The sequence below is a fragment of the Chionomys nivalis genome, chromosome 4 (genome assembly GCF_950005125.1).
Source record: "Chionomys nivalis chromosome 4, mChiNiv1.1, whole genome shotgun sequence".
In the NCBI taxonomy this organism is placed as follows: domain Eukaryota; kingdom Metazoa; phylum Chordata; class Mammalia; order Rodentia; family Cricetidae; genus Chionomys; species Chionomys nivalis.
Genome location: NC_080089.1, coordinates 20,622,279 through 21,106,110, shown reverse-complemented (window position 1 = coordinate 21,106,110; position 483,832 = coordinate 20,622,279). Strand labels below are relative to the sequence as shown.

The following is a 483,832-nucleotide window of genomic DNA, read 5'->3' as shown; positions in this document are numbered from 1 at the left end:
TGGCCAGAACTAGAATGATCTGTCAGCATGCACAAGCATGCACAAAATCAACAAGATTTTGATTTTAAAGACAAGCTTTTCACTATATCCAGGCTAACCTCAACCTCATGAACCTGTCTCAACCTCCTGAGTATTGGAATTAAACTGCCAAGCCCTACCACTACCAGATGGAAGCTTTTATAGATTGCCAGTCTTGTGGTAAGCCAACCTGGAGTATGCATGGGTGTGATGGAACCTGCCAGCAATACTACCCGCCTTTAGTTTCTCTTCAGGTCCTTCTGTTCTCTTATACAGTCCCCCTTCCTTCCTGTAGCCTCATTCTGGTTTAGGGAGGAAAATGCATGTTCAGCACACTTGAGATCAGGGCACAGTTTGGGGAGTCCACTTCTTTCCTTCCACTCTGTTCCAGCATCTGGGAATCAATAGCAGGTCATCAGGTTTCGTGGCCAGTGCCTGATCCACTGGGCCATCCTGCCCTGCACCCATTCTTGTTTAAGATGGAGCCTTGTACAGCCCCAGAAGGCCTCGCTGAAGGTGACCTTGAACATCTGATCCTCTTGACAGCTGAAACCATTGGTGTATACCACCATGCCTGGTGGATTTCGCTCTGGGGATCAAACCTGCAGCTTTGTTTTTGTTTTTTGTTATTTTTTGTATTGTTTTTTCGAGACAGGGTTTCTCTGTGCCCTAGCTGTCCTGGAACTCATGTGTGCCACCACCGCCCAGATAAACCTACAGCTCTGTGCATGCTACATCACAGAGCCACAACCTCTGGCATCACAGTGAAGCACCCAGTATGAAGCCTAGTAGGTGGGCCCTGTGAGACTTGGTGAAACAGGTTACACCACCCTGAACTAGCGCAACCAGAAACCATGACTCACTAAAGCTCTGGGGCTGGAGAGACGGCTCAGAGGTTAAGAGCACTGGCTGCTCTTCCAGAGGACCTGAGTTCACAGAACCCACATGGAAGCTCATAACATCTGTAACTGTAATTCCATGGAATCCAATGTCCTCTTCTGGTGTGCAGATGAACATGCGGACAAAACACATACAAAAAATACATAAAGAAGTTTTTTTTTTAATATTTATTTATTTATTTTGTATACAATATTCTGCCTGTGTGTATGTCTGCAGGCCAGAAGAGGGCACCAGACCCCATTACAGATGGTTGTGAGCCACCATGTGGTTGCTGGGAATTGAACTCAGGACCTCTGGAAGAGCAGGCAATGCTCTTAACCTCTGAGCCATCTCTCCAGCCCCATAAAGAAGTTTTTATTTTGTTTAGTTTTTCAAGACAGGGTTTCTCTGCGTAGCTTTGGCTGTCCTGAACTCACTGTGTAGACCAGGGTAGCTTTGAACTCAGAGAGTTCAATTCCCAGCAACCACATGGTGGTTCACATCCATCTTACAGTGGGATGTAATGCCCTCTTCTGACATAAAGGCATACATGCAGATAGAACACTCATCTAAGTAAAATAAATAAATCAAAAGACAGAGAATTTTCCACTATGGTCTTCTGGTTGAACATTTTGTCCCCAACTGGTGGCATAGTTTTAGAAGGCTGTGAAAACTTTAGGAGGTGGGACCCAGCTGAAGGAAGCAGATCACGGGGAAGTTATCTTGTCCCTAACCATCTGCTTTTTTCTCGGTTTCCAGTCTGTGCTGGCTAGTCTTGTCAACTTGACACACAGAGTTAGCGGAAAAGCAGGATCCTCAATCGAGAAATGCTGGAGTCATCAGAGGAAGGAACCTCAACTGAGGAGCTGCCTCCATGAAATCCAGCGGGTGAGGCATTTTCTCAGTTAGTGATCAATGGGGGGAGGGTCCAGCCCACTGTGGGTGGTCCCATCCCTGAGCTGGTAGTCCTGGGTTCTATAAGAAAGCGGCCTGAGCAAGTCATGAGGAGCAAGTCAGTAAGCAGCACCCCTCCATGGCCTCTGCATCAGCTCCTGTTTCCAGGTTCCTGTCCTGACTTCCTTTGATGAACAGTGATGTGGAAGTATAAGCCAAGTAAACCCTTTCCTCCCCAACTTGCTTTTGTTTCACTGCAGCAGAAGAAACACTAAGTAAGAGCACATCTTTAATCCCATCACTCGGGAGGCAGAGGCAGGCAGATCTCTGTGAGTTGGAGGCCAGCAGGTCTACAGAGTGAGTTCCAGGACAGGTTCCAAAGCTACAGAGAAACCCTGTCTCGAAAACCAAAAGAAGAAGAAGAAGAAGAAAAAGAAGAGGAGGATGAGGACGAGGACGAGGAGGAGGAGGAGGAGGAGGAGGAGGAGGAGGAGGAGGAGGAGGAGGAGGAGGAGGAGGAGGAGGAAAGAAACAGTAAGACATCTTCATAAGATCTGGCTGTGAGGCATTTTCTTTCTTCTTTCTTTTTTTTTTTGGGTTTCTCTGTGTATCACTGGAAGTCTTGGAACTCATTCTATGGACCAGACTGGCCTCAAACTCTTAGAGATCCATCTTCCTCTGCCTCCCAAGTGTTGGGATTGAAGGTGTGCACTACCATTGTCCAGCTAGATATTTTCTTTATTAGTGATTGATGGAGGAAGGCCCAGCCCATTGTAGGTGGCTCCATTCCTGTGCTAGAGATCCTGGGTTCTATAAGAAAGCAGGCTGTGGTGGTGCACGCCTTTAATCCCAGCACTCGGGAGGCAGAGGCAGGCGGATCTCTGTGAGTTCGAGACCAGCCTGGTCTACAAGAGCTAGTTCCAAGACAGACTCCAAAAACCACAGAAACCCTGTCTTGAAAAACCAAAAAAAAAAAAAAAAAAGAAAGAAAGAAAGAAAGCAGGCTGGCTGGGGGGTAGGGGTGGCGCATGCCTTTAATCCCAGAACTCGGGAGGCAGAGACAGGCAGATCTCTGTGAGTTCAAGACCAGCCTGATCTACAGAGTGAGTTCCAGGACAGGTTCCAAAACTATAGAAAAACAAAACAAAAAACAACAAACAAACGAAAAACAGTCTAAGGAGGCTGGAGAGATGTCTCAGAGGATAAGAGCATTAGCTGTTCTTCCAGAGGTGTTGAATTCAATTCCCAGGAACCACGTGGTGGCTCACAACCATCTATAAAGAGATCTGGTGCCCTCTTCTGGTGTGCAGGTGGACATGCAGGCAGAGCACTGAATACATAATAGGAAGGAAGGCGAGCATGAGGGAGAGAGGAAGGGAGGGAGGGAGGAAACAGGCTGAGCAAGCCATGTAAGCAGAAGCCCTCCGTGCCCTCTGAATCAGCTACTAACTCCAGGTTCCTGCCCTGTTCAAGTTCCTGTCCTGGATTCCTGCAATGATGGACCACCATGTGGAAGTGTGAGCTGGGTAAACCCTGCCTGCCCAGCCTGCTTCGGTCAAGGTGTTTTGTCGCAGCAACACAAACCGTAAGACGCTGTTCACCTTTCCACTGTTAGGGATGTAGACCTAAGTCCAGATGACACCTGCCCAAACTGCTACATTCTGCTGTACTGGAACAATGTGGAAGTTTGAATGTAATTGGCCCCATAATTCCCAGCATTGAAAGCGGCACTATTAGGATGTGTGGCTTTGTTGGAGTAAGTGTGCTATGAAATAACCCATTTGTACACTGTAAAGATTTTTTTTTTTTTTTTTTTTTTGGTTTTTCGAGACAGGGTTTCTCTGTGGCTTTGGAGCCTGTCCTGGAACTAGCTCTTGTAGACCAGGCTGGTCTCGAACTCACAGAGATCCGCCTGCCTCTGCCTCCCAAGTGCTGGGATTAAAGGCGTGCGCCACCACCGCCCGGCATGGTTTTTTATTTTATGTGTATTATGTGTATGGGTATTTTGCCTGCATGTGTGTCTGTACCGTGTGGAGACTTAGTGCCCAAAGACATCAGAAGAGGGTGTTGAGTCCTCTAGAGGTGCCTCACTGGGTTCTGTGCCGATTGACAAGAACCATTAAGGATGATTCAATTGCTCCCAGCCAATGGAGGAAGGCCATGATCTGGTCGAAGATGACGCCGATGCTGTTCCTGATGATGGTGGCGATGACAATCTGGATTCGGGCGGAGCAGAGATGGGGAATACTGTCTGCCTTCCCTAAGCCGATTCCTGTTCGCCACAATGCCGTGGTTTTCCCCCGCTTTTTTTATTACCAACAAGGATTTGGGCCTCCCCATGTTACAGGCTTTTTGGTTCAATGGAACCTTCTTAAAATCTGCTAACGCCCTATAAATGGCTCCTCTGCAGGGTTAATGGCAGTTGCTCTGATCTCTCCCCTTTTTGTGTTACTTCAGGGAGGGCAGGCTGGACAGAGCAACTTTAGTTGTGCTACCAATACCACTAATAAGTGCAAAGTGAGTAATGGTACAGGCTATTCTGGGCCTCAATGGGCCCCCGCTAATTTCACTAGAGGCTGCAACAAAAGGTTTTCGGATATCAGGAATGTTTTTTGCATGCTGCATAGGAGAATGTATAGTCTGCCTTTGGCTAATATGCCGCCTCCGAGCTCAAACATCTCGAGATAAGGTTGTGGTTCTACAAGCGTTAGCCGCTTTGGAGAATGGCGATTCACCCCAAGTATGGTTAAAAGGCCAGTAGGTTTGTTCCTTGCATAGCCTTTGCACTCTCAGGGAGAAATTCTCCATTGCACTGAGGAAGGTATGCATTTTTACTCTGAGTACTGCCTTTGCACCTCCCAGGAGTTTATTCCATTGCACGGGAGAAGGAGTACCAGGAGTTTTGGGCCTCCTTTGATCGGTCCTCGCATCATGAGGTGAGGACCTGAACGGGAGTAAGACCTTCTCACTGGCCTACAGAGAAAAACAAAAAGGGGGAGCTGCTGGGAGCCGATTCGAGTGGCCGCCATTACAATATGGCGCTTGGCCCCAGCCTCTCTTGTGAACAACTCCATATTAGGCAATGCAGTGGAACCGTGCCTCTCGCCTGTGCAGTGAGGATGATGTGCTTAGGGCCAATCCCGTGGCCAGGAGCATCGGCAAGCGCGCATCGGCAAGCATCAGCCAATCCAGGCACGACTCATTCCCTTACCCCCTATATAAGCAGCCGCCCGCTTGGCACTCGGAGCCCCTCGCTTCCGCTCTCCCTTCAACCAAGAGGCTCCGGAAGAATCCTCGTCTGGTGGTCGTCTTTTCCTGCTGGTCAGGGAGTTCGCCGCAAGAAATGACTTCCATATGTGCACTGTGGCACAAGTGCACCAACAAACAAAGTTTTAAAATTAAAAAAAGGGTGAAGAGCCGGGTGGTGGTGGCGCACGCCTTTAATCCCAGCACTCGGGAGGCAGAGGCAGGCGGATCTCTGTGAGTTCGAGACTAGCCTGGTCTACAAGAGCTAGTTCCAGGACAGGCTCCAAAACCACAGAGAAACCCTGTCTCAAAAAACCAAAAATAAAAAATAAAAAAATAAAAAATAAATAAATAAAAAAAAAAAGGGTGGAGAGTTGGCTTAGTGGTTAAGAGCATTTGTTGCTCTTGCAGAGAACCCAGGTTCTACTCCAGGCAACCTCTGGCAGCTGTCAACTGTCTGTAACTCCAGTTGCAGAGGATCCAACACCCTTTCCTGACCTCTGTGAGCACCAGACACACATGGTGCAGACATACATGCAGGTGAAACACACATATACATAGAATGAATATTTCCACGAGAGACATCACCTTGCCATCAGTGGGCCTTAAGGCCCTCCCCAAAGTTGACTATGTATTTATTAGTCAGGGTTCTCTAGAACAGATCTTATAAGCTAGTCTAATGAATCCCTGGTATGGGAGGTCCTTCTATGTGTTGCTTTTATTGGTTAATGAATAAAGAACTGCTTTGAGCCTATGGCAGGGAAGAACAGAACTACAGGGGGAAAGCTAGACTGAATGCTGGGAGAAAGAAGGGCAGAGTCAGGGAGAAGCCATGGAGCTACCAGAGATAGATGCTGGGAACTTTAGCCGGTAAGCCACAGCCACGTGGCAACACACAGATTAATGGAGATGAGTTAAATTAATATGTAAGAGTTAGCCATTAATAAGCTAAAGCTAAGGGGCCAAGTAGTTCAAGGCCATCCTTGGCTACATACCAAGTTTTCTATCAACCTGGGATGATATGGATTTTGTCTCAAAGCCTTAGGTTGGTAAGCAGGACTAGAATTTAGAAAGCTTTTCAATTATGTATGCTGTTTATGTTGTGTAAGAGTGCTGGAACATGCCATACTGAAGGTCAGAGGACAACTTTTTGGGATCAAACTCAGGTTATCAGACTTGAGTGGCAAGCATTTTTACCCACTGAAGCATTTGGTTGGTTGGCTGGCTTTAAAAAGGCTTTTAAAATTATATAAAGTTGGGAAGATGGCTCAGTGGAAGAACACTTATTACTCTTGCAGATCTGGGTTCAGTTCATGGCACCAACACAGCAGCTCACCACTCCAGACCTGGGGAATCTGTTGCCCTCTTCTGACCTCTCTGAGCACTGTGCTTATGTGGTCCACATGCATAACACATAAATGCAGGTAAAACACTCAAACATAGCCGGGCGGTGGTGGCGCACGCCTTTAATCCCAGCACTCGGGAGGCAGAGGCAGGCGGATCTCTGTGAGTTCGAGGCCAGCCTGGTCTACAAAGGGAGTTCCAGGACAGGCTCCAAAGCTACAGAGAAACCCTGTCTCGAAAAACCAAAAAAAAAAAAAAAAAAAAAAACAACAACAAAAAAAAAAACACTCAAACATAAAATGAACCTTAAAAAAATTAAACATTGCTGGGCAGCAGTAGTGTATGCACTTAAATCTAACACTTGGGACTCAAAGCCAGGCAGATTTCAGTGAGCTTGAGACCATCCTGGTCAACAGAGTAAGTTCCAAGACAGAGCCATTACACAGAAAAACCGTTTTTCTTTTTTCAATGAAGACCAGGCTGGCCTTGAACTCAGGATCAGCCTGCCTCTACACCACCATTGTACAGCTCCATTCCCCACTCTCTTTTTTCCTTTTTCTTAAAAGATAGGATATCACTACATAGATCAGTCTCTGCCTCTTTCTTTGAAAGCTGGGATCAAAGGCATGCGCCTGCCCCACACTGCTCTTTTTTCAGTTAGACTGGCTGGCCAGCAAGCTCCTGGCAACTATCCGTCTTCAAGCCTACAGTGTATGGAACTGTGCCCACTGCTTTTCAGTGAGTGCTAAGATCTGAACTGAGGTCTGCATGCTTGTATTTTATCTGCTAAGCCATCCTCCCCTATCTGAAGGCTGATTTTATTCTTTGCAAAAGTAGGATGTATGGGGTTGGGGAAATGGCTCAGTGGTTCAGAGGACTGGCTGCTCTTCCAGAGGACCTGGGTTCAATTCTCAGTACCCACATGGCAGCTCACAGCTAACCATAACTCTAGTTCCAAGGAACCTTTCAGTCTCATGCAGACATAAAGGGAGGCAAAACACCAAGGCACATAAAATAATTTAAAATTATATGTGTGACTTGTTCATCCCTTACAAGGCTCACGGAACACTGGAAGAAAGGGCAAAAAGAAAAGAGTCAGAGATACCGAAGAGTGGTGTCAAACACTAACTTTCAAGCATGACTTGGATGTTGCACTTAAAAAATATTTGTGTGTGCGTGTATGTGCTCACAAGCAAGCATGTGGAGCTCAGAGAACAACCTGCTGAATTATCTCCTTCTATCAAGTGAGTTTTGAGGCTTAAACTCAGGTCACCAGGCTTTATGGCAAGTGTCTTTCCCACTGAGCCACCTACAGCCCTAGCTGTTGTAGTCTTCAACTTACAGCAGTTCTGACACCTAGACAAGACTCCCAAAGACAGGGCCCATTCTCCTCACCCTGAAGATTTATGTCAGTAACAGCTACTGTAGGAAGGAGGAACAATTTCTTCAGTGTCCAAGTCAGTGCGGAGGTTTCTAGGAGTCTGTAATCAAGTTTAAACTCACAGGACATGCAAACAGAAGTGCTAGTTCTAGGGAAGTAAAGGGTATTTCTAGGTTAGTTCAAGACCAGTCTGATCTACATAAAGTTCTAGGCCGGCTAGGATTACATCCTGAGAACACCCCTACACACACACACACACACACACACACACACACACGCTAGCTGGGAAGAGAAGAAACAAGAGACAGTAATAGAAGGTGAATAAATAAAAATACTTTATATGCACATAAGAAAATGCTTTAGGGCTGGAGAGATGGCTCAGCGGCTAAGAGCACTGACTGCTCTTCTCAAGGACCCGGGTTCAATTCCCAGCACCCACATGGCAGCTCACAACTGTCTGAAAATCCAGTTCCAGGGGATCTGACACCTTCATACCAATGCACATAAAATAAAGTTAAATAAACCATAAAAATTAAAAAAAAAAAAAAAAAGGGAAATGCTTTAGCAGGGCAGTTGTGGCGCATGCCTTCAATCCCAGCACTCGGGAGGCAGAGGCAGGCGGATCTCTGTGAGTTCGAGACCAGCCTGGGCTACAAGAGCTAGTTCCAGGACAGGCTCCAAAGCTACAGAGAAACCCTGTCTTGGGAAAAAAAATGCTTTAATGAATCTTATTACAGATCATTAAAATATGCTAATTAAAACATCTAAAATGAGAAAATGTGAATTTTTTTAAAATAAGGTTTATTTATTATATATACTGTGTTCTGCCTGCATGTATGCCTGCAGGCTAGAAGAGGGCACCAGATTTCACTATAGATGGTTGTGAACCACCATGTGGTTGCTGGGAATTGAACTCAGGACGTCTGGAAGAGCAACCAGTGCTCTTAACCTCCAAGCCATCTCTCCAGCCCTGAACATGTCAACTTTTTAGAAAGCTTTATTACAGTTTATTTTGTGGGCATGGAAATCACAGGGAAACTTGGAGGAGTTAGTTAGTTTTCTCATCTTACCAAGTGAGTTCCAGGGCATGAACTCAGGTGGTTGGGCTTAGGTGAATGTGCCTTCTTCTGCGGAGCAGCCTTGCCAGTCCCTAAGATGTGGCCAGATCTGGATTTAAGAACTACCATACGCCAGAGGTGGGGGCACCTTTAATCCCTCAGGACAGCCAGGTTTCCTCAGAGAAATCCTGCCTCAAAAAAAAAAACAAAACCCAACCAAACAAAGGAACTACCACAATGTCAGTACATCAGGTAATAGAAGAAAGAGGCAAAACACACAGCACCAGGACTGTGGGTAGCGAAGTCCGGGCATCACAGACAAACCCATAGCAAGGATGACCCTGCTTCTACTGACTGACTAGTCACAGGCCACTTGACATTGGTAGACTTGCTTTCCTGTTAGCTTGAAATGGATTACTAGAACCTTGTCAGATTCAACCTATGTGTCCCAACTTGTTCCTTTCCACAGAACTGTTTCCAGGGTCCCTGCAGTGTGATGACATATGACTACATGTAGGCTTTGGGATGAGAATACACTCCAGCCTTCTGCCATGCTTCCAATCGCTGCCATACACACAGACAGTAAAATCTGCTCCCCTCCATACCTACCTCCTATACTGACAATATACAACATTACTAGTTATGAGAAGCTACGTCAGTGGGGTGGTGGTGGTGCACGCCTTTAATCCCAGCACTTGGGAGGCAGAGGCAGGTGGATTCTGTGGAGGTCAGCCTGGTCTACAAGAGCTAGTTCCAGGACAGAATCCAAAGCAGCTAGTTCCAGGACAGGTTCTAAAGCTACAGAAAAACATTACCTTGAAAGACTGGAGGGGGAAAAAGAGAGAGCAAGAGGCTAAGTCGAAGGGCCTCAAGGACTACATAAAGAAATTATCAAAACAAAAAACCCCAAGAGGACTGGGGGTACAGGGCTTGTCTACCAGCACAAGACAAATGAAATGTATTCAACAATGATACAGCAGAAACACTTCACCCTCCATTTGGGACATGTAGTCAAGAGGATCATTCGGTTATCCTTTGCTACATACTGATTTTGAGGCTGGTCTGGGCTGTGGGAACATGTCTCAGAGAAAAATCAAACAAAAAACAAAACAAAACAAAATTCAAATTTCAGAGGCACTTATCTGTGAGTTGAAGGTCAGACTGTTCTTCATAGCCAGTTCCAGACCCTGTCTCAAACCAAACCAAAACCCACAACAAACAAAAACCCAAACAAGCACATCTCAGCTCCAACTGAAAAAGAATCATCTGAGGTTGGCCACTGTGGTACATGATTGCAGTCTCAACCTTGGAAGGCTGTTTAGGAGGATCGTTTTTTAAATGTGTGTTTTGTCTGCACACAAGTCTGTACAACACATACCTGCCTAGTGCCCAAGGAATCCAGAAAGGAAAGGTCGGAGTCCCTGAACTGGAGTTATAGATGCTTGTGAACCCCTATGAGGACGGGGAGACGTGAATCGAGGCTCTCCCCTGCGGAAGGGAAGAGCAGTCAGTACTCTTGAATATTGAGCTATCCAGCTCCTGGAAGGTCCACTTGTGCCCATGAACTCTAGACTAGCCTGGGCAACAGAGCCAGATCTTCCTTAAAAATTCATATAAACACTCGAAAAAGAATGTGAATATGTGAACGGTCTTAGCATCTTGGGAGTCACTGGCAATCAGGATGTCTTTGTAGCCCCATGAACAGGACTTACGCATGGGCTACGTATGTACACTGTGGTGGACTGGAGTTCAGGAAGGATTCAGGGGCAGTCTAGGCCGTATGGGAATCCTGGCCTCAAAAACCAACCAAATAAACAATAACCCCAAAGCAAAAGTTCATTTTTGTTCTGTTTTGCAGTGCTGAGAACAGAAGCCAGACTAAGCTAAGCTAGTGCTCAAGCACTCAAGGACAGGTACAACAGGCTACACAATACAGGCTCCCTACTCATAGCCCTGGTGGTTAAAGAGAACAGTCAAGTGCTCCATCTCCAAGGCCAGGAAGGCTTTCAATCAGCTTCAGCTACTGGGGAAGCAGTCCGTCAAAACCACAGTGAGTGCGGTTCATCTCCATCTCATTCACTGCATCATCCATGGCCAACAGTTTGCCTGAGCCTGGAGATGCGGGAGCTCCTTGGGCTTCATCTGGAAACCTCGGATTGCACCAGTGAAGCGGCCTCGCTCAGCGCCAGTCTATCCTTTCTCTCCTTCTGCAACACCTGCTCTTCCCACAGCGCCTGGTCCACCTGGTCATCGGTGAGCACGACCGGCTTGAACTTCTCCTCGAACAGCCTCTCGTTGGCCTCAGAGTGCAGCTGGTGGGGCCCGACGACGCGGAGATGTGCAGGCAGGTGGAGAAACTCGTCGTCGTTGATGTCGCAATCACGCATGCGGTTCTCCAGGACCCACCAACGGCCCACGAAGCCCACGTCGAGGACCCGGCCGGGGAAGTCGATCCAGCGTGGCTGCAGGTAGCGGCAGCGAGCCTGGTAGAGGCTGGCCTGGGCATCGAAGGGCGCCTCGTAGACCAGCGAGCAGAGTCCCAGGTTCACGTGGCGCAGTCGCCCGCGGCCTCTCAGCCACAGCAGGCGTTGCAAAAACGCTTCCGAGTGGCGGTTGCGCGTGGTCGGCGCCAGCAGCAAGAGAGACCCCGATGCGTCGAGCAAGGCCTCCTCAAAGGCCGTCTCACTGGGTGCCAGGGCACAGCAGGCCGCGGCGCCGCCCAGCAGCCCAACATACACGGCCGCGCGGCCAGGTCGGGCACGGGCCGCGGCCGCCGCGTCTCCGCACGCCTCGGCGTAATCTCGCAGCAGCGCGCGGGCCCAAGTGCCTGAGGGAAAGAAGCGCTGCAGTGACAGTGATTCAGTCACTCGGGCCACCCACCCTGCCGCCTTCTGCCACTACTCACCCAGTCGCGCCCACATCCCTGGCTTTGCCGCCACCGTCGCGGAACCACTCGCTTCACTGCGCCCACTGGACCAGAATCTCCTCATAGCGGATGTCGCCATCCTTTTCCTGCAGTCCGTTGGCCGAGTAGAAATGCATAACATCGGAATGAAAAGGGCTGGAAATTGCCTCCTGCGCAAGCGTAAAATACCGGAAGTAGTTTCTCACTGGAAACCTCTAGGAGACGGACTAGCGCCGGATGTTGCCGTTGCGTAGAGAAGGGTGGACTCTGACGGGTAGGCTGGCCGCGCGCACGCGCACGGAGCACGGGCCACGCCAGCTTAGGTGGATTTAGATGAGGGTGGGGGTGTGCCTGCAGAGCCCTGGAGTGGAGCTGGTCTCACTCCGTGTTAGACTCCAGGCAGGACTCGAGGCGGAAGCAGCAGTTCTGAGGAGGGATGTGGGAGTGATGCAGTTCTGTCTACAGAGCGCGATGCGGTGACGCCTCTAAAGAATCATGGCAGCGACTGACGAACTGGCCTTCCACGGTGAGTGGGGCCCGGAAGTGACCTGAGCTCCTACTCCTGTCGTAGGCTAGAACCCCAGGATGAACCTGAGGTTCGTCCCGGACTCAATCCCTGCTCCCACTGTGAACTCAAAAGTACATCCGACCCTTCAAGTCTGCCCAGGAACTAAATTGAACCCCAAATGTGACGGAACAGACTTCCCTATGCATCAAAACGAAAGAAACTCAGTCCTTAGGGGACGGTAGTGAGGCAACCCCAGCCCAGGTTGGTGAGAATGGACCAAAGGAATTTTCAGACTCCAAACACGGGTGCCCATATTCTCTGTCCGCAGAGTTCGAGGAAGCCACAAATCTTCTGGCAGAGACCCCAAATGCAGCTACCACTAGCCAAAGTGATGCACTGACCTCACGAGAGCACGTGGCTGTGGTTATGGAATCAGGTATTGGCTATGGGGCCGAAGAGATGGAGGAAGAGGGTGACAAGACATCGGTGAGTCTCTTAGGAAGCCCATGCCCTGCCTGTCTTTACCCTGGCTGAGCAGGCAGGTCCTGAAAGTCTGTGTGTTGTAGCTTCTACAGGAAGAAAAGCCACAGCCGAGATTCTGGACGTTTGACTACTATCAGAGCTTCTTTGATGTGGACACTTCCCAGGTGAAGCCTGGGATATTGGTGACAAGAACTTGGGAGTTGCTTGGGTTTAGCCACTATATTTGGGGCACTAAATTTGGATGGAATGTGTGTGTGGTAGGGCTGGAAGGCAAAAGTGGGGTACAGAGTAGATGGGGATGGGTGGGTGGGTGTGTCTCTTAAAGCCAGTGTATTGGTATGTTTCCCAGTTAGGCCTTGAACTAGGCTTAGAGTGATTCTCTTGTCTCAGGCTCCTGTGTAGCTAGGGCCACAGCAGGCACCACGAGGCCTGGATGCAAGCCCTGTTAATGAGCTGGTTTGGGTCTTGGCCCGAGGCAATGGGGAGTCATGGAAGACTTTTGGGGATGAATGAGTACAATGAGCAGATATGAATGTGGAACACAGGCCAGCCTCTGATAATAACCCAGGTCTACTGAGAGGGCACATTCTGGAGATGGAGGAGGGAAAACACCCAGAACTTATGTCCTTACTGTGGCTGGGAGGAGAGCAATAAGTTACTTACTGTAGTATGTTGAGAGAGGGGCCGAGGAGATTGCTCAGCAGTTTAAGGCCACTGACTACTCTTCCAGAGGACCCGAGTTAAATTTCCAGCACCCACTTGATGGTTCACAACTGTAACTCCCGTTCCAGGGGACCCCACACCCATGGCAAAACATCAATGCACATAAAATGAAACTTAAAAAATTAAAAGGGGGCTGGAGAGATGGCTCAGAGGTTAAGAGCATTGCCTGCCCTTCCAAAGGTCCTGAGTTCAATTCCCAGCAACCACATGGTGGCTCACAACCATCTGGTGCCCTCTTCTGACCTGCAGGCATACACACAAACAGAATATTGTATACATAATAAATAAATATTTTTAAAAAATTTAAAAAGTAGAGAGAAAGGTGGCAGGCCTAAAAGCCCACCTTTAGAGTGTGGTGACATTTCAGTAGAAACTAGAGGCTAAGACCTCAAGCCATAGAGACACTCCATGAATAGCCTGGAAGGGACAGCTGAGCTTACTTAGTTAGGCTGTACTGGCAAGACAGTAGAAGTCTGCAGGGGTACTGCCTCTCAGAATGCTAGGATTCTCATTCTGGACCCTGGTTTTGCTCTCCAGGTCTTGGACCGGATCAAAGGCTCGCTGCTGCCCCACCCGGGCCACAACTTTGTGTGGCACCATCTTAGAAATCGGCCTGACCTATATGGTAAATGAGGCTGTATGTTTAACTCAATGGAATATTCACTCAGCAAACATGGGGCTTTGCCAGACCCTGAGCAGGACTGTCAGTCAACAAAAGTGAAAATTTGTGTTTAGTTGAGGGAGACACCAAGACAGGAAGCAGAAGGTGGTAGATAGAGCTCAGAGGATGAGGCATTGCTGCCTGGTATAGGGAAGTCAGGAAGGCCTCTAAGTAGGGTAGGCAAATGAGTTTTGTTGGCATTGGTGGAGAGAGGCTTAGAGAGGACCTGCGAAGTTTCTAGACCCCCATGGTGGAAACAGAACTGAGCTGCATAGTGGTATAAGTCACTGGAGTGGAAGGAGCAGCCGGGGAGGTCATAGGTAGGGGCTGAGTACGCCGGTCCAAATTGTGGTGAGAAGAGATCTTGGTGAAGCATTTTTAAGGTCTCCTCTCACACTGCTGAAATTAAGGGTAGAAGGCAGCAAGAACAGGCAGGGTACAGACATCACAGCGGAGGCTGTGAGCGCAGAGTGGTTGTTTCAAGAGAATGCCCCACAGTGAAGGAGTGGGAAAGGCCAGGGTGGCTTTCTACTCAGTCCACCAAGAGCAAGTTGCCATGGGTAGATAGGAAAAGCTGGGCAGGTATGAGGAGCAGGTCAAGAGGCTCAGGACACCCATGTGAAGTTCAAATGTAAGCGTGAAGTTTGGGGCACTGGAGCAACTTGGGAGTGGACAGCTAAAGGTAGCATTCATAAAGCTTCAAATCTGGACAAGATCCTGCCTCCAGTGCCAAAGCACCAAGCCTTTTCTACCTGTAAAGAACTTTGTCAGAGAAGAGAAAAAAGTCAAGTGCTTGAGGCACTTTGGAAGGCATTTCCAGAAAGACAGAATGGGCCCTGAGGCAGGTTTTGTCCTCAGTGATCTAGAGAGTCAAATGGGGTCTGGGGTTTTACCACACTTGAAACAGGACATAGCCAGCTACCTTTCCTAGGACTGATGGACCTGGGACTCCATGTCCCCTTTGCAGGACCCTTCTGGATCTGTGCTACCTTGGCTTTTGTCCTGGCAGTTACTGGCAATCTCACTTTGGTGCTTGCACAGAGGCGGGACCCTTCCATCCACTACAGCCCCCAGTTCCACAAGGGTAAGCAGGTGGTTGGGCTCAGCTCCTGGCTGCCAGAGCCCCAGGGCATGCAATGACGGTCCACTTTGCATTCCTAGTGACTGTAGCAGGCGTCACCATCTACTGCTATGCGTGGCTAGTGCCACTGGCACTGTGGGGCTTCCTCCGGTGGCGCCAGGGCACAAGGGAGCACATGGGGTTATACACCTTACTGGAGACTGTTTGTGTCTATGGCTACTCACTCTTTGTCTTCATCCCCACAGTGGTGAGTGTGGCTTGGCCCTGGGAACTGGTGGGATCTGCATGGCACACCCTGTATGGTCACCAGCTATACTTGTCACACTAGGTCCTATGGCTTATCCCAGTGGAGTGGCTGCAGTGGCTCTTTGGAGCACTGGCTCTGGCCCTGTCATCTGCTGGGCTGGTGTTCACACTGTGGCCTGTTGTCCGAGAGGATACAAGGCTGGTGGCTATAGCACTGCTGTCCGTTGTAGTGCTGCTTCACGCTCTCTTGGCGCTAGGTTGTAAGGTAGGTCAAGGTGGTCCTCAGCAGGGCTGTGGAGTGGGGCTTGCTGCCACCCAACTACACGTTCACCCTGATATCTCTCTGCAGCTGTACTTCTTCCAGCCACTGCCTCTGGAACATGTTGTACCAGGACCGCAAGCCACACCTTTATCTCCCAGTGTCCTGCTGCCCACCTCAGCCCGGTCCATGACAACCTTCTAGGAAGGCCTGGCCTGCAGGTGAGGGACCAGTTTCTGTTGTGGCTAAGGGTTCACCTTCTTGCCCCTGGGGCCACTCCTAGGAGTCTCTTCTTTTCCAGGACAAACCCAAGGGGCTGCTACCTATCCTCCCTGTCTCCCTGTGAACACTGGAGGATTCTTGGACCCTGGAGACCACCCTGCTACTTTGCAGGCTTTTCTTACAAAGCGAACACTTTTATTTTCTATGCAAAGGTGATCCAGAGAATTTATATAAAGGTGGGGAGGGGCAGCCGAGCAGGGAGTATTACTGATGGACAGAAGAGCCCAGTTTTCCAGCCTGCGAGCCCTGTTTCCCTCAGGGATGGCACAGGGCAGATCCAGCCATTGCCAGGAGTACCTACGGTAGGCATAGGCCCAGCCTGGGCTCTGGCCACTGAGGTGGGTGGAGACTCTAGGGCAAGGGAGCAGGGGAGAAACTGCCCTTCCTTACTTGTTTCTTTTCTTCTTTTTCTGTCTGGAGGGAGAGGTCCCTTCTAGGCCCCTTTTCAGGGATGCTGTCTTGAGGAGGAAGTAGAGCATGAATGTGGAGTGCAACATACAGGCCCATGTTAGCTATTACGGAGAGTATGCCCTCCTTCCTTCTGTGACAGATCCTTGAGGTTTTTGTCTGCCCCAGTGGCCCTGGGTGACTTTCCCTTTGGGCTGCCTGTTCCAGCTTTGGGTAAAGGGGGACCTTCAGGGCTCGGGACAGGACAGTAGCAGGAAGCAGGGGCTAGAGGCCTTTGGACAGCTGGGTGATTTTGTACATTCAAGTGTGAGGTGAACCCTTTGGTGAGAAGGGGTGATGCCTGCCCTGAAGGCTTGACAGGCCACCCCTCACCTAGAACCTCTGGGCCTACGGACAGGGGCTGCTGGCTGGGCCCGGCCAGCCGGGTTTCTCAGAGGGTCTTATGGGTTGACACTGGTTCTTTTCGTAAAAAAATAAAATTAAAAAAAGCAGCATGTCACGTCCATGGTGACCATGTGGCCTGGTAGTTGAAGAAGAGGTCCAGCTGGCTGTGCTGCTACCCCAGGTGAGGGGCAGGTGCAAGGATGGGTTGGGGAATGGGTTCTGCCAGGTCTTGTAGTGGCAGCTGCTGGCTTCCTCCTGCCTGGTCAGGCGCAGCTGTGTGTGTGGGATTGGGTGAAGGGAGCTTGCCTCTTCCAGTAGATGTCAAAGCCAGTTCAGGTTGGAGAGGGCAGAACAGGATGAGGGCTGCCCCAACAGGATCTCATGTAAAACATGGCAGCGACACGCACTCAGGGCCAAAGGGTGGGCTGGGGGTACTTGAGGGCAGCGGCGACATCGTGTACAAAAGTGTCCAAGTTCCCATTGCAAAGAGGGCTGTGACTGGGTGTTCACGCTTCTCCAGAACAAGGGGGACAGCCACCGGCTGCACTGGGCGTGGACTTCATTTGGTTTCCTGGTCTGTCAGTGCGCAGTGGTGTTGCAGCTGGAGGCACCTAGCTCCCGTAGTGCATGGTGTTGGTTGGGATGGACATGGGTGAGGCCATGGAGATGGCGGGGCCACCCATGGTGAACTGGTTGTTGACTGCATAGTGGGCACTGGAGCCACCGCTGCCTCCTTGGGCACCTGAGGAGCCTGTGGGGCAGGTCATGGGCACTGAGGAGCCAGCATGACCCCTAAGCCTGCCTGGCCCCCACTGGTAGCTTGAGCGTGTGCGCAGGCCAGGCGGGAGGCCCCCCGCCCACGGCCCCGCTACCCTGTTACCTTGGACAATGCCCGTGCTCATTATGGAGCCCATCCGGGAGTGGGTGTGATTGACAATCCCTGTGTTGGCTGTGCAGCGACAGGGAGGAAAGAAGGAGGGAGGGAGACGTCACCGCCCCCAGCCTGCCTGGCCCACTCCACTCTTACGGTTGGTGTGGGAAGGGCAGATGGAATGGTGACAGATCAAGATGGAGAAGCACACAGGGCTAGAGTACCCAGGAAGAGGAAGAGGTGCCCATGACAGCGACAGTGGTGGCAGAAGACCAAGCACTGGCTATTGAACTGGCCACTGGCACATCCCAGTCCTCCCCTGCCATGGCATAGATCTTAGGGGACACTCACCTAAGGGAATCAGGTTGTTGTGACCGACACTAGAGCCGCCGGCAATAACACTGCTCAGGTCATAGGCAGTAGGCATTCCTGACCAGAAAGTGGAGTATTAGGGGCAGGGCAAGGCAAGGCAAGCTCTGGGGACCTGGGGTCAAGGCTGCCACCATGGGCCTCCAGCTATGTCTGGAAATTGCATTCAGACTCACCGGCTACAGCCACCCCGCTGCTGAGATTGTAGGTGCTTCCTGTGTTCCACATATTCTCGGAGGGAGATGTGTAGTGTGAGCCAGGTGGGGGTGATGGGGTTGTGCCCGTGTACCTATGGCAGAGATTCACTGTGGGCAGGGCTGTGGGGCTCCTGATCCCCTCCCCCAACTAGAACCCTGCTACCTGAAAAAGGGGTTCTTCAGGTCCAGCAGATTACTGGATTTGGAGCCTGTCTGGTCAACCTGGGCCACAATACTGATGTCATAGCTCTGTCTGGGGAGGATAGAGAGGGTGGCTAGGAGAAAGCTGGGCTGGTGGGCCCCTGTGCCACTGCCTTATCAGCCCTGGATGGGTGGCAGGGTGCACCTTTTGTTGGCAATAAGCAGACATGTCCCTGAGAGTGTGTCTCCAGCCTTGGCAAACAACGGTGACTGGAAGAGGCACCGGACCTGGTACCAGTGGGTCAGGGGCTCTGTTGGGGCTGTGGACAGCCACACGGTCATTCTGTCAAGAAGAGATGGGTGTACTTCACTAGGTTGGTACCTTCACTTGTGCCACACCCCACATACCTTAATATTACCCCAGTAGCTTTCCCTGAATGGTCCCCTGGGGTCTCAGGGCTAAAACTGGCTCAATTCCAGGCAGGCACAGGCAAACATGTGGACAGTCAATCCATGGCCATGGGTGCCTACTCACTCTGACACCCGTGCACTGAGACAAACACACATAAGGGACAGGCACTTAGGGTAGCTGCTGAGGAAATCACAACCACAACCACAACCCTCCCCTATAGTTCTTCCTGGGTTTTGGATAGGAAGAGCCACCTGTGGAGTTACGACACAGCCAGGCCTGGAGGCCATAGCTGCAAGGAGCCCCAGCAGTGCCATACTTACATGGAACCAATAAAAGCAACATCGAACCAGAACGCCAAGCCATGGACCAGCCCTGAATGCAGCATGTGGAATTTGAATGGGATTTCTATCCTGCAAGGCAAAGGGCATGGGCTTGCTGTAGAAGCCCTACCTGATTGTGAGGGGAGTAGGAGGGGCAGCTGGGGGGACAGCAGCTGGCTGTGAGTGCCCAGGGGGTGACGGGTACATGACTATGAGGAGTGCAGGGGTAGGGGTACAGAGGCCGTGGGTGTCTAAAAGATGACGGATACCTGTGCAAATCGCCTTCTTTGGCTTCTAAGAAGTTCACTGTGTACTTGACAGATTTGGCCATCAGGATCCGGATGTCAAATGTGTCCTGCAAGATGACAGGTGTGACCCAGCTTGTGCTGCAAATGCCATGGAAGAAGGGGAAAGCCTCAATGCCTTCCCTTATTCTCCAGGCCTGGCCATGGTACTAACCTCTGCTATCTGGCTACATCATTTTGCCCTTCTCAGATTTGCTAGGCACAACACTAGGGACAGCAATTAGACTACACCCCTCAAAATGTTATATTATAGAAGCAGGGAGATCTCTGCAAGTTCAAAGCCAGCCTGGTCTATATAATGCTGGTTGGTGGTGGTGCACACCTTTAATCCCAGAATTTAGGAGGCAGAGGCAGGCAGATCTATGTGATTTCGAGACCTGCTTGGTCTACAGAGTGAGCTCCAGGACAGCCAGGGCTGTTATACAGAAAAACCCTGTCTCAGGGCAGATTGAGCCCTGGGCCTCATGCATGTGAGCAAGCACTCTGCACTGAGCTAATCCTTAGGATGACAACAATATGACAGTGAACAACAACCATATTCCCACCTACTCAGCAAGTAATGGCACTTATGCACTTGGGTCTAACCTAAGCAAGATATGGAAATCTTGTTTAGAAAAGAACAGGAGGGGCTGGAGAGATGGCTCAGTGGTTAAGAGCACTAACTGCTCTTCCAGAGGACCTAGGTTCGATTCCCAGCACCCACATGACAGCTAACAACTGTCTGTAACTCCAGTTCCAGAGGATCTAACACCGTCACACCAATGTACATGAAATAAAGTTAAATAAATTATAAAAAAAAAAAAAAGAAAAGAACAGGAGCCTGGTCTGGTGATTCATGCCTTTAACTGCAGCACTCTGGAGGCAGACACATGTGGGTTTCTGAGTTTGAGAGAGGATTTGTCTTTTTTTAAAAAAAATATTTATTATGTATACAATATTCTGTCTGTGTGTATGTCTGCAGGCCAGAAGAGGGCACCAGACCTCATTACAGATGGTTGTGAGCCACCACGTGGTTGCCGGAAATTGAACTCAGGACCTTTGGAAGGGCAGGCAATGCTCTTAACCTCTGAGCCATCTCTCCAGCCCCCCAAGCTTTGTCTTTATAGTGAATTCCAAGCCAGACAGGGCCACATAGTGAGACCCTGTTTCAAAAAAAAAAAAAAAAAAAGGTTCACCCAGCTGGTTTAGCAGGTGAAGGCACTTGCCGTACAAGCCTAGCACTATATAGTCCTGGCTGCCTTGGAATTCACTTATAGACCAGGCTAATCAAATTGAGAGATCCTCCTGCCTTCTAAGACCTGGGATTAAATGCCAGCACCACCATACCCTGCTGGTATTTTCTTCTAAGCATACACAAAGCATTAGCTGAGGACTGCACACTAGACTTGAATCAAGTTGCAATTGTCCAAGGTCTGATAGTACTCAGTGCTTGCTCTTTGATGACAGAAATGGATACACAGTAATATACCAATTGTGCTATATTTTGAGGAAAAGTTTTTTTTTTGTTTTTTTTTTGGTTTTTCGAGATAGGGTTTCTCTGTGGCTTTGGAGCCTGTCCTGGAACTAGCTCTTGTAGACCAGGCTGGTCTCGAACTCACAGAGATCCGCCTGCCTCTGCCTCCTGAGTGCTGGGATTAAAGGCGTGCGCCACCATCGCCTGGCAAGGAAAAGTTTTAAAAATGTGCACCGGCAAGCACATGTATTGAGTATTAAGACTTTTCTTTTTTTCACCCCTTTTTATGGAGTTTTTTGAGACAGGTTTTCTCTGTGTAGTCCTGGCTGCCCTCGAACTCACAGAGATCCATCTGCCTCTGCCTTCCGAGTACTGGGATTAAAGGTGTGTGCCACTACTGCGTTGCTTAAGACTTTTTCTTGATCCAGGCATAGTTCTGGGTTCCAGGCCAGCCAGTGTACACACTAAGAGCCTGTCTCAAATAAATAAAATAAAATAAAATTTAATCATTTAAAAAATTTCTTTAGAGGGGCTGGAGAGATGGCTCAGCATTTAAGAGCATTGCCTGCCCTTCTAAAGGTACTGAGTTCAAATCCCAACAACCACATGGTGGGTCACAACCATCTGTAATGAGGTCTGGTGCCCTCTTCTGGCCTACAGGCAGAATATTGTATACATAATAAAATGAATATTTAAAAAAATTTCTTTAGAGATTTACTCATTTAATGTCTTTTTGAAGTTTTATTTTTATTACATATATTTATGTATATGACTATGTAAATGCACCTGGCATTGGATTGCCTAGAATTGGAGTTGATGTGAGCCACCGTGTAGGTGCTGGGAACTGAACCTGGATCCTCTGCAAGAGTTACAATTGCTTGCAGGGTGGTAGTACATGCCTTTAATCCCAGCACTCCAGAGGCAGAGGCAGTTGGATCTCTGAGTTTGAGTTCCAGGACAGGCTTCAAAGCAACACAGAGAAACCCTGTCTCCAAAATCTAAACCAAAAAGAAAGAGACACAGAGAGAGAAGAGAGAGAGAAGAGAGTTACAAGTGCTTTTAGGTGCTAAGTCATTGCTCCAGTCCCCAATTTACTAAATTTTATTTTCTGTGTGTTTTCTCTGTATGTTAAGTACACGATGTGTATGCAGTGCCAGTGGAGGCCAAAAGAGAGATCTGATCCCCTGGAACATGGTCCCCTGCAAGAGCCACTAATGCTCTTTTTCCTCTTTTCTTTAGAAATAAAACAAAACTAATTTATGTTCTAGAGAGATAGCTCAGAGGTTAAGAGCACTGGCTGCTCTCCGATGACTTGGGTTCGATTCCCAGTACCCACAAGACAACTCACAACCTCTGGATCTAGTCCCAGAGGACCAAACACCCTCTCCTGGCCTCTGTGGGCACTCCACACATGTAGCACAGACATAAATGAAGGCAAAATACCTACCCATGTTAAAAAAAATTATTTAGTTATTTTACATGTGTGGATGTTTATCTGGACCTAAGTTTGTACACCACAGTGTCTGGTGCCCCATTATAGACGGTTGTGACTTGCCATGTGGGTCCTCTGCAAAAGCAGTAGGTGCTTGTAATTGCCATATCTCCGTCTCTGTTACTTTTACCTTGTTTTTATTAAAGATCCCAGGCCAGCTTGGATCTTCTGATCCCTATCTACATGCAGGGGTTACAGGCATGGATAACAATGCTTATTTAGATTCTTAATTACTGAACCATGGCTTTATGTATTATTCAGTCAAGTTTGCTACAGAGCCATCTTGCTGGTTGGTTGCACATGCTTTGCAGAGTGAGGGAGGGATGAGAGAAGCAGAGTTTCTAGATCCCAGAGCCTGGTGAAGACCTAACTCCATCCATCAGTCTAGCAGTGCCCTTTACACACTACTCACCACGACAGGTTGCCGGAAGTACTCATCCACCGCAGCACCTCGGAGGGCTGACAGGTCTACTCCGTGAAAGGATGGCTGGTACCTGTGGAAATTCCCAACCCCACCCTGAGGTCACAAGCAGCAAGAGAGGCAGGAGGAGTTACCTGCTTTCTTTCCTAGCTGGCCCTCATCTAACCCATGTCCTTCAGATCCTTCCAAGGGGGAAGAGAAAAGACAGGAGAGGCAAGGGCCCACCTGAGGACTGGGTCCATCCCCGAGCAGGCAGGCCCCATGGCCTGGCTGGACACCCAGGGCGCACTCACCAGAAGTTGGCTTTGGTGAACTGCTCCATGTAGAGCTGTTCATCGGTGAAGGGTGCGAGGTGGACGTCACCAATGGTGGGGAACATGTTTCCTGGGAGTGGGGGGGAGGGGCAGGGAGGAGTGCTGTTGTCAGGGCAGCACATCCTGCAAGGCTGGGTAGAGCTTCCAGAGGACTCTGAGATCTCCAATCATGGACTTCCTTTCCTTCCTTCCATCGTTCCACACTTCCATCCATCCATCCTTCCTTCCATCCATCCATCCATCCATCCATCCATCCATCCATCCATCCTTCCTTCCGTCCGTCCGTCCGTCCGTCCGTCCGTCCATCCATCCATCCATCCATCCATCCATCCATCCTTCCATCCCTCCCTCCCTCTCTCCATGCTCCAGTGTGCAGCACCTTTTGTCCATGACCTCTAGAAATGTGCGAACTGGGGATGGAACTTGGTGACCCTCAGTTTAACTCTCAGACATAAATCTTTTCTTTTTTTTGCTTTAGTTGGAGGGTGGGAGAGGGATGAGGTGGGAAGATAAACTCTCCTCTAGCCCAGCCAGGCTTTAACTGCTGACTCAGCCTCCACTTAAGTGTCACAATTACAGGTATACATTATCACCCTAACTTGTTTGTCTTCTTGAGATGGGGTCTTGTTGCCTCAGGCTCCCAGATGCCAGGATCTTAAGAGTATGCCACTATATTCAGCCTAATTTTGATAGAAGGCCTTTCTCTTTCTTTTTTTCTTCGAGACAGGATTATTCTAGGTTGCCCTAGCTGCCCTGGAACTAGCTCTGTAGACCAGGCTGGTCTTAAATTCAGAGATCCGCCTGGCTCTGTCTTCCAAGTGCTGGGATTAAAGGCGTGCACCACCACTGCCTGACTCAGAGGCTTTTTTCTTTGGTGATTTTTATTTTCAACCATCATCCACAGATCAGTTCAAACTTTCCCTATGTAGCACCAAGGCACTTGGATCAGTTCGTCTCCCACCAGCACCCATGTTCGTCAGTACACTTGCTTTCATCTCACTGATCTTCGTCTATCCCAAGTGAGTGGGCAGCTGCGCGCCTTTAATCCCAGCACTCAGGAGGCAGAGGCAGGCGGTCTCTGTGAGTTTGAAGTTAGTCTGGTCTACAAGAGCTAGTTCCAGGACAGGCTCCAAAGATACAGAGAAACCCTGCCTTGAAAAAACCAAAATAAATAAATAAATAAAACAAAACAAAAAGGGAGTGGGCCTATCCCCAGGTCCCAGTGCTAGCATACAGCCTCTTGGTGTCCAGTGTGCCTGGACTGCTCCAGACAGAGTGAAAGAAAAACCTAGGCTCTTTGGGGATTAACCTGCATCGCTCAGCCAGGACTACCCAAATACCAGGCTTGGGCATGTGATTGAAACAGAAGTAGAGGATCCTCCTCTAAGACTCATGAATAAGCAAAATGGGGCTAGGTTGGGAGCAGGGAGAAGCAGGTGTGCGAAGGCTGATCCTGCACAGAATAAACACATGGCCTGCAGATGTGGGCCTCCCTCCCAGTTCACACTAGGTTAGAATGCTCAACTATGGCCAATGGGATAGATGACAGGCAGGTGGGGCATCATATAAGGAACCCATTTCTGGCCCCTACAGGCCAGAAGGCTGCCTTTAATCCTCAAAGGGTTTCTGAGGGGATGAAAACCACCTCATAGGCCTGACTCCTGCATGGTCTCACACAAGGGCCAAGTCACTTCCACCTCATAGGCTTAGCCACCAATACGGCCAGAGGTGAGGAAAGGAACACCCAGGGCAGCTTGGAGTCCCACACTTACACACATGGAGAAGTACGGCCACCTCTTCCCTACAGGAACTGAGCCAGTGTTGGCTCTTAGGCAGAAGAGTCATGGAAGCCATACATTCACCAAAGCTGCCAACAGCACTAGCTTGGTTGCTCATCTCTAACTGAGGCTACTGCTAGATCCAGGTCCTTGAGCTCCCACAAACACATACACGCGTGTGCCTTTAAAGGACTATTCAGACACAGACACATCCCCAGAACTCATCAGAGAAATGGGCTGCACTACTGTGTACAGCAGAGTACAAATCCCAGACTGGCAGTTGCCAACATGCCACTTGGTGCAGGCACTTAATCAGCAGTATGGACAGAAATGACATACCAATATGCCCTTAATACATGTACGTACATCTACACACAGGTAGGTGTATACCCATCCATATACATTCACATACACAATACCTTCAGGGCACACCTACCTGCCCATTTACCCTTAAGATTTCACATCTTCATACACACACCTACCTCCCCCAGACTCTAACATGTAAACATACACTCTTAAACACCTACAAACCATCCCACACCCTCAAATATGCACAAACATATCTACACTACTCACAGACCCTCACCATCCATACACCTTCACATAAGAAGTGGGACTTTCCCAGGGGGTCAACTACTCTGGTTGAAAGGCTCAGCAACAACCTCAGTGCTTCTGAGCATGGGACACTCACCACTGGGCTTCAGGTACTTTTTGGCATGGAGGTAGCTCTCGAGCATGCGTTCATTGAAGAGCATGTAGCCCATGGGCTCTGAGATGATAATGTCCACTTGTTCAGGCAATGAGACCTCCTCTACCTTGCCAGGGATGACCACGATGCGGTCTGTCAGGTTGTTACTCTTAACCAGGACCTGTAGGAGGTGAGAGAAGGCTCCCTGTGCTTGCTTGGCATAGGCCCTCCTCACCCCTCAGCTCATGATGGTCTCTGCTCATAGCTGGCATGAGTCACCCCCTCTGCTTTCCCTATGGACATCCTAACCATGGGAAAAGGGCTTCTGTGGTCCAGCTGTCTCAGGCACCAATGTCCCTGATGCCAGGGGGAATGCTTACCCCCAAAGCTGTAGCCTAGTCCTAGCCAAGTTGTCTTTCACACACAGTGAGAGCCTGAAAAAAGGATGTGTATCAAAGGGCTCACAGGTTACAAAAAGCAAGAGGCACTTGGTCAGGAAAGACTGAACTAGCATGGAAGCTCTCTGAAGGCGCTGACTGAGGCTCATAGTCTCAGATCTGCAACTAGGGAACATCCAGGAGCAAGCTGGCAGTGCTCCTGTTTATATGAGACATAGGCTGTAGGAGAGGGAGCCAAGCTCATGAATGTATCCACAGAACAGTCTGGAAGGACCTAGGGGACTCTCTTTGTCTAGTAAAGGGCCTGAGAAGTAGGAAGTCAGGGGTATGAGCACAGTCATCTACCCCTCTGCAGCTTTTCAATTCTGAACTTGAAAATTAAGTTTTCCATGAAAAAAGTGTGTGTGGGAGGGCACCAAGGATATGGCAAAATGAAATCCTGTAGTCATCTGTACAGGATGTGTGGAACTGAGAATTCCCAATACAGGGCCGTGTCTTTGCCACTTTGCCTGAGGCATGAGAGCATACCCTTGTGGACGCCTGGTTAGTCACTGTGGCTTTGTCATCAGAGCCCAGTGGCCTCCCTCTCCTGCCTGTAATCACTTGGTTCTAGAGACAAGAACAGCAGTGATGTCCCCAGGTCCCCTAGGGGCTCTCAGTGGGTATAGAGATGAAGGACATGAGAAGGGAAGGGCTTGGGTCCCAGTAGGACACTGACCTCAGCATGCTGAGCCATGGTGCTGGCCTCCACTGCGTAAATTTTCCTGGCTCCTGCTTGAGCAGCAAAAAATGACAGGATCCCAGAGCCACAGCCTACATCGAGAACAATCTGGAGAAATGATATGTGTATGAGGCTACAGATGCGCCAAACACCACACAACTATGCCCATCACAAACAGTATAAATAACAGCAGAACTAATATGTGTCCACAAAAGAATTGTTTTCAGGGAGCTGGAGAAATGGTTACTCTTCCAGAGGACCCATGTTCAATTTTTGGCACCCACATTGCAGTTCACAACCATCTTTTAACTCCAGTTCCAGATCTGCTGCCCTCTTCTGGCTTTCATAGGCACTGCATGCAAATGGTACAGATACACACAGATAGATGCTCATACACATATAATAAAACAAAACAAAAAGCAATCCTGCACAATGGCAAATGCCTATAATCCCAGAATGAGAAGGCTGAGGTAGGAGGACCATGAATTCAAGACCAGCCTAGACTATATAGACTCTATTCGAAGATTAATACAAGGCTGAACCGGGAAGAACAGAGAGACAAAAACCAGAGAGGTGCCAAAGGAACTGTCCTGGTGCCAGAGACTCATTGTTCTTGCCCATCCACATGCTGAGAAGCTGAGACATAGAACTAGCATAAGGCTTGATAGCCAGGTAGGTCCTCACTTTCAGGAGCTACCCCTTATGGGACTGGGGTCAACATGGAGATAAAGCCAGGCTTCTGGGAAGATGAGCCTGGGTCTCTTGCTCAGTTCCAACCTTATAACCTGAAAGTGGCTGGAACATCTGGGGTACAGGCTAGGAACCTCTCTTTAGGAAATGGAGAGGTTGTCATCTAGGGTTCTGAAGTCTTGAAGGGAGTGGTGTGGGCTTCTGTACACAGTGTGTCCTGTGCTGATGCTAATTCTATTCCCAGAAGCAGTCTTTGCTAGGGCAGGTGAGTGACCCAAACCTAAAGCTCAGCTGAGACTGGACATGAACTTGGCAGAATCCTGCATGTTCTGGATGTGTGGGGTTGCTTCCACCTAAGCAGAAAAAGGACAGATGTTTCTGATGTGGCATGTGTGAGCTTTCTAAGGAGAAATGGCCCAGGTACAGTGGCAAGTTACAGAGATAGCACTGTTGCTAGGATCGTGGCTTCTTCTTAAGCTCTGGATGAAAGTGGAAATGGGCCCAGGCCCTGGGAGAGCCAGAATACCACCAAAAATCCATGTGATTTGAAGGCCCCAAGCACTGCCTGGGTTCAAGTCAAGAAGATACCTGTGCACACACCTTTAATCCCAGCACTTGTGAGACAGAGAGACAGGCAGAGTTCGAGCCTAGCCTGATCTACAAAGCGAGTTCCAGGACAGGCTCCAAAGCTACACAGAGAAACCCTGTTGAAACTCCCCACCCCATCCCCCGCCAGAAAAAGGCACAAGCTCCCACCTGCTACAAAAGGGTAAACAAATAATGGGCCATAGGATGAGAAGGGAAGGCTGTTCCTTTTGTGGAACATTGAGGCCCTAAATGGGATATGGTGATGAATATCTGTAATTCAAGTACTTGGCAAGTGGAAAGTGAGTTCAAGTCAGTCCTGGGCTACCCCAGACAACCGTGTCTCAATTCTCCCCTCTCCACCATAAAAAAAGAGAGAAGGGAGGGAAGAAACAAACAAAAAAAGGACCAGGGAGATGTGCCTCCCTTTACAATGGGATCATATATAAGGCAAAACTACATGCAAAATGTCTGATGTACCAAACATCTAAGCCTTGCCTGGTTTGCTGGACACATGCTGAGAACGTCTGTCTACCCCTAAAGCTGGACCAAATCATCCAACAGAAAGCCTAGTTCATCACAAGGTGCTGATTACCTTACAAAGTACTAAGAAGATCAGAAAGACAGCAGCAGCTCCCCCTGCCCCTCCTGACATTCTATTGCTTCAGCCTCTCAAGTGTTGGGACTATAGATATGCACCACCAACCTAGACTGAAGAGCAGTAAAAGTATGAAGAGTAGGGTTATGGTGTTGTGGAGGAGTGTCCAGTCAGTGAGGCAAGGCCCCAGGAGGCTGAGATAGGAAGACTGAGTCTAAATGTAGCTTGGAAAACAAAGCCGGCATTGTCTTCTAACAACCCCCACCACCACCAGACACTTCAAAAGGGTTCCACACTACCTACCTATCCTGTGCTTGGAGGAGGGGTGCTAGTTAAAAAGGCCAAGAACATGTGGACAGATCTCACTGGATTTTCTTACCAAGCCAATTAGCACATCATCAGCATTAGAGCCAGGAAAGGCTTAGGTCCTGAATTCAGTTTGATGGGGCAGAGTGGGTAGCTAGAAGCTCCAAAAAGCAGCGAGGCCACTCTCTCTAGTACTGTTCCCAGTGTCTTCATTCCACTGCTGGAATCTTCTGTGATAAGCTGGCAAGCATGCTTCCCTGAACTCTGTGAGCTGCTTAGGTAAACAGCTATTGCGGCACCCCAACTCAGAGCCATCTGTCATAAGACCTGAGAAAGGCAGTTGGGGCTGGCCCTGACATTTAAAGCTGAGGGGTGGGGTTCTGTATTACTGGAGTCCTCAGTCCATGGGATCTGCCCTTATTCGAGGTAGATTAAACTAGAACTGAGATGGATGAGAGAAGGCTCAGCCGGGGTCCATTACTACTGCAGAGCTCAGCTGCTCCCCACAGAAGCCATCTATCTGTGCGACTAGGAGAGGGGTGTGGCTTCATTATTCTCAGCTCTTTTTTTCTCCCTCCTTTTCTTGAGAAAGGGACTCACTGTATAGCCCTGGATGATTTCCAATTTAGAACTAAACCTGCCTCTACCTAGATCAAATGTGCATGCTGCCATGCCCAGCTTACTCTTTTATAACACACACATCCAAAACATCAACTTCTTTTTCTAAAGCTGTTTTATTTTTCTGCAGTGTTAGACTTGAAGTCAGTTTTCTTCATGCTAGGAAAGCACCCCAATCCTACAGTTGATGGCAACATCTCCTGAGTGCTGGCATCAGCAGCCCATGTAAAACTTAATGTTTGTTCAGTATATTCCACCCAATAAATACAGCTGAGTCAGTATGACCAAAGGCATGCTAGAAGAGGCAGAAGTGATTGTTTTCTACAGGGAGTTGAAAAATGAACATAATTTTAACTAAAAGAAAATGGAGGGTTGACTCAGATTAAGAATAGAAAAAAAAGGCAACAGAATTGGAGGGAGGCAAGGGAGGCCCTTGCCATAGCCTCCCAGGTACCCACAGCCTCGGTTCAGCAGGATTTCTGTACTGATGGCTCACCTTGTCCTTGAAGTCGGTGTGGTTTTGCAGGATCGCACGCTGGTAGGTACCTGTACGCACATAGTCCTGCATCATGTTCTGCTGCTGGGACAGGTAGCCATAAAACTGGAACAGAGACATACCAATAGCACATGGCACATGGCATAACAAACTGCCACAGCCCTGGCTGCCCTACAATGGAAGGCGGGCCTGACAGCATAAACCTCCCTTGGGAGGTCATGTACCCTCCTCCACCTGAACCCAACTGACAAGAGCCAGCTGCTCCATAAGTGGGAGCAGGGGTCTGAGGAGCAGTCCCCAAGAGGGACACTGCACTGTCGTCATGGCTGAAGGACACAGCTAGATGCCACCTGAACCTGGAGGCCACCCAAGAGACCACAAAATTTGTCATGAATGGGATTCTAACTCCTGGAGGCCAACTGTTCTATCTTAGGGTCCCAAAGAAGAGGAATGGTTGGAACAAAACCCTAGAGCTCAAAGCGCCAGGCAGGTGATGTGCGGTGTCTCTCTGTAAGACAACAGGTGATCAGGATGCGGCGTGGCACCTGGCAGGGCCACAGGCTTGGGCATCAGGCAGACCTGGCTTTCCAATCGTGGCTCTGTTGCATAAGAGCTGTTTGACTTGGAGCAAAATCACTTAACCTCTCTGAGCCCCAGTTTTCTCATCTGTAAAATGGGGACAATAACAGATGTTGGGAAAGTCCAAGTGCTTCCGGGCATGTAAGATGGCTCACACAATGCCTTACACTCAGCAAGGATTTAGGACATTGCTACAGTTCAGTCACTACTCTAAATACCTGGAACTTGGGCTTCACAGATGAGGAAACTGAGGCCTAGCAAGTGGTGAACGCCTGCTGAGGCTACGCAGCTACTAAGGGACAGAGCCAGGAAGAGCACTCATGTGGGTCTAGCCTGTGCTGTGTGACCCTCCTGTGGGAAGGTCGGGGAAGGAAACACCAGGTGGTTGTCTGGCCCAGGACAGCTGCTAACTCACCTGGAAGTACTGCACAGCTGAGGATTCCTCTGTTCTCTCACTGAACACAGAGCGCTCCAGTGTGTGGCCCCGACAGGTTTTCAGGATGTTGTAGAAGGAACAGAAATCTGGAAAAGGGGAGCCAATCACTGGGAGGCCAGTGCTAGGATCTCTGGAAGAGTCCAGAGGGCCTCGGCATTTATTCTTCCTTTCTGCCTTTCCTGTTTTTTCTACCTTGGACGCATGGGAACTGGTGACTTCTTTTTCCGATAGAGAAGGGAGGCAGAGCAGCCAAGACTGCCACTCGGACTGACATGTGGGCATGACGGCAGGTGGCACGTGGTGAGGACAGGCCTGGACACTCCTCCAGACAACAGCCTGGAAGTGCAGGGAGCACAAAACAGCCTCTAAGGATGACTGGACACAAGGACATCACCTCAATGTTGAAGACAGCAGGGGAGCATGTGGAGAGGGTTTCAGCACCCTTCCCTGGACACATTGCTATGAAGGTAAATGAACTGACTCAGAGAAGTTTCTTAGAAGGTGGGTAGCCGCACCCCTAGCTGAGGAACTATAAACAACTGGTAGTTGCTGAGGGAGGAAGAGCTAGTTCTCTCTAAGGGCGCATGTGCTAGTAGGAAGACCCCGTTCTGGTGGAAGGCCCCATCCAGAGGTATATAGATAGCACAAATTGGACTGGGTGGATTATACATATTAAAGAAAAAAATAAAAAAAGGAGGCAGGATGGGGGATGGATCCGGAAGGAATAGGAATTAATATGTAAAAATACATTGTATAAATGTGTAAAATTCTCAAAAAATAAAAGTACCTTAAGAAAAAATTTATCGAGAAATTTTAAAAAATGGCCACCAAGTTATAGATAAAAAAAAATTGTGTTGTAGAACTGGCTCAATGAATAAAACCCTTGCTAGACACATATACAAAATATACAAAGAACTCAAGAAATTGGACACCAAAAGATCACATAATCCAATAAAAAAAATGGAGTACAGACCTAAACAGAGAACTCTCAACAGAGGAATCTAGAATGGCTGAAAGACACTTAAGGAAATGTTTAACATCCTTAGTCATCAGAGAAATGCAAATCAAAACAACTCTGAGGGTCTGGAGAGATGGCTCAGTGGTTAAGAGCATTGCCTGCTCTTCCAAACGTCCCGAGTTCAATTCCCAGCAACCACACAGTGGCTCACAACCATCTGTAATGAGGTCTAATGCCCTCTTCTGGCCCGCAGGCATACACACAGAATATTGTATACATAATAAATAAATAAATAAATATTAAAAGAAACAACAACAACTCTGAGATTCCATCTTACACCTGTAAGAATGGCCAAGATCAAAAACACTGATGACAACTTATGCTGGAGAAGTTGTGGGGAAAAGGGAACAATTCTGCATTGCTGGTGGGAATGCAAGCTGGTACAACCCCTCTGGATGTCAATGTTGCGATTTCTCAGAAAATTAGGAAACAACCTTCCTCAAGACCCAGTAATACCACTTTTGGGTATATATCCAAAGGATGCTCAATCGTGCCACAAGGACGTGTGCTCAACTATGTTCATAGCAGCTTTGTTTGTCATAGCCAGAACCTGGAAACAACCTAAATGCCCCTCGATCAAAGAATGGATAAGGAAAATGTGATACATTTACACAATGGAGTACTACACAGCAGGAAAAATTAATGACATCTTGAATTTTGCAGGAAACTGGATGGAGCTAGAAAACATTATTTTGAGTGAGGTAACCCAGACACAGAAAGACAATTATCACATGTACTCACTCATAGGTGGTTTTTAAACACAAAGCAAAGGAAGCCAGCCTACAAACCACAATCCCAGAGAATTCAGACAACAATGTAGACACTAAGAGAGACTTAATAGATATAATCTACATGGGAAGGAGAAAGTAGAAAAAGATGAGATCTCGTGAGTATATTGGGAGCATGGGGACCTAGGGGGAGGGTTGAATGGGGGAGGGGAGAGGCAGGGAGGGGAGCAGAGAAAAATGTAGAGCTCAGTAAAAAAAAAAAATCCTTGCTACACAAGTGTCAGGACTGAAGTCCATATCTCTAATCCCAGTGCACAAGAGATAAAGATGGGATCCTCAGAGCACACTGGCTAGCCTGTCCTGCACAGCTGATGAGCTCTAGGTTCAAGTGAGAGGTCCTCTCTCCGTAAATGAGGTGAAGAGCTTCTGGCCTCAGTACTTCTATGTACATACATGCATACACACCTTAACATGTGTACTCCCATACATACAAACACATGCATTGACACACATCATATAACAGATACATGCAAATTAACTAATAACTAACTAATTAAAGGCCAGCCAGGAAGCCATGTGGTGGTGACACACATCTTTAATCCCAGCACTCAAGAGGAGAGCAGGTATCCATGAATTTGAGGCCAGTTTGAGTCTGGTCTATGGAGTTAGTTCTAAGATAGCAAAGGCTACAAAAAGAAATCTTGTCTTAAAAAAATAAAAAACCATAAGAAAGAAAGGAAGAAAGAAAGAAAGAAGGAAAGAAAGAAAGAAGAGAGAGAGAGAGAGAGAGAGAGAGAGAGAGAGAGAGAGAGAGAGAGAGAGAGAGAGAAAAGGAAGATAAACAGTCAACAGCTAGGCAACTAGGTAGGCAGTATAGATAGACAGGACTCTGGAAAGAAGGTGGAGTCTCCAGACAGAGACAGAGGAAGCAGCATGGAGAGTACAGAGAGATGAGGTAACAAGCCACATGACAGAATGTGGATTAAAATAAATGGGCTAATTTAAATTATAAGAGCTAGTGGGACAAGCCTAAGCTAAGGCCAAACTTTCAAAATTAACAAGTCTCATGTCGCTATTTGTGAGCTGGCGGGCCAAAGAAAAAACTCCAACTACAATTCCCTGAGACTGAACTAATCCCAGGTAACATTACCTTTAAGATTTGTAATTTAATTTACCTTTATATCTATGGGTGTTTTGCCTGCATTTATGTCTGTAACACCCAAGGAGTCCCTGAGAGGGCTTTGGATACCCTGGGACTGGAATAACCAACAGTTCTGAGCTGCTATGTGGGCAATCGGAATTGAACTTGGGTCCTCAGCAAGAGTTCTTAACCACTGAGCCATTTCTCCAAACATTCCTCCCTAGCAATTTATTTTATGGGTATGGGTGTTTTGCCTGCATGCACCACTTGCATGCCTCATTCACATAGAAACCAGGAGGGGGTTTCAGATTTCCTCAAAATAGAGTTGCCAACAGTTCTGAGCTGCTGTATGGGGAATAGAGTGAGTGCTCTTACCTGCTGAACCATCTCTCTCTTGCCCTTGTCTTTAGATTTAAAATGTGGATGGTAATCCCTGGTGGTAGTATTTCCAACATATCTTAAGCTGGGTGGCAGCACACCCCTGTAATCCCAGCACTTAGGAAGCAGATCTCTGAGTTTGAGATCAAACTAGTCTACACATGCACAGTAAGTCCCAGGACAGCCAAGGTTACACAGAGAAAAATCTAGCTCCAAAACAAAACAAAAAAAAACCCAAATCAAAATTTTTACTTATTACTGTGTATGTTATGTGTGTGGAAGCACAGGCCATGGCATAAATGCGGAGGCCAGAGGAACTCTGTGGAGTTGGTTCTCTCCTTCCATCTTTGAATGTTTGCTAGGGATTGAACTCAGGACATCAGATTGTATAGCAGATCTTCATTTGCTAAACCATCTCTCCAGCCTCTAACACTTCTTTAATAAGAAATTCGGGAACTGGAAAGAATGTTCAGGGGGGGCTGGAGAGATGGCTCAGTGGTTAAGAGCATTGCCTGCTCTTCCAAACGTCCTGAGTTCAATTCCCAGCAACCACACAGTGGCTCACAACCATCTGTAATGGGGTCTGATGCCCTCTTCTGGCCTGCAGGCAAACACACAGACAGAATATTGTATACATAATAAATAAATATTTTTTAAAAAAAGAATGCTCAGTAGGTAAAGTGCTTGCCATGTAAGCATAAAGACCTAAGTTCAGATCCCCAAACGCCACATAAAAACCTGATGTAGTAGTGTTATGTCTCTCACTCTAAATGTAGAGATTAAAAAAAAAAAAAAATCCCAGGGGGCTGGAGAGATGGCTCAGCGGTTAAGAGCATTGCCTGTTCTTCCAAAGGTCCTGAATTCAAATCCCAGCAACCACATGGTGGCTCACAACAATCTATAATGAGGTCTGGTGCCCTCTTCTGGCCTGCAAACAGAATATTGTATACATAATAAATAAATATTAAAAAAAAATCCCAGAAACTTGTGGATCAGCTGGCCTGGTGTGCTCAGTGGTGAATATTGAGAGATTATATCTCAAACAAGGTAAAAGGTGATGACTTGACACATATGGAGCTATTCTCACTTCCACAAGTGTGCCAGCACAAGCACACCTACATTCCCATTCACATGCACGCACACACAAAAATTAAATCAACCACGAATCTGGATTCCAGCAGACCCTCTTCCACTAGGAATACATTCTAAATTTTTCCTGAAATGGCTGAAGTGCCCCTTCCATGAGCTATGTTGCATGTGCATGTAAAACTATGAGTGTTTATTTAGCTCAGAGCACACATATAAAAAAACCTCTGGGGCTGGAGAGATGGCTCAGAGGTTAAGAGCATTGCCTGCTCTTCCAAAGATCCTGAGTTCAATTCCCGGCAAGCACATGGTGGCTCACAACCATCTGTAATGAGGTCTGGTGCCCTCTTCTGGCCTGCAGACATACACACAGACAGAATATTGTATACATATACATAATAAATAAATAAAAGAATCTTTAAAAAAAAAACAAAAAACTCTGTGTCAACAAGAAGATTTTTTTTTAAAACAGACATGTAGCCCAGGCTGGCCTTGAATTCCTGGTCCTCCTGCCTCTACCATCTGAGAGCTGGGACTGCAGGTGGGGCTAGGACTTCAAGCATGTCAGACAAGGGCTCAACCACTGAGCTACATCTTAGTCCCTCAAATTTAAAGAATTCTTTTCAATTTTTTGGGACAGTGTCTCATGTGGTCCAGGTTCCCTCTTAGACTTGCAACATGAGGCTAACCTTGCACTCCTGATACTTCTGCCTTACTTCCTACATGTTAGGATTACAAAGAAGGGGAGGAAGGGGGAGGAGGTGAGGGGGAAAGGAAGAAGCCTGAGGATGCTTGTGCAAGTGACAAGGCAGCAAGACTTCTCATGGCAACAACTCTATTAGAGGCACAGATAACCTGGGGAGACAGTGAAGGGCTCTGGGAAACCAGCAGCCCCTCCCTGTACCAGCCAACAGACTCACCTAGGCATTCCACTGACCAAGTCCTGTCACAGGACATTCACAAGCCTGGCCATTGCTTTCAAAACCCCGGAGCCCCAGTTATGCTCACCTGGGTTTCCACAAGTCATCCTCAACAACCTCAGGTGTCTGCCAGCTGGTAGTGGCGCACGCCTTTAATCCCAGCACTCAGGAGGCAGAGGCAGATGGATCTCTGTGAGTTCGAGGCCAGACTGGTCTACAAGAGCTAGTTCCAGGACAGGCTCCAAAGCTACAGAGAAACTGTCTCAAAAAATAAAAAACAAACAAACAAAAAAATCATGTCTAATGACAGGCCTGCTAAGAGTCCCCAAAGGCTTCTTTAATCAGAGTGAAGCCTCTGTCTACCTCTAGGCTACATCTCACCCCTCCTCTGGGGTTCTAGCCACAGCTGAGACAACTGGCCTCAGGCCTAACCCAACTAGCTCTCTAAGAGGCTTAGGTATGGCAAGAGCGTCAGGATGGCCCTTTTGGAGTAACAGACAAAGAACTGAGACCCAGAGAATCCAAAGCAGCACCTGTTTAACATCAAAAATACATTCTTACTGAGGACGTGTCTCTTCATTCGACTAGGTTTTTCCTCCCTCTTTTTTTAGGATCAAGGATCTTCGTATTCTGGCTTTTCAGGATGGTTTCAAAGTCTTGTGCTCAAGTGATTCTCATATTCTAGTCTTCTGAGAAGCTGAGGCAATGAACTAGGCTATGACTGTAACTTATATTCATGTCTTTAAGCAGGGATCCTCAGCCTCCTCAGCAGCTGGGACTACAAGTGCACAGGATGTGTATGTGTGGTGGTGCCTGTGCATGTGGATGATCAGCTTTGGGTGTCATTCCTAAGAAATGTCCACCTTAGGCCTTTTTATTTTATTATTATTATTTTTTTTTTTTTGGTTTTTCGAGACAGGGTTTCTCTGTAGCTTTGAAGCCTGTCCTGAAACTAGCTCTCTAGAGCAGGCTGGTCTCGAACTCATGGAGATCCGCCTGCCTCTGCCTCCCGAGTGCTGGGACTAATGGCTTGTGCCATCGCCAACTGGCATGTCCACCTTTTTTAAGGCAGTCTCTCTATCTTGGAGCTCTGATGAGGCAAGGTTGGTCGGCCAGTGTGAGCTGCGGGGATATGCCTGTCTCCATCTCTTCATCTCTGGCAATCTCAGAGATTACAAACTCATGCTACCAAGCCTAACTTTTCATGTGGTGCTAAGGGTTGAGCTCAAATCGTCATGCTTGTGTGACAAATGCTCCTATTAATTGACCACTTCTCCATCTCCCAGGCTACAGAACAGAGCCAAACACATACCGTGGGGTGTGGCGAACTGGATGAGGACGCTGTTGCAGCCCAGTGTGATGATGAAGGACTGTCTGCCCACACGACTGCACTCTGTCTCTCGGGACACTGAACACTTGAACACACACACATCTTCATCTGCAAGAGAGAGGGGACACTGGCATGAGCAACAGTGGCCTGGTGATTGCCTTGTTTTAGTGTGTCCCTGATCCCCAATCCTTTTAGGATGCTTTGTAAATACTTTGAAGTGCTGTGGGTGCTTTGCCACCCATGTCTCAGTGAAGAAAAGTAGGGGTGACTATGCTGCAGGGACACTACCAGGGTCCTCAGGAGCTCAGTGTCTCACAGGTGAAGACAAGCATGTTCCCAGCTGAAGGCCTGGGCCCCCAGAGACCACCAGTCCCCATATAAACCAACAGGTGGGGACAGCACAAGCAGAGTCATCCTTAATGAGGGGTAGAGACATCCTTAGGAAAACACAGACAACTAAAGGCTAATGAAGGAGTTGGGGCTTTGGAATCTTGATCCTGCCAAGGGGCATTTGTTCGGGTCCCTGAGTTACAAAGGGTCACTGGACTTTATAGCTGTCAGATGGAAGTAACCAAGAATCCTTCGTTCTCGGGGACAGTGACTGTGTCCTTAGTCATGGGAGCCATGCAACCTAGACTTCTGTGTCCCCTACAGCTCCTCAGTAGGATACAGCAAGCCATGGTGTTTCTTATGTTTCATATGGGGCTGGTTGTGGGTTGTGGGACAGGGATCCAGGGAGCTATTGTGTATGCTCACTTACATGGCCCAGCAGCCAGGAAGCAAGCACTACATGCCCATCACAACCATATTTTCTAGTTATTTATTCAACAAGAACCCAGTATATGAAGGATGAAGCCATTGTCCCTAGGAAAAGGACAGACTGATTGAGCAGTGTTGTTATCCCACGGCACCTGTGTAGTACTACTTCTGGTTTAAGCTTTTTAAATTTTATTATTGATATGTATTGCATATGTGTGTGTTTGTGTACGTGCATCTGTGCATGCTGGTAAGCATGAAGTCAGAAGCTGGTTCTTCTACCGTAGATCCTGGGACTCAAACTCAGTTGCTAGGCTTGTGCAATAGACCTTCCTCACTGAGCCATCTCCAGGGCCCCCATGAAACACTTTTAATCTTAACTCAGCCAGAAGATACAGATAATGGACCAGTCTGTCTCGTCAAATGGGCAACACCAGGTGAGAAAAACCACTGAGAACTATTTTAGAGTGAAGGAGATACAACAGAGGCAGCCAGTAAGTAGCCAGTAGACCCAGGCCTGGATCCATTACACCAGATAGATGGTGTGAAATGAGACACTGGCTCTATGGGCTTCCAAGAATACTGCCCCCCTCACAGGGTCTCAAGTAGCCCAGGCTAACCTGGAACTCCATGCAGCTTGAACTCCCACTTTCACTGCACCAAGAGCTGGGGTTACAGGTGCGCACACTGTGCCTGGTTTATGTGGTGCTGGAGTAGAACCAGGGCTGTGTGTAAGTGGTCTACCAACCGAGCTAACGCCCAGCCCTGACACCTTGTTCCTAGAACACAAGTGCAGCAGTGAGTGAGCTCACGGACCAATGCTCTCACGTGCTTGCCAGCTAAGTAGCAAAACAGAAAATACGCTGATGGAAATGCGATTGAAGACATGTTTCCAAGAGCCGTGCAGCCAAAATCAGGTGAAAAGAACAATTAAGTCGATAGTCTCCAATTCAAGAGTCACACAAAGCTTCAGTAATCAAAATATAGTCTTCAAAAAGTACAAGATAGACTAGCAGAACAGAAACATATCACAGAAACAAATCCTGCCATTAATGGCCAAGTGACTTCCCACAAGGGTGCCAATGGAGAAGCAAGCATCTCGAATAAAGGAACACTGGAACATCTGGACATTCACTTGGAAAACTATGCAACTGGATCCTGACCTCACACCACAAGAGCTAACTCAAATGAATCTGGTCTATGCAAGAGTTCAAACTAGAAGACTCCTGGGTTAGTAAGAGTTTCATGACTCAGTGGGTAATAGCACTTGCTACCAAGCTTGACCATCTGAGTTGAATTCCTGGGAAGGAAAGAACTGACTTCCAAAAATCTTTCTCTGATATCCACATGTGTACACACACACAAATGTAATTTAAAAACCTACAGGATGGGGCTAGAGAGATGGCTTAGTGGTTAAGAGCACTGGGGGCTCTTCCAGAGGTCCTAAGTTCAATTCTCAAGTCACATGGTGGTTCATAATCATCTAAAGTGGGATATAATGCCAACAGAACACTCATACCTAAAAAACAAAAAGTAAAAAACCTATAGGGCTCTTAGAAGGAAACACAGGGATAAATCTGTGACTATGATTTGCAACGGATTCCTAGCTATGAAACTAAATATGAGAACTATAAACTGTAATTTGTATTTTATTTTATGTGCACTGGTGTTTTGCCATGGATGTCAGGTCCCCGGGAACTGGATTGCAGACACTTGTTAGCTGCCATGTGGGTGCTGGGAATTGAACTCAGGCACTGTGGAAGAGCAGTCAGCTGAACCATCTCTCCAGTCCATAAATTGTAATTAAAAAAATTAATCCCTGGCCACCCTGAGCTACACATTGAAACCCTGATCTTAAGAAAAAAGAAGAAGGGGGGGAAAAGGCAGACAGGGCCTTGTACTTTCGAGGTAAGTGCTCTATCACAGCAATAAACATAATACAACAAAACAAAAATGAAAATAAACAACTCCAGCAACTGTCTATGAGATGTCACTTCTCATAGGGTCAACAAAACATCTACAATTTAAACAATGACATGAAGCAAGTAAATGGAGAGATGTGGAAGAGCAAACATCTCAAAAGGGGATGTAGCCAGGTGAGTACACTGACCACCTGACACAGCAGCTTTGTCCCCAGCTATGTCCCCCACAGAGAACAGCAGGCAGGGCTGCAAACAAATGCTTGTTTGCAAACAGTCAGGTATGGGGGCTACAACAGTTGCTGTCAGTCAGGAGGCCAAGGCCAAGATGGTTGCTGAATCTTAGCCCAGGAGTTCAAGGGCCAACCTCGATAGCATAGCAAGATATCAAAGAAAGAAAAGAACATGGGGCCGGCTTAGTTGGCAGAATGCTTGTCTGAAATGAAGGAAGCCCTAGACTCCATCCCTAGCACAGCATAAACTATATAAAGTAGTAGGAGTGCTGCAGAGCAGTTAAAAAGGCTTTCAGGAGGTGCAGGCAGGACAATCAGAAGTTAGAAGAGAAGAGGAAGGAAGACAAACAGAAACAGAAGACTGTTTATTTCCAATAGTCAAAACTAGACACAACTCAAATTCCATCAACTGATTAATGGATAAACAGAATCAGATAATGGTGTTATTTAAGCATAGAGAGAAACAACATCAAGACCAGCTATAGACTGGAACACTACCAGAAATGCTGTCAGAAGAAAGGGGCAGCCACAAATGCTGTGCAATAAATACTGCATTCAATGGAACTGCAGAAAGGGTAAACTGAGGTGGCCAGAACAGACTCAGTTGCCAGGGGTTCCAAGAAGGCAGAGGAAGAGCAAGAGCTTCCTAGTGTAGGTTTCCTTTGAGGTGATGACAGGGTTTTGGAAATAGCTAAAGGTCACAGTTATATAACACCAAATAAACTCAATGCCACTGAGTTGTTCTTTAAAATGGTTCGTGTTAGTTTATAAGACTGTCATTTCAATAGAGAAAGAAAGTTGATCCCTACCTGACAATAGTGTGCAAGGGGGCCTACAGTGCTCACAGGACCATGGCTCCCCTGTTGCTCTGTTTAGCCCAGAGCAGGGCCTCACTTAGGGCAAGTGTGTGCTTCTAGTTCCAGCTCCAAGAGGGCTCCAGGAAGGTGCCTCCAGTTTGGTGCCTGGGACCACACCCCTCCTGGGACAGAAGATAAAGGTGATCTTTGGGCTGGGTCTGTATGATGATAAGACCCCAGAGTGCTTGTTTACCCAGTTGCCCTAGGTGCTCCTTTAGAACCTGGCACCAAGCAGGTCACCAAAACACCAGTAGTGGGTGACAACAAGGGCAGGGCTAGGGCCAAGGCTACCAGGGCTGAGGAATCTGATAGCACAGATGAAGGAGTCAGTATTCTCTGAGCATCACAGCCAGCCCCGTGGCCTATTCTCTGAACACAGGAGGCACAGGAACCTTTCTGATGTACCCATGCAAACTAACAAACCAGCTGCACCACAGCCCCCCATTTAGGTGGCCTGGAATACAAGCTTGGCTCTAAAGAATTTGCAAGACACATGCAAAATCCTGGGTTCCATCTCTACAAAAATAAACCAAAAGCAAACCTCTCCTTTGGCAGAGGTCACATGCATGCCTAGAACCCCAGCTGGCCAGGTTCATCAGTATCAAGGGAATAACGTAGAATGACAAAGCAGGACACTCAATGTCCTCCTCTGATCTCCACGCAAGTATGTGTGTATGTATGCACACTAACAGTAACATGTGCACATACAACACACACATGCACACATATTCATATATACACAGGGAGGGTTAAGCTAGATATGTTAGTTCACATCAGTCAAGCTCAGGCCACTGTTATGATTTCTTTCTCCAGAGTCCCTAGGAGATAACCAGAATGGTAGGTTAACTGGTGTATTATCAAACGGGTCTCAAACAGAGCACAAAGAATAGGCCCTAAACTGAGGGGTTTGAACAGTGTTGAGGACCCTAGTCCTGGTCATCAGAGCCTGATCATTTCAAGTTCTGTGGCCAAGGGGGGTGACAGAAGACAGCTGCACAGGGCAAGTGGGACACAGATTCCTTCCGTGATAGGAAGACCTTCAAGACAGCCCATGTTGCTACCTACAAAAAAAAAAAAAAAAAGTCCCTCATCTATCCACATCATAAACCCTTAATTTTTGCCACGAGATAGCCACCCAACACTTTACAAATGCCCCTCGTTTCCTCAATACGTCACCAACTTGCTCAGAGGGTAAGGATCTTACTCAAAGTCACACAGCCAGCTGGACTCTGGTGATTGTCTTCAGAGTTACTGCTCCTGACCAAGGTTGCAAGGACTTGACAGCATCCTGAAGTGGCCACATTTCTCTAAAAAAGAGCCATCATCTATTACAACTCCTACATCTATTGTAGGAGTGTAACTCAGTGGTAAAACTCTTGCTAAGCATTTGTTCAGCCCTGGGCCTCAACCCAGCACCACTATTAGAAAAGAAAGAAATCTGTGTCACAATGACTCAATTCGGCCTGCAGCAGACTTCAACAAGTAAACAAATAACTACAGCTGTATCAATACAACTTTATTGACAAAACCAGGCAGAGGGCCATGTTTACTTCACTGGAGTATTATGTTTAGAATTAAGGGGTAGTGTTAAGACCTCTTTCAACTCGTTTCCTCATTTGCTTACCAGACATAGATAATGAGAATATCCACTTCCCATCAGAGACTTTAGGAACCACTATGCAAGTCTGGAGATGCACCAAAGCCAGTGTGGCTGGGAGACTACGAAAAACCTCTCAGTGAGTGCAGAGAACCTGTAGAGCAGTGGTTTTCAACCTTCCTAATGATTCGACCCCATACAGTTGTTCATGTTGTGGTGACCCCGACCATAGAATTATTCCATTGCTACTTAATTGTACTTTGCTACTGTTATGAATCATAAAATATTTTTGGAGACAGAGGTTTGCCAAAAGGAATTTCGAGCCACTGGTTGAGAACTACTGTTGTAGAAGAAGGAGGGCTACCAAGTTGAGGGGCAGCATGAGGCCTAGGCAGACATACAGCTCCCAGAACCTAGAAGTTCCCACAGCCATGGGCAGCACCAGGAAGATTCTTAAGCTAGGAGACATGAAAGGGAACTAAGTCAAGGCGGAAGGGCTGGGGATGCAAGCTACCCTGTTCCCCACCTGTCAGAGAACTCCTCTAACACTTGCCGTAGACCTGCTACCTCCCCAGGACAGAAGAATCTTGCTGAGGCTCAGGAGCCCCTGACCAGTTTCAGGGAATACGCAAAGCCTCTGTAACTTTCTGACCTACCCTATTAGTCATGTACCTCTAATTCAGTCCAACTGCTAGGCTCCCCTCTACTCAACATCCTCCCCTCTGCACACACTCAGGAGGCAGAGGTCACCTGAGCTCATGAGTTCAAAACCAACCTAGCATAGTGAGACCCTTCTCAAAACAAACATGCCGGCTGTAGGGGCTCATACCTAGTCTCTAGCATTTGGGAAATTAAAGCTAAAGGATCACCTTGAGTCTGAGGTCAACATGGATATACGATGAGTTCCAGGTCAGCCTGGACTATAGAAAGAGATCCTGTATCCAAAACACAAAGTGGGTTGGGGAGATGACTCTGGGTAAAAGCAGTAGCTACATAAGCTTGCAGGCCTGAGTTCCATCCCTAGAACTTCTCATGTGAATGAAAAGTTGAATAGATAGCCAGCATCTGTAGTCCCAGCATTCCTGCAAGGAGACAGAAGGCAGAAATAGGAGAATCACCTAGAAGCTCACAAGTCAGCTGACCTAGTCAGTATTGGCAGAAACAATGATACTTTGCTTTAACAAGGAATAAGGTCAGAAACAACTCTCAAACATTGGCCTCTGACCTCTACACAATGTGCCAGTATATGTACATATGTACACCCATGCATATATACAAAGTAACAACAAAAACCTCCCTGAACTCCAACAAGTAAATAGGAAAATAATACTCATGGCTTCCTGGTTTCTCAGAGTGTTCAGTAAGAAGTCCTGAGTTCACACAGGTCTAAGAGGCCCTCTATAGCATCATCTGTTTCACTGAACCCTGTCTGGTCCAGCCACTAGCTTACCCCATTCTCACATCCCTTGAGCATGGGCAAAAGTTCTCTCTAGGTTCTGTGGTTCTTGGACAGGAACACCCTTGCTCTTCCCCTGTGTACTTGTCATTTCTTCTCAGGTCTTTCTAGACAAGTTCCCACTGCATAGTGGAAGTTGTTACACTCACGTAACATCTGCCTATGCTTTTCTGGTCCATGTCAGGCATATGTGGCTACTCCACTTAAAGGAAGGATACTGGTCTCAATGGTGTGTCCTCCAACCGCTGACTCCCGCCTCCCCAGCAGGAGTTCAGTGTGTGGAAGCACAAAGACTCAGGTCCAAATGCTAAGCCTGCCCTGTCTATATCTAAGTGTAGCCGGAGATCTTCCCATTGCTTGAAGGTCACTGTTTCCTATCCCTTGTCTAGAAAGCAATAGGGCAAGCAGGAATCCCTTGATTCCTTAAACCATAGGCTAGAGAGACCAGCAGGGGTGTGCAAGACCTGAAGGGAAGCTCTTCTCCAGTGGAACCTTCTATCTGCTTAAGGAGAGGGAGGAGGGGCAACAGAGTGACACTAAAAAGTAGCTACTTTTCAAGGTGAGACAAAGGGTCAACAGCACCCCACACCCTCACCTTCCCATCAGGAGGCTATTTTACTGCTACCCATAGAGGAGCTACTAAAACTGCCCATCTCAGGCACTTGTTGGGAAGCACACACATGTGACACGTATGAAGTCTTTCCTTAAAGCAACTAACACCCACAACAAGGCTCTTCACCTTCCAGAAGAGCCATTCCACAGTGAGAGGAGGGTTGGAAAGAAAGAAATCCTTCTACGGCTGCAGGTTCCACGCCTCCCCCCAAACTCTCCCCAAGACCAAGATAAAACCCTGAGCCCACCCAGTCTTAGCCAGTGCACCAAACACAGGGACAGGGTCCAGCTGTGAACACAAGGACTGAGTCTTGTTTCACATGCTGAGAGCTGTCAGGGGTGAGAGGCAGCCAGTGAGAAGACAAGAACACAGAAATGGTGAGTGCTGGGAGGAAGGAGACAGGCTGATGCACAAGGATGGGGTGTAAACTGTCTTACAAACACCCCTGTTGCCGAGAGGTGGTGTCGTATGTCTTTAATCCCAGAGGCAGAGGCAGGTGGATCTTTGTGAGTTCGAGGCCAGCCTGGTCTACAAGAGCTAGTTCCAGGACAGGCTCCAAGCTACAGAGATACCCTGTCTCAAAAAAAATCCAAAAAAACAAAAAACAAAAAAACAACCACAAAACAAACTAACACCGCTGTTCCACGGCCCCCCACCTCCAACCCCTGCAGTAACTTTGCCTCCAAACCACTGCCCATCAAAGGTTTCTCCTCTATCTTATATGGCTAGATCACTGTGGAGCCAGTCTCCCAGCTGAGAAGGGGCTAAAATGAGTTCTGATATAGGAGGGCTACAGTTCAGCTGCAACCCTGGGTCTTGGTTCCCTCACTTGTCTAAGAGAGTGTCTAACATTCCCAGGGTAGGAAGACTGATAGAACCCCCCAGAAGAGGCTAGGCAGCCCATGGAGGGGTGGTATTGAAAGCAAGGTGTTCATAGTACATCTGTGAAGCAGATATAAAGGGGTGAAAGCCCTTCTCTGCTGTGTGATGGAGGTGGAAGTGCTTAATAGTCATGATGGCTGTCACCAGTGATCACCCACTGTTATGGAGAGAGTTGGCCCATGAGCTCAGCCAGATCTTTCTCTTGTTATAACCTAAGGCAAGATGATCTGCTGTCCTCAGAAAAACTGGGAAGTGGCTGCAGCCAGTCTGCCTGCCCTGGGCCATCTGAGGACTATGAGGTCACCCTGGGTTCTTCTGCCCTGGCCAGGTGAAGCACTGGCTCTCTTCTCAGGTCCCCAGACCAGGGAACTTTCTTTGCCTTCCTTATCCTACACAGTTCTACTTGCAAACAAGCACAAAGCCATCCTCAGATACAGTAATAATAAAGTTCTGAACACAAAAGCTAATACCTACTACTTAAATGAACAAATGAATGGCCAATTAAAAAGTAGTTATTTTGTTTTTCAAGACAGGGTTTTTCTATATTGCCCTGTCTGTTCTGGAACTTGCTCTTGTAGACCAGGTTAGCCTCAAACTCACAGAAGTCAGTCTGCCTCTGCCTCCTGAGGGCTTGAATTAAAGATGTGCACCACCATGTCCAACTAAGAAGTAGATTTTTGACCTGTGGTAGTGCATGCCTTTAATCCCAGTACTCCAAATAAAGGTGGATCTGAGTTTGAGCCGTGTCTGTCGTGAAAGCACAAAGACCTGAGTTCAAAATCAGAACCCAGCCAGGCGCTGGTGGCGCACGCCTTTAATCCCAGCACTTGGGAGGCAGAGGCAGGCAGATCTCTGCGAGTTTGAGACCAGCCTGGTCTACAAGAGCTAGTTCCAGGACAGGCTCCAAAACCACAGAGAAACCCTGTCTCGAAAAAACCAAAAAAAAAAAAAAAAAAAAAACCAAAAAAAAAAAAAATCAGAACCCATATTAAAGCACAATTGTGGACTAGAGAGATAACTCAGCAGTTAAGAGCACTGGCTATTCTTTCTGAGGATTGGGTTTTAATTCCTAGCACCTACACTGCATAATTGAGTGTAACTCTAGTTCCCAGGTATCCACTTCATGGGCACTGCATACATGTGGTATACAAACATGCAGGCAAATCACTCATACACATAAAAATCTTTTTTGGGAAAACAAAAAACACGGGGCTGAAGAGATAGCTCAGTTGTTCTTCCAGAGAACCCTGGTTCAATTTCTAGCACTCACATGGCAGCTCACAACTGTCTGTAACTCCAGTTCTGGGGGTCCACCCTTACACAGACATGCATACAGGCATGTAAAATAAAAATATATTTTTTAAAGATTTATTTATTGTGCATACAGTATTCTGCCTGCAAGAGGGCACCAGATCTCATTACAGATGGTTGTGAGCCACCATGTGGCTGCTGGGAATTGAACTCAGGACCTTTAGAAGAGCAGGCAGTGCTCTTAACCACTGAGTCATCTCTCCAGCCCTAAAATAAAAATAAACAAACAGGTATGGTAGTACACATTTGCAATCCCACCGCTAGGGAGGCAGACATTCAGTAAATGAAAAGATTTTAGTAGAGAAATGAAATCACAAAGCTGTCCTCTGACCTCCACATGTATACCATGGCATAGATTACCTACAATATGGGTATATAAACACAATGATTATTATTATTTTTTAACAAACGAAAGTGGATGGCACCTGAGAAAGAACATCAATAGAGGTCATACTCTGGCATTTGCACACACAGTGCAACACACACACCAAGCCACATGCAGAATAGGGTATAAGAAAGAGAAGGGGCAGAGATGAAGGGAGTAGGAGGGGCTAGTGTGGAAACACAATTCCAACAAGCACTGTGGCTGCCCCAGGTAAGGGAATACCTTTCAGGTCAACCTTCCACACAGCTCTATATACACAGGACAGTGAACGCTTCTCCAGCTTGACCAGGACCAGGGCCAGAACTACAGAGACGTGTGCCTAGAGGAACATACATTACAGAAGAGTAGACAAATGGGACATAAGTTTGTCTGTATTCCTGGGTGACTGACCCAAGCAAGGGCACAGCGCACAGGAAAGATTGGCCTGGCTTTTCATGACACACCCTCCTGAGTTGATAGAACTTTTATCCTGTACACAGAAGATAACCAGACATACAGTGTTGGCTGCTATGAGGCCTGACTCTGGATCCTGATGTATTGGGGAGGTCAGGGGCACAAGCCAGTTTTATTCCTCCATGCATAGTTCTCCCAGAGTCAACAGCATTCACTCCTCAACACCAGAGTGAGTGATAGAGGTGGGGCAGGCTGAGCTGTACCAGGTCAAGTTGCCCCAGGCAGTCCAGCTCTAGGCTGCATTCCAGGCAGCTGTTACCTGGGAAAGCTGCCCTCTGCCCCTGGCCAGGATGACCAAACGCCAGAGCAGATCTGGAGTCAGTCAGAGTAAACTTAAACTTTAATTGTCTAGAAAAATCAAACCAGTCACAGCCCAGAGTGTTGTCATGAGGATGAACACACCCTGTGCCTGTGGGAACACTGAAGGGTGGGGTTAACACAAAGCACCCATCTCAGCAAGGGGCAGAGACAATCAGTGGGGAAGAGGGCCCTCAGAGAAAATCCTAGGCACAGCAATAGTAAACATAGCATAGGTGTGTCTCCACCTGCTCAAAATAGTTTCCAATTTATCAACCAAATGATGACTCCTAGACCTAGTTTACCTGGAAGGCCCTTATAGTCAAAGGGCTGACACAGGAATCAGTTTCATATACCACTTGTAATCTCTTGGGAGGGAATGTGTAGATGGTGCCTAAGTTTCTGTGCGTGCTGGCTAGGCAAGCTGCTCTACTGACAAGCCATGCCCAATTCCTCACTGGGGGGTTAAAGGCAGCAGCTCTACAGGTTGAGCCACAGCCAAGCCTCTGGAGGAATTTAGGTGGGGCTCTACGGTAGCGTTTTCAGCCATTTCAATAAAGCCCCCAGGGCTGACTCCCTTCATTAGCATAAAGTGCCCCGTGGCAGCTGCAAAACTTGGCAGATATATTAATTACAGACCCACGAGGTCTTTAGTGGACAGGATATTTAAGTGGCCTGGAAGCTGGGGTAGGATGAAGCATGTGGAAGAGCAGTTGGGGGAACCTCAACATGGAGGGGTGGTGGCTGAGACATTAAACTGCCAGAGGCAGGAAGCTCCACAAACCACCTCACAAAGGTGTGAGTCAGGTGGGGGAAGGGCAGTTCCCATCAACTGGCCTGCAGTTGATGGGAGAAACAGGATGTCCTGGAGCTGTAGGGCAGCGAGAAAGGCCTTCATTGGGTCCTTGAGGACTCCAGGAGCACAGGATGTTTGAGTAGAAGTTATACATCCCGTTCAGGCTCAAGGGCTGACTCTCCAGATGTGGCTCCAAAGGCTGTGCAGGCTAGAGGTAGGCCACGGTTGCTTGTAGTGGGAGTGGACCACAGCAGTGCAGCCAAGAGAGGTGTCTCGCTTGAGGAACTCTGGAACATTCTGCCTTGGCCAGTCAGTGATGCAGAACTAGGACGGAGATCTCAGGGGAGAACTTCTCCAAGTCAAAGATATAAGTGACTTGTGTCACCAGAATTTGAGGAATGAAAGGAATTGGGGAGGCGAGCAGCATTAGAGCTATAGGCCTGGTGACTAAATGCAGGCTGTGGAACCAAAACAACTGTCATTCACCTTGTGCATTTTTAAAAACAAGGAGAGGAGAGCTGTATCTATCTACTGGGACTCCCTCTCCCAGGTGGTGAGAGGCAATCAATAGGGACTGAGAAAATGGCCCAGTGAGTTAAGAGTCTTTGCTGATAAAGCAAGACCACCTGAATTCAAATCTCTAATGCCTACATAAGAGCTAGGTACGGCCATGAATACCTGTAACCCCAAAACTGGCGAGCACAGATAAGTGAATTCCTGACACTCACTGACTAGCCATGTGACAGAATCCATAAGCTTCAAGTTAAGTGACAGACCCTGTCTCAAAAATAAAAATGTGGACAGCAATAGAGGAACATCTCTTGATGTTCTTTCTCTTCTGTATATGTACTTACAGGTACATACACTCGAACACACACACACACACCAGTCAGTGAGGCTGGGGAGTCACTTGAGTAAGTAAAGCGTTAGCTGTACAAGTGTGAGGACCTGAGTTTGAATCTCCAGAATTCATGTAAGGCTGGACACAAGTGTACCCAGCTGTAAAGTAATCCGAGTGCTCCCAACAGAAATGGGAGGTGGAGATGGGAGACTCCCCAGAAGCTCACAAGCCAGCCAGTCTCAGGTGGCTGCAAATAAGAGACCCTGCCTCAAAATAGGTGGATGGTGGGGGCCAACAGCTGAGGTAGTTCTGACACCATACATACACCACCACCACCAGATGTACACAATTTTAAAACAACAACAAAATAGATGGATTTTAGTGAGGCGCATGACCAGTCAGTCACGATGGCTACACTTCACATTAGTTAGGGCCTGGATGCATGGATGAATCAATAAGAAGGGGCACAAGCATGTATATACTGCCAACCCACCCAGACTGAGGAGTGGGCAAGTGTCCCTCAAGGGCACATGACAAGTCCAGAAAGACCCTCCATCTCCCTTTCCAGCTCCTCCTGGGTCTGTAAGTCACCTCCCCGGCCCCCAAATCTGTCTTTTGTTTGGGGCAGAAGTTCAAGACAGAGTTTCTCTGTATAACAGCCTTGGCTGTCCTGAAACTTGCTTTGTAGACCAGGTTGGCTTCGAACTCACAGGGATCCACCTGCCTCTGCCTTCCAAGTGCGGGGAATAAAGGAGTGCAAGAGCGACACCACACTCAGCCTCCTGCATCTGCCTTTATCTCCATAACAAGAGCATGCTCTTTTGTTAGCACTAATCCACTAGGGGTTATCTGGCAGCATCCTCAGTCTCATCCCATCTGTGCTGATGCGTAGGTTTCTAAAACCCAAACTATTCTGCACTGCCATGTGCATCTATACAACGAAAATGAGTCCCACCTTGGGGAACTTAATTAGCTGAAGCAACAGCCAATAGCACTGAAAGTAAACAGTTTTGATATATCTTGCCAAAATATGGATAACAAATGGCTTTAAAGAGGTAGACAAAAACATGGGTGCAGGGGAGGAGGCTCTCAGGCTGAGTACAAGGAGTATAGCCCAGAAAAATAATTTGAGCTTATTTCCAAGAATGGTATCCTTGAAGCAGAGGACAAGCAGAAGGTGGCTGAAAAGGAGGGGAGCTGCTTGTACCAACAAAAACTTCCAAAGCAGAGAGACAAGCTTGCTGTAGGGTCAGGCTCACTGGCTGATTTTGGGCAGCAAGTTACACAGGTACTGAATACCCACAATAGTCAAATGCACCAAATTCAATACCCAGGGCCCAGGCAACCTTATGGTGTTGATTCAACAGCCATGAAATAAAGAATTATCCAATGAACATATAGAAGACACGAAAGGTCTTCCAGAACCTCCAGGCTCTGCCTCTTCTGGCTACTGTGAAGTTTGGTCTCATTTTCTTTCATAAAACTGCTCACAGGGGCAAGGTTTGGCAGCACACACGTGTGATCCTAAGAAGCTGAGCAGGACTACTACAAGTTAGATCAGTATGGGCTACAAAGTGCGAATCTGCCTCAAAAAATTAAAGAGGTGGTGGTTTTGTACACCTTTAATCCAGCACTCAGGAGGCAGAGGAAGGAGCATTTCTTGAGTTCAAGGCCAGCCTCGTCTATAAGGTGAGTTCCAAGATAGACAAGGTTGTTACACCAAGAAACCCTGTCTCAGGGGAAAAAAAAATTCACGAGGATAGGGGGCTCTGAGGAGACCATTCAGTGAGTAAAGCATTTGTCATGGAGGAACTAAGGATTCCAAAGCCCCAAGTAAATGCTGAATAGGCAAAACAGCCCATCTGTAATCCCAGTCCTGGGATACGGAGATGGGATCCCTGGGGTGAGCTGGCTAGCTAGAGAAATCAGTGAACTTTAGTACAATGAAGAGACCAGTCTCAGTAACTAAAATGGAAAGTAATGACACCCAGAACCAACCTCTGGATTCCACACACATAAAAGGAGTCAGAGATATAGCTCAGTTGGCAGAGTGCTTCCTAGCATACATGATGCCTTGGGTTCAGTCTCCAGCACCCAAAAAACTGTCATGGTGACTCATGCCTGCCATTCTAGTACTCAGGATGCAAAGTGAGAGAATCAGCAATTCAAGGTCATCCTTAGCTACAGTTCAATCCCAACACTTGGGGAGGCAGAGGCAGGCAGACTGAGTTCAAGGACAGCAGAATCACACAGAGAAACCCTGTCTCAAAAAAACAAAACAAGAACAAAAAACAAAACCAAATAAAAAGCTCTCTTGGCTTCTAAGCTCAGGACAGGTACCAGTGTTAAGTAGGCAAGCCTGGAAGGATCCTGAGAGACCCAGAAACTTGGATCCTGAAGCTATTCAAGCAGTTCTTTAAAAGGGGCAGGTCTTAGGGCAAACACCATGGGAACACATGGTGGGCTTATGACCATTATTCACTGACTGGACTAGCGAGGGTCTCAGAAGTCCTTCATATTACTGGAGGATTTAAAAACTCATTCACTTAGCCAAGGTCACAAAGTCATGACTGCCACTCAAGTTCTTAGCAGCTTCTGGCTCCAAGTCAGTACAGAGGGGTAACTTGCCAGCCAGCACCTCCTAGCCTGCTGTGACAGGAACCCCAGCATGCTAGACAACTGAGGCAATGCTACCCACTCCAGACCGCCTTGCTGACCTCCCAGCTCTACAGCTAGGCTAGGCTTTCCCTCTTAGCCCTTTGGCTGTCATCCTCCTCGGTGTCTCTTGGGCCCTATTCCTGTCAAGGACAGGCAGGATAGGTTGTTGTCCACATCCTCTCTGCTTCTAAAGACAGGAATCTACTAGATGGGGGCTGCATGTGACTTTACAGGGCTGTGAGTCTGGAAACAATGTCCACCCTGGCCAAAGCCACCTTCAGTCAGCTGGCCCTCCCCACCAAAAAGACGCTGAGATCCAAGGAGTCCGAGGCCCAGTGCAGCCCTTCATCCTGAGAGGACAGAGGCAGTAATCTGAGCCCTCCCCCACCCCATTTCTTCATGCAGGTCACTCTTACAATAAAAGCTTCTGCCCTCCCTGCTGCCCTTGGCTAGACCCAACCTAGAACCTCGCTTCCAATGCAGGTCTATGGAGCCACCTGGGTCAAACTCTACCCTAATACTTGACTCTTGTCAGCTTGCCCTCTAATGAAAATGTGCAAATTCCATTTTGTAGCAGAAAAAAAAACTGTCAAAGAAATAGTGAAAATATCATGACCAGGAAAGACCTGACAAACCGGGCGATGGTGGCGCACACCTTTAATCCCAGCACTTGGGAGGTAGAGGCAGGCGGATCTCTGTGAGTTTCAGACCAGCCTGGTCTACAGAGCTAATTCCAGGACAGGCTCAAAAAAAAAGTCACAGAGAAACCCTGTCTCGAAAAATCAAAAAAAAAAAGAAGAAGAAGAAGAAGAAGAAGAAGAAGAAGAAGAAGAAGAAGAAGAAGAAGAAGAAGAAGAAGAAGAAGAAGAGAAGAAGAAGAAAAGAAGAAGAAGAAGAAGAAGAAGAAGAAGAGGAGGAGGAGGAGGAGGAGGAGGAGGAGGAGGAGGAGGAGGAGGAGAAGAAGAAGAAGAAGAAGAAGAAGAAGAAGAAGAAGAAGAAGAAGAAGAAGAAGAAGAAGAAGAAGAAGAAGAAGAAGAAGAAAGAAAGAAAGACCTGACAGTGAGCCCAGAGTTCCACTGTGCCATGGGCTAACTCCAGGCTTCTGTAAAGCTTCTCTAGCAGAGGCCCAGTGACCAGCCTCCCTCCAATTTTAGAAAGGGATTCCTGAGCAATCTCCAATCTTTGAACAAGCAAGATTGAATTTACTTGTTTGTTGCAGTGCTGGGAAGACCTTGAGTATGCCAGGTAGAAACCCTACTGCTCAGCTCTAGCCCCAGGCTAGGACAAGCAAGCTTAAGTGACTATTGATTTATTAAGTATGGGACCTCAAATATCTTAAAATCCCCAAGATGCCCAGAGCAGTGGTTTTCTGCTAGTGGAAAGTAGGTGCTAGGAATACCATTATCCCACCCTGTAGAAGCCTAAGACTCTGTGGTAGCCTCTGGGGCTGGTGGCCTCTGTTGTCTTTCAAAGTCTCTCCCTTTCCCCATACCTGAGCCCTAACTCAAGCCTGGTCAGCCCTTACTCTCAAAGCCTGCTGGAGGGTGTGCCCAGGAGCTCACAGGAACAGCAAAGCAGCTACAATGATGTGGATGTGAGGCTCTTAGGCCAAATTCTTAAATGAATTCCTGTCCCCACACCAGCCCTGAGAGGTGTAGGTGTCATCCATCTCTCCAAGTGCAAGGGTAAGAGAAGCTCACAGAATGGCCTGCGGTCATAGCCACTGACTTCTGACATCATACCTCAGCATACTTCAGTTTCGGAGCCCAGCAACATGGGCTGGGGATGCAGCTCACTGTATAATACTTGGCTACACCTGTGTGTACAAAATCTTGAGCTCCACCCCAGCACTGCAATAAATACAAACAAAATCTTGAGAGGCTCTGCACAGGCCAGGGTTCTTCCCAACCTCAACCCATGTCCTACGAGTCTTGTTTCCTGGGTTCTCCAGCAGACCCCAGGTACAGAGTGGATGCCCTGGGCAGCAACTGCACCTGCCACAGTGTCTCCTGAGCAATCCATCCCCAGTTGCTAAACCTAGTAGAGTCATATCCTGGGCAAACACTCTGCCTGTTCCCCTGATCCAGGTACCCACGTGGAAGCCCAAGGCTCAGCGCTTGTCATTCACAATCTCATCAGGATCTGAGACCATAAGTGAATCTGAGGCACAGGATACAGGGGACATGTCTGCATGACATACTCAGGCATCCATTCGGAAAAATGTGTGACTGAGTGAGCTGGATATGTAGAGATTATAAAGAGGCCCACATGGCAGCTCATGGAAAATTCTGCAAACATACAAGTTAGGTTACAGTACACAGTCCAATAGGAGGAAAACCAAATTACACCTTCCATGTATAAATCACAGCTGAGGGGACTGGTTCTCAACATGTGGGTCAAGACCATTTGGGGGTCACACATCAGATATTTACATTATGATTCATAAGAGTAGCAAAATTACAGTTATGAAGTAGCAACAAAATAACTTTATGGTTGGGGGTCACCACAACATGAGGAATTGTTTTAAAGGGTCTCAGCATTAGGAAGACAACTTGCAGGAGTCAGTTCTCTCCTTCCAATATCTGAGTCTCAGGGATTTAACTCAGGTCATTAAGCTTGGCGGCAAGCACCTTACCCACAAACCACCTCTCCAGCCTCAGTTTGCTATTTATCTCAACTACATGAGACCATATGCTGGTTCAATAATAAATTTATAAAGTCTTTACTAAATAATCCTTTTTACATTTATTCATTAGTAGCCATGTTTGCCAGCAAGTATATATGTATATTATGTATGTAAATGTATGTAGGTGCACTTTGTAAGTTTCAGATCTCCTGAAACTGGAGTTATGGACATTTATGAGCTGGGAATCAAAACTAGGTCTTCTACTAGAGCAACAAGTGCTCTTTTGTTGTTGTTTTGTTTTTCAAGACAGGGTTTCTCTGTCCTGGAACTCACTTTGAAGACCAGGCTGGCTTTGAACTCAGAAAGCCCTCTGCCTCATTCTCCTGAGTGCTGGGATTGAAGGTGTACGCCACCACTGCCCGGCTTGCAACAACTGTTTTGTTTGTTTGTTTGTTTTTGTTTTTCAAGACAGGGTTTCTCTGTAGTTTTGGGGCCTGTCCTGAAACTAGCTCTTGTAGACCAGGCTGGCCTTGTACTCACAGTGATCCTCCTGCCTGTGCCTCGCAAGGGGTAGGATTAAAGGGGGGCACCATCACCGCCCAGCTGCAACAAGTGCTCTTAACAGCTAAGCCAACTCTCTAGCCCTTATAAAACATTTTGGAAAAAGAAAAGGTGGCTAGAGAGATGGCTCAGTGTCTAAAGTGCTTACTATGCAAACTGAAGCCCTGAGCTTGATCCATCAGAACCCAAGTAAAAACCAAGTTGGCTGTGGTGGTGGGTGGGTCCCAGTAATCCCAATGCTAGGGAATCCCAGACAGGAGTATTCCTGCGCCAGCACTCAGCCTACTTAACAAGTTCCAGGCCAATGAGAAATGCAGCTTCAAAAAAAGAACTACAAGCCTTTTATGCCTTAGTTGATAAAGTGCTTGCCATGTAAATCTAAGATCCTGAATTTGGTCCATAGAAACCAGGTAGAAGAACAGTGTGGTGGTTCATTTAAGCCCCAGGCCAGTGAGCAACCTTGACTTCAAAGGAAGCTAGCACCTGAAGAATGATACCAAAGGTCCCCTCTACACACATACACAAGGAATGGCACTCAAGGTTTATTGGCCTTACATACACACAATCTTTGTTTTTAGACAGGGTTTCTCTGTGTAGCTTTAGAGCCTGTCCTGGAACTCACTCTGTAGACCAGACTGGCTTTGAACTCAAGAGATGTGTCGCCTCTTCTCCTAAGTACTAGGATTAAAGGTGTGTGCCACCGCCGCTTGGCAAAAGCACATATTCTTATGCACCTGCACATAACATGCATGCCCTCACAAACACACACAAATATGAAATGAAAAAGGAAAGCATAACAAGTGTGATAGTACACAGCTGTAAGCAGCTATAAAGAAAGCAGAGGCAGGAAGCTCGAGTTCAAGCCCAGCTTGGGCTACCCAGTGAAGAGTGCTGAAATGTAGCTCAGTTGTAGAGCACTAGATTAGTAGTGTGCAGATGGGCTCCATCCCCAGTACCACAAGCACTTTTCACTATGGGAATAGGAAAAAGAAAACTGGAGTCTGCCTAGACTTGAGTTTTGAAGGACTCTGAGGGCAAGTTACTAAGAACCCTCCTCCAGGAGGTCTAGGGTCTAACCTTTTGTTACTTCTTCCTACCGCCCAGTGTGGAACTCATTTATTCTGGAACACAAATTCTGAACTTAAAATACAACTTTGCGGAGTTGGTGCTCTCCTTCCATCTTTACATGGGTTCCAGGTTGTCAGGCTTGCATGGTAAGCATCTTATCTGCTGAACCATCTTGATAGTCCTAAGGGGCTTCTGCCCCAGAACCCCCATCAACCCTTGAACAACTTATGTACAAGAACATGAAAAATGAGATGCCACCTTGTTTAAGAGGTCTCTTTGAGTCTGACACACACGACACTGTCTCTTCCTTCCATCTGTTGTTCTGCAGCAGCACAGTAAGACAATGTTGGGCAGTGCTGAACTGACGGCACAGGCCATCTCAGTAGATCAACAAGCGCTTTACCTGTTTGGCCACCAGCAAAATAGGACCACAATTCCCAGCTTCACAGGGCTTTACATTTTTTTATTAGATTTACTTATTTATGTGTATGAGTGTTTTGTATACATGTATATATATGTACTATGGGTGCCCACAAGTCAGAAGGAAGTGTTGGCTCCTCTGGAACTGGAATTACAAATGGTTATGTAGGTGCTGGGAATCAAACCTGGGTCCTCTGGAAGAGCAACAAGTGTTCTTAACCACTGAGCCATTTCACCAGAACCACCACCACCTACCACCAAAAAATTTTAAAGACAGTTTCTCACTGTAGTCCACACTAGCCTAGAACTTACTATCTACCCCCCGGCTGGCTTGCAATTTCAAGCAATCTTCCTGTCTCAGTACTAGAATTATACAGGTGAGTCATCATACCGAGCCTTACTAGGCTTTTCAAAGACCAGTAGTGACATACACAAAAGGGCATAATCTAAAGGCCAACTGGCCCATGACACCCAGAAAAGTGTACCATTATTTAAGGCCTAACCTATAGGGACACTTCAAATCTAAAAAGATGTCTGGGTTGTCCCAAGTCTGGCTAAGACCACATTTCCCTCTGGTGATTCATTTCTTTTTTTATTTTTTTGAAACAGGGTCTCAGATAGCATACGCTGGCCTCGAATTCAACATGTAACTGAGGTTGACTTTGAACTTCTTGTCCATTTACTAGGCTTGCACACACATGTTTATGTGGTTCTAGGGAAGGAACCCAGGGCTTTGTGCATCCTAGGCAAGTGTTCTACCTATAGAGCCTCACTATTTCTCTCCTCTCTCCTCTCTCTCTCTCTCTCTCTCTCTCTCTCTCTCTCTCTCTCTCTGTGTTTCTCTTTGTCTCTGTCTCTCTCTCACTCACTCCCTTCCCTCCTCCTCTTCCTCAGACAGGGTTTCTCTGTCTAGCCTGGCTATCTTAGAACTCACTCTGTAGACCATGCTGACCTTGAATTTTTTTAAAAATACTATGGCCAGGGGGTGGTGGCGCACGCCTTTAATCCCAGCACTTGGGAGGCAGAGGCAGGCGGATCTCTGTGAGTTCGAGACCAGTCTGGTCTACAAGAGCTAGTTCCAGGACAGGCTCCAAAACCACAGAGAAACCCTGTCTCGAAAAAACAAAAACAAAAAAACCTTATTCATTTATTCTGTATACAATATTCGGTCTCTGTGTACGCCTGAAGGCCAGAAGAGGGCACCAGACCTCATTACAGATGGTTGTGAGCCATCATGTGGTTGCTGAGATTTGAGCTCAGGCCTTTGGAAGGTCTTAACTGCTGAGCCATCGCTCCAGCCCCCCACCCCGCTGACCTTGAATTTAGAGATCACCTGCCACTGCCTCCAGAGTGCTGGGATTAAAGGTGTGCACCACTAGTGCCGGGTTTACCTCGTATTTTCATCCCAGGCTTTTGCTCTTAAGAACCCACAAGTAAACACTACAGGTTTTATAGGACAAGATGGTCCTATATTCTTTGTGAGCTGGTGATTTCTTTTCCCAACCCCTACAAACTGTAAATGTTTCTAGCTCTGACTGTATAAAAATAGGCCATAGGCTCCATTTTATCAACAGGCACCAGTTTACGCTGTTCTTTTCCCTGACTGATCTCAAGATCAAGCACTTAAGTTGGGCAACAGGAGCTCACTCATAGCCTTGTATAAAGCAAGTAGAAAAAACAAATGGTAACAAGCATAAGCAATATGCGAGTGACAGAAGATTATCTTTCTGGTATTACTAACTTTTCAACTTCATCCTATCTTGACAATATGGCAGACTATTGCTTGTGTGCATAACAAACATTTAAGAGATGGCAGAGGGAAGTCACAATGGCCCCTGATTCTGTGACTGCACAGTCTAGTGGTGTCAAGTCTGACCTTGAACTCACTAAATAGCCTAGGCTGGCCTTGAACTTCAGATCCTCCTGCTTCAGTGCTGGGATTACAGGTGTATAGCAGCGTTGCCTGGTTGATAAAGGAGTCATGCAAGACTGTTTTATGCAGGGCTGGAGAGGTGGCTCAGAGGTTAAGAGCACTGACAGCTCTTCCAGAGGTTCAATTCCCAGCAACCACATGGTGGCTCACAACCATCTGTAATGAGATCTGGTGCCCTCTTCTGGCCTTCAGGCACACATGGAGGCTGAACACTGTGTACATAATAAATCTTAAAAATAAAAAAAAAAAAAAAAAAAAAGATTGTTTAGACAGACACTCTGCCAACTTAGTACAGCACAACCCCAACACAGGAGTTTCCTCTAGCCTTTCCACACTGGATGTCACCTCGCCAAAATGACATCAGCCCTTTCTTATCAGACAGGGTCTGGGCAAGGCATCTCTTCCTAAAGGGTTGAGGAGCAAGCCAGACATCATCCAAACTCATTCTTGCTGACCAAGACAGAAAAATGACCTGGGCATTTCTAGATGGGTTGGTGCCAGGCTGAGCAACTGCAAGTCAATTCTGCTCTCCCCCTAGCCATGGGAAAGCCCATGCCAGGGAGAGTGACCTGGATACAGTAGCTGCCTGCCATGTGGTCAATCCCCAGGGATAAAAATCAGAGTGATTTCAAATGGCTAGGAGAGCTGGGAAGCGTAGCCCCTCTGTAGGGGACCAGAATGGGGCCTTCTGGAGATAGCTGCCACATTTCCCAATGAAGGGCACAGACACCCAGAAATGGAGGCCCAAGAATCTCTCCCATCATGAGGTATAAAACATAGGGGGCATACTAGAAAACCAAGTCTTTCCCATGCTACCCCAATTGCTGGGGCTGAGGCTCAGTGGGTAGAATGTCTGCCTACCATACAAGAAGCTCTGAGCTTATAGCATAAACCAGTAAGGTGCTGCTGCATGTCTATATTCAGAGCCCTGAAGAGATTGGAAGCAAGAGGATCAGGAATTGAAGGTCATCAGATACATTGTATATTTAAAGTCAGCTTGTGCAACATTAAGACTTTGTCTCAAAATATTAGTAACAAAAATATAAAACAAAAATAACATCTGTAAAAATGTTGTTGGGTGAGGATGTGACCTAAATACATTGTATTCATATGTGAAATTACCAAAGAACATATAATTTTAGAAATGTACTGTTGACAAACACTTACTACAAATCCCCTGCTCTAGAAACCCTTCTTCTCTTCTTTTTTTTCTACAACCAAAACCCCTTCTCTTCTTTAAGCCCTTCAACCCACCAGAGGGACAGCAGGCTACAGGCAGAAAAGTGCTGCTGCAGGTAGTAAGGAAACAGGCACAGACAGGTCATAAGGCTAACTAAAGATTCTATGACTGACCTGCACCTGACCAACTCCTGAGTCTAGTTCTGGGCCCTTAGAGGACCCACAGAGATCTCTACACATTTGACACACTGGAAGAAGATTCCTTCTGGCCAGGTAGTGGTGGCATATGCCTTTAATTCCAGCACTTGGGAGGCAGAAGCAGGAGGATCTCTGAGAGTTTGAGGCCAGCCTGGTCTACAGAGCAAATTTCAAAACAGCCAGAGCTGTTACACAGAAAAATCCTGATGAGGGAAGTCCTTCTGTCTATGTGTTGCTTTTATTAGTTAATGAATAAACTGCCTTGGCCTGCTGATGGGGCAGAACTTGGGTAAGCGAGGGGGGGGGGCACAACGACAGGACTGAACTGAATGCTGGAACAAGGAGGGCAGAGAGGAGGGGACACCATGGAGCCGCTGCCAGAGTCAGACATGTTGAAACTTTGTGGATAAGCCACTGCCACATGGTGATGCACAGATTAACGGAGACAGGTTAAATTAATATGTAAGAGTTAGACAATAAGAAGCTAAAGCTAACGGGCCAAGCAGTGATTTAAATAATACGGTTTTCTGTGTGATTATTTCAGGTCCAAGCTAGCCAGGCGGCCAGGAACCAACAAACCGCCCCTCCTCCAACAAAATCCTGTCTCAAAAATTAAAAAAAAAATCCTTCTGGTATTCTGACAAACTCTCCTTACAGTCTATATACAAATTCAGATCCTGGGGACTAGGAGCATGCAGGCTTATAATGAACAAATCAGTGTCTTCTGGCGTCAAGAAGGCTCTACACGAAACCATCTCAAAATAAAACAAAAACAAAAATAGGAAAAATAGCACACCAGCCTGGTCTACAAGAGCTAGTTCCATGACAAGAACCAAAAACTACGGAGAAACCTTGTCTCGGGGGAAAAAAAAATAGCACAGAGACAAATGAGAAGCCACAGCAAGCGAGGGGTGCTTAGAGTTTGGCTACAGAAAGCCAAGGAGTTCTTGGAGTTGCTGGAACCTGCAACAAGGGCCTCTTCTTCTCTCCAGCCCAGAGGGAAAGTGGCCTTTTAGACAACTTGATTTCAGAGTATGGTCAGGAAATGAGAAAGCATATCCAAACTTTTCTAAGCCACCAAACTTCTGGTCATTTGTTACAAAGACCAGTGGAAATCTACACACTCAGCTTTGACTCGCCTTTAGAATCCTTGTTTAACTGCAATCCAACATCAGGAATGGTGGTACAAGTCTATAAGCCCAGGAGGAAGAAAGCAGAAGTAGCACAATGTTCAAGGCCACCTTGGAAAACCCAAGATTGTCTCAAAATGGCTCAGTGGGTAAGGGCACTTGCTATCAAATCTGACGAGTTTGATTCCCAGGACCCACATAATGGAAAGGGAGAACCAACTCCTGCAAGTTGTCCTCTCATCTCCACATTCTCACTGTGACATGAGACACCACCACATAAACACAAATAAATATATGTAATAAAGATGGGGTGAAATCTTCACCCCAATGTCATTTTAGCCCAGAGCAGTGGTTCTCAACCCCATGGGTCATGACCCCTTTGAGGGTCACATATCAGATATTTACATTACGATTCATAACAGTAGCAAACAGTAACAAAATTAGTCATGAAGTAGCAACAAAATAATTTAATGGTTGGGATCACTAAAACATAAGGAACTGCATTAAAGGGTCACAGCATTAGGAAGGTTGAAAACCACTGGCCTAGAGGATGAAATTTTTTTTCTGGCCCCAAGAATATATCTGAGACTGAGGATTTTGAGAAACAAGGACTTTTTACTTATACATATGCCCGTGTAGGTATGTATGTGTGTAATTCTGTATAACTTTCAACACTGTTGTGATCTGGGGGAAGGAGAAAATCAGAGACTCTCAAGTAGCACAGGCTGGCTTGAAATGCTCCTCTTTCGTCCACCTCACATGTGCTGGGATTACAGGTATTTGTATATACCTGTATATGTATATATTCTAATTTCTGAAGACAAGACCTTACTTTGCAGCCAGGCTACTCTTAAACTGAACTCCTCCTACAGCCAGGTATGGTAGCACACACCTTTAATCCTAGCCTTGGGAGGCAGAGGAAGGAAGACCTCTGTAAGGCCATCCTGGTCTACATAACTAGATACAGGACAGCCAGGACTACATAGAAGAACCCTGTCTCCTGGTCTACAAGAGCTAGTTCCAGGACAGCCTCCAAAGCTACAGAGAAACCCTGTCGCGAAAAACCAAAAAGAAAAAAAAGAAAGAAAAGAAGAAGAACCCTGTCTCAAAAAACAAAAAACTGAGTTTCTCCTGCTTCAGTATCCCAAATGCTGGGATACAGGCCTGCACCACCACACCTGGCACTGCAGGATTGTTTCGGGGGGCTTTGGTGGTGCTGAGGATCTAGCCCAAGGCCTCAAACTTACTAGGCAAATGTTCTACCAGAGCTGTATGCCTAGTCCATAACCATCTTTATTTTTACTTCACAGCTGGGAACAGAACCCAGATCCTTACCCATGCTGAGCCCCCAAGCAACTTAGATAATTACAGCAAAACAAGAACACAAACTGTAAAGATTCTCCTGGAATAAGTTGAACTTCTAAACATCAAAGAAATTGAGTGTAAGAGATTATGAGGAAACTAACAATTATGTAAATATAATAAATGCTATAAAAAAAAGGTTTTTTTTGTCAAGTTCACAAACCAAGCTACCCAGAACTTTGTCTTGGTGACTGAGACAGGATCTGCCCACATGAACCAAGCTATACTCAAGCTTTCAGTCCTGCTTCAGCTTACCAAGTGTTGAGCCCACAAGCTGCTAACACTACATCCAGCTTCCCAGAACACTTTCCAGGGTAGGCCCTGGAACCTGTGCCTTCGCTTCCTTACCAGTCCTAAACCCCTAATCTGTGAAATTCCCCTTTCACTGCTGTCCTCAAGGAGACCCCAGCTCTGTCCAAGCCCCAAAGGTGTCCCACTTTTGGGCACCAGACACACTACTTTCTCCTGTGTTTTCAAAGTCAAGGCAAAGACAGAAGAAGCCATCTGAACAGACTGCTACATACATTCCCCTTCCCAACATCCCATTACCAGGGAGGGAGAAAAAAATTCTCACAGGCCAGAATCAATCCGGTCCTCCTCGGTGGCCCTTAAGGGCATCAATGAACGAAACCTTGGGAGACAAAGACCATGAAACAGAATAGCAAACTGCCACTAAGGAATCCACCAGTAGAAAGAGTAACAAGAGAAAGAATGAAAGGTGGGACTACAAAGCTTGGGGGGGAGGGGACTGGTGCCCTTCGCAAATACACTGTGATTTCCCCCTTTATTCCCCCCCAAAATGTCAGTTTTTGAAGCAGCTTCTGATAATGTCACCAGCTTCTCACGTCCTTAAAAAAGAAGACAGGAGGCGCGTGGCGAGGGAGGTGGCATTACCTCTTGACTTCTAAAGCCGTTCATCAGCAAGCCGGCCTTCCCCTCCCCTCTTCCACGTTTCAATGGGGGATGGGGGTGGAAGTCTTTATCTCTGTCCCCAGTTCTAAAGTTTGCCAATGGAGGTGTGTTGGGGGGGATTCTGAATACCAAGTCCTCCTCCACAAGGGCGGAACCCAGTATTCCCGGTGCTCCACACTGAAAGCCACTTTTCAAATGTCCGTGTGCATGTGTAGAGGATGTCGCCTGAGATGAGATCCACAAACCACACCCGCTCAAGAACCCTGCAATCGCTCCCTCTATCATCCCCCTAAATCCTCGGGGCCCCACTTCCTGCCACGCGCCCCCCCCCCGCCGCAAATCTCAGGCCCCCGAGTGTTTCCCGCGCCCCTCTTCGGGCTCCTCGGTCCCCGCGCACGCCTTCTCTGCCATCTCGCCCGCCGGCTGAGGGAGCCGCGTGCACTGGCTCGGCCCGAGTCCCCCCCAGACCGCCCCCTCCCCCGGCGCCCGCGCTGCCGGCCTCGTGCGCCGCCGTCCCCAGGGTGTCCCCAGCACTCACGGCTGTAGAGGGCGATGCCCGCCGCGTCTGGTCCAGCGCGCACCTCGAGGCGCAGAGCCTGCTGCTCCGCGTGCCTCTGGATCTCGCCGTTCGCGTCGCCGATAGTGAGGAGGCGGGCGCCGGGGAACACCGACACTGTCGCGCAGGGCCCCGCGCCGCCCGGGCCAGCCACCGCCGCGCTCCCCGCACCCGGCCCCACAGCCGTCGCCGCCGCCGCTGCCATCTTAGGTCCGGCTCCAGGCCCCGCTGCCACCACCGCCACCGCCACCGCCGCACCCGGGCCCAGGTCGCCGCCGCCGCCGCCGCCGCCGCGCAGGCCGAGGCCGAGGCCGAGCCTGGCAGCGCGCCGCCTGCCGGCCACGCGCCGCCTCGCCGCCGCCGCCACGGGCCGGCTCGGTGGCGCAGCGCCACCTGCTGGCGCCTGAGGGAACCCGGCGAGAGCGAGCACGACGTGGGTGGGGCCGGCCCCACCCCGCGAGAACGGTCGCGGCTTTGTGAGGTGGCCTAGCCGCCCCGGCACGCCGGGAGAAGGACCCTACGTCGAGAGGCGGTGCTCGGCGCCCTGGCACGCCCCCAGGGCTGCTAAGCTCCGCCCCGAGGCCGCGGCGCGTGAGCGGCCGCGCTTTGTGCCACTGCGAAGCCGCTCTGGAGAGGTGGGCGGGGCGTGCGTCAGGAGGCGGTGCTTGGCCTCGGGCACGCTCCCGGAAGGACCAGGCGGCCCCGCCCCTCCGGGCCGGCGTTAGATGAACCACCCTGTGCACCGGGAGGCTGCACTTGGCCACGCCCCGGGGGGGGCAACATCCCGCCCCAGGCCTGCAGCGCGCGAACGACCACGCTTTGTACCACCGTGGAGTAGTTAAGAAAGGTCGAGGAGCTTGAGTCCGGGACTGCGGCCCGACTCAGAAGAAACGCCCCCTCGATGGCTGGGCTCCGCCTCTAGGCCGGCGCCCAGCGGATGACCATGCCTGGGGGTGAATAGGCGCTCGGCGGCTGGGATACGCCCCCCGGAGGGCTGGCTCCGCCCCCTGAAGGGCCACGGTTAGCAGCGAACTGCTGGAGCTCTGAGGGCGGAACAGAAGCCTAAGTCCCGTTAAGGACCGCTCCTGGGCCCGAGAAATTCGGAGGATGATTTCCAAACTAGGCGCTCGGTCACGCCCCCAGGCCAAGCCTCCGCCCCGTTCTCTTCTCACTGGTAGGGAAAGGCCCTGTGGTCACAGGGGCTGGCTCGCCCCCAGCTGTGGCTCCGCCCCACGCTGCCCTACTAGAAAAGCACTTTGAGCCGCACGCCAGACCTTGGCATTGAACTTTCAGTCTTTGAGGAAGTTCTTCAGCTTCTCCACCAGGACCTCTCCTTCTCCCCAGTGAACTCTCAGGTCCTTCGGTAATGACTAGCCATTGTGTTCAACAGTCTCATCTGCTGTTCACTTTTTGGTGGGCCTTTTGGGACCTCTGATTTACTCCTGGTCCTTTAAGAGCCTTTTGTTCCCACTTTCCTGGTCTCCCCATGCTCCATTCTCTTTTGCACTTCCAAACATTTCTCTTACCCGACATTAGCTGAAGTTCAGTGGTGTGGTACCTCCAGCGTGACCAGTTCATCTCTTTCCCCACCCCACACCCCCAAGCCATGCAGTCCCAAATTTAATGATTAGCTGAGGCCTTAGGATTACTTTAACAGGAGCCTTGTTAGCAGGACTCAACCACCCAGCCCCTTCCCAAGCCCCACTCCCCAATGGTGCAAGCCCATAATTTCAGGCAGAAACAGGATGATGTGATCTCAAGGCCAGCCTGAGGTACAAAGTGAAATTCTGTCACTAAAAAACATACACCCTGTCATGCTGAGTGCTGCAAGCCTTTAATCCTAGCATTTGGGAGGCAGAAGCAGGCAGTTTGGTCTGCTGAGTGAGTTCCAGGACAGCCAGGGCTACACAGAGAAATTCTGTCTCCAAAACAACAGCAAACACCCCAAAGTCAAGCATGGTGGTATGCACCTTTAATATCAGCACTCGACAGAGGCAGGTGGATCTCTGTGAGTTTGAGGCCCAGTGATCTACAGAGTGCGTTCCAGGACTGACAGGGATACACAGTGAGACCCTACAACAACAGAAAACAACCCCCCCCCCATAAACACCCAGTCTGAAAGCCAAGTGCAGCTGGGGAAGCCCAGGAAAGGAGGTACAAAATGTCGACCTCTTATGCCCAGCTGGATGTCCAGATGAAATGGCAGCACGTCTCTGGTGATCTGGCCAATCCAGAGAATCTACACAGGTGCTCTGGCTTTCCATCCTGCCTCTAGGCTGATACCCTATTTTTCTTGTCTTCTGTAAGGAAGGTCACACCAGCAGTTCCCCTCTCTGGACAGATGTCCAGCTTCTGCAGCTGTGGGCAGTGGGACTAGGGGAACTGGATAAAGGGGTCCTCGTTCCTCTGCCTCATTGGCAGGCCCGGAAAGTGCTGAACTCAGGGAGCTCCGGAGAGGATGATGTAGAGGAGGGCCTGTCTTGAGGACCTGAGTTGCGAGGATGTACATCCAGGGTTGACATCATGTTTTCCTGAGTCATTTTCTTTGTCCATGGAAGAAAAAAATACTGAATGATTTGGGGTATGAGAATCTGGGAGTTCCCTTATTCCAAGTTCTCAGGTACCCTCTCAACTCTTCGCCCCCCACACCTCCCCATATCCCAGCCTTCAGTGTCTCTGTCCCTACGGCCTTCTCTCTGCTGAGGAAGGAGGACCAGAGACCTAGGCTCTGTCTCCATTTCTGTCACTCTCTAGCAGCCTGACCTCACTTGAGTGACACCTCTCCTATGCTTTAGTTTCACATAATGGGATCCATCTCCTAGGGGCATTGTGGGCCTGAAAAAGAGAGGTACCTGAAGTGGCTGGCACCTGATAAGCCAGCTCACATTTGTACTCACCCTATCAGGGCTCCCCTAAAACCTTTCAAGAACTGAAGCCAGCTGATTAAGGCAGGCTGAGGTCCCCTCAGAGCTTTAGGCCTCCCTAACCCCAGTAAAATCCCTGTCTAGCTACAGGGTTTTTGTTTGTTTAAAAAAAAAATTTTAAAAAAACACAGCAGGGTATGCCTTTAATCCCAGCACTCAGGAGACAGGGGCAGGCAGGTCTCTGTAGCCAGCCTGGGCTACATAGTGAGTTCCAGGCCAACCAGGGCTAAACAGTGAGATCCTTTCTTGCCTTTTTTTTTTTTTGTGGGGGGGGGGGTTGGGTTTTTTTTGGTTTTTTTTTTTTTTTTTTTTGAGACAGGGTCCCTCTGTGTAGCCATGACTATTCTGAAACTCTCTCTGTAGACCAGGCCGGCCTCTAACTTAGAGAGATCTCCCTGCCTCTGGTGCTCTTCCAGAGGACCCAAGTCAATTCCCAGCACCCACATGGTGGTTCACAACTGGAACGGGAACAGTTCCAAGGCTTCTGAAGCCCTCACACAAACATACATACATACCGGCAAAATACCAATAAAGTAAAAAAGTAAAAGAAAAACCAATAAAATGGTGACCCTTCCTCTACGTTGGACTCCACACTGTTACATGTCAGGCCCCAGAGGGGCAGTGAACACCAGGCACCTGGCAGCTTCTTTGTCGTCATTTCTACCAACATCAAAGCTTTCTTCTTAGGAGGGTTTGTTTACTGTTCCTGGACATGTATTTGCTTGCATCTGTGCAGGTGCAGCTTGTGGGTGCAGCTTTGGATCCCCTGGAACTAGATTTACAGTTCCAGGTCAGTCAGGGCTACATAATGAGAACCTTTCTGAAAAAGAAAGGATGGAAAGAAAAAAAGTAAAACCAAAAGCAAGAACTGAGGTATTTGCACACCCATGTTCACAGCAGCGGTGTTCACAAAAGTCAAAAGGTGGGAGCCTTCCAGGTGTCCATCAGTAAACATGAATCAGCAGAATGTGGTATATAGTACTCTGGAATGGTATTCAGCTTTGAAAATGAAGAAAATTTAGACACACTTAACAATGTGGGTTGAAGGGCTGGAGAGATGGCTCAGTAGTTAAGAGCACAGATTGCTCTTCCAGAGGATCTGAGTTCAATTTCCAGCACCCACATGGCAGCCCACAACTGTCTGTAACCCCAGGATCCAACTCTCACATAGACATGAATACAGGCAAAACACCATTTAAAAATAAAAATTAAAAACATAGGATGGCCGGGCAGTGGTGGTGCATGCCTTTAATCCCAGCACTTGGGAGGCAGAGGCAGGCGGATCTCTGGGCGTTGGAGGCCAGCCTGGTCTACAAAAGCTAGTTCTGAGACAGGCACCAAAGCTACAGAGAAACCCTGTCTAAAGAAAAAAAAATGGAGCCGGGCGGTGGTGGCGCACGCCTTTAATCCCAGCACTTGGGAGGCAGAGGCAGGCGGATCTCTGTGAGTTCGAGACCAGCCTACAAGAGCTAGTTCCAGGACAGGCTCCAAAACCACAGAGAAACCCTGTCTCAAAAAACCAAAAAAAAAAAGAAAAAAAGAAAAAAATGGAAATGGGATGAACCTAAGGTTACTATGTGAAGTGGAACTAGCCAGTTATAAGGAGAAATATATTGTTCATATGAGAGTAGGCAAGAGCCGGGCGGTGGTGGCGCACGCCTTTAATCCCAGAGGCAGGCGGATCACTGTGAGTTTGAGACCAGCCTGGTCTACAAGAGCTAGTTCCAGGGCAGGCTCCAAAGCCACAGAGAAACCCTGTCTCAAAAAAAAAGAAAAAGCAAAAAAAAAAAAAAAAAAAGAGAGAGAGAGAGAGAGTAGGCAAATCAAGAAAAGCAGGAAATAGGGCTTGAGATTTTTGGTCTCAACGTCTAGCCCAAGGTGTGTGTGTGTGTGTGTGTGTGTGTGTGTGTGTGTGTGTGTGTGTGTGTGCGCGTGCGTGCGTGCGTTACAGTGTTGTATACAGCCCTGGGATGGTGGGGGGAATGACTACATATTGAGACACCATCTCAAATAAAAGCAAGTGAAACATGTGACTGATAGGACAGAGTGTTGCCTGGTACACAGGAAGCCCTGTGTCCATCCCAGCACCTCATAAGCGGGTACAGTGGGCACACCTGTGATCACAGCACTAGGTGTAAGATGACCAGGTGTTCAGGTGCACCCTCAGCGACATGGTGAGTTTGTGACTAACCTGTCTGGAAACTATCCAGCCAACCTTAGCACCAATACAAAAGCCTTAGGGGCTGGATGGTCCTGGCTGCCCAGGCTGGGACACACCTGAAGCAGTCCACCTGCCTCAGCCTCCCAAGTGTTGGAATTATTTGCAGTGTTGGAATTATATGCATTGGGTGCATTGGCCACCATGCCCTGCCTCCTAGGTTTATCTGCTCAGTTCAGGATTTGTCAAGAGCTAGAGCCACAACAGATGTAACAGGTCCCTGAAAACCTCTCTCTCCCCACTCCCTCCTGGAGTCTTTCTTTTTGTACACTGTGGTGAGTATGGAGCCCCTGCTTCAAACACACTAGGCCCTCATTCTACCAATGCGGCTGCTTCTCCAGCTTTTGTTACATTGTTTTGTTGACTTTTTGAAACAGGGTTTCTCTGTGTAGCCCTAGTTGTCCTAGAACTCACTCTATAGACCAGGCTAGCCTCAAACTCAGGGATCCTCCTGTCTCTGTCTCCTGAGTGCTAGGATTAAAGGTGCCACTTTGCCTTCCTCGTTGGTTGGTTTAAGAAGGGGCTCAGGTGGCAAGTTGGCTCAGCAGCTCAAGCACTTTCAGTCAAACCTTATAACCTGAATTTGATTCCTGGAGCTCACACGGTAGGAGAGAACCATGTCCATCAAACTGACCTCTGAATTCTTCGTGTACACTGTGGCACCCCCCACACACACACGCAAAATAAAGTGGGTGGGGGAGTTGGGACTCTATAGCCCAGGTTGCCCTGTACCTCACTGTGTAGCCCAGGCTAGTCTCAAACTCAAGGCATCTTCCAGTCCTTCTGCCTCCACCTTCCAAGTGCTGGGATTAGAGGTATTAGCCTACTTAAAAATAAACTGACTTTAAAAAAACACAGACTTAAAAATGATCTTTTCTTATTGTTAGGAGGAGACAAGAGTACATCAGAGTATCACGAGGCTCCACAAAGGAACCTGACCTCCTTTCACCAGCCTCGAGGGCTGAACCCAATCCAGTGACAATATGACCGGGTGAGCCCTGGTTTCCCACAACCCCCCAGGCTTATGGGAAAGTCATAGTTCTGTGACTCTGGGCTTCAGAGGACTCCCAGTAACACTTCCCTCTTAGCTGGTTGGTCATCAGGGAACTTGACCAAGAAAAAGCTACTCACCGTGGAGATGGCAAACAGAGAGTTATCAAAGGACATGTCTGAAACAGAAAGCAGGATCAGCACAGGTCAGGCCCACTGCCCTGCACCCATCTGTTCCTGTCCCACAGTCTCAACACCCAGAATCCACCCTGCAGGAGGATTTAGGGTTCATCTTCCAGTATCTTCTCTTGCTCCTTTCCAGCCACCCCAGGGTGAGTTGTGAACATTGAGAGGAAGGACACAGATCTCACTGTGTAGAAGTGGGTGGGAGCCAGCAGGCAAAGGCACCTGCAGCCAAGTTTGTTGACTTGAATTCAACCCAGGACCCACTTGGTAGAAGGAAAGAATTGACTCCTGCAAGTCGTCCTCTGACCTCACATGCACTGTGGCTGCTGACTCCCGCACACAGACGCTGATCTCTTAAGTGTGCTGATAGCATGGGTGGTGTTGAAGAACAGCACAGCCTGTTGGGGGTCAGGGAAGGTTTCCTGGCGGGGGGGGGGGGGGGCAGGGAGAGAACCAGTGTAGAGGCTGGAGACAGAAACAGAAAGAAAGCAGAAAGAATGGGGACAGTGTTTGTGCCCCCAAAACAAGAGGCCACAGAAAGGGTCCAAGTAGCAACAGGATTTTGAAGCTTACTTCACCTAGGGAAACAGCAAGGAACATGGAGGGCATAACAGACCTGTATTAGTGAAGTTGATCTGCGCCCAGCAGGATTCCCGCTCTCTGCAAAGGGATTCAGAAGACAGGGCGTCCCATGAAACAGGACACTTGTTCAGGAACATCCCCCAGAGACACTTGCTATGGCTGGCTCTTACCACTCGCTCATCTCCTGCCCAGCAAATACCTGCACCGTCAGCCACCACACTGAGTGACGGCCCTCTGACTATTAGGGTGGCACAGTCCCAGTGAGTCCTGAAGAATGCCACCACAAATGTCTAGATTTCTGGGACAGTGCGGCAGCCAGCAGTGAGCTGGAGGTAAGGCAGCTGGCTGCCTGCCCTGTGTGACTGAACTCCGACCTCAGTATTCACATCTGGAAAGTGGGGTTCATCTGGACTGCTGGGAGGAAGTGGTGAGCCTTGATTTAGAGCATCCTGCACACAGCAGTGCTCAATAAATAATTCATGTTCATGCATTTGTCAGCTCTCCCACCAGAGAGTACTGTAGGGGATGAAGTTCTGCCCAGCATCTGCCCCGCCAGCAAAGTGCTCAAAGACCGCCCTGGAAGGTCTCACCTCTGCTTCTGTAAGTTTTTTATTTTAGCTGGAAGAAAGACAAACAGGCATTCGTTAGATTATTCTGGATCTGGTAGCTGCTGAGAAATGTCCACACACATGAAACAAAAGCTCCCTTGCCACTGTGGAGCCAGCCTTGCCTCATCCACATGGATCTGCTACTAAGCACAAAAGCTGCTCTAAACAGACCTTTCTTGGCTTTTGTGGTTGTTTTGTTTTCTAGGCAGGGTTTTGCATGTAGCCCTGGTTGTTCTGGAATTTACTATGTAGATTAGATTGTAGGTAGAGATCTGCTTTCTGAGTACAGGGATTAAAAGCTTGTGCCAGGCCAGGTAGTGGTGGCGCACACCTTTAATCCCAGCACTTGAGAGGCAGAGGCAAGAGGACCAAGGCCAGCCTGGTCTACAGAGCAAGTTCCAGGACAGGCTCCAAAGCTACAGAGAGAAACACCGTCTACAAAAAACAAAAACAAGCAAACAAAAAAACTTGTGCCAACATGCCTACCCTACCTTCTCTTAGTTTTCCTGTGTAGCTCAGGCGAGCCTGAACTCACTATGTAACCAAGGTTGGCTTTGAACTCTTAGTCCTTCTACTTCTACCTGCTAAATGCTGGAATTATGGCTGTGTGACATCACCCTTGATCTGTTTCTTTGAGCCCAGGTTGGTCTTTAAACGACAGTCCTCGGCCGGGCGGTGGTGGCGCACGCCTTTAATTCCAGCACTCGGGAGGCAGAGGCAGGCGGATCTCTGTGAGTTCGAGACCAGCCTGGTCTACAAGAGCTAGTTCCAGGACAGGCTCCAAAACCACAGAGAAACCATGTCTCGAAAAAACAAAAAAATAAAATAAAAACAAATAAACGACAGTCCTCTTTCATCAGCCTTTTGAGTTCTGGGACCACAGGTGTGTGCTATCACTTCACCCCGTATATTGTAGGTGGGTCTTTTTATTAACCTTTGTTTACTCTGTGCGTGCATGTTCTTGTATGGGTGTGGTGCACATACAGTAGGGCATATGCAAAGGTTAGAGGAAATCCTGTGGGAACGCTGTCTGCCATGAGGCTGAGGGATTGAACTCGGGTAGGTATGCTTGGCAACAAGTATCTTTGTCTGCTCAGCAATCTTGCTGCCCCTTATTTATTTTTGTGCTTGATTTATGAGAAATGTATGTTTATTTAAAAAAAATTTAAATTACCCTTTGGGTAGTGGTGGCACCTGACTTTAATCCCAGGACTTAGGAGGCAGAGGCAGGTGGATCTCTGTGAGTTCATGGCCAGCCTAGTCTACAGAGCTAGTCCCAGGACAACAAGGGCTGTTACATAGAGAAACCGTATCTCAAAAATACTAAATAAAAATTTTAAAAAAAATGAACATGCTGCTAGACAATTTCCAACACAAGTCTGTAGCCTTAGCACTAAGATCAGGAGTTCAAGACCACCCTCAGCTATAAAGCAAGTTTAAGGTCAGCATGGGCTACATGATACCTGTCAAAAGTTGGGGTGGGGGAGATGGCTCTTCAGGCAAAGACACTGGCTGTCAAGCCTGATGATCTGATTGGATCCTGGGAACCCACAAGATGGAAAAAGAACTGAATCCTGAAACCTCCACACACCTCCCCCTAATAATAAGTAAGCTTGGTGTAGAAAGGAGTCTCCGCAGTTGCCAGGAGCCGAGGGTGGAGTGAACAGAGTCACTGCCTAATGTGCAGCAGAGTCCAGAACAGTGGTCCTCAAACTGTGGGTTGTGCCCCCTCTTACCAAACCTCTAGCTCCAGATATATTCACCTTACAGTCCATAACAATAGCAAAATTGTAAGAATGAAGTAGGAATGAAAATGTTATGGCTGGGGTCACCACAACATGAGAGACTGTACTCAAGGGCCGCAGCATAGGAAGGTTGAGAACCACTGCTCTAGAAAAGTTCTAGAATCCGATGGAGGGAATGGTTGAGCACAGAAGGAACAGCAGCATATAGCTCAGGCTAGCCTGGAACTTGCTATACAGTGAGACTGACATTGACCTCTTGACTCTTCGGCCTTCAACTAGTAAGTGCTGGGACAACAGGTGTGCCCACTCTGTCTTTTATGCAAAAGACTTGCACCTCCGTAATCTTGATGCCTCGGGGTGGTCTAGAAACAGTCTAGTCCCCTTGAGTACTCAGGGATCCCATATGTCATTCTGCCCCCGTCCACCTGTCACCTCACTTCTGCTGGTGCCTCCTTGCTGAGTTCTGCTGAAAGAATTCCCCAATCTGTCTCTGTGCTCCTGAAAGCATGGATGAGAAAAATCAGTCCTGGTGAGGCAGAAAGATGGCTCATGGGTAAGAGCCATCGCTGGCTGCTTTTCTAGAGGCCCCAAACTCAGTTCCCACACACGTGTGTAGGAGGCACAGAGGTCCTCATGCTCACAGATGAGCCTAGCAGAACCTGGAATGTTAAACCCTTTTCAGGGTTGTTCCTGCAAAGGAAGGCTGCGAGTGGACATGGTTAATAGCCTGGTGAGACAGCACCAGATCTTCCCTCAGACCTTATCATGAGCTTGCTTTTCTCAACATATAGAACCTACCTTTCCTCTCAGAAAGGCAGTCTCTCTCTCTCTCTCTCTCTCTCTCTCTCTCTCTCTCTCTTTCTCACTCTCTCTCTCTCGCTCTTCCTCACTCTCTCTCTCTCGCTCTTCCTCTCTGTTCTTCTCCCCTTCTCCTTTCCCTTCCATAACCACTAAATAAATATCCAAAAAAAAAAAAAAAACCTATCTTTTTGGAAGGTGTCAGGTGTAGACAATCTGGAGAGTCCATCTTAAGAAGATGTAATGTGGCCGGGCGGTGGTGGCGCACGCCCTTAATCCCAGCACTCGGGAGGCAGAGACAGGCGGATCTCTGTGAGTTCGAGACCAGCCTGGTCTACAAGAGCTAGTTCCAGGACAGGCTCCAAAGCCACAGAGAAACCCTGTCTCGAAAAACCAAAAAAAAAAAAAAAAAAAAGAAGATGTAATGTGGACTTTACAGAGAGTTTCAATGTCATGTTAAGCTTCGTTGTGAACATGGGGTTAAGTTCATTAGCACCAGGAAATTTTTCACCAAATTGTGCTGTGCTTAATATACTGAAAATAAACCACTGGGGTCAGACTCCTGAAACTTGAGCCAACATGGCTCTTTGGTCATGTTGAACTGAACTTCCTTCTGGCCTCCCGAAGATCATGATGACTCACAGCCATTTGAAACTCCAATTACAGGATATCCAGTGCCCTCTTTTGGCCTCTGTGGGACTGCATGCACATGGTGTGTGTGTGTGTGTGTGTGTGCATGCAGGCAGACACCCATATACATAAAATAAAAAATTAAATTAAAACATTAAAATAAAATAACGGTGGTATTGTCCATGTGGAATTGTAGTACTTGGGAAGCTGAGGCAAGAGGATTTCACGTTCTAACCACCTACACATACCCCCCAAAAAGGAAAAAGACATCAGCCTCAATGATGTGATAGGGAAGAGGGAGGAGAAGAGAGTGGGGAGGGGAAGGGAAACGAGAAAAAGGGTTGGGCATGGTGGCATAATGCCTGCACTCCCAAGGACGGAAACGGAGGCAGTGGATCTCTGACGTCCAGGCCAGCCTGGACCACACAGTGGTTTCAGGGCAGCCAGGACTACATCGTGAGACCCTGCCTCACAACTGAGAGGAAGAATGAGAGCAGTTGGAGGCTACCAGCTGGCCTCGTCTGCTGTATGCCCATTACCTTTCCTGACCACCACGGTGACAACCACCAGCCCCGTGAGAAGGAGGACGGCTCCGGCCAGGCTCAGGGAGAGCGTCATGATCCAGATGGGGGCTAGAGGGAGAAGAGAATGGGGAGATGAAGGAGGTGGGAGGGTATCTGGAGGTGCCTTCTGGAGCTTCACCCTCACCCAAGGGACACCCCAGCCAAGCATCTTGACCACAGGTGGGTCTGGAAACTTAAAGAGCCTTGTACATAGGCAATTAGCAGCCAGTGAGGACTCCCCTGGACCAGTGACAAAATTTCTTCCTTCTATGGAGGTAGTCCCATTCCAAGACTGGATTACCAATCACTTAGAAAGTTGAGGAGGAAGATTGTGAGTTCAAGGCTAGCATGTGCTAGAGAATTTAAAGCCAGCCTAGGATACAGAATGACCTATACACACACACACACACACACACACACACACACACACACCATAGTATGTACATGTAGGTCAGAGGACAATGTATGGGAGTTGGTTCTCATCTTCCATGGTATGGGTCCCATCAGGTCTGACGGCAAGTGCCCTTACCCACTGAATCATCCAGGTGGCCTGTCAAATGGTTGTGTGTGTGTGTACACATATATACATATGTATATATACATACATATATAGCCATTGTTGGATATAGTTAATACATTCTAATGAAAACATTTGTATTTTTATTTATATTCATGGAGGATGAAAGAGACTTCTGCAGTGCATTCTAGTGCCCACAGAGCCCCTCACTGGGTTTACAGGCAGTTGTGAACTGCCTGATGTGGGTGCTGGGAAGCAAACTTGGGTCCTTTGAAAGAGCAGCCAGCCCTCTCAAATGCTGAGCCATATCTCTAGCCTCCATGAAAACTTTTCTAAGAAGAGCTCTGTGGGCCTGGCATGGAGGCACACACCTCTAATCCCAGTACAGAGGCAGAGGCAGGCGGATCCCTGTGAGTTCAAGGCCAGCCTGGGCTACAGAGTGAGTTTTCCAGGACAGGCTCCAAAGCCACAGTGAAACCCTGTCTCGAAAACCAAAAAAAAAAAAAAGGAAAAGAAAACAAAAGAAAGAAAACTACTTGAGGGTAAAGGCACCTGCCACCACCTCCTGCTGGCTGTAGGGCATTTCTTAGTTAGTGACTGAAGTGGGAGAGTCCAGCCCACTTCAGTCACTGTGGGTGGTACCATCCCTGGGCTGGTTCTGGGTTCTATAAGAAAAGTAGGGATGAGGCTGGGTGGCGGTGCTGCATCCCTTTAATAACAGCACTCAGGAACCAGATCTCTGAATTCGAGGTCAGCCTCATCCACAGAGCAAATTCCAGGATAGCCAAAGCTACACAGAAAAAAAGAAAAGAAAGTAGGGTGAGCAAGCCAGTAAGTAGGACCCCTCCATGGCCTCTGCATCAATCAGCTCCTGCCTCCATGTTCCTGGCCTGTTTGAGTTCCTGCCCTGACTTCCTTCAATGGTGGACTATGACGTAGAAGTGTGAGCTAAATAAGCCCTTTCCTCCCCAGCTTGCTCTTGGTTCTGGTGTTTCATCACAGCAATAATAACCATAAAACAATGGTTTAGGCCGGGCGATGGTGGCGCACGCCTTTAATCCCAGCACTTGGGAGGCAGAGGCAGGTGGATCTCTGTGAGTTCGAGACCAGCCTGGTCTACAGAGCTAGTTCCAGGACAGGCTCCAAAGCCACAGAGAAACCCTGTCTCGAAAAACCAAAAAAAAAAAAAAAAAAAAAAAAAAAAAAAAAAAAAAAAAAAAACAATGGTTTAGTGGTTAAAGGCACTTACCACCAAATCTGACAACCTGAGTTCAGTTTCCACATGGTATAAGGAGAGACTGGGTCTCAGATTGTCCTCTGACCTCCATGTGTGCAAACAGGAATACATACATTACCCACACTCAAATCAAAACACAACACTGCTGTGGGACAATGGTCTATACTTTGTGACTTGTATTTAAATAAATGCTGATTGGCCAGTAGCCAGGCAGGAAGTAGAGGCGGGCAATGAGAATTCTGGGAAGAGGGAAGTTTCAGTCTGCAGTCGTCACCCAGACACAAAGCAAGCAGGATGTGACTGCCTCACTGAAAAAGGTACCAAGCCACGTGGCTAACACAGACAAGAATTATGGGCTAATATAAGTTATAAGAATTAGTTAAGGGGGCTGGAGAGATGGCTCAGTGGTTAAGAGCATTGCCTGTTCTTCCAAAGGTCCTGAGTTCAATTCCCAGAAACCACATGGTGGCTCACAACCATTTGCAATGAGGTTTGGTGCCCTCTTCTGGTCTGCAGGCATACAGACAGAACATTGTATACATAATAAATAAATATTAAAAAAAAAAGAATTAGTTAATAAGAAGCTTGAGCTAATGGCCCAATCAACTTATAATTAATGTAGACTTCTGTGTGATTATTTGGGACCTAACAGCTGCAGGACTGGGCAAGACAGAAACTTCTGTCAACACAACACAAAATGCAAATTAAAAAATTGGGCCTGGCCGGGCGGTGGTGGCACACGCCTTTAATCCCAGCACTTGGGAGGCAGAGGCAGGCCGATCTCTGTGAGTTCGAGACCAGCCTGGTCTACAGAGCTAGTTCGAGGACAGGCTCCAAAACCACAGAGAAACCCTGTCTCGAAAAAACCAAAAAAAAAAAAAAAAAATTGGGCCTGAAGAGATGGCTCAAGGGTTAAGGCCACTGAATGCTCTTTCAGAGGTCTGGAGTTCAAGTCCCAGCAACTGCCTGGAGACTCCCAGCTATTTATAATGGGATCTGATGCCCTCTTCTGATATGCAGGTGTACATGCAGACAGAACACGCATATAAATAAAACACGTAAGTAAATCTTTTTTAAAAAGAGAAGGGCTGAGCAGTGGTGGTGTATGCTTTTGATTCCAGTACTCAGAGGCAGAGGCAGGTACATCTACAGAGTGAGATCCAGGACTGTTAGGATTGTTACATAGAGAAGCCATGTCTCAAGAAAAGAAAGAAAGAAAGAAAGAAAGAAAGAAAGAAAGAAAGAAAGAAAGAAAGAAAGAAAGAAAGAAAGAAGAAAGAAAGGAAGAAAAGGAAAAGAAAACAAATTTTGAAGACTGGAGCAATAACTCAGTGGTTAGAACCACTGGCTGGTCTTCCAGCGGATCCATGTTAAATTCCCAGCAACCACATGGCAGCTCCCAATCATGCACAATGCCAGACCCAGAAGATAAGAACCCTCTTAGGCTGGGTGGTGGTGTCACACGCCTGTAATCCCAGCACTTGGGAGGCAGAAGCAGGTTCGAGGCCAGCCTGGTCTATAGAGTGAGTTTCAGAACAGCCAGAGCTGTTGCACAGAAAAACCCTGTCTTGAAAAACAAAACAAAACAAAAAAATCAATGCAATGTCCAGCAAAATTCTACAAAGACCTCAAAAGAATGGTATTCAACTTCATATGGAAAAGCAAAAAACCCAGGATAGGCAAAACAATCCTGTGCAATAAAAGAACTAAGAACTTCTGGAAGCATCACAATCCCTGATTTCAAACTCTACTACAGAGCTACAGTACTGAAAACAGCCTGGTATTGGCATAAGAACAGACAGGAGGACCAATGGAACCTAATAGAAGACCCGGATATCAATCCATACATCTTTGAACACTTGATAAAGAAGCAAAAAAAATATCAAATAGAAAAAAGAAAGCATATTTAGCAAGTGGTGCTGGCATAACTAAATATCAACATGTACAAAAATGAAAATAGACCCATATATATCACTATGCACAAAACTCAAGTCCAAATGGATCAAAGACCTCAACATAAAGCCAGACACACTGAACCTTATAGAAGAGAAAGTGGGAAATACACTTGAACACATTGGCACAAGGAATCACTTCCTAAATGTAACCTCAGCAGCACATACAATGAGAGAAACAATTAATAAATGGAACCTCCTGAAGCTGAAAAGCTTCTGTAAAGCAAAGGACATGGTCAAAAAGACAAAACAACAGCCTACAGAATGGGAAAAGATCTTCACTAACCCCACATCAGACAGAGGTCTGATCTCCAAAATATACAAAGAACTCAAGAAATTGGACACCAAAAGAACACATAATCCAATAAAAAAAAATGGAGTACAGACTTAACCAGAGAACTCTCAACAGAGGAATCTAAAATGGCTGAAAGACACTTAAGGAAATGTTCAACATCCTTAGTCATCAGAGAAATGCAAATCAAAACAACTCTGAGATTTCATCTTACAAGTGTAAGAATAGCCAAGATCAAAAACACTGATGACAACTTATGCTGGAGAGGTTGTGGGGTAAAGGGAACACTTCTGCATTGCTGGTGGTAATGCAAGCTGGTGCAGCCCCTTTGGATGTCAGTGTGGTGATTTCTCAGAAAATTAGAAAACAACCTTCCTCAAAACTCAGTAATACCACTTTTGGGTATATATCCAAAGGATGCTCAATCGTGCCACAAGGACATGTGCTCAACTGTGTTTATAGCAGCTTTGTTTGTCACAGCCAGAACCTGGAAACAACCTAAATGCCCCTCGATCGAAGACTAGATAAGGAAAATGTGGTACATTTACACAATGGAGTACTACACAGCAGAAAAAAATAATGACATCTTGAATTTTGCAGGAAACTGGATGGAGCTAGAAAACATTATTTTGAGTGAGGTAACCCAGACACAGAAAGACAATTATCACATGTACTCACTCATAGGTGGTTTTTAAACATAAAGCAAAGAAAACCAGCCTACAAACCACAATCCCAGAGAATTTAGACAACAATGCGGACACTAAGAGAGACTTGCATAAATCTAATCTACATGGGGAGTAGAAAGTAGAAAAAGACAAGATCTCCTGAGTAAATTGGGAGCATGGGGACCTGGGGGGAGGCTTGAAGGAGGAGAGGAGAGGCAGGGAGGGGAGTAGAGAAAAATGTAGAGCTCAATAAATAGCAATAAAAAATGTATTTTAAAAAAAGTCTTCTGACTGCTTTGGGCATTGCGCACATGTGATGTGCCTTCCATGATGCCGACAAAATGCTCACACACGTAAACAGATGACTGCGATTTCACAAGAGCTGTTTGAAAGGCTCATTTCTCTGTATCGGCACTTGAGCACCAAGATGCGTGTCTGGAGCTACCGCTCATGCTATGCCACCATGAAGGAAAAGGCCCTTAAAATAATCGGGGAAGGAGGGCAAGGTGACGTGAGGCTCCTGCCATCTTGGTGTTGTTTGAGACAGGCTCTTTCTATGTAATCCTTTCATTTTTTTAAATTCTAGCCATGTCTGAATTCACACAGTGAACTGCTTTCAGTGAACCAACAAAGCCCTTTTGTGGGTGAATCCAGTTTCTTTTTCATTTCTTTCCTTTTTCCAATAGGAACTGGTGTGCCCCAAGCAGCCCTCAAACTTGCTATATGACAGAGGATGACCTTGAACTCCGGATTCCCTTGCATCTGCTAGGATGACGGACATGTGCCCATGCTGGGGATGAAACCCGGGGCTTTGAGAATGCCTGGCAAGTGCTCTAGCAAGTAGCCGCCTCCCCTGACAGGTTTGTTTTGAGACAAGCCCTCACTACGTACCCCTGGCTTGCCTGGAACTCTATTTAGAAACAGGCTGGCTCTGAACTTGCCTCTACCTTCTGAGTGCTGGGACTAGAGTGTGTACCCACCAAGCCTGGCTCCCGTGTTGTTGTTGTTGTCTAATTAATTGGTTATTTTATATGTTTGGGTGTTTTGCATGCATGAATATCTGTGTACCACTTGTGTGCAGTGCCTGTGGGTGCCAGAAGAGGGCAGTAGGTCTCCTTGGGTTGGAGTTAAAGTGGTTGTAGGAACTGAACCAGGCCTTCTGAAAGAGCAGCCAGTGCTCCAAAATGCAGAGCCAACTCTCCAGTCCCTCCATGTGGTGTTTTTGAAACCAGGTCTTGCTCCATAGCTATGATTGCCTGAACCTTGTTATGTATGTCATGCTAAAATCATACTTCCTATGTAGCCTAGGCTGGCCTCAAATTTGAACAAATCCCCTTGCCTTACCCTCACATCTTGCTACTGAAGCCATATTGAATGGTGTTTTGTTGTTGTTGTTTGTTTTGTTTGTCAAATTTTCGAGGCAGGGTTTGAGTAGCCTTGACTGTCCTGGAACTTGCTCTGTAGATCAAGCTGACCTCAAAATCTGAGATCTGCCTGTGCCACCTGCCTGGCCTGGCTCTTTAAAAATAATTGTGTTAATTGCATTTTAATTATTATCCTTTTGAGCCTGGGAAGGCAGTGTACGCACACTAGCATGTGTGTGGAGTGGAGATCAGAGGGTAGCTTTGGAGTTGCTTCTCTCTGACGCCATGTGGAATCTAAGGGTGCCCCTGGCACATACCGAGCCTTCTGTGTGTCACACACCACGTTCCACTCAGTTCCCCCTAAGCCCATATCTGGGACTCCAGCCCCACAGAGCAAACCCACCCCATCTCAGGGAAAGGTCTGCAGGGCTCCTGCTCAGTCAGATGAGAGCTGAAGTCTGCTGTGCCCACCACTCCCTGCCATATTCCGTGTGTTTGGACTTGCACCAAAGCGACCCAGGGAGGGCGAGGGCAGCATGGCGGGGTTCTGCATGGAGTCTTACCTGGGAAGGAGACCTGCACTGACTGGCTCAGGTCCGACAGCTGGGGCTGGCTGTGCTCGCCCATCACAACATACTGACAGCGGAAGTTCCCCCCAGCAGCCTCACTGCCTCCACCAGTCACATTGAATGTTACACCAGGCTGATCTGAGGGGGCCTGCAGGAGCTGGACTGCCTCTTCCCCTCGAAACAGGGTGAAATTGGCCCCTAGAAAGTCCTCTGGGGCTGTACACGAGATGTAGATGGGATCATCTTGGCTGCTTGGGTAGGGGGGAGCCAGGAAGATGGATGGTGCGGGAAGAGCCAAGGAGCCTGTAATGAAGAAAGATAGCTTGAGCTGGCTGTGTTCTTGGGACCAGATCACCTACTCTATATGCATGCATATATGCATTGTCCACATGCATGTGTGTGTGCCTGGGATCAGACTATCCTAACCTTCTGTTGATCTGCACTTGGTGTTTATAACAGGATATTCATCACTGTTAGCTGGGACACTGCTTACAATGGCACTCATGTGTCAATGTTTAAGTCACTTTATTGACAGTGGCAGTAATTATTATACAATGATGCTCAGTCAACAATACTATGTATCAGTCCCTTCTGTAGTTGCTAGGGACAAGGCAATGTACTACAAAGACGAACAGAAACTGGGGCTGGAGAGAGGGCTCAGTGGGTAAGAACATTGGCTACTCTTCCAGAGGGCCTGGGTGTGATTCCCAGCACCCACATGGCAATTCACAATTCAGTCTGCAACTCGGGTCCAAAGGGATTTGTCGCCCTCTTCTGGCCTCCAAAGGCACCAGGCATAAAACTAGTTGCCCAAACATGCAAGTAGGTAAATCCCAGATACACAGAAAATCAAATGAGGGCAGAAAGGAAATAAACAGAAGCGCTGACCTGAGGAAAGGCGAGGAGAGCTCTGGGCAATAGAGAAGGGCTACTTGTGAACTGGGGTGACCTCAGAGGGTTTCCCAAAAGAGGTGACATGTACTCCGAGCCTTGCTAGTGGAGAAGGACAGTAGCCAAGATTGAGGAAGAACCTTCCAGCCTGAGGAAATGCTGTGGGAAGAAGGCCAGAAGGTGGATGGGGCACACAGATGAGCTGAGGGTGTGTGTGACTCAGTGGTAGAGCCCCTGCCTAGAGTCCCCCGGTGAGGGGCTGGAGTGTGGCTCAGCGCTTCTGTCAAGCATATGTGAGGCCCTGGATTCATCCACAAGAACAGAAAAGAAAAAGAAAATCCAAGAGGCGAGTCCATGTGGGCGGGCAAAGGAGGGATAGACAGCAGGGTGGAAGAATGCACCTCACTGCCTGGGGCAGCGGGAGGCCGCAGTGGGTCTTCTGTAGGAAGCAGCCTCTTGCCTAGCTGTCACAACTTCCTGACAGAGAGTCAGAGGCAATCCATTTTGTCTTCTTTAAATTTACTTTCTATGGCAGGGCAGTGGTGGCGCACACCTTTAATCCCAGCACTTGGGAGGCCAAGGCAGGCGGATCTCTGGGAGTTCGAGGCCAGCCTGGTCTACAAGAGCTAGTTCCAGGACAGGAACAGGAACCAAAAGCTACGGAGAAACCCTGAATCAAAAATCAAAAAAAAAAAAAATTACTTTCTGTGTATGAGTAATTTGCCTGCATGTATGTCTGGGTAATATGTGGGTACCTGGGCCCTGTGGAGGCCAGAAAAGGGTGTCAAATCCCTTTGGACCTGAGTTACAGAAAGTTGTGTTCTGCCATGTGGGTGCTGGGAATTGAAACCAGGTTCTTTGGAAAAGCAGCCAGTGCTGCTAACTGCTGAGCCATCTCTCCAGTCTCTGTTTTTTTTTTTTTTTCAGTTAAATTTATTCATTCATTTCATGTATGTGTATGAATTTGTGTGTGCTGCAGTATGTGTGTGTGAATCAGAGGACAACTCGTAGGAGTTGGTTCTCTCCGTCCACTCTGTGAATACCAGGATCAAACCCAGGTCATCAGGGCGGCAACAAGTGCCTTTACCCCCTGAGCATCTCATCAGCCCCTCTTTAAACAAAGAAACAAACACATCATCCCTGGCAGGCGCCCCACCCCGTGTTAACTCCACAGGAACGTCTGAGCTAAGCTCCCCTGACAGCCCAAGTCCCTTACTCTGAGTGCCACAGTCCTGGAGCCAGGGGGGCTGAGTCAGGGACAGTGGTACTGCTGGCAGGATGATATTTCTATGAAACTTGGCTCCGAGGGGATGAGAAGGCCCAGACTGGCAGTCAGGCAGTTTCCCGGGCTCCAGGCTAGCTCTGAGGGGATCTAACTCATCTAACAACTAGAGAGGATAGCCCCACTGTGCTTTCTGCCCCACAGGGCGGGTGGGGGAGGGCAAGCTTCAGACTCACCAGATGCAAACAGCAGAATGGTCCATGGCATCTCTCTTCCCATGAAGGGCTGGGAAAGCTGGCTGAGGCCACAGGATCGGGGGCTCCCTGTGAGCCCTGAGAGCACAGTGAGAAAAGAGAAGCAAGGGCTGGTTTGTACTGTTTCCTCAGTGGCAGGAAGTTGCACACTCTTGGGCACCAAAAGAGATTCTCTCCTGTCCCCACCCCTTCCCCAAACACAGTCACTCTGCCACCGCTTGTCAGCCTCACTGGCTACGGTCCGCACACTGCAGGGGAAAAGGTTCCCTCCCTCAACCCACTACTTTGGTAGTGGTCTAAGAGGGAAGTCTCCGCCCAAGACACACCAACAAGTGGCAAAAACAAATGGCATGGTGGCATCTAGGGGACAAAGCTCAACTTGAGCCCTCAGGCAAGACCTAGTGCCATGATGTTGCAGTTAGCTGCTCCAGAGAAGAGGTGAGCGTAGGGGACAGTAATTAGATCGAGGGGCTCCTGACAGTAAAACTAGTCAAGGTGACAGAGAAAACTTTACCCAGGGATAAGCTAGGAGAGGTCATTACAATGGCGCAGACCTGGAAAGATGCTATGGTGGCAAGTTGGGGCTCCTAGGGCCTTGGGTTTTTACTGCTGCGATGAGACACTCTCCATAATCAAAGGAAATCAAGACAGGAACCCAAGCAGGGCTGGAACCTGGAGGCAGGAGCTGATTCAGAGGCCATGGATGGGTGCTGCTTACTGGCTCGCTCAGCCTGCTTTCTCATAGACCCCAGGATCTTACCACCCACCATGGATTGTGCCCTCCCACATCAATCATCAATCAAGAAAATGAGCTACAGGCTTGCATGGAGGCCACTCTGTTGGTGACATTTCCTCCATGGTTCTCTTCTAAAATGACTCCAGCTTGTGTCCAGCTGACGTCAAACTGAACAGCACAATTGACCCCTTATCAGAGTGGCATGCAGGCACATCAGTAGCCACCCAGAACTTTGTATTTTTCATTTGTCTCCAAGGCAGCATGTTACTATTAATATCAATATAAAACATTTTAACTTTTAATAGACCCACCGTCTTCACAAATTCAAACACTTTCAAAATCCAGTCTCTTTGAAATGAGTTTCTCTAAAACATCAAAACTCTCTTTGAAACTCCTAAGTCCAAAACTTTGGAATTTCTTTAAAATTTCAAAGTCTCTCAGCTGTGGGCCCTTGTAAAATCAAAAACTACTTTCTTGTTAAATACTTTCTTGTTCCATGAAGTAAGAACCAGGGCAGTTAATTAAATCAGAACAAAGTCGAACAGCATGAGAGACCCTTGGTGCTGGCCTGGCACTCAGTCATGTCCCGTGGGCCCCATTTCACCAGCGCGCCTTCATGTCTGAAGCCCAGGCTCTGGCAGGCTCCACTCCACAGCTGCTGCTTGCTGCTGCTGTCCTTGGCAGTCATCCCATGGTACCAGCCTCTCCCAAATGTGGGCGCTCTGCTGCCACTGGGCTGCACCTTCTCCGATGGCCTCTCCTGACTGCTCCCAGCACCAGGCTTCAGCTGCTCTTCCTTCATGCCACCTGGGACACTCTTAGACATGACCAAGCAAATTCAGCTGCCAGCGCGACGTATCAGCCTGGCTGCCTCTGGAGCACAGGAAAGCCTTCCAGGTTGACCAGTGTCGCTGTAGCGGGGCCAGTCTCCTGGCTTAGCTCTCAGCTCCAGATGACCAGCATCAGTTGTCCTAGGACAGCAAAGGCTTCACTCCAGTGTCACTGTCTCCTGTTATCATAGCTAACTTTTCAGCCTTGGCTGGACAGACCACAGATTCTTCTTTTGTTTGTTTTGAGGCAGGGCCTCACTCTAGCTCTGGCTGTTCTGGAACTCACTGTGTAGACCAGGCTGGCTCTGACCCACCTGCTTCTGCCTCCCAAATTCTGGGATTAAGGACATGTACCATTAAACCCAACTGTGGTTCTTCTGTGATTTTTTTTTTTTTAAGACAGGGTTTCTGCCACAATCCCAGAGAACTTAGACAACAATGCAGACACTAAGAGAGACTTACATAGATCTAATCAACATGGGAAGTAGAAAGTAGAAAAAGACAAGATCTCCTGAGCAAACTGGGAGCATGGGGACCTTGGGGGAGGGATGAAGGAGGGAGAGGAGAGGCAGGGCGGGGAGCAGAAAAAAAAATGTAGAGCTCAATAAATATCAATTAAAAAAACAAAATAAAAAAAACGAAAATGAAAAACACACACACAAAAAAAGACAGGGTTTCTGTGATAGTTTGAGTGGAATTGGTCTGCTTGAGCTCATGGGAAGTGGGCACTATTAGGTGTGGCCTTGTTAGAGAAAGTGTGTCATGTGGGGTGGGCTTTAAGCTCTCCTATATGCTCAAGCCACGCCCAGTGTCCCAGATCACTTCTGTTGCCTGTAGATCAAGAACGAACAAGATGTAGAACTCTCAATGTCTTCTCCAGCACCATGTCTGCGTGCATGCTGCAGTGTCCGACATGATGGTAATGGACTAAACCTTTACAATGTAAACCAGCCCAATTAAATGTTTTCCTTTATAAGAGTTCCCGGAATCATGATGTCTCTTCACAGCAATAGAGACCCTAATTAAGAGTTCAAGGCCAACCTGGTCTACAGATTGAGTATCAGGACAGCCAGGGCTGTTGACACAAAGAAACCATGTCTCAAAAAAGGAAAAAAAAAAGAAAAGAAAAAAAGAAAGCCAGGCCTTGGTGGCACACGCCTTTAATCCCAGCACTCTGGAGGCAGAGGCAGGCAGATTTCTGTGAGTTCAAGGCCAGCCTGGTCTACAGAGCGAGTTCATACCTCCCTGAATAAATATCCAACCTCACTCTGCCTGGTGTGCCTATCCATCTCTCGCCCACCGCACATGGGGACCTGGAGACCTGCTGCATGGTCTCATGCACCGCCCCTGCTTGGGACTGGCTGCTTTCAGACCCCTCAGCAAGCTGCCGGGGACTTGCAGCAAACCCATTACAATGGTGCTGAGACTCGAGGGGCTCTCCCACCCCAGTCCGGAGGATCAGGCTCCAGAACCAGGTATTTTCTCCACAACAACCACGTATTCCGTATGTCTACTTCAATTAGTGAGGTTCCCCCATTCAGCTAAAATTGTGTTTGGACTAACGGGGGTCAGTCAGCCCATGCTAGCACTGCACACTCTGTGCGGTGCATTCAACTGGGGGTTCAGGGTCCCTCAGATTCTTTCTCCATTTCTTTTTCTTTTTCTTCTTGCTGTAAAAGGCCGCTCGGAGCAGCTTCTGAGTCACCCCGACCAGATCCAGCTAGGCCACCTGGGGTCAGGGGATGTCTGGCCACAGGTCCTATGGTGTTTGTGCCAATTTGCACCCCGCCTGTAGGGAGAGACGTCCTGTTATAGGCTTGTGGTGTTGCCCTTTCATGGGTTTCCACAATTTCAGCTTTGAGTAACAAGCCATCCATGTCTGTCCCCCCTGAGATGCCCTTTTAGAGGCCCCCAAACCCCAGGCCTTAGCTGTTACCCTCATTCCACCGGTGTCCCATCAGCTCCACTTTTATGGGAGCTGTCCAGCTACTGTCAGCACAAGGCAAATGGACCCTGCCATGGTTATTGCTGCCAACAAGATTGGTCGGATCCACGAGGCAGCTTTTTTCAATTCCAGCCTTTTGCTCCCCTCTGTGGCTTGTGACATGGTGGCTCAGTGACAGGGCAGATCACACCTCTAGGTCTTTCTTATTAAGCTTAAAAATCCCGGCAGCTCAAAAATTGTGACTTTTTCATGCAGCATGTGTCTGCTGCCATTTTGACTGAGGTCATGTGACCTTACCACCATCTTAACTGAGGTGAAATGACTTCACCGCCATCTTAACTAAGTGGCTTTTCCATACAGCATGTGGCTGCTGCCATTTTGACTGGTGTCAGGTGACTTCGCTGCCATCTTGGCTGAGAGCCAGGTCAGGTGACCAAGTTCTGCCATCTTTACTGAAGTATGCCCTGCCTTGTCCCCTGGTTTACTTATGTTGTTTTTTTTTCACTAAATTCCTCTTGTTGACTCTGTTGCATGTTTTGGGCAGTGGCATGCTTTTGGTAGGGCCTACCAAGAGCATCCACTTTGCCCAATTCTTATTCACTTGCTCTGTGTGTGATCATACATGTAACTTAAATGTACCTATGCTTAATGTTATAATTGTTCATTGCATGCCATTTTAGACTAAAAAACAATAAGTCTCACATTTTAAACTGGTATGTACTTTTTTTTTATTTATTTTTACTTTTTTGGTTTTTCAAGACAGGGTTTCTCTGTGGCTTTGGAGCCTGTCCTGAAACTAGCTCTTGTAGACCAGGCTGGTCTTGAACTCACAGAGATCCACCTGCCTCTGCCTCCCGAGTGCTGGGATTAAAGGCGTGCGCCACCACCTCCCGGCTTGGTATGTACTTTTAAGTCTCTTACAAAAAATACTTTATGCCAGGCGGTGGTGGCACACGCCTTTAATCCCAGCACTCAGGAGGCAGAGGCAGGCGGATCTCTGTGAGTTCGAGGCCAGCCTGGTCTACAAGAGTTAGTTCCAGGACAGGGACAGGAATCAAAAGCCACGGAGAAACCCTGTCTCGAAAATTCAGAAAAAAAAAATGTGAGTGGAAACAAAAAATACTTTATATTTAATTCAACCCTCATTAAAAGTATATTAAGCTGTTCTCTATTATTTTTAGTTCTGCCATTAACCTTATATTGCAAGCAGTTTTTTCTTCTGTCTGTCTTTTTATGAGTGTAAATCTTACCTGTTAAGAGCCAGTACAGTCAAGCTCAGACCCAGCCCTCCAGGCAGATTCTATACTGTAGTTATACCTGATAAACAGCCCTCAACTGCTCAGAGATCTAGGAAATATGGCATTTAAATATTTAATTATTAAAAAACTTTTCATAACAAAAAGAGACAGGTTGACTGCTAGCAGCAGCGCTCTGTTTCCTCCAGAGAAGACAGCAGACAACGGGGCACACAACAACGTCCATCCACAGTTCACTGCAACTGCCAAGCATTGACCATTGGGCGAAACTGCCTTTTATCTAAATTAAAGATCTCCAGACCATGGACAGAATCGCTGGAATCAACAGCCTAGCTGCTCAGGCCAAGGCAGGCTTGTCTTCCTACAGATTTCTCAGCCCACAGGATCTTCTGGAGCCTGGCAGGCCCTGCACTAAACAGCAAAAGGAAAATGTGACCTTCAGCAACCATGGAGGACCCTGAAGAGTAGTTCTGGGTGCCAACCAAGTAAATTCTCTGTCAGTTTTTAAAAAAAGACTTATTTATTTATTTCTTTATTTTGCAACATTCTGCCTCTATGTATGCCCACATGCCAGAAGAGGGCTCCAGATCTCTTTATAGATGGTTGTGAGCCACCATGTGGTTGCTGGGAATTGAACTCAGGACCTCTGGAAGAGCAGTCAGTGCTCTTAACCACTGAGCCATGTCTCTAGCTCCTCTCTGTCATTTTTAAATCAGTAACTCAAGTAAAATTTTGTCCTTCTCAAAGATCTCTGATGCAGTTTGACAGCTGAGAGGTTTTGTCAGTTTAAAAGGACAACCTCACCAAACAAATTTCAGTAAAATACAAATACAAGACCTGCAAGTTATAAAGGTATGAGGACAAATAAAAGTTATCAAATTTCTCTCACATGCTGCCTTCCATAGTCTTAAAAATACTTTTCATGGTATAAAATATGTCACAGTCATTATAAATGTATGTGTCTAAAACTTCTGTTTTCATAAACCCACAGAATTCTTGTGAGTTCCAGGGAGCTGAATTGAAGGATCCACCTTAAACAGGTCAGATACGTCCCCCTCAATTCCCTGGTCCTAAAGTTTTTTTCCTTAATTTAACTTTGTTCTGCCAATACCTTAAACAGGTGTAAGAGACACCAGTCATTTCCATACCACAAACACTGGACAGGAGCAAAGAGACCAGCTATGCCAGGATGTGGCCAGCACCCAGCCTTCTCAGGTTTCCCCCAAAGACAACACCCACAAATAAGCAAGAAGAAGTCTTGAGAATCTGCTGCCCCGATTCCCTTAACCTGTGGTGCCTAACCTCCCACCTTTTTATTATAAAAAAGAGACAGGAATGTAATGATTATTCTGTCTCTTTAAGAGACAAGCCACACCCACTCCCTCCCCCATCCACTGAGGCAGGCTGATCTTCAGCTTCCAGCCTGAGCTCTCTTTTTTCAGTCTTCCTCTCAGAGAGGCAGCTTCTGCCCCTCTCCCCACTTCTTCCGTTCCCCCCTTATGTCTCTCTCTCCTCTCTCTCTCTCTCTCTCTCTGTCTCTCTCTCTCTCTCTCTCTCTCTCCTCTTCTCCCCTCTCCCTTCCCCCTCCAAAACCCCCTGAATAAATATCCAACCTCACTCTGCATAGCGTGCCCATCCATGTATCTGTCTCTCTCACCCGCCCGCCTGCCACTGTCACATGGAGACCTGCCACGTGGTCTCGTGCACTGTCCCTGCTTGGGACTGGTTGCTTTTTGCAGCAAGCTGCTGGGAACCCACAGCAAACTCATTTCACCCAGCACTTGTAAGTTAGAGGCAGGTGGATCTCTGTGAGTTTAAGACCAGCCTGGTCTAAAAGAGCTAGTTTCAGGACAGACTCCAAAGCTACAGAGAAATCCTGTCTTGAAAAACAAAAAAACAAAAGAAAGAAACCTTAACTAAGATAACTGCTCTGTGTGTAGCCATGCTATTCCTCCCAGGACACAGAGCCACACAGGAGTGGGGAGAGCAAGCAGACTGTTGTGCACAGGGTACTGTCAGTCTTGTCTGTGTGACAGGATCTGAACCAGCCAAGGAATAAACCTCTGGAATGTCTGGGAGGGATATTTTAGTATGGGTTAACCAATGTGGACTCACCCTACATGTGAGCGACACCATTCCCTCTGGCTGGGATCCTGGGCAAAATAAGTGAGAACTGAACAGCAGCATGCATCTCTTTGCTGCTGACTGTGGATGTAATGTGACCAGCTACCGTGTCCTCCTCACCATGACAGACAGTATCCCCGAGAATGTGAACTAGCCTGGTGCACACCTTTAATGCAGCACTCAGGAGGCAGAGGCAGGTGGGTCTCTGAATTACAGACCAGCCAGCATTACATAAAGAAACTGTCTCAGAACAACAGCAACTCATGTATATATGTATGCACATGTGGGACACTTTTTGACACGGGAACTTTTTAAAAGATTTATTTATTATGTATACAGTATTCTGCCTGCATGTATATTTGGACACCAGAAGAGGGCAACAGATCTCATTATAGATGGTTGTGAGCCTCCTTGTGGTCGCTGGGAATTGAACTCAAGATTTCTGGAAGAGCAGCCAGAGTTCTTACCCTCTGAGCCACCTCTCCAGTCCGACATGGAAACATTTTAAGTCAAAGAATTAACTCCGCCGGGCGGTGGTGGCGCACGCCTTTAATCCCAGCACTTGGGAGGCAGAGGTAGGCGGATCTCTGTGAGTTCGAGACCAGCCTGGTCTACAAGAGCTAGTTCCAGGACAGGCTCCAAAGCCACAGAGAAACCCTATCTTGAAAAACCAAAAAAAAAAAAAAAAAAAACCACAAAGAATTAACTCCCAGCCATCTGAGGCAAAAGTTGACAACGAAGGTAAGGAAAGAGCGGGTGTAAAGCACTTGGGCTCAGTCTCCCTGTGCACCAAGGACACTGACAGCATGCAGAAGGATAGGGATACCTTTCATACATGAGACGGCGCTCAGCTGCGATGTCCATGTCCTGGGTAAGCACTGGACATACCAGAGGTTCCTGACGACCAGGGCATTTTCCTGATGATGTTTGCCCTCTTCCCCCACCATAAAGCATGTGATGGCTAATGCTGTTAACCTGGGGGCTGGGGCTCAGTGATTAGGAGCATCAACTGCTCTTCCAAAGGACCTGCGTTCAATTCCCAGCAACCACATGTTGGCTTACTACTCCAGTTCCAGGGAATCTAATGCCCTCTTCTAACCTCTGGAGGCATCGCGGGTGCATGTGGTACACAGACATACATGCAGGCAAATTATCCATACACATAAAAATAAATTAAAAACATACTGTCAACCTGGGCAGCACATGGAGGCACATGCCTCTAATCCCAGCATTAAAGAAGCAGAGGTAGATGGATCTCTGAGTTTGAAACCAACTTGGTCTACATAGTGAGTTCCAGGTCAGGTAGTGCTAAATTGTGAGTCTCTCTCTCTCTCTCTCTCTCTCTCTTTTTTTCCAAGATAGGGTTTCTCTGTAACTTTGGAGCCTGTCCTGGAACTAGCTCTTGTAGACCAGGCTGGTCCCGAACTCACAGAGATCCGACTGCCTCTGCCTCCTGAGTGCTGGGATTAAAGGCGTGCGCCACCACGGCCCAGCTGAGACCCTGTCTCAAGAAAAAGTATATGTACATGAGTATGTGTGTATACATGAGTATGTATGTGTACATGAGTATGTGTATGTACATGAGTATGTGTATGTACATGGGCATGTATATGTACATGAGTATGTGTATGTTCATGAGCATGTATATGTATGTGAGTATGCATGTGTATGTGAGTAAGTATATGTACGTGAATATGTATGTGTACGTGAGTATGTATGTGTACGTGAGTATGTATGTGTACGTGAGTATGTATGTGTACGTGAGTATGTATAATGTATATGTACATATACACATACAGAGACAAACAGTTTGGGCCAGCAAGCTGGCTTAGTGGGAAGAACCTGAGTTTGATCCCTGGATTCCATGGGGTGGCAGAAAAGGAGAAGCTCCAAGAACTCTCTCTCACGTCACTCGTGAGCCTGGTGTGGTATAACACAAGACAAAGCAAACTGCTAGTATATCATCAACCTGACAGGATATAGAATCACCCAGAAGAAAACTGGGCACACCTAAAGGGAGTTCTTTTTTTTTTTTTTTTTTTAAGATTTATTTATTTTTTATGTATACAAAATTCCTTCCATGTATGCTTGCCAGAAGAGGGCACCAGATCTCATTACAGATGGCTGTGAGTCACCATGTGGTTGCTGGGAATTGAACTCAGGACCTCTAGAAGATCAATCAATGCTCTTAACCTCTGAGTCATCTCTCCAGACCTCCCTAAAGGGAGTTCTTAGCTTGGGTAAACTGTGTGCAACATGAACCCAAGGCTGGGGTCCTGCACAGTTATAGCAAGGAGAAGGCCAGCCGAGAGCTGGTCTCTCTCTCCGGCTGTGATCTGTAGGCCCCTTGCTGCCAAGCCCTCTCTGCTGGGGCACATTGAACATGAACTGTAAGTCACAGCAAACACTTCCTCCTTAAACTGTTTCTGCTAAGAATTTGACCACAGCAACAAGAAAAGCAAGGAAGCTGGGGGTGGGGGGTGCACATCTTCAATCCCAGCACTCAACAGGCGGATCCCTGTGAGTTCGAGGCCAGCATGGTCTGCAGAGTGAGTTCCAGGACAACAGGGCTACATAGTGAAACCCTACCAAAAAAAGCAAGGGACACAATGCATAAGAAGCATTTAGACATCAACAAAAGAAACACAACCCAAGTTTGAAATGAAATGTGAATAAATGTTTCTAAAGCAGATTTATAAAAAGGAATAAAGAGGAGGAGGCGATCACCGAATTATTGTGCTGAGCGCCTGGAACCCCAGCCTTGAAAGGAGGAGGCAGGAGTTGCGGGGACCCTGAGAGGGCACTGCTCGAAGCTGTGAAAGTGAAGCCTGGATTTCATGTGGCCAAGGAGAACTGCATACAGCCCATGGGACCACCTGAAACAGAGGGTTTGCGTTGCAGGTGTCAGGCAGGAGGGGCAGAGCCGTCTAAGCCCTCTACCATCAGACACGGGCTAGAGAATTTGGAGTTTCCCGTGTTGGCCTTGGTCTTGCTTTGGTTCTGTATTTCCTCACTGTGCTCATTGTAATATATATTCTGTGCCATTGTATGTTGGAAGTATGTAATTTGATTTTTTTGTTTTGTTTTGTTTTTTTGTTTTTTTCAAGACAGGGTTTCTCTGTGGTTTTGGAGCCTGTCCTGGAACTAGCTCTTGTAGACCAGGCTGGTCTCGAACTCACAGAGATCTGCCTGCCTCTGCCTCCCAAGTGCTGGGATTAAAGGCGTGCGCCACCACCGCCCAGCTTGTAATTTGATTTTTTATTCTATGAAGATTACAATTAAGAGATCATTGAGTCCCAGAAGAGAGTCTTTTTGCTTGTTTGTTTGTTTGGTTTTGTATTTTGAGACAAGAGTTTTTCTGTGTAACAACCTTGGTTGTCTTGGAACTGACTCTGTACACCAGACTGACCTGAACTCAGAGACCCACCTGCCTCAGCATCCCAAACTCTGGGATCAGAGGCGTGCTCACCAGCACAAGGCCAGCTAGCCTTTCTGTACATGTCGCTTTGGTCTTGGTGTTTTATCACAAACAGAAAAGTGGTACAACTCCTTTCACCATTGTGATTCCATCTTTGTGGGTTTTTTTTTGATTTAATAAAGTTTTATTTTTCCAAATGTACAGCTGATTGAACCTGTTCATGCATCTTCACCAGCAGCTGGGGCATTTCCACCCTTTGTGTTTCTGGTGTAAATTACTTGGGCTCTGTGCTTTGAAACCAGCTTGATAAGCCCTTTACTAAGGAGCTCCTGAAGAGCTGCCCTGGCCAAGGAACCGCGAATCTTCAGTCTCTCAGAGACCACGGCTGGAGTAATAAGTTTATAGTTGGGAACTTCCTTACAGAGTTTGTCGTATGTAGCCTTGTCAAACAGGACTAGATTGTTGAGCTTGTCCCGAACTTTGCCTTTGGACCACTTCTTCTTTTTGGCCTTGCCACCGGACTTATTTACTGGGTCTTTGTCTTTTTCGGCCGACTTTCCGGCATCTTTCTTCTTCTTGTCATCCTTGGGCGGCATGATGAAGTTCGGAGAGTGGCGACGACCGCTGCAGCCTCCCTAAGATGTCCGGGAAAAAAGCTCCATCTTTGTTTTTTAGGTTTTTTTTTTTTTTTGAAACAGGGTTTCTCTGTAGCTTTGGAGCCTGTCCTGGATGGAACCAGTTGTTGTAGACCAGGTTGGCTTTGAACTCAGAGATCTACCTGCCTCTGCCTCTCTGAGTTTGAAACCAACTTGGTCTACATAGTGAGTTCCAGGTCAGGTAGTGCTAAATTGTGAGGCCCTGTCTCACTCTCTCTCTCTCTTTTTTTCCCCCTGAGACAGGGTTTCTCTGTAGCTTTGGAGCCTGTCCTGGAACTAGCTCTTGTAGACCAGTCTGGTCTCAAACTCAGAGATCCGCCTGCCTCTGCCTCCCAAGTGCTGGGATTAAAGGTGTGCACCACCCCTGACCAGCTAGTTTCTGTTTTGTTTTTTACTGTGGAAGTGGTTTTTATGTGTAGTTCCCTAATGACTCCTGAGTGAGCATTGCTTCCTGTGTGTTAGCTTTTCAGACAAGGCTGACCTCAAACCACCTGTGCAGGAGCATCCCTGCCACAACTTGCCTGGCCTGTGTAGCATCTCCACCAGACTCCATGGCCACAAAAGTGTGAATGGCAGGCTGAGCTGCCTGCAGGGACTGAGCCTGCACCCTGGAATCCTGTAGGACCCAGGTCTGCCCTTGTTCCTGGGGTGCATTTGCGGGGACAGTTTCTGGTCAGCTAACTAAACATCCTGTTTGTTTCTGTGCTCTCCCTGCCCCGTCTGGTGGTTAGCTGTAGGGCATCGACTCCATTGTTAATATGGTAATTTCCCACCTGCCTGGGCAGGGGTCCTTGTGCAGCAGCTAGATATTTAAGGACTTCCCCAAGTCTGAATAATAATAATAATAATCAGCATTCTGCTGATCTCCTTTCAAATGACCCTGGTCTCTTTGTGTGTTCTTTCAGTCTCCAGGCCCTTGCCTGACTCACGTACGGTACAGTGGCACGCGAACTGTACCAAGGGTGTAACACAGAATCGGGTGTTACAGAATCCCATTTGCAGAGACCTTCCTTTGTCTTTGCTTCCTGGGAACAGAAATTCTTCCAGGTCTTTCCTCTTCACAAGCTGGGAATTTAGCTGCTGGGATCTTGTCCTGAGGGGCACCCTTCCCTGATTCCACTGCAGAGCAGGCCTCTCTCACCTTAATCTCCTTGTCTCATTCAGCGCAAACCTTGGCTGTGGTCTTCTCCCCAAACTGCACATGCATCTCCTTCCTGCCCCTTAGCTCTTCTTCATAGACCTGAACAGGAGTGATCGCCAATAGTCACGTGTGGGGCCAGAACTAGGCTGGCTTGAACCCTGCCATCAAAGGAGAGTCCATTACGTCTCGATTTAGTTTCAGGCAAGTTCTTAGGATAAAGATATAAAACAGCCACATTTTTTTTGCCAGAATATCACCAGAATGGTCACTGGTTTAATTGCCAATACTGTTTCCCTCTGAAGCCTCTTGAGCTGAGCCTCCACAGACCACACATCCCTCAGCTCTGCTGTCTTCCAAGCCCTTGCTAGGATAGTTCGTTAAGATCTCCTTGCAGCATTCAAATGCTTTTTTTATTCCAAATTCCCAAAGTCTTCCACAGAGCTCAAAACATCAAAGCAAAATAGAACTGCCCTTCACAGCAATAGCCCACTCCCTGGTACCCATCTGTCTTCCTTTTTAATCACTGTGATAAAATACCACATCCAAGGGAACCTAGAAAAGAAAGCCGGGGCATGGAGGCAGAAACAGCCAAGAGCACAAGCAGAAGGCAGAGAAAGACAGTGGGAATGGTGTGAGGGTTTTAAAACCTCAGAGCCCACCCCCAGTGACATACCTCCTAAAAAAGGCTGACACCCTAATGTTTCCCACACAGCCACCAACTGAAGACCGATTATCCAAATATCTAAGTTTATGGGGACCATTCTCATTCAAAACACGGTGGAATCCCAACACTGAAAAGGGAGACTCCAGCCTGGCAGTGGTGGAGCACACCTTTAATCCCAGCACTCCGGAGGCAGAGGCAGGCAGATCTCTGTGAGATTGAGGGCAATCGCTTCTTGGCGTTTTGGCTAAGATCAAGTGTGAGATCGAGGCCAGCCTGGTCTGCAAGATCTTTGGAGCCAGGACTGACTCCAAAGCAACACAGAGAAACCCTGTCTCGAAAAAAAACAAAAAAAGAAAGAAAAAAAAAAGAGTCTGTAGTGAGAGTTGTGTTAGAGGAACAGGACTTACAGAATAAAGACGTAGAGACATACATACACGGGTTATTAGAACGGCTTACAAACTGTGGCCCAACTAGTCCAACAATGGAAGGCCCAAGAATTCAGTAATTGTTCAGTCTAAGAGTCTGGATATCTCAGCTGGTCTTCAGTGTGTGCTGGAATCCCAGAGAAGTAGGCTCCAATGTCAGTGAAGGAACGGACTTGCCAGGGAGAGTGAGGGCCAGCGGGCAAGGAGCAAAACCTCCCTTCTTCCTTGTCCTGTATAGAGGCTGCCAGCAGAAGGTGTGGCCCAGATTAAAGGTGGATCTTCCCACCTCAAAAGATCTGGATTAAAAGTGGACCTCCCCATCTCAAATGATTTAATCAAAAATATCCCTCACAGGTGTACCCAGATGTTTGGGTTTTAGTTAATTCCAGAGTCCCAGTGGGGAGGGGGAAATCACAGTGGGGAGGGGGTCACAGTGGGGAGGGGGAAATCACAGTGGGGAGGGGGAAATCACAGTGGGGAGGGGGTCACAGTGGGGAGGGGGTCACAGTGGGGAGGGGGTCACAGTGGGGAGGGAGTCGCAGTGGGGAGGGGGAAATCACAGTGGGGAGGGGTCACAGTGGGGAGGGGGTCACAGTGGGGAGGGAGTCACAGTGGGGAGGGGGAAATCACAGTGGGGAGGGGGAAATCACAGTGGGGAGGGGTCACAGTGGGGAGGGGGTCACAGTGGGGAGGGGGTCACAGTGGGGAGGGAGTCACAGTGGGGAGGGGGAAATCACAGTGGGGAGGGGGAAATCACAGTGGGGAGGGGTCACAGTGGGGAGGGGGTCACAGTGGGGAGGGAGTCACAGTGGGGAGGGGGAAATCACAGTGGGGAGGGGGAAATCACAGTGGGGAGGGGGTCACAGTAGGGAAGGGGTCACAGTGGGGAGGGGGTCACAGTGAGGAGGGGGTCACAGTGGGGAGGGAGTCACAGTGGGGAAGTGTAGCGAGCTGCGTGAAGCCACACCTGATGGCAATGTAGAGAGCTGCATGGAGTCGCACCTGATGGTGCTGGCTCCTGCCCTCCGCGATCCCGAAAGCGAGTGCTCTCTGTGTTAATCAACTCCTATGGCTAAAGCCTGACTTATGCTATTATCACGCAATGATTGTCAGCTGCTTGCATATGTGTGGACCTGTGGGCAATGCCCACCTGGCAATCTGGGGTTGGCGGCCCAGGCCTACTTAAGGGCTGGGAGAGGTTTTGCCCGGGGAGAGAGGGAGAGAAAGAGAAGGGAAAAGATTGCTGTGAATAAAGTCCTGAAATAAACTGCTTAGCAAGAAGAGCTCCGTTGTTGCATGTCTTCCTTGCTGGACGAGGGGGCCATGACAGGGAAGGGGGATCACAGTGGGGAGGGGGAGTCACAGTGGTATAATCTCCTTCTTTCCTTGGCTTTTTTTAAAAAAATAAATAAGCCCAACGTGATGGAACACACCTTTAAGCCCAGCACTCAGGAGGCAGAGGCAGGCAGACCAGGCCAGCCTGGTCTACAAGAGCTAGTCCCAGGACAGGCTCCAAAGCTACAGAGAAACCCTGTCTTTTTTTTTTTTTTTTTGGTTTTTCGAGACAGGGTTTCTCTGTGGTTTTGGAGCCTGTCCTGGAACTAGCTCTGTAGACCAGGCTGGTCTCGAACTCCCAGAGATCTGCCTGCCTCTGCCTCCCGAGTGCTGGGATTAAAGGCGTGCGCCACCACCGCCCGGCGAGAAACCCTGTCTTAAAATAAATAATAGAAAGAAAGAAATTGGGCTGCTGAGACACTGAGATAAGGCCACCTGCTCCAAGCCTGCCTGCCTGAAATGGATCCCCAGAGAGAGACTCCTGTCGGCTGTGCTGGGTCACTCACGGATGTGGGGTGGCACAGTCACACCCACTCAGCAGAAGATGAATGCAAAGCAGTGAAGGAAAGCAGGTTCCTCTGGGACCCTTCCCACCCTCATGACTGTTTTCTCAGTTCTTAATGAATGTGCATTCACTGTGCTCAAATAAACAAATTCCAATCATGTCCTTCTTGCTTTTGTTTTTTCTTTGTTTGTTTGCTTTGTTTTTTTCAGAGACAGGGTTTCTCTGTAGCTTTGGATCCTGTCCTGGAACTAGCTCTTGTAGATCTCAAACTCACAGAGATCCGCCTGCCTCTGCCTCCTGAGAGCTTCACCCTGTTTATTCTGACAGGGCTCGTCTGTTCTCCACTGTCCTCACCATCACCTGCAGGGAATCTGAGTCAATACAGATGAAAGCACCCAGGTTGTGTGCATCTGACCTCATTCAACATCATGGGGGACGGATGGGCTCTGGTGTTTGAAGGGGCAGTGCCCAGTCCTCCTGTCTCTGCGAATGTAAACAATTCTTCAGATATCCCAGACAGGGCACAAGCCTCATTCTGCCCAGTCCTCACAAAAGCTAGCTGGCACTACTGTTCTTATTCATGGACAGGGAAACTGAGACCCACTGGAGTGACTGCCTCATTTAAAGGTTATTTATTGAAAAATGCTTTTTTCATACAATATATTCTGAATAGTGTCCCTTCTCTCATTTTATCCCAGATTCTCCCCACCTCCCAGCCATCTAACTCCATGATTTCTTTAGAAAAAAAAAACAGGCAAACAAACAAAAACAAAACAATAATAATAAATCAGAAGAAACACATACACTATTAAAACACAAACTCAGAAACCATAATATATAAAGACCAGTAAGGTAAAAAATGCCCAGAAAAATCATTATGAGGCAAAAAAAAAAAAAAATTTCTAAAAATACCAATGAGCTCATTTTGTGTTGGCTACCTACTTCTGGGCTGGGGCCTGCCCCTTGAGGTTTGTGTATTCAGTAAGACTCCATTACAGAAAACTATTTTCCTTTGAGTGGTTAACACTTGGGGACAGCCTCTGGGTTAGGGATGGCGCTCTAGTCTACTTCCCAGGGCTAGGATCCCAGCTGGCTTGAACCTGCCCTGCGCAGCAGGCTCTCTGAGTTCACAGGCAGCTCTGTTGTATCCAGACCTTGCTTTCACGGTGTCCTCCCTCCCCTCTGGCTCCTTACACTCTTCCTAAGCCCTGAGGATGTGATGGAGACCTATGGTTTACGACTGAGTTACGATCTCTATTCTCTGCACATTGTCCACTGTGGGTCTCTGTAGCAGGAAGCGCCTCTGCTGATGGTGTGACTGAGTGGTCTATGGGTACAGAAGGTTGTAATTAGGAGTTGTTTTCTTACTACATTCTTTTTAGCAGAACAGTAGCATTTGGCTTTCTACTAGGCCCATGGCCTATCTAGTTGCAAGTTCTAGGTCATCTGAGTAATGACAAGCGTGGGCTTCATCTCTTGGAACTGGTCTTAAATCCAACCATAAAGTAGTTAGTTTATGGACACAAGTTTTGTGCTATGATTACACCATCTTATCTCGCAGGCAGAAATCACCAGTGTAGATTGAAGGGTTTGTAGTAGGGCTGGTGTTTACCTTTCTACGCTGGTTTGCCTGCCTCTGTCTCCTGGATGATAGAATAAAAAGTGTGCACCATGACAACCCAGCTAAGTTTTTAGTATCTCATTCTGTTAATTTCTTGTGCATTTAATTTAATTTCAAATTTTGTTTGCATCTACACATGCGTGTCCCAGGGTGGAGGCAGGGAAGGTGTCCTATTTTAGAACATTTTATTTTATTTTTATTTGAGACAGTGTTTCCAGTTGTGTAGAACTTAGTTTAATTTCAAATTTTTAAAGAATTTTTTTTATTTTTTGGTTTTTCGAGACAGGGTTTCTCTGTAGCTTTGAAGCCTGTCCTGGAACTAGCTCTTGTAGCCCAGGCTGACCACGAACTCAGAGATCCACCTACCTCTGCCTCCCGAGTACTGCCTTTAGGTTTTCCAGTTTGGTAGAGTACGAACTTTTTTTTTTTAAATCTTTCTCTGTGTGACAACAGCTCTGGATGTTCGAGAACCCACTTTGTGGACCAGGCTGGCTTTGAACGCCACCTACTTCTGCCTATCTAGTGCTGGGATTAAAGGTGTGTGCCACCACTGCCCAACTTCAAACTATTTTTTCTTTTTTATCTTTTTCATGTGCATTCGTGTTTTGCCTGTATGATGTTTGTGTAAAGGTGTCAGATCCCCTGAAACTGGCTTGACAGGCAGTTGTGAGCTGCCACGTGGGTGCTGGGAACTGAACCTGTGTCCTCTGGAGGAGCAGCCAGTGCTCTTAACCGCTGAGCCCTTTCTTCAAGCCCCAAACTAACACTACCTTTTTTCCTTTTGAGAAGGGTTTCTCTGAGCAACAGCCCTGGCTGTCCTGGAACTCTGTAGACCAGGCTGACCTCAAACTCACTGAGATCCACCTGCCTCTGTTTCCTGAGTGCTGGGATTAAAGGCGTGCAACACCACCGCTCAGTCAAATTACTTTTCTTTCTTTCTTTTTTTTTTAATATTCATATATTGTTCTTTTTTTAAATTTTATTTTATTTATTTATTATGCATACAATATTCTGTCTGTGTGTATGCCTGAAGGCCAGAAGAGGGCACCAGACTTCATTACAGATGGTTGTGAGCCACCATGTGGTTGCTGGGAATTGAACTCAGGACCTTTGGAAGAGCAGGCAATGCTCTTAACCACTGAGCCATCTCTCCAGCCCCCCAAATTACTTTTCTTAAACATAAACAGCCAAGACCCACCTGCCTAGGGATGGCATACCACCTGCACAGCGGGCTAGGCCTTCCGGCCTCAGATAGCAAAGAAAATGCCCGCAAGGCAATTCTTCCTGTGAGAATCCCTTTTGCCAGATTTGTGTCAAGTGGATAAAAACTAACTAGCACGGTGGTGCGCGTGTGTATGTGTGAGTGTGTGTATGCGTGTGCATGGAAGTCAGAGGACAACTAACTTGTGAGAGTCAGTTCTATCCTTCCACCACGTGGGTCCTAGGGATTGAACTGGGGTAATCAGGTTTAGCAGCGAGGACCTTTATCCTCTGAGTATCTCGAGGCCAAATAGATCCTTCGTAACACGTGCTAGTCTGGAACTATCTATGTACCCGAGGATGACCTCCAATTCAAACTCCTCAGAACTCCTGCCTCAGTCTCCCAATGCTAGAGTTAGGGCTTATGTCAGCAGGAACTCACTAGGACCTCTTGGCCCAAAGGTGTGAGACCAATTGGATGTAGAGTGAGGGCGTGTTCTGCTCACCACCTAACAAGCACCCCCAACTTAAGGAGACCAAAATCCTTCTAAAGTGATGATGTAAGGTATAAAGAGAAAGGAGAGCTGGCGTTGAGTCTGGGGAGGCCATGCTCATTGAACAAGCGTCGCTAGAAGCTAACATCGGAGTACCGCCAGCACCCGGACACCTCCCGACCGGGATCCAACCCAGGACCCACCACAGACGGGTTTCTCCTACACCAGCCTGATCAATAGGCGACACGAGACTTGCACTGGAGTAGGGAGGACCGCAGGCGGTGCCACAGAGGACCCGCAAACCTCCCCGTTTAGTCATCTTAATTTTTGCCTGAAAAATTGCTTCATCATTTCAGACCTGTCATTTCTCCTATCCCCAACTCCAGTGGTTAATAACAGATATGGAGAAGTTTCACAAAATCCTAGTGAGTGTTAGTGTGCTTTCTAACAGATTAGGCATTCGTCCGGGCAGCTCCCCTCTTTGGGACCCTTCACATAGCATTCCGCGGGTTTGGGGCCGAACATAGGCTCCAGCCAATGAGCTTTGCCGAAATGAGAGGTGGGCGGGACCAGTGCTTAAAGGACCCACATCCTTTAAGTAGAGTAGAACGTGATACGGATCATGGCGGCCGGCGCGGCCGTAGCCCTGGCCCTGTGGCTACTCCTGCCAGCAGTAGGAGTGGGAGAGGCGGGGCCGCCGCCCATTCAGGACGGCGAGTTTACATTTCTGCTTCCCGCAGGGAGGAAGCAATGCTTTTACCAGTCCGCGCCGGCCAATGCTAGTTTAGAGACCGAGTACCAGGTGAGAAGGTCCGGGGCTCGGAACGCGGCGTAGGACAAGGGGGCGTGGCCAGCGGAGGGGCGTGGAGTGGGCGTGGCCTGGATGCCTATGGTCTCCTGGGCTAGGGGAGTTCCGAGCTGGAAGCTCTTTGGGTAGGGTTCAGGGCAACTCCCTGGTGGCTAGAGGGTCGGCGACCACTATATATTTGCAGCCAGGTAGACACCCACCTTGGACTGCTAAAGGGGGTGGTGGGATGGCCCGATGAAAGACCTCGCGTGGAACGTTTTAGGGACCAGGAAGGAACCTTGCAGGTGTGGATGTCGGTGCTCAGATAGGCCCTTAGGGCAGCAAGATGGCTCAATGGGTAAAAGAACGCGCAGCTAAACTAAACCCGATGTCCCGAGTTTCCTAACTGTGGTGGAGGTTGAGAACTGACTCCTGCATGCTGCCCTATGATCCCCACAGGCTACCCTCCTACCCCAAACATACATGGTTTGTTTTGAAGATAGGCTCCTAGTGGTTGTATGGGTATTTTCCAGTTCGGTTCAACCCAGTCCTTCTGTGGAAGATAAGCTGGGCTCAAACCTGCCCATTCCCCAACTCTTACCTGCTCTTCAGGTGATTGGAGGTGCGGGGCTGGATGTGGACTTCACCTTGGAGAGCCCTCAGGGTGTGCTGTTGGTCAGTGAGTCTCGAAAGGCTGATGGGGTGCACACGTGAGTGAAGTCTTGCCCTGTCTTGGTTCAGTTACAGCCCTGCAGCTCCCCAGTGGCCTCGGGTTACCATCCTACTGGCTCCACAGACCAGCTGGCTGGTCACTCCAGGGTCATGTCTGTGTCTCATTTATCTGCCCAGGGTGGAGCCTACTGAGGCCGGGGACTACAGGCTATGCTTTGACAATTCCTTCAGTGCCATCTCAGAGAAGCTAGTGTTCTTCGAGCTCATCTTTGACAGTTTCCAGGATGAGGAAGAGGTGGAAGGTTGGGCTGAGGCTGTGGAGCCAGAGGAGATGCTTGATGTCAAAATGGAAGACATCAAGGTGAGTTGAATGTGGTGGTGCATGTTTGTAATCCCAGCACTCAGGAGGCTGAGGCAGCATTCCAGTGAGTTCAAGACCAACCTGGGCTATAGCAAGAACCCATCTCACAAAACCAAAAGGGCTAGGGATAGTTCAGTTGGTAGAGTGATACCCTAAGACGCATGAAGTTCCTACACCCAGCACTCCATAAAACCAGTGTGGGTTACAATTGGATACAAGAGGATCACAAACTCAAGGCCACCCTTGACTTGCATATAAAGACCAGTCTTTGACACAAAAGATCCTATTTTAAAGGCTGGTGAAATGGTTTAGCAGGCAGGCAAAGGCAACTGCCACCAAGCCTAACTACCTGAGACCCACACAGTGGCAGGAGAGAACTGACCCCTGTAAGCTGTCCTCTGACCTCCACATGAATGCACAGTATGTGCACCCTCTGACCCGTAAGAAAAAAAGGCCTTACCTAAAAACAAACAAGAAAACATCATGGGGAAAAATGGAAAAAACAAAAAACACTGGGTTTCTAGGAGAGGATGTGAGACATGAGACCAGAGAGGCAAATTAACTTGCTGACAGTCACACAGCCATTGAACGGCACGAGTGAGGATTTGGCTTAGGCAGCCTGACCCCGTCCTCTCTGTGACTTGGCAGGAATCCATAGAGACTATGAGGACCCGGCTGGAACGGAGCATCCAGATGCTGACTCTGCTACGAGCCTTTGAGGCACGTGATCGGAACCTTCAGGAAGACAACCTGGAGCGGGTCAACTTCTGGTCAGCTGCCAATGTGGCTGTGCTGCTGTTGGTGGCTGTCCTGCAGGTCTGCACACTCAAGCGCTTCTTCCACGACAAGCGTCCTGTACCCACGTAGCCCCGGCCACAGAGGATGAGTGAAACAGTGGAGGCCCTCAGGCCTGTGTGACTTGTGGAGACCTCCCCAGACTCAGAGAGGACCCCATGTATCCATCCCTTCCTGGGTGAGCAGGGAGTGTGAGTGGATTGCAGACCCCTTGGATGGGGAGGCTCAGCACCAGTGCCTGTTCCTCGGAAGCTGAAGTGTTAGGTGCTGCAGTGTGGGGCTATATGGCTCACAGATGCCCTGGTTTCTCCTGATATCTATCGTGCCTTAGCTTAAGTCTTCCAGCCATCAGGATGGGTCAAGCTGTGCGGCTGTCCCTGGCCCTTACCCCAGCTGGACACACCCCACCTGCAATGTCTCTGCTCGCTCCTGGGGATAAGCCTACTTTGCTAGGGTCTGGGAAGGAGACACACCTGCAGAGTTCTTGCCAGGACAGTCACTTTTATTTGATAGGAAAGAGCCCTGGCTCCTCGGCCCAGTGGGAGCCAGCTGGTGGGGGGCTGACGACAAAACTCCAAGAGGAGCCCTTCCTTCTCTCTGGGTGCAGCCCACAGTCTACCTGCAAGCCTCGAGGAACAAAGGGCATCTGTCCTGGGCTCTGGGGTCAATAAATTATGGTCAGAAAAATTAATAGTGCCTGGTGACTTGGGCTCAGGGACAGCAGCTTGGGACAGACCTAGCCTCAAGCCAGGCAGCCTGGAAGGCGGGAGGGCACTCCCACGAAGCTCAGAAGAAAGGCCGGGCAGGAGCCGATGGAGGTGGTCGCCTGGCACGAAAGAAAAAGATCATAAAGCAAAGTTGAACCATGTCCCCTATAGAGCTAATGGGGGACCTGGAAGTGGGCCTGGCCACAATGCCGTTCGGGGTAGTGGCTAGAATTTCTGTTTCCTATGAGCACCGGGAGAGGGGGTCCTATTCCTGAAGTGGTAGAGAGGTGTTCAGAAGAAATGACAGGAGACACGTGTAAGCGAGGGAAGTGTGGACAGTCTCCACCTGGCCTGGGACAGACACAGAAGGCCCACACACATAGCCACCAGCGGGGCTTCCCTTTATTTTAGTTTATTAATAGGATATACAGAGGCAGGCACTTAACAGTGGTCAAACCAAGCAGTGGGGACAGGATCTGCACAGAGGCACCAGGCCCACCCTATGGGGATGGGCCAGCTGGGAGCCAGAAGGCCCCTGATGTTTCCCCAGCTCACACAGCCCAAACCACACGGGCCGAGGAGAGTGAGGCAGGCCAGAGCTGAGGTGCTCCAGGCCTGAGGAAGGCACAAAGGCACCTCTGGCTATCGAGACTGGGCTGGGCTCAGGTTGTGTGGTTAATATGGCCAAAGAAGATATATATACAACTTGAGCCAGGTAGCTGGCCAGCACTGGGCCTGTTGGGCCCGGCTCACTCCTGAAGAGCCCTTAGGAAAAGTTGGACAGTTGCTGTACCCCAAGAAAGAACAAAGGCTTACAGTCTGTAGAGAAGCCCCTGGTAGAGTTCCCCTACACCAGCCTGGATCTTTCTTTCCAGATGGTCCCAAGGATGCAGTTCCTACTGCCAACCAGACAGTTCTCCTCAACCCAAAGTGCAAAGCCCCCATGTCCTGTTGTCTGGGACCCCACCCACCCCCTCATTGTCATGTCCACCAGGCTAGGGAGGAAAGGGTAGGGTTGCCCACAGGAGCCTGGTCCCACCATGGGGGCGGCAGTAGTGGGGCCCAAACCAAAGCTCTCCTGCACTGTGGGTGCACGAGGACCCCCCAGAACACTGCCCCCTGCAGCCTAGTCGAGCAGGGACGGCTCGGCCGGGCGGATAATGGTAGGCCGACTGGGCGCAGCGGGTGCTCTTCTGCTGCAAAGAGAGCAAGACATGGGGAGGTGGAGGGCAGTGAGGCCAGATGCAGGGTGAGGATGAGGACCCCACCCATCCAGCCCACCCCAGGTGCTCCCAAAGTCGGGGCACCAGGAGGAGTATACAGTATACAGGATTTTCCTGGTATCTCCATGTCACTAGCTGGCTTGGGTAGCACTGGCAAGTTCTGGGCCTTAGGAGGAGCTGGTCTTTCCTTCACCAAGAGGGGTCTGGGGACTGAACTCGGGTCACAAGGCTTGGTAGCAAGCACTTTTACCAGGTGTGTCATCTTGCCCACTTCCCTGCCCTCCTTGGACCTCAGAAATGGAGACCAGAACGTAGCTGACCAGGTATTAGTGATAACCTAGGGTTAGGGAGACAGGCCAGGAGCTGTGAGGTCAGCTGATCCATCGTCCTATGGCTAAGTGGGATTGGTCCCTCTGGGGCTCAGTTTCTCAGCACACAAGCAGCAATGCCTGCACTACTCGATGTCTTGTTGGGGCTACACTGGAAGTCATCAGAATGGAGGCAGTCAGAGTCTGTGGGCCTTACCTGGGCACTCCTGGAGGAACACCAGGGGGAATCCGTGCTGGCCGCGACGGTATCTGAGGTGGTGCTGAGAAAGGGTCGTTGTTGGCAAACGCGTTCTGTGGTCCAGGCCGGGATGGGATGGGGGGTGCTGAGAAGGAGGCTGCAGGCCCCACAGGCACAGGAATCAGGGGAGGCCCTGGTGTGGGACCCCGCACTGCAGGAGGCCGGCCCGGCGGGTGCACGCTAGACACAGGTCGGCGCTGTGGAGTGGGGCTGTGGAGGAGGGAGAGGCTGTAAGCTGGAGGAATCATACTGTGAACACCCCCTGTAAGCGACTGACGAGGGCCACCAGCCTGAGCTACAGCAGTCCAAGTTTCTAGGGTTGCTGTGTCCTGACAGGAAAGCTCTGAGGGAGGTGTGTCCAGACTGTTGTACAGCCCAAGACCCTTCCAGAGCCTCTATCTGTGAGATACCTGTCTGCCTTGTTCCCCACTGGTCCTAGAGACCTCAGTCTTCCCAGGTCTGGGCTCTGGTCCTCTTCCTGAAGGATCCAGTGTCCTGAAGTTTCAGTAGGTCCAATGCACTGACATTCCCTTGACTGTGGCTGCTTAGATGTCTCTCTGGCCCATGCTTCCCATCTTGAGGCTATGGAATCCTAGGTTCTATGGGCTAGAGGGCTCTGTTTGCCTTCTAAATCTTCCCCTGTGCCCTTCGCTATGTCTAGGAGAACGACCTCTGTGGTAGCTGTCCCCTGGGCTCCCTGCTCCACTAGAAGATACAAGAGTAGTGGAGACTTAGGATGTTTTCCTCCAAGGATGTGGCTCAGATTGGCCTTTGGAGGCCATGGCTCCCCTAGTGGCTTTAGGCAGGACAGGTTCTCAGGCCTGTGTGTTGTCCCATTCAGCTGTGACCTATCTCCTGATAGGACCGAGGAACAGGAAGGGTGGAGCTTGTATGGGCACATGGGGGACAAACTGCCCTCCAGACCTGTGTCCGCTGGTGTTCTGGAGCCACGTGTCATCAACAGGTGGGGGCACAGGCGTGGATACGGTGCTGGTACTGATGTCCCCAATGATGTTGAGTGCTTCCTTGAGCGCATGGTACATGCGTAGCATGTCATCCCGACGCTGAGCCTGCTCTGCTGACTCTTCCATGAGGCTACTCTGGTCTGCTGACGAGTACAGGTAGGCCAGCAGCTCATGGTGGATGAAGGCCTTTGTCTGAGGGCAATGGTGGGAGAGGTCAGACCCTTACACTAGCCAAGAACTCAGAAGCCTAATGTGATCAGAAAAACATCCATCGCAGGCTAAGGTTTAGCCATAGAGACTCTGCCTAAAATCAACCCTCCAGTGAGAAGTAGGGGCGTGGCTCAGCTGTAGAGCCCCTGCCTAGACTCCCCTAATGATGGAGTAGAGATGCAGCTCAATAATCCAAAGCTTGCCTAACATGCACCATGCCTTGGGTTCAATCCCCAACATTACAATCCCCAAGCAACTAACCAACAACAAACAAAAACAAAAGGCCACCTAAACAAACCAATTTGTTCTAACTTTGTAGGACTTATTTTAAAATATTTTGTTGTTTTCTTTAAAGATTTATTTATTCATGTATTTCACGTATATGAGTGCTGTCTTCATGCACACCAGAAGAAAATCAGATCTCATTATAGATAGCTGTGAGCCACCATATGGTTGTAGGGAATTGAACTTAGGACCTCTGAAAGAGCAGCCAGTGCTCTTAACTGTCGTCTCTCTAGCTCCTAATTTGTTCTTAAATTAATTTTATTTACTTATTTATTTATTAGTCTGGTGTGTGTGTGTATGCGTCATGGTGTGCATGTCAGAGGACAGCTTTGTGGCATTAGTCTGGCGTGTGTGTATGTATGTATGTGTGTGATATGTGTATGTGTGTAATATGTGTACATGTCAGAGGACAGCTTTGTGGACTGGAAAGTTCCAGAGCAAGTGCCTTTACCTTCTGAGCCACCTTGCTTGCCTTGGTTTTGGTTTTAGAGACAGGGTCATAAATAATCAAGGATCCCCTCAAAGTGGCTATGTAGCTGAGGATGAAGGTGAACTTCTGATCCTCCGGCCTCTACACTCCGGTGCCGGGCTGACAGGCACCACAAAAAGAGGCATTTTGTAGTGCTGCGGCTGGATATCCAGCCCACCAAGCCTCAGTTAAGACCTTGGCTAATTTGGAACTTCCCACTTACATTGTTGATCATGAGGTGCATGATGGTCTTTGGCATGAGGTCACGAATGGACTTGTTGATGATGGCCACATAGGAGTCCACCAGGTTCCGGATGGTCTCCACCTGCCGTTCCAGCTGCGGGTCCATGGAGAAGGTGTTCTCTTGTGCTCCATCCTCATTCTCCGCCTGCACGGGACACAGAGAAGGTGAGCACGGCCGAGCAGGCCGAGCAACTGTAGCTAAGAACTACATGCTCTTGGAACTATGTGCCTACCCTGCTGACAGCCAACCCCCTCTCAAGTGGGTTCCTGACAGTGCTGTTGGATCAGTTGGTCTGTGCTGGGGTATACTGAAAGTCAGGGTGGACTCTTCCCAGGGGATGGGGACACACACCAGGATTCTGTAGTGACTTCACCCCAAGAACAGGAGGAAAAAAGACAACAAGATGAATACCAAGTCCACCTGCCTTCAGGCCATGGATTCTGCTAGAGAACCTTCCGGACCCTAATGACAAACTATGCTCACTCTGCTTTGCTTGCTCCAGTGGGTGTCAGCTATGTGTTCTGAGTTATGGTTTGACTACGGAATGCTAGGGTTCAGGTGTTGGTACCCTGGGTTCCAGGAGCTGCTGTAATTTTTTAAAAATATTTATTTATTTATTTGTTTTTCGAGACAGGGTTTCTCTGTGGTTTTGGAGCCTGTCCTGGAACTAGCTCTTGTAGACCAGGCTGGTCTCGAACTCACAGAGATCCACCTGCCTCTGCCTCCCAAGTGCTGGGATTAAAGGCATGCGCCTATTTATTTATTTGTTTATTTGTTTATTTATTTATTTATTTATTTATTAAGTATACAATATTCTGTCTGCATATATGCCTGCAGGCCAGAAGAGGGCACCAGATCTCATTACAGATGGTTGTGAGCCACCATGTGGTTGCTGGGAATTGAACTCAGGACCTTCGGAAGAGCAGGCAATGCTCTTAACCACTGAGCCATCTCGCCAGCCCCTGAGCTGCTGTAATTTTTAAGACTTATTTTCATTTATGTGTACATCAATGTTGGTACGTGTATATGCCATGTGTGCGGTGTCCACAGAGGCCAGAAGAGGGTGTCAGATCCTCTGGAACTGGAGTTACAGACAGCTGTAAGCTGTAATGTGGGTGCTGAGAACTGAACGGGTCCTCTGGAAGAGTGGCCAGTGCTTTTATCTGCTGAGTTATATTTCTAGAACAGCACTATATTTGTGAAGCTCTTGAACCTTCAGGAAATGTGGCTGAGCTGGAGGCTGCATCCCTGGAGACACCTAGCCCTGTCACATCTTCCCATTTCCTGCCTCTGAACCTCGATCACTGCCAGGGTAGATAACGTAAGCAGAGCAGCTATGTACAGAGCCAAGCAGGACACCTCTCCCTTAGCTGTGTGTATCAGGTATTTACTGATTTGTGTCTATCTGTATGTATGTATATGTGAGTATCACCCCTACAAGCTGTTCCTCCTGCTTCTGCTTCCCAAGTGCTGGGATTAAAGACCTGTGTCACCAACGCCTGGCAGTTTTTAAATTTTTAAAATTAAATTTTATGTTAGGTGTGGTAGCCCAAGTCTTTAATTCTACTCAGAAGGTAGAGGCAGATAAATCTCTGTGAGTTCAAGGCCAGCCTGGTCTACATAGTGAGCTGTGGGCTAGGCAGAGCCACACAGAGACCCAGCCTCAAAAAACAAAACAAAACAAACAATAACAACAAAACCCTCGAAAAACCCACATTTATGTCTTGTACACGTATATATTTGTGTAAACATGTGTGTGCTGTGCCATGGCACATGTGTGTAGGTCAGAAAACAACTTGTGGGAATCAGTTCTCCATTATGTGGGTCTTAGGGCTCAAACTTGCATCATACGGCTTTGCAGCAAGCATGTTCAGTCCCTTAATCATCTTACTGGCCCACATTTTGAGACAGGCACTCTCTCTGAATTTGGAGTGCACTGATTTTTCTAGGCTGCCTGTTAAGTGGGCTTCAGGGATCCATACACTGTTTTCATCCCAGGTGCCTGCACTGTACAAGACTGGGGTTACAGGCAGACACACGGTTTGTGTCTGGCTTTCTACTAGGGTTCTGGGGATCCAAACTAAAGTCTTCTTACACAGCAGGTACTTTTCATCTGAGCTATCTTCCTAGTCTCACACTGCATTAATGATTGATTGGCCTGTTTTTTTGAGACAGGTGTGTAGCTCTGGCTGGCCTAGAACTCACTGGGAAGACCAGAGTTACTTATTTTTTTTAACTTATTATTTATCTATTTATTTATTAAAGATGTCTGCCTCCTTACCTCCACCACCTCTCATTTCCCTCCCCCTCCCCCTAGAAGAGTTACTTTTTGAGACAAGTCTCTCACCAGGACCAGGGGTACTGATGTGGTGAGGCCGGCAGGCTACTGGGCTGCAGCAGTCCGCCTCTCCCTGCCTCCCCGGCACTAGGACTGCAAGCATGCACCACCACACTTGGCTATTGTTTATGTGAGCTCGAGGGATTGACCTCAGGTCCTTATGCTTGTAGTGCGAACATCTAAGCCATTTCCACAGACTCTGGCAGGTATTTTTACCACTGACACCTTTGGCCTAGAAATGACTAGTCCCTTCTCCCAGGCAGCCTCTGGTATGTCATCTATGCAGGGAAGGTAGCTCCTTACCTGGTCCTTCTCTGGGTAGACCCCAGCTCGCAGGAACGAAGCCTTCCAGCTGTCCACGTCTTCCTGGGAGTCGCAAGCCAGTTCGATTTGTCGTAGGTCCTTGTAGACATTCCTGGAGTAGGAGATAGAAAGGGACTTGGCTGACCACTAAAAGCAGGGGTCTGGGGGTAGGGTGTGTCTCTGCCTGACCTGGGCATAAAGGTACCGTCCCCAGTTTGTTATAGGGATTCTGAATGTGTGTGCATGTATACTTTAGCGCACCAAGTACCACAAACACACACACACACACACACACAAAATCATCAGAGCAAGTGAATATGGCATAGAAGTGTTGATAGCTTGTCACTTATTTATAGGGCAGGGCTTGCTACACAGCCAACGCCAGCCTCACACTTAGAACGTCCTGCCTCAGGCTCCTGTGTGCTGGGGTTAGAGGTGTGTGCCACCATGCCTGTCATTCCAACCTGGTATTTGAGCTCAGTCATTTTGTCTCTGTATTATCAACCTGACACAGGTCTGCCTGCGGAGCACAAGCTCACCGTTGTGGGGAGACTCAAACTCAGTAGAGTGGCACACGACACCATGCAATCCCTAGGCAAGGGGGAAAAGCCTGGGCCACCAGCAAGGGAAAGGGAATGAGTAAGCATGCAAGCCCTCATCTGTTTCTGACGGGGATGACTCAGGCTCCTGCTGTCCAGACTGCCTCACTTTTTGTCCCGCACCCCACCCCGGATTTTCAAGACAGGGTTTCTCTGGAGCCCTGGCTGTCCTGAAATTCTATCTGTAGACCAAGCGGCTAGCCTCGAACTCAAGAGATCCATGTGCCTCTGCTCTGGCTTGGAAACTCCCACTGAGGTGTCTGCAGGGAAGACCACAGTTAACAATGTCCATCAGAACTTCCAACCACAGCAGAAACAAACTCAACCTGCACTGCCTGGTGTGGCAGCCCCAGACAACGGACAGCTGAAAATTCTCAATTATTATAATGATGGTTGTGTGTGTCTGTCCGTCTGTCCATGCATGAAGGCCATCTTTATGTTTTTCTAGGGAATGAGTTTGGGCCACTTCATCAGCTCACTTTCACTGGGGGACTCTGGGCAGGCACTCTGTCACCGAGCACCGTGTACACCTTCTATCACTGAATGCTCTCTATACATGAGGAGTGGGACCAGGGCAAGTTAGTAGGTCAGTCTGTGGGCATGGAGGTGTGCACGGGCAGGTAGAGGCTAGAACCAACACGGTGCCTTCCTCACTTTCTATGCACCTTCCTCTTTGAGACATGGTCTGTTTCACTGGCCTGACATTTACAGAACTGGCTAGACGGGGCTAGAGACCACCAGGGGCCCTCCTGTTTCTCCCCCAGTCCCGTGCCAGTCTTCTCCCTGTGAGTGTGGGAGGGTTGGACTGGTCCTCACACTTACTGCATCCGTTTCAATCGTCTGTATCCATGGTGCTCTGCCCTCACCTCACTACACAGAACTACCCCCAGGACAGGACTCTGGAAACCTGTGCACAAGGTTGCCACTAAGATCTCCTGGGACCCCACCCCTGCAGGCTCCTCACCTCTGCTCCGTGTTGAAGATGGCAAACACGTGCTTGTTGGACATGAAGCCCTTCTCCACATCCCGGATTTTGAGGTTGTCCAGTGGCAGCATGTACTTCTTCTCTTTCTCCTGAGGAGAGAGGGTAGAAGCCTCACCTGGGCTGACAGGGCAGAGCCTTCAATCACCAGAAAGCTATCCCAACACCTGACTTGGTGTGATGAGAACTGCCACCCCCTTGCTCACTTGAATGTTCCCTCAAAATTACAGGTCTCATATGTGTCCAAGGCCTCTGTCCAGGATGTTTCTGCCCTAACACCCTACATGGCCTCCTCCTTGCCTTCTTAAGGTCTCTCAGCAGCTCCTAGACAGATGCCTATCAATTCTGTTCCCCATCTAGAGAACACAAGCAGTGGGTGCTCAAACTGCTCAGCCCTAACTCCATTCCCAGGTGGTCCTCCCCACTTCTTGACAGAATCTGGTTCACACCACTGAGTTATGGTGACAATCCCACTCACAGGGAAGGAGTCTGAAGCACTGAGAGGCCACCTCGGGCGGCATACCCGGGAAGCTGGTGCCGGGGCACCAATGCCATAGAAGTATCATTGGCTTTGTGAGTCACCATCTCTCTTTCTTTTACTCTATGCTTGGAATCAAGCCCAGGTTTTCGTGCATGCCAGGCAAGCACTAGCACTGAAGCCAACCCAAGCCTTTTTTTTTTTCTAAATTTCTGGCGATGGAACCCAGGAATGCACTCACAGGTAAGCATTCCACTGCTGGGCCACGCAGGCAGCCCTCTTCTCATTTCAGACAGGGCTCATTAAGTTACCCAGAACATCTTTAAGTTCCAAACCACCTGTCTCAGCCTCCCAAGTAGCAGCCATGATAGGTCTGAGCCAGCTAGCTTCTTTACAACTCCCAGTCACGTGACCGGCAGCAGTGGCCACAGTCAAAGCCTCATCAATCCGCTCACAGAACTCTTCCTTTTACGTCTGCTCAGAGTAGGAAGCTGGCTGTCCAGGGACACAGCGCAGGGGCTCACTGTGTAATCTAGGTAAGGCTGCAGATAAAAGTCAGCTCTTTGTGGGGACTTTCTTCACTATTTAGACTTAAAATGAAACAAAAACAAAGTTTCAACATAGCCCAGGCTAGCCTCCAACTTGCTATACAGCTGAGGATGACCTTGAATTCCTGATCCTCCTGCCTGTGCCTCACAAGAGTGGCAATGAGTTACAGGCCCAAACCACCAATCACACCCAGGTCATGCAGTACTAGGATGAACCAGGCCCTGTGCACGCTAGGCAAGGCTCTAACAACTGAGCCTAGCCTTAGGCCCTCACCTGGACATCTTCTGTGTGTGGTATACGCACATGTTGGGGGAGAAGCGAGAAAACGCCTACTTTCTTGAGACAACATTATACTAAACCAGGAGCTAGGATGTCAGCCAGCAAACCCCAGCCATCCACTACAGAGCTGGGTGGGGTGTGATCTCGGTTCCCCATGCTGCAGTGTTATTCTTCTCCACAGTTAGCCCCCAGGCTCAACCTAGCCATCTTTCGTGACTCTTTCTCATGTTTCTGCGCTACCATAAAACCCCAGAAGAAGAATTTTGGAATACCACCTCTGAATCTGTCAGCAGCTACAGTGCTGAAAGGGAAGGGTAGGGACTAGTTGAACACTACGAGTACCTGTGTTAAACTCCACTCTGCCTTTCCAGGCTGTGTGCCTCAGGACAAACTGCTGCTCCTCTCTGTATCCCTCTTCCCCACCTGTCCAAGGAATGCTGAGTCTCACCATGGGGAAGGTAGTACGGTTCTGGGTCCAGGTTTCCTGTTGCTGCTCTGGACTGACTCCCAGTCAGCCTCAGGAGCTCTGACTGCCTGACTGGAGCACAGCTGGGGCCGTGTAGGGTGGAACACCCAACATATGCACTACATGCTGGGAGCCTCAAACAGGGAGGGCAGCCTTGAAGTCTGCCTGGTTATAAGGCACAAAGTTGGGAATTTGAGGACCTCTGAAGGGGCTCCTGTTTCCTGAGGGGTAAGTGCCCAGAGGAACTCTGTGGCCTGCACCCTATGATGTCATGAGGCAGTAAGTCTCCCACCAGCAGGCCAGGGCCAAGTAACTGAGTCACAGACATCCAGGCTGCTACATCTGGAACTGTTTATATATGATCCCGCCCAGGATCAGGAGGCTGCCATCTCATTCACACGCACATGCAAAAGAATGTGCATGCGCCTGCTCGACTGCACAACTGCACAGGGACCGCCTTCTGTGGCGCATGCGCCTGCTCGACTGCACAACTGCACAGGGACTGCCTTCTGTGGCGCATGCGCCTGCTCGACTGCACAACTGCACAGGGACCGCTTTCTGTGGCACTGGCTATTGACTCCAGCCCTCCTCCAGCCTGCCTTCAGATTTCCTGAAAACCCCAACTTTCTCTAGATCTGAGCCAGTCACCCTGGCCTGGCCACGTCAGAAGAGTCCAGGTGCAAGGATGAAGACGTGAAGGCTCCTGTCCTGCACTGAACTGCCATCCCTGCCATCCCAGTGTTCAGACTAGCTGTTCAGCAGGCTGTGATATGTACAGTAGTCTGCACATTGGTTAGGCTGGGCTTGGGCCAGCAGCAGTGGGAACAGATTACCCGAGGTGAGTACCACCCTCTGTGCCACTGTCTCCACCACGGAAGATTCTGGAAGGAAGAAGGTGGGAAATGTAGCCCCAGAATTGAGAGCCCTGGGCTGGGAGGGATGTCCTCAGCTGAACTGAGCCTTTCTCCTTGCTTTCTTTTCAAGTGGCACTATTCTCTGTTTTTTGTTTTCTTTATTCCTAAAATAAAGAAAAGGTGCCATCTGGTCTTTACAGAAGGCTTGTCTACAAAGTGGCTTCTCACAGATGGCTGCTACCTGCGATGCTGAGGGCCCTGGATTCCAGCTTGTTTTATCTTTAGCACTTGTTCTATCTTCACTGCGGTTGCTGTAGTAGGCTTGAGTGCACGGTCCTTCCCAGCGAGGGGAAGAAGCTCTCAGTATACATCTTGTCAGGTAGGCCCAGGGCTCCTCTGCAATGGCCTCTCCATGACAGGCTCTGGAAAACCACACACATACTCCTGGTCTGCCCATCTGTCAGGTTGCTTTTCTTAGAGTGCTGGAGCTAAAACCCAGAAACTCAACACTGGGGTGCCTCACCCTGGGGGGCACAATCCCTGACAGTTTGATGAGCTACATAGAAAAGCTGGTCAGGTCACGCAACTGGGCTCTCCAGGGAGCACTGTGTAGGCTGGCTCCCTGAACGTCTTTGAGGCAGGGATCACCAGGCTCACAGATGCAGAGACAGGAACAGGGATAAATCCAATTATAGCATAAGTGAAATAATTTTAAGAACAGCAAAAGGAGGTTGAAGAGATAGGTAGTTAGAAGCACAGCCTGCTCTTTCAGAAGTTCGAGTCCCAGCACCCATGAAACAGCTAACAGCTTTTGTAGTAAGTCCCAGAAGATCCTATGCCCTCCTCTTACCTCTGAGGGCAGAGCATGCACATGGCAGACAGACAGACACGTAGAACACCACCCATACACATAAAGATGTAAAAATATAAACAAACAAACATAAAACCAAAACAAAGCAAAACAAACCCACAAAAAAGCCCTTGGGGCCCACAATGTGTCTCAGTGGATAAGCCAGTGGATAAACCAGCTTGTTACTAAGCCTGATAACCTGGGCCCGATCCCTGACCACATGGTGGAAAGAAGCAACTGCTCACTACAAGTTGTCCTCTGACCTCCATATGTATGTATACCATGGCACATGCATACCCGCATACACACACACATACAATAAATAAATAAATGTAAAACTTAAGAAACAGAAAAGAGGAGGTAAAACCCCACCACCTCAGTCAGCCACTGAGGAGCAACCGGATCTACACCAGTGGCCACTGGGAGAAGCCTGCAGTTTTAGAGGCTTCAGATACCCCAGAAATGTCCATGGTAGCTCACTGATAGAGTCCTTCAGGTTCTAGAATCATCCAGAAGTAAGCCTGTGGCCTTATGTGGAAAAGGGAAGCCAGGCATCACCTCCAAACACCCCCGAATAAACACATCTGTCTTGGGTGCGGGAATGGCCTGAACTCAGGGCAGAGGTGCCCCTCCGAGAGCTGCCATTAAGTGTCTCCTCCAAACAGGAACCCTTCCTTATTCTGCGACATGAGCCAGCCACCTTCCAAGGCTTCAGTTTCCTCACCTAGTCATGGCAGTGCCAATCCCAAGGTGGACTTGAGGACTTGTAAGATGGCTCAGAGGGTAAAGGGGCTGGCAGCCAATGCTACCCACCTGAGTCTGACCAGTAACAGAGAGCACAAGTCTTGGAAGTTGCATTCAGACTTCCATGTCCTCTGTCTCAATTGTACACATACACTCACATAAATAAATGTAACACATTTAAAGTCTATAAAGAAATAGAGGAACATGCCTTCTGCATGTAGCTTACCTAATCTGTGAGCCTGGCACGGAGTGAGGCCTTGTGGGCATGCAAGCTTTCTATCTTTTTTTTCTGTTTGTTTTTCAAGACAGGTTTCTCTTGTAATAGGCCTGGTTGTCCTGGAACTCTCTGTAAGCCTTTAACTGACAGAGATCCTCCTGCCTCTGCCTTTTTAAAAAAATCCCATTTATGTACATTGATGTTTTGCCTGCATAAGGGTGTCAGGTACCCTAGAAGTGGAGTTACAGACTATTGTGAGTGGCCATGTGGATACTAGGAATTGAACTCTGGTCCTCTATAAGAACAGATGGTGCTCGTAGCTGCTCAGCCATCTCTGCAGCCCCCCTGCTTCTGTCTTCTGAGTACTAGGATTAAAGGTGCATGCTGAAACTCCCCCTGCCTTTCAGTTGTCCGGCTGCCCCAGTTCTCCAGAGTGGGTCACCTCCATCTTTGTCCTCCTAAACCTCACAGCAACAACCAGAGAAGCCTGGGGCTCAGTGGGTAGAGTGTCTCCTTACACATACAAAGCCCGGGGCTCAGTGGGGAGAGTGTCTCCTTACACATACAAAGCCCGGGGCTCAGTGGGGAGAGTGTCGCCTTAACACATACAAAGCCCTGAACTCCATTCTTGCCTCATAAGCCCAATGTGGTGGTGCATGCCTGTCATCCCAGCACAGGGAGGTTGAGGCAGGAGGACCACAAGTGTTACCCTGAGCTACATAGTGAATTCAAATCCAGCCTGTGTTCTTTTTGTTTTGTTTTTTGAAGAAAAAAAAAAAAAAGACCAGAGAAGTCTGGCCTTGCCAGTGACAGTACCTACAGCATTTCAGGGGCCAGGGCCCCAGCTGGCCAGCTTCTAAGAAAGGACAATGAAATACGCAGGATAGGCTTTCTGTCCCATGCTCAAGTCCCAGCACTCCTTTGTGCACTGATGGTGAAGGTCCCTCCTATATATATGGTGGCTAGAAGACCCTGCAGAGGTGACTGCGGATACAAACCACTGGAGCGCATGCTGGGAGCAGGGCCCTGTGCGAGACCTGGGACTATATCACCCCTCAGCTCCCTTAACAGTGGCAGAGAACTCAGGGTAGGGTCCACCCTTCATAGAGAAGTGTATGCATGGTAAAGTTTCAGGGAAACAAGGCTACCCTTGAACTAGTACTGAAGGATGGGGCCGGGAACTCTTGGTCCTGAGTGCTGGCATCAGAGGCACGACCACCACGTCTGGTTCATGTGATGCTGAGTGAGGATGGAACCCAAGGTTTCATGTGTGCTAAGCAGGGATTCTACTGACTGAGCTATAGCCCTCATCCAATTTCTTTCTCTTTTTCATTTCTCTTTTGTGAAGGTCCTATGTACATCTGTATGTGTAGGCACACATATGTGTACATATGGAAGCCAGACAACCACTTCAGGTATCATTTCTCAGGTGCTACCCTCTGGCTTTTTGAGACAGGCCTCTCATTTGCCTGGAATGTGCCAGCAGGCCCTGTGTCTGCCTTACCTGTTGAGACTATGAGCACATACTGCATAGGTTCTGGGATTGCAGTCAGGTCTTCTGGGGCAGGACAAGTATTTTACCCACTGAACTGTCTGCTCCTGGGCCTTGAGACAGACTCTTCCTATGTAACCTGGACAGATCTGGAAGTTACCACATATCCCAGGCTGCCTGTACTCCTTCTCAGTGTGGAGATTTCAACATGTTACCATGCCTGACTGTAAACTCGCTTTCTCAAGTGACTGAAGGAACAAACAAGTGCTGGCAAAGGGAATCGGTTTTGGAATCACCTCCTTCTCTCACCTTATCAGGCCACCCTTGTCCCCAACTGCTCACCTCCTCATCCTTGTACCAAGAGAGGGACTCTGCCGTCAGCACAAACCAGTACTCCTTGGAGCCACCCTTCATCAAGCTGATATTGTTGATGGTCAGCCAGCCCCTGCGGATCACCTGGTGGGAAGAACTCATCTTAGCAGGAAGGAAAGCCTTGTTGCCTCGTCCACCCTATGCCCCTCCCCAGAATGGATGGAAGCCTGGTTCTGTGGCAGGGTTACCTCCAGCCCCAAGCCAGATCCTAGCTCCTAATCAACCCATGCAATCCCAGCTGGGAATCAGACAGGCAGCTGGGACAGGGGTGGGGATGGATGGAGATACAGACAAATAGGAAGCAAATCACTAGCCCAGGGATAAAACTGTGAGCTGGGACCCTAGAAGGCCCTCTGTGGTTAGAGTGATTTGAGTGACATGCAAAACGAAATGCACACCCTAGGAATGGCAAGGGCCTCGGGCCAGGAGGCGGGGACTAGGTCATAAGCAGTTTGATGTTAAGGAACTGCACTTCCTTGGGTCAAAGTAAGCAGAGATGCCTTGCTGGAGAACCCACACCACGCGATGGCTGTCACTTCCTGGGGTTGATCCACAGAGGTGGCACCCTCACACAAGCTCTTCCGTGTGTAGGTGACCAGTGCTAGGGACTATTTCCAGGGACCCTGAAAGGTCCCAGCTAACTTCAAGCACAGCGAGTGTACTTTTCAATGCATGACAACTCAGGGGTCTGGGCTGGGAGACATTCCATGGATAGGGCTCATTGGGCCTTATCTGTCATCTGGATGGGGAACAGAAGCCAGGCCAGCCTGGGGACTCACCTGACTACTAGGCGTAGACAGACTGGGGGGGTCACGTTTTCATGTTCCCGTGATCCCTGGGACACGGAGGCACATGTAGGCCTGAGCCCCCCACCTCCTGACCTGGGGATTCTGGGGGACAGCCGGAAGCATGCAGAGGTGGCAACAGAGATGCATGGGAATGAGGCAGCAACAGATGAGCCAGGCTGCAGAGCATGTGCTGTGCATAGCCATGGGTAGTTGGGGAGGCTGATGTCAGGGCTCCCAGGTAGGATGGAGTAGGAGAACCTAAAACAGTCTGGGGCCTGGAGTTGAGGCTTCCCCTTCCTTACCCTGTTGGCATCCAAAGCTGCCACACCTAAACAGGGCCTGTGTGCACCTACTCTGCTACAGTGGGTACATGCAGGCTCCAAGTTGCAGACCATGAAGGCTATAGCGGTCAGTAAAGTTTCAGGGACCCCTGTAAACCACTGAAGTCCCTTCTCGGGTTGGGAACAGCATAAGCTGCCACTTGGCATCCCTCATTCTCCCTGGGAGGTCAGGAGACCTCAGACTCATACAGTTGCCTGGAGGCCCAGGGAGGGCTCGATGTCCATGCTAGGAACAGAGTGACTGCCTCATACTGATTCATTCCAGAATGCCCTGGGCTCAGCTCTGGAGGTTCAGCATTCCACAAACACCCTTGACCCCAGACCACCTAGGCTGGCTTGTGAGGCTGGTGACCTGCAGCTGTGTTCTGTCCTGCCAGCATGGCAGAGGCCCTTTCACTTAGACAAGAGCTCCCTGGGCTTAGCCTCAGTCTCCACATGTCAGCCAAGGGAGAGAAACTGGGCTCCAGCTGCCACTGTACCCCAAGAAGAGCAATCTCATGTGGTAGGGTCTCTACTCCTGCATCTACAGGTGTGCCATCGTCCCCTGGAGGTCTGGCCCAGCTGCCTCCACTAAGGGTAAGAGCGGTCAGAGGGGCTGACTGGGCTGCAGGGCACATGGGCTGACAACAGGTCCCAAGGCACCCTTCCCTTCCAGGCCCCTGCCCGTGGAAACACCCCCGTGCAGTCTGAGACAAAACTCTGCCCTATGAGTAGATACAGACTGACCCCAGGAACAGAGAAGGCTGTGCATCCTTATCTCCAAGGCAGACTGGGAACCCAGGTAATATAATAGTTCTACCCAAGGTCTTAGGATAATAAGGAATCAGGGGAGAGGTGTGGCAACAGGAGAGGCAACTAAGGCTCCCATTTCTGGGGTACACAATGATAGGTATGCAGGCACACAGAAGAGAGAGGGCCCATCCTGGTGGCTTGGACAACAAGGTGAGCTCAGCAGGAGCCATGATGGTTTCCTCCCTGGGTGAAGATCACCTGGAAGGCCAAGTATGGCTTGGGTACTCAGAGGCTAGGACCAGTCAGGCCCATGGCCCTGTGATTGCACATGGCTTTGTGGCCAGAAGAATGGAATTAGATAGGAACAATGGCTATCTGGGCTAGAGGGGAAAAGCAGGACTTGACTGATTTACTCATGGCCTGAGAATGACCTAGTCCCTGGCCCCTCTTCTCTAACACTGGCCCAGGCTTCAACCTTGACCCAGCCTGCTTTTGCCAGGACCCAGGCCCATCAAGGACCCACCACTGGCACAGAACTGGCTCAACCTTTGCAAAGGCTCCAAACCCCAGGAATATCTTTGCAGAGGGCAGTGGTAGCAGCAGGAGAATATTCTGGAGAAAGGGGCCTGCCAGGGCTAGGGGCCAAGCTGCTCGCAGGGAGTACCTCCACCTAGAATCAGCTCTCAACAGAGCTGGGCCTCGCACCCTTCTGACACCCCAGCTCCCAGCCCTTGTGCAAAGGGAAGAAGTTACCCACAGTTAAGATGGCAAATACAATATGCACCAACTGACTGATGGGAGCTGCCCAGGAGCACAGCAACAACGTGCTGGGATTAATTAGTGATGTCTGTCCCAGGCAATGGATAAGAACAGGGGGAGAGTGGAACTGAACATCCACACTGATCATCCTATCTGCCACAGAGGCAGTAGGCTAGAGGTAATCTAATTATTTATGCCTGTCACGGGTACAGGAGTAGGAAAGCACATGGAGAAATTAAAAAATTACAACAATCAGTCACAACAGCTAGAGAATGGGGGAGTTGATGGCATGCATATTAAGAAAGAATGCCAGGACTGATTAGCAATGTCTGCCCCAGGCTCACTGTGGAGGAAAATCACAGGAAGAAGTGTTGGATCACTTAGTCATGTCTGCCATAGGCATAGAAAGGGCAAATTTCCACATGTGGTAATAACACAGGCTCTGGTCAGTCAGTCAGTGATGTCTGCACAGAAGGCAGAAAGGATAAGGGTGGGCAGCGGCAGGATCCAAGCAAAATCTTCCATGGTTAGGAAGCTGAGGGGGGATGGAGGCTATATGTGAACTGCGTATTTGCCATCTCTCAACTATGGACACCAGGAGAACCTGTAGCAACCAGCCAGGGAAGTGTGCCTCCCAGAAAGTAATTGGTTAGTATTTTTGTGAGAGCAAAAGATACCCAGGACAAGAGGTCCAGTTACAGCAGTGACATGTGGCTCCCCGGTTAGTTCATTTTTTAGTTGTTTGAGTAGAAGGTGAAGGGTGGATCTCCTTTGCTACTAGATTCTCTAAGTTAGCTACCACACTAAGCAGGTACTTACCAAGATCTCCCCCTTTGAGAATGTAAAGTTAGGGTTGTGGGTCAATCAAGAAAGAATAGGAAGAAGAGAGATGGAAGGGACGTGAAGGGACGAAGAAAGAGCGGAAAAAGCACAATGACAGGAGAAAGAAGAGCAGAGGAACAAAAAACAGCAAAAGAAAAAAAATGACATGCTATTAATTATATTCATGGTGTTAATATTTAATTCATTATCTTCTTCAAAACAAAAAAAAGCAACAACATATGTACTACCTATGGCAAGCGCAAAAAAAAAAAAAAGAAAGAAAATTCAAAATCATGCAATTGTTATATTTCTCCCCAATCTCGCTCTAAATCGTGCAAGATACAACAGCACAGCACCCCACCCTCACCCCAGCCTGACATGGGAAGGGGGTTGGGGGACAGTAGCAGAAACTGGACAGAAAAAGCCCAACCAGACATATAATACTGGTATCTATGAAGCCATTCATAAATATACAAGGCCTCTGAAGCTGGGGTAAGATATAAAGGAAACTTGGGGGTTTCCAGGTATGGACCAAACCACCTCCATCTTTCCTGAGCTGCCTGTGGCATGTTCCACGGCTTCTACCTACCTGATTTGTTCCTGGGGCCAAGAGTTAGGAAACACAATCTGCTTGCATACTTCTTGGGGTGACTGCTACACATTCTCCTACTTTGAGGGTCAACTCTAACTTTTACCTTAGATGTCAGATGAAGCCTCTGGGTGTTGGAATTTGGTCTCTAAGCCCTGTGGGAGCGATAGCCCTAACAGCTGTGTGGACCACAGGCTGAGAGAGTGAGTGGCCACTCAAGTGTCAGTTCCCGTATCAAGTGCTATGATGGGGGTTCAGTGTGTTTCTGTCCCCAGAAGGGAATGACGGCTGAGGCAGGGGAGCTACCTGATTGGGTATGGCCCTCTTCTTGTTCAGCTGTGTGCTCCTCTGCTGGGCACTGTAACAGAAACAGAAGGCATGTTCGGATGAGATGCAGGAGGAGGCAAACAGAGACCCCAGTAGCCCAGGCTGGGGTGTTTTCCCTAGGAGCACACTGACCCACTAAAGCTAGAGGCAAGGACATGGCCCCTATATGCAGAGGACACCTAGAGTACATGAAACAAAAATAATGTATTTGCCTAACCCTAGCTTCTAGAACCTTCTCACGGCCACTCTAGAAGCACCAGCTATTTCCCACAAGTCACTGGGAAGTTAAAGCTTCAAAGAGAAGGTGTGAGATGCAGGGGAAATGGGACAGGGAGCTGGCTCCGAGGAACCTGAGCACAACATACCATGTTCTCTTCCCACCCAAGTCTACATCAGTCTGGAAATGGCTCTCATGATAAACCCTGACTTTGGGGTTCACACTGGCCAAAGAGGCTGGCTAGAAGGGCCTGACTCAAGCCAGAGACATAGAGGAGGTCTCTGCATGCTTTCTCATCAATAGTCACACTCTCCACCCTCACTTTTTAAAGGGGATTACAGCAGACCAAACGCAAGACCTCATATATGCTGGGTTAGCTCTCCCTCATGGATCCGCAGCAATTCTAGCTCCCTTTTCCTCTCTCTTCCTCCGGCCCCCCCCTTACAGGGTCTCACTAAGTAACCCTGGCTGTCCTGAATCTCACTATGTAGACCAGGTTGGCCAGTAACTGATTGAGATCTGCCTGCCTCAGCCTCCCAAGTGCTGGGATTGTGCACTATCAGGCTTATGATCTGTCTTGAGATAGGGCCTCGAGTAGCCCAGGCTGGCCTCAAACCCCACACATAGCCTAGGATGACCCTGACTCCTGATCCTCTTGCCTTTATCAATCTAGTGCCTCTATACCTGTTTTGGTTTTTTTTAAAGATTTATTTATTAATTATGTATACAGCATTCTGTCTGCATGGATGTCTGCAGGTCAGAAGAGGGCACCAGATCTCATTACAGATGGTTGTGAGCCACCATGTGGTTGCTGGGAATTGAACTCAGGACCTTTGGAAGAGCAGCCAGTGCTCTTAACCACTGAGCCATCTATCCAGCCCCACTCTACACTTGTTTATGAGGGGCCGGGGATGGAACACAGGTCTTTGTGTATGTCAGGTAAGCACTCTGCACCCAGTCCCTCTAGGCAGGCTCTTCTAGTTCCCTCTCCATACTGGCTTTCATTGTATAACCACCTGAGAACAACTGTGTCCTGTCACTTCTCTGTAGTATTTTCTCCAAAAACAAAACAAAACAAAACAACAACAACAAAAAATAAAAACAAAGAAAGAAAGAAAAAAAATAAAGATCCTGGGCAGAGATGGCACACACCTTTAATCCCAGCACTCAGGAGGCAGAGACTGGTGGTTCTCTGTGAGTTCAAGGACAGCCCAGTCTACAGAGTGAGTTCCAGGACTGTTACACAGAAAAACACTGTCTCGAAAAACAAACAACAACAAAAATAACTCCCCCAAACAAAAAAAGATGTGTGTGTGTGTGTACCACATATGTGCAGGTGCCCCTGCAGGCAGAAGCCAGAGGCATTGATTGGATCCCCTGGAGCTGAGGTTGCAGGTGGTTGTGAGCCACCTGAAGTGGGCTCTGGGAAGAGCCCAGGTCCTCTGTAGAAGCAGTCAGTGCTCTTGACCACTGTGTCCTGTCTCCAGCCTCATCTTACAGCTCTAGCTGTAAGACTGCAGAAGGTACCAACAGCAACATGGCTTGCTTCACTCCCCGCTGGCTGCTCTGAGACTGCCTACAGTGCAGGCCAGCCGAGTCTCAAGCGGCAGTTAAGGGAATGCAGGCTAGCAACCCCAGCAAGTGGGAAGCTAAGGTGGGCAGAGCACGAATCTGAGCCTAGCCAGGGTTACCTAATGAGGTCAGGTGGCCTACACTGGGAGCCTGGAACCCACAACAAAGTTTTCAGGCAGCTGCTGGACAGGGTGAGTGCATTTGGAGGAGATGGGCTCCTTATTCTAGACTGTTAAGGACTGGAAAACTAAGAACTGACGTAGAATCCCACCCAGTGCTCATCCTAACACTATCACAACAGGACTTGCTTCATTTTAAAACTTTTCTTAATTTTCTGGGGAGACACGTCATTGTGAATGTGGAGCTCTAACTAGTCACGTGGTTTGTACACCACGCACTTTTATCTGCTAAGCCATCTTATTGGCCCTAATTTTTTTTTTTTTTTTTTTTTTTTTAAGGGAAGGTCTCTTATGGTCCTGGCTGGCTTCTAACTCAGATATATAGCAAAGGTGACTCTGAGCTGATCACCCTGTCTCTTGTGGTGGGATGATAGGTGTGTGCTATCATGTCCCTTTGATCTGGTGCTGGACTGGCTGCACGCTAAGCAAGTGCTCTACCAAGCAGGCCACATTAGCAGCCCTCAGGGCTTTTCTTCAAGGTCTAGGACGTGAAACAAAGGAAGGAGGTGGGACATCTCACACAAAGGAAGAAGTAAGCCATCACTCACAGCAAGACTGTGTGATGACAAGGACTCTGATGTAACACATCTAATTGTATTGTGGCTCCCTTAAATAGCAGCAAAGATGGTGACACCCTTCCCTGGCCCTAATCAGAGACTTCAGGTATCATTGCAAGTAATCTAAATTCTTCTCCTCAGCCTACTTCCTCGGAAGGGTCTCTCCAGGTCCCTCATGCTTTTTGTTGCATCCACTCACTCCCTAATCTGTGTGCCCTATAGGGACAGTCACTTTGGGTCTTACCCATTGTCCTCTTCACAGACCTGGGTGGGGCCCTGGCTCAAAGAGTGGCTCTGCTGTAATCCAGGGGCTCCTGGAACATCCCCAACAAGCTTGAGGCCTCCCAGGGAGTGCACCCCAGGTCACACAGCAGGGAAAAAGGCACACAGCAGGCAATACCCACCCTGTGACCAGCTCCTCAGTATAGTAACAGCTGGGTAAGTGGGAAGGCCCCGGAATCCAGAGAAAGAAGTGAAGAGGTCAAAGGAAAAACAGGAGAGATTGTGAGAAGGAACTGTGGATGAAGTGTGAGAAGTAGAGACATCAAGGTGAGGAAACCGGCAGCAACCAATCAGTGGGGCACTTGCTGTCCATGCACAGCTGGGAGAACAAGATTTAAAGAGGCTGCACCCCCAGCACATGGTGCAACCCACACCAGGGAAGAAATGGCCCAGCTAGGGCCCTGGGCTATATGTCATTCCTTCACTCACTTCACTCAGCTGCCCGTGCCCCGCCCACAACAGCTGTTTCATCAACTCTGCCTGGAGCACCAACCTAGAAGGCTCTCCCTGTCAAGAGGTCTCCAGAACCCTAAAGTCAGGCCCCACAGCCACCCTCTGGACTTCCAGGAGTCCTGAGCATACTGCCCTTGTCTGTCTCTGCACAGGAAATCCCTGTGGGCAGGCAGGAGGACCTGGCTGGGCCTGGAATAAAAGTACACCAGTAGTGCACAGACAGACACAGGGAGATGGTTTTTGCTGTGTGCTGGTGTCTTATTAACCACAGTGAAGAGAAGCCGATGACCCACCAGAACACCCCCAGTGGCATTCAAGTCTGCCACCTGGTGCAGTGGTAATGGTTGACCCAGGGTCAATACGCCAGATACCACGCCTGGTTACGTGGTCTATCCCGCCATGTGCATGCTAGGCAAGTGTGCTAACAATGGAGACAAATTACCAGCCCAAGGTTCTGGTTTTAAATCTACAGTATGTATGTGGAAAGCAGAGTGTGTGAGGTGCTCTGAATACGGAAAGGCAAGGAGTTGGGTGTGTATTGGCCAATGAAAGGTTCTGAGAAGTCTTGCAGGGGTGTGAACCTGGCTGGCTGCCCCCTTCCCTAAGAATGAGCACAGAACCCCCACTTTGACCCTGAGATATCCACAGGTAGACTGCTGGGTGAAGACACTGTGACAGAAGTCATGATTAGGCCCCAAAAGTTTTAAGACACTCTCAAATGACTCTGCACTTTGCCCAGCATTCCCACCAGCTAGGCAGACACTCTGGTGCCGCCCCTGTGTCATTGGCTGTGTAAGTACATACTTGGCAAATCCAATGAAGTCTTCATGGTTCGTGTTGATGTAGGACTGCTCAATGTCAATCAGAAGAAGAATCTAGAGGGAAGCAGCGGTGGCTGTGAGTATAGAGTACAGAACAGCAAAGAAGGCAGCACGCACGCGCGCACACACACACACACACACACAAATGCACACATGCAAGCGCGCACACACACCAGCAGAGGGCAGCAGGCACACTTGCTGCATTCCCACAGCCCTTTTAGGCAAGAGCTCAGTAGGAAGGCTGGATCACCAGGACAAGGGTGGGAAGAGCCCCACAGGAAGACTGGGCTAAGGGGACAGTATCTGGTAGCCCAATGTGGTGGTCATGGGTACAGTCTGATCACAAGAACTGATATCTACCTTTGGCCCCAGACTGGGGCCTAATGTTACTAAATTATGGAAGTGGATTGGGTTCATTTTCTTCTTTCTTTTTCTCTTCTTTTGCTATTGCGGGGGTTGGAGTCAGGACCTTCCTTACACATATGCTAGACGAGCACTCTACCAGCTTCCAATCACAATGCACTATGACTTCAGACTCGCCTTTGATCTCATCAGTGCTACTTTCAAATGGAAAAGTGCATGCTTGCTTGCAGCACACCTTCATGGCAATATGTATATATTATATTGAACAAGAAATGGCGTGGACTGCACGGTGACCACTGCTGCTGGGCAAAGTTCCAGAATTTCCACATTGCAGACCACCCTTCTCCGCATCTTTTACTTTCACTTTCTTTTTTGGGGTTTTTTGAGACAGGGTTTCTCTTGTGTGATAGCCCTAGCTGTCCTGAAAATAGCTTTTGTTTGTTTTTGTTTTGTTTTTCGAGACAGGGTTTCTCTGTGGCTTTGGAGCCTGTCCTGGAACTAGCTCTTGTAGACCAGGCTGGTCTCGAACTCACAGAGATCCGCCTGCCTGTCTCCCATTAAAGGCGTGCGCCACCACCGCGTGGCTCCACTCTCACTTTCAATGGTTCTCAATGTTAATGCGTTTCCCTTCAGGAGATCTTGTGCAGGCTTTAGTAAAGGATAAAAAGATGTATGTACAATGGTAACCTCTCTATAAACAAAATAATACTTACCAAGAATTCCATTGTGCCCTCCTAATTAATTTCACCAAGAATAGCAATGTTAGAGATTTACCAGACAAAGCTGATCCCAAGGATAAAATTCCTACAGTCCAGATCCAGAGCCCATGAAGAGCAAGAATTCAGTTAGTAAGTATAGAGAACTCAGGATGGTATGGTATGATGGGAAAAGAGGAAGACAGCAGGATTGTCCCTTTTGGGAGCATTATGAGGGGAGCAAGCCCACACAGTAAGATTAAAAAATTGTAGAACAGTGTCTGGTCCCCAGAAGAAGTCCTTTTCCTAAGGTCAGTCATTTGGATAAGGGTCTCCATTGTGGGAAGCAGTGTTTCTGCTTCCTAAAGCAGTGATTTTCTTTATCTCTGGCAAAAGGAACATATGACCCTTTCATTAACATGTGACTGGCGCCAATGTCAATGCTAGATTTCTTAATCCCAGATCTCAAGCCACACCTTAGCTCACATGCCCCCATAGGGTATATAATACTGTGCTTTTTTTCCCCTCCCAATTAAAAGCTGTTGGTAGCCATCTCAATTCATCCTTAGGCCATGTCCGTCCTGTGTCAGCCCCCACCACAGCCTACCTACTCCATACATCTCCTCTGGGTCTTCAACTCCCACCCAAAGCAGTTCTTTGGCAAAAACCAAACATTCTGAATTTAAGCCAGCCAGGGTAATGCGTTACTCTGCTTTCTTTCTTCTTTCTTCTTTCTTTCTCTCCCTCCCTCCTTTCTTTCTCTCTTTTTTGGTTTTTGAGACAAGGTTTCCCTGAATAGCTGTGGCTGTCCTAGAACTCACTCTGTAGACCAGGCTATCCTTGAACTCAGAGATTCAGAGAGCCACCTGCCTCTGCATCCCAAGTGCTGGGATTAAAAAATGTGCATCAGCACATCTGGCTCATGTGTAGCTCTGTTTTCAACACACTCACATAAAGTTAATGGTAAGGCTGGGGGCTGGGGGCTGCTGAGTGGATACAAGCATTTGCTGCTTCTCTAGAGAACCCAGGTTCAATACCCAACACCCACAAGGTGGCTCACAATTGTCTATAACTCCAGTTCCAGGGGATCTGATGCCCTCTTCTAGCCTCCACAGGCACCTGACAGGCAACTGGTACACTTAACATGTAGACAAAATATTCATTCCCATCAAAAAAAAAAAAAAAAAAAAGATGGCCTGGGGCTATGGTTCAGTGGTAGGTAGAGCACTTGCCTGGCATGAGGACAGACCCCAGCACCACGCGTACTAAACCCAATCACATTTGCAGGAGCCCCTGCTTGTGTACGTGCACCACCCACACCTGGGAAGGCTGCATTCTCAAATCTTCAGACAGTTCACTGCCAAACCAATTACAGCCCTGTGTGGGGGATGCTCCTGGTCCTAGTTTGCACAGGCTGAGGTTGTTCCATGGACATCACTGGCTCAGGAAGCTTTCCACCCTAGTTTCTATTAAGAATAGCCAGGCTGTCTGGGGAGAGAGACTCTAGTTCCCCCAAAGGTTACCTCTATGTCCTCACTGATAAGCAAGACAAAATACACAGAGCTGGGAGGCTGTTGGGGAGGGCTGGGTGTTGTGCACAGAGTCCTTGGAGCTGGCTCTATAAGGCCTGCATGTTGTCATCGCACAGCTCAGTGTCCACAGAGGGATACCAGGGCTGTGTGCACTGGACAGACAGCAGCAGCCTAGAAGTGCTCATGCTTCTGGTGGTGTATTATTTTGACTTTCTGCTTGTTTTCTTTGGAGACAGGGTCTCATGGAGCCTAAGATGTCTAACTCACCATGACAAGACAAGACAGACCTTCAATTTCTGATCCTCCTGCCTCTACCTCCTGAGCAATCTCACATGCACCGTCATGTGGTGCTGTGAGGTGATTCATGAGGTGCTGGGGATGGGTTGTGGAATAATCATTTTGTACGCTGTGAAGATGTGTCACTTGGATTGGTTTAATAAAAAGCCACCAATAGCTAGGCAGGATTTTCCCAGAGATGACGCTGGGAAGAAGGGCAGAGACAGAAAGAGTCACGAGCCAGAAACAGGACAGCAGCATGGGCAGTACAGAGTAAAAGTAATACAGTAATATGAGGTAGAAAGTAAATGAATAGAAATGGATTAATTTAAGCCTAAGCTAAATTATTAAATCATTAAGCCGAGCTTTCATAATGAGTAAGTCTTCATGCTGTGATTAGGAGCTGGAGGAGGACAGAAAACCTGCTTACAGCCCAGGGCTTTGTGAATGCTGGACAGGTTGCCCTTGTGTTGTTTCAGGACGTTTTCACTGTGTAATGTAGTCTGTCCAGCCCTGAACTCTTGACTGTCCTGCTTCAGACTCTCTACTGTAACGACGGGTATCTGCACTAAACCCACATCTCCCGGGCCACAGAAGCTAATCTAAGAGCCCCCGTGCTAAATGAAGATTTAAGGACAATTCTTTGGATCAATGGTGAAGGTGCTGCAGGGACAATCTCACCAGAGTAATAAGCAGACACAATATGGATACCTGTACTAGTTTAAGCACCTGTAACAAGGCCCCATAATTATATTTATATGCATGAGACCAGCATGTATTGTCTGTCTGTTTACCAAGTGCATGCCTGGGGCTTGCTACATCAGAAATAGGTATTAGACCTCTGGAACTGGAGTCATTGATGGTTTTGAGCCAACATGTGGGTGCTGGGAACAAAATCTGGGTCCGTCTGACCATGTAACCACTGAGGCATCTCTCCAGCCCTGCACCTGAAGGATCAATGACAGCCTAGGGTATGGAAAGGGACAGCAGAGATTCTGCTGCAGAGGGGCAGCAAGTCTGCAGGTCTACTTTCCTCCAGAGAGTTCTAGTCATCTTCTGGTAGTCAAGGGAAGCCCCAAAAGTGTGTAGTATATTCACCATAGAAAATAACCCCAACAATGGAGAAAGTCAACCATGGCCACCACAGACAACACATGGACCTTACACATTGGATCCGAGTTGGAAATCAGAGTCCCATGGTGTCTCCCCAAAGCACTGTGGGAAAAGACCCTGGCAAACAAGAAACCACCTTGGTCTTTAAAAAAATGAACAAAGATTTAGTCGCATCACAGAGCAATCTAATCTGTAGCTGGACAAAGACATGAACATCACCTGAACAATCACGGTGGGAGACGGCTCAGTATGTGATGGGCTGCCAGGATACAGGCTGGGCATGGGGATGGTGGAGACTGATGGCTCTTTTTTAGGTGGGAGTGTGGGACACAAAATCTCGTGCAGCCCAGACTGGTGAGCTTGAACTCAGTGTGAGTTTCTGATCCTCCTGCCTCCAGCTCCCAAGTGGTAGGATGACAACCATGCACAATCACAACCTGCTTACAGGGTGCTAGGCAAGTGCTACACCACAGAGTCATGGTTCAGGCCTTGGAATGCATCTTTGGGGCTGGTAAGATGGTTCAGCAAGTGAAGAGGCTTGCCTTTTAAATCTGGTGACCTACATTTGACCCCCCCAAACTTCTACATAAAGAGAGAAGGAGCCCAACTTCTTGGAGATGTCCTCTGGCCTCCACATGCATGCTGTGGAAAACTCATTTGAAATGAATAATTATAATAAAAAAACAACCTCACAGAACTATTTTCCAACACGTGAACAGATGAGGAAAAGGAAAGAGTAAATTGGTACATTACCTGGTCCTTGGTTCTCCCCTCTCGCTCCCTGATATAGGTGGTGACAATTCGCTCTGTCTCCTCTCGCAACCGGGGGTAGGAACTGAGCTGGGGGACAAGTAGAAGGGCTGAGTTGGCAAGGTCTTCATGGCCAGGCCAGAGAGAAACAAACCGAGTGCAAAGATGAAACAGGGAAAGAAATGAGGGGCCACCAGGTCCCCACTTTGCTCTTGTCTCCCAGCTTCTCAGCTGAGAGACAAGGGCAGGCCAGTCAGGGGCAAGTGGAGTGGAAGAGGGGAGAGGGTGGCAGTGCATGCTGAGAGCCGCTTTGCAAAGCCAGCAAATGGAGGTGAAAAGTGGCAGAGAAATGAGTGACATGCTTTTGTCACCCAGAGGTGCCAGACATCCCCCTCCCGCCCAGCATTAAGTGCAGGCAGGACAAACTGATGGCCCTCACTGAGCATTCAAATGAGCATGGTGCCCTGCTCCAGGATAACAGAGACAACATCTGGGCCATCGAGCTCAGGGAACCCTTTGCTGGAAACTGTCCCCTGATCACTATGAATTTGGCACCCATATGGGCAACCCTCAAACCCCCTTCTGGGATAGTGAATGATCTGAGCCACGCGTGTGAGGAAGCCACATCTTCCCCAGTTGGTGAGAGATGCTGCTAATGCACCATAAGGCAGGAACATGCAGGTGTTCATGTTAGGGCAAGCGGATGGGACCTAGGAATAGGAACTGCTTCACAAATGGGACTGTGCTTGGACATGCCAAAGGTAACTCCATTGGACCCCAGAACTGAAAAGGTGGGGCTGGTGACAAGTGTGCCTAGCAGGGGTTCCCTCCAGCAGGACTGTCCAGATGCTCAGGGCTGATGCCAGTGAAGAAATGATGAGGTGGGAACTGATGAGGGACAGGAGGAGCAAGGCCTGTTACCTTCTCAGCACACTTTTTAATGACCGTGGCTAGCTCCGACACCACCAGGTCAACACACTTCAAACTCGGCTCTTTGAGTTTTACAAGCTGTTTTTTCACGATGGCTTCAAAGGCCATGTCGGGGGTGAAGAGCCCCGTCCTGGGTCATGCGGAGAAGGGCGGGACGAGGTTGAGAGACACCCAGGGGTAGTGCAGGCCACACGCACAAATGCACACATAGGACAAGAGATGGAGAGAGAGAGAGAGAAGAAACAAGAATGAGCCAGTTAGTGCATGCGCAGAAAAGCCTACACCCATGTATGTCTTGGAAGCTGCTTGGAATCAACAAGGCCTGGGAGAGCAGAGGGCTGGTCTACAGGACACTATCATCATAGGGACAGAGGTATGTGAGCACATCTCAAATGTCACATCTGTGACAGTGGCTCCTAGGATGACAGCAGCCACTCTAGGTTCTGGTTTTTCAAACAGTCCCACGCAGCACATGCTAACCTCCAACTTGCCATACGATTAAGGATGACCTTAAACTTTGGATCTTCCTACTTCCAACTCCTGAGTACTAGGATCACAGATATGAGCCACCATATCTAGTCTATGTGATGCTAAGGATGAAACCCTGAGCTTCGTGCACGCCAGGCAAGCACTCTACAAACTCACCCTACCCCTTGCCTGGCTTTTTTGTTTGTTTGTTTGTTTTTTCCTTTTACTCTGTTTTCCAACTGGAGAAGCTGAGGAAGTACATGGGGACTTTGCTCCAGTAGAACAGGCAGCTCAAGCAGAAATTCTTTGCCATTTCAGAGAGCTGGGGATATTGATCCTGTAAGCAGATGCCCTCTCTTCCCTGCTAAGCACTTCAGCTGCTTGTCAGGAGTGTACTGTCCTGAGAACTAACCCTCTCAGAGGAGCCTGGCAGGTTGGTTGGAATGGAGACAGTTGCCCATGAAGAGTGGGATATAGGTCTTCAGGACCAGGTAGACTGAGCATAGATTTACCTGGGAGGGGTGGAGATGAAACAAAGACACCACAGGGCACAGCAAAAGCTGGCAGGGCCACTGAGGAGCCAAAGTAGCTTTGTGAAGCTGGGCACTGAGCTCTCATTACACCATCAGTTTTGTGTTCTTTCCAGTGCCAGGGGGACAAAGAAGTGACTCGTTCCAGAGAAGCCAGGCATTTGTCATTTGTCAAGGGGGGCATCAGGGGAATTTCAGGGGTCTTGGCCTCCAAAGCTCAAGCAGAAAGCCCCGATCTGCTTCCCTAGCAAGCAGCAAAGCAATACAGCCAGATGATACCCCCATTCCACCAGTTGCATGCTGGGCTTGGTATCAGGGTCCCAGGAGGCCTGTTACCCTCTAGCTGGTACTCAGAAGCCCAGTGTTCCCCCACCCCCTCCTGAGTGGGTCCAGACTGACACATTCCCATCCCTTCAGAATTCTTGGAAATGAGGTAACCTGGGGCCTGATACCAAGCCTGCGGCCCCATGTCCGCGGGTGCGGTACCTTGCTGGTGCATTGCCTAACTGTACTGATAAGCTCCTGGATAACCAGGTCCACGCATTTCAGACAGGGCTCTTTCAGCTTGACCACCTGCTTTTTCACAATGGCCTCGAATGCCAAGTCCGGCGTGAAGAGCCCAGTTCTAAAAAGGTCCGGACCCAGTGGGGAAGCAGGGAAAGATAAGTCAGAGAGAAACAAGGGCAGTCAGCCACTTTCTAAGCATGGCTAGGTCCCTGATGAGGAAGGCCATTCCATCAAAGCTGGTTGGGATGACCGAGAGTCCCTGATTAGGGAGCCCTCATAGTAACTCAAGAATCTTGAGATGCGAGAGAACTGGGTACACTTTATTGATTGTAATTAAGGATGGGACACTAAGAGGCTCACAAGGGACCCATGATCAAACAAGATTCCGGTTCCCATGAACACAACTCAATTCTGTTCCCACCCAGCCTCTCATCACTACAGATTTCATCCAGAGGACAAAGTAGCTAAGAGACCCAGAATGGTCATACAGAGCCAACACATATACTCTCTCTGTCCTTGGAGACCAAGATGTTTAAATAGTGCTGAAAACTACCCATGTTGTCAAGGCCTCACTACCAGAGACTCAGAAGGTTGCAGGGCCCACATGGGTTGAGGGGAGGAGAACATGGGGACTTCCCATGTAACTTGCCTGACTCCATGGATGTTCTTAATAGCATAGCTGATCTCTCGTCGTAGATCTTTCTCATCAAACTCCATCTGAGAGAAAACAAGCAAATACATAGAATGAATTCCCAGGGTCACACCAAGCATACGTAGATTCTGGGACAATTTGTTCTATTTATGACTATACTTCACAAAGATGACCTAGCAGCTCAATATTAAAAACAACTGAAGGTCATAGAAATGGCTCAGTAAGTAAGGGTGCCTGCCACTAAGCCAGATGATCTGAGTGCACCCCCAGAATCCATATAGTGGAAGACCCAATGTCTGAAAGTTGTTCTCTGACCTCCACACACTAAGTAAATAGATACAATATCTTACACACACACACACACACACACACACACACACACACACACACCGGGTGTATTGGGCTGCAGAGATGGCTCAGCACTCACTGGCTGCTTTTGCAAAGGACCAGCACCCACATAGTGACTTACAACTATCCATAACTCCAGTTTCATGGGATTCGGGGCCCTCTTCTGGCTTCTATGGGCTATTACATATGTACATGGTATACTTGCGCACATCAGGAAAAACACTCATAAACAAAAGAAAGTCTTTCCAGTCAGCAGGCTTAGTCTGCTGGTTAAGTTCTAGGCTGGTGAGAGATCCTGTCTCAGGAAAAGTATGGCTGGACCAGAACTATAACTCCGTGAGTATTGGCCACAGTTGCATTAACCCCAAATACAGAATAAACTAGATGTGGTAATACATGCCTTTACTCCTAGCACAGGAGGATCAGAAGGTCATGACTCACTACACAGACTTTGAGGTCAACTTAGGCTACAATGAGACCTAGTATTAAATAACAAGAGTGATAGCCAGGCAGTGGTGACACACCTTTAATCCCAGCATTCAAGAGGCAGAGGCAGGCGAATCTCTGTGAGTTTGAGGCCAACCTAGTCTACAGAGCGAGTTCCAGGACTCCAAAGCTACAGAGAAACCTCCCCGCCAAAAAAAGTGATAGCTGGGATGTGTGTGGAGGGGTGGCAATGCACACCTTTAATCCCAGCACTTGGTAGGGCAAAGCAGGCAAATCTCTGAAATTGAAGTCAGCCTGGTCTACAGATCAAGTTCCAGGACAGCCAGGGCTACACAGAGAAACCCTTTCTTGGAAAAACAAACAAGCAAGTGAGTGGCAACTGAAAAATAACCCTGGAGGCTGTTCTCTGACCTCCATACTGGCACATGTGTACCTCTGTATGTGAGACAGTCACTGCCTCAAAGGAAAAGGACACAAATGAATAGTGTGCTTTCCTTTTTTTTTGTTTTGAGACAGGATCTCTCCTGGTTGTCCTGCCTCTGCCTCCCAAGCTCCGGGATTCCTGGCCTTTTTGTTTTGATTTTGTTTCAGGTTTTGAGAGCAGGCCTCACACTCACTCTCGGCATAGCGGTTACCCGCTGTATGAGAGCGTGTGTAGGAGGGTCTGAATTTCACAAAGTATGTGTGGGGCCAGAGAAAACCTCGCAGGAGTTGGTTCTGTTTCCGCCTGGACATCAAACTCAGGTCATCAGGTTGAGCAGAAGGTGCCTTTACCTGCTGAGCCATCTTGTTGGCCACCATGGATCCTTTTCCCCTCATCGGAGTAAGAAACATGAACTTCCCTACTGTTCTGCCAAGAGCGTCTAAGCTGTGAGATCTTAGAAGACAGAGACCATGGGGAAACGTCTTTCAGGCCATGTTTACTGACAGCAGCCTTTAGCATGATGCAGAGCTTGTGACATTTTGGTTTGGAAGAACGTTTAAGGCCAAGATGGAGACCAAACACGTCTGGATGTCTGATGCACGCTCCAGGCTGAACACTCACCTTTACCAGCTCAAAGGGAAAGCGCTCATGAAAGATGCGATTGATTCGGGCCCCCCCAGACAGCTCCAGTGTATCCACTTGATCTCCAGAGCCCTCGATTCGCTTCTCAAAGTCCACTCCAAACTGCTGGACCATCCTTCAAGGAAAGAAAAACCAAAAGGTCAAGATGAAAGTTTCTGCACAGCCCTGCAATTACATGAGTCGTGTAGCAGACTGCTTCTTAAGTTACATGTATTATTGGGGGGAGGCATGCCACAGTGTATGAGCGGAATCAGAGAGTACTGTGGGAGTCAGTACTCTGCTTCCACATGTGAGTCTAGGGGATAGATGTCAGGGTATCAGTCTTGGCAGCAAGCATATTTACCCCCTGAGCCAACCTGTCAGTCTTGTGGCCAATTTTCTTGTCTTTCACGTTTTGTTGTTTTTGAATACAAGATCTTGCTGTGTAAGCCCAGCTGGCCTTGAAGTAAAGACCTTTCTGCCCAGACCTCCACAGTGCTAGTGTTATAGGTGTATGTATGCCGCCATGTTTGGCTATTTTTTTTTTTTATTTTAAATACAACTGTTTAGTCAGGTGGTGGTAGCTTACTCCTTTAATCCCAGCACCCTGGAGGCAGAGGTAGGCGGATCTCTGTGAGTTCAAGGCCAGCCTGGTCAGTCTACAAGAGCTAGTTCCAGGACAGGCTCCAAAGCTACAGAGAAACTATGTCCTGAAAAACCAAAAGCAAATAAATAGATAGACAGACAGAGAGATAGACAAATAAATAATGTATGTGACTGTTTAACAGCCAATGCATACATGGTTCTTTTTCTTTAAGATTTACTTATTTATTATGTATAGTGTTCTGTCTGTATGCATGCCTATATATCAGAAAAGGGCATCAAATCCTGTTATAGGTGATTATGAGCTACCATGTGGTTGCTGGGAATTGAACTCAGGACCCCTGGAAGAGCAGCCAGTGCTCTTAACGACTAAATCATCTCTCCAGCCCAAATGTACATGTCTCTTTTAAAAAATGGTTTATTTATTTATTGGTATTTTGCCGGCATGTATGCCTGTATGACAGTGTCAGATCCCCTGGAACTTGAGTTAGACAGTTGTGAACTGCTATGTATGTGGGTGCTGGGAATTGAACCCAGGGTCTCTGGAAGAGCAGCCAGTGCTCTTTCCCACTGAGCCATCTCTCCAGCCCCACGAATGCATGTTTTTTAAAAAAACAAGTAAAACAAGCAGGCGATGGTGGCACACACCTTTAATCCCAGCATTAGGAAGTAGAGGCAGACAGATCTCTCTAAATTCAAGGCCAGTCTGGTCTACAGAGCTAGTTCCAGGACAGCTAGGGTTGTTACACAGAGAAACCCTGTCTCAAAAAAACAAAAACAAACAAATAAACAAAAACAGAAAACCCGACAAGCCCTGGACACCATCCTGGTTGTTCTCCTGGACTCTAATGGTCTGCTATTCCCAAGTTTCTAGATGGAATTCTGAGGTCACCAGCTATGCAGCCCCCCAGACAGGCCAGGGGCATCTGTAGCTTCTGCTACTTCTCTACCCGAGTTGCACAGAGCCCCACCCTGGACAGGCTACAAAAGCTTGAATAAGATGCCCTGGGAGCCTCAGGATATAGAGTAGGCCAACAGGATGACACACTGTGGAACTTGGCAACCATAAGAAGTAGTATATTGATAGTCTGTGTAATAATATATATATTTAGGGGGAATGGTAGACAGCAATATGGAATATAATTCAATGAGTAAAGGCACTTGTCATTGAGTCTCTGGGAAGTAAATGATACAAAGAAGGAACTGACTTCTCAATGTCACCCTTGGACCTCCACACTCTGGGCTATACAATGTGCACTCCCTCCAAAAAAAGGGGGGGGGTGGTAATAAAAGGGTGCATGTAATCATTTCGGATTCTGATGTCACAGATTGTTTCTAAAGCAGGACTGGCCTCAAACCCAGAGCTCAACAGCCCCTCTACCTTCAGCGTCCCAAGTGGCTAAGGCGTGTGTCAGCCACCACACTCAGTTGATCACAACATATCTGCTTGTTCTCTTGCTTCTTCTTTTAATTAGACAGGGTCTCTTGTACCACACGCATGTGCATGTGTTTCTAGTGTCTTAATAAAGCTGACCAGTGAGGAAAGATCAATCTGTCTCCCCACCCCCCAGTGCTTGCATCCCCACCCCCCAGTGCTTGCAGTACAAGTGTGTGTTAATGTGTTTGCCTTCCTACATGGATGCTGGAGACCCAAAACTCAGGTCCTTGGGTAACTTTACCCATTTAGCTACCTTTCCAGTCACTGGCTTCAAACAATTTTTATTTACATGTACATGTGTCTGAGTGAAGACAAAGTGGGCATCAGGCCCCGGGGTGCTACAGCTCAGATGGTTGTGAGCTACCATCTGGGTGCTGGGAACTGAACTCAGGCCCCTGCAGGAGTAGCAAGTACTCTGAAGAGCCACAAATGTGTGTCACAGTACACATGTGGAGGACGAACCATCAAAGTGGATTCTCTCCTTCCACCATGTTAATCCTAGGGATGGAGCTGGAGCCAGATTTTGAGGCAGCACTTTAACTTGATGATCCACCGTCTTAGCTCAGGAACTTTTGATTTATCTTCCTGCTTCCACCTCCCAAGGGCTGAGATGATGGTCTTAATAATATGCCAACTTCGATGTGTCCAACTTACATGCCACAAGCCACAGCCAACTACAGCAATGAATGCAGAACAATACAAAATGATAATTTATTAAAACAATGTGATTTTTCACCTTTTGTTGTAATGCGAGTGCATGGTTTCTAAGCATGTACCCTACAATGGCAATGTCATGTTGAAATGTCAAGAGTCTGACCCCAGTCGTGGGCAGCTTGGGACAGGGACTGAATGGAGAACAGAATGAACTGGACAGGCAATGGGGTAAGGCAGGGAGGGGTACATACTGCAGCAAGGCTTTGGTCTTGCGTGTGGGGTCATCGGGCCGGAAATTTTTGTACTCTTCTACTTCCTTCTCCAAGGACAGAAGCTGGCTCTGCAGTTTGCTGCGCAGGGTTGGCAGTGACTCCCGTATGTGGTTGGTCAGTTGCTGTAGGGGACAGGTAAGCGTCAGTCAGAACACCCAGAGCTGTGGGTGCAAGCGAACGAGAGCCACAAAACTCTAGACAAAAACATCAGGACATGGACAGAAGCTGGATGGATGGCACAAGGCACTGCAGAAAGCCCGTAGGCAGATGTTGAACAACATCCAGTGCCGTGGATGGTCCAACTGAGATCCAAAGGTATACTGAGAAGTAGTGGGGGCACAGCTGCAGGGAGATGGGAGGGAGAGGAAGGGACAGAGCAAAAGCACGTCAGAGCAGGTGGATTCCCATCAACAGAGAAGACGAGGATTCTGAAGACAAAACGCTAGAGGAGGGGAGTAGATGAGGCTCCTGCTTGTGCTGAGTTCAAGTCCTGCTGTTCTCAAGGGAAGCAACAGGCCTCAGGCAGGCTGGGTGCTCACAGCTCTAGCTTTTACAACTCTTCTTTACCTATTATTGTGGGGGTGGGAAGAGCACATGCCTGCATGGAGGTCAGAGGACAGTTTCATGGAGTCCACTGCTTTCTTCTACCTATATATGACTTTTGGGGATTGAAATCAGGTCCTTAAGTATGAGTGGCAGGTGGCTGTACCTTCGGAGCCACCTGTGGACCATAATCCTGGGCTTACAGAGAGGAGCAGGGACAACCAGCCCCACAAAACACCCTTCGATTCAAGAGGACTGGCCAGTCTACACACCTGGCTCTCAAGCAGCCCCAGGGCCTGTGGAGGGTTTTCCATCCTACCTGTCCTTCCTCACTCTGCCCAGGCCCAATGGTCCCCTACCTACAAGACACACTGCCCAATTCCTGTTCCAGTTGCTCTAAGAATGAGCTTCATTTTGCAGTGATCCCCAGCTGTAGTTAACATGGACTTTATCTGATAGCTTGTTTACTGGCTGGCACATTGGACCTTCTCAAAGGACAACTGCCCTTGTACACAGTGCCTCTGCCCCAGTCCATGCATAACTGAGGGACTTGGCTGTTATTTTTTGATTCAGGCAGACTCTCATTTATCCCAGATTATGTAGCTGAGAGATGCCCTTGGATTCCTGATCTGAGCTGAGCGCTGGGATTACAGATGCAGCATAACACTGATTTATGTGGTGCTGGAGAAGGAACCCAGGGCTTCCCACGGGCTAGGTTGGCACTATACTGCTATGCAACACTCCTAGCCCCTAACAAGTAGATTCCAGACAGGTGCTCTAGCATGGAGCCAGAGCCTAACACCCTCACTGGGGATTCTGGTCTCTGCCTCTGTCTGCACTTATTAGTTTTCTGTTTCATGACTGTGAAAAACATGACAGTCCCCGGAGACTATTCCCTTTCATACAAGGTATATGCCCTGTGCTGCAGACATGTGGCCTCACTGACTTCTACCCTAGGAAACAGAAGGGACAGCTATTCTCCCTTGGTGGGTAAGAGGAGGGAGGCATGGGAAAGCTGGGCCGCCAACTACTGCTTGCTCAGAGGCTGGGAAGGGTTTTAGATCCCAGCAGTCCACGCTGCACACCTTCCCACTTAGCTGCAGTCACCAGCCTGGACCGACTGTTACCAACCCCAAGACTGCAGTGGCCTTGAAAACAACAGCGACACTAAGATTCAAATAGTCACAACACCAGCTCATGACTTACCCAGTGCTCAACAGGCCTGCAATGAAAAGCACGCAGGGCAGGAATAAGAAGAGAGTGGCAGCCTTGTTACTTGCCAGAGCCTGAGAATGGCAGACTGCCCTACTCTACATGGAGCCTCAAACCTCAGCTGTACCTGATTCAGGGTCTTCTGTAAGTGTGGGGTACCCATTCGGTCAGCCATGTGCCGGTAGGCTGGGTGAGAAAGGAAGAACTTCCTCTCAGCTGCCAGAGCAGCCCGGATGTCCTTTTTGCCCTCGATGTCTTTCTGGCTGCGGTTGACCACACCAATGTAGCCTAGAGAGAGAAGGTCAAGGCATGCATTACACCAGGAAGGACACAGAGCTGTGCTCCCAGTGTTGACCTGGCTCGGCTCGGCCAGTAAAAGAAACAGACTGGCCCCACAAATTACTGACCGAAGAGGGCACAGGATGGTGGAGACCTCACTAGGGATAAGAAAGCAATGGAAGGTAGCTGGGGAAGGCAACTTGAAACATGGAAGGAAGTCTCCAGACTGAGCTTCAAGGATAACTGAAGGGTAGAAGGGACAGCTCAACAGGGACAGTCCTGAACAACCGTGGAAAGCCCTGGCTCCCACTCCAGCACCACGAAATAAAGACAGTTGTGCAGTTAAAAGTACTTCCCCCTTGTGCCTGGTAGTATTTGTCATTACTAAGAGCTAGAGTCATCTGGAAGAGGAACTTAACTGAGGAACTAACTCTATCAGATTGGCCTGTAGGCATTTTCTTTATTATGAGTGCTGCAGGAGTGCCCAGCTCACTGTGAGTAGTGCCACCCCTGAACTGGTGGTCCAGTATTAGAAAGCGGGCTGAAGATGGCGTGGTGGTGCACGCCTTTAATCCCAGCTCTAGGGAGGCAGAGGCAGGACCTGAGTTCATGGTAGCCTGGTCTACAGAGTAAGTTCCAGGACAACCAGGGCTGCACTATACAGAGAAACCCTGTCTCAAAAACACGCCCCTCCCCGAAAAAGAAAGTAGGCAGAGCAGGTTACAGGGGGAAAGCAAGCCAACAAGCAGGTTCCCTGTGGCCTGTGCTTCAGTTCCTGACTTAGCTTCCTTCCATGATGGGCTGCAAACTGTAAGCCAAATAAAGCCTCTCCTCTCCAAGCTGCTTCTAGCCATGGTGTCTATCACAGTAACAGAAAGCACACTAGGACACTCCTCTTCCCCAGTACCTCTGTCAGTCAGTGGCTCGTGGATGTCTCTAACTTCAGCCTGTGGCTTCCAAAAGGGCTGCACATACCCAAACTCATTGCCACAGTGAGTTTAAAAAGAAATTAAAAAGAAGCCGGGCGGTGGTGGCGCACGCCTTTAATCCCAGCACTCGGGAGACAGAAGCAGGCGGATCTCTGTGAGTTCGAGGCCAGCCTGGTCTACAAGAGCTAGTTCCAGGACAGGCACCAAAGCTACAGAGAAACCCTATCTCGAAAAACCAAAAATAAATAAATAAATAAAAATAAAGACATAAACACATTCCAAAACAAAAACACCATCAACAACAAACACCTGGAAAACAAGGTAAAGAGAAGATAGCCTATCTTTTCATCATATTAAAACCCACTACAGCCAGCACATGGCTCAGCAGTAAAATGGCTAGCTGCCAGGCCTGATGACCTGAGTTTGACCTCCCAGAATTCATGTGATAGACAGAGAATTGACTCTAAAATGTTGTCTCCTGACCTCCACACCCAAGTTGTGGCACCTCCCCGCCATAAACATCATCATGCATACCCCATAGCCATATGCAAATAATAAATGAAGTAAAACCCATGAGATTCAGGCTTGGTGGTCCATGACTGAGAAGTCTGAGGAGGAAGGTGCTAAGTTAAAGGTGGCCCTGCATTATGTCATGATAGTCACCGGGCATACAGTCCTTAAAAACAAAAATATGGGCCGGGCGGTGGTGGTGCACGCCTTTAATCCCAGCACTAGGGAGGCAGGTGGATCTCTGTGAGCTCAAGGCCAGCCTGGTCTACAGAGCTAGTTCCAGGACAGGCTCCAAAGTCACAGAGAAACCCTGTCTCGAAAAACAAAACAAACAAACAAACAAACAAACAAAAATGTCAAAAATGAAAATTAACAAAAATAAAATATACATATGCATATGTAAGTGAATAAGCCCAATGTGGCAGTACATATTAGAACCCCAGCTGAGGCTGAGGCAGGAGGCTCATGGCCAGCCCGTCTCAAACACCAACAACAAAACAAAGCACCATATATACAGTAACCCAAAAAGGATGGGTGCTCAGGGCAACAGTCACACGGTAGCTGTGTGAGTCTGTAAAGTAGGAGGGGAGACGCAGTGGAAGAGCCAGGTCCTCACAAGTGGGGAGGAAGGGAGAGATGTCATTCTTGGGAAGACAGAGGGAGACAGAGGTCGTGTAACTGCCGTCATAAAGGAAGAGGAGGATGAGGTCATGAGTCCAAATGGATGGATTCTCAGTACAACCAGTGCCTGAAGATGCTGAGCAACCCTTGGTCTAAGGAGGAGCACTCCCAGTTGTGGAGCGGAGCCAGAAGGCCTCACTTCTTTAGTCCCAGCATTCCATCCCTCAGCCTCCACTAGCTAGGGAAGCACTTCTCAGCCCCACTCCAAGGAGCTGGAATCAGTTCCTCCTTCTACCTTTATGTGAATTCTAAAGTCAGGTCCTCAGTGCTTTACCCCAAGCTGTCTTCAAACTCATGATCCTTCCACTTCAGGCTTTTGAATGTAGGACTGATGGGTGTGTGTCCATGCCTGGCTATCCTCCAATGCCTAAGCATCACCATCTACATATTGGAAAATGACGGCTCTAGGGTCCTTCAATAGGTGGAATCAAGCAGTATGAGTCTCTTTGCTGTGTTCTGTTTGTGTAGCTGGAGAATGAACCTTGTTCCTAGCATATGGTGGGCAAGGGCTCTACCACTGAGATTCATTCCTAGAACCTTTTGAAAAAGCATTTTATATTTGTTTGTTTGAGATGAGGTCTCATGTAGCTCAGCCTGGCATAGAACATGCTATGTAGCCAAAAATGACCTGGAATTTCTGACCCCATCTCTATCTCCAGAGTGCTGGGATTATAGCATACACCAAGCCTGGCTGCCTACTTGCGTCCTAAGGTTCCAGAAGACAGCTGTAATTCAGAACCGCTGTAGACCCACCCCAGCCCTGCATACCTCTTCTCAAGGGCAGTAGCTTGTTTTCAAGGACATCTCTGGCATCTGTGCCTTCATCCATCAGGTCCAGCTTGGTGATAACACCGATGGTCCGTAGGCCTGAAAGAGCCCGGAAGTCAGAAGGGGTCATGAGAAAGGGCCCCTGGGGTCCTCTGACAGGGGATGAGACAAGACAAGTCAGTCATTGTGTCGTTTTGCCTGGATGCCTGTTGGCAGTGTGAAATGACAATTAAGCTCCAATGACTCTATCAAGAGGCAAGTGCTTTCTCAATAAACAGTGGCCAAGAATGTAAGTGGGTCACAGCAGAACCAGGGAGCATCATGGAAACTAGAATCTTCCCCTACCCATTCCCAACATTACACCTGAATCAGAACAACTGTTTCCAGGGCTCCTTGTTACCTGGCTCAAGTTCCACTCCAAGGACCACACCAAAGTTCTCACCACGTCTGCCAAAGTTAGTACACCCCACTGCAAAGCTACCCCCCACATCCACTATGTGTCTGGGCCCCACCTCTACTAATAATCCCCACAGCCAAAAATTTTTTAGTTTGGGATTGTGATCACAATTCACCTGAACAGTTTGTAAGCTGAGCTTCCAAGCCAGGGTAGAAGATGGTGCAACTCCACGGACCATACTTACTTTAGCATTCACAAACCCTAGGCTCCTCCCCAGTGCCAGCTAAGCTGTAGAGTACTTGGCAAGGAGCCTGCAGCTCTTTCCTAAGGACCCAATTATAATGGGCATGTTGGTACATACCTGTAATCTTAGCACTCAGGAGGTAGAGGCAGGAGGATCAAAAGTTTAAGGTCATCTTTAGCTACACAGGGTTTGAAACCAAGCTGCACTACACAAGGTTCTGTCTAAGTGAACAAGAACAACCTGACACATCAGGAACCCAGGCATAGGCTGGATACACATGTGCACATGTTACCTGTATGTACCACATGAGCAGGACACATCAGGAGCCAACAGAGGCCCACAGAGACTGGTATCAACTGGGAAATCACAGGTGACTGCACTAGCTGGCACCTTAAATATTCAGAGATAACAGGGAACAGGTCACACTACAAAAAGAAATGAATGGGAGGAGCCTGTGGCATGGGCTCCAATGGAAACATCTGTTGATAAGAACAGACACAGTGAGGATAAGGAGTGGGTAGCTAAACAATGGGGCTTCCACACAGAATAACACACTGTCACTACAGTATAAAATAGGGCAGGTGTGGTGCCGTGAACCTGCAATCCCAACACTTGGGAGCACAGGCATGTCTGATACTGGACTACCTCGGTCTATACAGTGAAGTCAGCTCAGCCAGGGCTACATTCTGAAACCACAACTGAAAATTAAAAAGCACAAAAAACCAAAGCAACAACCACAAAACAGGGGCACATTACAGATACACACACAAAAATAACGACAGACTGTCCCACTTTAAGAAATAACAGTTTGCCCAGTGATAGTGGCGCACGCCTGTAATCCCAGCACTCAGGAGACAGAGGCAGGTGGTTCTCTGTGAGTTCGAAGTCAGCCTGGTCTACAGGCAAGTTCCAGAAGATCAAAGCCGCTACTCAGAGAAGCCCTGCCTTGAAAAACCAAATAAGTAAACAAACAAGCACACACACAAATAAATAAATAAATTAGGTTTACATGTAAGAAAGACTCTAGGAGGAAGTTTGTCCAGGGCTATCTACATGAAAGCGGCGGGCTCTGTGGGCTCCTGGTTTTTCCACGGTAACTTTCTTTTCCATAATAACCATGAGTACTTTCAAAGACAAAAAAAAAAAAAAAAGAAGAAGAAGAAGAAAGGAAAAAATAACTCAAGGAGGTCAGTGTGCTCGCAGATGGCACCTCACCATGGTGATGTCCACTTTGCATTGTCTCATTAATACCTTCTCGTGGCCATGCCCATTCTGTGTGGACAGTGGGTAACATGACTGACATGTGCTGGAGGCCCCTTAGGAGGTCCAGCAAAGCCGTGTACTTCCAGCTCACTCTGCATTCTCATAGGCCTCCTCCCTCTCAAAATCTCTGCCAGGTTGTCCATGCTCTTTCCCCAGGTTTTATTTTTCCTTTTTTTTTGAGAGAGAGAAAGGTTCTAATGCAGCCCAGGCTTGCTCAAACTCGTATATAGCAGAAGATGAGCATAAACTCTTGATCCTCCTGCCTCACCTCTGGAGTACTTGTATTGCAGGTGTGCAGCACCACACCAAGTTCATGTAGTGATGGATTCTGTGTACTTAGCAAGCACACCACCAAATGAGCTATAGCCCAGGCCACCCCCAATGTTCCCATCTCAACAAAGAAGACTGTAGGCTGTAGACAGATGTGTCTGGAATTATAACTGTGTCCTGCGAACGCTGCTGCTAAAGATTGTGTCTTACTGATTTATATTTGCCATGGTTTTTTAATTTTACTAGATCAACTATTATTTTTTTGAGCATAAGTGTGTGGTGTGCCCATCTGTCCAGTGCACCATGTGCATGTCTGCTGCCCACAGAGCTCAGAAGAGGGCGTCAGGTTCCCTGGAACTGAAGTCACAGATTGTTACGAGCCACCATGTAGATGCTGGAAACCAAACTCATGTCCTCTGCAAAAACAGCGAATATTCTTTTTTTCCCTTCTCTTTTTTAGGCAGGGTCTCACTATGTAGCTCTGGATGGCCTTGAACTCACAGGGATCCACCTGCCTCTGCCTATCAAGTTCTAGGATTAAAGGTGTGTGTCACCATGCCCAGCAGAAAGTGCTCTTAACAGATGAGCCCTTGGATGGAACCTAGATCCTCACTTATGATGGGTTGCACCTCCAGTCTGTCCCTAGGCAATTCTACCACAGAGAAACAGCTGCAGACTAAAATTCAGACTTTAAATATCCACCAAAGGCTCATGTGCTAGACTATCTGCCTTTATGAAGTAAGGTCTCCCTGAAGCTTTTTGGTCACTGGGGCTCCACATCCCTTTTCTTATTCCGTTCTGTTCCCTGGGTATGAGGTGAGTGGGTTTGCTCCCCATATGCACAATGAAGTGCTGTCTCCTCATGGGGCACCAATCACAACCAGGAACCTCTGAAATGAGCCTAAATGAACCTGTATGCTCTTTAAAAGACAATGCCTATGTCAGGGTGTTGGTTCTACTGATGGAGAGTTGACTAGCACAGGCAGAAACCACCCTCCAGGGCTGACAGAGTGGTCCCCATCAGTACTTAACGATGAATGTCTATTTTAAGTGCTGCAAGAAGTGCCCATCACACAGGGGATGCTGAATCCCAGGAGACCTCTTTCTAACACAGTCCTGGGCCAGAAAGTGCACTAGGGAAGGGGCCTAGCACTACTAGAGGGAGCTGCTTCCCTGGGGCTGGACGGTTACCTTGGGGATCCACCTCCTTGGCCAGTTTGAGGGCATCTGAGTTGGCCAAGTCCATGTTGGCTGGAGTGACGGCAAGAATGAGGCTGCTCTCGCGGCTGATAAACTGCAGGATCATATCCTTGATCTGGTACTCAATGTCTGGCGGCTGGTCCCCCACTGGCACCTTAGTGATTCCTGGGAGATCGATGAGGGTCAGGTTCAACACTGAGGGTGAAACCAAAAAGCAAAAGTGGTTAGAGACTGGAAAGGGTTCAGAGCATACACACAGCCCAGCCCTGAAGAGACCTAGTTTGGACATCAGCAAGTTCCCAGGGGGAGCATTCCTAATACTCCTACTAGAACATACTTCTCCTATTTATTTATTTATTTGTTTGTTTGTTTGTTTATTTATTTATTTAAAGATTTATTTATTGTGTATAGAGTATTCTGCCTGCAAGCATGTCTTCAGGCCAGAAGAAGGCACCAGATCTCATTATAGATGGTTGTGAGCCACCATGTGGTTGCTGGGAATTGAACTCAGGCCCTTTGGAAAAGCAGGCAGTGCTCTTAACCACTGAGCCATCTCTCCAGCCCTAGAACATACTTCTGTGTGTATTTTGCATGTTTGGTGGATGTCCTTATGGGCACACGCATGTGGAGGTCAGTTCACCCACGTACTGTTCTCCACCATATTTATTCTTTTTAAAATTTATTAATTTTACAGAGAGAGAGAGAGAGAGAGAGAGAAAACATGTACACCAAGGTTCACAGATGGAGGTCAGAGAATATGTAGTAGTCAGTTCTCTCCTACCACATGGATTCTGGGAACTGAACTTGGTCATCACGCTTGCCAATAGATACCTTTACCTGGTGAGCTATTTTGCTGGCTCCTATACCGTATCTTTTGAGAAAGGGTCTCCTCACTGAGGAGAGCTACCTAGAGCTACCAACTCAGCTACACATTATCTGTCCCAGTATCCTGGTTCCAGAATTAAAGACACACACAATGCTGTGCTGTGCAGCTGCTGTGGGAGAATGCAGTCTTCACACTTCAACAGCAAGCATTCCACTCACTGAGCCATGGTCCTTCTTCTCACACCTTCTCTGTGTTTGAAGGAGAGTCTGAGTGTGTAGCCCAGATCAGCTGTGAACTTATTATGTTGCTCGGGCCAGGGCTGGAGTTCAGTTGGTAAAGTGCACACCTAGCACCCACAAAGCCCTGCATGCCATCCCTAGCACCACATAGTCATGTCTGGATGTGCATGTCTATAATCTTAGCACTGGTGACACACTAGCTTGAGGATGAGAAATTCAAGGTCATCTGAACCATATAAGGAGGCCAGTCTGGGTTACATGATATATTGTTTTAGGAAGGAAGGGAGAAAGGGAGGAAGGGAGGGAGGGAGGAAGAGAGAGAATAAATAGGGCCAATGAAATAGCTCAGTGGGTAAAGATTACTACCACCAAATCTGATAACCTGAGAGCAATTCCTGGGACTTACATGGTGGAAGGAGAGATAGACTCCTATAAGTTGTCCTCCAACCTACACATGTGCACCATATAATGTGAGAACACACACACAGAAAAGAAAATCTGAAGAAATATATATATTTTTTTAATTTATTTATTATGTATACAGTGTTCAGCCTCCTTGTATGCCCGCATGCCAGAGCAGGGCGCCAGATCTCAGTACAGATGGTTATGAGGCCACCTTGTGGTTGCTGGGAATTGAACTCAGGACCTCTGGAAGAGCAGCCAGTGCTCTTAACCTCTGAGCCATCTCTCCAGCCCCTGAAGAAATATATTAAAAAAAAAAAAAAAAAAGAGCCAGGCAGTGGTGCACATCTTTAGTTCCAGCAGCTGGGAGGCAGAGGCAGGCACAGATGAGTTTGAGGCCAGATTGGTCTACAGAGTGAGTTCCAAGACAGCCAGGTCTACACAGAGGAACTCTGTCTCAAAAAGACCAAAAACAAAAACAAAAAAAGGAGAAAAAAGGAGCTGAGTAGTTAACAAATACTGGCTCTTGCAAAGGACCTGTGTACAACTCCCAGGACCTACACAATGACTCATAACCACCTGTAATTCCAGTTCCATGAGATATGACACCCTTTTCTGACTTCCTCAGACACTAGATGTGTGTGTGTGTGTGTGTGGTATGTATACAGACATCCAGGCAATATACATACACATAAAGTAAAATTTCAAAAACTTTTACTTTTTACAAAAATTTAGGTGCTTTCAGCATCAAACACAAAGTTCTTATGTCTTAGCCTACCAAGTGCTGGGGTTACAGGCATATACACTGCCATATCTGGCCCATTTTTATTTAAAATGTGGTACTGGGGATTGACTTCATGCTTGCTACACAAGTGCCTGACCACAGAGCTCCAACCTCAGTCCTGTTTTTTTTTTTTTTTTTTTGCTTTTGTTTGAGATGGGGTCTTAATATGTCCTCTGGCCCTTGTCTCACAGAACTGAGGTATAGGCATGCGTTCATGCGTCCATGCCCACTCCTGACCTCCCTCCCAAGGCTTCCTAGTCATGATGCATCTCTCAGATGCTCGGGAAGCAGAACAATCCTACTGGATATAAAAACTATACCAGCTCCCCTGGTCCCCATCCAAGCTACCTACCGTGTGGTGAGTAGACCCGAAGGTTGATGGGCACTGGGGAGATGCCTTTGTTGGTCCCCGTGACCCGGTCAGTCTCCGCTTCGATCTCCTGCCGGACTTCATCGAAGTCTGTAAACTTTTTGGACTTGCAGTGCAAAAACTCCGCATATTCTGACACAGAGATAAGAACAGATGTTCAAGGTGAGAAAGAGGTGGTGTGCTGGGGTGGAGGGTGCCCAAGAACATACAGTATGCCAGGCAGAGAAGAAAGGAAACCACTTCAGTTCCTACAGAAACTTGAGGAACATGGCATTTGTTCTTTCTTTCATTTTATCAGGTTGGCTTATATTTTGAGACAGTCTCACTACGTAGTTCTGGGCTTAAACTCAGACATTTGTCTGTCTTTGCAAGGATTAAAGGTGTATACCACCAGACCTGGCTCATTCTTCTTCTTCTTTTTTCCTGTTTTTCGAGACAGGGTTTCTCTGTGTAGCCCTGGCTGTCCTGGAACACACTTTGTGTACTTTGTGAACCAGGCTGGCCTCAAACTCACAGAGATCTGCCTGCCTCTGCCTCCCGAGTGCTGGAATTAAAGGTGTGTACCACCACCGCCCATCATTCCTTTTAAATTCTATTTTTGTGTATGAGTATTCATACACATATGCACGCATGCATGTGGCAGTTAGACACTAACCTCAGATTTCCTTCCTCGACTGCTCTCCACCTTACTTTTTGAGACAATGCCTCTGAAAGAGCCCACGGTTTGTCAATTGGGCTAGGCTGGCTGGCCATGAAGCTGCAGCAACCCTTCCTTCCTTCTCCACCACTGCAGGGCACCCAACACCTAACCTTTTACAAAGGGTACTGAGGACAAACTTAGGTCCTCATATTTTGTGACAAACCCCTCACTGACAGACTTTTTTTCTTCTTTTTGATAAAGGGTCCCAGGTTAATCTAGAGCTCACTGCACAGTTCGGGAAGGACTGACAGTTGAGATCCATTGCCTCGGGCTCCCAAACGCTGGGAAGAGCTGGATACTGCAGCACACACCTGGGATCCGGGCACTTAGGAGACTGAGGAAGAAGGATATAAGATGAAGGCCAAACTGAGCCACACAGGATATATTGACAAAACACAAGATAAGCAGGTGTTGTAAGCAGGTGCTGTGTTTGGACTGCAGGCATCAGCTGCCAGGCTGGGGTCTGGATGCCTGAATTTTTCAAGAAAAGGCTGAGGAAGTGCCAACACTCATTCTCAAAGTCTGCATGACACACTCTAGGTAATACTGTGGGGCAGCGAGGCACCCTGCAGAGAGGAGCCAGGATGGGTACTGTGTGGAGCAAACCAAAATAACTTGGTCGTCCAAATCACAGAACCACAAGGCAAGTGGCCTCAGAGAAGAGCAGCCACAGGGAGCTTGCGACCAGAGGCCTGAGTGGGGAAAAGTCTCCACAGGTAGAGCTAGCTCAGCAGCTCATTCGGCAGAACCCTCAGCAGGCATACAGGAAGCCTGGGAGACCCCAACACGTCATAACACAGCTGGTAACAAGGGTCTGTTATCGTGGATCCAGGGATGTGGAGGCAGAGGGTTAGGAATGGGAGCCCAGCCTGGGCTACATGAGACCCTGCCTTAAGAAAAATAAAGCATTTAGCCAGAGGTGACTCAGAAGTTAAGAGCCCTTGTAGTATAAACAGGAGTGTAGGGCCCGGGTCTACCCTTGCTCCTGGGGTCCAGCTAAAATATTCTGTACAGGTGCTCCCTCTGCCCCGCCTGGTGATTAGCTGTAGAGCATTGTTTACTCCATGTTGGGTGTGGCAATTTCCCACCTGCCTAGGCATTCCTTGTGCAGCAGCTAGGTATTTAAGGATTTCCCCAAAGTTGAATAAACGGGATTCGGCTGATCTCCTTTCGAATGACCCAGGTCTCTTGTGTTGTTCTTTCAATCTCCAGGCCCTTTCCCAACTCGCGTACGGTACAGTGGCACGCGAACTGTACCAAGAGGGTAACACAGAATCGGGTGCTATACATGAGGATGGGAATTTGGATCTCAGCACCCACATACCAGCCAGGTGTCCCCACAAATGTCTATAAGGGAGAGAGGCTCACTGGGGCTTGCTAACTTCCAGCCTAGCAAAAACAAAACAAGCCCAGCATAGTGGCGCACACCTTTAATCCCAGCACTCAGAAGGCAGAGGCCAGGAGGATCTCTGTGAGTTCAAGGCAGGCCTCCTCCTCTAGCCTCTGCATGTGTGCAGGTGCACATCAATACACATGTGCACACTCATGCACACAGACACACAAACATAATGTCCATTTCACAGACATGCAGAGAGAACATAGGAGCTCAGAGATGGCACAGGGACTGGGTAGACCGGGTCAGACCACCTGGCAGGGATAGTGACTCTCAAATTCAATGACCTCAGCAGGACCAAGTCTGTGTCTAGCATAAATGCTGGCCACCCAACAGCAGGACCAGTGAGGGTGTGGGCAGGAGGCTCTGGGACACATTATCAGCTGACCCACTTCCCAAGGGCAGCCTTTCTCTGGCCTTCCAGGGGACAAGCGGAAACACTCTTCCTGCAGCTGCTACTAAAAATGGATCAGTTCTCTTCCTGATCAGGCAGTCAGCAAGTATGAGATGGTGGCAGGGTAAGGTAGCAGAAGCAGAGCCACAGCCGGATCTGGCTCCTCTCCTCCTCTCTCCCTGCAGGGCCTTTCTGCCAGTCACCCTTTCCCATCTTTACTTTGATGGGGCTGGAAGCTGCCAGCAGCAGCAGCACCCAGGTGCCCAGTGTTTGCTGCAGTTGTTAGCTTAACCAGCACTGGAGGCCTCACCTGGGCTCCTTTCATCAGGAAAGCAGACATCCCAAAAATCTGTATGAGGACAGAAAGATTGGCAACCAGCGACCTGAAGAAGTGTGGAAAAATTCTTGGGGGAGAGGGCTCTGTTTTAACACGAGAGACTCCAGAGAGGGTATGACATTCATATAAGCCACGTAGCAACTTTGACATAAATGCCTGCTTTAAGCTTATCAGGGCGGCCAGCACCTATAGCTCCGAGCAGTCCAGTCACCAAAGGCAGGATCATGAGTTAGAAGCCAGCCTGGGCTACGTAGTGAAGACTTGCCTTAAAAAGAACCTCTCACTGGGTGGTGGTGGTGCACGCCTTTAATCCCAGCACTCAGGAAGCAGAGGCAGGAGGATCTTTGTGAGTTTGAGGCCAGCCTGGTCTACAAGAGGTAGTCCAGGACAGACTCCAAAGCTACAGAGAAACCCTGTCTCAAAAAAAACCAAAAACCCAAAACAAAACAAGAACCTCTCACCGGGCGATGGAGGTGCACACCTTTAATCCCAGCACTTGGGAGGCAGAGGCAGGTGGATCTCAGTGAGTTCGAGGCATGGTCTACAAAATGAGTTCAAGGACAGCCAGCCAAGATTGTTACACAGAGAAACCCTGTCTTGAAAAATCAAAAAAGAACCTCTCAAGGCTGAGGACTCAGTCAGTGAAGTGAGTGCTTGCAATGCAAACACGAGGACCAGCATTTGATTCACAGAGCTCACACTAGTAAGACAAGCGTGGTAGTGCACGCCTGTAACCCCAGGGCTTGGGAGACCAAGACAGGCCTAACTGGCCAGTCAGCCTACCTCAAACAGCTAGTCCAAGGCAAAGAGAGCCTCAGATAAGTTCCCTGTTAATGCACATGCTCAAATGTTAAATCAAAGAATGTGCTGGATGCCTTAAGGCTGAGCTCCCTGCCAGTTGGTCCTAAACAGCCTAGGCCACACCTCTAAGCCACTGCCAATCCAGGTTTCCATGGTGACAAAGCCAGTCCACTGGTCCCTGTGCCAATACTGCAAGCATTCTGACAGTCACATACCCACTGGAAGCAGAGTGGATTCCCCCAGGCCCTTCCCTGCACAAGGCTTTCCCAGCGGCTCACAGCTGGTTACACAGGCCCCACTTAAGGCCCTGCGCACAGCAGGGATAAGGGAAGAAACCAAAGGTGGGCCTTGGTCAGCAGTCATACTGCTAATCCTGGTGGGCCAGCCAGCCTTCAGGTGGTTCTGAACCACCACGTGCTGGGAACTGAACGCAGCCCTTTAGAAGAGCAGCCAAAGCTCTTAACCTCTGAGCCATCTCTCCAGCCCAGGAAGGGGGTTTCTAATGAGCTTCTGTCTGCCAAGATGTAGCTATAAACAAGGGCTGGGTGTGGATCACTACATTCTCCAGCACCTGGGTCTGCTTCCTAAGATGTATGTAGGTGTTAGAAGATGGAAGCAGTGAGACTTCACCCACATTCTGGCAAAAACGCAGCCATTGTGGCCAGCTCCTGACGCCTAGGACCACTACATTTGCCTACTTTAGATCTAGCATTGGTATGCATGTCTGGACAAGAACACCTGGGGGTTCAGACACACTTTGGAGACCCCTGGATACACCCAACAACCAAACAGGATCTGTCAACCTAGAGGATTTGCATGAATGGAAGGCCAGCCCAGGTGAGGTAATAAGTTCCAGTCTCAAACAAACAAACCAAGAGGGCGCTGGAGCTGGCTCAACAGCCAAGAGTGCTATTCCTGAAAAAGACTGAGTTTGGTTCTCAACACCCACATTAGGTAGCTCACACCTATAATTCCAACTCCAAAGGATCCAACACCTCTGAATTCTACAGGCATCTACATGCATACCCATCCATCCATCCACCCATCCACCCATCCACCCATCTATCCATCCATCCACCCACCCACCCACCCACCCACCCATCCATCCATCCATCCATCCATCCATCCATCCACACACACATGCATGTACATACTTTAAAATAATAAACCTAAAAGAATAGGAGTGGGTTTAGATAAAACTCAGTTTGGTAGAGAGCCTTTTGACCCCAGCACTACATAAACCCTATGTGGTGGCACACTCCTGTAACCCAGCACTAGGGAGGTAGGGAAAGGAGGATCAGGAGTTCAAGGTCACTTTCAGCTACTTAGTGAGTTTGAGGCTGGGCTCTGTGACACTCTGCCTCAAAAATAAAACAAGCAAACAAACAGCATACAGGATGTGTGTACACAGGCTACTCAGAGCCTGGGGCAGGAGCATTAGCACAGCACTCACTAGTTCTGCTCCACCTCTGGTCTGGAACAACAGGGGCTGTCTCCTTGTCTAGGGTAGACAGTTACTCTGGAGCAACTAGGCCCCAACTTGAGCCACACCTGCTTCGGGCTGTTTTTTTCTTAGATCAAGAAGCACCCCAAAGTATGGTTTTGTATGCTACTGATGACCACCCAGGCCTTGGTCTTCCACCAGTCCTTTTGAAGACACGGGTTCAAAAAAGGGCCCCCATGGCCAAACAGCCTAGCGAAGGAGGTACTGGATAAGAAATGGTGGATAGTTCCATGCACTTTCCAGTCTTTAGACCACGCAGATGGAGCACGGACGAAGGATTCAAGGCCCCAAGAGGGGTGTCAGGAAAGAAAGGACAGCAAAGTATTTCAGCATCCCCCTGCCTCTGTGTATCTCCTGTTCTAGTGAGGAAGAGACAGAGGGAGAACACCAACAACACAGCTGGACATAGTGAGGCACATCTGTAATCTCAGGATGTTGGAGATAGAGCAAAGAGGATCAGGAGTTCAGGACTAGCTTCAAATATAAGCAAATTCAAGGCCAGCCCGGGCTACACGAGATTTGTTCTCAAACAAAACTCAATCTGACTCAAGATAGTACAGTTTTATCTAACAAGGAATCCCGTGGGACGTGGTAAGGGCCAGAGTGGGAACACAGATGTTTGAGGTGCAATGAGGAGGCATGGCTGTCTCTGGGGAGCAAGAGGGGCTGGGCTCTGACCATGTCCTGGCATTTCTTTTCTGGCACAGTGATCACAGACCAAAGTCAGGATGAAGGTTGGGGATGGGATGGGAGTCTTCCTCTACTCCTGTACCCACAGTTTAGCAGGATAATTCTGGGTGAAGGCAGGGTTCACTCGTGGGCCACTAGGCTTCCTGGAGCCTGTGGTCCTAGGTAATTTTTAAACAGCATTAGCTACTAGTCATGGCTCAGCAAACCAGCCTGAACAAGAAGCCACAAGGCACTTGGGTGTCTAAAGTTCTGAAGGGGAGGGCCTTGGTCTGGTCATGAAGCCTATCTTTAGATTCCTGAACCTCGAAGAGCAGCGGTCACTGGGGTATGGAGAACACGGGTCAGTCCAAATGGCTGGCTCTGCAGCTTTGGTCCCAAGCACCAGTGTGAGGAACTTCATCTCTAGGGTGGGCTCACCTATCCCTCTCCCACCTCTCTACCCACTATTGCTATGACTTAGAATGTGCTCCCAGGGACCCTGGCCTAGGGCACATCTGAAGCCAGATCCGCTCTCTAACCAGCCCAGCTGAGCACAGTGAATGTGTGTCTGCAGCGTCTACTAGGACAGGCTGGGGAGACGACCAGCATGGTGACAACACCACACACCTGGAAGAAACGCAAAGGCTGCCTCTCCAACAGACACTTCTAATGTCATCCTGCCCCAAATAGTCACACCTAGTAGCCTGCTCCAGCCTCCTCGCATGTGCCTGGTCACATCCCTTAGAGCAGCCGCAACAAGGATCTAAGTAACCCTCCTTTGGGACTCAGGCAAGAGGTGGGAAAGTTTGGGCTCCCTCCAAGAGGGAGGAAAGTCAGGGACTGATCTGACCCTTTACGAAGGTCAGCTCTAGGCAGGTGTTCCCCACTTCAATGGTTCCTTTTGTGGGCTTTCCCTCAACCCTACCCAGACCCACAGAGCCTCAGGTTTCCAGTAGACTTTGGCAGCTCAGGAACCTCCCTCCATACACACCAGGTCTGTTAGGCACCAACACCCCCTCTTCCCTGCACATTCCAGTCAGGCCTTGAGGTATGCTGTTCCAGCTATCAGGGAAGCTGCAAATGGAGGATCAAAAGTTCAAGGCCTACCTGGAACAGAGTGAATTTAAAGTCTACCTAGCCTACAAAATGAAAAGCTGAAAAATCGCAGTTGGAGGGACTGGGAATATCACTCAGCAAGGTGCTAAGCTAGTTTGAATGAGGGTCCTGGGATCCACCCAATACCCCATAAACCATGTATGGTGGTGCATAATTAAAATGCAAGTACTTGGCAGGTAGGAAGGCCAAGAGCTCAAGACTGTCCCCAGATACAAGTGGAGACCAGCCAGAGCTAGCCAGTCTAAACAAACAAACAAACAAACAAACAAACAAACAGGCAGGGCTAGGGATGCAGCTTGGAGCACTTGCACGTACCCAAAGCCTTAGGAGCATTCCCCAGTACCAGAAACACGCAAAGTAACTGTCCACTCCTGCGATGCCTATGCTGTCTGTCACCTTCCCCCTCTTCCCAGCACCTTTTCCCTGGGAACATAGGGTGGTACTCAGTCTCTGGACCAGCCTGTGATAAACTGTGAGTGCTCAATGAACCACCACTGGTGGCAGCCTCTATAACAAAAGCAATGGCCTTCCAAATAGGAATCAGCTGATCTGCTGTCCCAACAAACTGTCTCCAGACAATCTAGCAATAGCAAGCATAAAACTACAGTGAATGGGCCAGAAAGATGACTCAGGAGGGAAGACACCATCCTGACAACCTGAGCTGGATCCCAGGCACCCACATGGCGGAAGGACAGGACTCCTGCAAAGCTGTCTTCTGATTTCCATGTATGTGTGCGCGTGCGCGCGCACACACAGACACAGACACACAAAATAAGAAGATGAATACAAAGAAGAGGGCTAGAGAGATGAATCAACAATAAAGAGCATACAGGACTCAAACTTGGTTCTTGGGACCTAGGTAAGGTGGCTTAGGACCCCTGAGCTCCAGGAGATCTGGTGGATTTCTGCCTCTGTTTCTGTATCTGCATTCAGATGTATACGCCCACACATCGACACATGCATACACATGATTTAACAAATAAAATAAGGGGCTGAAGAGATGGGTCAGGGGTTAAGAGTACTTGGTTCAAGTCCCTGCACCCATACAGTGCCTGTAACTCCTGTTCCTGGGAATCTAATGCCTTCTTCGGACCTCCACAAGGACCACACACACATGTGAGCAGACATATATGCAGGTGAGATATCCATACAATTAAAAATAAAGATATAAAAAATTTTTAAAAATAAATTAAAACTACGAACTACAGTAAAATTAAGCATGGTGGCTCACCTAGTACTGTCATCCTAGCGCTCAGGTCCAAGAGAGCTGGGCCAGTCTGGGTACCAGCTGTTCAAACAAGCAACCAACCCTGCAGGTATAAAGCTAGCACTGCTCATCAAGGGCCTGGCACATGATTAACTGGTTTTCCCATTATCTTTACTCTGCAGACAGGGTGCCCACAGAGAAGCCAGCACAGGAACCTGGAAAGGCTTGGCTCCCTTCCCTGCTTACCCAGGCAGGCTTTCCCAGGGTAGCCAGGGACCAGAAGCAGCAACAATGCCAGCTGGTATCCCATGAAAAAGTGCAAAACGGGGATTCCTAAGGTGAGGCAGAGCCCTTCAGGCAATGAGAGCAGCATAGGAAGAGTTGCCTTTCCCAGTATAGCTGACTGCAGCCCGTCCTGCAGCCTTTAATGAGGCAGAACCCACAAAGGGGCACTGTGCACCAAACCTCCAGGTCTCAATGGGACCAGGATAAAGAAAAACAGCAGGCCTTTGGAAGGCAAGGTGTCAGGTCATGAGCATCCCAAGTCAGGGGCCCACTAGAAATGCAGGGAACCTGGCCATGCCTCAGTTTCCCCAACTGTAAATTTAGTTGTAGGGCACGTGGGGGGAAAACTGGCAGCATGAGACCATGGACTGGGCCTCAAATGACAGGCACAATGGTTCTTTTAATTGGGCCTGGTCTGTGACTGCACAGGAAGTATAGGGAAGCAATTAAAAAAAAAGATTTAGAAAGTAAAACCATGGTTCTAGTTGGGGATTCAGGGCTGCAGCTGGGGTGTTCACTGAGGTGTTTTTCATCTTCCTTTTACATGTGGGACCTTCAATTCCAACCAAGCCCACATCTGCACCCAGATGTGGCTCCCACGTAGGACTTGTTTGTTGTTGTTTGGAGACTGGGTGACCTTGATTCTGATCCTTCTGCCTCAGCCTCCCTAGTGCTGGGATTACAAGTATGCACCACCATGCCAGGCTTATACGACGCTGAGGATGGAACCTGGCCTTCCCACATGTTAGGCGAGCTGTCTGTGAACTATGCTGCCTTTGTATCCCTTATTTTACTAATTTATTTATATTTTATTTTTACTTTTTCTTGGTTTTTGTTTTGAATTTTTTTTTCTCATACCTGTTTTGGAAAAGATGAGCTGCAGAATGAGAGGCCTCCGGGTGACAATTCCTGATCCACGTGGAAGGAAGTCCCTGGGAGAAGAGAAAGCAGCAGAAATGACTCACACAGTCCAGCTAGAGAGGCAGGAAGTGTGATCACAGGCAGTGAGCAACTGTCTGTTGCAAACCTCAGCAAACACCAACCCCAGCTGCCCCCGCCCCCCCCCCCGGGCCTCAGGCTATGGGGGTCTGTGAAGAAGGCTGAGGACTCAGCTGTGTGGACAGTGTTGCTCTAGCACTCCACTAGGCCCTCTTTGTGTTGTATTCAGACAATGTTACAGTGGCAGAGTCCCAGAAGACTGAAGAAGGATCAAGTTCAAGGTCAGTCTGAACTAAAACAACCAACCACCAACAACCCAGGATGCTGAAGGCTGCGAGGCAGGCAGATGGGATTACACAGCAAGATGCTGTCTCAGAATAAAACAAGGGCTGAGAGGTGGCTCAGTTGCTAGAGTGCTTGTCCAGAACACAGGAGGCTCTGGGATGGATTCCCAGCACTGAAAGAAATGGGAATGGTGGCTAAAAGCTTGTACCAGCACATGGGGTGGCAAAAGCATCATCAGCATTATGATCAGTTAGGTCATCATCAGCATTATCACATGGCTGGTCCAGTTCTGTCTGGCGAATGGACATCTGTGTGGGTTGCCAAGTAGGGATAGAAATGAGTACAGCTGTCCTGGACACCTCATACGCACCCTCCACAGACACATGGCCCAGGCTAAGCTGGTACATAGATGGACTTGAACCTGAACAGGCAGAGCTCTCTTGTGATAAGATCAGGGCAGAGGAACAGACAGGAAGAACTTTCTGAGGTGGCAAAAAAAGGTCCTCAATGCTGATCTGTACAGTAATCAGCAGCTTTTTAAAAAAAGTTATCAGAATAATCAGGGTGTGTATTTAAGATGTATGCTCTACTGTATCTACATTAAATCTCAGGAAAGGTCACCAGCAGGGCATCAGAAGCAGAAGGATCGAAAGTTCATGACCAGCCTGGGCTACATGTGACCATATGGAAAAACAGAACAACTCAGATCTAAAGAATCTGCAGAGCAATACAGGATGGCAGTGCACTTGCATAGTGGTGTATGAGGTCCCAGATCCAGTCCTTTACATAGCACAAAAAGAACTTGGGCTATGTGGCTCTAGAGACCCATGTGGGAATTTTGCTGGGGAGGAGGGGAACTCAGCAGCAGAAGGATCAGAATGTCAAGGTCGTCCTTGGCTGTAGCACAGGGGCCAGGCCAGCCTGAGCTACATCAGCTAGCTAGGGCTATAGCTCAGCAACACAGTACCTGTCTAGTATGGAAAGTTAACAAGCTCATCCCCAGAAATGCAATAGAAGGAATTGAAGACAAGAGAGGGGGGTGAAGGCGCTCACCAGCAAGGTTGATGACTGAACATAACGCCTAGGACTGGCATGGAGAAGAAAGCGCCAACTCACAAGTGTTCTTCTGACCTCAACCCATAACCACAACACACAGATACACATGTGCATAATAAATGAATGAGATATAACCTGTTAAGTGTTTCACAGAGTAAGTTAAACAAAAGCTTCACAACTCAGCAAGAGGGGCTAGTCAATACCAAGAGTCCATCTAGAGGCTCAGGAAGCCAGACACATAAAAGAAAAAGAGCCTTTAATCTTCTCACAAGGAATTTCCTCCTGGGTGGACCAGGTAGGGAGGATTTGTTTTGATATTAAAGAAAACACAAATGAACTAACTACAACAGAGCCCACGGAGCTGGGTCCACTGACTGTCCTCAAAGTTGCTGACTATGTCGCTGGGTGCTGACTTGCAAAAATTGTTATGGTCAATGTGTTCAAGGTCATGCCTGACTAGATAGTAAGTTATGGATTAGTCTCAGATATCTGAGACCCTGTCTCAAAAGTCCTAAACTAAATCAATTCATTAATGTAGTTAAACACATCCACAGGTACTGTAGAGCAGCCACTACGGTGTGACAAGTGAGAAAGAGAGCAAGAGCACTTTGCATGGATTCACCAATTTAACAGTGATAAGATCAAGTCCCCCATCTCACAAAACTGAAGGACTCAGACTGAGTCCTGCCTAAGGCTGCAATGCATCAGCAAAGCCAGCAACTTAAGACTGAACCACATGAGGTCCACCTGAAGATGCTGACCTCCAGCTCCCAGAATCTCAGCCCCTATCCCACAATGCAGCCTCTCAGTGGGGATCACTGAGGAACACCCTCTGCCTCCAGGAACAGTAACCACTTGTATGTGCTCCAGGGCTTTACAGTGGGGGCATCTGAGGTGATAAGACACCCTGAGGACAATGTTGATACTCCAGACAAGGGACACAGAAGTTTCAAATGATATGTGGGGTATCCTGGACAAGCTCTAGTTCTCATAAGAAAAGTGACCAATAAGGAGGACAACAAAGAAGGCAGAGCCCAAGGAGGAAGAGGCTAAGCAGGAGATGGCCAGTCATGTCTCAGGCCAGACCAGGAACTAGCAGCCCAGAACTAATATAATGCTGCTTCCATGAGCCCTGGAACTGAGTGCACAGCATTCGAGCCCCCAACCCCTCAGGGGTTTGGTCTAGAAAGGTCTGTTCAAGATGATTTCCACAGGTCAGTGACATAGTCAAGTATGTAAAGGTATCTTCTGTCAATCTGAAGAGTTTGATTCTGACCATGGTGGAAGGAAGGCCGTCCTCTGGCCTCCACTTGCATGCCATGCCAAGTGTGCCACCACCACTACCCCATGCACAAAATAAATAAGGAAATAAATGTGCTTTAGATTTTTTTCCTGCTTTCTGGAGTTGGAGTAATTGGCTCAGTGGCTAAAAGCACTGGCTGCTCTTCCAGAGGACCCTGATTCAATTCCCAGCACCCACATGGTTGCTCACAACCATTTCTAACTCCAGTCTCAGGGGATCTGACACCCTCTCTGACCTTAAGCACCAGGCATATAGGTCGTCAGTACACAAACACACATGCCAGCAAAACACGTATACACATAAAAAAAATAATCTTAAGGAAAGTGTTCCCTGGACAGAGCAGCAGAACACACCCAGCAGGCCTCTAAGCAACTCTCCCACAATGCCAACTGTCCATAGCTGGTGATGGACACCTCTAGCTTCATCCAGTTCTTCCTTCCCCAGGCCACCCGCCTCCCACCGCATGAGTCCTTTTCTCTGCTGTTGCTATGACATTTCCTGTGTGCTCTGGCTACCCTAGCATCCCAGTTTCTCACTTAGCTAGTTCTGTGCTATGTGACTTGGGTTCACTCTCAGGTCTGGGTTTCCTGGTCAGTAAAACTCTGCCAACTGTGGGGGATGGCAACAAAATATATGGGGATGGGAAGACTCCGGCTCAAAGCCACCCACATCTCCATATCTAAGCACCGGTATCAGTTCCCCAGGCCAGGTTCCACTCTTCTGTGTCTCTAGGCCTGGTACAGTGATAAGACATGGTCAGTTTAGTATAAAGGGTGACATCATTTCTCACTGCCAAATGGAGCTGTTCCCCTTCTGTTTCCTTCCTTTCTTTTTTCTCTTTTGGCACAGGGACTCTTGTAGCCCATGCTTGCCTTGAACTCTTGATTGTCTTGTCTCTACCTCCCAAATGCTGGGATTACAGATATGTACCACCATGCCTGGTTTATGTGGTATTGACGAACCCCAAGGTTTTGTGGATGCTACGCCAGCCCTCTCTGACTGAGCCACAACCCAACCCCTCAACCCCACACTCATTTCTAAACACAGACCTCCAAAATGTTCCCCTACGAAAGTGTTGTGTCCACTCATAGCTGCCAATCCAGTCCTGGTCTCCATCCAGACTATCTAGGTCCCCCAGGGCCCTCGGAACCCTAGACCTTCGCAGGAATTGTTCTCTCTGCCAGAAAACCCTTCCCTAGGGAACTGCTCAACCTACCAATGGTCAGAGGCTAGAGCTTGAGCCCATCCTTCCTTCCCACTCCCGCCAGCTCAGCCTCAGAGGCCCTGTAACAGATCAGAGCTGCGCTTGGTCAGGTAAACAGCAGCCTGAACACAGACTCTCAAGCAGCAGCGATAATCCAGTGTGTTGAGGAGACAGAAGGTGAATGGGCTCTTGGGTCAAATGTCTCTGTTGGCTGTATCATGCCCTCTCTGGGCAGTGGTTTGGTCCCCTGTTCACAAGACTAGAGACAGGATCGTTGTGAAGGCTTCTGCCCCTCCAGCCTGTAGTACATGAAAGGGTTCCTGGGTGGGGCCAGGGAAGAGGTAGCACAATGGCAGGCTTGTTTACCTTCTGGAGAGAGACCTTGGCTTCACCCTGAGTGAAGAGGGTGGGGACAGCTTGTGAACCAACAACTGCAGGCAAGGTCTCCAGGCCTTCTAGGGAAGGAGAGCAGACGCGACAGGAAAGGGTGAGCCCTCACCAGCAACTGAGTAGCCTGGTTTCTGACAGGATGGAGACCCCTTCCTCATCATCCTCATTCCCCAAATCTCAGAGCCTCAAGTTAGAGGTCATACCGGATCAGATCCACTTTCTGTCCCTCGGCAAGCTGGTTAGGGCCTGGGGGTGGGGGGACGGGTAGTGTTTCTCTCAGGCTCAGACCTTCCCAGGCCCACTAAGCTCTGCACAAGCTGCTCCTACCAGCTCCTGCCCTTCCCTGTCAACACAGACCTCCAAGCTCCCTTGTCACAGGCTAGTCCCCACTTCTACCGCCTCAAGCCTTCTTCCTGTTGCACTCCCGGACCGGACTGATGACCCCTACCTAAGTTGTTCCCTCCCTACCTCCCTGTCTGTCCCTACTATGCTCCCAGCCTAGCTGCAGTCACACCATGGTTGGACACAAACTTAGCTCGCTCTCTCTTTCCCCAATCTCCTCGGACACAACAAGTACACGATCACGGTGGGATCAAGGGCTGACTCAGCCATTTCACAGAACAGGACACTGAGCTCAGGTGGAGGGGGTGGCAACCTGGCGCCTGCTTGGCCTTGTGAGCTCAGGCCTGGTGCTGCTCACCTCCTAGCTTCTGCCCAGCAGTCCCTCCCTAGCCAGGAATCCAGCAGAACCCAGATCAGTCCCACCCTTGGCACTCAGACCTAGTGTCACCTGCTCCTGGTCATATCTGAGGGCCAGTTTGGGCGAGGATCAAGAGCAGGAAATAGGGTGACTTGATGGCTATAGCTGTGGGACTTTTCAGTCTTTGGATTACTTTTAGAACCTTTCTGGACAAGCTAGAGAGTTGGGTGACCTCCTACGGCCTCAAGTTTCTTCGTTGGTTAAGTAGGTAAGACACCTGCCTCAGAAGAGAGAGAGTCAGTTACAAAGTTTTTACCATAGTATCCCACAATACAGCATTCTTGGATCTAGGGAGATGGCTTGGTCAGTAAAGTGTCTAGCACACAATCTGAGGAAGGACCCAGGTGTGGGGCCCCAGCACCTACACAAGCTAAGCAATGGTTTACACCTGCAATACAGCACTTGGGAGGCAGGGAGAGAAAGATCCCTAGCTTACTGGCCAAGCAATCTAGCCCGAACTGATAAACTCAAGATTCAACAAAAGAACCTAGTCTCAAAAATATGGTGGGAAACAATATAACAAGAGCTATCCAATATCAGTTTCTGTTTTGCACACCCACACACGTGACAGCAATAGTCTACACAGGCAAAGTAAGGGGTAACCTGTAATCACTACTCCTCTCTTAGCTTTCAGGGGCTGCCATGCCATCACGCAACAATTGCCCTCCCACCCTTCACTTATTCCCTCTTTCTTCCACAGTGAAGGCCTCTCAGAGGAAATCAGCACATTTCTGCCTCAGGGCCTCTGTTCCTTTCTATTGACAACTCTGGCTGCCTCTGCACACTGAGGGCTCAGATGCGATGTCCCCTCTTCAGAAGGCTCTAGCTGCTTCCTGGTGAGCTTACACCCACCCTGCACTGCCTGTTTTCGTTTTCCTCATAGAGATGTCCTTATTAGCTTGCACTTTCTGGTTCATCTACTTCTCAAATGAGCAGTTCCAGCTGGAACATGAACACCTCCAGGGCAGGTAGGAGATGGGGCAGAGACCCCACAGTCAGAAACAAGTCACTGCCTACATGAGCTAATAAGGACAGATGGCAACACCTGCCCAAGAGAACGTCATTAATGACCTAAATGTCCAACCAGCAGGGAATGGACTAAGTCAACTTTGGCAGCTGTTCTGAGAAGCAGTCCAGGGCCAGGTGCTCTCCAGAGTGTGGAACACAATGTGTGCTTTTTACAGAGGAAAGCTGCTCTATATGGAGAAAACCTGTGTCATATTTAGGAAGTTTTGTTGCTGATGTTTGTTTTCTTTGCCTTGAGGTAGGATCTCATGGCCCAGGCTGGCTCTGACGCCTCTATGTAGCTGAGTATGATCCTCCTGCCTCTTCAAGTGCTGGAATCACAGGCATGCACCACTATGCCTGGCTTGTGGATGGAGCCCATGGATTTGTACATGTCAGGCAAACACTCTAACCACCAAGCCCTAGCCCCAACCAGGGGGTTTCATCCGTTTGTATCTTTCTTTCTGCACAGAGGCAACTGGCTGGATAGAGGTCATCCATGGACTGGGAATAGCATTGCTATCTGTTTCCCTGGGTGTGGTGGCCCTCATATGATCCCAGCACTCGCTGGTAACAGGAGGATCTGGAGTTCAGGTCATCCTCAGTTACGTAGTAAGCTCTAGGCTAGCCTGGACTCATGAGACCCCGCCCAAACAAGAACAAATGAGAAATCCAAGAGTGTTGGTAAACATAAGAAATTCTAGCACTCAGGAGGTAGGATTACTGTTAGTGAGACCAGTCTGGGCTCCACGAGACTTTCTCACAAAACAAAGCAAAACAAAATAAAACAAAAGTATGTTTCCGTCTGCAAGGTGATATGAATTCCAGATTTTGACAGTTCATTTATAACTTTATAACAGGTAAATATTTAACCTGTCACCATCCAGTTGTATGGAACAGCCAAACAACACTGCCCAGAGTGACAGGGAAGCTGCTTGGATCGCGGAACCGTGGATCTCATCTCCACCCTTCTAGGCCCTCTGATGGCCCAGAACTGCTGGTGGCAAGAGTTATGACCATGCCCTGCCCTCCTGTGTGTCAGTTAAGTGCCCTCAGCAGAGGACTCTTTCATATCCTGGGTGCTGTGTAAAACAGAGTGAGGTGAGGATTGAGACAATGACCCCAAGTCTATACAGCCTCAGTGTGACAGATGCCTGGCGACATGTGGATTCCCACCTCTGTGGGCCCAACTGTTCACTAGGAAGGAAGGAAAGGCACTCAGCCTCCCATCTACCAGAACATTCTAGAACCATCCTCCTACAAGCGGATCCCTTTCGCAGACCCCTCCTCTGACCCAACAGTGTCTCTGGATCTTTTTCCTTTAGCAGCAGTCATATATCTTTCTTCCAGCTCCAAGTAGCCTGTCAGCTCCACAAGGACCAGGGAGATTGTCTGCTGTGTTCAGCACCATGTCCCAGCAGTATCTGCCACTCAGTGAGCAAAGTGCTTCCCTGAGTTCCATCCCCAGGACTGCATAGAACAGATAGGGTGGACACACCTGTACATCCCAGCACTCAGAGTTGGAGGCAGGAAGATCAGAGATACAAAGTCATCCTTGGCTACATACTAAGTTTGAGGCCAGCCTGGGCTACATGAGACCATTTCAAAAACAAACAAATAAAATCCCCCCCGTGAATGAACAGCCTGTGCAAAACATACACCCCGCACAGGAACAGCCTGTGCAAAACATACACACCCCGCAGGAACAGCCTGTGCAAAACATACACACCCCACAGGAACAGCCTGTGCAAAACATACACCCCGCAGGAGCTGGGCTGACTGTGGGAGGCAGCCTTGCTGTGCTGCCACGGGGCTCTCCTGTCCCCAGCTGGTCTTTTGGTTGTTTAAGGGTATCCAAATGTAGCTCTAGCGGGCCTTAGCTCCTCATCAGTCTCCCTGCCTTGGTATCCTGAGTGGTGGGATTCTATGCTTTCTCTACTCACATTTGGTAGATGTGGGAACCGGGTATTCGGGGGTAAAGTAACTCAGACCAAAGCCACACAGGTAAAAGTGACACTTCTGACTGCTGAGGTGCCTACCTAAGTCACAGTGATCCTGGGAGCCAGGATGAAAAGAAACCAGAACTCTGAACACAGGAAGAATGGGGCGCCGCAGGCAGAGTCTGCACCCTGACAGCTGAGCCACCGTTTCCCAGTCCTCCATCTGTAAATGGGGTCCTAATATTTAGTCATGCCCTGAGACAGAAGCAGGCAGAGGAGGTACAGGGAACCATAAGAACCACACAAGCAGCACAGACCCTTCTCCTCAGCACCCCTGTGAGGACACTAGCAGAGACCTTCTGTCACGTGAGGCAACACATTCCTAAATCCACTTCACGGATCCTTCAGCACAGCATTCACAAAAGCCTGGTGACCCTCAGGCTCTGTCAGGAGAATGACCCCATGCAACATAACGATGGGAAATAATAGACAGAGTCAAGGAATACTGTGTGGATGTCAACACTCCACTTTATTCACTTGTGTGTGGGCAATGTGCATGCATATGCCATCTGTGTGGGTGCACATGTGTGCGTCAACATACGGAATCAAGGCTGATGTCAGTCTTCCTCCATCACCCTTCACCTTATTTTCTGAGGCACTGTCTCACAGCTGTAGTTCAGCAAATCCAGTTAGTCAGCTTACTCCGGGACTTCCTGTCCCTGCCTCCCTCCTGATGGAAGCAGGCCTCCACACCTACAGCTTTTTAAGTGAGCTCTGACGATCCTTTCAGTAATTACACAAATGGCAAGAAAGGGTCCCTGTATTCCTGAGGCTTAGGGCAAAAATACTGAAATTTCCAGACTAGCCTGGGTTTATATAGAAACAGCCTATCAAAAGAAATCTGGGTGGAGGGTTGGGCTGGAGAGGTAGGTCCACAATTACGAGCACTGAATGTTCTTGCAGGACCCAGGTTGGTTTCTAGCACTCACGAGAAGTGTCACTCTAGTTCAATCCAGCACTCTACTGGTCTCCTCAGGCACAGGCATGCATGTGCCATACACACATAGATGCAGGCAAGAACATACACAAAAAATTAAGATAAGTCTTTGTTTTTGTTTATTGAGACAGAGATTTTCTGTATTGTCCTGACTGTCCTTGAACTCCCTCACTTGCCTCGGCTTCCTGAGTGTTGGGATTAAAGGGATGCACCACCACTGCCCAGCTTAATCTTTAAAAAAAGAAAAAAAGAAGAAAGAAACAGAAGAGGCTATGCAGGTTGTCGCAAACCTTTTCTACTGGCACCAGGAAGCAGAGGCAGAAGGATCTCTATGAGTTTAAATTCCAACCAAGATGACATAGTGAGATCCTGCCACTTGCGCAACAAAAAGGAAAGAAAAATTAAAGATGATCAAGAAAACAGAAAACATTTAAATACTACCAAGAAGCAACAAAGTGGGAAGAAAGACTTGTGCCCATATCCACCTGGCAACAGTGAGGCCTATACTCTCTGGGGGTTTTGTCCGTCTGCTTTTCCTCCTTTTCCTTCATGGTGGGCTAGAATTCAGGGCTCCTCGCATGCTAAACTAGTGCTTTCCCACTCAGCCATCTTCCCAACTCTCAAGGGTATACAGAACAGCCTCCAAGAGACTGCAGGTTTGGCCATGGCAGAGAATAGCAAAGACCAGGGGCAAGGAAAGTATGCTCCCCAACTTCAGCAGAAAGTCAGAATTCACAAGAGGGAATTGGCGAATTACCAATATTACTTGGACACCAGCCACTGTGTGCCTGCAGTCTGTAGAGAGGAACCCAGTGATAAAAAGCAAGCTGCTGGGTGGTGGTGGCGCACGCCTTTAATCCTAGCACTCGAGAGATAGAGGCAGGTGGATTTCTGAGTTTAAGGCCAAAGCAAGTTCCAGGACAGCCAAAGCTGCACAGAAAAACTCTGTCTTGGCAGGGCTAGCAGATGGGGCAAATCAAAGCTTTAAGAACTGGGGTTCCATGGGTAGAATGTTCCCCTGGGATGCAGAAGCCCTGCTGTCCCCAGCACCACATAAACACATGGTGGTTCACACCTGGCATCCCAGCACATGGGAGATAGAAGCAGGAGAAGCAGGAATTCAAGATTTTTCTATACAGTGAATTTAAAAAAAAAAAAAAGTGAGGGGAGGAGAGGGAAAGGAGAGAACCAAGACTTCCCAAATTGGGGGGGTAGGGAGACTCAAATGATTAATATTTGGAATAAATGTAGAGAGATCACGACTAACCAAAAAACAAACAAACAAATAAAAAAGGATGAGGGCTGTTGAGATGTCTCTGCAGGTAAAGGTGCTTGCTGTATAAGCCTGAAGACCTGAGTCTGATCCCCAGAACCATATAAAGACAGAGAGAGCTGACTCCAAAGTTGCCCTCTGACCTCCATGTGTATGACACACACACATAAAAATGAATGAATTAATATTTGTAATTTTTTTATTTTTAAGATAGGGTCTCATTCTGTAGACCTGGCTAGCCTAGAAATATTGACTAGGCTCATCTTGAACTCACAGAGATGCACCTGCCTCTGCCTTCTGAGTGCTGGGATTAAAGGTTGATGTGGGAGAGTCTTCTGTTTTGTGTTGATTTCATTGGTTAATGAACTGCCTTGGCCCTTTAATAGAACAGAATTAGGTAGGCAGAGTAGCCAGAACAGAATGCTGGGAAGAAGGGAAGTGAGTCAGTTGCCATAGCTCTCCTCTCCAAGATGGATGCAGGTTAAGATCCCCCCTGGTAAGCCACCTCGTGGTGCTACACACATTATTAGAAATGAGTTAAAGCAAGATGTGAGAGGTAGCCAGTAAGAGGCTGAAACTAACGGGCCACGCAGTGTTTAAAAGAATACAGTTTCCGTGTAATTATTTCGGGGCATAAGCTAGCCAGGCGGCAGGGAGCTGGGGCGGCAGGAACACAGCCTGCAGCTCCATACTACAAAAGGTCTGCACCATCATACCCAGCTAAGATTGGCTTATTTTTATTTTATGTGTGTGCATGTTTGCCTGCATGCATGTACATGCACCATATGTACAGAGGCCGGATAAGGGCATCAGATCCCCTGGAACTGAAGCTACAAAGGATTGTGGGCTGAGGATGTGGTGCTAAGAACAAATGCTGTAAACCACTGAGACATCTCTCTGATTCCATGAAATACTTTTTTTTTTTTTTTTTGGTTTTTCAAGATAGGGTTTCTTTGGATCCTGTCCTGGAACTAGCTCTTGTAGACCAGGCTAGCCTCAAACTCACAGAGATTCACCTGCCTCTGCCTCCCAAGTGCTGGGATTAAAGGCGTGTGCCACCACCGTCCTGTCGAAATACTATTTTTTAAAAGACTAAGAGAACACTATGAAAGAAATTGAAAACCTTGGAGGAAATGGGAAAAAATTTTTAGAAAGAAACTAAATGGCTGAAAGTGGTAAAATATTTTTAGACTTCAAAGGAAGAAAGAATCTGAATTAGTTCTAAAAAACATTCCCCAAAAGACACCCCAGAGCCAACAACTTCATGGTGAAGTCTAAGAAACACTGAAAAGGGAATGAACACTAACTCTTCAAAGACTCTTCCAAGGAAGGGAGGAGGAACACTTCTGAGCTCATTCTGCAAGGGCAGCACTATACTGCTCAGGAAGTCAGACAGCAGCAACAGAAAGTTCCGCTCCTCCTAGAAGCTGGGAGAGTAAATGCAGGTTCAGCACGATGCTAGCCAGGGAGGCCCTTGCCACATTATAGGCTTCTGCTGCTCTACTGCCCTTGGTGGCAAGCAGAGCTAGATGTTAGAGCTATTGCTGAAGACATCACACACTGGACTGAGAGCTATTTCCTGCTGACTAGTGGCAGGTATTTAGTGCTGAGAGCAGGGCTGTGGTAATGCATGCCTTTAATCCCAGCTTCTGGAAGCAGAGGCAGGTGGATCTTTGTGAGTGTGAGGCCAGCCTGGTCTATATAGTGAGGTCCTGGATAGTCAGGGCTACACAGAAAAACCCTATCTCAAAAAAACAAAACAAACAAACCCCAGTACAGTTTTGGAATGAGGAAATGGCTCAATGGTTAAGAGCACTGGCTGCTCTTCCACAAGACCTGGGTTCAACTGCTAGCACCTACATGGCAGCTCACAATAATAGTCTGCAACTCCAGTTCTAGGGGATCTAGCACTCCCACAAGGATAAGCATGCAGATAAAACACCAATGCTCAAAAACTAAAAATAAATAAATCTTTTAAAAAAAAAAAAAGGTGCCTAGAAAATCACCAGTGGTCCTACCCAGCTATGCCTACAAGCTACAGTAACAACCTGTCTGGGAAGATACATCCACTGGCACAGCAATGCTATCAGGGTTTTTTTGTTTTTTGTTTTTTGTTTTTTTTGGTTTCTCGAGACAGGATTTCTCTGTGGTTTTGGAGCCTGTCCTGGAACTAGTTCTTGTAGACCAGGCTGGTTTCGAACTCACAGAGATCCGCCTGCCTCTGCCTCCCAAGTGCTGGGGTTAAAGATGTGCACCACCACCGCCCGACTTGCTATCAGGATTATTATTCGTGCCTGTCTATGTAGAAATGGCCAAAAGCTGGTAGTTAGAGAGGTCCAGGATTTGGGAGAGTACCCACTACAGGTTTTGGTTTTGTTGTTGTTTTCTTAACAGGGTCTCTCTCTATGTAGTTCTGGCTGTCCTGGCACTGTCACTGTAGACTCTGTGTCTCAAGAGCACCACCATGCTACTACTGTTGTTTAATTGTCATACTGGACTTAAAAATAACCACCAATCAGTGCTGCTCTCGGCCTCCATCAGAGAAGCTGACCTCTGCAGTGGGGTCCGGGTCAAAGTGGAGAGTGACTGAGGGTGCTCACACCAGACCTAAATAGGACAACACAACTATAGCAGTGCCTCCAAAGATCCAGAAACATCTGGAAGTGGGAATAGAAAGATGTTATGAAGCCAGATATATGCCTCTAATTCCAGCACTCACAGGCAGAAGCAGGTAGATCTTTGTGAGTCTGAGGCCTACGTAGGGAGTTCCAGAATAGCCAAGGGTACATAGAGAGAATCTGCATCAAAAAGACAAGAACAAGCTTGGTGTGGTAGTACGTCTTTAATCTGATCTACAGAGGGAGTTCCAGGACAGCCAGGACTACACGGAGAAACCCTGCCTTGAAAAATCAAGAATTAGAGTTGGAGAGATAGTTCAGCGGTTAAGAGTACTGACTGTTTGTTCAGAGGTCCTGAGTTTAATTCCCAGCAACCATGTGACAGTCACAACCATCTAAAATGGAGTCTAATGCCCTCTTCTGGCATGCAAGCACACATGCAAACAGAACACAGATACATACAGACACACACACACACACACACAAAGAAGAACTAAAAAGTAAATATATAAAGTAAATATTTTAAAAGCCAGAGAACAAAAAGTGATAAGAGGCAGTGTCTTCTGGACAGGATGGAGTTGCAGCTACTGGCTCAATTCCTGCACAGGTTTCAGCCTGCCAACATCGCATTATGCATGGAGGAGGGGACTCATAGGCTCCACCCCTCATTGAGGGACTACAGGCAGGGAGAAGGTTCTAGTGGGCATTATCATGTGCAGTAAATACACTCATGCCTTTGAAAGCAACCATAGCTAAACAAGACTAGTGGGAGGGACCTGAAAAGGGCATCAGTGGGAGGGTTAAAGTGAAAGCAAAGAAGACTGCTTTGGTTAACCTCCCCCTTTTATTTCTTCCCTGAGACAGAGTCTCTCTACATACCTCTGGCTGTCCTAGCTCATTATGAAGACCAGGCTGGCCTTGAACTCAAAAGATCTGCCTGTCTCTACCTCTGGAGCGCTGGCATTAAAGACGTGCACCACTAGCCCAGCTCTTAGCCACTTTTCTATTGCCATGACAAAACACCATGAGAAAGGCTAAGTATTTATGGTTCAATTCCCAGCACCCACATGGCAGCTCCAATTGTCTATAACTCCAATTCTAGGGGATCTGGCACCCTCACACAGACAAACATACAGGCAAAACACCAATGCACATAAAATAAAGACAAATTATTTTTTTTTAGAAGAAAGCAGCATTTAGCCAGGCAGTGGGGGTACACACCTTTAATCCCAGTACTCGGGAGGCAGAGGCAGGCGGATCTCTGTGAGTTCGAGGTCAGCCTGGTCTACAAGAGCTAGTTCCAGGACAGGTTCCAAAGCTACAGAGAAACCCTATCTCGAAAACAAAACAAAACAAAACAAAAAAAGCAGCATTTAATCTGGGACTCACAGTACCAGAGGTAATAGAGTCCATGACCATCATGGTGGGAACATGGAGGCTGGCAGGCAGCCAGAGCACTGGATCAGTATATCTGATGTAGAGGCAGAGAATGAGGCAGAGAGAACTAACTGGGAAGAATGTGGGCTTTTGAAACCTCAAAGCCCACCCTCAGTGTTGTGAGCAAAAAGACAGATACGCAAAGTTTAACAAAAGTTCTATTTTATTAAGCTGACAGTCATTCCTCAAATTCAAACTCTAAACTCCTAATCCTGGTTGTTCACTGGTGTGACACATTTTAGCTGAAGGTCAGATTCAGCCTCTAACAATAGTCTCCGATTTGAGGGTCAGGATCCTGGTGGAGACTCTCCAGATGTGCAGAGCAGAGCTTTGCTCCTAGTCTCTGCTTATATACTGTACTGCAGGTGTCATGGGGTTCTAGGCCTGTGTCTGGTTACCTTGAGTGAGTGATGTCACTGTTCTGGCTCTCAGGGCAGCTTTGGGTATAGTGGAGATCCTGACTAAGCTATTTTTACAATGCCAGTGACCCAACTCATACAATAAAGCCACACCTCCCAATCCTTCCAGAACAGTTCCATAAACTGGGGACCAAGTATTTAAAATAATGAGCCTATGGGAAGAGAGGGCATTGTCACTCAAACACCACAACAGCCAAGTGTTCAGTATATACATGAATGAAATTGCTGAAGTATTTTTTTAAAAAGCATCACTAGAAAACCAAGATGAAGCTGGACACAGAAATGCTCTCCTGTAAGACCAGTGCTCAGGAGGCTGAGGAACGGCAATCACAAGTGCCATGTGGCTAACCTAGGCTACATAGCTAGAACTTACCTCAAAGATAAAACATAGGAGAGGCTTATGTGTGAAGCCCCTGTTCACAACCAAAGGAGCTACTGGCTGAAGAGGCTGCTGGGGAACAAAGGGTCATTTTCCTTTAGACATGTGGCCACTGTTAACATTAGGCTGCCCATGCTCCAGTAGATGGCCCCTCACACACCTATGCACATGTAGGCCATACTAACTGGACTCAGCAAGTCATTAAAGAAAGAAGACATGGGGGCTGGAAAGATGGCTCAGTGGTTAAGAGCATTGCCTGCTCTTCCAAAGGTCCAGAGTTCAATTCCTAGCAACCACATGGTGGCTCACAACCATCTGAAATGAGATCTGATGTTCTCTTCTGGCCTGCAGGCAGACACACAACAGAATATTGTATACATAATAAATAAATAAATATGAAAGAAAGAAAGAAAGAAAGAAAGAAAGAAAGAAAGAAAGAAAGAAAGAAAGAAAGAAAGAAAGAAGACATGAAGCTTGGAGAGGAAAGTGTTCCAGGGAAGTAAGAGGAAGTAGGTGTCAATACAATCAAAACACGTTCTATGGCCTAGCATGGTATCACAAACCTTTAATTCCAGCTCTGGGAAGGAGGCAAAAGCAGGGGCAATCTGTGAGTTTAAGGCCAGCCTAGTCTACATATTGAGCTTCAAGCCAACAGGGCTACACAATGAGATCCTATCTCAAAATTGATGGAGGTGGGTCATCTTTTTATCTGTTGTTTTATTGGTTAAGTAATAAAGAAACTGCCTTGGCCCCTTTAATAGGACAGAAAATTAGGTAGGCGGAGTAGACAGACAGAATGCTGGGAGAAAGAAGCCGAGTAAGGAGTCACCATGATTCTCTCATTCCAGACAGACGCAAGTTAAGATCTTCCCTGGTAAGCCAGCTCGTGGGGCTACACAGAATATTAGAAATGGGTTAGATCAATATGTAAGAGCTAGCCAATAAGAGACTGAAACTAAGGGGCCAGACAGTGATTAAAAGAATACAGTTTCCGTGTAATTATTTCGGGGCATAAGCTAAGCCATGCGGGCGGCCGGGTGCCGGGGATGCAGCCCCGCCGCTCCTATTACAACAGAGTGGCACCCAACGTGCTAAGAAAAATAAGCCACGTAAAAATAAAAAATTCACAAAGATTCTGGATTCTTTATATTATTGTGTTTTCTTTAAAATTTTTGACTGTAAAGGAGCTAAGTGCAGAGAGACATTTCATTATATGGGCTGCCAAGCTAAACCAAAATGGATATAAGGGTATTATGATTTCAAAATATGGGTCTAAGGATATGATGCTTTGGAGAGGGTCTTCTTTTGTTTTCACAGAGGATGAGACTCTATGGATTATGTCTACCCCAATATGGTATGATAGACCACGCCCTCCTAAAAGGTTGCTGTAAACACCTTCAGAAAATTACTTCACTCAACTGCCAACTGAGATGACCCTGACACACAGGTTATACCATAAAAGACCTAATTAACGACGCCCCCATTCAGCAGAAAACAGTTTGGAGAGAAAAAACTGCGCCCATGTTCCCAAATATTGTTTATAACTGTTCTTTTACATTTAAAGGGGGAAATGATATAGATATGAATAATTTACATTGGTATGGATTATAAGGTCAATCTTGTTATATGTATATGCATATTTCTAATATTGATTAAAGTATTGTGATTGTGTAGTTCATTTAAAAATGTAGCGTATATAGGTTGTTAATGGATAATCATCAATAATAGTCAAGCTTGTAGTCATGTTAGTTAGATTTTCTAGATATATAGAGATATATTTCAATTAGATAAGCATTCTTCATATCTTTCAAAGACTACAAAACATGACATTTAAAATATTTTAATAACTTAGGGCTTTTCATGACAATGAGACACATCTGCTCCTGTCAGCACCAATCTACTTCAAGAGGAAGATGGGCACCGAAGAGGCTCCTTAAGGAGTTTGATAGCCATTTGAGCAAGAAACTGCTCTTGCCTGGACTGTTGCATAAACTGGACACAGAAAACCCACAAAAAGAGGACTGCTAAACTTGCCTAAAGGTGAGATGGTCTTTCGGGGTTCCTAACTCATAAAAGAGTCTACGAGACATTCTACAGGACACAGCAAAAAGTGACTAAACTGTCTTTGGAATTTCCTGCTTGATAAAAATGTCTGATGGATACTATGGGCCTGTAGGCTAAAGATGGATGCCCCAACGGTACAAAAGAACTTTGGGTGACTGTCCAGACAGCAAGATGTCTCTGTCATTTCTAGAGTTTTGGATCTCTTGTTTGCTTAGGTAATATTATATCCTTCTAAAGTCTTTGATGGAGTTAAAAAATGGTTAGTTATAGTTATAGTTTTCCTTAGTTATGATAAAAGATAAAATAGATATAAATATTGTAACTATAATTCTTGCTTGATAACTATTTTGTTATATGTAATCTTACTATGTTAAAATAAAAGCCATTTTTTGTTTAAACAGAAAAAGGGGAAATGATGGAGGTGGGTCATCTTTCTATCTGTTGTTTCATTGGTTAAGTAATAAAGAAACTGCCTTGGCCCCTTTAATAGGACAGAAAATTAGGTAGGCGGAGTAGACAGACAGAATGCTGGGAGAAAGAAGCCGAGTAAGGAGTCGCCATGATTCTCTCATTCCAGACAGACGCAAGTTAAGATCTTCCCTGGTAAGCCAGCTCGTGGGGCTACACAGAATATTTAGAAATGGGTTAGATCAATATGTAAGAGCTAGCCAATAAGAGACTGAAACTAAGGGGCCAGACAGTGATTAAAAGAATACAGTTTCCGTGTAATTATTTCGGGGCATAAGCTAAGCCATGCGGGCGGCCGGGTGCCGGGGATGCAGCCCCGCCGCTCCTATTACAACACAAAATAAATAAATAAAATACTTAAGGGCTGGTACTGTGGCTCTGTTGGTAGAGTGCTTGTCTGGAATGCAAGAAGCCCTAGGTTCCATTCCCAGCACCAGATAAAATAGGGTGCAGTGGTGATACTTGTCACCTCAGCACTGGAGTTAGAGGCCAGGCTGAACTATATGATGAGATCCTATCTCAAAAACCAAAAAGGAGGCAAGTGGTGCACACCTCTAATCCCAGCACTCAGGAGGCAGAGGTAGGCGGATCTCTGAGTTCAAGACCAGCATGGTCTATAGAGTGAGTTCCAGGACAGCCAGGACAACACAGAAAAAACTCTCTCCAACAATAGCCACCAAAAACCAAAACAGAACAAAGTAAATCAGAAAGGAAGGCTGGAGCTTAGTGCAAGAATGCTTGCCTAACAGGCATGAGGATCAATCTTAGCACAAACAAACAAACAAATGCATGCCCTGGAATTTGGTATGGCATGGAAAAATGGTGAACTCCTGGAACCATTAAAAAAGAATCCCAACCACTCCTGGGAGTCCAGATCAATACACCAGAGACACCTTGCACCTTGGTTTTATAGCAGCAGGCACCACAGTTAGGTTATGAGATGAGCCAAGGAGTCCATGCAGGGGGGATGGGTGACAAGCTATCTACAAACAGGACTTAAGGCACCTGCAAGCCTGGAGTTGGCTGGAGCTCACCAAGAAGTGGATAATCCCATCAGAAAGAGAAATTACCTAATGTTTCTCTTATCTATGGCTCCTGCTTTTTTTTGAGTCAGGATCTCACACCACAGCCCAGGTTGAATTCTCTCATGTTCCTGCCTCAATGGCTCTACCCCAGCACTGAGTTTTGTCTACAAGGCAGAACCATTCATTCTCTTATAGATGCATGGGGGATGGGAGTTGCTTTCTGGAAAGTGTGTCACAGGCCTTGTGATCCACCGGTTTTAAGTGGCTGCTAGGGATTTTTGTGGATTCAGATTGTGAAACCATTTCCATTAATTTCAGGAGATTTTAATCTTCCCCAAGCTCCATATCCACCACCACACACCTCTATAACCGCCGAGTCTATTTTCTGTCTCTGGGAGCTAGCCTGCTCTGGACTGTTCTTCCACGTGGATTTATGCAGCATTTGTGCCTGGTTTCTCATGTCTTTCTTTCCCTTACATTTTTTTGGTGGGTTTTTGCTCTTGTCTGCTTTTACAGTTTTTGAAAAGGTCTTTACACGATCCTGTGCTCTGAGAGGGCATCTTCACACATACATGTACTGGACCTTGATTATACCCCCTCCCGGTCTTCTTCTATTAGTTGGTCTCTCCCCTAAACTTGTATTGGTTTATATTTTCATGTTATACACACATACATGACTTTATGTCTCTGTATAAACTCTAGGACCATAGCTGGTGCTGGTGGAGAGCTGACAGACCATTTGCCTAGCACAGAGGAGCCCTGGGTTCTATCCTCAGCACCACATAAAGCAGATGTGGTCAATGCTGGGTCATCTTAGCACTGGGGACGTAGAGGCAGGAAGATCAGAAGTTTAAGGCTAGCCTCCTCTAGGTTTGAGGCCTGCGAGGGCAAACATGAGACCCTGTTTCAAAAAACCCTACTGTTGCCAACACAACACCTCAGGAAGGCCTGGGTCTGCCTTGAAGCCTTGTTCTCACCTCCTTTTGCTGTGTGTGGCCGCAGTGTCTCACTGTGACTCAGCTACACAAAACACTAAGCATGTTGATTTGGATCAACTGGGTGGGGTCCAGGTCACAGTGGCAAAGAGCAGGCCTATCTCCTTTGCTGACTGGTTCTTGAATGGTGACTAAAGCATAGGTGGATATAAAGTGGCACAGGGAGATGGGCCAGACAGGCGCACACCCAGGAAGAGGAACCTTAGGTCAAACAAGCAGGCAGGCCAAATACAGGGTGTATAAGTGCTTCCAAACGAAATGCCAAGTGGACAGAATGACAAGGTAGTGACACAGTAGCAGTGTCGAGGGAATGCTCTGGAGGGACCAGCAGTGGTTAGGGGAGTGCAGGCAGCATGTCCAAAGATCCTGAGATGGGTTCATCAGGTTGAGGAACATCAAGGCCCAATAGGGCTGGAACAGAATAAAGGAGGGGGCTATGAGATGACTCAGCAGGTAAAGGTGCTGGCTGCCAAGTCTGAAGACCTGACTTCAATACAGAGGAAAGAGAGAACCAACTCCTGCAAGCTATCCTCTGACCACCACCACCACACACACACACACACACACACAAACACACACACAGGCAAGCACGCAGCTACCTCAAGTTTTTATGACTGGATGTGGTGGCTCACACCTTTAATCCCAAAGCTTGGAGGAGAGGCATGTGGATCTCTGTAAGGAGTTTTAGACCAGCCTGGTGTACATATAGCAAGCTCCAGAACAGGCAGCGCTACCCTGTCTCACAATTATACAAAACAACAACAACAACAACAGGGTTTTAAAAACAAATAGAGACTGGAAAGAAGAGCCAGAGTCCGGCACCCAGCGGGGCTCACAGCACCCGTCACTCAGTTCCAGGAAGGTCCAACACTGTGCTCATGGGCACCTGCACACCACTCTCAGGCATATAAACAAAAATATACAAATAAGCCAGGCATGGTGCTGTAAATCTTTACTCCCAGCACTTAGCATTCTCTGCGAACTCAAGGCCAGCCTGGTCTATAGAGTGAGTTCTAGGACAACCAGAGCTATAAGGTAAAATCCCATCTCAAAATAAAGTAAAACAAGTGACCTTGAAAGAATAACTGTGGAAGTTTCTGGGCAGGGGGGAAGTATCCAGTTAGTTCCTTGTATCTGTAGCTTCCATTTTTGCAGATTCAACCAACTACTTACTTGAAAAACACAATCACATCTACAGTGAACAAGTACTGCTGTTTTCTGAGTGGCTCTTTCCCAAGCAATACACTTAGCCCGTCTCCAGCATTCCTGGTCCCAGTGTTGGAGCACAGGCCTGTGCACCACATAGCTCAGGGAGGCAGGCTCCTCCTACGGAGGGGGTGGTCAGATGAACAAGAGTAAGACAGCAGGCAGTGAGGGGCCTGGACAGCTAATGGAACAACACAGCAATCAAAACTAACAGGAGAATCCCCAAAAGATCAGGGGTCACTAAACAGGAGGCAGCCAGAACCCACACCCGGGACTATCCTCTGACACCTCCATTCACAAACATGTGCACACATAAACATAAACATGAATAAAGGAAAACCATGCTCGCCTGGCACACATGGAGTCCTATGCTCTGTTCTCAACACCACACAAACAAGGTGTGGGGTGATGCTTGTCATCCTAGCACTTGGGAGGTAGAGGCAGGAGGGTCAGGAGAGGTGTGGGGTCAGCCCCAAGTACAGTGAACCTGATGGGACAGTACACTGCTCCAAAAAAATCAAACACCGCCGGGCGGTGGTGGCGCACGCCTTTAATCCCAGCACTTGGGAGGCAGAGGCAGGCGGATCTCTGTGAGTTCGAGACCAGCCTGGTCTACAAGAGCTAGTTTCAGGACAGGCTCCAAAACCACAGAGAAACCCTGTCTCGAAAAACCAAAAAAAAAAAAAAAAAAAAAAAAAAAAAAAAAAAAAAAATCAAACACCAAATGACAGGTCTCTATAAACAGAAACAATCGTTTTTATTTCCCTTATTTGGTGGTGGTGTGTGCTAAGGATGGAAGTCTAGTCTATGCTTGACGAGGACTCCATCACTGAGTTTTTATTTTGTTAGTTTGGTAGAAATCCACAACACAGCTGGGGGTGGAGGCCCACAGTTTTAATCCCAGCTGACACTGAGGCTAGACTGGTCTATAGATTAAGTTCTAGGACAGCCAGGGTTGCTTAGTGAGGTCTTGACTAAAATAAATAAACAGGAGGTGGCGGACACCTTTAATCCCAGCACTTGGAGGCAGAGGCAGATGGATCTCTGTGAGTTTGAGGCCAGCCTGGGCTACAGAGTGAGTGCTAGGACAGGCTTCAGAACTACAGAGAAACCCTGTCTTAAAAAACAAAAACATAAACAATAAAGCTGCTGGTGGTAGCGCACACCCTTAATCCCAGCACTCAGGAGGCAGAGGCAGGTGGATCTCTGTGAGTTCGAGGTCAGACTACATAGAGAAAGCCTGTCCCAAAAAATAAATAAATAAACCGATCCACAAGCTACCTGTAAAACAGACATTTAGTGGGCACGGTGCTGCACTTCTGATACCAGCATGCACCAAGCTTAGCAGAAGTGGCTCCTATTCCAAGTCAGTGTGAGCAAAAAGCAAGAGTCTCAAAACAACAAACAGAAACAAATAAAATTATTATTTAAAGGACCTAGAGCATCCAAAACAATTGAGAAAAGAACAAAGAGTGGTCACAGCATCTGACTTCAACACTGAGCTGAGAGCTGCAGTCATACAAACAAACAGATGTGGTTTGGGTAGATGTGGGAACCACTGGGCAGTGCTCCAGCAGCATCCATAAAAGACCATGGCCATCTGACAAAGGCCATCCACTGCAAGAGAAAACTGAACACCAAAAACAGCTCACAATTTACACTTTATCATATAAAAAGGCAACAGACAGCTAGAAAATGTGCTTCAACAGCAGAGGGCCTATTTAGAAACCCCAATGAGCGGCTGGGGGTGTGGCTCAGTACTACACCCCTGCCTACAGTAGTTTCCCGCTATGCCCTAATCAAAGGGATGGAAAACTTAATCAGCAGGAGGGCACTTGCCTGGAATCTATCAGTGAGAAACTAGGGGTATTATTTAATGGTGGAACTCCTGCCTAGAATCTCGCACCCACCAGTGAGGCTCAGTAGTAAAGCCCCTGCCTAGCTTGTATGAGGACATGAGTTGCATCCCTAGTCCCAAGTAAAGTCTAAATGAAGGCTGGGGATATGGCTAGGCAGGCAGAACACTACCCTGCAAGCCTGAGAACCAAAGTCCAGCTCCCCAATACCAACATGGAGTCGGCATGTGTTCCTGCCTGTAATCCCAGTGTTTATGGGGAAGAGAGAGAGCCCGGGGAACACATACTCAGGCCAGTTGGATTGGATTAGCAGATGTGGACAGACCATGTTTAAGTCAAAGATTCTTTCACAGTACTTAGAGAGACACTTGATAGCAGGCTCTGACCTCCACACACAAGTACACACACACAAACACACATGCGTCCTCACAATGAAACCTTTAGGGTCGGGATACTTACAAAGTACAGAAAAACAAACAGTGACTTTCAAGTAGGGAGATGTGGCAGATGCCACGCTCAACAGGAGGCCACAGTAACATGTCCCTGGTAACATGTCTTGCTGACTGACATCATGAAGCCCTAGAGGATGGATAAAAGGGACCTAAATAATTTTCTTACCCAAAATGACGGAACTCACAGTTTACTGTGAGAAAAACCTAGATAAACCAGAATAAGTTACTGTTGCTCACACTATCAAAACTCAAGGTCATGAGAAACTAGGAGAACCTGAGAGCCTAGGGATCCAAGAAGTGAAGCAGCTGGACATGTGATCCTGTGTCAGAAGGGTGACAGGGTGATGGCAGCCACATGACAGGTGGTTGCCATCGACAATGACAGTGATGGTCTCAAAAGAGTCTGCAGTTAGTTAGAGAGAGGCCAGACAGACACAAGCAACCTGTTCTATATATATTTTTTTTTTTTTGGTTTTTTTTTTTTTTTCGAGACAGGGTTTCTCTGTGGTTTTGGAGCCTGTCCTGGAACTAGCTCTGTGGACCAGGCTGGTCTCGAACTCACAGAAATCCGCCTGCCTCTGCCTCCCAAGTGCTGGGATTAAAGGCGTGCGCCACCACCGCCCGGCTGTTCTATATATTTTTAAATTCCGTTTTTTGTTTGTTTGTTTTTGTTTTTGTTTGAGACAGGGTTTCTGGCCTCAAACTCACAGAGCTTTACCTGCCTCTGTCTCCCAAGTGCTGGGATTGAAGATGTGCACCACCTGATTTTTAATTTACATTTTAATTTTTTTTTTTTTTTTTTTTTTGGTTTTTCGAGACAGGGTTTCTCTGTGGCTTTGGATACTGTCCTGGAACTAGCTCTTGTAGACCAGGCTGGTCTCGAACTCCCAGAGATCCGCCTGCCTCTGCCTCCCGAGTGCTGGGATTAAGGGCGTGCGCCACCATCGCCCGTAATTTACATTTTATTGATTTGCTTGGAGGCAGGATTGCTATAGCCCACGTTGTCACAAGACAACCTGGAGTCTGTTCTCTTCTTCTACTATATAGGTCCCAAGGACCCAACTTAGGTTATCAGGCTTGGCACAAACACCTTTACCCCGCGGAGCCACCTGGCCATCCCTCTCTGACCTATCTTTCAGAGCTCTCTGTAGCCAGACATGATGGCACATGTCTTTATTCACAGAACTGGAAAGCAGAGGCTGGTACATCTCTTGAGTTTAGAGCCAGTCTGGCCTACAGATAGCCAGGGCTACTATACAGGGAAACCCTGTTTTGAACAACCCAAATAAATAAATAATTCTTTTGCAAACTTAAAGCTGAAGAGGTGATTCAATAGTGGAGCCCTAGGAGCAATCCCCAGTACCATAAAAATATTTCCAGCCCAGTGTGATGGCACATGTCTATAATCTCAGCATTTGGGAGGATCAGGAGTCCAGGCCACCCTAGGTACAAAGAAAGATCTTGTTTCAAGCAAACCAGGCTTGGGGGTGCATGAAGCCATGGGTCCCAGCCTTAGCACCACATAAACCAGAAACTGTGGTCCATGTCTGTCATCCTAGCACTAAGAAGGTAGATGGAGGAGGATCAGAAGTTTGAAGTTAGCCTGGATTATATAAAACTGTCACACATGCACAAAAATTTATTTGATCTAGGCATGATTGTGGTGGTGCAGGACTGTGATTGCCAGCAGTCGAGGCTGCTGTCACCAGCATAGGGAGATGAAGGCAGGAAGCGCAGGAGAATGAGCCCAACCTCAATTTAGCTTGAGGTCAGCAATGATGATGGCACGAGACCCTCTCAAGAAAACTAAAAAAAAAAAAAAGTTTAAGATTCAGTCTTCAAAAAAAAAAAAGATTCAGTCTTCATGCCAGGAACAAACCCCAGGAAAGGGCCTCGGTAGACAACAACCTATCCCCAACTCTTCGACAGCCTATGCTAGGCAGTGTCCCCTGGCAGTGCCACCAAGGCAGAGGCTGCAGAAGCCAGGCTTCCACTTGGTTGAGTGGGAAGTCAGCATTGCAAAATGATGGCAATGGGGACCAAAACCACAGGCAGACGGAGGTCGGCGGGGCTCCAGGCACAGGTCACCATCTTCCGGTCTACTGCTTGGTTTCACACAGCAGTCACAAGGATCTTAGCAAACATGCATCCCCACTCAGCACTGAAGGGTATAAGCAGAGGCACCAGGAATTCAAGGCCAGCCTCACCACCGGCAGGCTCCCTGCTGTTAGGGCTACTGGGGCAAGCATTCCAGGTCAGAAAGCTGCCATACTCTAGAACAATGATTTGGGAGTCAAACACCCTTTCACAGGGGTCAGATATCAGATTATCCTGCATATCAGATAGTTACATTATGATTCATAACAGCAAAATTGCCATTATGAGGTAGGAACAAAAATAATTCTATGAGCCGGGCGATGGTGGCGCACGCCTTTAATCCCAGCACTTGGGAGGCAGAGGCAGGCGGATCTCTGTGAGTTCGAGACCAGCCTGGTCTACAAGAGCTAGTTCCAGGACAGGCTCCAAAGCCACAGAGAAACCCTGTCTCGAAAAACCAAAAAAAAAAATTCTATGGTTGAGAGTCACAACATAAGGAACTGTATTAAAGGGTCGCAGCATTAGGAAGGCTGAGAACCACTGCTCTAGAAAGACCTCATCTATCAGTACACAAGTCAGAAGCCCCACAGCCAGGCAGACAGTTGTGTAGTGAGGCCACCTCTGCTGCTTTCAGTGGGGCTGGCCTGGCTGTGCCAGGGTGTATCACCACCCAGCAAGCACTGTCACACCAGCTAGGACAATGCCTGCCTGCTCTACAGTCCTGAAGTCTCCGGGTGCCTCCTTCTTCACCAGGGAGTGGGAATGTTCCTAGATAGCCTAATGGCCTTGCTTCCACACTGTGGACCACAGTTAGCCTTCACCTCGGCATTTCTACAGGAGGAGGACAGTAGGGGCCCAAGTGGAGTGGCACTGCCTGTAATCCCAGCACTCAGGAGGCTAAGGAAAAAGAATTGCAGGTTTGAAACCAGCCCGAGCTGTGAACAAACTCTGTATCAATAAAACGAATGATAGAGGTTGGAGACTTGTCTTCAAGGATAAGGCACTTCCTCCACAAACATGAATTCAATTCCCAAAACCGAGAGAAAAATCTGGGCATGGTGATATATGCCTATATCCTAACTCTGGAGAAGGGGAAAGGGCAAAGATAATGAGACCAGGTTCAATGTGAGACCTTGTCCCAAAAAATAATGATAAGGGTATTAAGAGTCTAGAGAGATGGCTCAGTGGCTAAGAACACAGACTGCTTTTCAAGAGGACCAGGGTTCAATTCCTAGTAAACACAAAGTTGAATCACAACCATCTACAACTCTAATTCCAGGGGATCCAAAATCTTCCTCTGGTCTCCTTGGGTACCAGGCATGCACACGAAACACAGACAGATAAAATACCCATACACATAAAATAAATAAATAATCCAGGCGTGGTAGCACACATCTTTAATCCCAGCACTAGGGAGGGAGAGGCAGTTGGACTTCTGTGAGTTTGAAGCCAGCCTGGTCTAGAGTTCCAAGACAGCCAGGGCTATACAGAGAAACCCTGTCTCAAAAAACAAAAGCAAAACCAATAAATAAATAAATAAATAAATATTTGAAAAATAATATTTGAAAAGATGAAAATAGTCCATGGCCTCCACACTCTTCCTCCACACACGCACAAATAACAAAAGTGATAATAACAGGACTAGGAATAGGCTGGCTACAAACTGGTAGAGTGCCTGCAGAGCGCGCATCAAGCCCTGAGTCCCATCTGCAGCAGCACTGCACAAACCAAGTAAACCGAGTAGTAAGCACCTGAAATTCCAGCACTCAGGTGAGGCCTGAGAATGCAAAGTTCAAGGTCATTCTCTCCAGGTGGAACTCACCAACAGAAAGGCGGACGTGAGACAGTCTTGAAGAGAGAATGAGGTGGCAGCTCCCTCACCTTGAGGGGAAGGGCAGGAAGGGGAGGGTGAAGGAGGTACAAGCAGTGAGGTGCCAAGGTCTGCAAGTTCATGCAACCACCAGGGTGAGAATCAAGAGCCTGCACCAACCACCTACCCTTGCGCATCCTCCTCACCTGCACTCTAGAAGGGTCCTTACCTGAGAAGTACATTTCAAACAAAGGCAAAAAGAACTCTGATGTCTGTCACCGAGAGACAGACACACAGGCGACAGCATTTTACAGCCAATATTATTCAAAAAATGAATGGGCTGGATAGCCAGCAGCAAGGGCACAAAGCACAAGGTCAGCAAGTCACTCGCTGCTTTAGGTCAACAACAAGAAGCTGCCTCCTCCTAGATGCTCTCCCTGATTGCCACTCCTGCTTCCAACAAGTAGGTATCTGGAGACCCTTTATCAGCCTGACCTACTGCTTCCCCTCAGCGGCCTTGTCTGTAGGTGGAGCCCAGCCTAAGTCTCCACAGACAGAACTCTGGTCCTGGAGGAGGGTTGGAAAATTTCTCTGTTAGGGGGGTCTATAGGCAAGCCAGCCTCAGGGTAAGACCCGTGAGAGAAGGCCATAAGGCTGGTCTCCTGACGCCCACTCCAAACCCAGCATTCATGGTTTTGTTTGCTTGCCAAGGAACCCTTACTGGAGAGTGGGAGCACACACAGGGCTCCAGGAGGTGTGGATAACAGCCCACCCTCTCACCTTAGCTCTCCAGCATTGCCCCAGTCCACCTCCACTCCATATGCTGGGGTGGGCAGATGTTCCAAGTCACAGCTGGAAACTACCACGGAAAGATTTCTAAGAGTTGCCTCTGGCTAGGAAGCTAGCTGTGGACTCCATGGTTAAGCATTTGCCACACAAGAGTGAGGACCAGAGTTTGGCTCCTAGAACTCACATAAATGCTAAACAGGTGTGGTAGTCCACTTGCAATCCCGTTCTAGAAAGATGAAACAATGGATTGGTACCTAGAGCTCGCTGGCTAACCAGACTAACTATATCAGTGAGCTCTAGGTTTGATTGAGAGGCCCTGACTCAATGGCTGTAGTGGGAGATTTCTAATATCAACCTCAGGCCTCCACGTGCCCTCATACTCTCATGCAAACACGCATACCACATACATCTGAATAAATGGAAAAGGAAACAGAAAGTTGTTTTTATAGGCTTTCTCGTGGTTATACTGTTTTGTTTCATTTTGGTTTGTTTGGGTTCTTTAAACAAGATTCCTGTAGCTCAGGCTGGGTAGAAGAGGACAGCCTTGACCTGCCCTCTTCCTGAACTCTCAGGTGCTAGGATCACAGCTTTTCTTGTTTTCCTTTTCTGCTTGTTTGTTTCCTGAGACAAAGTCTCAGGTTGGTCTTGAATTTATAGTAATCCTCCAGCCTCAGAGTTTGAAGTGCTGAGATTATAGGAGTAAACTACCACACTCAGTTTGGAAAACTAGCTAAGCAATATAAGCAGTGATCCAAGCTCTAGAAAAATCCAGGGTGGAGATAAGGGATCAGCCTAGGAACGGCACGTATACTCCACTATCAAAGAGGTGCCTGTAGGACAGACTCCAAACAGACAAGGGTGCACCATATGAAATTGGCAGAAGGGCGGGGTCTGTCACTGTTCCCACTCTAATTAAAAGTGGACAGGCAGTGTCCCGGGTCCCATTGGCCCCAGGCTATGCCAAATCTGCATCAGGCAATCAGCAAACCAGGTGTGTGTGCTGGGGGAGGAGGGAACCCTGTGCCTGCTGTCACCTCCCACCAGTTTCCAGCTCAACTGAAGGGCATCTACGGGACAGTGGGCACTCAAACCTATCTCACTTCTAACTCCACACTTCTCATTTTCCCAGAATGTTCCCATCTGTTTAGCTAGGTCCAGGTCCCTGTCAAGTCTCCAGCACCTGACCCAACTTAAGGCGCACACCTGATAACCTTGCAGGAGTCTGACCTTCCTGATAAACTTCTGTTCCCTCTCTATTCTCTGTCTCCCCACCTGGGAATCAAGGCAGTAAAACAGCAGCAACCATCTTCCAAGGGCTGTAGAAAGCCCCTACTTTACATCAGAGTAAGACTTCACCCAGGGCTGGGGTGGAGCTCAGCTGGTGGAGTGCTTCAGCTGCCTAGCATGCAGCAAGCCTGGATTCCATTCCAACAAGGAATAAACCAGGATGATGGCACACACCTGGAATTCTAGTGTGGAGACAGAAGATTGGGAGTTCAAGGTCATCCTTAGATATTTAGGAACTCCCAGGCCTGCCTGGGCTACAGGAGAAACAAGAAGGTGTGGGGAAATGACTACCCAGTAGTCACGAGCACTGACTGCTCTTGCCAGGACCAGGGTTCAATTCCCAGTACCACATGGCAGTCTACAACTGTCTGCAACTCCAGTTCCAGAGGGTCCAACACCTTCTAGCCTCCAAGGAGCGCTGCACACGTGTGGTGCTCATAAACTCACACAAGCACACACACACATACATAATAAAATAACAAAGTATGTCTTAAAATGAAGAGAAACTCAACGAAACCAAAGTGCTCACCTAGCCTCTGGCTGAATCCGAGGGTGAACTCACAGGAACCCCACATACACCTGGGTGCGGGAGTCTTTCTTAGTGTGTCACCTGGTCAGAAGGCATGACAACATTCTCCATTTGCTCAGTTTGCAGAGGCTGTGTTAAATAGCTCATTACTGACTGTATTTTCTCAAAAAGCATTGACACTTTAATAAAGGCCTAATTACAGCCAGCACTTGGCCCCTCCCCTGTAAATTAGAGTTCAGCAGATGCCCAAGTTTCTCCCAGCAACCAAGGAGACTGTCATTTCAGCATTTGTATTCAGACCTGGCACAGCCTGGACCAGCTGCAGCTCTGAGCAACTGCATGTGTGAGGAGAGAGATGAGGTTCCCTTTGGTGACCAGCCCTTACCCAGCTCTGGAAACCACGCAACTCAGTCTAGTGTAGTGCTACAGGCCTGCCATGCGGGGGGTGGGGGACGGGGAGACAAAGAGTCACAAGCTTGGGATCAGCTTGGGCTACATATCAAAGACACTATGTATTAAAGGCAGAAGAAGAGCTGGTCAGTGGTGGCCTGAGCCTTTAATCCCAGAACTCAACGGGGGGGGGGGGGGGGGTCCTCTGTGAGTTTGAGGCCAGCCCGGTCTACAGAGCAAGTTCCAGGTGGAGGAGGGGAACAGGGGGACACAACAGAAGGAAAAATACTGGTGAGATGGCTCAGTGGATAAAGGTACCTGCTGCCAAACCTGACGACCAAAATTGGATCCATGAGATCCACCAAGAAAAAGGAAAGAAACAACCCCCACAAGCTCTCCTCTGATCTCCACATGCACTGTGCCACACACAGACACACTCAACATCAACCTCTGGTGTCCACATGCATAGGAACACAAGCACATGTCACCAATGCCTCCTGATGCAGGGAAAAATAGGACCAGGCTCGAACAGGTGAACTGAAGAGAGAGAAAACAGCCAATCAGAAGAGCAGAGCATCCTCAGCCCACCCAAGCATCTAATTAGAGATAGGGACAGTGCCTCCAGGCCACTTTCCCTCCTTGACCCTCCCAGAAGAGGCGACCTGTGCCAAGCCACACACCAACTCTTTTCGAACCTCACCTCACAATTCTAGCTTCTTGGCACTCTTGGGTGAGTTTTCAGCGTGAAGCCTTCACACTGGCTATTCCCACATCTGTCTTCAGGACACCTCTGTCAAGTTCTCCTAGTCTCTTCTCCAAAGTCGCGTCACCTGGCTCCTCACTGCTCGTCCCCCTCTATCCCCTCCCCCCACCAGCACTGCTATAACCTGCACTAGTGGTTTTTATCTATTTGGCTCAAGGCCATATCCCTGGGCATGTAGGAAAATTGTGCTAAGCACTGGAAGACACTGTCATTGTCCTAAGAACACTCACTAGACCTACGGAAGAGTTGTTGCTACCACCCCCACCTCAACTTTCGGTTTACTAGGCGGGTTTCCCTACAGACCCCAGACTGGCAATTCCTGCATCAGCCTCCTGAGTGCTGGGGTTCCAGGCTCTTTTATTTTTTCAGGGAGCAGGGTCTCGTGCAGCCCAAGTTGGAGACTACCTATGCTGCTGAGCATTCCCTGAACCAACTCCTGATCCCTCTGCCTCCACTTGGGTTTAAAGCATGCCCCAGGTTTATGTGACGCTGAGGGTGGAATCCAGCTGGAATCAGCGCTTCACCCAGGCCTAGTACTCTACCAACTGAGCTGCAGCCCTCCAGTTCCCTTTTTGTTTTCCTTTAAAAACAAAACAAAATGGGCTGGAGAGATGGCTCAGAGGTTAAGAGCACTTCCAGAGGTCCTGAGTTCAATTCCCAGCAACCACATGGTGGCTCACAACCATCAGTAATGAAATCTGGTGCCCTTTTCTGGCCTGAAGGCAGACATGCAGAAAGAACCCTGTATACATAATTAATAAATAAGTCTTTTTAAAAAAAAGAAAACAAAATAAAACTTTTAAAAACACTTATTTATTCACTTCGGGTCTGTGTCTACATGTGCACGCACCACACAGGAATTGTTCTACTGCTCCCACCTCTGGGTTGTGGGGATCAAACCAAGGCCATCAGACTTGGTGGCAAACCCTTTACCCACTGAGTCATCCTGCCAGCATGACCATAGGTCTTCAAAAGGTGGGATGCAGCCCCTTGCCAAAGGCATCAGTGGCAGGCACAAGATGTGCCTCCACTGCAGTGACAGGCACCAGGTTTCTGCATTAGTTAGCAGGTGAAGCACTCAGCTGGAATGGTAGCCCCACTTCCTACTCAGCTAACAGACTTTGAAAGACAAAACACTCACAGGAAGGAGCCCAGCCTCAGCTTTCCAGGCTGGAGCCCCAACTTCCTGGGCTCCTGTCCAAAGAAAGAAAAAGAGAGAAAGAAAAAAAAAAAAAATCGAGCTTCTCTTTGCCAGCCCCCAAGGCTTAATAGCAAAGGTTAGTTAGGGACCAAGCCCTCCTGAGATCCACAAAGCTATGGGCTGGTGCACACAGCTGGTCAGCCAAAGGTTTCAAATGCAAATGCTTCCAAAAGGTTATGAGCAGCACTGGGTAGAGGACCCAGTGAGTTACCCACCAACTCACGTCACCCTAGGAAAAGGGTCTTGGTCTTTCTTTTAACTCCTGGAGTCTTAGCACATGACAGCAGGCACTCTACCACTGTCCTGCACTGCACTGCCCAAACCACAAACAGCCTCCACCTTGTAGAGGAGAAACCTAAGGGTTGACCGCTTCACCTACTATGCACCAAGCTCTGGGTTCTGCCCCCAGCACTACATAAACCCAAGCATGGTGGTGTGCACTGGCAACACCAGAACTCAGCAAGTGGAGGCAGGAGAGCAGACCTAGGTTGCTACAGACATTTCAAAGCCAGCCTAGGACTTACCAGTTTTGCTTTTGTTTATAAAAGTTTGTGCGGTGGCCGGGCGGTGGTGGCGCACGCCTTTAATCCCAGCACTGGGGAGGCAGAGGCAGGTGGATCTCTGTGAGTTCGAGGCCAGCCTGGTCTACAAGAGCTAGTGCCAGGACAGGCTCCAAAGCTACAGAGAAACCTTGTCTCGAAAAACTAAAAAAAAAAAAAAAAAAAAAAAAAAGAAAAGTTTGTGCGGTGCTGAGGAGCTGGCTTACTGCCCAAGCGTGATGACCCGAGTTCAACCTTTGGCACCCATGTAAAAAGTCAGGCATCATAGTGAACACTGTCATTCCAGCACTGTGGAGGCCCAGACAGGTGAATCCCTGGGGTTTGCTGGCCAGGCAGCCTAGATTGATCAGCAAGCCCCAGGTTCTAGTGAGAGACCAAAAACACCAAGCAGATGGCTCCTGAGGAACCACACCCGAGAGTAACCTCTGACCTCCACACAATCACACTCAGATTTGTGCACGGACGCACACAAAGGAACCTGGGGACCAGAAATCCCAGTCCACTTGACTAAAGACACAAAGTCAATCAAGGCAGACCTGTGCTTGGGGGCCTCATGCCTCCACACCACCATCATTACTCCTTAGATCCTTCTGGGCAGTTTCTGGCTCTGTAGAATATGAACTTCATGTGAAACCTGTTGTCCCCAGGGCAAGCAATCTGCATGCACACCCCTGCAAGAGGCTGGGTCAACTGTGTCATCCACGTGTATACCAGCATTCTTTGAAAAATCCAAAGGCAGCACTAACAGGAAGCAGCCCGAGCTATCCCCAGGTGCCAGACTAACCCAAGCCCTTGGCACACTCTCTCCTTTGCTCCTGGGTGCCAGCCAGATGCCCACTAGACATTCAAGAACAGCAGGGGAAGGAAATCTCAGTTCTGACTCTGTTTAGTCAAATTCACAGCAGGAAATACAGAGTAGGGTTGAGTGGGACCCACCAAAGGACGCCTCTTCGGTCCTGCAGCCCAGGGGTCTTAAGACATTGCAGAGCAAAAAGAACTGATGTCAGGCGGGCAGCACATGCCTGTGAAACCAGCACTTGGAAGATGGGAGCAGAGAGACTGCTACAGCTCTGGGGCCAGCCTGTGCCACACGGGGAGCCTAGGCTACAGTATGGGACTATTTAAAAAAAAAAAAAATCAAAAAATCCAGGAATGGTGCTGCACGTCTTTAATCCCAGCACTCAGGAGGCAGAAGCAGGTGGATCCAAGCTTGAACTGTGGGTTCAAGCCCAGTCTGGTCTAGAAAGTGAGACTCCATCTAAAAATTTAATAATTAAAAATGTGTATATACATATACATTAAAAAATTAATTCAGTACCTAAAAGCCACAATCATAAAACGATCTCTGAGTATGAAGCAATCAAAGAGAACATATATGGCAATAATATTTACTATCAGTTTAGGCTTAGGGCTTTATCCATGCTAGGCAAATGCTCTACGACTGAACTACATCTACAACCCTCTCACGGCTTCTTCTGAGACAAGGTCTAACAATGGAGCCCAGGATGATCACAAACTCAAGAACTGTCCTGCCTCAGACTCCTGGATACCTAGGATCGCAGATGCAGCTAGTTTAGCCTAAATCAACACTTCCAACATCCCAGTCCCTGTATCCTTAAATCAACCTTTATGTTTTTTTGAGACAGGGTCTCACTGTGTAGCCCTGGACGCCCTAGAACTCTCTATGTAGAGTAAGCTAGCCTCAAATTCAGAGATGTTCCTGCCTCCCCAAAAGACTGGTAACAATAACATGCAACATGGAGGGAGGCAGGGAGGCAGGGAGGCAGGGAGGGAGGGAGGGTATGTAACCCAATGCAAGGGTGAGAAGCTCACTGGCCAGTCAGTCTAGCTGATCAGTGAGTTTCGGGCTCAGAGCATCACCACGTCTCAAAACTTTAAAATGGAAAGACAATGGATGATAAGGCTCAATGGATAAAAGGGTTTGCTATATAAACCTGATGACTTGAGTTTGAGCCCCAGGATCCACATAAATGTGGAGGGACTTCACAAAGATGATGTCTTCTGACCTCCACAAGTGCACCATGGAACACACTTGGACAGACAGACAGACACACACACACACGATAATGTCCACAGCAAAGCAAATGTTATCACTGGGCACACACAGCAGCATCATACATGGAACACTTCCTGGAATGGAGAAGTGGTGCTGTATGAGGCAGAGGGGGAGGGGACAGGAGTAAATCAACATTGCTCCTTCACTCACTTCCTGGACCATAGAAACAGCTGCAAGTGGAATTTGCCCACTGGACAGATGGAACAAGCTGAGGCTCCCAAAGCTGTCTGGGAGAGCTCTCCAACTGGGAAGCTTTAGCTTAGAAGCCAGCTAGTAGGTTCTGGGATCCTGAACCAGGAAAGAATCCTAAAGAATGTTTCTCCCCAAGTCCCCACCTTCTGCCACTTGGAGAGGATAGGACTGCCTGGGTAGTAATGGAGAACAGCAGGGCAGACTAATGGAATGGATTCACTTGGAACACTGGAGCCAATGGCCCAAGAGACCAGACAACAGAGTCCCCTAAAGTTCAGCCATTCAGATACTAGAGGCCAACTTGAGTAAGCAAGGGGCACAGATGGGCATTTGCACACCAGAGGTCACCCTAAACAACTAGCCAGACAACAGTGGACTTCAGGGTGGGTCTGGACAGATGGGATAACCAAATGGTGCCCGTAGGAAGCCTGTCCAGAAAGGATAAACAGCTAATCAGATGGCAGAGAAGGCTCCAGATAAATAACCGGCCTGACAGACCCCAGGGGTCATCCCCCAGATGGCCGGGTGACAAGTGTAGCTTCAGCGGCACGCACACTAAGATTTTCAGGTAGCAAGAGAAAAGAGGAATGAATCTATCCCGGATCACAGGCAAAGCGATGTCAGAGTTCACCAGTGATAGCTGGGACTACATGCACCAAGAAGGGTCTGCATTGACCGTCTTGTCCCAAACCTCCCCGACTACCACCGACCAGTCACGGACCTGGGTCTGCAGCTCCAGTTCCTACGGAGTCATGGAGACTCTCTCCCCAGACTTTACCCACTGCCACCGGTACTGCGACGTCCGCGAACCGCAGTTCCGCCATTCCCCACCCGCCCTCCGCGCCCTAGGCCGCCGCCCGCCCTCCGTGCTGGAGCTTGGGAACCGCCGCCGGCGCGCTCGCTCACCGGCCCACGAAGTTCTCGAGCACCGAACTCTTGCCGGCGCTCTGGCCGCCCACCACGGCGATCTGAGGCAGGTCCAGGTGGCAGCTCTGGCCGATGGAGCTGAAGGCGTCCTGTAGCTTGTTAACCAGCGGGATGAGCTCTTCCATCCCGCGGTTGCCCATGGTGCCTGCCTCCGCCCGCGGCTCCCCCGGCTACGACACGCGGCCCCGAGGCGTCAGTGGCCGTTGCTTCTTCCCGCTCCGCTCTGCCAGCCCGCCCGGGCTCCCCTTCGCCGCGACGCCCGCTCCCGGCTCGGTCTCACAGTCGCCGCCTCATCCGGTTCTCAGGCGACACCCGACCCGAGCGACCTCCCCGCTCGGCCTCCGGGGCGGAGCCCGAGACCATAAGGCTACCCTCAATTGGTCAAGAATGCTGCCAATCAAACATGGAAACCAATAAAAAAGACACGAGGAAGGGCTAGTCCCACAACTTCATTGGATCATAGAACTGTCATTAATATGAACAAGCCAATGGAAGTAGAAACCGGGTTGTCACGCCCAAAAGGCAGGCTATCTGGAAAAGACACCGAGACTTCTGCTCACTAGGTTGATCTGGGCTGTCTTATTGGTCTCTGGAAGCGTCAGCCTGCCAATGCTGTAAGGAATCGATCCTTAAACACTGGTGTGTCACTTGACCCTAGTTAGTTCCGTAAAAATTTCTCATTGATTGGTAAAACATCACTTCGCTCCTCCAACCAATGAGAGAAAAGAGAACCACAACCTTTTTTCTACTGTTTGTGAACGATAGCCTGGCCGCAAACGCGGTGATCCTCCTGCCTCAGTGTCCCTCCTGCTAGGATTATACATACTAACGTCCCATTCCTGATTCTGATTTACACCTGTGTCCGTCAGTCATGGAAATTCTTCCCAGCTTTCCTAACGTTTGTTGTCAGATTGTGATACTCTTTTTAAGCAGAGGGCCACAGTACTCGGGGAAGCGCCACACATCGTGGTAAACTTAAGTGCTTTGGTCACGCCTGCGATTTTAGGCGCTAGAGAAAATTTGTATCTTAGAAAGCATCAGATTCCAGTTCTAAAAGAGTCCCAGTGCCGGGGAAAGATGAATCTCACAGAAGGTTGAGTGTAGTGTTTGAATCCAGTCCTTTGGGGGTGCATGCTTGCGTGTGTGTTCCTGAATGTTACTGGGTAACATGAATACAGCCTCATGAAACTAAGCAAGTCTTTTACCAGTGGCTACAACCCTAAGTTTATTTTTACTTAAAAAAAATTTTTTTTTTTTTTTTATTGCTTCTAGAGCGCGCTTGCTGCCTTTGGGGCGGACCGGAGTTTGGTCCCCAGCACACGCATTACAGAACACAACCATCAGTAATTGCAGTTCCAGGAATCCGATATGCTCTTCGGGGCCTCCACCAGGATCAGACACAAACATGAGGCACACGCTTATATGCAGGCAAAACATCCACATACACAAAAAATTGACTTTATGTAAACTTCGGTTTTTCTGTGTAACAGCCCTGGCTGTCCTGGAACTAGATCTTGTAGACCAGGCTGGCCTCAAACTCACACCTGCCTCTGCCTCCCAAGTGCTGGGATTAAAGGCACCACCACTACCCAGTCGTAATATTTTTTAAATTTTCATAAAATAACATTTTAAATTTTTTAAAGATTTAAACCAAAAAACTAAAAAAATTAAAGATTTATTTTTATGTACACTACATAACATGCCTGGTGCTCACAGAAGTCAGAAGTGTCATATACCCTAGAACTGGAATTCTGGGTAGTTGTGAACTACAATGTAGGAGCTGGGAACCAAACCCAGATCCTCTGTGAGAGCAACAAACGTTCTTCAATGCGGAGCAATCTTCCAAATCCACTTTACTTTCATGTATGAGGGGTTTCTCATGCATGTCTGTTTTTGTCACTATGTTCATGCAGGGTCCAAGAAGACCAGAAGAGGGCATGAGATCACCAGGAACTGGAGTTACAATTGAAGTTGCCATGTTGATGCTGAAAATTGAACCCTGGATCTCTATAAGAGCAACAAACGCTCTTAGCTGTTGAGCCACCTCTCCAGCCCCCTTATTTTTCATTATGTGTATGTATGTTGTGTATGTTATGTGCACATGAGATGAGGACATGGGATCTCCTGAAGCTAGAGTTAGAAGCAGTTGTCAGCCACCTGTGGATGGGTACTGGGAACTGAACTGCAGGCATCTTCAGGAACAGCACCCTAGCTGGGTGGTGGTTGGTGGTGCATGCCTTTAATTTCAGCATTTGGGACACAGAGGCAGGCGAATCTCTGTGAGGTCGAGGCCAGCCTGGTCTACAAAGCAAATTCCAGGACAGGCTCCATAGCTACAGAAAATTCCTGTCTCGAAAAACCAAAGGAAAAGAAAAAGAAAAAAGAAAGAACAGCACCCTAAGCTGTATCTGCAGTCCCTGTCCTGTGCACGCGGAGGTCATAGGTTGACATTAGGCATTCCCTGCTCTTGTATTTTGGAATAGGATCTCTTAGAGCCTGGAACTGGTGAATTCAGCTAGAATAGCTGCTGACTAACCCTGCCAGAGCTGGTTACACATGCTCACCACCATGCTCGAGCTTATACTGGGGTCCTGTGGATCTGATCCCCATCTCTCGAGGCGCCAATCCACCCACCCCCAGCCATCTTAAAAAGGAAGTCAATATTCCACAGCTGTTTCCCTATTTCTTCAACTTTACTACATTCTAGACCTTTTAATTGCCGAGTGGAACTTGGGGATCTACTCCCTAAAGCATGAATGCAGGCATAACTGGGGGTTCCTGGGGACTGCATATTTGGGGGAGTGGTGGTATTTATTTTTGACAGAGCCTCATTTAGTCAGCCTGTGTAGCTGAGGCCCTTGCCTTTAACACCCCTGCCTCTAACTCTGAAGTGCTGGGGTGGCAGGACCCGCCACACCAGTTTATTAGGGACAAAGAGCTCTTTTACATGCCAGGGTCCCAGTCACATTGGTATCGTCACAGTCTGTGTAGCTCAGGCTGACCCATCTTACTACATATCCCAGGCTGGTCTGGAACACCCAATCCTCCCGCTCCAGCCTCTTGGATTTAGGGAGGGATTGTGGCCATGCACTGCCGTGCTGAACTATCGGAGTAGGGAGTCCAGTGAGGAGGCCAGTGCAATGGACACTCTGGAAAGCAGCTGCTGGGAGGTGATACAGGAGTTGTTCTGAGGCCCTGAGAGAGATGATGACTGACAGAGGGAAAACCTTAGCTATGAAAATAAAAAAAAATAAAATCAAAGCACTAAAGCCCACCCACTTAGGTGGGCAGTGGTGGTGCAGCCTTTAATCCCATCACTTGGGAGGCAGGGGGATCTCTGTGAGTGTGAGGCCAGCCTCGTCTATAGAGCAAGATCCAGGACAGGCTCCAAAGCTAAAGAAATCCTGTCTAGAAAAACCAAAACAAAGCCGGGCGGTGGTGGCGCACGCCTTTAATCCCAGCACTCGGGAGGCAGAGGCAGGCGGATCTCTGGGAGTTCGAGACCAGCCTGGTCTACAAGAGCTAGTTCCAGGACAGGCTCCAAAACCACAGAGAAACCCTGTCTCGAAAAACCAAAAAAAAAAAAAAAAAAGAAAAACCAAAACAAAACAAAAAGCCTCATCCTTTTGCTTTATTGGCTGGAGGAATGAGATATTTGTTTTTTGTTTGTTTTCTGTTTTTTTTTTTTTTTTTTTTTTTTTTTTTTTAAGACAGCCTTAGCTATCCAGGAACTTGCTCTGTAGACCAGGTTGGCATTGAACTCAGAGATCCACCTGTCTCTGCCTCAGGGGTCCTGGGATTAAAGGCGTGTGTCACCACCACTGCCCGGCATGAGATGCTATCTGTGTAAGTCAAGGGGACACACTTTCAGGAACTAGGTAGCATCAACTGACAAGCCATTGTTTAAGGAGCATGACTCAATCCCAGGTCCTGAATACCATGGGGTTATAGTGAGCACATGGTGTTGCAGACTTTATTAGGACTCCAAGAACCTTGTTCACAAAGGAGTTGGCTGGATATTATATGGAAACTATACAAAAAAAAAAGAATAGGATTAGGGATTTGAATCAAAAGGCACAGTGCTGGTCTGGGAGGCCCAGCACCATATGAACCAGCTGTAGTACTGCATACCCGTCATCCCAGCACGTGGGAGATAGAGCAGAGGCAGACGATGGTAGAGATGCAAGGTCTCCTGAAGACTAACGAGCTTGAGGCCAGCCTGGGCTATATGAGAACCTCTCAAACCAAAAAAAATAAAAAACCTAAAATCATAGTTGGAGCTGGTCAGTGGTGGTGCCTTTAACCGAGGCAGGCAGATTAGATCTCTGTGATCTACAAAGCAGGACAGTCAGAGGTGTTCCACAGAGAAACCCTGTCTTGAAAAACAAAATAAATAGATAAAATGGTGTGTTGGGGAGTGGTGGTGCACGCCTTTAGCCCCAGCACTTGTGAGGCTTCGAGCCCAGCCTGGATTATAGAGTAAATTCTAAGACAGCCAGGGCTACATAGAGAAAACCTGTCTCGAAGGTAAAAAAAGTAAAATGGTGTCTGGTACATAGCACATGCCTTCTATCCCAGCACTGGGAAGGCAGAGGCAGACATCTCTGTGAGCTCAAGACCAACCTTGGCCTACATTGAGAGTACCAGGTCAGAGCCGGGCGGTGGTGGCGCACGCCTTTAATCCCAGCACTCGGGAGGCAGAGGCAGGCGGATCTCTGGGAGTTCGAGACCAGTCTGGTCTACAAGAGCTAGTTCCAGGACAGGCTCCAAAACCACAGAGAAACCCTGTCTCGAAAAAAAACCAAAAAAAAAAAAAAAAAAGAGTACTAGGCCAGATGGGGCTAGTTAGTTAGACCCTGTCTCAAGAAGAAAAGCAAATAGAGACACAGGGACTAGAACAAAGGTGGGGGACAGTGTAGGTCAAGCAGGCTTCGCCTTGGGCGTGGTCTCCATCACAAGCCTGTTATGGGATGTTTGAACACTGTGTGATGTATTGCTGTGATTGATTTAATAAAGAGCTGAATAGCCAATAGCTAGGCATGAGGTATAGGCGGGGCTTCCAGGCAGAGACAGGAAGCAGGAGGAGATAATCAAGATGCAGAGAAAAGGCCAATGAAACATGGAGGAAGTCGGACATACAGAATAAAGAATAGTAAAAAGCCACATGGCAAGACATAGAATAACAGAAATGGGTTAATTTATTATAAGAGCTCGTTAGGAACAAGCCTAAGCTATAGGCAGAGCTTTCAGAATAAGTCTCCATGTCATGACTTGGGAGCTGGCTGGCAGGACAGAGAAAGACAGGTTGCACATGTATGGTGTGAACATCTACTCAGTCATACCTATTATCAGCAGGAGCACTGAGAGCTACGCAGAACCAAGCCTGTGCCCACCAGATGAAGCCTAGAGCAGAAAAGCAAGCTGCCACTCCATTTTGGTGACCTTGCCTCTCCTGAAGCCAGTTACACACCTGGCAACCAGGGAAGAATAACAGTGATGTCTTCAAGGGTAGCTGCGACATCCTGACCTCAAGAAGGAGCCCCCAGACTGGTGGAGGAGCACATCTTTAATTCCAGCGCATAAGAGGCAGAGGCAGGCAGATCTCTGAGTTCAAAACCAGCCTGGTCTAGAGAGCAAGTTCCAGGACAGCTAAAGCTACATAGAAAAATCCTATCTTTAAAAATAACATAAAAAGAAAAGGAAAGAAATAGGAGCTGGAGAGATGGCTCCTCAGGAGTTAAGATCACTGACTGCTCTTTCAGATTTCCAGCACCCACATGGACGCTCACAAGGTCCACGACTCCAGTTCGAAGGGCTCCAACACCAACACCCTAACACAGACATATTTGAAAGCAAAAAACCCAAAACAAGCCAGGCGGTGGTGGCGCACGCCTTTAATCCCAGCACTCGAAGGCAGAGACAGGTGAATCTCCGTGAGTTCGAGGCCAGCCTGGTCTACAAGAGCTAGTGCCAGGACAGGCTCCAAAGCTACAGAGAAACCCTGTCTCGAAAAACCAAACCAAACCAAACCAAACAAAAAAAAAAAAAAAAAAAAAAAACATCAACAACACCAACAAAAAACTCAATGCATATAAAATTTTAAAAAATAAAAAATAAATAAAATTTAAAAAGTAAAAGAAGAAAACAAAGAAAGACGGTGCACACCTTCTTTAATCCCAGCACTTGGGAAGCAGAGGCAGGTGGATCTCTGTGAGTTCAAGACCAGCCCAGTCTACAGAGTGAGTCGCAAGAAAGCAGGGCTACACGGAGAAACCTTATCTTAAAGTTAAAAAAAGGTGGGCTGTGCCTGGTGGTTCCTCGGTACCCCACTGATGCTCTTGTTATTTTCTGTTTTGTTTTTGTTGAGAAAGGGTCTTACTCAGTACCCCTGGCTGGTCATGAAAACCAAGCTGGCCTTGAACTTGCAGCTATCCAACAACTAATGCCTTTCTCGAGCTAGGACTGTGCTGAAAGCCACCAGACTCAGACTCAAGCCCTCGGGGCCACCTCCCCGACCTTGCCTGGCTCAGCCTTTCTCTGGGACCCCACACAGACCCCATCAATGGACCTGCCGCCACTCCCTGTTACTTCTTCCTGAGAAGTGAGACCTCCAACTACAGTGAAGCTTGGGACCAGGAAGAATATAGACAGGCCACCTCCCCAAGAAGACACCAGATCTCAGATGAAAACAAAAAGCAGCAACAAAATCTTTTTCAAAAAACAATCCTTCAGAACCCCCACACCCCAGCGTCCTCCCCAGCACCCAGGTCATGTGAGTGTGATTCCCACAGAGGCCAGTGCTTCAACAGCCCAGGCAGGACAGAGGCTGTGGTCCCCATACATGGTGCACATGAAGTTTCGTACGAAGTCAGGAAAGCGCTGCTCCAAGATGCTGCTTCTCATGGCGCTCAGGAGCTGCAGCTGCGGGAGGGGGCGGGCGTTAGTATCTCTTGGGTGTAGGCCACCAGTAGTTCAGGAGTACCCACAAGGCACCAGACGTGCCAAGAACCCCCCCCCCATCATAAACCCAAGGCAGAACAGGTCATGCTTGAGGGCTCTGCCCATGCCACACCCTCTAGATGAAGCATACCCTCAAGGTCCTTATGGCCCAAACTCATTATGCCCCCGAAGAGGGAACTTGTGCCACTGACCCACACCACACGCTCAAATAAAAAGGAGCCATATTAGGCCCCCATCACAACCTCAACCTACCCTGTCCTCAGAGCCAATGCCCCTCCTTTCCCTGTTCCAGTGCCCACCCTACCCTGTCCCGACCCTGTCCCCAGGCCACCTGATAGGCAATGTTATGCACAGTGAGGTGGTGCAGAGCTGCGGTGTTGTCGCTGTGCAGCAGGGCGTGCAGGAAGGCGCGGCTATGCCTGTGGGTCACAGAATTTGTGGGTACAGGTAGCCTGAGCCCCACCCCCTCCCCTCCAGTCCCCAACTTCTAAGACCTACTTCTGGCAGGTGGGACAAGGACACTCTGAGTTTATGGGACTAAAATCCTTGGCGTACTGCTGTTTCTTCAACTGCAGGTTCCCAGTGGGTACAAGAGCGGAGCCAAAGCGCTGGAGGCAAGGAAGATCAAGATCGATCATGAATGGCACGGGCTCCGGGTCCCTCCAGTCCCCCTGCCCGGGCCGGGCCTCACCGCTGTCCGTGTGGGGTATACACAGTCGAACATGTCACATCCAAGAGCAACGCAGACTACCAAATCAGTGGCATAGCTGGGGTGTAGCCATGGGAGGATAAGGAACAGAGAGTGAGCCTCAAGAGGGGTTCCTAGGACTCCCTTCATCCCCAACTACATCTCAGATGACAGCCAAGTCTTCTCTCTTATCTATTTTTGTACTGAGACTGTGTTTTATGTAGCCCAGGCTTGCCTCTTACTCCATACATAGCTGAGGATGCCCCAGAACATTGTTAGCATCAGGCAGTCGCCGACCTGACCACTCATTAGTTCCCCAGTAATGCTATACCCTTCTTCCCAGAAGGATCTGCCCCCCACAGCAGGGCTTGGGGCTGTCTCCTTCACCCCAACATACCCAACCCCCATCAGGTATCTTGGCTTGTCCTTAGGCAGCATGGAAGTACTTAAAGCCACCATCTTCCAGAACTGCGCCTTGCTCTCTCCCCCACTCAGTCCTCCGATGGCGAAGCCCGGGACATCCCTCTTGGTCATCTCTGAAAGAACACATGGTCCCAGCTTAGGAGGATTTAGGATTCTGTGGTGTTACCAAAGGTCAGAGTGTACTCTAGTCACCATGCTGGACTTCCCTCAGCAGAACTTCCACTAATTTACCACAAACCATAAAACAAAGCCTTGAGCCGGTTGTTTGGATACACCCTGGAATCCCAGACACTCAGGAGGCCGAAGGATCGAGAGTTTGTCCCAGCCTGGGCTACACAGTTGAGTCCCAGAACAACCTGGGTTACATAAAGAATGAAGGGAAAGCTGGGCGGTGGTGCCGCACGCCTTTAATCCCAGCACCTGGGAGGCAGAGGCAGGCGGATCTCTGTAAATTCGAGGTGAACCCAATCAACAGAGAGAGTTCCAGGGCAGCAGGGCAGGCAGAACTGTTACACAGAGCAACCCTGTTTTGAAAAACAAAACAAAAAAAGAGGAAGGGGCCGGGCGGTGGTGGCGCACGCCTTTAATCCCAGCACTTGGGAGGCAGAGGCAGGCGGATCTCTGTGAGTTCGAGACTAGCCTGGTCTACAAGAGCTAGTTCCAGGACAGGCTCCAAAACCACAGAGAAACCCTGTCTCGAAAAACAAAAACAAAAACAAAAACAAAAACAAAAAAAAACAAAAAAAAAGAGAGGAAGGGAGAGGGTAGGGAGATGGCAGCCCAAGAGGACAAGAGCCCTGGCTGTTCTCTCAAGAGGACCAGGGCCAGATCTCAGCATTCACATGGCTCACAGCCATCTGCAATTCCAGTTCCAGAAGACCCAACACCCTCATCTGGCCTTCCTGAGTCCTGAATACATGTGGCATACATACATACAGAAAAATATTAATACACAGAAAATAAAAGTAACTTTCTCCAGGCATGGTGACCCTGTCTTAAAAATTAAATGATTAATTTCTTTTTTTTTTTTTTGATTTTTCGAGACAGGGAACTAGCTCTTGTAGACCAGGCTGGTCTCGAACTCACAGAGATCCGCCTGCCTCTGCCTCCCAAGTGCTGGGATTAAAGGCGTGCGCCACCACCGCCCGGCTTAAATGATTAATTTCAAAAATTGTAAGATTGTAAGAAACGAAGATTAGAGATAGGAAGAAAGAAGGGGGGTGGGGAATGTTGTAACAGTTTTACAACCTCAAGAAGGACTAAGATGCTCAGTAGTTTTAGATGTAGTAAACCCATTTTGGGCAGGGGTGTAGCTCAGTAGTAGAGTGTTCACCTAGCAGGGGCAAGGCACTTCATCCAATCACCAGCAAACACCCACAAAAAACAAATCCCATTTCCAATAACAGTCTTTCCAACTCTAATGAGGGTGACCATCTGAAAGCCCCTAGGAAAGAACCTGCCCCAGACACATCCCAAAAGGAAGGGAGGGACAGAGGCAAAGGCTCCTGCTGGGGACCTACGCTGCCACTGCTGAGTGCCCACTGGCTGAACGCAGGCTCATTTGCATTACGTTTATTTGTGTATTCATGAGACGTGAATGCATCACACAGTGCTCACTCAGGGCACAACTTGCAGAATCCATGAGTTCCAGGGATCAAACCGAGGTTGTGAGTATTGGCAGCAAGCTTCTCCAGCCACTCAGCCAGCTAAACGACCAATTGCTTTGTACTCTGATCATCAGAACAGGCCTATGCCTCACAGTTCACATAGGAGAAAGCCAAATGTACTCCTGAATTTACCGTTTTCTAGAAACAAGGTTCCAAATCCAGAGAACAAAGACACCCCTGGGATCCCAGCACTCGAGAGGCAGGAGAATCAGGAATTCAAGGCCACTCTGAACTACAGGAGAACTAGTCCCAAAAAAGTGGGGCAGGCTGTGACTCGGTAGTGGGCTTGAGTATTATGCATCAAGTCCTGGATTCAACTCAGCAACAAATCGTCTGAGTTTGGTGGTGCATGCCAGTGATTGATCTCAGCACTCAGAAATGGAGGCAGGAGGATAAGTACAAGACCATCCTCTGCTACATAGTGAGGTCCAGGCCAGCCTGGGCTACATGAAAGCCTGTCATAAGCTGATGCAGTATTTCAACAAAACATGTGAAAAGGGCTCAGCGGGCAAAGGCACCTGCTGCCAAGCCTGATGACTTGAGTTCCATCCCCAGAATCCACATGGTGGCGAGAACCGGATGGGGGATAAACAAAGACTCAACTTGGGACCAGTATTTGCCTCCATTACTTCCATTTTCTAGCCCGGCCCTACTGCACACTGCCTCAGGGCATTTGACTCGGATCTTGCACTTGTAGCAACCTTTGCCAGTTAACAGCTATGGCCAAAGCATCGTCCTTTGCCTGGACCTGGACCACCTCTACCAGTACCCGACTCTACCTTTCAGGCAAGTGGTCCGAAGGTCGGCATTCAGTCCCCCCTGGATGATAGCAAAGAGGTTCTGCTTGTCCCGGTGCTGATGGGCTGCAATGCATCTGTCCAGCCAGCGCACTGACCTGCAAGAGGGTCCCGGGCGGGTCACAGAACCTCTAGTGGCTAGGGAGACATAAGAGAAGCACACTACCCAAATCCTTCTCCCACGCACACACAACCCACACATACACAGACCTGTGCATGGCCTCCTCCACTCGAGGGCCTGTCACTGTGCTGCTCACCACATCGTCCAGCTGCATGATGATGTCAGAGCCTAGGGGTGAGAGGGCACTCTGGTGAGGGGCAGGGGGAACAGAGGACCCTTGCAGGGACCACCGCCTACTTGTCATTATCCTAATATGGCTGCACAGAAGCTGGGAAACTTTTTGGATTTTTTTTTTTTTTTTTTTTTGGTTTTTCGAGACAGGGTTTCTCTGTGGCTTTGGAGCCTGTCCTGGAACTAGCTCTGTAGACCAGGCTGGTCTCGAACTCACAGAGATCCGCCTGCCTCTGCCTCCCGAGTGCTGGGATTAAAGGCGTGTGCCACCATCGCCCGGCTTGGATGTGTTTTGTTTTTGTTTTCGTTTTTTTTCTGTATATATAGCCTTACAGGCCAGTGAGATGGCTCTACAGGTAAATGTGCTTTCTTCCAGGTCTAACTGCCCAAGTTCAACCCACAGGACCCACATGATGGAAAGAGGAGACCAACCCCTGCAAATAATCACCTTGGATCCCAGACTGTTCTCCAGCTCCCAATCCCCCTGCCGCTACCTGCACTGCACCCAGTTTTACAGGGAACTATTGAAAGTATGCTCTGGACCCTGGGGCCATAGCTCAGTGGGTGTACTGATTGTCTAGCATGCACAAGGACACAGGCTCCATCCCCAGCACTGCATAGAGTAGGTGTGGTGGTGGTTCAGGCCTGTGATCCCAGCATTCAGAAGGTGGAGGCGGAAGAACCAGGAGCCTGAGGCTGGGGACTAGAGGGTTGGCTGCTCTTTCAGAGAACCTGGATCCTGAGCTTCAGTGTAGCCAGCAGAGCATAGGGAGAACCTGTGTCTAAAATCAAGAACTAGGGCCATGCCTAATGGTAGAGCCCCTGACTAGAATCCCTAGATGATGGACTAAAACCTGGAAGAGGAAATAAATTTTTCCTCCCTGAGTTGCTTTTGGTCATGATGTCACAGCAGCAATAGAAAGCAAAATAGGACACCACACCAGGAGAACAGCCTTGTCCTAAGATCAGTAGAAGGACCCAAAGAAACACCTGTCACACAGCTGGGCAGGTTCCACTTAGCATAACAGGTACAGTTTCCATTAGAAGGCTCTGAGACAGATACTGTAATGGACAAGGGAGAGGAGCTGGAGCTCACGTGTCAAGGCTCCAGCATCACGCAAAATGTAAACGATATAAATTGTCCTGGACTGTAGGTCCAGCTCAGGAAGCAGAGTGCTCCTCATACAGCAGAGTGCTCCTCATACAGCAGAGTGCTCCTCATATAGTGTGCAAAGAGCCCTGCCTGGCTCTGAGCCCCAGCTCAGAAGAAAACTGGACATGGTGGCGTTTGGCTGTGGATATGGAGGGAGAGTTCAAAGTCAAATTCAGTTAAAGAGGAAGTGAGTTCCAGGCCAGCCTGGACTACATAGGACTCTCTCTCAAAAATAAGACAGAAAAAAAAAAAAAAACAAACCTATATATGGAAAAAAAGAGGCCTAAAGCAAACACTATCTCATGTTGTTGCCACCATTATTTCATTAAATTCAATTTGTTACTAAGAACAGTAACAGTTGTGTTTGGTGGCAACTGTCTTCAATCCTAGCACTCCAGAGGAGAAACAGGCATATCTCTACGTTGGAGGCTAGCCTGGTCTACCATTCTACATAACAAGTTCCAGGCCAGTCACCCTGTACAAAATAATAATTAAAAAGTAATAACAACATATATAGATATTGTGGGAGCCAGCCATGATAAGCTAAGTATGGGCAGGTCACCCAAAGGAAGTTCTTTACTTCCAACCATTATCACTGCCAGAGTAGAACTCGGCCACTGATTTAATAAGAGGCCTGAGTCAGTAGTTTACCCTGAAGCAATGCCTGGTTGCAAGAGGAACCACAAGCTGAGATTATCCGACCTCCACACAAGAACAGACCATTCAAAGGAAATGCCTAAGGTTCCAACCTCTGAAGACAGGATCACCTGCTAGTGCACACTCACCAGAACACCCTTAGACAAATGTCAGCCAATCAGGGGTCCTGAACCTCAGAGACCCCTCACCGCCACCTTTACTACTATAAAAACCTAAGTCTAAGCCGGGCGGTGGTGGTACACGCCTTTAATCCCAGCACTCGGGAGGCAGAGGCAGGCGAATCTCTGTGAGTTCGAGACCAGCCTGGTCTACAAGAGCTAGTTCCGGGATAGGCTCCAAAACCACAGAGAAACCCTGTCTCGAAAAACTAAAAAAAAAAAAAAAAAAAAAAAAAAAAACTAAGTCTAACTGAGCTCGGGGCTCTCCAGATACGTTGGACATACAGAGAGACCAAGTTTGCAAACTTGATTAAAATAAAGGCTCTTTGCTTTTACATATGGGACTCAGTCTCCTTGTTGGCTTTTGCCGGAACTTCGTGAATTTGGGCATAACAAAAATAAAACAAAAACAAATCAAAAAGGACAACTACATATCTAGTACTTTGTTTACACTACAGATATCACAAGTCAGAGACGGAAACAGGTTCTCACTGTGTAGCCTCGGCAGGGCTGGAACCCACAACTATCTTCCCGCTAAACTGCCACAATATATATTTTTTCAAGTGTTTGTTTTGTTTTGGTCTGTTCACTGTGCTGGGGACCTAGTCCAGGGCATCGGCAAACATGCCTAGCACAGGACCTATTCTTTATCCTTATTTTAGCTGGGAGAATGAGTTCAAATTTATACATTTCCCAAACCACCTGCGGGTCCGAGGCCCTGAGGCTACTGGCAAGGTGAAGAGGCAACACAGCAAGGTTTTCTTACCCAGAGCGTTCTGAATCTCCACAGACCTCTCTGGGCTCAAAAGTGTCTCTTGGCCATCGTAGGGCGAGCGGAAGCGGACGCCCTCCTCAGTCACCTCGGACAAGGAGAACAGGGACACCATCTGGAAGCCGCCGCTATCCTGGGAGAGAGACCACGCCGAGAAGCTGTCAGGAGATGGAGATTGGGGACCTCTCACCACAACGCAGCGCCCTAGGGCAACGACCCCAACTCACTGTCAGCAGATTGTGAGGCCAATTCATGAAGCCGTGAAGACCCTGGGCTTTCTGGATCAGCTCCGGACCCTGGGATACCAGAAGCAAGTGCCAAGTTAGGCGATAGCCGGCAGCTCTCGCCAGACCCGGCGGAGCCCAGGCACGGTGAGCCTCAGGAGGCTGGCTTTCTCCGAGGTGCATCCCGGTCTGGCTGCCCCCTCGCCGCCGCCGCCGCCCCCGGATCGAGTCCACCCACCGGCCTCAGCCCCAGATGGTAGGTGTTGCCCAAGCAGAGACGGCAGCCCAGGCTATCCAGCTGCTCCGCCGTGATCCCCTTCATGGTGGCCTGTGTTCCCACAGGCATGAACACAGGAGTAGCAACAGTTCCATGCGGCAGCCGCAGCTCGCCTGCCCGGGCTCTGGAACGACTGCACTCAGACAACAGCCGCATGATTCGTGGAGCAGACTCAAGCGAAGCGGGACTGCCTGCCGCCGCCATTTTCCGTCCCGGAACCACGTGGGCCGAGGCCACCGTGGACAGGGCCATGTTGCCTCGCATCATGTGACCGGGGAGCTACAGGGAGCTATGGCAACCGACTCCTAAAACAACCTTGCTCAGGGGTGTATTACTTCCTGATGGCAAGTGAAGATTACTGCTAAACCCGATGGCCTGAGTTAAATCTCTGGGACCCACAAGAATGGGAACTGATTTCTGCAAATTCGCGTGTGCGGACACACAATAAATGTAATTCTAAAACACTCCAAGACAGGGTTTTTTTCTACAGCAGCTCGGGAGGCAGAGGCAGGTGGATCTCAGTGAGTTCAAGGCCAGCCTCGGTCTACAAAGGGAGTTCCAGGACAGCCAGGACTGTTAGACAGAGAAACCCTGTCTCAGGGGTGGGGGTGTTCACCAGGAATTCCAAGATTTGAGAGGCTGAGCAAAAAGGATTGTGTGGAGTCAGAGAACAGACCCAACACTACACACTGAGTTTATGGCCTGGCTGGGTTACCTAGAGAAGCAAAACCTTGAGCTGGGCCTGTTGTTGCACACCTTTGGGTTCAGCAGCTGAGAGTACTTGCTCTTGCACAGCATGGGTTTACTTCCCAGCACACACAACCACCTGTAACTCCAGCTCCAGAGAATCTGATGCCCTCCTCTGACCAGGGAGGTAGGGAGTGGTGCACATACATGTAAGCAAAATAATTGTGCACACGCACAAAACAACTTTACAATTTTAAGTAAAATAAAAGCTTCCTGGCTGGCATGCATAAGTCTGTGGGTTCTACCCCCAGCATACATACACACAACACGGATAGACACAGCATGAGAGTGGCTATGGATATATTTCTGTACATGTATTCCATACACATAGTCCTAACTAGCCTCTGTCATTCTGTGTTCATTCTTTTCATTCATTCATATTTTTTTGCTTGGTTTTTTAATTTCAAGACAGGGTTTCTCTGCATAGACCTGGGTGTCCTGAAACTCAGTAGTAGACCAGGCTAGCCTCAAACTCACAAAAATGTGCCTGCCTCTACTTCTTGAGTGCTGGGATTAGAGGCACGGCTCATTGATTAAGAGCTTATAGGAAGACCCAGCATACAGTCAAGAGCTTCATACACCAAGAGCTCCAGCCATTTTTTCAAAGGAATCCTAGCATTACAAAATAACCCTAAAGCCCAGGGACTCATCCCCCACCATTACTTTATTCCCACCGTGTGAGATGTGTGTGTGTGTGTATGCTCATGTTTTCCCGTGTCAGTCCTCTCCCTAAACAGGAATGTCCACATAAAACTGATGTCACTTCTACCAGCAGAGGGCACCATCGCCCCACATTCCCAATGAGCTGCTATGGGGAAACAGCTCTGGGAAGGGCTACTTTCCCCAGTCTTCCCCCATGAAAAAGGCTAAAGAACAAGTTTCCAGGGGTTGTGGGGATGCGGTTAGTGAGAATGCCTCAGAACACCAAAGTCGAGGCATCACTCAGTGATACAGTACCTGCCCAGCATATTCAAGACCCTTGTGCCGGGCGATGGTGGCGCACGCCTTTAATCCCAGCACTCGGGAGGCAGAGGCAGGCGGATCTCTGTGAGTTCGAGACCAGCCTGGTCTACAGAGCTAGTTCCAGGACAGGCTCCAAAGCCACAGAGAAACCCTGTCTCGAAAAACCAAAAACAAACAAACATAAAAAAGGACCCTTGTGTTTGTGTAAGAGCCGAGGCTAAAGGATGCCCAATGTGCTCTATTACTGTCCAATTTGTTGGGTTTTTTTTTTTTGTTATTTTGAGACAGGGTTTCTGTAGCTTTGTAGCCTGTCCTGGAACTAGCTCTTGTAGACCAGGCACTAGGACCAGGGAAGATGGCACTGCAGGAAGCTGTGAGACATTGGGTGAGAGATGCAGGCTTTGTCATGGGATAAGTGGACAAAGGAGAGTGGCAAAATATGACATCATCTAGGGGAGGGCTGGGGATGCCCTGAGCCCTCCCTGTAACTGACATCATGGAGAACTCAGCTTCAGCACAAGGGACAGCGCCAGGACTGTTGCCTAGAGACTGGCGAAGCTGCTGCTCAAGAGGCGGGGCTGAGCAGCCAGGGGAGGGGACTCAGGGAGAAAACAGCTGAGTTCCCAGTGTGGGAAAAGTCCAGGCATTACCTAGGAAATTCTGAGGGGGAGGGGGAGTTGGGTTGGAGGAGGTGTGTGCACAAACCGTCTGGGAGGACTTCCCACGTACTTGCATTCTGTTTAGCCATAGGTGACCGATGGTCTCAGACTGTCATCACCCAGGATTCTTGTGGAACCCCCCAAAGTGGAATTAAGAGGCTGGCATGAGAAGGCAGGGGTTTAAAAATGACATGAACTAGATAGGATTATGGGTTCAGAGAAAAGCAGAGAACTGTCAGTAATGAAGAATTAAGGCGCCGGGCGGTGGTGGCGCACGCCTTTAGTCCCAGCACTCGGGAGGCAGAGGCAGGCGGATCTCTGTGAGTTCGAGGCTAGCCTGGTCTACAAAGGGAGTTCCAGGACAGGCTCCAAAGCTACAGAGAAACCCTGTCTCAAAAAGACAAAAAAAAAAAAAAAAAAAAAAAAGAATTAAGGCTTCAGGACCAACAGTGAAATGACGGTCCTAGGACCACCATGAATCCTGGTGGGTGCTATTCAACTCCCAGACCTGGTAAGCTTGTTCAGCCAGCCAGGGTAGCGTTGTCCCATGAAAAACAACAATGCCTAGGTGCCAAAGCGGCTGGGATACGGTGGATTTCCTGGTGGGGAGAGGGGGTAGCGAGGCCTGGGTCAAGGAATCATAATCACCATAACTCGGGCAATCATGCCTCACAGCAGAAAGGAGTCCTCGCTCCCACCTCGGAGTTCTTCAAATCCAAGAGATCTCAATCTCAGAACATTCCAGAACTTCAGCACCTCAGGACTTGCAATCCCTTTTCTTGTCTTCCCTACAACTAAAAGAACTGAAGTGCAGCCATCCAGGTCTGCCCAGCTCAGAGTGATCCATCCATTCCATCGCCCTCAGGACAAGAGTTCAGGTGACCCCCTGCCCACCAGTCACACTGCCCATCATTCCCTTTTGCATACACAGTGCTTCAATCCATGTACAAACCCAACTCTGTATTCCTGAACTGTTCCTCTGCTTGGCATACTCTTTCCTCACTTGTGAACATAACCCACCTTCTGGCTCCAACTCCCTTAGCCTGTCTTGTTTGAGAAGATTTCCTTGACACTTGTTATCAAGCTGGGCTAAGCCAATGAGGCCTGCAAGCACAATGTCTATACCAGTAAACCACATAGTGAGAACACACTACCCCAGTACTCAGAAGGAAGCCAGTCAGTGAAGTAAGAGTTTCAAAAAATTCAAACTCGCACATGAAGTCTCTGTTTATTCTGGGAAGAGTGCAAGGAAACCCTGTACCTAAACCTCTGTTATGATTTATCTTGTTTCTGAGTCTCAGCAGGTCATGTGCACTCCCAGACTTGATCTCACACCGTGCCTGGACGTTTAGCTGCAGAGGACAGAATCCATCAAATGGACAGTAATGATGAGACTGGCTGTCACAAGCCAGGGAGACATGCCAAGTCCCAGGGGCAGTGCTCAAGTATGTGGAAGGTCTCGGTCTGCAGCCCAGTTAAGAGACCAAATGTGGCCTTTCGTCCCCTCCTCTGGAGTGGTTTGCACCTGGAGTTCAGGCCTATGCCTACACACCAAGTACCTTGTCATCATCAGAGGATACCATGACTCCTGCTGAAGCTCCTGATGGCCACTGATAAGAATGACATGGGACTACACCCAAAGCAACCTGGAGAACAGGGCCCAAGGAGTGTGTCCATCATAAAAGAACTCCTGTCTACTTACTACGGGGGAGGGGAGGGGCAGCAGCTCCCTGGGTTGGCTTCCTACATCTCGAGGGCCAACTGCCAGGAAGGCCTCTCAGCAGTGCAGATGAACAGCCAGCAGCAGGCTCCCAGGGTTCCTGATGCCAGCTTACTACACTGATGAGCTTAGATTTGTTGCTGGCTGAGTGTCCACTGGGACACTTCAGTGTGGTAGGAGGGTGCCATCACCCAGATGGTCGCTCGACGGTAAAGTCAGCTGGCTGAGGGTGCAATTGCTGTTCTGGTCTTCAGAGTATTTCTAGAGGACTCTTCCCTCAGCCTATTACCTCACCTAAGAGACCCTTGTGTCCCTTTCTTGTACCAGAGAGATCATCTCCCTAGCTGACTTCCTGCATTGAGGCAGGAGCCTGGAGCAGCACACAGATCTTCTGAGTAACCTGTTACACGTGAAGCCAAGGGACACCAAACTCAGGCTGGCAGCAGTGTAGGTGCTCGGAAGAGAGGAAGCTGACAAGGCGAGGAGGGGTCTGTTGATGGTGCTTGGGCTCCTCCCAACAGCATGAATTGAAATCTGGATGCCCTGTGTGGGCACAAGTGAGAAGGCCTTCCCTGGTAGAGGCATGTGCAGCATTCCAAGACTCTTTCAATGCAATCGGGACTTTGGGCAGCATCCCCCCTACAGTCAGAACTTCACCTGGGGACAAAGACCTCTGACAGACAACCACTACCCTTAGGAACTCAGGAAGTCCTAGCCCATTTTCACAGTAACTCCAGGCAGGCTGAAGCTGGGGAAACTTTACCTAGCTCTCCCTTGTGGTTTCCCAACTGAGTTACACAGCCTAAGAGGGACAGTCTGCCTGCCATGATGTGATATTACACTTAAAACTTCATCAAGGAGCTGGAGAAATGGTTCAGAGGTTAAGCACACTACCTGATCTTCCAGAGGTCCTGAGTTTAATTCCCAGCAACCCATGGTGGTTCACAACTATCCATGAGATCTGGTGCCCTCTTCTGGCGAGCAGGCATACATGGAGGCATAATGTTGGATACATAAAAAACTAAATAAATCTTTAGAAACACACACACACAAAAAAAAAAAAAAACTTCAGGGACGGGAGAGCTAGCTCAGTGGTTAAGAGCAGTGTCTGCTCCTGCAGAGAACCTGGGTTCAGTTCCCTGTACTCACATGCCAGCTCGCTCCAGGTTCCGACACCCTCACACAGACATACATACAGGCAATAAAAGAAAAAAGAAAAGAAATTCCACCAAGAAGCTGGTGTGGTGGCTCACACCTGTCATCTCAGCGCTTGGGAGGCTGAGGCGGGAGAGGTGCTGCAGGTCTGAAGTCAGCCAGGGCCACATACAGTGAATGATAACCAGGAGCAGAAACACCATCCAAAAAGAGAAGAAAGCCTGCAGCTGAACTCTCCAGTAACCAGGGTCTTCTGTGTCCTACTTCCCCGCTGCTTAGAGACACCCAGGCCTGAGACGAGCACGGTTTTGTTTCTTTATTTGTCTACATTCAGCGGAATTCAAATGTACTGCCTGAATCATCCAGACACACCAAAAACAAAAAAAAAACAAAAACCCAAAACAAACAAACAAAAACCACTCTTTCCCATCGGTTTTTAAAATAAAATTTTCACTTATAAAACTGAAACACTAAAGCATTAAAATAAAGAAAGCTCATTTAACTCACTTCACAAAAAGCATTAACAGATGATGTATCCCTTCTGCAACTATTTAAGGACACCCGATGGAATTCACACCGGGCAAAAACAGACAGAGGGATACCGCACGGCAAGAACTGGAACACTACTCAGACAAGGTGTAATGGCAACTAACAAACCACTGAAGACACGGAGTCCCAAACACAGCTAAAGAGGGGTCACGGCACGGGTCCCAAGGACCACCACACCTCACAGCGTGGCAACGTCGGCAACGTGGACGGGTGGGCACTGCGCCAGTGGACATGGCAACTGGTGATGTGCAGACGCAATCTCCCGAGACGAGTTGGAGGCAGAGGTGCAGGAGGTGACAAGGGGCAGTCTGGGCCTTTATCTGTACTGGTAGTTCATGCTGTGCTCTGTGTTCCGACTGTAGCCACCTTGTGAGGACTGGTAGGAGCTGGAAGGGCCACTGTAGCTCTGGCTGGACCCAGGGGAGCTGTAGTTCGACTGTGATGAGTAGCCTCCTGCAAGATGGAGCTAGTTTAGAGAACAGAGGTCCAGGCAACATTTCTACACTACTGTACCCCAGGGTGGCAGTCCAGTGGGCTCCTGCTTTGACACACAGGCCTATCACTCACTTTGCCTCTAGGGGCTCATGTCAAGTGCTGACTGACCGACCAGACAGGGGTCCCACAGCTCAGTTCAGTCCCTGTGACACAAATGGCTCTTCAAGTTGGTGCCAACATTTAAGAGTTGGGTAACTTGAGGTCTCTGAGAAGACTGAGCAGTAGGTGTGGCCAGAGCCCAAGTCCAGCACCCAGGGAAACCAGCAGCAGTTGCCATATAGCCCCCATCACAATGGCCCTGCTCCTGTCAAGTTCTGTGCCTCTAAAGCTCCGCCCCCACCTCCCACCGGGCCACTTGCTCTCCAGGCCCACCTTGTTTGCCTTGGTATGAAGAGCTGCCCCCAGAACCTCCGCCGTAACCCCCATGTGAGCCTGTGTTGTAGGATGACCCACTGGAGCCATAGCTGTTCCCGCCACTGCGACCTCCACTACCACTGTAGTCTGAGGGGAAAAAAAATCAGTGTGATTATGGCCTGGGTCCAAGGGCAGATAGGTGAGGGCCTTGGTGGCAAGCCCTGTCACAGTCACCCACTCTGAAGTTCCCACCTGCCTCTTCTCCCCTGGGGCACAATGCTTTACTGTCCTCCACCCCCACAGCATATTAAGTCCCCAATTCTGTTGGCTGCTGTTCTGTCCTAAAGACAAACTCACACTTACTCACACCTACGGGGTGACAGTGCACACGAGGCCGAGGTCAGTGCATGAGGCTGGCGCACTGAGGAGCTGGATCTAACACAGCCCTTGAGAAATTCCAGGAAGCAGTCTTGCAACTTTCATCTTGGTACCCAGCCACAGCATAGAGGTGGAGGCCTCAGCCATAGATGGAGACAGGGAAGGGACCCAGGGTCATGTTTCCAGATTTCTCCCTACACTCAGTCTCCCAGAGTGCCTCACAGTTAGTTCCTGGCTAGAGCTGAGCTTTTAGCCATCCCCAACCAGGAGGTTGACACTGGACGCCAACTCACTGAATTTGCTGTCGTAGCTGTAGTCGGAGCCCCCACCACCACCAGGGGAGTTGTAGGAGTTGGAGTAGGAGTAGCTGCCCTGCCCATGGCCATAGCCTTTCTGCTTGCCCTGCGGCGTGCCGTAGCTGCTGTACTGGCTCTGGTTGTAGGGTTGCTGCTGGCCCTGGTGGGACTGGTAGCCCGAGCTGTAGGAGGGTTTCTGCTGGCCCCCATGCAGCGGCTTCTTCCCAGCATGCTTCGGGGGCACTGATGAGTTGTAGCTGTCTCCTTGGTAGTAGGAGCTGTAGCTGGATGAGCCACCACCGCCCCCGCTGCCTCCACCACCGGCATTCCCAGAATGCCCTCCATTGCTGTAGAACTGACCTAAACAGGGAAGCAGCAGATCAGGTGGAGGGTCCCAGGGTGAGGGCTGGGAGGGGAGAAAGGCAGCAGTTGTGGGCCCTGAAGGCTGGCCCACAGCTTACTGCTCAGAGCAGCGAGGAACAGATTGGAGCACGAGGCTCTGCTGGTCAAGGCAGCCTGGCTTAAGCCAGCCCAGCCTTCAGCTCCACTCACCCTCAGCTGATGACAAGGGGTCTTTGCCAAGCAGCAGCACGACAGCAGCTTTGCAGATGTCAACATTACAATGAGATGGGCTCCGAGCGTGGATGACATTCAGGACTAGCTGACGGCTACCCAGATGTCCCCAACGGTGACAGGAAAAGCAAAGCACCCAAAAGCAGTAAGCCACCCCCTTTCCCCTCCGTGCAGGAAATGAGCTCAACAGGCACAAATCTTGGGGACCCCAGGAGATGCCTTGCCACGAGGTCCCTAAAACCATCATGGTCCTCAAAGACCAAGTGCTCTTAAGACAGTGACTTGAGACTCAAGACACTTGCCCAGGGTCTTCTTCCTTGGTGTAAACAACACACAACTGAAGGCATAGTGTGTCCTTAGTCTCATGAGAAGGCAAGCACAGACTGAGGTTAAATGTTTGAATCGGGGTCTCAGTGGGAGACTGATGAGCTAGCACTGTGGCTGCTACAGTCTCTAGCCCCCATTTTGGATCACTGGGTTTATCAATGTGTTCCCTATTGGAGACTTTGGATGGAGTGACGGGAACAGGGCAGGGCAGGGCTTCAGCCTCACTGCAGAAAGAAGTTCCCATCTCCAGGCTCAGGAGAAGACAGAACATTTCCCAGTGCTCAACAGGGGCCTTGGAGCTCCCAGAGTAAGTATCCTCAGCATGCAGACCTTTAGCCCAGTAAACCTCGTCAGCCCCAGACAGGAAGAAGGGAAAAAGAGATGTTCCCACACAGCCTGCCCTTCCTCCCCAGGTTGAGAACTAAAGGCACTATGCCTTCCCTCTACCCACTGGTAGATATACACCCCACCCCCACGCTGATGTCCCCCCGCTACTGGCACAAGCACTGGGAGAGGTAATTCCCCCGTGAAAGCCCTTCTTTAGACAGACCTCTCCCACCCCATCACAAAGCCACAACAATGCAGAGGAGGAAGTGTCCCACAATGCAAGAAAGTGGAGGCTCATTGAGGATACTGGGAAGCCCAGGGCTCCAGATCACTCCCAACCCCAACCCCAGCACCTCCTCCAGGCCCCTGCTTTAGCTTCCCCAGAGTCCTATGCTGAGCAATTGAGCTGCCTGCTTGAAACTGGGCATGAATGAAGACGCCAGTACGGAGGGCTCATTACTTTAACATGTATTCATTTAAAAAATAATAATAGTAATAAGGAAAGGGTAGGTTTTCAATGTCATTCAGAACTATTTCTTGGTATAAAAAAGCATTATTTGCAAACAATAACTTTCTAAAAAATAAAAATGAAATAAAATACATCATGCAAAGTCTTAGAAAGTTTCACTGACTTTTAAACCTTGGGGAACAAATCACACAATAACCATTTTGGCCATTTTTTGCCTGAATAAACGTCAAATCTTGCAAGTCAAAGCAGGGGCAGATCTGTAGCAAAGACTACAGAGCAGAGGCCTAACCACAGTATCACAAGGATTCCCACCAGAAAGAAGGGGCCTTGTACTTTATACATGGGAAGAAATTTCTAGATGCCCAGCAATGTAGACCCTGGTTGGGCCAAAGCCAGTTCTCTGTTAGAGAAAAAATCTGAGGATGTGTGGGCCTCTTCCAGCTCAGTTTTAAAGGCTCACTGTGAAAAAGAAAAACTCAAACCCAATCCAGGGAGTCCATGCATTGACAGTTGTGATCAGGACTTGCAAAATTTCACGTTATTCTCTCCTTTCAAGCCTGTCTCATTTCTCACACAGGTAACGGAAGCGCAGTTTTGATGCCTTTGCAAGTTCACTCTTTTAACTAAAGCAGACACAGAACCGCTTCACCCCAATGATCCACCAGAGCATTTACAAAAGGTGGGAGGCCCTGCTCTATGCAGTACACAAGTCCTGGCCACTCCAGAGGTTACATGCACCTTAAAAGGGCAAGGAAAGTCAGCTGCTCTGGACCAGATATGCTGAAATGGTTTTCATACTGCCAAAGGCATCAATGAGATGTGAAAGTTGGTGAAAAGGCTAAAAATGCATACAAAACCTGCCGTAAATTAAGACAAAGGTAGATTAAAACGTGCCATTATCTGTCTCTTTAAATAAAGGAATGCTTTCCATAAAAAGCAAAGATGGGCTTTTGCCTTGATGCTGAACAACGCTGGCTCTAGAATTCTGAATTCTGTGCGAGGATGCACAAAAAAGAAAAAAAAGAAAAAAAAAGAAAAAAAACAAGGAAGAAAAAAAAAGAAAGAAAAAAAATCTGAGAAAAAGGTTTTTTTCCACTTAGTGTGAACTTCGAAATGACCAAGTTCAAAGGCAAATTCATGATAGAAACTGCCATTGTCTTAAGTCTGCAGGCTAACAGTTTCAGACAAGCTGCGGTGGAAAGCCACGGTTGAGAACCCCAGTGAAGCACAGGGACACAGCACGGACACTTTGGGTTTTGGAGTTGGAGGAAATTGGAGTAAAAAGTTGATTTTGTGTCAATACTTTTAGACGCTCTAGGAAGCCCCAAAATCATGATAGCCGTAGCAGTCTGTGAAAAAGTCACCTACAAAAGGGGGAGACAGAGCAGAGAGAAGAAATTAGAATTCTTTTGAAAAAGGGCACAGAGCGCCACATTTGAAATTCAGGTTTTAGATTTCTCTGCTCATGTGACCCCCCAATGAAGGCTCCTTCTCACGACAAAGAGCAGTGCACGGGCAGGAAGGCGCATTCTCAAAGACTGGTGCTTAAAGCAGAGAAATTTAAAAAGCCGACTTCAAAGGAACTTAGGCGGTACACAGAGTGTGTTAGCATTAAAACTGTCAAGGACACACTTTGGGGATAGGGACTTGAGGGCCGGCTAACCTAATCACCGCAAAAAGGTACGGCTGGTGGCCCTGAACCTCAGAGATGCTGAGGCCAGCACCCTACCCTAACTCAGACCCAGACTACGCTGCCGCAGCTTCCCAAGTGCAGACAGAAAGATCTCACACTTACTGTAGCCTGCTGTGGCCGAATTGCTGCCGTACCCATAGCTTCCATATCCAGCGCCTGCAAGAGAACAGACAGATTCCAGAACAGATATTCACCCATCCTGCACCTTCCTCCCAAGGAAAGGCACACTAACATCCCTAAAGTAGTGTCACAAAGGAGGAGGACCCTCACCAGCATTCATGTAGCCTCCTCCATGGTTGGCGCCACCAAATCCTCGCCCTCGTCCTCGCCCACGGATATTCCCTCCTCTGCCCCGGCCTCGAAGGTTGGGAGGTGGGGGTACCTCATTATGCATGGGGCCTCCCATGCCGAAGCCAGGATTGTGTGGCTGAAAGAGATTGCATAGGAGTGGGGTTCACCCCCCCTCAGATCAACCAAATTCCTACCCAAGGCCAGAGGGGTCAAAGTTGCATCCTCACCTTGGCAGCAAATTTAGGTCCACCTCGGACAGGTACAGGAGCTCTTTTCTTTTTGTTGGCTTCAAGGGCCAAGGGGGCATCAGGAAAAAGCTTTTCTAATGCAGCAAGAGCAGCATAAGCCTTTGCCACCTTTTTGTTTGAACCAGCACCTTGAAACTTCTGTCCATCCACTTCAACCTGTGGAAAAGACACTGTGTGGGAACTGAGCTAACCCAGAACCTCCCTCCTCTCATTGTAAGGGTCAAGTTTAAAACTTTTCTACAGAAGCCCAGGCCTCTCCCACAGCACTGATTTCCCAGGAAGCTTAGGGTTTCCTCTAGCCACCAAATTACTCACCTCCATAACAAATCGTTTGTCGTGGCTGCCCCCAGTCTCAGAAATGAGCTCATATTTGAGGCCACGCCTCTTCTCATTAAGCTCCATAACCGGGTTCTTGCCATGCTTAGTCAATATTGGCCCCTGCTGCTTGCCGTCCTCAGGGAAAGCACAAAGAAAACCCACTAAATTAGATTTGGACACTTCACTACCCAGAAGCCATAGCTACTGAGCCAAGCCCTCTCACTGGATCTGGACCAGCCTGTGTGTATGCCAGCTGACACATCTCAGTGATACAACCAGCTCCACCCACGCTCTTCTGGCTTCCTGGGTACAAGTTCTGGGCTCCACAGTTCCCTTTGCAGGTCACTTAAGATCTGACAGGTGAGTCCAACCTTTTGACATTGCGAAACATTACTGTATACCAAGCTTACACACAAGGACCAGCAAGATGGCTCGGCTCAATGGGTAAAGACGCTTGCCGCCAAGCCTGATACACAAGTTCGGTCTCTAGAACCCACACAGTAAAAGCAGACTTCTACAAGTTATACTATGACCACTAAATATGTGCTGTGGGTTCTCATGCCCTTGAGCATGCACATGCACACAATAATGAATGTAATAAAAAAAAATAATAAAATGAAATTGCCATGGGGCTTATTATAGTAAAGGGGGAAAATGGTTCAGGGGCTAGAGAGATGCCTCAATGGTTAAAAGTACTGATGACTCTCCCAAGACATGGATCTGGTTCCCAGCACCCACATGGTGGCTCATAACCTTTGGTTTTTGTTTTGTTTTTCAAGACAGTGTTTCTCTGTGTAGCCCTGGCTGTCCTGGGAGTCGTTCTGTAGACCAGGCTGGCCTCAAACTCACAGAGATCCACTTGCCTCTGCCTCCTAAGTGTTGGGATTAAAAGCATGCACCACCATCGATCACCTGGCCTCAACCTTTCTAAGCTCCAGTTTCAATGAATTTGAATGACTGCACACATGTGTTGCATAGACATACGCACAGAAAAAAGGTACACATATATAAATGATAAAATGGGGGGAAAAAACAAATTCAAGTTTGAGAAACATTCACTCCAGTTACAAAAAGACCCCAAAACTGCAAAATAATCTCAGAATGTCTGAAGTAATTTCAGGATTTCATGTTAGGCCACAGGTTGGACATCCCTGGCTCTGTCCTGCATACAAGGACTAGTGACTACCTGCTCTGTTCTGGCAATATCACCCACCATGCACACAGCGTCATTCCCAGCACCCACCACAGGCTCACCTCAGTAGTGGCATCTGAAGGGAAGACAGAACTAGGGTTGGAGACAGCTTCTACCACAGGGGGCGGGGCCACTATTGTTGGCTTCCCATCTGACTCCTCAGCTGAGTCCTCCCCCTTGCTGGATTCTCTGCCTTCAGCTCCTGTTGGCAAGCCCATGTCTTGTAACACCTGTGGAGCAGACAGACCCAGGGCTCAGATGACAGAAGGCTTTCAAGGAATCACCTACAAAGGCCCTCCCCATACTGCAGAGCTTTCTAGGATAACTTGCAGCACAATCTTAGCTATCTGCAAAGGTTTGCTTGTTTGGTTTTTTTTTCCCTTTTAGTTTCTCATGTTGCTTCTGAATATGTGACTTGTCAAACAATCAAAAATCTAACTCCCTGCGTTTCTACAGTCTGAGATGTCAGTCTGCAAACGGAGGCCTAGCGGGAAGTACGTTTTCTGTTTTGCAAGGAGTATCCACCCTACTTACCTTTACAGCCACATGTAGTTTGGCGGTCTTTTTAGATGGCCCTGAAGCCTCAAAGGTACTGCCATCTACCTCCACAGACATGGTGAATATGGGGGCATGAACAGGACCTGTCTGGGAGATCAGCTTGTACTGCAGCCCTGGCTTCAGCTGGTTCAGCCTCATCAGGGCATTCATAGCTTGGGGAGGTTCAGCCTTCTCCTCTAAGAAGAGAACAAGGCAAGACAGGATGAAACTTCCATAGCCCAGAAAAGCCAAAACTAAAGATGTCTACATGACTCTGTGGCACATGACCTGGCCTGAGCCTCTCCTGCAGCCAGTGGAGGTGCAACTTCCCATGGGACCCTATCACTGCACCTGTGCCAGTTACTAGCTTCGGGGGAAAGTGGGATGATAAAAAAGGTTCTTTCTCACTCTGTATCTCAGCATAGACTTGAAGTCACAGCAGTTTTCTCACCTCATGGGCTCTGGGATTAGAGATGTGAGTCATAATACTCAGACATTAGGCTTTTACAATAGTTAAATATCAAGGGCAGCCTGGTCTACATAGCCAGTTCAAGGACATCTAGAGCTACATGATAACAGAGAACATGTCTCAACAAACCAACAAACAAATAAATTGATGAATGAATAAATGAATATCAAAGGCTGAGAAGATGGCTAAGAGGCCAAAGAGCCTACTATAAATTAAGAGTTCAGATCCTGCCGGGCGATGGTGGCGCACGCCTTTAATCCCAGCACTCGGGAGGCAGAGGCAGGTGGATCTCTGTGAGTTCAAGACCAGCCTGGTCTACAGAGCTAGTTCCAGGACAGGCTCCAAAGCCACAGAGAAACCCTGTCTCGAAAAACCAAAAAAAAAAAAAAAAAAAAAAAAAAAAAAAGAGTTCAGATCCTGAGAGTTCACATTAAGCCACATGGGATGAAAAACATCTGTGATCTCCACACTCCCATGGCTAGACAGGAGGTGGAAGCAAAAGAATCTCCAGGAAGCCCATGAGGCATCTAGCCTGGCCTGCCCAGCAGGAAACAACAAAGATACACTGTCTAAAACAAGGTGGAAGGCAAGGGCAGGCCAAGGTTGTCCTCCATCCTCCACGAACACCATGCCACATGTACATTCACACCCACACAAACTCTTTTCAAACACATGGATTTAAAAAAAAGTAAAGTAAGGTTTTTAGTTTTTATTTTTTTTAAAATATTTATTTATTTATTATGTATACAATATTCTGTCTGTGTTTATGCCTTCAGGCCAGAAGAGGGCACCAGACCCCATTACAGATGGTTGTGAGCCACCATGTGGTTGCTGGGAATTGAACTCAGGACCTTTGGAAGAGCAGGCAATGCTCTTAACCTCTGAGCCATCTCTCCAGCCCAAGTAAGGTTTTTAATATGATCTACCAGGAAAAAAAAAGACAAAGCAAAAGCAAAGAGCAAACTTATCACTTCCAGACATACAGTGACTGAGCCAGACAGAGGAAAGGAGGCACAAGTCAGGGCATGTTCCTACCTTTCTTCTGAATCTTCTTTTTCTTTTTGCTGGGAGACTTCTCCTCCCCATCTTCTTCAATGGGGCGTTTCATGGGTGTGATGGCATAGGTGGTACTGGGGGGAATTTGAACTGAAAAGAGACCAAGAAGAAGCACCTGAGATATGCAGACAGCATTATGGAGAGAGCCCTGTCATCAGTGCCCACGTGTCCTTACCAGTGTAGTCCACTGGGTTCTCGTTCTTTGGTTTCTTGGGCATTTTGGAAGGCAGGGGGTCCATTCCTAGGACTTTATGGAGTTGACCAAAAGCAGCGAGCCGCAGAGCATGCTAGAGAAAGGAATAGGAATCTGACTCAGCTGCCTCATGCCACAGGTACCATATGTGCGCTCACTAATGCCTTCTGAGATGGGGTGGGAGCTGGGGGGCCTGCTAATAGTCTCCCCTAGGTCAGCAAGGGGTCCCCCGACAGCCAGGGCAGGGCCTGACAACTCTGGCCCAACCTTGCTGTGGGGGAGTGGCAGCCTGTGACCACCCCCCTCAAGATGAGTACAGGAGACCCCAACCTGGGGGCTGGCTGCCACATGGAGTCAGGTGGTGGACCTGCGGGGAAGAACCCCCAGAGCAGTCCTCACAGCAAAGCTGTGGCTCACTGCCCTCGCTGTGCCAACATGGCAGTAGGGCAGGGCGAGAGACAGACAACCATCACATGTGGCACCAGAACAAAGAAGCAGTCCAGATTGGGGCTCCCTGTATCAGACACCATGCCTTTGCCTTGGTCCCCAACCTGAGCCTATGTTCCAGGGGCTGCCCTTCAAATGCCCAGTAATGGAACTGGGAGCCAGTGAGTGCAGACTGGGTAAGGGCTCATGTTGGCAATGGCGACGACTATACCTGCGCACTCTGTGTGATATCTTCCCGTTGCTGTCTGTCTAGATGCCCAATAGCATCAGTGGCTTCTTTTTCACAAGGGTCATAAATGCCAGAACCATCTGAAGGCAGGAAACAAGGAAGATATGCAGAGGATTATCCCTTGTCGTCTCATAATAGTTGTTGGCTGAGGGAACCAGGTGTGTTACCCCCCCGCACCCCATCCACACCCAGCTCTGGAAAACATACCGAGCTCGGTGACCCACTCGGCATCCAGCCCTTGACAGAAATAAATCATATGTGTCTCAGAGCAACAAAGTCATGTGGGAGTGGGTCACCACTGGCCCCGGGTCCGCCCTGATTCACGGCTGCGGACCCGGCACAGGGCTGGATATGATGGTGCAAGAGGGTAGTCACATGCTTTGGCCCTAGCAGGGGGGCATGGAGCTGCTATGTCCCTAACCCAGTCAGTGGACCAGTGAGGCAGTGGCTATAAGGCCTTCATCCCTGTCCTTGTCCCTGTCCCTTGAAAACCACAAGGCCCCAACCTGGCATTACGATGCCGGATGCCAGGCACTCCAGCACTCTTCGCAGGGCTTCACCAGCACCCATTGGCCTATTGGCAGTGCCGATGGACTTCTCACATAGCAGCTCCAGAGGCTGAAAGGCAAGAGGGACAATGAGCTTCCAGCTGCAAAAGAGGATACCCTAGGAAGCCCTATCACTGGATTAAAGGGGTTAGGGGGTCCTGAGATTCAAAGTCAGCCAGTGAGATGAACGTGCAACATCAGACATCTAGGCAGGGGTTAGCAGACTTTCATAAAGGCAGCATGGGCAAAGGGACAGCACTGAGGACCTAAGAAGGTAATTAGGCTTTGTAACCACTCAAAAAAAGAAAAGAAAAAAAAAAAAAAAAAGACAGGGTTTCTCTGTATAGCTTTGGAGCCTGTCCTAGAACTTGCTCTGTAGACCTGGCTGGCCTTAAATTAACAGAGATTCGCCTGCCTTTCCCTCCCGAGTACTGGGATTAAAGGTGTGCACTGCCACCGTCCGGCCTGAAACAATATTCTTAATAATGGCCTGTTGAGAAACAGACAGTTCTAAAAAATAAAATAGTAAAAAGAAAGAAAAACAGGCAGTTGGCAAATAGGCCGTAAGTCCCTGATGGGAGGCTGTTCAAGAACACTTGCACACCCACCCTTCCTTATATGACTAGTCACAGCAGACAGCCTAGGCAATTCCCACCTCCTTTCTAAACTACTGCCACTCCACTCCATTCCACTCCAACCTAGGATCTGATGGACCACAACAGCCATCCAAATCAACAACCGTGAAGCTATGGAAAGGCTGAAAGTGCCTGTCTGGACAAACACTACCCTCACCCCTAGTCACAAGGTGACTTACCCAGCCTCTGAGGGGACCCCAGGAGGGCACTCGGGTACACAAGTCCCTTAGGACACGGATGACAATGACGCATGACTTCAGCCCATTGGCTCTGGCCTAGAGGAAGAAAGCACAGGCTCTTCATACTCAGGGAACCATGGAGGACAGCAGGCAAACATGAACAACATAGTCTCATGGCACTGCTTTGCCAAGGGTAAACAGTTGCAAGGGTGCACAGCCACCAAGTGTGTGGCCAGCACTGAGCTCCCTGTGTGTGTGGAAGCCTGTTACTCTTACTGCAAAGCAGCCCTCTGCTCAGCATGAGCCTCCTCAGGGTTGTCAAGTCAAATGGATTTAGGCACGCTCCTTTAGCAGCTGCACGTTGCAGGTGCTAACAAGATCGGCACGGTACAAAGTTATGGACACTTTATGGTCAAAGTTAGCCATGTTGTAAAGCTTAGGCATTCTCTACTGAAAGACAAAGAGAAGAACAAAATGCAAACCTGGAACCACTTGGCGTGTCGGAGGGACGCCAAGGCAGCAAGGCATTTCTGCCTGTCCAGAACGTCCGGGGGGTCGTTGACTGATAGCGTTTCTATTCATGGATGGAATAAGAAGACAAGGCACAGTTTGACCAAGGGGTTCTGTCAGGTGCAAAGGGGATGTGGCAGCTTCCTAAATAAAGGGCAGCTGAGTCTCCCATAATCTCAATTTGTGTCCACCCTGGACAAGGGAAGGAGAGGCTAAATTGCCATCAGCTCTGCTGAGAGGAAGTCAGAAAAATTGGGAGGCCCTCTCCAAAATTTTAAACCACTGAAACAAAAACCAAAATCGAAAAAGAAAGTTACTCTAAAAGGCACAATTGGTGGGGAAGGGAAAAGATAGGCCGACCCTATCTTCTAAGAGACCCATTCCCTTACTTTTTCCCCATAAATTAGCTAGGCTAGAATTTATAATAGGAAAAACAAAAATAAAAACAAAAAGGTGGGGGGGAGTGGAAATGAACTCCCTCTCTGCTTCTCAAACAGGTATCCACCTGTATGTAGCACAGGGGACCACCTCCGCACACCAGGCGGGACTGCCCTAGCCCCAGGCCTTGACAGAGAGAGTCCTGTTGGTCAAAGGTCCAGCGTCCCTGAGTGGATAAGCTAAGAGGGTTTTCTTTGGTCATTGGCATCAGATACATGAGCCAAAGGAAAATCAACAAGTCAGCCTCCACTGCGGTACAGCTAGCAATGCTGTCGTTTGGCTCTGCCAGCTATCGGGGATTTGGATAAGGCCTGACAGCAGGCCCAGGAGGGCTGCAGGGAGACCATGAATTGTGGATGAGTGCAAAGACTGGGCTGGAAGACAGCACAATGATTTAAAACCTTATCCAAAAGTCTGCTGCAGCTCCTGGACTCTATAAAGCTCAGAGTGCCACAGGCAGAGGCCAAACGAAAACACCCAGGCTGTGCTGCAGGGCTAGCTGATCGCTACTCCTACGTGCCGTTCATACAGAAGCCATCTGGTTGCTGCTAAGCAATGCAACACTGTAAGACTCCCGGGGACATACTTTTTTCAGAGGGAAACAAGTTTAACAAAGAGGTTCAAAACAATTCAAGAAAACGAGAAACGAAATGGTGTACACCCTATGCAAAGTGCTACTCACTTTTAGTGCCACTGTTCGGTCAAACTCCCAAGAACACAGGGCCAAGGGGAGACATAAATTTAAGTATAGGCAGTCAGAGCTACACCGACACCCTCAAATCAAAGCACTCTAAAACTGAATAGCACATTTGAGCGAGAGGGAACACCAAGTCTGCAATGTTCTGCTGGCCTTTCTCGGCATCCCTACCTCCAGCTAATACTTTCTCCATTTCTTCTCTGACAACAGGGGAGGTCAGGTGGATGGTCAAGGACAAAGGGGGTTCTTTTGTGTTTTTTATCAAAATCGCAGCATCATCCACAGACTGGAGTATTTCGTACTTGTCTTCTGTCACAGTCTGGAGGAGAAAAAGAAGGTAGCTTTCAAAACACTTTCTCTGTACAGCAATCAACAATTCTGACAAACTCCATTGGGTCTCAGGTTGTGAATCTGAGGAGAACCTCTAATCCTGCAGTCAGAGAAGCTATTTCCACCAAGAATGTTAAAATGTAAGGGGAGGAGTCAAGTGTGGTGGCTCACACCTATAATCCCAGCAGTTAGAGACTAAGGTAGGATAATGAGCTCAAAGCTAACACAGACCACAGAACAAGACTATCTCAAGGGCAGGGAGGGAAAGGAGCAGTGGCAGTCACTCCAGTGACTTAGGAGACTGAAATCAGAGGATCACTTGAGCCCAGGAAGGTAGGGCAGGCCTGAGCAGCATAATGACACCAACAACAATCAACGTTAATTTAAAAAGAAACAACCAAACAAAAAGAAACCAAATGTAATTCAAGCCTAAGATCAGAGTATATGCCTGAAATCCCACCACTCTGAAGACAGAAGCTAGACAACATTGCTGCTTGAGGCCAGCCTGGTCTACAGAGCAAGCTCAAGGCAAGCCAGAGCTACCCAGTGAAATCTAGGATAAAAATAAATAACTTCAACAGCTAGTCAAACAGGGAGGCACATACGTATAACCCTAGCTCTCAGGATGTTGAGGATAGAAACTGAACTCAAGGCCAGTCTGAGATACAACAGAGAGTTCATCTAGAGAAAAATAGGTCTTCTTTCTCATTTTCTAAGATAGGCTCTTCTTGTCCAGTGGCTTTCCTGCCTCAGTCTCAGTGCTGGTTCAAGGCTGGGACTTCTAATTTCTAACATGGCCTCAACATGCACACACTTCAAGGATGCAGAACAAAGCCCATGTCACTGGATACTGTGTGGGACACCCAGTGTCCATGACAGAGGGTGATCCTCACCCTGAACAAGTCCATGCAGGGAGGAGCAGTCGGCAGACCCCATGGGAGAGATGCACATGCATTTCTATAGCTTATAGCCAATGACAGACATGGGTGTATATGCGTCCTGCAGAGAATAGCTATGGGTGCTCGACAGTCCAACCTCAACTTCTTTATAAGATAGCTTCTATTAACTGGAAAAAAAAAAATCCAGTTTCTTAAACTATTTTTGTTAAAAGAAGGAAAGTGAGCCGGGCAGTGGTGGTGCACGCCTTTAAACCCAGTACGGGAGGCAGAGTTCAAGGCCAGCATGGACTATAGAACTAGTTCCAGGACAGCTAGGGCATTACACAGAGAAACCCTGTCTTGAACAAGCAGAGAATAAATAAATTAAATAAAATAAATAAATAAATAAGAGAGAGAGAGAGAGAGAGAGAGAGAGAGAGAGAGAGAGAGAGAGAGAGAGAGAGAGAGAAGGCTGGGCACTGGTGGTGCACGCCTTTAATCTCAGTACCCGGGAGACAGAGGCAGGCAGATCTCTGAGTTTGAGGCCAGTCTGTGCTACAGAGTGAGTTCTAAGACAGCCAGGGCTACATAGAGAAAACCTGTCTCAAAAAAGGAAAGTGCATATACTATAGAGGACATATGCCCTGGAAATTGGTATGCAGATTTCTCGACCTCAGCATGGCTCACCTGCTGGATGAGGTAATTCTTACCTAAGAGAGGAGGCTGCCCTGTGTCACACAGGGTGTTCAGAGTATCCCTGGTAACCACTTCCTAGGGGTAGGAGTACCTCACTTCTCCCAATCTCAGATGGCCAAAAGTGCCCAGGGAGGGTGGAGATGTGAGATGTCAAGAACCACTGACACAATGAGCATGGCCTAGTGTACATACTAGGGATGGACTTGGGCAGGCTCACTAAACACAGCTATAGGCACATGTTATAAGGCTCCTACCACATCCATTACAGAGCCTAGAGAATACAAAGCTCTTTCTTTCAAAATATTTACCAAAGTGCTCCACATAACAATCTTTAGAAAGAGACAATAGTAATCATGAAATCACAGCTATGAGAAACCATCTGAGGGTATGACCTTCAGGAGTTCCTCAAGTTTCTAACACTTGCTCTTTCAGATCTCAATTCATACCATTCTCTGAGCAAGTACCCAAAAAGCCTTATATTATGGAATGTTTGCTGACACACAAAGATATTTTTCTTTGCAGAGTAACGTAACAATACTTAAAACCAGCTTTGAATTTCTGTGCGCTTATCTTTTAAATTAAATCTAGAAGAACTTTTCTGGAAATGCAGAATACAATAGTAAAGAATCTCTGTTGTCTCTGGTGGCCCCCACTGGGGACAAAATGGACAGATTATCAAAGCAAGTGGGGGAAATAGATACATATAAATCTGGCCTGGGTCTGGCTCAGTAAATGTTCAGTAAATATCAAAGACTTATTTATGCAATATTTTAGTAATGATTTGATTGAGGGTTTTGGGGTTTTTTTTTGGGGGGGTCTTACTCTAGAGCCTAAGATGGACTTAAATACTCATAGTCTTCCTGACTCAGCATCTTAAATGCTGGGATTACAGGTATAAACCACCACGACCATACTGTTCCTCTTTCTCTCACTGAACTGCACCACTGAGCTCAGTCAGGTGAGTGGAGTTTTAAGTATGTCCAGGTCTGATCCATGAAGAATTAATGCCCTTCCTTCATCCCATCCAGCCTACACATGATATTTCTAGCCCAATAGTCTAGGCTTCACACATGAGGGCACAAGGCTTTCACTAACTAGCAGAATGGGCACCACTATAAACAGCAGATGCCACAGACCCTCAATAGCTCTGTGGTGGCCTGCTTCTTATCAAGGTGAACACATGACAAATACAAGAGATGCTCCCTGGCACATGGCACAGATGGGCCCTCTCTTCCTCTAATCATCTTCTCCACAAGTGCTAAAATCCCCTCTGGCATGGTAGTGTTGCTGGTGACTCACAGTGAGCTGGATGGCCAGGTTGTCAGCCACCTTGTCCAGAAGGGCGGTTGTGGGCTTCTCCTTACAGAGCAGAACCAGCTCCAGATCCAAGTCCCCCTTGAGCAGAAGACCCTTGGCTACCAGGCCGACCCGCATCACGCCCCTCAGGGTCCTAGTCATGTGTTCCGCCTTCTGTTCCCTGTGAGACAGACAAAAGTCAGGCTCAATGGGAAGCCAACCTAGCCAGTACCAAAGAGACTGGCACTTCTTCTTTTTTTTTTTTTTTTTTTTGGTTTTTTTTCTTTTTGGTTTTTTGAGACAGGGTTTCTCTGTGGCTTTGGAGCCTGTCCTGGAACTAGCTCTTGTAGACCAGGCTGGTCTCGAACTCACAGAGATCCGCCTACCTCTGCCTCCCAAGTGCTGGGATTAAAGGCGTGCGCCACCACCGCCCGGCGAGACTGGCACTTCTTAAGAGAGATGCTAGCCTAGCTGTGCCACATGGTGACAGAGACCTGCAACCCCAGCATTCAGGAAGCTGAGGCAGAAGGACCTCTGTGATTTTGGTGCTACAAAATGAGCTGAAGGTCAGCACAGGCTATCCCCTAAGATCCTGTCACAAAACAAAACAAACACACTACAAGAGCTAGGCAAAGCAGAGGCAGAAGTCATCAGGAATTCAAGGGCAGCCTTTAATACACAGTGAGGAAGCAAGTCTGGACTACATAAGATCCTGCCTGAAAAGACCTGCCTTCCTCAACAAACACAGAGAGAGAGAAAGAGAAAAAGAGAGAGGGGAAAGAGGGAGAGAGAAAGCACCTGAGACTCACCCAGCCCCTTCTTTGCTCTCGTCGTCTGGGGGCGTGTCCATATTGTCTGCCTCGGTGAACTCATTGCCCTTCTCCTGCTCATCAATCCAGTCAGAGACAGCCTTGAGGGCTCGCTCAGTGTGAGATACCATATTCTGTACGGCCTCCAGCTCCTCTTGCGTTGGGTATACTGAAGAATGTTTTGCCATGACATGGCGATCATCATTCACAAAAATTCTCATGGGACGCTGGAAATGTGAAAACTATGCTAAAAATGATGCAAGGACAGCCAGCAGCCCACCCCTTACCACTTAGTACCATTCCATCCTTCACAGAAGATAGACTATGGGAACGTGGCCAAGGGCCTGAGAGGACACTCTTCCATGCAACAGCAGAAATGGGGTACTTTACGTATCGCTCACTATACTACAGTAGTCCCCCCTTATCCGTGGGGTACACATTCCAAGACCCCAGTGGATGCCTTAAACCGCGGATAGCACCAAAACCAAAATATGGTCTGAGTTTAACCTCTACGCACACTGGTATGGTAGTTTAATTGATCAATCAGGCACAGGAAGGGCTTAGACAGGACGGAATGTGAATGTGCTCTCCCTCCAAGTAGCTGATCATCCTACTCACCCTTCTTCTTCTTGTGATGAAGTGATGATGATACAATGCCTACGTGATGAGATGAAGTGAGGTGAATGACGCAGGCATCAGGACGGTGCACAATTTAAAACTTAGCTATTTTTTCTTTCTGAAAATTTCCACTTAATATTTTCAGATTGCGGTGGACCGCAGGTAACTGAATCCGCGGAAAGCCAGAACACGGCTAAGGGGGGACTACTGTATTCACATCGTGACACATAATTACTTTAGAAATTCAAATGTCTAAGACAAAAATGCTAACAGTATCAAATACTTTGGGGACATGCTACAGGTATCTTTGTATATAAGTGAAGAAATAGTGTCTATGAGCAAAGAAAAAAACTGTCTTACCATTTTTCCTTCCTTTTCTCTTGTAGTGTCTGGAAATCAGTCCTGGTTTATCTTTTCAAATTGTGACAGCTTTCCTTGGTGTTACCAATACTTCAACTATCTATAAGACCAGAAAACCTTTTTAGTTTGAAATACCCCAGAGACAGTTAATCTCAGAAGCCATATACTTGGTTGTAAAGATGAAGGAGTTTGATCACAAGAGTCTGCTCACAGCAGGACACATCTGTCTTCCCAGGTAACCAAGTCAAGGCACCAAACAACTCACTTCAATTTCCCTTCATATGAAAACAGCAGGCTTCCAGATACCTATCTGAATCCAGCCACACAGAGGCACCTGTTTCCCTGTGGTTCGGTTCATTTCTTCCTATACAGCACGCGAGGAGTTGGGGTGGGGGAGCACAGCAGAGAGGGGTATCAGGATTTTATGCAACCCAGGCTGGCCACAAAGTCCAAATCTTTCTGCTTCCACCTCCGAAGTGCCAGGAATACAGACATGCACCCCTCAAACCGAGCTTGGACTCTTGCAATTCTAGAACAGGGACTCATACAGGTCTATGTTCTACCACTGACTATAACCCTCAACCCCAAGTGTCAATCATGCAAGTGTGTGATATATGCACCCAAGTCTTTTGCCAATTTTTCAAAACAGAGTTTTTCTGTAACTTTGGAGTCTGTCCTGAAACTTGATCTATAGACCAGGCTGGCCTCAAATTCAGAGATCTGCCTGCCTCCTGAGTGTTGGGATTAAAGACATGCATCACCATCACCCAGCTATGCACACAAGTCTTTGTGGGTACACAGGAAAGACGAGAGGGCTTTAAGTGTTCTGTGCTATCACTCCCCACTTTATCCCCTTGCAATAGAGCCTCTCACCAAACCTAGAACTACGTTGGCACCCAGAAAGCCCCTGGTATCCTCCTGTCTCTGTCCCACCCACAGCACTAGGGTTATGTTTTTCATGAGGCCATGTCCAGCTTTTTACAAGGACACTGGGAATTCTTATTTCATTCATTTCTTTTGATTTTGGTTTTCGAGACAGGGTTTCTCTATATAGCTTTGGAGTCTAGCCTCAAACTCACAGAGATTCGCCTGCTCCTGCCTCACCAGTGCTGGAATTAAAGGTATGCAACAACATTGCCTGGCGACACTGGGAATTCTAACTCAGGTCTTCGCAAGCATTCCTATTCATCAGGCCATCTCCCCAATCCCAGGGTTGGTTTTTCAAGGCAGGATCTCCTATAGCTCAAGCTGGCCTCAAACTTGCTATACAGGAAAGATGACCTTCAATAACCGATTCTCCTCTAGCCCTACCTACCTCATAGGCATTTGTCACAGAAAGAAAGATTTTACTTAGTCTGTAGTTCTGGGCTCAACCAGAGAGACTCATGCTCAGAGTTAAGTACATGCTCATTTCACTGGCTATACTCCAACACCAAAGCATGCTGGGCTTTACAAATGAACTAGAGCAGAAAGTGAAACAGGTTGCTCAGTAGTATAGCATGTGTTTAACACACTGCAGGCACTGAGTGTTGTCCTCAGAACTAAAAACGAAAACTCAAAACATAATGTAAGTTGGGAATGGTGGCACACATAAGTGATCCAGGCAAGATTAGATTTATTCATTTTATTTTATGTGTATGAGTGTTTTGCTCATACTATGTAAATGCCTGGTGACCAAAGAGGTCAGAAGAAGGCATCAGATTTCCTGGAACTGGACATGTAGATAGTTATGAGCATGCGTATGGGTGCTGGGAACCAAACCCAGGCCCTCTCTAAGAGCTACAAGTGCTCTTAACCACTGAGCTATGCCTCAAGCTCCCAACCGGGCTTAAAAAAAAAAAAAATCCCAGCACTCGGGAGGCAGAGGCAGGCGGATCTCTGTGAGTTCAAGACCAGCCTGGTCTACAAGAGTTAGTTCCAAGCCGGGCGGTGGTGGCGCACGCCTTTAATCCCAGCACTCGGGAGGCAGAGGCAGGCGGATCTCTGGGAGTTCGAGACCAGCCTGGTCTACAGAGCTAGTTCCAGGACAGGCTCCAAAACCACAGAGAAACCCTGTCTCGAAAAACCAAAAAAAAAAAAAAAAAAAAAAAAAAAAAAAAAAAAAAAAGTTAGTTCCAGGACAGGCTCCAAAACCACAGAGAAACCCTGTCTCGAAAGAAAAGAAAAAAAAAAAAAAAAAACCTTTTCTAAGAACAAACTCAGGTTTCTCCTTGCAAGAACTTTACCAATGGAGCCATCTCTGCAGGCCTTAAAGTACTATGTATTTAAACAATAGGCAGACAAGTCCCCTGTTCCTAGGGCCTTGGCCATCTAGTCAACAGTAAAAAAAAAAAAAAAACCTTCCTTCCCTCCACATGTAATCTGGTACCAGGAGTCAAGGCTTTACTCCCCACACTGAGTCTCTGGGACTCTAGGTTGACCTCCACTATAAGAGCAGGCCCTTTATGCCTGGCAGTGGTGGCGCACACCTTTAATCCCAGCACTCGGGAGGCAGAGGCAGGCGGATCTCTGTGAGTTCGAGACCAGCCTGGTCTACAAGAGCTAGTTCCAGGACAGGCTCCAAAACCACAGAGAAACCCTGTCTCGAAAAAACCAAAAAAAAAAAAAAAAAAAAAAAAAAACCAAAAAAACAAGTTGTGAAGAGCAGGCCCTTTAGCCAAGGTACAGAGGCTAAGACTATTATTTCATTAAGGGGTTTATGGAATTGCATGGTGATTCATGCCTGTAACCCCAGCCTTCAGGAGACTGAGACATGAGGACTGCTCCAAGTTCAAGTACAGCAGAGCTATGTAGAGAGACCCAAACAGGCACTGGTGACGTGGCTCAATTGGTACATGCTATACATATGAAGTTTGGAGTTCCATCCCAAGCACCACATGAACTTTTTTTTTTTTTTTTTGGTTTTTCAAGACACGGTTTCTCTGTAGCTTTGGAGCCTGTCCTGGAACTCCCTTTGTAGACCAGGCTGGCCTCGAACTCACAGAGATCCGCCTGCCTCTGCCTCCTGAGTGCTGGGATAAAAGGCGTACGCCACCACCGCCCGGCACACCACATGAACTTTGACGTGGTGGCACACATCTTTAATTCCAGCACTCAGGAGGAGGCAGAAAGTCATCTTCTGTTACATAAGGTGTTTGAGATCTGATGTGGAATTCCCGTCTGTATGCTGTGAATACCATTGGTTAATAAAGAAACTGTCTTAGGCCTGCAGAGGACAGAATAGAGGTAGGCAGGAAAAACTAAACTGAATGCTGGGAGAAAGAAGGCGGAGTCACTGAGAAGCCACGTAACCCCACCGAGACAGTCAGAACTTTACATGGTGAGTCACAGCCTCGTGGCAATACACAGATTCATGGAGATGGGTTAATTTAAGATATGAGTTAGCCAAAAATACACTTAAGCTATTGGCCAAACACTATTGCAAATAATATGTTTTCTATGTGATTATTTCTGGGTTGAGCAGCAGGGAACAAACAGTCTCTTACAACAGAGGCCAACCTAGGTTATGTGAAACTCTGGAGGTTGAGGCTGGAGTTCACTCTGAGGCCAAATTGGGCAAAATGGCAGAAAGCCTGGGGGGAGAGGGGGAAAGAAGAAGAGAAAGAGAAAACAGAAAAACAACCTAAGGGCAATGGAAAAGGCTCAGTGGATAAAGGACCTTGCTATGTAAACCGAGTCTTACATAGTGCAAGGAGAGCATGCAGCCCCCTCCAGGTGTCCTCTGATCACCACACACACACACTCACACCCTCCCAAACATCAAGCATGTATGCACAATAATATATGAAAATTTTTAAATTTAAAAAAAAAAAAAAAAACAGGCTGGAGAGACCGCTCAGTGGTTAAGAGCACTGCCTGCTTTTCTAAAGGTCCTCAGTTCAATCCCCAGCTACCACATGATGGCTTACAACCATCTGTAATGAGATCTGGTGCTCCTTTCTGGGCTGTAGGCATGCATGCAGGCAGAATACTATATACATAATAAATAAATCTTTTTTAAAAAAGAAAAAAATCAAGGACTAGAGAGATGGCTCAGTGGTTAAGAGCACAGGCCGCTCTTCCAAAGGTCCTGAGTTCAATTCCCAGCAACCACATGGTGCCTCGCAACCATCTATAATGAGATCCTGATGCCCTTTTTCCACATTCAAGCATACAGAGCACTCATACCTTTAAAAAATACATAAATAAAGCCAGGCAGTAGTGGCACACAGCTTTAATCCCAGCACTCCAGAGGAAGAGGCAGATGGATCTCTGTGAGTTCACGGCCAGCCTGCTCTACAGAGTTAGTTTTTGAACAGCCAAGGCTATACAAAGAACTCCGTCTCAAAAGACAAAAAGAGAGAGGAGAGAGAGAAGTTCCAGCAGTCAGGGACAAGAAACAGGGTCTCTCCCTTTTCTGACGTAGGGTTGCTACTCCACAACACAAAACCTTAAGCTTATGGTATGTTGGCCATCTTTCCACCTCTAATTATACACAAGGTGAGGTTTGCAACACTGTGCTGCCAAACAACAAACCAGATAATAATCAAGCCTTCCCAGACACTGGGGAATGGTCCTGAAGGAGAATTCTCATCTTACAGAAAATGTGGCTTTAAGCTGACAGCACTGTGCAGCACGCAGGTCATTCCTTCACCTTGACTCCACTACAGATTCCCCCAAACAATCTGAAAGCAGCTCCCAGCCCGCTGCCTGCCACCAATCTAAACTGACAAGTCATGTCACTCTATTTTTGTTATTAAAACATTCTGAAGGAATGAGCTGTGTGTAATTCCAGCAGTTCAAGGCAAGCCTCAGGGACAAGAGACCTTGTCTCAAAAGATAGTTGTTGCTCTTGCAGAGGACCAGAGTCCAGTTCCCCGCACCCACACTGAGTGGCTCACAACCTCCTATAACTCTAGCTGTAAGATCTCTGTCAAATGTGGGGTACATGGGGGCTGGAGAGATGGCTCAGAGGTTAAGAGCACTGGCTGCTCTTCCCCGGGTCCTGAGTTCAATTCCTAACAACCACATGGTGGTTCACAACCATCTGTAATGAGATCTGGTGTCCTCTTCTGGCCTGCAGTGATACATGCAGACAGAACATTGTATATATATATATATAATAAATAAAATAAAAAAAAATGTGGGATACAGGCCTTTGATCCAGGCATTCAGGAGGCAAAGGCAGGTGGATTTCTGAGACTAGTCAGGTCTACATAAGGAGTTCCAGGCCAACTAGAGATACACAGTAATACCAGAAAAAGAAAAGGGGGTGGGGGTGGGGGATGGCCTAGAACATACCTTAATGGTAGAGAGCTTTGCCTAGCATATATTAAGACCCTGAATGCAATCTCTAGTACCACCAAAATAAACAAACCAAAAAACCTGAATAAAAAACTCAGAGAGGCTGAAGAGACAGCTCAGTGGTTAAGAGCACTTACTGCCTTCTCTTGCAGACGACCAGGGCTCAGTTACTGCACCCACATGGAACTTACAACAGTCTGTTCTAGGGGATCAGACACCCTCTTCTGGCCTCCTTGGGCACTGCACACATACGATGCACAAATACATACATGCAGGCAAAACACACATAGATATATTACAAAAAAAAAAAAAAAAAAAAAAAAAAGGAAGAAAACCCAAAAATAAAGGGAGACAGCTCTGGGTCAGAGGGTTAGACTGTAAGGATCAACAGGACAACATGGGACAGAGGCTGTGGGGCAACAGTGTACAAACCAGAACTGCAAAAGAAACCGGTGTACCTATTACTCTGCTGTCAGAACCACAATACACAAAGTATGATGTAGCAAAATTATCAACTGTTCTTGAACTGTGAAAGACCACAATATTACAGAAGACATTTAACAAAACTCCAAGGGGATTTGAGGCAGGGAGAGCAGGCAACCTTACCTCCCTGTGTTCAGGGCAGAGGCACACTGCAGCAAGGCCTTATATAAAGGTATCTGTTTGTTTGTTAGGCAGATTCTCACTGTAAAGCTCTGGCTGGCATGTAACTCAGAGATCTGCTTGCCTGTCTCCCAAGTGCTAGGATTAAAGGTGCCACCTTGCAGAGATAAAAATTTAAAACGACGACAACAACAACAAAAAGACTCACTGCCCAATTTTCTAAGTGTACATCTTTGAAATGTACTTTCTTCTAGCTATAAGGAAAGAAAACAGGACCACCTCTCAAACCATGTTACTTTGCTAACACACAGCTGTGATTCTTACCCATAAAGATCACCTTTTCATTGTTCTGGAGGTGCTAGGGATGTTCTTCAGCAAACTGCTAAGACTTTTTTTTTTCCCCCTGGTTTCTCAAGACAGGGTATCTCTTTGTAGCCCTAGGTGTCCTAGACCAGACTGGCATCGAACTCATAGAGATCTGCCTGCGTCTGCCTCCCCAGTCCTGGGAATGAAGACATGCACCATCACAGCCTGACTAAACTAGTAAGACTGCTAAGAGCAAAACATATTCCCAGTGCTTTGTGCTAGTGTTATTAAAGAGAGAGTCCTGAGCTGGGGAGGGGACTCAGTGCCAAAAGTGTTCGCTGTGTAAGTGTGAGAACCAGTCTGGATTCACAGATTCCACACAACAGCTCCGTAATCCCAGCACTTGGGAGGCAAAGGATTCTCTGAACAAACTGGTTAGCCAGATTAGCAGATCTGTTCTGGGTTCAACTGAGAAATTCTGTCTCTATAAAATAGAGAACAAGTAAGACACCTGCTTTCAACTTTGGCCCTCCATATTCACTTGTATACACATGTGGACAAGCACCTACACACACATGCAAACATGCATTCACACACCACACATGCATGCACACAGGAAGACTTGTTGTGTTGCCAAGGTTGGGTCCAAAGGCCTTAGCCTCCCAAGCAGCTGAAAGACAGAAGCCTGTCCAGTGTGGTAAATGAAACTTCATTCTGAAATAACTGCAGCTACACACGCAGCTCCAAGAAGCCAGACAAACACACTGAGCCTTAGTCCTTCCACAGTCACAGCTCAACAGACTGACTATGATGCTGACAACAACATGGTGGAAGCAAAGAACACTGCCCAGGCATAATGATCCCACCCCTAACCACTAGCAACCACTTGCCCAATTACTATGTTAAGAATGGCATATGGGCCGGGTGGCACATGCCTTTAATCCTAGCACTCGAGAGGCAGAGGCAGGCGGATCTCTGTGAGTACAAGGCCAGCCTGGTCTACAGAGCAAGTTCCAGGACAGACTCCAAAACCACAGAGAAACCCTGTCTCAAAAAACAAACAAAATGAAAAAAAAGAAAAGAAAAGAAAAGAAAAAGGCGTAGGGAACAAGGTGGTGTCTGCACACGCCTTTAATCCAAGTACTTAGCAGGCAGAGGCAGGCAGATCTCTGAATTCAAGACCAGTCTGGTAACAGTTCCAGGACAGCCAGGGCTACACAAAGAAACCCTATCTCAAAAAACCAAAAGAATGTCATAGGGGGTTAAGGCATAGCTCAGTGGTAAAGTAAGTAAGATACCCTGGTTCAAACTCAATCACCACAAAAAGGAGAAAGAATATCACAAAAACAGAATTGCAGGGCTGGGATGATGGCTCAATGGGTAAGAACACTTTCTATACAACTACAAGGACCAGAGTTTTCATTCCTGACATGGCCAGCCAAGACATATTCCTGGAGTCACTGCACTGGAGGCAGAGACAGACAGAGTTAATGGGCTCAATGGCCAGTCAGTCTAGCTGAAATGGACAGCTCTGAGTTTACTGAGACCTATCTCAAGAGAACAAGGCAAGAGTGATACATACAGCAGAACATGCAACTTCCCCTCTGGCCTCAGTGGACATGTGCACAAGTGTACACACAGGCACACACATAAGCATATTTCTCATATAAAGTGAGGTCAAGCCAGGCAGTGGTGACACATGCCTTTAATCCCAGCACTTGGGAGATAGAAGCAGGCGGATCTCTTAGTTCCAGACCAGCCTGGGCTACAGAGCTGACATGTGACAGGACTGTTACACAGAGAAACTTTGTCTCGGAAAACAAAAGAAAACAAAACTCAGGTATTAGGCTTGTGTAACAAGAGCCATTAGCCCTTCAAGCCACCTTACAGGTACATTTGGTTTTAAAATGTGTATGTGGACTCTCACAAAAAGAACCACACTACACTGTCTGTCTGACTCTGAGGCCACTGTTCCTACTGGATTACTTCATTCAGCCTTAAGAAAAGAGGAGAAGCCTAGTCTCATTGCAACTTGATATACCTTGGTTGGCTGATATCCATGGGAGGCCCACCTGCATCTGAAGAGAAAGTGATTGAGTGAATGGGAGGAAGGGTAGTGGGGGAAGAATCTGGAGGGGAGGGAGGGGAAATTTTGGTTGGGAACTAAAAACAAAACAAACAATAAAAAAGAAATAACTTGTGACCACAACATTTTTTAAAAAGAAAGAAAAAAAAAGGAAGAAAGAAAATGTGTATGTGGGTATATACGTTCAGGTGCCAGCAGAGTGTTGGTCTCCAGACCTGGGTACTGGGAACTGAAATTGAGTCCTCTGGAAGAAAACAAAGTGTTTTTTCTGGTTTGGGGTTTGTTTGTTGTTGCTATAGTTGTTATGGTTTTGATTTTTTGAGTCAGGGTTTCTCTGTGTAGCCTATCCTGGAGCTCACTCTGTAGACCAGGCTGGCCTCGAACTCACAGAAATCCACCTGCCTCTGTCTCCTAAGTTCCGGGATTAAGGGCATGCGGCCAGCCACCACTACCACCCAGTTTTTTAAAATAATCCTTTTAAGATGTATTATGTATACAATGTTCTGTCTGCATGTATGCCTGCAGGCCAGAAGAGAGCACCAGATTTCACGATGGTGTGAGTCACCATATGGTTGCTGGGAATTGAACTCAGGACCTCTGAAAGATCAGACAGTGCTGTTAACCACTGAGCCAACTCTCCAGCTCCCACAAAGTGTTCTTAACCATAAGCCATCTTGGCCGGGCGGTGGTGGCGCACGCCTTTAATCCCAGCACTCGGGAGGCAGAGGCAGGCGAATCTCTGTGAGTTCGAGACCAGCCTGGTCTACAAGAGCTAGTTCCAGGACAGGCTCCAAAACCACAGAGAAACCCTGTCTCAAAAAAAAAAAAAAAAAAAAAAAAAAACCATAAGCCATCTTTGCTTCTTTTTTCCACTTTGCGGGGGGGGGGGGGGGGGGGGGAGTATGCAGAAATTCACTATGTATCCCTAACTTGCCTGGAACTCACTATGAACAAGGATGATCTCAGAGATCCACTTGCCTTTGCTTCCTCCATGCTAAGATTAAATATCACTATTCCCAGTCATTTTTGCTTTGAAACAGTGTGTCACTTGGTAGCTCCAAGCTGACCTCAAACTTGATACTTTCCTGTCTCAGCCTCCATACTGCTGGCTTTATGAGCTTTTGCCAACATTTGGGAGGTAGAAGGAGGATCAAGTCAAGGACTACATGAGATCTTCCTTTGCCTTGCATGTGTGAGGCCCTGGGTTTGATTTTTAATGGCACAGGAAAACTAAGTGAATAAATAGACTGAAGTAAACATACCAAAAATAATTCAAGCTCCCCTTCCCACTTGGCAGATACAAACCTGAGTTGCATAGCTATGGTCAGGCACGCTAGAGTACCTCTGAGGACACTAAAGAGACCCCTTCTGGTAAGGCTGCAAAAGTCCCTGTGTGCAGAGACCAAACAGCTTGTTTCTGAAAGGCTGGCACCTATACTTTGGTACCAATTTAAATGGGTCTTATTCTGCTCCCCTCCAACCCCTGGGTTCACAACAGCCTTTGCTCCGGCCTTAGGCTTTTTAAATAAATTATAAAATAAGAGAAAAAATTAACCTACAAAAACTCCAAAACAGTACACCCAGAGGCAAATCTAACTGGCAACATTTCATTTTTTTTTTTCTTGAGACAGGGTTTCTCTGTAGCTTTTGGTTCCTGTCCTGGAACTAGCTCTTACAGACCAGGCTTGCCTCAAACTCACAGAGATCCGCCTGCCTCTGCCTCCCGAGTGCTGGGATTAAAGGCGGGCGCCACCACTGCCCAGCCCCGCAACATTTCATTCTTTAAAACCACACACAAGCAAGGCATGGTGACCAGAGCCAGAAGTCCCAGCATCTGGGAGTTAGAGGATGAGGTTTGGGAGTTCAGGGCCAATCCCACCCACACAGCAAGCTGCAAGAGACCGTCTCAACACACACACACACATACACACACACACACACACACACACACAGAGAGAGAGAGAGAGAGAGAGAGAGAGAGAGAGAGAGAGAGAGAGAGCGAGCAGACACTGAGATGAAACCAAGTGTTAGCAGTCATAGGGCAAGCACCAGTGCAAGCAGTTGGAAAGACTGATGACCCCCCCACACACACAACTAAATGCTGAGCAAACCAGGCCTCATGAAGATGAAATGACAGCTGTGTAGCATGCCTGAGAACTGCATCATGCATTCCAGAAATGCCAGTAGAACCACTTCATACCAACCACCCAGGATCATACTCAATTACATACTCTAATGACAGCATAGAAAATTAAATGATACTTGGTGCTTAGATGAGGCCCAGAAGATAATGACCCTGCCAAGCATAATGGAAGATGCCTGTAGACATACTCGGGAGGATGAGGCAGGAGGACTACTGTGAGATGGAGAAGGCCAGCCTGAATTAGAAAATGAGACAGTTTAAAAAGTTAAGATAAAGCCAGACGATGGTATACATAGGCCTTTAATCTCAGGACTCAGGTGGCAGAGGCAGATGGATCTCTGAGTTCAAGGCCAGCCTGGTCTACTGAACTAGTTCCAGGACAGTTAGGGCTGTTACACAGAGAAACCCTGGGGGTGGGGGTGGGAGGACAGTTACTGGGGAGTGGGGATGGGGCATGTTTTTAATCCCAACAGCAATCTGAAGGATGAGGCATATGGATCTGAGCTCATGAGTTTGCGACCAGTCTGGTCTACATGAACTACAGTGAGACCCTGTCTGAAAAGAGAGAGGGAGGAGGGGAGGCAGGGTGATTAAAGAGCATGTACTGCCCTTGCAGAGGACCTGAAGTCAGTTTCCAGCACCTTCGTAACTCCAGCTTCAGGGTATCTAGCATTCTCTTCTGGCCTCTGAGACTACCTGTACTCACATTATACATACAAATACACAATCAAAAATAAATCTTTAAAGAAAGAAAACCTGGGTGTGGAGGCCCACGCCTGTAACTCTAGGTAGGTGGATCTGTGTGGGTAGATTAGGTCAGCCTCATCTACACAGCAAGTGTCAGGGCATTCCAGGTTTAAAAAAAAAAGCATTAGAAAGAGGAGGAAGAAGAGAAGAGGAAGAAGGAGGAAAGAAGGAGGGAGAAAAGAAAGGGAAGAAAAAGAAAAGAAAAAAGAAAGGTGGCACACACCCAAAACTTAGCAGGCAGAGGCAGGAGCATCTCCTGAAGTTGAGGCACAGAAGTAACAGACCAGCCAGGACTTCACAGTGAAACCCTAACTCAATAAAGGGTGCAGAGAGACCTTGGGGGACCGGAGAAAGATAGCTCAGTGGTTATGAACTCATACTGGTCTTGCAGAGGACCGCATGCTTGATTCCCAGCAGCCACAATGGGTGGTGGCTCACAACTGTCTGGGACTTCATTCAGCTGCAGGGCAATCCAATGAACACGTCAGGCCCCTCAGCCACCAGTACTCACTTGCACATACCCACACACAGACATTAAAAACTAACTAACCTACTTGTGTTTTTTCCTTTAATTTTTTATTACATTTGTTCATTTAGTATGTGGTGTGGATATACCTATACTACAAAATATATGTGCAGGTCAGGGAACTTTTGGGAATCCTCGTTTATGTGAGTTCTAGGGACAAAACTAAGTTGGCAGGATTGGTGACAAATACCTTTACCCACTGAGCCATCTTGACTGCCCTCCGTTGTATTTTCATTATCTTCATTATTTGGACATAAATAAGAGAAAAGTTTCAACTGGACATCCTTTCCACAAGACATTAAAGAAAGAGAAGCTAGAGGCTAGAGAGATGGTTCGTGTGTTCAAAGGCTCATGTGCTGTGCTTGCAAAAGACAAGGATTCAATTACTAGGACCCACATGGCAGTTCAGTCATCCATAACTCCAATTTCATCCTCTTCTGTTCTCAAGTACCAGCACAGACATAGTGTTGCAGAAACATACATGCAGGCAAAAATACACACACACATAGAAAAGCTGGACTTCAAAGTGTCCAGCTTTCCACTGCTATAAATAGGATCATCTATGACATGATGTCTTGTAAAATCTCAAGGACCTAATATATCCAAGCTGTTAGATACTTTAAAAATTTAGTACAAGCCGGGCGGTGGTGGCGCGCGCCTTTAATCCCAGCACTTGGGAGGCAGAGGCAGGCGGATCTCTGTGAGTTCGAGACCAGCCTGGTCTACAAGAGCTAGTTCCAGGACAGGCTCCAAAACCACAGAGAAACCCTGTCTCGAAAAACAAAAACAAACAAACAAAAAAACAAAAAACAACAACAAAAAAAAAATTTAGTACAAATGAAGCTCACACACCCTTGCCTTCCCTACTTTTATATATATATTTTTTAAAATGCTGCAAGATCCCGGGTGGCAGTAGGCAGCAGAAATGCTATAGGTCCTAAATGGTGGTAGCGGGCCACGTGGCAGAAAACAACGGGCCCTGCAAGCAGCCAGCCCCAGGCAGGGTGGCCCGAGCGAGCGGTGGTGGCGGGCCAAATGGCTGCTGGTCCTCAAGCAGTGGCTGGTCCCAGGCAGGGAGACACATCGCAGGCGGGCAGGAGACAGAGACATGGATAGACACGACTTGCTGTGAGGTTGAATATTTATTCAGGGGGTTGTGGAGGGGAAAGGGTGAAGGGGGGGGGGGACAGAGAGAGAGAGGAGAAAGAGACAGAGAAGGGGGGAAGCGGAGAAGTGGGGAGAGAGGCAGATGGAAAAGAGAGTAAGCTCAGGATGGAAGCTGAAGATCAGCCTGCCTCAGCAGATGGGGGAAGGAATGGGTGTGGCTTGTCTCTTAAAGGGACAGAAAACCATAACACCTATCATTTCAACACTATTAAAGAAGCAGGAAGGTGAGGCAGGGCAACCGCAGCTGCAGAAGGCTGCAGCAAAACTCAAGTCCATTCATCTCTCCAGAGGCCACAACCCTCTTCATTCACTATGGAGATTTCAGTCAAATCTCTTTTTGCTCTAACTCTAATCCACTGCAAACAATAAATAAATCTTTTTCTCCCAAGACATTATGATGTGGGGGAAGCACCAAATGTATAGAACATAGGAAAAATAAGTTCTAATCCCCTCAGGACATATGATCACACTGTGAACCCTGAGATTGCACTTACTGGAAAAAACCTGTTTCAGGTTGTGGTGTGGCTCAGCCCTAGCACACACCTTTAATCAAAGATCTTTCTGCTTAAATAATGTAAACAAGATTAATAAAGTCAATCATATGTCAAGAGGCACACAAAGCAACCATTTGACATGAAGTAAGCAGATTAAGAAAAAAAACAGCCTTTAGTCCCATTTAGTCCCAGCACTTGGGAGGCAGAGGCTGGCTATCTCTGAGAGTTCAAGGCCAGCCTGGTCTACACAGTGAGTTCCAGGACAGGCTCCAAAGCTACAGAAACACCCTGTCTTGAAAACAACAACAACAACAACAACAAAAAAAAAAAAAAAGTAAGATTGAATCAGGAGAATGGATAGAGACGTACAAAAGTTGAAGAGAAGGACATTCAGTTTGTGGAACTTGATCTAAGAAGGTGTAGGAGGATGGGCTTTTTTTCCCAATGGCATCAGCTGAGGAGGAAAGTCAGCCACGTACTTCTTTGTCTCTCTGAGCTAGCAGGCTCTTATTGGTAAAACTCAATGATTGAGATTTTGTTGAAAACAACACATTATTTTATATGACAAACATGTGTAACATATAAGCTTACCATTTAAACAACTTAATTGTATAATTCAGGGGTATTAGGACTTTAATACTAGTTGAGACACCATCACCATTCTCCATCTATACAATGTTCTCATCATTCCAAACAGTTACACAGTGCTTTAATAACTTTAATTTTTTTTCAAATGAAATGAACAACAGCTTCAGAGACAATGGATAATAGAAAAAAACTAAATTAAATCAGTCTGTATATTTTAAAGATGTGTTGACCTCAGAATGGAAACCAGGATATGTGCTATGTTGGGGAAGAGGTTTTGCCTTTGTTTCCACAGAAGAAAAGCTGTGAATACCATCAAGATTGATCAAGATTAGATTTGAACAAGGAGAGGTGATAGTTCATCAGACAGCTTGGCCATCTGAACTAACTTATAAAGACTAACAAATACCTTCCACTTGATCAGATATAAAAAATAAAAAGCCGGGCGGTGGGGGCACACACCTTTAATCCTAGCACTAGGGAAGCAGAGGTGGGCAGATCTCTTTGAGTTCGAGGCCAGCCTGGTCTAGAAGAGCTAGTTACAAGACAGGCTCCAAAGCTACAGAGAAACCCTGTCTTGAAAAACCAAAATCAAAGAAAAAGAAAAAAGAAAAATTAATATTTTCATCAAACAATAATTTACAAAGGCATACTTGCCTTACTGACTTGAAACAAAAAATGGGTTATCTAAAACAAAAAATGGGTTTCTCTGTGTAACAGCGTTAGCTGTCCTAAAACTAGCTCTACAGATCAGGCTGGCCTAGAAGGCACAGAAATCCACCTGCTTCTGCCTCCCAAGTGCTGGGATTAAAGACAAGTGCCACCACCACCGCGGGGCCCTTAAACCGTCTTTAAATCCATTCTAGGATGTTAGACTGTAGATTGCCACGTGGCCCACATCATCTGGAAATCAACTTTGGAGTTTTCTTCTTAACGGATTTTTTTTTTTTTTTTTTTTGGTTTTTCGAGACAGGGTTTCTCTGTAGCTACGGAGCCTGTCCTGGAACTAGCTCTTGTAGACCTGGCTTCGAACTCACAAAGATCCGCCTGTCTCTGCCTCCCGAGTGCTGGGATTAAAGGCGTGTGCCACCACCGCCCGGCTTAACGGATATTTTTGTTGTTTGTTATTAAAAACACAGTAAAGAGATTTAAGATGTTTTAAGTAAATTCAAAGGATTACTATAGTTCAAACTTGTTTTCTAAATCTCTAAGCCTGGAGTGATTTGGAACTAAAATAAAATATTGGGGCAGGGCTTTGGTAGCCCTTTAACCCCCGCAGACACAGGCGGATCTCTATAAATTAATTGTTCTCTATATGCTAGAGTTTACAGTGAATAAGGTGGTGGTAGTACACGCTTTTAATGCCACCATCCAGGGACAAAACTCAGATACAGCTCCTAATTCGGGTATTTTACACACTAGAGAAATCACATACCATACTTACAGATTATATAAAAACCCTCTCCAGGGTTTCTAGAAAGGCAGCTAATTTCCAATGGGGACAGGAAAAAAGAGAAGCTTTTGTGACTGCCGGTAAGCTCTTCTCCAGATACGCAACCCTGACCAATACTGAATCAGAGAATACCCTAATTCTGGGTATGTTTATTGGTGAATTGGAAACTGGGGACTCTTCATAAAGCAAAAAGGAATCCAACAACATTTGCTGTTGGCTTCTATTGTAAACATTTTTCATATATGGAGAATAAATATTCTCTCTTTGAAAGTCAAATCTGACCTGGGCAGTGGTGGCGTAAGCCTTTAATCCCACCACTTGGGTGGCAGAGGTAGACAGATCTCAGTTGAGTTAGGCCAGCCTGGTCTACAAATTGAGTTTCAGGACAGTCAGCAGCCAGGATAGTTACAGAGAGAAGCCCTATCTCGATGCCCCCGCCCCCAAAAAGGAAAAAAGAAGTAAAAAAGAAAAACAAATGTGAACATTTTATTAGACATGGAGAAAGCTATATTCACTCAGTCATTGCCAACCACCCTATGGTCATAGAGCTCCCCTTACAATGATGGATTGAATCCATTCAAAGGCAGAGTCTTTCACAGGCTTAGCCATGGAAAGAAAGGTGTTATAGTGGAACTGGTACCTATCTGAATTTCTTCGTGACCAAGGTGTGGTAAGCAAAGGGGTCTGTGCCTTCCCACCCTGAGGAAATAGCTCAGTTGCCCATAATCCTCAACCCTAAACTTCTCGCCCCTCCCCTCAAGAGAGGCACCTACTGAACTGTGGGAATCAATGCTAACCCATGGTTTACTGATAGTTCATCAACCACTGATTGAACCAAAACTGGAAAGCGCAGTCTATAGACAGAGCAATGGAATGGCCAATATTGAGAAAGGATCCACAAAAATTAGCACGGCACTACTGGCTGTAAGACAAACAACTAGGAAAGCAAAAGGAAAATAGCTACTTGTTCCAATTTATGGTGCCATGTATAATGGTATAGTCAGTTATATGAACATCAAAATGGAAAACCACTAAATGGCAGATAAATGGCAAATATATCTGGTCATGGGAGGCATGAATGGAAATGGCAAAACTAGCAAAGACAGCAAATTTTATGTAGCTCATACAGGCAAGACAAATAAAACATCCGAAAATAATGAAATAGTGGACAAATTGGCATCACGTTTAATAAGACTATAGGATATTAATTTTTTTTTTTTTTTTTGAGACAGAGTTTCTCTGTAGCTTTGGAGCCTGGCCTGGAACTAGCTCTTGTAAACTAGGCTGGTCTCGAACACACAGAGATCCGCATGCCTCTGCCTCCCGAGTGCTGGGATTAAAGGTGTATGTCACCACTGCCCAGCTAGGGTATTAAATTTTGACAGGGAAAAAAATTCAGAATAAATCAGCAAGAATGATAGATTACAGATTTTAAAAACTTGAAAGTTTGCCCCTCACACTAAAAACTAAGGGGAAATGGAGAAGCAAATTAAACTAGCACAACCCTAGAAGAATAACTGCTACAAGGAATCCATAGCCAGGTGGTGGTTTGCACCTTTAGTCCCAACACTTGGGAGGCAAAGACAGGCACAAGAATTATAGTGATTTAAATTAAAAAACCACTTGAAAAAGGCAGGTTGAAATTCAAAGTGAAAATCCTTTGTGATCTAAAAATAAACATACTTAAACTTTGAATTTATATATAAAGAGGAGGAATATAGGTATATTTATGCACACATACTAAGGGATATTTAGTTTCAAAATTTCAAAAGAATTTTCTTAAATGAAAGATTATACTTTTTCTGTTGCCAAAAATCATTCCACTCTAGGATAGATATAACCTGCTGAAAAAGGACCCCACCCCATCCATAGTTACACTTGAGGCGGGGTTTTGCATCCAACTAAAAAATCCAGAGACCACTGGACAAGTGAAACATCTGTAGAAAAAGGATCATCAAGATCATCAAGAGAAAATATCCCAAAAAAAGGGTAAAATGGACAAATATTATCACCTACCTCCAGCTAACTGTCCTGAAATTCTGGCTCGTAGTCGCAGACTAGCTAACGCTGACACCCATTCCACCATCTTGCCTGGGTAGCGAACCCTTCCTGACAGACTACCTTCCCTTCAGATAACCATGGGGAGTTGGGAGCAGGACAGTCAGATACCCAAATGTTTGTAGCTGCTGCCCTCTATAGACATAAGTGGCAAATGGTCTTTATGTAGTACCAGTTCAATTAAAAACTAAAGATGGTGGGGTCTGGAGAGATGGCTCAGAGGTTAAGAGCACTGATTGCTCTTCCAGAGGTCCTGAGTTCAATTCCCAGCAGGGACTAATCTCATCATAATCTTTTTGTTTTCATTTGATTCTCTTAAACTTCTTAAGGTATACATGGTCTCAAAACCTGTAAGATCATATGCATATAAACTTTCCACTGGGAGGCCAGCCTGGTCTACAAGAGCTAGTTCCAGGACAGGCTCCAAAACCACAGAGAAACCCTGTCTCGAAAAACCAAAAAAAAAAACAAACAAAAAAAAAAAAACTTTCCACTGGAATACTAATGGTCATACAGAATACTGACTAATCTAGAAATAAGCCTCATCTAGCTTCCTGTACATGTTTTCAGGTTTGAGTCTGAAGCAGGTAACTAGGAAACAAGTCTATGTACCTCAGATGTACTTACTAGACTGTGGTCCTCAAACCTTTCAGAGAGCTGCTGAAAATGTTGTAGTTTTCTACGATAAACTGTGACCATTCCTAACAGTAACCTTTGAGGTATCCAAGATGATAGGCCCTGCAATGACTAATCTACCTTGAGTGTGGTAATGCTAACCACTAGGCAAACCTGCTCCGTGCCTCTTATGCTGCCAGGTTCTGTGCAATCAATGGACACCTTTGGATTGACTGTTGTGCTCTATCTAGCCAGGATTGCCACTAAACTGACAACCACTGCCCAAAGATCAGCTTCGGACTGCAAACTGCTCAGGATATTCAAATTGCTGAGTTCATGAGACTGACATGAACGTTTTACAGAACATCAAAATTAAAAAAAACCCTAAAACTGTCAAATACAACCAAGCTAGACATTGTAAATAGTTTTACTGTGTTAGAGTTCAAACCTTTACTTTTTATTTAGACCAAAAGGGTGAAATGTTGCATGATATTTGATCATAGTGTGAACCCTGAGATTGCATTATCTACTGGAAAAAAACTGTTTCTGCTTTGGTACGGCTCAGCCTTATCACACACCTTTAATCCAAGTGCTTTCTGCTTGAATATTGTGAAAAGGATTAAATAAAGTCAACCATAGGTCAAGAGGCAGAACAAGCAACCAGTTGATAGGGAGTAAACCGGATTATTAAGGAAAAACCATAGAGTAAGATTGAGTCAGGAGGATGGATGGGGGACACACACAAAGTAGAAGGGAAGGGCATTCAGTTTGAGGAGTTTGGTTTAAGAATGCATGGGAGAAGAAAGGGGCTTCTGGGACACTGGTTGAGGAGAGTCGGGTGCTTTCTCTGCCTCTCTTGAGCTAGCAGGCTCTTCACTCCAGCGTCTTTCTCCCAAGTCTTTATTGGTAAAATTGAGCAATTGAGATTTTGTTAAAAACAACACTCAATCACCTGCAGGATGGCAGCCCCACCACTGTAAAGTCTAAACCAGGAGCTGAAGCTAGGCTAAGCTGGCTAACACATGACTACATAAGAAAAGGAGAGGGTAGGGGGATGGGGGTGTTACAAGTTCATGGGCCACACATATTGATACAGAATAGCTCAAGTAATCAAAGAACTGACAATATGTAGCAGATCCTGACTCTAAGCAAATAAATATACAGCTTATAATAAAAAAGCAGCAGCAGTGTGTTAGCTGGGCTGTAGTGGCGCATGCCTTTAACCCCAGCACTAGGGAGGCAGAAACAGGTGAATCTCTGTAGTTCCAGGCCAGCCTGCTCTACAGAGTAAATTCCAGGACAACCAGGGATCCACAGAGAAACCTTGTCTCAAAAAAACCAAAAAAGTAGCAGCACAGGCAAGAGAAAAAGAAAGAGAAATCTACATTTCTTGAGGATAAGAATCACTCCCCCGGAACAAGAAAAGTAACAAGGAACTAAAAAGGACATTCGGCACAGCCTGCAATTCCAGTGCTCAGGTTAATGCACTTTGCAACCATTCTGGACTTTAGTGTGAGACTCCATCTAGGTGGGGAGAAAGCCCAGGAAAGCTATCTGAGCCCAGAGAAGAACTTCTGGTTAGATGTGTCACAAACCGTTGATCCCTGCACTCAAGAAGCAGAGAAAGGCAGATCTCCAAGGGTTAAGAGGTCACACAGTGGGGCCTTGTCCAAAGAAAGACTCGTCTAACTCACATCTACACCTCACTCCCACAACAGATCCTGACCATAACTAGATGCCTTCTTCATAGAGCAAAATCCTGTGGGGGGGTCGGGAAGCCTGGTGTGGCGGCACACAGATATAATCCCAGCCCTCAGAAGGTTGAGGCAGAAGGATTCCAAGTTCAAGCCCAGCCTGGGAGACACAGTGAGACAATACTTCAAAAAAGAAAGAATAGGCAGCAGTGGCGATGTCTTCAACCTCAGCTTTCAGGAGGAAGAGACAGGTGACCTCTGATTCAAGACCAGCCTGGTCTACAGGGCAAGTTCCAGGACAGCCAAGGGATACACAGAGAAACCCTGCATCCTGCATCGGAAAAAGAAATGAAAAGGGAAGGGGGGAGGAAAAAAGTCTTATAAGTACTCTTGTAGGACTTCGAGACCAGAAGAATTTGAACGAAATAAGTAAAGCACAGTTTATTCATAATGACATGAGTCGAGAAAAACAGTACTAAAGGAGCCAAAGGAACTTTTGCTTACAGGTATCCATCAGAAAAGCCGAAAACAATCAGGCACTTTTCAGCTCCATGAGGAGAGGATCCCCAGGCTGGTCTCGCACCAATCAGCAGCCTCCAATCTGGACTGCAGACCTCCAGCCAGTACCCAGGGCCTGCAGAGACCATTCACAAAGCTAAAGGGCAAAGACCTCAGCCCTACCGGACAAGAGCAGCAGCACCTGCCAGTGCCCATTCTCCTTCGCGGCTGAGAAGGAGGCTCTCGCTCCCCACACGTCGTCCACAGGTTGGATAATTGCAGTAGCTACCCCAGGCAGAAGACCACACTCAAACAACAGTGTCAACCCACAATGGGCCTCCACCACAAAAACCTGAGGTCCTAAACATGAACCCTAACTCTGAATAGCACTTCTTTTCCTGTGGACACATCATCACACCGAACATTTCAAATGGAACAGAATTTTGAACCAAAGAGACACATTCAGAATACTCAAATCCCAACAGAGAAGCATATCACAGAAACTGAGGCCTCCTTGCTGATCCACCATCTATCCTAAAGTAGCAACTTACCAGCAATTTTACTAAGAGATGTCTTACTCTTCCCCAGTTGGGGTACATAACGGGGGAATCAAACAGACCGTTATACACTCCAAATAGTTTATCTGAATCGTGGAATAACCTAAGGTGAATTCCCAACATTCAACTACTTTAATAAAGAAAATCTAAAGCACGCACGTTCGAAAGACTTCAAACGTGCTAACCTTGCAGATCAGCAACACCACATCACCGTTTTGAGGATTGGAGGCAGAGCCTAAACAACCTGGGAAACATGATCAATGGAAACCACCTGGTCTCAAAGAAGGGGAAACTCAATCTTAAGTTTGGGTCTCGAACTGGAGGAAACTTACAGACCTAGGCTTTAAGAACCCGATGAATCCATAAATGCTTCCCTCAACGATCGTCTAAGGAGAGGACCGTGCTCAGGACAAAGAAGATATGTTTCCCGCCTTGGGAACTGGGATGACCTGGCAGGCTCCTGGAAGCCAGAGATGTAGCTTAACAAAGAGAGAACGCGGGTAAAGGAGGGGGATCGACCCTTCTGCGCCCGTCGGGATGCCCGGGATGTGAGGGGGTGTGTGCTCCAACACGTGCGCGCGTGCGCGGGGTCGAAGAAACAGACAAAAGCTCGGCCTAGGACAAAGTAAGCAGCCCGGGAAGCGGGGGATATCACAGTGCTTGCGCACCCCCAGAGAGCGGCGCCCAGGCCCTGGCCGAGGGGGCCACGAAGGGGGAGCACGGATGCGCGCGCACAGGGGCACTCCCGCCGCCATTTTGTTTCCTCGGCACAATGGGGGAGAGTAACGGCCAAGCGCGGGAGCGAGGCCGGAGGAGGAGGAAGGAGCGAGACGCCGAGGGGAGGAAGATTCGAGCAGAGGAGAGGCTCGGCAGGATGGCAACTGCCCTGTCACTAGCGTCCCGTCAACCAGCCTGCGCTGACAAGTGGGAGAACGGACGGGGGGGAGGGGCGGAGGCGGGAGACGCCACATTGCCGCTTACCTTGTCGGCGTTCCGGTCCCTCGACCTCAGCCGCCGCCGCCCTCTTGCTCACCAGTCTTCACAGCCCCCTCAAAAAAAAAAAAAAAAAAAAGGCCACGCGGTTTTCGCCGGGGCTGCTCCAGTCCCAACTGCAATGGCGAGAAGAGGAGGAGGAGCCGGGGGCGAGCGGCGGGCGGGCGCGCGCCGGGGAGGTGCGAGGCCACGTGACTGTCAGGGCCCCGCCCCCTCATCACGTGGGCGACCGACCTAGGCCCAGCCCCCAGTGGGCGGTGGGATGGAATGTGATTGAGGGGGCGGGGCCTCGTCACGTGACGTTGTCACAGGGGCTGCGCCTGGTTGCGTGACGTCAATGCCTGGCCTCTTCTCGTGGGTTTGCTGAGTCACATGACAATGGCTGGCCCCGCTTCTGTCATGTGACAGGGACTTTTTTGTTGTTGTTTCTTGTCTCATTGTCCCTATTGGTAGACCTGTATCACCTGATGAGACGCATATGTTTTGTTTTGTTTCCCAGTGGCGGTTTTTCCGAGCGACCGTTATCACGTGACGCAATGGAGTAAGGTGGGCCCTCTGCGCCAGGTCCTTACGCCTGCGCACGCCCCACGTTCCTCCCGTCCGCCTCAGTACGTTGACGGAAACCGGACTGAAAACTTGCCCGTGCGCACGGATTTCGCACTGACCCGGGTCTCAACAGCTATAGGCCGAGAGGCTCAGACTCACGCCGTCTGGCTACTGAACCATCTCACCGGCCCTCGTTTTTGTGTATGTAAGATAAGCAGTTTTGCCGTGATGCCTAGGCTGGCTTGGAACTTGACGATTTTGCCTCCGCTTTAAAGTAGCTGGATTAGCCGGGCGGTGGTGGCGCACGCCTTTAATCCCAGCACTCGGGAGGCAGAGGCAGGTGGATTTCTCTGAGTTCGAGGCCAGCCTGGTCTACAAGAGCTAGTTCCAGGACAGGCTCCAAAATCACAGAGAAACCCTGTCTCAAAAAAACAAACAAAAAAAAAAAGAATAAAGTAGCAGGATTACAGACAAGGCCATGACTTCAGGCTACTGAGGGTTAATAGATTGCCTCGGTGTTGGGTGCTTACTTAGCATCAGGAGGCCCTGGGTCTGACCCCAGTACCAAGCACAAAAAAGTCAAACTCCAGACAGGATGTGAAAGAACAAAACTGAAAACACCCTTGCCCCTTCTCCATATCCGTTGTGTATCTATAGGAATTTATTTTGTCATCATACCAATAAATAATAGTTAACATGAGTTGGTGTCCGGTTTTGTTTTAACTCGATTTTTAGATATGTCTCACCCAAAGGCTGAAATTAATGGAAAACTTATAAATAAGCCAATTTGTAGGTGGTTTGAGATCTTAACCAGACACACCTAAAATGCTTCTGACACAGAAGGGAACCACGGGTTGTCTAAAATGACATGCCTGTTCTGACAGCGCCACCAAGTGGTAGCTAGTAAGGCTTTCCTGAGGCTTTTTGCTTTTGTTTTTTGTTTGTTTTTTTTTTTTGTTTTTTTTTTTGTTTTTTTTTTGGCTTTTCGAGACAGGGTTTCTCTGTGGTTTTGGAGCCTGTCCTGGAACTAGCTCTTGTAGACCAGGCTGGCCTCGAACTCACAGAGATCCGCCTGCCTCTGCCTCCCGAGTGCTGGGATTAAAGGCGTGTGCCACCACCGCCTGGCCCCTGAGGCTTATTTTTAATGTGTACGGTTATTCTGATTGCACGAATGGCTGGGCATCCCTGGTGCCCTAGGAGGTCAGAAGAGGGTGTTGAATCTCTGGAACTGGAGTTTCAGATGGTTGTGAGCCTTTATGTGGATGCTGAGAATCAGACTTTGGCCTTTGCAAGGGCAGCAAGTGCTTTTAATTTCTGAGCCACATTCTCAGCCTCACTGGGCAGATTTTATTTGTTTGTTAGGATTTCTCTGTAACTTTGCAGCCTGTCCTGGAACTCATTTGGTAGGCCAGGCTGGCCTCGAATTTACAGAGATCCACCTGCCTCTGCCACCCAAGTGCTGGGATTAAAGGTGTGCGCCACCACCACCTTGCTGTGACAGTATTACTGAATTAGTATTTTCTCTCAGTCTTTCTCAGTGCCTCTCTCTCTCTCTCTCTCTCTCTCTCTCTCTCTCTCTCTCTCTCTCTCTCTCTCTCTCTCTCGTGTGTGTGTAGCCACACAATGTATAAAGTTCAAAGACCTTCACAGAGTGCACTTTCTCCTTCCATCTTTGAACTCGGGCTGCTTATCTGCTGCATGCATGTAAAAAATTGAGCAGTGGGGCTGGAGAGGTGCCTCAGAAGTTAAGAGCATTGCCTGCTCTTTCAAAGGTCCTGAGTTCAATTCCCGACAACCACATGGTGGCTCACAACCATCTGTAATGGGGTCTGGTGCCCTCTTCTGGCCTGCAGGCATACACACAGACAGAATATTATATACATAATAAATAAATATTTTAGCCGGGCGGTGGTGGCGCACGCCTTTAATCCCAGCACTTGGGAGGCAGAGGCAGGTGGATCTCTGTGAGTTCGAGACCAGCCTGGTCTACAAGAGCTAGCTCCAGGACAGGCTCCAAAACCACAGAGAAACCCTGTCTCGAAAAACCAAAAAAATAAATAAATAAATAAATAAATAAATATTTTTTAAAAAAATGAGCAGTGGGCTGGAGAGATGGCTCAGAGGTTAAGAGCATTGCCTGCTCTTCCAAAGGTCCTGAGTTCAATTCCCAGCAACCACATGGTGGCTCACAACCATCTGTAAAGAGGTCTGGCGCCCTCTTCTGGCCTTCAGTCATACAGACAGAATATTGTATACATAATAAACAATATTTTAAAAAAATGAGCAGTGATAGTGCCCCCTGTAAACCAAGCCTGGGGAAGTAGAGACAGAAGAGCCCTTGGGGCTCATTAGCCAAGCCACCTAGCTGAATTAGCTAGCTCTAGGACTAGTGAGACAGACCAGAGAAATGGTGACGACACCAAACAGACATGGACCTCTGGCCTCCAAGTGCAAAGTGGAACATGTGAACCGATGTATACCATACAAAAAGAGCCATTCTCAGAAAAAGTGCACCTTGTCGGGCCCGGGCCACCTACCTGTGAGCTGCTGTGTACAAGGCGCTGGCCACTGTGGTGAGCTGCTCCCTTCACTCTCCTTGCTCACGCCATCCCCTTGGTCACTCTAAATGCTGAGAAACCTAGGTGCCCTTTGCCACCGTCCTGCCTGCATCATCTCCTCCGGTCATGGATACAACAGTCCCCATGTGCCATCCTTTCCCTCTGGCCCCTAACAACTTTCCCTGCCGCCAGGCTATCCCTCTTTTTTCTCACACTCCTCACTGGTGACAATGACTATACATGCCCTTCCTTTTGCCTTTTGGTCCCCCTAGTCTGCCTTCATGAACAGCTACACCCCAGTTACTGCTTTCAATTGCAAGAGCTCTCCCACTACCCTGCTGGAACTCAGAGAGGTCTTCCTTGAAATTTTTATATTACATGTATTTATATATGTGTGTGTGCACTTGAGAGTACAATAAATAATGTGTTCATGTGGAAGTCACAAGGTAGCTTGTTGGTCTCAGATCTCTCTTTCCACCATGCAGCCAAGGACCAAATTCACTTTCTCAGGCAGGGCAGCCACCCCCTTTACCCCACAAGCTCAGTCACCTGGGAGGAGGAGCCCTCAGTTGAGGAGTTCCCTCCATCAGATTGGCCTGTGAGTATCTTTGTGATGCAGTTTCTGGTTGGCCTAGCCACCCCTTCCCTAGGCGTGGTCCTGGGCTGCATGAGAGAGGTAGTTGGGCGAGTGGAAGGAGCCAGCCAGTGAGCAGCTTGCCAGCCTGCACTCTGATTCAGCCCCTGCCTCCTGGACCCTGTGTTGAGCTCCTTACATTAGCTTCTCTCAAAAGCACAGACTGTAACCTGTATACCAAATAAACCCTCACCACCCCAGTTGCTTCCGGCTAATGTTTTTATCACAGGGATAGAAACCAAACTGATGCACTGACTGAGCCATCTCCCCCATCTGGATGTGCCTGGATCCTTTGATGATTTTTTTCTATGCTTGTTGTTTGGGATTTGCCTTTTGGTTTTGTTTTGTTTTTTGAGACAGGGTTTCTCTGTGTAGTGCTGGAGGTCCTGGAACTCACTCTGTAGACCATGCTGGCTTCAAACTCACAGATATCTGCCTGCTTCTGTCTCCCAAACGTTGGGAAAAAGGTGTGTGCCACCACTGCCCAGCTTGTTTGGGTGGTTTTGGATGGTTTTTCATTATTGTGTTTTTGTTTATTTGTTTGTTTCTCCTCTGGGCTCACTACTTTCCTGACCTTTTAGGAGAATGAACAAACGTAAGGTGACCGACCATGGCAGAATGCTAACTCCAGTAAGAGTGACTAAATATAGAAGCTCTCCTGGCAGTGGTGGTGCATGCTTTTAATCCCACCCAGCACTTGGGAGGCAGAGGCAGGTGGATCTCTGTGAGTTCGAAACCAGCCTGGTCTATAGAGTAAGCGAGTCAGTTCCAGGCACCACAGCTACTGAAAAACCCTGTCTCAGATAATAATTTCATTGAAGACTGCTCCCTGCCTAGTCTGGCAAGCTCACGAACCAACCCATCTGGAAGAGCTTACCTGTGGTGGAGTGGGTGTGGGTTCATGCAGGCCTGTGGGAAGAGGACAGAGGCACTCTAAGGATGATTTTAGCCTTTCCAACGGTAGGAGCACTCAGCCTCACGCTGCAGACTGACTTCTTTCCCTTAGCCAAGGGCTTCTTTATCATTCTCCAATTTACACCTTAGCAAGTTGATTTCCATCTCCTAAAACATCTTAATTAAGTTTCCAAAGGGACAGTGCCAAATGTAAATTCTCTATTAGGAATACTGTGATTTTCCAGGTTTTTCCCGACAAAGTTTGGGTTTTTGTTTTTGTTTGTTTTGTTTGTTTGTTTGTTTTCAAGACAGTGTTTCTCTGTGTAGCTTTTGGAGCCTGTCCTCAAACTTGACTGACATTCCATTATCAGAGAATATTGATGCTTACTGGTTGTGGTGTTTGAGGAATTAACTTGGAACGTGCACACATGATATCCACCTTTCATCTTCTTTTTTTTAAAAAAAATATTTATTTATTATGTATACAATATTCTGTCTACATGTGTGTCTGCAGGCCAGAAGAGGGCACCAGACCTCATTACAGATGGTTGTGAGCCACCATGTGGTTGCTGGGAATTGAACTCAGGACCTTTCGAAGAGCAGGCAATGCTCTTAACCTCTGAGCCATCTCTCCAGCCCCTCCACCTTTCATCTTCATGCCAAGTTGAAAGAATAAATCGGACTTTAAAAACAACACTGAGCCAGATGGTGCTGGCATACACCTTTGGTTGCAGCACTCCCGAAGCAGAGGCAGGCAGACCTCTGTGAGTTCCAGGACAGTCTGCTCTATGTAGTGCGTTTCAGAACAGCCAGGGCTACACGGAGAAACCCTATCTTGAAAAAAATCAAAGAACAAACAGCACCAGCCCAACATTGCCAAGAAACAGATCTCCCTTGTCACTTGTACTGTCTAGGGTACATTATGAGATTGTGCTTGGCCCCCACCTCCATGAACTACTTTCCAAAGGACTCGGGGGACCTCCAAGAGTATGAACACACCCACATCTGGTGGCTTTTGAAAGATTTAGATGGCCGGGCGGTGGTGGCGCACGCCTTTAATCCCAGCACTTGGGAGGCAGAGGAAGGTGGATCTCTGTGAGTTCGAGACCAGCCTGGTCTACAAGAGCTAGTTCCAGGACAGGCTCCAAAACCACAGAGAAACCCTGTCTCGAAAATCAAAAAAAAAAAAAGAAATAAAGAAAGAAAGAAAGAAAGAAAGAAAGAAGGAAAGAAAGATTTAGATAACACTGCACAAAAAATGCCCACTCCTCGCATTTAACGTTGCAGACATCAAGCTGTGGCTACACCACACCCATGCCAAGGCTGCTGTGAGCTCAAGCCAGAAGTGGGCTGGCCACAAGAGGGAGCCAAGATTAGCCTCTAAACTGACCATCAAAATAACCTGGGAGGGGCTGGGGAGATGGCTCAGAGGTTAAGATCACTGGCTGCTCTTCCAGAGGTCCAGAGTTCAATTCCCAGCAACCACATGGTAGCTCACAACCATCTATAATGAGATCTGGTGCCCTGTTCTGGCACATAAGCATACATCCCAGAATACTATATACATAATAAATATTAAAAAAAAAAAATAACCTGGGAATGGGGATGCCAGCTCAGCTCCTGCTGTGCCTCCTGATGTCCCCTAGGGTCCTCCAGGTGTGAATCCAGATAGTCCCTGATCCGCCTCTAAGACCCCGACACACGGAGTAGTCTGGAGAGTAACTTTGTCTCACGGCAACTCCATTTCCTAGAGACCTACCATGATAACCAGCTGGCCGTAGAGGGATTCTGTCCTGTCTCCTTCCTGTGGTGCTCATCCCAGGATGTCATCATGCTGTGATAGATGGAACTGCCCACACCAGCACAGCAGACTTTTGGGGATAGTCCCAGCTAGTGACAAACTGTGGACAGTGGACGAGTGGCCAGAAGACAAAAAGATTGTGGAGCAACTATTAGTCTTGTCTTAATACTAGCCATAAAATAAAATAAAACGAAATTTGCCAGGCGGTGGTGGCGCACACCTTTAATCCCAGCACTTAGGAAGCAGAGGCAGGCAGATCTCTTTGAGTCTGAGGTCAGCCTGGTCTACAGGAGCTAGTTCCAGGACAGGCTCTAAAACTACAGCCAAACCCTGTTTCGAAAAATCAAAATAAATAAATAAAAAAGAATATAGACCACTGGAAAGGGGGCATAGCCAAAATTTTTAATGAGAAATACTGGGGGGATTGTTTTGTTTTTTTGCTTTTCAAGACAGTCCTGGCTATAATCATACTTGCTTTGTAGACCAAGCTGGTCTTGAGCTCACAGAGATCCATCTGTCTCTGCCTCCCAAGTGCTGGGATTAAAGGTGAGAACCACCACCATCAACCCCCATGGAGAAATTCTGTTTTTATGCTAACCAGTCAGGAACAGTATCAGAAAAATGCCAAAAGTTATTTAAGAGGATTAAGGCTAGAGGTAGAAAAGAGAGCCAGAGGAGCAGGATGCAGTCCCTACCTCAGGAGCAGGATGCAGTCTAGCGCAGGAGCAGAATGCAGTCCCTACCCCAGGAGCAGGATGCAGTCCCTACCCCAGGAGCAGGATGCAGTCTAGCGCAGGAGCAGGATGCAGTCTAGCGCAGGAGCAGGATGCAGTCTAGCGCAGGAGCAGGATGCAGTCCCTACCCCAGGAGCACTAACACATTTCTTCAGCATAGGCTCCTAAGGTGCCATGGACACGAAGCGAGAGAACAATAAAACAAGGTGAAAAGACAGATTAGTAGATACTGGTATATTGATTATTTAGTGATTTACTTAAAGCACTGCTTGTAGGAATTTAACAGTTGTGTCCAGGGTAGATGGCATTAGAACGAACAGCTAGGTTTTTTGTTTTGTTTTGTTTTGTTTTGTTTTGTTTTGTTTTGTTTTGTTTGAGACAGGGTTTTTCAGTAGCTTTGGAGCCTGTCCTGGAACTTGCTCTGTAGACCAGGCTGACCTTGAACTCACAGAGATCCACCTGCCTCTGCCTCCTGAGTGCTGGGATTAAAGGTGTGTTCCACCTGGCTGAAAAACTATTTCTAAAAGTATTTTGACCTTGAAGAATCCTTGTGGGAGACAGTGATTGTTTTGCAGAAGGGCATTGCAGCCATCTATCTCCTGACTTCGGTCACAACTTGTATTCTTGAGTATTACAAATGTTACGAACTAAAGGACAAGAGTCATGAGGGATGCGACGCTCTCCTTTAGTGAGACATGAGAATTAGATTGTGGACCTTGGTATGAGACACTGCTTTATGTAACGCTCAACAAATATGCTTGTATATGACTGTTTGGGGTTCAGTCCATCAGAGAGGCTGGACCTTCCTGCTGCCGCGTAGGCCTTAACATTTCATCCAGGAGTGACTTCTTTCTGCCACCAGCTGTGCTGCATCATGCACACTGACAACTACTCGGATTGCCTATTTGCCAAGCGTGACTTATGCCGTGGACCGCATGGCAACCAGTGCTGCTAGACAAAGTTCCAGCGTTTCCGCATTGCAGACCACAGTTCTCCAGCACCTTTGAACTTTTTTTTTTTTTTGAAATTTTTTTATTTTATTGATATTTATTGAGCTCTACATTTTTCTCTGCTCCCCTCCCTGCCTCTCCCCTCCCCCCCTTCAATCCTCCCCCAAGGTCTCCATGCTCCCAATTTACTCAGGAGATCTTGTCTTTTTCTACTTTCTTCTTCCCATATAGATTAGATCTATGTAAGTTTCTCTTAATGTCCACATTGTTGTCTAAGTTCTCTGGGATTGTGGTTTGTAGGCTGGTTTTCTTTGCTTTATGTTTAAAAACCACCTATGAGTGAGTACATGTGATAATTGTCTTTCTGTGTCTGGGTTACCTCACTCAAAATAATGTTTTCTAACTCCATCCATTTTCCTGTGAAATTCAAGCTGTCATTATTGTTTTCTGCTGTATAGTACTCCATTGTGTAAATGTACCACATTTTTCTTATCCATTCTTTGATCAAGGGGCATTTAGGTTGTTTCCAGGTTCTGGCTATGACAAACAAAGCTGCTATGAACATAGTTGAGCACATGTCCTTGTGGCACAATAGAGCATCCTTTGGATATATACCCAAAAGTGGTATTACTGGGTCTTGAGGAAGGTTGTTTCCTAATTTTCTGAGAAATCACCACACTGACATTCAAAGGGGTTGTACCAGCTTGCATTCCCACCAGCAATGCAGGAGTGTTCCCTTTTCCCCACAACCTCTCCAGCATAAATTGTCATCAATTTTTTTGATCTTGGCCATTCTTACAGGTGTAAGATGGAATCTCAGAGTTGTTTTGATTTGCATTTCTCTGATGGCTAAGGATGTTGAACATTTCCTTAAGTGTCTTTCAGCCATTTTAGATTCCTCTGTTGAGAGTTCTCTGTTTAGGTCTGTACTCCATTTTTTTATTGGATTATGTGTTCTTTTGGTGTCCAATTTCTTGAGTTCTTTGTATATTTTGAAGATCAGATCTCTATCTGATGTGGGGTTAGTGAAGATCTTTTCCCATTCTGTAAGCTGTCGTTTTGTCTTGTTGACCATGTGATGGAGGTGGGTCATCTTTCTATCTGTTGTTTCATTGGTTAAGTAATAAAGAAACTGCCTTGGCCCCTTTAATAGGACAGAAAATTAGGTAGGCGGAGTAGACAGAACAGAATGCTGGGAGAAAGAAGCCGAGTCAGGAGTCGCCATGATTCTCCCACTCCAGACAGATGCAGGTTAAGATCTTTCCTGGTAAGCCAGCTCGTGGTACTACACAGAATATTAGAAATGGGTTAGATCAATATGTAAGAGCTAGCCAATAAGAGGCTGGAACTAATGGGCCAGGCAGTGATTAAAAGAATACAGTTTCCGTGTAATTATTTCGGGGCATAAGGTAGCCATGCGGGCGGCCGGGTGCCGGGGACGCAGCCCTACCGCACATATTACAACAACCATGTCCTTTGCTTTACAGAAGCTTTTCAGTTTCAGAAAGTCCCATTTATTAATTGTTTCTCTCAGTGTCTGTGCTACTGGGGTTATATTTAGAAAGTGGTTCCCTGTGCCAATGCGTTCAAGTGTACTTCCCACTTTCTCTTCTATCAGGTTCAGTGTGGCTGGCTTTATTTTGAGGTCTTTGATCCATTTGGACTTGAATTTTGTACATGGTGATAGATAAGGGTCTATTTTCATTCTTCTGCATGTTGATATCCAATTATGCCAGCACCACTTGTTAAATATGCTTTCTTTTTTCCATTTGATATTTTTTGCTTCTTTATCAAAGATCAGGTGTTTGAAGATGTGTGGATTGATATCCGGGTCTTCTATTAGGTTCCATTGGCCTTCCTTTCTGTTCTTATGCTAATACCAGGCTGTTTTCAGTACTGTAGCTCTGTAGTAGAGTTTGAAGTCAGGGATTGTGATGCCTCCAGAAGTTCTTTTATTGTACAGGATTGTTTTGGCTATCCTTGTTTTTGTTTTTTTGTTTTTTTTTTTTTTTCTTCTCCAAATGAAGTTGAGTACTGTTCTTTCGAGGTCTTTGGATAATTTTCCTGGGATTTTGATGGGCATTGCATTGAATCTGTAGATTACTTTTGGTAAGAATGCCATTTTTACTATGTTAATTCTGCCTACCCAAGAGCATGGGAGGTCTTTCCACTTTCTGGTGTCTTCTTCAATTTCTTTCTTCAAAGATTTAAAGTTCTTGTCATACAAGTCTTCCACTTGTTTGGTTAGAGTTACTCCGAGATATTTTATGCTATTTGTGGCTATTGTGAAGGGTGTTGGTTCTCTTTCTTCCCCAGCCTTTTATCATCTGTGTACAGGAGGGATACTGATTTTTTTTTTTTAGTTAATCTTGTATCCTGCTACATTACTGAAAGTGTTTGAGTTGTAGAAGTTCCTTGGTAGAATTTTTGAGATCATTTAAACTATCATATCATCAGCAAACAGTGAGAGTTTGTCTTCTTCTTTTCCAATTTGTATCCCCTTGATCTCCCTTTGATGTGTTATTGCTCTAGCTAGGGCCTCAAGAACTATATTGGATAGATATGGAGAGAGTGGACAACCTTGTCTTGTTCCTGATTTCAGTAGAATCTCTGGGAGTTTCTCTCCATTTAGTTTGATGTTGGCTGCTGGCTGCTGTATATTGCCTTAATTATGTCTAGGTATGTTCCTTGTATCCTTGCTCTCTCCAAGACCTTTATCATGAAGGGATGTTGTATTTTGTCAAATGCTTTTTTGGCATCTAATGAGATGAGCATGTGGTTTTTAATTTTTCAGCTTGTTTATATGGTGGATTACGCTGACAGATTTTCGTATGTTGAACCATCCCTGTATCTGTGGGATGAAGCCAACTTGGTCATGGTGGATGATGGTTCTGATGTGTTCTTGGATTCGATTTGTTAGTATTTTATTTAGCATTTTTGCATCAATGTTCATGAGCGAGACTGGTCTGTAATTCTCTTCCTTAGTATTGTCTTTCTGTGGTTTGGGTAACAGAGTAATTGTAGCCTCATAAAAAGAGTTTGGCAATGTTCCCTCTGTTTCTATTGTGTGGAATAATTTGAAGAGTATTGGTATTAGTTCTTCTTTGAAAGTCTTGTAGAATTCTGAGCTGAAACCATCTGGTCCTGGGCCTTTTTTGGTTGGGAGACTTTTGATGACTGTTTCTATTTCTTTAGCAGTTATAGGCCTATTTAATTTGCTTATCTGGTCTTGATTTAATGTTGGTAAGTGATATTTATCCAGAAAGTTGTCCATTTCCTTTAAGTTTTCCAATTTTGTAGAGTACAGGTTTTCAAAATATGACCTGATGATCCTCTGTATTTTCTCCGTGTCTGTTGTTATGCCCCCCTTTTCATTTCTGATTTTGTTAATTTGGGTATTCTTTCTCTGTCTTTTGGTTGGTTTGGATAAAGCTTTGTCTGTTTTGTTGATTTTCTTGAAGAACCAACTTTTGTCTCATTGATTCTTTGTATTGTTTTTGTTGTTTCTATTTTGTTGATTTCAGCTCTCAATTTGATTGTTTCCTGCTGCATAGTTCTCTTAGGTGAGTTTGCTTGTTTTTGTTTTAAAGTTTTCAAATGTTCTGTTAATTCACTAGTGTGGGATTTTTCCAGCTTCTTCGTGTAGGTATTTAGTGCTATGAACTTGCCTCTTAACACTGCTTTCATTTTGTCCCATAAATTTGGGTATGTTGTGTGGTCATTGAATTTTAGGAAGTCTTTAATTTCCCCCTTTATTTCTTCCTTGACCCATTGATGATTCAGGTGAGCATTGTGTAATTTCCATGTGTTTGTGGGTTTTCTGGAATTGGTATTGATGTTGACTTCTGGTTTTAAAGCATGGTGATCTGATAAGGTACATTGGGTTATTCCAATTTTTTTGTATTTTTTGAGGTTTGTTTTGTTACCGAGTATGTGGTCAGTTTTTGAGAAGGTTCCATGAGGTGCAGAGAAGATACTAGGATAGCTACTCCCACTTGTTTCTTAGGTCCAATTGATTGGTATATTTTTTCCCAACCTTTTACTCTGAGTTGATGTCTGTCTTTGAGGTTGAGATGCATTTCTTGTATGCAGAAGAGGGATGGATTTGTTTTCAAGTTCAACCTGTTCTATAGAGTGAATTCCAGGATAGCCAGGACTACACAGAGAATCCTTGTCTAGAAAAAATTTAAAAAATAGATAAAACTAAAAACATTCTGATAAAACTCTCCAATTTGCCTTCATCATAAACAAAGCAGTCCTGAAGTTTCTTTCTTTGTTTGTTTAAAGATAGTGTTTTCCTGTGTAGTTTTGGCTGTCCTAAAACTAGTTCTGCAGACCAGGTTGGCCTACATGGAGACTCCTCCCGAGGGCTGGGACTAAAGATGTGACTACCACTGCCCAGCTGAAGTCTCTTCCCGCAGCAGAGTCACAAATGCCAAAGCGGTTAATCTAATGGAGCCCTTGGCTTCCATCCCCACATTTGAGAAAAGGAGCCGGACAGTAGACACCTTAGAATTCCCATATGGATGGCTCTCTGATTCTCACCATTGCCCTCAGCGCCACACCCAGCCTGCCCCGTGTCCCTCTGCTCCTGGGCATTCTGCTTGTTGTGACCTGGGCACACACAAGAGACATGCAGTCCTTCTAGCATTCCTTCTTCCAAGCCACCTATGTTTCCCAGACGCCTAGATGATTGCTGGAGCTTTCTTCCTCACTCCTAGCATCTCCTCACCACTAAATAATGGCGAGGGACCTAATGACCTTACTCTGTTTCTCTTTTCAGTGATGAAGATGGACTCAGACCTGGGCCTCTTGTCTGCTACTGTCTCCTTCCCTCTGTTTATGCGCTTAAGACAGTGTCACACCCCTTAGTGTGAGAGGCAGAGGAAGCAGATCTCTTTGAGTTCAAGACCAGCCTGATCTACAAAAGCTAAGTCTACAGAGTGAGTTCCAGGACAATCAGGGATACATAGAGAAACAAAAATATCAAAACAATAAAAAATCCAAACTGTACCTGTGCTGTGTGTGGCACCGCAAGCATAGTGTTCTCCTGGAAGCCAGGAAAGGGTGTCAGAGCCTCTGGAGCTGGAGTTCCAAATATTTGGGTGCTGGAAACCTAACTTGGGTCCTCTGTAAAAGCATCAAGCACTCTTTGTTTGTTTGAGACAGGGTTTCTACAGGTAGCCTGATATGCTGGGATCAAACCCGTTCTTGCTAGGCAAGCATGAACCAACTGAATGACAGCTTCAGCCATTGTTTCGTTTTTCCTCGAGCCATTGTTTTAAACATTTGTGTGTATATATATATTCTATATGATTTATGTATGTTATTTTATATACATGCATGTATGTGCACCATGTACCTACCTGGTTCTAGAGGAATGTGGCAGAAGGCATCAGATGCCCTGGAGCTGGAGTTACTGATGATTGTGAGCTGACATGTAGGTGCTGAGAACCAAACCTGGGTACTCTGCAAGAGCAGGGAGTGCTGCACCTAACCCTGAGCCATATCATTAGCTCCCACAGCCATTCTTAGGAAATTGTATCTAAAGCCAGATGTGATGGAGCGTGCCTGTACTCATCCACCAGGGAGCTTGAACTAGGAACGTAAATTCAAGGCCAATCTGGGCTACTTAGTAAATTTCAGGCCACCTTGGCTATAAAAAATAATTAAAGGTCTGGGACATTGGTACACACCTTTAATTTAGGGTTCAGGAGGCAGAGGCAGGTAGATCTCTGTGAGTCTGAGGCCAGCCTGGTCTCAAAATGTTTTAAAAATTGGGGGTAGGTATGCCGGAGTGATGGCTCAGTGCTTGTGAGTGAGGTCTGCTTCTGCAGAGGACCTGTGATTAGTTCCAAGCACCCACATCAGTTGGCTCCCAATCACCTGTAACTCCAGCTCCAGGGCATCCTACACCCTTTATGGCCTCTGTATACACAAATGCATACATATTTTTTTTTTTGAGACAGGGTTTCTCTGTGTAGCTTTGGAACTCAACCTGCAGACCAGGCTGGCTTTGAACTCACAAAGATATGCCTGTTTCTGTCTCTTGCATGCTGGGATTAAAGGTGTGCACCACCATTGCCTGGCCATGTAATTTTAAATATATAACCTTGGGGCTGGAGTGATGGCTCAGTGGTTAAGCGCTTTGCCTGCTCTTTCAAAGGTCATGAGTTCAATTCCCAGCAACTACATGGTGGCTCATAACCATCTGTAATGGCCTGCAGGCATACATGCAGGCAGAACACTAAATAAATAAATAAATAAATAAAATAAAAAACCCTTAAGAAATAATAAAATTAAATTTTAAAGAAATAAAAAAAGGAGGGTGATGTGCTCAGAGAACTGGTCCAGCATACACAGAGCCCCGTTTTAACCCCAGCATCATGTAAATGCAGCGTGGTGTTACAGGCCCGCTTGCTGTCCCACTGCTAGGGTGACAGAAGCAGGAGCATCAGATGGTTATTTTCAGCTACATACTGAGTCAGAAGCCATCCTGGGCTTCATGAGATACTGTATCAAAAAAAAAAAAGACTGAAGATACTACTGAGTGGTAAGACATCTGCCTGGCACGTGCAGAGGTCCTGCTCAAAACCATAGTTTGTACTGAAAAGGAGACACAGAGGCAGAGGTGTCTGTGGCAGTTGACAGATTGAAATTTTCCAGGATTCAAAAAATTGACTAGAAACAGTAACAAAGTCAGACACCAGGGGGCAGCAGTACTGCAGTCTGGCAGCCAGAGGACCCAAGGACAGCCAAGCTGAAGGAAGCAAAGCTGGCTTAGCTGCCGAACCTGGGGATCTGAGTTCCACCTCTGGGACCGCCCCGCCCCTTCACACACACACATTGGCAAATTCACACACTAAAAGAATAAATGTAGCTGGACGGTGGTGGCTCACTCCTTTAATCCCAGCACTCCAGAGGCAGAGGCAGGCAGACTTCTGTGAGTTTGAGGCTAGGCTGGTCTACAGAGCAAGTTCCAGGAAAGATAAGGATACACTGTGAAACCTTGTCTTGAAAAACCAAACCAAAAAACAACAGCAAAACAACAACAACATCAACAAAAAGAATAAATGTAAGGTGCTAGAGAGATGGTTCGTTGCTTAAGAACTCTGGCTGTTCTTATAGAGGACCTTGGTTCAGTTCTAAGCAGCCACGTGGTGGCTCCCAGCCATCTGGTAACTCCAGTTCCAGGGGATATGATGCCCTCTTCTGGCCTCTACAAGCAACAACTACGCAATTGCCACACACACATCATACATAGACAAAACACCCATAAGCAGTTTTTTTTTTATTAAAAATATTTTTAAAATAGCTATTATTTCTTACAATCACTTGTCCTTGTATCTGCGTGTGAATTCAGGTGTCCATGAAGCCCAGTGGTGTCAGTATCCTTGGAGACGAAGTTATAGGAGGTTATGAGTTACCTGATGAAGATGCTAGGCACCAAACCAGGTCCTTGGTGAGAGCCAAATGTACCCAGAACCCCTGAGCCATCTCTGCAGTCCCTGTAGTTTTGTTTAGGATTTTTGTTGTTGTTGTTGTTGTTGTTTGTTTTTTAAAATTATCTTAGATATGTAGGTGCCATTTGAGTACTGGGCATTGAACCCAGGTCCTTTGGAAGGGCAGCCAGTGCTCTAACAGCTGAACCATCTCTCCAGTTCCCCTACCTCTCTCAGCTTGCAGATTGAAAAACAAACAAACCAACCCAGTGCCTTTTTAGGGCTCACAACTGTCTGTAACTCCAGAGCACCCAAAACCCTCTTCTGGTCTTCAAGACCAAGGAGGCCACTTGGGAGGCAGAGGCAGGCGGATCTCTGTGAGTTCGAGACCAGCCTGGACTACAAGAGCTAGTTCCAGGACAGGCTCCAAAACCACAGAGAAACCCTGTCTCGAAAAACCAAAAAAAAAAAAAAAAAAAAAAGACCAAGGAGGCACACACAGTGCAGACATACTTGGAGACAAAATACCCAAATGCATACAAGAAATCTAAACAAGAAATGCATCCTGCTCTTGCAGAGGAACACCCACACATGGCTCTTGACACGCTCCAGGGGTTCCAGCACCCTCTTCTATCCACCATGAGCAACTGCAACTGCATACACATGGCATATTCACAAATTAAAAACAAGAGCAGCTCTCCTTGATTGTGAAACCTCAGGGACAGGGGCAGGATGACTGTGTGCAGGAAGTTACTGAGGGAGGAGGAGGTGTTTCTGGGCTCTTTGGATCAGTTCCTAATCGAAACCTTTTGTTCATTAGGGGTGCACAGGAGACCCAACAGAAGCTGCAGAGGTGGCTCTGGAGGTGAGCAAGGCTGGGTTCTCATCCCTCCTCTTCCCTTTGAGCAAGCTGCCATAGCTCAGAGACGCCCAGAGCTTCCCACATTCCCCCCCACACACATGCAGGTCAGGATCCGTACAAGAGGCACTTTATTTAATGGTTGGAATGCAATTACGTAAGCACAGGGCTGGGTGTACAGGAGGAAGGGCCAGTGATGGCACACAGGCAGGCACAGGAAACTGAGGGACCCAGGCTGCTTCCACCATCCTGGTATCTTACTGATAGGCAAAGAGGGGTGAGGGAGGGTCTGGGCAAAGACAAAGGTCAGTCAACTGGCCCCCAAGTTCGAGAAGTTTGGCAAGAAGATTCTAGTGTCAGGTGAAAGAACACCCACCTCATCCCCGGAAACCATCCCTTGGGTGAACTCAAGTTTCTTTCCTCTTACAAAGACAGCAGTGTGGTTTCCTGGCAGAGAAAGGGGTGGGGCAGCAGCCCTGTCCTCATTCATCTGCAGGCTGAACCTCAAGTTTTCCACTCTGGAGGCTCTAACAGAGGCCCCCCCTCCAACCACCACTCTTGCTCCTTGCATCAGCCCCCCTTCCCCCACACTGTCTCTTTATCAGGAAGAGTCCTTCAGTTCTGGGTGCACACTCTTCCTTCCTGTGACCCCAGCCACCTCCAGGCTAGAAGTGGGGTTACAAATGAAGGCACTCGGTGGCTCCATCCAGCTGTGGAGCCTGGTGGAGTAAAAGCAGATAGACCCCTTACTGTATGTCTAGATTAAAACGTGGTAAGAATGAGAAATGCATTTGTCAGCCCTTGGGCTGAATCAGTCATGGAGATCCAATTCTGTCCCAGCAGGGAGCAGGTAGGAGAAGCTGAAGCTAGGATCTGGGGTTCATTGAGCCCACCTAACAGGGGCTTTCATCCAGTCTTTCCCCTCTCGGCTGGAAGGGGCACAGGAAGTACAAAGAAGCTTGCTGCAGACATCCTCAGGCCAGCTCCTGCCCTCGACTTCAAGTCACTTCACCGTATTGGCACCATCTGAACCAGTGAGAACTGGAGGCACCCATACTGTCCCGTCTCCCAGGGCTCCACTGCCTTCGGGCGTAGGAAAGAGTGCCCCAAATCCTCTAGGTCCCTGGAAATGGGCATTCAGGGAGGGTAGCAGAGAGGCAGTGATGTGACTTTAGGAAAGCCCGATGAGCTGGGGAATCTGACCCAAGCACCGGATCACAGCTTCCTGAGAGGGCCAGGAGGCAGATGTCTTTAGGATTCTGCTACCTTCTTGTTGGTTTTATTCAACAGTTTCTTGAGGGTGGAAGACATGAAGTAAGGCCTCTCAGCTGAACCGTCATTTCTCTCCAGATCCTCCACTGTGGACAGAGCCCCAGAGCAGGCCACGTGAGAGGGAGCCGACAGGCAGGGGTTGGGATGGGGAATAGGGACGGGAACAGAGGGCCAGAGAGAAGCTCAGGGGTTAGGAAGCCGCGCGCGGAGGAGCAGGGCATTGCAGCAAAGGCCGGTTTCCCAAGGTGCTTAGGAAGCTGAGACAAGCCCAGGCTCAAGACCTGCTTTTAAGGTAAGTTCAAGGCTAGCCTGGGCAACTGAGAAAGTAAACAAGGCTAGGGGCATAGTTCTGGGGTAGAGCCCCTGCCTAGAATTCTCCAGCAAGGGGCTGGGGCTTGGCTCAATGGTAGAGCCCCTGCCTAGAATCCCCCTGTGGGAAGATGGGGGTGTGGCTCAGTGGTAGAATGACTCCTTAGTCTTGGGAAAGAGAAGGAGGGGTAGGAAATGACTACAGGAGCCCCACATTCCCAGTCAGGGGAGCCCCGTCACATGCACAAACCCGGTCTCCAGAGGCCCCCTGGCCCGCTCGCCAGTCTCCCTCACTCTCTATTCCTCCTCAACTTCCTCCTGCTTGCCCTCCTGCGGACTCCCCTTCAAAAGGATGTCTCTCATCTCGGGCGACATGAAGTAGGGTCGCTCCTGAGAGCCGTCATTCCTCTCAAGGTCCTCACCTGGGCCCCCCAGGAACCAGCAGGGGGTGAAAAATGGGGTGGTCAGGAAAGGAGGGGGTGGAAAAGAGGGGCAGAGAAAAAACAGGGAAGAAGCCAGCAGGCGTGGGGGAGAGAAGAAGGGGGTGGGGCAAGAAAAGACATGTGGAGACCAGAGTTAGTGGCAGCCATCGACCCGCTCTAATTCCCAACAAAGCCAGGAATTTCAAAGCCAAAGACCCAGGGGCAGAGTGTTCCAGCTACAGCTTGGGGATACGAGGGTGAGGAACAGTTAGCTTGGAGCACGGTGAAGAAGCATGCATGGCCTAGTAGAAGGGATATCCAGGACCCAAGGAACTCTGGCGGTGCTTTTGTGGGAGGAGGGTTTTCCTTGTCCATTGGGGAGAAGGGAGTCAGGGCCCCTGTTGGGCTGAGATAAAGGGGTCACTCACAGAAACAGAGGAACAATGTGTCCACACACATGCCGTAGACGCTGAAGAAGCCATGTGCAATCATATAGGAGCCAATGATCACTGTCTACACAAGAGGAACACCTTGTTTTAGTCCAGCTCGGTTCAGAACCCCACTGTTCTCCTTAGGTTGAGACCTCTCGTTCTCATGAGCCCAGAGGCTGTCTGCGGTCGTAGCACTTATGGCAATCCTCCTGCCTCACCTTTTTCTTAAACAGATTTGTTTATTTATTATGTATATAGTGTTCTGCCTGCACACCAGAAGGGGGCATAAGATCTCATCACAGATGGTTGTGAGCCACCATGTGGTTGCTGGGAAATGAACTCAGGACCTCTGGAAGAACAACCTTAGCCTCTTAGTCATATCTCCAAGCCTCTTTTTATCTTTTTATGTGTGAGTGTTTTGCCTACATGTTTGTGCACGATGTGTGTGCCTGATACCCAATATCAGGAGAGGTCATCAAATGCCCTGGGACGGGAGTTAGAGATGGCTGTAAACCACCACGTGGATCCTGGGAACTGAATCCAGATCCTTTGCAAAAGCAACAAGTATTCTTAACTGCTGAGGCCTCTCTCCAGCCCTTTAAAACACTTATTTTTGTCTGGTGTGGTGGTAATTAACCCCAGCACCTGGAAAGCAGAGGCAAACAGGTCTGTGTGGGCAAAGATTACCAAGGTCTACACAGAGTTCCAGGCCAGCCAGGGCTGCACAGCAAGACCCTGTCTCAAAAAAAAAAAAAGGTTATTATGGTGTCAATGTGGTTACACTGAGAGTAAATCTTTTCCTGTTGTTCCTCAGTGAAAAAGATTTTTTGTTTTGCTTTGTTTTTCAAGACAGAGTTTCTCTGTGAAGCAGGCCTGGCTGTCCTGTTGACTCTGTTGACCAGGCTGGTTTTGAACTCAGAGATCTGCCTGCCTCTGCCTTCCAAGTGCTAGAATTAAAGGTGTGCACCACCATCACTCGGCTAAAAGATTTATTTTTGATTACGCGTATGCACACATGCACCTGAGTACAACTGTCCGGGGAGGCCAGAAGAGGCCATTGGATCCCTGGAACGGGAATCACAGACAGCCTGGAGCAGTTGCTAGGACTTGAGTCCTGCGCGAGAGTGGCGTCCCCTCACCACAGAGCCACTTCTTCAGTCTCCTGCCTCCGCTTTCTGAGTGCTGAGAAGAGAAGCATAAACCACACAGCTGATGACGTGTGTGAAGGCCGGGCCAGTATCTGGAGTCCTCTCTATCCACTTAGTTTAAATGTGTGTTTGCATATACATATCTCCCCCCACGGAGTGTGCACACACCACAGTGCACAAATGGAGGTCAGAAGAAAACTGACCATCTGGCCCAAGGCACAGAATTCGTGTCTTCAGACTTGGCAAGTTACTGAGCCACCTTGCTGGACCCTTACCTTACCACAGTCCAATTGGCCTCTCTGGGATAGATTTTTTTTTTTTGAGACAGTCTCATACATCTCAGTCTGGCCTCAAACTACCAAGCAGCCGAGGATGACACTGAACCCCTGCCCCTCCTGCCTCTGCTTCTCAGGACTGGGGTAACAGGCCTGAGTGACCATGTCTGACCTGGAAGAGCATTTTCCAGCCTCGGCTAGGAGAAACCAGTCAGCTACACAATGCTCCTTTGCTTTCTCCAGCCTCAGTGCCTTTGCACGTGCTGTCCGGGTTAGAAGTGACCACTTTCTGCTTTCAGCTCTAAAGCAAGTCCTCAGGGACACGGCCTCTGGAAGTTGCATCTGCTGTCTGATCCCGTGTCACCCTCTCCTAGTACTGTGTGTGTCCCCTTTAGGCTTCACCCAGCTACAGTTTTATGTGTGTTTGGGACATTGTGGAATTGAATCCCACATTGCACTGGGCCTATAATCTCATCTCTTTGGAGGCTCCAACACAAGGAGAGCCTGAGTCTGAGGCCAGCCTGGGCTGCACAGCGAATTCCAGTACTGCCTGGGATATCTAGGAGATGTCAGCGGATAAAGTGCTTGCTGTGCAAAACTGAGGGACGGAGCTCGGATCCCAGCACCCATGCCCCACCTGTAACTCCAGTACCTAGGCTGATAGCAGCCAGTCTCCAGGGCCAGCTGGATGCCTAGACTGGCCAAAAGTCAGCAGGGGACCCTGTCAGAAAATAAAGTGACCCATCAAGAAATTCACCCCGACATTAACCTTGGGCCTCTGCCTGCACACACATGCGCTGTCATACGTGTAAACGGCCCTACACACGTAGCAGGAGTTACTCTTTTTTCCCCACCCATTTTTGTTTTTGAGAGAGAATTTCTCTCTGTAGTCCTGGCTGCCAGCCTCTTCTGTGCCGGGATTAAAGGCGGGTGCCACCGCTGTCCAGCTTGAGCTCCTGCAGACAGGAACTAACACAAACATCTGTGGTCTGGCTTCTTATCCTTGTTAGTCTCTTGACTTTCCACACACCACAGCAGTCTTCTCACATTTCTGGTAGAGCCAGACCGCGGGGTCTCCACTATTCCCTCTGCCTAGATAGTCCCTACTTTTTTTTTTTTTTTTTTTTTGGGAAAGCCTTATGTACCCAGGGCTGGCCTTGAACTCCCTACAAAGCTAAGGACGACACTGGACTTCTGAGCTTCCGAGTGCTGGAATGGCAGGTGTGTGTCATCAGTATCATCACTAGGTAATGCCCCTATGCATCTAAACTGTAAGGTCTTGCCGGGCGGTGGTGGCACACGCCTTTAATCCCAGCACTCGGGAGGCAGAGGCAGGCGGATCTCTGTGAGTTCGAGACCAGCCTGGTCTACAGAGCTAGTTCCAGGACAGGCTCCAAAGCCACAGAGAAACCCTGTCTCGAAAAACCAAAAAAAAAAAAAAAAAAAAAAAACCTAAACTGTAAGGTCTTGCCTGGCATGACAAGATTTAGCTGTAATCCTAGGGTTGGGAGGCAGGAAGATCAAAAGTTCTTTGCCAGGCTAGGCAGAGCTCTGTAAGTTCCAGGCCAGCCAGGGTGAAATAGTGGGAAAGTGTTTCAATCAAGGGGAAAAAAAAAAAAAGGCAGGGAGGGGGCTGGAGAGATGGCTCAGCAGATAAGAGTTCGGGCTGCTCTTCCAAAGGACCTGGAGTCAATTCCTTGGATCAACACAGCAGTTCACAGTCATCTGGTCCAGAGAATTATTTGCCTTCTTTTGGCCACCATGGGCATCACACATGCATGTGATATATAGACATATATTCAGGCAAAACACCTATACACATAAAATGAAAGTAAAGAAATCTTAAGAAAAAAATTTGGCCAAGTGGTGGTGGCACACGCCTTTAATTGCAGCACTCAAGAGACAAAGGCAGGTGGATCTCTGTGAGTTCAAGGCCAGCCAAGAGAGCTGAAAACCTGTCTCAAAAAAGAAACCCTGTCTCAAAAAAAACAAAACAACAAAATTAATAAATTAATATTTAAAAATTAAATAAAAAACCATCCTACTACAATAATAATAAGACCTATAGGGCCAGCCAGTGGTAGCACACACCTTTAATCCCAGCACTCAGGAAGCAGAGACAGGCGAATCTTTATGAGTTTGAGACCAACCTGGTCTACAGAGCTAGTTCCAGGACAACCAGGGCTACACAGAGAAACCCTGTCTCGAAAAACCAAAAAAAAAAAAAAAAAAGAAGAAGAAGAAGAAGAGGAGGAGGAGGAGAAGGAGAAGGAGAAGGAGAAGGAGAAGGAGAAGGAGAAGGAGAAGAAGAAGAAGAAGAAGAAGAAGAAGAAGAAGAAGAAGAAGAAGAAGAAGAAGAAGAAGAAGAAGGGAAGGAAGGAAGGAAGGAAGGAAGGAAGGAAGGAAGGAAGGAAGGAAGGAAGGAAGGAAGGAAGGAAGGAAGGAAGGAAGGAAGGAAGGAAGAGTGGAGGACCTGGAGAGATGGCTCAGAGGTTAAGAGCACTGGCTGCTCTTCCAGGGGTCCTGAGTTCAATTCCCAGCAATCATATGGTGGCTCACAGTCATCTGTAATGAGATCTGGTGCCCTCTTCTGGTATGCAGGTAGACATGCAGGTAGAACATTGTATACACAGTAATAAAAATAAAGACCTAGAGGGCTGGTATGGTGGGTGAATGCACTTACCACCAAGCCAGATGACCTGAGCTCAACCCCTGAAACATGTATGGACAAGCAATTCCCACAAGTTGTTCTGACTTTTCACAAACAAATTAAAAGTTAATAATAACACTAGCACCTATTAAAGAGAAGCCCCTCCATCCCTGTGCTTGTACACAGCTGAATATTTAAGAATCAAATAACTAATGATTGTCCCACCAAAGAAATCCAAGCAAATCCCAACTCTCCCACCCCTGCTTCTACCCAGACCCTGATTTGTACCCAAAGGTCCTCACCAGTATCGGGACCCAGTAATAATTGAGAGGCGGGGCTGTATCTTGCACGATTCTGATCCGATGGGTGAAGAAGAAGAAGGCTAGGATGCCTATAATGGAATGATGAGTGATGGCTGAGTCCCCAGGAAGACTCAGTGGGAGACGACCTGAGCCCAACACTGGGTCACAGGTCACTCCCACCAGGCTTCCACACCCAGCACAGACACCCAATGGCGACACTCACCCACACTACCCACAATCAGAAGTTTGCCCAACAGGAAGAGGAAGTCAGTAACTTTGTCCAGGACGGCCACCCTGTAGGGGAGATTGAGGGAATAAGTGTGAATGTGGGCTCAGAGCCTGGGAGAGGAGGCAAGATAAGTAAAAGGCTGGTGGAAAAAGGGGCCAGGAGGGGGCTGGGACAGGGAGAGAGGCTGGGGACGGAGGTGTGTGTGTCCCCTAACCTGATGATATTTCTCATAAGCAGAAAGAAGGCGTTTCTGGCTGAGGTGCAGAAGTTGGTGCCGTAGATAGCAATCTAGAATGAAGAGAAAGTCCGAGGTCCATGCGATGGACGCGGGGAACTAACACACACACACCGCCGCAGCAACCAGCCCCACCGCTCACCATGATATATGCATTCCTATTCAGGAACTTGATAAACTTCTCTAGGCACCAGAAGCAGCACTTGAGACAGACCATGACGAACCTGGCAAACTTGTTCTGTGCAGCTGAAAGAGGAGAAGGGATGTAGGGGTGGGAAGAGACTGGTCTGGTTTGGTAGAGACCCCAGAGTTCAGCAAGACAGTAAGGATTACAAGTCTGCGGCTTGCCTGAACTACTAGGCTAACCTGGACAACTTAGCAAGACTGCCACAAAATCAATCAATCAATCCAGGTGCTGACCCACAAAAGGAATCTCCAAGGATCAGGAATTAAGGTCATCCTTGGCTATTTAGTGAGTTGGATGCCAGCCTTTCAAACCAAGACAGCTGGGGGTGGTGACATTGCATTCAGCCCTAGCACTGTTGAAGGAGCAGGCAGACCTGTGAGTTCTAGGCCGGCCAGGACTACACAGTAAAACGCTGTCTCAAAAAACAAAACCAGAAAGCCTTAGTCCAGCCTTGCTAGCCAGAGCCAACGGTCCACAGCTCCTGCTGGACCTCCTCTTCAGCAATAGGAACTCTAAGCAGTTCAGTTGGCTGTTCTAGCTGCTCCTCTGCCTCTTAGCGCCCTTCCTCTAACAGAAAGGTAGAGGCTTAGCTCTGGCTACTGCCCCTCAAGCAAGACCCAGCCCAGGCCCTGGCTGAAGCTCCAGGCAGGGCAGCACCTTTCAGGCGCTGGTCCAGGTACTCCAGCGTCACTCGGATGATCTGCACGACGGCCAGGATAAGCGAGCCAAAGGCCAGGGAGCCTGTGTGGTACCTGAAATCAACAGGGGTGGTCAGTGGCCCAGCCAGAGGAATTCCCTGGGTCCCTTCTCTTCCCAACCCGACTCCCCTTTACCTGAGTGCTCTGCCAAAAGCAGAGAAGAGGGGAAAGGCAGGCATGTCCTCAGGCTTACGCAGAGCCCAGTAATAGGAGGCAAAGGCTCCGGCCAAGGTCACCTGGCCCAGCGCCAGCACGAAGTTGGCCAGCCAGAAGAACATGAATGCATTGAAGAACTGCAGGCCCAGCAGGGCACGGTGGTAGGCAGACTCGCCACCGTAGAAGGCAAACTGGCAGTGGCCACTGGGACACTGGCGGCTTTCATTCGCTGAGGGGAAGGTCTGGGGAAGGGGCGAGAGGACCCGACAGAACACAGGTCAGAAGTTCAGAGTAGGCTGATGTTGGACCACAGGGCAGGTCCTAGAAGCAAGACTACCCAAAACAAAAGAGAAAGGTGTTGTGGGGCCCTGAGGAGATGGCTTAGTAGGAAAGGGGTCTTAAAAATGAGGACTTGAGTTCAAGCCTCCAAACAGCTGGGTGTGTCCTGTGCTAGCTTGTAGCTCCAGTGCTACGGGAGCAGAGATGCTGTCTGAGGGGTCAGGCTGAGAGGTACAGAGCAGGGCATTTCCACAAACACACGCACAGGTACACACACACACACACACACACACACACACACACACACACACACCAGAAGTCAAGAAAAGGGTAGAGGGACAAAAAGTGATACCACAGAGGGGGAAGATGTGTACAGTTCAGCATGCGAGGTGGGGGACAGCCAAGTTGATCAGCTCCTGCCTTCCCCTGAAAAACTAGCAAATCCAGCAATGGCTTGAGAGCTCCACTCTTCCAAGCTGAACACACAAAGCAAGTGCCACACACTTGCTGAATTATTGTCGAGGGGAGACCGCTGGGGCAAGGCCTGTCCTCCCACAGGGATGCCTACCTCTGGGTTGCAGGTTTGCCCCAAAAGTGGGCAGGATGTGTCATCGAAAATCTTGTACACAGCGACGTTAGAGGTAGACAGGAAGCTGCACACACATTAAGGAAACTGAAATCTGGGACTGGCAATCCAAGGAGTCGGGGGAATCCAGGAGTAGGGCTCACCCTTGTAATCCCAAGACGGGAGGCAGAGGAAAGAGAACAACTGCTACCCAGTGAGTTGCAGGAAAGCAGAACTGCCGAGTAAGGCTCTGTCTGGAAGAAGCCGCAGGGGCAGGGAGAGCTCATCTGATAAAGGCACCGAGCCTAATGGCCTGAGCTGGACACACAGGACCCACTCAAGAGGGTCACTGACTTTGGCAAGTTGTCTTATGACCTCCGAATACTGCTGCCCCTTTGCCCAAAATATATAAATGTAACAGAATATTTTTTGTTTGCTTTGTTTTGTTTTGTGAGACAGGGTTTCTCACAAAACCTGTAGCCCTGACTGTCCCGGAACTCGTTCTGTAGACCAGATTGGCCCCGAACTCACAGAAATCTGCCGGCCTCTGCCTCTTGAGTACTGGGATTAAAGACATGTACCATTACTGCCCAGCCTAGAAATTTTTAAAATAAAGAGAGCCATGGGAAAAGGACCACACAGTCCAACCCCACCCTGAGCTGCAGGACATTTAGGGATTTGTCCCTGGGGATCACAGACTGACAGTTGAGCAGTGGATACACAGCGGTGCTGGCCCAGTAGGCAATGCAGAGACACAAGAGGAAGAAAGTCACCAGTGGGTAGAGCATGGAGCACATGACATGTCCCACAGCCCTGGGGAGAAACAGAGATAGATGTCAGGGCCAGATGCCCCAGGCTGAGACCCCAGGCACATCCCTGGCTCTTCCGGCTACCTGCTGGCTTCTTTGATGAGGGCTATGGCGATCAATATCCTCTTGCGAAGAAAGATGAGTAACAGGATGATAATCACCTCCAGGATGCTTAAAATGATCACTGTGGAGAAGGAGGCTCATCAGCTGAAGGCTCTCGTGCCAAGCCTGATGCTCTTAGTCCCATTCCCAGGACCCACAAGTGAAGCAGAGAACTGGTTCATGAAAGTTGTCCCCTGACCTCCACACAGCAGGGCTTTGGCATAGATGTCCCCTCCCCAAAAGGAAATATTATATATAATTTTTAAAAATTAAAAGTAATAAGAAATGAAATAGATTTAAAAATAAAATAATATACAATTAAATGACTTCTATAAAAACTGAGAGTGAGCTTTTTGGGAGTCCACCCCAATCCCTCCAAGGTTTCCCATAATGCAAACATGGGGGGCAAATGACCCAACTCACTGAAGGCCATCCAGGTCTGCCGCAAGTGCAGGTACACTCGGAGGTCCGTCTGGAAGCCAAGGTCCACCAAGGAGATGTCCGAGCCCGCCTCTCCCCTCAGTCTTGAGTACTCCATATAGCAGTGAAATATTCCTGCAGATAGCCACAACCCAGATAGTAATTTTCTTTTTTGTTTATTTTTTGAGACAGAGTCTCACTAGGTAGCCCTGGCTGGCCTGGAACTTACTATAAGACCGGGCTCTCATGGGGCTTGAGAGATGGTTCAGAGGTTAAGAGCACTGACTGTTCTAGCAAAGGTCCTGAGTTCAATTCCCAGCAACCACATGATGGCTCACACCATCTGTAATGAGATCTAGTGCCCTCTTCTGACCTGCATGCATACATGCAGGTAGGAAACTAAATATAATAAACAAATATAGTCTTAAAAAAAAAAAAGACCAGGCTCTCGCTTGATAAATGGGATCATGAATGAATGGGTATTAGGATGCTCCCCACCTGATGACAACCTGAAGCCATCGAGATGTGGCACACCCCCTTTTAAAGCCAATAGTTGGGAGGCAGAGGAAAGATACAGTTCTAGGCCAGCCAGGGCTATATACACTGAGTATATACGTGCCTCAAAATTTAAATAAAAATCAGGTTAAATTATCAACAACAGTTCGGACCATAGTTAACATGAACAACTTTTGTCTTTTGTTTTTTGAGACTACGTGGCAGGATCTATATTCAAATTTATGATCCTCTTGACTTTGCCTCCCTTGGCAGAGGATAATAGGTATGTGCCACCATGCTAATACAAGTGTTTCAGCATCTGGATCTTCAGATTGAGTTCCAAGGGAAAAAATCAGAATAAGGGCCAGCAATGGCTCAGTGAATAAAGGCACCTGCTGCCAAGCCTGATGACCTAAGTTCAATCCCTGGTACCCACAAAGTAAAAGGAGAGAAACCACTTTTGCAACTTGTCCTCTGATGTCTATATACACAGCGTGGTACACGTGTATGCACACACATATGTGTGCACACAGACACACACAATAAGTGAACATAATACAAAAATACAGAGGAAATGTCAGTCAGTTGTGGCACACGCCTTTAATCCCAGCATTCAGAAGGCAGAGGCAGGTGGATCTCTGAATTTGAGGACAGCCTGGTTTCCATAGTGAGTTCGAGGCCAAGGCTACACAGAGAAACCCTGTCTCAACCCCCCCCAAAACAAACAAGAAAACTTAATCAGAACAAGGGCCACTGGTTTGTATACTAGGCCTCTGCCCTGCACAGGTTTCCTCTGATATCATCACATTACTACCTTCTCACTGAGTCTCCAAGTAGGAAACATTAATTATTCCCATTAGATAGTGGAAGTAATTATGCACAGGGAGGCTTAGTCATGTGCCTGAGGACAGAGCCAGGAAGCAGCAAAGCTGGGATTTGAATCCAGCATCCTGGCACCACAGGACACAAGCCTACTTGCTAGCCTAAGCAGATGTCTTCATTACTGTCTTTTGTTGTTGACTGCAATATCAAACTGAGACCTGGTTCTCCAAGTTCAGAGGAACTGTGGTAGGGGCCTTGCATGTGCTAGCATTGTAATAACACTGAGCCAGGATGCCAGCCCCTCACTGGAGGGAAAGAGGCAGCGCCTGAGTAAACAAGCCTAGCCTCAGCTAGTTAGATCTCATCTATCGCCTCTTGATGGGCTCTGGCTGCTTCAAAGCGTCTACAACAGTAGTGTGAACAGCTTTACAAACACGCCAGTCAAGCAGTGGAAACATCTGAAGGCTTCAGGTGGCATTTTCGATGAGCTGTCACCAGGGCAAATGGCACTGGCATGTTGCAGACTTTAAGCAGGGAAGAACCTAGGAGGAAGGGGAAGACGCACCATAGCCAAGTACCAGGATCACCATGACAATCATCACCCAGACCATAATGCCTGCCAGGAACCGTAGCAGGATGATGAACAGGAGACTCAGCACCATGGCAATGACCAAACCTCTGGGGATAAGACAGGAGCATGAGTGACACTGTCCTTAGGCTCACAGATGTAGTAGCCAGGGCACAGCCACCTTCCTCCCAACTCACATTACAATCCAGTACCAGGATACAGTGTAATCTTCAAATATCTGCATGGCCAGCTGCCGGGCCTCCAGAACCATGTTGGCCTTCCTAGGGGCGGAGGAGATTCAGATCAGACCCAGAGAAGGCAGCTCCAGTCCCACCCACCGCAGGAAACCCACAGAGGACTGCCTCTCACTTGGCACCCTCCACTAGCTCCGTGATATTCTTCCTGGTGCCATTTCCGTCCTCATAGGTTGTCTCATTGCCCACCATGAGGACCCCTTTGTTGGCATGGATGGCCGGGAAGCACCGCTGGGCCACTGTGGGACCATAGAGACTATCAGATGAGCCCGTACAGATTCGCTGATCCTGTGGGATCCCCAATACTCACAAGGTTTGCTGGGGGTGATAACCGCTGGACAGTCCCCATCGCGGAGCACCTCAGCCAGCCCCTGCAGAGAGAGTGGGAAGAAGTGAATCCCTGAGCAGGGCGACTTCCCATTCCCCTCCCGTCTTTCCCTCCCTGGGCAGGCGCTGAAAGGGTCTTTCTGCTCACTTTATTGTTCTGGAAGCCAGGCACACAGAACTGCTTGTAATAGTCAAAGTCTGGGGAGGTGCGTGCTTTCAGAAAGGTGAGATAGCGGTCCGGACACTGCTTTACACAGATCTGGGGGAGTGGAATGAAGGGTATGTGGAATCAGGACACGGGGACCCCACAACAGAGGTACCTCGATGTTTGTGAGGAGAGCGCTGGGGGAAGAGGTGGACATGTTACCTGAGGGGTGGGACACTGAAACTCCAGCAGGACCAGGGGGCTGGCACACTTGACGATGTTGAAGTAAAACAAGAAGGGCTTGTTCCTGGGGTCGAGGGGTGAACGGAGTTGGTCAAGACTTCTCACCTACTGGGCCCAGAGAGGGCTCAGAGGGTGACGGCACCTGACATCAAGCTTGCCAACCTGAGTTCCATCTCTGGGAACCACATGATGGAAGGAAAGTACAAATTCTCTGCCATCCACATGGGGGTGTAGTTTAGTGCACGCACACAAATAATAAACTCACGCATTTTTTGTTCCCTTCTGCCCACAGAACTCGCCCCGGCTATCAGTAGGGTAGATCACCTTCCGAGGGTCTCCATGGGTCCAGGCTGTGGAGAGACCCAGGGACATTGAGGCTGTCACTTCATAGCCACAGTACCACCCTGTGCCCCAGAGCCTGTGCTGGCCCCTCCCCCCGGAGAAGCCCAAGTCCTCTCCCTTCCCGAGCTCACCTATGATGCCCACTGCCACATAGCCCACGATGGCCAGGAAGAGCAACACACAGCAAATGACATCTGTGCAGCCCCTGGGGAGCAGAGCTGCATCAGTACAAGTGACCTTAGACACACCCCTTTTATGAGAAATCTGAAATGTGGGCTAAGAAGCATGTGCCTTTTTTTTTTCTTTCTTGAAAAGGGGTCTCAACATGTGGTGATAGTGCATGCCTTTAATACCAGCACTCGAGGCAGAGGCAGAGGCAGAGGCAGAGGCAGGCAGTTCTCTGAGTTCGAGGCCAGCTTGTCTACAGAGAGAATTCCAGGACAGCCAAGGCTACACAGAGAAGCCCTAGCTCAAAAAAAAAAAACAAAACAAAAACCAAAAAAGGAAAAAAAAAAAAAGGAAAGAAAAGGGGCTCACTATGTAGCCTGGCTGGCCTAAAACTTGCTATGTAGACCAGAAGGGCCTCAAACTCACAGAGCTCCACCTATCTCTGCCTCCTGAGTGCTGCTGGCCTACATGCATTTTAAAAATTTTTACTTTTGGGGGCTGGAGAGATGGCTCAGTGGTTAAGAGCACTGCTTGCTCTTCCAAAGGTCCTGAGTTCAATTCCCAGCAACCACATGGTGGCTTATAACCATCTGTAAGGAGGTCTGGTGCCCTCTTCTGGCCTGCAGACATGCACACAGACAGAATATTGTATACATAATAAATAAATATTTTAAAAAAAAATTTTTACTTTTGCCGGGCGGTGGTGGCGCATGCCTTTAATCCCAGCACTCGGGAGGCAGAGGCAGGCGGATCTCTGTGAGTTCGAGACCAGCCTGGTCTACAAGAGCTAGTTCCAGGACAGGCTCCAAAACCACAGAGAAACCCTGTCTCGAAACCCCCCCCCCAAAAAAAAAAATTTTTTACTTTTACTTATGTTTATGGGTGTCTTACCTGCATAGTATGTCTGAGCCATGTATGCGCCTAGTGCCCATGGACTCCAGAAGAGGGCATCAGGTCCCCTGAATGTCATGTAGTGTTGGGAATTGAATCTTGAGTCCTCTGAAAGAGCAACCAGTGCTCTCAAAAGCTGAGCCATCTCTCTAGCCCCAAGTCATTGCATTTTACAGCTTCTACATTTCCTGATTGTGTGTGGTGTGTGTGTGTGTGTGTGTGTGTGTGTGTGTGTGTGTAGGAGGACAACTTTGGGAGCTGGTTCTCTCTTTCTACCATGTGGGGTGGGTGCCAGGGACAGATCATCAGGTTTGAGGGTGGGGCAGCTGTTTGTTTGTTTTTTTTTTTTTTTTTTTCGAGACAGGGTTTTTCTGTAGCTTTTTGGTTCCTGTCCTGGAACTAGCTCTTGTAGACCAGGCTAGCCTCGAACTCACAGAGATCCGCCTGCCTCTGCCTCCCGAGTGCTGGGATTAAAGGCGTGCGCCATCATCGCCCGGCTAGGCAGCTGTTTTTAGCCATTCCTCCAAGACTTATTTTTACTTTATGTGTAAGAGTGCTTGCTTGCATGCATGGGTGTGCATCACATGTGTGTCTCATGTAAAGGCCAGAAGAATGTACTAGACAGATCCCCAGAAACTATGTGGGTGCCGGGAACAAATCCTGGTCATCTAGAATTGGAACAAATATTCTTTTTTTTTTTTTTGGTTTTTTGAGACAGGGTTTCTCTGTGGTTTTGGAGCCTGTCCTGGAACTAGCTCTTGTAGACCAGGCTGGTCTCGAACTCACAGAGATCCGCCTGCCTCTGCCTCCCGAGTGCTGGGATTAAAGGCGTGCGCCACCACCGCCCGGCTGGAACAAATATTCTTAACTGCTGAGCTGTCTCTCTGGCCCTACATTTTTTGTGTGTATGTCTATGAACCTGTGCACAGGCAGAAGCCAGAATCGTGCACTGGAGTTACAGATTATCTGTGAGATACCTGGCTTGCTATGTGGGAGCTGAGACCCAAACTCCAGTTCTTATGATTGGACAAGTGCTCTTAACTGCTGAGCCATCTCTCCAGTCATCCAATGGCCACACTTCTTAATCCATCACACTTTAAAAAGAAATTCATCCAGCTGGGTGTGGTGGCACCTACCTCTAACCCCAGCACTTGAGGACAGAGGGAGGCAGATCTCTGAGTTCGAGGCCAGTTTGGTCTAGTGTGAGTTCCAGGACAGTCAAGGCTACACAGAGAAACCCTGTCTCAAAAACCCAACTCACCCAAAAAAGCAAAACAAAACAAACAAAAAGTACTGTTACTCTTCCAGGGGATGCAGGCTCAATTCTCAGCATCTACATGGTGGTTCACAAGCATTGGTAACTCTAGTTCTAGGGGATCTAATGTCCTTTCCTGATCTCAGTGGACAGCAGGCATGCATATGACGTATATACATACAAGCAGGCAAACACACATATAAAAATCAATAAAACAGGCTGGAGAGATGGCTCAGTGGTTAAGAGCATCGCCTGCTCTTCCAAAGGTCCTGAGTTCAATTCCCAGCAACCACATGGTGGCTCACAACCATCTGTAATGAGGTCTTGTGCCCTCTTCTGGCCTGCAGACATACACACAGACAGAATATTGTATACATAATAAATAAATATTAAAAAAAAATCCCAGCACTTGGGAGGCAGAGGCAGGCGGATCTCTGTGAGCTCGAGACCAGCCTGGTCTACAAGAGCTAGTTCCAGGACAGGCTCCAAAACCACAGGGAAACCCTGTCTCGAAAAATCAAAAAAAAAAAAAAAAAAAAAAAAAAATCAATAAAAACAAACCCATTTAAAATTTCGAGAAAGAATCTCTGAAAGTCACCCGGGCAGGCCTTGAACTTTCTTTCTTTCGCTTTTTCTTTTCTTCCTTTCTCTCTCTCTCTCTCTCTCTCTCTCTCTCTCTCTCTCTCTCTCTCTCTCTCTCTCGTTCTTTCTTGTAATATTCATTAGCCAGACAGTGGTGGCACACATCTTTAATCCCAGCACTCGGGAGGCAGAGACTTGTGGATCTCTCTGAGTTAGAGGCCAGCCTAGTCTACAGAGCTAGTTCCAGGGCAGTTAGAACTGTTTACATAAAAACCCTGTCTTGAAAAACAAAACAAACAAAAAGGAAATGAAATAATAACCACGAATAAAAAGAGAGTGGCTAAAGAGCTAGCGTGAGGTTCCAGAGTGCTGGGTTTGTTTCCCAGCACTGACCTGGAGACCCCCAGTCCCAGGGGTCCAATCCCTCATTCTGGCCTCCTTGGATACCAAGCAGACATACAAACCAGACATAAATGCAGGCAAGACAACCTTATAGTTCCAGGAGATCTGAACCCTCTTTCAACACATACACACATGCAGACAAAACATTCATACACAAAAAATTAAATCTAAAGTAATTTTAAGTAAAAGTTGGGCATAGCAGTACAAGCCTTTAACCCAGAACTCTGACAAGGTTTCACTGTGTAGCCCTAGCTGTCCTGGAAATCACTCTGCAGACCAGGCTCGGGACTCTCTTTTTTAAATAATACTTGTTTTAATAATTTGAGAATTCCATGAAATATATTATGAGTGTATTAATCCCCTCCCCAAGCCTTGAACTTCTGATCCTCTTGCCTCCCAAGTAGGTGGAATCAAAGGATGCAAAGCCACATCCCGCTCAAATAAAGTTTTATGTGTAGAAGGCTCACGCAGAGACAGGTGGAAGGGTGGGCAGGTCTCTGTGAGGTCCAGGCTAGCCTAGTCTACATAGAGGCTCACGCAGAGACAGGTGGAAGGGTGGGCGGGTCTCTGTGAGGTCCAGGCTAGCCTAGTCTACATAGAGGCTCACGCAGAGACAGGTGGAAGGGTGGGCGGGTCTCTGTGAGGTCCAGGCTAGCCTAGTCTACATAGAGGGTTCCATGACAGCCAGGGCTACAAAGACCCTGTCTCAAAACAGAACTATAAAACTAAACAAACAAACAAACAAAAAGTAGGGGTGAAAATGTCACCCACTGGTAGAGCCACTGTTTAGTACTGAGGCAGAGAGAGGGAGAGAAGCCAGAGTGATGGCCCAGCAGGACAACTGTTTTGGATCCTTGGGACCCCATGATAGAAGGAGAAAGCCAACTCCTGCAAGTTGTCCTCTGACCTCCACACTGCACAGTGATAAATGCATACCACAGCCATACACGCCAGCATACACACCATACACACCAGCATACACACCAGTATACCACACCCATACACACCAGCATACACACCCATACACACCAGCATACACACACATACACGCTAGCATACACACACATACATACCCAACATACACACACATACACACCAGCATACACAGCAGCATACACACACATACATACCAGCATACATACACATAAATAAATGTAAATTAAATTAAATTTTTAAAAAAGGATCCATGTAAGGGCAGAGGCATAATATATGCCTAAGGTTTGTGAGGCTCAATTCCATTCTCAGCTCCAATGGGAGGAGTCTAGAACCTTAAGGAAACCAGCTCTTGAATCACATTGCAATGGTTTATTCTGCTTTGCTGGAGAAAAGAGACACATTCTCCTATCCTTTCCCCTCTTCCCCAGGAAGGCAGGGCATCCTACCTGTTGTAAATGGGTCCTTTGAAGGTGGGGTCGTATTTCTGAGGCGTCCCTGAAAGTCAACAAGATTAAACAAGGGTGGATGAGAAGTTGAAACAGCCAAGGAAGCTGGGGGACCCATGGTCCCCAAACCATAAGGAGTGTTGAGCTGTACCTGCATCCTACCTCCAGGGGACTAGACTACACCCAAGGTCATCAGAGAGAGACCACAGCAGGGACTAGAGTCCCTGGGGGTGACCAGCTGACTGATCAGCTTGCTGTAGCCCAAGGAAAATGCCTGGAAGGGTTTACAAGGACCAGAGCAAAGAACGCAAAGTTCACTGTGAAGAGGTGCAGGTGCTCTAGGGATGGGTGTCGGCCTGGTCCTAGGTAGGAGAGTGGAAACGGTGTCTGAGACAGCTGTGGGAGCTAGCACAGACGGTGAGGGGGACGGGGAGGTGGGCGGACTACATACGATTCAAGTGCAATTACTCCCCCTCCCTTTTGCAACCTTCCCTGACAGTCCAAGGTCCCCGCTGGTGTCCCCGAGGTGCACAAGGAGGGCTCGCATACCATGCTTCCCGTAGTAATGCTGCGAATCCTTCCCCATCACTGCAGTGCGGCCCCGACGGCGCCCAGGCGGTCCGTGCCCTCCCGGACACAGCCGCCACCGGCAGCAGCTCCTCCGGAGTAGCAAGCGGGACGGCCCAAACCGGTCAGACAGGCCCCAACCAAATAACCAAGGGAGGGAGGGGCCGACCTAGGGGGCCGGGCCGGGCGGGGCCGCAGTTGCTCCTGCCACTCACTGGAAGGCCAGATTTAGCTCTCCCAGCCCCCCACCTTCACCCTGCCTCCACTCAGGAGCCTGAGGTGGCTCCTCCGGGCTCTGGCCTCACCCTCCATCCACCCACCTTCCACCGACCCACGCAACAATGCATTCAGGAACACTTCTCAACTCTAAAAGACCACCGGACTGCTCTACCGTGCAAGATGGAAACTGAGGCACAGGGAGGAAAGAAAGCAGGCCGACATCTGGGCAGTGGTGGCGCTCGCCTTTAATCCCAGCACTCAAGAGACAGAGGCAGGTGAATCTCTAAGTCAGCCTGGTCTACAGACGAGTTCCAGAGCAACCAAGGCTACACAGAGAAACTCTCTCTCTCTCTCTCTCTCTCTCTCTCTCTCTCTCTCTCTCTCTCTTTAATTTTTTGAGACAGGTTTTCTCGGTAGCTTTTTTGGTTCCTGTCCTGGAACTAGCTCTTCTAGACCAGGCTGGCCTCAAACTCACAGAGATCCGCCTGCCTCTGCCGAGAAACCCTTTCTCAAAAAACAAAACAACAGAAAAACAAGCAACCAAAAAGAAATTATTTGGGCTAAAACTCAAATACATGAATGAAATTGGGGGGGGGCTATTGGTGCTTTTTTTTTTTTTAGAGAGAGTCTTATGTAGTTTAGGTAGGCATACAACTCACTGTCCAGCCAATTTGCTGTTTTTGTAGAGGACCTGGGTTCAATTCCCAGCACCCATATGGCAACACACAACTGTGTGTAACTCCAGTTCCTGGGGTTCTGATGCCCTCCCATAGACATACATCCAGGCAAAGCACCAATGCACATAAAATAAAAATAAATAAAGACTTTTAAAAAATCAAGTTCAAGACCAGTCTGGGATTCACAACAGCAGCAGAAAATGCCAATCCTGGCCTTGTAGATCGGGCACAGAAAGCCAGGGTAACAGCTAGCACTAGGGCCTAAGGAGCACTGAAGCAGGACATACAGTTGGTGTGATACGTATGCCATCATAGGATATATATACCTACACACACACATAAAATACGAGGGTACCCAACATACATGGTGAAAATCCCAAGTCCTTGTTTGTACCCTCATCACTACCTCACACACCCAAAACAACCACCAAAGCCAAACCACACTGAGGTGTGGCTCAGTGATAGAGCTGCTACCTAGAATCCACCCTCCTCAGCCAGGGGCTGGGTCGTGGCTCAGGGGTAGAGTACCTGCCTACAATTCTCTAGTGAGGGGCCGGGGCGTGGCTCAGTGATAGAGCTACAACCTAGAACCTTCCTGCCCCACCCTGTGAGGGGCCAGGGCGTGGCTCAGGGGTAGAGCACCAGCCTAGAATCCCCAACCCCAGTGAGGGGCAGGGGTGTGGCTCAGGGGTAGAGCCTACCGTGTAAGGCCTGAGTTCTAGCTGAACACCCTCACACAAACACTATTAATACCTGCAGCTGTCACCACAAAGTCTAGCACACCCAACTGGGCTCCGCTCTCTAATCAGCTGTCCCTAGAGAAGGCCAGTTCCCCTGCTCTGGCTCACTGCAGGGAGGCCAGCATTGCCTGACCCCAAAGCCACAGGCATCAGCAAACAGGCGGGGCTAAAAGCTCCAAGCCACGGCCTAGGCTGACCAGAACTCCCAAAGAAACCTGTGTTTCTCGAAAGCCCCACAGCCCTCACATCATTGGCCCTCACGAAAGCCCTCACCCAGATTTGGCAGTGGACAGAGTAGATTGGTCCTGGGCAACAAGTTGCTTCTGTTCCAAGCTAGACAGTGCCTTGACGACAGTCAAACAAAGAGTCTCCAACCACCACGTCCTCAAATGGCTCCCTCAGGCAAGCTCACCCGACCCCTGCCACCCTCGTGGAGGCCTCAAGGTCATTTCATACCTGCCAAGGTCATTTGCAAGGGCGGTCTCCCAGCCTGACACAGCAGGGTGATGTCGCTCCTTTAGTGCTGGGCTTTGATCTGAGCCCAAAGGAGGCCTGCTTCAGATCAGTTCCTTTAATTGAGGCAGAGGGCTGAGGGGGCTGATTTCTGTAAAGCCCTAGGCTCAGTCCCAGGCCACCTCTTCCCCTGACGCTGGGCTTGGTGGCTGGTCTACAAGTGTCACCTAGCACTCGAGAGACTGAGGCAGCCACCCTGAGTTATGTAGCTAAATCCTGGCTAAAAAATTTAAATACTTATGGGCTGGAGAGATGGCTCAGTGGTTAAGAGCATTGCCTGCTCTTCCAAAGGTCCTGAGTTCAATTCCCAGCAACCACATGGTGGCTCACAACCATCTGTAATAAGGTCTGGTGCCCTCTTCTGGCCTTCGGCACACACACAGATAGACCATTGTATACATAATAAATAATAAATAAATATTTAAAAAAAAATTTAAATACTTGGGGCTTGGAGAGATGGCTCAGTGGCTGAAGGCACTTGCTGTTCTTGCAAAAGACTAGAGTTACGTTCCCAGCACCCACACAACAGCTCCTCCTGAAGTCCAGTTCTTGGAGCTGAGACTCCTCCACTTCCTACCGCTAAGGTACCAGGCACATGGTGAACATATATACATGCAGGTACTCATGCATACACATAAATAAAAGCAAATACATATTTTTAAGCATTTTAAAACCTTGAGTAGGTCACTGTGGCACGCACTTTTACTCCCAGCACTCTGGAGACATGCTAAGTGGACCTCTGTGAGTTCCAGACCAACCTGCTCTACAGAGCAAGTCCCAAGTCAGTGTTACACAGTGAGACACTGTTAAAAAACAGAAACCAAACCAAGAATTTAAAGCTGGCCTGGTGTCACACATGTGTGACCCAGCATTAAGAAGGTGCCCTCTCTACACTCGGAAGGGACAGGCAGGTAGATCTCTGTGAGTTCAAGGCCAACACAGCTGAGACTACAGGCCACACAGAGAAACCCTGTCTCTAAAAACTGAGAGAGAGAAAAAAAAAGGTGCCCTTAGGAAACCTTAGGAAGACCAGAGATCACATAGGAAACTGAGGGTCCACAGATAAAGCAAAAATGTTTAAGTCAGTATGCTTGATATATAAGTGGAAAAAATAGCCCTGACTCAGAGGCAGAAAATTCCACAGGAACTAATCATGCGAATATATAAAACCTCAAACTATTAGAAGCATGAAGAAGCTACAAGAAACTGTGTCTCTGATAGGAAGGCTGGTACGGCAAGTGGGAGACAAGATAAGGGAATATTAGATGTTTTCAGGGTCAACTGGGGTAACCCACCCCTGCCAGGGCTCCTAAAGCTGTCCACCCCCAAATAGGTTTGATGGGCAAGTGAGAGCCACCAAGGGGGACTCAGCAAGAACATGACCTGTCTAGGGAGGAGAGCTTATGGGAGTCTATACTGTCCAGCAGCTGACAGCTCTCTCTCAGAGAGATGGAATGTGGGTTAACCTTTAGACAAAATTTAAAACGCAGAGGTGGTGAAGTGGATCAGAAGTAGAGGCACTTGCTGCCAATTGAAGGCAAAGAACTGACTCCTGCAGGATCCTCTGGCCTCTGCGTGCCTGCTATGAAGTGAGCTGACTGCCTGCAGTCCACACACATAATGAATAAATGCGACTTTATAAAGGACAGCAGCTGCAAGAGCTAACAGTTTCTGATCAAGAGGTTGATCCAATACTTGCAGGATGGGAAAGGGCTGGGTCTTTGCAACCACAATGCCAGATAATATGAACAGAAAGCAGAGTGAGTGAGAGAGGGGAGGAGGAAGTTGCTAAAGCACCTGCCTAGGAGGCATGAAGTCCTGCTCCACTCCAGGGCTGAATAAATGGGGTGTACAAGCAGGAGCTGCTCAGCCCTTGGGAAACAGAGGTAGAAGAGTCGGAAGCTCAAGGTCACTGACTGGGGCTACAGCTAAATGGGTAAGAGCACTTGACGCGCAACAGTGGGGATCCAAGATAGAATTCTAAGAATCCATTTAAGCACTCAGCTGGGTGTGGTGGTGCATGCCTTTATTTCCAGTACTTAGGAGGTAGAGGCAGGCAGACTCCTGAAACCCTTTGGCAGGACACACACACACAGACACACCCACCAGACTGGAAGGACTGAGGCTTTGTGTGTAGCAGCCTCCTTTGCTACACGTAGATAGAAAACATTCTATCCTGTAGGAAAGCTCCTTAAACAGGGAGGTAAACAAAAACAAAGTAGCTTCAAAAACTCAGCGAGAATAGCCCCTCCCTTCCAGAGCAAACAATAAACGTGTGTTGTGGAGAGGAGGAAAGCTACAAACACTCAGATAAAAAGAGCTGCCTGGCAGAGGTTTAGACAACCCAGGCACCTGGAAAGGACGCTCTCCAACCTGTGCAGCTGCCTGTCAGCTGTGCAGTATGGTCCAGGTTCCCAGCTGTGTGAGCTGTCACTCATCCTGGGGTGGGCCTTGGCCTAGAGGCATGTCTGCTGCTGTTAAGTAACCCCTCACCCATATTCCTGTAAGTAATCCCCAGTTAAACTCATCAGTTCACCAAGTTGGTCTTGGTGGTCTCTGTACTTTGGCCTGTTGTGGGCTCCCTGTCTGGGGTGAGTGCTTTTTTTTTTTTTTTTTTTTTTTTTTGGTTGGTTAGTTGGTTTTCTGAGGCAGGGTTTTTCTATAGCTTTGGAGCCTGTTCTGGAACTAGCTCTTGTAGACCAGGCTGGCCTTGAACTCACAGAGATCCTGCTGCCTCTGCCTCCCAAGTGCTGGGATTAAAGGTGTGCACCACCATTTAAAAGCTTGCCTGAACTATGTGAGACCTTGTCACAGTAGAACAGGGGACTGGAGACACGATTCAGTAGTTAAGAGCTCATACTGCTCACACAGACAGCTGACTTCCGGTAACTCCAGCTCCAGGGGATCAAACACCTCTGGCCTCCTCTGGAGCTCCCTGCTCACTAGCTCTAGCTCACTCAGTCACCGGTTCACTTCCTCTCCCTCCCTCTGTCCCCCCCCCCACACACACACACGGTGAGCAGTGAAAAACGAAACTAGAAAAGGCTAATGTGTGACCCTACTTGACAGGTAGGTAAACTGAGGCTAGTGACCACCATAGATTGGATTAACAGAAAAGTCCTCTCATGTCTAATCTGGCAGTTGTCTGGTAGCTCTGGCCTGCAGAGGTTTAAATGCAGTCTGCCGTCTCTGCAGCTCTAGCCCCACGGGGAGGTATTAAGACAAAGACTAGGGCCTTTGAGAGGTGACTAGGGAAAGGGAGGTGTGCCTCTAGATTGAGCCCTGGTGGCTTTAAAATAAGAGCCAGGTGTGGAGACACAATACTGTCATCCTTACTACTGAGGAGACTGAGGAGGGAGGGTGACAAAGACAAGTACAGAATGAGCGCAAGGCCACCCCTAGTGCAGCCATCACTCTTACCACACAGTGGTCGCCATGTGACCACCTCAAGCCCTGCTGTTTTACCCTCCCCATGTGATGGACCTGAACTGTGATCCAAAATAAACCATTTCTCTTTGTACACCCCCCCAAAAAAGGTCAGCCTTGTCACTTAGTGAGAGCCTGTCTCAAAACACACACACACACACACACACACAGAATGATTCAGCAGTAGAATCCTTTTCTAGAATCCTCCAGTAAGGGGCTGGGGATGCGGCTCCATGGCAGAGCCCCTGCCAGGTATCCCTGTGTGCACTAATTTTATGTCAACTCCACACAGCCACAGTCGTCTAAGACGGAGCCCCAACATCAAAATGCTTTGTGATGGCTGTTCTTGGCTATCAACTTGACTATATCTGAATCTAAAACCAGAAAAAAGAGGGCACAGCTGTGAGGAAATTTTTCTTTTTTTTTTTAATATTTATTTATTTATTATGTATACAATATTCTGTCTGTGTGTATGTCTGCAGGCCAGAAGAGGGCACCAAACCCCATTACAGATGGTTGTGAGCCATCATGTGGTTGCTGGGAATTGAACTCAGGACCTTTGGAAGAGCAGGCGATGCTCTTAACCTCTGAGCCATCTCTCCAGCCTGAGGAATTTTTTTTTTTAATATTTTTTATTTATTATTATGTATACAATATTCTGTCTGTATGCCTGAAGGCCAGAAGAGGGCGCCAGACCTCTTTACAGATGGTTGTGAGCCACCATGTGGTTGCTGGGAATTGAACTCAGGACCTTTGGAAGATCAGGCAATGCTCTTAACCACTGAGCCATCCCTCCAGCCCCCCTGAGGAAATTTTTTTTAATTTGAAGTAGGAAGATCAGGGGCTGGAGAGATGGCTCAGTGGTTAAGAGCATTGCCTGATCTTCCAAAGGTCCTGAGTTCAATTCCCAGCAACCACATGGTGGCTCACAACCATCTGTAAAGAGGTCTGGCGCCCTCTTCTGGCCTTCAGGCATACACACAGACAGAATATTGTATACATAATAAATAAATATGAAGTAGGAAGATCCACTTCTAATCCAGATCTTTGATGTAGGAAGACACATCTTTAATCCAGATCTAATCTGGGCCACGCCTTCTACTGGAAGCCTATAAAAAGACATGGAAGAAGGAAGGTTTGGCTCTTCCACTGCTTGCTCTTGCCATGCTAGCAAGTCTGTTCCTTCACAGGCATTGGAGCCTGTTCTTCGGGATTCCAGAGTATGCTGAAAACCAGCCGAGACGTCCAGCCTCCTGGACTGAGCAATTTCTGGATTCTTGGACTTTCCATTCATAGGCAGCCATTGTTGGATTAGCTAAACCACAGCCTGTAAACCATTCCAATAAACCCCTTTCTGTACATACGGAGAGATTCATATAAGTTCTGTTATTCTAGACTCTCGAGTCTAGAGAATCCTAATACAGCGTCCATAAGATCTGGCTGTAAGACATTTTCTTAATTAGTGACTGACGGGGAAGGCTCAGCTCATTGTGGGTGGGGCCACCCCTGGGCTCATGGTCCTGGATTTCATAAGGAAGCAGGCTGAGCAAGCAATGAGGAGCGAGCCAGTAAGCAGCACCTCTCCATGGCCTCTGCATCAGCTCCTGCCTCCAGGTTCCCGTTTTGAGTTCCTTCCTTCAGTGGACCGAGATTCAGGGTATGTAAACCAAATATACCCTTTCCTCCCCAACACTGTGCTTTTGGTCACAGCGTTTATCACAGCAGCAGTGACCCTGACGAGCCCTCAGTGAAGTATAGGGTAGGATTCAGAGGTGAAACTCCTGAGTAGACGCCCTCAGTGAGGGGCTAAGGTATAGCTCTAAGGAAGAGCATTTGCCTCCCATGGCAGTGGCCCTGGGTTCCAACCCGAGCATAGCAAGAACTAAAACACAGCACACATGTGTGGGCTCACTGACTCGGATTTCTTCTAGCAAGAAAACCACCAGATAAAGTGTGGTGACCATGAATCAAATAGGAAGTTAACTCTCATTTTGTGTAATTTACCTAGTCTTCTCCATGGGGTTAAGAGCAAAATAAATCAGACCAAGACTTAGGGAGAGAGAGGCAAGGGTGGTGGGGGAGAGGGGGGAGCTGGATTGTGAAAACAGTGGGGGCAGGTCCTGCCAAGCCAGGCATGAGGGCTCAGCAACAGTGTGGGAGATAAGGGAACTCAGACAGGCAGTCTGTCATAATGCTTTTGCCAGGACATCAAGTGACACCCATCCCCCACAACTTCCAAACACTGGCTAAGTCAAGGGCTCCAGTGTCCAAGGCCTCGCCTACACAGTTCCTGCCTTCCCAGACGTCTGGGCCTGGCCTAAAGAACGGACATCTCAGCCACTGAGACAAGTCCTTCTGACAAGGATTTGGGGGCAGTGCCCAAGCAGGGAAGGTATGGAGACAAAAGATGGAGAAAGGGCCAGGTGGCTAACGATCCCAGCACTCAAGTTACGGAGGCAGGAGAATGGTGAAATCAAAGCCAACTGAGGCTGCAGAGTGAATTCTAGACCAGCTTGAGCTTACATCAAAAAAATTAATAATTAATTAATTAAAAACTGGGTTAGTGGTACACACCTTTAATCCCAGCACTCAGGGAGTAGAGACAGTTAGATCTCTGTGAGTTCAAGGCCAACCTGGTTAAATATTGAGCGCCAGGGTATCCAGGGTTAAGTAGAGAGAACCTGTCTCAGAAAACAAATGAATGAGGCAGAGGCAGGCGGATCTCTGTGAGTTCGAGACCAGCCTGGTCTACAAGAGCTAGTTCCAGAACAGGCTCCAAAACCACAGAGAAACTCTGTCTCGAAAAACCAAAAAAAAAAAAAAAAGAAAATGAATGAATGAGCCAGTGGTGGTGGCGCATGCCTTTAATCCCAGTACTCAGGAGACAGAGGCAGGAGGATCTCAGTGAGTTCAAGGCCAGCCTGGTCTACAGAGCAAGTTTCAGGACAGGCTCCAAAGCTATAGAGAAACCCTGTTTCATAAAACCAAAAACCAAAACAAAACAAGAGAATGAATGAATGAATAAATAAATAAATAAGTATAATAAAAGCTACAGGTGTCATGGTGGAGCCAGGCTTCACTGGCTTTGCATGCCTGAGAAACCTGGGTCCTTTCTCTGCACCACATCAACTGAGCAGGGTCCCCCAAGCCAGCAGAAGGCGAAGGGAAGTGAGCTAGGAGTTCAAAGTCAGTCTTGGCTCAATAGAGTTTGAGGGGGCAGCCTGAGCTGCGAGGGGTCCCGTCCCAAACACACACGGATACTTCCACTCAGAATTAAACAACAAGAAATAAAAAGACAGAAAAGCAACTGTCCTTACCCTCATTCCAGATGCTGTCTACAGGACACAGACCCTGCACATCTCTAACCCTCTGTCTCCTAAGTGCCATGATTTTGGTGCTGGGATGAACCAAAGGAATGTCACCCACACCTCTAGTCTCCTCTTCCACACCATTCCTTCTGGGCAAATTCACAGGGTACAAAGCTGCGCATTGTTCCGCCCCAGCAAGGCAGGGCTAATCTCATCCTTGGACAAGGCTACAAAGTATGTATTTAAACAATCTTTTGTTGTTGCCTAGTTTATTTGTTGGCCATGGTTGTCCCCCTTCCCTGTGTCCGTCCCCCCGACTCCCCACAGGCAGAGTTTCTTTCTGTAGCTTTAGCTGTCCTAGAACTAGCTCTGTAGCCCAGGCTGGTCTTGAACTCAGGGATCCGCCTGCCTCTGCCTCCCAAATGCTGAGATTAAACGTTAACCGCATCGCCATCACTGCCTGGCCCAAAACTTTTAAATTAGACCTATTCATTTTATTTTATACGAGTGTCCGCCTGTATGTATTACGTCTGAGCACAGTGCACATGCTTGGTGCCTACAGAGGTTAGAAGAGAGGACCAGGTCTCCTGGTTGATGATAGCTGTGAGTCACCACAGGGGTGTTGGGGAAGGAAGGGTCCTCTGCAAGAGCAGCCAGTGATCTTACACTGTGTATCTTCAGTTGGCTACACTGTATTTCACTGAGCGCTGGTCCTCTTGTAGAGAACCCTTCCCCAGCACCACAGAGTGGCTCACAACCATCCAGGACTACAGTTCTAGAGGACTCAACACCCTCTTCTGACGTCTTTGGGCACTAAGTCTCCACATGGTACAGACACACATGCAGGCAAAATACCCATACACATAAAATAAAAAACCATGCCGGGCGGTGGTGGCGCACGCCTTTAATCCCAGCACTTGGGAGGCAGAGGCAGGCGGATCTCTGTGAGTTCGAGACCAGCCTGGTCTACAAGAGCTAGTTCCAGGACAGGCTTCAAAACCACAGAGAAACCCTGTCTCGAAAAACCAAAAATAAAATAAAATAAAATAAAAAATAAAAAACCATGACTAAAAAGATACAGGTGTGGGGGACTTCTGAAGAAATGGCTGTGGGTAAAAACCCTGGCCATAAGGACTTGAGTTCCAGTCCCCAGCACCCCACATAAAATCTGGGGGTAAAAACTGTACCAGGCTTAGGGACAGACACTGTCACAGAAATTAAGAGAGCTGGAAGGCTCAAGTTAGGGCCTAATGCCCTGAGCACTATCCTCCAAACTCAAAATGTGAAAGGCGAGCTGGGCGACTGGTGGTGCACGCCTTTAATTTCAGCACTCGGGAGGCAGAGGCAGGCGGATCTCTGTAAGTTCGAGGCCAGCCTGATCTACAAGAGTGAGTTCCAGGACAGGCTCCAGAACTACAGGGAAACCCTGTCTCCAAAAAACCAAAGAAAGAGAGAGAAAGAAAAAAAAAAGGGAAAAACCACAAAAAAGAAAAAAAAAAGTGAAAGGAGCTCACTTCCACAACCTGTCCTCACACACACTATACATGAGTAAATGTACTTTTTAAAAACTTACAAAAGTCGCCGGGCGGTGGTGGCGCACCCTTTAATCCCAGCACTCGGGAGGCAGAGGCAGGTGGATCTCTGTGAGTTCGAGACCAGCCTGGTCTACAAGAGCTAGTTCCAGGACAGGCTCCAAAACCACAGAGAAACTCTGTCTCGAAAAAAACAAAACAAAACAAAACAAAAAAACCATAAAACAAACAAACAAAAAACCTTACAAAAGTGGAGAGCAACAGAGGGAAACACCAGGTGTCAACCTGTGGTCTCCACATATGTTCACATAGCACACACACCCCCAAAAGAAATATGTTTGTGAATGGGGGCACTCACCAGGCCCTGCCCTTCTCTGAGAATTCACAGATAGCAACCATGCTGGGGAGGAAGAGATGTTTTCTCACTGGTGTGGCCACTGGTGAGGAGCCCACAGCTTTGTGGATAACCCCCACCCTCATTGTGCCTCTCATACACTAATTAAAAAAATACATATCATTTGTGTTATAAAAATTTCATAGTGGGGCTGGGGAGATGGCTCAGTAGTCAAGAACACTTGCTGAGTCCTGGTTGTCCTGGAACTCACTAAACTAAGGCTGGCTTCAAATTCACAGAGATCTGCCTGCCTCCTGGGGCTGGAACTAAAGATGTACACCACCACACCCGGCTTGTCTTTCTTTCTTTTTTTTTTTTTTTTTTTGGTTTTTCGAGACAGGGTTTCTCTGTGGCTTTGGAGTGTTTTTTGTTTTTCGAGACAGGGTTTCTCTGTGGTTTTGGAGCCTGTCCTGGAACTAGCTCTTGTAGACCAGGCTGGTCTCGAACTCACAGAGATCCGCCTGCCTCTGCCTCCCGAGGGCTGGGATTAAAGGCGTGCGCCACCACCACCCGGCTTTATTTATTTTTATTCATGTGCACAGTGTGGTGTGTGTGCCTGAGTTTACAGGCACTGTGTGCTTGGAGGAGGATGTGACATCTGGGTGCTGGGAATCACACTCAGGTCCTCCGCTAGAGCAGTGAGCACTGATGAGTCATCTAACCAGGTCCCTAAATTATCTTTTTTTTTTTTAAAGATTTATTTATTTATTATGCATACAACATTCTGCCTCGATGTATGCCCGCGCGCCAGAGGAGGGCGCCAGATCTCATTACAGATGGTTGTGAGCCACCATGTGGTGGTGGGAATTGAACTCAGGACCTCTGGAAGAGCAGCCAGTGCTCTTAACCTCTGAGCCATCTCTCCAGCCCCCCCTAAATTATCTTTTTCTCTTTTTTTAATATTTATCTTATTTATTTATTTATTTTGTATACAATATTCTGTCTGTGTGTATGCCTGCAGGCCAGAAGAGGGCACAGACCTCATTACAGATGGTGTGAGCCACCATGTGGTTGCTGGGAATTGAACTCAGGACCTTTGGAAGAGTAAGCAATGCTCTTAACCACTGAGCCATCTAACCAGGTCCCTAAATTATTTTTTTCTTTTTTGAGTCAGGCTCTCACGGAGCCTGGGCTGGCCTGAAACTCCTGTGCAGCCAATGATGACCCTGAGTTCTAATCTTCCTGTCCCCACCTCCCGAGAGCTGGGACGCCCACTCGCCTGGTTTATCAGATACCAGGGAGAGAACGTGGGAATCCATGTGTGCCTGGCGAGCACTGTGCCAACAGCTACAAACTCAGCCAAAAAGTCTCCTCTTTAGCCAACCTTCACTATGTGCTTCCCTGCTCTGGGTTCTAGAATCTTCTCTTGCTCATGCCAAGTCTGGGCTGACAGGAAGGCTGTGCCATTAAGGACCCCGGCCGGGCCCTGAGCCATTTCCCTTTCCTGTGGAGCTGCTACCTCCTTCCAGAATCATGTGATCTGCTGGGAAAGGCACTTCTGGCCCTGCCCAGTCCTGCCTCACTCTTCCCAGACACAGGTTTGCCTGTCCATTAGTTCAAAGAAATGCTATGTCCTCCACACCACCACACCAGCCCCAGGGTCACCTGAGCATACAGGGCCTACCCAGATATCATTGAAAACAGTAGTCCGAGCTGGTCGGTGGTGGCGCACGCCTTTAATCCCAGCACTTGGGAGGCAGAGGCAGGCAGATCTCTGTGAATCTGAGGCCAGCCTGGTCTACAAAGCAAGTTCCTGAACAGCCAGGACTCTTATACAGAGAATCTCTTCTGTCTTGAATAAACAGCAACAGCCGGGCGGTGGTACACACACTTTTAATCCCAGCACTTGGGAGCAGAGGCAGGCGGTTCTCTGGGAGTTCAAGGCCAGCCTGGTCTATAAGAGCTAGTTCTGGGACAGGCACCAAAGCTACAGAGAAACCTCGTCTCAAAAAAAAAAAAAAAAGAAGAAGAAAAGAAAAGAAAAGAAAAGAAAAGAAAGAAAGAAAGAAAGAAAGAAAGAAAGAAAGAAAGAAAGAACAACAAAATAGAAAATGCTGGCTAGGCATGGTAGCACATGCCTGTCATCTCTGCACTTAAGGAGGTGGAGCAAGATGATAAATTGAAGGGTGTTCTTGGCTAGGTAGTGAGTTCAAGTCCAGCCTGCACTACATATGATCCACAAACCTTATACATAATGATGCAGGCTCAGAAGGGCCATCCAGTCACCTAGAGTTACAGAGCACATAAAGATCAGAACCTTAACAGGCAGTGGTGGCGCACGCCTTTAACTCAGCTCTTGGGAGGCAGAGGCAGGCGGATCTCTGAGAGAGATCTGATCTACAAAATTAGTTCCAGGACAAAGAGGGCTACATAGAGAAACCCTGTCTCAAACAAACAAAAACAAAACAAAAATCAGAGCTTTGATTTAAAGCTGGGTCTATCTGAAGCCACTCCTGTGGGGCACAGTGACGAATGGGAAGCCAAATGGCATAGGATTAGCCATTAAGTCCAAGAGAAAGCTGACATTGAGCCCAACTGATAGCATGCTTATCCAGCATACAGGAAACCCTGGGTTCCTTCCTTAGCACTGAATAACTTGGGTGTGGTGGTGCACATCTATAATCCCAAAATTTGAAAGTTGAAGGTAAGAGGATCAGCCATTTGGCTACACCGTGAATTTAGAGAGAAAGCTTAAACTATTTTGCAGGAATGTTATGAGGATGTCTAGATAGTCCAGGTTTTTCATTTTGGTGAAATAGGCTAAGTTTCAGGCAAAACAAGATCCTGCCTAAAGTATGGCATGGTGGCCTGAAACCCCAGCTACTCGTAAAGGCTGCAGCATAAAGAGAAGACCAAGTTTAAGGCATCTGAGTTACACAGCAAGACTTATCTCAGAGATTTGTATGCTTGAGGCTCTTGGTTCATTCAATCCTCAGTATCCATAAGGAAGAAAGGAAGGGAGAAGGGAAAGAGCGGGGAGGGAGGGAAGAAGGGAAGAAGGAAGGAGGGAGGGAGGGACGGAGGAAGAAAGGAAGGAGAGAGAAGAGAAAAATTCCACTGTCAACTAAGATGACTCTGGCTGCAGAAGCCAGGTAGGGCCTCTTTCACAGGTTCCCCGAGTCTTGTAGGGGAAAATATTAAGCAAGCTTGTGGTTTGTTTTCTGTTCCTTCTGCCTGAAACACACTTGTCTCACTCAATCCATCTCACCCGGCTTTGACTCTCCAACCTTCATCTCTTAAAATAGACCCTAGTGGCTCTCCCATGCACGTCCTGTCCGTTGCTCTACAACCATAACAGCCTACAATTACATGTTCGTTCTCTTGTCCACCCTCACACAGTCTAGGTTCTCTGCTTGGTGGACGGCTGTGTGTCCCCAGGCAGACCACTGCCTGCGAAAGGTCTGATAAATTCTTGGGGGTCTGAAATTGGGGGTGTTTGGCTGAGCATCTGAATGAGGTCTAGGCCCAACCACTGGCTGAACATGCTTGAGGCCCTGGGTTTTGGCAACACACCCACAAAACCTTGAGGGTCCATTCCCAGCCTGAGCATGGCATTGCCTTGAGTTCCAGTCTGTTCTTGCAGAGCTTGCTCCGGGCCTTGGGTTCCACCACCACCCACCCCTCAGTGCTTTCTGAGCACGCTAGACCCCATTTGGGTTCCAGTTCTTGCTAAACACAAAAGAGCTGGCAGCTTTCAATCCCATGGCTTACTGACCAGGAGTGAGGCCCTGAGTTCCATCCTTGTACAGAGCTTCCCTCTGCACCCATACCCCCACCCCCACACAGTCTCACCCTTTAGCCAAATTCAAGCCTGGGCAAATCAAAGCCTTGTTCACTCTGCTCCATTCTTATTCCAACAGACGTCAAGAAGACCAACTACACATACCCTCAGATGTGACACCCAAGCATACTCACACTCCCAGACTGAGATTCCCACACCAGAGACAGACAGCCACACCCAAGAGTTGCACAGCACGAGCGACCCCAGAGCCTGGGGCTTCTGACAGGGAGCCCCTCTGGTGGTCTGGGGCTGGCAACTCAAGTGCCCCAGAAAGTCCCTTGGGAGGCTAGGTCCTTTAGGCTGGGCAGGGTGGGTCGCAGCCTCTCCCATCCTGCCCATTCATTTCTTTCTTTAGGGCACAGTACCAGGGAACAAGAGGAGGCTCAGGGAGAGCCTACTTGCTTCTCTAGTTATTTTTGAGCCATTTCCGGCCCCCTCCCCACGACTCTAGAGTCTAGCAGTTTCCAGGAAGTTCCTGTCACACAAACTGGAAGACGGGGGCGGCGGCGAGGGGGGGTAATAGAGCCCCTCTGCCATAGTCTCAACCATGCCACTTAAGGCTCGTGACAGATTTGGGCCCCCAGGGAACCCAAAATAGATAAGAGGAAGGAGGCTCAGAGTTCAACACCCAGTTCATGGGAACCCGGAGTCGGGTGGGGTGAGAAAGCCGCATCCTGGCCCCACCCCCAACTCCAAGTAGCTAGGGCCGCCTTCAGGCCTCACAGAGGGTAGGGTCCCAGTCTCCTGAACCCCTTAAAATTACAGGCACCCGCAATAATCCTCTTAGGCTGGGAAAGTTTTTGAATTGCTCTCCGCTTGCCCCTCATCAAAGGCACCCTTGTTTCTGCTCTTCCCTGAACTGGTATGCGCCCAACCCCTGTATACAGGTGCGTCCAACCTTGCCTCAGTTTCCCCACCAAAGCTTGGGATCACTACTTGTGAGTGTAAATGGCAGAGATGCAGAGAACATTGGGCTCTTGAGGAGACGGGACAAGTGGAGAGGTCGGGGCCCTGTTCCTGCCCAGACCCCAATCTATTACTGCCGCACGTCCCCTCCCCCGCCCACCATCTAATCCGCCCAGATAACGGGACCTCCAGGGGAGGAGCATGCGCCGTACTCCCCGGCCCATCGCTCAGGAGGAAGGGAGTAAGCTTGAGAATCCTAGGGAAGGGATACGGGCGACAACCTGGGCTGGGGTCAAACGGTCCGGATTAACCAGCGCAGGATGCAGAGGCCTGAGAGCGCGGACAGAAGGGCCTTCGTCCTGGCTGCAGCCACGAGTGTTTTAAGGCTCTCAGATGTTGTCCTTCTTCAAAACCCCCTCGTTCCCAAGTCACACAGGCGACCTTCAGGCCGGAGGCAATTCCTACCATAGACTCCGTCCTTCCTATCGTCCTCCATGGCCGCAACCGGAGGGGAGCCGAGTCCGAAGCCAGCACGACCCCAACCCAGGCGGGCGGGAGGCAACGCGCGCTGCAGGCCCCGCCCTACCCTGGCTGACCCCGCCCCCAGCGCACACACCAATGGGAGCCCCGCGCCTGAGGGGCGTGGCCAGGACCGGGAGTTGGGGGGCGGCCACCTTCCAATTTCCAGTGACTCTCGTGGCTCACTCCTCTCAGTGAACCACACCTAGTAGGTTGCATCTGCTCGTCAGTGGTTCTTGTTTGTTTGTATGTTTTTGTTTTTCGAGACAGGATTTCTCCATGTGGCCCTGGCTGTCCTGGAACGCCCTCTGTAGACCAGGCTGTCCTCGAATTCAGAGATCCTCCTGCTTCTGCCTTCTGAGTGCTGGGATTAAAACCATGAGTCATTACTGCCCAGCAAGTCATTCTTTGTCCCGGGTATTGATCTCTGACTGTGAGCTAGAGGAGTAAGAAAAAAATTGTCAGGTGTCCATTCATAAGATTGTCAAGAACTTGGGAGTTTGAACACAGGTCAAAAGGGAATAAAAACTGAGGAGCGGTTAATTCTGTGGCAGCCAGGACGGGTGGTTCACTTTAATCCTTAATCCCAGTACTGGGGAAGCAGAAACAGGAGGCTCTCTTTTAGTTCTCAGCCAGCTAGATACGACTATATACATAGTGAGACCTCGGGGAGGGGGGAGCTGGCAAAATGGTTTCGTGGCTAAGAGCACTACCTGTTCTTCCTGAAGACCTGAGTTCAGCTCCAGCTCCAGAGAATCTGATGCCCTCTTTTAGCGTCTACAGGCACTTTACTCACATATGTGCACACACATACACATAGATGAAAACAAAAGGAAGAAAATAGTCAAGCATAGAAAGATGAAATTCCAACCACGTTCATCCTGGAGTACTCTCACTGGTGAAGTCATGAGAGAAGCCACAGAAAGAAAGGATCCAAAGGGGTGTCAGTGCCAATGCTGATGCTATAAGAACTATGGGAAACACATGCATGCACAGACATATAAACAAATAAAAAGTAAGTCATTAGTAAAGATTTTTAGATTTTTTTATATTTATTTATTTATTTATTTATTTATTTATTTATTTTCGAAACAGGGTTTCTCTGTAGCTCTGAAGCCTGTCCTGGAACTAGCTCTGTTTCTCTGTAGCTCTGAAGCCTGTCCTGGAACTAGCTCTGTAGACCAGGCTGGCCTCTAATTATTTTTATGTTATGGGTATGAGCGACTACATGTATGTATGCACTCCAAGTGCATGCATGCAGTGACCTCCCCCAGCGGCCAGAAGAGGGGGATGGATCCCCAGGAACTGGAGTTAACCCAGTTGTGAACCACCATGTGAGTGCTGGGAATTGAACTCAGGTCCTCTACAAAAACAGCAAATGTTTTTAATTGCGGAGCTATCTCTCTGTCTTAGGGTTACTGTTGCAATGCTGAGACACCATGACAGAAGACCAAAGGCAACTTGAGGAGGAGAGGGTTTATTTCACTCACAGTTCCATATAACAGCTCATCGTCAAAAGCAGTGAGGGCAGGAGGCAGGAGCTGATGCAGAGGCCATGGACAGGTGCTGCTTACTGGTTGCTCTCCATGGCTTGCTCAGCCTGCCTTCTTAGACTTTTTTTTTTTTTTTTTTTTTGGTTTTTCAAGACAGGGTTTCTCTATGGTTTTGGAGCCTATCCTGGAACTAGCTCTTGTAGACCAGGCTGGTCTCGAACTCACAGAGATCCGCCTACCTCTGCCTCCTGAGTGCTGGGATTAAAGGCGTGCGCCACCACCGCCCGGCCTGCCTTCTTATAGAACCCAGGACCACCATCCCAGGGATGATACCACCCAGCATAGGCTGAACCCTCCCCCATCAATCACTAATTAAGAAAACTCTAGCTGGGCGGTGGTGGCGCACGCCTTTAATCCCAGCACTCGGGAGGCAGAGGCAGGTGGATCTCTGTGAGTTCGAGGCCAGCCTGGTCTACAAGAGCTAGTTCCAGGACAGGCTCCAAAACCACAGAGAAACCCTGTCTCGAAAAACCAAAAAAAAAAAAAAAAAAAACAGAAAACTCTATACAGGTTTACCTACAGCCCAGTCTAATGGAGACATTTTCTAAATTGAGGTTCACTCCTCTCTGATGACTCTAGCTTGTTGTTGTTGAAACTAAGTCTCACTACAGTCCTGGCTGTCCTGGAACTTGCTATGTAGATCAGAATAGGAAAGATCCTCCTTACCTCTGTGGTCAAGTGCTGGGACTAAAGGTATATGCCACCATGTCTGACCTTAAAAGGGTATTTTGAAAAGAAGAGAATGCTGAACACACTGTCACCTCAGCACCCTAGCACTCGGGAGTCAGGCGGGGGATCAGAATTTGAGGACATCTTCAGCTACAGAGCAAATCTAAAGCCAGTATGGGCAACAGGCTGCCTCAGAGTGCAAAAGGAGACGAGACCTAGCTAGGCACAGTGGCACACTCAGGAGGCCCAGGTAGGAGGATCAAAGCCGGCCTGTTTTACATAGTGAGCTCTTTTCTCTGCTTGTCTGTCTGTGTGTGTGTGTGTGTGTGTGTGTGTGTGTATGCATATATGCACTGGGCAGTGGCCATGCACACCTTTCTTTGTTTGTTTGTTTTGGGTTTTCGAGACAGGGTTTCTCTGTAGCTTTGGAGCCTGTCCTGGAACTAGCTCTTATAGAGAGATCTGCCTGCCTCTGCCTCCCAAATACTGGGACTAAAGGTGTGTGCACCGTGTTTACACCTTTAATCTGAGCACCCAGCACCTGAGAGAGAGAGACAGAGGCAGGTGGATCTCTGTGAGTTCAAGGCCAGCCTGGTCTACAGAGTGAGTTCCAGGATAGGCTCCAAAGCTACACAGAGAAACTGTCTCTAAAAACAAAACAAAAAAAACTAAGGTGGAGGAGCTAGAGAAATAGCTCAGCTGTTAAGACCATTGACTGTTGGGCTGGAGAGATGGCTCAGCGGTTAAGAGCATTGCCTGCTCTTCCAAAGGTCCTGAGTTCAATTCCCAGCAACCACATGGTGGTTCATAACCATCTGTAATGAGGTCTGGTGCCCTCATCTGGCCTACAGGCTTACACACAGACAGAACATTGTATACATAATAATAATTAAAAAAAAAAAAAAAAAAGATCATTGACTGCTCTTGCAGAGGACCCAGATTCAGTTTCCAGTACCTAAATGGCTGCTCACAACCATCTATAACTCCAGTTCCAGGGCATCTGACACCCTCTTCTGACCTCCCCTCTTCTGACCTCCGTGAGCACCAGACATGCGTGTGGTGCACTCACAAAGGAACAAACAAGAAAAAAAAAAAACCAAAAAAACACTGCCTGACTGTGAGGCCATTTTTTAAAAAAATTGTCGCCAGGTTTAGTGTCACACAGGTACCATCCCAACAATCTGGAGGCGGAAGAAGGAGGAGCAGAGCAGCAGTTCAAGGCCAGCCTCAGCTACACAGAGAGCTTAAGGCCAGCCTGGGGTATATGAGACACTGTCTCAATAAACAAAAGCAATTTTCTTTGGGCAGTGAAATGTTTGAAACATTGACAGATACCATCTAAAATAAAGAAGTGTTTAAGCACTTTATGCTGAACGGGAGAAGACATCTCTTCCATGACATTCTAGAAGAAGGGTGGTTAATGTTCCACAGAACTCAGATCAGCAGCTGCCTTTGCAGGTGACGGGGTCTGGTGGGGTATCCGGGTGGCAGGAAACCGAACATGATTATGGGGACTTGACTTCTGCCCGTTTTAGTACATATCGCATTTAAGAAAGGAAAGCAGAGACCAGCAAGATAGCTCAGCATTTGCCACAAAGTATAACATCTCTAAGACCTACAGGGTGAAAGGAGAAAGGAAACCTGCAGGTTTTCATCTGACCACCGCACATGCACGGTGACACAGACCAGTTTTTAAAAATGTAAAAGTGCCAGGCAGTGGCAGAGCATGCCTTTAATCCCTCTACTCAGAAGTTGGAGGCAGAAGCAGGTGGATTTCTGAGTTTGAGGCCAGCCTGGTCTACAGACTGAGTTTCAGAACAGGCAGGGCTATGCAGAGAAACCTTGTCTTGGGAAAAAACAAACAGAAAAAAAAAAACCAAACAATCAAAAAAGTAAAAGAAATAGTTAAAATGGAAAATGCTTAAAATAGAGAAAGGGAAGAGGGTGTGACTTTGTGGTAGCGCACTTGCCTAGCAAGTGCGGCTCAGGACCTCCATCCCCAGCTACTGCAGAGAAAGACGGAGGGAGGAAACTGTAAGAGTCTGTTAGTTTAGTCTGGCACTTCGTGGACCGTGGGAGGAAGCAAAGAGCTGGGCACCGTGTACAAATAGATCAGAACTTCCAGGTCATCCATGACTCTATAGCCAGCTTCAGGAAAGCCTGGGCTACATGAAAACATCTCGGAAACTTAAATAAGGGTTAGAGAGACAGCTCCACTTGGCACTTACTCTTGCAGAGCACTTCAAATCCTTACACCCAAGCTGGACAACTCACAACCACCTGTAACTCCAGATCCAGTGGATCTAATGTTCTCCTCTTCCGGACTCTGAAGCCACTGAACTCAAAGGGACAAATACAAATACAGATAAAATTATAATAAAACAAATATTATGAGGCTAATTAAATAAGGTGCTGGAGAAATGACTCAGAAACTAAGAGTATATACTACTCAGCAGTGTGTGTGTGTGTGTGTATGTGTGTGTGTGTAGACTACCATGGCCAGCAGAGCAATGTTCTTTTCTTTAATTAATTAATTAATTAATTAGTTCAAGACAAGGTTTCTCTTTGTACTTTGAAGTTTGTCCTGGAACTTGCTCTGTAGACTGGAGATCTGCCTACCTCTGCCTCCCAGGTGCTGGGATTAAAGGCCTGTGCCACCTCCGCCTGGCTAAAGATAGGTATTATAGATTGACGAGATCTTGATAAGGGTCTGGTGGAGGATCGAGGGTGGTGCTGGCCAGGCCACACAGTTATCACCGTGGTTACCAGGCTATTAACCATGCCCACTCCCAGCGTTCTGGGTGGATAACAGGGTAAGCATCTTTTCCTTTGCAGGAACAACTCCCTGTGTTTAACCTTCCAGGTTCCCCTACTGCTCATCTGGAAGCACAAAGACTTCTATGACTCCTAGGCCCCCCACTTTTTTTGAATTTTTAAAGAGATAATTGTGGCTGTAATAGAGACCAAGGTTTAATGCACTGCCTGTATGACTAGGCTGTTATTAGAAAATAATATTATTAAGAAAGTGTAACAGAATTCTCAGAACAGCTAACTGGGGCTAAGGAAGGGGGAAAGCCATCATAACCGTGGTGGCCATTCGGTCACTTGAGAGATTTTGCTTACCTTTTAATTTGAATCATTAATTTAATCATAAGAAGTGTAAGAAAAATAAAACTGACACATTAAAGCAACACATGCCAGGAAATTATTGACAACCAATATTGTGCATGAGCAACAAATAATCAATCTATAGAAACTCTATTTTGTAAAATTGTGGTTCTGAGAGATGGCTCAGCAGTTAAAAGCACTGGCTGCTTTTCCAGAGGACCTGGGTTCAATTCCCAGCTCTCACATGACAGCTCATAACCGTCTAGAACTCCAGTTCCAGGGAATCTCACACCAATGTACATAAAATAAAATTAAATAAGCTGTTTTTTAAAATGTGGGTCTCGGTTTACCCATCTCTTGACTAGTTCCTATCATTTTCACTGTAGTATCAATAGTTTTACTAACCATTCAGGCCGCTTTTGAAACCTCTCTTTGTATTCCAGTAATCATTTCTGGTACTGAAAATATAAAATTCTAAAAGCAGCCCTTAGCCTGGCAAACCAGCATTGTACTATCTCTTACTGCTGGTATGCCTTTTATCTTCCCTGACAAAGATAGGTATTATTCTTAACCTCTTTGTTTTATGATCATTTGTGTTCTGCGTGTGTGTTTGCCTGTGTGAAGGTGTCAGAAGCCCTGGAACTGGAGTCACACAGTTGGGAACTGTCTGGGGGTCTCTGGGATGTTACCCTGGTTAGATGCGTTGCACCTGTGTGAATTTGTCAGAAGCCCTGGAACTGGAGTCACACACTTGGGAACTGTCTGGGGGTCTCTGGGATGCTATCCTGGTTAGATGCGTTGTGCCTGTGTGAAGGTGTCAGAAGCCCTGGAACTGGAGTCACACACTTGGGAGCTGTCTGGGGGTCTCTGGGATGCGACCCTGGTTAGATGCGTTGTGCCTGTGTGAAGGTGTCAGAAGCCCTGGAACTGGAGTCACACACTTGGGAACTGTCTGGGGGTCTCTGGGATGCGATCCTGGTTAGATGCGTTGTGCCTGTGTGAAGGTGTCAGAAGCCCTGGAACTGGAGTCACACACTTGGGAGCTGTCTGGGGGTCTCTGGGATGCGATCCTGGTTAGATGCATTGCAGCAGGAGCCATATGGGTCTTCATTCATTTTCTGGAAGAATACAAGCATACTCTCACTCTGGTCTTAGAACATCTGGACCCTTCCTATCAATTAGTTTCTAGATCTTTCCATTTAGCATATATTTTATGCCGTGTATCTTTTAGGGAAAAATGCTTTGGGGCAGCAGAAACCTTATCCTTTTTTTTTTTTGTTTTTGTTTTTGTTTTTCGAGACAGGGTTTCTCTGTGGTTTTGGAGCCTGTCCTGGAACTAGCTCTTGTAGACCAGGCTGGTCTCAAACTCACAGAGATCCGCCTGCCTCTGCCTCCCAAGAGCTGGGATTAAAGGAGTGCGCCACCACCACCCGGCCCTTATCCTTTTTTGTTTGTTTTTAGAGACAGGGTTTCTGTGTGTAGCTGTTGAAGGGAGCTGCGCCACCACCACCCGGCCCTTATCCTTTTTTGTTTGTTTTTAGAGACAGGGTTTCTGTATGTAGCTGTTGAAGGGAGCTGCGGGCTGCGTTCCTGCCGCCCCAGCTTCTGGGTAGCCTGGCTAGCTTATGCCCCGAAATAACAACACACAAATTGTATTCTTTTAAACACTGCTTGGCCCATTATATCTAGCCTCTTCTCAGCTAACTCTCGCACCTGGACTAGCCCATTTCTAATAATGTGTGTAGCACCCCAAGATGTACTTACCGGGAAGATTCTAGACTACGTCCATCCTGGGTCGGAGGTTCATCGCATCTGCCCTGGAGAGCGGAGGCATGGAGTCTGAGCTCACTTCCTCTTCCTCCCAGCATTCTGTTCTGTTTACTCCACCCACCTAAAGGCTGGCCAATCAAATGGGCCAAGGCAGTTTTTTTTTTTTTGGTTTTTCGAGACAGGGTTTCTCTGTGGTTTTGGAGCCTGTCCTGGAACTAGCTCTTGTAGACCAGGCTGGTCTCGAACTCACAGAGATCCGCCTGCCTCTGCCTCCCGAGTGCTGGGATTAAAGGCGTGCGCCACCACTGCCCGGCTGGTTTTGGTTTTTTGTTTTGTAATTTTTTGTTTGTTTTTTGAGACAGGGTTTCCCTGTAGCTTTTGAGCCTGTCTTGGAACTAACTCCTATAGACCAGGCTGGCCTTGAAGTCACAGAGGTCCGCCCGCCTCTGCCTCCCAAGTGCTGGGATTAAAGGTGTGCGCCACCACTGCTTGGCAAGGTACAAATTTTTATATGAAGTCTCTTTTTGTTTTCATTTATTTTACATACCAACTACATTTCACCTTTCTCCTCTCTTCGTGTTCCTGTCCTGTGTGAAATCTTTATATCAACTTCCCAGTATGGAGAAAGAACTCAGAGAGGTTAGGCAATTTCCCCGTAGCCACACAGTGAGCATGGGGAGGAACAAGGCCTTGAATCCCAGGAAGCAGGACTGTGAAACCCACATCCTCTCCAAAATTGTACAGCAGATTCCTGGGCATATTTTTGTCAAATTATATATTTAGTCCTTTGGTCCCATATAGCATTGGGGGTGGTGGGGAATGAGGAGAAAGTGAGTTTGGTAAGACATCACATGTGGGTATACATTTGTATGGAAATAGCATGAACGAATGACAGTTTTCAGAGAGACAGGGCTGGGCGTGGTGGCGGCACACACCTTTGATCTCCAGGGCTCTACACAGAGAAACCTTGTCTCTAAGAAAAAAAAAGATTTATTTTTTATTTCATTTTTTCTAGAGCACAACTGTAATCCTAGCACTTGGGAGTGAGTAGGTGTCTCTGAGGTCAAGGCCTCCCTGGCTAACATAAGGAGTTCCAGGCCAGCCAGCGGGATGGGGTGAGACCCTGGCTTAGCCACAAGAACGCCTGGGAGCAGCTGGGCGGTGGTGATGCAGGTCTTTAATATCCCAGCACTCGGGAGGCAGAGGCAGGTGGATCTCTGTGAGTTCGAGGCCAGCCTGGTCTACAGAGCTAGTTCCAGGACAGGCTCCAAAGCCACAGAGAAACCTTGTCTCGAAAAACAAAAACAAAAACAAACAAACAAAAAAACCCAAAAAACAAAACAACAAAGAAAGAACACCCGAGTGACCTTCTGACATCCTGGCTGGCCGGCCAGCTCCAAGGGTCCACCATGTTTCTGCCATGCCTGGCTTTTTCTGTGGGGGCTCGGGAAGGTTCTTAGGCTTTACCCACTAAGCATTCTCCTCATTCCTCTACCACAAAAGTCTTCAAATAATGTTGAGGTGGGCTCAACAGGTAAAGAAGGTGCTTAAGGCAGCCAAGGGAGTTGATCCCTGAGACCCACCTGGTGGGAGAAGAGAAACAGCTGCTGCAAGTTGCCCTGTGATCTTCCCCGGCGTTGCCCTAGCACAGGAACCGCCCCCAACGGGTAAATAAAAGAAAAAATGTAAATGCTTTAAGATAGATATTGAAATTCAATATGTACAGTATGTACAAGCATAGGCTGTCTTTCCAGCACTCGGGAGTTCAAGGCCAGTCTGGGGTGCCGGAGACCACAACTTAAAACCATCAAGAACACTCGCCAGGACACATGGTGGGTAGGGGTCAGAGGCACTTCTCCATAGGGAAACCTGAGACAAAGAAAGACTTGAAGAAAGAAAGATGGTGAGTGCCAAGTCTAACCAGGGACCACAGGCTGAGGTGCCTATTTAACTTATCAAAGTGGACCTGATCTCCAGGATCCCCCAGCACCCCTCAGTCCCTACCTGTTATAGGACTGGCTGGCATACCCACCCTCTACCCTGAACTCTCAGACCCAGTGGCTGGGCTGCCCTTTCTCCAGAGGCTCTTCCCTACATAATCCAGACATTTTGGTTAGAATATTTTACAATGAAGGGGCAGGGGCAGGAAGGGGAGGATAGTCACTACATCTAGGGCCCTTATGAAATGAAACCCTGTGCCCGAGGCCAGCAGGAAACTAACCGTGCAGGGTAGGGGCCACAGACGGTATGAGAGAGACGGCAGGCCATCATCACGGTGAGTGAGAGGAGAGAAAAAGGGAAGGAGGCTGATAAGTAGAAGCTGGGGTCTGGGGGAGGACAAGATATTTGGGACAAACTGGGGCGAGGCCACCAACTCTGGGGGATGGTGATGGCTACTGAGCCAGAGTGGGCTGGGCCAGGCCCGGCTGGGCTGGGTTGGCTGAGAGGAGACAGAGCTAGTCTGTTCTCTGCTCCCGCTGAAGCGCTCGGTTTCATGAATTTTTTAGCTAAATAGGCCTTGAGTTTCAGATTCCAGGGCAGGGCGCTGGGCCCAGGCCTCTGAGTTCCATTTACCCTGTGAAAGCATCTCGGGCCCAAGAGACTGTTGCTGGCTTTGTGCCAGGCACATTTAAGTCTGGAGGCCAATCCCAGATGCACCCCTCCTTAGGAGGCATCCACCTTGCTTTAAAATTATATTAGATTTATGTTTTGTGTATGTGTGTGGAGGTCAAAGGACAAGCTACAAGATAATCCATCAGTCCCGTGGGAGCTAGCGATTAGATTGGGGTCCTGAGTCAGGTGTCTTTGAGCCATTTTACTGGCCACCTCCCCACAAACACATCTTGGTTTTTTTTGTTTGTTTTTTTTTTTTGGTTTTTCGAGACAAGGTTTCTCTGTGGTTTTGGAGCCTGTCCTGGAACTAGCTCTTGTAGACCAGGCTGGTCTCGAACTCACAGAGATCCTCCTGCCTCTGCCTCCCGAGTGCTGGGATTAAAGGCGTGCGCCACTACCGCCCGGCCACATCTTGTTTTTTATTCCTGTTTTGTGTTTGTTTGTTTTCGAGACAGGGTTCTCTGTAGTTTGTAGTTTTTAAGGCTGTCCTGGAACTTGCTCTTGTAGACCAGGCTGGCCTCAGATTCACGGAGATCTGCCTGCCTCCTGTTCTGTTTGTTTTCGGTCATGGTAATACTATGTAGCCCTGGCTGGCCTGGAAATCACTATGGAGATCTGCCTGTCTCTGCAGGGAGATAGAGGGCTGGGATTAAAAGCTTGTGCCACCAGCTGGGCTCCCCACCTTGTTTTTGGAAAGTGTGTGCTTGTGCAAGTGTGTGCGCATGTGTGTGTGCGCACCCGTGTGTGTGAGTATGTGTGTACACCTGTGTGTGTGAGTGCACCCATGTGTGTGTGCACCCGTGTGTGTCTGTGTGTGCACCCGTGTGTGCACATGTGAGTGTGTGAGTCCATGTGTACACCCGTGTGTGTACACCTGTGTGTGTGTGAGTGCAGCCATGTGTGTGTGCACCCGGGTGTGTCTGTGTGTGTGCGTGCATGTGAGCGTGTGTGTGCACTTTGTTTCACAGTGGCCAGGCTAGGCTGGCAGGTCAGTGGTCAGTGAGCCTCAGGGATCTGCACCCTCCCTCCCCAGCAGGGATGAGATGAGCCCAGGTTGCCCTGAGTCAGCTGATGATCAGGAAGGATCCCATTTCCATGAGCAGAGGCTACCTAAAACCTTAAGGCAGGAGCTCAGTTGATAGAGTATGGGCCTAGCAAGCAAGAAGCCCTGGACTCCATCCCTAGCACCATAGAACTGGGCACGATTGTGCATTCCTGTGATTCCCCACGACTACTTCCTCTTCCCTTCTTCCTCCTCCTCCCCCCACTCCCTCTCCCCCTCCTCCCCTTTCTCCTCTCTACCCCCTCCTCCTTCTTCTTTTTCTTGTGTCAGGGTTTCTCAGGGTTTCTCTGTGTAACAGTCCTGGCTGTCCTGGAACTCACTGTGTAGACAGGGCTGGCCCGGAACTCACAGAGATCCCCCTGTCTCTGCCTTGGGCGTGCTCCACCCTGCCTCAGGCATTCTCTTAGAGAGTGGAGGCTGTAGTTAGCTGGTAGAGTGCTTGTTTAGCATACACAGAACCCTGGGTTCCATCCCCACCACTGCACCCCCCACACCCCCACTGCCCACCCTGTCAGTGGACTGTGGTAGGGTATGTACATCATCCTTCAGTTGGAAGGTGGAGCAGTCTCAACAGGAGTTCAAGGTGATTCTTGGCCATATAGAAAGGCCTGGGCTACATAGGTCTTTTAAAAAAGGTGTATGTGTGCCGGGCGGTGGTGGCGCACGCCTTTAATCCCAGCACTCGGGAGGCAGAGGCAGGTGGATCTCTGTGAGTTCGAGGCCAGCCTGGTCTACAAGAGCTAGTTCCAGGACAGGAACCAAAAACTACGGAGAAACCCTGTCTCGAAAATCCAAAAAAAAAAAAAAAAGGTGTATGTGTGATTATCTGTCAGTAATTATAGCAAGCCTGAAGATGATGCAGCTATTAGGAAGGGTGTGGTGAGACTATTGGGAGTTTAAGGTTAGCCTTAAACTTTTTTTTTTTTTTTTTTTGAGACAGAATTTCTTTGTAACTTTGGAACCTGTCCTGGAACTAGCTCTTGTAGACCAAGCTGACCTCGAACTCACAGAGATCCTCCTGTCTCTGCCTCCCAAGTGCTGGGATTAAGGACATGCACCACCACCACCACCTGGCACCCATCAAAAACATTTTAAGGGCTGAGAGAGTAACCAGTGGTACAGCACTTGCCTCACAGGACGGTAAAAACAACTAGAACAACAGAATTGTGACTTAGTAACTTGGCTATGTGGCCTTCTGACTCTCTGTGCTGGGATTCCTCAGTGCTGGCTGGGTAACTCTACCGACAAGCGCCCTGCCTCTGCCTTAGGACAATTCCCGTGGCTGCTCTCTGAGTCCTCCCGGCCAGATAAAGGACTGCGTCTGGCTGGTTAGCCGGCGGGGTAGAGGGGCTAGGGGAGGGAAAAAGAGGGGTGGCTGCGGCAAGAGGCTCAAGCGGGCTGTGTCGCCCCCTGACGGCCGTTCAGGAAACGTTTCTTCCTTGGTAGAGCATCAAGCCGTTGTCTCCAGGAAAGTTTGAGGCGGTTCCTTTTCTCCCCACTCCGCGAAACAGTAGTCCAGCATTTGGAAGGTAGAGACAGGATGATCTTGCGTTTAAGGCCAGCCTGGGCTATTAAATAAATAAATGAAGTTAGAAAACAAAAAAACAAAATCAGGCGTGGTAGCTTGTGACCTTAATCTCAAGACTTGTAAAACTGAGGCAGGTCTGAACAGTATAATGACTAGGTCATCCTCGGTAATCTCAACCTTCCTTCTAGAATTAGAAATATCACAAAAAACTGGTCAGGCGTGGTGACACCTTTAACCCTAGCACTGGGAAGGCAGACACGAGTGGATTCAGTGCCAGTCCAGTCTACAGAGTTCCAGGACAGCCAGGGTTACACGGAGAAACCCTGTTTCTGGGGGACCACAAACAAACAAGACAAAGTAGTAAAATGTGTAGTGTATGGGGCTGGAGAGATTTTCCAGCAGTTAAGAGCACCGGCTGCTTTTCCACAGGACCCATGTCAATACCCAGTAACCACCACGGCAGCTCACAACTGTCTGTAACTCCAGTTCCAGGGAACCTGACGCCCTCACACAGACATACGGGCACATAAAATGCAAATAAATAAATTATTAAAAAATGTATTGTGCGAGTGAGTGAGAAGGACTGACATACTGAACATCTGTCTGGTGGTGACACGGGGTCACCAACTGAAACTGTTCGTGCCTCCGTGAGTGGGGCTAAGTCCGTCAGAGACTGGCATTTGTGGGTGAGGGAGCAAGGTCCATAGATACATGAGCAGATTAACACTCTAGTGGATGGACAGAAGCTTGTATGTATGGCTGGGTTGATGGATGCCGATGTGGATGGACGTGTGCCGGAAGGGGAGATAAGTGGATGGTAGCCAGATCAATGGACACGTGTCCTGGAGGACACACAAATCCACCCAGGCATTTTTTAAAAATATTTTTTAATGATTTATTTAACTTTATTTTATGTGCATTGGTGTGAAGGTGTCAGATCTCGTGGAACTGCATTTTCAGGCAGTTGTGAGCTGCCATGTGGGTGCTGGGAATTGAACCCAGGTCCTCTGGAAGAGCAGTCAGTCAATGACTTACTTAACCGCTGAGCAGTCTCTTCAATCCCCCACCCAGGCATTCTTGATCACCAAAAGAAAATCAGAAAAAAAAAAAAGAGAAGAAAAGAAAATCAGACAGGGCAGCTGTCACACCTCAAGTTCTGCCTTTCCTAGCCTCAGAAGCAGTATCAGCATTGCTGCCGACCACGCCGTTCACCTGGCTGCCTCCCCTTTAAGACGCGCTCACCTGACGGCCTCCCCTTTAAGACGCGCTCACCTGGCAGCTCACCTGGGTGAGGGCGCTTCCGCAGGAAGAAGGAAGCTGCGCTGCTGCCTCTCCTTCTCGCTCCCGCCGCTCAGCTTCACCGGCTGCCACCATGTCGGCTTCGGCAGTCTTCATTCTGGACGTCAAGGGCAAGGTGAGGTAGGGGGCAAGGGATCGAGGGAGCCCGGGAGAGGCCGCTGGAGCAGGTCCCGGAGCCAGGGACCCGCCCCCTCCAGCCAGCGTCTGCGGCAAGGGGCTTTACTTCTTGCCTTAGTGTTTCCCTATATGTAAAATGGGAATAAGAAAGATCCCTGCCATATGAGCGCTCTGAACCAGTGAGCACAGCCCTTCTGCAAACCATAGAGCTCAATAAACTAGCACAGTGTAACTATCTGGAGAGGAAGGCCTTCACTTTCTCCTTGCAAGCTGCCAGTCCCTTCTCCAGTGGTCATCATAGCAGTTGATGAAAAGAGAGCCCTGTAATAAAGGATAAAGTATAAAGAAATAAAATTAACAGGGCTGGGCATGTGCCTCAGTTGTGAGCTGGCTAGATTTGATCCCAGAGCACTGTATAAACACCCGTAATTCTAGCACTTGGGGGGCGGAGGCAGAAGGCTCAAGAGACCAAGAGAATTTGAGGCTACATGACACACTGCCTCAAAATCAAACAGCCACTTGGTGACCTGAGTTTCAGCCTCGAACCCAAGTAAGGGAAAAGGAGAAAACCCACAAATTGTCCTCTGACCACATACACACTAGCCATGGACCCACAGTGCCGCACACACATCGTGCACACACAAAAAACAGTGTTTGTGAAAAAACAGTAACAACAGTGGAGCCGGGAGTTGGTGGTACAGGCCTCTGGAGGCAGGCTGATCTCTGTGAGTTCGAGGTCAGCCTGGTCTACAAAGCTAGTTCCAGGACAGCAAGGGCTCCCCAGAAAAACTTGTCTTGAAAAACAAAAACAAACAAGCAAACAATAAGGACAGTGGAAGGAACCATATTAAGTACTGTGTATCTGTCAACCTCGCTACTCAGGAAGCTGAGGCAGGAGGATGACCTGAGCTCAGGAGTTCAAGGCCAGCCTGGGCTACAACAACAAGACAAAACAAAGAAATAAAATACTCTCGAACAAGAACAGTTCATGAAGAAGGGTTCAGGTCAGCTTGTCTACTTTTTGTGGTCACGGTCTTAAGTCCCTACTTTCTCAGTCTAGAAAATGGAGACAATGACACCTGCCTCACGACTGGGGAGGCGTGGAGGGGGAGCTGTGGTTGGGATGTAAAATGAAATGGAAATAATACATTATATATAAAAAAGACTGAGGCAGGCACTGGACCCCTTAGCAAAGGTTCCTCCTCTTCCGCGGTGGTGGGATGGAACACAAGCTAACCACACAGCACCTCTAGGCCACGCTGTAATCCTCTTACTTGTTCTTATTGTTATTTTTATTTATTTATTTTTTTCGAGACAGGGTTTCTCTGTGGCTTTGGAGCCTGTCCTGGAACTAGCTCTTATAAGAGACCAGGCTGGCCTTGAACTCACAGAGATCCGCCCGCCTCTGTCTCTCAAGTGCTGGGATAAAAGGTGTGCACCACCACCGTCCGGCTGGTAGAGGGTTTGTCTTCATAGCTAGGTAGAAGCAGGAGCACCAGGACTTCACAGTCATCCTCAGTTACAAGGCTGGCCTGGGTTATGTGAGGTACTATCTCCCCATCCCCTCCATAAAACAAAATAGAGGCCAGGTGTATATGGGGAAGAAGGAGGGTTAGAGAAAAGAGAATATGCCATCCTAAGGCCCCTGAACCCTGGGTCTGGGTACTAGTGATGGCTGAGTCCTTTCTTCCTGTCCTTAGCCCCTGATTAGCCGAAACTACAAAGGTGACGTGCCCATGTCGGAGATTGACCATTTCATGCCACTGCTTATGCAACGTGAGGAGGAGGGTGTGCTGGCCCCGCTGCTGAGCCATGGCCGAGTACACTTCTTGTGGATCAAACACAGCAACCTCTACTGCATCCACCCCATGCTGGGCAAGAGTGCCAAGAACTTGATCTAGAGGGCGGGCGATGTACTGAGACCAGTTTACACAGTGCATGGGGTAAGGGGTAGGAGGAATGGGGTGGGGGACTTCAGGAGACATGTAGTACCCCTCCCTCAAAAGTGGCTCTTTGTCCTTAACCTTACTGTACCAGTGGTGGCCACCACGCTGAAGAACGCCAATGCCTCTCTGGTGTACTCCTTTCTGTACAAGACTGTGGAGGTAGGTACTGGCCTCTCATTGCTAGCTGGTCTGTCTGTCTACTTGTGCTCCCCCCCATGACATGCCCATTAAAGCCTTCTCTCTCCTCTCACTTCTGGATTAGGAAGAGTCGGCCCCAGATTTGAGTTTGGGGTCTAGTCCCATTTCCTTGCTGTTTCTGTGCCTACAAACCCAACAGGAGTGCTGTTGTAACGGGAAGGGAAGAAAGGGATACGGAAAGGGGGCCTTGGAGGTGAAGTAATACAGAGAAAGTGTCCTCCCCAGAGGGCAAGGTGAACAAGGCCCTGAGATGTGCATAGAGTGGAGGCTAAGGGGTTTGAGCAGAACGAGGTTCAAATGAGGGGATGCAGGTTGAGCATCGGTGTGCTCAGTGCTGGGCGTGCCCTGATGTTGGGTGTTTCAGATGTTAGAACCTTTGTAAATGTGTAGTGAGACGTCCCGGGGATAGAGCAGAGACTTCAGGAAACGAGCTTGTCTTTCGTGTATACATGTGTACTTTATATACATCTGGAAGTTTGTTTTATTTTATTTTATTGGTTTTTCTTTTCAAGACAGGGTTTCCCTGTGTAACAGCTCTGACTGTTCTGGAACTTACTTTGTAGACCAGACTGGCCTCAAATTCACAGAAAACATCCTGCTGCTGCTTCCCTAGTGCTAGGATTAAAGGTGCACCATCACTGCCCAGCCGAAAATAATTTTTAAATTCTTTAAAATTTATTTTTATCTGTATGGGTGTGTTAGAATGTAAGTCTGTGAACCACATGCCCAAGCAGGCTGGAATAGAGCATTGGAGCCTTTGGGACTGGGGTTGAAAGATGGTTTGAGCTCTTATGTAGGTGCTGAGAATCAAACCTGGGTCCTTGGAAGAGCAGCCAGTGCTTTGAATGACTGAGCTAGCTCTGCAACCTCTGGAAGGCCATCATTATTTTTATTTATTTATTCATTCATTTATTTATTTATTTATTTATTGCCATATGGTGGTGTCCAAGCCTTTAATCCCAGTACTTTGGAGGCAGAGGCTGGTGAATCTCTATGAGTTAGAGACTAGCCTGGTCTACAGAGCAAGTTCCAGGACAACCAGGGCTATGAAGAGAAACCACACACACACATAAAAAAAAAAAAGGAGGGCTGGAGAGATGACTCAGAGTGTAAGAGCACTGGCTGCTCTTCCAGAGGTCCTGAGTTCAATTCCCAGCAACCACATGGTGGCTCACAACCATCTGTAATGTAATGAGACCTGGTGCCTTCCTTGCCAGCAGTATATTGTATGCTTAATAAATAAATAAATCTTTAAAAAAAAAAAAAAGGAAGGAAGGAAGGAAAAGAAAAAAAAGATGTCTCCCCACCCTAGCAACCATTAATGGCCTATAGATTCCCAGAAGTGGTGTTGTCTCCCACATCCCTCTCCATAATAGGATGCTGACTGCTCAGTTTAGTTCAGGTAGTCATGTCTGTGTATTTATTTTTGAGACAGGCTCTCTTGCAGCCCAACTGACCTTGAACTTCCAGGCACAGGTGTACCTAGTTTTTTATTGGAATGTATTACAGGTATTCAGTTAGTTCTTTGTGTGTGTGTGTGTGCACTGGCACATGTGTGTGCACATGTGTGTGAAGTATGGGTGTGGAGATCAGGAGACAGCTAGCCTTCGGCACATGGTCCCAGGGTCATCAGGTTTGGTAACGAGTGACTGCTTGCTAAGCCATCTGTCTCGTCTGTTTTGCTTTGATGTTGGTTTTTCATGTGCTGGAGAATTACATCCATTTACTCTGTTTTATTCTCTTCCGTTTGCATCACATCACTGGCCCTACACACCTGACAGATACACAGATTCATGGTGCAGGACATGGATCTATAAGATATACACTTTATTTAAGATTTATTTACTTTTAATTTTATGTATACGGGTATTTTGCTTGTTCGTATGTCTATGTACTTCAGGGATGCAGTGCCCACAGAGGCCTGAATGGAATGTTGGATCTCCTGGGACTGGAGTTACAGACCGTTGTGAGCTGCTGTCTTGGTGCTGGGCACTGAACATGGGACACAGTGCTTTTAACCCCTGAATGTCTCTCCAGCCCCAACTTTTTTGTTTGTTTTGTTTTGTTTGTTAAGACAGGGTCTCTCTATTTAATCCTGGAACTTACTCTATAGCCCAGGTTGGCATTGAACTCAAAAAGACCCCTTGTCTCTGCCTCCCGAGTTCTGGGATTAAAGACATGAACCACCATACGTGGCCTCCACACTTTTTTTCTTAGGGAGAACAAGATGGATCAGACCTCTCATTTTAGAGGTTTGAAGGCTACAGCAAGAGGATGGAAAGTTCATGCCCAGCCTAGGTTCCATAGCCAGACCCTGTCTCAGAGCAACAGTCTGGAGTGTTGGGGTGTAGCTGCTTAGTAGAGCCCCTGCATAGAATCCCCAGGGAGGGGCTGGGGTGTTGCTCATTTGTAGAGTTCTTTTTTTTTTTTTTTTTGGTTTTTCGAGACAGTGTTTCTCTGTGGCTTTGGAGCCTGTCCTGGAACTAGCTCTTGTAGACCAGGCTGGTCTCGAACTCACAGAGATTCACCTGCCTCTGCCTCCCAAGTGCTGGGATTAAAGGCGTGCGCCACCACCGCCCGGCGTAGAGTTCTGACCTAAAGCAAGGTGCTGGTTTCTTCCAACCCCTGTACCATCCCCACACCCAGAAAACCCATTTTAACCCCTCTAGCTGTCAGTCTAGATTCTTCGAGGTGTAGGTTTCCGCTGCTGTTTCCTTCCCACACTGACATGTTGGATATGATTGACCCCATCACCCGTGGCTATCACTTCCTCGTTAAATTGTTCCATGGGAGAAAGCCTGTCTCTTTGTTTGCAGCCCAGGCACATAGTAGGCAGGTGGTCCATACTTGCTTACTGGCTGAGTGTGTTCCCTGGGACCCCACGCCCAGGTCTTCTGTGAGTATTTTAAGGAGCTGGAGGAGGAGAGCATCCGTGATAACTTTGTCATTGTGTACGAGCTGCTGGATGAGCTCATGGACTTCGGCTTTCCGCAGACCACAGACAGCAAGATCCTGCAGGAGTGAGTACGAGAAGGTGCCAGTGACCGGGAGGCTGCTCCCTCTGAGGGGTCCCTGGTTTAGCTGAGACCCTCACTGCTCTTCCCGATAGGTACATCACACAACAGGGCAACAAGCTGGAGACAGGCAAGTCTCGAGTACCATCCACAGTCACCAATGCCGTGTCGTGGCGCTCCGAGGGGATCAAGTACAAGAAGAATGAGGTCTTCATTGATGTCATAGAGTCTGTTAACCTTCTGGTGAGCTTCTGTGCCTCATGTCCTGGGGGCAGGAGGGGGGACTCTGTACCTGTTGACACCCCATATTGGGATACCCCCTTTGCAGGTCAATGCTAATGGCAGTGTCTTGCTCAGCGAGATTGTGGGCACCATCAAGCTGAAGGTGTTTTTGTCTGGGATGCCAGAGCTGCGGCTGGGCCTCAATGACCGAGTGCTCTTTGAGCTTACTGGCCGTAAGATTGGGGGGGAACCCCTTCCCGGGGAGGGGCTACCCCTAGATGGAGGCCAGTTCTGAGATAAGTGTTCACATGCTCTCTCATAATGGAGCCTTGAGTCTCAGCAGCAAAGTTCACCTAGGGAATGCTTTCTTTGTTCATGAGAGCTGCCTGCTGACCAAGCCCATTTCTGGCCTTGACATTCTAGTGGGAGCAGACAGGTTAATAATATTTAAACATCTCACAGACAGACAAAATAATCCATGTTGTAATGTCAGCACTCTGGAGGCTGAGGCAGGAAGGTGAGGAGTTCAGTGTCATCTTGTTAGGGTAGCAGATGGGTTATAAGAAATGAGCAGAGGTAAATGGTTGCCGCACTAAGAATGCCAAGGGGGGGCTAATCCACAAGTTCCAGGCCAAAAGAGAAATGCTGTCTCAGTAAAAAAAAAAAATAAGGTGGATGTCACCTGAGGAAAGACACCTGTATTGTCCTCCGGTGTCCATGTACACACGCATACAAATATACACACACATACAAATGTACACACACACACACACACACACACACACTGTAAAATAAAACCAAAGAAACAAAAGCCAAGTCGAGCCAAGCATAGTGTTATGTAAGAGTAATACCAGAACTTGGGAGGTAGAAGCAGGAATCAAGGTAATTCTCAGGTACTTAGTGAATGTGAAACTGTTCTGGGCTACATAAAACCCTGTCTCAAAAGATCATACCAAGCACACCTTTCATACCAGCACTCAGGAGGCAGAGGCAGGCTGATCTCCACGAGTTCAAGGCCAGCCTGGTCTACAGAGTGAGTTCCAGATCAACCAGGGCTCCATAGACAAATCTTGTCTTGAAGAAAACCCAAACCAACCAACCAACCAACCAACCAAACAAACAAACAAACGAAAACCAGGCATTGGAGGCTGGAGAAATGGCTCAGTAGTCAAGAGCACTGTCTGCCTTTCCAGGAGACCCAGCACCCACATGGTAGCTCACAACTGTAACTCCGAGATCTGACACCCTCACACAACCGTACATGCAGGCAAAACGCCAACGCGCATAAAATATAAACAAACAAATAAAAAAGCAGGCATAGAAGCCAGGCAGTGGTGGCGCACACCTTTAATCCCAGCATGTAGGAGGCAGAGCAGGTGGATCTTTGTAAATTCCAGGCCAGCCTGGTCTACATAACAAGATCCAGGACAGCCACAATTACATGGTGAAACCCTGTCCCCAGAACAAATCAAATACAAAGGGTATGCATGGTGGTGTTTATCTGCTCTGTGACACTGGAGGAGATCCCCAGAGTGCTCTGGCCAGCCCTGCTTGCTAGTTTGTGAGTTCCAGGTTGAATGAGACACTTTGTGTCAAAAGATAAGACAGTGCGCTAGAGAGAAGGCTGAACAGGGAAATCACTTGGCCACATACACAGTGACCTGAATGAGATCCCTAAACCCACACAGAAAAACCCAGAAGTGCTGGTGTACATCTGAAATCTCAGCATTCCTTTTAAAGATCTATTGTTTGTTTTTTGTTTATTTATTTATTCATAAATTCATTAATTTATTTATTGTTGTTTTCAAGACAGGTTTTTTTTTTTTTTCCTTTTCTTTTCTTTTTTTTTTCCTTGAGTGGAGCCTGTCCTGGAACTCGCTATGTAGATCAGGCTGGCCTTGAACTCCCAGAGATCCATCTGTCTCTGCCTCCCGAGTGCTGGGATTAAAGGTGTGTATTACCATTGCCCAACTCCTTTTAAAGATTTTGTTTACATGTTTATTTGTTCATTTATTATGTATATGGGTTTTTTTTCTGTATGCGCACCATGTCTATGCAGTACCCACAGAGGCCAGAAGAGGGTGTCAGATTCCCTGGTACCTGAGGAATTACATACGTGTCAGCCTCCATTTTAAGTGCTGGGAATTGAACCTAGATCCTCTTCCAGAGCAGCCAGTGCTGTTTTCCCCTGAGCCAACTTTCCAGCCCCATGAAGTCTAAGCACTTCTGTATGCAGTGGAGACTGAGACAGGAGGATCTTCCAGAAGCTCACAGGCCAGCTAGATTGGAGGGGGGAGCCTTGACATGGTGGGAGGGAAGAGGCGTGGCAGCCACACACCTATGCTCACACATCCACAGCAGTCTGTTAAACATGAAAAGGGCTGTCGCTCAGTAACTAGGACCCACATGGTGGAATGAGAGTGCTGACTTCTCCAAGCTGTCTTCTGACCTCCATTTGCACTGGGGCACGCATGCCCCACCTCCCAAGTAAATAAGTAAATGTAATAATTTAGGGAAGAACCTCTGGTTTCCACATGTACACATGAATTCATATAATACATACACACAATACACTCACAGTACGAAGGGAAAATTAGGGTATGGAGAGGCTCCCAGTGTCTGAGGACATTTCTCGCTCCTGCAGAGGACCTGAGCTCTGTTCCCAGCACCTACTTCAGGTGGTTTACAACCATTTATAACCCCAGCTCCAGGAGCTCTGACACCATGTTTGACCTCTGTGAGCACCAAACACACTTACACATGCAATCACTCAGACACACAAACCTCCATCTAATTAAAAGTACTAAAATTTGTGCTGGGCATGGTGGCTCATGTGTTTAATCCTACACCTGGGATGAAGAGATGGGCGAATCTTTGTGATTTGGAAGCCAGCCTGGTCTACATATGGAATTTTAGGACAACCAAGGCTATGTTAGACTGTCTCAAAAAAACAAAAATTTAAAAAAAAATCTTTCTAAAATTTTTAGAAGAATAAAATGAAAATAGAAAACAGAAGATTGAAGCCGGGCGGTGGTGGCGCACGCCTTTAATCCCAGCACTCGGGAGGCAGAGGCAGGCGGATCTCTGTGAGTTCGAGACCAGCCTGGTCTACAAGAGTTAGTTCCAGGACAGGCTCCAAAACCACAGAGAAACCCTGTCTCGAACCCCCCCCCCAAAAAAAAAAAAAAACAACAACAATAAAAAAAATCTTTCTAAAATTTTTAGAAGAATAAAATGAAAATAGAAAACAGAAGATTGAAGCCGGGCGGTGGTGGCGCACGCCTTTAATCCCAGCACTTGGGAGGCAGAGGCAGGCGGATCTCTGTGAGTTTGAGACCAGCCTGGTCTACGAGAGCTAGTTCCAGGACAGGCTCCAAAACCACAGAGAAACCCTGTCTCGAAAAACCAAAAAAAAGAAAAAAAAAGAAAACAGAAGATTGGGGTGGGAGCCAGACGCTGGGCTTCTGTTTCAGGTCCCACCACTACCACTCAGCCTAGACCCTGGGCCTCCTCTGCAAACTAGAGAAGGTAGCAGCCAGTAGGAATGGTGGGGTGGAACTCACTTCTCAGCTCCAGGGTCACTGTGCTTGCTCCACTCCGAGTTTCAGGGAGCAAAAATAAGTCTGTGGAACTGGAAGATGTGAAATTCCACCAGTGTGTGAGGCTTTCACGCTTTGACAATGACCGAACCATCTCCTTCATCCCCCCGGATGGGGACTTTGAACTCATGTCTTATCGCCTAAGCACCCAGGTGAGATGGGGCCCAGCCTGACACAAAGGAAGTGGTGGGCAGTGGATCAAGGGCAGGCGTCAGGATCTCTGAGCACTGCCTCCTCTGCCTGCAGGTCAAACCCCTGATCTGGATCGAGTCAGTCATTGAGAAATTCTCCCACAGCCGAGTGGAGATCATGGTCAAGGTGAGCTCTGGGAGGAGTCTTTCTCTGCACAGACACTATGTTTTAACTCTTTTTTCCTTAACTGTGTGTGTTTGTGTGTGTGTGTTTTGCCTGCATGCATGTCTGCCATGCAAGACTTGCCTACCTTGTGCCCACAGAGACTACTAGATGAGGGCACTAGATCCACTGGACCTGGAGTTATGGATGGTTATGAGCCTCCATGTGGAGTCCTCTGGAAGAGCAGCTAATGTTCTTAACCCCTGAGCCATCTCTTCAGATCTTTGCAAGATCTCAACTGTGTAACCCTGGATGAACTCCCTGTGTAGACAAGAATGGCCTCAAACTCAGAAATCTGCTTGCCTCTGCTCCGCCTCCCAAGGGCTGGGTCTAGAGATGAATGATCTTCTCAGCCCTTATTTATTTGTTTAAATTTTGCTTTTATTTTATGTGAATGGGTGTCTTAGTTAAGAGTTTCTGTTGCTATGAAGAGACACCATGACCACAGTAACTTTTTTTTTTTGACCACAGTAACTCTTACAAAGGAAAACATTTAATTGGGGTGGCTTACAGTTCAGAGGTTTAGTCCATTATCACAGTGGGACATGGCATTGTGTCTGCAGACATGGTGCTGAAGCTAAAAGTCATATATCTTGACCCACAGCAACAGTAAGTGATTTGAGACACTGGGCATGGACTGAGCATATATGAGACCGCAAAGCCTGCCTCCACAGTGAGACACTTCCTCCAAGACCACACCTACTCAAGCAAAGCCATACTTCCTAACAGTGCCACTCACTATGGGATTTATTTATTTATTTGCTTTTTGAGACAGGGTTTCTCTGTAGCTTTGAAGCCTGTTCTGGAACTAGCTCTTGTAGACCAGGCTGGCCTCGAACTCAGAGATCCACCTGCCTATGCTTCCTGAGTGCTGGGATTAAAGGCGTGCGCCACCACGCCTGCTATTTTTTCTCTTTCTTGAGACAAGTTTTCTTTGTGTAGCTTTGGAGCCTGTTTTGGAACTCACTGTAAAGAACAGGCTAGCCTCGGACTCACAGAGATCTGTCTGCATCTGCCTTCCAAGTGCTAGAATTAAAGTTTTCTTTTTTCTCTCTTTCTCTCTCTCTCTCTCTCTCTCTCTCTCTCTCTCTCTCTCTCTCTTTCTTTCTTTCTTTCTTTCTTGAGACAAGTTCTCTCTATGTAGCCCTGGGTTGTCCTGCAACTTGTCAAGTAGATCAAGTTGGTCTGAACAGAAGCCAACTCACAGAGATCCGCTTGTCTTTGCCTCCTGAGTACTGGGATTAAAGGCGTGTGCTGTTGCCGCCACCACCCAGTTTATGACATTTTCATAATTTATATGATGTGATAGTTTGAATGTAATTGGCCCCATAAACTCACAGGAAGTGGCTTTGCTGGAGTAGGTGTGGCCTTGTGTCACTGTGGAGGCGGGCTTTGAGCTCTCACTCTCTCACTCATGCTCAGTCCATGTCCAGTGTGAGCTCACTTCCTGTCGCCTACACATCAAGATGTAGGGCTCTTAGTTTCTTTCTTATTTTTTTAGATTTCTTCCTTGTTTTCTGTTTTTCTTTTCTTTTTTTTCCATGATATTTATTGAGCTCTGCTCATTTTTCTCTGCTCCCCTCCCTACCTCTCCTTTCCCACCTTCAATCCTCCCCCAAGGTCCCCATGCTCCCAATTTACTCAGGAGATCTTGTCTTTTTCTACTTTCTACTTCCCATGTAGATTAGATCTATGTAAGTCTCTCTTAGTGTCCTCATTGTTGTCTAAGTTCTCTGGGATTGTGGTTTGTAGGCTGGTTTTCTTTGCTTTATTTAAAAACCACCTATGAGTGAGTACATGTGATAATTGTCTTTCTGTGTCTGGGTTACTTCACTCAAAATAATATTTTCTAGCTCCATCCATTTTCCTGCAAAATTCAAGCTGTCATTTTTCTGACCCTGAACACTGTCTCTATAGTCCAGGCTGACCCTGAACACTGTCTCTATAGTCCAGGCTAGCCTTGAACTTGACATCCTCCTGCTTCAGCCACCAGAGTAGCTGGGATCACAAGCATCCAACACTAATCTTGCTCAGGTTGGATTTTTTTGCCTCCTGCTCTCTCCTGACAGGCTAAGGGGCAATTTAAGAAGCAGTCAGTGGCCAACGGCGTGGAAATATCTGTGCCCGTACCCAGCGATGCAGATTCCCCACGCTTCAAGACCAGTGTGGGCAGTGCCAAGTATGTGCCCGAGAAGAATGTTGTCATTTGGAGTATCAAGTCCTTCCCTGTGAGTATTAGGAAAGGTGGGACCCAGGGTGAGAGGGGCTTTAGTGGTGGTGGGGCCTGCCTGCACCACATGAGGACCTCATCAGTATGCACATGGCTATCATGGAGGCTGAAGAAGGGGGTACACTAGATGTGTTACTGTGTCTGCCTTCCTTCCAGCTGGGAGGTGGAGGCAGGAGGATAAAAAATATGTAACTATTTCAAGTCTAGCCTAGGCTACATGAGATTCTGTTTGAAAACCCCAACCAAACCAAGGTGGAGAAACTGAACCTTCCTGAAATAGCATCTCCTTACCCCATAAGTCCTTCGGGATACGGCTTTGGTTCCTGGTGTTTCCTTCATAGACTCAGCTCATCTGTGAAATGGGATGGATGACAATTGACCCACATTCTTTTTGCTGATATTGTTGTTTTTGTTTTTTTAGGCAGGGTCTCACTGTGTATCCATGGCAGGCTTAGAACTCACTATGTAGACCAGGCTGGCCTCGAACTCACAGAGATCTGCTTGCCTCCCAAGTGTGTGCTATAATGTCCATTTATGACCACATTCTCCACATTCTGAGCACTAGTGGCTTTATTCTATGATTATTTCGTGTGTGTGTGTGTGCACGCGCGTGTGCGTGCATAAACCATGGGGTGCAGGTGGAAACCAGAGGATATCTTATAGAAATAGGTTCTCTCCTCCCCAATGGATTGAACTCAGGTCGGCAGGCTTGGCCAGAAGTGCCTTTCTTGTTTCATAACCTTGATAGTCCTTTTTTTTTTATTATTGACTTTTTAATTTTTGTTTGTTTTTTGTTTTTTAAGACAGGGTTTCTCTGTGTAGCCCTGGCTGTCTTGGAACTCACTGTGTAGACCAGGCTGGCCTCGAACTCACAGAAAGCCACCTGCCTCTGCCTCCAAAGTTCTGGGATTAAAAGCATGCACCACCACTGCCCAGCTGACTTTTTAAATCTTTTCATATGTGTAAGTATTTTCCCTGTATATAGTATGTGCATCATGTGTGCACCTTGTGCTCATGGAAATCAGAGAAGACACTGGATCCCCGGCACTGAAACTGAGCTGGTTGTGAACTGCCTTGTGGCTTCTGAGAACCAAACGTGGGTTGTCTGGGAGAGCAGCTCTTCCCCACTGAGTCATCTCCAGTCACATCTTTCCATTTTTGAGACAAGGTCTCCTGTGACCTCCCTCTCTCTCCTACGTGCCAGGAGCACAGGTACCGCCACACCTGGTTTACGTGGTGCTGGGTATGGAACCCAGAGCAGCACTAAGGCGTAGCTGCACCTCAGGGTTGGTGATTCATGCATGCATGCCTACGTGAGGGTGAGACATGGGGGCTGAACACCCTATTGTTCTACCTCTGTTCTGCGAGCCCTTGGTTTCTTTTTTGTTTTTTTGAAACAGGTTTTCTCGGTGTAGCTTTGGAGCCTATCCTGGAACTTGCTCTGTAGATCAGGCTGGCTTCAAACTCACAGAGATCTGCCTGCCTCTGCCTCCTGAGGACCGTTGGTTTCTTGACACAAGGTCTTACTCTGTACCCCAGAGTGTTTTTTTTTTTTTTTTTTTTTTTCGAGACAGGGTTTCTCTGTGGTTTTGGAGCCTGTCCTGGAACTAGCTCTTGTACACCAGGCTGGTCTCGAACTCACAGAGATCCGCCTGCCTCTGCCTCCCGAGTGCTGGGATTAAAGGCGTGCACCACCACCGCCCGGCCCCAGAGTGGTCTTGAACTTGTATTCTTTGATTCTCTTGCTTTAGTTTTCAATGTAACTGGAACTATGGGCCTTTGCCACTGAACCCAGCCACTGTTAGATTTGACCTGTTTCCTCCAGTTGAGGGACAGGAGTTAGACTTTTCCTATGGGTCTCAGCGAGCTCTCTTAACTTTGAAATCTGTATAATGGACGATCCTCTGTGGAGGCTGCTGTGAGGGTTGTCTGAGAGACAGAGGCGGACCACCCACAGAGTCTGATGCCTCTGTGTGTCCACAGGGTGGCAAAGAGTACTTGATGCGTGCCCACTTCGGACTCCCCAGCGTGGAAACTGAGGAGGTGGAGGGCCGGCCACCTATTGGGGTCAAGTTTGAGATCCCATACTTTACCGTTTCTGGCATCCAGGTGAGGCTCCAATCACCTCTCATCTCACATCTTACTTATTCATTTGAGCTTTTATTTATTTTATGTGTATCAGCGTTTTGCCTGCTTATGTCTGTGAACCACGTGCGTACAGTCCCTGTGGACGTCAGAAGGTGTCAGATCCTCTGGAACTGGAGTTACAGAGTGTTCTAACCCGGGTCCTCTGGAAGAACAGCCAGAGTGCTCTTAGCCACTGAGACATCTCTCAAGCCCCCTTTTTGTTTTTTTGAGACAGGATCTCACTGTAGCCAGGCTGACCTGTAACTCACTTTGTAGGCCAACTGGCACTGAACTCAAGCAGAGACCTGCCTGCCTCTGTTTCCAGAGTGCTCAGATTGGAGGCGTGTGCCACCACAGCAGGTGTTATTATTTTGTTTGGAACCCAAGCTACCCACGGACTCACTCTTAGTTCAGGCTGGTCTCAAACTCACCACACAACTCAGGTTGGCCTTGAGTTTAGAATATCCTTCTGTCTAGATTCCCAAGCGAGTCCTAGGATGTGTCCCCATGCCAGGTCCCCACCTCTTCTGTTCTCAGGCTGGGGCTCTTCCTCTCTGCCTCCCCTTGCCCAATCACTATTCAGCTGCCCTCCCCCGCCTACAGAGTATTCTCTATTCTCTTGTCCTGCCCCCAACTCTGTCCTGTATTTTCCCTCTGTATTTCCTTTCCCTACTGGCCTGGATCACTCCCTCTGTGTGCTTGTCATGCCCAGCTTGTGTCATTTGCATCCTAAAGTATGCCCTGTGTGTTCTCTTGACACAGACCATCACTTTTCCTTCCACCTCTCGTCATCTCCCCCCCCCCCAGTAACCCCCCATACCAGGACTGAACCCAGGGACTGGCTAGACAGGGATTCTCCCACGACTCAGACCCCAGCTCCTCACCAGTGACTCTGGAAGGAAACTCTGCTGCTGAGCTATATCCCTAGTTCTTGGCCACTCCTTTTTTTTGTTGTTTTCCAGGTCCGTTACATGAAGATCATTGAGAAAAGTGGGTACCAGGCCCTGCCCTGGGTTCGCTACATCACCCAGAGTGGGGGTAAGAGCCTGGCTCTCTGGGACAATGAGCTATACAAGGAGATGAAGGGCATGGGGATTGATAACTTTGATGATATTTGGGACAGTTCCAAAACATCTTTTGCCCCAAACCCTTCCCTTACCATGCATGCTTCCTTACGCTTCCGCTTATACATCTTTAAAATGGGGTGGCTGGCTGGCTTCATGGTGACCATAAGGTCTGAACAAGATGGTGACACTTAGCCCTTATGCTGCCTGTATATGGTCCTGGCGATTAGAGGAAGGCGCCTGCGTGGAACTCATCCTGATCTAAGCAAGGTTTTTTTTTTTTTTTTTTTTTTTGGCAATAGGATGGAAACCAGGGCTTTACACGCAATAGTTAGGAACTCTACCATCCAGCCACCCCAAACCTGTAAGCCTTAAGCATTATGAAATATTTCCAGGGGTAATTTTGTGTGTTGGGACCCAGGATAGATTTTGTGGGTGTTGGAGGATTCTATTTCCCCTTTCTCGGTTCTAAGATGGTCCCTGCTCATCTTTTTCTGCAGATTATCAGCTTCGTACCAGCTAGAAGGGAGAAGAAGTGGGGATTTGAACCTGAGGCTTCTCTCTCCCCAGATCTGAACTGCAGACTATAGAGAGATGGTGTGTGTGTGTGTGTGTGTGTGTGTGTGTTCATGCTGGGTTAGGGCACTGACAACACATTCTGGCAGCCAGCACCTGGGACCTCTCACTCAGCTGTCTAGACTGGAGCTCTCTCATCCTGATTTTACATGTAGAGGGCCGAACAGCCCCTCCCCCGCCACGAGTGCCTTCTTGCAATGACCTGCCTTGGGCAGCTCTGGGCTGCTGAGCCGAGGCCCTGCTGGCCCTACATCTGAGCTTTAGGTGTCATTGAAATAAATCTAACAGCTGTGGATGTGCTTCTTGGCTATGGCCTGGGACTGACCATAAGTGCTTAGGTGGAAGTGTCTACTGGCCAATCTTCCACCCTGCTTCCTCTGCACCCTCCCCTTCGTTCCCTTTCCCTCTCTGGTCCCCTCTGTAGCCACCAGAGGTCACTCTAAAATCCCGCAGTCCAACTGCCCCACGTAACCCTGGTGCCGTTCCCATCTTGTTAAAAGTGAAAGGTGTCTGTTTTGCACACCACTCCGCAGCCACCTGCCCACCTTCCCACCCACCCATTCTCCCTTTCCATCTCATTACACACTTTGAACCTCAGGGCGTTTGCTCATGCGTATTTTTCTTTTGATTTTTTCTTTGGGGGGGGGTGTTTCAAGACAAGGTTTCTCTGTGTAACAGTCTATGGTCTATGCTGTCCTGGAACTCGGTTTGTAGACCAGACTGGCCTTGAATTTACAGAGACTCACCTGCCTCTGCCTCCCAAGGGCTGATATTAAAGGTGTGTGCCTGGCTGGTTTTTTTTTTTTTGTTTGTTTTGTTTTTTTTTTTTTTTTTGAAGACAGGGTCTGACTGTCTCCAGTCTTTCATCACTCCTCTTGCCTCTGCCTGGTGTAGGTGCTGGGAACCAAACTTGGGTCCTCTGGAAGAACAGGATGTCTTTCAATGGATAAGACTTGTCTTCTGTCTTGATTTCCTGGATTTTTTTTTTTTTTTCGATTTTGAGACAGGATTTCTCTGTGTAGTTTTGGAGCCTGTCTTGGAACTCACTTGGTAGACCACCCTGGCCTCGAACTCAGAGATCCGCCTGCCTCTGCCTCCCAAGTGCTGTGCTGGGATTAAAGGTCCCCCACTGCCTGGCTCCGGCTCCAAGACCCTTTCTTTTTTTTTTTTTAATATTTATTTATTTATTATTTAATATTCTGTCTGTGTATATGCCTGCTGGCCAGAAGAGAGCACCAGACCCCATTACAGATGGTTATGAGCCACCATGTGGTTGCTGGGAATTGAACTCAGGACCTTTGGAAGAGCAGACAATGCTCTTAACCTATGAGCCATCTCTCCAGCCCTCCAAGACCCTTTCTAAAAAAAAAATAAAATAATTAAAAAAAAAAGCCCCCTCCTTTAATCCCAGCACTAATGTAGAGGCAGGTGGATATCTGTGAATTGTTCCAGGCCAGACAGGGCCATAGTGAGACTCTGTCTCATAAATTTAAAGCAAACAAAAAAATATATGAAGGCGCGCACCTGACCGCCAGGAGGCCGTTCCTCTTGCACAGCAGTAAAATGAATGAACTAAGTTCCCGACCCATAGTAAGAGCTCATTAGGACTTCCGGGGTATATAAATAAATAGAATATTCCAGTTCTGAGAGTTTCCAGTCCTGCCTCCATTCCTCCCGGAGGCGCTAAAGACCCAGCATCAGCCCGCGCTAGCCTGTCTCCAACTTCTTTCCTGGGGTCAGTTAAAGCTTCCCTCTCTTTCCCGCCCGTCGGGTTTGAAAAACCAAACACCCTGCGGTGGCGGGCAGCCCCACCGGTTGCCGCCCGCTGGCCAATCACGAGGCACACCACCTCTATGGGCGAGACAAACCTTCCCGGTAACGCACTCTGATTGGCTGTGTCCCCGGTGGGCGGGGCTTATGGAGGTCGGGCGCTGGGCAAACCGGCTCCCGCTACTGTGTTGCGAGTTCGTAAGAAAACAAGGGCGCTCTAGGCGGGGCGTGTGACGCGCTCCTCCGCCTGCTGACGGCTGACTACAGCGGCCGGTGAGAGCGGCTCGGAGCAGACCACGCCCGCCCAAGCCGAGGAGGGAGGGTGAGTCTGGGGAGACCCGGCCCAAGGGGCGGGCGCCCAAGGGCTGGGCGGGGTTCCTCGCCGCCTCTCACGGTGACAGGGGGAGGAGCCGGGTGCGAGAACCGGGTCGTACGGCACCGAAGGGTCTGCGGCCGGGGAGTCACCGTAGAGTAGGCCCCAGTGGCTCTGCAGCTCCCGGGAAGGGAAGCCCTAGTGTTCTGATCCAGCGCTTGCTGGTTCCTCAGCCTTGACCTGGACTGGGCTTGGGACTGGGTGGGTTTCACAGACCACCCGTGTCACGATGCTTCTGGAAGAAGTCCGTGTCGGCGACCGGCTGAGTGGCGCAGCGGCCCGTGGCGACGTGCTAGAGGTGCGCCGCCTCCTGCACCGGGAGATGGTGCATCCCGACGCTCTGAACCGCTTCGGCAAGACGGCCCTGCAGGTGAGGCCTGGCTGACAGCCCGCTCCCACACCGCATCCTTCCTAGTCTCCTGACCGGGGTTGGTGATCCCCTGAGCACCATTCCTTGTTTGCACCAGTGTTGGGTGGGGTGGTGCGGGCGGGGTGGGGGAGGGGATGACTTTTCAGCTCTTAAAGAATTCCTAGTCGTCAAGCCCAGAATCAGTTTCGCTGCAGACCTTTATTCCGCGGGTGGGTTGGGGTTCAGCTTCTTTTCATGCCAGTCTTTGGGGACAGCTCATTTCTTGGGACTTCTAAAAAGACATTCGATCTCAGAAAAGTAGGAGATAGCCATTTTTTTGTAGGAGTCCTTTTTAAGGGTCTCTGGTTATTTGGGGGTGAGGAGAAGTCTTCATTTCTGAAGGTGGTGTGGATTTTTTTTCAATCTTCTGAGTGTCCCAGTTACAAAAATTTCCTATTGCTTGAAGACTCCATAATGTGTGGTGGCATTTATGGGGGGTTCCTCTTCTACGTGGATGCTCATACGTTCTGAAGATCATGCCTATGTCTAAAGAAGTTCTCCCTGGACAAAGGGGACCCCTATTCCCTAGAGCATCTTTTTTCGCAAAAATTCTAAGTAGTTCTCAGAAGATGGGTGGAGTTGCATTACCTGGAGGGATTTAGCAGTTCTAGGATCTCCCATAGCCCTGTTCCTGAGAGAGGCTCCTGGTTCCTTGAGAGTTTTCTTTTTGTTGTTGTTTTTGTTGTTTGTTTTGCTTTTTTCGAGACAGTGTTCCTAAGGTAGCTTAGGAACCTGTCCTAGAATTTGCTCTGTAGACCAGACTGGTCTCGAACTCACAGAGATCCACCTGCATCTGCCTTCCAAGTACTGGGATTAAAGGCGTGCGCAACCACCGCCCAGCTACTTCAGAGTTTTTATCTTCACTTCCTTTCCCCATTCCCCTTCCTTTCTATTCTCTTTGTTTTTGTTTCTTCTTCATTACTTTTTATTATTATTATTATTTCTGAGAGGTCTCACTCTATATCAGGCTGGCTTTAAATTTGAGGCTAACCTATTTTGGGCCTTCCAAGTGCAGGGATTACAGGAGTGGTCCCATTGCCTGGCCCCTTAAAGTTTCATGAGAGTCACTTTTGTAGTTAGGGTCTTTTGTATCTTCAGTGAGTCTTGGGTGTGCGTGTTCCGGGTCCTAAACAGCTCCCTAGATGGGGGGGCCTGTCTTTCCTGGTATGTCCCTGTTCACTGAAGGATTCCTTCACTGGCACTCTGGATTTGTTTTCCAGTGGGAACCTCCTAACTTTCTGCTCCCTACCCCCATAGGTCATGATGTTTGGAAGTCCAGCAGTTGCTCTGGAACTCCTGAAGCAAGGCGCTAGCCCCAATGTCCAGGATGCCTCTGGTACCAGTCCAGTGCACGATGCAGCTCGCACCGGGTTCCTGGACACCTTGAAGGTCCTGGTGGAGCATGGTGCTGATGTCAATGCCCTGGACGGCACTGGTTCGCTCCCCATCCATCTGGCGATTCGAGAGGGCCATACCTCCGTGGTCAGCTTCCTAGCTCCCGAATCCGATCTCCATCACAGGGACGCTTCGGGTCTCACCCCCCTAGAGTTGGCCCGGCAGAGAGGGGCTCAGAACCTAATGGACATCCTGCAGAGGCACATGGTGATCCCAGTATGACCGGGGCCACTGTCTCCAGCCAGGGAGCCTCACTGGGTTAAGAGTCAACAAAAGGAGGAAAGAAACTTTCGCTCCTCACTCCTTCCATTGAAGAAAGGAGTGGGAGGAGCTGTCTGTGGTTTATTGGTGTTGGTTTCTTGAGTGAGTGTGTTTGGGGGACGTTTCTCTTTGTTTTTCTCATTCCGTTTGGTGTGTTTGACAGAGAAGGGGCTCCTACCGGCAACAGCCACCTAAACGGTTCAGTTTCGCTGCACCTGGCTGCAGAGACGTCAGGGCAGAGGTTTAAAGCCCTAGCCTCAGAGTGAGGTCATCACCTCCTGAACTCCTGGAAGCTGGTGACCTTGGCAGGCTGCGCACAGAGACCTGAAGTGTGAGCCACCTACTTTGGGCGTGGGGGGGGGGAGGGAAACATTTGGAATCAGTTAAAAGAATAGTGAGTGTTAATCTTTTTCTTGGAAGTTTGTTTTCCAGTCTGTTGTACAGAGTTTGAAATATATATATTTATTGCTTTATGGAAAGAAACTGTTTTGTGTGATCATTTAATGTTTTGCCTCATTACTTTAAGACTTAGGCATGATGACAGTTAGAATGACTTTTTGATTTGGGAGTCTGGGATGGGGTATTCGGAGTTTCAGGACGTGGGTGTGATGAAACTGGGGGGATGTCGTGGCTGTGGGAGTTGTGGGGCGAAGGGACGACACGGTCCTTCCCAGGGCGTCAGGGTAACTGAGCTGGGTGGGGCAGCTGTCGGGTGCTGTCGGAACGGAAGGGAGGCAGGAAACCGCGAGTGGAGAAAGGGGCCCCCAGATGTCAGCTGGGTGCCGGGAGCCGGCAGGGTGGAGGAGGGTGGGCGGTGGCTTGTGGCCTTTCCCCGCAGAGGCTTGGCCCGTGGGTGTGGCCTGCAAAGCAAAGGCCAACAGGATCCCGGAAGGGTCGGGGGTGGAGCAAGGTGCGTCGGTCGGGGACCTGCTCCTTAAAGAGACGTTCTCAGTGGGCGTGCCCAGAGGAGGTCACACCGGGAGGGGAGGTTGCGCGCGTGCGCACTAGGCCGCACAGCCGCCATGCCGGAGCCTCACGGTTCTGCGTCCCTGAGGGTGAACGAAGCTTTTGCCGCACGCTACAGCCGTTACCGGGAGCGTGAGGAACTGCAGCGGCGTGAGTGAGGGGCGCCTGCGCAGGCCGGGATGTGGGGCTCTGGGGGAGGGTGCATCAGGTGATGGTGGCTGCGGGGAACCCGTGTGTACCCTACAGTGAAGGATCGCTATGGGGATCCGGACGGCGGCGGCGACTCCAGCTCCGAGTCTGACTCCAGCGACGAGCATGTGGTAAGGTTCTACCACCAGGCTTCCCATCTTACCTAGATGTACTTGGGGCTTTCCCTGACCCGGCTGGGTTGTCTGGGAGCGTTCAAGACCCGCCTCCATCCTTTGAGTGACGGGCATTTCCCCCCAGCCCAGGAATCACCCTTGTTTCTGGAAGAGATTTCAAATCTCCCACCCACTGAGCTCTCGCTGGGGTGCTATATCCTAAGGGTGGATTTATCTTCTAACCCCTTGAGTGACAGATAGTCCCTTCCTAGTAGTCACTAAATCTTTCTGCTTTCTTTACTTGGCTTCAAGCCTCAAGCCTCGCACAGCACTACTTAGATACACAGAGGGAGTCTGGCCCTGCGCTCATAGGGTCACACATCCCAAGACCTGCATCCCAGTCCCTTGAGTAACAAGCAGCATTCTCCCTGTACCTAGGGAATTGCCAAATCCTCCCTGCTTCCCCAAAAGGACAGAGCCTTAATCACATAGGGGCTATGGGAACGATAGGACCCACACCCTAGATCCTTGAGTTACCAGCAGCACCCGCCCCATGCCTAGAAGACACCAAATCCTCACTACTTGACTCCAGGCCGCCCATCAATTTGCAGGAGGTAGCTTCCCCTAACTCAATAGAGTCCCAAGGCAGTTCCATGATACCTCCCCCATCCCTTAAGTGACAGCCAGTGCCTTACCCATCCCTAGGGATTGTCACATCTCCTGTGATATGACTTATCACTTTATCCTCCATCACAGATTGACCCCACATCTTGATTAGTGGTCCAACCCTTCTGTCCCCTAGGGACCACTCTTCCCATTCCCCATTTAGCAGCCCTGTCTGTCCACAGCAGCTTTAATCGTGACCTTCTAGTGGTCCACCCAAGAGCACTCCCAACGCACCTGCTCTGTTGCCCAGCCTGTCCTTTTCAGGACAGACCTCCTTGTCCTGCTCTTCCTTTACCCATTGTCCCAAGCCTCTTTCTGACCACATGTGCCCAGCACCATACCTGCCTCTCTTCATCTGGACTCCTCTTCCTCCCCCACGGGTCCCTGCTGTATCTGTCCTCCTCACCAGCCCCTCCTCTGCTGTGCCGGCCTTCCTTCTGAAGTCAGCTCCACTCCTTTTCCTGCTCTAGGAATTTGACCCCCAGCAGGAGAGAGACTTTTACAGGACTCTGTCCTTGCTGAAGAAAAAGGACCCCCGAATTTACCAGAAAGATGCTACCTTCTATCAGAGGACAGGTATGGAGGGGGCTGCTTCTCTAAGTACCAGAATGTTGATGGAATTCAATTGTTTTCCATCCTGAGTGAGGTGGCAGACACCACAGTGGTGGTGAATAGGCCATAATCCCATCACTGGGGAGGCAGAGGCAGACGGGTCTCTGTGATTTTGAGGTCAGCCTGCTCTATAGAGTGAGTCCAGGACAGCCAGGTTATACCGAGAAACCCTGTTTGAAAAAACCAAACAAAGCAAAGTGAGTGGATGCATTTGAGGAATGTCACTGGCAAGGTAACCTCTGGCATCCATGTGCACTTAAGAAAGCTATCTCTATGAATTTATAAGTCTAAAATACCAGGCCAGAAATGCTTGCTTGCTTGCTTATTTATTTATTTATTTATTTATTTATTTATTTATGGTCATTTCTCAAGCCAGGCAGTGGTGGTTCATACCTTTAATCCCAGTACTTGGGAGCAGAGGCAGGCAGAACTCCGTAAGTTTGAGGCCAGCCTGGTCTAAAAAGTGGGTTCTAAGACATCTTCAAAACTACAGAGAAACTCTGTCTCGAAAAACAAAAACAAAAACCAACAACAACAAAAAAAGGATCATTTCTCATGTAACCTAGACTAGCTTCTAACATTATGTAGCCAAGAATGTGAATGAACTTCTGATCCCCCTGCCTCCACCCTCCTGAATACTAGAATACTGAACAGGTGTGTGCCACATAACTGAAATTGAACAAAGAGCCTCGGACTTGATAGGCAAACACTATCAATTTAGCTATATCTGTATCTAAAGATTTTGTTTGGTTGATTGGTTTTTTTTCTTTTGTACATAGTGAGTTTTAGTTTAGCCTGGGCTACATTATACTCTGTCCCTGGAAAAATATAGAGTAGAATTAGGATGATTTACGATTTTAAAATTGGAAGTGACTGGCAGGGATTCAGAACTCATGTCTGCTCCCAGCCCTGCCCATGGGATTCTCTGCCTGGGGAAGAGGGCAGTTAGGGCAACAACAGGTATCTTTTCACTGGCCCACAGCCGAAACCTCGTCTTCAGAGAGTGAGGAGAAGCCAACAGCCTCGGGCAAGCAGAAGAAAGTCGGCAAGCAGAAGAAAGTCGAGCCCATGTACCTGAAGGACTACGAGAGGAAGGTCATCTTAGAGAAGGAGGGGTAAGGAGGCCCTCAGCCCACCTGTTAGCCGCCAGCTCTCTGGGGACCATGAGGTGTTTTGGGCTGGTTTTGCTGGTGGTGGGTTTTTGTTGTTGGTTGTGGTATTTTTTTGTTTTGTGACAGGGTTTCTCTGTGTATCCCTGGCTGCCTGGAACTCACTCTGTAGACCAGACTGGCCTCGAACTCAGAGATCCATCTGTTCCTTCCTCCTGAGTTCTGGGATTAGGCATGTGCCACTATATCTGATCTTTTTAACATTCTTTTTTTTTTTTTTGGTTTTTTGAGACAGGGTTTCTCTGTGGTTTTTGGAGCCTGTCCTGGAACTAGCTCTTGTAGACCAGGCTGGTCTTGAACTCACAGAGATCCACCTGCCTCTGCCTCCCGAGTGCTGGGATTAAAGGCGTGCGCCACCACCACCCGGCTCTTTTTAACATTCTTAATTTTATTTATTTATCATTCTTTTTAATTTTCTTTTTATTTTATGTGCATTGGTGTTTTGCCTAAATTTATGACTGTGTGAGGATGCCAGATCCCCTGGAATCGGAAGTATAGACAGTTGTGAGCCACCATGTGGGTGCTGGGAGTTGAATCAGGACCTCTGGAAAAGCAGCCAGTACTCTTAGCTTTTGAACCATCCCTCCAGCCCCCAATTTAACATTCCGAATTTACTTATTTTCCATAGTACATGTTCAAATTGGATAAATTCTGGAGTCTATTCTCCGCTTCCACCATGTGGGTGCCAGTGATCAGATCTCAAGTCTTCAGGTTTGGCATTAAAAGCCTTTACCTGAGCTGGGCAGTGATGGTGCGCACCTTTAATTCCAGCACTCAGGATGCAGAGGCAGGTGGATTTCCATCAGTTTGAGGCCAACCTGGTCTACAGAGTGAGTTCTAGGACAGCTAGGACTACACAGTGATATCCTGTCTCAAAAAACAAACAGGGCTGGAGAGATGGCTCAGAGGTTAAGAACACTCACTGACAGCTCTTCCAGAGGTCCTGAGTTCAATTCCTAGCAACTACATGGTGGCTCACAACCATCTATAATGAGATCTGATTCCCTGTTCTGGCATGCAGGCATACTTGGAGGCAGAATGTTATATACATAATAATAAATCTCTTTTAAAAAAATAAGCAAACAAAAAGCCTTCACCTGCTGAGCCATCTTGCCAGCTCTGTTTATTATTATTGTAGGGAGAAGAGTGGCTGGGCGCATGTGCTCATGCCACAGCATGTATATGGAGCTCAGAAGACAGCTCTGGTATCCATTCTCTCCTGCCTTTATATGGGTGGGTCCCAGTTCTCGAATTCAGGTCCTCTGGCTTGCATAGCTTGGGAGGCAGAGGCAGACTGATCTCTGCTAGTTTGATATCAGCCTGGTCTTCATACTAGACCAGCCAGAGCTACCTAGTGAGAGCCTGTCTGCAAAAAAGAGAGAAGAAAAGCCCAAGACTACATAGTAAGGGGAATCCTTTGGAGCAGAACCTCAGTGTTCTGCCCTCAGTCTTAGGCCCCTCCCACCAGGAGCTCAGAGCAGTTCCACACCACATGGGGACAGAGACAGTAGGGCCACTGAGAATATATATGTAGGTCTGTGTACTGCTAAACCCATTGCAATTAGAAATCACTGAAGATTGAGGCCAAACATGGAGATGCTCAACTCTAAGAACTCAAGAGATAAAAGTAGGAAGATGGAGGGGGCTCAAGAGCTGGCTCAGTGGTTAAGAGTACTGAATTATCTTCCAGGGGATCTAGGTTCAGTTCCCAGAACCCATATGGCAGCAGCTCCAGCTGTTTCTAACTCTAGTTCCAGGGGACCCAACATCCTCACATAGACATACATGTAGGTAAAACACCAATGCATGTGGAATAAAAAAGTAAAAAATAAATAAAAACTTAGAGCCAGGCTGTGGGGCTGCACGCCTTTAATCCCAGCACTTGGGAGTCAGAGGCAGATGGATCTGTTGAGTTTGAGGCCATCCTGGTCTCCATAGTGAATTCCAGGATAGCCAGAGGAATACGAGAAGAGAAACCTTGTCTTTAACACACACACACACACACACACACACACACACAAGAAAAAAACAACAACAACAAAAAGAAAGTAGGAGTCTGGGCCAGCCTCCACTATGTGGTGGCCTGTGGGAGGATTAGCAGGTAATGGTGCTTCAGTCCCTGAACTGACTCCCACATGCACATGTGGCATGCATACATACACACATAAACACAATAAATAAATTGAAATTAAAATTTTTTTTTTATTGAAAAAAAAAATTTTCCGCCTCCTCCCCGCCTCCCATTTCCCTCCCCCTCCTCCCGCCCCTGAAATTAAAATTTTTATCTTAGGCTAGAGAGATGGTCTTTTTTGTTTTGTTTTGTTTTGAGACAGGGTTTCTCTGTAGCTTTGGAGCCTGTCCTAGACCTAGCTCTTGTAGACCAAGCTAGCTTCGAACTCACAGAGATCCTCCTGCCTCTGCCTCCCAAGTGCTGGGATTAAAGGCGTGTGCCACCACCTCCCAGCTAAGAGAAGGTCTTTTTTCAAGAAGACCAGGATTTGCTTCCTAATCCTCAGGCCAAGCAGCTCACAACCGTCTATGACTCTGGCACTAGGGGATCCTCCACTTTTGTCCTTCCCAAGTACTGCACTTCCATGCACAACCCCACCAGACACACACACACATGATGAAAGGAGCAACATTTTTAATGTTTTTCAAAATTGGAGAGATGACCCAGCAATTACGAGTGCTTTTTGTTCCCGAAAGTGTTGGTGCACACCTTTAATTCTAGCACTCAGGAGGCAGAGGCGGGTGGATCTCTTGAGTTTGAGGTTAGCTTGGTCTGTAGAGCGAGTTCTAGGACAGCCAGAGCTACAGAGAGAGATCCTTTGGGGTGAGGGGAGTGAGGAGTGTTTGCTGTTATTCCAGAGGACACGAGTTCAATTCCCAGCATCCAAATCAGGCAGCTACCACTTGTCTGTAGTTCCAGGTCCAGGGGATCCAACACCCTCTTCTTACCTGTACAGGCATCCACACACATGTAGCATATAAACACATGCACATATACATAAGTAATATTAAAAAACACGAGGGTCGGTGCTCAGCTGTAAAGAGCACTGACTGACTGCTTCAGAGGACCTGGGTTCAATTCCCAGCACCCACATGGCAACTAACAACTGTCTGTAACTCCAAGATCTAACACCCTCGCACAGACATACATGCAGGCAAAGCACCAATGTACGTTAAAAAAAAAAAGAAGAAGAAGAAATAATTTAAAAAATACGAGGGGCTGAAGAGATGGCTCAGTGGTTAAGAGCATTGCCTGCTCTTCCAAAGGTTCTGAGTTCAATTCCCAGTATCCACATGGTGGCTCACAACCATCTGTAATGTAATGAGGTCTGGTGCTCTCTTCTGGCCTGCAGGCATACATGTAGACAGAATATTGTATACATAATAAATAAATATTTTAAAAAAATACAAGGGTCAGGGGCATAGGCCTCAGTGGACTGCTTTGTCTTCCATGTGCAAAACTATTGGTTTGCTCCTCACTTTGTTTAAATAAAGAGGAAATAAAAGAAAAGGAAAATATTGTGAAGTAAAAATGCATTTATAGCTGAAGAGTTCTAGCCAGTCTGTGGAACACATACCTCTAACCCCAGCACTCAAGAGACAGGAGCAGGAGAGTTGTCATAAGTTTGAGGTCAGACTAGTCAGGTAGCCAGTTACAGACCAGGTAAAACTAGATGCTAAAACCCTGCCTTGGGAGCAAGGGTGGGGTAGACTAAATGACCCTGGGTTAGAACACTTACCATTAAAGCTAGAGGACTTTGTTCAGATCCCTAGCAGCCATGTTAAATGTTGGGCATGGCCAAGCATGTATCTGTCACCCCTATGGATTGCAGGAGCTTGGTGGAACAAGCCTCGCTGCAGCAGTGAGCAATGAGAAAGGCTGTCTCAGAATAACAGTGGAGGAGGGCTGGGTGTGGTTGCACAGCCCTTCAATCACAGCGCTCTGGAAGTAGAGGTAGGGGACTGTCAGCTCTAGGCTACTGTGGTCTACATAGTGAGTTCTAGGCCAGTCAAGACTACTTTTGTCTTTTATGGCTCTCTATTTTTTTCTATTGTTTTTGACACAGCCTCTGCAGCTATGTACATGCAATGTACCTACACATACGCACGCACGCACATTACATACATACACTCACTTATAAAAGATTTCTTTGGGAAAAGGAGATACTAAGTAGACATCAGTGCCTAGTAAAGCCATTGTGAAGTCAAGACATCGTTGAGCTCCCGTGCCTGAGCACTGCATGCTAAAGTCTGTATGGTTCTCTGCACAGCAAGTATGTTGACGAGGACAACTCGGATGGGGAGACTTTTGACCAGAGGCTCAAGGTGGGTAGAAAAATGGCTGGCCAGGGGCTTGAGGGCTCATAACTGGCTTGAGACCCACATCAATTCCTCTTCTGCAGGAAACATCCTCGAAGAGCTACGTAGAAGAACAAAAGCAACTGAAGGAAAGGTGAGCTTGGGTTGGGGTTGGTGGCAACGGGCGCAGGAACTAAGTGGGGACAGGACAGCTGCTGCAGTGCCCGCAGCTTACATCCACAGGGTCAGAGCTCAGGGCTGGTCGTGCACCAGTGCTGAAGTCTCTTCCATGGCGTGTGTAGCTTCCGAGCTTTCGTGGAGGACAGCAGTGATGAGGACAGCGCTGGGGAAGGTGGCTCTGGTTTGCTGCGGAAACACACTAAGAGTAGGGAAGAAAAGGTTAGTGCCTGGGACCTGCTGGGACGCCTGGACTGGAGACGGGGCAGCTGGACTCACGAGGAGCTCACTGCTGGCTTTCCACAGGCCCAGGAGGAAGTAGACTACGTTGAGTGGCTAAAGGGCCAAAAGGAGATCCACAGCTCTGAGACCTTGAAAGAACTGGTGAGTCTTCAGATGTGGTCCCCACGGCCGAATTACCTGGTACAGCTTTGTCTCACCCTCCACTTCCAGGTACCCAAGGACACTTGAGGGACTGGGGTGTGGCTCAGTGGTAGAGCATCTTCCCTGAACCCTCCAGTGAGCAGCTGGTCATGGCTCAAGGGTAGTGCCTACCTAGCATGCACAAGCCCCTGGGTTCCGTCCCCAGCACCAAAAACAATTGGTTGAGGATAAACATGAACGATTTCTGTGCTTCAGTTTCTCAGTGAATAAAATGAGGCAAATACAGGCCAGGTGTGGTTGGCCACATCTGTAATATCAGTGCTCAAGAGGCTAAGACAGGATTGCAGTTAGTGCAAAATCAGCCTGTGCTACACAGCACGACTTGATCCCAAAACGGGAAAAGGCACAGAATGGTGCTACTCTATCTGCTCTAGGTCAACTATGAAATTACAATTCTTGAGGTTCCTCCCCAAGGTACTGAGCTTGTTACACCCTCTCTCCCCATAGACACACCTCAAGGAATACTGGAACAGCCCAGAACTGGATGAGGGGGAACAATTCCTGAGGGATTATATTCTCAACAAACGATACGAAGAGGAGGAAGAGGAGGAGGAAGAAGAAGAAGAAATGGAGGACGGGTGAGTAGCCACCTCCTCTTCCCAGCGTGTTACTCAGTTACTCTCCGGCATCCAGGCCAGGCAACAATGGGCACTGAGCTTGGGTTTTGTTTTTTTGGTTTGTTTTTTGAGAGGTTTCTCTGTGTAGCCCTGGCTATTCTGGAGCTCGATCTGTAGATCAGGCTAGCCTCAAACTCACAGAGATCCGCCTGTATCTGCCTCCCAACTGCTGGGGTAAAAGGTGTGCATCACCAACTGCCTGTTTTTTTTTTTTTTTTTTTTTTTTTTATTTATTTATTATGTATACAATGTTCTGTCTGCATGTATACCTGCCCGCCAGAAGAGAGCACCAGATCTCATAGCCACCATGTGGTTGCTGGGAATTGAACTCAAGACCTCTGGAAGAGCAGCCAGTGCTCTTAACCTCTGAGCCATCTCTCCAGCCCCTGGCTTTTTTTTTAAATTATTATTTCTAAATTTCTTCATTACATTTATGTGTTTGCAGGGGTGGGGCTTCACTCGTGGGAGTCAGTTCCCTCCTTCTACTGTGTGGTCCCATCAGACGGAACTCAGGCTCTAGGGCGTCAGCACACACCTGCTAAACCAGCTGACCAGCCCGTTCATTGTAGAGTTCTTGTGGGGATAATACAAGCTGGTGTCTGACCCGGGATCTTTGGTGTTCCTGAGCCTTATAACTCCGTCATGTCCTTCAGGGTTCCCGGACCCCCAGTCCAGCTGGCAGTGGACGACTCCTCGGATGAAGGGGAGCTATTCCTGAAGAAGCAGGAAGACTTTGAACACAAGTACAACTTCCGCTTTGAGGAGCCTGACTCAGCCTCGGTGTGTGCCAAGGCCTGGGTCAGGGAGGACACGGCTGCCCAAGGGTCTGGAGCTTCAGCCCCATATGATCTCTGAAGTCCCTCTGGGCTCCTCTCCTGCCCACAGGTCAAGACGTACCCACGTAGCATTGCATCATCTGTGCGTCGCAAGGATGAGCGCAGGAAGGAGAAGAGGGAAGAGACTAGGGAGCGGAAGAAGAGGGTGAGTGTGGCTAGTTGTGGCAGTGCGTGCCAGAGATTCCCAGCCCTCCAGAGCTAAGGCACAGATACTGAAAATTTTGGGCCTGCCCCAGCTAAGTCGAGAGTTCAAGGCCAACCTGGGGAACAAAATTACAGAAGAAAAAGAAGGTGGTAGTGCATACCTTTAATCCCAACACTCAGGAGGCAGAAGCAGGAGAATCTCTTGAGTTTTAGGTCATGATGGGCTATGTCAAAATAATAATAAAATAAATAGTAAAACTAAGCTGGCATGGTGCTAGTCACCTGTATTGCCAGTACTGGGAGGCAGAGGCAGGGCACCACAAGCTCAAGGTCAGCCTGGTCTACAGAAAGAGTTCTATGCCATCTTCAGCTACTCAGTGGCTAGAACACTAGTGTGTGCAAAGCATTGGCTTTCGCCTAAGCACTGAAGGGATCCCTGCAAGAACCAGGCATAGCAGACAATGCCTGTCTTCTCAGAGCTCAGGACCTGGAGGCAGGAGTATCCCTAGTTAAAGGTCAGCCTGAGCTTCCTGAGAGCCTGTCTCAAAGAAAATGGGAAAGTGCTTGTATTGGGAGGCCCCGTCTGCAAGGTTCTGCCTCTCAGGAATGCTGAGCTTCTTTGTCCCACAGGAGAAGGCCAGGAAGCAGGAGGAGCTGAAACAGTTAAAGAACCTAAAAAGGAAGGAGATTCTGGCCAAGCTGGAGAAGCTGCGGCAGGTCACTGGCAACGAGACACTGGGCCTTGAGGAACAGGACCTGGAGGATGACTTTGACCCTGCCCAGCATGACCAGCTCATGCAGGTATGCTCGGGAACTTGTTAGTGGGACCAGAGGTCACCTCCTGGCTATGTGCTCTCAAGAAATGATTTGACCTCTCAGGACCTTTCCCTTGCTTTAATGTAAGGCCTACTGGAGCAATGCCTTGGACCAAGGAAAGGACTGGAAGGGCTGGCCCTAGAGGAATGGTGGGCTACATACAAGGCTCCTGCATGACTTCAGGGCCTGCCTGGGATACATAGTGGACTGGCTACATAAAATCTGGAGAGGGGTCAGCATGTGAAGGGAGGGGCATGGTTCAGTGGTAGAAACCTGCCTACAGTCTCCCAGTGAGGGTCTGGGGCATGATTATGGTAGAGCAATTCCATCCCTAGCTTTGGGTTCTAGCCCCAAGTGCCAAAAAAATTGAGGTGTGGGGAAAAAACCCACCCAAACTAATGAATGACCCAGGTTAGCGCATGGCACGTGCAGTCAGCTGTTTTCTTAGTGACTGTGGGGCTGGGAGGCTATAACTCAGCCACCACCTGTTGGCTATCAGGAGCGCTCCAAACTGTACACTAGATACAGAAAATAGTCACAGTTCTGTCAGTCTGACGTCGTGCACTCAGGAGGTGGGGCAAGTGGATCACAGTGTCAAGGCTAGCCTCTACTACGTAGTGAGTTTAGGCCAGCCTGGCCTACATGAAACCCTGTCTCCTAAAACCAAACAGTAGACTGGTGAGCTATGCTAGCATTGGCATGGAGAAGCTGAGCTGCAAGTGTGCGGATTCTGCTGTCTTAGGCCTGGCTTTTCCTTGCAGAAATGCTTTGGAGATGCCTTCTATGGCACGGCGGAGGAAGAGAAGCCACAGTTTGAGGAAGAAGAAGGCCTCGAAGGTGCGTGTCCTTACAAAGCTGGGGACCAGGGCTCAGGTGTGTAACCTATGTGCTGTCCTTACTCTGCCTTCTGTGGAACCAGATGACTGGAACTGGGACACATGGGGCGGACCTGAAGAAGACGGAGGCTGGAGTCAGCAGGGGCTGCACTGTGAGGACCCTGACTTTAATGTAAGTACCACTGATCTGAGGTCCAAGTAGGGTGCAGTTGGCAGAGCAGATTTCCATGACCCAAGCTCCATCCCAGCCTCTGAGATGGAGCTCAAGGCTTGGCTGCACAGCATGTTTGAGGCCTGCATGGGCTGTGAGACCTTAAGGACAGTGAGTGTCCAGAGGGTGTTTAGGACTGGCCTGATTTGACCAGCACTTCCTGACAGATGGACGCTGACTATGACCCCAGACAACCTCGGAAGAAGCTTCGTGAGGCCCCCTCCACAGGCAAGAAGAAGCGCAAGTCCCCCTTTGCAGCTGCAGTGGGGCAGCAGAAACCCATGTTTGACCCTGGTAAGGTACAAGGCATGATGGGCAGCATGGGAGCATGGCTCCCAGGGCCTTGAACATGCAACACCCTGGCTGTATCTCCTGAGCAGGGGACAAGACCTTTGAGGAGTACCTGGATGAGTACTACCGGCTGGACTATGAGGACATCATCGACGACATGCCTTGTCGCTTCAAGTACCGCACTGTGGTGCCCTGTGACTTTGGGCTCAGCACCGAGGAGGTTAGAACCAGGGCTGGCAGGGAAAGTAGAGAAGCCCAGAGAATGGGAGGTGAATATTCACTGTGGAGAGGCAAGGTCTGGACTTCAACTAAGAAGAGTTAAATAGTGCTAATGTAGGCCAGCATTAGAGAGGGTGAGGTGGGTAGGGCTCTACGGTGAATTACAAGCTAGCCTGAGCTGTGCAATGACTTTCAAAAAAAGAGCCGGCATGGTGGTACAAGCAGGAGAATCAGGAAATCCAAGGCCAGCTTGAGCTACATGAGACCCTGCCTCAAAAACAGGAAAAACACTAAACTCAGTTGTCCCCAACTCTGAGTGACTGAGGCTTGAGGCTGGCCCCAGAACCACACAGCAGACGCCTTCTTCCTCATGCAGATCCTTGCAGCTGATGACAAGGAACTGAACCGCTGGTGTTCCCTAAAGAAGACCTGCATGTACAGGTGACAGCAGGGGAATGGGGATGGGGGGAGCCCGCAAGTCTGCACAGCTTCTGGAACACCCCTGACCCACAGGTCAGAGCAGGAAGAGATGCAGGAGAAGCGGGCGTACAGCCAGAAGGCCCAGAACTTGTGGAAGAAGAGACAGATCTTCAAATCACTGTGCCAGGAAGAGTAAGCACGGGCCTGGGGAGGATGGTAGCAGCAGGGCCAGCTGACACCCAGCTGTGGCATCTTTAGACCAGTTACTGTTCTTCTCAGTAAGGTCACTTTATGGCTCAAAGGCTGAGCTCATGCATGACACACTCAGAATAAGGATCAGTGGACCTGGACACGTGGTACACACCTGCAGTCCTAGCACTAGGGAGGCAAAGGCAGGGTTTATGAGTTTGAAGCAAGCCCGACTCCACCGCAACAGCTTGTCATTATGGGGTGAAGACTGTGCTTATTTCATTAAAGACTGGCTGTCTTTGGCATTCCCTATGCAGACCAGGATGGTCTCCCTCTGCCTCACAAGGCTAGGATTGGAGGTGTATGCCACCACATCTGGTGAGACTGCTTAGCATGATTCAAGTTCCGAGTTTCATCCAAAGCCTGAACAGAGTAATTCTTAGAAGTACCTTACAGGCTTGTTAGCTGTTGTAAGGATGATTGTCGTTCCTTACTATAAACTCAGTTGAGACACACTCTTACCGTACTTAAGTTACAAGGAGCTGACTAACAAATGGCTTCAGCTAGTCCAGCTAATTTGTAGCTGTCATATTTATGACAGTTGTCTCAGGAAGCTGAGGCCATCGGGGTCCATAGTGAGACTATGGGCTGGGGCAGGGTTACCTGACAGTAGAAAGCCCTGGGCTCTATCCCAGCACTGTATAAACCAGAAGGATCTGAGTTCAAGGCCAGTGGTGGTCTACAGTAGTGAGCTCTGGGACAGCCAGAGCTATCTATATTAGTGAGATGGACTCAACACTTCACCCCTATCCCCCCCCCCCCAAAAAAAAGCAAAGCAGGATCAGAAGTTAAAGGGCATCTTTCAGTATGCAGAGTTTGAGGCTAGCCTGGCTTATACGAGACCCGCCTCAAACAATGAAAAAGTGGGGGATCATTGCCTGTTTTGAACAGCAAGCTGACCTGAACTTTGACTTTTTCTCCTATAGGACACACATGCCCACAGAAGCCACAGGGAAGTCACGGGGCAAGGCCAACCCACAGGAACAGCTACCCATGCCTGATGGAACCTGTGGGAAGAGGCTCCAGTCTGAGAGCCAGGTAGCCAAGGAGTTGGCACACACAGCCAGCCCAGAGAAGCCAGCTTCCCAGAGGCAGAAGAACAAGAAGGCCAGGCTGTTGGGCCCCACGGTGACACTTGGAGGTCACAAGTTCAGCCGACAGAGATTGCAGGCCTTTGGTCTCAACCCCAAAAGGCTGCACTTCCGCCAGTTGGGTCGCCAAAGGAGGAAACAGCAGAGCCACCCGTGAGGGCCACAGGTTACCTCCACAACCAAGTTGTTGGCTATACACCTCCCAAACCTGTCTAAATCTGGCTGCAGGCAAGGCTGCTGCTGTCTCTTGTCAGTGTAGGAACAGGCTGTCGGAGCTGTGTACAAGTCAGCCTGAAAAGTCAAGCAACCCCAGCGTGTTCAAGTCTGTATCTTTATCAGCCTCCACCCAGCAGTCAGTCGGCTCTCCAGGACAGGGGCTTTGGGACCAGTGAGTACAGTGATCCAGTGCAGGCTACAGAACTTGAATCAGGCCCTGAGTGAGTGCCCTGGAGCCCACTCTCCATCCCTGGCTCCTGAGGGGGCTTGGGGGCAGCTAAAGGGCACAACCCCAACCTGGGGGCCTAGACAGGTCTCAGCTGTGTTCGGGAGGATGGGGGACATGAGGACAGGGAATCCAGCACTGCCATCGGAGTTCCAGATCCCATACCTGACATGACATAAATAAAAAAATAAATAGTCTGGCATCTTTCCCCATCCCTTCCCACTATAAAAACACAAAGTCCTCAGAGCTGGGCCGTTTGGCCTTCAGGAGGCGTCCTGTGCAAGGCAGCCGCAATGTGGGCTGTGAGAGCTGGGTGCAGAGGGCATCCAGGCTGTGGTCCTGAGCGTGGCCCTCAGCCACAGTGAACATGGGGTACCGCTCTGTGGCTGAGGAGGAGCTGAGGATCTGCAGAAGGAAAAGAGAGTGGTCTCAGTTCAGGGTCATCCAGAATCAGCTGCAGCAACTGAACAGTGCACAACCAACTGCTCAGCCTGTGAACAGCTGCCCTGGAACTAGTGGTGAGCACCCAGGTACCCTCCCCCCACCCCAGCAGTGACCCTTCATTTTGCTCTCCTATTCTGGGCTGAGCGTCCTGGTGGTGGACAAAAGAAGCTTGATTGAAAAAGTCTACCTCGATGTCAAGCACAGGCAATGTGCTACTGTCCCAGATCTGTGTTTGTCAGCACATGGTAGGCAGGACGCCACTAAGACAGCCCCACAATTATAGCTTACCCTCATCAGCTCCGAGCAGAGAGTCTCAAACTCCTTCCTGTTCCCAGCGTAGAACCCGACAGTGCAGCTGGGGTCCATCTTGGCAAAGGCCATCTTGCGAGGTGAGTTGCAGTGAAAGGACTGAGCAGATGGGAGAGATTTGAGGTACCCCAATTTTGTGACTGTGCCTGCAGCTCCCACCCAAAGCCACCATCTCACCTCCAGGGGAAAGTCAGCCTGGCTGACGTCCACAGTAGGCTGGCAGTAGTGGGGATCCAAGTAGAGCAGGAAGTCATCTGTGGGGGGGTTGGGGAGGGGCAAATGTAAACTGGGGTGGGAAGAGGAAGGCAGAAGGCTGTGACCTCGGAAAGGTGCCATGGCTTACCCTGGTAGCCAATGAAGTACAGTGAATGCCGGGGCTTGCCCCCCATGATGCCCAGGCAGAGTTCTGACCGCAGAAGCTCCTGTAGAGACAAGATAGCTGGCAGTTACAAAGCCAGGGGACTCACTGAGCAGCCACCATGCTAAACAAACTAGCCTGACGGCACTGACATTCTAGAACAGAAACATAGCTGCAGATGTGAAGACTATGGGAAGGGCTACGTACCTTAACAGGTTTTTAATTTTTGTTTTTCTAAGGGTTTCACTATGTAGTCCTCACTATCCTGGAACCTGCTGTGTAGAGCAGGCTGGCCTCAAACGCAGACATTTACCTCCCTCTGCATCCCAAGTGCTGGTGGGCCGGTATATGTGTCTATCTGTGCGTTGGTTCTGCATCTTAGTGCAGTGTGTGAAAAGAGGGTGTTAGATTACGTGTGCTGTGAATCAAACCTGGTCCTTTCCACGAGCAATGTTCTCACCACTGAGCCATCTCTAACCCAGTGGTTCACAACCTTCCTAATGCTGTGACCCTTTAATACAATCCCTCATGCTCCCCAGCAGCCATAGAATTATTTTCATTGGGGCTGGAGAGATGGCTCAGTGGTTAAGAGCATTGCTTGCTCTTTCAAAGGTTCCGAGTTCAATTCCAGCAACCACAAGGTGGCTCATAACCATCTATAAAGAGGTCTGGCACCCTCTTCTGGCCTTCAGGCATACAGACAGAATATTGTATACATAATAAATAAATAAATATTAAAAAAAAGAATTATTTTCATTGCTACTTCATAACTGTAAGTTTGCTATTCTTATGAATTATTATTATTATTATTATTATTGGTTTTTCGAGACAGGGTTTCTCTATAGCTTTGGAGCCTGTACTGGAGCTAGCTCTTGTAGACCAGGCTGGCCTCGAATTCAGAGAGATCCGCCTGCCTTTGCCTCCCGAGTGCTGGGATTAAAGGCGTGCGCCACCACCGCCACCACTGCCTGGCATGAGTAATTATTATTATTATGTTGATATCTGCATTTTCTGATGGTCTTAGGTGACCCCATGACAACCCCCAAAGGGAATGAGAACCACTACTCTTTTTTTTTTTTTTTTTGTTTTTCGAGACAGGGTTTCTCTGTGGTTTTGGAGCCTGTCCTGGAACTAGCTCTTGTAGACCAGGCTGGTCTCGAACTCACAGAGATCCACCTGCCTCTGCCTCCCGAGTGCTGGGATTAAAGGCGTGCGCCACCACTGCCCGGCTGAACCACTACTCTTATAACCACTTTTTACCTTGTTTTTGTTTTGTTTTTTCTAAAATAGGACCTCACTCTGTAGGCCAGGCTGGCCTTGAACTCACAGAGATCCACCCACCTCTACCTTCCAACTCTACCTTCCAAGTGCTGTGATTAAAAGTGTGCACCACCACTGCCCAGCACTTTTTTTTTTTTTGATAGACTCAGTATAGCTAAGGCTTGCCTTAAACTTCTGATCTTCCTTGCATCCACTACCTCCCTACTACTAACTATAGTACCTGGAGTGTAGCAAGAGGACAGATTTTGAGTCAGTCTCCCTATGGAACCCAGACTGGCCTTCAGCACTAGATTTTCTTGTCTCAGCCTCCAGGACTACAGGAGTATGACAGGAAGTTTTATTGAATTACTTTGGTGCTGGGAGGAAAGCCTGGCCTTGCAAATGCTAAAAAAGTGCTCTGATACAGCTCTCCAGACCCACTTCACAGCCAGCACTTTTCATGGAGAGACTTGTTAGCAAAGAGCTAGCAGGGCTGGGTTTGTGTGTGGGGAGTCTCCCGTGAAGGCAGAAGAGTGAAGGCCTTTGAGAAAGAATGTTGTGCAAGCCGGGCAATGGTGGTACACACCTTTAATCCCAGCACTCAGGAGGCAGAGGCAGGTGGATCTCTGAGTTTGAGGCCAGCCTGGACTATAAGAGTTAGTTCCAGGACAAGCTCCAAAGCTACAGAAAAACCCTGTCTTGAAAAAAAACAAAAAAATGTGCAAACACCACACTGGTCAGTGTAGCTGGGAATGAACAGTGCAGAGGGGTGAAGGTGACAGGTGAAATGGTGCCTTCATCTTACAGAAGGAACTTGGTTGTCCTGAGTGCAAACATGCCAGGGGCTTTCTGGTTGAGCCTGTCAATGCTGCCCCTTTCCCTGAGACTTCTCTAGCTCCTCAGGTAATCTCTAGAAGGCCAAGGAGGGGCTTTCCTCTGGCTCCACTGGAACCTCCCCAGCCCTTTAAAGTCCACATTGAAATGCCAACCTTTTTTGTTTTGTTTTTCAAGACAGGGTTTCTCTGTAGCCGTGGCTGTCCTGAACTTAGAGAGATCCTCCTGCCTATGTCTCCTGAAAGCTGGAATTAAAAATGTGTACCACAACTACCTGGCTCAAGTGCCAAACTTTTGTTGATGGGGCCTCCCTCACAGCTTAGGCTGCCCTTGAACTTGCTAAGTAACTGAGTTTGGCCTTTGAGTCTAGTTCCTTCTGCCTCAGCCTCTCAAGTGCTTGGATTCAGGAAGACAGGTCTGTTTTTAATAAGAAAATATATTTACTTGCTGGGGATTAAACTCAGGTGTGAGTGTGCAACCTGGCACAGAGCTCCACCTTGAGCTCCTTCCCCAATCTTCCAGAACATTCCAGCTTGTTCTCAAACAGAATGTTCACTTTACTACACAACACACTCTGAATTGGCTCATTTCACTGGGTTTGAATCCTAGCCCCCAGGATAGTAAATGGATCAGCTGCAGCTGTTTCATGACCTGCATTTGGCCCCAGAACCTCTATCAAAAAGTATGGTAGAATGTGCATGTAATTGTCTCATAAAACAAGGTGGGGTGGTGAGACGGCTCAAAGGATAAAAGCACTTGCTGACAAACACAAGGGCATGAGTTCAAAACATCAGTTCCTACATAAAAACCAAGGTACAGCCACACATGCCTGTAACCTGGTACTGTCGGGGCAGAAATGGGGACTGCTGGCTGCTACCCCAGCTCCAAGGCTAGTGAGAGACCCTGTCACACAAAAAAGCAGAGTGACGGAGTAGAAACCCTGTGTCTTCTCTCACTTCTGCATATACACACCACATACATTTACACGGACACACACAACAGAAAGGTCCAAAGAAGGACACCCATGGTTGACCCCGACTGTTAAATGTGGAGACCCCAGGCAGAGGTGCACACCAGGAGACACTTACCTTCACACAGGGCACATACACGGGGTTAAGGGTCTCACCACCCAGGCGTACAGGCACCAGGATAACCACAGACTTCCACTCAGCTGTGGGGTCTGGCCACGACACCAGGCGTGCCACATCTGCCTTGTACACTGTGGGGACAGGGACAGGTCAGCAGATCACTTTTCTGCCCAGCCTTCAAGCCCCAGGAGCACACCAGAGTTGCAACCCTGGGTGAGCAAAGAACGCTCATCAGCAAAGAACGCATTCCTAGTGCACCACGTTCCAGATAATCCTGGAGCCTCCAGGCGTTAAGAAAGAGTGAGGACCTGAGGAGTTCATGTGTCCCCGACGGGCCTAGAATTCTAGGTAACCAGAATGACTGAGCCCTGACCATCCTGCCTCAAGTGCTGAGATTATAGGTGTGTGCCACCAAACTGGGCTTATACAGTGTTCAATATGGAACTCAAGGCTTTATGCATGTCAGGGAATTGCTCTACCAGCTGAGCCATAATCCTAGTAATGCAGGGATTCTGAGACGTACCAGCATGCCTCACTTTATTTATTTATTTGTTTGTTTGTTTGTTTATTTGGTTTTTCGAGACAGGGTTTCTCTGTGGTTTTGGAGCCTGTCCTGGAACTAGCTCTTGTAGACCAGGCTGGTCTTGAACTCACAGAGATCCGCCTGCCTCTGCCTCCCAAGTGCTGGGATTAAAGATGCCTCACTTTAAACTTGGGGTGCTGGGGATTAATTTCAGAGCTTTGTGTGTCAGTGTACATAAACCCTTTACCATTAAATCACGTCCCCAGCCCCACCCAGCCCCTCATGTGTGGCTGGATATTCACGTGTGTATGGATGTCTATGCCTATGTGTGGACTCTTGAGGTCAGAGGGCAGAGGGCAACCTTCAGTCTTGTTCCTCAGGACCACCCCACCTTGGTTTTTGAGACAAGGTCTCTGACTGGCCTGAGGCTGGCTGCCGAGAGCCTCAGGGATCGCCCCATCTACACCTGCTACAATGCCTAGACTCTGGTGATGGAACTCAGTTCTTCAGTTCTTTGCAACTGAGCTGTTTCCTTACTCCACACAAAAGTGTGTGTGCACACGCCTTGGTTTTGTTTTGAGACAGGATTTCTCTGTGTAACAGCTCTGGCTGTTCTGGAACTCGCTCTGTAGACCAGGCTGGCCTCTAAAGGAGTGCAACGGTTTTTGGTTTTTTGTTTGTTTGTTTGGTTTTTTAAGACAGGGCCTTACTATGTAGTTCTGGCTGTCCTGGAACTTATTATGGAGACCAGGCTGGCCCAGAACTCACAAAGATCTGCCTGCCTCTGCCTCAAATATTAGGATTAAAGGTGTGTGCCACCACTCCTGGTCCAAAAGGCTCCTTTTAAACTGCAATCTTCTACAGGCAGAAGGTCTGGAAGTCAAGGCTATTCTCTTAATTCTTAAATATGACTTTGAGGCTAGGTTGGGCTATGAGACCCTAGCTAAACACACGCAAAGCTATATATAGTCAGCTGACTTGGAAGAAAACAACAGCTAACATTCGGTCAATCTGCTGTGAGCACTTTTTTATTAATTCATTTGTATGTGTCAGTTCTCTTCTTTCAACCATGGGGGTTCAGGAATCCAAGCCACTTCCTCAGGCTCAGCAGCAAAAACCTTTGCCAAATGAGCCTTTGCCTATTTGGGCCTTTTGTAAAAAAAATGCATTATTGTGTGTCTGTATGTGACCATGAAGGGATGTACATTACACAGCACACAACTGGACCTTAGAAAACTCAGCTGCAGGGTCAGACTCTAGCTGCCAGGCTTTGCCACACCTTCACGCACTAAGCCATCTTGCCAACCCAGTAGTTTTTTGGATCACTGAGTCACTAAATCCTGACACCTGATGAGCCCAAGGAGCCCAAACTTCAGACATATCAGAATAGTTTTTAGTTAAGAGTGAACCGGGCTCATGGGATGGTCGAGCAGGTAAAGGCCCTGATGCCAAGCATAATGCCCCAGGTTTGATCTCTAGAACCCACAGGAGAATACCCACTCCCCTACCATGTTAAATGCACCATGACACAGGCCCACCCCAAACACACAAGTAAATAAACGTAGTTTTTTGTTTTTTTTAAAGTGAGGCTGGCATGAAGAAGGGTGAAGAGAAGAGAATTTCTCGTCCCGAAGCCCTCATCTGACTTTCTAGTTCTGCAGGAGAGGGACCCTGACTACACCTCCACAGATTGTACCTAGAGTCTATATCCAAATGCCCTGCACTCCAGAACTTACATTAGCCCCTGAGGAATGAGGGCCTGGGGTAGCACTGGCTCCAGTTAGAAGCTTGCTCCCAGCCTCACCTGTGCAGTCCTGAGAGACGTACACCGCCAGGTGGGTGACCTCCGAGCAACTCTCCACAGCTTTCCTGAGGACAGGAAAGCAGACAGGCTTGAGTCCCTGGGGTAACCAGCAGCCCCATCTGCCCTGCAAAGGATCTCACCTGAGGATGTGTGCCACCACAGAGGGCCCGTACCAGTCTCCTGCCTTCTTGCCAGAGCTCTGCCCATGTTCCACTAGCCGATGTAGCCCAAAGGGGGCCTGGGGATGGTCAGCAAACCAGGACACAATCCGCCGGTGCCAACGATCCTGCTCCATCTCCAGTGTACCCTGGGTCCACCGTGGTGGCACACGACGACCAGGCCCTTGGTAGCGGCTGGGAGAGGCAGGCCCTGGCATCTCAGAAGAAGCTACTCCTGTGCCGTCCACCCACCTCCAGTCTGCAGAAGAGATGAAGTTTGTAGTTAAAACATGTAGTGTGTGGGGACAACCTTCCTATTCCCTCTTATTTGACATGTAATCCTAGCACTCAGGTAAGTTCCAAACTGACCTACCATTTTCTTTTTTTTTTTCTTTTTTTTTTTTTTTTGGTTTTTCGAGACAGGGTTTCTCTGTGGTTTTGGAGCCTGTCCTGGAACTAGCTCTTGTAGACCAGGCTGGTCTCGAACTCACAGAGATCCGCCTGCCTCTGCCTCCCGAGTGCTGGGATTAAAGGCGTGCGCCACCACCGCCCGGCCTGACCTACCATTTTCAAACACACACAAAGCTCATTTTTTAAAATAAAATTTTATTTACTTTTAGCTTCTGTACAGGGGTGTTTTGCTTCCAAGTATTTCAGAGCTCTGCGACAGCCTGGTACTCAACACCAGAAGGGGTTGCCAGAACCAGAAACTGCAGTTCCCTAGGGGTATAAGCTGCCATGTGGGTGCTGGGAATCAAACCCAAGTTCTCTGCAAGAACAGTAAATGATCTTACAGCTGAGCCATCTTCCAATTCCTAATAAGTTTTTTTTTTTGTTTGTTTTGTTTTTGAGACAGGGTTTCTCTGTGTAGCCTTGGATGTCCTGGAAAACTCTCTGTAGACTAGGCTGGTTTCAAACTCCCAGAGACCTGCCTTCCTCCACCTCAAGTGCTGGGTTAAAGGTGTGGTAGCACATGCTTCTTAATTTTTTGAGAAAGATTTTCATGTAGTCCAGGGAACTGAGCTTGCACTGCTGTCTCTAGGGACTTGCTTCATGCCCAACTGAAGTCTTACAACTGAAGTCTTACTTTACTGACATATATATATGTGTGTGTACACACACACACACACACACAACTCACCTCTAGGCAGAAAATGCAAGAGCAAGCCCTGGGCCAGCATCATTTGACCACTTCGTAACATACATCCCCAGCCACAGTCTGAGGTCAGGCTGCCCCCAGATAAGGGTGGGAAGTCCCGGCGATATGTAAGCCATAGTCGAGATACAAAGTCTCTTTGAAACCGCTGGATGTCACCTATGAGAGTCAACTAGTCAGCTTGTCGACCAAGGAGAACCCCATGAGAGACACCCCCCCAACCCTCGCCCCAGGTTGGACATCTCACCCTCTCCCTCGAAATGGTAGCGTCGCCCACAGAGGTGAACAGTAGAGATCTTGCTGAAGCTGGTCCGGCTTTTAACTGCCCAACCTGGGGAGACACAAAGCAGCTCCCAGCAACTTAAAGCACTCAAGAATCAGCAATGGGCCTTCCATCCCACAACGGTGAGATGGGCCTGGTGCTAGCTGAGAATCTTGGGGCAGCTGTGCAAAATTCATGCCACGCCTGTCTAAAGCACAGGTGGGACTTGGTCACACCCTCCTAAGGGCCCACCACTAACTCAGGGAATCAGGGCCATTCCATTCTAACAGTTGATTTTTGTTGTAAAATATGCAAAGTACATTATATTTTTTGTATGTGAGCCTGTGTATGTGTGTGGACAAGTGCCACACCTTGGGCCTGGAGGGTAGATAATTTGCTAGGGTTAGCTCCACCAGGACAGCCATGAAGTCCTCAGGTTTGGTGGCAAATGCATTTAACACTGAGGCATCTCACTTGTCTTTTTCTGATTTTTTTTTTTTATGTGCTTTGGTGTTTTGCCTGCATGTTTGTCTGTGTGAGGGTGTTGGATCCCTGGAACTGAGCTAACAAGACAATTGTGAGCTGCCATGTGGGTGCTGGTAATTGAACCCAGTCATACAGAAGAGCAGTTAAGGCTCTTCATCTCTGAACCATCTCTCTAGTCCCCATTTCCCAATTTTTTAAAGGCAGAGTCTTATGAGGAGCTCAAGTCAGCCTGGAACTCATTATGTAGCCCAGACTAGCCTAAAACTCTTGGTAATCCTCCTGCCTCAGCCTTCCCAGTGTTGGCTGCAGGTGTCAACCACACCACCTGCTAGCTCTGTTCTTACTACGGCACCTATTTTAGGAGGGGAGTAAACAGCCCGCCAGAAAGCGAGGAAATCTGTCCAAGGTCAAACAGGAGCAAAGGGCGGGGCTTGAAAAGGATTCCTAACCTACCTGTCCTAGGTCCCCGAGTAGGGAGGAGGACCTGCAGGTGACTCCACCAGGGTGGGGCCATCCGCAAGACAGGGCTAAGGTTTGGTTTGCTTCGCTGACTCTTCTGACACCCACCTCTGCACCCCCTCCTCACCATACTTGACGTTGTTCCAGGCTGTCAGGAACTTGGCTTTGAACTTGTCCACCTCGTCAGGCTCGGCGGGGTCGGTTCCAGATGAGCCTAGAGCTGCCCCGCCGGATCCCGAAGGTCCCAGGCTGTTGGGATCCGGGATCCGGGTTTGTCCCCTCGGCCGGCGACCCTCGGGCCGGCGCGCGTCCTCCGGGCTCCCGCTGCGGCTGCGGTACTGCGCCGCGGCCGGCGACACGGAGTTCATGGACGCGCCGGGGAGGAAGGACGTAGGTGTCCCCTGAGGTCAGGGGAACTGCGAACGCTCGAGCGCAGCCCCGTGGCTAGAACAGCGCTAGTCGGTACCCGGTGTGGGGCTCCCGGGCCCGGCTCCGGCCGCTGCGGGTACCCGAGTTTCTATAGCCAGCGCCATCTTGGCGGCCCGGAGCACCCGGATACGGGTGGGCGTGGTCATAGAGCAAGCCCCGCCCCGCCCTGCACTTGCCTACCTCCCTTCGGCTCACCACACCCACTTTATCTCACCGCGCAGGCGCGCCAGCGAGCCCCTGCAGGCCCTTATCTGAGACCGCTTTGTCATAGCCCTGGAATCCACGCCTATTGCCACACCTCCGGACCGTCCCCTCCCGAAGCCTTGCTGACCGTTTTTGACCTCAAGCTGTGGAAGCTGGGCTTTTTCTAGCTCTAGCGTGAGATTCCTCTCCTGGCCACTCAAATTCCACTGCAGCGGCTGTCACTACTTCTGGGTGAGACACCTGAGGCTTGTCATGCCTCTGGTGGGCTCGAATATATATGCACAACTTGCTGTAGTCTCTTTTCTCCTTCAGTCCTGAGCGCAGGTTCCCAGGCTTGTCAACAAGCACTTTTCTCCACTGAGCCATTTGAAGGTCCTTTTCTAGTGTTTTGAAGCACTTAGACCTCTCTGGCGTGAGGAGAACAAGCTCCGGGTATTCAAGCCATCCATAGGCATGACTAGTCCCAAGTCTCACACCCAGACGATGTGACCCCAGTTGCAGTGAACTTTATAAAGATGTATTGCTGTTTTACCTTGCCTGCCTAAGGCACCTGATTGGTCTAGTAAAAAGCTGAACAGCCAATAGCGAGGAAAGAGGTATAGGTGGGACTTCCAGGCAGGGAGACTGAGGAGGAGGTGTTTAAGAGGGAGAAAGAAAAGAGAGAAAGAAAAAGAGATGACATGAAGACACCAGGAGCCAGTCAGACAGACATGGAGAAAGCAGGAAAGTAAGACACACGGAATGAAAGGTGAAAAGCCCCAAGGCAAAATGTAGATGAAACAGGTTAAATTAAGTTAAAAATGCCTAAGCTAAGGCCAGGCATTCATAACTAATAATAAGTCTCTGTGTCTTTATTTGGGAGCTGGTTGGCCAAAGAAAATGCCAACTACAAATCTGTGAGTTCAAGGCTAGTCTAGTCAATGGGGGTGAGTTCCAGGACAGACAAAGCTTCACAGAGAAACCCTGTCTCGAAAAACAAAGAAATACAAGAAAATAAAGTCCCAAAACAAAAACAATGAACAATCAGAATGGGTGCAACAGGAGATTTCTAAATATCTCAGAGTGTACAGACACTGGCTGCTAAAACTGATGACCTGAATTCGACCCCAGGCCCCACATGGTGAAAGGAGAGAACCAACTCCTAAAAGTCCAGACTACATCCCCAGCCCTCTTCCTCATGTTCTAGTGGCATTAATTCAACCAGCTGTGGTGGCTCCCGCTGCCATTTTAGCATTCAGGAGACTGACACAAGAGAGTTACTATGAGCTGAAAATTAGCCTTGTGGCTTTGAGGCTAGCCTGGGCTTCTCAGGGAAACCCTGACTCGGACAACAGCACAAAAAGAGTTCTTGCCACCATTTGCTGTTTTGAGATGTGCACCAGTGATTCCCCATTGGGATTTCCTGGTTGAAATATGTTGCAAGAGCAGCTGGGGTTCCGTAGAAAATGTGCCTCTAATCTCGAACTTTGACCTTTTCCTTGGCTGACATTTACCATAGCTCTCTTTTGTAATACTGAGCAGGGGAAGCAAGCCTGGGCACTCAGCCACCCACAGGGTGGTGAGGGAAAATATCAAGAAGCCACAGCACACCTGGCTGGAGGGAGAAGGATATGGCATCCAGTCCTTCTGGGAGCGTCTTGTACAGTCACAGCTGGGCTCCAACTTACTGTGCGCAGCTAAGGATGGCCTTGAACACTCTTCTATAGACAATGTTTTAGAAATTAGTTATCTTTATGTTATATATGTGAGTGCCAGCAAGTATGTATGTGTACCACGCATGTGCCTGTTGCTGGCACAAGTTTTGAATTCCCTGGAGCAGAGCTACAGATGATTGGGAGTTGAAGCGAAGAGCTCTACAAGAGAAGCAGTTCTCTTAACCACTGAGCCCTCTCATCATCTTCAACTGTGAATTTCTGGTCCTCCTTCCTTTACCTCCTGCATCCTCAGATGACGAGTCTGTACCACCACACTTATTTATGTGGGGCTGGGAATGGAACCCATGGCTCACACACGCTGTGCAAGCAAGTGTGCCACCTGAGACACGTCCCAGCCTCTCACAGCTGGTCTTTCTGTTGGTTTATATTGTTTCTTAAGACTTCTTCAATTCTCTCTCTGTGTGTATGTGTGTGTGAGAGAGAAAGAGAATGAATGTGTGTGTGTGCGTGTGTGTGTGCGTGTGCGTGTGTGTGCAGGTGCCCATGAAGGCCAGAAGAAGGTGTTGGGTACTCTGGAGCTGGAATTACAAGCAGTTGTGATCCACCTTCCTGAGTGCAAGGAACCAAACTCGAGTCCTTTTCAAGAGCTGAGTGGCCACCCCACTCCCTCCACCCGCTCTTTTTTTTTTTTTTGGTTTTTCGAGACAGGGTTTCTCTGTAGCTTTGGAGCCTGTCCTGGAACTCCCTTTGTAGACCAGGCTGGCCTCGAACTCACAGAGATCTGCCTGCCTCTGCCTCCCGAGTGCTGGGATTAAAGGCGTGCGCCACCACCGCCCGGCCTCCACCCACTCTTGAAAAGTTCCCACACCTGGCGTGGCCCTTGATTCCTGAGACAGGGCCTGACTATGTGAACCTTTCTGGCCTGGCACTAACTGTGTAGCCCAGACAGGCCTGGAACTCGGTAATCTTCCTGCCTCAGTGCCCTGAGTGTGATTGAAATTGTGACTCAAGGAGATTGTGACCACTATCTCACACTTGGAAAGCATTAGCCTGTGGAGGACAATGGGTTCCATCAAAAATATCAGGAAAGAAGGAAGAGGGGAAAAGAAAAAAAGAAACTCATCTGGCAGCATGAGATGCAAAAGTGACAGTTGCCATGGAATGGCTCTCTATTAGATGGGTTTTCTCCAAGGACATTGTGACATTAACTCCTCAAATTAGTAAAGTCTCTCTGCCATTCAAAAAAAACCCATACTTCCATTCACCTCCAGCGAGTTCACCCGCCCTGGATGAAACTTTGAACTCCCTCCCAGGAGAGCAGTTGTTGCCATAAAAGACACAGGCTTAAAGACACATGACGAGCAGATGGACGTACATCCTCACAGCCATCGCTTTGTACCACTCGCCTTGTGACTGTCTAGAGCACACTTCATGCCTCTCCTGTCTGTACAGCATGGGTGCCTGAGGAGAGTCCCTCATTAAAAGGAGAGAGAAAGGGAGAACAGGATAGAGAAAAAAGGAAAAGAAGAGAAAGTGAAAGAAAAGAAGGGGAGGGAGAGAGAGAGCCCTTTAATGTAACAACTCAGGAATAACAAGGCCATCCTCGGCTACACCGGGATGAGCCCTGTCTCAAAAACAAACAATAAAATTGCTTTTGTCTAATGTTGCTTCATAGCACACGCGGAGGGTCCAGGCAGACAAAGTCCCTGCACCCTGTAACTGCACTGGCTACAGCTCACTGCCTCCTTTGTCAGGACTGGAGAAACAGGGCCTTCAGTGCGCCTCAGTGGGTAAAGCTGCTTGCTGCCAATGTGATACCTGAGTCTGAGCCGCAGGACCCACATGGCGGAGGGACAGAACGGACCTCCGAATGTTTTGTGACCTTCACACATGTTCCATTTCACACTCACATACAAGTAAGAACGTTTGATGTGCAAGCATGAAAACCTGAGTCCCAAGTGCCCACATGCAAAGCTGGGTGTGGCCAGTGTGCCTGGAACCCCAGTGCTGCGGGAACTCTGGGGTTTGCTGGACACCAGATTCAGGAACAAGGCAGCCGAGCAGGATCGTTGGCATCCTTCCGTGGGGCCGGGGGCAGTTACGGGTGCATACTCATACACACAGCACAGACTCAGTGTCAAGACAACAAAGCAAAACATTTCACAACATGGAATGAATCAAAACTGCTACTTTTTCTCATGTTCTGTGAAAGTTACTTTCACCAAAGTAAAAAGATAAACTAAGAAACACAAAAACACCAGCTTAGCCAGACACGACTTTAGTCTCAGGACTCAGGAGGCAGAGGCAGGCGGATCTCTGAGTTTGCTGCCAGCCTGGTCTACAAAGGAAGTTCCAGGACAGCCAGGACTACACAGAGAAACCCTGTCTTGAAAAAAACAAAACCAGGGGCTGGAGTGATGGCTCAGCAGCTAAGAACACTGGCTGCTCTTCCGGAGGTCCTGAGTTTAATTCCCAGCAACCATTTGGTGGCTCACAACCATCTGTAATGAGATCTGATGCCCTCTTCTGTCCTGCAGGCAAACATACAAGCAGAGCACTGTATCATAATAATTAAATCAAAAAGAAAAAAGAAAGAAAGAAAAAAGAAAAAAGCCAAAAAGAAAAAAGAAAACGGAATTGAGTTGTACAGCTAGAAATGCAATGAAAAGTCAAGTCGAGGCAGGAAGGGGAGGGAGGCCAGGTAGCTCCCGGTAGGAAAATGATACCTCATATTAATTATAATTCTCAATTGTATTCCACAAAGCAATATGGAATTATGTTTTCATAAAAGCAATAAAAACAATATGAGACACCAAGTCATCAAGTGTGTGCTTGTTTCAGGTCAATGACTCAGAAGAACCACGTGATGTCTGGAAGGCATCTCAAACTCAACCAACCCCTGCCTGCACTTTTGACCTTCCAGAGCCTGTGGGCTTTTTAGCTCAGATGCTGGAGAGGCAATTTACTATCATTTGAGGATTCCTTAGGGCCCACAGAGGTGCTCACCAACCTTGAGAAGAGCTCAACCCAGCCTGCTCAGCCTGATAGGTTGTTTACAACAGGTGGATTTTTTTGTTTGTTTGTTTGTTTGGTTGGTTGGTTGGTTGGTTTTTCCAGACAATGTTTCTCTGTAGCTTTTTGGAGCCTATCCTGGAACTCCACTCTGTAGACCAGGCTGGCCTTGAACTCACAGAGATCTGCCTGTCTCTGCCTCCCAAGTGCTGGGATTAAAGACATGCGCCACCACTGCACAGCAACAATGATATTTATTTTTCTGTATGAATGTTTGTTTGCATGTCTGTCTGCATGCCTGGTACCTTGGGGACCCTGGGAATTAAGTTACAAATGGTTGTGGGCTGTCATGTGGGTGCTGGGAAATGAGCCTGGGCGCTCAGGAAGCACTCCAGTGGTGCTAAATGTTTCAGTCCCCACTTTTTTTAATCTTTAAAAGCGAGTTCAAGTGAGGCCTGGGGAGATGACTCAGTGGTTAAGAGCACTGACTGCTCTTCCAGAGAACCCTGGTTCAATGCCTAGCCCCCTCCCCCATGGCAGCTAGCAACTGTCTGTAACTTCAGTTTCAGAGGCTCTGACACCCTCACACAGGCATGCATGTAGGCAAAACACCGATGCATGTAAAATAAAAATAAGTAAATCATTAAAAAAAAAATACAGCAAGTTGTGGCACAGCCCTTAATCCCAGCATGAGGCAGAGGCCAGCCTGGTTTACAGAGTTCCAGGACAGCCAGGACTAAACACAGAGAAATCAAGTCACAAAACAAAACAAAACAAACAAAAACAAAGAAAAACAAACAAACAAACAAACAAACAACAAAAAAAACAAAGCAAAGGCAATAGCTGCTGTATGTTCTCCTGAGAACCTAGGTTCGATTCCCAGTACACATGTTGTGGTCCTCAACCATCTGCAACCGAAGGGTTTCTAATGCCTTCTTCTGGCTCCTGTGGGCACGAGGCATGCACTTGGTACACAAATATACAGGCAAAATATCCATACACTTACCAAAAAACAAAAAACTTTAAAAGCAGTCAGCTGTGGTGGTGCACACTTTTAATCCCAGGACTTGTGGGGCAGAGGCAGCAGGTGGATCTCCATGAGTTCAAGACCAGCCTTGAACATAGCAAGTCCCAAGCCAGTATGTGCTACAAGATGAGACCTTGACTCAAAAATCAAAACCTGAAGAGGAAACCGAGGCTCACAAATGAAAGCACCCCTTCCACCTACACACACCAGACAGCTGCAGCCAGGACTCCGACTCTGACCTGCCTGTCTGACCCCAGGCTCCTGGGGGTTTTGAAGATGAGGAAGAGCAGGCTACAAGTTCAAAGGTAAAGTAGCAGAAGCTGCCAGTATTGGGGCCCAAGGATTAGAGCCAGATGCCAATGGCCTTGTGGCTTGAACAGCATCAGAGGGCAGTAGGGGGCTACCGAGGGTTGTGAACGGAGCAAGGGCAGGGAAAATGGTGAACGCAAGGTGTGATCAGCGATCAAACGAGTTCCAGATACCTATCATGCTCCTGTCATCCTGGCTACCCCTACGGTTGAGGCACAATGGGGTTTCCGGGACACCTTGGGCGGCATGGCAGAGACAGTGGAACGTGCCTCTCATCTCAACAACTGGGAGGCAAAAGCAGGAAGATTGCCTCAAGTTGGAGGCTAGCCTGGTCTACATAATTTCAGGCCAGCCTGGGTAACAGAGTGAGAGACCCTGCTTCAAAAACACAAAAACAAACAAGTAAGCAAACAAATAACAGGGACCGGAGAGATGGCCATGAGGACCTGAGCTCTGATCCAGCACCCATCTAGCTTCAAAGAAGGCAGAACCCGGAGGATCACTGGGCTTAACCTACCTCCAGCCTTCCTGAGAAAATGGGAACCCCAGGTTCATATACTGGCTCACACACATGTGCCCACACACAGGCTCACACACATGTGCCCACACACAGGCTCACACACATGTGCCCACACACAGGCTCACACACATGTGCCCACACAGGCTCACACACATGTGCCCACACACAGGCTCACACACATGTGCCCACACAGGCTCACACACATGTGCCCACACACAGGCTCACACACATGTGCCCACACACAGGCTCACACACGTGTACCCACACACAGGCTCACACACGTGTACCCACACATAGGCTCACACACAGACATATGCTCACACATAGGCTCGCACACAGACACACAGACATGTGCATAAACAGGCTCACACGCAGACACACAGGTTTATACGTGCTCAGATAGATACAAACACATGTGCAAATAAATAAATAAACCTTTAAAACAAAACCAACAGCCTCAAAACAAACAGGAACGACTGACAAAGAGTACAACTAACACAAAATGAGGTGGGCACCAGTTTTGGTGGCGCATGCCTTTTATCTCAGCACTTTGGAGGCAGAAGTAGGAGGATCTCTGTGAGTCTGAGACCAGCCTGGGCTACATCATGATGAAAAAAAAATAATGAAGATAGGAACTGCTCAAAGCAGTGAGATATCACTTCATTCTCAGTAGATGGTTATAATAAGATAATAAATTCATTATTTTGGGGGCGGTGAGAGCAGTCCCACACACTTTGGGTAGCTCTGAGGATGGCTTTGAACTGATTTTTCTGTCTCTCCCTTCTGAATGTTGAGTGTTGCAATAGCAGAAGTGCCCCAACACATTTGACCTAGAATTTTACAGTAGGTAAATTCTTTTTTTTTTCAGTATGTAAATTCTATCATATCAGAGTTGATACACTCTATCCAGGGGAGGGGTGGTGCACGTTTTTAATCCAGCACTTGAGAAACAGAGACAGGCAGATCTCTGAGTTTGAGGTCAGCCTGGACTACGAGAGCTAGTTCCAGGACAGGCTCCAAAGCTACAGAGAAGCCCTGTACAGAAAAACAAGACAAAACCAAAAATTAAACAATATATACACTCTGCCAGGCTTGGAGGCAGATACCTTTAATCCCTACACTCGGGAAGCAAAGGCATACTGATCTCTGAGTTTGAAGTCAGCCGGGTCTACACAGAGCAAGTTCCAAGACAGGCAGGACTACACATATACATATACATACACATACACATACACATATACATATACGTGTGTGTGTATGTACACACACACACATATAATCTGTGTGTAGATGCACGTATGTGAAGTTCACCCACAGGTGGAGCCAGAGGAGGCTTCGCAGGAGTCATTTCTCTCCCTCCACCATGTGGATCCTGGGAATCAAACCCAGGTCATCAGGCTTGACTAGAAACATTTGTTTGTTTGTTTGTTCTGTTTTGCTTTTTGTCTTTTTGTTTTCTCGAGACAGGATTTCTCTGTAGCTGTGGAGCCTGTCCTGGAACTAGCTCTGTAGACCAGGCTGGCCTCGAACTCACAGAGATTCACCTGCCTCTGTTTTCCTAGTGCTGGGATTAAAGACATGTGACACCATACCTGGCTAAAGATTTGTTTTTATTTATGTGTATGTGTGTGTGTCTATGTGTCTGTACACATGAGTACAGTGCATGCAGAGTCTAGAGGAGGGCGTCTGATCCCCCGGAGCTGGAGTTAAAGGAGGTTGTAAGCCACCCCACCATTTCTGTTGGGAACCGAACGTGGGCCTTCCGCAGTAGAAACAAGTGCCTTTGACTGCTGAGCCATCTATATAGATCTATATCTATATCTATAGATCTCTATATATAATTTATATAATTTATTTTTATTTTATTTGCATTGGTGTTTTGCTACATGTATGTCCGTGTGAGGATATCAGATCTTGGAGTTACAGACAGTTGTGAGTGGCCATGTGGGTGCTAGGACTTGAACCCAGGTCCTCTGGAAGAACAGTAAGTGTTCTTAACCACTGAGCCATCTCTCCAGCCCCCTGATGAGGCATCTTTACAGTTCCTTTAGTAATTTTTATTTTAGACAAGACTCACTGTTTTGTCCTGGAACTTGCCACGTAGACCAGACTGAATTTGAACTCACAGATCCACCTGCCTTTGTCTCTTGAGTGTTGGGACTAAAGGCATTTGCCACCACACCAGGCCCCTTTGTTGTTTTTTTGATACAGGATTTCATGTGTCTTGGCTGGTTTCATGCTACTTTTGAGTTGAAAATGACCTTGAGCTTCTGATTCGCCTGCCTCCATCTTAGAAGGGATGGGATCACGGACGTGCTGCACCATGCCCGGCTCCTGTGGTGCTGGGGTGGCATCCAGGGCATCTGCAGGCAGGGCAAGCACTCTGCTCACTGTGCTACGACCACAGCCCTGAGATTCTGATTTTACTTTTGGATGAGGAGGTCGGAAAATCTATTTTCTAACAAGGTCTTGGTATAGAGCACAAGCTGGCCTTAAACCCCGCCTTTCTGCTTCCCTCTCATTGTCATGATTAGGATTAAGGTACCAGTGAGCACTGTCAGATAAAACCACTCTCGTGTCTCCATTTCAGGGGTGAACAAACTGAGGTCAGAGAGGTTGAACAAACAGTGCCCAGCCACACAGTGAGGAGGTAGTCACACCTCTTAGGCCTGGTATTCAAGGCCCTGCTAGACCTGATTCTTGTTCCACCTCCACCCTCCCTGTTCCATCCTTGCCCTCAGTCAGTCTCACACCATGCCAAGCGAATTCAGTGTCTTTTACTGAGTGTGCTGGTCCAAGGTTTCTGCACGATTGTCCTTTCCTCTCCCTCTCTCCTAGCCTGCAGAATGAATGTAGCAGAAGAACGAGAAGGCTGATGCCAGGCTTCCAAATCTAGTACTTGAGAGGGAAGGGGGCTCAAGGGGTCACCGGGAGGAAACGATCAGGGCCTCTTCTCCGCACAAGTGCTTGGCTTTTGTTTTGAAACATGCCTGAGCTGTATAGGAGGGCCCTTGTAGGTAAGTGAGCTTAGATTTTCCTCTGCAGAGTTCTCCACGCCTGAGGAGGGACAGGCAAGAGCAGAGGGGTGGAGTCTTTCCTCAGACTCACCCAGCATCTCGGAGAAGGTGTGTCCCGCAGCACCATGCTACCTTGTCCTCACCTCCACACTGGTCTTAGAGACCACAGGGGACCCCTAGGAAGACACAAACTCCAGCAGGGCTGGCGCTGGACCTCAGTTGGCAGAATGCTTGTCTGTTGTGCACAGAGTCCTGGGTTCCAGCTTCAGAACGGAAAATGACTGTCATCCTAGCGCTGGGAAGTGGAGGCAACAGGATCCGGAATTGGGCCCGCCTGGGCTACGTGAGAGTTTGTCTCCCAAAACAAAAGTCCTGGAAAAGCAACATGGCTCAGTGGGTAAAGGAATTTGCCATCAAACCTGACAACCCGAGTTGGGCTCCCAGAACCCACATGGGAGGAGAGGCACTCCAGAGAAGGCCTCTGATACCCACAGGCACACGTGGTGCGGAGGTGTGTATGTCCCTTCCTCAGAAAAACACCAACTAAACCAAAGAGAAACAAACGACAATAATCCCCTGCCATCTGAGGGAAAGGCATTGAGCTGAGGAGTCGCGCTTGAGAGTAGACGTTGGGTTAGCGCTCCTGAGTGGCCCTCTAGCCTCTTTGAGCAGGTCTCTGGTTCTGTGAAACTCAGGGTCACACTTGCTGCCGTGTTCACATTGAAGAAGGCAGGGGGAAGAGTGAGAATCAGCGGCCCCTCATGTCCCTCTGGCTCTGATGCAGGCTGCCGGTGGTCTGAGGGGGAGCACATTTCTGCCCCTTGGTGAGGCGCAGCCCTGCCTCCCAGAGAGTGGGCACAGCATGGGTGTGGCAGCCTTTGTGCCTGAGGATCTACTGTAGAACAGGCTGGGCAGGTGAGTGGCCTAGACAAGCCTGGGGGCAGGCTGTGGCAGGAGTGTGGGGGCCAGGGCTGGATTCTAGCTGTACCTGTGGGTGGCGGTGGGAACTGGGTGTGGTTTGTGGATGCCTGGGGTACGGTTGTCGCCCTTCCGAATTCCTCTCTGAGATACAATGGTGACAAATAGTACCCACGCTCAACGTTACAGAACTTAGACACAATCAATGTCCAGTAGCGAACCCCGAAATATCTCTGTTTCAGCATCCTCGAAGTGACTGACTCTGGCTTCGTATTCTAAACGCTTTGCCAGTTCTCCTCTTGGTTAAATTATAAAAGGCCCGTGTGAGGAGGTGCACTCAGGAAACAGTGCTGACCGGTTCTGAAATTCTGCTTTTGTGTTTATTCTTCTACGTGTTAGAATTTAGTGTGCGTGTGAGATGAGTGTGTGTATGTGCGTGTGTATGCAGGTACCCCAGCATCAGGGTGCTCTTGTGGAGGTCATGTGATACCTCTGGGGAGCTGACTCTTCTTCCCAGGATCAGACTCGGTCATCAGGTGTGGTAGCCGGCTGAGCCACCTGGCAGACCCACAGCAAGTGCTTTGTCTGGCTGAACTATCTCACTGGCCCAGACTCCTTGAAGAATAAGGAAGCCATTAGTAGGGCTGGAACTGAGAATGTAGCTGTCAGGAAGTGAGGCTGAGTGGGCTACTTAGTTGGAGAGACTTAGGGAGTCATGGCAGGCTTTGGAGCAGGTGAGGGAAAAATCCCAGCGGCAGTGTGTGAAGTGAGGGACAGAGCATGGGTGGTCCAGGGAACTCATGACATCTGTCCAGGTCGCAGCAGAATGCGTCCCGCAGAGTCTGTAGAAAAGAAAACCAGGAGCCTGCAGGAGCAGAGGCCGCTGGGTCTGGGAGCTATGGCCAGTGGCGGTTCTGAAAAGTCTCAGTGCTTGGCAGAACTCACAGGAGGTGATAATGTCGCCTGGGAGGTGTGAAGCAGCCACCTCCCACACTGCTTCCCCTCTGATAAAGAAAACCATTTGTTGAGCGCCTGCTGGTTACCGGGGGGCTCATTTCCCAGGCACCCAGAGAAAAGCCTGGACCTTGGAGTTGTGAACAACCAGGCACTTAAGGTCCGGCCCCAATCATCCTATTGGCTATGCTGCCTGAGTGGGTGGTTTCGATTGGTTAAAACTGGAAAGAGCGGTTCTGCACGCTGGGAACAGCTGGGTCAGAAGCTAAGGAATCCCCAAAGGGCTACATTAGGGGGCAGAACTCGAGACCTCTTCAAGGGGGTTCACCAGAGGCACAACCCAGTCTGGGACTTCTCGAGATTCCTCCCACCGGGAACAACTGTGCTCACCTCTCACGAGGTCCCCGACATCGGACCAGCTGAGGCTGGAGTGACCCTGAGCAAAAGGTATGGTCCCAGGAATGTCACTCAGACACCGGAAACCAGACTGTGGCCGCTGGCAGGGACGTCTTGGGAATTAAAGGCGGTGGGGGTGTAGAGCCAGCTGAGGCTAGCCTGCTGGAGAAGAGGCCTGTGAGAGGCGTGGGAAAGCGACACCGAGAGGGAGGAAGAGAGACAGAGAGCAACATACAAAGGAGCTCTGAAAGAAGCCAGAGAGATGCCTAGGAGCGGAAAGGCGTTTGCTGCTAAGTCCAACAACCTGAGTTCAATCCTGGGGACTTAACCAGCAGAGGAAGAAGAAAACCAATGTCGACAAGTTGTCCTCTGATCGCCACACACATGACATGTGACATGATACACATATGCACGCACGCACACAAAAAATACATAAATAAGTGTAATTTTAAGAAATTTAAAAATAGACCTCAGTGAAGAGACACAGCAAATAGACATCCATTCATTACCTTACTTATTCAAAAGTACTCAAGACAACGTCAAATTCCTGTCCCCAGTCGGGCGGTGGGGGCACACGCCTTTAATTCCAGCACTTGGGGGGCAGAAGCGGAAGGATCTAGTTCGAGGGCAGCCTGGTCTACAAAGCGAGTTCCAGGACACCCAGGGCTACTGAGAGAGAAACCCTGACTCAAAAAACAAAACAAAAATCCCTGTCTCCCAAAACACAGCAATGCTATATCCTGTGGTTGAGATTTAAAGGTTCAGAGAAATGCGGCCGGGACAGAGAAGCTGCAGGGCGGGAGGAATCAGATCTTACTTATTTGGGGACCTGGAAGTTCCCCCATCGTCATCTGGCTTGCACCAGTCCCTCCCTCTCTAGCCCCTTGAGTGTCCGGAAAATGGGGGAGGGGCCTGTGCTGCCAGAGCAGAGACCTGTCTGCTCCCGGTGAGGACTGAAGATTGCTGCGGTCACGCCCACTCGAAGTATCTCATAAATTGTATTGCTCAGGTACTGCGCCCTTAAGGTGTCTTTGGGATGCAGAATCAGGAGTCCAGGTATCAGAGGACATACTGAACCCCTTAATTGGAATAGGGGAGTAATTCACTTGGAAAGGCCCTCCCTTCCCCGCGATTCTGGGCCCTCCCACCCCGAGTGTCCCTGGGAGGGGTCCCGAGGGAGAAGCTAGGACTTGCTGGTACCAGTCGCCGCTAGGGCGCTCTCCGGTGCCGCGGCGGGTGGCACAGGCTGGCAACCGGGGTTGGGAGGAGGAGGGGGCAATTTCTGGCGTTCGCCCGCACTCCGCCTCGCGGGCCCGCCCCCAGGCCTGCCACCTTCAGCCAGCCCCGCCCTCGTAGCAGCTGTGCAGTGTTCCCAGGCGCACAGCCCTGGGCGCACTACCCGGGCGCAGAGGTGAGTGTCCAGCATTGGGGACCTGCAGGAAGTGGGACTCGGCTCCTTGGAGCGACTGCGAGGCTGGAAGGGCACAGCGTTCTTTGTTGAAGTTTCTAGGACCTTTATTATAGACCTACCCCGTCCCCCAGCAGAGAAAACTAAAAACCCCAGGGGTACTCGCAGGTCCCCTGCTGGGAAGGAGTGTGGACTCCAGGAATCCTCCAGCTCAGCCTTGCTGGGCTCCTGAAAACTTTTCATTTCCCCAAGCAGGTCAGGGGACTGGGGTGTGGTACAAAAGTCCTGACCCTCTGCTGAGTGTACCGGAGCAGAAAATGCTGTGCAATCCTGTCTCTGTATTTGATGCCTCTCCGGAACCCAGAGTGGCCCAACCAGTACCTCCAAGTCTGTCTGTCTCCTCAGCTGGTCCCCTGTGGGACTCTGAAACTGTCTAGGACCTTCTTTGTTCCTCTGCCTTCCTGGTATTGAGAAATCTGTCCCCCGGGCCTGGGTTTTCTCATCTGCTAAGGGTACTTTTGTGAATTCTGTCACCATTTTTGTGGACTGTGTGAGAGAAACAGACCTTTGCACCTACTTTTGTTTTGTTTTGTTTGCTTTGCTTGTTTGTTAGTTGAGACAGGGTTTCTCTGTGTAGTGCTTGCTGTCCTCACTCTGTAGATCAGGCTGGTCTCAGACTCACCGAGATTCACCTGCCTCTGCCTCCGGATCCATGAAATTAAAGGTGTGCACCACCACACCCGTCGTGGGTCTACTTTGGAGCTTTCTTCTGTTCAGATGTAAAATTGGACTAAGAGGATCCAAGATTCGGTTTAGTTGGTGGAGGGCTTGCCTAGTATGCAGAGAGCCCATGGACCCATGTCATATAAACTGGATGGTGGCATGTTCCTGTAACCTCCTAACTCATGAGGCAGAGGCATGAGGATAGAAATTCAGTGTAATTTTCAGCCGCATAGTTTGAGGCCAGCATAGGGAACCTGTGGCCTTGCACTTTATATTTTAAATTGAGCCCAAGGCTTCTATGCAAGGGATTTCTTTTTCTAAAATTTTACAGGACATGGTGATGTGTGTACCTTTAATCCCAGTACTTGGGAGGCAGAATAAGACTTTGTCTCCAAACAAAACAAACCCCAAAAAAAACCTTTTAAAATTTCATTTACTTACTTATTTGTGTGTGTGTGTGTGTGTGTGTGTGTGTGTTGGTGGATGGTTGGGTGGGACTGTGAATGTATGCATGCCACAACACGAATGTGGAGGTCAGGGGACAGTTTGTGGGAGTTGGTCCTCTCTTTGCATTGTGTGGATTCCAGACACGAAACTGAAGTCATTAGGCTTGGGTCCTTTACCCCTGAGCCATCTTGCCAGCCTTGCAAGGTCTGTCTTTCTTTCTTTCTTTCTTTCTTTCTTTCTTTCTTTCTTTCTTTCTTTCTTTCTTCTTGCTTTCTTTCTTTCTTTCTTTCTTTCTCTCTTTCTCTCTTTCTTTCTTTCTTTTTTTCCGAGACAGGGTTTCTCCGTAGCTTTTGGTTCCTGTCCCGGAACTAGCTCTTGTAGACCAGCCTGGTCTCGAACTCACAGAGATCGGCCTGCCTCTGCCTCTCGAGTGCTGGGATTAAAGGCGTGCGCCACCACCGCCCGGCTGCAAGGTATTTCTTTAAGAACCCATTTTTGCTCATCTGTAGACTGGGACTGAAGGAAGAATTGCTGAGAGGATCAAAGGGTTGTTGGCAGCCAAGGGAGTCATTGTGATTTAAGAACATGTGCACCTCTACCAGGTTCCCATCTGCTGTCCTGTGGCTGTGAAGCTGGGCAAGGAGTGGCCAGGATCAATTTTTTGCTGGGGCTTTATGGGGATGACATTTCTTTTTTAAAAAAAAAATGCAAAAGTCAATGTGTATCAAAGCATGCGCGGTGTGGGGCGCTGGGCCCCAGGCTGGTTGTGGGTGGAGATTGTGAAATTGTGGCCTGTGCTACTGGGTGTGAGACCATTGCCAGGGCTGAGCCCCTGTGGTGGCTTCTGTCATCGAATCTGTGTGTGAATGTTTCACGTAGAAATGTATTCTCATGGTTCCCTTCACTCCTTCCTTGCTACGAGTCCCTGTCTGGGGTTGTCTGTGTAGCAGTGATTTTCTGAATTCTCATTTGTTTACGAGTGAGTATGCTTCTGTGTTATGGGAGTTCCTTTTTATTTTATTTCAACTTGGCACAGGGTCTCAGAGCCCAAACTGGCCTCAGACTTACTGCGTAGCTGATCCTCCTGCCTCCATCTGTCGGGTGTGCACCAAAAGGCCCTGCTTACTCCTCCACCGTCTTTCCATAGACTGTCCTCCTGTCTGCTCCTGGACTGCTGGAATCAGGGGATATGACCGCCATGGCTAGTTATTAAAACAAACAAACAAATACTTTATTAACTTTATTTAGTTTGTTTTCATGTGTAGATATCAGAGGACAATTTTGGGGGTATGGGAGAGTTCAGGGGTTAGGGACCCTCTTCCAGGGCTCTTTCTCCAAGATTTTTAGATGCTGACTGTCCTTGCCTCCCGTAGACTTTCGCACAGTGGTCTGGTGGACAACCGGCAGGACACAGCAGCGACCTCTCCGAGGTGAGCGGCGGGCGGCCCATGGAGTCCGGGCTGTTGCGGCCCGCGCCGGTGAGCGAGGTCATCGCCCTTCACTATAACTACACCGGCAAGCTGCGCGGGGCGCGCTACCAGCCCGGCGCGGGTCTGCGCGCAGATGCGGTAGTGTGCCTGGCTGTGTGTGCCTTCATTGTGCTGGAGAACCTGGCGGTGCTCTTGGTGCTGGGTCGCCACCCTCGCTTCCACGCGCCCATGTTCCTGCTCCTGGGCAGCCTCACCCTGTCGGACTTGCTGGCCGGGGCGGCCTACGCCACCAACATCCTGCTGTCGGGGCCTCTCACGCTGCGCCTGTCGCCTGCACTCTGGTTCGCGCGCGAGGGGGGTGTCTTCGTGGCGCTCGCCGCGTCGGTGCTCAGCCTCCTGGCCATTGCGCTGGAGCGCCACCTCACCATGGCCCGTCGAGGACCCGCGCCCGCCGCTGGTCGCGCTCGCACACTGGCGATGGCGGTGGCCGCCTGGGGCGCGTCGTTGCTGCTCGGGCTGCTGCCGGCGTTGGGCTGGAACTGCCTGGGACGCCTGGAAACCTGCTCCACTGTGCTACCGCTCTACGCCAAGGCCTACGTGCTCTTCTGCGTGCTGGCCTTCCTAGGCATCCTGGCTGCCATTTGTGCACTCTATGCAAGGATTTACTGCCAGGTGCGGGCCAACGCGCGTCGCCTGCGTGCGCGGCCCGGGTCCCGCAGGGTCACCTCGTCCTCGCGATCGCGGCACACGCCACGGTCGCTGGCCCTGCTCCGCACGCTCAGCGTGGTGCTCCTGGCCTTTGTGGTCTGCTGGGGACCTCTGTTTCTCTTGCTCTTGCTGGATGTAGCGTGCCCAGCCCGCGCGTGTCCCGTGCTCCTGCAAGCCGACCCCTTCCTGGGTCTAGCCATGGCTAACTCGCTCCTGAATCCCATCATCTACACGTTCACCAACCGAGACCTGCGTCATGCGCTCCTGCGACTGCTCTGCTGTGGCCGCCGGACCTGCAGCCAAGGCTCCTCCAACAGCATGCAGCGGTCCCCGAGTGCTGCTGGGCCTTCGGGTGGTGGCCTGAGACGCTGCCTGCCACCAAGCCTGGATCGCAGCTCCAGCCCATCAGAACACTCTTCTCCCCATCGGGACAGGGTGGACACTAGCTGCTCCACCGGCAGTCCGGGAGCAGCCACCGCCGACCGGACCCTGGTGCCTGCTTCTTTAGACTGATGCTCTTCAACCTACTGTGACCCTTCGCAAGAGCAGATTGGTTCCCCGAATAAGTGCATCGTCTAAAGGAAACAGCCGAAGACAGACAGCGTGGATAGAGAAAGGGAAAGGGAAATGGATTAATGTCCCATAACAGGAACAGACTAAATGCACGCTCCTCGCAGGTTTGACATGGAGCATCAGAAGTGAGTGATGGAAAAGTGGACAGGCAGTGATGTAACTTGAGCTGGGAACCCCCCAAGCAGCCATTCAGTGTGGCTGGAGCAGAAGCTGAGCAGCAGCATGTGGAGACTTGAGATGAAAGGGCAGGTTGTGGTTACTGATTCTGAGGAAGGCCTGTGATCTGGCTCCGAGGCAGGTGGAAGCCAGAGACTTCTGAACAAAGGCGGGACTTGCCCGGATTCAGACCTCCACAGGTACCCTGTGACTCCCAGAGTTCCAGGGGCTCAGAAGCTGATGAAGTCTAGATAAGTAGGGTGTGCTAACAGTTGGCAGAATGAGTGACTGGCAGAGTTGTGGAGAAAGATAACAAGCCTGGCTCCAAAAATTTAATCCTGGAACCTTTGCCAGATCTCAACTGCCGAGCTTTCAGAGCATGGAGTCAGATTCTTCATACAAAAACAAACAAACAAACTGCAATAAAACGATTCGAGCTGCTGGTCTCACTGGGATCTTTCAAAATAAATGCATTCATCTATTTATTTATTTTCACCAGAGAGCCCTAATCATCATCTTTAAGTTTTTATTTGCCAGGTAATGGTGGTACACTCCTTTAATCCCAGCACTTGCGAGGCAGAGGCAGATGGATCTCTGTGAATTCCAGGACAGCCTGGTCTGGTCTACAGAGCTAATTCTAGGATAGTCAAGACGGCTCAGAGAAATCCTGCCTTGAAAAACAAAATAAGTAAACAAACAAACAAGTAAATAAATAAACAAAAAGTTTGATTTATTGGGTCTGGAGAGATAGCTCACCAGCTGAGAATACTTGCTGCCCTTGCTGAGGACCTGGTTTCCTTCCGAGCACCCAAGTGGTGGCTCATAGCCATTGGTAACTTCAGTTCCGGGTCATCCACTGTCCACATCTGGACATTCGAATGGTACACAGAACGAATGTGGGCAAAACGCTCATGCGCACGAACTAAATAAATCTTTTTAAAAACTTTTAAAAATTGTTTATTATTCATTTATTTTGAGACAGACTCTCACTGTGTGGCTCCAGCTGGCCTGGAACTCAATATGTAAACCAGGCTAGCCAGGAACCCCTGAGTGCTAAAATTGAAGGTTAGTTCAGGCTAGCTTGGTCTACTAGTGAGACCCTGTTCTTTTATTTTTCTAATTCTATTTGTTTTGGTGTTTATCTTTGTTACAGCCCAGACCGTCCCAGAACTGACTTTGTAAACCAGGCTGGCCTGGAACTCACAGAGATTTGCCTGTCTCTGCCTCCTAAGTGCTGGGAGACACCCTGCCTTTAAAACTTTTATTTATTTATGTATTCTGTGCCCTTGTTATGTATGTGGGTACCCAGCGGCCACATCAGAGGGCAACTTTCCTCCGTTTTCTCCCTCCACTGCTTGTGACCGTCTCAGTTTCAGCAATATTTATCTGGATGGATGCATGGTCTTTGGCACCGATGAGGCGGTGGCATGCTGGGCATTTCTGAGCAGCGTGCAGGTCCATGGACTCATTGGTTCTGTACGTTAAGGCCAGCTCACTCCGGGTCCAACGCAAGCACACACCCCAGACCTTACTTTGAGACAATGTTTCTTATAGCTCAGACTGGCTTCAAACATGCTATGAAACCAAAGACAACTTTATTAAACTTGTGAGTTGTTTCCTGTGGGTAAAGGCGTGTGCCTTATCGCACACGGCTTCCGCTGTGGTGGGATGGAACCCCGGGCTTGATTCGTGCTAGGCAAGAGCTCCACTGAGCTACAGTCTCAGCCGTCACCCTCCATTTGGTAGATGAAAAAACTGTAAACGCTGAGTTTCCGTGCCAGTGTCTTAGCAAGACGACCTTGGGGCGAGGATTGGGGTGCGGTGGGGGGGGGGCATGCAGGAGGGGCCTGTCTGGTATTTCTTGTTCTTAGAGGGGTCTGGTTAGACTAGACTAACTCTCCCTCAAAGATTCTGCAATGTTGTCTGGGGGTGATACAGAGGTCTGATGTGTGTTTATGCAGCGCTTGTTTTCCATGCCATTCCTAGCATGTTCCAGACGCGTTCATGATCCCTGGCACTTGCATGGCTGGTGGGCGGGCTCAGGGAGCAGGGTGTGGGTCGGAGAAGGATGTCGGCAGTTGTTTGAAGTGCAGCGCGCCACCTTGCAGCAGCTCTGGGAATCGCATCAGTCAGAAGTGGACTTGTGGCCGAGGGATAAGGTGCAGAGCGCCTCCTTGAGGTAATCTTGGGAACTACAAGCATCATACAAGCGGGTGGTGATGGTAATAAGCACAGGCTGGGGCTTCAGGCCACACGCGCAAAAACAAAACAAAAACAAGGCTGGAGAGATGACTCAGAGGTTGGGAGCACTGGCTGCTCTTCCAGAGGTCTGAGTTCAACTCCCAGCATCCACATGGTGATTCACAACCATCTGTGATGAGATCTGGTGCCCCCTTCTTGTGTGCAGGCATACATGCAAGCAAAACACTGTATAATAAATAAATAAATAAATAAATAAATAAATAAATAAATAAATAAATAAATAAATAACAAATAAACCTTTAAAAAAAACCGATCGTCTTTCTCAGAAGGCAAGTTCCTGAGAAGCCTGAATCCCCCCGCCCCTCCCGCCACCCCCACACTACACACTTCTCCTATCTTTCCTGGAGTGTTGGTTTGGCGGTAGAGAATTTAGATATTCTGATACTAAATTCAAAAAACGCCCAGTTCCCTATTTAAATATTGGTTTTAAAAAGCTGGGACTTGGCGGCTGGAGAGATGGCTCAGTGGTTAAGAGCATTGCCTGCTCTTCCAAAGGTCCTGAGTTCAATTCCCAGCAACCACATGGTGGCTCACAACCATCTGTAATGAGGTCTGGTGCCCTCTTCTGGCCTGCAGACATACACACAGACAGAATATTGTACACATAATAAGTAAATATTTAAAAAAAAAAAAAGCCGGGACTTGTAGGGAACTTCCAGAAGTATCTGTGGGAAAAATGACCTGGAATGCAATTTTTTTCCCATTTTGTTTTTTTTTTGTTTTTGAAATAGGGTCTCACTATGCAGCCCAGGTTGACCTTGAACTTACTATGTAGCCAAGAATGTCTTTAAAATTTTAGAGCCTAAGAAGCTGGAGAGATGGCCCAGCGGTTAAGAGCACTGACTGCTCTCCCAGAGAACCTGGGTTCAATTCCCAGCACCCACAGGGCAGCTCACAACTGTTTGTAACTCCATTGCTTGGGGATCTGACACCCTCACACAGACAGATATACATGCAAGGAAAAAAAACAATGCACATAAAATACAAAAAGTATTAATTACTTTTTTTTTAAAGATTTATTTATTTATTATGTATACAACATTCTGCCTCGATGTATGCCCGCACGCCAGAAGAGGGCGCCAGATCTCATTACAGATGGTTGTGAGCCACCATGTGGTTGCTGGGAATTGAACTCAGGACCTCTGGAAGAGCAGCCAGTGCTCTTAACCTCTGAGCCATCTCTCCAGCCCCTTATAAATAACTCTTTTTTTTTTTTTTTTTTTTTTTTTGGTTTTTCGAGACAGGGTTTCTCTGTGGCTTTTGGAGCCTGTCCTGGAACTAACTCTGTAGACCAGGCTGGTCTCGAACTCACAGAGATCCGCCTGCCTCTGCCTCCCGAGTGCTGGGATTAAAGGTGTGCGCCACCACAGCCCATTAATTACTTTTTAAAATGTCTGATCCTAGCACTCCAGAGGCAGAGGTAGGCAGACCTCTGTGAGTTCAAGGCCAGTCCAGCTTGGTCTACAGACAGAGTTCCAGGACAGACAAAGCTACACAGTGAAACCTTGTCCCTCCCCGCCCCCCCCAAAAAAAACATAGGCTAGAGAGATGGCTCACCAGTCCCTGCCTCTGCTTCTTGAGTGCTAAAATTAAAGGTGTATGGCACCTGAATTTTATTTTTTTTCTTAGAGTCTTACTATGTAGCCTGGGTTGTTCTCAAGCATTCAACCCTTCTGCTCCATACTCCCCTGTGGTAAATGTCTTTTAAAACTGTTCTTTTTTCCATCATTTATTCTTTTGTTTTCTGATACAAGGTCTTGCTAGGTAGCCGAGCTTGCTTTGAACTGGAGGTAATCCTACTAAGTGCTGGGATTACAGCTGTGTGTTACTCCATCCAGGTTTATTTTTATTTTGATAGGTTTACTTATGTTTTTTTTTTTACTTATGTTTTTATGTGTATATTTTGCTTGCATGTATGTCTGTGCACCACCTACCTGCATGGTGCCCATAGAGGCCAGAAGATGGCCTTGGGTCCTATAGAACTGTAGTAACGGATGGCTGTGAGCCCTCGTGTGGGTACTTGGAATAGAATACAGATTCCGGTCTCGGCAAAAGTGCACTGAACCACTGAGTCATCGCTCCAACTCCTATTTTTGTTTAGTTTTCTTTTTTGAGAAAGGGTCTCCTGGGGTAGCCTTGGCTGTCCTGAAATTTGCTCTGTAGACCAGGCTGGTCTTTGTCTTCCTAAGTGCTGGAATTAAAGGTATGGGCCACCACTGCCTGGCTTTAAAAAGGTTTCTTTTAAAAGTGTGTGTGTGTGTGTGTGTGTGTGTGTGTGTGTGTGTGTGTGTGTGTGATGGTTAGAAGTGGGGCACCGGCTGGGACCTGGTGTTGCAGGCATTTGTGAGTCACCTGGTGTGGTGAGTTCTTAACTGGTGAACCAACTCTTCAGCATTCTCTTTTGCTTTTTAAATAATTGTAAGGCAAGGTCTTAATATTTCCCAAGTTGTTCTTGAGCCTCTCATTCTCCCAACTCCCTCCACAGCAGCTGAAACGACAGGCCTTCATCTCCAAGTCCAGCTCCATCTCACTTCTTTTAACTGGCTGTATAATATTCCACACCACAGACGTACCTCCAGCTATTAAGTCAGAAACCTACAAAAAGACATAGGAATTGAGTCCAATCCTTTGCTGGTTACATTGTCATGTGATAAATATCTGAATGAGGTTGTTGTTGTTGTTCTTCTTCTTCTTGTTCTTGTTCTTCTTCTTCCTCTTCTTCTTTTTGGATTTTCGAGACAGGCTTTCTCTGTGTAGCTTTGGAGCCTGTCCTGAAACTTGCTCTGTAGACCAGGCTGGCCTTGTAGTCACAGAGATCTGCCTGCCTCTGCGCCCTGAGTGCTGGGATTAAAGGCGTGCGCCACCACTGCCCAGCTGAATGAGTTTTAATAAATCTCTTCAGCCAGTTCACAGGGCCTGTAGATTGGACTTTGAGATACAGATGTTGTGGTTTTAGCCAGCCTATCAGGAGGACAACACGGCAGAGTGTGATAAGACACCACCCTGGAGAAGCCTGGAACTGCAGCTTCTTCTCCATTAGTTCCAAGTCCTGAAAAGGTGGACTTCAGTTTCCAGGAATTTCCCACACAGACCAACATCTCTTCCACTGGCATTTCTTTTTACAGGTGCTAAACATAAGTACACTTAATTAAAAAGTATATAGTTAATCGTGGTGGCTGTATTAAAACCCCAGTGCTTGTGAGGCTGAGGTAGGAGACTCACTCCGAGTTCAAGGCCAGCCTGGGCTACACAGTCTCAACCATAAATAAGTAAAGTTGGGGGCTGGCAAGATGGCTCAAGGGTTAAGAGGACCCAGGTTCAATTCCCAGCACCCACATCGCAGCTTGCAATTGTCTGTAATTCTAGTTCCAGGGGACCCAACGACCCATGCCAATGCACATAAAAAATTTTTAAAAAACCAAACAATTAACTTAAAAAAATAAGTAAAGCTGAGAGAGAGAATACAAATTTGTAATCCCAGTTTGGGCTACGTAATGATATCTTGTCTCAATCAATCAATCAAATAATAAATGTTGTCAGGCAATAGTGGCACATACCTTTAATTTTAGCACTCGGGAAGAAGAGGCAGGTGGATTTCTATGAGTTTGAGGCCAGCCTGGTCTACAGAGGAAATTCCAGAAAAGCAGCCAGGGTTACACAGAGAAACCCTATCTTGAAAAACAAAAAACAAAACAAAACAAAACCCAAAATAATAATAGTATAATAAATACTTTATAATTTTTTTTTATTATGTATACAATATTCTGTCTGTGTGTATGCCCGCAGGCCAGAAGAGGGCACCAAACCTCATTACAGATGGTTGTGAGCCACCATGTGGTTGCTGGGAATTGAACTCAGAACCTTTGGAAGAGCAGGCAATGGCCGGGCGGTGGTGGCGCACGCCTTTAATCCCAGCACTTGGGAGGCAGAGGCAGGTGGATCTCTGTGAGTTCGAGACCAGCCTGGTCTACAGAGCTAGTTCCAGGACAGGCTCCAAAACCACAGAGAAACCCTGTCTCGAAAAACCAAAAAAAAAAAAAAAAAAAAAAAAAAAGGAAGAGCAGGCAATGCCCTTAACCTCTGAGCCATCTCTCCAGCCCAATACTTTATAATTTTTATTTTTCCTTATTCATTTGGGTGTTTTGTCTTCATGGTGCTGGTGCCTGTGGGAACCAGAAGAGGGTGTGTCCCCTGGAACTGGAGTTACAAATGTTTGCTCCAACGTAATATAGGTGCTGGGAATTGAACCTGGTCCTCTGGAAGAGTAGTCAGTGTTCATAACCATCTCTCCAGCACCAATAAGAAATACCTTTATTGTTCAAAATTATTTTTATGTGTGTATATGAAGGTCAGAGGCCAACTTGTAGGAGTTGGTTTTCTCCTTCTACCATCTGGATGCCAGGGACGGAACTCGAGTTGCCAGGATTGGCCAAAAGCATCTTTACCCACTGAGCCATCTTGACAGTTCAGGAAATAACTTTCCATCATAGATGCCATAAGTATCTATTACCATAAAAATATCAAAAGTTTGTGAGAAACACAGAGGCAGACCTGGGTATTCCAATGCCCTCAGAGAATACCACACCTCTGAGAGAGAGAGAGAGAGAGAGAGAGAGAGAGAGAGAGAGAGAGAGAGAGAGAGAGAGAGAGATTGTAAAACGGCTCAGCAGGTGGAGGTGCTTGCTTGCCCAAATTTACACACAGCCTGAGTTCTACCCAGGCCCCACTGAGGGGAAGCTGGGATGGGTTTCTGCAAGTGGTCCCCTGCCCTCAAGTACACACAACACAAAAATTCCTGTAAACAAGCCCTGAGTGATGTAACCATCTTTAACCCCAGCACGCAGGAGGTGGAGGTAGAAGGGTCTCTGTGAGTTTAAGGCCAGCCAGGGATATACAATAAGGCCCTGTCTCAAAAAGAAGCTACAGGGCTGGAGAGACATCTCAGTGGTTAAGAGCACTGGTTGCTCTTAGAGATGATTCAGGCTTGATTTCCAGCTCCCGCAAGCTCACAACTACTTGCATCCCCAGTTCCAAGGAATCCCAACCTCCGTGGGCACCAAGCATTCATGTGCTGTACATACAAACATAGATACATGCAGGCAAAACACTCATAAAATTAATAAATAAAAAAAGTAAATTATAAGACTGGAGAGATGGCTCATCATTTAAGAGTACTTGATGCTCTTGCAGAGGACCAGAGTTCCATGGTGGCCCACAATCACCTGTGACTTCAGAAGGCACTGCACACGCACGGTATGCATACATACATACATACATACATACATACATACATACATACATACAGGCAAAACATCCATACACCCATACATACAAAGTAAATTACAAATTGAAATAAAAACATTAAAGTTATTTTAAAAGAATATATTATAGCTAATATATATATATGTATATATATATATATATATATATATAATAGATATATGTATATCTCGACCAGGCTGATGGGTCTAGCTGGACCGCGTGGGGTGTGGGAGGGTCCGAGGGTGCAGGAGTACAGACAGCCTAACCCGGAGGCAGGCTCCTAGGGCCGCCCAGACCCACGCCCTGCTCCCTCCGCCCGGCACCTGCAGGAAGGGCTGGAACCGCCTCTGTGTGCCCGCCGTTCGTTTCCGCCCTCCCGCTCCTCCCACGCGTGCCGCCCGCGACCCCGCAGCACTGCTGCCCCGGCTCCAAGGACCCCCGGGTCCCCCTCGGCTCCTCCCGGAAGCGTGGCGCGTGGCGGCCCGGCGGCGCGGATTGGACGCGTGGCACCAACAGAGACACCGGGGGGTGGGACGGAGGTGAGCGATCGCCCGCGGAGATGCGGTGGGGAGTCAGCTCCGAGTGCCGTCCGCGGTCGCGCGTGGGGCCGTGCACGTGGTGGTGGGGGAAGCGCGTGTCCCCCCCAAGTGCGCACCCTGGTCGCCGAGCCCGTCCGCCCGCGTAGGGTGGCGGCCGCGGCCGGCGAGTGGAGGGTAGGGGTCGCCCGCGGCCGGCGCCCCGGGACTCTTATTGTGACAGGGTGGCGCGCTGTGCTTAGTCACCGTGACCCGCGCGGCGGAGGCGGAGGCGGAGCGCGGCCATGGCGGGGTGAGTGCGCCGCACCGGGGCCGGGCCCCGGACCAGGCCCTGCGGGCTCTCCAGGCATCTAGGCTGCGCCTCCGAGCGACCGGGTGGCCGCTCGAGCAGGCACCGGGCACCGGGTCGCCGCTGCACAGCCCCCTGCGTAATGCCAGGCCTGAGCTCCGGCAGAGTGTGGTCACGCGTGACAGTCGCTCACTTACTGGGGCCCTTGGAGCATTTCACCCCCACCCCCCACGGTGCTCCAATAGACACAACACGGGGTGGGGGTGCGACTCCAGGCTGAGCCCCAGAACCTGGGGAGCCAGCTGCAGACCCTCTCTCCACGGCCCCTGGCCCCAGGTCTCCCAGGGTCTCCTCAGTCCCTGCTGCCCACCGTGGGCGGTCCTGATGCTCCACTCTGTCCCAGAACGTGGGCACTTCGTGTTTCCTCTACACACTTTGTTGTATTTTCAGGCCTTCTCTGCCCTCCTGCTGTGTCTAGTACACACTTGGCAGGCTCTCTAAGTTTTGGTGAGGTGTTGAAGAAAGGAGTTTGACTTGTTGGAAGGGAGGGCAGGATGGCTGGGACAGAGGAGTGAAGAGTTTGGAAAGGGGCTGACTACCTGGGACTTGGCAGGCCAGGAGGGGTGGGTTTCCACTCTTGGGCTCGGTGAAGGGTGTTGGACTATTCTGAGCAGAAAGGGGCATGATGTGGCGCGTTTCTTAGCCGGGCCTTCAGGCTAGCGAGTTGGGGAGAACTTAGTTTGAATGGAGCCGGGTGTGTCCAGTTTACTTGGCTTGGGAAACTGCTCTAGAAACCATTGCATAGCATAGTTTTTCAAAAAGGAAGCCTGGATGGGCATAGTAGCACAAACCGTAATCCCAGCACAAAGAAAGATCAATAAAAAGAAAGGATCAAAAAAAGGAAAAGGAAGCGTGGCAGGCTCTGGCCTAACCTTGCAGTTCCCAGCCCCGTCTTTTCCCTCCTTCCAGGCCCCTAACTACTAGCGGTGCAACTGTACCTTCTCACCAGGAACCCCATGCAGCCAGAACCCAGGCCTAGCGGGGCTCCCCGCAGCAGCCAGTTCCTGCCTCTAGGGTCAAAGTGCCCCGAGGGGTCAGGGGACGCGGTGATGTACGCATCCACAGAGTGCAAGGCCGAGGTGACGCCCTCCCAGGATGGCAACCGCACCTTCAGCTACACGCTAGAGGACCACACCAAGCAGGCTTTCGGCATCATGAACGAGCTCCGGTTGAGCCAGCAGCTCTGTGATGTGACGCTGCAGGTCAAATACGAAGACACCCCAGCTGCCCAGTTCATGGCTCACAAGGTGGTGCTGGCCTCCTCCAGCCCGGTCTTTAAGGCCATGTTCACCAATGGGCTTCGGGAGCAGGGCATGGAGGTGGTGTCCATTGAAGGCATCCACCCTAAGGTCATGGAGCGACTTATTGAGTTTGCCTACACGGCTTCCATCTCCGTGGGCGAGAAGTGCGTGCTGCATGTGATGAACGGGGCGGTCATGTATCAGATTGACAGCGTGGTCCGAGCCTGCAGCGACTTCCTCGTGCAGCAGCTGGACCCCAGCAACGCCATTGGCATCGCCAACTTCGCCGAGCAGATTGGCTGCACTGAACTTCACCAGCGTGCCCGGGAGTATATCTACATGCACTTCGGGGAGGTGAGTGAGGACGAGGGCTCAGCTGTCACAAGGAGTCTGGAGGAAAGCCTCTCGGTGTTTTCTTTTTCCTTCCTCCTGTCCCCCCGAGTCTCATGTAGCTCAGGCTGGCCCTAATTTGGTTCTGTAGCCGTCTCACCTGTCTCAGTTTCCTCAGTGCTGGGATTACAGACATTCATGCTCACAGTTGACTGAGGTGGAACGCAGGCTTTGTGCTTGCTAGGTGAGCAGTCTACCCCCAGAGCCACAGCCCCAGGACCTCATTTTTTCGACAGTCTAATTAAGGTGTACTTTTGGTTTTGTTTGTTTTTTGTTTTGGTTTGGTTTTTGGTTTTGGGGGTTTTGTTTAGTTTGGTTTTTTTTGTTTGTTTTTGGTTTTTTTTGAGACAATGTCTCTTTTTGGAGACAGGTAGACCTGGTTGTCCTGGGACTTGCTCTGTAGACCAGGCTGGCCTGGAACTTAGAGATCCACCTGCCTCTGCCTCCCAAGTGCTGGGATTAAAGGCGTGCTCCTCCACTGCCCAGTCTGAAGCTGTTTTTTAACTCCTGTCCTTGCTGTCATATTCTGAGATCACGAGGCACACACCACCATACCCTGATAAAGTAAAAATTAACTTTTTTACATTTGTTCACATGTGTGTTTGTACACATGGACAGGCTGGTCTTGTGTGGAGGTCGGAGGACAACTGGCAGGAACTGGTTCTCTCTACCTTATATGTGCTTCTAGGGTTAACTCTAGTCATAGGGCTTGGCAGAAAGTGCCTTTACCCACAAAGCCATATTGCTGGACTGAAAACTCAGGTTATGAGCCCCTAATCTGGGAGACCCTAAGAACAGGGAAGATAAGTTCTCACAGTGTGTCAGCAGCCTGCTTTGTCTGGGGTCAGAAGTTGGAACAAGACAGATGTGATGGTGCTTTTAATCCCAGCACTCTGGAGACAGAGGCTGGTGGATCACGGAGAGTTGTAGGCCACTCTGGGAGAGAGAGAGAGAGAGAGAGAGAGAGAGAGAGAGAGAGAGAGAGAGAGCTGCAGCCTTGCTTGGTCTTTCTTGGTCTCAGGTAATGTTACTGCTTTCATTTTCATTTCTTAGTGCGGGAAGTCTTCAAGGGAAGGTAAGAGGAAAGTCCCTGGAGACGTCACAGCCAGCAGCACAGGTGGCAGTGACCAGAGAGGCTGTGCCCTGGACACGACAGTGCATTCCGAACATCACAGTCCCCAGGTCCCGAGTCTCAAATGCTCTGAATGCCCATATGTCACCCTCAGGTGGACAGTTCCACACCTGACCTCACAAGATGGGTGGCGGTCAAAACAGGCATAACATGCGTTAGCTGGCGGCACTTGTGCAGCACGCGTGAGGCCCTGGGTTCCATCCCACCACACATAAACCAGGTGTGTGGCACACACCTTTAATCTTGGCACTGAGCAGGCAGAGGCAGGCAGCTTTATGAGTTGGAGCCAGCCTGCTCTACTACATAGCGAGTTCCAGGCCACTCCCCAACACACACCCATATGGACCGGCATAAATGTATTTTGCTTATTTATTTAGACTTTTGAGACCGCTGGTTTTCATAGCCCAGGCTTGTCTGGAAACTGAGATTCGCATGTGTCAGGGTCCCAAGTGTGAGACCTGGACCACCAGGGCCCACTTGAATTTCTGTTTCGTTCCTGAGGTGTCTATCATCTGTACAAAATAGCCCTGCATCGGAAAAATGCCAGTCTGAGACACAGCCTGTCAGTTATTTTATATTTTATTTTGGTTTTTGGAGACAGGGTTTCTCTGTGTAACAGCCCTGGCTGTCCCAGAACTCACTCTGTAGATCAGGCTGTGTTGTGTGGGGCTGCGGCGGGGCACCCGGCTAGCTTATGCCCCGAAATAATTACACGGAAATTGTATTCTTTTAAACACTGCCTGGCCCATTAGTTCCAGCCTCTTATTGGCTAGCTCTTACATATTGATCTAACCCATTTCTAATATTCTGTGTAGCACCACGAGCTGGCTTACCAGGAAAGATCTTAACCTGCGTCTGTCTGGAGTGGGAGAATCATGGCGACTCACTGACTCGGCTTCTTTTTCCCAGCATTCTGTTCTGTCTACTCCACCCACCTAAGGGTTGGCCTATCAAATGGGCCTAGGCAGTTTCTTTATTAATTAACCAATGAAAGCAACAGATAAATACAAGACCCACCTTCATCAAGGCTGGCCTGGAACTCACTGAGATCCCCCTGCCTCTGCCTCCCAAGTGCTAGGATTAAAGGCGTGTGCCACCACGCTGACCTCCTATATTTTTTCTTATTAATTTAAAGTTTTTATTGTATTTATTTAGGGGGCATACATGTGCCACAGTTCATGTGGAGGTCAGAAGACAACTTGCAGAAGTTGATCCTCTCCTTCCATAATATGAATCCTGGGGGTTGAAGTGAAGTCCTCAAAAACTAGCCATTCAACCAAGCAAACAAACCCAGTTCCTTTCTGAGCTGGTAAAGGCTCTCACTGCCAAGCCTGAAGACCAATCCCACATGGAAGGCAAGAAACTATCCACCAGACATGAACTGTGGCATGCTCCACACACACACACAATAAACAAATGTAATTAAAAATATGTTTTGAGAGCAGGGCTTACTATGTGGACCAGTCTGGCTTGGAACTCACAGACGTTCTCCTGCCTCTCCCTTCCAAGTGCTGGGATTAAAGGCCAGACTAGATTCAATTATTTATTTATTTTTGAAACAGGATCTTACAATCACCTCTTGGCTGGTCTGGAACTGGCTACGTAGACCAGGCTGGCCTTGAATTGACAAGACATTCTCTTGCCTCTGCCTCCTGAGGGGTGGGGGAATTACAGGCGTATGCCACTATGCCTAGCTATACATTTTTTAAAAGTTAAAACCAAAATCAAACAATACAGATGCATAAAGAGACCCCACTGTGTGGCCTGTACCCTTTGTGTGGGTGCTAGGCCAGGAGGGCTTCCCAGAGCGCAGCCTCTCACCTGCGCTCCCTGCAGGTGGCCAAGCAGGAGGAGTTCTTCAACCTATCGCATTGCCAGCTGGCCACGCTCATCAGCCGTGATGATCTGAATGTGCGCTGCGAGTCGGAGGTGTTCCACGCGTGCATCGACTGGGTCAAGTACGACTGCCCTCAGCGGCGCTTCTACGTGCAGGCACTGCTGCGGGCCGTGCGCTGCCACGCGCTCACGCCACACTTCCTGCAGACGCAGCTGCAGAAGTGCGAGATCCTGCAGGCCGACGCGCGCTGCAAGGACTACCTGGTGCAGATCTTCCAGGAGCTCACGCTGCACAAGCCCACACAGTCCGTGCCCTGCCGCGCGCCCAAGGTGGGCCGCCTCATTTACACAGCGGGCGGCTACTTCCGACAGTCGCTCAGCTACCTGGAGGCCTACAACCCGAGCGACGGCTCCTGGCTGCGCCTGGCGGATCTGCAAGTGCCACGCAGCGGCCTGGCTGGCTGCGTGGTGGGCGGGCTGCTGTACGCTGTGGGCGGCCGCAACAACTCGCCCGATGGCAACACCGATTCCAGTGCCCTGGACTGCTACAACCCCATGACCAACCAGTGGTCGCCCTGTGCCTCTATGAGCGTGCCGCGCAACCGCATCGGGGTGGGGGTCATAGACGGCCACATCTACGCAGTCGGGGGGTCCCACGGCTGCATCCACCACAGCAGCGTGGAGAGGTGAGCACGGGGTCCCAAAGGGAGGGCACCTGTTCTTCCCACCCCCAGAGGAGGCTGAGCAGATGGCATGTTCATCCTCAGTGTCCAGACTTGGGAAGTACTGGAGGGCTGTCCCAAACCTATAGGAATCGTCAGCACGCTGGGGACTATGGGAATTACCACAATACGTGAAATATATTATGCTAATTGTGTATGATTACGATAAAATATATCATCAGACCAGGGATGTAGTTCAGTGGTAGGGCACTGGTCCCTGGCTTGCACCCAGTTCTAGGTTCTAACCCCAGTACTGCCAAAAGAGAGAAGGGAAGAAAGAAAAGAGCCAGGGCTGTGACTGGCAGAGCTTTTACCTAGCACCACATAAGCCTGTAATACCTGTCATCTGAGCGCTTGAGAGGTCGAGACAGAAGAATCAGGAATTCAAAGTTGTCTTTGGTTGTATGGCAAATTCAGGGCCAACCTGGGATATAAGAGACCCTGTCTCCAGACAGACAACTATCCCCCACACATTTAGGGCTTGAAGCAAGGTAGGAAGCTAGGAACTTGTGCATGCTAGGCCAGCCCTCTACCCCTGATACCCCACCCCAACCTGCAAAGGGAATTTTAAACCTATGCCCTAGGGGCCTCCAATGTGTGTGTGTGTGTGTGTGTGTGTGTGTGTGTGGTCTGTGAATAGGATGATGGGGCGATGTGTCACCTGGAGTGGGCCGCCTTCAAGAAGGACAGGGGCACTATTAATAACTCCAGGAACACAGGTATGGACTGGATGCTGCCGGCCAACCGGATGTGTTCACCCCATCTCTGATGATGTTGCTTGGAGGAGTACTGTCTGAGCGGTAGCCTAGTTGTCAGACTTTCTTGGGTTTTGGTGTTGGACACATGCACTGATGTCCCTTGGTGATCCTGAATGTCCTTCCCCGCATTTCTGATGCAAACCTCGTGATGTGAGGCCATGAGCTCCGGTGAGGTGAAGCCCACAGGCGATGCAGCACACAGGGTGAACCTGCTGAGGGACAGGACCTGACTGTCACTTCCATAGCTGATGGCTGTGAGCCTCAGTTTTTTACTCTGGAGATGGAGCTGCTAACACCCCTCCCTTGAGAGAAAGCATCAGGCAGCAGGTGCTGCCTGCCGTCACCCCAGCACTGGGAGGATCTGGAATTCTGGGCTAGCATGGGCTACACACAAGACCCTAGCTCTAAATAGAGCTAAAGAAACAAGTGATAGGGTGGGGCTTATTGTAAGGAGGCCAGCTGTGGTTCCTGGGGTGACCATGGTGGAATCGTGTCCTTTGCAGATATGAGCCAGATCGGGATGAGTGGCACTTAGTGGCACCAATGTTGACACGGAGGATAGGCGTGGGAGTGGCCGTGCTCAACCGCCTGCTGTTTGCGGTGGGAGGCTTTGACGGGACCAACCGGCTCAACTCAGCAGAGTGCTACTATCCCGAGAGGAATGAGTGGCGGATGGTCACGCCAATGAATACCATCCGAAGTGGGGCAGGTGAGTGGGTGTGCGGGAAAGACCCCACCCAGCCCAGTCTTGGAAGACTGCCCTCCTCTCTTCCATCTTGTTTTGTTTGAGTCAGGATCAAACACTGTCCTCAGAATCGTTATGTAGCTGAGGATGACTTTGAACTCACGATCCTCCAGCCTGTCCAGCACTGGGATGGCAGGCCTGCTCCTCCACACCAAATTCCAGCTCGATTTCTAAGGGGCTTCTCCTGGAAAGAGTGATGAGGGAGGAAGGTGGCTCCTGAGGGCCCCCTTAAACCAGGCCTCAGAGTGACTCTCCGCTGTGCTTCTGTTTAGGGGTCTGTGCGCTACACAACTGTATCTACGCGGCGGGGGGCTACGATGGGCAGGACCAGCTGAACAGCGTGGAGCGCTACGACGTGGAGACAGAGGCCTGGACTTTTGTAGCCCCCATGAAGCACCGACGGAGTGCACTGGGGATTACTGTGCACCAGGGCAAAATCTATGTCCTCGGTGAGGGCTAAGAAGTGGGTCAGGGTGGAAAGGACTCTTGTGTCTATATGTCTTCTATGTCTTCTTAAGATTTGGTGCTGAGGATGGAACCTGAGGAACACCCGAGTGCTTGACAAGTGTTCTGTAACCAAGCCAAGCCCCAACCCTCACTGGGGGATTCTGGGCAGGGATCTACCACTGAGCCACTCCCCACCCCCCTCCTGCCCCCCCACGCCTCCACCCTGCTTCACTGGGAAGTCTAGGCAAGGGTTCTACCACTGGGCTTCATTCCACCTCATCCCCATGTGTTACAGACAGGTGACTTCCCCTTCCTGTTTTCTGTTGTCTTCTCATGGGCGTTAGACTGAGTCCTCTGGGGGAGGTGACCATCTCTTCATTCTCTCTGCAGGAGGCTATGATGGCCACACGTTTCTGGACAGTGTGGAATGCTATGACCCAGACACTGACACCTGGAGTGAGGTGACACGGATGACATCTGGCCGCAGTGGGGTGGGTGTTGCCGTCACCATGGAACCCTGTCGGAAGCAAATTGATCAACAGAACTGTACCTGCTGAAGCACGTGGGTTACCTGAACACTGACAAGTAAGAACAACAGCCCATCCAGACCACCGCTGTCTTTGTACAAAAAGAAAGGAAGGAAGAGGAAAACCAAACAAACCCACAATCAGAACACAAGGACAGGAGGCAGCAGAAGAAACCATCCCTCTCCAGGAAGGGCAGCTGGGATTCTGTGTAAATGACGTTGTGGCAGAGCAGAACTAAATCCATATGCCCGTTTGTCACAGCCCCTGGAGCATCCAAGACAGTCTGCCTGCGGTGCGGTATGGAGGGGCACCCTCACAAGTGAGAGGCCCCTATACCCTCTGACTGGGGATGAGGCCCCCAGCACACAGACTCCTCTCGGGGGGGGGGCAGGCAAAACAGGGGTCACACGTGTTTTCTTTGGTCCCTACAACTTGGTGATCAAATCTAGGGGACAAGGGGAAGAAGGGGCCAGGTGAGGCCAAGAGGCTGAGGCTTCCTCAGGAGCTGCAATCCCCAGGGACAAGCCTGCACAGAGAACACTGGGCCTCTTCACCCTGGATAGTTATTTTGTTAAGTAACCCTTTAACTTTCCCATGGAAATTAAAAACAGATTTAGCAGTGTCTTGTACATAGGACCTCAGAGGGCAATGGGAACCCTCAGGGAGAGACAGTTCTTCTATTGAAATACACTCAGATCTTGATCGGGGCTGGTATTGAAACCTGTCTGTTTTCTCCGTGTGCCATTGTGCATTCTGCTCAGATGGGGCATCTTGTGCCCTCTTGGGCCACACAGCCGTCTGTCAGTATTAGGTGCATTAGAAGCCACTTCTCCTGGGGCCTCCTGTGTTTTGCTTGATTTTGAGACAAGGTCTCATGTAGCCCAGGATGGCCTTCAGTTCAGATCCTGAACTTCTGATCCTCCCTCCCGCCTCTGCCTCCTGAGAGCTGGGATTGCAGTTGTATACCACCAAACCTGGTTCCTGCTTGTCCTTTTTGTACCCAGGCAGCAAAATAAACATTTCTGGGACCTTGAGTGTGGCTCAGTGGATAGAGAGCTCATGTAGCATGCATGAAGTCCTGGGTACCATCCCCAGCACATATAAACCCTGCTGACCCACACCTGTGGTCACAGCAGAGGAGGCAGAAGCAGGAGGGTGAGTTCAGAGTCACAGCCAGCTCAAGGCCAGCCTGACCTACATGAGACTGTCTCAAAAATAGTAGTAATAATTATATTTTATACATACACACACATATATACATATGTGTATATGTATGCATATATACACACATATGTGTGTATGACACACACATACACACACACACTTGATTTTTCTTTTTTTTTTTTTTTTTTTTTTTGGTTTTTTGAGACAGGGTTTCCCTGTAGCTTTGAAGCCTGTCCTGGAACTCCCTTTGTAGACCAGGCTGGCCTCAAACTCACAGAGATCCGCCTGACTCTGCCTCCCGAGTGCTGGGATTAAAGGCGTGCGCCACCACCGCCCGGCTACACTTGATTTTTCAAGACAATGTTTTCCTGTGTAGCCCTGGCTGCCCTGAAACTAGCTACATCTCAGAGATCCTCCTGCTTCTTCCTCCCAAGTGCTGGAATTAAAAGCATTCACTTTTGTTAATACTTTTACTTATTTATTTTTGTTTTTCAAGACAGAATTTCTCTGTGTAGCAGCCCTGGCAGTCCTGGAACTCATTCTGTAGACCAGACTGGTGTCAAATTCACAGAGATCCACTTGCCTCTGCCTTCTGAGTGTTGGAATTAAAGGTGTGCTCCATCGGCCGGGCGGTGGTGGCGCACGCCTTTAATCCCAGCATTTGGGAGGCAGAGGCAGGCGGATCTCTGTGAGTTCGAGACCAGCCTGGTCTACAAGAGCTAGTTCCAGGATAGGCTCCAAAACCACAGAGAAACCCTGTCTCGAAAAACCAAAAAAAAGAAAAAAAGAAAAAAAAAAGGTGTGCTCCATCGTGCCCAACTAATAATATTTTTTGTTTGTTTGCTTCTTTTTTCTTTTTTTTAATTTATTTTTTATTTTATCTGCTTTGGTGTTTTAGCCATGGGTGTTGGAGTTACAGTTGTGAACTATCATGTAGGGGCTGGGAATTGAACCCAGGTCCTCTGGAAGAACAGCCAGTGCTCTTAACTGCTAAACCATCTCTCCAGCCCTGATCAGCTGTTAATATTTTTAAAAGCACAGAAGAAAGGAAGTTCAAGGTCATCCTCAGCTATATAGGAAGTTGGAGACTATATGAGACAAGTTCAACAAATTTCAGGAGCTGGAGATAGCTTAGCAGTGAGCGGCACTTGTGCTTCTCTCTAAGCCCAAGTTTAGTTCCTTGGCACCCCTGCTGGGTGTGGCTCACAGACACTTGTATCTCCAGTGGATCTCATGTCCTATTCTGGTCCCTGAAGGAACTTGGACACAATGCACACTCACACACATACACACACATTTAAAAATAGAAAAAAAAAATTTTCCTAAATAGCCGGGTAACTTTTCACCTAACTCAGAGTCCTTATCTAAGGACTTGTCAGTACAGTTAGGAATGAAGGACAAGCCTGTAACCCAGTGATAGAAAGCTGAGAGAGGAGGGCTGTGATGTCGGGAAGGGCAGGCAGATCTCTGTGAATCCCAGCTGGGCTACATGGCAAGAACCTGCCAGACACCAAACAAATGACGTATGTTACACACATACATACATTAGATCGCAGAGGTGGCTCAGTGGCCAAGAGCGTTTGCTGTTTGTCCCGAGGACCAGAACTGATTCAGAACAAGAGCAGGCTTTGATGCCTCTTCTATCTTTGGGGCACTTGCACACAAATGTACACACACAGACAAACATGCGGCTATATGTGACCTTTTAAAGTCTCTCAGAAAGCAGGAAATGAAGCTCAGTAGTAGGGCCCTCCCAGCAGGTGTGGTGGTGTACACCATTGTTTGTTTTGTTTGAGACAGGGTTTCTCTGTGTTGTCCTGGCTGTCCTGGAACTCACTCTGAATACCAGGCTGACCTCAGACTCACAGAGATCCACCTGCCTCTGCCTCCTGAGTGCTGGGATAAAAGGTGTGAGAGCTACCAATGCTTGACTATTTATTTATTTATTCTTGGTGCACACATTTAATCCCAGCATTTGGGAGGTAGAGGCAGGTGGATCTTTGGGGCCAGCCTGGTCCTCACTGAGAGACCTGTTTCAAAACAAAAAGAAAAAAGAGAGAAAGAAACCCAACAGTGAGGGGTTGCAGTAAGCAAGCGATAGGACATGAATGAATCTCCAGCACCCATGTGGAAAGCAGGCCTAGCTGCACGCCTGTGACCCTAGCACTGGGGGCAGAGACAATAGCCTGCCGGCCTGGGTGAAATGGTAAATTCCAGGTTCAGTGAGAGACCATGGAGAGGAGGGGAAGGGAGGGGAGGGAGTAGGAGAGAAACTGCTGTTCTTGCGGAGGACCCAGGTTTAGTTCCAAGCACCTGTTAACTCAAGTGTCTGTGACTCAGGTCTTAGGGAATCTGATCCTTTTGGCCTGGATGAGCACCTGTAAGCTTGTGATGCAAACAAACTCAGAAAAGCACACATGCACACACATACAGAGAGAGCAAAGGAAGGAAGGAGGATTTGGATAGCTGCGAGGAAGCCCGCTAGCATACTTTTGGTTTGCGTGTGCAGCCTTGAGGAATATCATTTCCGATACATCTTCCTTTTTATTACTTCAGTTCCACTTATTTCTGCATGGGGGGAGCAAGCCCACCATGACACTTGCGTGAATGTCAAAGGTGTCAATCTTAGACCATCGGGCTGGTGGCCAGCCCCTTTAACCCATGAGCCATGTCGTCGGCCCCGTCCTGGTGCTTCTGCTCAGCGTTTGGGTATGGAAAACTAAGTCCTCGTACACAGCAATGAAAGGTCCAGACTGATGAGGCGATTAACTCCCTGGTGCCACCCCTGTCTCTTGATCTTTGTTGTAGAGGGTTACAGCCCCCACTCTCAGGTTCAGTTTCCTGACTCTAAAGCTGCCGGATTCTCAGAATCAAGTGCATTTCCCATCTGTTGTTGTCTGTGAGGATGGGACTTTGGCCATCTCTCCAGCAGCACACCCTGCATTAGCAGCTGGATCAACCAAGGGCGGGTTTTGAGGGTGGTGCTGGGGCTTGAACCTAGGGCCTGCTGCAAGCTATGTTCTCTACCTCCGAGCTACAACCTCCGCCCCAAAGGGAGCATTTAGCTTCTCTTGCATGCTCTCTCTCTCTCTCTCTCTCTCTCTCTCTCTCTCTCTCTCTCTCTCTCTTTCTCTATTTCTTTCTCTCTCCACCCCTCCCTCCCTTCTTTCTTTCTTGACAGGGTCTCTCTATGCAGCCTTGGCTGTCCTCACTCTGTAGACCAGGCTGGCCTCGAACTCTCAGAGATCCGCCTGCCTCTGCCTCTCAAGTGCTGGGATTAAAGGTGTGCGCCACCACCACCCAGCCCATGCCTGGATTTTTATTTTGGTACTGGGGATCTAATTCAGGTTCCCTTGTTTGTGCATCAAGCATTTTACTGACTGCTTGTGACTACAAGTGACTCACTTCTGGTTTTGTTTTTTAAAACAGATCCGGGAACTCACAGAGATCCACTTGCCTGTGGAGTCCAGACTGACACCAAACTCGTGATCTGATAACTTCAGTTTTCCATGTGCGCAGGTTACAAGGCCTGAGAGTTTTTCACTTTGAATATGGAAACTCAGCAGCCCTGGACACCCCCACCACTCATCTAGGTCAGTCAAAATCTAGTTGAGTACGAGACTCGAGAGACGGCCCAGCAGTTAAGAGCACTTGTTGCTCTTGCAGAGGACCCGGTTCATTTCCCAGCACCTGCAAGGTGGCTTGCAGCCATTCCTAGCTCTAGTTCTAGGGAACCTTCACAGGTACTGCATGTGCGTGTGGTGCACAGCCTACATTTTTGTTTGTTTGGTTTCTCAATGTAGCATTGCCTGTCTTGGAACTCACTCTGTAGACCAGGCTGTCCTCGAACTCACAGACACCCGCCTGCCTCTGCCTCCCAAGTGCTGTGATTAAAGGCGTGCGCCATCACCGCCCGGCCACAGCCTACATCTTAAAAAACATCTGATTGAGCTGAGTATGGCGTCTTGCACCTGAAATCCCAGCAACTGGCAGTCTGAAGTAGAAGGATTTCCAAGGATCCAGGTTAATGAACTTGAGATAGCCTGTTTTTCATTTAATTTGACTTTTAATTTTTATTACATCTGAGAAAGAGGAAGAGAGAGAGGAAGAAAGGAGAGCACCAGGTTGTGAGAAGACAACCTGAAGGGGTCAGACCTCATGTGGGTCCTGGGAATACACTCAGGTCAGGCTCGGTGGGGCATCATCTTTACCTGCTGGCCATTTTGCCAGCCCAAGATCTTGGTTTCAAGCGAAACAATAACAAAAAACGGCCTTGAGAGAGCTGGTTCAGTGGATAAAGCACTCACCACAGGAGAGGACTATCTCACTGGGTATTCTGCACCCAGGTGGTGGCCTGTAATCACAGCTCACTGGGGCCAGAGACAGGAAAGCCCAAGCAAGGGCAAAACAGCAGCTTCCCTGGCTGAACCCCACAACTCCAGGTTCCCCGAGACCCTGGGGCCTTGGAAAGTAAGGTGGAGATCAGTGGAGGAAGCTCCCCCAGGATCTGCAGTTAAGGCCTTCACAGAAAAGCACTGCCCCCCAAACATCTGTGTGCATGCCACACATGCGCGCATGCAAGAATGAGAAACAAGAACCTAGTTGGTCACCCTGCAAGGAAGGATTGCAAGCAGGTAGGGCAGAGGGTGGAGCTCTCTGATACAAAGTGGGCTGAGCCTACGCAAAGCCCTGATCCCATCCCCAGCATATCTGTAAATAAACTCATTGGTTAGCACGGGAGGGGCAGGTGGATGGGGTCAAAGTTAAACCTCAGCGTTCATGTGCCTGTCATCTTAGGTCAGCTCAGCCAAAGGTGCTGGCAACCATCCAGGGGAGAGGTGGTGATTCAGGCTCAGCACATGTGTGCAGGCACGTAATGAGGGAAAATACAAGTCAGCTGATTGGATAGAGCGAAGCCAATGACAGATGATTACCTAGTCCACCGTTCTCTCTCCTACTATGCTGGAGCTAACACGCAAAGTCTCAAGATTTTGTACATGCTGTTTAAGCACACTGCCTAGCCACACCCCCAGGCCTCACTAGATTCTAGACAGGGGCTCTACCACTGAGCCATGCCTCCAGCCCCTCACTGGGGGATTCTTTGTCTAGTTTTCTTTTTGTTGTTGTTGTTTTTGGAGACAGGGTTTACCTGTAGCTTTGGAGCCTGTCCTGGAACTAGCTCTTGTAGACCAGGCTGGCCTTGAACTCACAGAGATCCGTCTGCCTCTGCCTCCCGAGTGCTGGGATTAAAGGCGTGATACTGCTCGATTCTTGAAAGGCAGGGGTTCTGCTCCAGGTGGCTGAGAGCCGCCCAGTGTGGGTGCTGTGCTCTCACCTCTCACCTCTAGGGCTTCACTCTTTTTTTTTTTTGGACACAGTGTGTAGTTTCTCTGTGGTTCTGCTTGTCCTAGAACTCACTACATAGGATCTCAAACACAGATATCCACTTCCCTCTGTCTCCTGAGCGCTGGGGTTAGAGGCTGCGTCACTACAGCCGGCTCTTTTCCATGATTTTTTGAGGACAGCATTCTGATGGGGTCAGCCCAGCAAAACTCATTTGGTAACAAAGCGGCAAATTCAGGTATTGATGGTTACTTGCCAGTGCCACACTGTCTATGAGGCAAGTTTGCATTTACAAATGGGACAAAGCCAACGGGGAGGCTCTAGGCAGTGAAGAGAGCACAGCGCTATGGAAGAAGTCCCAGTAAGGGGTCCTAGCAGGCCCAAGCATGGCAAACACAGGCCTGAGCACCCATGGCCAGCAGCAAACGGGAAGCCAAAATAATCAATGAGAAAGAGAAAACGAAGCACAGCTCCCTCCAGACTAAGAGGAACTGGCTGAAGTCTGGGTGCAAAGAGACGTTGACTCAGTCGGTCTCTGGGGAAGGAGGGAGGACTTACTGGGCTCTGAAACTCCTAGCAAAGCCATCTGTTCTAGTTCATGTTCGTCTGTGTTGTCCTTGAACATCCTTAACTGGAGCACTCAGTCTGCAGGGGCCAGCCAGGGCTACCCAGAGAGACTCTGTCTAAAAACAAATAAAGAAAATGCTCCACAGGCATGCCTAGGCTAATCTGGTCTGAGGCTATTCCTTAATGAGACTGCCTCTAGTAACTCTGCACTGTCAAGTTGAGAGTCGAAGTTAACTAGTTTTATATTATGCACTAGAGAGATAGCAGCACTGGCTGCCCTTCCAGAGGACCTGGGTTCAATTCCCAGCACCCACATGGCAGCTCACAACCTTCTGTAATCCCAGTTTCTGGGGATTGGTCAGATGCCCTCTTCTGACCTCCAAGGGCCTATGGTGAACAAGCATACAGGCAGGCAAACCACCCATACACATAAAGTAAAAGTAAATAAGCATCTAAAAACTAAAATTGTGCTGGAGAGATGGCTCAGAGGTTAAGAGTACTGGCTGTTCTTCCAGAGGTTCTGAGTTCAATTCTGTATACATAATCAATGATAATAATAGTTATTATATTAGTTATAGTTATAATAATTATATTAGTTATAGTTATAATAATAGTTATTTTTATAATCAATAATAGTTATGTATACAGAATTGTATACATAATAAACAAATAACACTGTATACATAAATATGTATACATAATAAATAAATAACACTTTATACATAATAAATAAATATAAGAAATAAAATTGTTATATACATACATATATGTGTAATATATATGATATACACATATATACAACAAAACACAACAAAAACCAAAACAGGGTCAAAGAGATGGCTCAGTGGTAAAGGTGCTCACTGTCCAGACTCATGGTCTGAATTTGACCTCAGGGTAGAAAGCATGACTTCTGACAGCTGTTCCCCGACCTCTACACACTAGCATGTTCCCAGACCTAGTACATGTCCAAATGTTGTAAGAACAATGAGCGAGCTGGAGAGATGTTTCACGGTTAGAATAGAAGCATAGGCTCCTCTCCAACAGGACCTGAGTTAAGTTCCCAGCACCCACACTGGGCAACTCACCACGTCTGGGACTCCAGCTTCAGGGGATCTAACAATGTGGGCACACGTGCTTCCATATCTATACACATACAATGAATTAAAAACAAACCAACACGCAGGACCCAGTGGTATACATCTTTAGTCCTAGTACTGGGGAGGTCTCAGCAGGCAGGTCTCTCTCCACAGGCAGCTGCAGGACAGCCAGGGCTACACAGTGAGACCCTGGCTTCAAACAAACAAACAAGCAAAGTAAGGATTCAAAACAAAGCAAGAAAGAGACTTGGCCTCAGACCAGGTTATCCCAACCATGGTGCTCCATGCCCACACATGCACACACATGCACATACAAAGGCAGAGAGGGGAGAGGCAAGGACACCAGTGTTGACCTCCAGCACCACATACAAGAGCAACCTCACCCACCTCCACCTTTGAACACATACATATCCCAAACCAATGTGGGGCTGTGTGGAACTGGCTAGATTGCCTAGTTGATTGTACCAGTGTGTGGACCTTTGGAGAACAGCTATTCTGTGTGCAGGAATTTTATTACCACACCGGGAAAAGCCCTTTCTACCCCCCTTGTGTTACCTCCTGCTGACATGTCATAATGCTTGACTTGACGATCATCCCCAAGTATACTGAGCATACAGAGGCTGTGCAGTGGTTAGGAGCGCTGGCTGCTCTCTCACTGAGGATACAGAGGCCGTGCAGTGGTTAGGAGCGCTGGCTGCTCTCTCACTGAGCATACAGAGGCCGTGCAGTGGTTAGGAGCGCTGGCTGCTCTCTCACTGAGCATACAAAGGCCGTGCAGTGGTTAGGAGCGCTGGCTGCTCTCACTGGGGTTTGATCCTCAGCTCCCACATGGCAGCTCACATGTCTGTAATTCTAGGTCTAGGACATCCATCACCCTAGTCTGCATCTTTGTGGTGCACGCACGTGCAGGTAGAACACCTACATATGTAAAATAAATTTTAAAAACTTGGTACTGGAGAATTGGCTCAGTGATTAAGAGCATCTAATTCTTGCTCCAGGAAGCAGGCTTGATTCCTGGCAGTCATAAGGAGGCTTGCCACGTCCTTGGGCACCAGGTGAACATGTGTTGGTACACAGACACACAGCAGGAAAAACACTCAGTACATAAAATAATAAACCTAAAAAAGCCCTTTATGAAACATATGTGCCAGCCGGGCGATGGTGGCACACGCCTTTAATCCCAGCACTCGGGAGGCAGAGGCAGGCGGATCTCTGTGAGTTCAAGACCAGCCTGGTCTACAGAGCTAGTTCCAGGACAGGCTCCAAAGCCACAGAGAAACCCTGTCTTGAAAAAACCAAAAAAAAAAAACCACAAACAAACAAACAAACAAAAAAACAAAAAAAAAACAACAAACATATGTGCCGAGTGCAGTTAGATCCTCCCTGTGGCTATGAAGAACAACAGTCCAGTTCCACAAGCAATGTCCCATTCGGTATGGGACACGATGCTAAGTTCCCTTACCAGCTAGCTTTGCCTCCTGCCTGTGTCTCCCGTATTGTGAGCTGGCCTCAAATTCACTATGAATCCAAGAAAAGGGTGACCTGGAAACCTGATCATCCTGTTTTCTTCTGCAAAGAGCTGGGGCAGATCAGTTCCCCAGTGCTGAGGATGGGGCCCGGGTCTTTATGCCTGGCGAGCCAGCTCTCTGCCAACGGAACGCTCCACTCTCAGGAGGTGATCCTTCCCAATTTAGGGAGGGGAAAGCTTTGTGTCTTCTTTTGTTCATGGGACCACCGGAGTCTTTGCAAAGATCCCCTTGGATTGAAAGCCATCAAAAAAAACTCAAAGTATTTTTTTTTTTTTTTTATAGTATGTGACTATTTTGAGGAGTATGGGAAAGGTGATCTGGGTAAATCCCGAGGATATGGGGAACAAGGCAGGATCTCATGTGTGAGGAGCCCTGAAGAGGGGTGAATGATTCCAGGGTCCTCTGAGGAATGATGTCAGGGCCCCTATGACACAGAAGACGGTTTTCTGAAGAAAGGAAGGGCACTGTTGGGGGCCGGCAACCAGGATTGTGAGCAGGCTCCTCTTAAGGAAAGGAGCAGCACTGTGAGCTTGCTCAAAGTGAGACACTTCAGGGTATTCTCAAGGAGGGAGCTGTCTACGACAGTGAAGAAGACGCTGGGACGTGCTCAAGATCAAAGCGACAGCAAGGTCATTTGGGGACTACAAGCTTCAGAGGTCAGCCTTCCGATCCAGAAGTCAAGCCGCAACCCTCATCGTCTATTTTCCCCACAAGTGACAGTGATTTCAGCCAATAATAACTCTGAACAGTCTGTGTCCTGGCTCCGCCTCTCGGATGGTCTGCACCTGCTGCGCCACTTCCTGACGTTGGTGTAGTTCCACAGGTACCCACCAGGGGACGCGCAAATGCTTGCGCTCCCAGTGCGGGCTCCTTTCACTAGTCCCGGGACTCTTCATAATTAGAATTTGACTGTTGGTAATAATACAGACTGTGGGTAATAATGCGGTCAAACACACTGGGCCCAGCATGGAGTCTGCCCGAGAGTAGTGTCATTGCATTTGACAGCAAGGGCGATTAAGTAGATGAGCTGGCTGGTTTAGACTTTCCACAAGCCTGCTGAGTGGGATAAGATTATTTCTAGCTTTTAGGAGGTGGAGACAGGACGCTGATGAGTTCAAGGGCACCCTCGTTTACATACGGAGTTCCAGGACAGCCCGGGAGACCCTGTTTATTATTATTATTTTAGGTTTTTTTTTTTTTTTTGAGACAGAGTCTTTCTACATAGACAAGGGTGGCTTCAAAGGTCACAGAGATCTGCCTGCACGTCTTTCTAGAGCTGGGGTTAAAAGGTGTGCGCACCACCTGGTGAGACCCTGTTTAACCCCAATCAGGACACACAATAGGATTTAACAGGTAAAGGTCCTTGCCCACAAGTTTAATGGCTTGAATTTAATCTCTGGAGCCCACCTAGTGGAGACTTGTCTTCCGACCTACACAAGCACAAACACACACACTTTCTCCATCTGTTTCCTCGCCCCCCAGGCCAGAGAGATGTGGTGCTGGTAAGAAGAGCACTGACTGCTCTTCCAGAGGACCCAGAACCCACTTGGTGACATAAAATTCATCTTAGCTCCTGTTCCAGGGGACCTGACGCCCCTTATGGCCTTCGTGGACACTGCATTCACACATACACATATACACGCAACTAAAAACAGAAATCTTTATTAAAGAAAAACAGAAGGGCGCCCAGAAAGGTGGCTGGGTGGCTAAGAGCACGGGCTGCTCTTTCAGAGAACACGGCTTGGTTCCCAGCATCCACATGGCAGCCCACACCTCCCTTAGTCCTAGGACCCTAGGCTGGCTTCTGTGGGCTCTGCACACAGCCAGCGTGCGCACACACAGGTGTGCACATGGACTGATGAATACAAATATAACTCAAAATAAACTTGAATAAAAAAAATTTTAAGATGGGGTCCAATCTTGTAGCACTGGTTGTCCTGGAACTTGCTATGTAGACCAGACTGGCCTCAAACTCACAGAGATTAACCTGCCTCTGCATCCCGAGTGCTGGGATTAAGGGTGCTACCACATGCAAAGTACATTTTTATTTATTTATTTATTTATTTATTTATTTATTTTTGGATTTTTTTCGAGACAGGGTTTCTCCGTAGCTTTTGGTTCCTGTCCTGGAACTAGCTCTTGTAGACCAGGCTGGCCTCGAACTCACAGAGATCCGCCTGCCTCTGCCTCCCGAGTGCTGGGATTAAAGGCGTGCGCCACCACCGCCCGGCGAAAGTACATTTTTAAAAGTGGGGTGTAAGGTGGCTCTTGCCACCAAGTCTGTCCCTGGAACCCACACAGTGGAAGGAGAGCACCAACCCCTATGAGCTGCTCTCTGACTGCACACGGGCAGTGGGGCACAGGCACATTCTCCCCCAAGTAAAAATCCAGCGTGTGTGGTGTGTGTGCACGTGTGCACATGTGTGTGTGGTTTTAAGATAGGGTTTTCTTTTTTTTTTTTTTAAATATTTATTTATTTATTATGTATACAATATTCTGTCTGTGTATATGCCTGCTGGCCAGAAGAGGGCACCAGGCCCCATTACAGATGGTTATGAGCCACCATGTGGTTGCTGGGAATTGAACTCAGGACCTTTGGAAGAGCAGGCAATGCTCTTAACCTCTGAGCCATCTCTCCAGCCCCCAAGATAGGGTTTTCTGTGTGACAGTCCTGACATTTGCTTTGTGGAGCAGGCTGGCCTCAAACTCAGAGATCTTCAGTGCAGCGATGGCAGATGGTGGCTTCTCTCACCCTCATTTCTTCCTAAATGGTCTTGCTGCTGCTCTGCTTGAGGAAAGATGGACCCCATCCTAATGAAGCAGCTTGACAGTGATCCTTTCTTGCATGCTCAGCTTGTACCCCTAAATCTGTTAAATGTGTTAATATCCCACCAACCCTTTACACTTGGGGAAACTGAGGCTGGGAGCAAACAAATTCACCACCTAGGCCTCACTGCCCCACTCCCAATAACTCCCTGCAGGTCAGAAATACTTGTGGCCTTTTGACCTCTAGCCTAGTGACCTTTCCTTAACCCCGCCAGCCTTTGAAGATCTCCTGAGACAGTGTCTGGGTCTTCTCTTTGCTTCTTATATAAAGTTTGAGAGCGTCTGGAAATTTCTATTTTTTTTTTCAGTTTTGCTTTTCTACCTGGGGTCCAAGCTGGTCCCTCGTCCTCTGGGGTGGCTATCTCCTGGGAAGCTTTCCAGGCATAGATGAACAGGTGATTCCCCAAAACCTGTCCTGAATGTCCCAAACCATTCAGTGTGGTCCAGCACTGACTACAGAGCTGCTTCATAGAAAGGAAACAAAGTTGGGAGTAGGGATGAATGTCTGTTGTCCCAGCACTTATGAGGTGGAGGCAGGAGGATTGAGAGTCCAAGGTCAGCCGCCACTATACATCACATTGAAAGCCAGGCTGGGTTCCATGTGAGTCTGAAACTAAGAAACATACAGAAAGAAAGAAAGGAGTGGGGAAATCTCAGGCATGGTAGTGCACATCTTTAGTCCCGGCACTTGAGGGAGATCTTGTGACTTCCGGTCCAACCTACTCTATGCTAAGTTCTAGGTCAGCCAAGGTTACATAGTTCAATCCTAGCATGTGGGGGTAGGGTAAAGGTTTTGCTAGGTCCTAGGGCACCTCTAAGTCTTGAGAACGCTGTTACACACTTGGTGTGCTGCGTGCTAGGACTTGTGCCCGCAAGTGTGTACTTTACCACTGGGCTGGGCTCCCACTGTCCTGCCTCACAGATGGGACAACTGATGTCAGGGATCTCGATAAATAATTCTAGATGGTCTAAAACTTTAAAGACCAACCAGGCCGGCCTTGAACTCCTGAAGTCTCTGCTTTGGGGTGGAACAGAAGTGGGAAAGGCTGCGGCACCAAGCCACCTCCACAGCCTCTCACAGGAGACTCCAGGCAGGAACTCTCCCTCTGGACCACATTCCGAGCCTTACAGGGATTCTCAGCAGGCTCTGCCACTGAGTCGTGTGCCTAGCCCAATGCCGTACATTTCTTCATTGCCTTTCTCCTTCCTTCCTTCCTCTCTCTCTCTTGTGTATACAGTGTTCTATCTGCATTTTGCCTGTACACCAGAAGAAGGCATGAAATGTCATCAAAGATGGCCATGAGCCACCATGTGGTTGCTGGGACTTGAACTCAGGACCTCTGGAAGAGCAGTCAGTACTCTTAACCTCTGAGCCATCTCACCAACCCCTCTCTTTTCTTTCTTTTGTTTTGTTTTTCTGAGATTAAGGTTCTTTTTTGTTTGTTTGTTTTTTGGGGATATTTTTGTTTGTTTTGTTTTTCAAGACAGGGTTTCTCAGTGTAACAGTCATGGTTGTCCTAGAACTTGCTCTGTAGGCCAGACTGGCCTCGAACTCACTGAGATCCGCTTGCCTCTGCCTCCCAAGTGCTGGGATTAAAGGTGTGTGCCACCACCATCCAGCAGGACAAAGGTTCTTGATATAACTGTTTTTTTTTTTTTTTCTAAAGACAGAGTTTCTGTGTAGCTCTGGCTGCCCTCGAATTATGTAGACCAGGCTATCCCTGAACTCAAGAGATTCTTCCTGCCTCACCCTCTAGAGAGCTGGGATTAAAGTTTTGTGTCACCCAACCTGGCCAGATGCCGTCACGCTGTAGCTAGAAGCTCCACCCCAGCAACAAGGCCGTCCTAGCACTAGCGGAGACAGAAGCAGAAGGATCTTGCATTCAACACTTCTGCACTACAACCCTTGAGATCAGGAGAGAAAAAAGAAGCGACACAGCTGGCTTCAAGCCACAGATCCTACTGAGTGAGACCATGTCTTAAAGTGAGTGGCTGAGTGACAGCCAGGTAAGGTGGCATACACCTGCAATTCCAGAGTTTGAGGCTAGCATGAGCGACATAAAAGCCAGGTTTCAGAGAAAATGGACAGGCGGGGCGGCTTAGCCGGGAAAGGAGGTAACGGAGTCTCAGAAGCCGTCCTCTGACCTCAGCATGTGTCCCCAGCCCCCAGATAACCAATCTTTCACATAAAGAAACAAACCTCAAAAACCAAAACAAAACACCCCAGAAACAAACGAAGCCACATCAGCCAGCAGCTGGAAGCATCAGTGAGAGCCTCACTTTAATCAGGGACAAGATTGCAGGACTGATTGTCAATCCACAGACCAATTAATCAATTGTCAATGGGGATAACATGTAGGCAGCTCACGAGGCCCTGCACCCACTCTGGCAGAGAGGAGCCCTGACTGAGTCCAGGGGTCTGGCCTCCTCCAACCCCATCCTGGGCTCTTGGAAAAGGGGACATGGTGCAAGCACTGGCCAGCCCTTGTCCCTCCTCAGGTATGATGACACAATTTTGTATGAACCGGCCGCATGCCCACCCTCCATTCAGGGAATATGGTACAGCTTGTATAATACAGCAGGAAAGGGTTGCTTCTCCCTGGAGATCCCCTTCCTCACCTTCCCAACGGGAAAGGCAAGTTCATTCTCCCTTTCTGTCTTAGAATAATTTATATACCAACCTTAGCGTATGTACAAAACACACACACACACACACACACACACACACGGAGAGGGGGTTGTTCTCATGACCAGCTAGGATAGACACTACCTTTGCTTAATAAACAAAACCTGTAAGCATTGAGGGTTAGGAGCGTGGGTTAGTGGGTTAGACAGAAGGACAGCGGAGAAGGAATTGGGGGGAGGGCTACAGTACCGTGTCCAGAGATAACAGGGCAGGCAAGGGATGACAGCTCCCCCACCACCCTGCTGCAGATGGCTGGAGGTGGCAGGGGAAAGCGGGGTCATTCCTTTTTAAAAGTCCCCTCACCCCATGGCTTGGAGAAAATGGCCTTGCTCTATGATATTGCTTAGGGACGGCCTGTGGCTGGGTGGTTGGGGAAGGTCAGGCTCAGTGAGGTGAGGACAGGAGGGGCGGCTTTGGTGCTGGGAGGGAAAGGGCTGCCCAGGAGGAGAGGATGTGGTGCACACCATTATTGCTTCCTCGTAGGGCAACGAGAGTTGCAGGGGGGCGCTGAGTGAGACTCTGAAAAGGTGGTGGAGTGGATGCTGGGGAAGGGGTGTCTATGCTGGGGAGATGCCCCCCCCCCCCAGAGCACAGGAGGAGCCACCGAGGCTTCATCTATGGCCACAGGAATCTTTAAGGCAGAAACAAGAGGAAGAAGCAGCTGGAAGGAGGATGTTCGTGCGCATGGACAGAGCCCCCTTCCTCCAACGGAAAGAATTCAAAGTGACCCAAAGTGGACCAGGAAGGAGATGCCATCCGAAGAAGGGACTTCAGCCCCCAGGCCTGATACTGGTAGAGGGGTGAAACCAGGGTCCCTGGACCCTAAAGCAATAGCTCTTCCGACCACCTCTCATCCACATGACCAGGGTTGTAGAAAAAAAGATAAGAAAAAGAAGAGATGGAAGACATCGTGGGAGGAGACAGTGAGCCAGGGAGAGGGACCCTGCTATGGACCAGTCCCCTCCTTGTGGCTCTCCCTGCAGCTATTTCCAATCGGGTTCTAGATGTCCTCTGAACCCCAGAACAGCCCAAAAGGCAGTGCCATGCCTAGACTTGAGTCTCGAGAGGCAGGAAGATGGCGCCTTGGACTTGAGGTTGACATGATGGGTTAGGTGAGGGAAAATGGGGGGACCAGGAATGGGGAGGGGTGCATCTACAGTTGCTGTGTTTCATTCTTTTTTTTTTCTTTTTGTTTTTTTTTCTAAAAACGTTACAATTAAAATTCAAAAAATAAAATCCCTTTTTGGGGACTTCAGTTCCTGGCTCCCCAGACCCCACCTCCACAAAAAAGCCCTGTAGGTAAGGGCAGCAGGGAAGGGTAAAAAAAGAAAGAGAAAAAAACCCACTTTTCTGTTTTCTTTTTTCTCAGGAGGGCCAGGAGTCGTTGAGGTGGTCCGTGGTGAGTGGGGAGAGTGGGGAGGGGGGAGGACCCACGGGTGAAAGGAACAGGGCTCAGGCAGGGTCCCCACCTGACCCCGACCTGCCTGGAGCTGAGAAGATGGCAGAGTTGTCTCCTGATGTCCCAGAGCAGACACAAGCCCTCGTGGCAGCCAGATGGTCTTTTGGGGCCTCCACCTCTGCCGCCATGGAGGGGAGGCCCAGGAGGCCCGGGGCCTCCTCTGAGGGGGACAGGGTCCTCAAGTCAGGCAGAATGGGGGTTCCAGAGCTGCAGGAGCAGCCCACAGCCTCCATGGACTCCTTGGGAGCCACACATGCTGCGACTGTCCCCTGCCTCAGACACTCTTCGCCCTCTCTCGCAGCAGCAGCTTTGACCTTGGACTGTTCTATAGCCTGAGCTGTGCAGTCATCTGGCGCTCTCAAGATCTCCTCAGCTGTGGGCAATCCCAGAACCTCCGAGGAATCCTCCTCCTCCTCTTCCTCCTCCAGTGTGAGCTCAAACTGGAACTTGTCAGGTAGGGATGGATGGACAAGCCCTCCCGGCTCCTCTTCCGGGGGTGGGGAAGGGCTCTGCCGGATAGCACTGTGGTACCAATCCCTGTTGTCTTCCAACGTGTCCAGGATGTCTTGGGCATCAGGATGGACGAGATCTGCCCACGTCTCCCACAACGGGTGGACAATGTAGTCAATGAAGCCCACCTAGAGAAGACGAGCAGTGTCTAAGAAGTAGTGTGGTGCGGCTAACAGCAGGGTCTACTCAAAAAAAAAAAGCTTCTAGCCTAGCGGTGGTGGCACACATCTTTAATACCAGAACTCAGGAGACAGAGGCAAGGGGATCTCTGAGGCCAAGGCCAGTATGGTCTACCGAGAGTTCCCGGACAGCCAGGACTACACAGAGAAACCCTGTCTTGAAAACTCAAAAACAAAACAAAACAAAACAACAACAACAAACAGGCTTCTAATGCAGCAGGATTACCTTAAATTCTAAGTCAGCCTAGTCCACAGTAGCCCCTGTCTCAAAATCCGAACAGTCAGCAAGCCAGAAAAACTCAAAATGTTTTGTACTGGGCTGGGAAAGAGGCTTAGCAGTTAAGAAGACTAGCTCTTTTATTTTTTCCAAGACTAAGAACTAAGTGTTTTCCAAAGCTAAGAACACTAGTTCTTATATAGAACCAGGGTTCAGTTCCCAGTACCCACATGGCAGTTGATAACCATCTGTAACTCCAGTTTTAGGGGATCTGATGGCCTCTTTCAGCTTCTGCAGGCATCAGGCACACGTATGGTAAACATACATACATATAGGGAAAACATTCAAACAAATTTAAAACAGTTCCGTATGGATCATCTAGTGATTTTTTTTTTTTTTTTGAGACAGTCTTTTACTGTGTAGCCATGGCTGCCCTGTAACTCACTATGCAGACCAGGCTGGTCATGTGGTCCAGGCTGGTCATGTGGTCCCAGACATCTTGTCTCATGCTGCCTCCTATTTATTTTTAATTTTATATGTATGAACATTTTGTCTGCATGTATGTATATATGTATGTATGTATGTATGTACGTACGTATGTGTAGTATGTGGTGCCCGACGTCCAAGGGGGACAGATGAGTGAGCTGGACCCCCTGGAACCAGAGTCCCAGCTGTGAGTGGCCATGAGGCTGCTAGGGGTCCCACCCAGGTCCTTTAGAAGAGCCACCATCTTTCCAGCCTCGTCTCTGCCTCTTGAGTGCTGGGATTAAGAAGACGTGCACCTGCACACTTGGTCTTTGGTCCCAGCACTGGGAGGCTGACGCAGGCAGATCTCTGAATTGCAGGCCACTCTAGTCTATACAGTAAGTTCCAGGCTAGCCAGGGATACATGGGGAGGCCCGGTCTGAAAATTAAAAAACAAAACAAAAAAACCCAAAATCTTTTTTTTTTTTTTTTTTTTAATTTTTGAGACAGGGTTTCCCTCTAGTTTTTGGTGCCTGTCCTAGAACTAGCTCTTGTAGACCAGGCTGGCCTTGAACTCACAGATCCGCCTTCCTCTTCCTCCCGAGTGTGCGCCACCATGGCCTGGCCCCAAAAGCATTTTTATCAAATTTTAATTAATTTATTTTGGGGGCATGTGTGTTCCTTGGCATGGTGTGATGGTCAGAGGACAGTCTTGAGGACTCATTTCTATCCATTCAGCCCAGCACCTTTGCCTGCTAAGCCATCTCCTTGACCCATAGACAGGATCTTGTTATGCAGTCCCAGCTTGCCCTGAGGTTCTGGACTAAACTATACCTCCTGCTTTCGTACGAAGAGCAGCTAGCACTACAGGTGTGCCACTTGCACAGTGGAAACACAGGTATATACCAAATCTGTGGGGCTCACGTCATGTTTGACACTTAAATTACTGCGCTTAAGAGATCTATAAAGCACAAACACCTCTAACCTGTAAGCCCCACTTGCCCGAGGACAGGTAACTTCCTGGAATGCTGGGGACTGCTGTTGATGTAACATAACAAGCCGTGTGTTTTTGCTTCTGTGAACAAGCAACTACACAAGACATACTTGATCTCATGTAGGCAGGAGGAACACAGGCAGGACATACTTCAGGACGTACCCTGGGCCCTGATTGACAAAAGTGAGAAGAACGTAGCCTTATGGTCTTGCCTTCATGAGCCTCTAAAGAATGTGGTTTGTGGCTCTGGGAACCCAGGTATGGACCTGGCCAGTGTCCATCATCCTGACCAGCATTTATTAAACTTGCTTCAAATTTGGCTCAAGAATTGTGGTAGAGCCGGGCGGTGGTGGCGCACGCCTTTTAATCCCAGCACTCGGGAGGCAGAGGCAGACGGATCTCTGGGAGTTCGAGGCCAGCCTAGTCTACAAGAGTTAGTTCCGGGTCAGGCAACAAAGCTACAGAGAAACTCTGTCTCGAAAAACCAAAAAAAAAAAAAAAAAAAAGAATTGTGGTAGTGATCTTACTCCTGGGTGAGATTAGTAACACAGCTTAATTTTTTTTTTTAAGCCCATAAAGGGTAACTGGGGCTGTAGTTCAGCTCGTAAAGTGTGCTTGCCTAGCAAGCACGAAGCCTTGGGTTGCATTCCCAGCACCACATAAACCAGGTGTGGTGACGAAGGCCTATGATCCCAGTACAAGAGAGGTAGGGCAGGAAGATCGGAGATTCAAATTTATCCTTGGTAATAGCAAGTTTAAGGCTTAAATGTAAAACAAAAACAACCCTGTTCCCACAGTCCACTCCACTCCAGACAAAGCATTGCTCTGAAAACTGCCTAGGGTTGCAGCAGACCTGGATGTTGGGATAGGTGAAAAGCACCAGAGATCTGTGAAAATGAACCATCAAACATGAGAGGATTAAATGCCTCGCAGGATCGTGCTACAGAGGAGTGAACACAGCTCCTTTCCCACAGAGACTGCAAACTCACAGCGGTGGGCCGAGCGAACCCTGTGCTGTGCCCTGCAGCCCTGGCCCTGTACCTGAGACTTCTCCACAGAGGCCGTGTGCTTGTCACACATGGGACTAATCTCCATCCCACGCTCCCGTTCCCGGTCGCCCTGCTGGAAGAACTCGGCCATGATGCGGTCAGTCCACTGTCGATACAGCTCCAGAGGCTTGGTGGGGTTGCTGAGGTCCGCACAGTGCACCATGTTCCTGAGGACCTGGTGAATGCAGGGTCTGTCAGAGACCAGGCTGAACCTCAGTTCGGGGGGCCTCTGACTGTTCTCCCCGTGTTATGAGACAGGATTTACTATGTCGCTAAGGATGACCTGGAACTTTGATCATGTCCCCATCGTCCAAGTGCTGGGATCAAAGGCATATAACACCATCCAGATCTATTTCTTAGTGGCTTGGTTTTGTTTTTGTAAAGGGTCTCCAAACGAAGTCCCAGCTGGTTTCAGACTTGTGGGTCATCCTCCTGTCTCTGCTTTTGGAATGCTGGGATTACAGGTACTCACCGGGGTTAATGTTTTCTTAATCCCACCGTGTGCGTGCGTGTGTGTGTGTGTGTTGGGCATGTGTGTGTGTGTGTGTGTTGGGCGTGGGTGAAATGGAGTGAAGGAAAAAGTAGAGGCGAGAAGCATATGTGAGGAAAATACAGAGGTGAGAGAAATGAGGGGCAAGTAGGGGTAGGTCAGGACTGTCTAAAGAGCCGTGGGGGTCAGAGAGCAAAGGGCTTCATCAACAGAGGCAAAACGCAGCGTGAGAAGAGAGGGAGGGAGGGCATGCATGGGTTGGAAAAGGAAAACGGACGGGAGAGGCAAAAACTAAGAACATGGAAGAGGACAACACCAAGGGTCATTCAGGAGGCAGGGTCTGAGGGCAGGGGAACCTGGATGCGGTCGGCATAGTTGTCCAGCAAGAGAACTCCCGAGCTGGTCACTTTCTTCGTCTCCACCATAGTCTTCAGGTCAGCCAGAAGGGTCATGTGCTTGGACATGTCTGTGGCCAGCACCTGCGGGCAAGGTGGTGTCAAGTCAAGTGGTGAAAGCGTGCCCCACACCCCCGTTGTCACCCACTGGGAGCCTCTGCAGGCCCCTTTGCACGCCCCCACGCCCTGCCCTCTAAGCCCCGCCCACCGTACTAGCCCCGCCCACCATGTCGATGACCATCTTGCGCAGGCTCTGTCGCTGGCGCTTGCTGAGGTTCTGGAAGATGTCGCAGTTCTCTTCTTGCAGCAGCTTAAAGCCCACAGCCAGGTGGTGGTTCTCAAGCACAGACTCGTCGTTGTACATTAACGCCAGCTCCGAATCTGCGGCGAGACTAAAGTCAGGGGAGGCAACTTTGGGTACCACGCCCCGCCCAGTGTGCGCCTTTCTCCAACTAGCTCCACCCTCAGTATGACCAGCCCCAGCCGGAGCCACCCAAGTCCAGAAGAATATCTTCGTAAGCTCCGCCCTCAGGTTGGCTTTGCCCCGCCTAGGCTGCTCAAGCACCACCCCACCTCATTTGGTGGGCCTCACCCCACCCCAACTGGCCCATCCTATTCACTCATGCCCCCCCCCTCATCTGGCTGGCTCCACCCCTAGTTCAATTGGTTCAATTCCATGTCCATAAGCCAGGCCCACAGGCAGGTTGGTTCCCACCAGTATATCAAGCCCCCAATGCTAGCCTTGTTAGCCCCTACCCTAGCCAGGTGGTCCAGTCTCCACAGCACGACAGGCTCCACCTTCATCCGGATCAGCCCATCCCCGGCTAGCCTAGCATTCTCTCAGCAGAGTCTGTCAATCTATACTCCGAAATGTCACTCACTCGTGTTGATAAGGAACTGGTTGGAGACGCCAGGGTGGTCCACGTCGTGGATGGCAGCAGCAAAAAGGGCAGCAAGAATCTCCAGGTCTGTGAACACAGCCTGGGGGCAAGGAGGAGAGGTGAGGGAGCACAGACGGAGATGGGGCCACTGAGATCCTATTTCAAAAACCAAGGTGTTAATCTCAGCGCTCAGGAGGAAGAGGCAGGTGGATCTCTATGAGTAAGACACCAGCCTGCTCTACATAGTGAGTTCCAGCTGAGAATATCTCAGAACAGAAAGGGGATGCTGGGGAGATGGCTCAGTGGGTAAAGCACTTGTAAGTATGACCTGAATCCCCAGAACCCATAAACAAGCCACGGTGTATATCTGTAATCCCAGTGTCCCCACAGTGAGATGGGAATCAGGGCAGTTTAGCTCTTGGGCCAGCTAGCTCAGCCTGTGCTGCAAAAATGAGATCCTGTCTTCAAACAAGCTGAAAAGAGAGAACTGACTGACACGCAGGCGTGTTCTCTGACCTCCACACATGTGCAGTACTCCCACCACACACACATGCTTGAGCACAAGATAAAAACAAAAACAAGCCAGGCAGTGGTGGCGCACGCCTTTAATCCCAGCACTGGGGAGGCAGAGACAGGCCTGTGAGTTCAAGGCCAGCCTGGTCTACCAAGTGAGTTCCAGGACAGGCTCCAAAAAAGCTAGAGAGAAACCCTTTCTCGAACAAACAAACAAAACAAAAACTAGAAAAGATAAGATTAGAGAGAAAAACAGGACAGAGAAGATCAGAGGGATAAATGGGAAGAGGGGACCAGCACAGAAAGAAGACTGTGACAAGGGGAGGTGGCAGGCACTCACATCCAGTGCCGGCGTGGCCAGTAGCACGTGTGTGGACTGCAGAACATCGGCTGCGTGCAGGCTGTTGTGGTAGGCCACGTCAGCGTGGTAGTGGTCTTCCAGGGTCAGCATGTAAGTCACCATGGTGTCCACGGGGATGCGGAATCTCTTCAGCAGGTCCCGCTCCTGGGAGCCAACAGGGCAGGGCAGTGACCCCTGTTGTCCCAGTACCCTGTCCCCTCCTCTTGTACCCCAGCCCGCTCCCTGTTGTCCCCATCACCTGGAATACTGTATACATGATGCAGCTGAGCGAGCGGCCTCCGGCGTACTCCGACACACAGAAGATGTTCAGGCCCCATTTGCTCAAGTTCTCCAGTTCCTGGCAGTGAAGGGGGGGAGAGGTCAGGAGCCTGCATGGCCTAGGGACCTGGAAGCCGCATCCTAGCACTCTGAGCCTCGCTACTGCTAACAAAATTTGTCCCAATGCATGGGCATTTTTACTTTTTTAACTTTTTCTTAAAAGATTTGTTTGTTCACATGTGTGGGTATTCTATTTGCATGTATGCCTGCATGACAGAAAGGGAGCAGACATAGGAGGGCATCTGATCCCATTACAGATGGTACTCTTAACCACTGAGCCATCTCTCTAACCACCCCACCCTCTTTTTGTTTTTGGAGACAGGTTTCTCTGTGTAGTCCTGGCTGTCCTAGAACTCACTCTGTAGAGCAGGCTGGTGTCAAACTCACAGAGATCCACCTGCCTCTGCCTCCTGAGTGCCGAGATTAAAGGTGTGCACCATCACAGCCAACCAGATTCATGGAATTTAATACAGTACTGTATTTATTAATGTGTGCATATGTGTGTGGGGGGTGCAGCCCATGGAGACCAGTGGTCAACTTTGGGTGTCTTTCTCAATCCAATCTCCTTCTTAAAATAAATTTATTTATTTATTTATATTGAAAATTTTCACCTCCTCCCCTCCTCCCACTTCCCTCCCCTCCCTCTCCAGTCCAAGGAGCAGTCAGTGATCAAAATTCTTTTTAAAAAGCCAAGCATTGGACTGGAGAGATGGCTCAGAGGTTAAGAGCACTGGCTGCTCTTCCAGAGGTCCTGAGTTCAATTCCCAGCAACCACATGGGGGCTCACAACCATCTGTACTGAGATCTGGCGCCCTCCTCTGGTGTGCAGACATACATTGAGGCAGAATGTTGTATACATAATAAATAAATCTTAAAAAAAAAGTCAGGCGTTGGTGGTGGTGCACACCTTTAATCCCAGCACTCAGGAGGCAGGCACAGGCAGATCTTTGTGAGTTCAAGGCTAGCCTGGTCTACAAGAGCTAGTTGTAGGACAGCTAGAACTGTTTTTAATATTTAAAATATTTTTTATGTACCACTTGTGTGCATGGTGCCCAATGAGGCCAGAAGAGACATTAAATCCCCTGGAGCTGCGATTACTGTCAATTGTGAGTCCCTGCTTTCCCCATCATGGGGAGCTGGGAATTGAACTGGAGACCTCCATAACAGCAGCAAGCACTCACCGGCCGAGGTATCTCTCTAGCTCCTAAGGTGTGTGTGTGTATGTGTGTGTGTGTGCGTGTGTGTGTGTGTGTGTGTGTGTGTAGGGGGTCAGGGGACAACTTCTGGGAGTGGCTTCTCCCTTTCTCGTATTGGGGTCCTGAGTACTGAACTCAGATCATCAGGCTTGGTGCCAAGTGCTTGCTCCTTAATTTTTGAGACAGCCTCTCTCAGTGAACTGGGAGCTCAGGTTTGTCCACACTGGCTGCCCATTTAGCCCCGGGACTGTCCTGTCCTGTTTTCACCCCTGTTTTTTTATGTGGGCACTGAGGATCTGAACTCAGGTCACACTTTAAACCCTATCTTTTTTTGAGACAGGGTCTCCTGAAGTCCACGCTGGCCTTGAACTCGCTCTGTGGTGGAGGATGACCCTGCTGCATGCCTGATCCTCACCGTCTACCTCCCCAATGTTAGGATCCCAGCCGTGAGCCACCACACAGGAATGGGCTCTGGGAACTCAAGGTAGGCTGATTCCCAAGCTGAGTTCAAACTTAAGCTAACCTGATCATGAGACCTCAACTGGTGTCGGGGTAAGGGCAGGAATACTGGTCTCCTCGAAATACGGTATGCTGCAGGTGCTTGGTTATAATGGGTGACTGTCCGTGGGGGCACTGGAGCTGCTCCAATGAGTTAGAATGAATGGCTGTCTGCTCTGGGCCCCTGTTGAGTCAAGCCTGGAATCATCCCCTGCCCATCCTTTACTTCCATTCTGAAACAGCTCAGGCTCTGTGTCCTGGGACTCTGGGTTAGATGAGCCCCCAAAGACCTGTCCTTTGCTGAAGGCCTCCCAGACGACGCCGCCCCTGCTGAGCCCCCACCTACTCGTGCTAGGAGTTCTTCTTGATCTGTCTTGACTCCAAACCGCGGGATGCTGGTGTTCACGCTGCCGGTGTGTACCAGCTTTTTCAGCCCTGTGATCTGAGACATGGGCTGGGACTGCCGCACAAGCGGTGGGGGGGGCTGCTGGAAGGCTCTCTGGCGGGGCGTGGGTGAGGGGATCTCCATTTCATTCTGTTTGTCTGTCAAAGATCAAGTAACAAAGCATGAGACCCCCTCCTTTCAAGGAGGCTCCTCCACATCCCTCAGCTCCTGGCAACGTCCTTGGGCATCTCACTTGATATGAGGCAACCCTTCTGGGGGTGACGCTGGGCTCTTTTCTGAGGCTGGAGGCCAGGACACACGTAAGAAGCTTTCTGAGAGATGCCGCCCTGGCGTGGGGATCTTAGAGATGGTCCTGGACTATGGACTACCCTCAGACTGGCACCCAGTTTGGGCCACAACATGGTATGAGACATGAGGAGGTGGGATGGGGGTCCCAGAGGGAGCTGCTGCTGACTCTGGATAGCCAAGGTACTTTCTTGGCTAGGGAAGACACCCCTATAATGGCAGGGAGTGTTGGTGGGAAGGGGAGTCGCTGGTAGGTGGGAGGGAAGGGGGGTCTCTGGGTCCATGACCCCCCCTCCCCTTGGCACCAGCCAGCCTGGGGACCAGTCCCAGAGATTCTTCCTGAGCTTCTGAGGGCCACCAGACCTACTCTACTATGACCTTGGAGAACCTAATTTGCATACTGCCCTCCCACTGGCTGCATCCTCAGAATTCTGAGCTGTACCACACACCCACTATTGGAGGCTTAAAACTCGGAATCTCCCAATTTTGAAGCATATTTGGATACAGGGTCTTATAGGGTAGACCAGGCTGGCCTGGGATCCTCCTGCCTCAGCCTCTTAGCCTTTCAAGTGCTGGGATTTTACAGGTGTGCTCCACCATCCCAGCTTTCTTAAAGTTTCTTTTATGTGTATGGACGTGCCTGTATGTATGTTCTGGCCCTGGGAGGCCAGAAGAGGGCATCAGATCCCCTGGAACTGGAGTTACAGGTGTCTGTGAGCTGTGTGATGTAGGTGCTGGGAACCCAAACTGAGCCCTCTGCAGGAGCAACACTCACTCTTAATCACTAGCCCATCTCCCCAGAGCTGCATTTTCTTCTTTTAGTGACTTTTTGTTTATTTTGTTTTGTTGAGACAGTGTGGCCTTGGCCATCCTGGAATTCATTCTGTAGATCAGGCTGGCCTTGAACTCGGAGCTCCTTTTGCCCCTGCCTCCTGAGTGCTGGTATTAAAGGCCTGTGCCTCCACACTTGGCCCATGATTAATTTATTGTTCTATTTTGTTTTGTTTTTGTCCAGGTGGTGGTGGCAAACACCTTGAATCCCTGCATTCAGGAGGCAGAGGCAAGTCAATTTCTGAGTTCAAGGCCAGCCTGGTCTATAGAGTGAGCTCCAGGACAGACATGATTACACAGAGACACCCTGTCTCAGGGGTGAGGCTGGGTGAGTGGGAGAAGAGGTGAGGCCACATGGACGTAGAGGTCAGAGGACAATCCTGGACGTCACTCCTCTACTTCCACCACACTCTTGTTTGATTCGGAGACAGTGTCTGTCTGTCTGTCCTTGGTTGGTCTGGAATTTCTTTATAGACCACACTGGCCATGAACACACAGGGTCTTCTTGCCTCTACTCTGACCATCAAGTTAAAGGCTGTATGTCAGAGATGTTCTATTTCTCTTACTTGGTTTCTTGAGACAGCATCTCACTTTGCAGCCCAGATTGTCCTTAAATGAACAATTCTTAGACTTAACATCCTGAGCGCTAGGATTATAAGTGTGTGAAGTCACTCCCTGCCCTTTGCCCTACTGTGTGTGTGTTTGGTTTAGTTTTGAGACAGCACCTTTTTTTTTTTTTTTTTTTTTTTTTTAAAGCCCAGACGGCTTCCAATCAGCTATGTAGCAAACTAAGACCTTGAACTTCTTCCTCTGTTTTCCTGGAGTGGTGGGAAGACAGGCCTGTGCCACCAGGGTGGGTTTCTGCTATGCTGGTAAAGGAGGCCAGGGTTTTGTGCATACCATGACAACGGCTCTACTCACTGAGCCACCTTCCTGGCTTCCGCTTGGAGGCTTTTCAAAGTTTAAGAATTCTATTTGAGTCTGGTCTACATATCGAGTTCCAGGCCAGCCAAAGCTATACAGCGAAACCTGTCTCAATAAATAAATAAATAAATAATGAAAACTAAACAAGAATTTCATTTGAATTCTTATGGAGATTTTGATTTTATATTGGTATTTTATTTGTGCACACACATGTGCATAGAGGCCAGAGGTCAGCCTTCAGCGCTGTTGCTCCAGCACTGCCCACCTTGCTTCCTTTCCTTTCTCTTTCTCTCTCTGTTTCTTTCCTTCTTTTTTTTAAAAAGACATATGTAGCCTAGCTTTCCTGGAACTTGCTACATAGATCAGGGTGGCCTCAAATTTACAGAGATCCTCCTGCCTCTGCCTCCTCCTGATGGGATTAAAGGTGCAGCCACCACCACCTCTGGCTAGCTCTACCTTGTTTAAGGCAGTGTCTCTCATCAAACTCGGGGCTCATGAATTTGGCTGCATTGCCTGGTCAATGTCTCCATCTACTCAGTGCTTGGGTCATATGTGTACAGTGTGGCCCTGGCTCTTTACACGGGTGCTAAGGATCCGAATGCAAATCCTCACCCTTGTGAGGCCAGCACTTTAATGACAGGGCAATCTCCTAGCCTGAGATATTTACCAATACGGGCTCTACTGAAAGTGGGTGGTCTCACTCAGTCTGCAAAGGACTCAGGAATGGAGAGCTCTTGAACAGGAGACCCTTGACCCAGTTCCCCACCTCCATCCGCTTGCTGCCTTGCACTCACCCAGGAATGTTGTGGAAATGTACTCTGAGACCTGGTTTCCGGACCTGCTCATTTCCGACAGGTGTGTCAGTTCCCGGTTCAGCATCCTTTTGAACTGAGGAGAAGGAGCCGAGGAACAAGGGGTGATGGGGGAATCATTGTGGGGTGCACAAGTGTGTGAGAGCTCTTCCCAGCAAATTCCTAAAAGGCTCCACAATTTCTCGACTCAGCGCCCCCAGTTAGACTGCTTGATGGGTGCAATTGGCTTTTCCCCTTTTCTTGGCTCTGGAGGGGGGACTGCTCTAACTTGGAAGGAGGGGATTCCCAGTTGAGGAAAAAGACACCCCCTCCCAAAGAGGAGCACCTGTGGAAGGGAGGGGCTTCTGCTAACCATAGAACCAATAGCACACCAGGAGACTCCTGTCGCCATGGTGATGGGAGTCTCCTTAGCAACTCCCCCTCCAACCAGCTGCTGAGTCCAGAAAAGGGGGGCAAGTCTGAGGCCCCTTAACCCTTGCCTTCCCAGAGCTATCCCAGGGCCTAGGTGTTGCCAAACATGATCTCAATCCGGGGGGGCGGGGAGTTGGAGGGGAAGGATGGGGGTCTGCTACTCAGCCCCAGATGAATCTGAAAGGTTGCAAGTTTCTCAGCACCCAAGCTCTGGAGAGGAGAGGGTTTGGCCAGACGCAGGGAATGAGTGAGCCAAGGAAATCCCAGTCCCATCACCTGGGGAAGGGGGTCACATCAAAGTCCCCCTCCTCCTTGGGGGGGGTAGATAATGTACAAATGGGTGAAATATGCCCCCAGATGGGTTTGGGGGTCCCTTCCTGGCCCCCTCATGTCCCTCCACACAAGCGTCTTCTGTGACATTGGGCTTGGAGCAGAAAGGGCATTTGCTCCCCACCCCCAGCACCCCATAGCAGGGACAGACTCATATGGGCAAGGCAGAGGGGGTGGCAGACAGGAGGAGGTGACCCACAGCGGCAAGGGGTGGTCACTCTTCTCAGTACTACTTAGACCCTGGAAACAGACACGCATACAGTCTCACACAGCTGCACATAATCACGAGTTGTCATCTACCCACCCACCTACCTACCTACCTACCTACCTACCTACCTACCTACCTATCGTCACATAGCTCAGACACTCCAGCTGAAAGGTACACACCCCAATAAGTAGTCATTGACATTTGGGGGTCACACACCCCAAGAAACATCAGATAGCACCACATTTAACAAATAAACCCCAGCATACAATGTCTAGTCTATTCCAGGACCAGACAGGACACCCAGCCATTACAGACACATGCACGTCCAGGTACAGGTCAGTCACGCCCTCAGAGAGACACCTTCCCCAGTGAGACTCACATACACTTGCACACAGACATTGCCATCCAAACCCAGCCCTGGGTCACACAGAAACTACAAAGCATGTTATATGTCATACATGAACACAGCTGCAGCCAAGTGCCCATCCCATGAGGTCAGAAGTCCTGATGTCATCGTTGTCACCGCCCCCCCCTCCGGACCCTGCACTCCCCTACCTGGTCCCACCAGCCCACCAGCCAGGGCTTGGAGCAGGTCTCGCAGAAGAAGTCCACCAGAGGCATGTTGGAAGCTCAGCTCAGCTCTGGGCTGACCAACAAGTAAAGTAGGCTTGGCTGAGTCCCTGGGTCAACGATGCCTGGGCACTGGGGGCACTAGGGGGAGCTGGGCAGGTGGGGACAACTTCCAAGGGGAGCCGCGGAGGGGCCTGGGCCAGCCCAGCAGGACTGGGGGCCCCTTCCCCTCCGCGCTCCCAGCAGCAGCCCTGGTTACATGGTCTGCCAGCCCCTGGTCATGATAGGTCCCTCTGCAGCAGAGGCGGGAGGCAGTGGGAGACCCGTGCCCATGGGGACAGGCAGGGTAAGAGTCCTGGGAAGGAAAGCTGTGCGGAGGAGACTCCGCATGTGCACTGTGTGTGTGTGTGTGTGTGTGCGCGCGCGCGCGCGCACTTTCTCACTGCGGTACTGGAGGCTGCACTTGAAGTCAGGTGGTGCTGGGGGTGGGGGGGCATTAAAGGGGCATCGGAGCCCACGGGCCTCAGTCAGGACTTAGAGGAGGCTGCTGCGGGAAGGCAAGGAGGACACATCTCATCCAGGGACATGGACAGATAAAGAAACACACTCCATACCACACACGTCTTGAGACATGCTGTCCTCAAACCAGACACTGAATACAGCCAGACACTGAAATGAAATGCTTTCTCTCTCTCTCTCTCTCTCTCTCTCTCTCTCTCTCTCTCTCTCTCTCTCTCTCTCACACACACACACACACACACACACACATCAAAGCTTCAAGGCCACACTATAGCCCTGACTGTACATTTAAACAGCACACAAAGGTTCTCAGTCCCCACTTCCTTAAAGAGCCCACAGGCAACAGACTGAAGAACAACTGCCCAGAACCTGACACACAAGGTGCAAATCAACACGCATTCCCACAGAAACACTCACATGTGCAAGAAAGTGTGTTCTCTCACACATGCACACACTTTTAAGAGACAGCTAATAACCCATCCTCAGGGACACATTTGTCCTTGAACTCCTTTTCCAGACAAGCCTCCACCCACATAGATCTCTGCATTCCTGAAGAACACCCCCACCTGCACACTCATTTCCTGAGAGACACCGCCCACAAGGGTTGCACAGCTCCCAGAACCCTCATTCATGGGGCCTTGCCTACTGAATGGTGCCCTACACACTCCACACAGCTGGCCAGGGAGCCCCATGCCCTCCCCTTCCGAGGCGTAGAACTGTAAAAAGCAGAGATTCTCAGATTCAGACCCAGACCAAACTCACACCCTCAGACACATCCCTCCAGCACAGCCTATACACCCATAGCATACTATGTGACTACTTGTGCACAACCACACACCCTTCTGAAGGCACACACCTGCACACAACCCCTCACAATGACTCCAAACACACTTGCAAATAAGTAGTCAAAAAGCCAGCAGCCATACAGGTTGGACGCCGGGGACACATACAACCACACAACCTCCATGAGAGACAGTCATCTGTAAAAACTATGTACAACTAAACCAACACCTTCACACATACACCCCAGCACCTTCCGCCAACACCTGGCTTCCTCGGCTCGGAGCAAAGCCTGAGTTACAAGCTACTTTTGTTGTTCTAAAGGCACAGACAAATGACAGGCCCCGTTTCCTGCATCAGAGCTCAGCCCAGCTCACCATGTGAATCTGGTGATTAGCTGGCACACGATCCTGCTGCAGGGCCAGCATTCACCCCACTTCCCTACACGGGGATCGGTTGGTCCTGCCACACTGGACCTGGCATCATTCAGAACCCATGCCGTAGGATAAACATACAGGTCCTATCACGGAATTGGGTCCACCCATGGATTTTTATTTCCCCCCGCAGCCCTGCCCACCCATTCTGAAGGATTCAGGCCACTCACTGGCCCCAATCCACAAGGTTCACCCCGGCGACTGGCTCCACCCACTCCATACACACACCTTGCCCGGTCGTCCTGCCCACCCCACATTCACCTGCCACTGGCCCCGCCCACCCACCAAGATTTGGCCTGCCCATCAGATTCACCCAGCCCTCCAGGCAGAATTAGCTGCTCTCCGGCCCCGCCCACCTTGTGCGAGGCCATCTCGCTGACGGAGCGGTAGGTCTGCATGGTCTCCAGCTGTTCCAGACACCAGTCCAGCTCTTCCAGGGTCTCCCGGGCCAACTGCTGGCATGTCTCCTCTGAGAAATGGGTATACAGGGAAGTGACCCAGAGGGTCCCCAGGAAGTCTCCCACCCCAGCGAGAAGGGTCCACCCAGGGTGAGGGGGCCTTTCCCCAACCTCTAGACTTAGCTACCTGACAGCGTGGCCTTGCAGACAGCGGGTGGGCCGCCCAGTGGGGACCGCCTGAAAAACAATGGGACTCCAATGTCAGCCTGGGTTCTCTCAGAATCAGCTTCCCTCTCCACAAGCAACACCGGTTTCCCTGGTTCTGAACTCACAGAATTTCAGAGCCTGAATTTGTCTTTTTGTGAGACAGTCTCAGCTGAGGCTGGCCTCAAACTCACTACGTAGCCAAAGATGACCTTGATCCTCATAATCCCACTCTCTCAGCGATGGGATTGCCGATGTGCACCACCTTTCCCTGTGTGTGGAGTGTTGGGGGATAAGAACTCAGGGCTTCATGCATGTGAGGCAAACTGAGCCCCACCCCAGGTATTTATTACTTATTTATATTTGTTTAAATTCTGGTCCCTGAATTTTATACCCAGCCCACGAGCCCAAACAGAGGGAGGATGTGGAGGTTCAAATCAGAGACACGAAATTCTTCTGTAGGAGGCAATGCTTGCAAGAGTGCCTTATTAGAGCACAGACTGGGCTGGGACTCCGGCCTCAGTCTCCTCCTGGGCGCTGGGACGGCAGAGGGCTCCCACATCTGGGTGGAATCTATTCACTTTAGTCCACACCGGTGCTCTGCAGTAGGGCCAGATCCTATGTTTTCAAATTTCCTGTCCTTCCACCTTTCTTAAGCTTCTGAGGACGGCCATCAGGGACTGGTGAGCCCCAGCTACCCCTCTGGCCTAAGATAAGAACTGTCTCTCCCCTCCTCCTTTTTTTTTTTTTTTTTTTTTTTTTTTTGGTTTTTCGAGACAGGGTTTCTCTGTAGCTTTGGTGCCTGTCCTGGAACTAGCTCTTGTAGACCAGGCTGGCCTCGAACTCACAGAGATCCGCCTGCCTCTGCCTCCCGAGTGCTGGGATTAAAGGCGTGCTCCACCACCGCCCGGCCCCTCCTCCTTTTTTTAAGACAGGGTCTGGCTGTGTAGCCCAGGCTGGCCTTGAAAGCTCTATGGAGCTCCCCCTGCCTCTGCCTCCAGAGTGCTCGGATTAAAGGTGTGTACAACCATGCCTGGCCCATACCAACTTTTAATTTTATTTTTAACTGTGTGTGTGCTTGTGTACGTGTGAGCGTAGGTGCCCCCAGAATCCAGAAGAGAGCACTGGACGCCCTAGAGCTGGAGTTACAGGCGGCTGTGAGTTGCTCCACGCAGGTGCTGAGAATCGATCCAGGCCCTCTGCAAGAGCGGCACTCACTCTCAGCGGTCCGACCATCTCTCCAGTCCTCATACCTATTTTTTTAAAACTTTTTATTTTTCACATTTATCTTGTGGACGGGGGGTATGAGTGCCATGTGAGCATGTGGGGGTCAGACAGTCCGTGGGAGTGAGTTCTCTCTCCACTGTGTGGGCTCTGCGGATTGAACTCGGGCTGTTGGGTCTGGCAGCAAGCACCTTTTATCAACAGAGCCATCTTGCCTGACTTGAACCATCCTTATTGATTGAGCATATACTAGGTACCAGGCAATGTTCTAACTCTTTCTGCATGTCGTCTTTGGGTTTCTCACAGAAGCCTTCCTTCTGCAGCTTTCATTTAGAGCAGAGAAACACAGGCGCCCTAATTACCATATGTCTAGAGCTGGTGTCACAACCTGAAGCTCAGGGCTGGAGCTGGAGCCTAGAGGCTGACCACGGTCCTGTCTTAGAAGGGTTGCTTCAACAGAGGAGTCAAGTACTGGCTCGCCTGGGGTCACAAGGCAGGACTGGAAACTGAATCCAGATTTTCTTTTTTCTTTGCCTCCACTTTGAGGCAATGTCTTATGTAGCCCAGGCTGTCCTGAAACTCCCTATGTAGCCAAGGATGACTTTGAACTCCTGGTTCTCCCTCCATTCCTGACGACAGGTGTGCATCACTACCCCTGGGTTATGGGTTGCTGGGGGTAGAACAGAGGCAAGCATTCTGCTCACAGAGCCACATCCCCGACGGCTGCTCACTCCCACACACCCATGAGTGTGGGTGCTGGGGACTCAGCTCCACTTACTTGTTGCTGGGGATGGGCACATTGGTTAAGAGTGAGAAGTTGCTTCGAACGCTGCGGAGACTGGCCAGCACCTGGGGTGGGAAACAGCTGTAAGGAGAGATGTCTACCTGCAGGGGCCACCAGGATGGGCCCCTTTCCCATGAGGGGAGGAGGTCTCACCTGGGCAAATGGTGTTACAATGAGGTCTTCGGCATGCCTAAAAGTAAGAACAGGGGCAGATGAGGAACCAGGTCTTCGGGGTGGACACTGTGGGATCAGGACTAGCAAGGAGGAGACAGGACAAGGCAACAGGAGGAACATACCATAGAGGCCAGAGTGGGAAGTGTATACACAGGACATGAGGCCCAGAGAAAGGAAGGTGGTAGATGGGACCCCCATCTCAATAGGGGCTTGTAAGCAAGGGCAGGCTAGAGGGGGTCCCAGAAGTGGGGTTCCTCGTTTGCTGGAGAGACAACTTCATAGGGCTGTGCTGGGGATACAGCTCAGGGGTACGGTCTTGCCCACCACATGTAACTCCCTGAATCATTCCCAGAACCAAACAAAAGAGAATGAAAACTAAAAAGAGCCAGTCTGTACCATATGCTTGTAATCTCAGCTACTCCGAGGGCTGAGGCAGGAGGATCACAAATGTCTTGGTTCAATCCCCAGAACGGCATAAACAGGGCATGGTGGTGTACATCTGTCACCCCAGCGCTCCAGCAGAGGAGGCAGGAGCTTCAGCTAGATGGGAAGCTACAGACCCTGTTTACAGTCGGAGGAGAGCGAGAGCCAGACTTGAAAGCAACCAATGACTGGGTGTGAGCGGAGCTAGTGGGCACGGCCAAACTTCCTAATCTTGTAAGTCCTGTGTAAGACAGAAAGGGGTGGCTTACCCTTCAATGGGGAGAACAATGTGTGTGTACTGACCAAACAAGGGGGATGGATGCCCCACTCTTTGTTGGGAAGGACAGCTTGTGGCAGGGTCAGGCTTAGGGGATCTGGTGAGTAGGGCAGGGTTTGCTCACGCTTCGCTGGTGACAGATGAGTTTCTGGACATAGTCTTGGGTGACATGTCATAGTCGCTGTCTGAACGATAGAGGAAGGACTCTCGGCGCTGGCTGGTGGCTGCCCCAGCATGTAGCACAAGACCGGGGCTTGCCTGTGAGTCCAGGGGGCTGCGGCCAGGGGACGGTGTTGGCCCATTTTCTGCCTCCACGCTGCAAGAAACAGAGAGGAGTCAGGGGGACTGAGATGGTGCTGGGGAGATTATGAAATGTGAAAGAGGCCCAGGAGGTTTGTGGCAGAGATGAGGAGACAGGGGAGACGGCGTGGAGACAGCTCAGCTGGTGAAGAACTTGTCACGCAAGCGTGAAAGATACTTGCGTTCAGTCCTTGAAGGTGCCCGCTTTACTTTTATTTTCTACACACGCACACAGCTGGTGTGCTGGCTCACACCTGTAATCTCAGCACTTGGGAGGCTGAAGCAGCGAGAACATTTCCATGAATCTGAAGCAAATCTAGGTATATGGCCAAACCCTGTCTAAGGTCAATTAATTTAAAATTTTAAGGGCCGGGCTGGAGAGATGGCTCAGAGGTTAAGAGCATTGCCTGCTCTTCCAAAGGTCCTGAGTTCAATTCCCAGCAACCACATGATGGCTTACAACCATCTGTAATGGGATCTGGTGCCCTCTGCTGGCCTGCAGGCACACATGCAGACAGACTATTGTATACATAATAAATAAATAAATAAATAAATAAATAAATAAATAAATAAATAAATATTAAAAAAAAAATTTAAGGGCCACTGAGATGGCCCCCCATCCTCTGACCTCCACTTCAATACCTCTGTACTTTCACACACACATGTCCCCATGAAGTAAATAAGAATGTACTAATTATTAAAAACCCAATCTGAAGTTGTCCCAATAGCTCACAGTCCAAGTGCCTGTACAGAGAATCCAAAGAAAAATATTGTGGGCTGACGGAATGCTGCTGGCGAAATGTCAGCTCTTAGGAAGGGGGATGTGAAGATAAACCTTGGCTCCAGCTTTCAGCAAACCAAGGTGACCTTGAGTTCATTGGCAAGACCACACCCTTCAAGAAAGTTTTGGCCAGGCGGTGATGGCGCACACTTTTTATCCCAGCACTCAAAAGGCAGAGCCAGGCGGTTCTCTGAGTTTGATGCCAGCCTGGTCTACAGAGTGAGTCCCAGGACAGAGAAACAGGTTACACAGAGAAACCCTATCTTCAAAAACAAAAACCAAGCAGAAAAGTTTTTTAAAAATCAATTGAGGGGCTGGGTGATGATGGCGCAGGCCTTTAATCCCAGCACTTGGGAGGCAGAGGCATGTGGATCTCTGATGAGTTCAAGGTCGGTCAGCCTGGTCCACAGAGTCAGTTCCAAGACAACCAAGGCTACACGGACAAAACAAAACAGTCACCTGAGGGACTAGAGGGGTGGACTCGGCTGTTAAGAAGCACCGGTTGCTCTCACAGAGGACCTGGGTTTGATCTCCCAGCACCTACATGATCACAACTGTCTGTAACTCCAGTTCCAGGGATCTGATGCCCTGTTCTGACCTCTGTAGGCATCAGGCACATACGTGGTACACAGACATACATGCAGGCAAAACACTCATCAGTTAAAAAAAAATAAGGTAAAAAAAAATAAGTAAAATCTTGTTGAGAGACTTGGCTGGCTAAATACAGAAAAACCATTGATAAGGCCAAAGGCCAAATCTGGACAAACATATCCACAATAGCTGTCAACTACCAAACCTAAACTAACCAAAACAATCCAGCAACTGATGAACTGATATGTTCTAGCAAATTCGGACTGTGGAATAGTGTACATCGTGAAAAAATGGATGATTGACACACAAAACTTGAGCGTATCTTATTTGTGTTCATGGACACACACACGTGAGTGTGCACGGTGTACGTACACATGTGAGTGTGCGCGATGGACGCACACATATGAGCGTGCGCTATGGATACACACATGAGCGTGCGCTATGAATACACACACGTGAGCGTGCGCGATGGACGCATACATGTGAGCGTGCGCTATGAATACACACACGTGAGCGTGCGCGATGGATGCACACACGTGAGCGTGTGCTATGGCCCCTGTGGAAGTCCGAGAACAGCTTGAGAGAGTCAGCTCTCCTTCCACCATGTGGGTTCTGGGGATTCACTGCCAGTCTCTTACCTGCTGAGTAACCTTCAGCCTTTCTGCCCAAATGAATTTTATTAAAGTTACAAGGCAGGGATGAGGCAATGGCTCAGTGGATACAACTGCTGTTCAATCATAAGAAAGAAACTGAGTCCCAGTCGCCAGCATCCATGTAAAAGCTAGGGGTAGTGGCATGCATCTACGGGGTCTACATGGAGAGTAATAGGAGGCACCAGATGTTGACCTCAGACCTCTAGACATCACACCTGGGCACATGTGCCCATCCACCCCACATACATGATACATACAAATACACACACGAAAGAAAAGGACAAAACTAGAGTATATTCATGCTACATTACATGTCAAAGCTCACAAAACTAGCCCAGCATAGTTCCAGCACCAGGGAGGGAGGCTGACGCAGGAGGACAGCAAGTATAAAGTCAGCTGGACCACATACATAGTGAGACCCGAAGGAATCAAAGCCTAGGGAGTGGTAAGGCGCTTGCCTTTGAAGCCCTGGGTTCTACACCTAGCATTGAAAGGTGAACAGGCCAGTGAAATAGCTGGGGTGGTGGCGGTGGGAAAGAGGCTTACTGCCAAGCTTACACAGAGGTTTGATTCCTAGGACACACACAGTGGAAAGGGAACTGACTCCTAAAAGGTGTTCTCTGACCTCCACATACTCCTCAGCAGGTGTGCATACACGCACATACATGTTTAAAAATAAAAATAAGGGGGCTGGAGAGATGGCTCAGCGGTTAAGAGCACTGCTTGCTCTTCCAAAGGTCCCGAGTTCAATTCCCAGCAACCACATGGTGGCTCACAACCATCTGTAAGGAGGTCTGGTGCCCTCTTCTGGCCTGCAGACATACATATAGACAGAATATTGTATACATAATAAATAAATAAATAAATAAAAAATAAAAATAAAAGCTGAGCATAGTAGCACACGCCTTTAATCCCAGCATTCAGGAAGGCAGCTCTCTGAGTTTCTACAGTGTGAGTTTCCAGACAGCCAGGGCTACATAGAGAAACCCTGTCTCAAAAAAAAAAAAAAAAAAAAAAAAAAAAAAAAAAAAGATAAAATAAGAGCCCTGAAGGGAAAACCACAGATGAACTTTTGCCTTTGATGGCAGCGCTCATCTCTGAGTACCTGCGGCACCACGTGCATGGTCTAAGTTGCATGTTTCTCTCGGTTGCATTTTCACAACCAGCGTTTCTGATTTGTATTACATTTTACCTGTTTGTTTATTGTGTGTGAGAGGGTGTTAGTGCCACGCGGTTGGGAGGTCCGAGGCCTTGCACTCTTCTACCGTGGAGCTCAGTGGCAAGTCTCTACCTGCTGAGCCATCCTGCCCACCCTCCTTCTCATACCCTTGCTGTCTGCCTCTCTGGTAAAAATGCTCTGTATATACTGCCACATTTATTTCTGCACCATTTGTTGAGGACACGAATCCTGAGGCACAAAGTGTCAGTAGGCACCTGGGGGCCTAGCTAACTGATGACCATATCCTGAGTTTGCTCGCACTGAGGACCTGGGCCCTCGACACAGGAGCTGAGGCTGCCGTTTAGGGAGGATGAGACCCACACAGACCTGAGAGGGCTCTCAGCTGACATCCTGGTGGCAAATCTGCCTGCCCCGAGGGAAGCAGTGAACGTCAGTGGGAGCTCATGGGCCTTCTGGTGAGCAGATGGTCCCTTGGGCACTGTTGTTTGTGCTTCAGGCCTGAATGTCCCCTGAGCTGAGGGCAGGCACAGGGGACAAGGCTGGGCTGTTGAACTGAAGCCTGGGACGACACAAGGGGTCAGCTGATCCTAGACTGCAACCAAGCATAGAGACCTCAGTTTAATCCCTGGGACTTACATCCTGGAGGAAGAGAAGGAACTCCACAGCGCCCTCTAACCTCCACGTGGGGACCGTCACACACACGCCCATGCACATACACACACACACAAACACACAAACACACACACACAAACACACACACACAAATGTAAGGAAAAAAGACCCCTGCCTCTCCTGTCCAAAGTCAGCCAGAGAAATCTCAACAGGAGGCAAAGTCACAAGCTACACGGAGGAGCAGAGGCTGGTACTAGAGCCCCCAGCCTGGTCAGCACGGGTACAGTGACCTGCACTAGACTCTCACTTCAATCTCAAGAGGCAACATAGTCAAGTACCGGCCACAGGGAGACCTAAGTCTGGACTGCCAACAGCAGCCCTAGGGACAAGACAGGTCCAGCAGCAGTGCACACCTGACAGACAGGCGCTGGGAAGGTGAAGATGGGATTCCTGGGGCTCCCTGGCCACGTAGCCTTGGCCAATCAGGGAGCTTCAGGTTCCATAACTGACCCTGTCTCAGGAAAGTAAGGTGAAGGTTTAATCCCCAGGACCCAAGCAGTGGGAAGAGAAAATGGACACCTGAAAGTTGTCCTTCAACCCCTGCATGTATCACCCCAAGAAATTAAATAAATAAATATAGTAATAAAAGAGAAGCCAAACACAAACAAATGCTATTAAGTGCCCCATGTTAGACGTTAAATATGTCCCCATATGCATTAATGCCCCATTTTCCAGGCCAGCCAACCAAACAAACAAAACCCTGACAATGGCCAGGCAGTGGTGGCGCACGCCTTTAATCCCCACACTCAGGAGACAGAGGCAGGTGGATCTCTGTGAGTTCGAGGATAGCCTGGTCTAGAGAGCTAGTTCCAGGACAGGCTCCAAAGCTCCAGAGAAAAACCAAAGCGAACAAACAAAAGCCTGAGGATGAGGAGGTCAGAGAGGATAAGCAGGGCTGGGCCTGGCTCAGGAGTGAGGAACTGCCTGGTGCTCAGCTCACAAAGACCTGGGTTCAAGGTCATCCTCAGCTACACAGCAAATTGGATTGAAAGCCAGCTTGACTACTAAACAAGCAAACAAAAGGGCTAAATAAGTTGGTCAGGAGTGGCTTTGAACCTGGAGCTGCTGGGCTCTGCACTCTGGGGACAGAAACAGAGGCCCAGCCTGTGGCCTTCCAGGCTCCTTGCCTGCCTCCACCTGATTGCCTCAGAGGTGCCAGAAAGCTTCCATGAAAAGGACTGGTTTGCTCTGTGAAGGTCACACGGAGGTTGAGTGTCGGCTCTGGCAAGTGTCTGCGGCGGGATCACAGTGCCAGGTGCCACTGATGTTTGTGGGACTGGATGTCAAGGCTTGGAGCATGTGATAAGTCTAGGCAGGGGATTCCTGTGTGTCCACACTTGTCAAGCAGAGGTACGCATGAGGGGGAGGGGCAGGTGTCCCAACTGCCCAGGTGTCTGTCTGTCTCCATGTTCCTGTGACCTCATGAGAATGTCCCACAAAGACACTGTGGCTGTCCCTGACCCAAGTGGTTATGAAGGTGGAGGGGGGAGTCTTCCCTGCCTGCAGGAATGTGTATACAAGAGGTGACAGTGTTTTTCTGGGAAGCAAGGTGTATACCAGGCTGTTCTGAAGGTGTTAGCATCTGTGTCCACCTGCCATGGTTATGGGTCCCTTGTGGGTTCTCTCCTTGGCTAACCTGGAGACCCCAGTCACGTCTAAAACAGCAAATACTCGTGACCTGGTGTGGCCTGGGTGTGGCCACATGTGTTCTCACTGGACACGGGTGTCTGTGTCCATCAAGGTGTCTGACCAGACTATGCAGCGAGGCATGGAGGACTTCCCAACTTAAAGGTCACTTCCTGGCCGCAGCTCTACCCATCCAGTTCAAAATGCCCTCTGGGTTCTCAGGCACCTTCCCCCACACTCCAGGGCTTGGCCTGCAGTCTGACAGCCCCAGCTCAGGGGAGTCGTGTGGAGAAACCATGTAAGGCCTTTGGGACCTGGCTCTTGGCCAGTGACTTGGGAATGGAGCCCAGGTGCCAGGCTGGACACCCACGTTTGCTGCCGGGGAGAGTGCTAGATACTCAGGTTGAGGGGAATGGAATGGAAAGTGCCATGGAACCCCAACCTTGAGTAGACAGGTTGAGGTGGAAACTAGCACCCAGTTTTGGAGCCCACCCATCTGCAAGCACCCACATTTTTAAGGCGAGGGCAGGGGGCAGGGTCCCTTGCTGGATGTGGGAAGTTTCTTAGGGGATCCTCCGGAAGCTGGCTACTCTAGAAAGGCTCCTCTTTTCCCAAACAGGCAAGTACACCTTCAAGTCACAAAGAAAGGCAACTGGCTGCAGGCCACCCACCTGACACATCTGCGGGGAGGGTGTCGAAGAGTGTCCTCCTCGTTGAAGGAGAAGTGGGTCAGTGACTCTGGTCCCAGGGGCAATGCCAAGGCAGGGGGTCGGGGCCGGGCCCGGGGTGCTGCACTGGAGCGCATGGGAGCCAAGCGCCGTCGGGGCCGGCATTGGGGACCGGCTGCTGCACAGGGGGTGTGCGGCGCTGCACGCCAGGCCTTAGGCGCCAGCGATCGCCGGCACCGCCTCCACACTTGTCGTGTCCTAGCCCCTGGCACCACCCCTGTGGCCCCCCAAGGGACACAATACCGGTGCTAGCGTCCTCCTCACGCGTGTGTCCACAGCGCCTGCCTCCCTCTTGCAGAAGGGCCCTGTGCAACTGAGCACCCACTTCCCGCCGGCCCCTCCCCGGGCTTTAGGGACGCCCGGGGCTCCAGTTTCCCCGGCTCCTAGCCCACGGCCCTCCCCTCTGCCCCGGCCCCGCCTTCCACCCCTCCCCGGCCTGACGTCGAGCTGTGCCACCTCTAGGTCTCAGATCGCCACCATGCGCCCGCGGGGGAACCAGACACACCCCAGAGGCGGAGTGCAGGGCTGGGTGATCAAGACCCTAAGGAGGGACTAGGTGACAGATGCTGGGAGGTGGAGTTGGGCAGAGGAGGGACAAAACAAAAAAACAAAAAACAAAAAAACAAAACAAAAAAGGAACAGGCACAGACAAACCCAAGACACACTTATGTCCCCCACACCTTGCCCCATCCCAAAGGTCAGGGCTCTGCTCTTATTTCCCTGGCCCACTTCTTGCCCAGTGCCCAGAGTGGCTTCCAACAGTCTCTGTCCTAAGCAAGTATATATAGAGAACAGAGGACTGTGCCAGCTGGGAGGAGACCCAGCAAAAACCTGGGCCGATCTCCAGGCTACCACGAAGTTCAGTTTCCAGGAGAAAGGGATGTTTGGAAGGCACACCGGATGTGGTTTCTAGGCCTGGCTCCCTCAGGCTTCCTGTCCCCACAGCCCATCACATTCTGGTCAAGCAACCATCCATCCCTCATGGCACGAGGTGGTATCACTACCAAATAAGACCCGGGGGAGGGACTGGGTGACACACTTGGAGGCAGAGCTAGGGAGAAGAGGGACACAAGACAAACCCAGCCACATAAGGCAACAAAATAAACGTCATTCAACAGACAGATAGCGGCTAGAAGAACTCAACACCAACTTGTTCCCAAGTGCGGTAGCTCATGCCTGCAACTCTAGCAATCTTGAGTCAGCCTGGGCTACAGAGCAGGACTTTATCTCAAAAGCCACAGCTCAGCTAGTAGAGTGCCTGCCTAACACACACAAAGGGCTCGGCCCGAACCTGTGTGACGTGACTATAACCCTAGTGCTCAGGAGTGGCAGGAAGTTCAAGGCCATCCTTGGCTATTCAGTGAGCTGGAAGCTAGCCTCGGTTACAGGAGCCTATGTCTCAAAACAAGGTCCAAAAACCACATCTGGAGCGATGGCTCAGTAGTTAAAAGTACTCCTGGAGACCTGGGATTAGATGCCTGGTATCTACATGGAGGCTCACAAGCATCTGTAGGGACCCCATGTCATTGTCTGGCCTCCACAGGCACCAGGCACACACAGGGTGCACATGCAGGCAAAACGCTCTCTCTCTCTCTCTCTCTCTCTCTCTCTCTCTCTGTCACACACACACACACAAAGATTTTAAATTAAAAAAAAAAAAGCTAAATTTAAAAAAAGGCAAAATCAAAGAAAGGAAAGAGATGGGCATGGTGGCACACATTTTAATTCCAGCCTGGTGTGCATAGTGAGTTGCAGACTAGTCAGAACTGAGCAGCCTGACTGAATGTGATTCCCAGCATCCATACTGGACCTCACAACTGCTTCTAACTCCAGATCCAGGGGACCCAGCATTCTCTTCTGGCTTCCACAGGCCCCTGAACTCAAGTACACACATATAAGCACATAATCCTATATTTATGCTTATGTGTGTGTGAGTGAATAAGCCATTGAATACAGGGCTTTGGTCCTATGTAGCTGGCGGTACCTGTGTTTGTGAGCCCCCAGTGTGTGATGTGGTATTGGGAACTGAACCTCAGCAAGTGCTTTTAACCTCTGAGCCATCTCTCCAGCCTCTAAAAAAGAAAAGAACTCAAGTCCCAGGGTCACACCGGATGCTGGGCTGGCCTCAAGTCCCCCAAGGCAGAACCACAGCTTCAAGTAGGCGCAGGAAGTGAGAGACCCTGCGTTTATTGAGCACCTACAGTATGCCCTATCAGATTTCTCCACAGCAACCCTGGAGGGTAAGATGATTTTTATCTCTACCTCACACGGAAGAGGAAAAGCGAGGCTGCAGCAAGCCCCCTCCCCAAGCCCAACATATGGTTATGCTTGTGAGCGCAGAAGGGCCTCGAACCCGTGGCCAAAGGGGCGCGCACTCACCCGGCCCACGCCTGCCGGCCCCAGTCTTGCACGCTACCACGGAAGAGCCGCAGGCGTCTGTGGGGCGTGTAGGATGTGTTGCCGAAGAACACGGAGGCTGCGGAGGGCCCGGGCAGGAACGCGTCGTCCTCGGCCGCCGCCTCCAGGCAGGCCGCCGCGCGCGGCTCAGGGATGCGGCCCCAGCCCCGCCGCGCCATGCGCCTCCCGCAGCCTCGGCCCTTCCGGCTGCGCTCGGGCCGCCCTCGGGGCGGGGCCGGCCGGGGCGCCTCAGACCTCAGGAAGCCCAACCACCTTCCTCCAAGGCGCGCCGCCCGGGTTAGCCACAGACCCCTCCGTGTCCCCCTTTTCCTAGACTGCCTCCGTTTTCTGAGACATCCCACTCCCAAAGACTGGTGCACACCAAAATTCTCAGAGTGCACCCACAAATCCGGGTGGTGTTCTGAGAGCCCACGCAGGTCCCTCTGACACCAAGGCCACTGACACGAGCCTCTCTTTACTCATTCTTTTTTGGGGGCGGGGAGCGTTAAAACTGGGTCTCTCTATGTAGTTCTGACTGGCCAAGAACTATGAGACCAGGCTGGCCTCGAACTCACAGAGTCCCTTCCAAGTCCTGGGATTAAAGGTGTACGCCACCATGGGCAGCTGGCAGTCTAGATTTTCCAAAACTCTCCTAAAGCGTGCACAGACACCATCCCCGGCACCCTAGACTCACCTCCCACAGGCAAAGGCAATGTCCACAAGCCAACTGGAGCCCCCAAATCCTAGAGTCACCTATGGCAGGAAATGTTTCCCTCCATCCTGCAGTGGCTCTACAACATCCTACAATGTCCCCCTAAAGTGCTAAGACCCCCAACATAAGCTTAGGGGTATCTCCAGACACAAGGCACGGGTGCAAACCATGGTGAAACTAGCAAGGGTGTGGGATTCCAAAACGCCAGGTGTGTGTGTGTGTGTGTGTGTGTGTAAGTAGGTTAATCCACGGCTCTTGGGCCAGTCCTAGACTTTAATTCTTACTTTGTATGATTTCTTCATTGTTCATTATTTTATTATTGTGTGTGTGCATTCCCACTTGCGAGAATGCAAACATGTACACATGTGGAGAGCAAAAACCTCCTTTGGATAACTCCCAGGAATTCCAGCAATCGTCTTTGCCCGCTGAGCCATTTCACTGGCTCCAGTCCCAAGTTGTAGGTCATAATCTGATAATACATCTACAATCTTGGAAATACCTCCTAGTGCCACCTATAGCTCACAAGATGTCCCTAAGCAATCTCATGCAGTCCACGCTGACCTTAAACTTGCTATGTGGCAGTCTGAGTTTAAACCCCTAGTCCCCCTGCCTCCACCTCCTCTAGTCTGGGATTCCAGGCATGAGACACTATGCCCAGTGTATTTGGTGCTGGGGATGGAAGCTAGGATTCAGGATGTGCACGCATTCTATCAACTGAGCCACACCCGTAGCATTCTTTTTACCTCCTAAGAACCCTAGACAGCCAGGCATCGTGGCTCACACCTTTAATCTCAGCACTCTGGAGACAGAAGTTGGCAGATCTGTGAGTTCAAGGTCAGCCTGGTCTAACAAAGCAGAGAGAGAAAGAGAGAGAGAGAGAGAGAGAGAGAGAGAGAGAGAGAGAGAGAGAGAGAGAGAGAGCGCACTACCCTAGAAGCACAGACTACCATAGCCCCTATACACGTTTAAGGCACCATCAAGTCCTACTCACCCTACTTTGTGACTGGGTCCCTTACAGTTCACGAGGTAACCCCAAGAATCCAACCTGCTCCTAGAGGCAGGCCCAGAGCGTGACTATCTGGGAGCCCAGATATGACTGCACATGCTCAGTGTGACCCAGTGGGCCCTGGTAAAGTCCTTTTGGTGACGAAAACCATCAGAGGGTGGAAGACGGAACACAGCCAGCCAGCTGCTTAAACCACCCCAGCTTCCCTGCCCTCCAGAAGCTCAGGCTGGCTGCAAACTCGAAATGCAACTGCCTTGGCTTCTTGGGTGCTGACATTACGCCTCATCGTGCAAGACATTTGCTCTATATCAGAAAGGAGCAGGGAGTCTTTCTGTCCGGAGTTACGAGCACCGGTGCCACAGGGTCCAGAGACTGAGGAAGGTGAAGCTGGGGCCTAGCTTTACCATCACTTTATCCACTTGGCCTGAAATCACTTCCACAGAGCATCGGTTTGTCCAACTGTAAAGCAGGTACAGTGAGTAGACCTGATGCAGGGCTAAGCACAGCTGGTGGAGTACCTGCTTAGCATACACAGCCCTGGGTTCCACCCCAGGACAGCCCCGGGGCTCCTGAGGCAGAGACAGAAGAACTGCCATATTAAACTACTTAGTGAGTTCCGGGACAGCCTGGGCTACAATGGTCCAAAAGACGCAGGAACTTTGGGATGTAGTGTGGACTCACTCAACAGCTACAGCTGCTATTATCTGAGAAAATGTTTGACGTCTCGCTGTGCAAGCCGAGGGCGGCAGCACGTGGCAGAGATGGTCACGGTTAGTACCTGGACCTTTCTTTCTTCCTTTTCTGGTTTTTCGAGGCATGGTTTCTCTGTGTAGCCCTGGCTGTCCTGGAATTCGCTCTGCAGACCAGGCTGGCCTCAAACTCACAGAGATCTGCCTACCCCTGCCTACCGAGAGCTGGGATTAAGGGTGAACGCCATCACCGCCCCACACAGCTGGCCCTTTCTGTACCCCGTGTGTATCCAGCACTTCCTGGTGTGATGCCAAACACACAAGAGCAGATGGGAGAGCTCACTAGGTAAAGGAGCTTGCTGCCAGCCTGACAAACTAGGTTTGATCTCCAAGACCCACATGGTAGAAGGTGAGGCCTGACTGCAAAAAAAATTAACCCTATATCACGTGCTGTCCCACGCGCATGCCCACGCAGTAGCCAGTGATCCCCATGTAGGTGCTGTCCCATGCGCATGCCTATGCAGTAGCCAGTGATCCCCATGTAGGTGCTGTCCCACGCGCATGCCCATGCAGTAACTGGCGCACGCCTTTGATCCCAGCACTGGGGAGGTAGAGGCAGGCGGATCTCTGTGAGTTTGAAGCCAGCCTGGTCTACAAACAAAGTTCCAGGCTAAAGGGGGAGGGCGGGAGGGAGCTTTAAGAAGACGATCTATTTAAGAGTATTTCAAGGTCACATGACCTGCGAGTGGCTGAGTCAGAATCTAAAGCAGTGTGGGTTTTCTTTGCTTTGGTTTTTAAGAGGTCTATTAGCCCACGCTAGCCTTGAACTCCTGATCCTCTGGTCTCTCTCTTCCTAGTGCTGAGATGACAGGTGAGTGGCACCATGCCTACCCCAGAGTTTGCCAGCTTTTATTATGAGTCTCGTATGAAACGGCCTTTGTAGACTTAAAAACTCTTGTCTTCCCCATGTAAGGATGGCGTAGTGTAGTCAGGAGTCCCTGTAGCTGGTGTCCCTGTAGTCAGGAGTCCCTTAGCAGGAGTCCCTGTAGCTGGTGTCCCTGTAGCTGGAGTCCCTGTAGTCAGGAGTCCCTGTAGCTGGCCGTTTCATTTCTTCAGACGCACCCAAGCACAGACTGAAATACTTTTGAGGCTGGTACTGGCCAGGCAGAGACAGGAGGGTAAGGATATTCAAGGTCATTTTGGTTACTTGGTTCAAGCCCAGTGGGGGCTATATAAGATCTTGTTTCAAACAACCAAAAGCCAAAAGACTTTATTATTTTGGGGGCCTAGAAAGATGGTTCAGAGTTAAAAGCATGTATTGCTCCTCCAGAGGACCTGAATTCAATTCCTAGCATTCAGGTCAGAAGGCCCATAGCAAACACATGGTACATAAACACACTTGTAGGTAAAACTCCCATACACATGAAATAAAAAAATAAATCTTTTATTTATTTATTTATTTATTTATTTATTTATTTAGGCAAAACAAAAGTTTTCTAAGACCAATCTGTGGTAGTGCATGCCTTTACGCTCAGCACTTGGAAGACAGAGGCAGGCAGACCTCTGAATTTAAGACCAGCCTGGTCTACAAAGCGAGTTCCAAGACAGCTAAGGCTGTTGCACAGAGAAACCCTGTCTTGGAGAGAGAGAGAAAGAGAGGAGAGAGGAGAGAGAGAGAGAGAGAGAGAGAGAGAGAGAGAGAGAGAGAGAGAGAGAGAGAGAGAGAGAGAGAGAGAGAGAGAAGCTTTCTGGCCATGGAGAGGACTGTGCTACATAGAAACGATGCTGTTTGAAAAAAAATAACAACATCGTGAAATTTGCAGCCAAATGGATGGAGCTAGAAAACATTATTTTGAGTGAGGTAAGCCAGACCCAGAAAGACAATTATCACATCTACTCACTCATAAGTGGTTTTTAAACATAAAGCAAAGAAAACCATCCTATGAATCACAATCCCAGAGAACCTAGACAACAATGAGGACTCTAAGAGAGACAGACATAGATCTAATCTACATGGGAAGTAGAAAAAGACAAGATCTCCTGAGTAAATTGGGAGCATGGGGACCTTGGGAGAGGGTAGGAGGGGAGGGGAGAGACAGGGAGGGGAGCAGAGAAAAATGTAGAGCTCAATAAAAATCAATTAAAACAAAGAAAAGGAGCCAATGATTATAAGGGAACCTAAAAACTCCCCAAAAATCAAGTAAAAGGCAATGGAAAGGGAAGAGGGGATGACAGACCTTGGTTAAGTTTCAATATGGGTAGGGAGACTTTGTCAAGCAAAAACCCCCGTTCAAACTTTGTCTTTTTGGAATTGAGACATACATTTTTTTTTTTTACTTTTGGGCAAAGTTTGTGTTTTCTATGAGGTTTAAGTGTGAATAGTGTGTGTGCACATGGGGATGCGTTTGCATGTGTGTACACATATGTGGTGCACTTTGAGCCCGCACACGACTGTATATTCCACATCTGATTTTGTTTTGGCTTTTGCACAGCCTGTTACTGCTGAGTGGTAATGAATCAGTAAACCTCACTAAACTCCACCATGGTGCTGTACCCTCTCTACTTCCTTCCTATCTAAACAAAATCTATCACAAGCTGAACTGACTGCACAGTTTCAAAATACATTGCAACTTCTGAGCTGCCCACTGCTCAAGCCGCAGTCACTCCAATAGATCATGCTTTTCCTTTTTAGACTTTTGACACCAGTTCCTTTAAAAGAAAGAAAGAAAGAAAGAAAGAAAGAAAGAAAGAAAGAAAGAAAGAAAGAAAGGAAGAAGGAAGGAAGGAAGGAAGGAAGGAAGGAAGGAAGGAAGGAAGGAAGGAAGGAAGGACACCATGCTGCTGTATAGAAGCAATCAGAACATCACAGGCCACAGTGGTGGTAGGGCCATACAACTTGATTCTGACCTAAGGATGTCACTCAGTGGCGGAGCACTGGCCTAGCATGTGTGAGGCCCTGGGTTTCCTCCCTGTGTGGTAAAATAAATAAAGAAAATAAGTTTCATTTTTTTAAACCTGCATACAGAAACCCCCAGAAAGAAGCAGTCTCCCTTCTCTCCAGATGTGGGGTCACATTGCTGCAAACATAGGTTTCCCACCCCTGGCCCTGCTGACACTTGGGGGTTAAGTGACCTTTGTCCTGTGTAACAACAGACACAGCCCCTTGCCTTACCCACTAGAGGTCAGTAGCACACTTTGTCTGTGACAGCTGAAATTTGTACAGCCTTGGCCACAGTTCCTTGAAAGGCGAGAAGACTGACCTTAGGTTTGAGAACTCCTGCCCTAGTTTGTCTAAGGTCCAGGCCAGTCATCAGGAAGGACCTAGGAAAGTTCCAGTTCAAACTAGAAGCAGGGCATTCTTGCCCACTCACTGGCTAACTTCCTCTGCAGTCTGTTCTAGTTTCTTTTTCTTTTGTTCTCTCTCTCTCTCTCTCTCTCTCTCTCTCTCTCTCTCTCTCTCTCTCTCTCTCTCTCTCTCTCTCTCTCCAGGGTTTCTCTGTGTAGCCTTAGATGTCCTGGTACTACACTGTAGACCTGGCTTTGAACTCAGAGATTCGCCTGTCTCCTAAGTGCTGGGATTAAAGATGTGTGCCAACACTGCCCAGCTAGAAGAAAGGCAGTGGTGGGTTCTTTTTTAAAAGATTTATTTAATGTGCATTTGTGTTTTGCCTGTATATATATATATATATATATATATATATATATATATACTCTGTGCGAGGGTGTCAGGTTCCCAGGAACTGGAGTTACAGACAATTGTGAGCTGTCATGTGGGTGCTTGGAATTGAACCCCTGTCAGTGCTCTTAACCACAGAGCCATCTCTCCAGTCACTCCCCTAACCCCTGGTGGTGGGTTCTTATTAGGACTATTTAAGAGACACAAAAACCAGAGGCCAGAAAGAGCAAGTCACTTGGACAGGGCTACCTAGCCTAGAAGAAATAGAGCTGGATTTTTAAATATATATATATATTATATCTGCAGAGGATTGCCTAGATGTACATGCTGATGATAACCACTGAGGCCAGAGGGGGCTGTCAGGCCCCTGGAACAGAGCTGCGCGTGGGTGCTGGAAACTGAACCTGGAGCCTCTGCAAGAGCAACCAGTGCTGTTAGCTGCTGAGCCGTCTCTCCAGACCCCTAGGGCTGGAGTTCCAAAAATAAAAATAAATTTATTTTAATTTCTTAAAATTTATTTAATTCTCGTCAGGTATGATAGTGGACCCTTTTGATCTCAGGAGAGGCAGAGTCCGGTGGATCTCTGAGTTTGAGGTTAGCCCATTTACAAAGAGAGTTCCAGGAAAGTAGTCAGGGCTACAAAAGAGAAATCTGTCTCTGAAAACAAAAATACAAAATTATTTTCTTTTTAATGACGTGTGTTGTGTGTTTGGGGAGGATAAATATGTATTTGTGAGTGCAGGTCAGAGGCTGGAAGAGGGTGCCGCATCTCCCGGAGCTCTGGTCACAGGGCAGAGGCTGGAAGAGGGTGCCGCATCTCCAGGAGCTCTGGTCACAGGGCAGAGGCTGGAAGAGGGTGCCGCATCTCCAGGAGCTCTGGTCACAGGGCAGAGGCTGGAAGAGGGTGCCGCATCTCCCGGAGCTCTGGTCACAGGGCAGAGGCTGGAAGAGGGTGCCGCATCTCCAGGAGCTCTGGTCACATGGCAGAGGCTGGAAGAGGGTGCCGCATCTCTAGGAGCTCTGGTCACAGGCAGTTGGGAGCCTGTGCTGGGAACTGGACTTGGGGCTCCTGTAAGGACGGCATGTGCTCTAACTGCAGAGTATGTCTCCAGGTCCTGGCATGTTTGTTTGTGTGCTTGAGATGGTTTCATGTAGCCCAAGCTGGTCCAGAACTGACTGTACTGTAGGAGCTGAGACCTTGAATGTCTGATCCTCCTGCCTCCACATCGGGGTTACAGGTGGCACCACCATGCCTGGTTCATGTGGTACTGGGCTACAAGTCCAAGTCCAAGTCTTTTTTTTTTTTTTTAAGTCCAAGTCTTATGCATTCAAGCAAGCACTCTACCAGTTGAGCTATAAGCCCAGCTTCTTCTTCGTTTTTAAAATTTTTTTTGCCTACATTTATGCATGTTCACTATGTGTTTGCAGTGCCCACAGATGCCAGAAAGGGTACCAAATCCCCTGCTGATCCAAAGGACCCAGGTTCAACTCCCCACAACCACACGGCGGCTCCCAACCATTTGTGACTCCAGTTCCAGGGGATCCAGTGTCCTCTTCTGGCCCCGGCAGGCACTAGGAATGCACATGGTGCACAGACATGCATGCAGACAAAAACACCCCTACATATGAAAATAAAAGTTAAAAGATTGTATCAATCTTCCAGCCTTAGCCTCCAGAGTGCTTGTGGTTTGGCTGTCCACTCAACACAGCCCCTTCTTAGGGCGCAACTCCCGCTCAGGACCTAGAAGCCGCCTGTTTGCTGCCCTTTCTCTCTGCCACCGAACACACCCATACCACATCTTCCCTAGGTCTCTACTCAGATGTCACCTCCGCAGAGGGGACTTGCCTGACCTCAGGATTCCTCTGTGCTTCCTCCTCCACGCGTCATCTACAGTTATCTGATGGCTTTGTTATTTCTGCTCAACCACTCTCTGAGAACCCCAGGCAGCAACACTTTTGTTTTTGTTTGTTTTTTCAGACAGGGTTCCTCTGTGCAGCCCTTGCTGTCCTAGAACTAGCTCTATAGACCAGGCCGGCCTGGAACTCACCACGCGGCAGTGATGAGATGTAGTGACAGGCATGTTTCCTGGGGCTAGGGATGAGCCCGGGGCTTCTGGAGCGCTGCACAAGCTCTCCATCAACTGAGCGCAGACAGCAGCAGCTCCGAGTCAGAGCCTTAGCGGCACACGTCTGGGAAGAAGGTTCTGACACATGAGGAAGCTGAGGACATCACGCAAGGGAGGGGTCAGGGTGGTTGCCTTTGATTTCTTTCATACCAAGAGACTCGAGCCGCAAGCCAGGGGCCTGGATTCAGTTCCTGGGACACACGTGGGAGGGGAGAACCAGTTCCCACAAGTGTGTCCTCTAACCTCCACATGCTTGCCACAGTGCCCCGCACCTCCCTCAACACAAAATAAACCTAAAGAAATGTAATGAAAGCCAGGCGGTGGTGGCGCACGCCTTTAATCCCAGCACTCGGGAGGTAGAGGCAGGCGGATCTCTGTGAGTTTGAGGCCAGCCTGGTCTACAAGAGCTAGTTCCAGGACAGGAACCAAAAGCTACGGAAAAACCCTGTCTCGAAAATCCAAAAAAAGAAATGCAATAAAAGAAGTAAAATCAGCTAGAGAGATGGCCTAGCTGTTAAGAGCACTTCTGGTTCTTACAGAGGACCCAGGTTCAATTCCCAGCACCCACAGGTCACTAACTACTTGAACTCCAGTTCCAGAGGATCTGATGTGCTCTTGTGACCTCTGAACACACTGCACATACATAGCACACAGACACAAGATTCAAGCAAAACAACCATATACATCAAAAATACAAATAACTAAAATATTTTTAACGATTTATTTATTTAAGGTGCATTGGTGTTGTTCTTGCAGCATGTCAGTCTGTGTGATGTCTGTCTGTCTGTGTGATGTCTGTCTGTCTGTGTGATGTCTGTCTGCCTGTGTGATGTCTGTCTGCCTGTGTGATGTCTGTCTGTCTGTGTGATGTCTGTCTGCCTGTGTGATGTCTGTCTGCCTGTGTGATGTCTGTCTGCCTGTGTGATGTCTGTGTGATGTCTGTCTGTGTGATGTCTGTCTGTCTGTGTGATGTCTGTGTGATGTCTGTCTGCCTGTGTGATGTCTGTCTGTCTGTGTGATGTCTGTCTGTGTGATGTCTGTCTGTCTGTGTGATGTCTGTGTGATGTCTGTCTGCCTGTGTGATGTCTGTCTGTCTGTGTGATGTCTGTCTGTCTGTGTGATGTCTGTGTGATGTCTGTCTGTCTGTGTGATGTCTGTCTGTCTGTGTGATCTTGGAATGGAGAGTTAAAGGGGAGGAGGAGGAACAGTCCTAGGCCTAAGGCAAATACTATATGAGCTGCTATGTGAGTGCGGGAAAAGGAGTCAGTGCTTTTTTTTGTCTTTTTGTTTTTTGACACAGGGTTTCTTGTGTCTAACAGTCCTGGCTGTCCTGGAACTTGCTTTGTAGACCAGACTGGCATCAGACACACAGAGACCTGCTTACCTCTGTCTCCTGAGTGCTGGGATTAAAGGTGTGAGCCACCACATCTGGCAAGAGAGACTGCAGCTGGGAGGGACTTCTCTTCTGACTGATAGCATTTGAGGAAATGCTTTTTCCAAAGAATCTTTGCTGCCCAGGCCCCATGTCATCAGACCGCAGGCCCGGGGTAGGCTTTTCTTACTCATTCTAGCTCTGTCTGATGAGAGGAAGAGGCCCAAGGCCTGGGATGGAGCTCAGTGGGTAGCACACCTACCTAGGACCCCTTTAGCCCTGGGCCCTGCCTCCAGTACCAAGTGACGGGGACACAGGGATCTGTGCTTGTAATCTCCGGCAGAATCATCTGGAGTTTAAAGCCATCCTGAGCTACACAGGAAACCATTTCAACAAACAATAGCAGGGAGGCCAGGCGTGATGACACACACCTTTAATCTCAGCACTCAGGAGGCAAAGGCAGGCGGATCTCTGAGTCCAAGGCCGGCCGGGTCTACAGAGTGAGTTAGTTATAGGACGGCTAGGGCTACATAGAAAACCAAAAACTCAAAACAACCAAACAAACAACAGCCAACAACAGCAGAGGATGAAGACACGGCTCCCAAGGAGCGCACTCTCTGTGCAAGCATGAGGACTTGAGTTCAAATCTCACACTCACGCAGAAGCCAGGCCTGTAACCCAGTGGTGGGGGCCAGAGAGAGGGCAGTCCCTGAACGTCAGTGAACCGGAGAGACCACTGGTCAGCTAATCCAGCAACAACGTAAGACCCCAGGATCCACCCTGTCTCGAGGGAAGAAAGCAGGAGAGCAATGTCTTCCTCTGGCTTCTGTAGGAGGAGCACACACAGACACCACGCACATTCGCAATACATACTCCAAGTACAAACTACGAGAAGGCTGGGAGAGAGCCTCGGTCCAGGGGTCCACACTGAAACAAAGAAATCGGGGTTGGAGATTTAGCTAATGGTCGAGTCCTGGCCTAGCAAGCTCAAGGCCCTGGGTTTGGTCCTCAGCTGGGGGTGGGGGATTTAGGGACTGGAGAGACGGCTCAGCACTTAAGAGCACCGGCTGCTCTCTTAGAGATCACAGTGTTTGGTTTCTAGCACCCTCACAGGGGCTTACAACCGTCTGCAACTCTGATGTAACACCTTCTTCCGGCCTCCATGGGCACAACATGCATGTGCTACACAGACATGCATACAGGCAAAACACCCATACACATAAGATAAAGAAAAAAAATAAAAAATGTTTAAAGAAAGAAACCTGGCAAGGGCAACAGCTTGTAATCTCTGAGGCAGGAGGGGTGGAGGCCGTGGAGACACGGCCTCCAAAAATCAAGTCACCCAGCTGTGGGGGCACAAACCTGTGAGGTCAGCCTGGCCTACGACAGACACACAAACAAAAATAGATGGCTATGGAAGAACTAAACCTGAAGGTGACTGGGACTGCCACCCACACAGACACACCTGTGTGGGGTCAGCAGCCACGCTGGTTCACTGGAGGATCCCATGCCCAAAGCAACGTGTTGGCCTAGAGACAGGCGTGGCGGCTAAGAACATCTGCTGGTCTTGAAGACTTGGGCCTGGCTCCTAACATCCCCACTGGGCAGGTCGAGCTCCTCTTACTCCAGCTGGGGGTCTGACAATCCTCTTCTGACATTTGAAGGCACCTACGTACACCTAGTACACACGCACACACTTAGGTCCATACACATAAAATAAAACAATTCTGCTTGTCTGCCAATAAACCTCAGTGTGTAAAAACACTTGCCACACAGGGTTATGAACCCAGTGTCATCCACAGAACTCATGATGGAAGGAGGGAACCAACTCCTTAAAGTTGACCTATGACCTCCACATTTGCACTGTGCCCAAAGTCATACTCAGATCACACACAATAAAAAGCAAATATATTATTAATCATTAATAAGTATAAATACTAATAATGTTTTTTTTTTTAAAAAAAGTTTTTTTACTAATAATTAATGGTTGTTTTTTTTTAAAGGGTTTTTTTGGTTTTTCAAACAGGGTTTCTCTGTAGCTTTTGAAGCCTGTCCTGGAACTAGCTCTTGTAGACCAGGCTGGCCTCGAACTCACAAAGACCTGCCTGCCTCTGCCTCCCAAGTGCTGGTTTTGAAGGTATGCGCCACTGCCGTCCAGCTTAAAAAGTTACGTTCATTTATTATGTTTCATGTTCTGCCTTCATGCCAGAAGAGAACACCAGATCTCATTACAGATGGTTATGAGCCACCATGTGGTAGGTGGGAATTGAACTCAGGACCTCTGAAAGAGCAGCCAGTGCTCTTAACCTCTGAACCATCTCTCCAGCCCAGGGTTTTGTTTTTTTGAGACATGGTCTCACTGTGTAGCCCTGTCTGTCCTGTAACTCACGCTGTAGACCAGGCTGGCCTCGAACTCACAGAGATCCACCTACTTCTGCTTCTCAAGTCCTGGGGTTAGAGGTGTGCATCACCATGTTCATCCATACACACAATAATAAATACAATAAAAGAGGAAGAGCGCAAAAGAGGAACATGCACAACACTGACCCCTGTTTCCACGTGCACACACATGCATGCACCACACACCTAAAATAAGATAGGGCCTGTAAGACGGCTCAGTGGGTAAAGGAGCTTGAGTCCCAGCCTGAGGATGCGTCCTGGCACTCAGGTGATAAACTGAGAGAACCAACTGTCGCCAGTTGTCCTCTGGCTGTCGCTTGAATACTCAAACACATACATGCACATGCACCCACGCACAGGGTTATGGACCCAGTGTCATTCACAGAACTCATGATGGAAGGAGGGAACCAACTCCTTAAAGTTGACCTATGACCTCCACATTTGCGCTGTGCCCGAAGTCATACCCAGATCACACATAATAAAAAACAAATATATTATATATAATAAAAATCTTGGCCGGGCGGTGGTGGCGCACGCCTTTAATCCCAGCACTCGGGAGGCAGAGGCAGGCGGATCTCTGGGAGTTCGAGACCAGCCTGGTCTACAAGAGCTAGTTCCAGGACAGGCTCCAAAACCACAGAGAAACCCTGTCTCAAAACCCCCCCCCCCAAAAAAAATCTTTACATGCCGGGTGGTGGTGGCATACGCTTTTAATCCCAGCACTTGGGAGGCGGAGGCAGAGGCAGGTGGATCTCTGTGAGTGTGAGGCCAGCCTGGTCTACAAATTTGAGTTCAGGAAATCCAGGGATGTTACACAGAGAAACCCTGTCTCGAAAAACAAAACAAAACGAAAGCAACACACCAAAACTAAGGCTCAGAGAGAAACAGCCCTTGTTCCTAGATCACAAGGGAAGACACCATTCAAACCTCCCTGAAATACTGGAGCGGAGACCTGGTTCTGTCTGTAACTTCAATCCTGTTTCTCTGGGACGCTGGCCACCTCCATCTGGGAAGAAGCTCTCAGAGATGGCTCGGGGGTGAAGAGCTGGTACTGGTCTTGCAGAGAACAGGATACTGAATCTCAGCACCCTCTGGGATTGCATTCCAGGTGATCCCATGCCCTTGGCCTCTGTGGGCACCTGCACTAGCATGCATATACCAACCTCCCAACACGTAGAATCTAAAAAATTCAAACACCCAGGCATGGTGCCACACACCTGTAGTCCAGCACTCAGGAGGCAGAGGCAGAAGGATCTCCATGAGTTCAAGTCCAGCCAGGTCTACGCAACCAGCTCCAGAACAGCCAGGACTACACAGAGAGACACTGTCTCAAAAAGTAAAAAAACAAAAACAACAAAAGGCAGGCACAGTGGTGCAGGCCTTCAGTCCCTGAACTCCCAAGGGCAGGGGCAGGTGGGTCTCTTAGAGTTTAAGGCCAGCTTGGTATTCACAGTGAGTTCCAGGACAGCCAGAGCTACATAGTGAGAACCTGCCTCCTCCTCCTCCAAAAAATAAAAGGTGGACAGCCAAGGAGGTTGCAAGCTGTACCGAAGAGGTTGGAGTCAGGACTCCGGTGCTTGCTGGGACCCAGGCTCAGAGGCAGGACAGGCTAGGAATTGTTCCTGGGCCAACTTTTCTTTCAAGTTCCACCAAGAGTGTCCGCCAAGAGGCTGTTCCTGTTGCAGTGGCCTAAGGCGCGTGGAATTAGGGGACACAACCCTGTCCCAGCCTGCGGTTGGCCAGTCTGGCGCCCAGCTCCCCGAGGCTTTCAAAAGGCATGAAATGATGAGAGTCAACGCTGCACGTCTCTCACAGTCCAGCAGAGGGCGCTCCAAGAGCTCAGCTCCCAGCTCTGGGCCAGGCTTGTGGGCACGCAGCAGGAACTCAAGGGCAGAGGACCCCAATGGAAACAGACATCACCCACAAGAGAGATACCAGCCTGGTTGTGTGCACATGTCTCGTTGGGTGCCAGAAAGAGTTCCTCTGGAGGAGAGAAAGTGGGAAGGTCCAATGTGTGGTAAGAGGCCAACCCAGTGCCCCCTCTCTCCCCTGCCTTTGCCTCTCCTCTCCATCTGTCTTTTGACAGATCGCAGTGGGAATGTGACTCAGCCCCAGAGGCCGCGCCAGGAGCGCCGTCTCGCGCACCCACCGCCAGATCTGAGGACCTAGTGCAGACTCCACCTCGAAGAGGTAAAGTGCCTCCCTTCTGGGGTTCTTATAAGCCTAGTAGGGTGGCTGCACCTTCTCTGTATTATTTGCCTGGACTCCACGATGGAGTGTGTCTGGGATCTCGTGAGTGCGCACCAGCTCAACTGCGTTTGTTCTCGGTCCCCTTCCTCTTTCTGTGCAGGGCGCTGGCACCAGTGCCATCTCTCAGTCCACAAGGCACTCAGCTGTCCCAGCTGCGGCCTCTGCAGGCTACATACTTCCCGCAGGGAAACCGAAACCCGAGCTGGTTCAGGGATGGGCTGAGATTCCTGTTTCTGATTTCTTACTACAGGACAAGCCGCTTTCACTGCGGCCTCCTCCGTTTTCCTCCAAGTTCAGGGACTTTGAGCAACAATCCCTGCAAAATCCTTCGCACACACCGGGAGCTCAGAACTCTCAAACTGACTGCTCCTGGGTAGTGCCTAACTTCTGCAAAGGTACCTGGGATATTTGAACCAGAAACTCGGAGCTATTTGTCTGAGCTTGAGGGCATCGAAAGGAACTTTTGACCCGCAGTTTCCTCATCAGTCCAACAAGGATCCCAGCTACTGGCAAGTAGTGGGGTAAATAAGTAAAGGTGGCGTGTGTGTGTGTGTGTGTGTGTGTGTGTGTGTAGAAAAGGCCCCAGGCCTGGAGTCCAGGAGCTAGCCACTAAGGAAAGGGCACAAGAATTATAATTATTACCACTCAGCCACCTTTCATCAGACAACAGGGGGCCAGGAAGTCCCTAGGGCCATAAAAGAGAATAGGGCCTGGTTTCCTGCTGCTCCACCCCCTGCACCATCTCAAGGGCTCCCAGTCTCTGGGTTGGCATTTCCTGTTGATGTGAGTTTTGTGTATGAGTGTGTGTGTGAGAGAGAGAGGGTGTGTGTGTGTGTGTGACAGAGAGAGAGAGGGTGTGTGAGTGTGTGTGTTTTGTTTTCATTTTCCCTCTCCTAGTTCCCTCTGAGAAATCTCAGGAGCCTGACTCTTGGTTCCTGGTAGGGACTCAGGCAGCTGGGCCTGGGGAAAATGAAGGGGGGTGGTCCTTGAAGAGCTGTAGGAACTGGGGGGAGGGGTATCACAGAAGGATCTAGGAAGGCTCAGTCATAGTCTAAAGGGGCCTTGCTTGGGGACTCCAGGCATGAGAAAGCCAGATATGACATCTTGTGGATGCTCCAAAGGAACAGCCAATGGTGGCAAGTGTTAGCTGTCAATTACCCAGTGGCCTGAAGACCTCCCAGTCAGAGCCGGGGGTACCTTTATAGTGGCTTCAATCACTTGAACTATCCTAGGTCAAGAAGATACTCGCAATTAGGGGACCCAGGGCAGATGGTGCATGGCTTACCAGAGTACTGATTGTCAGAACTGTCACTAACTCAAGTGGCAGTATAACTGTGCATGGTAGAGTGAGGCAGGACTATCACATGTTCAAGGCCAACCTGGGCTACTAAGTGAGTTCTAGGCTAGCCAGGCTACTTTCTTTGGGAAAAAAAAAAAGCAAACAAGGGTCACATTGTCTCATACAGTCTCAGGTCCTAGGTACACACCACAGCCCCTGACAGCAAAGAGGTGTCCCCTGGAACATGGAAACCATCATGTATTTATTGTTCTGGAAGCACATAGCCACTATGCCACATTAACCATGTCTCATGAAGACACAGTTACTCTGTCAACACCACAGACAACTATCATTGTCACCTGGGTGCAATACAGCCACGCAGATGACAGACACAGACATGGTCACCCTGGGACAGCCAGAAGCACATTGCCACTCTGCCACAGTAACTGTCCCCAAAGCAGAGTCAGGCAGAGCCCCGAATCTAGGCAGCCCGAGCCACTCACATACCTAAGGACCCTCTCTCTGAGACGACCACAGCAGTGATCCATTCACACTGTCAGTTCAGAAGGCTGGGAACCGCTCTTTGATGGGACCTCAAATGTCCTTGGCACTGGTCCACGGAGCCCTCAATGTCTGGAAGGGGCTTGTTCCAAATCTTAATACAGAACTGGATAGTGCTCCCCAGAAGACCCCCTGGATTCCTAACACCAGTTACTGTAGGGCTCCCCTGATGTATGTCTCCACTCCACCTAGAGTGCTACCCCACCTGAAGTAACCAGCATGGTTCTGCAGGCACCCCTACAGAATGATCACTAGGGTATCGCACAATGACCCCAGCCCCCAGGAAGTCTCTCCAAGTGGTACCCTCTCTCCGGCAGCTGCGCTGGACCATTACTGGCTAAGCTTGTAGAGAGCCCTGAAGCTATACGAAATCCCCAAACCCCAACTTCACCTTGGAACCCTCAACAGTAGAAGAGCTTCTGGTGCAATGGCTCCCCCTCTCAACACCCACGCGGGTCACGCTGACCCCACCCGCCCCACAGCGCCCCCTTTGGCCAGCTTTGTGCGTGGCGCCCCTTGCGCGCCTGGGCGCTCTGCGCGCCGGGGAGTCTCACCGCCTGCTGCTGCCTCCGCTGGTACCGGTGCCGTGGAAGGACGAGGGCCAGGACATGCGGGTAGTCCGCAGGCCTGGCCGGTCGCCAGTGTCCACGGCGTCGGCGCGCTCCATGGGCCGGTGCGGCGAGCGCTCCGGCTCTGAGCGCTCGGCACTGTCCGAGTAGCCGCGCTGCTGGATGCGGATCGGGGTCCTTGGCTGCCGCCACAGGTGCTGGGGGGGTGGCTTCAGGGTGGCCTGGCCCTCCCGAGGTCCAGGGAGAGAGAGAGATAGGCTCCTCTCCGAGGGGGCGGCCGGAGGCTCCATGGCTCCGGCTCTGTCTCGCGGGACGCTCGGGGGGCAAGGCGTCCCCTGACCTGTCCAAGATCAGCGGTGCCACGGCCGAGGCGCCTGGGGACCCACGGAGGCTCCTGGCCTCAGTGGGGCCATGGCGCCCAAGGGCGGAGAGCGCGGACGGCAGTGGCGCCGGAATCCTCCCGGCGCTTGGAGCCCGCTACGCTCTCGGAACCCGGCGCCAGCCGCGACTCCCCGCCCCGGTCCGCCCCTCCCTGCCCCACCACCCGCCCGGCAACTGTCACAGCACTACCCCCTCCTCCTCCAAGAGGAGGAGGGTGTCGGCCCTCCGCACCCACGCACAGCCCAATCCCGCTGGAGAGGGGGTGCCGCCGCTCGCCTATCTCCGAGAGCCCTTTAGAATAGCAGGCACGCTCAGGGACCGAAGAGTTAAAGGGTTAATGGCATTCGGACTGAGACATCCGACTGGTTGGCGGGGTGTCACTCAGTCGCATCCATCAAGGCTGGGGCGGAGTCAGGGGCTGTCGTTTCCTCGTCTCTAGAACCCCAGTCACCCTTTCTCCCAGGTTCCCTTTTTGGGGAGTGGTCCTCGTGCCTCCATGGTGCAGTGTCTGCAAGCCAGTAGTGTTGCGCACAGGACAGTGACGGCGTGTGGCTCCCCCACAGCTTGGCGGGATGTGAGCGCACGTGGCTTCTTCCGAGGGTTGTCAGTGTTTTCGATGTCGCCTGGAAGTGTGTGCGCGCACGTGGTGGCTGCTCCCGCTGCTGCTGTCGGGGGTGTAAGGATGCGCGCGCACGTGTGCGGCCGGTCGGGAGGGCGGAGCGTCCCATGGGGGTCTGTTCCGGTGGCCCCGGGCTGCGCACACCTTCCCACGCGCTTGGGCTCTGTATTGTGATTATGATGGGAGGATGCTGGTACGAGTTTTCCACGGAATTTCTCCTCTGTTGTCTGTGACTCCCGAGGGTTTATTTTAGTGCAAGTCTGTGTGGTCGGTCTTTTGAGGTGTGTCTGTGTCGGGGGTGTGTCCTTTTGGGTCCCCCCGTGACTGAAAAATAGGTATTGCTACCTCTTTTTTTATCTTTAAGAAAAAATGTATTACATTATTTGTGTGTGTATGCGTGTGGGCACGCGTGTCCCCCACCTCACTATCCAAATGCTACGTAACTCAACTCCTGAAGCAAGATTTGGTACAGTTGTGCACCCTTAATCCTTGCGAATATCCGTTAGATGCCTCGGAGAGGCAAGGTCAGAGGACAATCCACGGGAGTCAAGTCTCGCCTTCCACCTTGTGGGCCCCGGGAAGCTTGGAGGCAAATGCCTTTATCCACTGAGCCATCTCGCCGGCCCAATCGCCGCCCCCTCTTCTTTTAATTATTAAAAACTTTAAAGTTTTTCTGCGGAAGGTAAACTGAGGCAAATGAAAGGGGTAGCTGGGACACGAGAGCCTAGGAGGGTACACCCCACCTCTGTCGTTTTTAGGCGAGTAAACAAGCGGAGCCTCTTCCCCTCGTTCCCCGCCCTCAGAACCCCCCTTCCGGCACCTAAATCCGGAGTCGCCGTGACTCACGCTCCCGCCTCCCTCAGCGCCGTGCCGAGCGAGCGAGCAAAGAGTGTGCCGCGATTCAAGCGCATCTCCAACCCTCCTCCCAGCTCTGGCTGAGCCCTGATGGCTGCTGGGTTGGGGGGGTGGTGCTGCTTGCTATCCCCGGTGCCCCACCTCCCTTCCAGGCTGGATCCTTGCTCAGACGCTGCAGTGTCCCCGTCCAATCCCTCGCCCCCGTACATCCCCCCCACCTTCTCCTGATCGCCTAGCCGGACAAGCCTTGCATTTTTGCCCACCCCCCCAACTCCCGTTCCTTTTAACACACAGGCAACAAATCTTTCCCAGTCTCCAACTTATTCAACCACTTTTTCTCTAGCTGGAGGGGACTCCAAGCGTGGGCTAATGAACGAAGAACTGCCCCCCCCCCAACAGCCCCAGGTGTTCTGCGAAGTCACTTTTCTCAGGAACCTTCCCCCAGGCATCTAAGCGGGATTTGCAAGTGCTGAGGGTGCCCAGCTGTACCAAAGTCTTTGGGAATGGGGCTGAGAGGTGTAGCCTTGGCTCCAACTCTGGACGATAAGGGTCGAGGTCTTGTGATTCTCGAGTTGGGGCATAGGGGAGCTGCAGGTGGAAGGCTCGAAGCTGTGAGCCAAGACTCAAGCCCTGAGGCGAATCAAACTGGACTTGAACCAAACACAGCCTGGAGGGTGGGAGAAGGAACTTTTTCCTCTCGTCTGAAAGAAGTATCATGACTTAAGCAGAGACCCTCCAAGCGAGTGGATGGGGGCTGGGACTAGGCGAGACTGCTATTACAAAGATGGAGGCTAGGGGAGTGAGGACTGGGTAGGGGCGGGCTGACAGAGCCAGCCAGCCCAGCCGTTTGGCTCTCTAATTGAGCTTCCAGCCAAGAAGTGGGAGTAGGTTGCCCTGGGAGGACCCCCATGAGAAATAGCGGAAAGCGCAGCTAGTGCGCTGCTGAGATGGCTCAGCATCTCAGCATGGAAGGGCGTTTGCTGCCAAGCCTAACGTCGTGAGTCAGATACTCAGGGCCCACATGGTGGAAGGAGAGAACCGACCCTCAAGGTTGTCCTCTGAACAACACACACACACACACATACACACAATAAATAAACAAACAAATAAAAATAGATAAATGTAATAAAAATTTTTAAAGAAAAAAAAGTACAGATAGGACTTAGACCTTTTTCATACCCCTTCCCTCACCCCCGTGAAAAACACAAGCTGTGGACCTACTCCAAGCTGCCACCATGCTGGCTAATGCTGCCAGCAGGAAAACTGAAGCAGCTGCACCACACGCTGGCCAAAGACCAGCCCCTCGGCTCTGCGAATTTAGGGGCGTCCTGAAGGCTCTGGAGATGTGCAAACCCTTTTCCTCTATGTAGGCCCCTGCTGACTCAGGCGGCTTGGGGGGAGGGGGGGAATGCTTGCTGAGGCTGCCAGGGCACCTCCGAACAGAGCTGTCCCAGCCAGAATCAGCGGCGTTTACAAAACGCTGGCCACTCAGGAAGGGCTCCTGGGTGGCTTACTCCTCCGTGCTCACTTTCCACTTCGATCCCCCTCCTGCCTACCTGTTGGCCTCCGCTCTGCGGATAATTATTCGAGGCAGGATCAGCGGCCGCCGTAGCCTCTTTGACCTTGGCATCGGAGGGACCCCAGGATCTGAGGACTCGGGCTGAGCCCAGCCCTGACCAGGAGATGGTGGCGAGGACGGCGCAGGTCCGCCCCTAGCATGTTGACACAGCAGGACTCTGTGGCTCCCCTGGGCCTCTGTGGAGGGACATGGGTGGAATTGGGGTGTGTCTTGCGGGTCTAAATGCCGCCCCCAGGAACACAACTACTTAACTACCCCAGGGAGCAGCTAATGGGCACATACAGGCCTCTCATTTCTGAGACTCCCTTGGAGAGTGCCCTCCCACACTTAGGTGTGAAAGAGCCTCTTTAACTCACATAATTTAAGTGTGGGGGAACTTATTCCGTAGCCTAGGCTGGCCTCCTGCCTCAGCTTACCACCTGCTGGCGCTGCAGTCCTGCGCCTCTACGCCCCTATTTCATCATCTTTTTCTACCCTAGTTCTCTCTTTCCTTCTTTTAGACAGAGTTGTGCTGTGTAGCACAGGCTGGCCTTGAAATCACTGCCTGATTCTCCTCCGAGGCGCTGAAATTAAAGGCCCACGTCTCTGCATTCAGTATCACCCTTCGTAAGTGATCCACTCATGTTTTCTAAGCAGTTTCCCCCTCCCAACTTATTTTTCCTTACATCTGAAACCCACAAGACCTCATCCTGGGCGACTTTTCCTTCACCAGCTGGCCAAAACTGTCTCCGCACCTGAGAAGCCACAAGAAAGGCTCCCGGCCCACCTTTTGTGTGTGTGTGGGGGGAGGGGGTTCGAGACAGGGTTTCTCTGGAACTACTTCTTGTAGACCAGGCTGGCCTCGAACTCACAGAGATCCGCTTGTCTCTGCCTCCCAAGTGCTGGGATTAAAGGCGCGCACCACCACCCCCGGGCTCTCCCTGTTCACTATCTTTGGACTGAGAACTTGTAAATCTGGAAAGTGTGTGTGTGTGTGTGTGTGTGTGTGTGTAAGTGCAAAGGGGTTAACCTAGGCATAAGTACGCCCCGCTACTGTGCTCCGCGGGGACTGTAGTCTAAACCCCTCCCCACGCCCAGGTCCCGTCCCCTCCGGGGGCCTGGGTCGGGACCACTGACTCCCCGCTGCTCTTCTTCAGTTTCCCTTAGTTCATTCCTTGAACCCGCGTCAAGGGTCACCTGCCTGTGCGGAGGACGAGGGGCAACTTCCCATAAAACCCGCGGGTTCCCCCTGAAGACCAGGTCCAGAACCTTCCCAGCCCCTTCGCTTATCACTCATCTCTCTCAAGGGTGTGTGTGACGTTGGCGTACGTCAGCAAGCAGCTGACTCAAAGCTTGCGGGAGATGACGCCCTCCCGTTACCATGATGACAGGTGACGCACGCGAGCTCGGGCGGGTGTAGGTGCAGTGGCTGACCACTGGGGGCGCGGTGGTCCCTCTGCTCGCGCTTCGCGGCCCCACGCTGGGACTTCCCCGTCCGGGAATCCCACGGAGGAGCCGGCCGCGTGCTGCGCGTGGTCCGAGCCGGGGGCCGGAGGAAGCGTTCCTGCGAGCTGTTGGGCTTTCTGCTACACCCAAAACGCCCAAAATAGCTGCGGTGTGCGGGGGCCGGCGCGGAGAGAGACGGCGGCTTCTGGGCACAGATGGGGGACGCACAAGGCAGAGGCGCGGAGACAGACAGGGACTGGTGGAAATAGAAACAGACAGACAGGGACACAGACGCAGCTTGCGGTGACAGGGGAGGGAGAGGCTGGCTCATTTTACCTTCACGCCCTGACACTGAAGATGTGGGTTGTGTGGCATGGGTCTCCGACTTAACCTCCCTGAGCCTCAGTTTCCCCTCTTCTTTCCTGGCTAGCCTCAGACTTCTCCCTATGACCTTGAACATCTCGCCCTTCTTCCTCCACTTCAGTGCCGGGATTACAAGACCAAGCCCATTTATGGGATCCAATTTAGGACTGCACAATATGCTATGCAAGCGCGCTATCAACTGAGACATATCCAGATTTTTTTTTTTTTTTGACAAAGGTCTTTTTATGTAGACCAGACTGGTCTTGAACTCAAAGATCCACTTGCTCTGCCTCCTGAGTACTAGGATTATAGGCATTCATCGGGTAGGTTTCTGCTTCATATAAGACTACAAGCCGCTGGGCGATGGTGGTGCATGCCTTTAATCCCAGCACTCGGGAGGCAGAGGCAGGCGGATCTCTGTGAGTTCGAGACCAGCCTGGTCTACAAGAGCTAGTTCCAGGACAGGCTCCAAAGCCACAGAGAAACCCTGTCTCGAAAAAAAAAAAAAAAAAATCAATCTCCTGGAACTCCTGTTCTCCTGCTTCTGTGACAGTGCCACAGCGCTGCTGTGTTACATTTATGACATAATCTGCCTACACTGGAATATCAGCTGCAGCCTGGGCTGAGATGGAATGAGAACAGTGCTCGCTATGCAAGCATGAGGACCGGAATTCAGATCCCCAGCACCCAGGTAAAAGCTGGGTGGGGTGGGGTATGCCTGTAACTCTCTCTCCGTGCTGGGATGGGAGGTGCACATCTGGATCGTGGGGCTCAGTGACCAGCCAGCCTAGAGAAATTATGATCTTGAAGTTCAGTGAGAGACCCCGTCTCAAAAAATATGTTAGGCGTTGTGGTGCAAGCCTCTAATCCTTGTGGTCAGAGGCAGACACAGGGAATCTCATCTGTGAGTTGGCAGACAGCCTGGGCTACATAGTGTGGCCCTGTCTCTAAAATAAAAATAAGGCAGGAAGCAATAGAGAAACACATCTATTGTTGACCTCTGACTGCCATATGCACCCACATGTGAATGCACCCCCACACACGGGTACCAACACATGAACACCAAAATGAAAAATGGAATATCAGAACCAGATTTGGTGGGACACGTCTTTAATCCTACCCCTTGGGAGGCAGAGGCAGGCTGATGACTGATCAATTTCTGTGAGTGTGAGGCTGGCTTGGTCTACACAGTGAATTCCAAGCCAGCCAGGTCTCATACTGAGGCCCTGTCTTGAGAAAAAGAAAGAAGAAAGAAAATAGAGCATCTGATATAGGACAGCAAGAAGAGATTACCATTTTTTTTTTTTCAGACAGGATTCTACATAGCCCAGGCTGGTTTCAAACTTGCTACGAAGTCCAGGCTGAATTTGAACTCCAGATCTTCCCGTCTCCAAGTTTGTTTGCTCCCAAGACAGGGTTTCTCTGTGTAGTCCTGGCTGCCCTGGAACTAGCTCTGTAGACCAGAGATCTGCCTGCCTCTGCCTCCTGAGTGGTGTGTGCCATCCGCTCAGTGTGCCTCCATTTTTATGTGTTATTTATACCTACCACACCCAGTTATTTCTGTGTGCTGGGACTCATTGAGATAATTTCCAGTCTATCAGAAATGAGATTATTGGGGGCAGTGCGGTTTCCTCCTGTGTGCCGGGCAAGCACGCTACTACTAAGGTAGAAGATCCTCCCTGCTTTGTATGTGGTGTGTGATGTGGTATAAGAAAGAGAGAAGTCTTGATATGTATCCTAGGATGGTCTCAAATTCAAAGTCTTCCTGCCTCAGCCTGCCAAGTGCTGAGGCTACAGATGTGAACCAACAACATTCCGTGTTGTCCAGTTGGCTGCCATCTCCTAGGATCAAGAAGCCCTTCTGGCTGGGCAGTGGTGGTACACGCCTTTAATCCTAGCACTCGGGAGGCAGGCGGATCTTTGTGATCTTTGTGAGTTCGAGGCCAACCTGGTCTACAAGAGCTAGCTCCAGGACAAGCTCCAAAGCCCGTCGGGGGGGGGGGGGGAGCCCTTCTGAGGCCGGGTGGTGGTGTTACACACATTTAGTCCCAATACTCAGGTTGCAGGCAGAGGCAGGCAGATCCCTGTAAGTTCAAGGCTAGCCTGGTTCACAGAGTGAGTTCAAGGCCCAGCCGGGGCTACACAGAGAAACCCTGTCCCCCAAACAAAACAAAACAAAACAAAAGAGCTCTTCTGCCTTGGTTTCCCAAGTTTCTAAGACCACAGTCAAGTGCCATGGTGCCCAGTCAGACATGGTTGTGCATTGTCATTTTCCCTCCATGTTATAGAACAGCAAAATTAATTCTTCCTATTTTTTTTCTTGTTGCAATGTCTGAGACATTGATACAAGAACTGTTAGAAGAGTTGAATGTGGGGGCTGGAGGGATGGTTCAGAGGTTAAGAGCACTGGCTGCTCTTCCAGAGGTCCTGAGTTCAATTACCAGCAACCACATGCTGACTCACAACCATCTGTAATGAGATCTGGCGCCCTCTTCTGGCGTGTGGGCATACATCGAGGCAGAATGTTGTATACATAATAAATAAATCTTTTTTTTTTTTTTTTGATTTTTGAGACAGGGTTTCTCCGTAGCTTTTGGTTCCTGTCCTGGAACTAGCTCTTGTAGACCAGGCTGGCCTCGAACTCACAGAGATCCACCTGCCTCTGCCTCCCGAGTGCTGGGATTAAAGGCGTGCACCACCACCGCCCGGCCCTAAATAAATCTTTTTAAAAAAAAACAAAAACAAAAACAAAAAAAACTTGATTAAAAAAAAAGAGTTGAATGTGAATATCTTCTGACTGTATGTGGAAATGACACCCACTCCTTGTACTCCAACAGACAGACCTAAAGATTGCTAAAGTAAGGAAGGGAGGGATGGAGGAATGTAGTAACTGCAAGAGATTCTGATAGTACAGTTTTGGGTTTTGAAGGCTTTGGAAGGACAGGAGGGAGGGAGGGAAGAACTTTCAAGAAAGTCTGGTAGTATAGTTTGTTTTTTGGGGGCGGGGGTGTTGAGAAAGTGTTTTGCTCTGTAGCCCTGGTCATCCTGGAACTCACTGTGTAGACCAGACTGGTTTTGAACTCAGAGATCCGCCTGTCTCTGCTTCCCGAGTGCTGGGATTAAAGGTGTGCACCACCACATCTGGCGCTGATGTTCTGTTTTCATTTTGGTGTTCATTTGTGTGAACCTCTGGGGGGTACATTCACTTGGGCACACATATCGAAGTCAGATTTATTATTTACATTTTATGTGTGTAGCTGTTTTGTCTGTATGTAGGTCTGTGTACCATGTGCATGCATCAACTGCTCTGGAGTTACAGGAAGTCGTGAGCTGCCATTTGAGTTCTGATAATTGAACCTGGGTTCTCTGCAAGAGCAGCAAATGCTCTTAACTGCTGAGTCATCTCTCTAGTCACCTAGTTTTGACATTTAAAGGCTCGGAAAGAAAGAAGGAAGGGAAGGAATGAGTGTAGCTGCCAGAGGCTGATAATACACTGGGTTTTGAAGGCTCTGGGAGGGAGGGAGGGAGGGAGGGAGGGAGGGAGGGAGGGAGGGGTGCTACAAGAGAGTCTGGAAACAGGGTTCGGTTTTGCAGGTTCTGAAAAGAAGGAAGAGAGAAAAGGAGAAAGAAAGGCACCTTTCTCTCTATGTACACATCTAAACATGCTCAGTCCCAATAGAGGAGAGGGGCCCAAATGGCCTTGCCCTGTAGTCAGATTGATGACTATCTTTTTTTTTTTTTAAATATTTATTTATTATGTATACAATATTCTGTCTGTGTGTATGTCTGCAGGCCAGAAGAGGGCACCAGACCTCATCACAGATGGTTGTGAGCCACCATGTGGTTGCTGGGAATTGAACTCAGGACCTTTGGAAGAGCAGGCAATGCTCTTAACCACTGAGCCATCTTTCCAGCCCATGATGACTATCTTAAATGTCACCATAGAACCTTCATCCAACAACTGATGGAGACAGGGACAGAGACCCACAGCAGAGCACTGGGCTGAGCTCCCAAAGTCCAGTTGAGTGGGAGGAGTGAAAATACGAGCAAAGAGATCAAGTCCATAATGGGGAGATCCACTGAAACAACTTACCTGAGCTCACTTACCTGGGAGCTCACCAGCTCTGACCGGACAGGGAAGGAACTAGCATAGGATCAAGCTAGACCCTCTCAATGTGGGTGATAGCTGTATGGCTGGGGCAGACTGCGGGGCCACTGGCAGTGGCACAGGATTTGTCCCTGCTGCTTATACTGGCTTTTTGGAACCCATTCTCTCCGGATGGATACCTTGCTCAGCCTGGATATAGTAGGGAGGGCCTTGGTCCTTCCTTGGAGCAATGTGCCTTGCCTTCTCTGGGGAGTAGATGGGGGCGTTAGGCGGAAGGTGAGGGAATGGGAGGGAAAGGGAATGGGAACTGAAATTGGTATGTAAAATGAAACAAGATAGTTTATTTTCTTTTTTTAAAAAAAATTAATGCTCAACTGCAAAATAAATAAATGGATAAATATGTCCAGTCCCACAGAGAACAGAACACAGGTATGACACCTGGGTTCTATAATCAGACCAGCATGGCTACCGTCAAACCCTCCCTCTGCCACTTCCTGGCTGTGTGACCCTGGATAAATCATCCAGTCTTTCTGGGCTTCAGTTTTCTCATCTGTAACACAAAAGTACCGTTTAGTTAGCAGGCAGTGGTGGACGCCTTGAATCCCAGCACTCAGGAGGCAGAGGCAGGCAGATCTCTGAATTCGAGGCCAGCCTGGTCTACAAAGTGAATTCCAGGACATCCAGATATAGAGAGACCCTATCTTGAAAAACCAAAAATGAAAATAAAATAACAATAAAGTACCATTGCACTCACATATGCCGAGGTGGGTGTGAACATAAAACGAGGCAAGGCACAGGAAGCTCTGAACACATCTTCAGGCACTCAGAAAATGCTGGTCATCTTCCTATTCACTGTAACAGTAATTGTTAGAGCCAGGCAAGGTAGCACACCTCTTTAATCCCAGCACTCAGGAGGTAGAGGCAGGCGGATCTCTGTGAGTTTGAGGGCAACCTGGTCTACAGAGTGAGTCCAGAACAGGCTCCAAAGCTACACAGAGAAACTCTGTCTCAAAAACAGCAGCAGCAGCAACAAAACAATGAAAAATACAACATCAGAGTGAGTTTTAGGATAGGCAGAGAGACAAGAAAAATAGTAATTTTGCTTCATAGAGCTATAGATGTACTTGAGAGACTATAAGACATTCAGAGAGGTTGGCCCCAGTAGCCTCCTTGCTGTCCCTCACTCCGAAAGTGTCCAGACCTCAGGGCCTTTGCACACGCTCCTCTTGCCACCTAGAAAGTATCTCAAGACATTCTGTGTTCTTTCTAATCCTGGATCCCTTTCTGCTGCTGGTGTTAGTTAACTTTTAAATTTTAAATTGCCTTGTTATTTGTGTGTGTGTGTGAACTGTAAGAGTGTGTGTGGGTTTCACTGCCCTCATGTGGGAGGCACAGAACGACTTATAGGAGACCAGCCCCCTCCTATTGTCCAAATAAATGCCAGTGGTTTTTGTAGACAGGACCTCTTTGCTGATCTAGAATTCAGCGTGTAGCCGGGCGGTGGTGGCGCACGCCTTTAATCCCAGCACTTGGGAGGCAGAGGCAGGCGGATCTCTGTGAGTTCGAGACCAGCCTGGTCTACAGAGCTAGTTCCAGGACAGGCTCCAAAACCACAGAGAAACCCTGTCTCGAAAAACCCAAAAAAAATAAAAATAAAAATAAATAAAAATAGAATTCAGCGTGTAGACCAGACTCTGATCCTAAGTGTTGGGATCAAAGTTGTCAGCTGCCACATCAAGCTCTGTCCACTCAAATATAAAGCTTTGCAAACATAGGCTAGAGAAGAACACTGACAATCCCAAGGCTTCCTTCTCGGGACAGTACCCTGAATGGGGGAGGGGGGGGACACGTGTCCTGATGTACAGAAGGCTGCTCTGGGCTTTGCGTGTGTGTCCTGCTTGCTGAGTAGCTGGGATCACAGGTCTCCACGGCAGTTAGGTACTGTTTGCCCTCAACCACTGCACTGCAGGGCACCAGAAGGAACTATTATCAACTGTCTTTTTCTTGTGTTATTGCAGAGCCAGTCCCCATGTGTGGAGCCCCTATTTACACCATAGCCCAGTGCATCTGCTCACACCTCTGCTCCACCTCTAGAGCTGAAGCAGGCCTCCGCAGCCATGTACACTTGTGTTTACATTGTATGCAGCTTCCCGACTAGCCAGACATGTGCAGTGCAGTTGAGATCAGATCTCAGCTTCAGGACAGCTATGCAAACTACAGAATGGACAGAAAAGCACGGTGTCAGTGGACTGGGCATAAGGCTAGCTAGATGGCTGCGTGGTCCTGCCGTGTGCTTGCTGGGATCATGTGTGTGGCTGCAGCAGGAAGCTGTGTTTCCCAGAGGTTAAGGATGTGGATTGCAGTGGGCGGGATGGCTTACTTAACATATATAGAAGTGCTTGCTGAGATTGGAGCTCAAGCCTGGGAACCAGCGTGGTAGGAGGAGAGAAACAACCCGCTAATCAAGTTACAGGATCTACACAGAAAAACCCTGTCTCAAAAAAAAAAAAAAAAAGAAAGGAAAAAATGACATTATTTATGTGGGGAAGGGAAGATGGCCATGCACAGTCATCATGCCATAGTGGACACACAGACACGAGTCTTGGAGATGTGACTCAGATCTTCAAACTTGGTCGCAAGCACCTTTATTCACTGAGCCGTCTTGGTGGCCCCTTCCTCATTTTTTAAAAAATATTTATTTATTATTTATTTATTTATTTATTTATTTATTTATTTTTTGGGGGGGTTTTCGAGACAGGGTTTCTCTGTGGTTTTGGAGCCTGTCCTGGAACTAGCTCTTGTAGACCAGGCTGGTCTCGAACTCACAGAGATCCGCCTGCCTCTGCCTCCCGAGTGCTGGGATTAAAGGCGTGCGCCACCACTGCCCGGCTATTTATGTATATTATGTATACAATATTCTGTCTGCGTGTATCCTTGCAGGCCAGAAGAGGGCACCAGACCCCATTACAGATAGTTGTGAGCCACCATGTGGTTGTTGGGAATCGAACTCAGGACCTTTGGAAGAGTAGGCAATGCTCTTAACCACTGAGCCATCTCTCCAGCCCCCCTTCCTCATTTTTATAAGAATGATGATTCGCGGGTAGTGGTGGCGCAAGCCTTTAGTGCCAGCGCAAGCCTCTAGTGACAGCTCTGGGGAGGCAGAGGCAGGCAGGCAGAGCAAGTTCCAGGACAGCCAGGACTACACAGAGAAACCCTGTCTAGAAAAAAAAAAAAAAAGATTCAACTCCTATGTAAGACAGCAAGTCAGGATGACTAGGATCTGTCATACCAACAGTTGGGTCGGGGGGGGGAGGTTAAGGCAGGAGGATCAGGGGCTACGTGACACCCTGACTCAAAAAGAAAAGGGGGGGCAGAGTGACTAATTGGTTCATGATAACCCTCTTTCCTGTTGCCCAATTATCTGAATCTAGTCTGAATTTTAATTTCCTTCACTTAATCAGAACTTGTTTTTTCAGGGTCTCACAATGTGTTCCTGGCTGTCCTGACTTAAAATTGTTCTGCCTCTGCCTGCAGAGTGCTGGGATTTTTTTTTTTAAATTTATTTATTATGTATACAATATTCTGTCTGTGTGTATGTCTGCAGGTCAGAAGAGGGCACCAGACCTCATTACAGATGGTTGTGAGCCACCATGTGGTTGCTGGGAATTGAACTCAGAACCTTTGGAAGGGCAGGCAATGCTCTTAACCACTGAGCCATCTCTCCAGCCCCGAGTGCTGGGATTAAAGGTAAGAGTTACCATCGCAAGACAGATTTTTGTTTTCTTTTTTTTTTTTTTTTTTTTTTTTTTTTTTTTTTTTTTTTTTTTTTAGTTTTTCGAGACAAGGTTTCTCTGTAGCTTTGGAGCCTGTCCTGGCACTAGCTCTTGTAGACCAGGCTGGCCTCGAACTCACAGAAATCCACCTGCCTCTGCCTCCCGAGTGCTGGGATTAAAGGCGTGCGCCACCACCGCCCGGCCCAGATTTTTGTTTTCTAAGATAGGATCTCCTGCAACCTAGGCTGGCTTCAAACCCCTTGTAGCCATTGTCATCCTGGAACTCCTGATCCTCTTTCTTGCTTCTACCTGCCAAGTGCTGAGGTCAGGCATTCAACACCTCCATTACTGGCAGAATTTCCATTGTGATGGTCAAGTTCATATACAAAGACTTGTTTATATGCGGATCTTGCTCCCTGGCCAACCAGGAACAGGGACCTATAAGTGTCTCTCCTTTGCTGCAACTACTGTCTGGCCAAAGTGGCTGGCATTTACAGTACGTAGTTAGGGAATAGGAATGAAATAACAAGGAAATGAAGGAAGAAATTAAGGCACGTTGGGCTCCTGGTCTACCTTAGTCTCAGCCTTTAGTTACTCCTATAAGTAGCTGAAGAAATAGAAGCTCAGAAATGCCCAAGAATCGCTGGGATCCTTGAGATGGAAAGGTGTTGGCGGTAGGGATTCCCACCAACAGCCTCAGTCCAGCACCAACAGTAGGGGTCTCCTGTGGGGAAGGTGGGTTATCAGGGATATGAGATTGAGAAACGACTCTCAGTAACTCGGGGCTGTGTCTCTCCCTGACCCCAGGGGCTGGGCACAGCCGGTAACAGATTAGGAATGCTTGATGAGAATTCCGGGAACCCTGGCCCAGGTCCCCTGCCATTAGGCACCCCCATCGTCAGAAGCCTAGTGGGGAACATCCCCTCACCTACCAGAAAATTCTCAACAGCCAGGGTTTCCTGCACACACACACACACCACACCACACATACAGAGTCAGTGGTGGGATGGAGACCCTACAAGAACGTACCAAGGCATAGGTGGAGGGATCACAGCTTTCATGGAGAGCTAGGGGAACCCCATGATCTTAATGTCCTTCCTCCCGGGAGTCGGGTTCCCCCCTCTTCCCAACACAGCTAGCATCCCCAGAACTTACCTTGCTGGGAAAAAGGGCTGGAGAGAGGAGGCCCGCCCTCTCGGACCTGGGGTCGGGACTCTTTGTTTGCTGGTGTGCGTAGGTGTATGGGAGACCCTTCGGGTATAGGTCCGTCATGCGCGTGCCCGGGCTGGGATAGACCACTGCTGGTGTGGTGGATTGCCAAACTGGGGGAGGAGGGGAAGAGAAACGGGGCTCCCTCGGCCCCGCCCCCGCCCACTATGGAGTTTGAATAAGCGAGAGGGGGAGGGGTCATAGCGGGAAGAAGCTTTATGCCCACCACTTCTTCCCCTCTGCCCCACCGCTGTCCCCATGAACGGGGACACCCCCCCCCCCAATCTGCAGACCTTTATTCGCTCCAGACAGGCCCTCTCCAACAGTTCCCGAGCTGTGAAGAGGCCCTCCCCCCCCCCCAGGCCATATGTATAATGCTCCTCTTTTTCCACCAGACCCCATCTCAAATAGCACCCCTCAATCTGAGATAATGCTGGCCCTCGGCTGCAGCGCCAGTTTCTGGATCCTGTATCAAAGCATGGGAAGTATCTGAAGCTCAGAAAAACTGCATTCCCTCAAACACCAGCAGGAATTCAGGGGGCTCAGGTGAGCTGGAAGAGGCTGTGGGTAGCTCCAGATGGTGAGGAAAGCCCCCTCTGGTGCCTTCCAATTCCCGCCGGGTTCAGAACTGGTAACGCTGTCGCTGGTTTAGACATCAGCGACACCCAGAGGCTGTAAATGGAGATACTTTAGGTGGGGGATTCTGGATGATTCCAGAGGGCTGCAGGTGCTGAGGTTCCTGCCTACAAGTGGGGCGAGATGGTGTTAGTCTAAAGACTATCCACTTCTGATCCCGAAGCGAGGACAGGGCTGTAACATGGAGAAAGAGAACTGACATCCGCAAGTTTTCCTGACGTTCACATGTGTATACATACACACAATTAATAAAATGTAATTTTATAAAACTTATTATTCATTCTTATATGTATTGGTGTTTTCTCTGCATGTAGGTGTTAAATCTGGAGCTGGAGCTACAGTTGTGAGCTGCCATGTGAGTGCTGGGAAATGAACCTGGGTCCTTTGGGACAGCAGCCAGTGCTCTTAACTGCTGAGCTATTTCTTCAGTTCCTAAAATATAACTTTAAAAAAAAATTTTAAGGACAAACCTGGCGTAGTAGGGCATGATTTTAATTCCAGCATTGGTAGGAAGAAGCAGGTAGATCTGTGAGTTCGAGGTCAGCCTGGTCTACACAGTGAGTTCTAGGACACCCAGAGCTATAATAGTGAGACACTGACTTGGAAAAAAAATTAAGAGTAGAGATCCTTTAAAAAATAATAGTGAATATTGCTGTTTTGCCTACAAGTATGTCTGTGCACCACATGCATACCTAGTATGGGCAGAGGCCAGAAGGGGGCGTAAGATCCCTGAGGCAGGAGTTACAGATGGTGTGAGCAACCATGTGGGTGTTGGGAACAAAATCCGGGTTCCCTGGGAGAGCGGCCAGTGCTCTTAACCACTGAGCCACCCCTAAAGCCCCAATTTTGATTTTTTGAGACACAGTTTCATTGTTTAGCCCTGGCTGGCCTGGAACTATGTAGATCAGGCTGGCCTAGAACTGCCTTAGCATCGCAAGTGTTGGGATTACCGCGGGCCACCAAACCCTAGGCAACTACCTTTTTTTTTGTTGTTCCCAAGTGAGCTCAGTTGGGTTTCGGCGGGAACTCCCATAAGGCCTCACCACGTGAGCCTGGCCCTTTAAGAATCACCGCTGGTTGTCAGTGCCGCCGACTCCCGTTGCTAAGGACATGACGTCAGCCGCGGATGCTGGGGCGGGGCTGTCATGCGCAGTGTTCTGGGCCGGAAGCGGAAGGGGCGGGGCTCCGCGAGCGGACTCTCTATCCCTTGTGGGTCCCTGTTCAGCGCCCGGCCGTGTGTAGAGCCGGGAGCCAATCCGGGCCTCCGAGGCGAAGATGGTGGACTACAGCGTTTGGGATCACATCGAGGTGTCGGACGATGAGGACGAGACGCACCCCAACATCGACACGGCCAGCCTCTTCCGCTGGCGGCACCAGGTGGGGCTGTGCGCGCGCTTCCCCTTCCCCCCACTCCCGGGACCCCCGCTCTAGAGTTCTGACCTCTTACCCTGGCCGCCTTGCCCTGGCTAGGGTGTGGGGAACCTCAATTATTGACATCTGGAGCCTCTTGTTCCACAATCTGGTGCCTCTCTGTCTCTCTCTCTCTGTCTCTCTCTTTCTTTCTTAATTTGAAACAGGATCTCACTATAGCCTTGCCTGGCCTGGAACTTGCTATGTAGATCAGGCTGACCATTAACTCACAGAGATCCGCCTGCCTCTGCCTCCCCAGTGCTGGAATTAAAGACGTGCACTATCGTGTGGGGTTGTGACTACAGGAATATACCTACCACCCGCCTCTGCTGTTTCTCTTAGTTTATTTGTTAGCTTACTTACTGTGTGTGTCTCGCATGCAATTGGCAGAAGGCAGGCCTCGCCTTTCACCACGTTGAAATGGCATGGAACTCAGGTCACCTCATTTTTGCCACAAGCGCCCATGCTGCCCCATCTTACCAGCTCTTAATACTTTCTTTCTTTCTTTTTTTTTTTTTTTTTTAGTTTTTCGAGACAGGGTTTCTCTGTAGCTTTGGTTCCCGTCCTGGCACTAGCTCTTGTAGACCAGGCTGGCCTCGAACTCACAGAGATCCGCCTGCCTCTGCCTCCCGAGTGCTGGGATTAAAGGCGTGCTCCACCAGCGCTGACTCTTGTGTGTAGTGGTCCCCATCAACCTGTGTGGAACTTTCTCAGAGTCCAGACCTCAAGTTCTTATCCTAGCCATGCATCCACTCTGACTGCACATCTTCCTTCCGCCTCTCCTCACCCCCTAGAATAAATGCACAACACTTTTGATTTGATTGTGGCATCTACTTCCCACGATCTTAAGCATGAATTTTTATTAAGGCCCAGAGACACCCTCGACACCCCCCCAGACTGAATGAGGTTGCATCCTACCCTTAATCTCCTGATCTTAGCTTTCAGCTGGGGTTCCACTACCCAGGACCCCTTTCCCTGGAGTATAGAGCAGAGCCTCACTAGGGACTTCGATCCCTTGTCTTCATTTGACTTCCAGCTCCACTGCTGCCCACCATCCAATTCCAGTGCTCGTCCTTACTCTCACCTCCTGTAGACTCTTATTTCCCATTGTTCCAGGAAATCCCACCCACTCAACTTCCGGCCAGATCCTCTGCGCTTTTATAGTAACTAGACCCCCATCATGTCCACCCTGGCTTCTGTATGAACTTTGGTCATCACTGAAAACTCATCAAACTGAGAGCTGGGCAGCACTCAGGGAACAGTGAGGCCTGTGAGTTCGAGGCTAGCCCAATCTACAAAGTGAGTTCCAGATCAGCCAGGGCTACACAGAGAAACCCATCTCAAAAAACAAACAACAAAAAAGAAAAAAAAAGATAGAAAGAAATTCATCAAACTCAGAATCCCAAACCCATCCTGTCCCCTCCAGCCTCACTGGCTTCTTTCCAGGGTTCAGATCATCCAACTTAACTGGGGACCTCCTGTGCCTTATACCAGTGCCACTTTACTGCCGAGCATGGTGGCACACACCTGTAAATACGGGTCTTGGGAGATGGAGGTAGGAGGATGGCAAATTCTAGGCTAGCCTGGACTACATGAGACACTGTCTCTAAAGCCAAATAGGCTGACACTCAGTTGTGTACCATTGCCTTGCTCTCTGCCCCAGGACTGCTTAAAAGCTTGCCATGGTAGGACAGGCCTATAGCCCAGCTGGGGAGATGGAAGCAGGATGATCAGAAGTTCAAAGCCTTCAGCCACATAGTGAGTTTGAGGCTGACGTGGGCTACATGGAATCCTGTCAGTAACCAAGCAAATAAAATAAGATTATAAACATTTTCTTTTTTAAAAAAAATATTTATTATGTATACAGTATTCTGTCTGTGTGTATGCCTGCAGGCCAGAAGAGGGCACCAGACCCCATTACAGATGGTTGTGAGCCACCATGTGGTTGCTGGGAATTGAACTCAGGACCTTTGGAAGAGTAGGCAATGCTCTTAACCTCTGAGCCATCTCTCCAGCCCCTAAACATTTTCTTAAAATTCTGTCCAGAACAGATTCCCCCAGATTCAGACCTTAGAATCCCAAGTGTGTTTGAGCCATGTTTTCCACTCCTCTCCTTTCTGCCCAGCATTGCCCAGGACAGTGGTGTACTGCCGAGACCTAAGGGTGGTCTGAGATGTGGTTTAGTGACAGCACTTGCCAAACATGCAGGAGGTCCTGGATCCCATCCCTAGCACACCATAAAGAGATGATCTAACCTACCCTCCCAAATCAAAGCATCTATGTCTACGTACCTGTGTGTGTTATACTCTGTATTTTGGTTTTTGTTTTGTTTTTTCGAGACGGGGTTTCTCTGTAACTTTGGAGCCTGTCCTGGAACTAGCTCTTGTAGACCAGGCTGGCCTCGAACTCACAGAGATCCACCTGCCTCTGCCTCCCGAGTGCTGGGATTAAAGGCGTGCGCCGCCACCACCCGGCAGTATACTCTGTGTTTATATTACATTTTATTCATTTGTGTATATGCATGTCTGTAAATGTACATGTGTATGCCATGATACAGAGATCAGAGGATAACTTCTTCCATATGGGTTCTGGGGATCAAACGCAGGTCTTCAGGCTTGGAGGCAGGCCTTTACCTACTGTGTCCTCTCATTGGCTCCTTAGCTTGTTATTCTCTCAAGCTGGGGGCAGGTCCTTTCCAGTTGGGACTTTTGCACTCCACCTTCCTGAGGGTAGCTCCTGATTGTTTATCTAGAACCTCTTAGAAGGTCCTTTCCCATCTTCCCCAAATTTTTCCACCCCACGTGCACATGTATCCAGTTTCCAGGCAGGCCGCTAGTGCATGGTACCGGGTGCCAGCACGGCATCCATGCTCTCGTAGCATTGTGTGAGGAAGCCCTGAAGACCCCCTTGGGAGCACCTATTTCTGATGTATGAGGAGGTTCATTTTCCTACAACGTGGAAAATAGTTGGGGGCTGCTGGGTAGGAGGGAGGCCTCTTTTGACTAGTCCAGAGCCTGTTTCCTGTCTTACTACTGTGACTGTAATCCCCAGGAGAGAAGTGGGGTCTTCTGCCCCTGCACATGGGAGAGGACAGACAGGCTCTTCCCGCATCCATCTGTGATGGGGCTGGATTCGTAAGCTCTGAGCAGAGGCCCAACAGGTTGTGTTTCCAGTCTGTGGTCCTGATGTGCTGTGTCTTGCAGGCTCTGCTCGACTGCTCAGTGCCTCGGTCTGAGAATGTGGGTAGGATTTGTGTGACCCAGAGGGTTGGTGTAAGTTTCCTAGTATTTAGCAAGGTTTCCCTTGGGTTAGTATTTCCTGTCGTTGTTGTTGAGGTGTGTCTTGTGGAGTAATAGTTTCTGTCATCACTGTTTAGGTCTGTCTTGTGGTTTCCAAACATATTCGAAGCCAGACATGATAGGTGTGTGGCTGTCATTCAAAGCTGTCTGTAGCAAATGGAGGCCAGCCTGGGCTACATGAGCCCTTGTCTAAAACTGAACAGTAAGGGCACTGGCCAGCAAGCTCCTCCGACCTCCACACTCCACACACTGTGACACACATCTGTTCCTGTCACTATACACGGTGAACTAAAAAGTGAAATTTAAAAAATCCCAACTTGGTCCAGTGGTGTAGGCCTATTTTTCCAGCTATTGGGGAAACTGGGGCAGGAGATCACAAATTCAAGGCCATCCTCAACAATGTAGAGTGAGGTCAGGGCCAGCCACAGCTATGTAAGGAGACAACCATGCCAGACTATGAAATACAAAAAGGCCGTGTGCAGCGCGGTAGCGAGGCGCTGGGTGTAGCCCCTGGTAGAGCTACCAGATGTGGAGGTGTGGGGGTTTGAGAAAGGGACAAGTGAGTTCCCAGCCCCACTTCCTAGGCTCTGTGACCAGACATGTGCCATGTGGCGTTCCTTCTGGCTCCTTCCAGTGAGCGTTATGGTGTCAAAACTCAGAGACCCTCAGTGTCTCTTCTGTAAGGGACACTCTCACCACCCTGAGTTGTGCCTGGGTCAGCCTGCTGCCGTCCTTGCCATGTGGAAGGTGTAAGCCTGGTTGGGCAGGTGACAGCGATTACCATCTCACACACACACACACACCACTTTTTTTTTAGCTTCAGCCTCCCTGGCAGCTACTCAGAGGACACTAGGGAGAATGGTGGCTACCCTCCAGAATGCCAGCAGCCTGGCAGCTTCCTGCCGCTGTCAGGCTAGTGAGGCGCTTACCTTAGAGCCCTAGGAGAACGTGACACAGGCCAGGGCTACTACAGAAGGGGACTTTGTTGTCGTGTGTGAGCGAGAGTGTGGGTTCACATGCAGAGGACAGAGGAAGATGTCGGGGTCTTGCCCCATCACTCTCTGCCTTATTTCCTCAAGACAGGGTCTCTCACTAAACCTGGAGCCGGGCTGGGGCCAACAAGTCCCAGCCATCCTCCTGTCTTTGCTCCCTACAGTGCTGAGGTTACAGCAGCACAATTTTTTCTTGAATGCTGGGGACCTGAACTCGGCCTCATCCTTACACAGTGTTCTTCCCTGGGAACTGTCTCCCTACTAAAGCATCCTCACTGTCGCTGTCTCCTGTATCGTCTCCAGCTTCCTGTGGAGATCCGCCTGCCTCCATCTGCCCATTGCTGGAATTAAAGGCATTTGCTGCCATACCTGGCCTTAACTTTTATTTCAAGACAGGTGTTCCTGAGTTGCTTAGGCTGGCTTGGTAGGTACTCAGTCTTCTACTTCAACCTTCCTGAGGGCTTGGTCCCCGGAGTACTCCATGATGGCCACTTGGGTTTTTCTTTGGTTTTGTTTATGGTGCTGGTGCAGTCCAAGATGCCGTTTTTTTTTTTTTTTTTTTTTTTGAGATTTATTTATTTTGTTTACAGTCTTCTGTCTGCATGTGTGCCTACAGGCCAGAAGAGGGCACCAAATTTCATTACAGATGGTTGTGAGCCACCATGTGGTTGCTGGGAATTAAACTCAGGACCTCTAGAACAATCAGTGCTCTTAACCTCTGAGCCATCTCTCCAGCCCCCAAGATGTCTTTTTAAAAAGATTTGCTTACTTGTTATATATACAGTGCTCTGCCTGCTTGAATGCCAGAAGAGGGCATCAAGTCTCATTATAGAGGGTTGTGAGCTGCCGTGTGGTTGCTGGGAATCTGGGAATTGAACTCAGGACCTCTGGAAGAGCAGCCAGTACTCCTAACCCTCTGAGCCATCTCTCCAGCCCCCCGAGATGTCTTAAGATGGTAAGCAGGGCTAACAACAAAGCAAGATGGCTCAGTGGGTGAAGGCACTTGCTACCACGCCTGACAACCTGAGTTCGATCCCTGGCACCCACACGGTGGAACCCTTCCATTTTCTCTTTGTGTGAGCACGCGCACACACACAAATAAATAAATTGGTTAAAGCTATTTTTTCTTTTTTTTTTTTTTTTTTTTTTTGGTTTTTCGAGACAGGGTTTCTCTGTGGCTTTGGAGCCTGTCCTGGAACTAGCTCTTTTTTTTTGTTTTTTTTTTTTTTTTTTTGGTTTTTTGAGACAGGGTTTCTCTGTGGTTTTGGAGCCTGTCCTGGAACTAGCTCTTGTAGACCAGGCTGGTCTCGAACTCACAGAGATCCGCCTGCCTCTGCCTCCCAAGTGCTGGGATTAAAGGCGTGCGCCACCATCGCCCGGCTGGAACTAGCTCTTGTAGACCAGGCTGGTCTCGAACTCACAGAGATTCACCTGCCTCTGCCTCCCAAGTGCTGGGATTAAAGGCGTGCGCCACCACCGCCCGGCAAAGCTATTTTTTCAAATTAAAATGCTGAGCAAGGCCTCTACTGCTGAGTTACTCCCCCCTCATGACCAGTCCCTGCTGCTCTACCTTGCACCTGCACTGGAGAGGCACAGGATTAGGAGTTTATATTCATTCTCAACTATGTAGAGAAGTTGATGCTGATGAGACGAAAAACTAAAAATGTGGCATCAGGGCACCAGGCTGGAAGTTGGGAGGCCGCCAGGGCTTAGACTTTGGTTATACATATCCTGGGGTTGTATTCCAGTGCAGAGACTGGAACCCCAGGACTGGACAGGGGTCAGGGGATAAAGTCGTTCTTTTGTTTGTTTTCTATCTTTCTCTCATTTTGGTTTGTTTGTTTATTTTGAAGCAGGGGTTTTCTCTGTGTAACTTAGGCTGTCCTGGAACTCTCTTTGTAGAACTCAGAAATCCACCTGCTTCTGCCTCCCAAGTGCTGGGACTAAAGGTGACTGCCACCATGCCTGGCTCCCAAAGTTGTTCTTTCTAAGTGACCAACTGCTGCCTGTCCCTGCCTGCAGGCCCGAGTGGAGCGCATGGAGCAGTTTCAGAAGGAGAAGGAGGAACTGGACCGGGGCTGCCGTGAATGCAAACGCAAGGTAGCTGAGTGCCAGCGCAAACTGAAGGAGCTGGAAGTGGCGGAAGGCAGTGGCCAGGTGGAGCTTGAGCGTCTGCGAGCTGAGGCACAGCAGCTGCGCAAGGAGGAACGAAGCTGGGAGCAGAAGCTGGAGGACATGCGCAAGAAGGAGAAGAGCATGCCCTGGAACGTGGACACCCTCAGCAAAGATGGCTTCAGCAAGGTGGGACACGGGCGAGAGCACTGCGGAGTGTAGTCAGACGTGGGTTGAGCGTGGTTTGATGGTGGAGGCTAGCTAGAACTATCTGAACTGTGAAGGCCCCCGGTTTCCCCCCCAGTTCCCCCCCATCTTCCCATCCCTGTAAATTAGGAGAAGAATTCTGACAGTGAGAGTCAGGCAAAGCCACAAGGGGGACAGGTTGAGCTTGGGGTTGGCTGGTGGAGCCCAGTGAAGCCCACCCATACCCTCTGATCTGCCCGAAGGCCCGCGGCCACACCTCTGCCACCTTGATGCACTTAGCGACACCACCGCCTCCGATGTGGACAGGATGGGCGCGGCGGCCACGGCCCCCGCACCCCGGGCGCAC

The 483,832-nt window shown here is 48.7% G+C and overlaps 18 protein-coding genes across 51 annotated transcripts in view; 8 read left to right on the top strand and 10 right to left on the bottom strand.

Annotated features, from left to right (window-relative positions):
* Positions 1–10,642: 10,642 nt before the first annotated feature.
* Timm29 (translocase of inner mitochondrial membrane 29) lies at positions 10,643–12,001 on the bottom strand. The gene is made up of 2 exons (XM_057766355.1): positions 11,726–12,001; positions 10,643–11,647 (listed from the first exon to the last, which is right to left on the bottom strand). The coding sequence occupies exons 1-2, from the start codon at positions 11,865–11,867 to the stop codon at positions 10,959–10,961; spliced, it is 831 nt and encodes a 276-aa protein (XP_057622338.1). The 5' UTR covers positions 11,868–12,001; the 3' UTR covers positions 10,643–10,958.
* A 24-nt stretch (positions 12,002–12,025) lies between these two features.
* Yipf2 (Yip1 domain family member 2) lies at positions 12,026–16,121 on the top strand. 2 transcript variants are annotated; one of them, XM_057766353.1, is made up of 9 exons: positions 12,026–12,251; positions 12,562–12,719; positions 12,800–12,880; positions 13,977–14,064; positions 15,032–15,184; positions 15,262–15,428; positions 15,510–15,692; positions 15,777–15,907; positions 15,988–16,121. In XM_057766353.1, the coding sequence occupies exons 1-8, from the start codon at positions 12,221–12,223 to the stop codon at positions 15,888–15,890; spliced, it is 975 nt and encodes a 324-aa protein (XP_057622336.1). In that variant the 5' UTR covers positions 12,026–12,220; the 3' UTR covers positions 15,891–15,907; positions 15,988–16,121. The 2 variants fall into 2 exon arrangements, with proteins under 2 accessions (XP_057622336.1, XP_057622337.1); XM_057766354.1 differs by having other exon boundaries at positions 12,031–12,251; positions 15,068–15,184.
* Positions 16,122–16,847: 726 nt separating this feature from the next.
* Positions 16,848–64,864, bottom strand: Carm1 (coactivator associated arginine methyltransferase 1). 3 transcript variants are annotated; one of them, XM_057766351.1, is made up of 16 exons: positions 64,531–64,861; positions 37,532–37,657; positions 30,928–31,034; positions 29,934–30,038; positions 26,638–26,748; positions 25,525–25,702; positions 23,035–23,125; positions 22,733–22,814; positions 19,340–19,425; positions 19,071–19,160; positions 18,544–18,681; positions 18,361–18,450; positions 18,177–18,289; positions 17,983–18,060; positions 17,641–17,709; positions 16,848–17,511 (listed from the first exon to the last, which is right to left on the bottom strand). In XM_057766351.1, the coding sequence occupies exons 1-16, from the start codon at positions 64,751–64,753 to the stop codon at positions 17,372–17,374; spliced, it is 1,827 nt and encodes a 608-aa protein (XP_057622334.1). In that variant the 5' UTR covers positions 64,754–64,861; the 3' UTR covers positions 16,848–17,371. The 3 variants fall into 3 exon arrangements, with proteins under 3 accessions (XP_057622334.1, XP_057622333.1, XP_057622335.1); XM_057766350.1 differs by having other exon boundaries at positions 16,848–17,709; positions 64,531–64,864; XM_057766352.1 differs by lacking the exon at positions 17,641–17,709 and having other exon boundaries at positions 64,531–64,862.
* Positions 64,865–66,548: 1,684 nt separating this feature from the next.
* C4H19orf38 (chromosome 4 C19orf38 homolog) lies at positions 66,549–84,867 on the bottom strand. Of its 2 annotated transcripts, XM_057768452.1 has the most exons (7): positions 84,738–84,867; positions 82,383–82,691; positions 75,769–75,861; positions 72,039–72,066; positions 71,483–71,526; positions 70,822–70,859; positions 66,549–67,091 (listed from the first exon to the last, which is right to left on the bottom strand). In XM_057768452.1, the coding sequence occupies exons 1-7, from the start codon at positions 84,778–84,780 to the stop codon at positions 66,960–66,962; spliced, it is 687 nt and encodes a 228-aa protein (XP_057624435.1). In that variant the 5' UTR covers positions 84,781–84,867; the 3' UTR covers positions 66,549–66,959. The 2 variants fall into 2 exon arrangements, with proteins under 2 accessions (XP_057624435.1, XP_057624434.1); XM_057768451.1 differs by lacking the exon at positions 75,769–75,861 and having other exon boundaries at positions 84,738–84,839.
* Positions 84,868–95,237: 10,370 nt separating this feature from the next.
* On the bottom strand, positions 95,238–95,698 carry LOC130873860 (40S ribosomal protein S25-like). The gene has a single exon (XM_057768854.1). It carries the CDS (start codon positions 95,658–95,660, stop codon positions 95,283–95,285), a length of 378 nt encoding a protein of 125 aa, XP_057624837.1. The 5' UTR covers positions 95,661–95,698; the 3' UTR covers positions 95,238–95,282.
* Positions 95,699–103,714: 8,016 nt separating this feature from the next.
* Tmed1 (transmembrane p24 trafficking protein 1) lies at positions 103,715–106,144 on the top strand. Its single transcript, XM_057767891.1, has 4 exons — positions 103,715–103,907; positions 104,505–104,602; positions 104,742–104,925; positions 105,574–106,144. Exons 1-4 carry the CDS (start codon positions 103,728–103,730, stop codon positions 105,790–105,792), a joined length of 681 nt encoding a protein of 226 aa, XP_057623874.1. The 5' UTR covers positions 103,715–103,727; the 3' UTR covers positions 105,793–106,144.
* A 199-nt stretch (positions 106,145–106,343) lies between these two features.
* Positions 106,344–198,298, bottom strand: Dnm2 (dynamin 2). Of its 15 annotated transcripts, none has more exons than XM_057767880.1 (22): positions 197,971–198,298; positions 162,157–162,230; positions 152,875–153,024; positions 150,263–150,466; positions 146,898–146,996; positions 143,858–144,018; positions 141,955–142,097; positions 139,009–139,144; positions 137,166–137,233; positions 136,496–136,634; positions 134,085–134,171; positions 129,336–129,406; positions 128,201–128,230; positions 125,251–125,302; positions 124,353–124,364; positions 120,884–120,997; positions 114,595–114,704; positions 113,032–113,143; positions 110,370–110,534; positions 109,142–109,374; positions 108,176–108,427; positions 106,345–106,546 (listed from the first exon to the last, which is right to left on the bottom strand). In XM_057767880.1, exons 1-22 carry the CDS (start codon positions 198,129–198,131, stop codon positions 106,507–106,509), a joined length of 2,613 nt encoding a protein of 870 aa, XP_057623863.1. In that variant the 5' UTR covers positions 198,132–198,298; the 3' UTR covers positions 106,345–106,506. The 15 variants fall into 15 exon arrangements, with proteins under 15 accessions (XP_057623871.1, XP_057623863.1, XP_057623873.1 ...); XM_057767875.1 differs by lacking the exons at positions 106,345–106,546; positions 136,496–136,634 and adding exons at positions 106,574–107,623; positions 135,003–135,141; XM_057767876.1 differs by lacking the exon at positions 106,345–106,546 and adding an exon at positions 106,575–107,620.
* Positions 198,299–203,475: 5,177 nt separating this feature from the next.
* On the bottom strand, positions 203,476–212,306 carry Qtrt1 (queuine tRNA-ribosyltransferase catalytic subunit 1). Its single transcript, XM_057767594.1, has 10 exons — positions 212,021–212,306; positions 211,786–211,854; positions 211,553–211,691; positions 208,737–208,815; positions 208,509–208,624; positions 206,037–206,175; positions 205,643–205,718; positions 205,450–205,559; positions 205,283–205,370; positions 203,476–204,912 (listed from the first exon to the last, which is right to left on the bottom strand). Exons 1-10 carry the CDS (start codon positions 212,261–212,263, stop codon positions 204,760–204,762), a joined length of 1,212 nt encoding a protein of 403 aa, XP_057623577.1. The 5' UTR covers positions 212,264–212,306; the 3' UTR covers positions 203,476–204,759.
* A 5,299-nt stretch (positions 212,307–217,605) lies between these two features.
* Positions 217,606–257,699, bottom strand: Ilf3 (interleukin enhancer binding factor 3). Of its 6 annotated transcripts, none has more exons than XM_057766906.1 (21): positions 257,535–257,698; positions 235,739–235,838; positions 235,379–235,417; positions 234,761–234,987; positions 233,955–234,132; positions 230,923–231,070; positions 229,589–229,680; positions 229,107–229,202; positions 228,251–228,362; positions 227,727–227,824; positions 227,051–227,162; positions 226,855–226,965; positions 225,348–225,547; positions 224,876–225,043; positions 223,619–223,756; positions 223,283–223,459; positions 223,035–223,191; positions 222,867–222,920; positions 219,373–219,735; positions 218,720–218,848; positions 217,606–218,305 (listed from the first exon to the last, which is right to left on the bottom strand). In XM_057766906.1, the coding sequence occupies exons 2-21, from the start codon at positions 235,739–235,741 to the stop codon at positions 218,169–218,171; spliced, it is 2,739 nt and encodes a 912-aa protein (XP_057622889.1). In that variant the 5' UTR covers positions 235,742–235,838; positions 257,535–257,698; the 3' UTR covers positions 217,606–218,168. The 6 variants fall into 6 exon arrangements, with proteins under 6 accessions (XP_057622889.1, XP_057622891.1, XP_057622892.1 ...); XM_057766908.1 differs by having other exon boundaries at positions 223,619–223,744; positions 257,535–257,696; XM_057766909.1 differs by lacking the exon at positions 235,379–235,417 and having other exon boundaries at positions 234,761–235,002; positions 257,535–257,697.
* A 16,381-nt stretch (positions 257,700–274,080) lies between these two features.
* Positions 274,081–308,966, bottom strand: Slc44a2 (solute carrier family 44 member 2). Of its 3 annotated transcripts, none has more exons than XM_057767778.1 (23): positions 308,858–308,966; positions 292,330–292,378; positions 287,781–287,854; positions 287,573–287,657; positions 287,287–287,371; positions 287,068–287,178; positions 286,903–286,963; positions 286,708–286,831; positions 286,536–286,619; positions 286,336–286,448; positions 284,457–284,588; positions 284,016–284,115; positions 283,843–283,935; positions 283,126–283,210; positions 282,258–282,520; positions 282,082–282,176; positions 281,380–281,483; positions 281,217–281,290; positions 280,997–281,067; positions 280,774–280,862; positions 276,396–276,480; positions 275,796–275,967; positions 274,081–275,322 (listed from the first exon to the last, which is right to left on the bottom strand). In XM_057767778.1, the coding sequence occupies exons 1-22, from the start codon at positions 308,886–308,888 to the stop codon at positions 275,843–275,845; spliced, it is 2,133 nt and encodes a 710-aa protein (XP_057623761.1). In that variant the 5' UTR covers positions 308,889–308,966; the 3' UTR covers positions 274,081–275,322; positions 275,796–275,842. The 3 variants fall into 3 exon arrangements, with proteins under 3 accessions (XP_057623761.1, XP_057623760.1, XP_057623762.1); XM_057767777.1 differs by lacking the exon at positions 308,858–308,966 and adding an exon at positions 292,879–293,022; XM_057767779.1 differs by lacking the exons at positions 275,796–275,967; positions 308,858–308,966 and adding an exon at positions 292,879–293,021.
* Positions 308,967–322,531: 13,565 nt separating this feature from the next.
* Ap1m2 (adaptor related protein complex 1 subunit mu 2) lies at positions 322,532–338,393 on the top strand. Of its 2 annotated transcripts, none has more exons than XM_057767681.1 (12): positions 322,532–322,629; positions 324,332–324,488; positions 324,669–324,736; positions 327,665–327,795; positions 327,885–328,032; positions 328,118–328,244; positions 331,620–331,762; positions 331,857–331,928; positions 334,034–334,192; positions 336,178–336,303; positions 337,284–337,359; positions 337,886–338,393. In XM_057767681.1, exons 1-12 carry the CDS (start codon positions 322,588–322,590, stop codon positions 337,906–337,908), a joined length of 1,272 nt encoding a protein of 423 aa, XP_057623664.1. In that variant the 5' UTR covers positions 322,532–322,587; the 3' UTR covers positions 337,909–338,393. The 2 variants fall into 2 exon arrangements, with proteins under 2 accessions (XP_057623664.1, XP_057623663.1); XM_057767680.1 differs by having other exon boundaries at positions 331,614–331,762.
* A 1,592-nt stretch (positions 338,394–339,985) lies between these two features.
* On the top strand, positions 339,986–342,519 carry Cdkn2d (cyclin dependent kinase inhibitor 2D). 2 transcript variants are annotated; one of them, XM_057768139.1, is made up of 3 exons: positions 339,986–340,053; positions 340,319–340,474; positions 341,771–342,519. In XM_057768139.1, exons 2-3 carry the CDS (start codon positions 340,334–340,336, stop codon positions 342,128–342,130), a joined length of 501 nt encoding a protein of 166 aa, XP_057624122.1. In that variant the 5' UTR covers positions 339,986–340,053; positions 340,319–340,333; the 3' UTR covers positions 342,131–342,519. The 2 variants fall into 2 exon arrangements, with proteins under 2 accessions (XP_057624122.1, XP_057624121.1); XM_057768138.1 differs by lacking the exon at positions 339,986–340,053 and having other exon boundaries at positions 340,127–340,474.
* Positions 342,520–343,177: 658 nt separating this feature from the next.
* Kri1 (KRI1 homolog) lies at positions 343,178–356,705 on the top strand. The gene is made up of 19 exons (XM_057766798.1): positions 343,178–343,285; positions 343,382–343,455; positions 344,574–344,679; positions 345,698–345,830; positions 350,165–350,219; positions 350,297–350,346; positions 350,495–350,591; positions 350,676–350,753; positions 351,261–351,391; positions 352,084–352,210; positions 352,316–352,411; positions 353,041–353,211; positions 353,988–354,063; positions 354,146–354,234; positions 354,441–354,567; positions 354,654–354,784; positions 355,160–355,224; positions 355,297–355,395; positions 356,379–356,705. The coding sequence occupies exons 1-19, from the start codon at positions 343,192–343,194 to the stop codon at positions 356,698–356,700; spliced, it is 2,121 nt and encodes a 706-aa protein (XP_057622781.1). The 5' UTR covers positions 343,178–343,191; the 3' UTR covers positions 356,701–356,705.
* Positions 356,706–357,203: 498 nt separating this feature from the next.
* On the bottom strand, positions 357,204–366,666 carry Atg4d (autophagy related 4D cysteine peptidase). 2 transcript variants are annotated; one of them, XM_057766800.1, is made up of 10 exons: positions 366,254–366,666; positions 365,167–365,250; positions 364,905–365,078; positions 363,746–364,022; positions 363,606–363,670; positions 361,279–361,409; positions 358,082–358,160; positions 357,916–357,992; positions 357,718–357,837; positions 357,204–357,390 (listed from the first exon to the last, which is right to left on the bottom strand). In XM_057766800.1, the coding sequence occupies exons 1-10, from the start codon at positions 366,492–366,494 to the stop codon at positions 357,208–357,210; spliced, it is 1,431 nt and encodes a 476-aa protein (XP_057622783.1). In that variant the 5' UTR covers positions 366,495–366,666; the 3' UTR covers positions 357,204–357,207. The 2 variants fall into 2 exon arrangements, with proteins under 2 accessions (XP_057622783.1, XP_057622782.1); XM_057766799.1 differs by having other exon boundaries at positions 357,718–357,992.
* An 11,856-nt stretch (positions 366,667–378,522) lies between these two features.
* On the top strand, positions 378,523–384,925 carry S1pr5 (sphingosine-1-phosphate receptor 5). 2 transcript variants are annotated; one of them, XM_057767837.1, is made up of 2 exons: positions 378,523–378,618; positions 382,519–384,925. In XM_057767837.1, the coding sequence occupies exon 2, from the start codon at positions 382,594–382,596 to the stop codon at positions 383,794–383,796; it is 1,203 nt and encodes a 400-aa protein (XP_057623820.1). In that variant the 5' UTR covers positions 378,523–378,618; positions 382,519–382,593; the 3' UTR covers positions 383,797–384,925. The 2 variants fall into 2 exon arrangements, with proteins under 2 accessions (XP_057623820.1, XP_057623819.1); XM_057767836.1 differs by lacking the exon at positions 378,523–378,618 and adding an exon at positions 379,947–379,978.
* A 6,888-nt stretch (positions 384,926–391,813) lies between these two features.
* Keap1 (kelch like ECH associated protein 1) lies at positions 391,814–401,243 on the top strand. 2 transcript variants are annotated; one of them, XM_057768256.1, is made up of 6 exons: positions 391,814–392,075; positions 393,331–394,016; positions 397,021–397,706; positions 399,004–399,209; positions 399,518–399,694; positions 400,083–401,243. In XM_057768256.1, exons 2-6 carry the CDS (start codon positions 393,378–393,380, stop codon positions 400,247–400,249), a joined length of 1,875 nt encoding a protein of 624 aa, XP_057624239.1. In that variant the 5' UTR covers positions 391,814–392,075; positions 393,331–393,377; the 3' UTR covers positions 400,250–401,243. The 2 variants fall into 2 exon arrangements, with proteins under 2 accessions (XP_057624239.1, XP_057624238.1); XM_057768255.1 differs by lacking the exon at positions 391,814–392,075 and adding an exon at positions 392,109–392,364.
* Positions 401,244–413,905: 12,662 nt separating this feature from the next.
* On the bottom strand, positions 413,906–460,996 carry Pde4a (phosphodiesterase 4A). 4 transcript variants are annotated; one of them, XM_057766435.1, is made up of 15 exons: positions 460,504–460,996; positions 435,075–435,266; positions 434,230–434,266; positions 434,071–434,141; positions 432,052–432,101; positions 431,823–431,935; positions 428,197–428,290; positions 425,303–425,499; positions 423,183–423,281; positions 422,924–423,088; positions 422,071–422,170; positions 421,416–421,570; positions 421,151–421,273; positions 420,297–420,479; positions 413,906–417,528 (listed from the first exon to the last, which is right to left on the bottom strand). In XM_057766435.1, exons 1-15 carry the CDS (start codon positions 460,806–460,808, stop codon positions 416,884–416,886), a joined length of 2,529 nt encoding a protein of 842 aa, XP_057622418.1. In that variant the 5' UTR covers positions 460,809–460,996; the 3' UTR covers positions 413,906–416,883. The 4 variants fall into 4 exon arrangements, with proteins under 4 accessions (XP_057622418.1, XP_057622419.1, XP_057622420.1 ...); XM_057766436.1 differs by lacking the exon at positions 460,504–460,996 and adding an exon at positions 443,861–444,057; XM_057766437.1 differs by lacking the exon at positions 460,504–460,996 and adding an exon at positions 441,425–441,598 and having other exon boundaries at positions 413,907–417,528.
* Positions 460,997–476,640: 15,644 nt separating this feature from the next.
* Positions 476,641–483,832, top strand: part of Cdc37 (cell division cycle 37, HSP90 cochaperone) — a 12,387-nt gene continuing 5,195 nt past the window's right edge. Inside the window, exons 1-2 of the mRNA XM_057767490.1 lie at positions 476,641–476,843; positions 483,190–483,468. Of these exons, the coding sequence (XP_057623473.1) occupies positions 476,742–476,843; positions 483,190–483,468 (381 nt within the window). The 5' untranslated portion in view covers positions 476,641–476,741. The remainder of the gene's footprint in view (positions 476,844–483,189; positions 483,469–483,832) is intronic.

Coding starts and splice junctions, on each gene's coding strand:
- Slc44a2 (XM_057767777.1), bottom strand. CDS start 292,915: ATGGGGAAGGATTCGCAGCATTACTACGGGAAGCATG. Junction 286,449..286,535: donor TCCTGGTACTGGATTGTAAT/GTGAGTTGGGAG, acceptor TCTTATCCCCAG/AGGTTTGGTCATTGCCATGG. Junction 282,177..282,257: donor GCTTTTGGCAGAGCACTCAG/GTAAAGGGGAGT, acceptor TGTTGATTTCAG/GTACCACACAGGCTCCCTGG.
- Timm29 (XM_057766355.1), bottom strand. CDS start 11,867: ATGTTATGCATTTCTACTCGGCCAACGGACTGCAGGAAAAGGATGGCG. Junction 11,648..11,725: donor AGGGATGTGGGCGCGACTGG/GTGAGTAGTGGC, acceptor TCTTTCCCTCAG/GCACTTGGGCCCGCGCGCTG.
- S1pr5 (XM_057767837.1), top strand. CDS start 382,594: ATGGAGTCCGGGCTGTTGCGGCCCGCGCCGGTGAGCGAGGTCATCGCC.
- Yipf2 (XM_057766353.1), top strand. CDS start 12,221: ATGGCAGCGACTGACGAACTGGCCTTCCACG. Junction 12,252..12,561: donor TGACGAACTGGCCTTCCACG/GTGAGTGGGGCC, acceptor CTCTGTCCGCAG/AGTTCGAGGAAGCCACAAAT. Junction 12,881..13,976: donor TTGATGTGGACACTTCCCAG/GTGAAGCCTGGG, acceptor TTTGCTCTCCAG/GTCTTGGACCGGATCAAAGG.
- Pde4a (XM_057766435.1), bottom strand. CDS start 460,808: ATGGAGCCTCCGGCCGCCCCCTCGGAGAGGAGCCTATCTCTCTCTCTC. Junction 428,291..431,822: donor GCGAGATGGCCTCGCACAAG/GTGGGCGGGGCC, acceptor CCTTCTCCTCAG/TTCAAAAGGATGCTGAACCG. Junction 422,171..422,923: donor TGGCCACGCCGGCACTGGAT/GTGAGTGCCTGC, acceptor CCTTGCCCCCAG/GCTGTGTTCACAGACCTGGA.
- Qtrt1 (XM_057767594.1), bottom strand. CDS start 212,263: ATGGCGGCGGCAGGCAGTCCCGCTTCGCTTGAGTCTGCTCCACGAATC. Junction 208,816..211,552: donor GGAGATTCAGAACGCTCTGG/GTAAGAAAACCT, acceptor TCTCACCCCTAG/GCTCTGACATCATCATGCAG. Junction 204,913..205,282: donor TGCATAACATTGCCTATCAG/GTGGCCTGGGGA, acceptor CCCCTCCCGCAG/CTGCAGCTCCTGAGCGCCAT.
- Kri1 (XM_057766798.1), top strand. CDS start 343,192: ATGCCGGAGCCTCACGGTTCTGCGTCCCTGAGGGTGAACGAAGCTTTT. Junction 350,754..351,260: donor CTGAGACCTTGAAAGAACTG/GTGAGTCTTCAG, acceptor CTCTCCCCATAG/ACACACCTCAAGGAATACTG. Junction 355,396..356,378: donor AAATCACTGTGCCAGGAAGA/GTAAGCACGGGC, acceptor TTTCTCCTATAG/GACACACATGCCCACAGAAG.
- Tmed1 (XM_057767891.1), top strand. CDS start 103,728: ATGGCGGCCGGCGCGGCCGTAGCCCTGGCCCTGTGGCTACTCCTGCCA. Junction 103,908..104,504: donor GTTTAGAGACCGAGTACCAG/GTGAGAAGGTCC, acceptor CCTGCTCTTCAG/GTGATTGGAGGTGCGGGGCT. Junction 104,603..104,741: donor AAGGCTGATGGGGTGCACAC/GTGAGTGAAGTC, acceptor TTATCTGCCCAG/GGTGGAGCCTACTGAGGCCG.
- Atg4d (XM_057766799.1), bottom strand. CDS start 366,494: ATGAACTCCGTGTCGCCGGCCGCGGCGCAGTACCGCAGCCGCAGCGGG. Junction 365,079..365,166: donor CTACCATTTCGAGGGAGAGG/GTGAGATGTCCA, acceptor TGACTCTCATAG/GTGACATCCAGCGGTTTCAA. Junction 358,161..361,278: donor TGTATGTGCCCTGTGTGAAG/GTAAGTGTCTCC, acceptor TTGTCTCTACAG/GAGCTTCTGCGGTCAGAACT.
- Ilf3 (XM_057766906.1), bottom strand. Junction 227,163..227,726: donor ATATCACACAGAGTGCGCAG/GTATAGTCGTCG, acceptor TCCTTTCTCTAG/CATGCTCTGCGGCTCGCTGC. Junction 219,736..222,866: donor TTCGGCCACAGCAGGCTACA/GTAAGTGTGAGA, acceptor TTCCCTGTTTAG/GTCAGTTCTACAGCAATGGA.
- Ap1m2 (XM_057767680.1), top strand. CDS start 322,588: ATGTCGGCTTCGGCAGTCTTCATTCTGGACGTCAAGGGCAAG. Junction 324,489..324,668: donor CAAACACAGCAACCTCTACT/GCATCCACCCCA, acceptor TTACTGTACCAG/TGGTGGCCACCACGCTGAAG. Junction 337,360..337,885: donor CTACATCACCCAGAGTGGGG/GTAAGAGCCTGG, acceptor CTTTTTCTGCAG/ATTATCAGCTTCGTACCAGC.
- Carm1 (XM_057766350.1), bottom strand. CDS start 64,753: ATGGCAGCGGCGGCGGCGACGGCTGTGGGGCCGGGTGCGGGGAGCGCG. Junction 18,451..18,543: donor CTGCTTATTGCCAACAAAAG/GTGCACCCTGCC, acceptor TATCCTCCCCAG/ACAGAGCTATGACATCAGTA. Junction 17,710..17,982: donor CAACAACCTGATTCCCTTAG/GTGAGTGTCCCC, acceptor GTCGCTGCACAG/CCAACACAGGGATTGTCAAT.
- Cdkn2d (XM_057768139.1), top strand. CDS start 340,334: ATGCTTCTGGAAGAAGTCCGTGTCGGCGACCGGCTGAGTGGCGCAGCG. Junction 340,475..341,770: donor TCGGCAAGACGGCCCTGCAG/GTGAGGCCTGGC, acceptor CTACCCCCATAG/GTCATGATGTTTGGAAGTCC.
- LOC130873860 (XM_057768854.1), bottom strand. CDS start 95,660: ATGCCGCCCAAGGATGACAAGAAGAAGAAAGATGCCGGAAAGTCGGCC.
- Keap1 (XM_057768256.1), top strand. CDS start 393,378: ATGCAGCCAGAACCCAGGCCTAGCGGGGCTCCCCGCAGCAGCCAGTTC. Junction 397,707..399,003: donor CACCACAGCAGCGTGGAGAG/GTGAGCACGGGG, acceptor TGTCCTTTGCAG/ATATGAGCCAGATCGGGATG. Junction 399,210..399,517: donor TACCATCCGAAGTGGGGCAG/GTGAGTGGGTGT, acceptor GCTTCTGTTTAG/GGGTCTGTGCGCTACACAAC.
- Dnm2 (XM_057767875.1), bottom strand. CDS start 198,131: ATGGGCAACCGCGGGATGGAAGAGCTCATCCCGCTGGTTAACAAGCTA. Junction 135,142..137,165: donor AAGAACATCCATGGAGTCAG/GCAAGTTACATG, acceptor CGCATGACCCAG/GACGGGGCTCTTCACCCCCG. Junction 108,428..109,141: donor CAGAACACCAGCGGACACAG/GTCTGGAGGGCA, acceptor CCTCCTCCACAG/CCCCACTCCACAGCGCCGAC.
- C4H19orf38 (XM_057768452.1), bottom strand. CDS start 84,780: ATGGGAAGAGAGATGCCATGGACCATTCTGCTGTTTGCATCTG. Junction 75,862..82,382: donor AGTGCAGGTCTCCTTCCCAG/GTAAGACTCCAT, acceptor TTCTCCCTCTAG/CCCCCATCTGGATCATGACG. Junction 71,527..72,038: donor AAAAACTTACAGAAGCAGAG/GTGAGACCTTCC, acceptor ATCCCTTTGCAG/AGAGCGGGAATCCTGCTGGG.